The 569,049-nt window shown below is 44.7% G+C and overlaps 16 protein-coding genes and 2 long non-coding RNA genes across 36 annotated transcripts in view; 10 read left to right on the top strand and 8 right to left on the bottom strand.

Moving 5' to 3' along the window:
• Positions 1-36,809, bottom strand: part of ppp1r12a (protein phosphatase 1, regulatory subunit 12A) — a 42,536-nt gene extending 5,727 nt beyond the window's left edge. For 3 of the 9 annotated variants that reach the window (XM_035146876.2, XM_047338687.1, XM_047338688.1), the window contains exons 1-23: positions 36,447-36,808; positions 19,111-19,241; positions 16,664-16,782; positions 13,410-13,569; positions 12,268-12,412; positions 12,101-12,175; positions 11,847-11,938; positions 11,490-11,647; positions 11,177-11,298; positions 8,574-8,816; positions 8,181-8,272; positions 7,789-7,902; positions 6,794-6,946; positions 5,887-6,051; positions 5,604-5,759; positions 4,531-4,621; positions 3,966-4,145; positions 3,706-3,874; positions 2,210-2,331; positions 1,961-2,026; positions 506-522; positions 293-410; positions 93-197 (exon numbers count right to left, since the gene is read on the bottom strand). In XM_035146876.2, the coding sequence (XP_035002767.2) occupies positions 93-197; positions 293-410; positions 506-522; positions 1,961-2,026; positions 2,210-2,331; positions 3,706-3,874; positions 3,966-4,145; positions 4,531-4,621; positions 5,604-5,759; positions 5,887-6,051; positions 6,794-6,946; positions 7,789-7,902; positions 8,181-8,272; positions 8,574-8,816; positions 11,177-11,298; positions 11,490-11,647; positions 11,847-11,938; positions 12,101-12,175; positions 12,268-12,412; positions 13,410-13,569; positions 16,664-16,782; positions 19,111-19,241; positions 36,447-36,683 (3,030 nt within the window). In that variant the 5' untranslated portion in view covers positions 36,684-36,808. Of the gene's footprint in view, positions 1-92; positions 198-292; positions 411-505; positions 523-1,960; positions 2,027-2,209; positions 2,332-3,705; positions 3,875-3,965; positions 4,146-4,530; positions 4,622-5,603; positions 5,760-5,886; positions 6,052-6,793; positions 6,947-7,788; positions 7,903-8,180; positions 8,273-8,573; positions 8,817-11,176; positions 11,299-11,489; positions 11,648-11,846; positions 11,939-12,100; positions 12,176-12,267; positions 12,413-13,409; positions 13,570-16,663; positions 16,783-19,110; positions 19,242-36,446 lie in introns of all 9 variants that reach the window. The other 6 variants (XM_047338686.1, XM_047338689.1, XM_047338690.1 and 3 more) reach the window with 6 other exon arrangements.
• Positions 36,810-51,513: 14,704 nt separating this feature from the next.
• Positions 51,514-53,723, top strand: rps16 (ribosomal protein S16). The gene is made up of 6 exons (XM_035148070.2): positions 51,514-51,614; positions 51,705-51,756; positions 52,299-52,400; positions 52,839-52,935; positions 53,052-53,099; positions 53,536-53,723. Exons 2-6 carry the CDS (start codon positions 51,709-51,711, stop codon positions 53,679-53,681), a joined length of 441 nt encoding a protein of 146 aa, XP_035003961.1. The 5' UTR covers positions 51,514-51,614; positions 51,705-51,708; the 3' UTR covers positions 53,682-53,723.
• A 19,970-nt stretch (positions 53,724-73,693) lies between these two features.
• On the bottom strand, positions 73,694-75,102 carry LOC124851307. The gene is made up of 2 exons (XR_007032349.1): positions 74,877-75,102; positions 73,694-74,276 (listed from the first exon to the last, which is right to left on the bottom strand). It is a non-coding gene; the product is annotated as an uncharacterized LOC124851307 (long non-coding RNA).
• A 2,432-nt stretch (positions 75,103-77,534) lies between these two features.
• Positions 77,535-78,969, top strand: myf6 (myogenic factor 6). Its single transcript, XM_035148100.2, has 3 exons — positions 77,535-78,105; positions 78,425-78,521; positions 78,605-78,969. The coding sequence occupies exons 1-3, from the start codon at positions 77,539-77,541 to the stop codon at positions 78,706-78,708; spliced, it is 768 nt and encodes a 255-aa protein (XP_035003991.2). The 5' UTR covers positions 77,535-77,538; the 3' UTR covers positions 78,709-78,969.
• A 4,873-nt stretch (positions 78,970-83,842) lies between these two features.
• On the top strand, positions 83,843-86,126 carry myf5 (myogenic factor 5). The gene is given in 4 exon segments (XM_035148151.2): positions 83,843-83,884; positions 83,886-84,455; positions 85,380-85,452; positions 85,616-86,126. Coding segments are annotated over 4 exon segments (876 nt in total). The 3' UTR covers positions 85,807-86,126.
• A 4,007-nt stretch (positions 86,127-90,133) lies between these two features.
• lin7a (lin-7 homolog A (C. elegans)) lies at positions 90,134-115,319 on the bottom strand. The gene is made up of 6 exons (XM_035148061.2): positions 115,210-115,319; positions 104,359-104,477; positions 98,253-98,324; positions 94,886-95,095; positions 94,534-94,749; positions 90,134-92,417 (listed from the first exon to the last, which is right to left on the bottom strand). Exons 1-5 carry the CDS (start codon positions 115,244-115,246, stop codon positions 94,534-94,536), a joined length of 654 nt encoding a protein of 217 aa, XP_035003952.1. The 5' UTR covers positions 115,247-115,319; the 3' UTR covers positions 90,134-92,417.
• A 7,483-nt stretch (positions 115,320-122,802) lies between these two features.
• acss3 (acyl-CoA synthetase short chain family member 3) lies at positions 122,803-153,787 on the top strand. The gene is made up of 16 exons (XM_035147373.2): positions 122,803-123,188; positions 124,824-124,968; positions 125,545-125,733; positions 126,644-126,778; positions 128,659-128,799; positions 129,485-129,565; positions 129,879-129,974; positions 131,134-131,285; positions 136,047-136,150; positions 150,281-150,376; positions 150,633-150,696; positions 151,791-151,872; positions 152,206-152,328; positions 152,412-152,511; positions 152,656-152,831; positions 153,261-153,787. Exons 1-16 carry the CDS (start codon positions 122,893-122,895, stop codon positions 153,342-153,344), a joined length of 2,064 nt encoding a protein of 687 aa, XP_035003264.2. The 5' UTR covers positions 122,803-122,892; the 3' UTR covers positions 153,345-153,787.
• A 1,249-nt stretch (positions 153,788-155,036) lies between these two features.
• Positions 155,037-291,213, bottom strand: ppfia2 (PTPRF interacting protein alpha 2). 2 transcript variants are annotated; one of them, XM_047338603.1, is made up of 35 exons: positions 291,079-291,213; positions 280,616-280,843; positions 280,412-280,514; positions 265,316-265,571; positions 184,467-184,568; positions 183,133-183,297; positions 182,098-182,172; positions 179,386-179,496; positions 177,172-177,393; positions 175,831-175,977; positions 173,664-173,798; positions 172,864-172,947; positions 172,232-172,363; positions 172,073-172,135; positions 171,617-171,708; positions 171,407-171,539; positions 170,664-170,881; positions 169,451-169,691; positions 168,551-168,580; positions 168,292-168,422; positions 167,904-168,085; positions 167,729-167,819; positions 166,384-166,386; positions 164,347-164,428; positions 163,564-163,764; positions 161,016-161,078; positions 159,623-159,655; positions 159,361-159,536; positions 159,131-159,228; positions 158,862-159,037; positions 158,115-158,183; positions 157,333-157,486; positions 157,090-157,146; positions 155,808-155,845; positions 155,037-155,121 (listed from the first exon to the last, which is right to left on the bottom strand). In XM_047338603.1, exons 4-35 carry the CDS (start codon positions 265,562-265,564, stop codon positions 155,110-155,112), a joined length of 3,765 nt encoding a protein of 1,254 aa, XP_047194559.1. In that variant the 5' UTR covers positions 265,565-265,571; positions 280,412-280,514; positions 280,616-280,843; positions 291,079-291,213; the 3' UTR covers positions 155,037-155,109. The 2 variants fall into 2 exon arrangements, with proteins under 2 accessions (XP_047194559.1, XP_047194558.1); XM_047338602.1 differs by lacking the exons at positions 155,037-155,121; positions 155,808-155,845; positions 280,412-280,514; positions 280,616-280,843; positions 291,079-291,213 and adding an exon at positions 273,250-273,388 and having other exon boundaries at positions 155,968-157,146.
• On the top strand, positions 155,404-160,389 carry LOC118101504. Of its 2 annotated transcripts, none has more exons than XR_004694562.2 (3): positions 155,404-155,531; positions 155,791-155,992; positions 159,339-160,389. It is a non-coding gene; the product is annotated as an uncharacterized LOC118101504 (long non-coding RNA). The 2 variants fall into 2 exon arrangements; XR_004694563.2 differs by lacking the exon at positions 159,339-160,389 and adding an exon at positions 157,308-157,431.
• A 2,499-nt stretch (positions 291,214-293,712) lies between the features above and the next one.
• si:ch73-352p4.8 (cystine/glutamate transporter) lies at positions 293,713-301,727 on the top strand. 2 transcript variants are annotated; one of them, XM_047338506.1, is made up of 13 exons: positions 293,714-295,679; positions 295,759-296,004; positions 296,790-296,916; positions 297,303-297,418; positions 297,539-297,664; positions 297,755-297,854; positions 297,928-297,972; positions 298,458-298,581; positions 298,677-298,780; positions 298,868-298,964; positions 299,169-299,318; positions 299,431-299,608; positions 300,303-301,727. In XM_047338506.1, exons 2-13 carry the CDS (start codon positions 295,776-295,778, stop codon positions 300,365-300,367), a joined length of 1,461 nt encoding a protein of 486 aa, XP_047194462.1. In that variant the 5' UTR covers positions 293,714-295,679; positions 295,759-295,775; the 3' UTR covers positions 300,368-301,727. The 2 variants fall into 2 exon arrangements, with proteins under 2 accessions (XP_035003095.1, XP_047194462.1); XM_035147204.2 differs by having other exon boundaries at positions 293,713-296,004.
• Positions 301,061-315,408, bottom strand: foxm1 (forkhead box M1). Of its 2 annotated transcripts, none has more exons than XM_035147192.2 (9): positions 315,165-315,408; positions 305,089-305,585; positions 304,856-305,004; positions 304,477-304,668; positions 304,232-304,360; positions 304,052-304,111; positions 303,663-303,711; positions 303,351-303,523; positions 301,061-303,161 (listed from the first exon to the last, which is right to left on the bottom strand). In XM_035147192.2, exons 1-9 carry the CDS (start codon positions 315,188-315,190, stop codon positions 302,340-302,342), a joined length of 2,097 nt encoding a protein of 698 aa, XP_035003083.1. In that variant the 5' UTR covers positions 315,191-315,408; the 3' UTR covers positions 301,061-302,339. The 2 variants fall into 2 exon arrangements, with proteins under 2 accessions (XP_035003083.1, XP_035003084.1); XM_035147193.2 differs by lacking the exon at positions 315,165-315,408 and adding an exon at positions 306,762-306,939.
• rhno1 (RAD9-HUS1-RAD1 interacting nuclear orphan 1) lies at positions 307,017-308,604 on the top strand. 2 transcript variants are annotated; one of them, XM_035147205.2, is made up of 3 exons: positions 307,017-307,199; positions 307,370-307,521; positions 307,604-308,604. In XM_035147205.2, the coding sequence occupies exons 1-3, from the start codon at positions 307,154-307,156 to the stop codon at positions 308,312-308,314; spliced, it is 909 nt and encodes a 302-aa protein (XP_035003096.2). In that variant the 5' UTR covers positions 307,017-307,153; the 3' UTR covers positions 308,315-308,604. The 2 variants fall into 2 exon arrangements, with proteins under 2 accessions (XP_035003096.2, XP_035003097.2); XM_035147206.2 differs by having other exon boundaries at positions 307,041-307,199; positions 307,334-307,521.
• Positions 309,275-330,782, top strand: tulp3 (TUB like protein 3). 6 transcript variants are annotated; one of them, XM_035147200.2, is made up of 12 exons: positions 309,275-309,390; positions 317,357-317,398; positions 319,976-320,027; positions 323,607-323,769; positions 324,500-324,730; positions 327,372-327,505; positions 327,593-327,784; positions 327,874-327,986; positions 328,210-328,327; positions 328,408-328,506; positions 328,598-328,769; positions 329,018-330,782. In XM_035147200.2, the coding sequence occupies exons 1-12, from the start codon at positions 309,371-309,373 to the stop codon at positions 329,149-329,151; spliced, it is 1,470 nt and encodes a 489-aa protein (XP_035003091.1). In that variant the 5' UTR covers positions 309,275-309,370; the 3' UTR covers positions 329,152-330,782. The 6 variants fall into 6 exon arrangements, with proteins under 6 accessions (XP_035003091.1, XP_035003090.1, XP_035003089.1 ...); XM_035147199.2 differs by having other exon boundaries at positions 309,276-309,390; positions 319,973-320,027; XM_035147198.2 differs by lacking the exon at positions 309,275-309,390 and adding an exon at positions 314,668-315,089.
• On the bottom strand, positions 330,776-333,756 carry LOC118101431 (protein mono-ADP-ribosyltransferase TIPARP). The gene is made up of 6 exons (XM_035147195.2): positions 333,596-333,756; positions 332,373-333,202; positions 332,115-332,274; positions 331,840-332,027; positions 331,473-331,742; positions 330,776-331,389 (listed from the first exon to the last, which is right to left on the bottom strand). The coding sequence occupies exons 2-6, from the start codon at positions 333,182-333,184 to the stop codon at positions 330,948-330,950; spliced, it is 1,872 nt and encodes a 623-aa protein (XP_035003086.1). The 5' UTR covers positions 333,185-333,202; positions 333,596-333,756; the 3' UTR covers positions 330,776-330,947.
• A 616-nt stretch (positions 333,757-334,372) lies between these two features.
• Positions 334,373-337,503, bottom strand: LOC118101910 (zinc-binding protein A33). The gene is made up of 7 exons (XM_035147995.2): positions 337,451-337,503; positions 336,839-337,275; positions 336,586-336,681; positions 336,272-336,502; positions 336,169-336,191; positions 335,951-336,081; positions 334,373-335,490 (listed from the first exon to the last, which is right to left on the bottom strand). Exons 2-7 carry the CDS (start codon positions 337,265-337,267, stop codon positions 334,946-334,948), a joined length of 1,455 nt encoding a protein of 484 aa, XP_035003886.1. The 5' UTR covers positions 337,268-337,275; positions 337,451-337,503; the 3' UTR covers positions 334,373-334,945.
• A 17,644-nt stretch (positions 337,504-355,147) lies between these two features.
• ptn (pleiotrophin) lies at positions 355,148-390,876 on the top strand. Its single transcript, XM_035148135.2, has 5 exons — positions 355,148-355,398; positions 379,477-379,571; positions 380,103-380,276; positions 382,424-382,585; positions 390,003-390,876. The coding sequence occupies exons 2-5, from the start codon at positions 379,478-379,480 to the stop codon at positions 390,056-390,058; spliced, it is 486 nt and encodes a 161-aa protein (XP_035004026.1). The 5' UTR covers positions 355,148-355,398; position 379,477; the 3' UTR covers positions 390,059-390,876.
• A 1,861-nt stretch (positions 390,877-392,737) lies between these two features.
• chrm2a (cholinergic receptor, muscarinic 2a) lies at positions 392,738-460,662 on the bottom strand. Its single transcript, XM_035148079.2, has 3 exons — positions 460,507-460,662; positions 434,117-434,266; positions 392,738-399,116 (listed from the first exon to the last, which is right to left on the bottom strand). The coding sequence occupies exon 3, from the start codon at positions 399,073-399,075 to the stop codon at positions 397,573-397,575; it is 1,503 nt and encodes a 500-aa protein (XP_035003970.1). The 5' UTR covers positions 399,076-399,116; positions 434,117-434,266; positions 460,507-460,662; the 3' UTR covers positions 392,738-397,572.
• An 84,583-nt stretch (positions 460,663-545,245) lies between these two features.
• Positions 545,246-559,481, top strand: mtpn (myotrophin). The gene is made up of 4 exons (XM_035147497.2): positions 545,246-545,639; positions 549,658-549,771; positions 550,486-550,569; positions 558,135-559,481. The coding sequence occupies exons 1-4, from the start codon at positions 545,568-545,570 to the stop codon at positions 558,219-558,221; spliced, it is 357 nt and encodes a 118-aa protein (XP_035003388.1). The 5' UTR covers positions 545,246-545,567; the 3' UTR covers positions 558,222-559,481.
• The last annotated feature ends 9,568 nt before the right edge of the window (positions 559,482-569,049 follow it).

Below are 569,049 nucleotides of genomic sequence, written 5' to 3'. Positions count from 1 at the left end.
GAAAAGATGGGATGATGAAGACATATTTCTATTTGATCAATTCAAGATCTACATACACACTGATCAGTTGAGTCAGTGTGACTTCATCTCACCTGTGTGGCCTTCTCTAGTTGTAGCTTCAAGTCTGCCAGCTCCAGGTCCGTGTCACGTAACTGGGCCTTCAACTTCTCGTTCTCAGCTAAGATCTGCTCGTAGAGCTGAAGACGGGGATGTGAACAAACAGTCAGCGAGTGTAACAATCAAATGACATCACGAGTAGTGGCAGGAGAAGAGGATTGGAACAGTTTCAGACCTTTTTATAGTCGGTGGTGTCGTCTCTGTCCAGTCGGCTGGAGTACGGCCTTCGACTCTCACCGTAGCTGCGGCTGAAAAGAGTGTCGTTGCGATCCAAGGATGAAGTGCTCTCATTCCTGAAACGAGTAACGACACTTATTTATCACCAACACAGAGACACAGAACTGATGATTAATAAGAGAGGACATAATATGAAGGGGGCGAAACATACCTGGACAATCTGTCACTCTGCAGGGAAACAAAAAAACAAAGTGAGAGTTAATATAAAAGGAAAAGCACTAAAATAAAGCTGCTTAATCTGGTTTAAAAAGCATCTATTCAGTGAGTGAGGACTGGAGGACGAAGTCAAACTGTGACTCACACTAATGTAGAACTCCCACAAACAAATACTTTTCACTTCAAACTGAGGCCTCTCAGCACCCGACCTTCACTCCCACACCTCCAACAAGCTGCTCTACATGCAGACACACAAACACCGATCCTCCAGCAGCTGCCGTGCCTCGAGGCGTCTCCGGGCCGACGCTGCGCCCGGGCAGCGGCCGCAGCGTCGGCCCTGCGAACGGGGCCACACATCAGATAGGGAGGTCAGGTTGGAGGGGCCGGGCTTCCAGCTATTTTGAAATTGCGGTCGGCTTCCTGAGGTGGACGGCGGTGCAGAGGAAACACGACGGTACAATCTGAGTGGAGCAGTGCACAGAGCCTCGCAGGACAAAGATCAGCTGATCAGATCAACATCCAGCTCGGTCATATAAACGGACCGACTTCTAATCTGTTTTAATCAATGTCTGAAATCTCTCTTCTGTCCAACAAGACACAAACCAACATTTCATACGACGTTAAGAATGTAAAAGGAGGAGGAGTTCATATTCAGGTTCTTACTTGAAAAGGTTCACACTCTTTACACACTTTCCTCATTCTGTGCAGCGGCAGCTTCTCTTTTCAGCGTCTGTCTGCTCCGGATAAAGCCCAGTCTGCTCTGATTGGTCAGCGGGTTCAGAAGCATATTGTTTTTCTTGCTGGACGAGACAGGAAGAGCCTCAAAGCTTTCACATCTTCAAGCAAGATACAGTAATCGCTCGTTTCCTATTCAGTACCCTGCGCCTGTTCTACTGCAAGAGACGTCTGGTGGTCTAGTGTCTGCCACACACACCCGTTCAGTCGGGAACAGCAACATGTTCACAACACGGCACATTCTGCCCCATGCAGACTTCATGTAACTGGTTTTTATTTCAATATAGTATGAATATGTTTAATAACTTCTAATACACAAATCTAATCTCCACGTTTCAAATTAAAAACTCCCTCCTTCCTCCTCCTCGTGTGTCTGCATGTTTTGAAAACCTAATGATCTGTGGCTAGAGACGACTCTGGTCTGCGAGGTCACCCCGGTAACCAGACAATCGCCGGAAGATGGAAACTATAAAAACTGAAAGGTCGCCCACTGAGAGAGGGGAAATATGAGAGGGAGGGGAGAAAATCGTAGCTGCACAGGACAGAGATGTAAATATTAAAGACTAGTGGACCTGCTGGGCCTCGACCGCATCAGAGAAGACACGAGGGAGGAGCATGAAGAATCAAATGGACAAGAAAGGTTTGATTTGACGGTCAGGCTCCTAATTTAGTCCGATTCATGTCCCTTCTGCCCCGTGTGTGTGTGTTGAGTTACCTGTGGCTCTCCCTTGGTGCTGCCCTCCTCCGAGTCCGACTGCTGGTCAGGGTCATTATCATCACCCTGGAATTTAAAACACAGACACGAGGGTTAAAGACAGTTTTCAGCACTTGAAATCCAACTGATCAAAGAGGAAGAGTCTGGGGTTACGCAAATGTCATGAACTGCTGTGCCTCATGACGAGTGACGCAATGAATACTTAACACAGCTTCTATCATCGTGTGTGTGTGTGTGTGAGTCTCTTACATCTTGGGTCCAGAAGGAGACCCCAGTGGAGCGTCTCTTTTCGCGGGGCCGCCTGCGATCCCGTATGGAGCGGGGCTGAGACTTGTCCTCTCCCTCCTTCTCCTCCTCCTTTCTGTCTAATTCTGTGCATCGACAGGAACGACGACAGGTGAATGAAAACACTCAGAACCAATAGTGTTACCTGCTTCACACTTGGACACAGTCGATTTTATTTAACTTTGGATAAATAGGCAACAAGTTCCCTGTAGCAGTGGCGGCTGGGACTCCTCAACATTAACTCCCAGGTCCAATGATTCTACAGTAGCCACAAGTTTTAATCAGCTCTGAAACTGAGTTGAGCTTCACAGGACTTTGAATGAACAGATGAACAGTGTGAGCAGCAGCTGAGTCCAGCAGGAGGTCATTATTTCCCTTGGCTCAGTTACTGCAGGTCACTTTTAAAGTTTCAGAAAGAAAGCTGCAAACCAGCATCACTAGGACCAAGTACACAGCTTATTCCAACCAGACAGGTTTAGGAACTGCACTAGTGCACGAGAGTCAAGTAAAAGTAAAAGCACCACAATAAAACAGCAGTCTGAGTGAAAGCGGTGGAAATGTTCCTTTTGAACAACTCTAAATTATCTGCGCCCCGATCATCTTTGACCCGTATTATTTTGACATCAACAGCGAAGACGTCCATGAACTAATTCTAATAATAAATTTGAACTGGAAGACGGGAAGGTCCAGGTTAACTGAGGCGGCACAAAGCGCCGTCAGGACAACAACTGGACTTGGCTCGAGTTCAGAGAAAGAAAAGCGAAAAAAGAGGCTTTGGTCCGGGGAGAACAAAGCGCTCAGTGTTTCCTTCAGCCCAACAGACTAAAGCTGCCGTCTATTTTCCCAGGGATGTTTCATGGATTTATTCATTAGGAGATGAGCTACTTAATTTAAAAAGGCAACACAATCCCTTTCTGTCTCGGAGCTCATAATAAGCGCGTGGCCTCTTGCCAGCGCGAATGTGGACCTGTGGGCGAAAGATACCAGGTGGAGCAGCCACACAGCCTCGTGCTAATCCTGTATAACTGCATATTAGATACATCGGTTTCAGGGTAGTGATGGTAAAGGGAGATAAAAATGGATTTTACTTGAGCTCAAACTAAAAGAAAAAGGACCTAAGGGTAGTAGGCCGTAAAACAAATATGTCAGGATGGGAAAAAAAAGACGACACCGATGAAGTCGTGAGACAAGAGATTTTGGCGATAAGGGCCGACGACAGTGTTGATGTGCTGTAAACAAAAACATGTGATTTATACATCATGTCCTGCTTCCTGCCGCTCCACCCAGACACCACCCCCCCCCGTCTCCGATGCCGTGAACATGTCTAACCTGGACAATCTCCTGCTGCGTTCTTCATATGTGAAAAGACAAACTCCAGAAAAGATCTTCAAGTTTTCATTGAGGTTCACTTATTTAGAACCTCCTGAGAATTACTCCTCACGACACCTTCTTTTACTGACCTTTTTCTGTATCCCTGGAGGAGCGGCTGTAGGAGGAGGTGATCCCCGACAGACTGTTGGGCCTGTTGAGGGCGCTGGAGCTGGAGGACAATGTGTTACTAGAGTAGGATGGGGTGGAGGCAGTGCTGACGGAGGATATGGCCGAGGAGGAGGACGAAGGCCGATAACGCTGGAAGGGAGAGAGGACGGGGCGGGGGGGAGAAGGTAAGAGTCAAACATCCAAGGTGTGAATTACTCTGACGACCAAAGGAGAAACGTACCTCTTCAAAGCTGCGGTACTTTGATCGGTAATCGTCCTCCTTGGTCTCAGTCTCCTTCTTCTCCTCTTGATTCTCCTTGTCCTGCTTCTCTCGCTCCTCCCTCTCCTCCTCACGGGTCTTTGGGGGACGACTCCGGCCGATTGTTTTCTCAGCCTCCTGCAGGTCGGTCAGAGTCACACCCTGCAAGAAAAAAGTACAATTTAACCTTTAGATTTGGAACGTGTTGCTTGGATGATTTTTAAAATTCTATATCCACAGTCTCTGCAGTTAAGAGTCAACACTAAGACTTTATGATGTCGCAATTTTTTGGCACCAGAAAACCTGAAACGTGGCAGAGTTCAGTTTGTGTTTGCTGAGCTGCAATCCTGTCAGCTTGTGAAAGGATCAGCTGCTTTTATAAGCGCAGACGTTAAGTGGTGCCAAAGTACATAGAGAGAACAGTCTCAACCAGCTCAACAACTTTTACTTAAACAGTCCAGGTCTATAAAACCTTATTTAAGCCAGAGCCACCTTCATGAGGTAAATTAAGCATCAACGTGTTTAAGTTGACAAAAGGGAAACACACCTGAGTGGACCTTCTCGACTGTCGAGCCTGTCTGGAGCGAGCTTTCCTCTGGGACTCTGACTCCTCGTCTCGCACTGGCGTCAGATAGGACCTGACACACACACAGAGACACAAAACACACACACGGTTAATTATTTGAAATATTAAGCTCTAGCAATGACTGTTGGGATCAGGAAGCAACATTTTTTCAAGGAACAAAAATGGAGCTTGGTCATTGTAGTGGAAACGCAGGGAGTTCCCGCAAAGGTTCCTACGCCCGGGGGAAAGTACCTGTGGTTGAAATGTGTTTGGTAATTATCATCACTGCATGGTCATGTGGCAGCTTAAGGTGGCTTGTGATGAGATGTGATGACTGCTCTAGAAAAACACAATCTCCTCCCACAATTAAAAAAGCAGAATGAGGATATTAGACTGTTGTGTTCAGCAGCTTCAGATACACTGTTCAGCTCCAGGTTACTTAAATGTGTGTGTGGAAGTAAATGTTTAAGTTTAAAAACAAAAAGGTTTTTTAACAAATTAGAAAAAATAAAACTCTTCCAACTCTTCGGCTCAGTCTGAATCGCGTTAACAGAATTATGAACTAATAATTCAGTGCCGAGCGGAGCCTTGGAGAAAATGTGCAGCTTCTGTCCACCTTCCTTATAAGGAGAAGTCGCTGGAGCGGAGCAGGCTGTCAAACAGCTCCACTCCCACCACGACAGGTGGCTTCTGTCAGCAGTGCAACAGGAAGACACAAACTCGACCCCACTCCAACACACACACGCTTTCTGTGACACACTTTTAACATTGATGCATATTTATTATCTGAGCTTGAGTCAATAATAGTAAATAACTATAGTAAGTCATAATATGTCAGGATCAAAAATAAAAAAAAAAACACTTAAAAATGGACACAAAACCTAAATTAGTGTCGGCAATAAACATATGGAACACCAAGGCTATTGACATCATTTAAAATCTTCTGAGAGAAACTATTAAAACCAAACCAAGACATTCTATGAGAAGAAATCAACATAAATGGAAATATTTTTATATAAAAAGGACGTTAGTATACGAGTAGAAGTGTGTGTTACCTGCGTCTCTCGGGGCCAGTGACAGTGCCAGCGGTGGTGGTAGTGGTAGATATGGCGGTAGTGGTGGTGGTAGTAGTAGAGCCAGTGTTAATAGTGGGGATGACTGCAGCCGACTCCTTCTCCTTCTCCCTCTCTGCACTCTCCTCTGACCAGTACCTGCTCACACACCAGCATCTTTTATAGAAACTTACCTAATCTGCCAGATTTCAACTACTGTTATGAAATTGAATTTGTGGCTCTGGAGTTTTCAAGTAAAAAGTATGTTGTTCATTGTTCCGTGTACCTGCTGGTGAGACTGGTGGAGCCAGTGCGTGTGGAGGAGGAGCCCAGGCTGGAGAGCAAGCCGCGATGGCCCGTGGGCGAGGTAACAGATGAGGAGGTGGTGGTGGTCGTGGAGGAGGGTGTAGTCGAGGAGCTCAAGTCCTCGTGTCTTCTGCCAAAAGAGCCGCTGGAGATTTAAAAGAAAGTTAGCAGTGAGACAAAGCTCGGTACAAGTAGTGGTGTGTGAACGCTGTGATTATTAACCAAGATAACTAGCATTGATGGTGAGAGCTAAAATATTTAAGCAATCTTTTGGCCTAAAAATCATTATTATGACCATTGTTTTCCATATGTTTTATTGTTTTTGATCGTCTTCCAAAAAACTGAATTCTACAATAATTAACTGTAAAAACATTAAGATAAAACTCTTTAAAACTGAATTTCACATCATGTATTCTCTATGACTCAGGTGCCCTGATTAGATATCTTTCTTTCATAGTCAAGATGCTTCACAGTGGAGCATGTAGTATTCACTACAATTAAGGATTAAATTGTCTGGCAAAGTCTAAGTTTATTCCAGTAGAAATAGGTTTTATTTTAAAGGAAATACTAATAATGTCAATTGATTTAAAGGAGGAATGTCATTGCCGAGTCTGTAAAGATTAAACTGTACTTACATCTGTATTCAGGTTTTGCAGATTTAAAATCCTAAAAGTATTAAAATTCGTCACAGAAAGATTTTGGACAAATTGAACCACACCTTCATCCAGAGCCTACTTCTGAATAAACATCACAACAGGATTCATTTGATCAATGCAGATGGACAAAAAAAAACACAGTGATGGGCACTTCAGCAGAGCAGAGACACACAGACAGAGAGGACAGGTGAGTGTAGAGAGACGGTGGTGTCCCCGGTGCGGCTGGTGTACCTGCGGTAAATGCTGTAAGACTGGTAGTGGGAGGAGGGTGGCTGCCAGGGTTTAGTATTACAGGTGTTAGGGTCCAAGCTGGAGGTGGACGAAGACTTGGCTGGCACGTCCCGCGTGCTGCCGCTCCGCCCTAGCGCTAGCGTATGGGAAGTGCTGGCGGAGTGGCAGGTGGGTGGGTGGGTGAGAGAGGCATGTTAGCGGTGGAGGCGCACACACAAACACATACACAAACACACACATATATACAAAATAAGAAACAAGCATATTTAAGACCAGCTTTGACACACGATTGGTGCATTCATGTCATGTGGGACTAGCTGAGGATATGAGAACAGGGAAGTGTAGATTAATTAGAAGAACCTTAAAGATTCCTTAAATTGTAGATGTCATTGGTTTTCTACTTTATTCAATGTTCTCTTGACGGATAACACCAGAGTCCAGGAACTTGGAGAAATGCAAGAATTCCCAAGTTGCTTTTAAACCCTTAATTTAATTAGGTGACACATATCCAAGATTTTCCAACGTGACATGAATGCAGCACAAGTCCAAGTCTAGGTGTTGTGCCATGAACACTACTGGGGGATTTGGATGTATCTGTGAGTCAGATTGGTATGCAGGCTTGTTAAAACGCCTGAGTAATGCATTTAAACTCTGTGACACAGCAACCTGACAGGACAGGTACAGTCATGCAACACACTTGGTGGCAGTGATAGAAAAAAGGTGCTGGGCGGATTTGCACGGCTTTCTCAGTAGCTGCTGCTGCTGCTGTTGCTGCTGCTGCTGCTGCACGTAGCAAGTACAAACACATCTCTAATGACACAATGCAAGAAAAATATGTACTGTACATGATTAATACATGACTATCAGTTTTTTTTCTACTGGGGTTTTAGTTCCAAAGCGTAAGTCAACCTCATACTGGATCGACACGTCAGATCAGATGAGGCAGAGATCTGATGACGAGATGACGGGAGGGAAGTTTGGCAGCGGAGGCTAACCTGCGCTGGTAGCTGGAGGTTCGGTTAGTGGAGGCGCTTCCTTCGCTGTTCTTCAGGTCGTCGTCCCAGCGTCGTCGGGTGTAGGAGCCGCTACGAATCAGGGCAGTCGAGTCCCTGGGGAATAAGCTACAATAGTACCCCAGGGTTCCACAGATACTGATACTGATGAATATGCTGGATATGTGCCAGTCTTCTCTTTCCCCTTTAGACCCATTTATAATGTTTCTATCTCTTCTAAGGAATTGTTCAACAAAACTAAAAGCAGTTGCCTCAGGCTGCACACACCATGCAGAGCATTTGGCCTTTTCCCCTGCAATACACAGCAGTGGGCAGCAGGAGCCGCTCATGCTAAATGCATGTCACCACAGAGCCACTTGGCTCCAGGGGCTCACCTGTTTTCCTTCTCGTCGATGTCTGAAGTACTGGCCAGTCTCCTGGGGATGGTCGGGGCCACGTAGGCAAGCCGTGGTACTTTGTCCTTTTCCTGTGGGCAGAGATTCAGACAGGACCTGTGTTTGTGACTGTTTACAGAGGTGATATCACCAAAATAATTTCTTTACTGCGTTTAATACTGAAAACAATCTCAGCTGCCATTTGAGTTTTATATGAGCTCTGAGAGAAGCTCAGCATTTCATAGAAATCACATCATTCTTTCTTTTCACAAACATGAATGTTGTGGCCAAGTACTCAGTAAAAGAAGCTTAAAAGGAAAGTGCCTGAATTTAAACCAGAAATGACCACAATGAGTTTGTGTAATCGCCCTTGATGCGTGAGTGACTGCTGACCTTCTCTTTGTCCTTGTTGTCCAGAGATGAGGTGAGGCGAGGGCTCGAGGCCGAGCGCATCACCCCGGTCGTGTCCTTCTCCCTCTGAGCCTCCTTGGTGGCCGTGATCTCCGCTAGTGCCCCGTAACTGCCCGTCTTCCTCAAACCCAGACGCCAAGACGCCGGAGACTCGTCCTTCCTGTCCTCTTCCACTTTAGCGGAGACCTTTCCAGCGGGCTGAGCGACCTGAGCGACCGGAGCGACCTGAAAGGGAGAACGGGGCAGTGGTTTAGTAAACCGACCAATCCGTTTACAAGTATGAAGGTGTTAAAATGGGATTTTTAGTCAACTTGGTGAGTAACACAAAAGCTGATTAGGTCAAAACAGTAGTAAAAAAAACCTGTTTGGATTTTACAAGGGCTGCAATTTTTAGGTTTTAATGAGGAGACCAGGAAGACATTTTTAAGGAAGGACATGCCAGTTAAGAACAATCACATCCAGATTAGAAAATATACCCGACTGAACCCACAGCTGCACTATAAAAACACTCCTGCGTACATGCTACCCTCAAAACACGATAACTCTAACGAATCTTGAACAAAGGATGGCGAAGGCTTGTTGTTCCTGTTGAGGTTTCAGGGTCGAATTTATAGTTTTCACACAAGGTCCGGCCACAAATTTCCTTTTAAATACGCATCAGACGATGACAAACCACTTTATTAAACACGGAAGCCACACAGACACAATGTGAAAGCACGATTAGGACGGTGCGTTACGAGTGAAAACACAACGTAGGGATGATGAGTGAGAAGTCGGCGATAGGGAGGTTCGCTCGTTCGCAAACTGGATCAGGCCGGGGGGGAGCAGTTAGGGGGGTGTTGAGTACGTTGTCAGTGCACAGGTGCGTGTAGGATGAGAGAACAACTCTGGTGCACACCAATGCCTCACCATAGGTTTTTTGGGCACTAGAGAAATGCCAGTTTTGCGCAAGCCCTGACGCCACAATGCAGGACAGCCCGGCTCCGCCACAGGCATGAGGGGAGTAATATAATCAGACTAAAGCCGACCAAGACAAGAGCCCGGCATGAGAAGAGATGCAGAGAGAGGGAGGGAGGGCAGGGAGGATGACAGGATGAGACAAAGAAAAAAGCCAGAATAAAACAGAAGCAGCAGCAAAAGAAAACACACTTTATGGCAAGGAAAGATTTTTTCACACCGCACAATGCTTACTGCCAAACAAGGGGGGGGGAGGAGGAGGAGGAGGAGGAGGACTTCCATTACTGATCTGAGTCAGGGTCAGATCGAACAAACATCTGGTAGTGTCAAAACTGGACATTGTTAATGTTTCTCTTGTTAGACAGAAGACATTGTGATGTGTGAGCACTAGGCTTTCAGAGAAGGACTGGAAACCAAAAGGTCGTCGCAAGAAAAAGAAGCAGAAAAAAGAAACGTGTATAATGTCTCGGGAAACCGACCACAGGGTGTGAGCTCAGAAAAAGATAGAAGACTGGAAAATATACCCTGATGTGCATGTGCATGTATACTGCTTTCACAGAGGGTGCAACGTTTTCGTGCTTCTCCCTTTAGAGCCGGGACCTGAGACCTGTGAGTCGTATCTACTATGCCATTGTTACTGATGAAATACATGGGAAACGTAGTTTGTTTGTTTGCACTCTGTTAAAAAAGTTATTAAAAAGGCTTTGTTGAGTTTGCATGATAAAATCAAAGCCAAATGTTTTAACTATGAAATGTTTTTTATTTCATGTCACTAAGGCTAAGAAATTTACAAGGAGGTTGATTTCAAACAACACTTAGGTTTTAAAATGTGTATTAATTAATATAATGAGTTTTCAAATTATCCTATATTTTCTGCGGCCATACAAAACACCAGCAAATACCGTTCTAACAGGTAAACTCCAACAGCAGAGTGAGGGAAGTAGCCTCATTGAAATTTACCAGGGTCACTCAGTTTATATGCTTTACCGGATTTTTCCAGCAGAGGGAAGCAAACTCAAAAAGAGGAAAAAAAATCTAGCTTTGTTCTGTTCCTATCAACCAGCCCAAGATACGACTCTGTACAGAACCCTGAAGCCTCCTGGGGCCCGAACTGGTCACTAATCCCAACTGAGCCATTTGTCACCATGTTTGTTAAACGCCAGCGTCAACTTCCCTCCGTGACATGTATTTATTATCCCTGTGTGCTCACTGTACCGCAACATGAAGAGCAAATTACTACCTAAACATGACTGTTTGACGGCCTGGAGGATGAACTGCAAACTTTTCTAAGCAAACCCCCCCCAGGATCTTCAGCCGGCTGTGAAATTAGGTTTGTGTTCAAAGGGGAGAAAACCCAAATAGACTGTGAATTTTGTTGATTTACGCACGTAACGAGCCACCGACTTTCCTCAGGAGCGGAGGCTTCGTGTAACAGAGGTGGTGCAGTCCCTACTTAGAGCAGTGACATGATTACGTCGGCACGTATTTACCTCCAAGTCCTTTTAAAACCATCCAAGTGTTTTGCTAATTTGAGTTAAATCTGTTTTGGGTTGTTTTTCTAGGGGTGCCCGTACTGTGGCAGCTGTGCGTCTGTGACGGGAAGGATGCCGAACACCACCAGGTCGTACCTTCTTCACCGGCGAAGTGGGGGTTGTCACCTGGTTGGTCGGGCTCGTGGGAGATGACACGGTGATGCTGGCGGGGACGGGCGTTGTGCTGTTGCTCACCGATGCCGAAGGCTTGCTCTTGTCTGCAGGAGTCAGAGAGAGAACGGCTCAATAAAAAGCAATCAATGAAAATGATTATGGAACATGTGTGATTTTGATGAATTCTAAAAAACTAAGATTTTATGTAGCTGAGCCGATTGAACCAAATTCTATGTTGTTTGGACATGATTTGGTGAGACCACGCAGCAAGTCTATAATAAGACACACACAATACCTGCTTCTGTTTCCGACTCGGAATCTTCCTCCTCCTCTTCCTCACTGGAGCAGCTTGATTCGTCCTTCTTCCCCTCCTCCTCTTCATCCACCTTCTCCGGTTCTAAGGTCTCGATGCGTGGGGCGCTCTTCTCTGGCTCCAGAAGCAGCGTTTCTTTGCTGCAACGCAAATATTTAAAACCAACATTAGAGAAGAAGCACAGCATCGGTGCCGTACCCACGCCTGTACTCGTGAAAATAACTTTGTTGCCTGTTGCCCCTCAGGCCCCTGTGACCCGGTGCAGGACTCTGAGGAAGGTTAATAATCCTTTAGTTGAATCCACTGATTATTTTTTTCCCCCCCATCAAGCTCTTTTACCTCTTGAGTGGCTTCAGTGATTGGTTGTTATCCCCCGGGGTTGTTGTTTCAATCAAAGGAGACTTCTCAACATCTTTCTTGTCACTCATCAGCTGGAACAAAGAAAACAAAAATCAGTGAGAAGGCAACAGACAACCTGTTTTCTCAGGCTTTCACAATAATTTTATAGATGTCATTAAAACATCCATTCATTAAACTGCTGACAAGTATCTGTGGGCAGATCAGAATCTGTACAGAATGACACACTGACTCACCAGATTTTGTTTCTTTTGTAGTTCTTCTAAATATCCCAGAACATCTTCGTCGGCTACATCAAAAGGTGTCTGGCCCTGAGGGAAAGAAATTAAATAAAGGTTTTTTTTAAATACGTCGCTCAGCCTTTACTGTGAGAACTCACGAGAGTTTGATTCAAGCTTCTCACCATTTTATTAATGAGGTCCATGTCACATAGATTCTCCACCAGTATCCTACAAGCCTCCTCCTTGCCCCAGTGTGCAGCTGCATGTAGAGGAGTCCAGCCGTCATAGTCCTTAATATTTACATCATACCCTGTTTGGATTAAAAGCCTCCACAGTGAAGGCGGGAGAGGGAAGGCAAAACAAAAATAGTTTTTGTTAGATTTAGCAAAAGATTTCTCGGATTTGATTCTCTACGCTAATCGTTCAAGGTGCTGCCAGGATGCAGGATTTGAGACGTGCGTCAGTATCGTTACCTCGGGTCACATTTATAGATCATAAGATAAAGGCTCCCCAGGGTCTCTGCAGGTTTCAACAAGTTAAATTTAAGACTTCTTAAGATCATAATCAATAAAATTTAAGACCTTTGTCATGTACGACAGATATAAGGGAATGTTAGATTTCCATAATTACTTATAATTCCACATAATTGAAGATAATGTTAAGCAGCCGAGCACAAACCCTCGAAACGCCAAAAGAAATAGTGTCAAATGAACGTTAACATGATTAAGACCTACCTGAACATATTTACCTACTAGTACATAATATTTTCACATATTTAAGATTCATAAAAGGCCTAAAATTCGGAATATTGGATTACCTGTGAAAATGTAATCTTAGGCTTCCCTTAGCACAACGAAGTGAGGTTGGCAATCATTAAACCCTTAATATTATAGCCAATTAATGTCCTTTGATGGGGAAAACCTTAAGATCCCCGTCTTGTGTGTGGTAGCCACTAAACATCTCCATATCTGCGAGTTATCTATGGTAGAGGAGGGTGCTGGCCGACTTCCCAGACCAGATGGACCGGGCGGCTGCAGCTTCCATCCTCAAGCAGTGAAGCTGTATTACCGGCCCACAGAGCCAATGATCGGACTGAGGAGATGCAAAGACCAGGATGTGTTTGACATGAGCGAAGAAATTCCTAATGCTAGGCCTCACAGCTGTCCCGACTATAAACAGTATTTATATAATGTAACTTACAGGCCGGGCTTTATGCAACAAGCTGTAAATGTGTCATCTGTGCAGTTTTGCCTCCAACAGGTGGGGGGGAAAGAGTAAGAAAACACTCAGGTCTGCTACCTGTGAAATCAGAACCACTGCTTACTTTAAAACCTCGACGTATCCCTTCGCAGCAGCTACATGGAGCGCCGTTCCTCCAGACTTGGCGTGCCGGATGTCCTGGATCTGGCCACTGTTGAGCCACTGCCGGGCGTCCCTCAGCATGATCCGCTCCTCCTCTTTCCGGGCTGCCTCGATGTCCAACCCTAATGGGACCAGAGGAGAGAGAGTTACAAGTGACATCCAAGCATCCGAGCCGAGAGTAGACGAACAACAACATCAAGATATTTATTATGAGTTATTGTGTTACGTCCACATTGAGGCATGTGAATGTTTGGAATACATGGCATTAGTCCGAGACTATGGATCACCGTAGCGAGAGGTGAAAATACTTCAACACACAGCCACGAGATAAATCATCACACATCTAAATCCTGCTACGATAATGCATCAGTAATGACAGCTATGACGAGCATCTGCTGCACAAAACGCAACTCATTCACCTCTGTGGGTTTATTAAGCCTCGATGCTACATATTGGTTCTACAGAGGAGAAGTAGACGTGACATTATTCTGCCGACGTCGCTAAACACTCGCGGCTGTTGTAAAGCTCTTGATCTTCTTTGGCAAACGGTCTTAGACTAATATTCTCTGAATTTGCCGATGAAATAATGGCTGCAAATGTACAGGCCTGAGTCTGTTTAGTGGGTCATTATGTCTGAGCTATAGGCTGCATGCATGGCAGCGGTGTAATCACGCCTGCGCCTTCTCGGTACTGGTCGGTACAGGAGACGGTCTGAAGCGCACTGGTGCACGAGTCCACCGGTTGAGCGAAAGGATTAAATCTGTTAGTAAAGAGTGTTACTGAGACACCTGCTCATTTGGTTTCCCCATGTTGAGCTCATGAGCCTTAAATGGCATAGTAAAGAAAACTAAAAAAAATCCATCTACTCTCTAACACGTGCAACACAGGCTTCCACTGAGTGAGGACACTGTCATATTCTGGCTTGTTTAAGACCGGGCATGTTGCTCATTAAGAGGATTTGTGAGCTTTAGTCTCAGAAAGTGAAACCAAATGGGAATAAGATGACTCAGTGTCTGAGTTTATGTTTGACTGGATTTCAAGTTTCTTTTCAAACTCAGTGACTCTAAATATATTATGATTAAACTCATTAATTCAATTTCTAGATGTATAGTTTTACTTATAATAAAATGTGAGGTTAAACTGTAAAATATCAAGCTTCAGTTATATTTCTATGCCACAAGTTAGAAAAGCTGCATTATAAATATATCGTTATGGTACAAAAAACGTCATCAGGGCAGTGCAGTTAATATAGGGAATGGGAGCTGGCCACATAGGGCAGCGTCCCGTGATCTCCTGGGACGTAGCCTACAGTGTGTCTATAAAAAGCAGGGAGCCTAATGGCCTTTAAGTAGGACTACAGAACTAGAGCCGAGAGGAAGAGTTGGCAGCGGGTCAAAGTTGACTTTTTACAGGAGAACAGCACATCTTCTGCCTGAGCAATAAGATCAAGAGAAAATCCAATAGAGCAAACAAGGTCCTGCCTCCTGCTTCACCTTAAGGACAACATACCTACAGTACGTCTGGCAAAGGATGAATGAAATATCTATGGACATGTAGCCTAAACAAAGCACCCGGTTCCTCAGCAGAATATAGAGCAAATGCAGAAAAGGGCCTATACATAAGTATACAAGTAAAATAAATCCAACCCAGATAACCCCCCACCCCAAGCTAACGGGGACAATGTGCGAGTTAGGAACATTTGTCCACCTTCAGCCAATTAGAAGCACAGAGCGGAGCATTCATGCAGCAGCTGACGGAGAAGGAGAGGAGGGCGGCAGGGCCGACCGGTCACTTGACCCAATCAGGGTCAAGGAGCAGGATCTAGAGGTTGTTGTTTCTGCCAAGGGTAAACTACGGCCACTCGGTAACAAGTTTAACCCCATGACTGGTGTCTCTTTGAGGGGAGAAAATCAAATTACATACAGGAGCGTTACACAACAGCTTGTTGCATAATGCCGCCTCCTGCTAACTCCAGCATATAGAACTGAGCTGTGGATTGTCTGCAGCCGTCCTCGAGCCAAATTCACTCTCCAAAAGCCTCGGAGCGTGTTAAATGACGATACACGTGTCGTTTTGCATCGGGCACTGATGGATCCAAGTTGAGGCAGCGGTTGGATGCTCTGAACCAGGCAGCGCGTCCATCCATCACGCATCGGCAAATCAAAGCTGACAGGTGCCGCCGGAGGAGATTCTTGACATTCGGTGTGTCGTCACAAGACGAGTCTCTCCGCTGTTACATAACACAGCCAAGGAGCGTAACGTGTAAACAGCACACTGGGTGTAATTATCACTAGATGTCTTGTGCTTTCAAAGACCTGGAGTTAACTGGGACTGTCGAGGAGACGTGAAGGTTTTACAAACAGGATATTTTCTAAAGGTTACTCAGGGGACAAGGCAGTTAAAGACATTACTAGTTAGATGGATTTTTTCCTGAACCTGTGGACTCTTGCTGCATGTGGGAATCTATCTTTGATTTCTACATTAAGGAAATGGCGATATGTGCCACGGTGACACGCAGGCCAGCCAGCCCTTTATTAGTGAATATGAGCTGAGGAGCATCCCTCTGGCCCGGGGCCGTTAAACAGGTCTGTGCGTGGCCTCTCACCGGAGGGGGAGGGCCCTTCAGCATCTAAAGAATGGCCTGGCCAAAAATAGAAAGGCCCGACTTTTCAGTTTAGGACTCATCACATGAGTGCTCACAACACAGCTGGATCCCTTCTCTTTGTTACGCAACGTGCGTTCCTCAAGCGCGCAAGTGGAAAACAGCAGGTGAATGACACTCAATGAGAGTTCGGATCCTATTTGACAACCTACTCACACATGCATGACACACACACACAAACAGAGGGACCCGACCAGCCTTGTTTCTGGATATGATGAGATTAACTTGGATTACATAAAAAAAAAAAACACTTGTACACATATTCAACTGAAGCTTACGAATACTGGTATCAACCAAAAACTCACCCTGACTAGATTTGCTGTCTAATCAAATCACTTGAGACACTAAAGATCTTTATCACAGCAGCCTCCTCTCCTTTTGACATGAAATAATAGTTTAACACATGAATTAAAGCTCCGTAAATAGATCAGAACAATAAGTTAACCAACGTCTTCATGTCAGAATGGCTGCTGTGAAGCTGCAGAACATTTCAGGGTGATAAGGAACGTGTAGAATGGAGGGCAGAGGTCAACATGTCTGAATGAATACTGCACCTTGTCGGTTGATCTCGTTCTGCAGCAGCTCCTCCATCGCCTCCTCCTCAGCGATGTCCATAGGTGTCTCGCCCTCACTATTCACAACTCCTACATTGGCACCCTGGCTGATCAGATATCTGCAACAACAACAACAACAAAAACGAATGAACATTTAGACTAGAGAAAGGCAGAAATCACAGAGTAAACATTACTTGTTTTTGACGTGGTTCAAAGGAAAACATGCAATGTGTCACTTCCTTAATCTGATGAGGAAACACTCGAAGAACTGGCGCTTCACAATGTTGCTCTTGGTCCTCTTCCAATTCTGATTCACACAATGCCACAGTCTGACAGCTCCTGTTTTACCAGTCACATTTTAGAAATGTCTTCATGCCAAATAACTAGTATTTGCCAATTACATTAATTACATTAATTACAATGAAAACAAAATGACTATCAGTTCCGTTTTCAAAATTGCTGTCGTCTTGTACGTTGCTGTTAAAGTTACTATGAATTTTGCGCCTCGTCGACAGATTCTGCATATTCACACGTAGAATCTGCTTATAGAGATTCTTAAAAAGGGAAAGCTATCCAGGAATTTTGCCAGTAATAGTCGATTACATTTTCTAATCTGTCTGCATGGCCCTTAACAGGCGTGTCATCTGAAAGAATGAACGATCATTAGCTAAACCATAAAAACCTCTGTAAACAACCAGAATGAGCTGCACACTGTCTCCACGGCTCCTCGGTGATTTAACACTTTAAAGCATTGATTCAAGACCTTTTTTAACCGTCTTTACTCCAGCTGCTTCTAATTAAAGCTGCGGCGAGACTCACATCCTTCTCATTAAGCCGACACACCACTTGAAACGTGCCCGGTCCTTATGACTTCCCCTCCACATGGCAAGTGACGGGCTGCAGATACGTTTCAAACTCTTGATTGGGACTTTCTATTTTGCCCATTACAGGTCTGCTTTACTGGGTTTGATGGCTTTGTGGTTTTGGGATCCCAACTGTGGGCTTTCTAACCAAACCCTACCATTGGCTGGCTGTGGTTGCATCAAGGGGGGGGCCTCACAGATACAGTCCCCTCTTGCTGTTCCTATTACTGTGTGAATGAGGATGCTGGGACTAAAATGGGACGGCCGAGGGCTCATCACCACCCACATCAGGTTGCTGGGTTTCTCTGTGACATGGTGTCTCCATTAGTCACTCATACCAGGCCGGGCCACTTGACCTTTTCATTCTCTGTGTGACAACAAAAAACTTCTTGTCTTCTGTAATACTAGCCCAGTGCTGGTGCTGTGTTCATGAGGCCAACTGAACGCAGACTGGTGGAATCTGCGTTTAAATGAAAGTAGCTGATGTTTAATTTCTTACCTCTGCCAAGGAGATTATGTTTTCTATCTGTTTGTTTGATAGTTAGAAGGATTACGTAAAAACAACTGAATGGATTTCAACATTACTTGGCAGAACGATCAGGGAAGGACCTGATAAGTTATTGGTGCGGTCTCCGATCACAGATTTCACAGGGACTAATTCACAGATTCACACGAAAACCATCAGGCATAATGAAGGAACCGATATCTATGAGTGTGTGTAATTTGGTGCAGCTTGATTGAATGTAAGGGCCTGTTGGGCCTTGGTGGAGGTAACAGCTCTAGTTAGTGCCATTCTAGTTCATATTATAGTTCAACACTAGCTATCAAATTACAACTTAACTGCCAGAAGAAACATATCTGGCAGAGGATTCTGAACACGAGCATGTTTATCTTTCTACAGCCAGTCACACTTGTAACCTTTTAGGCAAACACCAATAGTGTGGAGAGAGATCTGCAGCCAGGTTCCTGAAACGTAACACAGAAGTAAAGCAGGTCACAGCACACTCCCAATATGCTGAACAATGAGCACAACCGAACTCCTTCACCCCCTTCAGGCCTGTTTATATATCCTCTGATAACATCTCTGCCTTGTGTTCTGTGCCCTATGAACAGCCTCCTTACCTGAAAAGGACTAAGGGCAAGAAAATACTAGAGTGCAACCGTAGAGCTCGATTCCAGATATAGTGGCTGACCCTGATCTCTCCCTATTTGATTACATCACCAACAATGTGTGCCGGAGCTATCAGATGGGCGGCCGCTCGTGCGCAAATGTGATGAGAACTGTGTGCTACTGGTGATTAAAATGATTGCTCTCGATTCTGGCAAGCTCTCCAAGAACAGCATGGGCATGTCTGGTAGAGCCTAACTGATTACGAGTCATTCACAATCGAAATAGTGTGTAAATTGACATCTGGATCTTAATACAGTCACTTTAAACAAAGCTACTGCTCAGATATCTTCACACAAACTCAGACTGAAAGGTTTAGTGAGGAGATCTGCAGTTAAACCCACAGCAGATACAAAACAGGATGTAAGGTTGCACAAATCGTACCTGACGAATCAGATACTTCTTACTCGACTTACTCTGCTATGTCTAGGTATCCGCAGGACGCTGCAGCGTGGAGGGGGATCCAGCCCTCGTTGTCGGGCTGGTTGATGCTGGCTCCATGCTCCACCAGGAATGTCACCATGTCTACATTGTCATCTATGCATGCCTGAGAGAGAGAGAGAGAGAGAGAGAGAGAGAGAGAGAGAGAGAGAGAGAGAGAGAGAGAGAGAGAGAGAGAGAGAGAGAGAGAGAGAGAGAGAGAGAGAGAGAGAGAGAGAGAAGAGGAGTAAGACAAAAGCCAAAAGCACGACTCACCCTATGTGCACATTTGTGTACATGCACATATGAGCATATGAGATGGGCTGTGCCATAGTTACAAATAGCACAGGAAGAGAATTGCACTGCGTCTGATACTACATTGCCACATGCGTCCAGAATTACTGGGGAATTTTGGCAGCCGGCGCGCTCCCAAAGCGCCCGCACATAGCAGGGGTGCTTGAAATACCACATAGTGTAGTACTGCTGATGGAGGCTTCGAGTGCATATATGTCCCTCTATGAAAAAAGCAAGACAATGCTTTCCCAGTTATAAACACGGCTTCTTTACTTGAGAAGTCGGCTCTGCACACCGGCCAAATATTTTCTCAAGGGTGATGAATCAAACCACAAATACACACTCGGAACATTCACCCATTACGCCAGCGAGTCACTCAATTAAATTCACATCTGTGGTCGAACAAAAAGTGAAACCGTTTTCCCTGCCAGCTCACTTAGCACCCAGAGTTTGTCATATTGAGTCAATGCTACCGATGAGGAACTTTGCTAGTGCGGGTGTCACGCTACAGATGTAAAGTCAGGCTGTTGGTTAAGGACATGGGGCGACAGGGATAATATTCAGCGTGGGAGGAACGGGACTAGGGCTGTGTTTCCTGGTGAGCTCATACCTGCAGGTTAAGAAAATGCACTGTACTCTTTCTTCACACGTTCTTACAATCCTGAAACCAAAGCGTGTGTGAGTGATGAGGCAGTGACAACAAAAGTGACACCCACAAAAATAAACTGCAACATCAAGTGGGAGAGATCTAATTTAGGATATTGTGACTCATGAAGTCGTAGAGGTTGTGATTTTACTTGTGCAGTGTTTATTAGACCTGCTGAAATCTATTGCATACAATAAAAATGTATTTAAGCAGTAAAATGTTGCTAATTATGATTTAGTAGTATTTCCTTTATGTTGAAAAGGGAAATACTGCAGGAACGATTTAGTGTATTTGTGGAATATCAAAAAATTTTGGCTAAGCATAATCAAGTTAGGATCACGACACACACACTTACTTTACATCAAATAACAGTGAGACCTGCAAAGTTCACAGGTGGAAAACCGCACATTCAGCCTCGTAAACACAATCTGTGGAACCACACATCCACTGAAGGACAGTCAGTGCCGTGACTGAGCATTAGAGATAACCACCACTACAATTTCCATTGACCAATTATAAAACCAAAACTTGACTCCAACCCGTCGCCCACATCTCTGCACACCGTGCCTCGACTGCCTCGCTCTCTCTTCTGGGGTTGCTATGACAACAAAAGCGTTGACAAGGGAAACAGATACACATGATTACACAGCGGCCTCACGTTCAGGGCACACGACTATCTGGCTGGAATCCTTGTCCAAATTTGGGCCGTTTACAACGCCGTACATGGTCAGAGATGAAGAGCGCCTCACCGAGCTTATCTGACGGTCTGTGTGTGTGTGTGTGTGTGTGTGTGGTGATGTGATCTGGTTATGTCTGACTGGGGTTCTTCAGGTGCACATGGACTTTTTAAATAGACAGGGTTCACCTGTTCACGTTTTTTTAAAAGCTGACGTTACTTAACAGGTGCAGCACTCTGTTGCTCTCATTAAAAACTCATCCTCACTGTTAGTTGGACGCCATCTTCATGTGAAATATTTTTTGCTACGATGTCCCTGCGTGTGGTGGCTTGTGATCCCCCTACAAGCCCACAATTTGGAAATTGGTAATAACAACAAAAGGTAGGCCTGTAATAAATGTGGTTAAAAAAAAAAAAATCAAGATAATTAACAGAATTGGTGAAGCCAGATTTATTCAGGTGAACCAGGCAGCTCATATTTCTCATCAATATATTAACAGGAATCCCTAGACACTACCTTTGAGAACAGACGTGGACAGCTGCTTGTTTTTCACACTCTGGTCGCATTTATGAGTTCCCATGTTGCTGTTCAAATCCTCCGGAGATTCATTATAATGCAGTCTCCGTTACAACAAAGGCAGGTGGAAGCAAGCCATGCGAAAGCCCACAAGCCAACAACACCACGGCAAAGCAGATATTTGCAGATGTGGATTAAAAACATACGAAGAAACTGCAGCTGATTTCATTGATTAGTCAATTGAAATGAGAAATATATGTAGAATAATGATCACGTTTTTAAAATCACAAATGCACTTTATTGATCTCTTATGTCAGGTCTTGTATTAAGAGTATAAACTTAAAAAGAAGATGTAGGTGTTATGAAACTAAATCAGTTGGCTTCTGCTGTTCTCTGGGATCTGCATGGTGTCAAAGACCTCTTACAAATAATCCACTGCCCTGATATCTTTCTTATTTGTATCAAAGCTGGAGTGTTCGACCTCTCATCTACATCCCCCCCAAACACTTATTATCTCCTCGAAAGCCCCTCAAGGTGAACGCAGTGCTGGGCTGTGACCTCCCTCCTCAGATCCGTCACCAGCCTGCCTCCACTGGCTCCTCCCAGCAGCTACTGGAGCCCAACACAGGTAATCTCTTAATGGCTGTAATTGTCTGTGGCTGACAGGTGCCAGAGTTAGAGGCTGCATCAGGAGTACAGAGAGTGGAGTGGCCAGAGAGTCGGGAGGAAGAAGAAGAGTCAGGAGAGAGTATCATAGCAACCTCGATGTTTTCTTATGAGAACATTCACCGCCACGGCTCATGCAAAATCTAACAAGACAACACATTTGAGAGTGGCAGACAGAAGAAGGCAGAGGTGAGAAATGGATAGAGCAAGAAGTAATGATATATAGAGAAAGAACATTGGGGCTTAATCCTGTCTAACACATCACAATCAGCCCCCAAATGACTTGTAGGACCTGAGATGTGCTCACAGAGAAACACTCAGATATGCAGTGACTCACTCTCAAGCCCAGAAGTTGCCATTTAAACCTGTTTGTCTAGTTTATCTGAGAGGGGGGGAAGAGAGGAGGCCTTGTCAATCATCGAGGCGAAAATATGGATGGCACTACACAATAGGGATGGGCGAAATGTCTGAGCAGTAAATTTTCCAAACGGCCATAAACAACCCATGATTATATAGTTGTAGGTGATTTATAGGTCTGATAAGCAATACGCTGTAAAGACGAGCTGAACGGACGCCTGACACACTTTGAAGAAGAGTACGATGTCGTCAGCTTCCGAATGAAACAAACAGGAGGCGATAACATGTTATTAAATAATCAGGGTTCACAACAGCAGTTCTCGAATAGGATTCATGAGGTGTATTTGCTTTTCAGCACCAATCGGTTGGACAGCGACTTAACCATCATTTAGCCACTGCTCCGTTTGGTAAGAGATGGACACAAACGTGCCCAACATGGCAGACCCAGCACCGGTAATTGACAGGTAACCAATGCCAGGACTGCCACAACCGGAGGGATCTGGAGAGTCAGACCCACAGACACTAGGCCCAGCTGCCCATTCAGATAAAATGTACTCGCTAATGGAAACTGGGGCTTCTGGGAAGTTGACGTCACAGAAATAAAATCAAGTACTAATGTAATCAATGGACACAGGGTGCTCTATTTGATTGGTCAATAGAGTTTGATGTTCATCGTACACCTAGCTTGAGAAAACAACTATTTATCCATTAGGCTTTGTGTGATGTGATTAGCAAGAAAAATATGAATCTCTGATTGGAAATTAAGGTCAGTGGGAGTCAAATGTCCAATCTATGCATCATTTAATATTTTCGCTGTGGGATGTGAAAAATGTGAGTATTCCACAGAGAGTAATAGGGAGAAAACTCTGGGAATTAAATTAATTTTCCATTAGATGATTCCCATCTAATCTCCTATAGTGCTTTGGCCGAAGTTAATTCACCGTGTGGTCTGTGACGGTGGACCCTGCATCTTGTTTCACATCACTGCTTGTCCACCAAGTTCTTGTCCACTTACGCAAAAAAATTCCCTATAAATTAAAAAAGCATCCTCTGTGTTTTCAAGCTGGCGGAACATTAAAATAAACATCAGACATAAGACCCGTTCTTTCTTGACAAATACCGGCCGACCTTCCAGCGACATAAGTGGCACTTTATAAAAAAAAAAAGCAGGAACGAAAACACCTTGATCAGTCAAAGTTAATGAGGCGCACCTGAAGGAAACATGATGCAAATGGTCATAAAATTGAAAAATTCACTGCTTAGGTTCACCATAATAATAAATGCTGCATATATCAAAATATCTTATTAAAAGTATACAGCTGCACTAGATCAACAAATTCCTGAGATGGAAAGCTTAGTAAAGTTCACACTTCACACACTAATCAATGAATTGCAGCCACGTGGGACAACAGAGGAGGTCGCAGCTGCGATAAATATGGAGGCAGATTAAAACAGAAAGAATACAGTGTCCATCATATGCACCGGTCTAATCCTGAAATAATAAGGAGGACCTCAAGCCCAGCGAAGACGATGGGCTAAGCCATTCTCGGAGCGGCCCAAATATGCACCCATGACGTGCACCTAAGAAAAGAGGCCAGTCCATCACCATGACAACAAAGCCCAAAAGAGAACATGGGTTCAGGCCTTGTCGGGCCTTTGAAAGAAACATAAATAAATAGAGAAAAGACTTAATTTTAAAGCACACAGGGGTTCGCGGACAGCCCCCGAAGGCAGCGCTAAAAAGTAAACCACTGGGAGACGACATCAAAAAAAGTCATGTTGAAAGGGGCATCTCAAGGTGCCATCTTTATTTTTTTATCATCTTGCATGAAGGACTTTTCGCTGTTCTCATGACCTTTTATGGCTGAAAGACACACAATGTGACCGCTAATACTTCATCGTAATTAGTTTATATTGTCATTCAAAACACAAGAAGACAAAGATAGCATAAAGAAGTACAAGAGTTAGGGGGGTATGTTCAGACTATAGAGCACTTTGTTTTCATTAGAGCTGCAGGACAGACTTTAAATCATTGCAGTAAGGATAAGACTAGGTTAGAAAACATCTACCAATGAAGTTGATAAAAATGAAATAAGACTAGATGGAAAAGCTAGAAGACGAGATTACAAAACCACAGCCACCAGTTTACCCAGCAAGACACTAACAAACTTGTGTGTGCTGTGAATTTGCACAAACTTCCATTAAACTCAACCTATAAATAACGGCGACAATTACAGAAACGAGTCTGAGAACCCAGACGAAACACTTTTAAAGCTACTGTGTGTATACAAAGGGTAGGTGTATTATCTAGTGGGCCATCATGCAGAGGAGCGTCAAGCTTAATTTAGAAGCACTCCACATCAAGGAGACACTTGAAGACCCCTCCCCTCCTTGACTTCCTTTAGTATCACCCTCAGATGGCCGACTCAAGCACTGTGCAGAACGCTGCTGCTGGAGCTTTTCACTGCCAAGAACTCAGTGACACAGGTGGATGGCTCGGTGCATCGTGCCAACAGCTATCCTACATTCAAATGATGGTCGTACTGCATGCTCACAGTGAATGACACTGAGCTCGTGTGGTAAGGGACAATACTAAAAAACAGATCTCAGAACAAGTACAGGCAAAACACAGTCGCAAGTCACATTTGAAATTAAAAACAGTCTTCAAATGCTCAGTCTCTTGTATTAGAGGCACGGTATCGGTTAGGTGTGACATGTCCAATGTGTGCCAGCGCTTCAAACACAGTTTTCTACATGATCCACAGCAGACATAAACATTTAGCACAATACAAGCCAACGATGATCTCATGCCACCACTGCAAATTAATCCAAGTCTCTGCATGCTCCTTTGGAACTGAGAGAGAAGTAATAGAGCTTTGCTGATGGATCCTGGAATTATATACTTAAAAACACACATTTTTCAATGTCCTTGCTTTAACATATATCTTAAATATATTTACTTGCAGATGTTTCATATCTTTTTAAGAAGAGTCACCCAGGGAGCACAATCTACGCCAATTATCTTCGAAGCTTCTTGCAACTGATTTACTAAATAAAACCTTTTTTTTTTTTTTTAAATTAGGCACAAACATAAAAATCGACCTGGTTTGCACCTGCCTTAGTAAATCAGGGTTTTTATTTGCATCTCAAAACTGAGGATTAAAACGTGCCATTCTCTAATCTACCCGTCTTGAATGAGATTCAAATCTGTATTGTTATGAACCCTTTTTGCACATAGTTTAGGTTTAGTCTTTATTTGCTAACTGCGGCAGAAGGAATTTCTTTTGAGGAGACACAAAGCATTGAGTAATATTCTCAACTCAACAGCGACACGTCTTCTCAGAAACAAAGTCCAGATTCCGCTCGATAATCCACGGACCTCGTCGACAACAGTTTCCATAAAGACAACCAAACTTTTCTAATGAAGAAAGCGTCTCCAAGGTGTGTGGGGATTATGCTTCAGTCACTACAACAGCAACAAACCCAGAGATTATCAGTGAAGAGGGGAACTGCTTTGCTTTTGGAACAGCTGTTCAAACCCCCCCACCCCAACACGCACAAGGCTTGACTCACTCTCACTTCGATTGTGATCAGGACTTTGCCTCCGATCAAAGCACCAACACAACACTGTGTGCCCGTTACAAAAACATGGTGTTTGGAGGAGAGCGGTGATATCACTCCGGGTTCCTCCATTAAAACACAAACCTATAAAAATAAAAAAAACCTGATAATTCTTTCCATCCCTCGCGATCATCTTGTGCTTTCAGCGAGACGTCTGCAGTGAGGTGTGATGGAGGAGGAGTGAAACCGCTTTAATTTCTGTGGTGAGGCGGCTGAATGACGGAGAACATTATCTGTGTAAAAGGGCATGTGGTTTCTCTCATCAGGAGTTTTTTTGTAGGTACATCCGCTGGTGCTTTCTTCATTTACCTGGTGCTCAACTTAAAGCATTCACAATAAAGCTTCATAACACAGGTTTTTTTATTTTGCCTCACACAGAAAGACCAGTTTTCTCCCGTATAAAAAAGGAACAGTATGGACGACATAGCAGCTCAGAACTGACCCTCTCTTTCGCCCTTACTTCTCTCCCTCCCCCCTCTTAGTAGTACAACTTCTCTCTGCAACCACCTAACCAGTGAGCAGCGAGGCCCTGGACTAGCATACCAGTGGAGAAATTCCCAGATAAGTAATACTCCTAGCCTTGGGGCTTCAGGCATCAGCGCTCTGGCCACTCCTCGCCGGGCTACGTCATCGGCTCAGAGGCGCGCAGCAACTTCCACAAAAGGAATTCCTTCTTACCGCCTGCATGTAAGTATGAGTGCGTTATGTATCTGTGTTTGCATGTGTGTGTGTGTGGGGGGGTGGTTGTTAGACAGATTAGCCCAGACGCAGAGAGATGAGGTGAAAGAGTGAAAATAAAACCAGAAACGCAATAAACTAGAAAATGGAGGAATTGCACGATGATTAGTGAAACTGTATTTGAAAGGAGGACTGTGTGTGAGCACGTTCATTCTGTAAGGTGTTGTACATTTGTGTGTGTGTGTGTTTGTGTTTACGCCTGAGACAAAGAGCTCACCGCTTCTGTGCTATTGGCAGGGTTCAGGAGGCCAGAGGGTACGAGGGGGAGGGTTAGAACGCTGCAGGGCGACCAGCTGGGTCCCTCCACTAGATGAGCCCTGTTGGGAGCTGTAACCAGAATACACACATACACACTCTCTCTCTCTCTCCCTCACACACATACACACACTCTTTGCCTTCAGTACTGTAGCTGCTGCTGCTGCTACTGAGGACGACCATATAAGGCCTTGGGATTCCCATGGAAAAAGAAGACCAGGATTGAGGAAGAGGGGGGAAAAATGCCGGCGAGATTGTAACTGTATGTTTCACTTGGGCTTTTCGCTCGGCGGCCAAAACAATAGCCCCACTTGAGAGCCAAGTTTGTTTCCATGTGAGGGGTCCAAGGGCGAGAGGGAGGCACCAACTGGGGGCAGGAGAGGTCAGATAGCCATGGAGAGATGGCAGAATACAACCTCTGTTGATATTTCCATATAATAGAAGCCTTATGTGGAGGGCTACTATACAGAGGACAGAAGATAGCTCAGTCAGCAGCCGTCACTGACAGTCAACTAAAGAGGCATTGAGCACGGTGCACACTACGTCCCCCTCCTCTCTTTCCAGTGTACTGGCATTATGTCACCGTTCCAGGCAACAGGCTCCGAACCCACGAGGTTAAATGGATAGTGTGGATGCCAGGCTCTGCCCTGCGGCCATTCCACTAATTTACAGCCATTACAAGCACAAATATGGATCGTTACCGGAGTAAAACAACATCACACTGTCACGCAAACACCAAGACCGACTCCACAGCTCTGAGTGGAGCTAAATAACATGTGTATAGAGTATTATACAATCCCATATAGAAACGGCTAAACAAACCTGTACGTGAACATTAGGTTTGGAAAATAGCCGTTTCCGTCTATTCTGCAAAATATTCAAACTCAAATTTTTTGTCTACATCAAGACTTTCAACTAGGAGTAAAGTTTTATCCAGAAATAGTTAACAATATATATAGATATAGTGATGCAATACAGACCCCTGTCGTCTGTCTCTATAGGAGGAATAACACACGATTTTAAAAAATCCTTCTAGTTCAACAGGCCTCGTGTAAAACACAAGAATGCATGTGTTTTTCTTTGGTGAGCCAGTGCAGATAACTGTACATATTTGCTTACGTGTGTACATGTGTCGATGTCAGGCCTGCGTTAGTGATTAAAGCAGAGGGAGGGGAAGAAGCAGGCTCACTAGTGGAGCCTCAAAGAGGAAATGAGAAAAATAAACAGCCACTTCCTGTTCCTCTTTGGCCTGAAATCTCCAACACCCTGATGCCTCCTACCAGATCCACCTCGGTGAAGGAAAGACGAGCAACAATATCAACACTTGGCCTGAAGTTCAGGGGGTATCCTTTTTATACCGTCCGTCAAACATCCTGAATAAAACAACAGTGTCCTGTAGAATATAGGTGTCTTACAACCCCCCGGAAATATGGACCAATGCATTGTCGTGACACAGAAATAAAACACATATGTGCATGTATGTATGCATGTAAAATAACAATAAAACAAGCTGTGCCTACTGTATAATTTGGGGACATTATCTTGTTGTCTGTACAGCAGTTGTTTTGGTTCATTAATTATTCATTCAACAGTCTCACAACATATCAGCTTGATTGGACTCAGTGACCTGACTTTTATGCTCTATAAAACATGGAATTATGTCTCTGGGGACACTGGGATGACTTGGTGACGTCGTGTCCTATTGCTTATTAGTCTCATTGCTATAATTGTGTGATTTCATTCAATCTTTTTCATGAGTAATAGCATTTTCTTGTAGCACCATCTCTAGTTTAGTCTATTAGTTGATGCTTAAATTAACCATTTGTGGAGAATATTGAGTATGGAAACACTGACGTCACTGCAGGCCTCATTATCCTGCTTCACTGGATCATCAGCTGGATTCTTTGTACAGTCCAATGAGGGACATTAGGCGAGCAACAATATTTAATCTGTTTATTTAAAACATGAAAAACAGCTCCTGGCTAAGACACACAACATACTTTCTTGTGCAACTCCATTTTAACAGCGAGCCAAAGTACTCACTGTCATGGTCCAGGTCCTTTTACTGACACTGCTGTTTATCTACAGGTGGAGTATTATTTGCAGCCGCTTACTCACAAGAACACTAATAGGATAGAACCACAGCGAACCAGGCTCATGTAATCTCATGGATCAGAGCTAAAGAAAAATCAATGCTAATCAATTGTAAAGGAAGAACAATACATTTGGAGATGCTAAGATGTATTAGTTTATTATCAGATCGGCTGTTATTAGCTTTTAAAGGTAATGTTGCATCAGTGCGTGTTTTTACCTGTGATATTTACAGAATTTGAGATATTTTAGAACAGTTTTTTCCTAGAAGTACATTGCTTATTGCAAAATTAGGTGTAAAAATTGATTTACAGCTTTTAGTTGTGGGGCAGTTGTTCCTTAAGAAGGACAGATGGATGCAACTACATTCCCCAGATGTAAATGTAAGGATATCATACTCTACATCTGTTAACTTAAGAATAACACAAGTCTAGATTGTGTGTAATGAGCCAATCGTTAGTCACTTCTATCCCTCATTGTTCAGGGTTAAGCCATTTGAGACCAATTGTAATTTGTAAATACGGGCTAAATTTTGATTTGATCAGCTGAAGATTAAGCCATTTTGAGGGGAAATGGAAAGAATGCAACCTCGCCCTCAGCCCTAATTGTCCTCGCTGTCTCTGGAAGACAATGCGGAATCCACAGTCTCTGCGCGTCCAGGTGTTTTCAGTTCAAAAACAGCTCATAAAAAACACCAAGGTTGAAGCATGTGACCGCCGCCGAGCAAACAACAGTGGGACGGCTTCAAGAAGACCTGGCTTCAGTAAGAGACAGACACTACGTGCTACAGGGTGGAAGAGGAAGAAAAAAACTAAACAAGCTGAAGTCATCCCACAAACATTTCACAGCAGCTCAACACTATGCACAGCACGGAAGAGTGAAGGCAGAGCAAAAAAAAGCCAGTGATCCTCATTATTCTGTTACGACACACGGAAGGGCGGTTCACCAATTTATCTAAAGTTATATATATTCTCAATCAGCTTCTGAAGCAGTGACACAGCTACAACCTGATGCAATGGAGCACACGATGACATCATTGAAACACACATAAAAAGGAGGCGATTACACACGGAGGCCTCTGGTTTAAAACCAACGTCTCGTTTTACTAATTCAAAAAGGGAAATATACAAAAAACTCAAGAGTCATGAGGAGTTTGTGTCGCCACATGAAATGGGCCTTTTGAGCAAGTTCAAGTCCGCGTTTGTAGCTCTGCCATTCAGTCAGCTCCCTCATGTACGTGGCAGCAGGTTTACTCTACTGAGGAATTCTCCTTACGACCCCACGTGAACCAGTTCCAACCTGCAGCAACACTCATCTGAAATACTTCAGTCAGCCCTCCTCGCTGTTTCCAGGTCCTCTGGTGAGGGGGGGACGCCTGTGGCATTTCATCTATGCGTTATCACAGCAATGTCATGAATAGAGGTGGGGTTCAAAGAATCCATGCAGCCTGGAATCAGAGGGAACTTGTACGGAAATATTTTCTTTACAGGATAATATTTAATGTGTGAATTCACAGGGAATGCCGAGATAAAAACATACACCACCTTTCCCTGAGGACAAATTTAATTTATATGCATGTATGAGCCCTGACATGATATATTCAGCTGCTGGGAATGTTTCATACTCTTTCTTGTTTAGGTTATGGTTCCACACCAACACTGTGAATATGATTTCAACAAGAAACCACTTTTACCAGGCGGATACACTTTTTAAAAAAAATATTCTCTTTCTTCCAACCCATTTAGCTCACGTCTCTCTATTTTCATTGTTCCTTCAAAACACAGCTTGGGGGAAAACAACACCGACGTGTCACAATCAGCAGATGACCTGGCATGTTGCATAGCATTGGCGCGCAAACACCACAAGGACTTCCTGCCGTTGATTATGGGGTTGGTAGGGAGGCTGAATGAAGCAGCGAGCGGGGCCAGCTTGACGAGGAGAGACATGCCAATTATACGCAGGTGGAATATACATGTTCTAGGGCTCAGATTCTAAAATTAACACTGAAGCAAGCCAAGGTTACAAAAGGCGTTACGGTGATTCACTGCAGACAAGAATTCAGCAATGCATGTGATGATCTATACGTCTGCACATGAGACTAAATTGAGGGTGTGTGTGTGTATGTTTAACACACATTAACAGCTTCAGTACTGGTCAGCCACCCCACACAAATCAGCTGATTGATTTTTATAAATGGAAAAGGGGTGATACTCCTTTCTGCGGTAGTGTGAAGGTTAGGCTGACTTTAATCCATGCTTATATCCCTGCCTTCATAATGTTGCTCTGATCATCCGCTTGAACTCAAACAGATGAAACTGTTTGTGATGATGGGTTACAGTTTCCTTCAGTAGGGCCTGTTCTGTGTCATGTGGTTAATACTATCATGACGCAGTAATATTTCCACTACTGCTCCATCAGGACTGCTGATGGAGCACTAAAAAATTGTGAGTGATGGCAACAAAAGGATAAATAGGAATACAAGCAAATGAAGCTATGGTTAATCTCAATATGAGGTCTGGTTTTTAAATATCAAACAAAGACGTGTCCCTGGCAACAATACAAAAACACCATAATAACTTATCACATTCAAGGAGAACTGGCACTAGTCAAGACAGACAAAGAACAATAAAATCTAGACAGTCTAGATTCCAGTCTATGAATTATTAAATTGCATCTTAATGTATTCTGCAACATGTTAGAAATGCATGAATGACTAGCAGCTACAGTAAGACAACCTTAAACTATAACAAAGGAGCCAGGAAGCTACGTGAAGCCGTTTGCTAGAAAAGTGATGTGAAAGCCGAATGCTTATGAAACCCACAGATATCGAAACGCTTAAAGACAGCATGGGCACCAAGATCCTGTTACAGATTAAATACTGGAGTGTAAAATACTTCTGTTTCTTTTTAAATGCAGGTAACCATCACCATGTCCACTCTGAAGCCTATCGAACCATCTCCCCACCTACAACTCTTCAGCTGGTTACATCATAGAAGCAGCAGCTAAGAGCATCAAATCCACAAAAGGCTGTACACCAAACTACACTTGTACCGTGAACTTTATTACAAAAGTCACACAGCTCCTGCAGCCAATATAGCCACGTCTAAAGAACAGGCCATTCAGAGTACACAAATACTTTTTTATACTCACAATTCTATTGTTAATGATACAACAATGGAACAAATGTTCTCTGCTGACAGAAATCAGCTGCATATGAGCCGTTCACAGATATATCGCTATCAGCATTTATGTATGAATGGGTCTATATTCTAGTTCTATATATATGGTTTTGTTTGTGTCTTCTCTTTCTTTATAGTTATTTATAATAAAGTTTATGTAAAGTGTTTTATAACTACAGCCCAAGAATCGTTGCAATATTCATAGCTTACTCAGTCTGTGCCTCTATTGTGTAGAGTAGCAGAACAGGTGAGTGTTACATACAGTGCGGCTGTGAAATGCAATGTGATGCACACATGCTTCGCCTGTCTCAGCCAAGGGGCCTCTCCACATGAGATGTCGGGACTTTCTCCCTCAGGCAGAAAGATAGAGAGCTTAGGGTCTGTGTGAGGATGCCGCGATGCCTCTGTCAGGAAGATGGGGTTGTTTCTATTTTTTGCTCCTTTCACAGGCCGACCGCGAGCACAGCTGAGAATCTCATGGTCAGGGCTGAACAGAGATCCACAGCAATTGTGTAATGTGTTAATATGACTGATGCTGGTCTGGATGAAGAGAAACACAGCCACCTCACCATCTCCCACCACATGCTCGGTAACTGTTCCGTTACAAGACTCATGAAGTTGATTCTCGTTTCAAACTGCCAAGTGCTGCCAAAGACTCACTCTCTCGCTCCCTCTCTCTCTGCTCAGTGTGTTATGCAACTCCCACTCGGTACATGCAAATCCACCAACACAAGTGACTAGCAACCTTCCCTGAGTCGTTGTCATGGAGACAGTGCAAGATAATGTTCATAGACTTCAGGGCCATAATGAGGGTGTGTAATGTCAACAGAGCACAGGCATTGTAAGACCCAACTCTTGACACGCTAAGCTGAGCCCTGTCACCTTGGTCCTGGGGATCAGCGAAGGTCTCGATTACTAAAAGGAAAAAGTTCAGGTGTGGGTCAGCGTGGAGATTTTCCTGTGTGAAGCGACAAGCCCGGGTTACCTCCACACTAATTGCCTTGATGGAGCTCAGTGGGCAACCGTCAGCTGGGCCTTGCTTTGGCACCGTGCGGGGAGAGGCAAGCCAGAGAGAGAATGACTCGAGGGGAGGGGTTTAGGTGACAGCTGAGGAATGTCTGCTCTCCTCTCGCTTTGCCATGGTTTCCAGCGACTGTCATCTGAAGAATGCCGCGGGCTAGGACGACAGGACTTGGAATGCTACCCTCTGAGACGTGTTTAGCCGACGGGATCTGGAATCTCCACTTGTCTACTCGACTGGACCCTTTGTGCACTTGTGCATCCTCGCTGCCATGCAGCTGAGCTCATGCAGTCTGTGTTTGGGTGAACCCGTCTGTCCTGGTCGATTACATCACAACATTTTAAATGTGGTTTTTAAACTACGAAAGATGTACAAAGTCTTACTGTTCCTCGCATGTAACAAAAAACCAGAGACGTCACATAACACGACTGGTTAATTCTTCAAACCTCAGGCCTAACAACGCTCATATACACAAGGGAGTCTGTGGTCTTTGTCATGACGGAGACAACAACAGGGATCATGTTTACGAGTCCTTCAGTAACATGTCATTCTGTGACAGAGGGTCTGTGACTCACGCAGAGACACACAACCTCTTGCCTGAATGTGCGAGTGCCAGGAGTGCACTACAAAGCAGAGCCACAGACTCTGAGTCACATCCAAACTTAGTATCACCTCCTGAAACCCAGTTAGGAGAACTTGTGCCGGAGGTATTTATAACCCTGCACTGGTCACCAGCGATGGGGAGTGATATCGCTGCACCCAGTGAGCAGTGAGCCCCCCCATGTAACAACACAACACATGTCACAACAAAGCCAGAGGTCAGTCGCTCGCAGTATTGTGTCCACGCAAAATTACCTGTGATGAGACTCATTGATCATGCTATAAAGAAACAACAGTAATACTAAATAAAGACAACAGCTTGATGTTGGATGAGCACTTTAAAACACAAATCTAGATTGCATCCCTCAACTTTTTTATAAAGACCCCATAACCAGGGGATCACCTGCTCGTCTACTACACACACATACACACTCGAGAACGCCTCTCGTCCAGAGATGGTCAGGTCTGGGGAGCAGCACTGCAAATTCTTTCCTCACTCTAGCTCGTCCCTGTACATCAGCCCAAAAAAAGGCAACGTTTCCACCCAATGAGCTTGCACGGTGGTGGTGGTGAGGTAGGAGGGAGGGGGGGCATGCTAATTCCAGAGTTAATGATAGGCAACTCTGAGCAAACAGAACGGTTGATTTAACAACACAACTAATAAACCCACGGACAAATCCAAATGAATTCATCACCTCAATATAAAGGGGTATTACCTCTCCTCGAAAACTTGCTTTTAAAACTTTTACTGGAGTGCGGCTAGTTGTCCTGGACGACAAACATACCTTGAAGCAAGGTGGTGTAAACTGCTAGGCTCACCGAGACTAGACATGAGGGCATGAGTAATCAGGTGACATCACTGGAGCACTAAACATTTAATTTGAGAATCAGGTCATCCTTAAAGCATTGAAACGCTACTCAAACGAACGATAAATTAAACTGTGAAAATATGCATTACAACAAGTAATAACTCGAACTTATTCGTTGGTATTAAATCCTAGGAGACTAAAGTTCATAAACAAAACCAAACGATGTCCTGGGTACAAATCTAGCCAGATGGAAATGTCACTTTTAAATGTTTAGTGTCAATATCCAGCAAATACAAACATTAAAACTGCATTAATGAAGAAAACTCTCTCATTGATGCACAACAACTTATACACGGTGTTAACACTCAATATGATGTTGTTCTGTGTATAACAAATGCCACCAGATGCAATAACACTGAAGGAATTGAATGTGAAAATGAATCCTGATGAACTATGTCCCAATCTTTCACAGTGATCGACAGAGGTGAGGTCACACCTGGAGCACAACAGGAAGATGAGTCAGGCTATTAATAAATCCATAAACTACACTTGACACGTTTCACAGATTACAATGACAGGTATGTTAGTACAGTAGGTACAGTAAACATCCCTGGATCCAGCTCTCTCTCTCTCTCTCTGTGTAGCTCCACCATCTTTCATCCATATTGTAAACCAGCCTCACACGCTGCAGCAGTTTCTGAACTTACTGTCTAACCACAGTCAACACTGGCTGCCATTTTCACTATTTGGCTTTGGCAGCACACAGGCTAGTAGACGTAGCTAGCCGTGGTTAGCGGGGCAAACAAGCTAGCTCAGCGTCGCTAACACACACCGGGGCAAACTTAGCAACGCTTTTTTGCCCTCGTACACAAATCAAGTTCAGTACGACAACACTACAAAAAACAACACAACGCGTGAAATAACGAGTCCCACGAGTTGTCAGCTGACGTCGTCTCCCCCCCTGCGAGCTAACGAATGAATCAACTCCAGCTAAAACAGCTAGCCACACATTAGCTTAGCCTGCTAACGTAGCGTTTGAGTGGCGTTTTTTGCCCGTGTAGCATCGAACCCGTGCGATTTGTGCGCGACGGCCACTTTACTCCACTTCACCCACTTCACCAAACACCGGTGTCAACACGGTGACGGCCGGGTAAAAAGCGACGTGTACGGTTTAAGGCCCCGGCGACGGTGCCGCTGGAGCCGAGCTGAAGCTAGCTAGCCTCCGCTTCCTCCCCAGAGAGTAGCCACGGTCGCGGTGCGGGGTTTATCAACAAAAACTGCTCGCCAGGTATTAGCCATTGTTGTGTGTGGTGGGGGGCTCATGTAGCCTGGACAGGGGTTGTTTCAATCAATGACAACACGCACGTTAAGCTCCTGGAGGGACTCGATCACAGCACGCGAAGTGACTTCGAACCCACAACACCTCGGAACCATAATAAACACAGAGGATCGTGCAGCTCCGGTTGTTATTTAACGCTACAAGCCTGGAAAGTGCAGCAATTAGACTGCACCCGTGGACCGGGGGGGGGTGGGTATACAGTTGCTGGTGGGGTTTTTTGGAAAGTAGCTTTAAACTTCGCTGCCTGCGGGGGACGACGACATCACTCCTGAAAGCTGCATGCACACTTTAGCACAGTTTCCCTAACGTCCCACAAGCAGGAGCTGGTGCCTTCCTCCCAGCTCCGCGTCGAGCGGGCGGGGGAGGGGACGGCGGAGCTCGGGTAAGGTAAACAACGGGAGATGAGAATGGCTTCCATTTGACAGGTGTTCCCCGGAGCAAGCTAGCGAGCGGCCGGGCGGGCGGGCAGGACGTTGGCGGCCGCCGCGGCCGGTGAACACCTTACGAGCGGCCGGACACGAACCTGGTGGAGGGCGGTGAGTCCGTCTACGTTGGCGTAGTTGATGTCGGCGCCCCGGTCAAGCATTCGCAGCACCTCCTCGGTGTCGCCGCTGGAGCAGGCGGCCAGGAACACGGCGCCATCGTCGAACTTCACCTTCGTCTTCTTCTTCTTCAGCTCCGGGGGCTCCAGGTCCGTTTCCGAGCCCAGCCACCGCTTCAGCTGCTCGTTCCTCTTCTGCTTGGCGTCCGCCATCTTCATCCCCCTCCTGTCTCGGGCTTCTTATCTTTCTCCGGGAGAGGATATACTTTATAGCAGCACTGTCCCACAGCGCACTGGGGCGTGGGAAGGGAGGGCTGGAGGGAGAGAGAGGGAGCGAGAGAGAGACACAGGGAGGGAGAGAGAGAGAGAGAGACACAGGGAGAGAGAGAGAGAGAGAGAGAGGACGTCTGGTTGTGTCCGTAGTCTCGCGAGAAGTGGAGCCCAGGAGCTGCAGTATAACGTCATCATCATCATCATCAGATTATGAGAGCGAGCAGGGTAATAATCCCGGAGTACACGCAATACTACAAGAGTACACACAGTACTGCAGAGTACACAGAATACTGCAGAGTACACTGTGGTAATAACTCGTGTTCATCCTCACTCTGTTCCATGTGATGAGTAAAGTACTGTACTCTGTTTTATACTGTGGACAGACTACAGGCCACATGGAGGTCATGGGTCACCCACAGTTCAATTAATAATAATACTAACAACAATACTAATAGTGATAATAATAACAAATACAACAGTGATAATGATAATAATAGCAACAACAACAATAATAATAATAATATTAGTTTAACTAATTTAACAGTTCTTCTGTCCAATCTTTCTATCGTGAAATGTCAATATCATCTATGTACACACATATTCAGTTAACATCGCACGTACTATATTATTTTTTCTATTTTTCATATTTCCTTGTGTTTATATTCTATGTTTACTCATTTATTACTCCTACTGGGCGTCTATTTGTACTGTCCCCTTGCCCCTCCCTCGTAGTGTGACTAATGAAGGATTATCATGAGTCTTTCTCCTGTTTTATAACAGTATTGTGCTGAGTATCATGAATATACTTATATTGTATGTATAGTGTAGTACACATGTTTTGTTTGTGTGATCCTCATGGAATAATTATTTACTTCAGCACTCTGAATTTAAAGAGAGAAAGAGCCCCAACAATTGTTTACAAATCTTCATGCATTTTTTTTTAAACTCCTTATCCACACTTTTTAACCCATCTGCAAATTCATATTATCAACTACGCAGCGTCTTAATCAATAATCTTTAAAACAAATATTCAGAATAGAAAAAAACAATAACACTTTAGGAAGTGGTGTTAAGTCATGCTAAATAAATCAGCTTTAATTTTGAATGTCCCGCTTTCTTCCGTACAAAACCACATCAAATAAAACTCCTCTTCCAACCGTGTCATGTCTAACCTGTTTAGTTTCCATCCAATAAAAACACATGGCTCGCTGAGGGAAAATAAAAATCTCACCACAAAGTACCTGTAATGATTTGATGGGTAACACCTGAAGTGCCAGGAATGTCTAGTGGACTTAAGCACCGGGGTGGTCCGACGCAACCTGGAGTAAAAACACGGTGGCCCGGCATAAAGTGTTTTTTATTCTGGCACCGTCCTGTGTTATTGTTGGCAGACGCCCATGTGTACACAGCAGGGGGTGCGGAATCGCCTCCTCAGACGCAAGTTGTGGGTTTGAAGACAGCAGCCATTTCAGATATAAAGTCAGGTGACATTACAGGAGATAATGATGTTATTTTTTGTGTTTGAAGACATTTAAGAAAAAAGAAAATGATGCTGCTTGTGCTTGATCAGAAACCCCCCGCCCACTGAACCTGAGGTTGACATCCTGAATAACAAGCTGCTGAAGCAGAATCATGACCCAAAACATTTACACAACTGTGACCACGAGTTCTTGTGTAAAGTCACGCCACCCACCCCCATTTTCTCATTCTTAGACAGATTTGAATAATTTATTGTCTGCAAATGCAGGGAAGGAGACTCGTCCTGAGGAACACGGGACGCTGAGGGAGAACAAGGATATTCAGACTCTCAGAGGACGAGAGGACTCAGCGTTACACTAATGTGATGGGAAGTGACGGTGGTTCCACTGAGTCATCGAGATGGTGGAACACCAACAGCGTCAGTGTCAGGAAGCTGTTGGCCATGTGGCTCCAGCGTGTGATGATATGAGGAGGGCTGGAGCACAGAGCGGGTGTGAAGTTAGAGCTGCAGACTGTTTTAATACTTCTTGCACAAACAGCAACATGTGGTGCTTATCTGAAAGTTTTAGGAGAGTAACTTAAAAAAGTTGTTTAAAATTAGGTAATTGAAAAATTCCTGATAGGTTATGATGCTCAATTATTAATTCCCTATTCTTATGTTAAATAAATCCTGTAACAGGTACATTTGCACTTCAGAGGTCATTTCATGGGTCATTGGTGAGACTCAAATATTAATGTTTCAGATATGAATGCTACAACCATCCAACTGAATGTCTAATCAAAAGAGTCAGTTTTCTGTTGGTTTCACGGGTTAAATTCAAGACTTTTTAGGAAAAGACCAATGTCAAGTATAACAGATATGAAGGAATATCAGTGTATCAGAGTCCCAGAGGTTTTACTGAGATCAATGTGACTCTCAGGTCAAAAACATTCCTTAAAATATGAATTTTGTCACTTTGTAGAGCTGCATTCTGATATATTAATATTTTAACAGTTTGAACTGTGAAGCTCATTGTAACAAATGTTTTGAAACATGCTATCAAAACCAATCTCTATTTACTAGCAATAAAATTGTATTTATTTTATTTATTTTGTAGTTCAGCTTTCAGTATTGTTGAGTTGTGCTTAGATGCTGTTTTCAAGACCATTCCTGTCTAATAAAAAAAAAGAATAGTAACAATCTGGACAAACGCTGTGTCTTGGTGAGAAAAGACTAAATTGATATTGAATATTACTACAACATAATCAGTAATCAGAGGTGTCAGTCTAGACTGGTCATGATGTCAGGCCCCTGAAGTTCACAGCAGTGAGATCAGAGAGGGAAGAAGTTTTATTTTCAGATCTTGTGCAGTAACTTTATCCCGTCACATCCAGCAGCGTGTCCGTCCTGGTGACCCAGACCAGCAGCACTCACAGAGGGGTGACTGCTGATGTGTGGACAACCCGGTCCCCATCTGAGGGAAGCCAGACGCCCTGCTCCCATGCTCCCGTGTCACCCGGAGTCTGCCGTTGGCGCCTGCGACACTGACACACTCGTCTCCTCTCCCGACCCCGCAGGCCCGGACGGCAGCGCTATCCAGCAGATAGAAATAGTCGAGCTTTGATGTTATCGGTGGACGTCTGAAAAGTGATGTTGAGAAATATTCTGATAGCGCTCGCTCAACCTTTCAGACCCTGGGAATCTCGCAGTGGCTTGTGGTATCAGGTGATAGTTAGCAGGTCAGCAGAGGCCTGATTTCTATGGAATACAAAAAAACTTTCTTCTCAGAATCGTTCATCCACGAATAAACAGCCCAAAGGTGACATCATGTTCTAGACTGGGCTCGACCCCACGTCCACTACTGATGAACTGACCTCCATTTAACTGCATGTAAACTATGTGTAGAACTTCACCTTCCATCCATTGTCACCGCGGGGGCTTCGACTGCCAAAGTATTTAGGGGCAGAGTGGAATGAGAAAGCAGATTCTGTCCAAGGCCGATCGTTTGTCAGGCGGTGAAGAAGAGGAGCGATTGGCACAGAAGTCGAGAAGGAGAGAGAGGGAAGAGGCAGACGAGAGACGGGCAGGAGGGATGAAGGAGGTGGAGGGTTGAGGTTGTGTGAGCCCATTCTCATCAAGATGAATAAAAATAGAAACCTGATCTGGACAGTGGTCACACACTCAGCTGCTCTATAAACACACACACATGCTCGTAGGTTCCTCTTTCTCTGATCCCTGCTAGGTCCTTCAATAAGTTGGACCATATCTGTTGGACCAACACCTCGTGTATTGCATGGAACAGAGTAAGTGACTATTGCAATATTTGCCATTTTGGATCAGGAATGAAACGGACAGACGAGCTGTTGGAGCGTCTCCCTGTCGTCTTCCTTTCGGATCATTTCTCTGGGATAGCGCTTTTCTAATCTTAGTAATTAAACTATTCATTAGTGTGTAGTATAAGTTTAACCTAACATGAGCGGCTGTGGCTCAGGAGGTATAGTGCAGGTCGTCCTCTACCCAGAGGGACGGTGGATCAATCCCTGCCTCCTTCAGTCTGGATACCAGAGTGTCTTTGGGCTACACACCGGGCCCCAGATTGCCCCTGTGCCATTTGAGGATAGAATGGGTGAATGTGAAAGTAAAGATTTTACTCTAACAAAATGTGATAATTATGACGAGGTAGAATGAACCCAACATTCAAGCTAATAAGAACGGGGTCAATGGGTTTGAAAGAGCAAACCATCTTGCTGCGTTAGATTAACACAGCAGTAGTTAACACAGTAGTTACAGCAGGAACCCCAGTATTTTTACAGAAGTGTCTCGAAAACACACCAGCTTGACAAAATGATCTGTTCCACTTGATGGTTTGAACGGCCTGAGGAGAGGAGCACCCTTCACCCAGGTCTTGGGTGCACCCTCTGCAAGTTCTGGGCGTCAGAGCATGGCAGAGAGACGAGCGTAGGGTCGGTGAGTGCTCGTGAGGTGATCTACTCCCAGACGACAGCTGAGCTCTAACGCTGGACAGAAATAGGGCAGCCGCTTTCACTTAGCAGGGGCCGTGCAGCCGGAGCATCCCTTGATTCTGCTCTTTCAATCCCAGGCCCATTACCCTGGCATGATAACAATGGTTGTTTGATTGCGTTAACTCAATTCAAATGTAGGTTGACGATGTTATGTCAGATATGTATGTGCAAATGAACAGTGGACTTAGCGCACGGTGCAGACGCGGTTTAACTCCGTGTGGCGTGTTGCTTTAAGGCCAGATGAGCAGTGACAGCCTAATAAGACAAGGCTTTTTGAGTGACCTTGTTTCCTGCAGAGAAGAGGCTAATAATAGCCCCAAATCTGGAGCTGTGGTGAAGCCTGTGAGTGTGAAAAGCTGAAATGAATCATCCCATGCAAGATGTGGAAAAAACAGATCATCAAGATATGATGTCCAAAAACAAAATACGACGGTCCACGCAGATGAAGACGAGCAAGTTTTATATCTGTTCATCAGTGACGAAGACTGTGAGGGAGCCTGCACGGGAATGAAGATATAGGTTAACATGTATTAATAAGACCTCACATTATTGTATGAATTTCTTTCTGCACATACTGGTCATGACGAGTCCCCTTTTTAATGCAATAGACACATTGGACAAAAACAATCCTCCATCCTCATCTGTGCTTCATGTTTTCCAAACTTCACCTATAATGATAAAGTTGATATGCATTAGAACTAATTTAGAGTCACGTTGGTGATTAATAATGGTCGTCAGCCTTGTGCTAAAAGACCAATTTAATAAACGAGTATAGTGAAGAGGTTCCTCAAAGCGGTTTCCACGAAAGCTGAACGGGACACATACTTCCAGTGACACTATTTATCTCTCAGATTATTTTAAGGCACGGGTTCACCTGTTTTTAGAGTTCTCCATTTAGCCGTCTGAAACCCTCTGCCCTCATTATTTCCATTCACCTTGATGAAAAGAAGCATGAGTGGAAAAACAGAGCCACGTTCAGTCTTTAAGCCGCAGCCCTATCAGGTTTAAATACGCATTGTGAACTGAGCTCAACCCCGTGGATGATCAGGGGGTGCGGGGGCCCGGCGGGTGCATTCTCCGAGGTCAAAGGTCACAGACCGTCCCATTTGTCATGAGCAGAACTTCAAGGCACTTGGGTTCACATGTGGACAGGTTCATGTTTCAATTAACAGGTGTCATATATCCCATTTCCTAACTGTGCTCATCTCCCGCGGCCTTTGTAATCCTAAAATCTACAGCGAGTTACAATGGCTATCTGTTGGCGACAGTGTTTTTCCCACGACCGGCATCAATCATACTCAGTTTATCTCAGCTGCAGGTCAGAATCACGATGCAGGGACGTCTTCACATACAGTGAATTATATTTCTATAGGCCATTTTAGAAATCATACGATCCATTTTCCACCACAGGCCTGATTTACTAACCAACAGCTGCTAACTTTCCTCCATTATTACAGAAACGCAGTTAACCTCCATCCACACACTTCACGAAGCCCTCGAGCAGCAGCTTAAAAATAGATAAGTGTTACTTGTGCCGCTCTCCCTCCCTCGCACAGTGCCACCCACATATGAGTATTACCCTTTATGCAGCCATTTTCCTCACTAACCTCAGCAGCGCACTGTACAAGCCTGACTAACGCTTGGAAGCACCAAAAGAAAAAAGATAGCGTGAATTTATTGCGATCAATTCCTGCTCCGAAGAGGTGAAACACCATCTCCAGCAGGTTTAGTGAGGCTGAATGGTTTATCCTCTGGATGATGACCAGCGATACAACAGTAAAGTGATTTGTATTTTTGAAAGATGACACCTCAAAGACATTTTTTGTGGTGTGAAACATTGAGGAAGAAACATAAATCAAGCTCTTTGTGGTTTGATGTCTTCTTAATTAAAGCACTCTTTAATGTTGTAATGGTGGTGTTTGCCTCCACCTCTCTCTTATAACCTCAGCCACGACGCTGTCTTGTGATAATTACAATTAATTTTGTTTATTGTAATATAGGCGGTTGTCCCATATGTGAAGTGCTCGCTTTGATGGTGCACAATAACTTGGGTGGAGACAGTTTTAACGCCGATGTCCACTGTCCTCGTGTGACCGGAGGAATGTAAATGAGGTGCATTATTAACGCCGTGGACGAGGTGTCACACTGAGCCTGGTGTTAGGGAGAAAAGTCGATTGCAGTGACCTACTGTGGCGTTTGATTCATCTGTGTTATCGGCGGGAGCCAGGCCCCACGGCGAGGTGTGGACTGACAACGTGAAGACTGACGCTGTTCATCAAACGTGGTCCCTGTCAACGGCTCACACCTGAGCGGGAGACGAGGACGTTGGAAAGGGGTGGGACTGGAGTGTCGAGGGGTGTTGTCTTCCGAACCCCCCTCGAAACACCTGGAGGGAGATTTTTCCTTTTCCCACGAGCCTCCGTACGCAGACAGGACAGGACACCATTCGTCTGTCTCACGGGATCAGCATATTCCAGTGAAATCCCTCTTCGTCTCTGCTGTACTGGAAACACACCGAAATGTTCAGGATTCATGTTCGTGCTGACCTGAAGGGATACTGGCTGTTTTCTGCCTCATGTCCTGACTCCCAAACTCTTAAAAGTACTGCACGTTCTCCCAACAGTAATCATACCCTAAACTCACCCTGAACCTTCCAGGATTAGTTTGACATTTTTGGAAAATATGCACGCTTGCTTTCTTGCTGAGATTTAGCAGAGACGACTGAATCCACCCACATATGTATGTATGGCAAATATGTAGGTGGAGCCAGCAGGTGGTTAGCTTAGCTTAGTTTAGCTTAGCACAAAGACCAGTGGGAAACAGCTGGCCTGGTTCTGTTCAAATTTAGAAATGCTCATCAATTGACGTCATATGTATAGTGTAAAAATGTCAAACTGCAGTTTAATGGAGGGTAACATGTGAATGGCGATTCACATGCTTATTCGTAAGTGGAGATCTTTGAAGAAGGACCGGTCTGATTTGTCGGATTCAATCCACTGTTCAAAGAGTTTAGGTTGCTTCCCTTCTAGCTGCAGATTCTCTCGGCATGTTAAAGCTACACATACAAACTAGTGGCTCCGCCTATCAATCAATGTTATCTCTTCAAATATCACTTTGAAGATCGAGACTGGTAAATAAAGGGGAATTTTTTTCATGGAATTTAAAAAGGTGCGACATCCTCTGTTCTTGTGAGTAAAGAAAAACAAGTCCGCACACGGAAGCAACCCCAAAAAAATTCCACTTGTTACGGACGGATAAACACAAACACATGTGACATAAGAAGGAAGCAGGAAGTGTAACCCAAGATAAACAATCAGATTTATTTTTGAAAGCCTGCGTGACATCATCATAACAACTTCCAGTGGACGGGCCGGCGCTAAAAATAGCAAAGACGTCAAAGCGCTGGTACATATATGTCCATGAAGTGTGCGGAGAGCATTCCACAGATAACAGCAGATGTCCCGCAGATTGGGGCCTGGTGAGGAGCTGCTGCACCCCCCCCCCCCCACACACGCACATCTGATGCGTCTGATGGTGGAGGCTCACCTGGGAAAAGAGGCTCTAACGTGACTGTGTGTGTGTGGGGTTCCAGGGGCCACTGGGACCTACTTGGCCTCACGCACATTGTGTACATGCGGTGGTTCTTGACCCCTATCACGCAGGCTGTGATGGAAAAAATGAGTCGGCCCGCAGCTGCATGCGAAGACATCCGCTATTTATCGTGTGTTCGCGCCATTCTCATTGGCCAGGCTGCGACAGATCCACCTGACGCATGGGAAAAGTGGCTAAATAGACTGGTTTCATTGTTACGCAAGCTCAGCTTACAAAAGACTACTTCTGCATCTCTTGCTGTTGTCGTGATATTGCATTTCCTCCACATTTCTGCTTTTTGCTCTGCAGATAAAGGGAACTTTGCCACAGTTCTGCAATTGTGTGCAGCACAAATTCAAAAAATAACCACGTTTGACAGAAACAGAATATCTCCCCAACTGGGAAATCCTATCTTTTAAAAAACAGCGTCTGATGGATGGAAGACTTATTTCAGCTGAATGAAGTCATCAGTGTCGTGTGTTGCTCTGATGTGCATGATGAGTTTGGTCAAAAGCCCGGCTCTGCTCCTGCTGCCGGTCTCCTCCACACACTGCTGTTGAGGGAGGAAAAAAAAAAACATAAGGGGCTGGTGGTAGGGGGGTAGAGGAAAGAGTCCACGACATCATCTCTCCAGGCCTTTTAAGGAGCTCTCCAGCGGAGGGCTGAGGAGCGCTGGCCCACTTTCCCATCAGAGCTTCCCAGCCTCGTCTCCTCGCCCCCTGGGAGCCTGGAGCACAGACCGACTGAGCACGGACTTATGGAAGCACCCGGGAAACACAATATGGATGTAATACGCTTTAAAAACACAAGAAAAGACACACACACACACACATATAGGCACTGAGGCAGTTAAGAAAAATGACACACAACAAAGACGTGGCGATCATTTGTCATGTGCGCTTATGAGAGAAACCCAGCACAGGTTGTAACATGTCCGTAGCGTGTTGTCAAGGTCCCTCTCCATCATCTTTTGGACGTTTTAATACGTGTGCAGGCACAAGCAGAGTGAGGGGGAGACATGAGGGGATTCTAGTTGCTGGTAGCGATAATATTCATCATTGTATTTCCAGATGTTGTCAAAGGCCGGAGCAGAGCTGGAGCTCCGTGTTCCACAGCCCATCAGATAGACACAGAGGAGGGGAAGGAGGAGAAGAATAGAAGCGAGGGAGTATAAAGGAGGCTTTGGTGTGGCGGTGACCCTCTCTGGTTCTATCGCTGCCGATGTCAGCCAGACCCTACATGGCCCCGTTCTCACCCCGCTGCCACTGCTTCGCACGTGAACCCTGGCGAGAGTCAACCCACACACACTCACTCACAGGGAGAGTGTGGGATGGAGGCGAGCGAGCAGGGGGAGACCAAGAGCAAGATGGAGAACGGAGGGTGATGAAGCGGATTGTGTGGGCGAGCCGAGCGAGTGAGTGAGATTGATCGTGGAGAAGCGTGTGTGTGTGTGTGTGTGTGTGTGTGTGTGTGTGTGTGTGTGAGTGATAAATGGCGAGTGAAGTGAGGCCCTGCTCCACTGCCACAGCAGCTTCATGAACTGTGAGCTCCTCAACCTTCAATGAACAATAAGAGCTGCTGAAGCACTTGATTATAATTCACAGTAAGATGGATGACATTATATATATTTCTACACTGGTTACTCTATATAAAGTCATACATTTGAAGATAAGAAACGGCCTTTTCACCTTCATTGCCATTTTTGTTTGTCTGACTATCAGCAGGATAAGGACACGCTCACACCTACACGAATACTTCTGTGTATGATATAATATAATACTTCCTGTGAGGAGGCAAATCGCAGCGTGGTTTCACGTTAAGTTCACTTTGCTGAACTGTTATCCGATAAATTCATTCTTAATGTTTTAATAAAGCAAAGCAATTAATTTACTGTCACTTTTTTCCACATTAGTCAGATTTTAATTTTAATCACATTAGGATTTGATGTGTGTCGAAAGTTGAAATTTCTTTTGTCATCAAATGGAAACGTTGCATGGCTGACACGGATGTAATATAATAATAATAATACACTATTGAATTAATTTGCTCATGTTGCATCTCCATAGCAACACGGCTCATGGTTTCAGTATGTTTTCATTTCGGAGTTTGGGACATTTTGTATTTTGCCCTAATGGCTGAATGGAAAATGCTGGAGAAAAAAAACACTTCTCCGCTATTTAGATCCAGCACTGCTATTGCATTCTGGGAGGAGAGACGATATGTCCGCTGCACGCCTGAGCCCATTCACTTCTGCATTATCCTGCGGGTCCGACTTCAAGGCCACGGGGAAGTTGACAGAGCGTGGGACAGCTGCGAGGCCCATTGCTATGTGGTAAACGCACGCTGAAATAGCCAAATTAATGGAGGGGGCTCAAGTCCAAACTGGGGTTCAACACCAGGCTACATTTTAGTGCCATGAGCTGTCATCCAGTCCGGCAGACGTCAATATTTACTGCTGCCATGACACGGCAACTGGCACAGAAAAGGGGGGCGGTGGCAGCCATTTTGGTTCCTCTTAAATCCAACTATGACTTTTTGCCAGATTAAGGAGAATCCCCTTTTTGTGACCAGCACCTCAGGATTGTTGTTTCTCAGTCTGAATGTGTCAGAAAGCATGAACGATCAAATAAAAACAAACCTGCAGATAATCTATGTTTTGAGAATCTCGGTTCACTGTAGAAACCGATGAGCAACAAGCTATTTCTGGTTCCTCGCACAAGGATATAAAAGGTAAGACCTGTTCATCATATCTCTCCTGACTTGCAGACTCATCGCTGCTTTTCAGGGAAGACACTCTTCTGCCTGATGAACTGCGGCTTTCCCACGTTGCCATGACGACCGCGCCTCTGTGTACCTCACAAAAACCTCCCCGCACCTCCTCCCGGTGCCTCTCCGCCTCCCCGGTTTGAGCCGATCTTCTCCTTCTGCTCAGGGAAACTTCAATTACCGACAACACTTTTTCAAACCACCACAAGGCCCTATTATGGTCAAATGAGACGCTGCGGCCGGCCCGGGAGCCGCATCTCCTCCCCTGTAAATCTGAGCGCGTTGTCTCATGCTCAGGGTGCTGTGACAGGACAAGGTCAAAGGGGTCGTGCCTCCAGGTGATGTGTTTCCATAAGGCCGAGGAGAGGAACTGCACATATATGGTGCGGCCTTTATTTATTGCCAGCTCTTTTCCTGGATGACTACAGACTCTCCTCCTTCTGCAAGCTCTGCACCTCTTCTAAAGAAATGGAGCTCTGCGTTTTTTCAAAAAAGCGAGATCCAAAATGAGATGGGAATCTGCGATGGTCTCGATTTTATCTGTCACATGTAAACAGAATGAGATATAATGCATCTGTGTGAGGTTTGCCTTGAACTAGCTCTACACAAAGCAGTAATGTGAGTGTTTAACTTCAAATGGCTGAGCGGCCTGGACACTGTAAGATGGAGCTGACAGTTAGCAACACAAAGGGACTGTATGCTTTAGTGAGCAGGAAATCAGGGACGATTCCGCAGCCTTAACATGTTTCCTATGCAGACGCTGCGGAGGGCGGGCCCCTACTGACCCATAACACAAACATGGGTTTATCTGAACGCTTATCATGCAGCCTGGGGTCCCCACACAGAGCTTCCTCTGTCTGCCTGACTCACACTGGTCTGCAGCCCTAAAACTGAAACCAAAAAGTGAAAGGGAAGCGGCAACAAAAAGGAGTGTTCAGACCAGTTTCTTCATAATGACTTTTCAATGGAGCAGATTCCATTTGTCACTATAAGAGCAGGAAAGCTACATAGTCTACAGTACATCTTCATTCATATGAACACTGACACCTTTTATTTCTCTGCTCCCACTTTAATTCAGAAGAAAAGCAGCCACGGGAGATTAGAGACTCAACTCTGAAAGCTGCACTATGCAATATGTGAAACAGAGAATTACCACCTGAAGATGAAGACCGCGTCCCTCAAGGGCCATGTAGTCCGCGAAGGCCGAACCGAAATGAGACTTGCAGCAGAGCTGAAACGACGCATCTCAACTTCCTCCTGGATACAGGTACATATATCCATTATCCAGAATTTGGAGCCAAAGTCTGTGCAGTAGTGATCGTGGTGTGGAGCCACAGCATTGATACACACACCAATCACAAGTCAGTCTCAGCAGTCAATCATGATGTTCTGCTTCTATTGCATCAAATAACTAACGTGAACATCAGTGTGACAGAAACCATATTTGAGAAAACTATATGTAACGTGTAATTTTTAAAGTTTGGACCATGTCCCATCCACCAAACCGGAGGAAGTTGGGTATATGATCTTTACTGCACTGACACAGACGACGCTCCGTGCATAAGACAATATTTAAATTCCCCTGCCTCCATGGAGAAGGCCTCATCAGCGGGCAGCTCCTGATGGGAATTCACTTTCCCCTCTGACAATAAAAGAAGCCAGGGGCCCGCTCACCCGTGGCCGACACCGTAAACACCATTCTCGCTGCAGTAAATGTCAGGCATAGGTAGGCAGTGCACACGGCACATGACTCACATCACTGTATACAGATTCCCAAGATGCTATCCGTCTTCAGTCCTTCTCCGCACGGCTCTGCTTCTTCCCTCCTTTCAGGGTAAGACTGCGTCGCCATGCGAACACTTTTGTGTCAGACTGCAGGATGTGTGCACTCGAGAGTTTTGACAAGAAGACAGAGAAGGTGCCTGGTACAATTTTTCACCCACGCCTCAATCCGGTTGAGTCCATCACCACAAAGGCTACATTTGTTTTTGTCAACAGCACATCCAGGGTGAATCATGAGCAGAGAGGCGACCGATTGACGCTAGTTTCCTCCCTCAAGTAGAGGATTTAGTTTGGTTGCATGTCCCAACATTGTGGCCAAATCAAAGCTTGTCTCTTGCGTAGGACATTGGTTTCATTTCAGCGGCCAAAAAGATCCCACACTTCCTTTTTCCCATGTCTAGTCCCATTCCCACACCCGGACCCTCGGCTCCTCAGCCCCCCAAGCAGCTGAACTAAACGATCTCTGTGGTTCCACTCACCACAGCCTGCAAAGTGAGGCCTGATTAACCCAAGCTGCAGTGAGTTATGTTAACATCGAACCAATGCATGCTCTGCAGAGACATCCTCAGCTTTTATCAACACCAGAGGGTGCTGCTGTGTAGGGATTCATCAAAGTGGATGAGGAGGAGGCAGTGCAGTCTTACATGTCAAATCATAATCTGTTTATAAGCTGGTTCTGGTTTTTGACAGTGTGAGAGAACCGAAAAAAGAATACAGCTACTGTATTTTGACCCTTCCCTTCAACTGGCAGCAGAACAGAGCTGCTGCTTCTTCTGGTTTTGGTTGTTTATACATATTTCTTTCCTCCTCTGAACATGAAATCTATCTTTCCCTCCGGCACATAGAGAAAACCCTTTCACCATATCTCCAGATGGGTCCACATTTTCATATTTTTACTATATTTTGCCTATATTCACAAGTTTGTATGGTAGATAGAATAAGAATCTGTTTTAAATCACATTTTCTCTATTGTGAGGTTTATGTGATGATGTTTTAATCAGGTTTTGGTGACTTGTTTCCCACTTTCCTTTCCCTCGATGTTAAGTATTATATGATGTGTAAAATGAGTTGATGCTACAGCAGACATTTGGGAAAAGCACAGATATGACTAATTACAGTGATGCTGTTTCATTTGGATTCCCAAGGATCACTGATCCATCAAACACAAATGGGATTCAGTCTTTATTAATTGCTTTTCCTTTTACTGCATATTGAAATGTCCGAGGAGATTCATTCCCACAGCTCTCTCTCTCTCATCCGTCAGGGAAACAGTTGAGTCATCCTCGCACCACACTGGGTCATTTGTGTTTGCAGCCTAAAGCTTCATCCAAAAGGCACTGATTTAGTGATGTAATGATATCTGCAGATCAGAAACAGGATATAAACAGGAGTAATTAATAACAGTGAACAAGTGCTTTGTCCCATCAGTACAACCCAGTAATATGACCCCCACTAAGTGCAATGCTATTGCCTTTGCTTCTCCTGATACATGGAAATATTTGCCTTAAACAAAGCTCTGAAGGCGTCACTGTTAGAGCACATGTTTGGGTTACACATCAGTTCAATGCTTTGTGAAGCAACTGAAGTCTGCTACTCGTCAGTGGTGATGGAACCACACCCGGGTTCTTCACATTTGTAGGTCCCCTGCTCATTTTTCGCAATTGGCAGATCTAATCTGTATTTGGACGTGTTGTGACTTTTTGCAGCGAACGCGTGTCGTCAACCTGATGAACCTGTTTGCATGTGTTTCTTGTATTTGCACGTGTTTTCTCAATTTGCAGTGCGTTGAGTTCTCTCGGCCACAGTACAACATTCTATGTGGTCAAAAAGTACATGGTGGATAAATGTAGTGAGAGTAGTGCAAACCAATATAGTGCAAAAATGGATTGTTGTAGTATGATGAGCAGCATTTACAGTTAAAAAAGGGCAAAATTACTACAAAAACTTACAGGTGCATGGAAAGCTACTGATAATAAATGTGGCTTTAATGTCATTTTGGGGAAATTTCACATTCTAAATCTTTATTAGTTTTAATCAAAGCATCTTATTGTATATTAAAGTATATATATTATATAGTATTGATTAAAATCAGCCTGGAGACTGTTGATTGGTCTGAAAACTACTTCTACATGTAAAATGGAGCAACCGTCGTAAAACGCTGCCGCAAAGCGCGTCTCCAGTGTCGCGAAGCAGCCCCTGATCTTCGGCGTGTGAAACCCCGTCCGGTCTCTCCGTACGGCACCCCAGCTGAAGACGGTGAGTTCTTCATCCTGTTCCGCTCGAATACTGCAAATAATACTAAATACTGAGGTTTCTGAAGTAACCGTGTTACTCCGTGTGTTGCAGAAAGATGCCCGCCAAAGGTCCTCTGCAGTCGGTCCAGGTCTTCGGACGCAAAGTGAGTAAAAACACCGAAGTTATTCCACGTGTGGTGCCGCGGCGACGCTGTGTTGCTGGCGCTCGTTAGCTCCAGTGGCTAACGCGAAAATGTGGCGTGACGCTGTTTCACACCGATGAAACGCTGTAGATTTATTCTACGCGTGTTTGTGTCGCTTTATTAACGTACTGAAGCTTTGCGTGTGTCTCTGATGCTGTTGCGTGTGACCGTAACGCTCCTGTGTGCGTGTAGCGAGTGTAGCGATGTCGTTTAGCTTAGCTAGCTAGCCCGGTTGCTAGCAGTGGTTCGGTGTACGGGTGGGGGGGTGACAGCGTTTGAAAGTTAGCTCACACGTCAACTCACGCGATTTAAATATACACATTTATTAAACTTAAACGTCACGTGGTCACAAACGGTCAGATATCATGTACAGGATGAGTCTCATTCATTAAAACGAGTGTGTTCCACATGTGTGTGTGTGTGTGTGTGTGAGGTGAAGTCACTCACAGATACGTGATGCACTTTAGTTTAGTTGGGATCTGATCCAGATGTTTGTCTCGTAGAAAACCGCCACAGCCGTCGCCCACTGCAAGAGGGGGAATGGCCTGATCAAGGTGAACGGCAGACCCCTGGAGACTGTGGAGCCTGCGACCCTCCAGTACAAGGTGAGTCCGGGGAGGAGAGGCCAACACCCGGCTGGAGAGAGGCAGGGACCTCGGGGTGGGGGGGGGCTGATGGAGGCAGGCCTGGTGTAATACTGTGTATTTAAAAAGAAGTGTCAAAGTGGTTTTTCTCTTCATTGATGAGTGGATCGATTGTGTTTTATTATTGATAATATTGTGTGATGTTACAGGTCACATGCTTAGTGTCTGTGATACTTATAAACCTATCTACTTTCGTTTTAATTTGTCTGTTATACATAACTATAATAGGTTAACAAACACATTTATCCTGAATTAAGACAAATTATTTCATGCACTTTCTAAGTTCTCATATCGGCCAACCAATAATTCACTTGGCTTTGTTCTTAATATTGTTCCATTAAACTTATAATTCAGATATATTCTGCTGAGCATAAAGTTACCGTCTGTTTGTTCTCTCAGCTTCTGGAACCCGTGCTGCTGCTCGGTAAGGAGCGTTTTGCTGGAGTTGACATCAGAGTCCGGGTGAAGGGTGGTGGACATGTGGCACAGATCTATGGTAAGCAGACCTTTACTCGCTCTAACGTAGTTTTTCTTTATATTCAACACTCACTAGTGTGTGTGAGATTTGTGATTATGAGTTGTTCAATCAGGATATAAATTGTTGTTTTTCAGCTATCCGCCAGGCCATCTCCAAGTCCCTGGTCGCATACTACCAGAAGTGTAAGTATTACAATGGCATGTGATCGTGTATAAACCAAATGCTGCTGCAGTGACTGATTCTTGTTCATATCTGAGGTCCGCTCCTCAAAACCGACCGGACCTGAATAATTTATATAGTTAAAGTAGTAATTGAGAGGTACCTAAGACACATATTGGGAACATGCATGTAAATGGAGCACACCGTGTAAGGTGTCGAATTGTTTTCGAATGTGATACAGTAAACTGTTGGGTAGACCTAATGTATGAGAGATATTAAAGTGAGGGGCCGGGGCCAATGATCTCTACATGTTCAAAACAGTCCCATCATGCCTTGCTGCTCCCACACCATAGTTGGGGGGACATTTTTTGAAACCATTAACAACAAATGGGAGGAGCAGGGAACCACTCATGCTTGTTAAGAGTTTTCTTAATAACCAGTGATTTCATGTTCCACCAGATGTCGATGAAGCCTCCAAGAAGGAGATCAAGGACATCCTGATCCAGTACGATAGGACCCTGCTGGTGGCCGACCCCCGTCGCTGCGAGTCCAAGAAGTTCGGTGGACCCGGAGCTCGTGCCCGCTACCAGAAGTCCTACCGTTAAATGCCCTGTACATTTTCATAATAAATTGGGAAGAACAAATAATTTAATTTGTCCTTTTAATTAATATTTATGTGCGAGTTGCTCTTCCCCTCACTTCAGTTTCAACAGGCAGGGATGTCTGAATATTAGGGATTTGCCAGATTCAACTGGCTCACTGTAGTAATGACCTCAGCCTAAGAGGTTATGTTTTCATCTCCATTTGTCTGATATATTTACTTGATGGATTACCATGAAACTTGGTAGAATAGATCCATTAAATATTGGTTGGGATGCAGATCCAGGAAGTTTTGTTACATATTTAACTGTTTCTGATGGATTTCACAGAAATGTGTATCTAGATGATACAATTCAGACTTTTAGGGAACTGATGTGTCTGAGTGTGCAATGTGGTGCAGCTTGATTAGTGGATATATGCCATCTATGGAGAACGTTCTAATTTCTTGATCATTTAGCACAAAGGAAGTGCATTTATCATGAATCGCATTGGTATGGTGTTATGTGTAGTCAAAGGAACAGAGGCCTTAATATAAAATTGCATAGTACAAATAGTACTTCATCGTGACTCAGTTACTGTCGGGCTATGTTCAATTCTTAAGGACTAAACTACGTTTTGATTATTTCTCTTAGATTCAAGATACAAGCAAACTTATTCTGAGTTAGTTTCTTGTCCCAGGCTCTGAACCAGGACAAGAAATTAATTGGCGTAGTTGAAGAACATGAAATGGGGAAAAAATTCAGGAGACTGGTACGTCTAACAAAACAATACAGTCTGAGCATTTGTCTCAATACTAAATATGCTGCTTTATGCTCAAAGGCAATCTTAAAAAATCTTTTGCTGAGTTATTGTAATATTTGTCTTTGAATAATTTAGCAGTTGTGTTATTTTCCAAAGTCAAGGACATGTTTATAGAGTTAAAGCTGTGTACTGCAGATATTTTGAATTAAAGTATGAAAAGCACAGTTAATCTTTTCAATATTATCATATTTCTAATGTGCCTGCAGCCGTTAGAAGTTATTATTCACAGCATTTATGACTCTGACATATCTGAATGTTTAGTGAGACAAAAAACAAACACGTTTTACTTTCTCAAGCAACTTTACAGTCAAGTCACTCTGATAAGAACTAATTATTACCACATTCCAACAGCAGGTGGCGCTCTAAGACTATAGAAACAACATGTGACTCCCTTCACCAGCAGCCATTAGAAAACGTGCTCTACTGGCTTGCTGCCATTTCAGAATGAGTGTCATGGTTTCAGAGCTCAAACTAAATATGATTCATAGACACCAGGTTACAATTTGAAAAAATTTAAATTACTTGTTTGGATAAGTAATTAATATTCAAATAACCCAATTTGAATTTGTGTTAAAAGCTCTGCAAACAACATAGATACAGAACCACAGATGCACTGAGTATTGTTTGACTTTATTAATAAAAATCATCCAAACTAAAAGTCAGATTTCTCTATTTCAACCTGACTAAAAAACCAAAACATCTTAAACAGACAATTCCCACTTATCTCCTCAACTCTGAACCAGCACACGTCCTCTTGTCTGTAAATCACGTCCAGCTTCACAGTCTTTCATCAGATTGCAGCATGTTTCCCTCATTTTCTGCTGATTCCTCGTTGCCCTTGTCTTGTTTTCCCTTCCAGAGCTGATGGACAAACACACACACACACAAACACAAACACACACAGCACTCCACAGGAGCGTGATGAGGTGAGCCGGGCTGAGCTGAGGCCCAGATGTTGTTGGCCTCTCTGCGGGCAGCCAGCAGCAGCCGTTCCCGCTCGCTGAGCTCCCGAGGGGTCGGTGGTGGGGTTGATGGGAGGAGGAGGAGGAATCAGGCCTGTTTACAGCTCTCCAATAATCAACACAGCAGGGAAGCCCACTCCCCACTGCTACTGTTGTTTACTGCTGTTTATTTTCTGCCCCTGCCTACTGCCTCACCTCGCAGGGCCGACAGTCGGCCCCTGTGGAAGTGGCTGTGAGTGAGGACCGGCAGCAGGGATGAGAATAATAAGGATAATGTGGCGAGCTGCAGGGAGCAGGAGCAGAAGGAGCAGAAAACTGTGACAAATCTGTGTTTCCGAGGTTTCTGCGATGACAGAATTTGTCTCAATCTCTATTTTCTCAGAGTGATGTGTGCATCTCGGCCTAAGTGAGATGGAAACGGAAGAATAAACGGTTTTAGGAGGAAAACCTGCTTCTTTATTCAATAAATCCAACCACACTGTGACAGAAAGCCTTGGAGTTTGCAACCTGTGTTTCTGAATAAATGATGAATTTATGTTTTTAATCAGGCAGCTTTTATACAAGGCTGAACAAACACAGTTGTTAGTGTTAAATGATGATGTTAAATGTTGTGAAAAATCCTTCTGACTGGTGTTTGTGCATCCTGACACTTTTTCTTAGTCTTTTGTCCATCAGGTATAGATCCATTCAACGCACTGTTTGACCTTTGACCTTTTAAGAAAGGACGACAGAAGGTTGTTGGTTCGATCCCCTGCCCCTCAAGTCACCTTATGAAGTATAGCACTGTACTGTTTGTGTGAATGAGTGAATGTGTCCTGTCTACTACTGTAAAACTCTTTTCGTGGTGGATAAGATGAGAAAAGTAAATACCCAACATTTAATGCCACTCCAGAGGAAAACAGACCTTTGTTGTGCGAGCTTCTAAAATAAATAATCATAAATAATGAGGGGTTATTCTGCACACACACACACACACACACACACACACACTGCTGAACCTAACACCTGCCTTTCCTCTGTTAACACGTCTGACTCTCTGAGTCTCCAAAGCATAAAATAACACTGAGGTGTGAGGCCAGGATGCATTTTGTCATCACTTGCACTTCATCCCCACCTCTACACACGACGCCTTCATACTCACACACACACACACACACACACACTGCAATTAACACATGAGAGCATATGAACAATTCACCCACATGTATAAAATAAACTTCAAGCACAAGTTTAAATATTATTAATAAGACAAAAATAAAGATGGAGGTCTCTTCATCGACTTCATGCTGACCATTGCTCTCCTCCTCCTCCCCCTCCCTGCAGCGTCCCCTCCTCGTCAGGCCTCATTGCCCCGTGTGAGTAAACAACAATTGGCTGAGGATCAGGGGACAGTAGCAGGCAGGGACAACAAATGTTGGCTTCAGTGGACAGGAAATGCAGCTTAACCAAGCGACACGCCGCTGTTTGTGGTAACGACGGCGGGTGATAATGAGGAGCTGCACTGCTGATCCGAGGCACTGTCCTTGAGGGAGGTGACCCCTGAGAGCATGTGACTGTGAGCGGGTGGACGAGTGAGCCAGTGGAGACGAGGGACGACTTTATCCAACGCTGACGTGTCAATGAGAGGAGTTTTGATACCGAGACTGAAATGATGCTGATTTGAGGAAATAAACATGTTTTTCTACACATGTGACCTCAATTAACCTCATCATTAATCGGCTTTTATTGACTTTTGAACAAATATTTGATGAATAAACAATCACAAATAACAATGATGCTATTTCATGAACCAATTTTCATTATTTCTACACAAAATACCCAAACATTTTCTCCTTCCAGCTTCTTAAATGTGTTTTTCTTTCCTGTTTTCTCGTTGTAAATGGATTGTGGGTAATAATTTGGGTTCGGGACTCTTCTCTCAGACAAAACAAGTAACTCGACCTGTCTTTCTGGGAACTTGTGATGGATGTTTTCCAGCGTGGTATTTTCTGGCCTCTTGAATGGATTTTATTACCTCTGGACGGAGCTCAGTTAGCTGGTTGCCCATTGTTACCAGTCTTGATGCTAAGCTAACAGCTCCAGCTACACATTTAACATACAGTCGTAAGAAATGATTTGCCAAAATGTTGAACTATTTCTTTTGAAATAAAGAAAAATTTGTCTAAAGTCAAAAAATTGCAAGGATGTACGAAGTAGGAGTGCCGCCCTCTAATGGGGGGTAGCTGTAACTGCAAGGCAAAATAAAGTTCACTAAAGATATACAATAGTCTTTATAATACTTGTGGATGTGGGTGCACTGCCACATACATTTTGTATTGATTGCAGTGTGTGTGTGTGTGTGTGTGTGTGTGTGTGGACAGATGCTGGATTTGGATTCGTCTCTGAGGATTAAATGTTTCACGGATCATTTTCTCTCTTTGCAGAATCATCAGTGTTGAGAAACAGTGATTCAATATTTGTCAGTTGATGGTTTCAGTTTTAACGACGATGGTTATTGTTCCTTATTTCCCGCAGAAAGCAGCTTTGTGTGAACTGCTACGTGCGTAAAGAGTTTTTATAGTTGGCTGTAAAAAAGGACGATGATCTCGAATGAGCTTCCACCTGATGACAGCTATCAAGTGGAGCCTTTTGTGTTTATTCCACAGCGTTCCACTTTAGCTTCACCCCCGCCCCGCTCTCTTAAAGTAGCCCTGGTCCCCGTTGAGGAGAAAATGGAGCTGATGATGGATTCATCTCATCTGCTTCACTCTGCATGAGGAGGCTCCGCTCTCTGCTCTGGGTTTCTGGTCTGAAAGCCGCCAGAGAAGGCCGTCGCTGACCCGCTGCGTTAGTCACACCCTCTGCAGTACCCAGCGTTGACTCACTCCCAACACATTTAACCTAAACTTGAACTAAAGCAGAATTAGTCCCAGTGGAACCTCGCAGAACCTTCACCTCCCTTTTGAAATCTGCCTCTATACCCTCGACTCCTCATTTTCTTCCTCCATCTTTGTGCAGGCTGGGCGTCCGCGGCCCTGGACGTGGCCCTGCACACCGAGTGAGCCGGGTCACGCAGGGGTGCCCCCCCCCTGAGAGCCCGGGTGTTACGTCCGAGCCAAATCGCAGGGTCATAGGCTACCTCACACACCCTCCCACCTTTTACCCTTCAGCCCCGGCAGCGACGCTCTGATTCCTCTGCGACAACCTGCCGACGACCTGCGCTGATCCCCCTCCTCCTCGGGGGTCAGGATCTATTTTAGTGAAAACACACAGTTCATACGAGAGCGCCTCACCTCCCGCGTGGCGAGGGCCGAGCAGATTATTAGGGTTCACGACGCTCGGAGATGAGGTTCCAGGCGGCTTTGAAGTAAAGAGGTTATCTTTCATTCCTGCCACATTTTGTTGTTGTTTCCTTGAGCGTCTTTATTAAAGCAACAGGTCAACTTACCTGTGAGGAGACGAGAGAATGAGCCCCATCGTCCACATGTTCCTCTTCGTTCAATGGACCTAGAATATCAACAATAATAATATACCAGCTTTAAAGGAGGAGTTAGAGATGTAATGTGATCTGTGTTTTTGAACCTTTCCACCTAATTCCATCATAATTGTTGCAGTTTTTATAAACAAAAATAATAAATTTGAGGGTGACCTTAAAACAACAACAACAACAACAGCACATAAAGAGGCTTTAAACTAAAATCCTTCTTGATTCTATTTATAAGGAGCAACCTAATGTGTCCAGAGAAGAGGAAGAGTTGTGGACAGATGGAGGTTTTGTGCAGCTATAAAACTTAACAGTGGAACGAATAATCTATAATCGCTCCACTGAAACACTTCCAAATACAAACTTGGCAAAATCAGCTGAACTGAGTCGATGTTTCACCACATGACTGCTTCTCACATGTGATAAAACATCTTTATCTCACAGTTTTTAAACAAAAATCACATTTGATTTCGATTTTTATCTGAGCGACGTTTAATGAAAAGTAATATTTTATCACTCGGGTTAAAGCCTGTGCTAAAACCCTGCCACAGGGGGCAGGTGGATTTTATCGTCGATGCTCTCATCACTTTCGGGGGCTTACGTTGGCGAATCTCCCACAAACCTGTTGCTCTCCTTTGAGGGATGTGACCTCCTGCTCCGTCAGCTTCACTAAGTGCTGCAGAGCTCATGAGCCGCTCGACTCGGACCTGTCAGGAAGTGTCGTGAAGAATGTTACTGCGAGAGAGAGGAGCCTGAATTGATTGCCCTCCGACTGCTGCCAAAACGCACTCGGTGTGCCATCCTGAGCCGAGTGTGTGTGTGTGTGTGTTTGGGCCTGTCATGCCCCCCATATGGGGATATAGGGGGACATGGCTAATTAAACGTAGTAAAAGCTGTTGAAAGGGGCTGGACACTGGCAGCACGAGAGGACCTGACACCCATGTGTTCTTGTTTCTAGAGAGAGACGGGGCAAGCGTGACGGAAGCTGGAGGCCCAGGTTGCAGCGCCCTGTCTGGCTGCCAGGGCTCAGGCACAGGGCAGGAGGAGGAGGAGGGGGAGGAGGAGGAGGAGGAGGAGGAGGAGGAGGAGGAAGGTGGCGTTAATATTAACTGCAATTCCAGACCTTCTCCTACCAGTCTGTCTTTGGGTTTCCACCACTCCCCAGTCGGCAGAGAGCTCTAAACCCTAACACGCCTGCCTACTGCTCCACACACACACATACAAGTATATACACACATTCCAAGAGAAAGGGATGGGAGCGTGACAATCGGGAAACAACGGCTGTTAGTTACAGAAAATGCATTACGGCGTGGGCCCGGGCAGCAGAGCGGAGGAGAGGAAGTGGTGGGATTACGCCGGGCTCGGACGAGGAGAGCGCAGGGGCCATTTCTTCCCCCTCTCCGCAGTAAACTGTCCAGATTTACAAGGCCTCCAGGGACACAGATACCCCATCCTCGTCCTGTCAAACCTCGACAGCTCCTGATTTAAAAATAATCCTAAATCAGCCCGTGACAGTTGTCAGCGGGGCAGGAGGAGGTCAGAGGAGCCATCGACGCAGGAGGAAAAGCTAATCGCATAAAAGTGTTTGTGAGATAAGAGATAAACCTCATACGCACGGCGTATTTAAAGATCCAATCTGTAAACTGCTGCAAACTGCTGCAAACTGCCCCATTATGGGCTTAAACACAGTGATTTGGTGGATTAATGACACTTTTCTCGACGCCAACACAAATTCTAACACCTCAAACAAGTTAAACATATATTTTAAGGCACATTGGGCAAATTTGTGCATTTGAAAAACTCCTATTTTTAACTTAAATAATAAAATGCTATTCCTGACAAGACTGACAACGTTTAAATAATGCACCTCGTATATTTAGGCCTCAAACCCAAATAAATCCCCCATTTAATGTAACAGATGTTTCATTTGTAATTGTGTCATATCCTCAACCGTGAACATGATTCGCCCAAAAATCGGGACTTGTCAAAAACCGTGCCAAAATTTAATGCTTCTTTTTCGGCCCATGTTCCATCCTTCCACCAAGTTTCGTGGAAATCTCTTCTGTAGTTTTTGTGTAATCCTGGTCACAGACAAACAAACCAAACAGAAAATGGACAGGGGGGAAAACGGGTGGTTTGTTAGTCAAGTGTTTCTTGCTCCATATCGCCCCCTGGCTATAGTGTTATGACATGCTCCCAGATCTCAGCAATTACCTGAGTGAGTTTTATGATAACCTCCAGAAATAATGGCCAAACGACAAAGTTGTAATGAATTACTGTTTATGGGATCACGAGGCAAATAAAGATTGGGAGCCATTCTTCTAATTTATGAGTCCAGCTGCACGGAGCCCCAGACCAGCACCGTCTCTCCCTCTCTTCGTCCTCCACATCTGACAGAGTCGAGCATAGATCTGCCTGGAGCAGTAAATAATAGCATTTCACTATCTCCCCTCTTTCCTGTTCCAGCTACTGCTCCGTTGATGTATGTTTTCTTCTTTTAGTGTGGAAGCATCGCCTCGAACCGGATACTGCCCGCCAGCCTCTCCTGTGATCACCGCAGGCCTCGGAAGACCCCTCCGACAGAAACAGGAAGCAGTTCACGGCGCGGGTCGCGACCCCTCTCATTCAGCCCCATGAGTCAAGCAGGGCCCACCCCGGCGAAACACAGGAAAGTTCCGGTCCCATCAACAAGGTGTGGAAGGATATTCAGAGGGAAGGAGGGGCGCAAGGACTCTTCTCTCGCCCGATGCACATGTGTATGTACTGAGTGTGTGTGTGTGTGTGTGTGTGTGTGTGTGTGTGTGTGTGTGTGTGTGTGTGTGTGTGTGTGTGTGTGTGTGTGTGTGTGTGTGTGTGTGTGTGTGTGTGTGTGTGTGTGTCAGAGAGGTGCACATCTGCTGAGCGGTATCCGTGTAACATTATTACACACAAGGTCCACTGACTCTCACCTAAACGCAACTGCAGCTGCATCTAATACTCGGCCGCATCCACAGGAGGAAACTACTGTGTGAGCTGCTGCTGAACAAATACCACGTCCCTGCAGACGTGTGATCTGCAGCTCCGGGCCAGAACACAGTCTATAACTACAGTGCACGAGTACAGGCAGTAAAAGGTTAGAAGAATCCAATGCAGTCGTAAATGTGAAGGATTTATTACGTGTATTTTAAGTTAAGTTTTTCTAAGTGTTTGTTTTTCTCCACTTGACCCTGTGAACCACTGGAGACTCAGTGTGCTGCACGATTTTGAATAAGACGACGTCACGAGACGTAACATGACTGAAACAGACTGTGACTCAATTCAGGGGCTGAATCCTTCGGAGGCCAGACATTTGCCACATTTAATTAAAATGCAACAGACAAATGCGTCGTTCCATCCCAGAGAAACAAAGGCTCCAACAGGTGGATCCTTCCTAGACCAGGATTCATTGCGCTTGGGGTGAGGAACCATTTTTACAAAAGCTACTGAAACAGCACACAGGTTTTTAAAAGCACCATATTGAGAACAAATGCAAAAATCGAATAAATGGCTGACAGTAAATATAATACTTTATATCGAGGAATAAGGATTTTGAATAAATGAAATCCTCTGATTTGACTTGATGAGACAATTAATTTAAACAAGAAGCTAACACCGATGTTTCAACGTGGAGATTCCTGTGTTTAATACGACGTTAGACTGATGATACATGATCTTACGTGTGTGAGGAGCTGTAACTTGACCCACTGCGAGTCCCCTGAAGTGGCAGGAGACGTGACTGGACTTGCCCCGACTTGTCTGGAGATCAGGAAAACAAAAACACAAGTGGGATTTGATACAACGTGTATTATTGACCTGATTTAACATGTCGTCGTATCATTTATTTAGTAAAATGAGGGGAAAGAATAACAAAACAAGGTGCAAAGTCATTTATAACTACAGCTTCAGGATTTCAGGATGATAGAAAATTACAGGAAAGGCAAAAACATTGTAATTAAAAGGAGAAACAGTACAGGAGAGTGATTCTTGCTGAAAGACCTGTTTGCTGCAAAAGCATTAAACTGCCAGTTTCTGATGTTAATGGAGCTTTTGGCATCGTTTACAGTCTGTCCTTCATGTAGTTTCACGTGTGGGAGCACGTTACTTCAGTCAAAGTCAGTTCTCTGAAAAGCTGCAGAGCCACAGAAACAGGACGTGTTGTGTTGTTACGTTACTTTGTGTAAAAAACCCACAGAAATAAGACGCTCGCCGAGTCGAAGGTTTTTTCGTGCCAGAGATTCTGGGGTTTTTTGGCCAAAACACGGAGCTGATGTCATGGGAGCTGTGTTAATGTTCATGTTCGACCACATCTGATATTTCACTTTAATGGACGGGTGTTAAGTGGGGGGTGAGCGCGGGGGGGGAGTGAGCCCGAGCGAGAAAGAAGAGATCGTTTGGCTGAACAAAGCAAAGGTTTCTTTCCTCAACAGCTCAGACTGACTCCGACATTATTTCCACTTGTCAGATAATCTTTACTTAAAAGCTCCGTCTCACCGTCTGAATGATTCAGCCTTCACAGACTCTCTGGCAGCTTTATTAACGTCCCTGATAAAGTCGTGAAATCGGTAGAATTTCACACATGATAAGAATAAACCTTATTCTAACATTCTGGCTCTAAATGCCCCCAATCACACTTAAAGGGACACTGATCAATCATTTTAAATATTAAAATATTAAAAGTGAAGCCTCAACATCTGGATCGCCCCCTGGTGGCTGTCTGCAATATAGATCGCCAACAAGGAAAACTGGCTAGCAGTGGTTTTTAACTTCCTTATACATCATGTAGCTAACTAGCTAACTGGCTAGCATGTTTTCCTTTGTCAGATGTTTTGGCTAACTTGCTAGCTGGTTAGCAGTGTTTTAGCTTCCATATACATAGTTTAGCTAACTAGCTAGCAGTGGGTTTTTCTTTCATCATATTGTCATTTAGCTAACTGGTTAATTGGCTAGCAGAGTGTTTTTCCGTCATCATATGTCATTTCCCCCCGGAAGTTACAGCAGAGACGGACAAAGCCATGGGTAAAGTCAAAAGCGACCAAAATGAAACGTTGCGTTACCTTGAGTCAAACTGCTGGTTGAACAGTTGTTACATATCATATCTTGAGGTGATTTTCACGAACGGAACCCGTTTCTTCGTCTCCTAATCCTGAAGGTTTCTACGTCATTGAAACGGCCTCCTCAGTAATGTTATCCTCCATCTCCTCTACGCTGATAAGAATCATCTTTTTAACAAATGAGCTGGCTTTTCTCCGGCTGAATTTATGCCTTGCCAGTTCTGGTATTTGTCCTTTTGCCAGCTGTTTTCTTTCCTGAGGTAAATCTCTATAAATCAATGCGAGTTAATCTGCTGAGAAGATTGTGTGCTCGCCCCGGCTATGGGGGCACTCGATCTCCATTGGTTACAGAGCATCCATCAAGTACTCAATGGAGGCTCGGCGGAGCAGTGACACCCTGATCCCCTCTAACCCCATCGCCCTCCAACCCACCATCCCAACCCCTCCTTCCTCGCACTTCTTCATATTCTCAGGATAATTAGGTCGTGAAGATCTATTCATTCCTGCGGAGATAAAGCGCGGCCATTCAAAGGGAAAGCGTCGTATCAGTTGTTATCTGCCGTAAAGTTTCGCACCCACACATCCGCCTCCTCTCTTTATCTGGATGTCCTCTCGGCCTCGCGGCCAAACAATTCTTCCTCCTGCGCTTGTCTCCGGGGCGGCAGTGTCTTGCCGCAGTGGAAAGTTGATCTGATTGCGCTGTCATTCATCATGTAACTTTAACTCCAGGGGCACGGCGGAGTGGAGTCAGGGCTTCTTCTTCCTCGCGAGTGATATAAAGCTGCGGCGTCATGGGTGCAAATCATCTTTGCGCTCGCTGCAAGGGGAGATGGGTTCGGACATTCTTCACATTCTGTCCGAGGGTCGTCTGCGTGGAGAGCTCGTACCTGGCGCGGTGGTGTCGGTAACATATGCACGTTTATGATATGCAGATACACTCGTCAGCTCTGCAGGGTAAGACTGTATCGCTGAAATGGAAAAGCTTGACAGTATTAAATGAGGTGGTTGGATGAAGTGATTTTGCAGATTTCTGAGGCTTAGATAGATTAAAGAAAAGACAGAGACAAGACGTTATGTTAGTTTGCTGGGGTTCGAACCCTGGATGACCCTGTTGTGTTTACCCAGGTTGTCCTGCAGCTCCTCCCTTTGTACCCACCATGCCAGACCTCCTCCGTCCAACTCCAATCAGCCACTTCCCAGGTGAGGACCTTTGTTGACATGCAACAAAGGTCTGGATGACAAATGTTGAGGGAGTTCACCCAGGTTGTCAACTCGAGTGCTCCTAACACTTCTCACTGCTGAATATTAGAGAATGAGAAGCATTTTTTAAATATTAGAATCAGCTTTTCTGTGAGTACACACTCTGATCTCAATGTACTTACATAGTATACAACCATACAGCAAACATTAAGTTAAGAATAGTGCAAAAAATAAACAATAGACAGTATAAAGAGTGATGAATAGGGAGATGAATACACCATCAAATCAGCTGCTCTGTATGTTTACACTGTAAGTTAATAAATAATGTAAGTAGTTACCGGGTGGTATGTTTGAGAGTTATTTACAGCATACAGTAAATAGTAAACGATGCATTATACATGTTAAGGATGAATATTTAAATGGAATAAGGATAAAAAGTTGATTTTTTTTACTGGTAACTGGTTAATAATGCATTTAAAATGGAACATAAAATAAACATGAAATAATGCATTGAGTTACTTTTGATAGAGAAAGAGAAAATGGTGGTTGGTGTGTTTCAGCTAAAATCACTGTGCAGCAGCTGCTTCAGAAACATTTGTGAAATGAAAACATCTTTTTGTCACATGGCCACAATACTGACCTTCATAACTCCGGGGTCACGTTGAAAACTTAAAGAAAAGATGTGGAACAAAGTGATTTTCAGTCTTTTCAGTCAGATATAAATCAGTGTAAGTTTCGATTTGAGCAAATTTTCCTCCATTAGTTAAGAATCCACTCACTCGTCCTGTGCTGAGAACCCGAGCTCGACATGTTTCTATGACACTGTGTGACTCAGCGTGTTGCGTGTCTCAGTCGACGGTGGGTTTGTGCAGCAGAGACACTGACTCACAATTCTTCTTCGTGTTCTGCTCGCTCCCGGTGAGATCAGCCTCCTGACATGTACAGACTCAGCTGCCATGTTGAGTTCCTCCCTCCTGGTTGCCACCTCTCCCTGGGCTCAGTCGGCTGTTTTTCAAAGCAGCCTGGAGGAGACCACACGGGGAGAGGGAATCAAGGAAAACATGTCCGACAAACACAACCAACAACGGCTGATGTAGCCTTTCATCTGCCTCGATCCAGCGCAGGGGGTGGGTGGGAGCAGAATTCAAAACAGCTCGGGAATCAGAGGGGAATTTTCTTGTTTGCAGGACGACATCACGCCTGCTGTGATGAATTCAGGGCGCTAATAGTCTCCTAATGTAGAGAGTAAAGATGTGCATTCCTTCGTCAAGCGCTGTTGAGACCGGGTCAAGCGGGTCAGTCCTGGTCACTGCTGTGTCGAAGTGCCAAAAGAAACGCAGCGCGAGTGGGGGGGGGGGAGAGGGTGAATCACTGGTCCAAGATGACTCCATTCCCTCCTATTGTTCATCATCCCTGAGCGTCTTCTTTCCATTCGAGAAGCGTGAAGAAATGACTCAAAACTCAAACATCGGCCCCAAAGGAGCTCCTCACTCTCAAAGAATGTCCAAACGAGCAAGAGGCTCTCAGACACCAGCGCTGCTCGCTCTTAAAACAATGTCTGCAAGTCTCCAAAGGGGGAAACACACAGACGAAAGCTGGCTTGGTTTCCAGCCGCCGGCGGAACTGGACTGGTGGGAAACCGACATCATGACTATTAGCAGTTTAAGGTTTCAGTTTGTGTTTTAATAATTTTGACTGGGAGCCAGAGGGGTGGTTTAGTTCTAATGGCCTGGAGCCATGCTCTGTGATGGGCCGGGGTACGGTGATTAGCCCGGGGGCTTACGGATGAACCCGAGGTAGCGCAAGGTTTCAGCTCCCCGCTGGCGTAAAACTGTGGGTGGCAAGGAGATAAAACACGAGGCAGACTCTGCATTGTTTGTGCTGCCTGTTTGTGGTCTGCATCCATGCAGGGGCGTGTGTGCAAACCCTTATGTCTCTGCTATGTAGCACGGGGATGCTAAAACCGCCTACAGAGACAGCGAGGTGTAATAACACAGCTTTCGTTCAGCCAATACTTCAGCAGAGAAATGCAGCTACCAGACAATGTTTAATCTCTGGAATAAAAACTGGTTTTGTACATGGAAATCTTCCTTGAACTTTGCAATACAATATAAGAAAAAGTGCATTTAAAAGTACGATATCCTCTTAAAACCCATTAATTGCATACATAATAATAATAAACCTGGGGAGACAGGACTAAGTATTCTCTACTGGAGGTCCATTGTTAAGTATGGGGGGTCCCGGTCCACCTGTCCCCATGCCCCCCCGAGCAGCCAGGGTCAGCCAGCAGAGAGGTGGTCCTGCCTGGCTCCATCCACACCAGGAGCAGCCCCACCCCATCAACGCTAAACAGTGTGAAACAACACAATAACCAGCGGCCTGTCCAAATGTCAGCCAGGACAAGTGCTTGCTTTTAAAAACGACCACATCCCGTTGTCTCTCTGTGTGGTCTCCTCGTGAAGATGTGTCGTCACGTGTTTTTGTTTTGTTGTTGTTTCGTTGTCGTAATCTGCACATAAGCCTCTGATGAGCAACATCTGAATCGCGGATTCGAGCGAAATCTAGAGAAAGTTCGGATTCGGGATTAAAGATCGGGGAGAAGTGTCGGTGATTCGATTTCCCGCAAAATTCAACACAGGAATTTATGGTGTTTGACAACGTGTTGATGTCTGGGTTATTTCAGCGTATTTTCCTGCCAATGCCATTTGCGTCAGTGCTTAGAAAACACGACAGGGTTTGTTCAGCCTGTGATGTAGAATCTGAATTTACTACAAAGTCAAGGAGACGACGCTGACATCACCGGAAATAAACAGAAGCATGAAGCAAAGTGTTCTCGTTTGAAATGTAGGTCGACTCCTTAAAATAATATTTTCCTTCCGTCAAGTATCCGTGTTGTGTTTGACTCTACTGGTAACTGCTCAAGTATTTACACTATATGTTACTTTATACTTAAACCAGTATAGCACTCATGGGGACCATGTTTTGAAAGTGGTCCTTGAGACTAGAAACATGCATTGCATTTAATATATTTTGTCCTCTGCTGCAAACCACAGGAGAATAATTCAACTTGTTTGCTTTCTTTTTTTTCCTCTATCACCAAAAGGCCGTTTGGGGCAGAAGTCTGACATGATGTTAATTAAGTGCAGAGGTATAATTGAACCGTACTTTCTTTGCATAATTTAATTTAGACTATTTGAAGATGGAAAAGTGAAGCTGGGACTGAATGAATTAAATAACAATAAGCTGCAGTACTTTATTGATAATGTTTCTTAAATTCAGTGGTAGTGAGATAGATTTGCTTTTCAAGACAAAACTTTTGATTCTTTCAACGTACAAAACTATATTTATCCTTGGAATTACAAGTTCATTTCTGCAGAGGATTAATATCGCGACACTTTGGTGGTATCGTGCAACCCAAACCCTCTCTACTGTTCCACACATAAATCTCACAGAGCGTGACTAACCCCGGCGGTAACAAGAGCCGGGACTGGCGGTCCCTGCGGACCCGGGCCTGCATGTCAGCGTTTCAGACCCCTCTGCTGTAAGGACCAGCCCCAGAACCTCCGCGGGCCCCCGGAGACCCTGTGAAACCAAACAGTGAGGTCAGCTCTGGGCTCCCATCTCACAGCGAGGATTACACAGAGACACACACACACACACAAAGAGCTGAGGCCACTGAGACTGAACTTGGATTAAGTCATTAGGAGAAACCATCCTCCAAAAGCTCAGCCAGGGACTTTCTCTGTAAAAAGATATTCTCCTCTCGCAGCGTTCAACTTTTTCTCTGTGAACAGAGCGGGTCGGCCGGTCCTCGCCTTTAGTTTGGATTTAGAATTAATTCCTCCAGTGGATTGACTCATTATATTCCTCATTAACTCATTATATTCTTCCTTTTTCTGCACAGACATCCCCATTGTCTCAATAAATCCCTTCCTGGGTGTAAGACAATAGCCGCAGAGTGCAGACGGATGCTTCCCTATCGGCGATACTTCACCCGTCTGACCATTTCCCTGCATGCACCTGCACACACGCACAAAGAAACCCAACCTCCAATAACTTCCACAACAGTAACACGAGATTTTTTATTGTATCAAACAGGTGGCGATGACCTTCAGGGCCGGCGAAAGGCCCGGCACCAGGCGTGCTGTACGGCTTGTGTTTGTGTATGCATGTGCACACATGGATGCATATGCACGTGCATGTGAGTGACACCTCAGGTAGGAGAGTTGATCCTCACTCTCACACACTGGTCTGGTTTTAGTTGGTTGTTTCCTGAGGCTCGTGATGCACCGACAACACTATAACATTATAACATGCTTTCACCGCATGCTGGAAGAGGGAGGACGCACACAGACACAGACACACACACACACAGACGCACACACTCACACACACTTAACTTGGGCAACAGCAGACACACAATCAGCGATGCTCAGTTACCCTCTCCTGTGTTTGGACAGTAATGCTAGTCCTCAGGGTTTTGGGTGTGGAGAGCAACCTGTTGAGAATAATTCACGCGGGTGTCAAAAGTGGGAATCTCAGGATTCTCTTACATTTTGTGGGCCACACACGTCTGGACGGACACAACCTTCTGCCCATTCGTCAACATTATACGGATCAATTGTAAATCTCATCTTGTTTTATTTCTTTCAGCCGAGTCATAAATATTCTCGTCTGCGTGTAACGGGTTGGCTAATTGTTAAGGAATGTGCATGTGATGTACCAAATATTTGCTATTGTTAAGTTGATTGATAAGATGAGGCACATGTTACTCAGTACCTTGTATTTGCACTTTGTAGATTTACTGCGTTGTATTTATTCATCCTTCACTTCTGAATGACTCCTATAATTTTATCTGTCTCCAATCTAAAAAAGGGGGATTATTATTATCATTATGGGGCTTGAGATATGGTTTCAAAAGGAGATGCAACTCAATATCCGGTGACAGAGTTCAGTGATAAGAGGAAAACGAGCTAAACCCTGTTATTTTCTACTGATTTGTTGAATTCTGAGGCTTTAAGAGGCTCCAGGAGAATGAGAGAGGAGAAGTAAACACTGGCAAAATATTCATTCTCTAATAGAATTGAAAGGAACAAACTAAAAGATTAGAAAATTATAGTTTATCTCCCATTATTACTTGAGAAATTAACAAGAATGTCGAAAAGTTTCCCCCCAACAATGTCCTGGATCCTTTCCCCTGAGTCAAATCCAAACCAAAGGTCAGAGGCTTCTTCCTTGGAAACCAAACCTCAAACTTCCACCAAGTTTCAATAAAACCGGTGCCGTAGATTTTTCGCAATCAGTGAAAAAACAACGTGACAACCAGTGAAAGAAACCTTACAGACGTAGAAAAAGTTTGTCTCTGTCAAACGATGTTGACTTTGGATGACACGCCTTTGGAAGAAGGTTCATTTTGAATCAACGGGGTAAATCCCTGGTTTTGGGTAACAAAGGTCTCCCCATTAAGCCTGAGCCAGACATGGCTGTGTTCTTTACCCACCGCGGCTTTATGGCTATCATGTTATCGTTTGCATCCTGCCAACGCTTCTCCCTTCACTATCTTCTGTTTTCACGAAGGAGCCCATATAACCAATTATACAGCGCAGCAGTGACCCTTCTCTCCCTCGTCAACACTGACATTCATCAATATCCTATTAGTTTCTCTTGGAGCCCGGCACTTTACCCCCACTACCACTACCACTACCACCACTCCAGAGAAATCTGGTGTTGTTGTTATTCAAGAGTCTAATACTCATTCATGTAACAAAACTCGCTTTGTTCTCGGCTCAGACGCTTCAGGAAAAACTAATATTGGCGGATCATTGTCACCCACGTTGCCATGGCGACAGTCACACTCGCTGATGATTGGATTCACTCCGTGTTATCGCCGGCCACATCCCCCGACTCCCAGAGGCAGTGTGATATTAATGATAGCGATGTTCCACCATATCGCTTACAGGCTGCGACATCAAAGCAACGCTGTGCAAGAAAAACACACAAATATTTAAAAAAAAAATCTCTATTGATTTCGGACTCAGTTTCCTCCGGCTCTGTGTCCCCGTGAAAAGTCACTTAATGTTCATCCTGCGATGAGTCAAAAGAAAAGTACAAGTATAAGAGCTGGAGCGGAGTGCAGAGGGCCAGACAGGGGCCGGCGGGGTCAACGTCTCACCTCGCCAGGCCAGACGAGGGTCTCCTGTCGTCTGCTGCCGGGTCAAGGCCGGTGCCCCCCCGCTAAGTCCCCATCAGTGGCCGTGTCTGGGAGGCAGATACACAGTGGACAGCGTACGGCTGATCCATCACTCCCCAGAATGAGGACAGAATCAATCAGGAGGGACCTTCACATCACTCGCAACTAAATCACCATCAGCTGTCAGGTGATAAGCTGCAGACGGCCATTCTCAGAGAGTGTAGTACAACTCAGGACGGCAAAATAGGGGACGTGAACAGCTGGGGGACATTTTTGCGCACCCTCCCCCCCCGCCCCTCCCTTCAGGATTCATCGGGGCCCCTTTTTTTTCCTCTCTTGTCGATACCGAGCGCTCGCTTATTATTCTTCACATCCATTTGCAGGAACAACTCTTTAAGCCTGTCCATCAATACCAGTCCATTTGCGAGGGGCTATTGACGTCGCCCGGCCAGTGCTGCGTCGCTCTCACCGGGGCCTGGCGATGTAAAGCGCTCTGAGGTCATCGAGAGTTGGCCGGCGAGCTCTGTCCCTCGCTAATTGATGCGCCCCAGCCGCTCGCTCTTTGAACTGAATCCCTGCGTCGTCCACCAGAGAGGAGGCAGATGCCATCAGTGTCCCCTCCCCTTTTGTCTTTGAAACCCAAACCACCACCCCCCACCCCCCCTCGGCTCGGGGCACGAGTGAGAGGAGCCGTCTGTTAGCTTAGCTCAGGAGAGACAGCTATTCCCCCGCCTGTGAGTTTTGAGGGAGCCAGGCCAGAAAAGATTAGCCGTGTTTTCGGTGGGAGATGCAATCATACATGCGGTTTGGGCCGGTGATGCTCGGCAGAGCCCGGGAGCCATTGTTTGACTTTAGCCTCGACTGGCGCTCCTCCAGCTCTGAGGGATTCGGAGACTTTAGGCCTGGAGTTCTGTTACCACACATCATCAAGATAATAACTCGACAACAGCAACATTTTCACAGCTGCTCGGCACAGCCATTTTCAGACATGAACATTCAGGTGAAAGTGTCTGTGTAGAGAAGGACCTGACGTACAAATGCCAGTGTGGAAAAGTTCAGTACAGCGTCGGCCCTTATCGCCAAAAACTCTCAAATCTTGTTGTCTTTCCAAGTTGACATCTTTGTCTATTCATGCAAATCCTTCGGACATTTTCCTGCTGTATTCTCACATTGGATAAACTTTGGAGAATGTCCCTGGCAACTGACTCGGACATTTGCCTCCTCACATGCAGCTCAAGTCTGAAAGCCGCTTCAGCGTGTGGCACTTTAAGTCCTATAAAAGTTTTTACAGCTTTTTCTTGGAGTGTGGTCTCCTTGAATTTTGTGAGATTTTCAAACGCTTGGTTCCACCCTGACAGGTTGTCATGATTCCCAGCTCCTGCACTGGTGTTTTTGTTTGTTAGAAGAAATGTTCATTTTTAGGCAAAACCCCAAATGTGCGTCTCAAAGAAAGACTGATGATCGTCACACGTAGCGAGGTAACGGTAATGACGTGACCAGTAATCAATTTTCTGCTCGTAACATGAGGCAGCAGTTTGAAAGAGACTTGTAATGTATGAACAGAAGTAGCAGCACAAGGTTTTGGGGCGAGACATCTCATTACCGGCCGCACTGACGGAAAAGCAATCTCCTGAAAGTAGATGGGTTTACAGCGAGAGGGCGGATTGCTTTCTTTTGCTAAAGAAGATTACTTTTTTCAAGACGCTATTAATAGCATGCACTGCTGTGGCGTAAAATTATTTCTGGCTGGTAATAAAAGTGACTAATAAACACCAGCACACAAGGAATTTGTGCTTATTGTCGCCACCTGTTGCAGCCTCTGACTCTGCATGGCACCTGAAATGACTTCATCTTTCCACCACTCCACCTTCCTGCTGTGACTAACAGATCATGGTCCGATCTGGTTAACTCTCATCAAAGCTCTTCGTGAACAGGACACATTAAAAACTGGAATATCCTTCTATCTCCGACGAGGCCGAACAATCTTACACATGATTGTTTTGGTCTTAAAGTAGAATCTGCACAACTCCAATCCCCAATCCGTCCACCAAGATTGGCTTTGTGGTTTTTGCATAATCCTGCTAACGAACCAACAAACAGGCATTGGTGAAAACATTACCATAACCTACATAGAGCTTAGTAACTCTTCCCAAATATTTAGGAATCACTACAGTGACAAGTCGATGGTCGTGTACGACATTTTGATTTTCCAAAGTCTGCACACTTTTTTTAACGATGAATTCTTCCCCTGCTGGTTTTGTTTTATCGTCCATTCATCGCACTTGTTTTCTGTTTGTGTTGCAAAGAGTACGACAAGATAACTGACACAACACACTGACTGTTTTGTTTTATTACAAAAATGTAATTTAAAGTAATAAAATACAGTTATCTAACACATAGATGGTTTATCACTCTATAAACTGCAGGACCATCCATCTTTTAGTTTCTCTGGATCGATCTCTGATGAAAATCTGATGAAATCTTTAACATCTCTTCTAAGAATCATTCTCTTTATTGAGATATGAGCTCTTGTTTTCCACTCACTCATCAGAGCCTCTTTGCAGCAGGGTGAGCAGAGCGGTGATCCAGGGGGTCGACGGGTCGTGATCCCAGGTGAGGCATTGTCATCGGGCCCACGGCCACGGTATTTAACCCCCGATTGGCTAATTCATATCCCAGGTGTGGAGCTGGGTTATATGCGGTGTGTCCGTCACGGTGCTCAGGGTTTTCCTCTGAAACAGTCTGAGGAGGCAGGAGGTCCAGTTAGGCCGCGGGGGGAGGTGTCGGGTGGGGGAGGAGAGCCAGGAGAGGAGAGGTCTTGCAGTTCATGTTCATTATCAGCTCTAATTGTGACTCCCCCCGCCCCCCCCCCCCACATGTCAGCACTAGTCCTAACTGGATCAACGTTCTGACACCTGGAGGCAGAAAGATCACATGACAACATCAGAAAGTTGAGTTAAATAAAGTTTGTTCGAAAAATATCCAAAGATAAAAACTACAGCTTATCTGTAGCACTTTTATCTGGTACGTCATTTTCTCTTTTCCACTTCTCCCTCAGCACATGATCAATTATTCACGTATGAAAAAAATAATGTTTGAATCCCCGAGTGGCACCGGAGGAGATACAGTGACCGTCCCTGCTGGGATCACGTCCCACTTGTTTGGAATATTAAATGTTTCCAAAGTGCAGAAAGTGAAGAAACACACCAAAACTTTTTTAGTTTATGTTCTATCTGGAGTTTGCCACCTCAAATTTGGACACATTGCTCTTTAAACTCACAACTCAACATCGTAATAAGAAATATGAGGCATTCTTGTGTGTGCTCCATTGTGGAAAGTATTACAAGGGGTTCTTGTGTTGTTGGCTGTTTGTGTGTGTGCGTGCATGTGTGTGCCTGACTGTGCCCCACAAAGTTCCCTCAGGTGAAAGGTGTTGCTTTCGGTTTGCAGGTTGACAGGTCGGCCGCGGTGCGACACATTTTCCATCTGCTCGCCATGAAAATCAGAAAACAAACCTGCTCCGGCATTTTCTGTCGCTGCCACTTCTCGTCACTTTCATGCAAACAAACAGTCCCGGTGCAAAGTGGCGAAATGGAGATGAATCAAACCTGATGATAAATACATGAGAGAAATTGCTGCTGTAAATGGAAAAAAAATGAAATTAACCCCGACTTCAAACGTAATTGGCCTCGTTCACCGAGCTGTAAATGAAGCCAACACATTTCTAAATGAAGTCGTGTCCCTGCTGTGCCCTGACTGTGTATTCTCCCCCACGGAGCTACTGTGCATCCTGAACCGACATAAATCCCCGTCAGTGACGAGGACCTGACGCCTCAGCTGTCAGGGAGGATCATGGGACTCAGACTCAGGCCTCTCAGGGAAGGAGGAGGCGGAGTCAGGACTGAGCGCGGGAAGTGTAAATCTGTCTGGACTCCAAACCAAAAAACACGCATGACAACAGCAGTTATCTGTCTATATACTAAAGAATCGTATTTACAATTTCAGTTAAACATAATCCATGAATTATTCCACGGGGGAAATCAGTGAAATGGCCAAAAAATGCCCTATCTTGTTAGTAATGTCAATGAAAGTAATAGAAAACCCCAAATCCAAGGCCGCACAATATTTAATGGGTTCTTCCTCGACTCTTATCGCATCCTCCCACCAAGTTTCGTGATAATCAGTTCAGTAGTTTCTGTGTAATCCTGGTCACAAACAGACAGACATGATTTTCCTCGTAATTTCAGCCCCCGTTAGTCTTGTAGGTCCCAACAGACGCCTGGAAATTAAAACCTGCATTCATTATTTCTGACATGGAAAGAAAAAAAGCCAGATATGAGGAAACAATCTCCTGAATTACTCCTGAATTGATTGCATTGGTGTTGTGGGACTTTACAGGATTGTCAGTAATGGCGGCTCTGGGGCCATAAGTTAATTTGAATGTGGAGATTCTGATGCAGATGAGAAGTAAGAAGCTGAAGTGGAGAGTTTTTCCCACTCGGGTTCTCTCAGCCACCGTCTCTGGAGATAAAAAGTCGAACCCCTCACAAGCCGAGCTGTGATTCTCTCTCTTCCCGTGAAGCCTCCTGTAAATCAGAATAATCTAAGTCTTTGATTGGTCTCTACCTGGTAAACATCCGGCGGGTTTGCCTCTCTGCCGCCGTCTCGTTTCATTTCATAAACACAAGGTCACGCCGCCGTACGGAAATAGGAATCCCTTCGCATTCCTGCCTGCGAAGCTTCCAGTTGTGGACCTTTCAGGTTCCAGGGAGAAATGCAGCGGGTCGTACATCACGTACGTCACCTCCTCACGGCCCTTTTATGAATCTCCTCTATGAATGTGAGATGAATGAGCCGTGCTCCTATTTATAACCATCATATACACACATGTGTTTTGACTCTGCACATTCCAGTCTATTTATAATGGGAATTTCTACACGTTACAATTGGAAACCATGCAGCTGAAACAGGCACCAGTGTGTGGAGGACATGATAATCTCAGTGGGAGTTAATGAGAAGATAATGGACGACAATATAGTAAAAGTTGTAATATAAATGCAGTACAAGTACAAGTACAAACCATAAAGTCTGTATTTCAAGAAATCCCTGCATGTTTCTATATCTGTTCTGAGTTTTTGTATTGTCTGTCCTTGCTTGTATTTATGTATAAAACTTTTTACTTCATTGCTGCACATCTTGACCAGGAGAGAAGTGACACTATATCTCAATGGACCTCTTATTGTGAAATTCACCCACTTATATATACTTATATACAGTATTTATATTTATATATACATCTTTTTAAGTTCAGAATATTTACAACATACTGCAATATAATGTACTTTGGTGTATTTATACCCATTTATATATATATATATGTAAACACAACATTTTATACTCATATTCCTTTTGGATACTATACCTGTAGCTGTATCTATATACGTATAAACAGTTTATATATACATATATATGGATACGTCTATTTCAACATCTCCTTACACTAATACTAAGACTTACTTAGTTACTAAGAAATAATCACTTATACTGGTATTTAGTATACAAAGTTGAATTTATACCCATTTATGCACATATACATATATAGAAAGCACATTTTTAAACTCATACTGTGTACCACACCTGCCTATATACTTAAAACAGTCAATACATATATTTCAACATTTCCTTATACTAATGTACAAACACAGCTTACGTCCTTGTGCAATCATCCTGTGTCACTGAACTTTACTCAAGTACATTTCGATACAAACAATATTTCAATAGTGAAAGGTTTATATTATTTACACATTCTCTGTAATATATTTTTCATTCTATTACATTTGACTATCTGCTGCTGTAACCATGTCATATCTGATCTGATCTGATCTGATCTGATCTGATCTGATCTGGTATCCGTGTTTTCCTGTTGACAGTGCTTCCTGTTTATGTGCTGGACTTTACGCAGACCTCTAAAGCACCTGTCCTGAAACCCGAGGTGACACTTCGATACCTCTGGAGTTCTTAATGCACATATTTATTTCCCATACACACCAAGTCAGTGGGTAGTAAAGAGCCATTGAAAAGGAAGATGCTTGATGCAGCGTGGCAGCCAAACTGTTGGATAGAGTTTCACATTCTATATATAAGCCTGGTGACTTGTGTCCCTGCTGCTCTATTTAAATGCCACAGTCCCTCTGTCAAAACAAGGGAGAGGGGCGCAACAATATGATGGACCTTTTTGAGACCAACACTTATCTTTTCAGTGATTTGCGTTATTTGGAGGAGGGGGATCATGGACCACTGCAGCACCTGGACATGGCGGGGGTGTCCCCCTTGTACAACGGCGACGACAGCCCGCTGTCTCCGGGCCAGGACCATAATATTCCGTCGGAGACCGGGGCGGAGAGCAGCGGGGAGGAACACGTCCTCGCGCCGCCGGGGCTCCGCGCGCACTGCGAGGGCCAGTGCCTCATGTGGGCCTGCAAGGTCTGCAAGAGGCGGTCCGCGCCCCCGGACCGGCGCAAGGCGGCCACGCTGAGGGAGAGGAGGAGGCTGAAGAAGATCAACGAGGCCTTCGAGGCGCTGAAGAGGAAAACCGTGGCCAACCCCAACCAGAGGCTGCCCAAGGTGGAGATTTTACGCAGCGCCATCAGCTACATCGAGCGGCTGCAGGAGCTGCTGCAAACACTGGATGAGCAGGAGGAGAAACCCCAACACGGATCAACACTAAACTCTAAAGAACACAGTGTAAGCTCATAAAGTCCCCCCTTGGTATAACTGGTGATATTCAGATGGTTGTATAGGAACATTAAGATGATTTAATAATGAACTCCCAGCTGGAATATGGTCTGTGGTGCCTATTATGGTTTTCTGATGTGTTTATCTCCCAGTGTCTCTGTGATATTCTTATTTCAACAGGGTTTTTACAGCAGGATATTCAATAATGAAATCCCTGATATATATATATATCTATGCATATTTCCCCTGTGATCTTGAAGAAGTGCTCTTCTGCAAAGTGCATGCATGAGAACTTGTGTGATGATGTGTGACGTGTGTTCCTGCTCAGGCCGCCGGTCAGCCGTACCTCTGGAAAAAGTCCTCTGAGGCCTGGCTGACCTCTGCTGACCATTCCACCGCCGCGGCAATGACAGCACTGAGAGAAGGTAAAGCTGTCTTTCTTCTTTACGGCCGACAGGAAACGCAGTGGTCAAGTGGGGACTAGAGGTCAGTTTGTTTTGTGTCACAGGAACCGGCGGGTCCTCGGGTTCCTCCAGCCTCCTGCGTCTGTCCTCCATCGTGGACAGCATCTCCCACGACGAGAAGATCAGCTCCAGCGTCCTGGAAAACTGAGGCATCGCCGCCGCCGACCTTTATACCAACATTTCAAATTTAAAAAACTTCCATTATCGTTTCCACGAGTCGGCCGTTCTGGCTCCTGTTTGTGACGGAGTCTTCGTTTTTTTTCAGCAGGAGCAGCAACTTTGTACATATTTTATAAGAATGAGACATTTTAGATTAATTTATTTTGTATTAAAAGGCAGAAAAATTCATATTGTATTTAAATATTTGTACATAACTGAGCGTGAAAATAAACTTTTTCCATTTCAGCAATCGACTATTATCCTCATTTTTCAGGGGCATGTAGGAAAGTTCATTTTCATCCACCTCACTGTTTGTATCGTATAAGACAGGCGATTCAGGCGACATCCACACGACTACGTTTTCATTTCAACTCGGCTACGGATACGCCTTCCGTCCACACTACTCCTGAGTTTTAGAGCCGCTAATACGGACAAGTTTGAAAACTCCAGGGCTGCGTTTGAGTCTGAGAACTGCGATGTTTGGAAAACGATGACGTAGACCCTCCCAGCCGCTTGCTGATTGGGTCTTTTCAGTCACGACGTCACCTTCCATGATTTCCCAACACTAGCCTCAGTTACCAGTGTAGAACGTGACATGGAGAATCAATTACAAGCGTTGCTGACCCTGTTTTCTTTGCTGACAGCTGTTGTGCAGTTAAAATAAATTTTACAGTGATGCAACATGTGTTGGAGACGAGCTATTGTTCTCGCAAATCCTTTAAAAATGGTCGGAGATCCAAACTGGTACGGAGCCAAAAAAACGCTCCCGTGGACAGCGATGGTTTTATTTAGGAGACGCTGTTCTCGAGTGAGAACGTTGTGATGCTCGGCCTCGAGCTCCAGGTCCAGGTCCCCACAACACTCACGGCCATTAAAGACCCCATAAAATCAGTCTGAACTGCCGTGGAATAGTTTGACGCCGGGCTGCCCCTCTTTGTTCCAGCAGATCTGATCCCACAACAGTAACTCGAGTCCACTGCAAACACACGGCGAGCCCCCACCCCCCCACCCCCGCTCTCCTGCTCCTATCACATGTTGGGGGACATGGAAAGTTGCGGGCGGCAGGCACGAGTGCAAAGCCCAGCGGCATGATAAGGTTATTTGAGCCATTAGGGTCTTGCTTCATCATCGCTAGCTTTGTCGTCATTGCACGGCAGAGCGTTCGCGGTTGGGAGGGAATTAAAATGTGTGACAGGACGCTAACGGCACGGAGATCCATGGGGTCTTGTTGTCGTGTGTTGACATGAGAGGCAGGCTGGGGGTTGGGGGGGCGGGGGGGCGTTTGTCTACGATGTTGGGGTGTGATGGACTCTCCCTCAGATCTCTGTGGATGACACAGAGCCCTGCTGACCTCTGGGAGTTGGCCTCATCTCTCAGGCCTGCACACACACACACACACACACACACACACACACACACACACACACACACACACACACACACACACACACACACACGCACACAATAACATGTGACACACACGTTTATCAGGTTTATCATAAGCTAAAAACCTCAATGTAACATCAAGCACTACAAGAACAAATATGACTGCACTTCACTTCTTTGGATGAAACTTTAAAGAACTATTGTCTCTACTTGTGTTTTTCTAGTTCAGAGGAAAGAACAAGGGAAAGAGTTCAAACCACTTAAAGTTGAAATGTATCTCAATTTTGGTGTTTTTAGTGTTTAATTCTCAAAAGGACTTTGAAGGTGTTTTCATAACATTTGATACTTCCCTGGATCTCTAAATTGTTAATTTTAGGGTTTTATTTTACATTTATTGCCTTTTTTATTAACCTCATTTTCTTTTATTTATCCACTCGCTGATTACGTTTAGTGTTTTGCTTGTTTTTCACTTTTGTGGCTCTGACCATGTCCCTCTGAAATATGTGTTACTTGCATCTCTGTTGTGATTCATGGAGGCGACCAAACTACCACTCATAACATTATTAGTAAATCTTTAATATGCATCTATACCTCAATATTTATTTCTCTTATACTTATTTTAACTGTGTTTAATAGTCTCTGTTTTCTATTCCAGATAAAACTTTCATATAAAGCAGTTAAAGTCAGCTCCTCCTTTACTAATTTAAAATACTGCACATGCAACTTAAAGTAACACAAATACACAAACTACATATTACACAATAATACAACTCTTGAAATTGGACAATAATAAAAAGTACTAGTTTAAGTACTGGTCTAGATACTGAAACAGTACTTCTGTGTTTTTATGTAAAAACTTGAATGCAGGATTTATTCTTTTTCTAAACTTTTACATTGTTTTCTTTAATTTGATTAAATCATATAAGTGCGTCTTCCTCACTGCAGCTGAATAAAAAAGCTGAAAAACACAAACTGATCCCGAGGCTGTTATTCGGCTCCTTTCAACACAACTATTCACGTCTTTGACCAAATATCCTGTTTTCTGCAGAAACATGATATCTCCAAACAGTAATGTGACTTTAATGGGCCCCTGCTCTCTCCCTCACTCACTCACTCTGATCGCACTGTTGCTTCATTTGCAGCTCCACAGTGCAGCCGCCAGTTCCCGCTCTGTTTCTGGTGATTACTGGCTGTTATTACCAGAAATGGACCCAACAACAAACCATCATAATTCGTCTTTAAAACAAAGGTCTGTGTGGTTTAGTGCTGGTGCTTATTCCTGTTTGAAATATAAAGGATTCGTGAGGCTATGGGCTGGTGTTAAAGTCGTATTAGCTGCAAAAGCCCGGGGCTTCACACCATCGGGCCTGCGAGCATGAACTCCCTCTCCGAGCCCTGACTCTCTCTCTTGTCTAACTTTTACGGGGATTTTGGTGTTAGTGATGGCACCATATAATTCTCATTTGGCTGTGAAGGCAGTGTTTTAAACAAAAAAAACCCGTCAGAGCTGATGAAAGGCGAGCTGCTACAGGCGGGGGGCTGCTGAACGCTCCGGTTTATCCAGACCCTTCCTCCGATATCCTGCTAAGAATAAGGATTCAGAGCAGTGCAGGCCCGACAGTGAGCCTCTCGCTGCTCCGTGCCAAACAAATGCTGTTGCCACTCAAAATGCTCTTTTTTTTTTTTTTTTGGTTTCAGTACTTTGGGGGATTGGGAATTGGACATGGAGGAAAATAACCTCGAAGAAATTAGAGATTTTATATATTTATTTAGTTTTGCTAAAACATAAAAGACAACTTATAAAACACCAAAGGACAGAACACAATTAATCTTGTTTTTATTAACTTTATGTGTCCACATGTTCATTTAACATGAAGTGAACCTTTGTTAAGTGAAGTTATGCTTCTTAAAAGTAGTATTTTAGCTGCTAAATCTTGCAATAACACGCACAGAAATAAAACAAATAAAAAATCACTTTAGTCCCCAATGGGTTATTTAGAGGAATCTATTGTGCAGGAGTGCACGTGATGAATCGTGCCGCTGTCAGGATCCTGGTGTTGCATTAAACCAGCAGCGCGTTGGGTCAAAGCACGATTCACTTTGGAAGAATTAAGGTTTTCAGACGTGCGGGACGTGGACATTAAAGCGTCACCTCCTGCCCTTCACTTAACTCCGTCTCTGACCCTTGAGAACAACACCAAAGCAAACTCTGCCGGTTCCCAGGAGACCCGCGGGCCCCGAGCGCGCGGCACGGCACGGCCCGGCACGGCACGGATCACATGAGCTCCTGGAGCCTTGTGCGTAAAGGCTGCGCCGCGTAAAACGCAAGACAGCGGAGCTTCTCATCGCGGGTGTTTCTCAGCCACAAAACAGCCTTTGATCCCGATGTGTTCTTCAGCTGTGCGCTAATCCAAACTCCGAGAGCAATTCAGGGGCAGCAGGTAGACGCGTGTTTTCTTAGGTGCGCACAGAGAGATGAGGGGGGGGGGGGGGGGAGGTCGCCAAACGTTTTGACACATTGTGAGAAATATCCGCATTGTATCCGTGGAAGCTGTCAGCAACACAATCACCCCCCAACTGTCTGACAACCTGTGTCCTGCTGCAGGAGATCAACTCCACAAGCAGAGCAAAGAATGGAAATCACTCAATTTGATGTGCACTGTAAAAAAAAATACACATCTGATCCAAGTTGTTTTTACTTAGGTAACATTTTCTTGTATCTGCACTTCCTGTAAATGGCCTTGTTTCTCTCCGTTACCATATCTATACCTATTTTGTTTTTCGATAACAACTTTTAAAGTTTAGATGTGAAGACAGATAGATAGATAGATAGATAGATAGATAGATAGATAGATAGATAGATAGATAGTAGATTGAGACATTGAGATTCTTGCCGTGTATTTAAACAGCATTAAATTCCTCTAAACGTCATTAAATCCCCCCCAGACCCCCACCTGGATCAAAACGACTGCACTGTAACGACCATCTGTTTGAATTGAAGCACTCGACTTGTGTCAATAACCTTTAATGGTTAAAATTTGGCCGTCGGAGGGGAATCGTTGGAAGGGGATTGCGCGGCGGTGTCAGTTGTGTAATTGCTGTTTTAATGAGCGTTTGGCAAACATGGATGGCCTCATTCACGCAGCACCTTCAGCGACGAGCTGGAGGTGTTTGAGTGGGTGGGGGGTGTCCTTGCCGCTGTAATGTGAATTCACTGGGCTTGAAATGTTACACCTTCCCTTGCAGCTGGGCTGCATCTGCAACGCTGTTGTCTCCACCGTAAAAATTGCCCCTCATGCTCACTGTGAGCGGCCCCCCTCTTGTTCTGCACTGTTTGACCAAACAAAACACACTCTTTAATATTTATGTCTTCATGGCCAATTGTCACTTCCACTGTCGGCCCCTGACGCGATGCCCGCAGGCCAGTTACAGATAAATCAGGCAAAGAAATGAAGCACTTATTATGACTGTTAAAGAAAAGGTCACGTTGTGTTTGAAGCTGCGAATGTCCTGAGACATTCCCATGCATTGTGTTCACCGTGGCCCTGCAGGACGAGGGCTGCTGGGAGGAGAGGGTGGTGGTGAGTGGGAAAACACCAGTAAGTGCAGATGTGGGAAACTCTGCAGGGTACTGGGGGGTGAGAGGCAGCAGTTTGGGATGGGGCAGGGAGGGAGTTGAGCTAACCCCAGCCTGCCTTCTGGCTGGGCCAATGGGCCATGGTAATTAGATCTGGCCAATGTGGGCCCTTGGCTGTGGCCTGGGGGCATATAAGGGGGGCCCCGGGGCAACAGACCCCTCATATCACTCAGAGGTCTCCTCTCTCTCACCCCACTCCTCCTTCCTTCCTCTGCGCCCATCACTCCATCCATTCAAACTCCTTTCTTCAACAAGCCATGGACGTCTTCTCACCATCCCAGGTCTACTACGACAGAGCGTGTGCTTCCTCTCCAGACAGCCTGGAGTTCGGCCCCGGCATGGAGCTCACCGGCTCAGATGAGGACGAGCACGTCAGGGTCCCCGGAGCCTCGCCTCACCAGCCGGGACACTGCCTCCAGTGGGCCTGCAAGGCCTGCAAGCGCAAGTCCAGCTTCTCGGACCGCAGGCGGGCCGCCACCATGCGTGAGCGCCGGCGGCTGAAGAAGGTCAACCACGCTTTCGAGGCGCTGCGCCGCTGCACCTCGGCGAACCCCAGCCAGCGCCTGCCCAAGGTGGAGATCCTGCGCAACGCCATCCACTACATCGAGAGCCTGCAGGAGCTGCTACAAGAGCAGGTGGAAAACTACTACGGTCTGCCTGGAGAGAGCGGCTCGGAGCCTGGCAGTCCGCTGTCCAGCTGCTCTGACGGCATGGTAAGACCCTTCATCCAACAAACATCTGGTTGAGTCTTGTTGTGGCTGCAAACCCAAAAACATGTCCATCAGAGAAAAGAGACCAACTGCATGTGAGACAGGATTTCGTCTTTACCCCAAAAGACCTTGGCTGTTGACGAAATGTTTGAATTTAAGTCTTTTACTCTGTTTCCGTTGCTTTTGACCATGTAGAGTATTTAATTTCAAAGTAAAACCTGGATTTACAGTCTAAAAAACCCATCAATCAAATATGTTGGTTTTGTCCAAAGACCTTAAATGACCTAATCTCCCATTATTCCTCAATACAAACATCTATTCTGTCGTTATTACACGTTTCTCTGCGCTCTGATGCTTATCACCACAGCTCAGATTGAGTTAGTTTTCCCTCAGCGGCCGTCTGAAGGTGACCGTGCATCAGTTAATGCTGGATGGAGTAATAGCTTTCCCACAACCGGACACTTTATAGCCCTAATAAACTGAGCCAAATCCACCGTACTGAAGTCTGGCCGGAAAAAGAGGGTGCTTTTCTGCATTCCATCCTGACTGCATGTTCTGCGCCGCTGCCAGGATTTTCTGCAGATTTACTGGGAGAAAGTGTCATCTTGCACAAACTGGTGTTGCTTCCACTGATACAATCGATTCGCCACGCTCGGAGCCCATTCAGAGGGGGGGGGGGCTTCAACGCTGCCACTTTGGCTTTAAGGTGTACGTGAAATGAAGAAGCCCATAACTTTGGAATTCAGGATTTATTAGCCTGTCCGGGATTTCGTGAAGGGCACTGGTTGTTTAGTTTTTCCCGCCTCTTCCAGTCCCATGTATGTTTATGCAACCGCGACACTTCAAATCTGTCTGTGTAACTTTTTACTTGCAAGGATTCAAGGGTGAATTTGTAATTTTTCTCACATTTCTCATTTGCTTGTACAGACCGACAGCAACAGTCCATTGTGGCACCAGTTGAATGCAAACTACAGCAGCGGCTATTCGTATGCAAAGAACGGTAAGAGCCTCTGCAGCCTGATAGGAATGCTGTGTATTAGAAAAAAATGCATGTTTGATGGCTTTATTGTGCACGTTGCCTGGATTTAAGAGAGAAAAATAGAAAAATATAAACTTTTGAGAAAATCCTTGTACTGATCCCAACTCTGCCTTCGTCTTGTCAGAGTGCGATAAAGCCGCCGGAGCCTCCAGTCTCCAGTGTCTCTCCAGCATCGTGGACCGCCTCTCCGCTGTGGAGTCGAGCTGCGGGCCGGCCGCCCTGAGGGACATGCCCACCTTCTCCCCCGGCAGCACCGACTCGCAGCCCTGCACGCCGGAGAGCCCCGGGTCCCGGCCGGTTTACCACGTCCTGTGAAACATGGGATACGTCACCACAGGCCGTCGCTGTGTGCCGTCACCAAAACAGACAAACGCCATGAGAATGAGTTTTGTGTGAATGTGAAGGAGCCGGAGCGGAGGACCTGTGGCACAGAAGCTTTTATATTGTACATGAGACTGTAAATAATGTAAATGCCCATTTATTCTATACTGTTATACCCAGTGAGACATATTTAATAATGGCAAGTTAATGTGATGTTGCTTTATTCCCAACATTAAGTGGTATTTATGCAGTGTTTCTTACTTTTCATGTTGTTGTGAACATTAAATCTTTCACTGTTATGTATTAAGATTTGAGCTTTTTGTCTTCTTCTTCTTGTCCTCCTGTTTCCATGTGAATCTGCTGCATCTCATTAATTATCACTTTAAATTAGGAGCTAAAATAAGGAAACATTAATTGTTCAAAATACCAAATACCAATTTCCTTTGTTTTAAAGAAACCTAACAACCTCCATTCATCAAAATGAGCTTCACAAACAAAAATAACACATCATCTAATGGTCAAAACATCATTATAACACTGATTAATTATAGTCACAACTTAATGCGAACTTCATTAATCTTTAAAGTTTAACGATTCCTGTGCATTTGCATAATAATCAATGCAAATTACTTAACTTCTCATCCTGGACACTCTGGATCGTCTCCGTGCAGCTAATAAGGTGTGGAGATCACATTAGAAGCTGATGGAAGTCACCTGATAACATTAATCACATGTAATCAATCAGTCACGCAGCTTGCTGAGTCATTGCAGCGATGAAGAAGCATTTTGTCACAAGAAAGAAACATATTTTTCTGCACCACAGCAGAGAAAATTACAATCATGTGCAAAAATAAAAAAATGCTGCAGTGAGTTTCCAAATGAAAAATCCATCTCTCTTCTCTGTGCAGCCCTGCATTGTGAGTGTGTGGGGTGTGTGTGTGTGGGGGGGCGCGTGTACCTGTTTGTTCTCTGCAGCCAAATGTGAGTCATCATTAACACACTGATTACACCATCAGCACCGGAGCTGAGAACAAATGGCCTCTAATTGTACTTATAGTGTGACGGTGTGGGACCAGTAGGGGGGGAGAAACACGTGTGTCGCACTTTCTTTGATCATGATGTCGGTCGGATGCTTTTTCTGTTGAGAGGCAATATTTTATTTTTACTTATATCACAGCACATGCGGAGAAAATGTTTCTTTAACGGTTATTGTTTTTATGGTTATATTTCCCTGAGTCACATTAACTTTCCCATCATGCTCTGTTACACTTCCTCTAATGTGCTGTAAAGACAATAACGTCTCCTTTTCGTCAGATGTATGTTTTTTAAAACATTATATCTCATGAAAATATTTTAAAATGTACTTTTCCTCTGTTTTTCCTTATTATTCTGTGTACTTCACATGATTGTTGACCTTTTTCTTACTGTCGCTGAAATACTCAGAAGTAACTAATACTTATGGTATTTCATATTTCAGAGGGAAAGTTTATTCTTTAACAGTTAAACAGTGATTTTTTACTTTTAGCTGTTTTTAGCAGAATCAAAACATTTGGTGAAGCTACCTCCCGAGAATCAGAGAGGAGCTGAAAATATAGATATTTTTAAAACGTAAAATTTGAAATCCACCTATTAAGCATTATTTATAAAAAAAAATGTAATGTATTTTGTATCTTTACTTTCTTTTATTGATGTTTTTTCTATCATGGATTGCTTTAGTCTGCATTAGTCCCTAAATGTTTTTAACATCCTTTGTTTTCAATTGCATTTAATTATTTCGAAATGTGCTATATAATAAGAATAATAAGAATAGATTAATACATAAATATTATAAGAACATACTCACTCATTGAGAACAGCTTTATATTTGTTGTATTTAAATCTGGAATGAGAGTGGACATCATTAATAGATCAATTCTGTGACAGCCTGGAGTCAGAGGCCCAGCTCAGCCATTAGTGTAGTACCAGTTTAAACCACAAGGCAGAGGTGTTTCTTCCGTTTCCCACATTAACTCCTAACTGGTCATCTTGAGCCTCCATGTTTGGACTTGAATCATCTCACCCCTGAGACGTATCTTCTGTTTCTGACTCTTTGAATCCTCACCATTGTTATATTGCATCTATTGAAGACACAGGGATTCACCAGTGTTCTCAGAGTTGAGGAGAATACCGAGTGTCTCTCTGTGGAGAGTCGACTGAGGCCTCAGGCAGCACGAGTGATGTGGAGGAGCTGACGGAGCGAGAAGCTGCAGGAACATGATATAAAACCAGGTGGATCTAAACCTCAGTCAATCCTGAACATATCCATGAAATCAGCAGATTCTTTGAGTGGAGTCAGAGATGTATTTTGCTGCCGTCGTGTGAAAAGCTCCAGCGTCTTCCTCAGGGACACGTTGAGACAAACGCTGGGACGAATTTAAGATAAAACTGTTAAATGTCCAAGTTTTAAGAATCTTCATCTGGTTTCACATTTGAATCCTTCCATCGTGTGAAAGTCTTATAGTTTACTAAACCATGAAATGTTGTCTTTCTCCAAACTGATAAACCTATAAACTATATTTAATATAATAATAAATGAATATAGTAAAAATATAGTCTCTTCCCGCAGATAAACATACAAACTGTACTTAACGTAATAATGAATTTATATATTATGAAATATTGTCTTTCACCCAACAGATAAACCTAAAAACTGTATTTAATATAATTATAAATGAATATTTTAAGATAAGATAAAACTTTATTGATCCACACACTGAGGAAATTAAGAAATATTGTCTTTTCCTGAACAGATAAACCTACAAAGTATATTTAAAGTCTTCAGACCAGATGTGAGAGCTTGAATAAGGAATCTTAATAACTCAGTAATTAGTAATTTGCGATATCAAACAATACAATTATGAATAACCCAGTTCCTTACTGTATATCTTTTTTAAACCATTATCCAAATTTAAACATCACAAGGAGAATAACTCTGTTTTTGTTCAGGCTGAATTAAAAGTCATCATCAGAGGTGTGAACCCAGTTTGCTCGCTGTCCCTTCAGCTCCAGCTCAGAGAAAACAAATGAGAACATTTGTATTATTTCTTCATCTGTGCCTCAGGTTGAAGGAATCCGAGCTTTTTGCCTTTTGTCAGAGTGAAGGATGAACAGTTTCAGCTCTCGATCCTGGCGGAGGTGTCGCGTTCGGCCCTGATTAAAACCCCCGGTGAGGGATTTGTCGCCTGCAGCCACGTCACCTTCCCTCCTCAGGTTTGTCACGTCAGCCTCTGCTCGTCGAGAGGTTATCGGGGGGGAGACGTTTTACTGCAGCGGGTACAAAAGGCTGCTGCTGAAGGAAAACAACTCCTATCAAGAGTTTAGTGTTAAAAGAGTCTCGTTGTTAGTTTCACTGGTTTGTTCTGAGCTGACAAACGGCCACGGAGGAGTTTTAATCACTTGACCTTCGGAGGCTGATGATGATCATTAGTGACTCACTGTTATTGTGACAAAAATAATAATGACAACTAAATATAAACGTGGTCTTTGCCTTTGCTATCTTTATATATTTATTAATTATGTGTTCATCAGTGTTTCTTTGTTTGTTATTTAGCGGTTTTACGTAAAAACTATAGAACAGATCATCATGAAACTTAGTGGAAGGAGACGATGTTGGTCAGAGAAGACTTTGATGCAGATTTTGGGGCAGAGATCTTTATGAAATAATCAGACATTTATACTAACACCCATGAACAGAGGTCATTGTTAGCAGGCTGCTGCATATTGTGATAAAGTGGCCAGTCGGCGGAGGTACGAAGCTTTTCCTTCATCTTTCTGATCTCGTTCCTCCACCAAGGCCAAACCATCCTTCACATCATTGTCTCGCTCTTTTATAGTAGAAATATAAAAAGAAAAATGAAAAGCGGTCGAAATGATTTATTTGTCGTGAAAGGTAGTAACATTATTTTCCTCTAGTAAATGTTTTACTGGACTAATTGTCAAACCCTGGGTCATAGGTGCACGGTCTTAATGGTTTGTATTTATATGTCACTCACACACTGTCGGCACAGCTGTCAGGGGCAATTTGAGGCTCAGTGTCATCGTGCGCAGAACTGGGGGGACAGGGATCGAACCGCCGACCTTCTGGTGAGTGGCTCTACCTCTTGAGACATAGTTTAAAACGGTGTTTCAGGGGGAAGTATCTGAATTACAAGGCTCATTCATAAGACTCGAATAAGACTCTAATTAAACCTTTGCAAATACGTACTTTTGTATTTTTCTGCCGACGTCTTCATGGATAATTCTTCAGCAGACACCTCTGGTTCAAAGGAAGCACTGACACATGTTCACTGTACACAAGCACATAGATTTATTTATACAAATATAGTATGTATAACAATTGCATATCAACAGTTTTGTTGTCTTTTTTTTATTTATTTTTTTATCTTTACGTTAAGTACAGGACCATCAGCTTCAAAAATGCAAGTCAATTAAGAAAAGTACCTGTGATTGAAAGATACAAAAAGGGATCTGTCGTATTCAGATGTTCTGCTTGAACAAAAAACTTTAGAATTTCCCGTAAAACCTCAGAGTTAATGTCACCGAACACGAAAAAAGCTTCAGCGTCAGGCGACTTTAACGCTATCAGGTTATTTAGGAAAAAGTGTAGAATGGATCCTTAACATTAGATCAATAAATCCATGATACCAAAGAAATAATCAGCAGCTTTTCATTCTGCTGAGGGGAAAAACATAAAAGTCCCCTGGGCAAGAAATGATGTGCTTAGTGTTTTGGATTCGTGATAAAGAGGAAACAGCCTCAGGGTGTAAGTCTGCATGACTGGGGCAAAACGAAAGAGAAGAAGAAGTGAGTGAGTGAGTGAACGTCTCAGAAAAGAAAGAAAACACGAGACAGTGTGAGAAACACAGACATCAACAGGGAGGTGAAGTCAGAAGGAGAACTTAGCACCAAAGATGGAGACGGCGGAGGAGTAAACACAGACCTGGTGGATTCACCACTTTGACTCTGGAGCTTTTTGGTAGAGAAACAGATTTTCTTTACAGGTACAGACGAGAGAAAGAGAAGAAGAAGGTTCGACACGGTCTCGTCGCTCAGCTCACTGTGATTGTCAGAACAGAAACTACTTAATGTGCTGTTATACAACTAATAATAATAATCTAAACACGTAATATTCTAAAGGGAAACGATAAAACTTTGTGTTAAAATCTCTCATCTCATAAACTATAGAATAGAAGCATCTGAAAAATAAACATCATTTAATCCTAATGAAAAAACTGCTGATTCAGTTTGTAGGACGTGGATAATATTTCTGATCAGACATATATTTGTTATTTTTCTGGATAAATCTCATCTGGGAGTAGCTCTAATAATAATAATAATAATAATAATAATTATTGCACATGTTATGCCACCTGTACATCGATAATCTCTTTAAATGGCACAGATTTGGACTCAGAAGCTGCCGTTCGGTGCACAAGACCCAGTTCGCCTTTTTTTATTTTTGCACCCATCCCGTAAACTCTGTCTCAATTCAGCTGCGTCTCTCGGAATGAGAATGAGACGCTCTTGTCCCCGCCCCTTATTGCTGTTACCTGGCAACAGACGAGAAACGTTTGAATGCCCCTTGGTTTTTAAAACGTGTACCGTTAGCTGCACGGTTGAGTTGAAGCATCGATCGGACGTCTCTTTGCTCGCCGGCGCCATTAAGTCTTTATAACCCAAGTGCAATGAATCCTGGGATACGTTGGGCCGAGAAGGGTCCGCTCGCTGGAGCCTTTGTTTCTCTGGGATCTGGAAAGGACGCATTTGAAGGAGCCTCCAGAGGATGCAGCCCCTGAATTGAGACACAGCTTCTGTATCTGCTGTCTGCACGAATGAGGCGATTTGAAATCAGGGTTGAAATGTGAAACTGAAGAATCTCTGTTATTGCTAAATCTAGCAGATTACAAAAAAAACCAAAAGAAAACCGTTTTCTTGCTACAGTTCGGAAGGTAGAAAAGTTCAGGTTCATCCAAAACAGGACAAAGAAATCAATAATCAATTATCAATGGTCATTCATACAGAGACACAAGCACCGATTGAAGAATCAATAGAAACATCAACTGTACAAATGATATCGATGTGGAGAAACGGTTTTAACGGACGTCTGTCAGCGATCAGAAAGTAAACAAACCGACAAACACGAGAGAAGAAGAGAGGGAGTTTCACTTTCAGAGCCACAACCGGATCGGAGGGAGACAAACTTATAAAAGGAAATACAAAGTTAAACCGGACGACGTTCAGCGCTCGCCTCCCTCGAAGCACCAGTGTCGCGGCTTTTTACTCGGTTATCGGTGGAAGCCAGAGAGAGAGAGAGAGAGAGAGAGAGAGAGAGAGAGAGAGAGAGACAGAGAGAGAGAGAGAGAGAGAGAGAGAGAGAGAGAGAGAGAGAGAGAGAGAGAGAGAGAGAGAGAGAGAGAGAGGAAGTAAAAGAGTCTTTCACTTGTTAGTTTTCCTCGGAGGCTTTTCCTTTGGGATCTTCAACACAAACAGATGGTCTCTGAGATCCACCTTTCCGCTCTCCCCCCCCCCGCCCGTCCGTTCACTCCTTCTTCTTCTTTTGGAACAACCTGCGTGCAGAAGAGATAAAAAAGAGAAACAAGCTTTGAGTGATAGTCGACAGTCTGTTCTTCTGATGATGATGAATTTGTGAATCGATTATTTCTGCTCGCTGACGTTAGAACACCTGCGACCTCTGCTCTGAGTGTGTGTGATATCAGGTTCGCCAACCTTTTATAGTCACTTTTTAACACCAGCGTGCAAATGAATAATAGACTTTATCTATTTATTACATGTTATTCATAAAGCACCTTTCAAAATACACTAATAAGCTTCTTTACTGGTTGAAAATGAAGCATTGAAGTTAAACAATAAGAAACAATTGAGGGTGAATTCTTAAGAGAAGCAAAAATGTGTCTTAAAGAGAGATTTCATGTATCTTATATTATTTGTCCATATAAATATTATTATTATTATTAGTAATTGTTGTATTAGTACATGTTTCATTGTGTATTTTACTGTACTTTGCTCATACTATATATTATTATATATCTGACACTGAGCCAGATCTATCTATCCATCCCACATATTTAACCAGGTGATATTAAAGTCATTTAAAAAATCTCTCTCATGTTATTTGACCATGAGAAGCAGCTTTTATAAAAATGTGTGTGAGTGTGTGTTGTGTGTGTGTGTGTGTGTGTGTGTGTGTGTGTGTGTGTGTGAGAGGAAAAGACACCGACGGAGACAGCGAGAGAAAAGCTTAATACTCTCTACTGCCGAAGCAAATCTCTGCGATCGGCGTGTCGGCGTTGATAAAACACGATCCCTGCTCGGCTCCCGGTCCGTGGCTCCACCACAACACACAGTTACAAGCTCCCAAATACCTTCCAAAGCCGCTCGGTGCCAAGTGCAAGACAAGAGAGACGCTCGGGGGGGATTTAGCATCAAACGGGCGGTGCCAGGGAGAACTTGGACACACGCCCGCCTCCAAACACGTCAGGGAGACGTAATAATTTGATAAGTCTGGGAAGAATTAGGCAGTAGCATGATCTGATTTCACTTCGCGGCCTGAAAAGCTGCTGGTTCTCTCCCTCAGTCTGAGTGGCAGCGCAGAGCTTTGGTCTAAATTTGGAGTCTAACCTGTAAAAAACAGTCTGGGGCAGGTGTGCAGACGATCTGTTGGGCTGCAGCTTCCAGGAATCGACCCTGCGGGCTGTATCTACTTATCCTCATACCTGCGAAGCACCGGCCGCAGATGTAATCGGTTTTAGGTTTTAATAATTTATCGCCCTTACAACAGAATCCCTGGCAGAACAAAGCCGAGGCGCTGATGCTTTCACAGAGGTTACCAGCTGCTGCAGGTTGCTAAGTATACCACTGAGGTTTCTTACTGGGATGTAAACGCTCGTGTAACGGCACACGAGCCGATAGTCGTGCTTCCACTTCCGCTTATCTCCATCTATGTTCCCCGGGCTTCAGCGACTGAAAACTCGAGCAAACAGTATTTATAATTACACACTTGAAAAACAAAGTCATAACATGCTCCATAATTAATGATTTGGAGCATTTGAATTAGTGAATCTTGGAAGAAACGCAGGAGATTAGAAGTAGGTTTTCCTGATGATGATAATAATTCTGCTCCAGGATTTTCTGGCTGCCGGTTTCCAGCCTGAGGCGGAGCCCACATGCTCATAAGGGAAATGATAGAAAGGTAGAACTGCATGTGAATATCTCCTCTGATTTGGTTTTATAACGTCTGAGTCCTAAAATAGCAAAACACCTCTAATCCAAAACAAAACAAAAAAAATAAAATTCATGCTGAAGCTCAAAGATAATCTGTGCTCATCTCGAGTTGACCTCCGTCGTTCACCCAGACGGAGACTGTGTGATGAAATAAAGCAATAAGCCCCGAGAGCAGAGGTTCCCAGGGATTTTAGAAGCTCACGGCCCGATGTTAGGTTCCTTATCGAGAGTTCTCACAAAACTATAAACTATAAAAACTATCTGTTTTCCTCCATCTCCAAGAAGAAGCAGATATCTGACCTGTTTCTCAGAATTTCCTCTCACAATATTGCACTGAACTGTATGAATTTATATTAGAATGACGTCACAAAGTAAAACGTACTGTACATCCTCCATCATCCCCCCCCATCCCTCTATGCTGAAAGCAATGAAGCGCCTCACCTACGACATGTGGTTCTGCTGAGACGCCAGGTTCTGCTGCTGCTGCTGCTGCATGAGGATCTGCTGCTGCTGGCGCCGCCGGGCCGTGCGCAGCTTCTCGAAGCGCGCCTCCATCTCCTCCAGCACTTTGGGCGTGTAGCGGACCACCAGCTTCACGCTGTCCTTGGCCGCCTTCAGCAGCTCCACCGCCTTCTCGTGGTGCTCGCCCTCCACGCTCTGCGGGGGGTTGAGAGAGAGGAAGGAGAAGCTGATTAGAGAATTTGTTAAAAAGGAAAATTTGTTCCATTTTAAATATTGGGTCGATGGAGCCTCTCTCCCTGCAGCCTGGATCTAAACGTCTGGCTACACTTACCACGCCGTTGACGGACAGGAGCTGGTCCCCTCGCTTCAGGCCGCCGTGCCGCTCCGCCACGCCGCCGGGAATGATGCGGGAGATGTAGATGGGTGAGTTCTGTTCTTTGCCGCCCATCACGTTGAAGCCCAGCCCCTCCTCCGTCTTGGGGAGCTCCACCACCCGCGGGTGGGAGTGACCCTCGCTGGCTGCGAAGGCTGCGACCGTGGCCTGAGAAGAGAAACGATAAGACACCATCATCTCATCAGTTACTGACAAAAATACATTTATACGCACATAGAGTATTGAGTATATGTGATCCATTATGATAGACAAATACAAGTTGTGGCAGAGAAGGACAAAGCCACGGGTGAAGAGGATTTGACGGAATTAAAAGGCGACAAATTGAAACGTCCTATATTTGAGATAACGTTATTGAACATGCACTCTTTAGTTTGGTGCCATTCACTAACATGGAGGAGGCTGTGTTTATGACCGATACTGCAACCACCAGGGGGCGACTGAGATGATTTGGCTTTACTTTTGGAAGGCTGTCATGTCCTAGAGGACTGGGACTGTAAACGTCTGCTGCATCCTCTTATTCCAGCAGAGATGACCACGACAGAGGGTTTTCGTGTTCAGACTTCACATGAGAAGTTCTACACATCCCAGGAAACGCCGGAGGAGCAGCCAGACAACTCTCACCCTCCTGTGTCGTCACCGGCTGGTTGATGTTTTCTGTCTGCGTTTCGTCTTTGAACCGAAAACCGAGCTCCCTGCTCCTCGTTCAGAACAAAGCAGCCAGGAGCTTGTCGGCCCGGCCGGGGGGGGAAAGCCGATGGCAAACGAACAGAGGCTGATCCGCTCTGCCACATGACGCTTTGGTGTCATGATATGTGAGGAAGATCGAGAAAAGTTAGGGAGGATGAAAAAGCAGAGGGGGAGTCTCTGCTGGAGATGTGAATCCAACCTCCCCAGCAGCAGTCGAGTGACTCGGCACTTCCAGGCGTTTGATGCTCCCTGCAGGCGGCGTCTCTCCTCCATCTTCATACATCCACATTCATTTCAGCTAAATCTGCTCGTTTGTGTCTCCTCTCCGACTCTTTGTTTTATTGCATCGTGTCGCCTCTTCCTCCTGCTTCCCTCGCCGCTCCGTCCCCTCTCCTCTTCCCTCCTCCTCGTCCCAGCGTGCGGCTCGGAGGCAGCTCCTCAGCATGCACGCCGTCGCCTCCCCCGGCCTCACGCCACATCGACCTTCACAACTTTATCTGTGGATTCTGCGATGGGAAACACAAGCTGGCAGAGGGGGAGGGCGTTTTAAATGAAAACCTCACAACGAGATTCTTCCCCTGGTCGGACACGCTGCACAGTATAAATATGACTTCATATATCCACAGTCATTTGATCATCTGCCTCAGGCCAGGACTCAGAGGCTGAATTAATTTCACGAATGGAGCAATCAAAGAGAAATCGAGTTGTTCAGGTGAAACACAAACCCTGATGGTGAAGAGTTTTGCCGTCTCATGAACCAAACGCTCGGACGAACAGAGGCGTCGTCCCACGTTTCACATATTTCATCATTGTTGCTGCTGCAGCTTCATTTTCTAAAACCACTGCCACCGTACGCAGCTCTTTTCCTTTTCACATGTGGGATACTGATTAAATGCAAACTGGCACCGTGACCTGGCTTCACTGAATATCTCTTAGGAGAGTAGAAACTTTTAAAAAAAGACCCGGTCCTCTCAGTTGAGAGAGCTCCCCCACGGCTCAGCCAACTCAGGCCATTAGTCGGGTGCTTAATTGCCCAGTGGATATGCAATTTTAATACAGATTTAGCGGCAGAAACTTCTCAAAGTTTGGGGCGAAGAGACAGAAAGTAGAGTGGAGAGTTTTAAAGCTGCTTAAATCATGTCTCCATGGTTGCTCCAGGCTTAGTCACAGTGTCTTTGCGAAGGGAAATTACGACTTTAGTCATAAATAAAGATTTTTTTCTTCCTCCCAGATTAGACAATGGTGCCTACTTGATGAAATTGTCTTTCCGTCTTTTTTAAGGATTTTCCCTCTAAGATTTTGTGCATTCTGTTCAAAGGAACAACATGTATGTGAAAAACGTGCACTTGTTTGCTTTAAGAGAGTTTATGTGATATTTTGAGCTCATCAGCAATGTTAATAGTTTTGGGGTAATAAGAACGTAGCAATGTCCGCAGGTGTGTTTGCTCATTCTGTGCTTGCTCCTCTTTTCACTGCCCCATTTTAATTACAAGCGCAATGCATGATGGTCTATATTCCTCAGCTAGCAACCATCACTTGTAAAGTACTTATCACGATGCATTATGGGAAACAATGAGTCCACACCCCCCCTCAGGAGACGCAATATATCGATGTTGTACGCAAACTTTAACATAAAGAGGTTAAGTTCGTGTTTAACAGGCAGTTATATATATATATACATTTTTATATATATTACTTGCAAGGACAAAGATCAAACAAATGAGATGTATATTATTTATTATTATTGAGCTTTAGAGGTGTTGCAAAGTGTTTGTTTGAACTCAGCCGGGCTCGCATGCTCCCGATCTTTATGCTAATTTAGCGAATCACCTCCTGACTTTTGCTCCATTAAAGCAAAGATGCAGGTATCGATCGCCTCAGCGGTCCCCCAGGGAAGGAGGTTTATCAAGTATGTTCATCAACCAGGTGTTTGAACTGCAGTTCACCAGGTTCTGCGTTATTAGCATAAAGACTGCGAGCGGAGCCGACAGCAGAGAGAAGAGCTGGTCACGATTTGAAGCCACGAAAGGGTTCGAGAGTTGCTTTCATCAATCAACCCCCAATCCCATCATCCACATCCTCCTCTTCCTCCTCTTCACATGAAAGACTGTTGTCCTTCATAAAGACCTGAAGTCTCTTGCAGGCGAGGCCCTGATTAAATGTCCTGCTTGAGTGGCCGGGTCAAGCTCGACTCTTTTGCACACGGAAATTAGATTAGTGCTTTTAATTCTATACATTCAACACACAACATGTAACACTGCGTTTTCTACACAGCAGACAACAAGAACACCTGCGGGCAATGTTTGGCAAAAAGATCCATATTCTGATAAACCTGTTAAGAGCAGTGAAAAGGGATTAAATATCAAAGTCGAGAGATTCCTCCCTTTTTAGTTCCATTCCTACTAAAATTGGCCTGTTTATTGTTTAATTGCACAGACCCACTGTTAATGACGGCCATTAGCAGAGCAGAGCTAATTCCACACAGCTTTGTCCACCAGAGCAGGTGAGGAAGGTGTAATGGGGAAGTGTGATTAACAGATAGTTCCCAACTCATTAGTTCCAGTTTTCACTCGTCACTGTTAATGATTTTAAATAATTGATGTGAGACAGTTCTTACCTTCGCGGTGGCCCTCGCCTGGTACTCTGGACAGCCATTCACTGTAATTGTTTCGTGCATGTACTGGTACACCTGGAAGAAATGAAGAGAGGCGGGTGTTATAATATTTATTCACTAGTTCCGCCGCCAAGGCCCAACATCCCCCTTTAAGTTCTGCACCAAATCTGTGACGTTCATTCTAAAACGATTCATGAAACATAAGAACTTTTGATTCTTTACTGAATCCACATTAACTAAACAAACAGAAAACCATAACCCCCAATAAAACCACATCAAAATCTGCTAGATTTAGATTTTTGCACCAAATTTCACACAATCATAGATATCAGTCCCCTAATATAATATATATAATAATGGTAAATCGGAGAAAAAACTCATGTCCCATCCATCCACTGACAGTTGTCGAAATCGTAGTTTTTGCGTAATCCTTTCGACCAACCAGTCAACTAACCAACCAACCAACCAACCAACCAACCAACTAACCAGATAACCAACCAACCAGCCAACTGACCAACCAACCGACCAACAAATGGGGAGGGGTATAAACATCCTTGACATGGCAACTGATGGAAAACACATCAGATTCACTCCTTGAGTTATTTTAAGATGGTGCTTCCACAAAAAAGCTGCAAAAAGGTTTCAGCTTACAAATGTAAACAATATGTTCATTTCCTTATTTCGACAGCACATGAAGTTGGAGGTGAAAATTGAACGGTGTTAGTCCTGACCTCATTCTGCTGAACATCCATGCAGCACCTCGGTGTGCACACATGTCCTAAGAAGAGTCTTGGGCCCAAGAGACTGAGCCACACTCTGCTCCTGACTTTACAAGCAGCACAGAGAGTCGTGACAGGCAGAAATACAATACTGTGGACCTGAACCGGAGCCAAGAGGTGCGCTGCTGTTCATCCAGTTGGGTGAAAAACAAGGTTTTCTGCCAATTCACCGAGGCAGACGGAATCAATGCCGACAGCTGACCTTTCCAGTTAAGACGTGTCTTGTGAAGACCACTTACAACTTGTTCAAAGAATAAAAGAGAAGAAGAAGAAGAAGACAGAGACAGTGTGGAATGAGGACGTATAGTTAAGACACCGTTACGCACAGCAGAACTTTTCTGCATGAGCACTTGAAGCCATCTGTACTGCAGCTGTTAGAATTTAAAATGTCAGAAATGCAACACCACCCCCCCCTTCCAATGCTGAAATACAATAGGAGGACGGATATCTGATGATTGAGATGTACATGCTGAATACAGAGCGTCTCAGAGGAAATGCTTTTGATGAGCTGGTGCAACAGACTTGATACAAAACGTAAATTACGAGCACAGTTGCTTGTGCATCGCCCCTCCAGTGCTTTTCATTTCAAACGGTGGCCGTTTGGCAGCAGGTCAAATTTGAATCTGATTATTGATACTGTGCCAAATAAAAGAACTATCATATGTGACAGATCAAATTTTTGCGGCTCAGAAATGACTTTTAATCCTGTTCCAGCTTTCATAAATCCCAGAACATCATTACAAAGACCTCGCCTCTCCCGTATCATCAGAAGGATGTGGATCCAGACCCCGGGATATTTGTACGTAGAGATCTCAGTGTGGATAAAAGAAGAAATATCCCCGAGCTTATGTTGCGCTGCTTGCTCATGAATCTCAAAGAATAAAAAACGAGCAGCCTCGGAGCTCGCGGCTCCCCGATGCAGACTGCAACGCATCTTTGTAAAATTTATAGCCCTGATGCTTGTGGATAAAAGGAAAGCTGCCGTCCACACACAAACAGAAACACTGAATTCCCACATGATACCTATTCCCGAAGACTTTAATGCAATGAAAAGTTTTCCTTTGCCTCTGAGTGTCTGCAGAGCGGCTTCAGTTATCCCTCAGTTATCCCTTTATGACCACAACTGCTAATTACACCCATTTATTCTGCTCCTGGCTCCACGTTTACACACATGCGACCTATAACAATGCTTCATCTGTAGAAACAATGGCCACAAAAACAATTACGGGGCCATCAGGCATTGGTCTGTGTTATGCAAATGTAATGGTAATTGTTATTTCCAGACATGACAGGAGTATGACACATAGAACTGCACTGCTCATCTGGTATTTGGCGTCTGGTGATGGAAGGAGAATAAAGGCCCAGCGCTGCGTCGGGAAAACAATCGTTCCAGGGAAGAAGAACATCCTCAGTGTGTGTGAGTGATGGATGTTTTTGGCAGCTGACGGCTTAATGAATGGGGGAGAATCGAGGGAATAGGGAGGCCATCGTCTTACGAGTGATTGAGCGTCCCTGAACAGTTTAGTTTCATTTAGTAATGGAATATAGAGCCTGATCAAGATGGATTTTAAGGATAAATATATTTGAGATACCAAAGAAGTGGCTGTAACATAAGAAATTGACCTAAATGCAATGATTTATACAATATAATTATGATACAGAAACGTGAGGCTTGATATTTACCTCCCGGAGGAAGTTGTGTTTTAAGGAGACTGATATTTGTGTGTGAATCTGGATGTAGTGAATTTTAACGTGGCTCCATAAGGGGACTGTTGGGCCTTGGCAGGTGGGGGCAACTCAAGTTTACAGCTTAACCATAAACTTCATTATAAATAAAATAAAATACAAAACACAACAATCAAACAAATGGGAACTTGGGCCAAGAAAGAACCCATTAAACTTTGGGACGGATCCAGAAAAATGGGGGAATCCACGAATTTCCCAGGAAATAATTCAGATTGGTGTGTTTGTCAATAGGATTAGGATTGAAGGTGCACGTGCCAAGAAAGAACCCATTAAATGTTGGCGTGCATACGGACAAAGGGGCAGATTCATCCCTGAGTTGGGTTCGAGGTAAACATGTAATTTTCTTCGTGCACAACAAAGTATTATTGAGTCAGAAGTATTACACAACATTGAACACAGTATCGCTCCTCGTGTTTAACCTGAGTGCTTTGCCCTGGATAACGGAGCCACAACAGGGAACAAACACAGCTCTTGTCGGTCTTCTCTCATCGAGGCTGCACTTTGCTCTAAAAAAGGCCACTTGACCTGCAGGCATTTTTTAAAATTCCCCCTTCTTCTTTTTCTTTCCGCCAGACGACCTGACTGTGTTACCACGGTGAAAAGGAAAACAGGAATTTAATATTGAAGTTGCACGGGCCTACTTTGGGAGTCCGAGGGAATCAGCACGGAATCACACAAATCCTCCGCCCCTGCTTTGGCTTTTTGCTTTTTTATAAAACAGTCTTTTATGCTGATTGAAAATCTCCAGCGAAGCGTAACATCAGCTGCAGCGTTAGAGCGGCGATCGGCCCCGGCTCTCTCTGCCTCCTGCGTGTGTCAGACGGGACTCTCTAACCCAATACACTGCGAATTCCCACTCTCCATCATTTCCAGCTGGTTAGCCCCTTCCAGTCGCCTCGTCTTGTGTCTTTCCTTCCCCATTTGCAAGGCTGATTGACCCTGACAACTATTTCAGGCTGATGCGGTGAGACTAACGCGGACACGCAGGATTCTCCCACCCTCCCACTCTCGCCCCGCTGATGAACGCGGCGGAGAAATACCACCAGCTCATCAAACTCTGTCCCTTTGTCATTTAGCCCAGCACTGCTGAACAGGCTCTTTTCCCCTGACGTCCATTCTTCATATTGACAGCCAGCCTGTCATCCCTAACAAGGCTGATTCATGTTCGCAGAATTCTATTGACGTAAAAGTCGGGGGTTCAGGTTTGGAGCTGGACGTTTAGTCTGCTTCTTGTGCTGTGTTCGTCTTTTCAGGCCCTGAAGTGTTTTACATCACGTAGAGGAAGATTACACAAAGATATCTGCACTAGAAAGAAAATGAAAGTTCAAAGAAGTGAGTTTTTACCGAATGACCAACAACTGACAGGTGAATTTACAGTTTAACCTGTTTTAACAACTCAACACTGACGGATGACGCGCAGGAGCGAGACGTGAGTCATGAAGTCAAAATGAAATAGTATTTAATTAAAAAGGAAGAAGTAAAGAATAGAGGGCTGAGTCCCAATCTTCTCCTGAAAGTATCCGGAGGGGTCAGAGTCCGAGGTAAAATGAAGATACATATAAACTATTGATTCCTAAGTGGTAGTTACAGGTTTGTAGACCTGTTTGTTTCTCTACAGCGGCTCAAAGAACCAAAGAAGCCTTGTGCATATCAGGCCATTAAAAAACCTCTCTCCGCGTGAGTCTCCCTTCCACTCTCGAGTCCGTCTCGTAATTGTTCCCGACGCAGACGGAGCATCGCGGGGCGCAGCTGTTGAGAGCTGTGATATTCCACCACAGTGTAATAACAGTGATATTCTACAGTTTTGCAGTGGCCAGCACTTACAGCCGGTCCTTCATGCAGCTGGCTCAGCACCGCAGAGAGCGGAGCACAAAACTATAATTGACGGCCGTGTACTCGGCCTCGCTGCGGCCCACTAATCCCACAGCCTTTCTGATGGTTTCCCTGGTGACTGAGCTTTCTGGGTGAAGTGCTCTGCCTCGAGGCGAAGGGCAGCAGCAGCAGCAGCTCGTTGTCACTGAGATCAGTTTCCCCTACAGGGTGCCAGGATGTGCCTTCCCTGGACCAGCCAGAGCGGAGCTGGACCTCATGAGAGGAGGAGACTGGTGCTGTCTTCCTCTCTGTCACTTGATGTCAGGGGGTTTCCTGTAATGTAAAGATTTTAAAGACCTTCTGCTCTTTTGTTTACCCTCTATAAATATATAAAACATAAGTTACAGATTCCAGAAACGTTTTCCTGTATGAACCAGATATTTCAGCAGCTGGACCAGAGATCCTGGACATGATCAATCATTCACAAAACGTACGGCGGCAGTGAAGCCTCTCCCTTTAATCGACAGCGCGACTCCCTCTGGAAAGTAAAGTGCAGCGTCTCTGTGACACACTGATTAAGGCTAATTGTCTGCTTTCATTCCTCAGACAAATTACATGTTCACTTTGTTTACAATTAACTTGCAGCGCGGAGGCCGTGGTGGAATCTGTCATCGTTTTCCCCTTGCTCCTCCGATCCGGTTTTTCTTAAGTAAAGCACAACACTGGGCCAAAGCATATCTCAGCAGACAGGACGCTGAATGTGTAAGATCTCTGTTGTAATCTGTCCTGCTGATGAATGGGCGTCGGGATGATGGATCAGCGGGTGGCTGTTAATGTGCCTGTGAATGAAAGTGTTCCAGCGAGGGGGAGAAAAAAACAAGGGCTCCCGTTTATGATGCGCACTTTGTCCCGTCCTGTAAAATGTGATTAAAACCAATCTCTAACAGCGATTTGCTTAATTAGAATTCAGTGTAACGAGCTTATCAAACTTTCAAGTTAATGAAATGCTCGTAATGTTTTCTGGCCCCGTGATCATTTTAAAAAGCTCTTTATGAGTTTCTGGTGCAGTCGGAAAAACCCGGCGTGCATCCGAGTTTCGGTGTTTAGCAATAAAGCCGAGCAATAAACGCTGACATTCTGATCATGTGGAGGTCATTTGCTGATTCATGTAACACAACAGGGACTTAAACGCTCTCTGATGTCGGTGATATTGCTGCGATTCCTCCAAACTATAACAGCATCGTCAGGGAGAGTTGACCTTTGACCTTTGAAATAAGTACAATGGTTTTACACTAAACTCCGCTCCTTGTTGCATCATCACTGAAAATTGCAGCCTGAACCGCACTCCAATCCAAACAACTACATTTATTTTTAAAAACCTGTATTTCTGTTAAGTTTACAGCTGCCGTCCATGCTACTCTACAGTTTTTTGAAAATCAGCATTTAGAGAACTTTCATCTTGGTATTAAACTGTTCACTCATTAGATTTCATGATAAATGCAGCACACTATCGCTCTCATGGTGCCCACTAGTTTTTTTCCTTACAAATAAAGCTTTTAAATGAGGAACAGAAGTCCAATGCGATGCAGCAAAACTAGAAACAAAGTTTAAACTAATTTCCCAGGGTGGCACAAGAGAAAAGAGTCCCTGGTGAGTTCTGCACTTTCACTACACAAACACAAATATAATTCCTGTATAGAAAACAAGGTCAAAAATTCCCACAGGACAAAAAAAAAGAAAGAAAGGAGAATCAAAAGACGGCGGTGACTCACCTCTCTGATGGCCGTGCAGAACTCGCTCTGAAGCACCTTCTTCAGGGACTGGAGCTTGTGACCGGGGACGTCGCCCGACTCCTGCAGCTTCTCCAGCAGCTCGATGGCTCTGGCAACATCTGGCGGGGGACGACGCACAGAGAGAACACGGGCATGAATACGTGCATCGCACCGAAAAGGGGACAGAAGGCTCCTTTTCAATTAACAGCAGAGGAAACGTGCTGCCGCTCGTCAACGGGGGGGATAATGGAAAGAGACTCTAGACACAGGGCCAGACGTGGGGAGGAGAGAGAGAATACCAATCCAACCCAGGGATCTTTTTCGTTGGCTCAGCTCTGTGCATGACAATAAAGAAGCGAGGGAATAAGTCAGCCACTCGTTTTGTTGGAAGGTTAACACTCCCCGGCACGAGGACGCACCGGCGGGCATTATAAAGCATTTACACTAAACCGTAAGCTTTAAGTTAGAGGCTGCGACTCCGGGGTTCCGCTGAGCTCCCCCCCCCTGCCCCCTAATTAGCCTGCGCTCAAATCGTCCGCCGGCGTGCCTGATTAATTTCGTGCCCTCGGAAACTGACTCGCTGAATAGAGGTAAATAATGAAGGGAGAGGGAAGTGATTGTTCCTTCAGCCTGAAATAGATTAGTTTGGTTTTGTTATAACATGAACCGCAACAACAGGAGGGATTTTTCACAGATGAAACCTGTTCATGATTCACAGATTAATCAACTGTTTGGAGGATGAAATGTTGTTTGTTTTGGCAGAATGCTGATGTTTCATTCCAATGATATGGTATTAAACTCGTAAAAAACACACACATATTGAATATTTGAAGTTTTTGAATGAGTCATAAGATGCTTTTTTCTATCATTCAGGGTTTTTTTGTGAATGTAAAACCGGTTCTTTTAGCTCTAAACAGAAAGTCTCCACCCTGTCGTCCTACTTCCAGTGTCTCTGCTCACAGAACACAGCGATAAACACAGATTCTACTCGGAGACATGACACTCAAACACACACACACTGATATTGAATTCTGGGAATATGGAGTGACTCAATAAAGCCGACAGCAGACAGAGGAGCTCTGAGACCTGAGGGACACGAGAGAGAACAAGAAGCCGTGTGAATACTGCATCGGGGCCGTAAAGAGGAAGATATGAAAAACACTAAAGATTGTAAACTTTTATTGCTTCTCTCTTTTTACGATTCGACATAAAGACAATGGGCAGAGAGGAATCCAATGCAGCCGTTTCTACTTCCATAATAAAACAAGTACCGAGGGCTGTATTGACACTGCAGGTTCATTCCCCATCGATATCGGCCGTGGCTCGAAAGAACAAGTCCAGTGAGATGTTTATTGGCAGGTGAGGCCGTCAGTCATTCATCAAACAACCGTTCACATGTCAGGACGGTCACAAGGATCCATGATCTATAACGCTTATCCTTAAAGGGTCGAGTCGACGCCGGACAGGTCGCCAATCTATCGCAGGACCGAGAGACAAACAACCCACTCACCCTCAGTCAATTTAGAGTCTCCAATTAAACCTGCATGTCTTTGGACTGTGGCAGGAAGCCGATGTCCCCACAGGCAGTGCACCGAGCAGTGTTCTGGTCCAAGATCTCTCCGTAAAGTCTGGATACGAGGCTCGGACACAAAAACCCCTGAATACCTGCCGGGTTCAGACAGAAAACTGTGGATCTCCCCTGACTCTTTAATATTCCAGCTGAGTCACATTGAAGCCAGGGTCCTGTAAAGCTACAGATATGATAATACTGAAAAGAAAATATAAGATGCATGTGTCAGGCAGAAGAATAGCATCAGGATACGAGAGCATCCGGTGCAGGTTGGTGCATTTAATGAGGTTCCATCTGACTTGTGTTGGCAGATTTTAGTTATTTAATTACAGCATTGAAAAATGACATAAGAGAAAGTTCTCCGTCCCAAAACAAGCCAGTTTTCATAGGAGCTGTTTCTTTCTGTGGTTTGAAACTTGAATTTGCAGCGTAACGAGATAAATCTTGGTTCTGTTGCACAAACAAAAGTCTGATTGGAAAACTCCCAAAAAAGGTACTTCTGGTGCAAATGAAGCTGAAAACTATGTAGACAGATTCATTTGTGATTTAAATAGGATTTTATTAAAGCCAGTTTGTTGAGGAAATACAATGAAATGTCTTAATTAGGTTTTGTTCTGTTTTGTTTTTTATTTTGTGAGCTACTTTGAATGGTCTAAAAATGTAAGTGGATGTGAGGGGCCTGCAGCTATTTTAATTCTTAATTAATTAAATAGAATTAAATTGATTTGCTTTGTTAATTGATGTCTTTTGAAAGAGCAGATTAAATAAGATGATTCTTCTTTCTGCTCCTCTTCATTCACGATTTGGGATTTTGTGTTTGCGTTTAAAAAATGTTTTTGTTTGGTCAATGAATGAAATAAACTTAAAATTAGGAATACATTTTAGATCTAAAAGTCAAAGTACGCTTCTCTATGTGGGTGAGGTGACCTTCAGTGAAAGCTGTGTCCAGCGATGCCATTTATCTATTCACTGATTCACTGAAGTACTTTCATCTGGAATCCACCATAAGGGGATTTCAAAGGCTGATATCAGTATTAGTACTTTTTTGTACTTGTGTGCCAGAACATGAAAAAACCACCGATTCTGAATAGCTGGTAATGAGCTGGTCCTCTCCCAGGCAGCGTCTCGGCGGTTTACGAGCGTTTCTTTCTCATTAAGTGGAGGTCAAGGGCCACGCAGGAGAGAACTTCTCTTTCCTTCACATGCTCATTAGCACCATTTTCTTTATCCACATCAAGGACTTCTGCTCGGCACTCGGATCGTAACTTCAAAGATCGGTGTTGCAGGCGTTTGCCGTTTTTTTCTTCTTTTCATCTCGCTGATCAGAAGTGATGCCTGCCCATTTCCCTGATCCGATCTTTTTTTCGTTTGAACGAGGCTAAAAACCTGAATTTCCGGAGCTTTACATCAAGGAGTGTTTCGACTAAGCGTTACAGAAATTGGCGGCTATTGTAATAACTGAAAATATGTATATCAGGTTCCTTTAGAGTGAACAGCACAGGGATTAGAAGACAGTGTAATTGCAGGCGTCCACTCACGTCTACTCTCAGACGCCGAAGATCCTCTGCTTTGCCGTCGTGCTGTTTCTCATTCACACAACAGATCGTCTCAACAGGTTTTGATCAAGTGTCACACGGCTGCAGGATTATTTCCAGCTCATAATATAGTGCATGGAATTTTCTCCACGTGTCTTTGGCTCTGGACCCCGCGGCTCAAACGAGACTTTTAAGCAAACGCGGAGCCAGAAAATGTCCCATTTATCTGCATGCTTAACGTAGAAAGTGGGCCATCGCCTGAGCCGTGTCCGATCATGTGGAGACGAGGCACTGAAAGGTGATTGTGTTCCGTGACGCTGCAGCTGACACGACTGCAGGGGAATAACTCCGGAGTCAGATGTGCAGATAAATGACGTGTTACATTACTTAATAGTCTAGCGGAGGGATGGAGGATGGAGGGAGGGAGAGGGAGGGAGACGCCTGGATGACCTCGTGCACTCTGATAGCACTGACATAACCACAGCGAAGCAGCACACTGATATTAAAACCTTCGTCTGAGGAGAGACAGAGGAAATGAGGCGTAGTTCAAGATAACGCCACGCGGAGCCTGTTAAAATGCACTGGGCCTATGAATAGCTTCAGCTGGAGGGCAACACAGGAAACGTGATCCCACCCTTCATTAACCAAACTCAGCTGAGTGATAACAACACGCACGAAGCCACATCCTGCAAAATCTCAGGAAAAACAACACAATAACAGAACAATGTTATTCAGATATCGTTACTGGTTTTAGAGATTAACTAAGGTTTGAATTAACAGCCTGAAACAGACGTGTTTACAAACGACGATGCAGTCGCCAGAATTCACTTCCTGCTCGGTTCTTATCAGTCGAACGAAAAAACACTTTCAGCAGCAGTTCCACTTTGTCCGAGGAAGCACATCCCTGCTCTTTCCTTTCATCATGGCTGTTTCTCATTCAGAGTATTTTCTGTAACTAACGAAACAATAGATAGATAGATAGATAGACAGATAGATAGATAGTTGGATAGACAGATAGACAGATAGACAGATAGACAGATAGACAGACAGACACAGACAGATAGATAGATAGATAGATTCCTACTCCGCTCTAACCACACATTTGGAATCTTCCCAGTCTCCCCATCAACCCTCCTTCATCTTCTAATCGTCCACAAGCATCAGCTTCCTCCACACGTCTGTGATGTCTCTTTGAACTTCCCCTTTTTTGATTTTCCACCCTCCAGACTTGACCCTTTTTGTCCTGACAGCCTGCGTGTGACCCGCCTCCTGTGTTCGGACGCTGCTTTCGACCCAACCTGTTTTTCTCTGAGTTATGCAATTGAGTCTTTCATCAGTCAAACTAAGCCGTTTCATGAGTGAAATATTTGAACACTCGTGCCAGAGCTTCACTTCCTGACCTAATTACTCCTTCACTGAGAACGCAGCAGTGGGAAATTAGCTTTTGCCCTCGGGGGCTTTATTGTATTGTATTGACTTTAATCTCGACCCAGAGACCCACAGCTTTGTGCCCTGGGGGATTCCAGATGTGTGCAACATCTGTGCAGGGTTTCACATCTGCCTCGGTGATCCAGTCGGTATATACCAACAACCAATAAGCTCGAATTTGAAAAGGGACAAGTGCCAAATTTCGCACATCTCTGAAGCCAACAGACAATGAGGTCATCTCACCGGGTAGTTTGACAGATTGGTCTCCACAGAGAGAGGGGAGGGGATTTTTAGGTTTTCTGAAAACAATGTTGGAAAAGTATCTTTCTCTCACATCGTCTGCCAGAGGAAGCTCAGAAACCACAGGATGGAGATATCACGAAAAGCAGAGGAGCGTTGCACACATCTGTGAAGAGTCAAACCTTTTCACATCTGGAGAAGGTTGATGTCTTTGTTTACATTTAATCTGGTTAGTTTGGGTTTCACATTTTAATTTAGGGAGCGAAATAAAGACTTTAGTTTGACGTACGTACGTCCTGTCATCGGCTGCGTCTACGTATACTTGACATTGATTGGTTTAAAGACAAGCTAGCTTATAGGTTGGGGGGTTGTATCGGCAAATTTTATCTTCTTTTCCTGCTCAAAAACTATTATAAACTATGTAAAAATCCGTTATCCTGTTATTTTGGTTCAGACTAAACTGAAAAGTCTGAAGGTTCGGACGAAACCAGGAAAATGTGTGCATTTACATCAAGATACGGTGACGGTGTAATGCTCCGCTGCCATATTTAGCAGAATGTGACACCGGCAGAGATACTGTCAGCAATTAATTTCCCTCTGCTGTGTTAAGGGTGAGGGTTTTCTCATTAGTGATTAATTAGTTAGATGAAACTTTGTTTTTTAATTACGTGACTGTCAAGACTTTCTCCCAACAAAGTTTATTGATGATAGAATCTCAGTATTTGTGGAGGCTCATTAATGAATCTCAGAAAGAAAAGAAAAAACAATGTTAAACGCAGCGTTAAAGTCCATAAAAAACTTTCTGCTCTTTTCCCAGTTAACGGTGCCCAACACATTTTAATGCTGGCACTTCCCCTTCACTTGTATATTCTCACACCAGCAGCTCAATGGATTCCACTGCCTCAAACAGAATTTAAATACGAGGGGAAGAGGCTGTTTCATTGTCCTGAAAAGAAAATGAAATATTCCTTTTGTTTCTCACTTCACATGGAAAGATGCTGAGTGTGTTGTCGTCACGTCCCCTGAGGAAAGCTCCGGAGGTCTTAAGGTGCCTTCACTGTGTTTGCAGATAAACTGAGAAGTAATTGAAAAGTTTCCCGAGGCTCGTGAGTGATGAGGTTCATCGGCAGCTCCTACTCGTTGTTGTTCTAATATCAACGTCCATTGTGCTTGACAGTCTCGCTGCAGCGTTCATCACCTGAATGACAAACATACGACGTGCTTGTCTCCCCCACGCTGGAGATATGACCCCGTGACATCAATTTGAAGGCAAACAGAAACACGGCAGCTTGCAAAAACGTTCTGTGTTAATGAAGCTGAACAACTTGGATTTATATTAAACAATTATTTATGTTTTTACAATGCAAAGAGTATAATCAAGAACAGAAGGGGATCAAACTAAAGATTAAACTGCCTGTTTGATGAGGGTTCGGTTCGATCGACAGGAAAACAGCACAAACCTGTCAATCCTTCAGCATATGAACACTATATTTATATAAATCTGAAGTATACTTAGCAATGTATTGAGGAATAAGAAGAATACAATGGCCAGGCATCAAGCTTTAAATATAACAAGGGTTTAATCATAACTGTGGTGAGAATCTCTGAGACAACAAAAGGTCGACAATGACTAATTTCTAATTTCGACAAAAGGGTGAAACATCCTGGACCAGATTTAAGCTAAAAATACATATTCTTTCCCACCGACTCAGGCATAAACACACCTGACCGAAATGCAAAAAAATGAACTGAAAGCAAGAATTCCCTTGTGTTTCTCTCAGCAGAGGCTTTAGTGTGGCTTTTCTTAGATAAGAAATAAGACTGGCACTCAACAGAGCACATTCCTCCACTGAGGCCAATCAGGCTGCACCAAATTACAAACACTTAGAATTCAGTCCCTTAAATATGACTTTTTAAAAATCTGGATTAATGAATTACTCCCTCAGAAACCAGGTTCAAGGAAGTGATAAGAAAACATCCCTGGATCCCTGATCTGGATCATTAATAAAATAAGGACAGTAAAGTAAATTCTGAAAAGGAACAAAAATATACAGATGGACCATAACAGGGTTTGATCTCCCACAAACAACCACTGTGTCACTGGTGTGCAGTGGTTTTACAGGAGATCAATTATACGTCCTACTTGATGTTAGCAGCTTCAGCAATCATGATGACGTACAATGCATTACCCAATTTAATCAGAGCCACTCTCATCATCTCACGCACGAAGCAAAGATCTTTAGAGTTCCTCGTTGTCCAATCCGCTTTACAAGAATAATCAAATAATCCCAAAAAGAGGCAATCTGTAAATTGTTATTGTCTGTGTGGCACAACACCCTGGAAACTCATTTCCCCGAGCTTCTCTAACATCAGACTGGCTGCCAGGGAAAGGTCATCCTCATCATTGGCTGATTAGAGGAGAGGCACCGGGCTGAGCAAACCTACAGTGACACGTAATGAAGGCTTCAGCGCTCGATGAGGCTCCACAACATTGTTGCGGGGATGCACCGAGCGGCTCTCCGGCTTTCTGCCTTAATTAGTCCATTTATAACAGTGGCAGAAGTGAAATTAATTCATTTTTCAGTGCTTAAAAGTGTCATTTTGACCAAACTGCAGCGATGTAAACAAACACGTCCGCTTCTTGATTAAATCTCTGCAGCCTGAAGATCCTCTTTTCAAATTCTGACTTTGATTATTGATTGAAATGTCACTTTCCAACTCAGCAGATGAAGGTAAAGGCTCGGGTGACCTTTCTCTGTCTCGGCTCGTACCTTTGTACCTGGAGAGACGCTTTGTGGATGTCACGCACGCCGGAATAAATTGTCCTGAAAGGGCCTTGCCATCTGCCACCACCACTTCGACCTGGATGTCCTTGGTGCCCCTTGCCTCTAACTCCGGCCATAAAAAGTGAAATAATCACACTATGAACGAGTAAAATTAGACAAGAGGCTTTTTACCAAACAAGTCATGTCCCCAAGCCAAGAGAATTAGCTCTAAATCGCCCAACTGCCTCTTTCCCCTTGAAACACAGAAAATAAATCACCCCTTGAGGGCTAATGGCTCCTGCAGGAGCCTGTGGTGCAAACCGAGAGTGAAAAACATCTGACTCTTAACGTCTTCTTCATCCTGTCTAATTAGTGGACAGTTTCCCTGCAAGACTATCTGTCTGCAACCTGTATTTCTGTATTTCATGGAGGTGGGGTGAAATATCCACCTGCTATGAGTAATGTCAGCTTGTCAGCAAACTTCTAATCCGTCAAATCGCTGGTGTGAGTGAGCATGTGATGGGGGCAAGGTCTGTCCAGTGGAAAACCGGGACTGGGACCATAGGGTGCAGCAGTTAGTCAGTCTATTAAATCAGGAAGATATAAGTTGTAGAAAAAAAAGGGTTTAACTGCACAAACCTGTAGCCACAGAAACCCCGAGGTATCATACTGCTGGAGTTTGATGTTTTAACCTTACCGGCTGCATGGGGTGGCAAAGCGTGTGCACCACTTTCAATCCAAACTGAAACATCTCAACAGGTAAACCACTGGATGAATTTTAACACGGACATTGAAGGTTTCCCCCAAAGGACGAAGCCCCGAGACGTTGGTGACCTTTTAAATTTCCGTCTAGCGCCGCCATGACCTGGATATTTGACATAGTTTCGACATTTATGTAAAGTCCAACAATAAATGTGTGTTCAAGTCCAGCATTATACTTGCTAAACACACGCATGCTAGACAATTCATGTTGCATTGGCATTTAGCTCAAAACAAAGCTGTAGCCTATTGTTAGCATGACTGTGGACTCTTGTAAACTTGTGTTATTCCCAAGCAGGATCACACAAAAACTACACAACCGATTTCCACGAAATTTGGCAGAAAGGGTTTAGCTACGGCAAAGGACGAATCCATGCATTTATTTTCATTGTCTTTAAAATGGCGAGATACAACTTGTTACAACTTGCACACAAACTCTTTTTTAGCACAATTGTGTCCAACTTTTCTTTCTCATTCCCCGGGAAGACGTTTTTCACAAAATAATTAGATCAACTGCAACTGCGACACAATCTCAACGACCTTTACACTCATTGTTTCACATTAGAGAGGTTGTCATCATCTCTGGGACATTCATATTTGTGTTTGACTGCCAGATCCACACAGAATGCAGACTGCTCTTTCATCATATATACAGAGAGGTTTCAAATCCATTGTCCTTGGCAATGGTGTTTTCTTATCATCGTCATTTCCCCCCTGACAATAACAGGAAGAAACAGTGATGTCAGATCTATTCATCCTGCTGTGACCCGACAAGACAAGTGGGAGCTGTGAAAATGAACATCTCTGTCTGTTTCCTCCCTGTGTGTGTGTGTGTGTGTGTGTGTGTGTGTGTGTGTGTGTGTGCGTTTGACAAACTCAGGCACCGGAGCCGCTCCCAACACGAGACGAAAAACTAGCTTTTCATTAGCAATTATCCCGGAGCAGCTGAGAGAGGGATCCTGTAACGCTGCCTCTCCCTCTCAACGGCTCCTGTGTGAAACTATCATTACTAAACTCCTCGGGGCCATTACAGCTGCCAGCCGCTGACTGGTCAAATTCATGCCACGGCACGTGAATATGGATCTGCTGCAAACAGGCGGAGGTCACGTCTGAGTCACTGCCAAAGCCAGCGACTAGGATCAAATACAACTTTGACAGACAAGGACATTTCTCATAGTCGAGCATTTAACATCGTCAGAACACCTTAGGCCCTTTGTTTAATTCTATCTGCTGTGTTGGTGGATGATGGGGAAATGATCTAATCTGTTTGCCTGCTGCAAACGTATTCATTATATTAACTCGTGCAAATGCACGCAACAGATTGTTCATCAGTAAAGCTCGACTGCCCAGGAGCAATAAACTTTAGTGCAGAACAAATTGCAATTGAGCGAGCGGACAAAAAAATAAATCTAATTCCTCATTTCAGAAAATGATCAATTGTGGCTAATTGTGACACCTGTCAGATTACCTCCTGCACCATAATTCACGCTCCCACCAGATTCAGTGTATTTATAGTGTCTTCTTGTGGAGCTCGATGCCAGCCTGACTTGGCACAGAGGAAGCAGCGATGCCTTCTCCTTTTTCTTTATATTTGACAGAATCCATTTCCTATGCAAGGCTTGTGCAATATTGTGTTTCACCGGCGGATATGCATTTGATCTCCATGTTAAGACTGGGGAATCTTTTCAGTTGCTAATCTAAAAATAGACACTTTTATCCAGAAAGTATGGGGATTTAAAGTGCTTCTCATGGGTGTGTATAGGACGCTTTGTATTTTTAAAACAAGAAATCTGCTGGCAGTGTTGTTCAGGGACTTGTAAGATTGCAGGAGCATTTGTGCTGTCTTCTCTGAAATGCACTGAGGGATTAAAGCTGCTTGCACAGGGGTGACATTATTAATTACGTGAGGATCCATGCTGGAGGCACAAGAGGTCAGAGGACACCCAAATAATGCGTTTCAGTCACATGGGCTGCAATTGCATGACTAGAGTGAGCTCAACACAACACAACAGGCTGCCATCTGCAGAAATCACCACAGCCTTTAATTGCATATTCTTGCAAGTTGCATGTGCACAACGGTAAGACCACAACACGTCCACGTCCGTGTGCCGTGCACCTGTCCAATGCAAACACGAAAGTTGTCTCCAAAAGTAGATTTCCAATTCCTGTCAGGGGCGTTTTGTTTACACGTGAGAGGAGAAAGAAGCGACGCACAATAATGGAATAATCCCACCGAGGAGGTTACATAATGAAGAAGGGGAATAAAAGATGAGCAGATAACGGATGAATGATGTTGATTCAACGCGCGCATCCACAGGGTTTACAGAGGAAACCAGTTCTCTGCTTCTGCAAAAAAACAGAAATACGCGCACGCACCCGACTGACTGACCGTTTTTATTTGGCTCAGATCGCCTCGGAAATAAAGAACCGTTGTGGGAAAGATCCGAGCAGCGGAACCGACACCTGGAAGAAGCGATGTGCATGTTCCCAAGTTTTCTAAATCACGAGCACGGGGAAATTAAACATGAAGAAAATGTGCGAAGCTCCGTCTTACCTCGATCCAGGGTGAGCGGTTGGACCACTGTCGCCATGACTGCTGTTTACTGGAGACTGGAGAGAGAGAGGCTACAGCATCACAGAGAGAGGGAGGGAGGGGGGGAGAGAGAGAGAGAGAGAGAGAGAGGAGAGAGAGAGAGAGAGAGAGAGGCACTACAGCATCACAGAGAGAGGGAGGGAGGGAGGGAGAGAGAGAGAGAGAGAGAGAGAGAGAGAGAGAGAGAGAGAGAGAGAGAGAGAGGCTCCAGCATCACAGAGAGAGGGAGGGAGGGAGGGAGGGAGGGAGGGAGAGAGAGAGAGAGAGAGAGAGAGAGAGAGAGAGAGAGAGAGAGAGAGAGAGGCTCCAGCATCACAGAGAGAGGGAGGGAGGGAGGGAGGGAGGGAGGAGAGAGAGAGAGAGACAGACAGAGAGAGAGGGAGAGAGAGAGAGAGAGAGAGAGAGAGAGGCTCCAGCATCACAGAGAGAGGGAGGGAGGGAGAGGGAGAGAGAGAGAGAGAGAGTAAGAGAGAGAGAGAGGCACTACAGCATCACAGAGAGAGAGGGAGGGAGGGAGAGAGGGAGGGAGAGAGAGAGAGGGATAGGCTACAGCATCACAGAGGGAGAGGGAGGGAGGGAGAGAGAGAGAGAGGACTACAGCATCACAGAGAGAGATGGAGGGAGGGAAGAGGGAGAGAGAGAGAGGCACTACAGCATCACAGAGAGAGAGGGAGGGAGGGAGAGAGGGAGAGAGAGAGAGATTACAGCATCACAGAGAGAGAGGGAGGGAGAGAGAGAGTGAGAGAGAGAGAGAGAGACTACTCTCTCTCTCTTATTCTTCCATCCTCATAATATCTCATTAGAATCCAGCCCCATAAAAGATACAGACACCTTCATGACATGACGTTAAATTAATTTGCAATGGACACATATTACAGTATATTATATTATATTATGACAAGTGGGAAAATGTTTTATTCCTTTGTGAGTCACTGAGGGGATCGATGAATAATAAGGCAAAGCTCTGCTCAGTATAATAATAATAATAGTAAAAATCATAATAAGCACAAAATATCTCACAGACAAACCTGTAGGCTAGAGACGGAGCTGTGGTATCAACCGACACATCGACCAATCAGGAGCCAGCCTCACCTGTCAATCATGACATTTACACAGTTCTTAAAGCATCAGATAACTAATTAAAACCAAACTCAACCTGCCTAACTACCTATAAAGATTGTACTTTGACTTTTGAGTTTGGTCTGTGTCCCGTCCACTAACATGGAGGAGGAGGGGGTAACGACCTGCACTGCAGCCCAGTCTCTGTGGCTCTGGCTTTGTGCAGGAAGGAATTGTCACGCTGCCCTTTTTGTAAACTCCTGCCTTAAAGCTGGAGGCTAAGCGTCGTCCAAAATATCGTTTTATGCTAAAATGTAATAAACATGCATTCTTCAAAATATGAGCCACAGAGGGAATCATAAAAAGAAGAAATCATAAAAACACACAACACGAATAGTGTGTCTACATAGTTTTGGCCATGTAGCGTATCTCATAAATCAGAATAACACCGGGCTCCTGCGTCCCCTCCAACTCGCTGTGTAATAATTTATCACCCACTATATAAAGAGTCAGTGGTGAATCACAGTAACACACCTCGCATCGGCAGCCCTGCGGTTTTGCATTCTGACTCCAACAATCACGAGCGCTTGTGTGTTTCTTTTTTTTTGCGCCGGCACGTGTGTAAATGCTTAGCCGCGTATAATCCATTCATCCATTGCACTTCACAGATCAGTTGATTGCGCGCACGCTTGCCATTAAGGTTTATTGTGAAGCGCTGAGCCACGCCGGCGGTTATCTCCTCTCTTGGCTACACGCACCGCACGCGGCCCGATAAGGACTGAATGATGGTAGTGAACCTCAGCCGGAGGGCTTAAGGATTAATCCTCATGTTTATATGCTACCGCAGAACAGAGCCGGACCACTGGCTCGCTCCATTTTACTGTGGATCTGCTGCCTAATGGTGTCGGCCTCGTACGTGGACGGTCACGACACTTTCACTCCACAGCAGAAGCAAAAGATCATCGGGGGAACGAGGGGAGAATTCCTGGTTGGGCAGATGTTGCGGCAGCAGCATGATGTGTCTCGTGCTTCTGTCTTCACCGTGACAAATGCAGGCTGTAAATACAAATAACACTCTGAGACAAGGACTGATATTTAGGTGTTTTGCAGAATCATATCGGCCTTGTCTCAGTTCATCGGCTGCATCCTTCGGAGGCTGCATTTGAGACCAGTTGCGTCAACTGGACTGGACTGCCCCACTAGGAAGGGTCCTTCGAAGGTGGCCATCAAATCTGTCCCTTCATCTTCGAGACACAGAGGCCCAACCTATCCCAGGATTCATTGCACTTTGGTGGCGAACTGGTTTTCAAGAAGATAATGACGCCAGCAAGCAACATTCAAATGCTTGAGAGTCAGGCTTCAGCTAAACCCGACAGCTAACAGCATTAGAACATTCTCGTTGTGTCAAACTTTGTTTCTAGGTGACAGCAATTAGAGCAGGACGAGCTGGTGACGCTGGTCAATCCTCTGCGGACCAGATCGTCTAATTTTGGTTCAGCCTCGCGGTTCTACACGGCCCTCGAAGACCGCCTCCTTCGTAGCCTCCTAGCCTCGGATGCAGCCCCTGAATTGAGACGCAACAATAAGACAATGAAATCATTTCAATCTCATTTATTGTGCCCTGCAAGAAAAGAAAAAATCACTTCCTTTAGCTTGTACCCCCTTGAGAAGAAGTTACCTTTCTATTTAAATGGGATTTTCACAATTTCCCGGCATTTGAAAAGCATCAGGTAATCTCCAGCCTTTGATTGAAACCCTCTGCTTAAACCTGCACACGTTTAATCACACGGTCCATATGTGCTGGGGAATTCCATCCGTCCACGTTCCCACCCCTGGCTGCATGCAGATGTAAACAGGTTGTAAGTGGTGCGGCTGAAGGGGATGGACGGAGAGAGGGCGAGGGCTTAGAGAGCGCACGAGAAAGAGGGCACCGGGAGATTACAGCCTTCCATCCATATGGGCTGGAATACAGTTCTGCTTTTTTTTTAAAGAGGTGGGATTACGCTGCAGTGCTCTTAAAGCCGTCAAACTGCAGATAAATTGATTTCTGAGAGGCCTGAAGGAAATACACGAGATGGACGATTGGACGGAGGACGAACGCTTTATTTGTATAATTGTTTATTTTGGGAGAAATCCAGTTGTTAACGGCTCTTGTTGAGCATTAGATGAGAGGATCAATAGCACTTTAGAGTGTGTACGGTCAATGTAAAGACAACAGAGTTCAGCAGAACCTCTCACCCAACATCTAATATGGTTTGTTTAATCCAAACTAAAAGTGTAAATGGTGGTTTTGTAATATTTCCCAGCTGATGGCAATGAGAGTTTTATTTTTGTCATGTGGCCTTTTCCCAGGAACCCTGCTCGAAAAATCATGCTTTCCCAAAAAGGAATAGAGAATATCTCTGCAACTACAGCTTCTATATGAGTAATGTTGGGATCTATATAAAGGAAAAAACACTATCGATGTAACTGGGTCAGAGTAAATGAAGATAGCACAACGTCAATGAAAGATTTCATGCCCCCTCTATAAGGATTTCATTGGTAGTGTGGGGATGCTTCCACCTCTTCGTTGTAATTCAAACAACTGACGGCAGAAATGCTTCACGAATCTTCTATTTATTAAAAAAGTGACAGTGCATAATACAATTTTGACAGCTATCGACTGTGATCTCCGCGCAGCTCTGACTGTGATCTACACGGCGTGTCACACGGGGGAAAGATAAATCTACAGAGCAACGTACAAATGTAATGGGGATACACGTGTTAAGGTTTTTCTCCTGCGTGACGTGACAGCAGCACGCTGGTTTATTGCAAAGCTCCATCAGGAAGCAGCTGACAGATCATGAATGTGTATGATCATATGAACGTGTGAGGTAAAACTGAGAGACGGCAGGAAAATGTGTATTTATTTCTTAACAAGACAAGTTGATGAAGCAAGTGTGTAGTTTTAAGCAGATCCGTGGTTCACAGAATTCTCTTGATTTCCTGTAAAGTTACACTTTTATTGAGGCGACTTAAAGCAACACTAGGTAACTTTTACTGAGCAGCAGCGCCCTCTGCTGCCACGCATGGTGATTCATGCCGTTGGGGCTCCGTGTCCAAGCGATTTTCAAGGAGGGTGAAAAAACAACGTCCATGAATGTTGACTGGGGCCCTGACTCACTCACTGAGCTGAAACACATCTGAACGGTGGTTATTACCCATGATTCCGAGCTTCCTGAACCAGAAGAGCTGCCGCAGTAACAAATCCACCAAACTCTGTTCAGAATTCTTTAAGTTTCCCTCTGAATATGTGGAATTTGAAGTCTTTTTAACTGATCGACAGTTCAGCTTTGCTCCTGAACTCGCTGGACCTGATTCAGTCAGTTCCACACAGATCGAACCCACTCATCAAACTCATTTTAAAGATACTATTTTAAAGTCAAGAAGTTACTTAGTTTAAGTAATACTTTGCATTTGCTGTTGTATTTTCACCTCCGACACAATTTCCATTGAACCATAAGGCTCTTTACATCCCCCTTCAGAGACACAGCACCCGCTCACCTTGTCAAATGGAAATAATACATCACACAAAGTAATGATATCGCACACTGGTGCACTTTGTCGCGTCCATTAGCTGCCGAGTGATTTAATCTAATTTCATTTGAGCAGACGCGACAAGTAGAAGTACATTGTCAGACCTGTCACAATCTAAAGGGGCTTAAAATGAAAAGACTTTATTGATGCTGCGCCCGAGCTCATCTGGCGTTTTGGTTTTCAGACCGACAGAAGGAAATATTAAGATGTCTGTATTCATATTGAGCCGGTGATGCTTCTACACGTCTTGAATGAGCCTTCAGTAGAATAAAAATCTAAATAGAATAAAAATAAATATCTCTCTTGTATCCGCCAGCCACTTCTTATCCTCATCTTAAATCTTCAACGGGGATAACGGCTTTTACACTGCACTTACATCACCAGTGCACTTCATAAGAGTGTCCTCGCTAGTTTGTGTGTTCAGTTTCAGGAAACCTCCTACAGAAACATCACTCCACTGTAGTGATGAATCATCTGTTTTAAACAACGATGAACAACGTTGTCTGAAATCATCCCCCGGCCTCTCAGCCAACTGCCGCGTCCCCACACCCCCATTCCAGATGCAGAGCAACAATCGTCATCTTCAAACTAATTTGATTATAATCCATATTCAGACACTCTGTGGGAAGAGAGGGAGAGAAAACACACACACACACACACACACACACACACACACACACACACACACACACACACACACACACACACACACACACACACACACACACACACACACACTGCTCGGAGATGAATCATGTGCAGATAAACTCTGGTGATTTGCCGCTGACCGCTTCCTGAAGGGCGGTCAACTGGTTTCTGCTTCAAAAGATTCACACCCGTCGCGTGGAATCAGAGACGAGGGGGCGGCGGCGACGGAGGGGCCTCGATGAGCCATGTTGGACTCTGCTCTGATCGACTGTTCAGTTGGTGCTCGGTGCACGTCCGGTGCCAGAGAGCACGGGTGATGATACATATTCTGCCAGTAGCATCTGCGTGGTTATAAGAAGAGTTATGGCAGAGTCTGGGTTGTAGCAGAGACCTTTTGGTCCAGAGGAATTAAAGCATCAGTGGATACGAGAGGCATCCGTTCGCTATCAGGGCTTTGATTATGCATGAATATGGATTTGTAACTCGCATGCTCTGGTGAAATGGGATGGAATTTGAATCAATATCAGGTGAAAAATAATAATTTCATCATGCCTGAAAGAGGGGATGGGTTTAAGAAAACCTTGACAATTCAAAACACGAGAAACATCAGTAGAGCGCAAATCTCCATTAAAGCCTCGTGGAACCATTTTGGAACATTTTAAATTCACTAGATTAAGATTTTTATTTGGATTGCACACAAAAAAATTCCTGGACTGGCACCAAAATTGTTATGGAATCTTTCTTGGCTCGTGTCCGATCCTTCCAAGACGTTTTGTGGAAATCTGTTGTGTAGTTGTTGTGTAATCCTGCTGACAGACACACAAACCAACCAATGGAGAGGGATGGAAATATAACCTCCTGCTATCATGTCTGTTAAAGGTGCATCTACATGCTGTGTTTATAACTGACGTACATTTTCTGTTACTTGGCACAAAATCCAGAAAGTGCGAGTTTCAGTGAGAAGCGTAATAAACCCAGTAGCTTCACGGCAAAACCTGAGAAAAGCCTCCCGGGAAAAAAGCTTAATACTCTCACAGGTTTCTAGCAAAAAAAATAAAAGCTTTGCTGTGCATGTATAAAAAGAAACAGATGACTTGAAATATCAGATGGATGAGTTACTCAACCAGGGGCACCGGCGTGCAGGGGTCACGTACAGGGGGTCAGGCGGGATTATGGGTATTTACCGGCAGCTTGGATGACGGCGGTGAGGAAAGAGGTGGGGACATGGAGCCGGAGCATGTGTGGTGGCATGACAGGATTGCAAAACGCCACGAGCACAAGCCTGGAACAAGTGACTCAGGCATTTTGAGTGTGTGTGTGTGTGTTTTTTGTTTGAGTCCGTACAATCGTGTTCATAAATATCCACCAAACGAGCCAGAGTGCTCTCGCTGATCACTTTGAGCAGAGGTATTTGCACTTGGAACCGGAGGGGGGGGGTTCGCCACGACACCCTGAGGACCATGCAAGTTTAATGCCTGCTGCTGTTAAACAAAGATTTGTGCTGGAAAACGAGCTGCGAGCAAATCAAACAAGTGGATTTTTTGTTTTGTTTTGCACGATAACTGACCTGCAGGCTGCGAATCTAATGTCAACGGTGACGCCTGTAATCATGTATCGCTGATCTGTCAACAAATCTGTCAATCCTTCTGCTGTCAGGCTGCTAAACTCAGACAGTAGTCGTGCTTTTTACACAACACGTGTAACAAATGTCTATTTATTATCTAGTTATTGTCCCTTTTATTTTACTTATTGACACGAATCATATTGGATGTTGTTTGTGTGAGGAGCCGCTGCAAATGAGTCGTCCTCCTCAGGATCAATAAAGTATGTGTCAGTTCTGTATGTGAATATTTTTGAGTTTTCTTCTGTGCACAGCATCTTTTCACGTTGTTTCTCATGCGTATATAGTTCTGGCAGGTTTTATGGAACTGTTTGCCTGGTTTATGTCCCATCCTACCAGGTTGCATGGAAATCTGGTGTGTAGTGTTTTGTGCAACAATCCTGCTGACAAACAAACAAACAAACAAACAAACAAACACACAAACCAATGCACAGGGTCAGAAATATGAATATTTGGAGTGTTCTTCTCTGCACAGCATCATCCCCCATGTTGTCCCTCGGGCTCTGGCGGGTTTATGGCACAGCTCTCCCGGTGGTTTATGTGGTTGTGTAACAGCTTCGATTGTGGCTCAAAAGCTCCTCCTGCACAAACCACATCCAGTTCATAGTTCGCGTTCCTTGAGGAGGGCTATTGATTCTCTCCCCCGTGGAGCTGCCTCCAGATGACGTCGCCCAGTAAAACCACAGGAAGAGGAACGTGGGACGCGGTGTAACCAAACCACCACCACCACCACAGCAGCGATGCACCATCACGTGGGGCACCTCCTGCGCCTGGGCCGGTGCGCTCCGGTGCCGTGCAGGAGGAACCCGTGGGTTGTTGTTCCTGCTGCAGCTGCACAACAACAACAACAACAACAACAACAACAACAACAACAACTTGTGTGCAGGAGCTACGCGTCGGACGCCGCGTACCGCCGGACCTTCGCCTCCGCCAGGGACCAGCCCGAGAGCTACTGGGCTGAGGTGGGACGGGACATCCACTGGTTTGAGCCGTGGACTCGAACCGTGCACGCCGAGGACCCAGTGTTCCCAGACTGGTAGGTTTCAGTGCAGCAGGAGGCAACACAGCAGGAAACGTGTGTGTGTGTCCTTTATTGTCATAGAGGGATCTGTCGCTTTTTACTGCCACCGGGAATTATTAAGAGTCACAAAAGCCTACATTTCCCACAATGCCACGGACCTTGAACTCCTCCTAACTTTGAGGAAAGTTACGCAAGAACCCTCGTGCACTTTTCTTAATGAGTGAAAGTCCCTGAAGTGACAGAGATGTAAGAATAAATCACTTCAACAGAAAAGGCATCAGCTCATTCAGAGGAAACTGGAGACAAGGAAGTGCTGAGTTTTATTTACATGACAACCAGCACGAGAGTTGAAGAAGACCCCCGAGGTGTCTTCACCACTGCCTGCGTGTAAAGTACAGAATACTTGGAATACGTCATTAATAAACAATATAATACAATTTAACACAGTATAATATAATATAATGTAATATGATATGATATAATATGATGGAATAGAATGAAATATAATGGATTATAATATAAAATCATATATAATCGAATAGAGTAGAATATAACTCAATATTATATGATATAATATATTATAATATATCATGATACCATATAATAAATAATGTAATTTCATAATTTCAGTGATTCGTTCAATAGACACCTGAAGAGAAAACATTACGTCACTTCCGCCGGCCATTTTTTTTTGACATTATTTGCATTAATTAACCAAACAACAGGTTAAATTATTATAATTCACTTATTTATTTAGAAGAATGTACAAGTTTCTCTACATGTTGGTAAGTGGATCAGTAGTTTTCTGTCAAAGCTCTTTGTTGAGAGAAACTTAACTGTTTTCAAAGTTTTTTTATTACACATTTTTTTATTTATTATTTCACACACGTCCTCCTGCACCCGGCTGGGGAAAATGAAAAAAATCACTTTGTTTTGTTTTTGGTGATTGAGTTTTGACTGTTGCACTTCATAGCACGTTTAAGAAACAGACAGAGCCGCCTGGATGTGGTGCCGCCGCCGCAGACACATTGAAATGAAAGTCACAGACGCATCGTGTCTCTCCGGCTCCCGAAACACCATCTGCTCCACCTGCCTGCCGCTCGTCATCCATATGCACGGCAGCAGAAGCAGTTCAGCCGAGGCCTCATCAGCTGCATTGATTCGTTGTGTGGCTGCCGGTAAAGATGTCCGTCTTCACTGGAATCGATTTCCCTCAAGTGTTAGGACATCATATGATATGTGATATATTTTGTTCATTGCAAATGTGTTTTAATTGTGTATTTAGGAAAAATGTGATATGTATTCAAATGTGTGAGTGTTGAACAGTATTGTTTAGTTTGTATTGTGTATTTTAATCATGGGTTATTTACTTGTTTTTATTGGATGTGTTTGTGGTACAGTTAGTATGTATAGTATGTATAATGCACATGTATAATCCATAGATATTAGTACTTATATAAGAGGTCTTTTTATTTTAGGTTGCCTTGTAAAAACTGATTTGGGACAACAGATACAAATTTGCTTATATTGCTAACTTTGCCTCATTTGTAGTATTTTGTCAGTTGATAAATGAAACACATGAAATTAAATAAATGTTAATTCATGACTGTTGAGCTGTGTTGAGAGTGATTTATGTTTTGTCCCCGTCAGGTTTGTCGGCGGGAAGTTGAACGTGTGCTACAACGCCGTGGACCGACACGTGGAGAGCGGCCGCGGCGAGCAGCCCGCCATCATCTACGACAGCCCAGTGACCGGGACCAAACAGACCATCACGTTCAGGGAACTCCAGGACCAGGTAGATAGTGAGATGTAGAACGTGAAAGTACAAAGAGCTGCGTGGACTCGTTTTGTCTAAGGCTCGTTTAGCTCTGACATTACAACGTGTTTCCATGACGATAAATTCACTTTCAATCCTTCAGCTGAGTCTCTTGGCCAAGTTCCTCTGCTGTTTTTCCTGCCGTGGCAGCTGGATTGACCCAGCGTACAACATAATAAGCGGGAGAGGGAAATAATTGACTTTATTGACATTTGGGCAGACGCCCCAGTTCAATCAGCGCTCAGTGGCCTGTACTATAATTGAATGTGTTTTTAAATGAGAAATGGTGTAGCCCCAGCTTTTTGTCGGCCTTTAACCCAAAGCAAAACGACACCTCATTTAATTTAACTTACGATGTTGAGACCTTTTCATTTCTCACATTCTGTCAGTACATCTTCATATTTATTCCCTCATCATATAACCTTAAAACTATGCTCAAAACTCATAGATTCCTTGATTATAGCAGCCATGGACAATTATTGAAATTACATTTAAGTATATATTCTAAAGTTGATGCCTAGTACGCTGCATTGTCTCTCCTCCGTCTTAATCCAGGTGTCCAGGTTAGCAGGAGTCCTTGTGAAGAATGGGGTTCGCAAAGGAGACCTGGTGGTCATTTACATGCCCATGGTGCCCCAGGCCATGTTCACCATGCTGGCCTGTGCGCGGATCGGTGCCCCACACAGCCTCATCTTCGGCGGCTTCGCCTCCAAAGAGCTTTCCGTCCGCATCAATCACGCCAAGGTTAGGAAATGCTATCACGGTTGTGGTTGAGCTTTATCGTTTTGTTGCGCTCGGATAAAACTATATAATCTTTATTAACTGTCACTCCTCAGTACCCCGGCCATTTGATATTTAACAGACCAATAACTGCTGCCGCAACTTATAATTTTCCAATTCAAGTATTGCCTGGCACCATTAGTAATGTGCACCATTCATCCTGTGCAAAAAAAACATCTCCCTGAAAACAAGAGGTGCCTCAGGCTTCTTTGTTTTGTTGAGCTCAAAATGAATCATTCACAGTGGAAAGCACTTGGCTTTGCCTTCTCCGTTCAGAACCACACACTTGAAACGGATGCCAGCGCCGGGTGTCTGACGACGGTGAACTCCCAGTGATGTGTTTATACAAATATTAATCTGAAGAAATACAATGGTTTCAAGTTTTTTGCACCCAGTTTACTAAATCTAAGTGTTGGAACTGTTGTTTTTTTTAATGAATGATCCGTACTCAGCATTACCGTAGACATTGTAATGGCCCTAAATAGCCACTATGGCAAAATAAACCTGTGTGCATCACATCTGCTTCAATGCTGTGGCTTGTGAATGTTTGTGCCTCAAACTTTCAACTCTCAAAAGTTATAGAAAAATGCTATTTACCCTCTAGGAACCACCTCAGGTGTGAGTTAATCCTGTTAGCTCGTTTGGAATTGCTATCACATGCGTGTTAAATAGGCTTAAGTGAACTGCACTTGACGTGACTCTGCAGTGCTGCTACAGGCTAATTCCACTAATACCCTTTTTAAAAAATGCAGCAAAACACATTTTCAAGTATCACGAGAGGACGGCTCTTTTCTAACATAGCTCTAAAAAAACGAGTTGTTGACATTTTGTATCTCACTCGCGTTCTCTCTCTTGATCTCTTGTGTTTTTTCAGCCCAAGCTGTTGGTCACGTCCTCATTTGGCGTGGAGCCCGGCAGGAGAGTGGAGTACATCCCTCTGGTGGAGAAAGCCCTGGAGCTAAGCTCTCACAAGCCCTCCAAGGTTCTCGTCTACAACAGGCCGAACATGGTGAGAAGCCCGAGCTCCGCGGAGCCGAAGGTGACAGTGCGGTGTCATTTGTTAAACCTGCCCGTTTGATGTGACAACCTGTGAGTGCATCTGAAATACGGCTGCAGTGTGTAGAGCTGACGAGTGCAGTCACGGTGTAGCTGCTGTCGGGGAGAGAAGGATTTCCCGAAGGTATAAAAGTGCATTTATTCATTCAATTGAATCTAAAACATTGGATTTTGAAGGATGATCGCCTGGAATTGGCCAAATATGTATGAAAGGTATCGTGGCACAAATCCTGCCTCAGAACCACATGATGAAATGATGCATAGCTAGTTTAACAGGGTGAGACGAGAGTGAAGAACGTACCTGGAATGTGCGCAGCCGAGGGGTTGAGGTTTCATAGGAAGCCTCGTTGAGACAATTAGCAAGAAGTCTGTGTGGCGTAATTACAAAGCAAACAAAAAGACATTAATATGGTGACAACAAGCCCGAATCAGCTTGATATGCTGATACTCGAGTAATAAAAGAGGCGCAGCGGAGTTTGAGGTTAAATTAGGTTCATTATTAATTATGCCATTAACCCGTAGTCTCTGGCTTGTGCTATGAGTGGGTGCAGGCATAAGTGGGGCGGGGGGGTGCAGTGTCCTCAAGCAAACTTCATTACGTCAGCTCGGAAACGAATGGGTGACGTCACAGTGAGCTGCCACTTGATCGCTCCGGTATTATCTCTCAGGTCTTTCCCCCGGGGACGGGAGAGGTTGCTGTCAGGACATTGTTTTCTGGAGGAGTTACAGGGCTGTTGTAAGTAAAACTGTGAAATTGTTTTCACAGGAAATTTAGTGGAAACTCAACCCCCCCCCCTTTGTAAGATCATGTGAAACACAGTGGATGCAGCTGCTTTATCACATCCCACAATTCAGCGAGCAGGAGGTTGTGGGTTTTGTGGAACACAGCCTCCGACATGAAAGCCTCGTCGAAGCAGCCAAGTTTTACCCTGGCTTGGCTTCAGTGAATACACAAGGATGCGTTTCCGAGAGCTGGATGTTTTTATGGGATGTCTGTCCTCTGCCTGAAGAATCTGTGCGTGATACTGAATGATGTCTTGTGTTTTGAGCTCGTTTTCTGAGAACCAGAGACTTTTCTTCGCCCTCCCGGGATGATTACACGTTGAAGAAATGAAGTATCAAAGAGGTTCACGGAGATTTTGACAAGAGACAGAAAAATGTCTTAAACCTTGACCGCGGTTGGTACAAGAGATTGTGATGACAGACGGGAGCCGGGACAGATTTTCAACATGAAGTCTATTGCATAAATATTATATAATTGTATAAAATGTATATTTATACATTTTGAAGAAAGAATGTTAATCCTTTGTCACTTCTAAGAAACCTACTGACAACTGAAATGAAAGGTCATCGACCACATGCAGAGCTACAAATATTTTTCTCTCTTTATAACTTTAATTTTTGTCATTTTAAGCTCATTATTTATGATAGTTGATTATATTTGATTTATTCATACGTTATAGTTACTCGTAGCTTATTGTTTTCTATGTGGAGATAATTTATTGGTGTTCTTCCACAACTTTTTATTGAAATACTTGCAGTTATATACAGTTTTATACTTTTTGTATTCCCATTCGCCTAAAAGTGATTCGTCTCTCTGCATATTTGTTCTTGCCATAAATTTCAATTTCCTCCACCAGTTCTGTGATTCACTGTCAACACTGTCCTCCTGTATTCTCTCTGTACCTCAACCCTCTTTGCAAACGAGAAGAAATCCCCTGTTGGGACAACAAACACGACCTTCAACACCGAACCTCGAAGCTGTTTCCTTTTGCTGTTCACTGATTAGAATGCAAAAAACGAAATATCCTCCTTGTTTCTTTGTGTTTTCAGGAGAAAGTATCAGTGAGTCCAGAGCTGAATCTCGACTGGGAGGAGGAGATGGCCACCGCTCAGCCACACGACTGCGTTCCCCTCCCCTCCAACCACCCACTGTACGTCCTCTACACCTCTGGGACCACTGGGACACCAAAGGTACTGGCTGTTACAGCAGCAGCAGTGGAGAAATGTAAATCACCACCTCGTGCATTGACTTGCAGACGCCGTGTAAAACATTTCACATGAGTTATAGGATTTTCTGTCGGCGCTGTTTGTCTAAGTGCCGTCAGTTTCTGTTCCTGTGATTCATCTGCTCTTTGACTCTGCAAAACAATCCGGGCTCAATCTAAACGCCATCAACATGACATAAATAAGATGGAGCTTTTCCACAGCGGGAGCCGGAGCTCACGCAGGACGCCGTTGCCCGGAGGCAGGTTTCTAGATGGAAAAAAGCCGTGGCTCCCTCTGAAATGGCCTCATTTTGTCTTTGGTCAACAGATGACATAAAATATCCACCTGCTGGCAACTTCCTGAGCTTAACAGTGCAGCTTTTGTCAGCTTTTATTTCTGTGTGAGCATCTGTGACTTCCTCTGTTACGCCTATAGGGAGACTGGATCTCTAAAAACAGCTCTATAATGTGCGAAAATGTTTGTGCAGCACCATTAACTAATAAAAAGCTGTAATTGGTTTGAGAGGAATTCATTTGAAAACAAAGCACCATCTCCGTCTGTACAGCACAGCCAAGTGTTGATATTTAGATTAGATATTAAACTCGGGTGTTTTGTTGCCTAATTCAAACGCCTGTCACCCGCCTGGTGTTTTTCTCTTCTCGTCCCGCAGGGTGTGGTGCGAGACACCGCCGGCTACGCTGTGATGCTGAAATGGACCATGTCAAATATTTATGGACTCAGTCCTGGAGATGTAAGGCGATAAAGCATCCTCCTCCTCCTGAGTTAATGCTGTGCATGAGAAACAAAGAGCGAGCAGTCGGCCGGGAAATTGTTCTCCACTCTTAAGAAGATTTAATCACCCTGTGATGTTTATGTGAACCGAAGACTCATAAGTTCTGAAATTAGTTTTTTTTTTTATCAACATTTATCGTCTACACAACACATTTGATTTGTTTTACATTAACTGCAGCCATGCATGTTAAAATCTTGAGAATTGAAAGCGGCGGAGGGAATTAATGAGGATGCATTTCTCTCTCCTGTCTCCTTTTCCTAACCACTTGTAGGTTTGGTGGGCAGCGTCGGACCTGGGCTGGGTGGTCGGCCATTCATATATCTGCTATGGTCCCCTGCTCCATGGAAACAGCACAATTCTCTATGAGGTTTGTCCCTGTCAACAAGATTTACTGTCTTTAAAAAAAGAGCTTCAACAACAACACAGAGCAGAAATGTGCTCACGGAGCTGCATGAGTCAGGTTGTGTGTCTGCCCTCGTCGGCTCTGCAAGCTGAACACTTCCATATTTGGTTAATGACTCCAGTTGATGTGGACCGGGACTCGGTTTAAGATGTGAACCGCTTGACCCTGTTTCCATGTTTAACTCTGGCCGCTGTGGTCCAGTCTCCTGAGAGAGACTTGCAGCAGTTTCTGTTCCAGTCCTTCTTCTTCTTCTTGAGTAATTACAGTTTTTTTTTTACCTGCACACTGGTGATAAAAAAGAAAACTCAGCCTGCAGAAATGATCCATTTGGTGGAAGAGTTTAATGTTTCAATTCAAATGAGCCATAGAATGTAAATAAACATGCACGATGCGTCCCCACTTCCTCCTGTTCCACTGAAATGAAGCCAAAATACACAATCTTCATTTTAGCCCTTTGCAGTAGTGCTGCAGCCAAGAAGAGAACAACCAAGCTTTTTCTGCAAGATTGTGTTTTGAACAGCTGCTCGATATTAATGCATCTGATTATTACAGCTTTGGTTTTTGAGTCCTTTCCCCATCATTTAGTGAAGCACAGACATGTGGAGGGTTATCAGCATATAACAAACTCTGTAGATCTTGTTCTGACAATATTTAGTTTTCTGTCTGATATACATAGACAAAAAATATTTACCCACAGCAACTGGAACTCACTGCTGCTCATTCTCATTCATCCGCACTCGTCTTCTTGCTGTGAGGAGACAGGCAACTCGAATGCAAGTAACAGAGGAAATTGCTGTTGGAGGTATTTGCCTGCAGGCGTCTTTTGTCTTTATCTTTTCCTCAAGGCAGACAACACTTCTATAGTGCCACTGTATTTTCTACTCCATGGATTTCCCGGGAACCATCTGTCTGCAAAGCAGCCGTCCAACTGTGCCTGTCCATTTTCAGCAGCTCCTCTGTGAATATTCATGGTTTCTAAATGACAGCTGAAGTGAATTTGTATCACAGAGCATTGTGGAAATCTTCCTGTAAAGGTTTTTCAGCTTCCACGACAATCTGTGTGTGAGTGCTGTTCACTCTGTAGGCAATCTGCTGTACGATTTCTATGCCTGTCTGTTTACAGGGTAAACCTGTTGGGACTCCAGACCCCGGAGCGTTCTTCCGTGTGCTGTCTGAGCACCGAGCCTCCTCCATGTTCACAGCACCCACCGCCATCCGAGCCATTCGCCAGCAAGACCCACAAGCGGAAACTGGGAAGAAATACCCCCTGACCAGGTAGATAGCAACACCTGACACAGGAGAAAAAACCCTATAATGAAGTGTTTGTTAGTATTTACGATAGAATCAGTGCAAAACAAACTAATAACTCTCATGTTGTGCCTGAGGGATTCATACTGGAGTAATGAATTAGCCTCTTTGGTTAGGATTTCCTGCTTTTTTCCATGACAGCATTGTAAATTGAATATCTTTGGGGTCTGGGGTTCTCGGACATTCTATAGACTAAACATTTAATTGACTTATTGATGAGTAATCAACTGAGGCAGCCCTGGTCAAACTGGATCAAAGTTACAGTGTCCTAGCATCTTTTTTGCCTCTTGAACTCGTATCTCAAGTCTGCCTTTAGGGAATTTCTTCAATTTCTAAACGTACAGATGAGCTGATTAGATCTCAGTGTTTAGAGGGAGGCAGCAGCTGTAGAGAAGGCTGTGCAAGAAACTACTCGAGGAAAGTTCATGAAGACCGAAACCTTTAACTGCCACTTTGTGAGTTCAGCCCATCTTTCCTGACTTTACTGTGCCGAAGTGTCTCACGGCTGCCGGTGGTCTGTGCCGCGTGTCCAGCCTCTGGTTAGTCTCCAGCCATCTGCTGAGGCACGGCCCACTCACGCCGCTCTGGGTGTTAATCGGGATGGATAACAGTCCGCCTGTATTAAATCACACTGTGTGAACCTGCCTCCACGGCTGTTCTGGTCTCCCTGTTAACGCAAAAGGTCGCGTGTATCTCAGTTTAAAGAATAAACATCATTCGTGGTATTTGTCGGCCCCGCTGACTCAAATACTTGCTGATATTATCAGAATTGTAAATGGTTCGGTGGAGAACACTGAAGAAACCTGGACCTGAGGGGTTGTTGTGTCAATTCTCCACTTTCATTCTGTTCAGCAGTCTGAAAATGCCTCTAAGCACACAATCATAAAGCAATCCTGAGTGTGGACGACCTATGGCCCCAGTGAATCATTCAGCAACTCTGGCATTGTGTGCTGAATTTTACGATCTTCTCTTGGTTTGCAGTGTTAAATGCGCAGCACCTTTTTTTTTTTTAGATGCTGTCCTCGCAGTCCCAAGATTATTTTCCACGATATCTTTGCCTCAAATATTGTAGACATCTATCCCCTCGGTTCGGACTCTGCCACAATCAGTCATTTGAACGTCACGCTGTTTCCCTGTGCGCTTACTTGGATTCTTAATGTGTCTTTTCCCCTTGGAGGAGGCAGGTTTGTGAAAGATTACTGCTTCTCCCTTTTGGCGCTGAGCAAAACATATCACCGCGATGCAGAGACGGCAGCACAAAAGGCAGCGGTGAAACACGGTTTAATTTGAGCACGTGGGTGGTTCGGTGTCTGGTCAGACCTTTCACTTTCACTTTAAAGGTTTTCTCTCGTCAAAAACCTACGTGAATAATGCTCTTCACACAGGGGGTCACCTTGCTGTCTGATTATGTAACTTGTTATGTGTATTGTCATGTGTAAGACTGACAATGATAAAGAGACAGAGGGAAGATGTAGAGGACAAGTCACAAGAGGTTGGTTAGCTTGACTCCAGACGATATCTCTGCAACACAATACAAAAACATCTGTAGCTAATCTTTTACTTCATTTTCTTAAACTTAAAGAAAACCCGTACATTCCTCCACCTCTAAGAGGTATCGACCTTGTTTCCTCGGTGATGTCACACACAGAAATGTAGGTCAATACTAATCACGCTGCTTTTTTTATTAACCGTCTTGATAGAAGTAGTAAAAATCTTAATGAAAACTATCAAACACATGATTTCACGCCCGAGCAACATCCAACAATATAATCGGATGCAGCTCAAAACGCCCAGCTTGGGCTTTTATTGACACTGCGAGACGTCTACTCCCTCGAAGGCCCACTCCACTGTAATAGCCCTGGACCCTTATCGGTGTGCGTGAGCCGTATAACTCTGCTCGCTGTGGATGTGAAAGCCACATTGACAGTCTGGCTGCAGGCCTGTCTGAACCTGTGATGGCAGCGGCGCTCTGCATAAATGTGGCGTGACAAAGGGGCAGGGAATGTGTCAGTAGTGTTTTTTTTTAAAGCCGGGAGTAAGTAACTAACTGCTGAGAGCCCCACTCATAAGCAAGTGACAAAGTGCTTTGATGGTCCTTTGATAGCCGAGGCCAGTGTTGTGTTAAAGTGAAATAAACTCATGGGAATAGATCAGTGTTTTCTCTGTATACAGGAGAATACAGTTTCCAATGCCTGACCTGGTATCAGAGGCATTTCTGATGTTGTTATCGAAACATCTCTCGTATTCTCCAACTGAGAGTGAACGTCCAATCCGTGTAGAAAATATCCCTCCCTCCAGATTCAGCTACCTTCCCCCTTTGCTCATCAACTTTGCCACACTGACCTTACACAATCCTAAAGCTTGTTAACAATCACGGGGATAACCTTACCTGCCAAGAGTGGCATGTTTTTCTTTATCGGCCGACTTCAAGGTCGTGCCCGTGGAGATAAGCGACGCCCTGTCGTTTTTTATTGGCCCCAGAAAGGACAGTGTTAGAAATTGCGAATATATATTTGCCTTCTGTGATTAAAACTCTTTCTTACTTTGTTTTTTAAGCAAAGCACCAGTTATATATTGAGTAAATTTGCCATCGTTGTACCTTACCTTCACCATTAACCCCGAGTGGACACAAGGAACTTAACAGGTGGAATATTTGTCGGTTGAAATGTGGAACAATTAGGTCTTTGTCTCTTTGCTTCTCTCTGACCCTCCTACATTCGGGTCAGTGAACACAAAACTTCTGGCCTTGACGTGGTTTCTGAGTCGGAGGGAAGCTGGAAAACAAATTGCTGAGATTTTATAATAAACTGCCATCACCACTACTGAAGTTCTATATGTTTTATACCTTTGATATATATCCTTGATGCTTGAGAGTGATTTAAGAAAGGGAAGCTTGGGCTTTATCAAGAGTTTGTCCTCCTGAAAACAGAACACGGATGTTTACACTAACTGCTCCTGACTCAGTGTGCCTGATAGTGCCTGAGCTTGTTGGGCGCCGGCCAAACCCACGGTCCCTTCCACTTTTATTTCTGAGGTCACAGTAAATCTCACAGTAAATACTTCCACTGAACTCCTCTGTAAAAAACAACCTGAATACCACAGAGAATCCGTGTCGTCCTTGAGTAACTGGAAGGATGATGGCTGGAGTGTAACGGGGATTAGTGGGAACATGAGGTCACTGCCAGGAGAATGAGTCAATCTTTTTTTTTTTATTCTGGTTGTTATTGTGCAGAGTTCTCAAGGACAGAATATCAGACGGATGAATTGAGGTATATTGTTAATCAGGAGTAGAACCAGATGAGGTGGATTTCTGGGGCCGACGTTGGGGAATTAGAAATTTCCGTTACAGATATATCAGCGCATATAAAAAAGATATTTTGAATGATTCCTAAGATGTTTTTATAAACGCTTATGACAAAGAAATATAATTGAGGGTAGATATTTTCCACTTTAACCCTAATAAGTAAAAACACTTATAATATAGAACTTCAATTAACCTATAAATGCAAATCTTTTCTGCATTGTTCATTCTGAAAATAAAATGTCATATCTGCTCATATTGGCAAACAAATAAAGAAACCGATAAGTCTACATAAGACTCATAGTCCAATATTATCAGCCAATCAAGGAGGCTTTATTATGGTCCATATTTGATACAGTCTGATCGTCTACTAAAAGCTGCTATTAATTGTCAGAAAATCAATAACTAAAATAAAATAAAACCAGCACGGTTTTACAGAAAGCAAAGAAAAACGATCGCAGAGCCTTACAAGATAATCAAGTTTGAGAGTCGTGCTTGAAGAAGACTCAGGGATATTATTCCCGGGAGAGAGCAGGGGATGGAAACAATGTGATTCACTGGGTCCAGAGTGGCGTGAGGAAATTCTGTCTTGCCTTTTTTACAAAAGATGGGATGTGACTTGAAGTTTGATGGGAGTTGGAAGGTCATTTCACCGGTGGGGAGTTACGACCGATGAGTGATGGCCAGCAGTCACTTGAGGGGAAAACCCAGCTGATCAGACGAGTATCTATGGCTGCACCGTGGCCCGGATTCACGGGGCGATATGGTTCCCCTCACCGCCTTGTAGCGAGCGACCGGCAGTGTTTTGAATTAGGTATGAGCAGCCATGGGCAGCCATCAGGAGGAGTTTTGGAAGGAGTGATGGGAGAGAGGAATTGGGGGAGGCTGAAGATGGAGACTGCGGTGTTCAGGGTCACTTGTAGGGCGCGGAGGGGAGGGCTTCATGAAGCCAGGGACTGGGAGGAAACTAATGTTTAAACAAGGAAGAACCAGCGAGGGAGGGGTCGAATTTGACGTATTCAGATGTCCTTGCTAGAATCCTTTCTCTCTAGGTACTCGGCGATTCAGGGTCTCATCAATATTGACTCAGAGGCCATGTAGAGGACAGAATTCTCCCGGGGGAATATTTATTGCTGTGAGACCTGAAAAGAATATCCTACACGAAATGCATTTGAAATGAGGAAGAAAGGCACGTGAGTTTCAGAAGAGGGGGGGAAAAGTCGAATTGTCTTTTCTTTTCTTCCATGAAATTTAAAGTAAGAGGCCGAGGACTGAGCCCTGCGAGACGCCTGCGGAGATGATGCTCAATTTGATTTGAACATTTAGGATATATATTTTTGAATCGTATTGATTGTGAGTTATTTCGACCACTCCCTGTGAGCGAGTAGATAAGTCTGATTGACAGATGTGCGCTGTTGTGGTTGCAGTTTGCGGTCGCTGTTCCTGGCGGGAGAGCGATGTGACGTGGAGACGTTGGATTGGGCGAAGAAGAGCTTCGGCGTTCCTGTCCTGGACCACTGGTGGCAGACTGGTAAGGAAGTGTTTTACAAAATAGATGCACCCGTTTTACCTGATTTCATACATTTTCCTTTTTCAAGTTAAAGCAATTGGACAAGAAGTAACTAATAGAAACTGTGCATGAACTACAAATTGCCAGTTTATTCTACACATGCTCACTGGGTCCAGTTTGTCTTTTATCATTAGCGTTACTGGTGGTCTATGCCTGAAGCTGCTGTTTTAATTATGTACAGTTTAGTAGGTTGAGATATACTTCACCCTTAAACCTCAGGGATTATGATATAGATCCTGAGACGGCGTTTCAAGGACCTCAAGCAGCGTGCGCCGTATATGATGTTTCAATTTCACTTGATCTTGATGACTTGTTCGTCTTCAGCGTATCAGTGTGAGAAGAATATAAATGTGGTCTTTGTTGTACTTCATAAACCCCCCTGACATTAGCTCGGCCTTGAGAACAGGCGTAACGGCAGAAAGTCCCTATTCCTTTGATTAATCCCCTTCTATGTTTTTGTATCCTCGACCCGGGGATCGGTCCTTGATACGAAGCTCCTGGAGTAATTAGGACGTTAAAGACAAACACAGTCTGAATTTCAAACCCTCGATGTGCAAACTGCTCATCGCTCAAAGTTTACGTGTCATCCTTTCCACCACACGCAGACCGGGCAGATGGCTGAGATCACTAGAGGGTTCTTACGGGGGAAAAGACAATTTTTTTTGCCTTTGACTTGACGAGCCAAAAAAAATCGACCGATGTAGAAAGGTCAAAAAATTGAGAACGATGATTGAACGAGTCCATATGCAGCCGTAGACGGGTGGGAAGACTCCCAGAGAGCCTCTCTTCAACTGGACACATTCCTGGACAGCACCGTGGGTTTGATTGGCTTTAGCTTTCGTTGAGTTCACATAAAAGAACAGTCACGGGTACGTTGTCCATCTGTTCAGCAGTGGAAGTCGAAGACGCTCACCCCACAGAAGCCTGCTTTAGAGTTTAACTATGTGATGATGACGCAAAAACAACTGAACAGATTTCCACAAAGCTTGGGGGATGTGGGACGGGTCATTTCGTGCAGATCTGGATCAGGGGGGGGACGGATCCATCTTTCTTCGTGGTATGATAATGTTCATTCTGTTCCCTCGGTTAAACACCATTATCGCAGCTGATGACTTGTGGGGCTGAAGGATTTTTATCTTCTGTCTACTCTTTAAAATCCCATTAACATTGTCAGTATCTCGATCCCCCCGTTGTCCCGCCGCACTTCAGATTAACGCCGCGCTCACAGAGGCGCGGCTTTTAAAGACTTCCTGGGTCATGCTCTTTAACTTTCTTAAGCTCACAGTTCATTGGTTGAATATAACACAAGTCGGGGGCGGGGCGAGTTTGGAGTTCTACAGAAAGTGTGTGTACTCCCTTTTCTCTTCTCCTTACAATTAAACTATTACACAACAATTGCTGTTGTGGAGCTGGGTGATAAAAAACGCAATTGGAATGTCTGCTTCCCAGCTCTGGCAGCATTGTTTGTCAGACCCTGGTTTCTAATGAGTCTTCAATGGGTAAGACCCAATTAGCCTCTTGGATTGGAGACTTGAGTCCAGGCAGCGTGCCACCATGGTAATGTCCTGCCCCCCCCCCTCTCACAGTTTGATTGCTGTCCCCCCCCAAGAACTAGTGAATTATGATAAATGTGCCCGCGACGGCAAAAGAGCACAATTGAATGTGTCTTTGTTTTGTAATATCCTGCCTCCGCACCGTGGGATCGATGCCGGACAAGACGACATATCTGTGTTAAATATGGAATCAATACCGGTGTTGGACCGTTTGGAAATCCATCGACCTTGGGGTTGGTACAGTCTGATCTGAGCGCAGATTAGCCCTCTTGGCTGATTGGTCGGTCCCAGACTCCGTGGGAGTGGGAAGAGCTCAATGTGGCGTCGATATTTTAGACATGTGATTTATCAACTCGGCCTTTATGTGTAGTTTAAACTGCTGATCCGGCCTCAGGCTTATCACTCGTGTGCTGAATTTCAATTCTAAGCTGCATCTGGATTTCAAGATTGAAGACTTTGTAACTCCACCTGTCCAGGAACCCCCCCCCCACAACTGGCCAACCAGGATCACCCATTTGAGCCGAGCCTGCCGATAAACTCCGCCAAAACATAATTAGCTTTCTTTGCTGAGTCATCAGGCCCAATATTGAGAAAAGAGTGGAAGTGGAATCAGGTTATTATTATAATTAGCACACGATGGTAAGTTGAAAAAAAAAACCTGACTGGATTTGTGTGTCTCTAAAATTGGTCTTTTTGAGACGTGTACTGGCTCATCACTGTGATTATGTAAAACTACTCAACCAGTTCCCATGAATTTTAATGGACCCAAGTAAGAACCCATTACATTTCGGTGATGATCAGAGGCTGTACCCAGGATTTTATTTGTCATTTTCAATAGAGAATAATTCAAAATTCGGCATATTTAGGGGCCTGATACTTCTGTGTGTAAAATGTGGTGCAGATCTAAATGAAATCTTTGGCTCTGGTGTTTTTAAATGCTGTTTCCTAAGAAGACTGAACTCTTCAAAGTATCATCGTAGTTTACACTGTGATGTTCCGTCTGGTTTTGGACGTTTACCGATGGAGACACATCCCTGGCTGTTGGTCGTCCAGTCCAGGAGCTGTGTACGTAGCAAGGGGCTAAATATAAAGTGAAAATCAATCATTTTGTCAAAGTGCAATAACGCTGCTGAATTCTCTCACTGCTCCTGCGCTCAGTTCGAACACACACACACACACACACACACACACACACACACACACACACACACACACACACACACGCTGGTCTTTTGTTCCTACGAGCAGCAGTGTGCACACAGGAAAACAACATTCTGACATTTGTGAGTCTTTTGGTGTCGTGTGACCACGTTGTTTACACTTTTCTATGTATGAAACATCCCACTGCTCTGAACCGGGACACCTCCGTCCTTCCCCCCGTGGCCTCAGTGCTATGTGAGAAAAACATTTAATTCTAGTTTAGATCTCACTTCCTTTGTCTCCTTCACACGCTCGTGCACCAAAACCTAAATCCTGTCACACTCTGTGGCTATCTGGGATTTATTTATTATTTTTTTATTGAGTTTGGAGAAAAACCTCGGGCGCCCTCTGGATTTCTGTCTAGATGTGTAAAATCCCATTGCTCCCCCAATCCAATCCAAATGTGTTCAGGGTTTGTGGGTCTGAGGGAATCTAGCTTTCCGTGTGGAGGGGAAAAATACCGCTCGGCCATGTTTGAAATACTCATTAAGACATTGTTAGTTTGTCATTTCTATCTGAAGCAGTAAACGAGAAAACGAGAGCACCATAGTTATTTTCCAGTCCAAACCCTGTTGGTGTTTTCCTCAAACCTCATATGATCTTCTATCGCTGCGTTTATTCAAATTTATCCACATCGTTATATTGGCAGCCAGATATCAAATGTTGTAAAAGATAAGTGCACAATTCCCTGCAGCCTGTCTCCAGTTCACGAGTCACCCTGCTGCGAGCGTCACAGTTTACTGGTCAGCCGTCTTTTCGGGGACAGGACATCGATCAAGGGACTTTTAGCATCGTCGGGGAGGGGGCCTTGACAACTCTTCCTTCATCTCCCCCTCCGACGGAAGAAGAAACAACTTGGTCACTGCAAAGCAGTTTAGCATTCAAGGGTCGTCTAATCCAAAATGTGTGTCAGGGAGAAGGAGCGAGACTCCTCCTTGAGAAACTCATTATCGTCCAAACACCTAAAACACAAAGTTTGCTTGTATCTTCAGGCGTCCGGCTCCCGAGCAAGTCATTTTTCAAACTTGTCACTCTCTCCCACATTTGGTTTTCATCTATATACAATGATAGATTTTGTCCTACTTCCACAATGGAGCTTTGCATTTTGTAGTCACATGCAATATGGATAGAAATTTAACAAAATCAATCACGAGTGCATTTGCTCGTTAATCTTTGAAGCTGCATGCGTGTAACCCTAGAATGTTAGATGAGGTGTGGGAGGAGTTTGAGGGCGGAGCAAACACCAACATTTTAAATTAGAGTTCCTCTGGTGTTCGAGAACCAGGTTAACAACATACCTGGACTGGTTTATACGAAATCCAGAGTCAATCAGTCGATGAATCTTAATTCGTATAGAACCTTTCATGCAGGTTACGTCAGGATGCGGTGAAGCAGGGAGGGAGATGGAACCAGAATGCAGAGTTTCACAGTCTTTAACAGAAAAATAACAAACGCAGGAACAACAAAAGTCAAAACTGAAAAAACAAAAGCACACGGGAGAAAACACGAGGAGCTCAGGAGACACAAAAAAAAACACTGGAGGACAGGACATAACGACGAGGACAAAGGGAAGCACAGAGGCTTATATACACACACAGGGAAGGCAGGGGCAATTGGACACAGGTGTAACACATGAGGACTGGTGCAGACAATCACAGACAGGAAGTGAAGAAAGAAAACACACAAGGAACAGAGACTACAAAATAAAACATGAAACAGAACACAGGGAGTGGGCAAACCAGAGACACAGGAAACGACTCATATACAACCATGAACACGAGGATAAACAAGAACACGAAGTAATAATAAAACAGAAAACACTCTTAATAAAGAGGCGGAAACACTAAGACAAAACACTCAACTACTAAACCATGACAGGTTAGTGGAGTTCAAAGAGCAAAAGCTATATTATCATTAAAAACAAGTTAAAACAAGTACATTAAATATAAGACATAAAAAGACGAATAATAAAAACAATATACATGTTGTTTTTTAGATTTTTGATGGTATAGGTGTGTCATATTTCACTCATGACTTTCACTGTGGTTAACAGTTGTAGAATTTGATGTGACCTTTTAGAGGTTTTAGTAAAAACGTAGAAATATCCAACTGAAATTGCAAAAAGGTGCAGAGAAGATGAAAGTCTTAACTTCAAGGTTATTTCACAATTTATTTTTCTGAAATATGTTCTTGCAGCTCCCTTTCGACTTTCGCACACAAGCCAGGGTTTGTCGCTGGAAGCTGAAAAACATGCAGTTTACTTTAAATTCTTTAAACTAAGTATTTCAAAGTTTTCCCAGCTCCTGTTGAAAGATTCATCAAATTTAATTTCTTGGACATCCTCCCCTTGTAGTGGAAACAGTTCATTTCCAGGCGCACACCTCCGATAAGCAGCTCAGGGTTTGATTCCTCATCACTTTCCCATCCGTCCCCTGGAAGCTTCCTCTACCTTGCAGCCAACTAAGCAGAACTGCTGATTGCTAAACAGTTGTCTCACACAAAGGAGCCGGCGGCAGCCTCTCCTTCCGATTGGAGCTCGGTGAGATCTGCACAAAGTCAGCTGCCACCAAAACAGGCGTTTCAGGGTGACGGTGCCACGGAGAGCGGCAGCGTGACGTACAGGAGAGATGAGGTCACACGTTGGAGATATCACAGGTTCATAGGTTTAAAAACAGTATTGTCAGCAGCTTGGGATCTCAGGGAGTTTTCCATAGTTCTTCTGCATCGCACACGCTGGTGTTTTATTTGTCAAACATACACTTTTTTCGATCAATGCCGAATGATTGCTGGAAATATCTTATTGTGCCGACAAGCTCGCGGCAGAGAATTTGACTAATTTGACCAATTTAGCTGGTGATGAGTTTCTCATTCTGGAGCGCCTGGCTGCTGCAGGCGTGATTAGCTTTCTGATACGGCTGGAAGTGATGGGTGTGCTCGTTATTCTCGTGTGCAGCCCGGACTCCATCACTCCTCAGACCGCCGCTGTCAGCCGACGTGCTGATTCATCCTGTCTCATCAACCCAGATACGGCACGCCGCTCCTTCTCTCCTCCTCTACCTACACTCCCATCATATCATTTGTTTATTCTTCTTTTACACACAGTGAATTAACATCACCTAACCCCTCACTCACCCGTGAATCACTCACACACGCGTGGTGAACGTGCCACCTGAAGCCAGCGGCAGCCCAGTTCACTCTCCCCTTTACGTGCATATGAGAAAACGCCTGCCATTTTGAAGGCTGATAATAATCTGTGAGCTATTTTAAGCCACTGGCGGGGGGTGTGGAGGGGTGATGAAGGTTGCTGATGTCACTGGTGTTGCCTGGCAACAAATGTGTGTTTCCAGTTGGCAGGGTTTTGGCTGCCTCACCAGTGAGCGCTGGTGGATGGACTCTAACAGGCGTGTTTCAGGGATTTGTGTCTCTGTGTGTCTTTGTTTCTCTGACTCCCTCCGACAGACAACAGATGCCTTTATACACAGAATGGAATTATCCTTAAAAAATAGAAGTGGACGCGCCTCAAAGCATCTGTCTTGTCAGATAAATGGTAGAATTGATGATCTCTCCCTCTGGCCTTCGCCAAACACTGCGCTGGCACAGGATTGTTCTCCACATGTCCTCCTCCTACTTGGAAAACAGTCATACTCTCACAATCTCTGTGAAGGGGAGTTTTACAGCCTCGTCGAAAAAAAAAAAAAATCCTCCCACTCACCGAAGAGAAACAAAAGGCTTTTAAGAGCTGTAGCATCCAGGCACTCGCACAGCACCACAGCAGGAGCAGGGGTTAATCAGGTATCTTAACCCCAAACCAAAGAGCTCGGCGGGAATATTACCTCTGCATGTGTTTATTTAAATGCAAAAACGTATCAGCACCTGCAGGATATCTCTTCTCGAGACATTTCTCAGTGGGCAGCTTATTAACTTCTTCGTTGTAACCCTGTTAAACCGGAGTCTGTGTTGACTGTTGATGCAGAACAGAAAACCACGTGGTGCAGAATGTGTCGCACAGGAAATGAAGAGGCCCCCCCTGATTAAAATGTAACCGTCAGTCATTGAAGTAAGATTATTTTATATTTACAAGTTAGTTGTGAACAAGTTTATCGAAGTTATTTCTTGCTCAAAGTGTCTCTTTGTTGAAACTCACCTTTAAAAGGCAGTGGAACGTTTTAACTCACCCTCAACAAGGTGATTTCAGTTTTTTTACGATGATAATAAAAAGGAAAAAAGTGAACACATACATTTTATTACAGCTGTTTTTATAATTTAAATCTTAAAACTGTCTGTGTCCAGTGAGATTAAAAACCCTACGTTATTAAAATGGTGTAAAATACATACTGTTAAAAATCATGTGTCTTCTTTGTAAACTGTACTTACTGAAGTTCAAATGTTATAGCCTGAAGTGTGTGGACTATGTTCTGTTGTGTACTCGAGGTCTGTGGCTGTTTTCATGTCCTTTAGTCGAGGCTTTCCGGTTCCTTGTGTATGATTATTGTGTGTTTTCATCTCGGAGGGAAGGTCCCTTTTTGTTTTTCAAATGACAGTAGCCTGTGCTGTTTGTTTGTGGGTGTTTGCTGCCGTGACCTCAGCTGCGACCACACAGCACCTTCATCACGAAGTGAAATTGCCGGCGGTGAGCCAGACCCTCGCTAATGTCGCTGAGGCTGAATCAGAGATATAATCCCTGCTTCCAGCTTCCAAAGTATTGTAGAGAGCCTCCTGAGACAAACCTGAGACGGGTGTAATAGTGTGGTACTTTTTAGTATTCGATAAATGACACAAAAAACAAATAAACACAATAACAAAAATGCCGACATCTCTGTGTATAAACTGGTCCCTCAGCAAAACAAAAATAACAACAAAACCCCAAACAAAAACCCGAATGCATTTCTTTTCATTTGTTCTGAGTCATGTCACCCTCGTGCTCGGTCCCCCACCGCGGTTCAACCCCGAGCACCCAAGAGCTGCTCACCTGGTCTCATTACGTGGCTGCAGATACAGTAGCTCATGTAATTACATCTCCAAGAGCCGAGGTGCCACGTCTGTGTTATCTCTTTGTTTACTGTGGAGTGGGACAGCAGGAGGGGGAGGGGGGGGGGTGTTCGAATCTCTCTGCTGTCGTTGTCTCTCTGACCTGGGAATTCATCTGGCGTTCATTTCTAGCCATTGTTGCTTTTTGTCTCCTGAGGTTTGTGAGGCACTAGACGGGAATCTTTCATCAGCCAGCGAAGCAGGGAGTCGGTTTGCGTCCGGTCGGCTCGGAGCGAACGAGCCGAGGTGTCTGACACGTGATCGGGGAGCCTGTGTTTTTAGCTGATGGAATGAAATTGTCCCTCGAAAAAAAAGTCTTGAGTGTAAATGGGAAAGCGTGTGAAGATGCGTGTGCACGTTGCACCTGATGACTCATCTTTCTTTCATCTCTCCCCAACACACATTTTCACAGTGTCCCCTCTTTTTTCTCGGTTGTTTTATAGTTGTTATTTTTCCTGGATTTTAACTTTCGGTCCAATCGGAGAGGCTTGGCTAACCAACCCTTTTTGTTTTCCACCTGTGTTTGGCTGGAGGCCCACCGCCAATGATGGTGTTCGTGTGAGCAGCCTGAGCTGAGTTGTCCAACACAGACTTCAAGCAGAACTAATCCCACAGGATTGCAGTAAGATTTGGTTCTCGCTCATTCCTGATTCAAAACAGGAGGAGAAAAAAACACACACGATGAAAAGCTCGTCTCTAAAGCCAAACATGTTGTGTTTGGACGTGTGTTTCTCTGCAGGTGAGAGAAGAGGGAACCCGCACACCGTCCTGTACCTGAAATAAAACCTTATTAAGTGTAACACGTTCCGCTCCTGTGGAGGGAAACCTGACGAAGGTCGACACGTGTTACACTTAATAAAGTTTTATGTCAAGTACAGGACGGTGTGCAGGTTCCTCCTCTCTCACCTGCATGTGCCTTTTCTCCTCCGCACCATATAGCTGAAGGTGAACATTGGCCTCTGCTGCAGTATTCTGCAAAAGTATTGTTCACGATTTCCTATTTCAAAATTTCATGCTGTTTTCACACCAAATTTTAAATGAGGTAGATGCATTTTTTAGGTTTTGTCCGAAGGGAGCGAAATTGAAACGTGTTTCGTTTAAGAAAACAGCAAAAAAGAAAAAGAAAAACTTTATATTTCAAAGTCGAACCGAGCAGCTTGCAAATCGATTCCCTCTCTTTCTGTCCTCGTCCTCCTACGCTACGCCGTCTTTTCAGATGACCTTGGGTCGGCCGTCTTGTTTAGCACCTGACGGAGTTGCCCCGGCAACCACACGTCACCAGGACAACCACGAGCACTGCTTTGCATACGTGTGATGTACAGAAAGCACCCCCACCCCCCACCCCCCCACACGGCTTCTTTCTGACAGGCTTGTTGTTTCCTGCACCCGACACGTTAACTGACAAGTGTTGTTTTTGTTTGTGTTACACAGTATATCAGCTTCCCTGCTAACGTTACATCAACAGACATCGCTCCCTGACATACTGAAGTTCTCCGTGTGGGCGTTGTCAGCGGCTGCCTTCAGAGTTTTGACTCTTATTCATAAACGTTTGGGCAGAAACACACTTTCTCTTGTGTTTTTGGTTCATTGGATTTGAAAAATAAAATATGAAAGAGGTAACCGTGCATTAGCAAATAGTTTGAACATTAGCATTCATGTAGAGTTATATTTTCTCTCTTTCTGAGCGAAACTTTCCCTTCAGCAGCTAAATCCTGTTTTTTTTTTACTCACGATCCCCAAATTTCTGAAGAGTGCAAGAGATTAATTTCTGAAATTTAAGCTGAAATTAAGGAATTATAGTCAATTTATAAACCAATCATAGTTATAGTTGGCTTCAAATCCTGAATGATTGAGTTATTAGAAAGATGCGTCCTATGGAAAATGTGTAAATTAGTGTTTCAGCATATTTGCTCGGATGCACGAGGATTCCACTTGAGTTCTGAGCTCATCTCTCCTGCCTCTGTAGCTCTGATCCTTCATCCCACAGAGTGGAGGTGCACTGTTCTGTCGATAGAGGAGAAGACAGTTATTTCATCTGTTAAAGAAATAGTGGAGCTGCACAGAAAGAGAGATATATATTTAGAGTCCAGGAGCCATCTTTGATTTTCCCATCAGGTAACTTGTAATGACCCAAGCTGGTCAGTGGCACCTTCTCAGCTGAAAGTACGACAGCGTATCACCCGTCCTGCAATTCCAACGCAACCTCCAACAACCTCCCCCCCCCCCAGCCAAGCTCATCTCCAACAGGTCGAAGGAAGATTGATTTGTTTGTGTGCAGCGGGGAAAAGAGAGAGCGCGAGGGAACAAGACGGAGCAAAAAGCAAAAGGAGATGACCGAGGTGGGAGTAGGAGACGACGGATACCGAGGTGTGTGTGTTTGTGCGTCGAATGTGTGTCTGCCAAAGATTCACATCACCGGTCAGACAAGCAGATAGACAGCCACTCAACTCCTGTGCATGTGTGTGTGGGTAAGAGAGAGAGAGAGATACCTGGGAGGGATGGAGCCCACAAACATTTTTTCTTCTAGTGTTCACTCACCTGTCCCGGTCTGTTCCGTCTGCCTGTCTTATTCAGGATATTCACATATTTGACCAAAATAGAAGCAGTGGAAGGACCATGTCTATTCCAGCTGTGGGTAGAGGGGGGTAAATCACAAAGCGTGTGTCAACAGTCATATTTCAAATGTCCGCCTGAATGTTTCCAGGTAATCCTGATGTGTTAATACATGTTTTAATAATTATTGTGTCTGTTCTCTCTGGGCCGCAGGGAGTGTGAGAATGTACATAGACAACAACTGCTGTGTTATGATGTATTATACCTTCACAGTGTGGGCTGAGGCTTCTTGGTAAAACATCTGAGTCAGCTGCTGGAGACGGCGTTCCCTTCCTGTCAACTCACCGTCTTTCATGTAAATGTGAGGACACAATGTTTTTAGTGATGCGACTTATTTTCCTTTAGACAAATACACGAGTGCACATCTGTGCATCAGCAGAAAAGTTCAAGATGCAGCGGCCTGAGTTTGGGATAAACAGGACGAATTGTTTCCAACATCTTTGCATCGGTGAAATCTGGTTTCGGGGACTGATGCTTACAAGTGTTTTGCAGTTCGATGCTGACCCAACAAAAAATCCGGCTCGAGTGAATTTAAATGTGTTTTCATGAGGGGGACTGTCGGGCCTTGGTAGAGGCAAGCGGGTGAAAGCCCTGCTAGTGTTTTGATTGATTACTTCTCTTGTTTGTCAGTTGCAGTCTCTCGTCTGTGCTGCTGTCAGTGACCAGTTGGAGGCGTGTTTAGGCGAATCGCAGATTATCATTGAGGAGGAGGAGCTACATGTTCCACAGATTTGCTATTAAAGACAATGTTTTCTGACGGTTTTGTTGCAATGAAGTATTTAGACCGAACTCTCCTATTAAACTTCCATCCCCTCGTTTTGAATCACATTACAATGTGTGAGGTGCCTGGTTTTGCACCATCAGTTGCTCCATGTGTGTCTGTAACGTATCGGCCGGTTGCCGATGCATCCGGACGTGCATCACCTCCTCCCCGCCGGTGAAGTACAGATGCACTTCCTTATTGTAAAGGTTTAATTTCATGCCTGAAAGCAGCACGGCCAATCCTGTCTTCCCGTGCGCCTGTAAAAAAATATCTAAGACCCAATTATTCTGTCTGCTTTCATTTGGGTTCTGCACGGACTCTCTGAAGCTGGATTGTGGCCAGTGATCCCTGAATCCTGCTGTAAACAGCCGGGTTCAAACACGGCACTCACGCCGACACGGGTCAATGGTCGTGTCGAGCTCGAATTCAGCCGTGCTCCTTTAAAGTGTCCTTCAGGGTCAGGCCCGATGTACTGGCTCATTGTTAACACTGGATAACACGATGTCACCTACATTATGATTCTGCTTTATGAGCTTTTCATCATAAAACTTAACATAATTAGTTTTTTAAAAGAGTCGCATGAATCTTTTCTCAGTGTTTTGTGGATGTAAAAAAGTCTGCAAAGTTAAATAAGTGGGTCATAATGAGCAGATTTAACTTTATCGTTAGGGGGGGGGGCTTTAAAGAGACAGGCGCTAAAAACCGAGCATTTCAGCAACGGACAGTCGGAGGAAAGTGATTTTATCTGCAAACATTAGAGCAGGTAAATTCCCGTTTGCTCTGGTTCCATTCGGATTATATGACGGCTGTAAATGTTGCCTTGAGTCGTGCGTTGCTCCACACCTGAGGAGAGCAGGGTCAGGGTCATCACTTTGTCGGGACCCTGCTCTCTGACCAGGTAGGTGGGACCAATCGCTGCCCTTTGACGGGGCTTTGAACCCTGCAGGGAGCAGCTATAACCTGCCACTGACGAATTAGGCATACGGGGGTTGCCGGTTCAGAGGCCGCTGTGGTGGGGTAATGTGTTAAAGTCCACACCGCCCTCCTCCCTCCATCTAGTCCTCATTATTTGCTAACTTAATCCTTTCCTGGACCAACAGCAGCCTCCCGCCCCTGAGCTCAGGTCTTTGAAGCCCGCTGGGCCGGAGTTGGAAGCGGCTCTGGAGCTGTGTGCACTTGTTTGATTAGTGGTAGAGGCCAGACGTCTTCTGAAGCCACTTTAGCTGAAAGAGTTTGTAACTCAGCGAGAGATGCATTCGTCTCAGTCCACGCTGACCTCGTGTCTCGTAGTTCCAACGTCTCTCTGAGGTTCATCGGGATCTGAAACACCCCCAAAGAACTCTCTCTCTGTTGGGATCTCGTGGACTGATGCTCCTCACCCCACAATCTGACACTACATTCAGCATGCTGCAATTTAAAGTTGCCCCGAGGTGGTTTTGACTGGTGCTAGACTTGTCTGAGAGAGCGGGTCTCCTCCCTGTCCCTCTGTTATTTGGTGGTGAGGCTCTCACTGCAGTCCAGTCCCTCTGTTTTGTAGCTGACAGATATGAAACCTCGGTGAAGCTGTAGCTTTCCCTGCAGGTTTAATAAAAATCGATGATTCCTTTTTGCACATCATCGTATTAACTGAGCTGTCATTTGCATCGCTGCTGCCGCTGCCTTGAATCTTTTGCCATCGGGGCTCTCAGGAGAGAATTGGCCAATGCCAGACATCATTGGCGTTTTGCCAATGGCGAAAGCATCAGGTGCATTGCCGTCGGCATCTTTCAGAGGAGAACCTGACAGAAAACTGTAAAACTTCCTCCCTGCGCAGTAAATTATCTGTTATCGTGCACCTCGCTGCATAAATCTGCATATTAACAGGGCGAAATGCCACGACGCTCGGCTGCAGCAATCTGAGAACAAAACATGACACAGACATCATCTCTGCTGTCTGCGCTTCCTGATAGATGATCTGATTAGGCTTTTCAACAGCTTGGGACACATTTGCATATGAGGTAACTTACATCATACAGAAAGAAAATTGCAGAAAGAAAATTGCAGGAGGAAATCATACAAATTCCCTTAACCAGACATCATTAATAACTATAAAAAGGATTTCAGTGTGTGTATCAGTACAGGTTCATCACATTAAAACACTCACACTATGATAACACTGATAACCCTGATAATTTAATATTTTACAGTCACTTTCATCTCTACAACTGAGCAGATTAGTCTTTGATGGAAAAGTGCAACGTGACTGATTCTCTCTCTTTTATTCACGCTGAGAAACTGATGGACACCCACTGACTGAGAAGCTGCAGCGTTTCTTCAGTGTTTTTAAAACTCAAGTCAAACATAGAAGACAGACGCTGATCCTGGGCCTGCCTGCTGCTGTGTCAGTCCTGATGTAATCTTGCTCAGTGAGCCGGATCAAGAATGTGATTTATTCTTCGGGCGGGCGGCGAGCGGAGCCTCCAAACAGGCGAGTGTTCGCTGCATGTGGAGCTCAGCTGGGTGGTGGAGTGGTGGAGAGGTGGAGAGCCCATAGGAGCTGCCACAGTTTTGTATAAAGTAGGTTAACGGTTCAGCCCAGTGCCTCACACGCTCTTGTTCATGTACAGTAAAGAAAAACATCAGAAACCAATATGGTTGTGTCATGATTATTGTTTTTTTACGCCACTGTTTCCTATTTCATCTGTTTGGCTCAAAATTCAGGGTCCAGACGACATTTTGGCAAATCTCTGTTACGTTTCTGTAGAATGAGAAAATCATTCGACATCTCACTTGATTTATGACATCGGTAAATATCTTTCCAAGGAGTTTCTCTAGTTTGAAGTCTTCAACACAGCATGATGGTCATTTTGTTAAATGATGGTCCCATTGAGTCCGATAGACGACGAAGCCCGGTGTGTTTTCATTGAACCTCTGTGTCTGTGTCCCTCTCGTCAGAAACCGGCTCTGCCATCACCTCCACATGTATCGGTCTGGGGAACTCACTCACGCCACCTGCAGGCCAGGCTGGAAAACCTGTACCAGGATACAATGGTGAGAACTACAAGTGTGGACCCAAACAAACACCTGCCTATAAACATCCAGCTTGTGTATTTCTACATTTTCATATTCTAGTCATCATTTTAAATGTATTTAAATCCCCTAGTTAAAGATGTGTACACATAAATCAAAAAGGACTCCTTGTAATTCCCTGCAGAGGATTTAATAAATTCGCTCTTCCAGTTTTTGCCTGTGTGTAGTAACACCACCTCTGAATGCGATCCTCCGTGTGCTCTCCCCCTTCCTGCAGTCACGGTGATTGATGATGACATGCAGGAGGTGAAGCCAAGAACCCTGGGAAATATAGTGGTGAGGTAAGCTGAGTGGAGGATTTTAACAGCCTTTCGCATTTTAAAATGTGACACGGGAAGCATTCTGCACACTAATCAAATTTAAACTCCTCCTGTCTTTCAGTCATTAATCCTAATAATGCACTCGTGTATCAGACTCACACATCAGGCCTTGTTTTTTGTTTGTTGATGTCAGAGGAGAACGTGTGTCGACCTGCAGCCCGTTCTGCCGCCTGCTACCTCCAGTATCTGTCCTCACGCTCCAACTCAATCCCTCTGTTCTCTGCAACTGCTGTTGTTGAGTCTGTGCCAACAAGGGAGGGGAGGGGGCTTTCTAGGGAATCCACGCGTAGGGTGCATCCAGGGATAGCGACAGGTAGACACAGCTGTCTTACTGTACTTCCTCCCCGTCGCCCTTAAAGTCTGATAAAGCTTTGAATCAAAGAACGGGGGCTGGCACAGAAGTCATATTCAATATTTGCAAAGAGCGAGGTCGCTTGGAGCGAAAGGAAATATCGACTTGGGTCACCGCTTTAAAGGTTCATGTGTTTTAATGCAAAGTAAATGTTGATTTTGTGGCATTTATTGATGCAAGTGGAGCTTTTGTTTGTATTTATAGTGCCTGTGGACGACTGAAATGAAAAGCAGCTTATGATAGAAGGTATTTTGAAGCAAGCAGCATTGTAGACGAGTGTAGATTTTACTATCACCCTCCTCCAACAGGAAATAAACATCAGAAATGATTTTATTTTTTTTCCTGAGGTGTGAATATTTTATTTGTAGTGAAATCAATCTGTGCAGAGACGTGTTTACAGCTCCGACTGGAAATGGAAACCTCTCGGTCAAGAGTCTGGTGGAGAAGAGGGCGGATTACTTGTCCCTGGATAAACAAAACACTGAGCGACTTTGCTCTCCTGTGTGTGTGTGTGTGTGTGTGTTAGTGTGTGTGTGTGTGTGTTTTGGTGTGTTTCTGGCCAAGTGGAGGCAGCATGTCGACCAATTCAACTGTCGTGAAACAGTTAAACAGAAAAATCTGGGAACATTTCAACAACCACATAGAAAACATGATCTACTTGAGAGTGATATTGAATGAATTGAATTTGTCCCGTTCCCTTCAGACTTCCTCTTCCACCCGGCGCAGCCCTGTCCCTCTGGCAGAACCAGAGTCTGTTTAGAGAACTCTACTTCACCAAGTTCCCAGTAAGTCGGTTAATCATTCACTGACAATCAAAAGTGTTTATTACATCAAATAACCTGCACAGTAGTGACTTCATTGGATTTATCAAAACGAATATATATATATCTCAGAACAGTTCCTCAGTTTACAGGATATAAACTGTAGGAGGATGGGCAGTGATACAACGTGGTGAAAGGTGGCCCTCTAGTGTTTAAACCCTTTCATTGCAGAACTCCTGTCTTATGTGAGGATCTGGAACTGAATGTTTCAGATTCTAATTCTGTTTCCACCGAAGCTACGACCTCGTGAACTTCAGTTAAGTCAACGCAGCGTCTTCCTCGCTCTCTCTCCATCAGGGTTATTATGACACCATGGACGCAGGCTTCATGGACAACGAGGGTTTCCTGTACATCATGTCCCGGTCGGACGATGTCATCAACGTGGCAGGTCACAGGCTGTCTGCCGGAGCGCTGGAGGAGGTAGGAGAACGACTACAGACACAAAGCTCCCCCACATAATGCTTCTTTGAGGTGTTGTCATGTCTGTGCCTGTGTTTGTGTAGTCTGTGCTGCAGCACCCTGCGGTGGGGGACTGTGCTGTGGTCGGTCTGGAGGACACTCTGAAGGGTCACGTTCCCTTGGCCCTGTGCGTGCTCAAGAAAGGTGAGAAGCTTACAGCACTGATTTGTATTGTGTAGTTTTTTAAATTACACTACGAGTTTTTCTGCAACATGTCCATCTCTATAATACAGGGTTTAAAAATCACTATAATCCTTGTGTTTGATATAACGTGTCTGCTTGTCTCAGGCGTTCAGAAGAATGAGGAGGAGATCGTCAAACAGATGGTGACGCTGGTGAGAAACAACATCGGACCCGTCGCTGCCTTCAGGAAAGTGCTCTTTGTGCGAAGTTTGCCGAAGACGCGCTCCGGCAAGATCCCTCGGTCCTCTCTGGCCAATCTGGTCAACGGGAAACCCTTCAAGGTACCGCACAGCTCTTCTGATGTAGCCTCATTCCCATCAGCTCCAGCTTTTTAAAAATCGAGTGCCACAGGAGGAAAGTGGTAATAGTGTTTGAACAGTACATTTTTTTTATCCCCTGTGCAAATATTTACAGTTGCTCAGAGTAAAGCTCATTAGGAGGGATGATGGTGCATTAACGGTCCCGGCACTTATTAAATAGAACTCAGGGCTGATTTGGGATTTCATCCCTTAACAGTTACGGACTTAATATAGTATAATGTAGTTTTGTTTAAAGGAGTTTTCATGGATGTGGCTTTGGAGAATCTATGCAAAAAATATAATTGACTTCCCTAATTGTTCAGTTATTACTTTAACTTGGTGCCAATTAGCAGGTTGTGATAGCTTCATTTCCTTTTTTCAAAGTAGCCTTTTATTACTTTCCTGGCACAGATCACTCCGACCATCGAGGACCCAGAAGTTTTCAATGACATCGTGGAGGAGGTGGAAAAAGCCCTGAGACCTCGTGGGGCTTGAATTCATTCATAAAGGGGACGAAAGAGAAAAACTGAGGTCGGCAACGTGAGAGGAAGCGTGTGCACGTGTTGTGCACAGGGACACTCACGCAAATATGAACTTAAGCTGACACACACAACTTTTACCTTCTTTCCTGATTTGACCAACACCAACTCCATGCTGCAGGGTTAATGTTTCCCTTTGTAACAATGAAATGAAATCGTTTTTTTAATGTAATATGAATCATGATGTAAACTATGCTGTATTATAGGCTTTGCATATTCATAACTAACAAATAGAAGCAAGTTACAGCTGCTGTTTATATGATACTAAATGAATGGACTCCTCGTTCACTGACAGTTTTTTTATTGACAATGAAAATTTGTTTGCTCACCACTTAGTTTTTGACCAAAGTACAAGAAGTAATAAATAAAAATTAAAAAAACATGGGAGACAAAATAAAATGGTTTTCGTCATTCGTGCAAATCGAAAAAGATGTAAAAATAACTCAATGGGCGTAAGACGTTGTTTTTGTTTTGTCGTCCGTCATGAAATAACCAAAAGACAGATAGATAAACGGGGCCGTACGATAGGTCGCCCCCGGACACTTCCGACAGAAAAAACAAAGAGTCAACAGTTACACCAAGGTCACAGCAAGAAACAGGTTTTTCTTTTTCTCGTTTTTAAAAAGTCACCTCACTTCCACATGGTCATATACACTCTACGCACACTATGAGCTGAAGCGGTCTGTCTTTCAGTTATTTCATCTGTCCTGTGAACGGACTGTCGAGAAGGCCAGCTTGGCTGAGTGTGTGTCTGTGCGTGTGTGTGTGTCCTTTTTGTGTTATTGTCTCGCCTGACGAAACGTACAGTACAACAAGTGACAGGTTCTACAAATGACCTCCTGCTTCTTCTTCTTCTTTTGTTTATTTTTTGTGTGTGTTCTCTGAGAGGAAGTTTTTTTTGTGCAACTGCGGAGAGCAACAGCATCTCTTCGTTTTGTCCTTGGCTACTGAACGAGTCCGTTGAGTTGATGCGGTTGTATCAAAGTGCTTGTTGTGTCGTTTCCAGTGCGTCGACGCGTTTCCTCGTTTGAAATGCTCCTTGTGTGACGGCGAGTCCGTAAGAAAGGTTGATGGTGCCAGGAATGTAGTGTTCTTGTTCACCACTAGAGGGCAGGCTCTCGCACAACAACATCCAGTCTCTTCCTCTCGATGGTGCAGCGAAGGTTTTTTTCGTCTTTATAATCGTCATCATCAGCACAATGAAAAAATAAAACCATATGTACAAAATGGTCTAGGAAGGGACGGGGACGGGGGACTATGGAGACAGTTTGAAGAGCAGCATATATTCATCTATGGTCCACTAAATGAGGTGGCAGGGACAATTTTTTTCACAAACTCTGAATATCTTTTTTTATACATAGATGTGTGTGTATATATATTAAAAAAATGGCATATTTATATTAATTTACAGATAACCTACACATCTCCTGTAGAAGAAATACACAGTACGTTATGCTTTGACAAGTTACTGTACATGTAAAAGGTTAGAAAGGGGGAGAACGAGGGTGGGTGGGTGGGTGGGGGGGGAGAGTCAGCAGCCTGCGGGACAGTTTAGCACCGGCAGCTGGTGCCTACATCACGGGAGGAGGGGGGACGGAGCGGACAGGAGGGGAGGGGGTTCAGAGAGGAGAGCAGGGCTTCTTGGCAGTGCGTGTCGCCAGAATGGTTTGTTCCTCGGCGGGGGGTCGGCCCGTCCAGCAGCTCCACAGGCAGCTCTCCGTTCAGAACTGAACCTGAAGGGGAAACACAAAGACTTTCAGTGAGTCTGGAAACCTCCACTGACAGGGAAACGACAGGAAAGTCATTTAACTTGTGGTAGTTTGTTGCTCGTTATTAGTTGTTAGTCCAAAATATGACACAGTACTACAACAGTAGGTGGTTAGACTTTAGAGTAACTCCTAAGCCCAAAGCAGAGGACGCTAGGTGTGGATGAGATATCAGTCGACAGTGTGTGTGTGTGTGTGGGCTGGAGGGACAATCTGCCGGGATTCAGGAACAAGAGAGGCTCCAACTAACAGGAGAACCCCCCCCGGGACAGACCCAGAAAACCCTGACTCATCGGGCCTTGGAACGGCCCCAGGATCCCTGAGGAGGAGCGGGACACGTGAACCACCTCAACCCGACTGTGAACAACCAACTAACAGTGAGTAGAGGATGATTCAGAATCCTTAGGGACCAAATGAAAGCTGCGTTTCCCGTGTTTTGTTTGTTTTCCGGTTCGGGACAGAAATAAGAAATCTACTGACAGCATCGGATGGGACTCGACGACACAAACATGCTCCTCTAGGAAAAACCCATGTGGCCCTTTGCTCCTGTGCAGTAGCTGAGAGGAAAGCTGTGTGCTGTAATGTGTGATGTTACATACAGTGTACAGTTTAAGGTGCCTCTCCTCCTCCTCTCAGCAGGAATAGGTTCTCACCGTGGAGGTGTCCAGCCGCTGCACCGCAGAGGATCCGACTGCAGGGGGAGACAGCGAGAGGGGGAGAGATCGTTAAGCTTCGACGTTACGGCTCTTACCGCTTCAGATGGACTCAGAGGGAGAAGGAAACCTTCCTCCACTTGGGGACCACCTCAAACACGAGGAGACAATCCTCCACAGAACGAGTGAGATCACACACAGAACACTTCTTCCACACAACAGAGATTATTCATATAGAAACAACCTTCAGCAGAGAAAACCAGGCATCACACACTCAAAGGAGGTTTTAGTTTTGAGTGGACACCACCAGCGACACGGTTTTAGTGTAGTTGTGGACATCACAGACCAGGGGGCACAGAGAATAGAGACGGGGGGACACCTTGTTAGAGAAGAACACTGGCCCAAATCAGAACTGCTGGATGATCTATATTCATGTATCACAACTTGTGTGGAGTAAATTAGTAAAGACACAGTTGCTAATACACTCTGCATCCGTTTAAAGGTTATTTCCAGTTTATTACAACTTCTGTCTTGAGTTTGACGTTTTATTCTTGACGTTAAAATAAAGAAGCAGTCGGACAAAGATACAGGTTTTAAACTGCGTTGACAAATTAAATGGAAGAACAAACTAACAGAGCACGTACGTGTTAACGCTCGACTTCCAGTCTTACCTCCAGTCTGACTGCTCGTGTTTCTTGCTCTGTCTGTTAAAAATAATGTTGCTGTGCTCCCAGAACAAAAAAACAACTGGAAGAATGAACTTAGTTGTAATAATCTAAAAATGATCCTTTATTCCAAGCCCCTTTCAGCCAGTGTCCTCTTAACATCAGGGGAACAAGGAAACGACACAAACGCTCCGTTTGAGTTCTTGAAACATCCAAGACGTCGCCTATGTAAACCTCCTGATTCAGGCCAACTTACATAGCGCCGCTCAGCCACCGTTTGTTTTGCTGCTCAATTTCTGTAACTTCAAGGGTTACAGCAGCAAGCATGGGTCGTAATCCATAACTTGACTCACTAGCTTTCACCACCAGGGGAGGGACTAGACAACAACTTTTTTTAGCAACTCTGCAAGACAACACCCTTGGAGTTGGATAGAAGAGAGATTGAAGTAGACGGGTAAGAGAAGAAAGATGAGGGTGAGAGACCAGGAAGAGAATTAAAGACACAGCAGGACAGTGGTTGGCAGAGACCATGAGAGGAGGAGGGATTATATGTAGAATATTAATAATACACGCAACTGGGCGAACAAGCCCGGAACCTTCATTGGGACATATCTGACCTTGATACCAGTCCAAATACATGTCGTCAGGACTGTCGTCCAGCGCCTCATAGAGGACTGCGGAGCAGCCGTCACAGAGTCAGAGGGAACAAGAGACATGGTCACAAAACGGCGAGGAGCAGCAACCCCTGTGTTCAGCTGTGCTGTTTTGTTGCTAACTTTGAAAGACAACCAGCTTTAACTATTCACAACCTACATATTGATTTTGACTTAAACAGAAAAGGTGCAGGTGGAGGAACTCACCCTCAGGGGGCAGCCTCCGAGAATGAGCAGACGTGGTGAGACGGAAGCCAGCAGGGAGCGTCTCCGCTGATCCGGGCATCATACTGATACCGTGGACGTCTCTGTGCGGGAACTGTCGCCTCCACGAGGGACCGCGGAAATCTTTGTCGTCACACTGACCCACAAAATAAAAGAAATCACTTGTTTTCAGATTGTATAAATACAGTCGGCATATTGTTTCGCCTCTGCTTCGGCAACTGGAAACAGTTCTGTTCTTGCAAATCTTTCCCTAGTGGATTTTAAAAGTATTTTCTGTCCTTTAGCCAAATTGTTTCCTCAGTAAAAGTAAAGATTTGTCCTCTAATTAGGACAATTGTGCTGAATCACTTATCAAAGAAAGGTTTAAATGCATAGACTTTGATTTACTGTTGATATTTACTGTAAAAATCTAGTTTCAAATCATTGATGTGACACATTTTGAGACTTTGAGAAATCTTGGGTCACTGTAAAGTTAATTGAGACGCACAGTAGAGTTTCAGCATCTTTACCGATGGACATGAATAATTCAGAACTACTATACTGACTGGACAAAGATGTGCAGACTCCCATCATTAAACAGATGCATCATCATCATGAGAAATCACCGTCTGACACTGTCACTTAAATACATCATTTATTCTTGTGAGTGTGAGCTAATAAATTACGTTTTGACCCCCTTGAATATCAATAAGGTCAGTGAATACATAATAATTGCAAATGCTCCGGAGTGACGGACACGGGCTCAGTTTGCTCTGACACGTCACCTCGTCCAGCCTCCGGTCGGTGCCCAGGGCCAACAGATTATTGTACTCTCGCTCCAGAATCTGACGTGCCTGAGAGGAGAAGGAGGAGGAACAAAATAAAAACACACAATCAACTCGGCTTTCACAACGGGGGGGTTATTTTTAGCGTCATTTGCACTGCGTATCTATTTTATCCGAGTGTGGAGGAGCAGTGAGGACTCGCGGGGCAGAGCGCCAGAGTGACAGTTGGCAAATCGCCGTGTTCTGATTTAGACCGCACCGGCTTCTGAGGGATGATAACATACTTCTATTTTTGGACTGGAGGTGGTGACAGAGGATATTTCTGTCCATGTTCAGCACCTGAAATCGGGCTAAAAAAAACCTCTCCCTCACTGTGAGGGTTTTATGCCCCACCTGTCTGAAAAGCTAAGGGAAATACAGATATACTTTATGATAAGTATGGAAGTATAGAACCTCTAAAGTCCAGACAAGTTATTTATCTTTTGTGTACAATCTAACTTACTAAAAATGATAGTGTGTCTTTAGGGACTTAAGATGTGCGCAGCCACAATGATGGAGAAAACTTTATTAATCAAGTTTAATTTTCATCTTGAAATGAAATGAAATATTCCTGCTGCTTCTGGTTCGGAGACAAACAATTAATTAATTAAACCGACATCAACTAGTTCCCACAAGGTAATTATCTTGTGTGTGGAATGTATTATAAATATCACATTAAGTGGCTCTGCAGTGAACAGACTCAAGTACCTGAGTGTTTTGATTGGGGATCTGGAGGAGCAGGGCCAGGCTGGTGTAGTCAAAGTTGTCGTCCAGGGCGACCAGGGCTCCGTGCACGCCGCTCTCCAGCAGGATGTTGGCATAGTCCCTCAGGCCGATGCTCTGCACCCAGCGGATCACTCGCTCGTTGCTCCACACCAGCACGTCTGCAGACACGAGGATACAAAAATCCCATTTCAATCTCCCTCTTAGACATTTTTGATGTGCTACTGTTATTGAGTTATCTGGGTTCCACTGGCCTCTCATCTCGTGCTGGCTGTGCTCCCGGCGTCTCTCCAGCTCCTTCCTGTCGTAGTTGAGCTTCTTCAGACCCATGATTCCGTACTGTAAACTTGTTCTGGCGTCACAAGAAGCAAACACAGTCATGTGATTGGAAATAACTTCTTAGAATTAAAACTCCCTCATTCTACTCTCTGAAATCCATTCATGCTTTTCTTTGTCAGACAGTCGCCCTGAGTCCTGAGTATACCTGTGGAAGCTGTCCACCATTTTGAGGTGCACCCTCAGGTCCTTCTTGGTGAGGTGGTCCAGCATGCGGGCGTCCACCAGGCACTCCATGAAGTAGCTGCGGTACTGAGGTAGTCCGAGACTGGGCAGCCACTCGTTCCCTATCCACTCATGGTTCATGTCGCCATAAGCCAGAGTCTGAGAGGAGACGCACGTCAGGACACATTCAGAACCTCGAAAGAAAACTCTTAATTGATGTGTGAGTAGAAACGGGGTTCTCGTACCTGTGCCCAGCTCCCCTCCTCAGAGTCTGATTTCTGGTTGAAACACAAGGACAAGACAAAACAATGCCATGTGATCATTCTGTGACAAATCCTGCAGCTGCAACCAAACCAACAACACGGTGCATGCTGAATTTAGGGTTATCGACAATTCAAGCAGGGTGGGTTTTACGTTGCTACAGCCGGATATATGCTGCACAACACTATAATGTTACCCAGCGTCGAGTTGGTCGTCTAACTCCTACGTCTATAAGAAAACCAGACGACGGAAGAAACTTTCCTCTTCCCAAACCTTGAAATATCCACAAGCAGCTTTCAAGACACAGTAAATAGCTCGAGGGAACTGTTGAGTAGAGGAAAAAGGGAGAAATAACTCAGACCTAAATGGCGTCTGAATTGGCCTCGGGGGGCCTCTCTTACTCTCAGATGTTGTCTGACCCAACAGTTTGCATTTTGGGAAAAAAGGATCCTAATGGACTAAAATGCTGTCCCTGAAAAAAGATGGTACAAGATTGGCTTTTAGGTTTGTTGTTCCTGAAACCAGAGAGGAGGCTCAGAATATCTGCCGGACGTCAATAATACATGTTGATGTCTACGAGATGGCATTGAAATAGGGCTGTAGCCTATATGTCATACATTCAGTCGTGTATTATAATTAAAGCCAAACATAAAGACCTGGAAAAACCTAAATACTCTTTGTTTTCATTTGTGTTTGAGTTAAGTCTTTTTTTCTGAAGAAACAAATCCTGCATTTCACATCTAGCTTCTTCAGGATGACTTATCAGAGCTGGATGTAAAGAGCAAGAAGCTTTTAGAGATCTGCTGTATGTTGAGTTTGTGTGTTTTTGTTTGCGTTTTATCAGCTTAGTCAACAGGATCAAACTTATTCTGAAACAATAAAGCTGTACATACATAGAGCTTGTGTGTATCGTTAAAAACAGGAGCGTTTCTAGGGACTACAGGGGCTCTAGGCAAAAGGAACCTGGGGGGCCCTTCATTGAACCTCGATAATTATGAAGTGTTTGTCAGAAGGTCAGTGACGTGGGGCCTCGTTAGGAGGTTTCTGACCGTGGTGTCGTTGCAGTCGCCTGTAAAAAGCTGAATTTAAGGAATCAGCCGCTCTTGGGGCCCTTCTCAGCAGAAGTTGCCTGCTTTGCAACAACACCTCATTAAACAATAGGCTTCTAAACCTAAACTAAATTCTTCCTTAAGTTTTAAAGTTGACTAGATCCACGTCCACAGATCACCGACGGGGTTAATCCAACGCATGCATCCTCAGTCGGTCACCACCGGGGTCCAGCTTCATTACGTCCATTTAATATGACACACACCACACACACACACACACGACTGGTAGAGAAGGGGTGAGGGGGGTGAAGGACACAGGGGAACTGACCGTTTTGGAAGGGGCTGCCATGGTCTCCATCTCCTCATGGGTCAGCCATACATTGCCTGACGCCTACAGGGGGCAGAGCCCAAGAGACAGAGCAGCAGCAGCAGCAGCAGCAGGGTTGGTAGTAGAGGTCCGGCAGGAGGGGCAAGCAGTGTTAAAGAAGAAGAGCAGCACCACTGTAAGCCAATAGTGTTAAAGCATCACAGTCAGATGATGACCTGGCCCCTGAACCCACCGGGGGTCAAAGGGCAAATACAGAGAAACCAAAAAAACCACAAACAGTACCGGGCACGGGAAACATCTTCAGCTACAGACTGTGCAGGACAAACACAGATAACAAAAGACAGTGGCCATGCACAACGAGACAGACCGGATGAGTTAGTACCGAGAACGTCAACACACACATGAACCACACACGTGTCCCTCTGCAGCTGGGAAGGTCCTTTCACTCAAATTACAGAGAAACAACCTCGACTCTAGTGGTGTCAGCCATGACGTCATATTTATCTCTATCTGTCACTGAGGATATTTGTGATTGTTGATTATTAACCAATTGGTAATGTCATAGAGAAGCCCAAAAAGTTTTACTGTATCCTAATAGACGGATATAAGACAGATGTCTAAAACATGGCTGCAAAATCCCAGAGTTCACAGATTTTTCCTTTTTGTAATTTGTGTGAATAACCCTTTAAATGCTTATTCTACGATAATTATTGTCCACGTTGTTTTGTCATCGCAGCGGCGGTCAAGATGCCAGAGACTGTAAATAAAGATGGACGACAAATCGCCCCCCCCTGGTGGCTGGCTGCTGTATAAGTCATAAACCCTGCCTCCTCCTCCATGTAAGTGGATGGGACATCGACCAAACTAAAAAATGGAAGCTCACGTCATTTTCACACTGATGTACACTGATGTTTCTGCTTAGTTTTGTTTTACGTCATGATTGACAGCTGGGACTGACTCACGATTGGTTGAGCTTGTGTATGGGCGGGACTTTGACCCCGAGGCTCCACACCACGATCACTCATAACAGAAATATCTTTGCTTCGTGTTTGTATAGTGGGAGGAGGCAGGGACATGTCGTCCATCTTTTTTTTTTACAGTCATTGGTATGAACAGTATAAAGGTGCAGCCACAGACATGGTGGACTTAATGCACGAGGGGGTTTCTGAACGAGCGCTTCCTTCCCCTCTCTCAGTTTCCTACTCGGACAAACACTACAAGGTCAGTTAACTCCCCGCGTTAAACGCACGGGGGGGGCTTTGATTGTGACAACAGGCAGAAGCCCCGTCACGGTCGGGGGAGTTTGTCGCATGCTCTGAAATGAAAATTTCATGAGGTGGGGAAAGTGGAGCCAAGTGGCAGAGGAGAGGGTGAGGCAAAGAGAGGGGGGACACGGGGGAGGAGGGTGAGAGAGAACCAGGAGCTTGTGAGTTATGGCGGCTACATGCATAGATGTGATTGTTAAAAAGAAAACTTCTCGGTTTATATATATATATATGAGCACAGAACGTGTCGTGTCTTGTGATGTATGGTCTGTGCCCCTCCAGTATAAAGCTCATTCGTCCTCGCTCCGCTATCGTTAAGGAACAGCAGAGTCCTTAGAGACCACGTGCAATTACCATGACAACAGGGAGCAACTGGAGAGCTACACACTGGTGCAGTGTTTTACACACCAGGCCGTTCAGCGACTCCCACTGTCATACACAAGCACTGACTGCTGGGATATAAATACGAGTATCGCTGACACGTGGGCTGGGAGTTTGTTATTATTGTCATTACGTCGGCGCGGCGCCGTTCACTTCCTGTCACCCACCCACTCGGGTGTCGCCCATGTGTGCGGGAGTCGTGCATGTGAGCGGAGAGGACGTTCAGTCGCGAAAACATTTGGCAGAGCTGCTTTGGAGGAAGAAATTAAACTGTGGTTTACATTAAACATCACCTGCCTGTTAGCTTAGCATGAAGAGGCTAAACTGTGACTCAATGCACCGACACGTCTAAAGCAAACTAATAAAACAATGTTTAAACTCCTTTATCCAGATTAAACAAAGGAATCCATCTTCACTTCTCTTACACCTATCATTGATTGACCTTGTCTACTTTCAGAAAAGATTTCATCCAGTGTTTGTTCTTGTGATTCAGAGTTTTATGGCGCTACTTAAAAACTCTCTCCGTCTTATTATAGGTTGGAGGACAGTGTGCACGCCAAAGTCAGCGATTGGACTTTATCGATCGTTCCCCGACAAAGTTAATAACTATGTTATTGTCAATAAAGATAATATGAAAAAGATATGGGCTCTTTAGGAGGTGGTGATAGAAGGATGTTTAATGAATGTTTGGACAGAGCCGTTTCTCATCTTCCACTCTTAATGCTAAGCTAAGTTAATCAGCCTGTTATTGTAACTTCTACCAAGCAAATTTCCCAAAGTATTCTCTGAAAAACTCAATTAAAACCTCTCCTTCCTCCAAATGACTCCTGGCTCCAGTGAATGTTTCTGGACGACTGAACTTTCTCTCTGTGTCCGTCACGTTTTTTTCCCGTTGGACTCACGGTTCTCGAAGTGGGCGGGGCTGAGGGGCTGGTGAGGGAGACCATTTCCTGGATGGCCAGGCGGAGTTTGAGCCGGTGCAGCGGGTTGCTGATGCCGATCTCCCTCTGGATCTCGGTGTCGGAGAGCGCCGACATGATGGCGCCGCTCTTCACGTTGGCCCGGCACGCCGCCACGTACCACGCCGGCATCCCCAACCACAGCTTTACCACACAGACGGGAGAGGAAACAAAGGAGACACATGTTGAGTTTAGTGAGACTGAAACTAGACAAATTACAAATATAAATCCTAAATTTCAGCAGAGTATTCTTTACCTTGATTGTTAACATGCTGTTTCACAACAAGAAAATATTAATGGAATATAAATAAAACTCGTTTAAGACGTTTATTTATTAATTCTAGACAAAGAAAAACATTATAATTAAAGTGAACATTTTTGAAAGGAGTAGAAATGAAGTGTTAATTTCCCTTCCTAATTAACTTACCCTGGAAACACTGAATTCTTGTTATCTAACATTAAAACAGTCTGTTTTGTTGTTATAAAATGCTTAAAGCTGTAAATATATAATGGGCTCATGATTTGGCTCGTGGCTGTACGTCCTCCTCTCAACATTAGGGGGCAGTAGTGTTTTCTACTCCAAAACTCATCACTAGTTCTTGGAGTATCATTTTGATTCATGACCAGTTAAGATCAAACTCACATTATTGTAACTATGAACTCAAAGGATTGCAGCAGCAATGTAAAAGAGCTGCGATGAATAAGGAACGATTTGTCTTTTCTTACCTCCAGCCAGGCGACGACAGTGGGGCCGTCCCATTGGGCGAAAGGTAAACCCTTCCTCCTGGCCTCCTCCAATAGCTCGTGTCTGAGGGCGGGGCACAGAGGAGAGCAGGTGTGAGCACGTGAAGCTGTGCATCGTCATAAACACACATTTAAAAACCACATCATCTTCATCCCTCATTCAACATCCTCATCCCTGCACGGTGTGAAAACCTGCAGCAGCGACACCGTGTGTGTGTGTGTCTGTGCACACGACATGAAAGAGAGCAAGAGACTCACACACGTTTCATCTGACATGAAGAGCTGGACAGGGCATTGTTTTATCATTCATCCCTCGAGAGTGGAGCACACACACACACAGACACACTCAGATACACAAACACACACTGTGGCTACACTCAGACACACACACACAGGCTTTGCTTTACTTAAACATCTCTGACTACATTGTCCCCATCATACTCTCAAATTCAATCAATCAAATCTGGTGAGGATCATTTGTGCATTTGTCATGAATTTGAATTTTGTGAATCAAAATAAGTATTTTTTAAGGGCAGTGATCAGTTTTTAGTTACTGTACGATGACAAATATTACTTTCAGCTGTATCAGACAATGAATATTAAAATAATATCTGCCTGTGTTTATTGTGTACATGGTATCTGTATCTGATTTATGTTTCTGTACGTGCTCTCCGAGTGCCCTGCTCGTATTTTCTATGTAAATTCTTTAAATCTACATATATATAAATACACAAATGGCTGAAGTTGTGTGTGTGTTGTGTTTACGTTAAGAGAGGACACACACACAACTTCAGCCATACACAGCCACACACCAGCAGGACACTGTGCTCCAGTAGCTGCTCATCCCAGTTCAGCCACTCAGGACTTATTCTGCTGAGAGAGATTTTTCTTTCGCTGCACTGTTACTTTGCAGTTTGTGAATAATGCAGCAGGGCTTTTTTTTTAAAGTAACTTTTCCTCTCGTTTCCTGGGCTCTGCTCCACGTCCCCCCCCCCCACAGCAGGTGCCGAAGTGTAACTGGAGAGGGGAGATGTTTGTCTCGCCTCCCTTTCGAGAGCCGACCTGCTCGACACGATGCAAATTGCACCTTATCGAGGACGAGCGGCGAATAGGCGCTCGCAGTCGGTTGCGTCGAATCCTCCCACACTCGCAGGAAACTGATAAACAGGCCTGACAAGCTGAGGACACACTCACACCCACACACAAAAACAATGCCACTTCTTATTCTATTTAGTGAACACATTTCATAACGGATAAAAAAAAACTGAGCCAACAACCCATTCCCTGAGTATGTTGTCAAAGATCTTGACAAATGGAAGGAGTGGGCTTTCGTAATAACATGATAACACGTAGCGCTCGCGGTGAAAGGCCACTTAAATACAGGTGACGGGAGAAACGTGTTCATCCAAACACAACCGGGTACATTCACTGTCTATCGTTGGGGGAGATAGCTCATGTTTTATGTTCAGGTCGGGTCTAATGCATGGAGAAATACATCCACTGAACATAGCTGGGGGAAGAAGGGGAAGTAAGGAAACAGTTATGATAAAATCATACAAACAAAAACCACATTCCCATAACCAGAAAATGCAGCTGGTTATTTCACACAAATAGAGAGAGAAAGACACGTATAAGGAGAGGAAGACATTCCGGGGTTTGAAAAATTGGACCCCAGTGTGTGTGTGTGTGTTTTTTTTTTTAGCGGCGGCACATTCTCTGTCCAGCCAAGGATGCAGCTGCGGAAACTGAACTGTAGAAAGGGGGGGAAGAAACGTCTTCAGATGGTAAATGAAGAAAGAAAGAAAGAAAGAAAGCAATGGTGTTGTTAACAGCCATGGAGGAGAGAGAGAGAGAGAGAGATAAGTAGATAAAGAGACGTCAGCTTTGGCACTGGTCATTCAGGAGAGGGGAGGGTGGCGACAGGATGTGGCGGACAGACAGGAGAGATGGCAGACAGGGCGGTATGGCTGAGACAGTTTTCATTATCCAGGAGCTCAGTTTCACATCCTCACAACTTACCCGCTTTTGTAAGAGTCAGAGGGTGATGAGAGGGAGAGGAGGGGGAGGAGAGGAAGAGAGTCAAAGAAGAGAGAGAGAGAGAGAGAGAGAGAGAGAGAGAGAGAGAGAGCGACGGGGGGGAGACAAAAGTACACACATGTTAATGAGTTAATTGGCATTTTAAACCGCGTGGATCTAGACAAAAAAAAACGCACACACTCGCACACACTCTCGCACACGTGGACGTCACAATGGAGGGCATTCGTTTGCAGGAGCATCTGTAGACCAGTCAAAACACGTTGTCTTCTACAATGCAGTCCCGACCACGTCTCGTGCAGCAGAGGAAATGAGGAATGCACCGGAAACACAGCAAGGCCCCGCCCGCCCCTACCCCCCCCGCCGTCCATGACCTCACATTCAAATGTTTTACATTCACATATTTGTGGTTAAAGGGAGGAAAACAAAAAAAAAACCCCACAATGAGACCACAGCGGTATTGATCGACCCCAAGATGCTGAAATGGAAATAGTGCAGGCAGCTTAATGGCATGCAGCGTGGAGGAGGCGCCAAGATGCAAGATGGCGGCGGTGGCGGCGGTGGGGGCGTGGCCTTAATCCCCAGACACTGCTATGAAGGAAGTCGGCGCGGTGGAAGAGAAAACAACACGTTTGTCAACATAGCGGACGAACAATACTCGCTATTGACCGACTACACCGGGGCAAAGTTATTGGTCATGACAAGTCAATGTGCACTTCGAGCAAATGACATCCATCATTTGGCACTGGGGCAAATGGGCAAATGCACGCACACACGCACACACGCGCACACACACACACACACACACACACACACACACACACACACACACACTCCGTCTGAAAGATAGAGAAGAGATATTCCCCCCCATGTTTTCTTTCTAGAGGGCAGAACACACCCGACCTGGCAGCGAGAGGAATCTACGTGTTGGGAAACAACCTCCAAATTGACGAAGTAGCTTTGTGAGATTAATTGTCTTCTCTGCTCGGGATCAATACTCTGACTTTGGCTGTGCGTCTGAACACAGTGGAGCTGATCTCTGCTCCTGGATGCTGGTCCGGCTTCGGCCGCTCTATCGAGTCGGCTCCCAGTGTTGTGGTGTTACATATAGTCAGAGCACAGCCATGTTCACGCACAGGAGGACGTTAAGAGGAACAGGAGGTGGACAGACGCTAAAGCTACGATTTGTTTATCCTCCAGCCGGATGACCTCCAGACATGATTCTCCTCAATATGATGAGCCACTATTAAAGAGACTCGACTGCCAGGGGGACATTTGTGTTCTGAGGACCACTGAGAAGGGGCGGGGGTCCACTTGAATGACAGCTTACTTCTTTTTCATCCTGCGGTCCTTCTCGGCCTGAGTCCCCAGCTTCCCCAGGCCCAGGTCCTGGCCGGCCATGTCCGGGTCCATCATGGTTGCTGAAAACAGAAGAAAGCAGGTTGTTTTGAGACGTGCTACGTGAATAAAGAGATAATTATAAAACCTCCGCGAGCAGCACTCACCATGTGGATCCACCATGACATGTCTGTGTGCCATGTGAGCCATTCGGCCTTTCTCCTTCTTGCCGAACAGCCGCCCGATGGACGACTTGATGCCCTTCTTCTTCGGCTGCTTGTGGAGGGAGTCTTGGCTGCTGGCGACGCTGCTCAGGGCGCTGGCCTCAGCCTCCAGGGAGGCCACGATCCTGAGGACGACCACGAGCACGAGACGACATGTTTGAGAGGCGATTTCTCAAAAGGTCACAACGTGTTGATAGATGATGAAAACAGACGTTTCTCAGCCCTTTAAACCTCCATGTTTTTTTTACATTTCTGCTTCATACTGTTCTTTGCTCTGCAGTTTTACATTTCTAACCCGATGAGCTTATTCCTCCGTACAGCTGACACCTACCCTCGTGCGTCATTGTGCGAGGAGGCTGGCAGTGTGTGTGTCATTCGGACTGTGCGTGGCGTTGGAGGGGGGGATGTCTCACACTTGATGGTGGCCTTGTCCTCGTGGCCGTCCTCGTCCACCGCTGCAATCTGGGAGACGAGGACACACAGGAAGAAATACATGAAACATGAGTCTAATGAAGCATCTTATTTATCCAGTGAGTAACTAGAAAGAACTCGTGGTGTAACGGTGTCACATTAAAAATCACAAGACGCACCTTTCTCCTGTGTTTCCTCAGATCACTGGGCTGTGGGATGTGAAAAGGAAAAGACAACCGTCAATATCCTCACGTTAAAGAAGGGACAGAAACAAATGAGAGACGATTGGCTCCTTGGTGTAAACATCATGAACCATTAGATGCTCGTGAGCCTTCAACTAATAACCAGAGCATCAATTCACAGATCGATACGAGAGGGACGGACGCAGATTGGACAACAAATCATTTGACCGATCGATAAAATCACATTCCTTTGAGAGACGCCTGGAAAAAAAACAAAGAGCTCATCCCCTCTCATCCTGGGATGTGGAGGCGTGTGTGGATATTTTTATCTTTGCGGTCTTCCCCCCTTGTTGGGCTCATGTGGAGCGTTTGAGCCTCAGGTCATTGTAGAGAGGAACTCATCTGATTGTCTATTCTAAGAGATGTGTGTGTGTGTGTGTGTGTGTGTGTGTGTGTGTGTGTGTGTGTGTGTGTGTGTGTGTGTGTGTGTGTGCACGCCACCACCCTGTGACACCTGCACGATGACAGCTGACGGAGCAGAACACTTTCTGTTCACGACTTTTCTCTGCATGCGAATTTAATGCAGCAAGTCTTCAAAGATTAATGTCTTTACTGTACAGCCAAGCACGCAGAGAAACTGTAAACCTCAGACAGGAGAGCGGCACGCGCTGCACGGAAGATCTACTGATGAACTCTCTGACCCTATACTGTGACGTCTTTTACCTCAAACTTCACTTCTTAGTGTAATATGGCGTCAAAAAGCACATAAAAAGCTCATAGCATATTTACTGTAGCTCCTTAAATCCCCACAATCCAAGAGGGTCTGAAGAAGATTCTGATATTCGGTCGGAAACACTCGACACTTGTTTGGAGGGACGACTGCGACGTGAAACTCACCAGTGTCATGACCCCCATCCGCTCCATGTCCCGAGCAGGACTCCGGGGGTCGAGTTTGGGGGTGGAGTGTCCGCTGGGTGGGGAGGAGGAGGCCAGGGAGGAGGCAGTGGCCGAGGCAGTGATGGAGGCTCCGTATTGGTGCATTCGGGCCAGGTTGAGCCCCTCCAGGCTGACGCTGGCCACGCGGTTCTCGATCTCCTCCGCCCGCAGCTCCGTGGACTCCTTCTCCTCCTGGATCAGCCTGGGACACGGAGAGAGGAAGAGGAGGAGGAGGAGGAGGAGACGTGGTGAAAAGCTGTTATTGTAAATATCTTAAACGGCTGAAATATAAATGATGTGATGTGGTGTTAAGCTGTGCATCATCCTGGATTAGACTGATCAGTAACACCATGACCGAGTTTGATCTACAAGAGGCTTTGGATGTGGATTCCTGGAGATTTGCATCTAATTCCAGTAAATGAGACAAACTAATTAAAGTCCACAGACAAAAAAAAAGAGGCTGGAAGTCAGGTCATTAGTTTTTAACCCTTCCCCGGGTCCAGGTTCGTAATTAGCTGAGAGCTCAGCACCAGGGATCCAGGATCACTATCTGCCACCAGGTCTGAATTAAAGCTTCCTGAAACCTTGTCTGTGTAGATCAGCGAAGAGCAACCGGCACGTTAAGAACCCTTGAAATAAAGAACTCAGTGAAAATGTGCCCGAGGTTATGAATATGTAGCAGCGCATAATTACAGCATTAACAAGCAAGAGGCAGATCGCACTTCCAGAGACTCAGAGTGCAACAGTGTTCGCTTCAGTGATAAGAAATGTTATTTACTGACGAAGAGAAAAGTGAAACTGTAGATGTTTGCTCGACAGTTTGGTTAGAAGCAGCAGATAAGAAAATATAAACGTCTCTAGAACATTCAATCATAATGCTGCAGGTTTCTTTCTGCTTCTGGAGGCTCTGACATTAATAAGTCTTATTTGATACTAGAAGTACACATTTTGAAGCCAAGGATGAGGTGTACAAGTACTGCAAAGACGTAATAATACTACATAATAACACCTCAATGTCAGAAACATGAATCCCAAAGGGCTCAGCTTTCTGGGACACCGTCTTAAAACCACATCACGTGCTAAGTGGATTTGGAGCAAAATGGATTAGGAACATAATAAGTAAAGGAAGCAGATCACGTCTGGCGATGCGGCTTTTTATATTTTAACTTTATACCGAATCTCCTTGTTGATGGCGTCCAGCTGCTCCTGCAGCATCATGGCCAGAGTTTGTGCGTCGGAGTGGCCGCTGGGCGAGAGCATGTCCATGGAGCTGAACATCGTTTCCCTGTCGTCGTCGTCGATGTCCGACATCTCGGTGTCGCTCTCGAAGTGGTGACCGCCCAGGACGCCGAGCTGCTGTGAGCGCCACTCGTGCTCGCCCAGAGATTTGGCCTGTACAAGACAAACATGGACAGACTATGAACATCGTAGTATATAAATAAACTGCAGAATCCTGTTTATGTTGCATATATTTTTGCTGTTTTATTATCTCTTTTATTCTCTCTTATTCTATTTATTAAAATCTCTCTCAAATACACATTTTTACAGCTGTGCTTTCTCCTAGTTCTCATCTATTTTAATCATTTTATAATGTTTCATTTTAACTTCTTGTTTTTACTGTTTTCTCATCTGTAACTTTTTTTATTTCTGTATCTGTGCTGTAATGATGTGTGATCTTCAAATGTATTTTTACGCCTGAGTTTTTAAATTGTAAAGCACCTTGCACAAGATTTTAGAAACTTTACCAAAGGTTAATTATTTTATCACACAGGTGAATTTTCTCTCAGCAGTTTAATCTTTACAGCCTCAGGGTCACAAGGCGATTTCTACGAGCTGCACCAGCATATATAACCAGTAAGAGTAGTAGAAGAAGAACAGCGATGGGGGGGGCAGACACCACGGACTCGCTGTCCTCACCTTGGTTTCACGCAGACCCAGCCGACCTCTCCTCGGCCGGCGGATGACCTTGGCCGAGCGGTAGTGGTCCGACTGGGTTTCAGCCAGAGATCCCAGAGAGAATCGAAGCTCGGTGGACGTGTCCAGATGAGACCTGAGGGACGAGAGACACAGAATCTCGAGTCAAATTCCTGTTCAGATCCTGAACCAGGATTTTGCCGACAGCCTTACCTTGACAGGGTGGGGTCTGTGAGGGAACCTGTCCTCAGTCTGAACTGGTCGATCTCCGATCTCAGTTTCTCAATCTCCTCTGCCAGATGCGTCTGGAAATAACAGGTTAACAACATGTCAGTGTGTGTGTGTGTGTGTGTGTGTGTGTGTGTGTGTGTGTGTGTGTGTGTGTGATTACAGTGCGTCAGCCAGCAGTCATTAATGCATGTCAACAGTGTCGTGGCTCAGAGCTTGTGGAGCTGATTAAATTCATATTGATGAAACTGACACTCTGATTCTTTCTCTGCTGCTTATGAAATTCATCTCATTAACCCCGTGCGAGAGGAGCTTATGAATATTCAGCAGCAGGTTTATAAAAAATGTAACTAACTCAAACAACCAACCTCATTATTTCCCAGTTATTAAATACTTGATTAAGTCGACCTCGTGTAAAATGATGAGAAAACATCAACCTACTTTTTCGTGGATGGAGTCCTCGTACTGTTTCCTGTAACCTTCAGAGTCCTGGATCAGCACGTTCTGTGACGAGCAGCGGAGAAAAGAAGAGGAGGTGAGGAAACCCAGCCCTGACATTTCAATTTAAAGAACTGATCTCTATTCGTTTGTATATTGAACCTTCTCCTCCAGAGCTGCCATCCTCTCCTTGAGGTGAAGCTGCAGCCGCTCGTTGGACTCGGTGAGGAGTCGGTCCACCGTGTCCGACAGCCGCTTGTTGTGCTCCTCGTTCATCTTCTCTCTCTGTCGAGCCTGGAGGCAGAAATGTAGACGGATTTGTATAGACATTAAGATTATGCGGCAACAATTAAGCCCTTAGCTGTGCCAAATACAACAGAACAGACTTAAAGTATTGAAAACAAATTATTATGTCATAAAAAGCAGAGGAAGGCTTAAAGAACTGAGAAAAATTGAGGAGTAAAAAACATATTTTCAGCTTTATATTCCCGTCAGTAATCTCGCCGCGCTGCTTTAAAAGACTGAATCATCTTGACTTCTTATTGTACAGCATGAAGAAGTCGTCCATCTTTATTTACACTCTATGTTGTGAAAACTGTGTTTATCCATGTAAAACGTGACCGCGATCACGTGAAACCATTCTATCAGCAGAGTGTGACAGACAATGATTTGGTGAAGGTTCATCGGTGTGTCGCCGTGCCAACATGTCAAAGTCGCCTCAAGCTGTCACGCTCATCACCGGAGCGGCCGCCTGGTTAACGCTGGCCTGGCACGACGCCTCCGCAGTGACTCACCCTCAGCAGCTCCTGGTTCTTCTCCTCCAGCTGGCATTCCAAGTGCCTCATGCGCTCCTCGATGCTCCCGTGACGCTCCTCCGCCTACACATGGATCACAGCATAGACAGAACAAAAAGAGGGTACGATGATCTGCCTTGTTTGACGGCCGAGAGGGCGACAACAACAAAAAAACAACAACAAAACAAAGCAGGGGCAACGACACAAGCCAAAGCCTCTACCCCAAACTCAAAGATGGAGATCTATTGTTTCAAGCATAACTGGAGAGAGAGAGAGAGAGAGAGAGAGAGAGAGAGAGAGAGCTGGTTGAAACAAAGAGTGACGAGAGGAAAGATGGAGAACGAGGCCACCAAAGGACAGAATGGAGGAGGAGGAGAGCCGCTCCAGCACTGCCAAGTATGAGCTCCAGCCAGAAGAGCCATGCAGCTGTCCTATGCTGGTAGAACAGCCAGAGCAGAGTCCCAGTAAACACGCTCGCCACACAACACTCCATAAATGAATGGAATCTGCTCCCTGCAGGAGTCGGCAGTAGCTGTGATGCCCTGTGGGTCTACCTTCCTAAGAATGGAGTTCATGTCTTGGAGTTTAGCTTCCATAACAAAGTGATAATCATCGGGGGAGGAAGAGGAGCTGGAGTCGGACTACGTGGCCGAGGAAGAGGAGAGGGACACGTTGAAACGTCATGACACGACACCATGTGCACACACTTCACAACAAATCTAGAGACGAGGGCAAGTGTCAGAATGTGGCAACATCACGTGTGTTGATGTGTGTGTGTGTGTGTGTTTTAATCTTCCTACCTTTGTGAGGGCCGCTATCCGCTGGGCCAGTTCAGCCTCGACCTCCGGCAGCGTCTCGGCCTTCCTCATGGTCTGCTGGAGCTTCTGCTCCGCCAGCTCCAACCTCTCCTGGAGCTGCCGGTTCTTCTCCTCCATCTGCTCAGAAGCAACATCAGAAGGAGGTTATCTAAGTCAAGAGGTATCGCAGTAAACTCACTAACTCGCTAACTAGAATGGCCCTCGCGCTTATACTTCCACCAAGGTCCCACAGTCCCCTCATGAATCGGGTTAGTTCATGATATGACGTTTTCCTCGTATGATCCATGAATTAACACCACATTTTGTCAATATCTGCTCCAAGATTGAATCGTTTCTCTCTTGTTCCCACGTTCCATCCTTCCACCGAGATTTACGGGGAATCTGATTGGTAGTTTTTGTGTAACTGCTGAAAACAAACCAACAAACCAACAGCGGGGGGGAAAACCTCCTCGTCAGCTATAATTATCGATGTCAAGCATAAAGAACTATTGTCTATTCTTCAGGGAAACACTTCCTGCAGAGGTTTCACAATAAAGGCCTGACAGGAAATATGAAGTAATGCAGCTGTGTCCATATTCCATATTATCAATAAATCGAATTTCATTTGTACAGCCCGTATTCACAAATCACAGTTTGTCTCATAGGACGTAAACAAGCTCGCAAAATGTGCATTTATCAGGACGACAGGAAAAGATTAAAAATGTACTTCTAGAAATAAAGGTCTGGTTCTCAAACTAGTCAGTGGAGCTGGTGTAAAAATACAAAATTCACTTTCAATGTGAACCTCTTCGCTCTTCTCCTGCCGAAGTCTCCCGGTGGGAAACACAACCACAGATTTCCGTCTCCAGCAGGAGAAAGCGGCCGTTGGCAGTTTGCCTCGACCCGTCTTTCAAAATAGCACCGTGGCAGTGAGAATAGCAGCAGCTCTGCACTCGCCAAGAATGACGGAGGCAACTTTTACTCAGCAGATAACAACGATCGGCCTGATTTTTACATTCAGATACGGCACTTGCCATTAAAAAGAAGGAATTCAAAAACCCAATGCTCAGTGACTCTGCTCCCGAAAGCACCGGGCCTGGCAGCTCAATCTCCAGCGATTAGACCGGAGAGGGCTGGAGCTGTGTCGTGTTGTGTGTCACTTATATTTTGTGTCTGACACCGGGGGAAGCACGACGGAGTGTTTTTGTTGCACCATCCTCCCAAGCTGCCCTCCTGTCCGCGCTCTCTTTCATCTCATCCTGTCGTCCCTCTGTAGCGACGGCCAAGCCTCCAGCCGCCGAACAACTCATCTTCAAACATCAGTGACCGGCTCCTGGGGTTCATCCGCTGGCACAACAGCAAGTAAACTCATTACGCTACCAACGAGGAAGAGTGTTTGTGTGTGGCGGCGGGAGTCCAACGTCTTCAGATGTTATTTCTGGACGTGTTTAATTCCTGAGCTTGAGAGGTCATGAACTTATCTTTGCTCTTTGCTCTAAGCTGGATGTGTTGACTTTGCAGAACTTTTACACACACAAACAACCTACGTGACAAACTACAGGAAACAAAACTGAATAAACATCACATGTCTCCTTTAACGGATCTTTGCTCGGTGTCTACTTCCTTTGCATCAAAGGTGAACGCTGCTCCTGCGTCTCGCGGCGTCTACGACTTCTTCTGCTCACGTTAATGTGAAATTCTTTCTCTCCCTCCAGAGCCCAGCTGGTGCTCGAGCCGGGGCTCATGAAAACGTCACTCAGCCTTGTATGGCCGGGCAATTTATCTAATTGGCTGCAATGACTCACTAAGATATCATCAAAAAGGAGAATGAATCTGCTCCATGGTTCGATCGGATCATTCAGCGTTACATCAATTATGAGGACGGGACCGAGCCGAGTGCATCTGCTCAGAGTAAACAGGGTGAAATCGTCAGAGTTCCTTCCCCCAGCAGTAATTTCCTCTGACATTATCTGACACAATGTCAAGAGCTTCTCTCAGTGGAGCAGCTCTGAAGCTCGCTGACAGGAAACGTCTGACACAACCGGCTGCACGCACGCTTCATTCTCCTGGATCCAGTTTAACTGATGGAGCCAACGTTTGGCGGGGGGAACGGCACAAGATCCCAATAAAAAAATGCAGAAGCTGCCGGACCATCAGTCCCGTTACCGACCTGTCTGAGGAACGCCTCCTTGTTGGCCAACTCGTTCTCCAGTTTGTCGTTGATGTCGTGCACCGAGGTCGACTCGCGCTGGGCGCTCAGGTAGCGTTTCTCCAGCGTGACGATCCGCTCCTCCATGTCCTCCTTTTGACACATGGCCTGTACACACACATGCACACGGATACAAACAAGCAAAGTCAGAACCTTTCAGGTTCAGCAAAACACAACAAGCATGAGAGTGATCTTCAATATTTGAAGTAAAGTTGTGTACAAAAACAATATTTTCCGTTGCTTCTAAGCTTCGTCTTGAATTTCAGCTCTTTTTGGTCACAGATCTTGTAGTAAAATGGTAAATAGATTTATATAGAGTTTTTATAATGTTAGCAACAATCTAAAAACTTTACACTGTAAGTCACAGTTCGGTGTTTTGCCCGGGACTTAAGAAGCCGGGGATCGAACCATTGACATTCAAGTTAGCGGAACGACCGATCCACAGCCCGCAAAAACAAAATCAAAAACCCCAGAACATCATTACACACACGAGTTACCTGCAGAGCGCTGAATAAAGAGTGATAACACGCAGCCGCTCTGATGAGACCACGTTCTCCAGCCCACAATCACTGCTCCGGCCCGTTAGCAATCAATACTAATCTCAGCCCAGAGTCAGAGGAGATCAGCTTATATTTGTATACAGTCCACTTCAGTGGCATTCCCCTCACATATAGACGTATTGAGTGGGCTCGTGATTGCTCGTTATTTCCAGTTTAACACACAAACATTCATACTTGTCCGTGAAAGTGGCTTCGAGCCGGCAGATACAGAAACTATGAGTATGAGTATTAGGGCCACGTTGAAGAAAAGAAAATTCTGAGAGTTCGAGAATAAAGTCTGAATTTATTGAAGTTCAAATTTAACAATAAAGAAAAATAACCCTTTTCTTTTTTCTTAAGTGACTTTTCTGTCACAAAATTCCTATATATATATATATATATATAGTTTATTTATAACATTCACCTGCTTGTGTTTGATTGTTTCACCATAAATAATCCATGTTAATAAAGGACTCTATACATCTTTTTATTTATTTGTACTTAAACAAAGCAGTTTGCATTGATTTGCATTGAATTGTGTGTGTTAGTGTGTGTATGTGTGTGTTAGTGTGTGTAAGTGTGTGTTAGTGTGTGTGTGAGACTCATAGAGACACAGAGGGAGGGAGACTGTGAGTGCGGATGCTAATAGAAGCTTTTTTTAGGCCGCTGCTTTCTTTGATGTCTCTCTTGCGACTGTTATTCCCTTTGCAAATATGTGTGTGTGAGTGTGTGTGTTTGAGTGAGTGTGTGTGTGTTGTGTAACCTCTTTGATGTCCCTCTGGTACTTGATGTTCATCTCCTCCGACTTGATGAGGTCCTTGCGGGCGGTCTCCAGCTCCTGCTCCACCTCGGAGACCCGCGAGGAGAGCGAGGACATGCGCTCCTTCATCTGGGCCAGCTCGTAGTTCTGCTTCTCCAGCAGGTCCTGCAGCTCCACCACCTGACTCGCCTCGTGGGCCGACTCCAGGGAGCCGTTGGACAGGCGCTGAGGGGGAGAGACGGGTGAGGAGGGGAGATAACAAAATCAATATAATCTCCTGTCTGCGAGAAGGAATACTGAGGTCATAGAACTATTTGGTCCAAGAGAAGACGACCAGAAGAGAAATTAAAGTTTGGGACAAAATCTGCAAAACAAGAAAAATGAAGCAAAAACTAATTAAGAGCAGTCGTCGATCTTCTCGTCTGAATCTAAGGAAGAAAGTATAACACTCAAAACTGTTAAATACATTCAAGGAGTCAAGAAAATTGTGTTAAAATCAAAGAAGATATATAAATTCAGGTTTGTGTTATTGTCTAGAATTAGTGGATCTTAAATTTCATGGATTATTGTCTTGTTGTCGTTTAGTGTTTTGTAAACTCTTAAAAACTGAGCAGCATTCGGTGAAGGACACTTCAGAGTTTATATAAAAATCAAATAAAGAAAACATGTGTCTTCCAATAAACTGTTTTAACCTCACAGGCACTAAAGATTAAACAAATCCAGTTCCAGGAAAAGACGTTCTGTGAAATCAGTAACATTTTTTAGACGTTATCCAGATTAAAAACTGAACCGGATGGAAAAACAATCTTCTGATTTCCCATCATGCTCTGGTTTCCTGCCGTGCACTGAAGTGGGCTTTGACAAATCAGGTCTCGCTCCCACTTCAGAAGACATTTCTCCTTCTGAGTAGATTCAGGGTTCAGCTGCTCGAGGCTTTGGTTCTTTTCTCTGCTTTGATTTTTTTTCGGAATGAGAATCGCTTCTGACTCCACTGGAGAAATTGCTTGGACACTCACATTAGTGATATGATGAGGTTTCGCTGGGTTCTATCTGCATGAGGTAGATTAACGAGGGGGGGGCGGGCGGGCGGAGAGACGCAAATCACACAGGGTCGAGGACGACGTCAGAAAACAACTTTACAATAAATAAACACAGTCGCCTCAATCTTATTTATATCCATGATCCAAGAAAGAAATAATTCTTCCCTTCCACTAAGTAGAAAGTAACTCAGGTCCAGAGTAAATCAATTCATCTGACGAGTGCGAGGCAATGAGTCTAATCCACGATATGAAAAATTAAAGTGGCAGAAGCAACGAGCCTCATGTGTCAGTCGGCATTAGCTGCTTATCAGGGAGATCCAGGTCTGTGCTGAGGGTCTGGGAGCTCCTCGGGTCAACATGCACTTCAGGAGCTGACTCCTCCTCCTCCGTCCCCTCTCGCTGACCCTTCCCACCTGTCACATCAGCCACCCGGGGAGGGGGGAGGAGCGTTCTGCACATCAGCGCTGTCACTCCGCTCCCTCGGCCCACGTCTGACTGCGGTGACATTGAATAACTAAGCCCTCCGCCTCGCGACAAGGTTACAGGGCTGTCAGTCCGTTTACCGGAGGAAATACTCGCCGCAGCAGTTTAAGCATGGCTGCAATTTCTTTCTGCAAACTTCCAACACAAATATTTTTCCTCTTTTTATCTTCACACACCCGAGCAGACGATGTCCGTCTCCTCGTTAGCGTCTGCACGCACACGTTTCATCTTTTCATCTCCACGCAGGTATCCTCTGTGAGACGCGGCTTCGGGCTCAGGGGGTGGGATGTTTTCCTGATATCGAACAGCATCGCATCATGTAGGGAACGTGGCTGCTGTTACACCCCCCACGTCTTTAAATTAATAATCAAAAAGGGAGGAGGGAGGGGGGGGGGGATTTGTATTCAGCTATGCAGATCCATGCGTGCTCCTGCATGAGGAGAGGAGCCGAGGTCACAGCGAGAGCGCCCCCCTCCCCTTCAGGAGTCCCACTGAGCTAAATGTGTGTCATCAATAAATGTTGTAATGTTTGAATAACAAGTTTGTTTGTGCTCACGATTACAGCAGCGGGGGGGAAATACTGTACACGTGCAGGAATCATTCTTAGAATACATTAATATTGATTAATATTGAGAAACATTGACCAATATTTAGTGGTATTGTTCCTCTCCGTCTTCTGATCTCAGCTGCTCACCTTGCTGTGGACTTTCTGCTGAGCGTCGCTTCCCTCGAGGAGGTCGTCTCCTCCGTCTCCGGACGCCACTTTCCTCTGGATGTGAGCATTCTGTTCCCGTAAGGCCACAATCTGCAGGACGGGGGGGAAAGTGCAGCGAGGTGAGAACTCAAACACACACAAATTAAAGTCGGGATACTCGCACACTGTGCATTCACATGCTCCTGAGAAAGTCCAGTTTCTAGAGTTGTGCTTATACTTGAATGTCTATCTATATATTATATAATTCCATAGATAGTCCTCTTATTGTAAAATCATCCTAGCTTAAATATATACAGTATAAAGTTATATAACATGTTTATATTCATATCATAATGTGAACTACACATATACATGTAGATAGATAGATAGATAGACAGATAGATAAACTCCTACTCAATCATATTGTATTTTTCTACAAACGATATTTCAATCCGTAGTAAAAGGTCTGTAATGTGCACATCTTTTCAATTATCTATTTTAATTTTCTATTTTATTGCATATTTTATTCCCTTGTCCTCTTCATTCTCACAATCTGCTGCTGCAATGAGTGAATTATCTCATCTTAACATCTTATCTTGATTCCTGCTCTTTCCTTCAGGGACGCACGCTGTGCAACATTCTCCAAACCTCCTTCAAAATGAGCACAAAAGCATCAATACGTGACGTCCGCCCTCAGCTATGAACTCATGTTTCCTTCTTATGCAAAACGAGTAAATTACAGTTAGCACCTCTTCAGGAATCTTAACATGGAAACATGTGAGCGGCGACACGATCACTATAATCATCACGTCCTCTGGACCTCGAGTCTCGTGGCGTCATAATCCTGTCACAGTTCTGACGGACGACAACAGTAATTAACTTCTCGTCGTTGCAGCGACACCGTGCGATTATCACTCTCCTCAGGACAGGGAAGAGAAAGGCAGGTAATGCCTCTGGGACTGAGCTGCCACTTGTACTTGTAAACCAGTGGGCGTGAGGCAGCATTTCCACGATAAACGTTGATGTAGCAGACGCGTCAACTTCTTGTTTCTCTGACTGTAACATCTGCAGCCTGAATCTTCACCATCAGCATCCTGACGTCTTCTTCTTCTTCTTCTTCTTCTTCACTGTGTCTCCGCTCTATATTTTTAACAACGATGTGATGTTGCATTTCCGCACCGTTATTCTGAAACTGATACGGATGCAGCTCCAGCTCTGAAGTTTGAGACAGGACAAGTTTGCCGGATGCAAAATAAACATGTCGCCTATTATTTCTTCTTCTTCATGTCATTGATTTCCCTCTCCTCAAAGGCAGACGTCTGATGGAAAAACCAGAGAAAGGACAAGACAGGACGCATGCATCTGGATTTACTTATCTCTCCTCAGCACCTCTGTGATGAAGGAGGAGAGAGGGATGGGCTGGATGTTGAGGAGGAACGGAGGAGGGATGGACGGGAGGTGGGGGGGGAGTTTCCAAAGATTGATGTTGTCAAGGTGAGAGCTGTGGACGTGCAGGAGGCTGGTGCACCGCATTTAAATTGTAATCGATCATGCGCTTACACACACACACACACACACACACACACACGCACACACACACACACACATGAGAGGAGGGCGTCCGTCTTGTGTGATTAATATAAGAGAGTTAGCTCAGAGAAACATAGCATCAACAGAAATAAACATTTATTTAAATCTCACCAACTGTAAACGTGACTGACCTGTTTTAATTCATCATGAATTAATAACTGATCGAAAGGGAAATGATAATGTGATATTTAATCTGATTATAATCGATATCGACTGATATTAAAACACTTATCCTGATATTATGTTTGACGAAATCATGTAGCGTTAGATTTAGGGAGGATAATTTGCTCAAAATGTGGATTAATATTCATTATCCTCTATAAATAAAACAATAAACAACAGTCAGAGAGTTTCCGACACTTTCAGTTTCTTGTAAACACTTCTGACTGCAGCAGGTCAAAGGTCGTCGGTTTCATCAGGCTCTTTGCTGTTGTCTTTCCCCCCCCGGCAGCCGAAGAGGGACTGGTACCAGCGCTCCATTCCAAATCAATTACCGGCTCCCCGGCTCGCAGCAGCTCCCGGCTCCCAGGAGCCTCCGAGGTGTGGACATGTCTATTCTGCCTCCTTCCCTCCGCCGCCTCACCGGCTAATCACTCATCCGTCCGCCCGCCCTGACAAGTGCGAGGAGTGTTAACCATTTAGGAGCAACGGCCTTGCAGATGTGCAGCATTGTCTTTCTAACCTGGGCTGCTGTGATGTGAGAAATATCTTCAAAGTGTCCATCGCACAGATGTTTGTCAGGGAGGAGAAGCAGAGTTTTAAGGAGCCAGACGTCTGTCACCTTTCTTTTTAAAAAAACTGTTCTTTCTCTCTCTCTCTCTCTTCAGATCTTAAACCTCCTCACTACCTGTCCATCCACTCACCTCCCAACCTCTCCCTCTTCTCCCTCTTCCCCCCCTCCGTCCCTCCTCTGCCCCTCTTCTCTCAGACCTTCAGTGTGGGCCTGAGTGTCTGACTGGCTGTGAAGTGCCAGCCTGAGGGGGTTTTCTCAGCCCGTCTGCAGAGTGAGAGCAGCTCTGGCACTTCAGAGTCTTATTCTCCTTTTTATGTTTATTACAGTCGCTGTCAAAATCGAACGATTAAACTTTATTATAACGTTTGTTATCTTGTGGTAATTCTTACCTCCTGATTGGCTGCTGTAAGCTCCTCCTCCAAGGCGGACACCCTCTCCAGTGACACCCGTAGTCTCTCCCTGACCTGAAAACCAAAACAAACCAAACACACATCAGCACCTGTTTGTAAATCTGTGTTCTCTACACGTTCTGTATTTGCTCTCAGATCGGTTACACAGCTCCTTTTCTCACAGTTTAAATTCCAGTCTGGGCCGTCAGGGATGAACAGAGCAGAAATAAAAGAAAGAAAAAGGAAAGAGTGTCCGCTCCTCTTTCCGTAGCTGAACAACAACACTCTGCAGGGGCTTCAAAGCAGCGACATGAGGCTGTTATTGCTTTTAAAGCACCAGTTGCTGGGAGGAGATTCCCCTCCTCCCCACCTCCCCTCGTCGCCTGTGAACTCAGATCATGTTTGTCCTCTTCCAGGGTCGCTGCTGCTGTGATGGAGCAATTACTTGCACCGCGAGGCGACCGTGCACCATCGCTGCTGTCGCCCAGTGGCATCTTGGATTAGAAGTTAGCCGGGGGTCTGGGGTGCGATGGGAGCCCCACCTCCACGGGCCAGCTTTCACTCCCTCGCCAGTGGAGAGGCTGTGGACATGATGGCTTTTACGGGAGCAGCTGAATGGATAACAGGAGTGGCGGTGATATCGCACTGGGGAGGGAGGTCATAAATGTGCAAGCTGTGAGGAGGCAATTGAAATGATTGTGGGGACGTGCGGAGGCTCAAACCATCAAGTGATACCAGGAGGACACAGATAACACTGCAGCGCCAATGTCACGTTTAGGATTAGCTGGTCAATCCATCAATACATTAAAAGAGACATATTTATAATTTTAATGTGTGTTATTACTTGGAAAAGTTAACATGATTCATCTTATGTTCAGGAAACACGTCACTCTCCTCAGACTGTCCATTGCTGCAGCTCCTCTGTTCAGCCTCTGTCTGAAACACTTGGTTTTAGCTCTTAGCGCTCAGACTAGACGCTACGGGCCATCGTGACGCCATGTGACGAATGTGCAGAGCGCCGTTGTGCAGACTCACCTTCTCATCGAGGGCTTTGTGGTGTTCAAACAGGGACTTGAGAGCTTTGAGGACCTCGACCTCGCTGGAAACTCCCGAGGGAGACTGAGCCTGACGCTTGACCACCGTCATGCGAAGCGACCGCTCGTGTCTGGACACCAGACATTCCAGATGTTCCAGCAGGAGCTGAGGACACAGACGGGAGAGATCACTGTCAACATCATCGTCATCAAGCATTACAACTACAGAAAATGGCAGAACCCCTCTTTTGAGAAAAGTTGATTGGACTTTTTAGTTTGTTCCACAACCCATCCACGAACAGGGAGGAGTTCGGGTCGATGATCTCTACTGCAGCCAGCCACCAGGGGGCAATAAGTCTTTGGCTGCAGTGTTGTCGTCCATCTTCATATTCAGTCCATGTCCTTGTCCCCAACAACCAGTATAGTTACCTCACTGCCCACACATGCCTTCCAACATTCATTAAAACCTTCCACACACCAGAACCGGGCTTAATTAAAGTTTGCCTGGTAATTGCCCGTCTGAGGATTTGAGGTGATAATAAAGTGAGACAGTGAGAATGACTCTGTCCCTGTTTCCTTGCACCTCCCTCTCCTCCTCCTTTCGACGACACGCTGCGCTCAAATCTCCTGCCTCCACACCCAGAGAGAGACGGTGCAGGAAAATCCTCCCTTCATCAGCACGGGGGGGGAGAGAGGAAACAGGCTCTTATCTGTGCACAGCAGAACAGCAGAGTCTGCTTACTGCTTCGGAAAAGAAAAGAAATACTTGTCATTGAAGATACGGGACTTCAGTCCCAACAAAAAATTAAGCTGATCCCCTAATGTCTCCAGTTGCCGGAGACGCTGTGAAGTGGACGCCGCGGAGCATCGGGGCCGTTTGGACGTTTCACTGTTGCGCAGCCGTCCATGTGAAGCTGTGAAATAAGTGGGGAGACCGAATGTGGGGAGCTAATGAGTTGTGTCTGGGCATTGGAAGCACACTGTGTTGCATGGCTGCTCCAGTGCTTCTGCAGCCGTAAAAACCGGAACCCACCAGATAGCTTAAGCTTCCTCTGGATGCCGTCTATCACAGAGCGCAGCAGGTTTTTCAGGGGTTTATTTTGTATTTTCTGCAGCTGACATAGAAGATTTGGGGCAAGTTGGGAAAGTTTGCACAAGTTTCCCGTGGAGGATGAATTTGGAAGAATTGGGCCTCATCATAACCTTCATTTTCTGGATGAATTCTTCATATTTCAAGTTTCCTGGCTGAATATTGGAGATAAACTCTGGTGTTTCTTTAAATCAGTGGCAGAAGTTAGTCTGGATTAGCATAGTTTAGTGAAATGTCGTCCTCACCCTGGTGTTGTTCCTCTCCGCTTTGAGCTCAGAGATCTCCTCCTCCTTCTCCAGCAGGTTCTCCCTGCAGGCGTTCAGCTCCTTGGTCAGCGCAGCAAACTCCTGCACAACAACAACAAACACAAGGGAGGAGAACGGGTCAGCATCACGCTCTGCAGCAGCTCTGCATTGTGCAGTGACGCAATACTTCAAAAAACAGCAGAGCTCGGCAGACGTTTGCTGGAAAGTGAAAATACAACAACAACAAAAAAAATGAAATCACCAAGAACAACTTCTCCTAACAGCTACTGATGTAACTGGTGAAACACTTACACTATTTGGTGCAGAAGTGTCTCATGTACAAACTGTTTTTGGAAAAAGAGGATTGGCTCGGTGCCCTGGTGCAGGTGTAGTGGATTTACACCTACGGTGCCGAGCGGCGGGGCCACAGTGGCCTGCGGTGCCGCCTGTGCAGTCGTACGACAAACCGAGCACGACACGGTGAACGACAGCTGAGGAGACAGACGGAGCAGCAGGTGTCGAGCCTGCGTCTGGTTTTAGTCGCACAAATATTTTACAGAGGCGGATATAAGCTCACAGGTTAACTCTGTTTTGTAGATTCGGTGAAGCTCAGAGAGATGGAGAAAATAAGAGGTTAAGACATGTAATGTGGCAGAGGGGGGAGAAGAGGAGGGACACAGGGGGGATGAAGAATAAGGAGGAGAAACAGACGTGGGATGACAAGGGAAGAAGAAGAGGAATGAGAAGAATGATAATACGAGGAGGTGAAGGAGCAGAGGATGTCAAAGGAGGAAGAGAAGAAGAAAAGGTCAGCCGGGGAAAAATCCCAAAGTAAATGTATTTTACAGTTGTATTAATACTACTATAAGGTAAAAATAAACATATTGAATGATCATCTTTAAATGTAGAAATAAACTTGTTAACCGCACTTTATGCTGTGATGTGCTGCTCTGCTTCTATTTGCATCTATGCGACAGGTCGGGCTGTCGTACGATACTTTTCACGATGCCTAGTGGGAAACAAAAAGTGCACTACATCGGAAAATGGTGAATCCTCTATGTGGTGCACTATAGCTTCATTATTCTACAACAGGAGGAAGTGCAGACCTGTCATCCATAAAAGCAACACAAACTCATGAAGCTGCAGCACCTTATAGGTTCACATACGGCGAAGGTGGAATTCACAGAAACCAAAACGCCTGTGACTGAAACTTCAGACGAACATGAGTCTGAATCAGCGCCGTGCTCTCCTCAGCCGAACCTCTCCGTCCGTCTCACTCCATCTTTCTGCAGATGGATACGAACAAAAGGTTTAAATACGCCTGAGCTACAGTTACACACCAATTAGAGCCTGATCACGCTGCTGCTGCTGCTGCAGACACACGAACCCCCCGAACTCCAGCCACAGAAACACCAGCAGCGAGATGCATGTTTCAAATCCACTCGGGGGATTCTGAGCTATATGTTGACAACGCTGTGGTAAACAAACATCAGAGGACGAGAGACAGGACGTCACTCAGGACGACTTCAAACCTTTGTCCCCGTCACCTCCGTCTGAATAAAGACAGAAACACGCAGCTGACGGTAGAGACGACTGTCACAGTCTGACAGGGGGCGTCCTTTATTTGAATCCATGCAAAAACGTGACTATTTATTTGAACGTGTACCGTCTGCAGAGTACGGCAGGAAGATCTTACAAACAATATCCTGCTTCAAAATATCAAGGGGATCAGTTGATATTTGATTTTGCTTCAGATTCTATAGACCAATACTTTAATCAAATAATTCAAATAGAAATATGACAAATAATCACTAGTTGCACCTCTAGTATTATTTCACCGGAGTAAAATGTGCTCATAATAAAATGAAAATATGCTAAATCACCTGTGAGGAGCTTTGATCTGAGAGTCTGAGCACACGTTGTTGTTCAGAGACACAATCTGCCCTTCAGGAGACAAGGACGATAACTCGGGGTAACAGACAAACTCCGGGGAGTGCGGCGAACGTCTCGCACCTACACAACAAATCCTCGCAGACCTTATAGAGCGACAAATCATCCGCACAAAGACACCGCTCACTATAAAATCCCCCCAAAATCCCCCCCTGACTTGTCGCTCTGTGCCGGGAGTGAAGTGGATTTAACTCTGTGATCAAACATGTGATTTTAGGTCTGTGGTGACGATGCGTAGGGAAACACGGCCTCTGTGTCGTCAGGGGACGGACGGTGAGGAGTCGTACGCCTGCAGGGTTCAGGCGTGTGTCAGGTCTTTACTGGACCTGACAGCCAATCGGTTTGCAGGGTTCAGGATCACAGCCTGAGGGATGTTGCAGCATCTTGAAATCTGATTCAATTTCAAGTAGAGAAGCCACTTGGAATTTAAACTGCAGTTTCAAAAAATAAAAGCGCAGAAGCCAGGACAGTGTGGATCTTAATGTTTCTGGCTTAGATTAAAGATTAAATTAATAAATAAATAGGTTATTAAACTGGACTACATTCTATTCACAGTAATGTTTTGTGCATCGTGATTTAAACACATGTTGTGTGAAGAATATCGAACAGGACTTTAATCACATTATCCTGAGATCATTTAATTATATTCTTTTAAATTAATTCTCTTATGGAACAAAGTCCTTTGAATGTCATTCTGTGTTTTGGGGAATAAGTTAATTAACTGAGGTTAATTTTGTCTTAAAAACAAAATCATTCGGGGAAAAGAAATCAAGATATTATTGACAACTTGTCATAAATTAAAAAGCTTTCACTTCCACTGATTTCTCATGAAAGAAAACACCGTGTCTGTATCGAGAGCAAACACAACTTTAAGTAAAATGTTCACGTCGTCATTAATTACACGTCAACCTGCTGTTATACTGGTTAATTACATCCACACAGACCAAAACAGGCCAAAGTCCAGCTCCTCTTCACGTCTAATTGCAGCTTGTCGGCACAAATCAAGGAGACAAAGGTTGACCTGTCGGGACAAATGTGTTTATTATAGCGTGTGGGAGAAGACCGCTGAGTTAACAACTAGATTATCTACCGAGCAAGATCGGGTCAACCGTCGGGGCACGGCTGTTACCATGGCAACAGCAGATAATGGCCCCCCCCCGTGAAACAGCAAGAAAGACGGTTTGTAAGATTTACTTCATCGCTCTGATTTTGAAAATACTTGACTCTTAAATGATTGCAGATTATATTATGGATTTGTTAAATATTCTGTATCCTCCGACTACACTGCATCTATCTATCCATATTCCCCACAGTGCTCACCCCCCCCCCCTTTTCATTGCTAAATCATCCTGGGAATAATTTGTGAATGAAACTCCAGTGTCATTAAAGGACAGAGTTCGTCTTTTGCGTTTTCCAAACTTTCACTGTCGACGTGCAGCAGCTCCAAAAAGCAGCTTAGGGCTCACAGATCTGCCTCCCAGAGGAACGCAGCTCATCACAGTCACCTCCTCGCGTCTAAAAATAAAGAAATAACAGCACAAATTGCATCATTTGCTTTAAGGACCCAAACATGTCCCCCCCCCTCTCCTTCTCTCCTGCCCCGACAGTGCTGGTATAAGCTTCCTCAGCAACAGCACACCGCCTCCCTCCGGAGCCGTTCTTTAAAGCAGCCGTCTCAGGGCGACCGCTCCTCTCAGAGCCGAGTTAAAAGGGAAAAAGGCTGCAACCCCAGGGGGCGAGGGAAATGTTTTTAAGAGCGCCTCTTCCTAAAGGCCACGCTGTCAGGACCTTGAAAGATTATGAGCTCCGCTGGAACAACATTTCACCCACGACGGCGGCTGCCAGAGAATCGACCCCAGTCCAGCTGCAGCGTGATTGATAAAGACAGTGGGTGTTGGTTTTTGTGGAAGTGTTTGTATTATTACCAGTTTCCTCACAACACCTGGTTTTATTGACTTGCAAGTTCTCTCAGGTTGTCAGGACTAAATATTGTAGAGCTGTGGTGTCGAGGATTCGAGAAATTCACAGAAATGACCAATCAGGACTCAGTCTCAGGTGTCAATCATTTCTATAGCATCAAATAACTAATCAAAACCAAAAGGTATCAGAAACATAAACACTTGGACGTACATCAGTGCGATAAGAACGACCTTCAATCCCAGAAACCATCTTTGAGAAAAGGACTGGATCATATCCAACCACTAACACGGAGGAGGTAGGGTTTAGTACCTATACTGCAGCCAGCCACCAGGGGTCGATCTAGACGATTTAGCTTCGGGGAGCCGTCATGTCGTCCGTCCGTCTACGCTAAATAATGATCAAAAGCAAAAAAGCAATACCCAGATTTGCATTTCTAGATTTAAAGCTTTCTTGCCCAGATCAATATCAATCTAATATCTATATGTTAAATATGAATCTAGAGTTTAGGATGATTAGCTTAGCTTGAAAATGGGAAACTGTACAAAGTATTCGCAACATCCATAAACTATGTACAAACATATCAACATGGAAATAACAAAAAGGTGTAAGAACTTTGAAAATGCATCGAATCAAACTTTGTTTCCATTCGATATTTTCTTTCTTCTCCTTCCGTCTCTCAAGTGAAAACAACCCGGTGAAATTTGAATTCCCAGGAAACTCTGCCTCCCGGCGCCACTCTCATAAATAACCTGCAAATGGTCGAATGCGCCGCTGCAGAAATATTCGACTCAGAGAAGCTGGAGAGACGGCGAGAGGAGTTCGAGTGGAGGCGTATAAATAAAGAAAAGGTGAAGCTGCACATGCCAGGGCATTGCGTGACAGCATATTTAATGTGAGGCAGTTAAGTGGACTTTCACCTCTGCAGTGGTTTTACAAGTCGGATGTACAGATGTGGTGTAAAAGTACACACACACACACACACACACACACACACACACACACACACACACACACACACACACACACACACACACACACAGTAGATGTTAAGGGCCTGTGGACATTGGCCAACTCCCTCAGGGGAAAGTGATGAGAGTGACGCTGACATCGTCCACGCTGCCAACTGCTGCCCGGCCGTGAGCGGTGGAGCGGCAGTTTGTGGTAATTAGGACGTTTTGATTGTCGAGTCGACAGATAAATGAGAAAAATACGGATCTGGACGGTGAAAGCTGCAGAGCGTTGGGCTGCGTGAGAGCTTCTTCAGGGATATTGTTTCAGATATTTCTCTGGGTTGTGTATATCCACACCACACACATATACAACCTGGCATTTCAAAGGGGTTATTCTCTCCACGTCTACGTCACTTTATCATCTATTATGGAGAAGTGGCAGTATTTGTTGGGGACTCTGATATTCCTCCGTATCTGTCGTGCCTGACATGGATCTTAAAAAAGTATTTTCAAACGCCATCATCAGCGCGTGATGAAGTGTTACTGCTGTATTTTACTGCCCATTCAAACAGCTGGGAAGAATTAAATTCCACCGGGTTGAGCTGAGGTTTGGCTCCGAGCTTCTCTGCAGCACTATTTTACCCATGACCTGCTGGACCACTACACCCCCCCCCAACACCTCCTTCTATTCCCCACTTCTCATTACCTGGGCAAACTGCCTCGCACTGCAATATGTCAGGTTCTGTGTGTGTGTGTGTGTGTGTGTGTGTGTGTGGGGAGCCTGGAAGGTGAACTCTAAATGAAATGGTGGACAAGGTTTCCTCCCTGAGTCGTCCAATTGTCGGCCAAAAAATTACAGCAGCAGCTATTTTCAATTTTTTTTAAAGAAACGGGACGTGTGCTTCTGCAGGAGAGTCGAGCTTCCGGGCTAAAAACAAATCCTGCCGATTGTGCATCACTCTCAGGAGAGAGAGAGAGAGGGAGAATCGGAGGTGTGACTGACGGTGATGCTGACTCACAAAGTTAAAAAAAAAACACTTCTATGATATGATGCTTCCTTCATCTCCAGCAGCCAGGCTCCAGGAATCTTCTTGCAGGAATGCATGATGGGAAATGTTATCTGAAACCAGCAGTAAATTCTCTTACGCAGTCGAGAAGCTTTGAAACTGCAAACGAAGCTTTTAGTGACACCAGCAGACAATGACCAATGAGCGCAGACAGAAGTCTTATTGGGATGTTTGTGCTTTTCAAAACGAAGAAAAGCTCCGGCGTAGATCTTGAATATTTGATAAACAGTGTTATATTTACAGCGTGGGACCAGAGGGAGGAGAGGACAGAGGGAGCTGATGAATAAGTGATGAGACGAGCCGGCTGCTGTCAATACCAATGTTATAAATCCCCACAGACAACAGAATCTGCAGAGTGACGCGGGGGTAAAGCGGACTAATATCACTATGATCACATTCAAACACGGGGATCAGACGAATGGAAACAAAACGGCTGTGTGAGCTTGTAAATTGGTTAAAAAAAAAGTGTTCAGGGAAAATAAAGTGACCACAACAGACAAATGTAGTTAAAAAACATCTTTTCTTTTACTGTATATTTCATATCTATAAAAGGAGAAGTCGTATTTCTACTATTTTGTTGACTCGGTTGCATAAAAACTCCATATGTCTCTTTTTTATACTTTATTTTACTACCTATATATGAAGAGAATTGGGGGTTTTCTTTGAACATTGGGTAGATCTGCAGTTTTACTAATAATGATTTAAAGAGATTTTTGATTTGATCCTGATTTTAAAATTCATCTGCTTGATCAGATCATATAGAAACTCTCTCTTTGAAGGTTTGCAGCACCTAAACACAAAGAGAAGTTTGTTTTTAAAGACTCATCTGGACTTTAGCTACAAGAAGAAGTTCAACCACACAACAAGAGACCCGTCACATCAAACACACAACAAGAGACCCGTCACATCAACCACACAACAGCAGCAGTAGCCTTCCAACCAGGACCGGCACCAGCTCGATTCCTGGCCAGCATCGTGCTGATAAAGAAATCCATCACAGACAGGAAGAAGGAAGAAGCCACTGCTCAGCCGGCAGCCGGCTCATTTCCTCTGCTTTAAATATTCAAGAAGGCGATCCGTGCTGACGAGCCTCTCTTCTTCTCACATGGCGACACATCGCTGAGCTGCAGGTGGAGACGACAAGTGTTACAACGACACACAGCGAGCTTTTATCAAAGATGAAACATCTCTGTCTTTCTGTCAAAACACAGAAACGAAGGACGCACAACGACTCGACTGACAATTGAATTGTCGCTTTCATGCAGTCGCACAGCACCTGCAGAAGCCGAGAGAGAAGCCGAGAGAGAGACATGAATATTCCCTGAGAGAAAGTGTCAGGTTGTAAAACGTCACAGCCTCAAAGAGCCGCTCAAATGAAAGAGCATATAAAAGAAGGAGAGATGTAAAGACGCTATAGGAGTAAAACCATCGAGCTAGATTGGATTTTTATTGCGTTCCCATCACGTTCAGAACGAAGGGGAACATGCTCGTCTGATTCCCTTCGTACACGTCCTCTGCAAACATCCACAAAAAGATCTAATTCCCAGAGGAGGATTGTTTACGCACAATGGACCTTGCAGAAATTAATCATCCACAATTAACCACTAACTTAAACCGAGCCAGCCATGAGTGAAGGGGAAACCAGTGAACTCTCTCTCTGGTTGAATAACGCATTGATTCCATTCTGCTCGATGGCCTGTGATTATTTTTTGGGAAGGAGTTGAACAGTTTAATAAATGAGCTCCGGGGACAAAAGGGCGACGCTGAATACACAAACAAGAGACGGGCCCTGAGGAGGACAATGACCGGTGGCCCTGAATGGACTTTGTGTCGCGCCGCTGCGATGTCTTCTCGGGTCAGCGGCGGACTGACTGCTCACTGCCCCGACGTTTTTAATGGAGGAATAAAAAAATGAATGAAAAATCAACTTGTAGACGGGATTATTCCCCGGTACAGCGCAGCAGACATGTACAGCAGATTAAAGAAAAACAGGGAAATGAAAGGTCAGGATGTTTGTGTGACTCCATGTGTGTGTGTGTGAGAGAGAGAGTGTGTGTGATGGTGCTGGGGGAGAGAGAGCAGGGGCGTGATTTACAATAACCTTTAGCTGCCGAGGTAAGAGGGGTCGTCCCGGTGCTGTAAAGGCCCCTTGAGGCCAAATCGTAAATCTGAGGGGGGGGGGAAATTACATCCCGACAATTTACTGCCCTTCCAGCAGCTAATAACTAATTTTGATCCCTTTGAACTCCGGGGCCACGCCTTCTTCCAGCCTCCCATCACAACACTGGGAGGCTTTCACTGGTAAATACGAGAGAAGTGTGGAAATGTGTGTTTTCACATGGATGGACTCAAATGTTGTGTAGCAGAATAAAGGAATAGATATTTTATGTTTGCCTCAAAGTTACAGAACAGTCATTACAGAAAAACTAAGGAATTCATTTGCTTTTATTGAGTTTTAATCTTTTTTTTACAGTCCCTGTGTTCCCCTGTTTGCATATAAATACCCGTGCATGTTTGTTTAAGTATTCATGTACGTCTTTAATGCACAAGACACCTCTTGTAATCTTTTAATGTTGCATATGTTGATAGAATAGATATAAACCTACAAATATTATTTTCTATGGACCCACTGTTTGTCTGTCCCAGAGGTGAGGGAAGCCCTGAGAGAGCTGACACAGAATCCCTGTTGCTGTCTGACAGGAAAAGTAATTCAAATACTGCGTTTTGGACAGAAATACGTAATATCCACTGTAATAAGTTTAGATAGTCCATCTCCATCTCCTCGTCTCTGAGGCATCGAATCAACTGGAATAGCGGTTACAGGCTGACGTAGTGTGAACGGGACAGAGGAGACCCCGGCTCCCCTGTGAGCGATCCGCCCGGCCTTGTGTCTTTGTCTGTGCGAGGAGGCCGAGGTCAAGGCAGAGACGCAGCGAGCCTCGAGATGGATTATTTGGCTTTCGTTGGGGAAATGAGAGCGAGAGAAGTCTCCACACGCGCTCTCAACTCGACACATCCAGCTCCAGAATGGTGATAAATTGATGCCACTGCGATGCATGGCCATACATTGTCCATATTTAAAAAGGTCAGGGAAGGGGGGAGAGCTTTCTTGTTCCCTAACCAGAAGCCCCCGACTCTCTGGGTCCCACATGTAACCTTCCCTCACACTCTTCATTTGGTCCCAATGACGCTGGGCATCCAGGCAGCAAGCGAGTACTACATCGCTGTGGAACACCCAAACAAGCATGGCCCGCAAATGTCACACCATCCATCATGTATTATCCACGGAGAGCAGGACGCACCAAAACGAGACAAATGGTCTCTGAGTGTCCTGGTTTTTTTTTTTATTCCAGGGACAGAGCGGCAGAGGGACGGCTGTGGGTTGATGTGCTGTGACTGTCGTTCACCTTGTGCAGCAGGAGGAGATGTCTCCCAGGGCTGAGGACGCTGTGTCTTCTTATTCTGGCTTATAGAGGGGAAATGGTTTTTACCGTTTTGTCAGAGGCTGAAACTGTTGTCGACAAATCCCTCGAACGCGTTTCACGGCCTTTATTTGCAGACGTAAAGTTTTTATCCACCTAATGTTGTTGAAAATGTTGCTTAATTCTTGCTATGAACATGGATGCAAGGAAAACAAGCACCAATTATTTTGTTCCTATATTTAGGAAAGTCTAAATTTAAAGATTATGGGGCAAGATGGAAAGTTACAATTAGCACGTTTCATGGAAATTGAAAATTAGTTTGCACGGAAAAATAACAATGCTTTCGTGTATCTGAGATGCTGAAATCAAGGTGGCTTGATTGATTACTTATTAGTTTATTTTACTTCATTTTTAATTTTCAAAACTGGGGTCAAGTCGTCCATTTATTCAATAAATCTGACAAGAGGTTGACTAATTGAAATTATGAAATTAACCACGGTACAAAAATCAAAGTCTGAACTGAACCATGGCGGTTTGGAGCGTTCTGGAGTTCAGACTGTGAACAAAGACACACTGTGGTACATCCACGTTCACCAGCGCCAAGCCCCTGACACCAGATGAATCCTTTTGAGAGCAAACACATTGTTTCTGTCCCGCGACGGGAGATGAATGAACCCAGCGGAGATGAAAGCCGCAGGAACGCGCGCTCCAGTTTAATATCGTAAATCAACGTCCTGTTACCAGATAACCGAGGCAATTTTAGTTAAAGGCTGATAACCGACGACTGAGCAGCGGAGCCGCTTGGTTACGGGCGAGATGCCACTTGTGGAAAATTCATCAGACGAGTGGTGGGATTTGCAAAGATTACAGTCGACGGGGAGAACGTGGGCTTTGGAGCAATGAGGATTCAATCCCTGTCCGTGCGGATAACATCGTCCAGTGACAGCCGTAATCAACAAAACACCCCCGGTGCATCAAAGCAACGCACCGTCTGAGATTCGGGTTCTTCGAGGTATGAAGAAGATTGGACAGATCAGAGGAATCTAAAGCTTCGTTACAGGAATCTTAACAAAAGGGACAATGACCAGAGAGCGTGGGAGAGAGGGAGGGAAACTGCAAAGCTACAAAGCTTCAAAAGACACGGCTACATCTCCACGATTCCCTCTAAATCTTATAATTTAGGCCTTGACATTCACCCGTCTTCTCCGTCTTTGTGTCCTGGGTGGTTTGTCCACACTGGAAGCTGAAAAGCGATCACCGATCCCCAGGGAGCTCCGACCCCACCGACCTGAACCTTGGCTCCATTTATCGCAGCCTCCTTGAAAGGACGGCGCTCGGGAACCCAAAGATTAAATTGAAAAGTCCATGAAAATAAAAGGAGAACATATAGGGTGGATGTATGAGGCCCAGGACATATTGGAACAGAACAGGGGGTATACAAACTGTTTTACTGCCTCTGTGTCTCTACAGAGCTCTAACATCTCGTCCATTAACAATTTACTTCCTAACGACACCGGAGAGGATGCATCATCGTCTGACCACACTTCAAACCATCAAGGTGGTGATAAAATCTCCGATACCAGTGCGGCATTGACTGTGAATGCTGTGTGTGTGATGTCTACTTAGTCCTGGACACAGCGAGTCAAGTTAAATGGCGTGTAAATATCAAACATAGCATAAATGAACAATTAGTGTCGCGGAGCGTTGAACGGAGGATTTTAGAGCGAGCAGCAACTCTGGCCTTTCATTCCTGCTTTATGGGTTATTGCTTTAAAAAGGCTCTGTGCATCCAAATAGATAGAAAACAACAGATTTTCTCACTTGAACATTGAAAGTAGACAATAACAACAGCTTTTTTATTTCTAAGGCAGCAGCAGCAGCTGTCGGTTTGCTGACGTTTGCTGCACGTACTGGTGTCGGAATCACATGAAACACAGCCTTACGTCAACTTGAGCTCGAGGTAGCTACAAGCTAACTGTAGGCTAACGTTACGTTGCTGCCAGAGCCATGTAGAGAGTATCTTGCCACCAGAGCTAATATTTCATAATATGCACCTAGTAAAACTATTTGAGGTGAAGAACAAACTGGTGTATTACTATCCAAAAATATTATTTATCAAAAAACAAATGAACATGATACTACTACATGACATTAAGACGAGTTGTGTACTCGCGCTGCCTGGATCCGCTCCACCTCTTATTGAGCTGTATCGACAGGGACCAAACAGAAATAGCTCATGAAGCAGCCACAGTGCGTCGAGGAAACTGGAGAAGCACTGGTCAGAGGGCTGATACCTTTAAGGTCATCGTTACAAACCATCTGATACAAAGCTTCGCCTCCTTTCCCTGATTTTTTTTGTGTGTGTGCGTGGCCGGCGTTATCGTTCCCCCCTCAGCCCTCTCTCCTGCGCAGCCTCGTGGTCACTGGACTCGGCAGCAGATCACAGGGATCCTCCATGAATTATATGGACTCCAATGAAAATAACAGTCGTGGACGCGGAGAGAGAGAGAGAGATGGTATCCCAGGCGCCCCACAGGTTCTCAATGAAGCGGCGTGACTGAGGCCGGTTCAAAAAACCGACTCAGAAATAGCCGTTCACATCATCGCCGAGCGCTGCCAAATACTCCCGTAACATCCAAGCTGTGCCGGAGCCGCAGCGTTTGGCTTTTAAAGGTCAAACCGCTCGGGATAATAAGGTTTTCATGTCATGCTGCTACTGTTTACAGAACAAACGACAGAATTCACATCAGTAATAAATACCTACATATACAAGTGTGTACATATTCAATTGGCGGGAGAGACTCTGCTACACAAACACGAGTATTTCCTCCCCCTCTCTCTCTCTGTAGGTAAACACTGGAAGTCAAATGGCCTCTGGCGCCGTTCAAAATGAATTAGTGCTGAAGGCCTGGTGCTGTGAATCTCTGGCATTTCATGAAAGGTCTGTGGCACGAGGGCGACCACCTGAGAGTCAGCCCGCGTTCAGGAAACGCCATTCAGAGCGCAGCCGCTAATCAAAACAATTCACATAACCGGGAGATCCTGAGCAGAACAGGGCCAACGCGTGTTTAGAAAACAGGCCGAGCTTATAATCACTTCCCCCCAGTTTCCTCCAATGCAGTGCGGCGGAGAGAGAGAGAGAGAAAGAGAGAGAGAGCGTCCAGCCGGGCAGAAACCGAGCGTTAACCACAGGCTGAGGCAGAGTGGGATGATAGTGCCGTCTAAAGGCAGAGCCGGCAGGCAGAGGCGCTGAGATAAGGAAACGTGGATTGGACCTGCAGGGGAAATGCAACACAAACAACTCGCAGGTGGTGAACATGCAGTTCGGCGCCGTGTGTGCCGACTTCACACATTCAGCGTTTGAGCAGTGACTTGAAGGAGCTTATGATGACTTTTCCTTCATCTGGACTGGACTGTGAGATTTGACGGAAAGTGTGGTAAACGTGCAGTACACACACAAACAAACACACACAGACACACACACACACACACACACACAGAGAACAAATGAATATGAAGTGAAGAGAGAACTGTCCTTGGGAGGCTAATGTCCCTCAGTTCCTTGGGGCGCACTGGCCAGATGTTTAGCTTTGTTTTCCTGGGTTCGGGCCCCGGTGCCCCCCGTTACAAGTAGCATCCATCACACGACAACACAAAGCTCACAAGCTGCAAGACAACAACTCCCTGTGCAGTCACGCTTTGACATTCATTTACAAAATCGTATGTGCAGCCTAGACGTTATAGTCTAGGCTGCACATACGTGTGTTGTGGATCCCACATATGTAAGGAGGTGAAATGCTAAATTCCTGGAACTCAATACTTGATTCAGATTCCTGTTTTTAAAAGATGACATCCAGCAGCACACAGTAATTCAATCTGGTCCTAACAGACAGCAACAGGAAGAGGGTTGAGCAACCACAGAGTATATGAGCCATACATTCAGTACATTAATGCTTTCGGCTCTGGAGTGCACGAGTAAGAGGTTGAATCTGCTTCAAGGACACACTGACAAACGCTGTTTCCTGGAAGGAGCTCAGGGAAACACAGAGAAGCTGTTGAGCCACTACAAATATAAATGTTTAATAGAATGCAGAAAAAAACCACAGTGTAGAAGTAGAAATACAGTAAACTGGGCTCTGGCCGAAGCTCGTATCGGTGCAGAAGGAGTTACCACACATCAGCATCTGGGTTCAGCATGACTGAGCGCTGCAGTCCTGAGTCACACCGATGATACTTCCTCGTGTTTGCGTGGCCCAGACCTCGCAGCTTGTCTTGATAGACCTCTAACAAAGTCAACATTTCCTAGAAGCGGATGACCAATCACAACAGAGTGGGTCAGACTGGGCTTGATTGAGAGGAGCCTGGAAAACTGCAGAAAATGCCGGGTTGGGCCTCGGCAAGAAGGCAAATCTATGTACCGATACCATGCATGTACAGTTTCACCCATATAACAATGCAATCTTCTTTTAACGGAAATCACTAATACTTTTAATACACTTGCAAAGTCCAGGAATCGGTATCGGGAAGAGAAAGAAAAGACATTCAGTCACTCTAGCTTAAAAGAGACAGGAGCTAAAGGTAAGTGTTTCAGACAGAGGCTGAAAAGAGGAGCTGCAGCAACGGGCAGTCTGAGGAAAGTGATGTGTTTCTGACGCTTTACACAGCAGCTTTTTTCCTATATAGTGTAGATACAGTGAGTCTATTCATATCTGCTGAATCTCTAAGCAGGTAAATCTCACACTTCACGGACGAAGTGAGACATCCTGCGGGATACAACCACTTTTCTACACCTGTGAGATACAGACCTGTGATGCACGGTGACATGTATCCCAGCACACAACACGACTACAGAGAAGCGAGAAGCACCTGAGCCTCCTCCATGAACACAAACACAAAGTGCAGAGCCTCCCCGGTGGCGTCCTAATGTGGCGTCGGGGTCACGCCAAGGGCAGAGGGGTAGCGACCTGCCACATGATGCACCGTCGGGGAAACGTATCACAGAAAACACTTGGAACGTGTCTCAATAATACATGGGGGATGAATGGGATGAATGACATGAAGTAAATCAACAAGCTGAGTGAACGGCTGCCGTCACGATTCTGTGAATCTTCCCTCTCGTCCCACGGTCCAATTGTTCCCGCGACGCCTCCCGCTCTCCGAAACATTAACACTCGACACGAGCCTCAGAGAAATAATTACACACAGGTTTATTTCTCATTATTATTTTCTCGAGGCCTTGATTAAAACGAAGGGCGCTTGTTAGGACGTACATCTGTGCAATTAAGGCCAAAGAAACACCCAGCTCATTATGACAGTTACTGTAATTACAATCGTTCGTCATGTTTCTTCTGTCTTGATGGTTTGAGGGGAAAAATCGATGTCACGTCACAACAAAACAAAGTGATTTGCATTTACAGTTTCTCTCCCTGCAGGTCTAATAAACATATTGAATGTGTTTCCTCTGTTGTAAAACTGATCTCAGACCAACACATTCCACCTTTTACGTCTTGGCAACAACGTGCAACCAGCAGCTTTTCTTAGAATCGTGCACGTTGGCGAGACAGCGATGGTTTCTGACGTGTTTGTGATGTTCAAGGTGACTCACCGGGAAAAATAAAAACTTGAAACTCCTCTGCCGGCAATGGGAAAGGAGTCAATCGCCTTTTTATTGAACTGTATCTGATCCCGGCTGTATCTGATATGAGAATATGAATGATGTGCGATTTCCAACGGTCTTGTATTCGTGTAATTTTGCAATTAACATCTTTTTGTTTCTGTCCATTCATTCATAAGAGCAAGATGGGAGGGAAACTTAAAACGTAACGATCATAGCACGACAACTTTCTCTATTTTCACGTCGTCACAAAACTGCTTTTGTAAAATTAGATAAGAAAAAGTCGAGAAATGCACCATCACTTGTGAACCACTCTAAGTGAACATCTTTGTTTTAGTTGCCTTTAGTCTCCAAATGGCCTCACATGAGATCTTCTGGTGACTCGCCAGCTCCATCCTCTGCACCAGCCGGCTCCCCGCAGCTCTTCAAGGCCGCCGCGATGCCAGATCAACATGCGCCACGTGGAACGAGCCCCGGTGGCGTGAAGCGTTGCCAGATAGAGCGTTTTTTTAAATCCCACGGGTTACTGCGTGGGGCTGTCAGATATGTGTCAGAAATCTTCAGGGTTATCGAGGGCTGCCAACTCCACCTCAAACCTCGACAGCTACGGAGCGTTGCCAGCTCTGCCCCAAATAGCGAGCGCTACTAGGTTGACAGATAAGCACCAAAGGCTCTGGTGTGATGTCGGGTTGCCAGATGTGCCACAGAAGGTGAAATATGGGCTCTGAAGTGTGCCGCGCATCATGAGCTCCTGAAGCAACAGCAGGGTTTGTTCTAGCTTTAGATCAAATCCTTTTTAGAAATGAATGGAGCAGCACAGCAGCAGCATATATTCCCCTTCACAGTAAAAGCTTTCAAGGACGCCACATTAGGGAAAAGGTTTCGTTTGAATTTATAAATCTTTTGGCTCTCTCATAAGTCTTTGCTGGTTTGTACCACACACCCCACACATGCTTTTACGTGTATTTTCACTCTGCTGCTGATACTGAGAATAGAGGCTCACGCATTTCTTCTGAAAACTGGCAATCAGAGTGTGAAAAAGATTTGAATTGCAAATTGAACTTCAAATTGTGTGCCGATCCACGCAGGCTCTTCAGAAAGGCTCAGAGTAAAAGCTTGACGCATCTGCTCTTATCAACCACATTTGTCCTATTTGAAGCACGTATAAGGTGCAGAGGAAGCATAATTAAAAACAGAAACCTGCTGTTAAAGGTTTCAAGGCTACAAGTCTCACTTGTGCATGTTTATTCTTATTTATAATCCTCATTATTCTTTTTAAATAGTCTAAAACACACATCTGCTATTCACCGAGCACAAACACACAATGTTGGACACACGAGCAGCCACAAAGAGGCATTGTCGACGAGTCAAGGCAGACGAGAAATCCATTATGGCGCTGATTGACTGGACCTTGAGCGACTGTATTTTCTCTTAACTAAAGGAAGAAGAATCCAGAGCACAGGGAGGACGTACACATGTATTCACTCAAAGCAAATCGCCGTAGTGACCCACAAATCGCACATCCTGTCAATCTGAACTGCTGCGACTCGCGCTGGGGGAAGAAACAGCCGCGGTGCACGAACCACACAGTATCGCCCACCTTTAAATGCTATCGGAGAATTATTATTTATTCATCTGAACATGGAAAAACTAAATTTAAGTGCAATTTTGGCCTCATGCATGAGGCGTAAAGCGAGGATGTCTGTGGAGGGAGACTTCAACTCGTTTATTTTGCTTGATACGCCCGTCTTTACTTTCTCTTTACTGGTTATTTCTGTTTTTGTGCCTTTGTTTGTGTCTGTGCATGTCTTCTGTGCTTTTATACATATGTCCATGTGCTATTTGCATGATTTGCAGATGAAAACTAGCCTGTATGGCTAAATCTGCCCCATTTACATGTTGGACTCCAGCATTTATGTGCTTCTTCCGTTTAAAATACATAAAACTGTTATTTCCTCAGTATCTTCCGTGGAGCCTGATTTCTCCTGACGTTTCCTTGTGCATGTGTGCACTTCCTCAAACACACACAAATGCAAATGAGAGCCGTGTATTTGTGCTATGGGGGGGAAACAACTTGTTCCTCAGCATATCCTGTCGACTACATCACCACGGCTCATCTGCCATCCACAGCCACGGGAGCACGTCTATGCTACTCAGCTGGCGTGATCTGCTATTAGCTTGGCTGCAACCCAACAGGGAATCCATAGCCTACAAAAGCTGCTATTTATATCCCCCAGTACCCAGTCCAACTTCTCTCACTGCCTGTCCCCGTCGTTAATGCTGATGTTGGCTTCCCCAGACAAAAGTTGCTTAATTAAAACCAGGATCTTGGCAGAAGCAGCACAAACGTACTATGAGCTCTACTAGACTATGAGGAGGTTAACGGGAAGAGGAGGAGCCTGTAGCACGTGAGGAGCCCCCATCAATGAGTACATTGTTTCATAACCTTTTTGTAAAAGTACAGTATTCTGCTTCTCCCCCAACGCCCCATTGGCACACATGTAATCTTCAGGATCTCTGGATTATAATACTGTACGAAGCATCGTTACGATTATGGTTGAGATTAAAACTAGGAAAAGGGATTGAAGGAAAAAAACAAACTACTTCATGAAACCGGGGGATGATCTCTTCCTATATTTGGCTGCATGTCCCTCCTCCTTCTCTGTATTGAACTGATTGGTGCGCGGGACAAAACAATCTTCCTGAGAGAGCTGCACTCATGTGATGATTCTGCCACAAATTGCAGATGCATTTCTCCAAAGAAAATAAAAAAAAAAAAACACATTTGAATGACTGATTTGCTGCAGGAGATGTTTTTTAAAAGGAACAATCAGACGAAATGAAGAGCGAGCGGCGCTCCGCTAATGACACCACTTGAAGGAGCGCCGTTTATGAGACAGAGGCCGGCCTCGAGGTGGAGCATCTTCTCCAGCCCACATTTTGCAATGAGGCAACACGCGTCACCTTGGAAACAAGTCTTCTTCTTCTTCTTCTCCGAGCATTGTTACCATAGTAAAGCATGTGACCTCTCCCCTCCGGTATGCTGCCGAGGTTTTGTTTGCAGGAGATAAAACTGATTGTTCCCCTCAGCCGTCGCCGGATGAATAAACACCAGGTGACTCCCGCTTCAATGTTCATAAAAAGGTGACAGCCTCCCTTCAAGACCGTAAAAAAAAATCCATCATGGGTGATTTGACATCTTCAGAAACTAACCGGCAGCAGAAAATGGGAGATTGTGCTCAAACGAACCTCTCGACGCCCACACAGATTTGTTCTGCACTGTGGAAAAACATAAACTAGAGCAGTGTTTCCCAGTGTTGCTTTTTGGGTTTCCAATCCGCCAGAATGAAGCAACGTGGACATGCGAGCGCCTGTCACGTGTTGCATGTGTTTGGATTGGGACCAGTTTGCTGTGAGGGTCTGTGAGAGCTAACCACTGCACTTCCATCCTGTGGGAGATACATTTCACCAGTTATTCACAAAATAAAACCGATCTGCTACCTTTTATCTCTCTTAGCTTTTCCTCTTGGGTTTTTCCTGACATGGACAAACCAACAGATCATCTCTGCCGAGCATTAATCTGAAATTCTTCTTGTTTAAACCTCTTGTCTCCACGGCTACTATCCACTAAAATGTACTTACACAAATCTGAGGACGTTCATTAGAGGACAAACGGCTTCATTAACTAAAGCAGCACTCGGCTGTAGATTAAGGCTGAACAGTGTCATCAGGCCAGTTTCCACATCAGCCCTCAGAAATCGCTTCCACTCATTCAGACTTTTTATTTAAAGCAAATTGTTACTTTGGGCAAAAAACCCGAAAACGATCAAGTCCCAAAGGATATTTTTCGACTAACAGCAGATAAACAGTGTTTCAGTCTAACGATGCACGTTCACTATTGAACACAGAATCTCAATTTGTTTGTTTCCTTGGAAACTTGCTATTCTTTTCCGCGCCTCTGCCCACATGTGGAGTCAAACGCTCCGTTAGCAAAAAAGCAGCTTTAAATTACACGTGCGGAGACGGATTCAGTCGTCGTACTCGAAGAATTAACGATTTACAAGGGAGGTCAAAATAAAAATCGTCAAATGAAAAATATACAGTAAAGACAGGAGGAGAAAAAGGTCACGAGATGAATGTGTTGAAGCTCAAGGTGACATTGAAAGGAGGTGGTTTTAAAAAAGGTTAAGCGCCCGGGGTTTTGACAGGAAACTTCACACACACACAAAGATTCAAGCGATACGACAATTTATGACTTAAGCTGCAGGGAAAAGAATCCGGCTGATGGAGAAGAAGACCCCCCGACTGTCAGGTGTGACAGAAGGTGACAGATCCTCATCTGTTTAAATATTTCATGTCAGTATTATCTCTGAATAACCATGTTCTAAAAGTGGCAGCCCCCTTCTTTCCCTCTCTGTTCTATATTAGGACACAGTGAGCTGCAGGTGAGGAGCTGTGGTATTCAGCAACACACGTAGAACGAATATTTTACTGAGGCAAATTCATTTCCAGTTTTTCTACATGTTTCTTGGTGCTTGTGCAAAAACAAAATGTCAATTTTTATAGAAAATTCTAAAAAACAAGTTGACTTCTTGTGGGAAATATTCTAAAAATTATTCTGAAAACGCGTCATGTCTCCTTTAAATTGTAAAATGAAAATAAAATATATATATACACTTTAAGGGATGATTATTGCACTGATCACCTGGGAGTATTTTGGTTTCTGCGGCCCACTTCAAGTATCCTGAAGTGGAATCAAATTACGTATGTCAAGTAACCAGTGTGTCCGCGGGTGAGAAGAAAAAACGAGAGTGAAACGTCCTTGAACTCCCGTGGCTTCACTTTCAATTCAGAGTCAAACGCTTCAACTGCTAAAAGGACAATTTCTCCTCCAGAGTGAAGTGGACATGTAGTAATGATCACGTGACGCTGCTTCAGCCTGTGCCGTTACAATGACCTACTCTATGATGGCCTTGAGATAATAGAGTCACTGCATCGATGTTTTATAAAAACACACTTAAATCCATATAGACTGGACCTGTAGTGAATAGTAAAGACACTGTCCTTTCACCCCCGACGCGCCGACACAAACGTCACAGCTACACACTCTGAGCTGCAACAGCATCCGCCGTGTGCTTCTGTCTTTCCTCAGCAGCACAGTAAAGGTCAGGATCGGCTTCGGGGCCTGAGCTGAAAAGAGGACGAGGGGAGAGAGGAGGTTCAATACTGTGGAGACTCGGTGGAGGAGTCATGCATCAACATGATGTTCGGTTCCTCGGGGGCGGAGAAGTTCAGCGGCTGCTGCTGCTGCTGCTGCTGTGTGGTGGACAGTCAGTGAGTATTATTAATTCATCCCTGCTCGCAGCATCGCACAACTGTGGTCAATAATGTGAATTCCTGAGTATCTTGACATCAACACACAACAACAACAACAGACAACAAGGTTTCCCAGCTTTGTTAAAGTCTAGAAGACGAGAAATGAAAACCTTCATGAGGTTTATGGCAAAGACTTTGTATCAGACGGCATCAGATTTAGTTTTCCTGCTACTATTAAGGTATTTGTACTTAATTAGTTATTTTTTTATATTTCCTTCCACTTCATATTTCACTTAAATTCACAGATCCATTCATTCAACAGTTACAACAACGCTGCTACTTTAGAAAATACGACAAAGTGCTGCATATTTAATGACCCGACAGTAAATTGTGTTATTGTTACTCTCAGGATCTGAATTCCTCCTCCGCTGACTCCACTACAGATGCTGTTACGCAACACGAACGGCTCACAGCTCTCACATTCAGTGATGACAGTTCCGAATAAGAAGAGAAACGCCACTTTCCCTTTCAGCCGTTCCCTGGATGGAGTTCGAAAATGAAAAAAAAAGATGCAAAATGTGCGATTTAATCTGACGGCAGCGTAAACAAGCAGTTCAGCGGAGGCAGGTCAGCGGCAGCGCTTCATGCAGAACCGAGCTGAGCCGGCAAATCCAATATTCCAATCGCCTCCTTTCCAGAGACAAATCCGTTCATTGGACCCCCCCCCGCTGCAATCAAGGTTAAGAGAGGAGACGGATTCTGCAGCGTAAAAAAAAAAAACACATAAACAAACTTCAGATGAACAAACCTGGAGGTCAGAGAGTTTTTTCTGAAAGACACACTCTGGGAAAGTGTCCACGAACAATCTCCTGGAGGAGCGTCAGAAAGTAAAGGAGCCGTTTCATCTTTATTCACAAACGCGGCAGCGACTCACAGAGAACACGGACGTGATGACTCACACACACACACACACACACACACACACACACACACACACACACACACACACACACACACACACACAGCATTATGGAAATCTGATGCACTAATTGAAATTCAGCTTCATTTCAATTCTTTTTAACCCTTTTTCCACTTTGTTGTGTTGATGTGACGCAGCCTGTGATGAGAGGCTGTATAATGTCCGTCACACAGACCCTCATCACGTGGATCTTTTTCCAGAACAACGTGCTCCCAGGGGCCGGATGTCGAATAAGGAGATTCCCCAAATTCGAACCTGATGTAGCTACACCACAGATGAAAGAGATTCTGGACTTAAATGTGTTTTTACAGCTGAAAACTAAATGAAATGACTGTTAATGCTGGTGTTACAAATTATGTTCTAAGGGTATTTTTTGAGTTTATGGTAAAATGACACTTAAATTACTGAAAACTGATTGCAGCTTCATACTTTTTTAATGTGTTAACTACAGCTGCTCCTCTATTGTCATATTTATCTGTTCACACACTCTGGGAAAGTCCTGCTCTCCCATGTGATGCGTGTTCAGCCGCTGCATGAGCGGAACGTGGAAACTCAGTCCGGTGGCCTCGTTTAAACTTCTGACGGTGAGTTAATTAATTTGTATTTGGAGCTGAATCCTATTCCGTATCGACTGGAACGTGAAACTCCATCCTGCTCCATTCTAGTCCACTGAGCTCTTCCCATTAATCAACAGGAGCTGGAATATGGATTTTAAAACACGCCGGCTTCATTCCTCTGGTCTCAGATCATCAACTTCTGGACCATTTCAATGCACAGGTGATCAGTGACTATGCAGATTCCCAGTTTAACACCATCACTGGACTCTGTGGTGGTGTTGTTGTTAAATCCTCCACAGGTTTCCCTCTCAAAATTATTCAAATAAACAATTAGAAAGAGGAAAATCATTAAAATTATAAAGATGGACGACATGACAGCTCCCAAAAGCGAAGTCAAATCTTCTGGATCGCCCCCTGGTGGCTGGCTGCAGTACAGGTCATAAACCCTGTGCCTCCTCCTATGTTAGCAAATGGGACCAAGCTAAAGAGTCAAAATCAACTGATGTGATCTGTTGACCCCGACTTCACACAGTCACACAAACCGTGTGGATCCTCCCTCGGTCTTCAGCTCAGTCTCGATGCCTCTGAGACTTTGCGGCTTATCACAAGCGAAAAAACATCAAAGTGTGAGCGTGAAACTTCGCCGCCGCTGCAGAACCGCCGCTGCCGCCGCGCACGTGCCGGCAAAACTTCTGCCTTACATGTCATATCTCTACTTTGCTCCAATAAGTACAGCACATATATAAAAGAAGGCCATCACTCTGCGGGTGGATGCATAATGCACGAGAAGGCATTGATTGATTGAGGGTTTAAATAGTTAATTAAAAAAGAGGCTAAAACAGAGGACGGGTTCGGGAGAGGGACGTTCACGGAGCCGAGTGATTTCCTCTGGAGATCCGCTTCACTGGTGTCACGATGAAGACGCTTCAAACACCAAAACACTTTCCCAGTGCGGCAGTGGGACGCGGAAAACGCCGCCGCTCTCGGCCTTTGAAGATTTTACACAGAGTTCAAATGAGCAGAGACGGGATCAAATGGACGGGAGACAGCCGCCAGAAGATGGAAAAGAAAAGAGAGTAAAACCTGCTGATGGACAGCTGACTGCTTGGAACACGTACGCAGGGAAATTGAGCAAACACCAGCACGACAATGGAACTGACAAATATCAATGCAGAGAGCAGGATGGCTGATGGGAAATATAGTGGCATGTTATTTCCTGTTAGCTGGATAGCATCGCGAGGAAACGAGATGAAGTGGATCCGCTTGGGGGAAATGAACACGGAGACTCGCGCTCCGCTGCCCGAACGCCACGCGATAACCCGCCATACGTCCCCGCTCCATCATCTCTACTCACATCACACGTCCATATCCATCCCATCAACCCGTGCACGGCATCGTAGAGGAGATGGTGCATACGTGAGCAGGGAGCTCCCTGGGTGGAAGGGGTCGAGTGTAATTAGAGGAAGGGACTGTATGGGACTATAGGCGGACCCCTGCGATCTCCATCCAACATTAATCAAATTGACTTTCTGCTTCTGGTTGGTCAAAGGACCCCCGGACCAAACGGATCAGGTTAGACCCTTTGAAAAACCAATGCATAGAATAATACAGAACTTCTTTTATTATCTAGTTTGAGTCAAGAACACAAATAAATAAATCTACAAACACACAACAGCCTTCAAGTCCTGCATACGGTTTGGTCGCTATTTTACTTTCCAGCGTGAATTAGCCAAACTGCAACATCTTAACTAGATCTGGATAACGCCACACCACCAGAAATCACTTCTTCTTTGCCGCTCTAAGAACAGTAGCTAACCAGTGGCAGCACAGCAGGAGTGACGAAGGAGTGTCGAACGAGACCTGGTATCAGATCAGTGCATAGATTTGTGGTTTTCCTACCTGGTATCTGTATTAAAACATTTCTACTCCACACACGTTTCGATTTGATTTTCTCACAAAACCAGCTTCAATTACTTTCCCACTTCAACCTCCACTCTTCTGCCTCGTTAACAACCACTCAAACCCAGAGAAAAACAAAAACAAGATATTATCCTGTGACGTCTGACTGGTCCGCCGGCTGCAGCCACTAATGGGTTACACGCCGACTTGTGCTCCCACTTGATGAAGTTATTAAAAGTGAGTTATTAAGAAGAAGCTGCTGCAGCCAAAAGAGACAATGAGAAGATTGTGCCGGGTTGAATGGAGCATCTGTGAGACTCGACTAATACAGTTAACTAATCTGTAGAAGATACCAGAAAGAAAATCTAATCATGATTCTTAAAAAATAGATTATTTCCATGAGAAGGGAACAAAAGGGGTTTTTGAAATAAGTCTTCTGACTTCAGTTACTCGTGCTCGTGGAAGAACAGTAAAAAGTGAACATTATAACATTATGTTGTCTTCTGAGTCTCGTTAGGAATTGAACTTTGTGGAAAACAAAGTAATAATTTCTTTTTTTTATTCCATGCTGACATTTTTCTCTATGGAGCCGTAGAGGGAAAGGTGATGGAGACATAAAAGTTACGACCTGGGCACACACACATATACACACATATACACACACACACACAATGAAGAAGCAGAAATGGTAGATGAAAGAACTGAGGGTTGGTGACAGAGATTTTTTGTTCTGACGTGTTCGGTGAAAAAACTAAAGAAAAACACTTTTCTGGATCTTAAACGTTTCAAAGATTCGAGTCATTCGATGATTTCAAAAGAAGCAAACGATCCATTAAAACAGAAACAGGTTGGACTCAGTCAGCGTGTGTGTCAGAGCAAATATCCTTTTTCCTTTTCGCCACTTTTAACCCAATCTGATAACGGGCTCTATATTCACTCCCACTGAGAGTTTTAATGAAGATTAACAGAGAGCACAAAGATAACAGAGTCACACCGAAGGGCTGAAAAAAAAAAAAGAGAGAGAGAGAGAGAGAGAGAATGGTGCCGGAGAAGTGGGAGCAGCATCTGTGACAAGGCGTACGCCGAGCATGAAATCAGGATTACGCAGAGATAAAATAATCACTGCTGCCGTGAAAGTGTGAAAACTCATCAGGGAGGTGGATACAGGCGTCAAAACACACACACACACACACACACACACAGACACACACACACAGACACACACAGGTGGAGAAGACAGACTGAAGCATCAGAGAACAGCGCTCGAGGTTTTTCTTGACATTGTTTACACGACTGCAGATGTTTTTGAGAGAAATCCACGCGTCCTTCGATGTACAAAGATATGTACGGTGTATAGTCGTTACTGTTGACAGAAAACCAGAGATTTCGAAAATCTGTACTTTGAAAGACGTTTGGGAAAAAGTTTGTTTTGTAAAATATCTGCACGGACGGGACTTGGCTATGATTTTAGGAGAAAAGAGTGACAGTCACCTGTTGGTGGGAGAAGAGCATTCAGAGAAGGATTGAATGGAACAGGTGCTGATAGGATTCAGCATCGAGGCTTGAAATAGAACAAACGCTAAAACAATCACCGAGTGAAGTGAGACAACATATTTACTCCCATCGACTGAGATGATCCAATTTTCCACCACAGGTTTTCTCTTTCAATCACAAGGCCCACCACACGTGAGAAGTATTCTGACTTTCCGGAAAAGAAATTATAACTCATCTCTCGAAGCGATGGGAAGGAACTCTGAGTGAGTTCGTGGGGTGAGGAAGAGGAGAGCGACAGAGGGACGAGGATGAAGCTTCGACGGGAGTTTTTAAAACCTCAGAAACCAAAAAAAACACCTAAATCTCCAGATATTCTTCTTTATGATCTTAAACACAAGGACAACGACAACCTGGACCCTTCATAAAAAACCAACAACCCTCAGGAAAGTCTTAAGTTTTAAAAATAGGCATCAGGATTGCATTTGTGTAGCACTGCTGCTCCATCAGTATTCCCTCTATGAAGAACTGAATGGTATTAGGAGCTTTGATGCGGATCATGTGAAAGTAGCTTAAGCTGTCAGACGTGCACGTGGAAAAGCAGGAAATCCGTCTCAAATCTCACTCTCCGCCATAAAATTAAATCAAATACGGAAGTGAACCTTGCAACAATTTGAGGTAATTGCACATGTTTTTAAAACCTTGCAGCACAGTCTTTCTCTCGAGAACCTGCATAAACCCTCACTTGAACTTACATATGAAACACAAGAGGGGGGGGCGGATACAGAGCGCACAACTCACAGTTCCCATGTTGCACTAAAAGCCCCCCCGAGCCATTAATGCCTCCACACAACACGCTGCGCACTCCAACCGCCGGCGGAACCAGAAGGACTCCTCTGCTGAGAGGTGGACGGGAGGTTGACACAACGGACGTCTCGGTGCCACTTGTGTTAGCATGAACACGGAGGATCCATTAGACTCTGAGAGACGGAGCAGGTTCCTCGTTAGCTGAGCCCCGATGAGCCCAACCCGTCACGTTTGAGAACCGTCTCTCACGCTTTGCAAATATCTTGAGGTTTCGTCCAGGAGCCGGACGGCGGATCAAGCCGGAGCGGTTGTCGGCGGCTCGTTCTCAACTCCGCTTGCTGAAACTGCTCAGAAATAAGAACACTTTCAAAAAGCAGACAACTACAGAGAAGAAGAGGATCATGGGTGTTGATCTTTGCCCAAAATCTTTCATTTCACTTTCAAAACCAAATCAGATTCCAGCTGTGAAAAAGCCGACACGCAGCAAAAAGAGACGCACGTCAGCATTTCTAGGATTTGAGTCCCAAAGATAAAAAATACTTTCTTGACATTTTTCTTTCTGCGGAGAACAAACATTTAACCAATCACTTCCTGTTCAGCTGCTGGGTCACATGACCTCCAGCACGAATCCACAGGGTTTCATTCATCGTCTAATGTGAACGCTAACGTACCTGAGCCGACCGCGTTAATAATTCATGGCATTCTTTAAAATAACATCCAACTTTATACTTTGCACTGAATTATTCAAGGGCCGGTACAACAAATGGAAATATGTGCGCTCGGAAATCACCACCTGGCACGTGAGGGTACGCCTCCTGAGAATAAGATAATATTCTCTCTCTATATATATATATATTCACATTCTATTTGTTCTATGTTGATTCTGATTCTCGTAAAAGGAAGGAGGCGATAATCTGGTTTCGGGAACAACCGCTCCTCCGAATGGCTCCATCGTTATTTCAGATTCACATACAATCCTTCCATTTGTTTTCCTGACAACTCCCGATATAATAACCCGTTGAAGTAGATCCACAGAAAACCTTTGCAGTAACACACATGCAAGGTTACGGTGAGGTTATTTCTAGGTTTCCTTCCTGGCTTCGTGAATAATAAGATGCTTCGCAGGGAAATTCCAGACCTGAGTAATAATTCACCACCTGAGGGGAAATATTCCTAATGTGCAATACGAGCTACAGAATATAAACAATAACAGCAATGTCATTTTCTAACAGCGTTTGCAAAGCCAACACATGTATCACTGTCTCAAAAGACATGTGGAGAAATCAGATCACATATTTTAACCTATATTTTTTTAGACTTAATACTCAATTGTTTTATTCTCTGTTACTTATTGTGATACTGTAATATTAAAGGAAGCTTTGGGAAAAATAAAGTTGTATCTAATGCACATACAGGCCGATACATCATTCTGCTTGAATTTATCCAAACCAACCTTTTATGAATCCAAGTATTCTTAAAGGTGACAGAAGCAGATGCATCACTAGCTCCTCATCCTCCTCCATCTCCTGCAGAATCTCACAGTCCTGCAGTGTCTCTGTACAATGTGCTCACATGCAGCAACACCTCATGACACACTCACATGTTGAGGAACATACATCCTCCATGCAACCAGAAAAGATGTTTGGATTTTCTCCTGCAGATCATTAAACTTAAAAATGAAAAAAGTGATTATTCCTTGAAGGATTCTGATCTATAATATGCAAATTTTGCTGTTTTCACATGGATTAATTTCAGTCAATCAATTGAACATTTCCCTGATGCCCCAATTGATCCTTACAGGAAAATGAGATGCCCTGTTTTGAATATTGGCAACAGGTGATTAACACAGTAATGAAACTCTTCCTCTGGATTAGACATCCGGTGTCTGATGCTCTTCTCTCGCTCTAATCTCCTTGCTTTCTCTCTGAACCTTTTCCATTCTTTCATGGGTGTGGCAAAAAAAAAAAAGCCGATCCGCCAGCTCGAGCCGCAGCCACCGTCTCCACGGCAACCCAGGGCGGATGCGGCGGTGTTAGCGGGGCGGATGGTGCCTCTGCCGCGCGTTAAAGTGATTGTCATGTAGCAGGTGGCGCTCCCCTCCTCCAGTGGAGTGTCGCCTGCAGGGCCACGAGGCCTGGACAGAGCCGTGCCACGCTGGGCTAGCTGTCAGCTCACATTAGCGCAGATCACAGAGCTAACGCCAGTCTGAAGCCTGGGTTGTGTCGGCGTCAGACTTATTACAGAGGCAGAGGAACAACAGGGCGACTCCTGCGTGAGGAGCTCCTTGAAGTCGGGGTCCGGGGACTCGAAAGCATTCCAGCAAGAGCCCCTCCAGAAAATGAGACCTTCTTTAATTTCAATGCAATTTGCTTTCCACAATAACAGAAGATGAATGAATGCAATCTGAACTTTTGACTCACAGTTCAAAACTAATTTACAACAAACGTCCTTCTGGGACCAGCTTACAACTTCGAAGGGCTGAAATGAAACAGGCTGAGATCGAACTTTAGTTTTTTTACGCCGAATCCTCAAAGAGCTGCGTGAATTCAGCAGAAGGAAAGTGCAGCGTTTAAAGCCTGGTATCGGTGTCAGCACGGCGAGAGGCACTCGACCGCAGGTTTCACCGTTTCTTTGAGTCTCCCATTGACCTGAGTGAGTCAACGTGCAGGGAGCTAATGTCTGTGAGACACGTAAACAGCAACTCTCAGGCTGAACTGCCAAAAACACTGACGGAGGAACTCAGCGGCTGCAGCATCAACCTTGAAAATACAAAGAGGCTTGAAAAGGATGGAAAAAGAGGCACTTGTGCTTCTTTTCACTAAAGAACTAAAGAACCTATTCTAGATTATTTTATTTTTGTATTTTCAGCCTGATTCCATTTGCTTTAGTCAACTATGGTCAACAGTCGATATAATCACATGGTTTATTATTATTAGTTATTACATTGGAGCTGTAATAATCATTTAAGTGAGAATTAGCCGTCGACTTGTTTGTCCAGTTAACTGGTGCAGATGAGACGTGATCTGCAGAACCTTCGCCAACGGCTGTGGTCAATTATTCAGCTGCCTTCATTGTCCTGCTCCAATTTATACAGATGGATATATTGGCCTTTAAAAATCCAGAAATGACTATTATCTTTTTCCTGCTATAATTTTTTCCCTGGTAATTGCCGCGCCCCCTAGTAAACTGACTCACGACCTCCCTCGAGCCCCGTCGGCGAGTCCTCTCCAGTCGTGTCGCCTGCTGCGACATTACACACTTTCATTAAAATTCCTGAATGACTCGACGCCACCGGCTCACCTGAAGGGCTCTTGACACAAATCATCTCCTCAGAAATAATTTAAAAAAAAGAGAGTATTCTCTCCGCGCCCTCGTTTGGGCTGCAGCTCGCCACAGAGGGGAGTGAACCCCCCGCAGCAGGTGAGGATGTTTCTATGTGCAGAGACAATGAAGATCTCAGATAATCAGCTTCTCTGTCGGCTTCTCTAAACACACCCGCTCACCAGTGGCCCTCGGTGAGGAAGCCTTTATGGAAAACATTAGGTGCAGAGTTGGTGTTGTCTCAGCGGGGGGGGGGGGAGCCTCCGTGCTGCTGCTGCTGCCGGATGAACTCCCTCTTTATCCAGAGCGAGCCTGCGAGCGGATGTATTGATTTTGAAAGGGTTTTCATTACAGTGCATTATGGGAGGGCAGCGGCGGCGGCGGCAGGAGAACAGAACTACGGGCAACAAAACTGCTTCTGTTTACGATCCACTTTTTACGTCCTGTCTCATGTGAACAGCAAACGAGATATATAGATCCACATGTACATTAACGACAACCAGCGTCCCTCCACGACCTTGTAAACTTAATAACCCTGTTGTGTTAGACACCAGATTGATTCGCATTTTACGGCCTGTTTCTAATTTTCTCTTAAAAATATCAGCATTTAAAGCTTGAATCTCCTTCATATAACATCCTCTTGTGTTGAGCTGGTTGAGGACAATGAGGGTCAGAGGTCAGGGAACCTGTAATAACCATGCATCGACTTCCTCCCTTCGAGTGGGGGTTCACTTTCTTCGGGCATGTCCGGCTAATTAAGTTCACTGTCCCTCGTTTGTCAATTGACTGCGAGACAACATGTTGAATCTATGGTTAAGGTCACAGGGGAGCGAGGGGAAATCTACTATTTGACCGGCAGGAGGGTTGTTTCACCTTTTGGAACTATCCCTGACACCGGGGCCAATCCGCTTTGCAAAAACCAGCGCGGTTTAATAGAGGAATAAAGGAGGGCGGAATTATTGTTGTTGCATCTAATAGCCGGGTTCGGCCGACAAAGTTACACACACACACCAGAGGGGGGGGGAGCGGCAGTAAAACAGGAGAGAGCCAAAGCTGCTGTAATTGAACATAGCATGGATTTTATTGCCACTGCATTATTCACAAAGGCCACTGCATACTGCATCGCCTCGTGTGAATGACTGCGGGGGGAAATGTAATGTTGCAAACAAGACAGTGAGGCTGAGGGAAGCGGCTCGGGATGAATGAATCGGCACCGATACAGCGATTTTGAAAAAGTTGTCAAACTCCAACTGTACCAGCCGCGGTAAAAGGGATTGAGATGTAGATCGTGGAGAGGGAGGGAGGGGGGGATGAGAGGCAAAGAGACGTAGACTGGTGAGGAGTTAAACCACAGCGACGTCCACCACTGCTCCCATTATGGAGCACACAGCAGCTATAAGATTAAACGGCTGTGGAGGGGAGCAGCGTGGAACGGCTCCAGTTTGAACAGCATGGACTGTGAATCTCCCAGACTGAGGGGAGGGGGGGAAATATCAGCTCGGTCTGAATGAATGGAAAAATAGATAATAAAAAGATAGAGTGCTAATAAAAAATAAGACAGTTCCTGACCTCCTTTTTTCTGCTTACGATAAAAGCGTCTCAAGCCCGACAGCCGCAGTCGAGCCTGTCTGAATAACAATGGACCACAGACTGTGTATGAAGATGGACGACATGGCAGCTTCCCAAAAGAGAAACCAGTGTGATATTTACCCCCTGGTGGCAGATGGGACAAATTAAAAGGTCGAAGTACACGTCAGGTAGAGTTGTATATGGTTTCTGTCATTTCAGGGTTGACAAGCGGGGATGAAATATGGCAGCGTTCGTATCTGGGATTTCTGTTTTTATTCCAACTCCAACTCCCCAAATCCCCAAAACAAGCTGGTGGTGCTGCAGGTGGTGTTTCGCAGGTTCGGAGCTGAGACAAACACGCTGACGATGTGAGTCTCTATCTGGGCGAAGACGTGACCCTGTTACAGGACAGTGGGAGGATGGGAACACCTCTAGTGGGACTATGTGGCCCATGCAGGTGCGAATGTGACGCAGACACAGAGGTCAAGTGATGGATGGACGCGGTTATCATGTCACGGCTGTGCATCATTTCCAGTGCGAGTTTCTATGGGCTTACTTGGTCACTGAGCATTGAATCTGGGTGGGAAATGACACAACGTCAACGGCTGAACGAGTCCCTAGTGAGGCGATGAGCGCCGAGGTAGAGCTGCTTTTATTACTACCCATGATTCACTGCTCCACTCTCTTCCCTGTCTCATTATTTTTTCCGCTGCCCAAACCAGCCAGAATGCAGCTTCTTTACTCCGGTGAAAATTACCTGCTGACGTGATTCTAATGAGAATCGTTTGTGGAGGTGCTGCGGCACTCCTGGAAGCACTGGCCCATTTGTAAACAGGTTTTCGGGGGGGATATACGGCTGTGTCCGAAATCACTCATCCTCTACCCCCTACTCACTATATTAGGACTTCTATAGAGGACTATATAGTGAGGGAAACAGCCTATCGGTTTATTTTACACTTTGGTATTAAGACTTTTAGGTAAAAAGCATGTGGAATGACTATGTTTGCTGCAGTTTGTGCTGTGTTGCGCTGCTCTGCTTTCATTACATATTTAACGTGCAGGTCATAAAAAAAATCAAACCACACACCGTTGGAAATATTAGGGAGATACTGTAAAACAGTCCGTTTCAAAATCTGTGTGTGAAAATCCCAGGAAATATAAACCGGTCTGTCTTTATCCTCACGTTAATTCAGATACTGTTGATGAGAATGAAGGAGCAGAATCGCCAGAGACAAAAGGCAGAGACGTCTAGGGCATTAAACATTTGGACAGCATTAGAAAATGGCAAATTCAAAGTATAGTGGTTAGTGAGTGATTTCAGCCGCAGCCTATACGTCCTGATTAACTGTAACTTCATTTTCTCTGCTCGTCCACAGCGAACACGTCTAATACCTGGACCCCACAGGGTAGACGTGACTCTAAATGACAGATAAACGCTTCACGATTCCGTCACTCTGCCCTACGCAGCAAACAGACTTTGATTCCAGCGTGGAAACGACCAAACGAAACACCCGACAGCTTCGTATTCCATCAATCTGTACACAAAAAAAAAACTTGTTGGACGAATGGGATCCAGCTGCTGCAGCGAGCCGTGACAAAGGGTTACGCCATAATTACATCAATGACGAGAGCTTGTTGCCGCACCAGAGCCCATTGAAGTGAGCGGCTCGGGCCTGTGTGTTCAGCCTCCTCCAATTTACAATCTCTGCGGGATCTGGTGCTGTGTACGTGCGCACGCGTTTATCAAATATGCTTCAGTGTTCGGCACGTGCGCGGACCGCGGCTGACGCTGCACCGGGGAGAGATTAAAGGATGATGTTTGATAAAGGGAGGAAGAAATCTGTGTCTCGCATTAAAGGATGAGGCCCGGAAATATTCGACACTTTTTGTTGCCGTCACGAAAGCCTTTGAAAAGTCTCACGTCCCTCAGATCTTTACAACTTGGCTCCTGTCGATTCACTAATGTGTAAAATGTGTTTCTTGGAGTGATGTAATGAGGCAGCAGAGCACACACCTCCACCACGGCCCATCAATCCCATTAAATACAATCAAGCCACCATTGCACACACTCAGATATCAGTCCCTCTAAATATTGATGAGTTTTATTATCCGGATCCATGAAACATTTCCTGGGAAAATCAGGAAGCGTCATCCTTCCACCAAGTTTTGTGGAAATCTATTTAGTATTTTTTGCGTAATCCTGCCGACAAAGAGACAAATCAAACAACTAGCAAAGAGAACAGGGTGAAAACACGACCTGGCAGATGTGATAAATATGAACTTTCCAGAATCTCAAAACCAACAACGCACTGATGATGTTCATTTCTGCAGCTAGCCGCTAACCAGAGAGTAAAATACAATATTCTCCATAAACCAAATGGTTAGAAAATAAAGATACTGGGGGAACTCGCTGTGCATGGCCTGTAGGGACGTTCAGAATCCTTGACATAAATATAAAACTAAGTTTGTCCGAGTCAAAGAGTCTGAGTTGAGGCGAGTTCACACATTCCTGGAGGAATCAGCAGCAGAGCAAGTTGTGAAGTGCAGGCTTCATGGTAACACATACAGTACGCACACCATGATTACACAAACAGTCTTCAATTCCTTCCCTCCGTCCCTTGTTGACGCCCACCGACACACACGGCGACGCACACACACACACACACACTCATGCACACACGCACACCACAGGGGCCTCTTGCTTTCGAAAGCTCACTCATCCTTTTAATCGGTGTGGAATCCATTAAAGTGGGTCAAACTCCCTTTCCCATCTGCCCTGGCCAGATTTTAAATGCATGAGGGCTGATTAAAAAAGACCAAGAAAATAGGGCAAAAGCCTACAACACACACACACACACACACACACACACCCACACACACACACACACCCCCGCTCAGGAGACCAGTGGCAGGAAATGGATACCGAAGGGAGGACTGTGTTTGAGTGTGTGTTAGTGAGGGTGTCAGACGTACTTGTAAGCAATTACGACATGTCAGTGTTAAGGATAGAAGGTCAACCACTTCGACTTCAATCTGTCGGCCGTGCATCAATTTGCTGTGTTTGCGCTAATTTGCATACGGCCACCTTTTGTCATTCCCCCGGCACATGACACAGGTTGGGCTGGACAGCGGACAAGGGGAGTGTGTGTGTGTGTGTGTGTGTGTGTGTGTGACCACTGTGGGGATAAGCTTGCCACAGCTGGGTGCATTATTTATCTATTTTTTTTGCAGCCCGGTGTGTTTTCATGTATAATTGCACGTTGCTGTGGATGCACACTTTCACACTGCAGACTTTCATCCTGCAGCAGCGGTTCCACACGGCTCCCCTCCGGCTCCGCCTCCACCGCTGTCCCCGTGTCACGTGACGAGCGGCGTCGCCACAAGCGGCTTTGATACACGCACAGAGATCACGAAAGGGGCGGGACCCTGCACTTAGCCCGTCGTCACGCTGCACAAATGGGGATTTCCAAGATTAATAGTTGACGTGCAGCAGACAGCGAGAGGTCACTAATACAGCAAGTTGAGCAGAGATGATAGAAAATGCATTAATAAAGCTGAAAGTCTGCCAATGGCTGTTTTTCCCCTTGACAATTATAAGGCTGCAAATAATGACATTTTCATTATCAGTATAAATCGTCCCAATGTCCAAAACCTGTCTCCATGGAATTTCTGCTTATTAAAATGACAGTAAATCAATAGCTTCTGATTGATTGTTGACCGACAGGTGGAACTCAGTGAGCACATTCCTCTGCCAAGGCCAAACAGTTCAATCAAGCTGCACCAAACTTCACACACTCGATATCATTCCCTAAGAAATTGATGAAAATGTCAAAAAAGGCCAAACTCACAATGCTAAAGATCCTCGTGGAAATATAACGTTTTGTTTCAGTGCCCATGTTCCATCCTTCCACCAAGGAAATAATAAAAAAGAGTTGAGATGGAAACTGCAGACATCCGACATTTCTGCCTCCTACATATCCAGTCAAATCAAATTAAGTTTTAACACCACAAACAACGAGCACATAAAACGCTCTACTTTACTAATAAAGGCAGGGAAATTCAGCTGATGTGCATGAGAGCACTTAGACAGTCAACAGGAAATAAAAAAGGGAGCCGAGGCATCACCGTGCAGTAAAAATAGGAGCCTACTTGTCATATACTTGATGAATCATCCTGTCTCGCAGACCTTCTCTGCTCCACGCGCCCGATTGGGCTTATGAGGATGTTCAGGTGTGGGTGTGAAGGTGTCGAGCGTCTGCACTGATTTATCTGAAGATGTGAGTAAGAGGCACCGCGGCGCTCCGGCTTCAGCGGAACAACAACAGACCTGAGACGTCCCTGCACGTGTGGAGGGGGAAGCGCCCGGGCTTAAATGAGAAGTAGCACTTTTTAATCAGTGCCTTTAACCGTGTCATCCGTCTTGTCTGTCAGGCCCCGAATGCGAGCCGCTGGTCGGACTGTCAGGAGAACGAGCCAAACGGCGCTTTAACGGCTTGATTGAGCGGGCGGGCGGGGGGGCCCGTGGCCGTGCTTGCAAACAAGGGGACAGATGCTCACAGACAAACCCGACTCCGAACAGCCGCTCTTTAGCCAAATTCCCACTGCGGCCGCGCTGCCTGAACGCTGCCTGAACGCCAGTTGACTGCAGAAGAAGGGAGGATTACTTTGAAGGAGTTCAGGGAGAATCAGCTAATTTTCTTTCCTCTCCACTTTAACAGGGGCCAGAGGGATATTTTTAAACAAAAAACAAAAAAAGCTGCAGGGACGAGTGTATCTGACAATCTGTCAGAAAAGTTGTCTGCCAACTTTGGTGCGACTTTGCCGGAGCTCTGATTAGATCCGGTCGTTGGTGTTGCCTCGTTTGTGCTCTCCAATTTCCTTCAATTAGAGCTGCAGCGTGAGCGACCTGCTGTAATCGTAGCTTCTACAATGCATTTCAGGGGGAGATGGAGAGAGAGAGGAGGGAAGAGACAGAAACCTTTAGGGTAAAGACATTACAGCTGAAAAGACTAATCACATAGAGGGATAATTTGCTAATCAAGGACAAGTACGAGGCAACAATTATCCCATTTTTCAGGTAGCTCAACCCTGTCACTGCTTGGCAGGGTATTATGGGATGGGAACGATGGGACATTAAATACAAGGACAAAGCAATACTCTAATAGAGGAGAGATCCAGGGTTGTATTCCTCTTACTACACGTGGAAAATCAGATTCTCGGTCTCGACTCTGACTCACAACACTCGACTCCGCTTGTTTGAACTTTTACACTCAAGTGTTTCGCGAAAGCTCAAATCTCAGAAGTGCGTTCATCTCAGCAGAAAAAAAAGAAATTGCCCAGGGAGCCGAGGCATTGTGTGCATTGTTTCTTCCACCGACTTCGTCCAGAACAAACTCCGTGAAACGTTGCATGCTGATGACATTACACGAACACTACCGGGTTGTATAACGGCAGCGAGCAGGGGTGTGAGGCAAATCGGTTGGAAGACACAAAGCAGAACAACAGCGGTTTCAGCAAAAAAAACCCCCATGGATCACATCCAAGACACACGTGGCAAGGACTCACCAATATGTGGAATCTCACTCCAATAGAAGCAAATCCACGAACAAAGGGTAATCAAATCCTGACAAATGGCCCAACCGACCCACAGAGGTGAAAAGACAACATTACCTGCTGAACGTCAACATGTTAGCGTAAGCTCCTCGTGCAAGTCTGTACAGCAACTCAGTCACTTACCGGACCATCCATCACTTTCTAGACAAAACAACCGCAAAAGGAGGACATGTTGTTTTCCTTTCACTCTCTTGTCTTGTGCTTGGTGTTAACGTGCCAAGTTCACTGCCTCCAAATGTCCCCGAAAGAGAAATCGGTTGTGTGTGGACACAGCTGTGCAACAGACGAGCGAAGCCCCCCCCCCGAAAAGACCTGAGCAAACGATGACACTTCTGGGTCCGTGTTTGCGTAACTCGGCGGTGAATACTAAAGGATCCGAGCGGCTCCATCGCCCTGACGGAGCTGCTGAGGCTTCAAAAGGCACCCTACTTTGCAATTTAATTCAATTTGCCCATCGCCGGTTTATAATTGCAAACGAGGGGAAGGGCAATCTGATCAAAAATGAATATCATTAGGAGTTGGTAAACAATCTGAGAGGAAGTGCGTTCAAAAATGGAGAAAGTAGAGATTTGGCGTGGCTCGGTGCGGTGATGCATGCGTTTACCAAACCAAGCGTGATGGATCCTTATATCACCTCGAGGCTGGAAGGAAGAGATTTGTGATTTATGGGCATTGAAGCAGCCCGATAGCGACTTTCCCCTTCAATTCTCTTCTTTATGGGGATTTCCTGGAACTGTAACCTGCGAGGGGTCCCTTTGATTCTGTGATATCAGAGGAGCGTCTCCTTCCAACAGGTACGAGCCCTCGGGGGGGAACCTGTCTTCACTAATGATTTGACATGAAAAGGCAAAAGCTCGGGGTTTATGACGCCCAGCGCAAAACACCGAAGGGGGAAAATCTTCAAATGTGAAAGTCACGGGCTAAAGGGAAGAAGAGAAAAAAAGATATTGGATGGAGGTGATTTAAGCTGCAGAGATAATGATACCATGCTTTATTGGGCTTTCACAGCCTCTGGGCTTTTCTTTCTCGTTTACTGTAAAAACAAGGGGCCGTCTGGAATCTCACCACAGACTCACAACTGATTTGAAAAAAAAAAAGCAGAACTTGAACTTGCACACGGGCGCGACACTGATAAGGTGCAGGTGTGTTTCTGCATCAACATCTCATCCCAGGAACACGAGCTCCCAGCAGCACTTGAGAAGCAAACCCACAAACCACTTTGCGCTCGTCCTCAGTAATGAAATCACGCAGACTTGCACCTGGATGGGGAAAAGTTTACCCCCCTTTCCCTGTTTCCACAATGCAGAAGAAAAGAAAAGGGTAGAAATCTCACTTACTGAAACATTTCCTTCCCTTCTTCCACCCACAGTGAATAAAAACACAGCCCTGGCTTTGTTACGGGCGTCATGTGGAACGCACTCGATCGATTCCCACTGACGCTGCTTCATTGCAATGCACAGGCTCTGGGCAAAGATGTAATGTGCACGGGCCGCGTACAGTAATCAATGTAGGGCACCGTGCACATGCATCCTTAATATATTCCTCTTCAGGAGCAGGGGGCACGATTCAAACACAGATATAGACACAGTGGGCTAAGCAGGAAGAACCTGTGCATCATGAAACACAACGAAGAAATGAACTCTCTCCAGATCTCACTCTCAGATGTTTTATTTATAAAGTGTGAAACCATCTTTTGCAATATTCCCTTTGGTGTTTTTTCTGAAGATCCTTAAGTGAGGGGATAAGTCCCTCGTGTTATTTCTCACTGGAGAATATGCACACACAGTGTCCTCATTCGCTTTGCACTCAAAACACATGTTCGGACTTAAATTCACCTCCTGGAATGCAAAACACTGCACGGCTGCAACGCAAAGCCAATATAAAGTCGTGAGAAATTGTGATTTTTTTTGTTGCAGAAATGCATGTAAGGAAACACCCAGCACTCAAAGCTCTGCAGACAACCGTGCACCTCCAACAAATTGCACAAGGAGACATCTGCAATGAGGTGATACATGTGGTGAGGAGAGGTGCGTTGGAAAATTAAGAAAACCCATGTTCACACTTGCCTGAAACGTGTAAAACCTCGTCCCGTTCGGTGGATGCACCTTGGGGGAGTTGGTCCCCGCGCTCATGTCGGAGAAAATCATAATCTCTGTTGATGGGTAAACAATCCACAGCTGGAACAATCCGTGTGTTGTTGTTGTTGTTGTTGTTGTGTTAAAAAACAAACGCAGCGTCCCGCACAATACGTGATCCGAGGCGAGGGCTGGGATCAGCCCCTGACCCGACGCTGCGCCCCCGGCATCAGAAGGTGCAGCGCTCCGGTGGAAATGTGCAGGGAAACCAAAGAGGAAAGTCTCCGGGCTGCGCGTCCTCACCTCCCGCACGCAGACGCCCACTAGGTGCGTCTTTCCAGCGGTTCCCCTGCAGAGTGAATCCGGCGGAGAGACACCGACTCCATGGTCCCGCGACACCGGCTGCGAGCGGCTCTGCCAGCGGCTCGGATGCGTCCGTGTGTGCGCGGATTATCACCTTCCTCCTCCTCCTCCTCCTCCTCCAGCTTCTCCAATAATCACACAGAGCATCACAGCCACGCGCACAGAGACGCGCGCACCGGGAGCAGCAGCGACGCACGTTGGCTCTTTTTCTACACTGTTAAAAATATCCCTGTCATTTCTTCTTCAGACACAAACAACATTGGAGTGTGACGTTATTCAGATTTTTTATTATTTATTGATCTGATCGTGCAACACTGCTGGAAATTAGAAAAGATTCAAGTACTATCTTTTTAATGCTGCTTAATGAAATAAAATGGAAAAAGAAATAAGAATCTATCTCAAATAAAAATAAATGTATTAAATAATTTAACGGAAGGTATTGCATTCACTTGAAAGAAATTGTAATCATTAATTCGGAGAAACAGAGCAGAATTATTTTTTTTTAGGGGAAATTTAAAATTTTCATTTCAAAAAACATTCTCGCAGGATTTTGAGATCCGTATTTTATTTATTTATCTCTTTAATAAAAAAAACAGGGCCGATTTTATTATCTTAAGTGAATGCACTTAAACAGTGGGTGGAGCTACTGGCTTGGAGGTGGGGGGTGAAGTTACACTTTAAAATGACTCGTGTGTGTGTGTGTGTGTGTGTGTTGCACTTTTTGTTTTGCAGTGTAGCTCCGTATTGATTGGTGGAGGATGCTTGAATTCCTTAACTGAGGCAATTTTCTCTGTGGCACAAGATGAGAGGTTGTCACCGTGTAAAAACACACTGGGTGAGAAATGGCCTCCTCTGCTCCCTCAGAGGGCGGGAGGTGAAATTACTGTGGTGCAGAATCCCCTTTGAATTTCCCCCAGTGCTGCTGGAGGAGTAAATATAGGTCAGCTGTTGAAAACCTGCGAACTGATGTGTTAAAAAAAAATCAGATTTGGTTCAGTCGCTGTCGTTCCACGTGATGGATATGAGGCGGTTTGAGTGATTGAGTGTTTAATCAGCGTGTTGTCTTTGTCTTCACCTTCACTAAAGCAAAGGTTTAGTGGGACTGGAACCAAACTCATCCGGCTGACAGGACCCATCTCTCCGATATAACTATGAAATATCATCTCAAACTGTAAATCAACCTCTCTGCATTTTCATATAATCGTCGCTGACTAATGCATTTAGCTGAAAACAGAGAAACACAGTGATCTCACAAAATCTCGCAAATAAAACTGCTTCAACCAATTTGAGACGGTATTTGAAGAACCTCCTCCGACACACGTCCACCCAGGACGGACGTGTTTCTACTTTTCATCCAATTTCCCCACATCGAGTGGCCTTTTCATGAGAATATGCCACATTTGCTGGTTTAATCCAATTCGTTCTCAATCTAATGGTGAAGAAGTGAAAGCATTTGTCGCAATTGAACCCGAGCGGCAGCAATCGAGTGTTCAGCGTTTTATCTCAATGAGGCGGACTGATAATTGGATCAAATAGTATTGAGCTATTATTCAGATATCAAATCCACTTAAACAGCCGCGGCGGTTCGTGCCCCGGCCGGATCTCGTTCTGTTAGACACGGCTCAGCGAGCTTGATTAAGCCGAGCGGGTTGAACTCGCTGCTTCCCCTCGCGCTCTTTGCAGGGATTTGGATCGGAGACACTTCAAAGTACTTGCTCCCGACATCGCAGGTTAACAGCGTCTCCAGCTGTGGAGCAGCGGATCCCATTAACCAGACATGAGCCGAGGTTGCACACTCGTCCTGACCTGGGGAATACGAGCCCAAACTAATTCAAGACTCACTCCTCCAGCTCGTCCTCAACACTGCTCTGTACCCACCACGGGTTTTAACCTTACATGTGCGGTAATAAACGCTTTTAATAAACAGATAAGACCTCCAGGAATAAAGATTAGCAGTAATTAAAGGAGAGGGCCCCCAAAAGTGCAGGAAATCATCCTCTCTGATGTGCCTGTCGTTTAAAGAGAGATGCATGCTGGGAAGTGAGTCATGCTCCTCTGGACCCAGGCAGACACCTCCAGATGGGGTCCAAAGTCGAGGCATCTGATTGGCTGATAGAACGCGAAGGGGAGTAATCCTGAGGGGAGTGAAAGTAGGTTTCAGACACATCCAGCCCCCGACTCTCGCTACAGCAGCAGGAGGGCAGGTTGCAGACATGAAGTGAAGAAGACGTTCAGTGTTAAAGTTAAAGGAGACAGATTCACGTTGGCTGGGCTGTCCACTTGATCTTTAACACTGCACGTGCCTGGAATCGGATGGACGGAAGATTGCAGCCAAAGAAAAACTGAGAAAGCTTCATATGCCTCCTTTAATGTTTATATCAGAACAACGTATAATAGATGTAAAATTTGAGTATGAGGTTCAGAGTAATGAACAAAGGCCCCCGACAGGAAACTTCTTTTAAAATCTATCTGTTTTACTTCTGTCTCTTATGAGCTGAACTCGTCCTGCTGCAGCCGAACACACAGTGAAGAGTGGGCGTGCAGGATCGTTGCCACCAGGGGCTGCACTAAGCCCCCCCGCACATCAGTCACAGTAAGAGACTGCACTGGACTCTGACATCATTTCTACAGATGTGCAGTGGGCGCGGCTTAGTGCCTCCGAGTGCTGATTGGCTGCAGCCTCTACAATCCTCTCTGTGTTTCCTCCCCTGATCCACGCTCCTGTTTGTCGTCCAGCAGCGAAATTATATTTTCCATTGTATTATGTTTTTGTACACATTTAACAGCTTGAATTTGTGATCAAAGCACGGTGTTTATTAAAATTATATATTTCAAATCAATATTTCATCAAAGGGCTTATTCGCAAGGGCACCACCGAGGCAGTCTGTGCAAACGCTGCTGGATATTCATTAAACCAACACCTGAGTGAGTGTGCATGTACTGAATGTGTGTGTTTTCATGTTGGCCTGCTCCTCCTCCTCCTCCTCCTCCTCATCCCTCCGTCCATCTAAATCCCATAAGAAGAAAAACACACACAGTCCATGTTTTATCAATCAAAGAGCTTAAACAAATTGATTTTGGGTTTCAAAGCGTGTGTGCGGCTCTAATCTATGAAGCTGCAGCCTTTGACAGATATATCACATAGCAGCGGTGATAATACACAAATTGGAATCTGAGAGGCATGTGTGTAGTTCTGCAGAGCAAAGCTGATATGCATTTAGTGCAGGAATGTTTGGAGCTGCTTCGAGAGATCTTGTTCAGTAACAGATTCGATAAGAATACCTCATAAAACCCAGAGTTGTAACCGGGCGTTTTGCTGCGAGTCAGTTTGGTTCAAAGAGACAAACACTTAAACTGCAAATGAGCTGCAAACAAGGGAGAGGAATGAGGAGGATGTGACGAGAGCAGCTCCATCACGCAGGACGTTGTAGCTGAACCAGCAAGGCAACAACGAGCATTAACTAAAATGGCAAATTCTGCAGCTTTGGATTGTTTCTAAATCATTTAGCACCAACATGACATCATTGATAGCGAGAAAATTCAAATTGGACATGAAAACCTCGTACACAGTTTCCCAAAGGAGACGGACGGGATGACGTGAAGCGATTATTCTGGGAATAAGAGTCACGAGGGTCTGTCCTGACGTGCAGAGCAAAAATACACATTTGCAGCCAGAGCTGTCAAAAGCATTGACGCTGGAGGGAAATATAAACATTGACTTCATATTTAAAACACCTCTCACAGCCTGTGAGATGAGAGCTTCTGCTTGATTTTTAATTGTTATCTTTTATTATTTTGATCATTAATTAATTAATCAATAGCTTATTATTAGTTCAGACTATAAAATGTCCTCCAGGTCAACAGGGCCCATGGGTGAAATCCTCAAGTTGCATGATTACCCCAAACACATTTGTATTGTATATATTCTGTATAAACAATGATATTTACTGTAGTAAAAATCAAGGGGCATCGATTTTCGAACATTAGAGATGAAGACGACATGGATGCTCCCCAAAAGTGAAGCCAAAGCCTCTCAATCGCCCCCTGGTGGCCGGCTACAGTATAGGTCATAAATCCTGCCTCCCTCCATGTTAGTGAATGGGAAATGGACCAAACTCCAAAAGTCGAAGTCAAATAAATTAATATAAAATAAAAATGACAGCTGAGATTGACTAGTGCAAAGTTCCGTCACCGAGCAGACGTCAATGACTTCACAAAGCAAAAGGTTCATCACTTTTTTGTGTTACCTGGAAACATGTATTCTCACTTCAAGCTGTAGCGTAAGTTGCTGGTGCTGCAAATAGCACAGCTCCAGAGGCTGTTTCCACGACATGCCAAGGTGCACACTTGATATGCAGCACATGATGAATCACTGAGGGACTGCACGGATTAGGGAGGGTGGGGGGGGGGGCGTGTTAGAATTAGCATACCCTGTCATCACCGTGCCGGGCACACAGTGTCAACACGCACCCTTAACGAGCTGAGTGGAGACGAGGCCCTTAAAGGCGCCGAGGCGGTGTTGTCATGTGCCCGTGGTAGCCGCTGCATTACGGAGCTCCCCAAAGAGCTCGACTGTCAGCTGGAGACATCGGCAAATCCGCACTCGTCCTCTGGGTGCGGAGTCAGATTACACAGAGAGAGACAAGGATCTACGAGCCTCGAGAACAGACTTCACTGAGTCTCAAAAAATAATAAGAGATGGGACATTTTCAGGACAAATCATTGAAGGAAATTAGGTTTTTTTTTGGTCATTATAACATTCCTGAAAGAAAGTTTTGCTGGGAAAGCTCGTGGTCTTCGCTCTTATTCTCTATGCGACTTCCTGACAGCTCAGCCTGCAGCTGACGGGCCCCCCCAGGCTCCACAGCGCTGTCACCCTCCATTAGCACACTTGTCGCTGCCTAATTGGGATTGTCCCTGTTGCAGTACTCCACTGAAACTCCAGTGGCTGTTATTAGCATCAAAAATCGTATTCTGAATTGTTTGTGGCCTCATTTCCTCAAATGCGACTGATCTGTCATCACAACCAGAAAACTACTTTCCTTAGAGTTTCAATATCTGTCATCTTACAAGATAAACAAGCAACGATCCCACATGATCTGCGGGTGCGAGTGAAGGTCGTGGGCCCCTCCCTGCACGGAGGCCATCTTGGAAAAACAACGGTCTGAGGAGGAATGGCAGCGGAGGCGTATTGATCGTGTCAACAGTCATGTGTGGGCAGACGAGTGTAATGGACGTCGCACTGGCCGAGTCACGGCTAAAACATTATCAGGGGTATAGTGTGACTGAATGTGTGTCTTTGTGTGTGTGTGTGTGTGTGTGTGTGTGTGTGTGTGTGTGACCTCAACTCATCAATAAGATGTTACACAAGAAACTAAAATGTAGGTGGTAGAAAAGACGCCTGGTTTTCAGGACTTTTATGGGTGAAGCATCTTGGACAAAAGCCCTAATCGATTATCAGTATTTTTATTGATGTGCTAAGATAATCAATGTCTTTTAAATGGCATACACAAATATTTGCATGTATGTGTGCTTGTGTTGTTATAGAATTACATCCCAGAATAAAAGCCCTAATATGATAACTCGTGTGGACAAAGCTTCAATAAACAGACCAAATTCTAGCCATTTTTTTTTTTATATTAAAGCAACACTAACTTTTACTGAGCAACAGCGCCCTCTGCAGTCCCACATGGGGATTAATCCTCAACATTAAGTGGTTTTCATGTAGGGAAAACACAAATCCTACAACTGAACCCTGGATATTACCCATGATCCCTTGCTTCCTGAACCAGAAGAGCTGCTGCTGGAGCAAATCCACCAAACTCTGTTCAGAATGCTTCAATATTTCAAGTCAGTGAATCATCAAACTCATTTTTGAAGAGGTAGAACAGTTGCTTTAAAGCACAGGATCCCTCATGTGACTGCATCTTTCATGTTCTGCTCCTCCGAGTCTCTTGGCTTCCGTCTTTGGGGTCATGTTAAAGATCTTACTCGTGTCGTCTTCTTTTCTTTTTCGCTGCTGTGAGATTTCTTCCAAGCAAAAGGGGCGGATGATGAAATCCAAGGAGCCATTATTCTCCATTTTTGATCTGCAAGATTTCAAAGCAGCTCGTGTCAGACTTCCACCGACACTGGGAAAAAGGAGGCGGAGGCAGTCGACCAGGCTGTAAGTTGAAGTATCGCTCGCCCCCCCTCTGGGAAATTTCAAGTCTTCTTTACAGTCGACTTGTTTTACTTCTTTCCAAAGTTGCAGTGGGAGCCTGAAACAGCCTTTGACTTTTTTTCCCCTCGGAGGCTCATCTCAAAAGAAGAGTTTGTCAGGAGGTCGTCATTTGAAATCTCTCTTATTCTACACAAGCTATATGATAGAGACAGACTTCTGATGATGGAGCCTGGAGGACGTACAGGAAATGGAGCTGGTGAGGAGTTGAGGTTTCATCCCTGTGGTCGATCCGACCGCTTCTATGCTTCCTGACAACAGACGCTGAAGAAGCCTGCTTCCTTAACCGTGATGGACTTTCCCATTTTGCAGCTCTCACTTCAACGCTCTCTCTCTCTTTTCCTGCAGACGGCCTCTGAGTTTATGGAGAATTTAACGGAAGAAATATTACAAGGATTCAAATATAGTCAAGTTTAAACTAGAAGATCAGTCGGAGAGTGCATTCCTCTGCCAAGGCTGATTGGCCGATATCCCCATATAGTATATTAAGATCATATATATGTATGTATGGATGCATTGGATGTTGGATTTTTTTGTGAAAAACGTAATATTGGACAAAATTAAACATCGACTTCCATTGAAAGAAAAATGGAGAAACAGTTGATCCCATTGTAGCTCGTACTTTATATTTAGCTCTTCCAACACTGCTCCTGCTGACAGGTATTTGTATTACTCACATACATAAAATAACAACAGACAAAACCAATTCCAGCTTCACTCAGAGACTCCGTCGGGCAAAGTAATCAAACGCAAAGCCGGCACAGAGCGGCGGAGCAGGTTTTCAATCATCCCCCCCGAGAGAAACAACACTGCATTACAATCGTGCCGCTTCTTGACCGTCCTGAAGGCACGTGCCCGTCGTGCTCAGCACTTCTGAAGAAACATGCTGACTCGGGAATATGAGCTGTCAATCATTATTTTTTTCCGAGGGAGTTTTTCATGTGCATTCGCTGACGGGAAACATCCGAGAGGTTACGCTGGCGATTTTCTAACATGAAATAAGAATCTGACAAAAAAGAAGAAGCAGATGAAGTCGAAGATGTGAAATAGACGATGTTGTGTTTGTGTCTAAAGGCCGAAGTACAGGACACTGACATGATCTGCAGTGAAGGTGTTAGCTGTTAGCATCTGTATCACAGCTAACGTTGCTTTACATAGGCTGTGTCTCATTTCAGGGGCTGCTTCCTTCGGGGGCTGCATTTAGAGACTGATTGCGTCACAGCGGCGTGTTTATTCAAATGTGGCCGACAAATGCGTCCTTCTATCCCCGAGAAACGAAGCCTGGAACAGGTGGATTCTACCCGACTCATCCAGGGATTCATTGAGTTGAAGTGACGAGCTGTTTTTCAAGGAATGGTGCCGGCAAGTGAGGAGATGTCCAGGAGCTTCAGCTCAAGTTAACGGTACACAAAACTTTCTCAGCTTGTCCAACTCTAGTTCCGCCAATCACGTAAAGTCTCTGTGGACCAGGACGTCTCATTTTGGTCATTTTGGCTTTGCTGTGGATGCAGTCCACAAAGAAGGCAGTCTTTGTGGTCCATGTAGCTGATGTCCTCCGAAACATATTAAGATGACAGCTCAACAATTGTGAAACCAAAACATCTGGATCCCCCCCCCTGGTGGCTGGTATAGGTCATAAGGGGAAGTGGAGGCGTGTCATCCAGTCTTTGGGGAAAAATATCAAATTCATTTTCATTGCAATCATTAATAAATTTGTAGAAGTGTGCAAAACTTCTTAAAAAGAGTTTAAATATCAAATTGTGACCTGCACACTCATTCATGAAGCTGCTCTTTCGATGATTATGAAGGATACATTTTAAAAAGTCCAACTGGCTGAGTCACAAAATGCAGAGAAGTGAAGTGAAGCCGCCGCCCACGTCTCGGTCTCATTAGAAGCTTTTTTCTGGAGGCAACAAATCGCTTAGTAACCACGTTAGAGGGGAAACTGTGAAACTATATTTAACCGTGTAACTCAACACTTTGACAATAGATGAAAACCTTTCAGTTAAGCTTCAGTATTTTCACTGTTTGAGGGTAAAGAGAAAACTGCTTCAGTTCTAAAATACCTTGTTCTCTTGTAGCTGCTGATGCAACTTTTCTTATCAATCAAAGTGTTTTATACAAGAAAACTATTACGATCAGGATGAATCTAAATATGTAATAAGTTAGACACAGATTCTGGAACTTTAGAGTGAAGGATTTCTTGAGGTATCACTTCTGGAAAACTAGGATTTCCTGTGACCTTTGACCACGGCACTGAAATCGAGTCCAAATTTGAAGAAGATATTGAGATATTATGTCCAAGAGGCCAAACACATGTTCTGTGAAGCAGCTGTGACCTCTGACCTCCCAAATGTAATGAGTTAATCCATTAGTCTAATTTGTGCCCAATTTGAAAGGATTCTCTCGAGGCGTTCTTGAGATATCGTGTTCACAACAGTGGGACGGACATGACAACATAATGTCTTCAGCATGGAGGCACAAAAACAGGACACACCCTAAAATCAAAACTTAAAGTCTGTGATTTATGTAACAAATCATAAATGGATTATAATCTCCTTTCCGATGCATCCAGTTTCCAGCAGCCACATTTGTTTGGGTCGAGGAGCGTCGACCTGTGGAAACTGAAAATCACGTAGCAGAGATAAAACCCCGGAGCCGAACCTCTGACTCCACCTGAGCTGAGACGAGACGGCAGCTTACTGCACCTCTGGGGATGTGAGGGATTCTGCTGCAGTCAGGCAGGCTGGGATTACACCTCCTCCCCCCGGCCGGGACCACGGACTACAACGTGATTACTCATGTCGCTGGAAAAAACTACGACAACTGACACATTCTGCACATTATACTCCACTGAAACATTTGAGTGAAGCGCCCCTAGTGGCAGGTCTGGGAACATCTCCAGTGTCCTGTGCTTGAAAGTCATTCTGAAGGTTGAGTGAACACACAAGCACAAGGAGTCGGTGACTGGAGTCCAGGGCAGGATACTTCATGATTAGTGTTAATCTGAAAATCCACCCTGAGATCAAATCCTCCAATGTTTGTGTTTATCTAAGAGAAACATGTTGAATCCGTGAATATAAACTAGTGTTTGTCTTTGTCCGAGATAAGACTGTAAATCTGTGGTGTCGTCAAGGTGCATGTTAGAAAACAAGATTTGTACCTGCGCAGAGGAAGTTATGTTTTCACCTTTCGCCCCAGTGCCTTGGTTTGTTTGTATTTGTTTGTCAGATTTCTACAAAGCTTGGTGGAACAACGGGACAAGGGACAAGAAAAACAGCATTTAAGTTTAGGGCAGGTTCAGGAATGTTTTTATTACTTTCTTTAACGTTGCTAGATCAGGCGATTTTTGGCATTTTCAGTTTTCTCTTTAATTAATGTGTTTTGATGAAAAAAGGGGAATGATGTCTCTGAACAATTTGGTGCAGTTTGATTGAATTTAAGGACTGATGACCAACATGATTCTGGATAAAAGTTAACTACAAATGTTCAAAATAAAGGCAGAAAACTACAATGTTTACCTCTGTCATGGAGGTTATGTTTTCATCATTGTTTGTATGTTTGTCAGCAGAATTACAGAGAAACTACTGATCGGATTTCCACGAAACTTTCCAACCAAAACCATGACATTAACTTGTGGATCACTTCTGTGACCTTGACATTTTTAACCCATTTCCCAGGGAATGATTCCTGGATCTTGAAGAAAATTATCAGGTGCATTTAGGAGTCAGACATCTATGAGCGTGTGTGATTTGGTGCAGCTTGATTTTATTTGTGGGGACTGTTTGACTGTCTAGTTAACAAATGTAAATGTTTTCATACAAGTAAACACCAAGCAATCTTAAATATCTAAATATCCAAAGGCAGGATTCGGGCCACTACATCTCGACGAGTCCCATTACAACCGCTGCTTGATGAGACTCCAACAGAGTGAAGTTAACAAGCTTCACTCAGCGTTGGAGTTTCTGTCGTGCGGCTGAAGGCTGACGACGGCGGAGGAGGAGGAGGAGGAGGAGGAGGAGGAGGAAATCTAAGAGGAGACACACGCGGCATAGAAATGAAGTGGATATTGACCCAATCAATCTTCCGGGAGGATGCAACCACATCTCGTTTTATTTGGCTCATGTGTGTCTGAGTGCGTCGTTCTCCTCGCCGCCCTCTTTCCCCCCTGATTGTTTTTACCTCATTTGCAAGTTCGGGCTCATCAGTCTTCTGCAGCGGCGCCGGGGGAAGGAACAATCTCATAACTTTCTCATTACCGCCCCCCCGGCCTCGTGAAGAATACTGCTGCTGCTCGGAGATAACAACAAACCTCGCTTTTGGGAGGCGAAATACTGTTTCTGCAGCGCTTTTGCTTCCTGACGCTGAAAGTCGTTAAGTAACCCAATAAGAGGGGGTGAAGCAAATAAGGTTAAAGTTCTCATGATGATGGGAAAAAAAGATTTAAAGTGAGCATGTGTAATATTTAGGGTGAAAACAGTACATCCAAAGGCTGAGCAGACATATTATTTCCAATCTGGTTCAATTAAGGCGGAAAAATGTGAATTTATGGGACAATTACGGAACAGAGAGCGAAGAGGAAACTCTTCTATCAACTTAAGAAAGTGAATCCACTAAAAAGTTCATTAACAGGGCCGACAGCCCCTCGCTCTCTAAAGGCCACATCATCAGGGCGGAGGTGATGGATGGAGATAAACGCCGCCTCGACTGTTTAACTGAGAGAACAAACACCTCCCCCGACGTGCACTCCGAGCACTACGTCTTCTGGCCTGTCGCCGCCGACCAGCAGAGGCCTGCACTGGATCAAACGTCCTTAATTGGCCTCATGACAGTGCAAACACACTCCCTATGTAGATAAAAACCCACCAAACAAACAGAGGAAGCTTCGGGAGAGAAGTTAACACACGTGCACGACCTGGGGAAATCACATCTCTGCTTCTGTCTGTGTTGTCTTGAGATGTTTCGCCTCCTCCAGTCTCCTTAAGTGAAGAGGAGACGAGCAGAAAATCCTCTGTTTCCCTCTATCGGCTGCTGCTGCTGCTTTTAACCTGATCATGAAGTCAGAGCGAGAGCACTGACACAAATGACTTGTGATCTACAGCTTTGATTCACACTTTGTCAGGGAGTTAAATTCGTATTCCACCGAGGAATCGTCTCAGGAACGATCCCGAGCCGGGGGCAGCATCACTTTGTTTCGAGATCAGTGATTGTTAGAAGATACGGGAGGAGGAGGAGTAAATTCTCCATGTGCAGGAGTGAAGGTGAAGACATGAGGAGTTTGTGTTGCAGGAGAGGTTGTCTCCTTGTCAAACAGCGCCATCTGCTGGGTAAAGACAGCTGCTGCAATAGTAGAAGTATTTGCTTCGGGAATAAATACATGAGATCACTGCCCTAAAATAAAAAACTGAAATATTTGGCAAATCCTCTGCATGTAGGGAATAAAACACAGATATTACAAGTTATTCTGAGTTGGATTAAAATATAATATTAAAATATAAAAAGGTTTGGTTCTGCTGCGTGTCTTTTCCACTCGCTCCCCCATTTCATTCTGTTAATAAATTGGAAAATGGATGATTTATTTTATTGTTTTTATTGTTTTATTGTTCTTTTATCTGTTTTGTTTTATCTAATAACTGTTGGGAAAACTTCAGCACTAGTCTCCAGGTGACATTATTATTTCTACACCTCATAAAATCCCCAAATAAAACATGAACTGTTCATATAATAATAAATATAATATTATAATTAAATACCTTAATGATTATATTAAATTGTTAATTCCATGCTAGAAGAGAATTTTTTCTTCTGTGATACAGTGGAATCCTGTAGAGTGCGGACCCCAACTTCAGCTTGGATTACCCCCCCCTCCAACGAGCCTCACAAGGATAAGAATAGATAACAGATAGATGGATGGATTGATCATCTCTGATCCCTGTGCTGCCTGACTTGGCCACAAGATGGCAGAATCCTACAACAGGAAAAAGTCAATCTTGTATCAGCTCATTTTCCAGCATCTAATTCTCTCCAGGCTTTAAATTAAAGAGTCCTGTCGTTCATTCTCTTAAATATTTGTCTTTGTCATGTTTCAGTCCAGCTCTTCTCAGATGAATCCTACCGTCTTCCATCTTTAAGCGTTCGGTAACATGTCCAGCACCGCCATCCCTCATCTGTGGTTCCAGGAGTCAGACGTGAGCCCTGCCCTTTTCCATTCAGACAGGAAGCGATGCCGTCTGCACCGTAGATCCTCCCCCGGTCGATGAGACACCGGGCATCTCGAGGCCCTCTCGTGTCAGCCATCAGGATGGAGCATCCTCCCACACTCAAAACACGCAAATCCATACGAGGCGCTCTCGAGGAAGCGGCTCCCTGTCAGAGCAGCAAATTACAGCAGCCACTATAATCCCCCCCCCCCCTGCAGCAGCAGCAGCAGCAGCAGCAGGGCGGCTCGGAGTCAGCTGCAGCCAGCGCCTCCAATCTCCAGAGCTCGGCCCACATGCCACAGAAGCAACAGAGGCCTGGTAATGACTGGTTATTCTCTGAGTGAGCAGGATGTGTGATGCTCTGTGTGTGTAGCCGTGTGTCAGTGTAAAGGCTGGAGGGTCATCTGAGATGCCAACTGCAGATTTTTAAGATACAAAAGATACGCGTCTTTGGTTTGAAGAATACAAAGAGGTTCGATTAATGAAAAACTTGTTCTAAATATGACAAATATCCTCAAAATATAAGGAATTGAGCTAATTTTAGCGCCAAGGTTGAAGAAAGTGTATTTTTGTTTGGTGTCGAGTTGATCTGATCACACTACCTTTCTATGATGTCTTATCTCCTGGATTATATCTCTTGGATTATATTATATCTCTTATCTGGTAGAATTACTGCATAAATCTAATAGTATCCCTCATGTCCGACAGTGTGTTTCCACCCATTCATCATCCTATGACCCCTCAGATTTATCTAGTGACCCCCTGAAGGGCTCCGACCCCTCAGATAAGAAACCTCTGCAAGACTCGACCATAATATTGTGGGTGGCTACTTCCACCTCCACCTGGTACAAGAGTAAAATACTACGAACAGTATAAATAAACTAATAGTGTAGTACTTAATAATATATCACTTACAGATGCCTGAGGAGAAGAAATAACACCAGACAGGCGGGAAAAAATGAGAAACATGAGCTGAGATAGAACAAATCGATAAGATCATATAAATAAATATAATAAGCTAATGAACCACATTTACCTGCTGCTATAATTAATCTCTCTCCCTTTATCTCGGACCGACGCCGTCCTTGACCCACTGACAACTGAAACTCGCTCGGCCACAAACCAGACATCGCTGTTTTGTTTAGTTTTTTCCTCCCCGGGCACTTTTGAAGTAGGAAATAACCTTTAGCTGTGTGACATTTCACGGCTGCTGCTATTGGACGACACGGAGACGAGCGGTGGGTGCTGCGCTCGCGTTCGGCCCCCGGCTGATGTCGCATTTCCTCCGTGTAGATACATAAATTCTCACGTGTGTTGTAGTTGATCCTATTCTGGAAATTAAGGATTTAGTTAAAGGAGACGTGATGTTTTTCCAGTTTTTTATCTAGTATGTTATTGAGGTTTTTGGAGTGTGGGTATCCAACCACACAGGTCGGGCCGGGTTCGGACAAACATTTAGAAAGTAAACTCAGGTTTGTTTATGTTGGCGAAGCAGTTTACTTAATTTTGTACAATGTACATGACATTTTTATGCATGTGTGGATATTTAAACCATATTTCATCATCATACTCTTTAGATTCTGTCCACATTCACGTCAAATTCTGCAGAACTCTATACCAGATTTTGTCCATTTGTAGAAAACACTTAACAGCACATTTTTCAGCCAGAAATCCTGTTCATGATGTAAAAGTGTCAATTTCAATCCAAACCACGACCTTTTCTTCGCCTAAACTTAACCAAACTGTGACTGAAAACTTAAAAACCACAAACTCTCTCTGAAGAAGCTTTTTTGGCGACAAATCCCCGAAGTCAAAACTTCTCCCAGCAGCTAAACAAGCCAGAATTAATCCGTAAAGAAGCAACAAGTCCAAAACGAGTCTCTGGGCTCTTTTCAAACCCAATTCCTCCTTGAGATTGTCTGTGTTTCTCCAGAATGCTCTGGACTCGTCTCTGGTGCCAGATTTGCTGTGTGGTAATTTGATTAAACACGTTAATGTAGGATTATGCAACATGAAAGCACCAAACTGAGGTTTGAGCTTCAAAGATCATCCTTGACTTTGAAAACACCTCGAGCTCCATTTGCGAGCGATTCTGTAGCAGCAGAAGTCTTTATCCACCGATGAAGATTATTTAACGTGACACAAAGTTGTTTGCAAAGTCAGAAAAATCGACTTTTCAGCTCAACTTTTGAGTCGACTTGGAGGAGAGGTTCTTCAAGTGCACAGGAAATGATGGAAATTCGACAACTGAGTAAACTACACAGGATCCCAGTCCTCAGAATAATCAATCAATCGATCATTTAACTTTAAAGTGCAATTTCTGTACTTGAGAAGGTTTAGAAACCAGATTTCGACACATTAAGGATCTTCAAAATCAAAAAATCAACGCTTCACTCTTTGGAAATGATTGGAAGTTGTTTACCTGTGGGTGCAGCAGTGGAAACAAGGGGCCAGGATCCATGTGAGAGGAGGAAGCACCAGGAGAAAGAAAGAGAGAACAAACGTCACCAGGGGAACATTTAAAACTTCACATACACAAATCAAATCAACATATTAGATGAGTGAGGCCACGGTGACCTTTGACCTTTGACCACGCAACTGTAATCAGCTCATCCGTCAGTCCGAGTGAAGTTTCTGCCACATTTCAAAGGATTCACTGGAGCGTTCGCAAAACAATTTGAATTGTGAGGACACAGCGACCTTGACCTTTGACCTTTGCCAACCAAAAACTAGTCTTTCATTCATCCTTGAGTCCAGCTGATGCCTCCGGCCACTGGGTGTCGCCAGCGCGGAGGTATGACAATAAGTAATTGCAGAAGAGAATGTAACAGCACAAACGACCCTGTTCTGCTGACACACACACACACACACGCACACACACACACGCACACGCACACACACACAGACGTGAACGAAGGAAATGACACGTACACCGATTTGCTGCCGACGTTCATGAGAATCAAACACTTCCCGTGAAGCTGCTCGAGCCTCCGGTTGAGCGACATCTTTATTTTCCTCAGCCACCTGCGCCCCTGCCTCTTTGTCGCCCCCCCCCACCCCCACCCTCTCTCCTCCTCCTCGTCTCCCCCTCTTTTCTTTGACGGCAGGCACGTGAATGAATGTCATGCTGAAGCGTTTTGTGATGCTGCTGCAGACGGGGGGTGGGGGTGGGGGATCAGCTGAGAGTTTTCTACGGTTTCCCAAAATAACTCAGGACGAAGCTTCTGAGCTCAGGGTTGTGAGACGGAGAAATGAAAGAGAGTCTTTACTCCTTTCTTGTGTTTTAACCACCAAATAGCTCTGCTTCTTCACAGCAAACTTTGCAATCTGCAGTCCCATTTCTTCCTCCTCGTCTTCCTCCTCCTCTTCCTCCTCAGTATATGTCTGGTAAGTGCTGGTACGTGTGGCGGTGGACGAGAGCGGCCACGTCCACAGGGGACGGGAGTGGAAGAAATGGAAAGGGATGGAGAGGACAGAATCACCCAGCGGAAGAAGAGCACAAACCCAATTCACCTCTGAGGGCAAAGACATGGGGGGGTGGGGGTTTGAGTTTGTTTGTCACGCAAACTCTCCTCCCTCCTCTTCCTCCTCTTCCTCCTCCTCCTCCTCTCATCACAAGAGAAGGACACGGATCAAATGTGCTGTGTAAAAAAATAAATAGACCCAAACATAATTCAAAATAACAAGAAATATGAAGCTGAGATCCACTGGGGCATTTGCTAATAATATTTTTTGCTTGCAGCTGCTAATTCTGCTCATATTTTCCATCAATCTTTAATAATTTAATATCTTTTACGATGAAAACCCCAAAGAAATTGAAGATTATATGTTTTTTCTTTGAAATACTCATTTGAAAGGATATATTTGAATTAATAGACATTATATGTATGGTTTATGCTTTTTCACAGTGATAGATATCAAAAGGTTGAGATATTCTATCAATTATCACCTTGTTTGAACTTGAAATGTGCAACTTCAGCCTCTAGGGGTCTCTCATTTAAAGGTAAATCCACCTCAGGCACAGATCCTGCTGAATAAAAATGGGGATTTCTCTGTGTTTGAACATTGTGGGAAACTTTCATGGTTATAAAAGTAAACAAGTAGTGTGTTTTGAGACGTTTGAATGAATTCCTGCATTTCTAACAATTTCAGAAACCCTCCAGAGACGGAGAGAACAACTGTGACTCAGAGACAATGGAGCTGAAAAGAGGTTGTTTTGTTTCTTCTTCTACTTTTAAGATTACGCAGTAAACGACTGAGCAGATTTGCACGGCGCTCGGTGGGAGGATGAGACACGAGCCAAGAAAGAGTTCATTCAATTTTGGTGGCGGATCCAGGTTTTATTCTTAGGGTGTTTTTTCCCAGGGAATAATTCATGAATCTATTTAAGTGACTCATATCTACGAGTTTGTGCAAGTTGGGGCAGCTTGATTGAATTTACCTGGATGCAGGTATGTGCTCTGAGGGACGTTCGAGCTTTGTCACTTGCAGACAGGACAGAAAATGTCCCGTGGCCACACTGGGACCTGGAGAATAGGGAATTACATTGAGGGGAAAATACATTATCTCTGCCTCTTGACTTGTCATTGTTGCTGCAGCAAAATACTAAATTTCCTCACAGAGGCCTCAAAAAACACAATATGCCCAAAGATGCATCAGTGTCATCGTGCTGTAGAGGGCGCTCTTTCCTCAACGCAGAAATCACCATATTTATTATGCTTTAAAATGCAGTATTTGCCTTAATAATGCAGAATGCCAGCTCTACATTAAAACACTGTGAGTTCTTCAGTCACTCACACACACACGAGACGCGTGACTTCCACAACCGATGTCCTCTGTCTCCACTGCCGTCAGTCACATGACGAGCTCTCTAGGTCACACGTTCCTCTTTCACACGCAAACACCAAAAAACCAACCGACGCTCACGCACTTAACATTAAAAACACACCGGCTCATATTCTCGCTTCTGCACGTCTGACACGGATCCACTTGTGAGGAGGTGTGTAGGAAGGTTTCTCTCTCCTCACCCTCTCCTCACCCCTCTCTCTCTATCCCTCTCATTAGCCCTCCTCTCCTCCTCAGAAATGTCAGCCTGCCCACAGATACATCGCCTCACACATGCCGCACCATTTGGCATTTGAATATATCAGCGTTGTGTGTGTGCGCGGCTCGAGCGTCGGCTGCCAGGTGCTTCAGACGCCGAGGTTGGTTTGAAAGATTTAAGGCCGCCGAGTGGTTGTAACGAGCTGGTAACCGCGCTCTGAGCGTATGGAACTAACACACACTGACCTTGTACTCACATGAATCATTTTTTTTGTATCCCTTTTATGCAGGAAAGTGCTGAAAGCTGCGCAACCCTTTCGCTTTATCTAAGGAAGGCTCCACTCACAGATTTAACTACTGCGCGAAATGACATTTACGTATTCTACTGACATGAGGGAATTATTGTCACAATTGATGTTTCTGCCGGTGAAGAGAATAAACTGGTGATAATGAGGTTAAAGGAAGGGAACGCACTTCAGTTCATGAACAAACGCAACATGTGGACGGAGCATGGTCCTAAATAAAACTGTCGTGGGTAATTTCCAGCTCACTCGATATAAGATAATCACGTGTGAAGGAAAAGCAACTGAAGAGTACGGTGTGTGACGAGGATCTGACTTCTCACATTCTGGACCCGTCGGCCTACTGTCAAAGAAGAAGAAGTCGTCCAACCAAAACCTCTGACACGTCAGAAAGTCATCCAACTGTCCCAAGTCCAGTCAGGAATAAAGAAAATATATATTTGTTTTATATAATAACAAAGTGCTTTCCAAGTGAAAAGAAAAGAGTGTAAATTAAAATCTTAAACTATAATACTGTTGTAAAATAAAAATGTACGCACATAGGAGGGATAAAAGGTGGCGACAAAGACAATATGCTCCATTAAGGCAGGTGACATTTATGGAGAGGAATTAGCAAAGCAATAAAAAATGACAATCTCATATTAAATATTAAATATAAAGCTCATAAATACAGAAATGATAAGAAAACAAGAGATTTTAAACCATTTTAAAACTATTTTTGCTCATTTATCTTCCATTATTTTGTTTATCTTTATACATAGTCTTTATGTTCATTTATCTTTCTTGTCTCACAAATTAAGAGCATGTGTTACTTTCTAGTTTGCATCTTTTTGCTTTAGGAGAAAGTGGTATGATTAAAAAAAGCTTATTATAAATTATTTGATCCAGAAAGTCAATAGAGACTTTGAAGATTCTGTAAATACTTAAAAAATGTATTAATAAGTACACCCTGCGTTTTGTCAAAGATCTGGAGAAATTCAAGGTTTGACTTTGGCAGGTGAGATTTTTACTTTTGTGACTCCGATGCATTAAGAGAACAGACTTTGATCAGAGGTTCACATCTGCAGATCTGAGCAGATGTGGAAAAAGAAGAACTCTTATGACAGCAGGAGGAGCAGGAGGAGGAGGAGGAGGAGAAGCACTGAAATAATCTTATTCTGCCTGTTGAGCACCTCCACTGGGGCGGCTGCGGTTTCGCTCCCTTTCTTGAAAGTAGCAGTCGAGGATTTTTGCCCACCCGCTTTGTGCCGGTCGGTCAAACCGGCGACCCCTCAGCCACAAGGTCACGTCTCTGACCGCTGCACCGCTCCCCTCGGACTCGCGTTAGCAGCAGCTCGAGTGGTTCGGTGTTTTGCCCGAGGCCACAAACGGAGGCAGCGACGGGCTACGTGCCGTTTTGAAGCAGAAAGGGTGCACACAGTTTTTTCGGTGACCTGATGAAAACAAGAGAAAGGACACTCCGGGCCAGCGTTCTCACACACCAGCATATGGACGCCGATGCCCGGGCTGCAACAAAAAGGTGTGAATGTGTGTGTGCATGAGTGTGTGTGTGTGCGTGTGTGAGTCAGCGAGAGAGAGAGAGAGACAAAGGCGGAGCAGAGCTTTGTGCTTTGCCCTTGTTGAAGGGAGAGACGAGATGTGTCTAAACAGAGATGGTGACATCACTTCTTGGCAGGCGGCTCCAGGGAGACCGTGATGCCTGAGCCAGGGACGAGCGCTCATCCAATCACAAAATGAGCCACTGTGTGAGTGTGATTGTGTGTGGTGTGTGTGTGAGTGTGAGTGTGAGAGTGTGTGTGTGTGTGACATGCTGTGACCAGGTCAGTCAGCACAAGCCTCCCACAGCTAGTCCTTAATCAAACAGTGGTAGGTCAAACCACAACAAGTAATGGGAGTACAGTGTGTGTTCATGTGTGTGTGTGTGTGTGGTGTGCTGACATGTTTCCTCTTTTCTTCTTGTCCCTGACGTGATGCTTTCGCGTGCACAAATCCATAATCCATCCATAAAGACAACGATGGACTGTAAAGACACTGGACTACGTCTTTGTCCCCTTCCTGCATGTGGGCTGATGCTTCCGAAAACACTTCCTCCAGCTGGGTGTCATCGCTCCCGTGTGTTTGCATTAACCTGCTCCGGAGTGGCAACACTTTCAAAATGAGATTTTCTTTCCTTTTTCATACAGTGCGAGTTCAACACGGTCAGTGGAGAGAAGCAGAGAAACACTGGGGCACAGATGGCCGGTGGGTAACTGACGAGAGAGAGAGGGGGAGAGGGAGAGAGAGAGAGAGGGGGAGAGGGGGAGAGAGATGGGGAGAGGGGGAGAGAGCGTCCTTGACCTTCACACGCTGACATAAGGAAGCATCGGAATTTTGAAGCACACAAATACACACACATGCAAATGCTGCCCTGAAACCTGCCTAATCCACCCACTTGATTTTCAACTCCTCTTGTTACTTAATTTCCAGTTTCCTGCTGTAAATGAGCCTGTGATCACTCCTCACCCATCGTTTCCGGACAGCATGCGGATGTGGGCCACTTCAGGCAATGATGCGGCACTTCTGGCAAAGTGGATGTGAGCCTAAAGTGGCCCAAATAGCACAAAACAAATCCGGGCCGCCTCTGGCACCTTGACATGAGGTATATGGCTCACGTGGGCCGAGTGACAGTGTTGGGCCAATCTGGGGCAAAACTATTTTCCTAGGTGATAAATTTGCTGTTTTATGTGCGTCAAAAATCTCCTGCTTCTATTGGACAGAACCAACGGAGGAGAAAGTCACAGATGCCGTGTCGATGCATCCAAAGAATGCCGACGTCTCATGTTGCAACAGCAGCTTCACAACGAGCTAATTTGGCTAAAGGACCATTATGATCCAATTTGAACCCAGCGGATGCTTTTTTGTGCAGAGACGTGGTGATGTGCCGAGTGAGATAAGAGTCAGAGAGTCACTGGGCACTAACCACTGGTCTCTGTGCTGTGTGGAGTCAGACTGAAAGGCTAATGAGTTCATCAAATCCACTGTGGCTGTAATATCTCTGGTGCCACGTGGAGCCAACGGACCTAATGGGAAATCTGACTTTGTCGAGTGTTGTAGACGCGATGAGCTAATGGTACATTAGTGTGTGTGTTTTTGTGTGTGTGTGTATGTGTGATTGTTGACATGTGTGATATTAAGGTGTGTGAGCTTTGTGCAGTTCTTCATTTGCCTTTTTTGTGTAAGAAAAGTAGGAAAAGGCCATTTCAGTAGTCAGGATAAGAGCCGAATAATAAAATCTTAAATCCATCCATTATCTATATCACTTATTCTTTTGAGGGTTGCAACCATTCATGTCCACATTCACACCAACGGGCAGGTTAGAGTTAACCTGAGCTACATGTCTTTTGGATTGTGGGATGAAGCCGGAGTATCCAAAGGAAAACCCCACGAGGAGAACATGCAAACTTCAAACAGAAAAAGTTTTAAATGAACTGCAATACATTTTTCTCTGGGTTTAATTATTTGAAAGACCTCTTTTACTGCATGCACGGTAATCTCAATCCATTGTTAATATAGTGCAGCTTTAATGACTTCACCGAGGCACTTGACTAAGTCCGATCAACAGCTGCACAAAGCTCGACACACACCCTCCATCAGCGGAGACGGTCAAACGTGTCATTTCTTTCTTTCCCATCCATTTCGCCAGCGGCTCCCTCACTTATCCAGCCACCGGGATCGAGACTGAACTTCCCCTCCCTGCAGAGTCGACACGATGTCCAACGATTTGTCATTACGATGATTAGTACACAGCTCCTAACATTCAAGCCCCGGGAAAAATCAATGTGTGTGTTGTAGTACAGGAAAACAAAAATAACGTACAAGGTTCCTGCAGATTTGTGCCATTTCACCTCAGTTCAACTTCATGTTTAAATGAAATGAGCAACCTTTTTGGAGTGTGTTTTAATCAGTGAGCCTGTCTATATATTAATATTTACAATATTATATCAGCACTGCCGACCATGGACTGTAAATAAAGCTGTGAAAACCTCTCGGAAAAGCGTGAAAATACAGCAGAGTGTGAGCCTCAGATCCCAACACCTCACTCCCCTGTTTACGTGATCTCACATTCGAACTAGACGTTCACAGAATTCTAATAAAACATCAGGCTGGATTGACTTTAAGTTTTTATTTTTTCCCCCAACAATATATACATAGAAATTTACAGTTTAGGGATGAAGGGTAGGGAAGGGAAGGAGGGAGAGGAGGAGGTGAGGCAAGGGAAAGGAGGGTAGTGAAGGGAGAGGGGTTGAGATGTTTGGGGCTTTAAAAGGGAAGGAGTTACTTGGTTTTACTTGTTCTCATTTCTTTCTCTCTCCTCTGTCTCTTCTTCTCTTTCTCCAGTGTCTCTCTCTTCTCCCGCTTCTTCATCTTACTTGCTTTCTCTTGCTCCTTTTCACTCTCCACCTTGTCTTTGTCGGTCGTCGAGGCCAGTCTGATGTCCTCCTCCATCTTCCTCTTTTTGTTGAGGGAGTCTTCCTGCTTGGTCGTCCACATCTCCTCGGTATCTTTGACCTGTTTCTCCAGCTCCTTGATTATCTTGAAGCTGGCCTCCATCTCTGCCTGCTCACGCCTGAGACTGTCCTCCAGATCGTCGACTTTCGTCTGCCACTCGGTCTTGCTCTGGAGGGTCTCATTCTCCATGGCTAGCAGCTTGGCCATGAGCTCCCGGTTGCCCTCTTCCAGAGCCATATTTCTACTGGTGACGCTGGCGATCACCTGATCCTTTTGGAGAATTATATCCTCCTCCATCTTCCTCGCTTTGCTGAGCGAGGCCTTGTTCTTGGCCGCCCACGTCACTTCCGTGTGCTTGACCAGTCTCTCCAGCTGCTTGATTTTCATTGAGCTGTTCCTGCTCTCTGCCAGCTCACGTCTGAGATGGTACTCCAGATCGTCGTATCTCGCCTGCCACTTGCTCTGGATCCTTTTTAAGTCACTGGCTTTCAGCAGGGCCTTGAGCTTCTTGTTTCTCTCTTTCAGCGCATCTCTTTCACGTGTGACCATGTCGATCACTTGATCCCCTTCATGGACGTCGGCTGTCATTTTCTCGTCAAGGGACGACTCCGTCTCATTCAGGTTGCACTTTTGCCTGAGCTCCCTTTGGATCTTCTCGTTCTCTGTCTGCTGGTTTTGGAAAAAAGCACCCTGCATGGTCTCATTTTCCTTCTTCCATGCGGCTTCTTGGCTGGACATCTGCATTTTGAGAGAAGCATTTTGTTGAGCCAGCTCCATATTCTTACACCCCAGCTGTTTTATTTCTCCACGGAGGTCCTCCACCATTTTACTGGGAGATTGCACATGTTGCACAACTGCCTGAAAGACACAAACATACAAATAATGGGTACAAACACAGTCCCATACTAACTTTGAACACAACTTCTTCAATTCTCTTAAACACAGTCTCTCCGTACTAAGTATCCTTAACAGCTGCTGCATAATATCCACAAACTATTGTAACATACAGACAGCAAGGCCCAATCCCATTTTCAATAGAAATTCAAAAGCTTGGCTGCTCTGTATTATTTCACGTATAAATCAAAAACAAAACCCTTCAGGCTGCTGGTAGTGGTCTGTATGCAACCCTGCCAGGATAAATGCTGTTTTTTAGAGGAGCAGTTAAACGCTAGTTAAATTAAGTGCATCGTGTATCTTCAGGGGGGGTGGCCACATGAAATTATGTCAAAATACGGAATTATCATGCAAAAACAAAGTAACGTTAGCATGCTAGCACTAGCATTTTTAAGGTTGTTGAGTCAAAAGATGAACAAATATTGAATTAAATCTAAGGTGTCCTGAATAAGTGTAACACAACAAAAACAAAAGTGTTTCCTGCTTAGAAAACCTTGCCTTGCCGTTTGTTTTGTTGTTCCCCTCCATCTTGGTTGAATACAGGTACAGAGTAGGCGTCCTGAAGTATTCTCTGACGTCTTCTGACAGTCTCGGTTTATAGGAGTTACTTACAGTCTCTATCGGAGCTGCTGTCTTCTCACGGCCTCTTCTCTGTAGCAGTGTTTGTGGATCTGTGGTCGAGTCCAGGAGCTGTCGTCCACACTGATGACAGAAGTTTCTCTTCCACAACTGTGTTAAACACTGAACTTGGCTTTGATCTAGATACTAGATCCAAGTATCAAAGGAGTCACTAGCTCAAAGTATCAAAGTATCAAAGGAGTCAAAGTATCAAATGTGACATCAAACAAATGTCAATTGAGGTCAATTGTGATTTGTGAATATGGGCTGTACAATAAAATGTATTGATTGATCAGGACTGAAACCAAATACCACAAACTCTATGATTTCTATTGGAAACATTTACAATACAAAAAGCACAAATACACGTATGTCGCCCAACATGACTCATGTGATATAATCACTTCAAGTCTTTTTCAAACAATATTAAACTATAGACATTTATCTGTACCAATCTGAGCAGCGACACATTTTAATGGACCTTTGGCACAAGGGGCATTAAGATGGGGTGGGCAGGGTGTGTTTGGTTCGACAGAAGCCACTGGTCATATCTTAGGACCACGAGTTGTGTCTGGTGGCCATGGTCATTGTTAGAGAGTGTGTGTGTGTGTGTGTGTGTGTGTGTGTACATGTCTATAACAGCGTTTTGATGACTTGTTTCGTGTACATGTCCCCAGTAAGTATGTGTGTGTCTGTCGTGTGTTTATTTAAGAGGGAAACCTGGGGAGCTGTACATTACAAACACAATTTAAACCTCCAAGATGTTCCCGCTGGTTTAAATACCACAGGATTAAGCCTTCAGGGTAGAACATAAACACACTGAACAAGCAGCATGTTTACTTATATAAAATACATTTGTGACTGTATGCATGGACCAGATACTCTCATTCACGTTGAAATATAAAAAATACAACTAGAATGGCCCAACAGTGTGTGAAACCTTCTCTTTGTGTGTGTGTGTGTGTGTGTGTGTGTGTGTGTCACAGCTATTTTTAGACAATCCACTCAAGAGATGTTAGATCGGAGGAAACGTGGAAGCGCTGTAATCGCTATGATCATTTCATGCTGAACTGGGCAGGGTTATGTGAGTGTATATATATATATATACACAAACACCTGAAAAACAATTATTTCCTCTAAAAATATCCCCAGTATCCTTTGCTTTCACTTGAAATGTTGTGGATATACTGTATTTGAAGTATTTGAAAGATGCCGTCTGCTTGTTTTGTTGCATTTGCAAGTATTTGTTTGAGTAGTGAGTCTCCTTCATTTTAACATACTTCTAACTTCTATGAAGACTGCACGTCTCCTACATTTAAAGGATTTGAGTTTGTAGGAATCAGGGATTTACTTTTATAATTCAAGTTGATAGAATGAGATTTATTATAAAGAGTTTTCTCTTCATCTCAGTTCTTGGTGAAATCCCCCCCACCCCCCCCATATAATTAACATATTTATTGATTACAACATTACTTGTTCTCCTTGAGGCTGAAACACAAACAATTGTTTTGTTTGTGCCTCAAACTCCTGCGTCACCAGCCTGAAGTGGAGCAGACAAAAATGATCGATTATCAATTCCACCGTGTCTGGGTTTTTCCAGAAACTAACCATCCCACCAATTTACTGGGTCAAAATATTACCATGGTTTAACATGGCGTGGTGTTGGCTCCATGCAAGGAGGATCAAGCATCAAGCAAGGCTTCATTCTCACTCTAATCCTGCCATTGCTTTGTCTTCGTTGGTTCATCACCTCATCGTCCATCTCTAAATATCAAGAACGGAGGAGGACGCTGATCACATGATGTGCCGAGGTCAGGAAGAGACGAGAGGAGTTGACGCTCGGTGGCTGTCAGACTCACAGCCACTTGTCACCGAGCTAATCCCTGTAATTTAGGACAATAACAGTTATTCGGTCGTGACTCATGACCTAATCCGCGTCTGACGGAGGCAAAGACATGTCAAAAAGAAGCTGCATCACTTCCCCTGTGCTAAATCTCAATAAACCAATAAAAATGATTTGTTGACATCCAGAGAATACCACTCACACACAGCGTTGTATGTTTCAGGCTGTTGGATCAACAGGACACCGAGCCGGGAACTAATCTGATCAGTGCACCTTCTCCTGCTGCACCTCCTCCCGTCTCCATCTCCTTCCTCGGGTCTGTCTCTGTGCCAGCGTCTCACCAGAGGGGGTCGTTGGCTGCGACCTACTTTGCGAGGCAGAACTGGGGCTGTCAGTCATGCAGCTGTGCGTCACCAGCCGCCGAGAGGATCCTGCTGCCTCGCTCCGGTCCGCCCCCCCCCCGCCACAGTCACAGCTTCCACACCGGATGATGCCTCCTGCTTTCCTGCCGCGGCTGCTCTTAGCCCCTCTGGGTGTCGTTGCCATAAACAACGCACGGGGATTGGAACTCCATCTAGAAAAGCGAGTAGCCATGTTGCGTAACGATAGAAGCAGGATGTCTGGAGATCTTCAAGTGGCCCCCTTTAAAAGGTAAAAGAGGATCCTGGCCTCCTTCACATCCAGCGGCTCCATTAGCACAGGAAGGTGGTGTTTACATCCATTAGTCCAGAATAAGTGATGGCTGATTTATCGAGTCCATCAACTGGGTGAAAGGCTGCCAATGCGTTTACTAAACAGAAAGCTGCTGGCAGGAGGCGGCTGCCACTCGATATTTATTTTACCTACAGCTGCCATCATGTCGACCGACTTGTTAATGTTTCTATCGAGCTCAAGCCGATGCTGCGATCGCTTGACGAGTCCAAATCCAAAACTCAGAACATCTCAGTAGAGAGCACATCTCCTCCTTTAGATTCAATCAAGCTGAACCAGATTGCACAAACTTTAAATCCCTTAAATATGTCGGATACTGGGACATTCTTCCGAGCAATCTGTGCACACGGGCACGTTTTCAGGCACGTTAGTAAGGACGGGGGATTTAAACTGATAGTTAGCCTTACTTCAGAAGTTTATTCTGCCACAATATCTTTAACAGAGCCGTCATGGACTAAATGGCAGGAAAAAAAGTACTGATTCTGTTCTTATTTCATTCTGGAGCTCTGAAAAAAGTCGATTTACGCCCGTCGTCTCCAGCTGCTGCGAGCCAAGAAGCTTTCTCTGCAGCATCCTGGGAGGAAAACTGTGTAAGTTGGAGGTTTTATGTGGGAGTGTGTGAACGCTGGAAACTTTCTTTGAATGAGCGGTGTCCAGTGTGACTGGGAGGAGAACATGGGAAGAGGTAATGCGGCGAGTTAAGGCTCAGATTCGTCAGATCGCAGGGTGAAAGAAATCCGAGCCCTGCGTCGCCCCCCCTCGTCGCCATCGTTTCCATCCATCTCTACTTTTAACTGGTTCCTCTCCTTCCCTCTTGCGTTCGAGCGGATCAGCGCTGTCACACTGACGGACGAATCTAAACAGGCGTCGCAGCCGCAGAGATGTATTTGTCATAACAACTGCGCATCAGGCTCAGTGGTATTAGTCAAGTCAGAGGAGAATTGTATTCTTAGACAACGGCTTCAGGGCACGTTTTTGTTTATTGCAAAAGAAAACAGAGAGAAGCCCGAGAGACCGTGTGTGTATTTTACTCGGAGCATCACCACATCATTATTTCATTTATCATTTCTAGATATTGATGGTCTTTTGAATACTAGTGCAGAGTCCTGTGGTGCAGTTTTCTTTCTGAAACTGTAAAAGCTGCAGTAATTGATCTACGGCAAATTAAGTCAATTACATTTTGTCACGGATCTGGACAAAGAGGTAGATGCAAGAATAATTTTTCACTTTTTTCCACTGACACTGCGAGAGAGGATGTTTCTTTTTTAACATTTTCCCCAAGGACTCATGGATCTTGATGGGAAAAAATAAAATCTGGTATATCTTGAGGATATCTAATCTGTACCAGTGTGTGTGCAATTTGTTGCACCTTGATTGAATTTAGAGAGACTGTTGGACCTCTATTGAGTAACATACTTATGTCTTAAATGTCATATATTATCCAATAAAACACAATGCATAGCGTATGAAGTGTATATTTACCTCAAACAACCAAAGCATTATTTCACATGTACGTGCAGCGGATCAGCTCCCTGAGGCTCACACTGATAACCTCTGAATATAGATTACATTATACCGTAGGTCTGCCGAGATCATTCTATCATGTGAAAGTAATAACCGTAAACCTCTCGAGGCCTCGCGACAGAAAAATCTTGGTTTAAAAAAATCTGCCGCTTTTACTGTCGCCATATTCAGGTTGGAGCATCGGTCGTTTCATCTCCACTCAGAGCTGAAGTGCTCGGGCCTGGGAAATCCAAAGCATCGATTCAGACGGAGAGAAATTCTCGTCTGACGGTTGCGTCATTGCAGCGCTGCGTTTATATAAAATAAAAACCAGAAAAAACAGCCTTTTAGTTAATAAACAGAGGAGCGTTGACATCACACTGCAAATCAGTTGAATCATGAATCAGTGGGTGGAGCCCATCGTCCTGGTCTCCTCACGCGGCTGGTGAAGATAAACACTGAGCAGACAGAATTCATCAAGCGAGCAGCACGGCGCCGTCGACTCGACACAAGGCGTCCAAGCACAGGCCTATAAATACATCCCATAATACAGACAGAATGACTGACACGAACCATACTCGGTTGCTAATCCAAACTCCGGGGGATCAGTGATCAGCCGAGCATTTGTCTGCATATTACATGACTAATGCTGTCAGAGATGGAGGGAGATTACCCCAGATTGGCCAATCAAGATGCTAATTAGCTGCACGAGGCATTTCGGCGGCGGCGGCAGGCAGCGGGCCGGCGCCGACGGCAGCAGATCAAAATCAACTGCTGCTGATCTATATTCAGTGCGCGCTCTGCGAGGTGGGGACGGTAACGTACACAGAGCGATACACTACGAGCAGAGGTTCGATAAAATGCAGTTTGCCGTCACCTGAGGCCATCAGTCATTTACAGGTGCCCATAAATCAGGAGACCTGTGACGCTCACATGCTGCGGCAGCGGTGCAGCGACGCTCTCGCAGCCAAGCGGCTTCAGTCAAACGCTTCTTTGTCGGGGAAACAATGGAAACATTTTGCCGTACACAGAGAAACAGTAACACAGTTAGTGGTGCGACGGATGAATGTTTTCAGTCTCTGCGGCATTGCGGCACCATCTCACACAACATACCCCGATATGATGTGCACGAGTCTGCAGGGAGCTGTTTGGTGATTACAGTTTTACTGGGAATTAAAAAATAAAAAATAAAAAAAGAGGTATAAATGTGAAATTCATCCTTTAAGCACCAACAGGGGTAAAATTGGCTTTGATTGGACGCACATCTGTTCGTCCCTCTTTGCATGAAGCCACAGAGAATGGTCTGCAGTAATCGTACAAGCAATTAAGAGTCTGTACCGTGAGAGCGTTAGAATTTCCGTCGCTTTAATTGGCTCCAAATGACGTCATCGGGGCAAGATGACTGAATTCCTATCAGAGATATTTTTGGCTTCGTTTCTGGAAGTGGAGACGCATCGTTTATCTTTATTTATTTATGTCGATAGATCCATCCTAGAGGTCTTAATTTGTTTCTGTCCTTTCTCAACAGGCCTCTTAACAACTACACGGATAAACAATCATACCAGGTTAAATAGGAAAGTGAATACTCTGATACAAGCGATGTGCTGTCCTCTCATTCATATTGTTTTCTTGTTATTTCATTACTCCGCCTCCCGTGTTTCTATTTGGGTTCGAGCTTACGAGACGCTCCGTGCACAGCGGCGCTGTTACTCAGACGCACAAACACTGACTCACACAACAAATTAAACATTCATCACATCCATTTCCTTCTTTTGATGCTGCAAAGCTTTGTGCGCTGGTGTATCTAACCGTTTATTCACAGAAACCAAAGGTTAAACACACTCGCTTTAGTTAATGCATTCGTTTGTTTCATGAATGAGCAGGACAACTGTAAATAAGATGATGTGTAAAGGAGCCAAGGCTAATTTACTGTTGTCCTAAATATCAAAAGGCACATTAAAGTAACAATTTTTAACGAAAACCACGATTTTAAGACAGATAGGAAGACGTGCGTGCCCCCATATCCCATAAAGGCCTTTTCCCAGCATCATCAACATGCTGGACGCGTTTCCAGTCAATCATATAGAACGACACCTGCGTCATTGTTTCGATGCAGCTCATGAGAACTTGGCGGCTCCAGTGCAGCGCCGCGCCGCAGCAGCAGCAGCAGCACTGGACGTGGCCGCGCTGCCGTTCACCACGTGCCCTTTGTGGGGTACCTGCGAGAGGAGCGCGGCGGGCAGCAGCTGGCCACGGGAGGTTGGCACCAGATGACTGCTCTCAGCACGGGGAACAAAACAAGCAGCTGTGGGAGCGGTGGGTGGGACGGCCCGGTCTTTAAAAGGAAGCCAGGCTGTGATTATCACAGTGCAGAGCGGGGCCACAGGAAGCTGTGTATATAACCAGGCCAGCGAGCTAACACTCGATGCTAATTAACCACTGACACCTGCAGCCTACAGCTTCATTCTGACTCCAACGCTGAGTGAGATGTTTTTACATGAGGACAGAAAAGACCAATACAAACGCTAAGATATGTCAAAATACATTTTTCTCAAAGATGGTTTCTGTCATTTTAGGTAGTTCTGATCACGCTCGATGTTCAAGTGATCATGTTTCTGGTAAGTTTGGTTGTTTGATGACATAAAACAGGTTTAAACGACATGATTGACAGTCGAGACGGACTTTGTTTACCGTCTCTGATCCAAACAATAACAACGGACAAAAATATGAAGTTAAAATGACCAAGCTTTAAAAAATGTATTGTAAAAATGGGTCATTTTTAACCGTTTCTGGGAAAGAACCATTATGCTGACACATGGAAGACAGTGGAGACGTGGGACGGACAGAACCACCTGAAACAGACCATTAGTATGTTTTAAATTAGGGATTTCTCTAGGTTTTAATGGCATTATGTTTAAAATATGGTCATTAAATACCATTACTCTGAAGTAGTTTGTTTAAACAGACACCAAGATGTCTGTTGTGGGTCGAAGAACATAAAATGAAAAGTAAACTCCATCTGCCGCATGAAATTAATTTATTTTTCATGAAACTGCATTAAATCCTCGAGGTTCTCTGGGATTTTGAGTGACGCGTCTTCTCATTACAATTCAAGAAATAATGGATTGAAGGTTTGCTGGTTTATGATCATAAACCGAGTAATTCTAGCTGGATTTTAATAACTCCAGAGAGCAGAGTGTGGTTCCACTGTCTGAGAAAGTGTTGGTTGAGCTCTGCCACCAAATAAAAGTGAGTCCATGTATTTAAAGAACTAGAATAAACCTGCCTCTGTGTGCATTTTGTCTTCTGGAGATAATCCACATTCCCTTGTTTCAGAGTGAAAACCTGCTGCATTCAGCTGTAAATTAAACACACGGACAGCAACAGTGACATCAGAGGCAGGAGCCAGACAGCCTGAGAAGACCTCAGCGGAAAATGCAATAAGTCAGGAAGCTCCACTGTGCATTCCGCCCGCCGTCACTTGGAAAATTGAAATCTCTGCCGCTTCTATGATTTATTCAACGCGCTGAATATTAGTGCAAAACGCCGAGTCTAGAAGGACTCGCTCGTTATTTGAGTTTGAAGAGGCCGACATCCGAACGTCATTCACAGTTTAGGTTGGTTTTTTTTTACGTCGTGGAAGATTTTCTGCTCTCACACTCTGGAGGTGATTGCAGTTGTGCAGTTTTCTACAGGAGGACGATGAGATGAATTGTCTCCACTGACCAATGCAATTTCATACATCCCCCTCCCAGACTCACATGAGGTCACCAAGACCTTTGACCTTCGTCCACCAAAACCGATTCAATTCATCTTTGAGTTGAAGTGAACGTTTGAACCAAAATTTGACTTTGCTCCCTCAAGGTTTTTCTGAGATGTTGCCTTCTCGAGACAAAGAGGTGTTTTGTGAGGTCACTGTCACCTCGACCTTCAACCACCAACATCTAATTAGTCAAACTACCAAAATTCTAAGTTGTTGAGATATCGTGTTCACAAAAATGGGACGTACACACAACCCGAAAACACAATCACTGCAGCCACTTGCTGTCCCCGGCACAGAGACATAAAAACCCACCAATAACTAGAATGGCAGTCAGTAAAACTCAGTCCCTCGCCAGGACCCAGCAGGCTCCTTAAATCCAAGCTGCACACACTCAGAGCTGCAGTTTCCTAAACAAGCCTGGTCAGTTTCATTGAGATTGAAAAATGCTCTTATCATGTAATAATCAAGATTTTAAAAAATGTATATTTAACTTTGGAATTCTGGCAAAAATTAGGGAAAGAGATGAAAAAAAATTTACATTTTACAAGTTCAAACTGCAAATGTGCAAAAACAGTGACATTAAGAAGCTGAGACACGTTACACGACGTTAAAGTGATTAAGAACGGTGACAAACTAAATCTGTGACTTAATTCCATCAAGCGTCTGTGGCTCATTGACTCCATCACAGAGTCAGATATAAGTGTACCCCCTGCAGCCGTGCCTCAGTATCGCTCTATATTACCCAACACTGGGGAAAGTGATTAGGAGAAACATGATTAAGTGCAACGCTGTGCTGCACGCTGTGGGTTGTGGTGGTGGTGGTGGTGGGGGGGGGGGGTGGGGGTTGTTGCAGCTGGAAACCTGAGTCACATCAGTGGGCTGCACATCTGCCTCAGAGAAGAGGAGGAGGAGGAGGAGGTCGTAGATGTAGTTTGGGTAAGATGCAGGTACGGAGACAAGGTGGGGTGGGGGGGGATCAATTCCTCGGAGAGCGTGAGCAAGTCGTTATGTTTCACCTTCAAAAACCAAGGATTCCACGCCCGTCCTCATCACGCGGCTACGCTGTCGGTGTGTGGGAGGGAGAAATCAAATATAGGTCGTGTGTTGCTGCTATAAAAAGGGCATCTGGCTCATACTATTCCCACCACCGACATGATGACTGCACTTTCTGGACAATGTCAGATATGTTAGAAATGAAGCGTTATTGGCGGGACCTCGATATGACATCATCGGCGTTTTGCATCCGGGATATTCCTGCTTTCGTTTCTGGAGCGTCAGAAGGAAACTGAGACGAGGGAACCGGCTGATTCGAGAGTGTCGGTGGACTGGACAGAGCAACTGGTGAACAAGGAGCTGGTATCCATCACCGGCAGACACAAAATAAACAGATGTAATTGCTTTCGGAGGCAGGATTACATTTTGCAGATGAGCACGGGCGAGGAGCAGCGAGTGTTGGTCATAACCTCGTTTTCACTCGGCTCACTTAAGTGGCTCTCAAGGGAGCCGGGTTCTCTAATTCATTCAGGCAAAGCAGGAAGGCAGCGTGGACGTGCACGTGTGTGCGTATGTGGACTCAGACTTGAAAAATTATGTATTTCTCGCCTCAGGGTCTGAGTCGTGCCACAGTTCTTCCTCGCAGTGATGTAAACTCTAACACGACTCCCTCCCCCCCCGCACACAGGCGTGACACTCACGTACGTGGATCTCCACTCGCTGGAGGAGGTGACATCAAAGTGTCTGCCTGAGCGTTGTCGCTTCCTCTGCGCACATGATTGATCGTCAAATGTTTGTGTAGAAAATTGAAGAAGAAGAAGAAAAAATCCCCAGGAGAGTGTCACATCCATCTCGCTTCTTGAAAACAAAGTGGGAAAAAACAGGGAGTCGTGCATGTAACTCATCACGTCCACAGGAACCAGAGGCTGCGTGAAATCACCCTCACACAGTGAACATGCCAGTATATATTTATACGTCTCCAACAGACTGATTTCATTAAGTGAATTAAACTCGTAAACCACTGACCAGCAGCGTGAGTGCTGGTTAACAGGGGATTACTTCCTCTACCTCTCCCTGGGGTCCTCCCTCTCTCCGAGTGACTGTCACAGCACATGAGAAAATGGAGGATTTCCAGCTATAGAACGATGTTGTCTCCATGTTTAGGACATTTCATGGAGGGATTGTGTTTTGTCTTTGTTGGGGTCCTCTGTGTCTATGGCGACATGTGTGTGAGGTTCCACCCTGGCTGACTGTAGGAGCTACCTGGGCTTCAAACAGCGCTGTGATTGGTCAGTGGAGAAGGGTTTTATTGTCTGTATTGTTGTTGTAGTAGCCTCTGTGTCAAAATAGTGACATTTTAACCACACTGACCCGAAAACTAGGTTCCTCCAGTCAGAGGTCAAAGGTCAACAAAAAATCTGATCAGAAAACCAACATTTTTCCTGATATTTCCACAAATAACAGCCCCTCCGGATGATTTCAGATGCTCTTCAATAATTTCGGATGCTCTTCAATCCGACAAAAGACCCCTCGGAGGAAAAAGCTCTTTTACAAGATTGATGTGAAGGAGCCTAGATCAAAAATTAAAACCCTTACAAAAGCCAAACAGAAGCGACAGCTTAGCAGCACCAAATATTTCATCCGGCAACTGGGTCGGTCATGCTTTAGTAATAACCTCCCGTCTGTGGAGGAGTCGTCCCTGCTGCAGACGCTCTGACAGACTGATGCTGCACAGACGCACTTTCCTTCTCTCGGCTTATATCAGTCAACACATCACCATCAACACAATTTACTATGTACGTCATGATCACTAATAGATTCTGTTTTCTTCTTCTTAAAACAACAAGCTGGTTGTTTGTTGTCGTTAAAGTTAATTTAACACCCCCTTTAGTTATTTTGGACTTTTAGAAACTTGATATTTTATTCATAAAGTGTTTATTCTGACATTACAGCAGTTTTAACAGTTAGTTTTTAGTTTTTTCCCTCATTACAGTCGTAAAATTCCAAACATTCTAACGAGACACACATGACACAGCTCATCACAACGACTGCACTATTCTCTGCAGGTCAAACAGTTACGCGCTCATGTCGTTTAAACTTTCAGGGAAAAACAACTGCAACTTAATTCAACTTTTAAAAGTCGTAAATAGAGACGACAACAAGCAGCTATTCTTCATCACTCGTCTGCAAACACTGGAGAGGAGGAGCTGGATGACACGAGCCACAGTGTGATGTAAACACACCGACCGGATGAAGAGATGGATAAATAAGAAAGTCTTTGTACACAAGCAGCTGCTGTCTCCTTGTTAGGTTGATGCACTGCTCCTGTAACTTTCTGACTTTACAGCACCCCCCCGCCCTGCTGTGCTGTTCATTACACAGATAATGACATCTGCAGGAGATCCAAACCCCGTCTTCTGTCCCCCTCGCCAACCCACTGTCAGACTCCGGTCACCCAGCATCTGGCGCTTGGCACCGGGATGATTCATCTGTGGGGAGGTACTAGATCCGTCTCCCTAATCAGACCCTAACCTTTCAAGGGTATTGATCAAGCGTCTCTGTCGGAGACGCCGCAGACACGCCGACGCAGACGGCGGCGCGTGGGCCAAGGGTCCGTCCCGGTTTCTGTCGATGTGGAGAAGATTAAAGGAGGGAGAGAGGAATTAGGGGAGGGGAGGAAAATCAAGGCTTTCGGGGGAAACTGAGAAGAAATAACTTTTCTTTCGCTCGCAAATCAACGCTTGTTAGACGGTAGGTTTTGGAGCTGACCGTGCCCAGGACATCTATAAATGACCCCCAACATTTTCTTATCACGTAGAAATCCACAGACATAATGATGCTATTTATGATGCGTTCTGAAGCTTGGAGTCGTCACTGTGGACCTACTCGATGTCAGCCCCCCCTCTCCTCTTCCGACCGCGCATCGGCTGCACATCTAGCCTGCAGGCGGCGTGAACTGGGGCACAAACAATAACAGTAATCATGGAAAATCATGTGCTGCTCTGGCGGAGGAGACCAGCTGACTGGCTGACTGCTGGAGCCCAGAGGGCCTCCTGTACAAGCAACAGAGAGTCAGGGGTGGAGGAAGGGCAGCAGCGAGGAGGGGAACGAAAGAAAAAAAAAAAAGACACATCAGAGAAGGATTCGCCTTCTCATCCCCCTCTTCCTCCTCCTCCTCCTCCTCCTCCTCGAGGAACTTCGTCATCTTCGTTTCCACGCCGTGCCCGTGTCGGGGAGCTTCACCGTCTCCCTCCTCCCTCCTTCCGAACCACTGGGCTGTTCTCGACTCACCCCCACGGACGTCCAGGAGTGGTACGTTCCATGGTTATTTGGCTATATTGGCTGGAGAAGAAGAATGCGATGACATAGCTGCAGATAGACCGTTTGACAAATGGCCGTGTCATGTATGATTAATAAACACAGGGGTTGGCTTCCACTATTGCACTAATTACGAATCTTTAAATGAAACTTTAATTGCTGTGTGAAGAGCATGTTTCCAGGCTCCATCAGCCACGGGAACGATGTCTGCCGAAGCCAGTGGGATGGTCGTGAATGAACAGACCACAGATCAATTGGCTGCTCTGTACAGTAATCTGCTGCAGACGTAGTTTTCATTACTACATCAGTGAGTGTGTGTGTGTGATCAATTGCCTGGTATCTCATTACTGTGCGGCCGGGCAGAGAAAGCTCTCGGATCAGCGTCTGGGGACCTGAGGCCGAGCTGCTGGTCCTGAGTGTCCAGAAGCCGAGATTTACACATCCACAAGAGACGGAAAAAGTGACTTATTCCTAGATTTATTATTATTACATTTCTAAATTTGAATGTGAAATAAAATGGCACTCAGAGAGCATACCTCCGCCAAGGCCACTTGAATAAAACAAGTTTACCTTACCTTGCAGCTGAGGCCACATTTCTCAGTTACACATTGGATGTAGTTACAGGTTTCAAGCTGTGTTTGTTACGGCAGCAGCGGAAAGAGACTACACTGCTATGAAACCACATTTAAATCCACGGATTCACACATCAACAAAAAGGTTGTATTAACGCTGCATCTGGTGATGTTACAGCAAGAGAAAGAAAATCCTGAATCCTCAACGAAATGTAATCAGTTCCTCTCTGAAACCTTCTACCAAGTTTCCAGGTAAATCTGTCCAGTAGTTTTTGCCGTAATCCTGCTAATTGACAAGCAAAGGAACACGGTTAAAAACATAATCCCCCTTGAACCCGACAGTTTCCTTAAATTCAATCAAGCGGCACCAAATTTCACAAAGTCGTCCATAAATTATTCCCTGGGAAATTGGTGACAATGTCAAAAGAAATCCCAAAGTTCTTTCTTAGCTCATGTGCTACTATTTCACGTAATCCTGCTGACGAACACACAAACAACTGAATTAGGGGCAAAAACAGATAATGTCTTTGGAGGAGGAAATAAAAAGTTTTTTGTGAGATGGATTTCAAAGATGAATGTGAACTTTATTAAAGATAAACCAGCATAAATCTACGAGATCGAACAGTATGAAAGTGTCCGTCTGTCTGTGATTACACAAACTGCTGTTAAATCCCAAAGCAGCGACTGTGACGCAGACCTGCTCATTTCAAAGGCCACTCACATGTCTCGTTTGGTTTTTTCGGAAAAGAACAAGAAAAAAATAAAAAACAGTGGCCCACTTCACTTTCTCAACCTTACGAGCTTGTTCAGTTGTCATGTGACTTTATTCCTTTTTGCCAGATTTAAAGGTCAACTGCACTTCTGGTGTTTCCCTGACAGTTTAAATCCACCTGCTGACCTTCCAGGGTCAACAACACCAAGGTCATTAGTCATAGAGTCTCCAGATGTATGTTCCCCGACAAGAAATCTCAACGCTGTGGAGAACATTAGCATCGGCAACAGTGTCCATGAGACCATGTTTGGCAACAGAGAACAAACAACATGAGGAGAAGGCTCCCGCGGCCCCTCGGGACCCTCGGAGTACAGTAACGCACAGCTGAGCGCTGCGGAGGACGCTGCCTGTCTGCCGGCTCGCCTGCACGAAGCAGGGGTGGTGTGTTGGGGGATGGGAGGACGGTCACATGCGCGCTGGCGCTTTAGGCTTCGGGTTGTCTGCACGCTCTACATGTCTTTCCTCAGCTCTCTCTCTCTCTCTCTCTCTCTCTCTGAACTGAGTCCATGGAGTCTTTTCTCCGAGCAGAGCGACTCCAGATTCCTTGTTGCAGAGGGAACGAGACAGAATAATGAAAGATGAGGAAGAACAAGAGGTTTGAGGGTGACAGTGGTGACAGTGGTGCCCCTCATTCCCCCACAAGAAGAAACTAATCTTGATTTACAAATGAATCTGGCACATATAGGGGACAGATATCTATGAGTGCTTGATTGGATTTAAGGAGTCTGCTTGGCCTTGAGAGAGGTACGTTCTCTAATGAGGTCCATTCTAGTTGCCGTATATTTCTGCTTTCCAAAGCAGACACTTCATCCTGTGGACTTGATAAGTGGCTAATTTAATAAATCATTGAATTAATTATATCCTGTTGAGCTTCAAAACTGTAAGTAATGAAAAACTAGATGAACTAGACAATAACCGTGACGTAAAGGATTATTATGGAAGACTGATTTGCGAAATTTCTTTGGATAAATTGCTCATACCTCCACAAAATTAAATTAATTAAATCCAATTCAGCCGCAACAAATTACACAGACTCATAAATGTCAGTCCCCTAAACTTGCCTGATATTTCTCACCAAGATCCATAAATTATTCTCAGAGAAATCAATGAAAATATGGAGAAACACCCTTTCACACGGTGTGAAATGATCCGGATCTGCACCATAATTTCATCAAACATTCCCCCAACCCAAATACTGCATCCTTTCACCAAGGGTCAAGCTAATCCGTCCAGTTGTTGCACACAAACAAACACAGATAAAGACGTAAACTCCTTGAATCCAGACGACAAAAGGAGCAAGTTACAAACTTTCCAAACCTGCCAAAGGTGAGTTGATTGAGACTTGAGGTTTTCGGTGAGGTATTCCTTTAACTGTGACATTTACGTCTATGTGCACGAGGCACGTCATGCAGCGAATGGGCGTATGACACATATACAGCTAATGGTCGCCCGCTGTGTCACAAAATGGACGGATGAAATGTAGGAAGGGAAGAAGAGGGACAGTGGCTGGGGAAGGGACAGTGGGATTGTTATGCATGTGAAGAGGGGGGATGCGGTGTTGCCCTGGAAGCGCCGAGCGGGGACGGCGAATGTCACTCCGATCGGTCGGAAGTGTCATGATGTGAAGCGGAGTCGTGACCTCGGATGGAGGGGAAGGGGTAGAAAAAAAAAAACAGAGGAGAGGAGGAAGACACAAAGCAAAGCGTAAACAGAACAGAAGAGGCAGCGACAGCAGAAACAGAGGGAAGAGGAACCGGGGGGGGGGGCGAACGAGAGGGGAGGGAAAGTTTGCGGTGGGCCGACGCCTAATCCTGCCAGAGCTCGGGGCTTCAGGAACAGAGTGATATCAGCGAAGACACACTCACAGGCTGCGTTTCGCCTAAACGAGGCCACTTGTGTCTTTTTAAAGGGAATTTCTGCTGCTTCTCTTCTCATTTACAACCTCCACAGACTGAAGAGTGACCTGGAAGTTACCCATCGTCTGTAAGTCGTTATCTGAGCGTTGATCCAAACTGCAATCCCCCTGAAAATGCTGCATAATTACATCTTTATTAAGAGGAGACATGATATGATATTCAGGTTCATAATCTCAATTTAAAAAACGCATCACTTTCCTCAGACTGTCCATTGCTGCAGCTCCTCTTTTCAGCCTCTGTCGGAAACACTTGGGTTTTAGATCCTGTATCTTTACGGCCTCCTCTCTCGCTTTGTTCGGGGGCGTGCAAGACTAGCAGCTGGACGTACACTATCAAATTGTGGGAATTCGTTAAGTGATGTCACTACGAGTCTTTGGGCTTTTTAACTTTGCAGAACTTTACGAATCCACTGCGTCATTTGAATGCGGTTTCCACAGTTTTCTGCTGCACTGGCTAATTAATGCTACACTAACAGAAATCACCTCCTCTTCCCTGTCGTAGAATCAGTAGTTTCCAGCGCCAGTCCAGCACGACGGCTGTTTTGGAGCAGGGAAGAAGAAGTGATATCCAGTAAAAGAAAAATGTCCTCGCCGATACTTGACCCGACATTTGCAGCAGTATTGGAACATCTTTACAAAACCCCATTCATAAAAGAAGTGTACAATCATTACACACCAATAAAATCCAAAGACATTCACACCAGCACAAAGGTGACGACTGCATCTGCAGAGTAAAATCATTCTCTTGGTCCAGAAAGGAAGAAGCTGCAAACAGAACTCGCATCCTGCTGCATATTGAGCAGCATCACAGCAGGAGCACTTTCCCTCGACTAACTAAACGTCTCTGTGTAATTACCAGGGTCTAACAAACCTCTTCACAAACCATTAGAGTAACGTTGATATCATACAGGCCAATGAGACTCCATCAGACTAATTAATGGAATCGGTTGTGCCAGGACGCCGCTCGGAGGATCCCAATCACCGGAGTGACATCTAATTTAAGCCCGGGTGCCAGGCAAAGCACCAGAACAGTATGTCAGCTCTGTCATTACACAATGACAACCAATGCATCACCGCATCGGAGCCCTCGCCGCCAGTGGACGTCAGTTGTCTGATAATGGAAATGTTATTTCACGTCGGCGGCCCTGGATGTTTTCTGTGGGAATGGAAGTGAAATAGTCCGATTTGCAAGAGACATGCAAGATTTATGTCCTCCTCTTTTTTTTTCTCAGAGGGTAAAATATATGAAGAGAGCGTTTTGTAGCTGGTTAAGTTTTCCCTTTTTTTTGGTCTTGTACTCTCAAACTGTATATCATGTCCACTGGTTAACTTCTGAAGAAGCAGAACGCCCCGAGGCTGCAGTGTGAGCCGCAGACTACATCACCCCGAGTTCAGAACCACAGCGTTACACAGATCCACGATGAAACCACGGCAAACGCAGACACTGATTAAAAAAAAGCTATATTTACAACATCTCGGCACGCACCCTCCGGCAATGTGTTCCAGAATGAAGAGGTGTAAGTGGGTTAATTCAAATGATTCCAAAAGGCCAAAAGCTCAAAATAGGAAACATCATTTTAACATTTTCAAACCCCCTTTAAGCCTTAATGTGCGATGACACCAGAGCTAATGCAGACACAGTGTGCGCCCCGCCTGCGTCTGTGAAACCATGCGGATTACTGCGCTATCGGTGGACGCCGCCTGCGAACAAAGTCCTCCTCTCTCCACCAGCGAAACCTCCAGAGTCTGCTGGTACGAGGGTGAGAGAGCATGTGACTGGAATTACCGACACACTTGTAGAAAGTGCTAATCTCTGCTTGCTGTTGGACTTATTACATAAAACTCCTCTCTTTCCCACATGTTTCCAAACATGAACTAAACACACAACAAAGTTTATTGTTTCACCATATTCCACCATATAGGCTGCTGATAAATAAACAACAGCCTAACACGACTTCTTTATCGAAAGAAAAAGATCCCCATGCGCTGGGAGTCCAACTGCTAACTGGCCCACTTCCCAAAAATATTAATGGATGCAAGCAAGTATGCTAAATTCACATTTTTAAAACTCTCTTGCATGATTTAATTAGAAATTAATGAGAATCACTGAAATGGAAAATTTGCCAAAGTAAAGCCACTGGAAGACACCGAGTTTGAGCAATGTTCAGTTAAGCTGAAGTCAAGTTATACACGGTAAATTAAAAAGTACACACAGTTTCAGTGAGGGACACTGATGGGGAAGAGTTGATGCAGAATGTCGTGCTCACAACCCGTGTGTCCGTCATCTAACTCATAAAGGAAAACACCCGGTCAAACCTCGCATTTCCTGGCAAAGCGGCGCCGATATCACTCATCAAATACCAGCGTTCATACATCACTACACCATACATCAGGTCTCATTCCACAGAAACCACAAACTGCATGCAACAAGATACTGAAGCAACAAAACTGGAGGAAGATTCAATGAAGTTCAAAATGTACTTTGAGGCCAAAATACATCAACATCTCTCAATTTCACTGCAAACCGCAAAAATATTTCTGGCAAATCAGATCCACACAGATAAAACTAGGATGTCGCTCAACAGATGTGTCCAGTAGTTTTTGCTTTAACGAACAGACAAAGGTCAAATGTGGATGTCCACATCGTCAAGAGGTTAAAACACACGTACAACCCTAACATGCCTGGTTCAATTCCAGCCACGGACCTTAGTTCCATGTGTTCCCATCTTTCCCGTCTATATTTGCACAAACATCCTATCAAGCGGCGTCCGGGTTTCTTACCTGTGGCAGGGCGGAGCTGAGCTGGCGCTGCAGCGAGTCGCGGTCGTAGACGACGTCCTGCAGATGCTGCTGGGACAGTCCGAGGCTCTCCTGGGTTTCCCTCAGCGTGTCCAGCAGCCGGTCCCGCTCGTCCAGCATGTTGACCATCAGCTGCTCGAAGTGGGAGTCGGGGTCCGAGGAGCTGCTCTGAGAGCCGCGCTGGCTCAGCGCCGTGTCCTCGCTGATGGTGGGCATCACCTCGCACATCATCTTGGCTCTGTTGGAGAGGAGGAAGATCAGGGGGTTAAGGAGGGTGGTGATGAATATAATAATGTTGTAGCGCATCTGATACATATAAGAATAGAAACTTCATCATCGAGAGCTAAAAGTTGCTAATAGTAAGAGAACAGAAACTAAATGATGACAGTTCAAATTGAAATTGGGTGTGGTGTTTAAATAAAAACCTCTTTAATATCTAAATTGGATTCAGGCTGGAGGTAAGAATGAGAACTAATCTATAAAGATGAAGATTTATGAGTAGAACAAACGTGTCCAAGTCAGTGGATGTATGAATATCCACCGTCACTGTTTGTATGGCTTCGTGTATGTGACTGGGCCTGAGAGAATCGGAGCTCGGCTGAGCGTCGCCCCACCGCTTCAGAGCTGCAGAGACGTCTTGGGAGGCCGGGCATTTTGCCCTAGATTTCATGCTCGTGCTGTTTAATGGGCCAGCCTGGATTGAGTTACATAATACACCATATCTATGCTATAGTGGAAATGTGAGGCCATGTTCCAGCTTCCCAGAGGGAACCACAGGAGTCATCACAACACAAATCTGGGTTTGCATCATCACACATTGGTGACGCGCGCAAAGTAATGTCACTTCACTAACCCATCGACCAGGCATTGGTTCCTCCCGAGTGGGTTAAAATAGCAGGTCTGGGTCTCAGCGTGTTCTGGCACTAAACCGGGGTCTACCATATCTTCTGCAGGCACCGGGCCAGACCCCCACCAGTCCACCATTCAGCCACCATCCGCTGCCGCTTAGATCTGAGAGACCGGGGCCCGGCGTGCTGCTTGGCTGGACACGCTGCACATGCCAGCCGGAGGACAGACTGAGACATGGGTGGTGCATTTTAAGTAGAAGGTTTATTCCCTGACTGTGGCTCAGAAGATGTGTGCAGGGCGCTGGATGCGTAGAAATGCATATGAATCATCCGGGAGTGGAAACAGGAAGAAACTATAGGCCGCAGGTTGAGTAGCAACAAGAAAAGATCCCTTATTTTATTTCTAATGTTCTCATTTTCCATCAAGTGAACTATTCTGTCGATTTCTACATCCAAAATGGCGGCTCAGGACAGATTTCAAGTTTATTCAAGGGGTCTTTGCAACTTCTCCTTGAAAACATTCTCCACTTGTCCCCTCAGTGCACCAACAAAGCTGTCCTCAAAATCCAAGGCACAATTTCTGTTGTTTAAAGTGTTTTTATATTTCTCCTTTAATCTGCGAGGAAAGCAAAGTGCATTGAGGACGGGTGTTTTTCTGCTTCGTGGCACAGACGATCCCCTGCTGTCCTGTTGATGCACCTCCTGCTTTGATCGTGCCGTGACCGTCCCTTAAATCATTCCTGCTGTCTATGAAAAATCAATAGACACGGAGCGTAAGTGGACTGACTGATCTGCTATTGTCTTCACCCTCACAAGTAAAAGAAGAAAAGGCAGAAAAACCACATCACTCAATTGTGCCATTCAAAAGGCTGTTTGGCCGAACTTGAGATTCAGAAAAAGGACAGACAAGTCTCGTGTTTAAAAGCCTTGACGCAAAATGAAGTGATAAAATAGTCGCTGCTTTCACCAAAATGCTCCTCTGCTGTTTTGTTTTTATAGGGTTTGAGGAGCGAGTCGTTCTTTTCTCTTTAGTGAAGTGCAGGCAGGCTGCGGTGGTGACAGGTAAGAGTTACCGTGATCCCCCTGAGTAGATAAACACTAATCACCCACAGTGTGAAGAATGTGCCGTCGGAGCCGTCGTTGCCAGCCGGGATGCAGATGTTGTCTTGATTGCCCATCGCCAAAACACTGACAATACATGCTCCCTCTCAACGGAACACTCAATTTGACCCCCTGTTAAAATGGCCAACAGGACGACGACTGAGAGAGTCTGTGCACATTTCCTCCGCAAACGCAACATCACGCCACATTACGATAACGTACGGCGGGGGAAATCTGCCCCCGGAACGCCACGAGCCTGTCAGGCTTCGGCTTTGCATAAATGCATGTCTAATAATGAATATGTAAGATTTTATCTGTCAGCGTGATCCTCGTGGAGAGAAATTGGTACTTGTGGTAATAGACCTAAGACTGTTGTATAAACAAGATGAAGCTCAAGTGACTGAATTCAGTGCGGCTGGTTAAAGATGTGGAATCTGAGGCTAAAATTATGTTGGAATCGCAGGAGGGGAGGAACAGCAGCCGCTCAATTGAGCACATTGTGAGCCGCGGATGCAGTGAGAGACGCACACAGACAGACAGGCAGGGATCATTGGGCTTTTCTCTCCGTGCCAGATGCCAATCAATGAATTATTCAGGGGGGTGGGAGGGAGGTTTTCGTCCCAATCGCTGCAACAGATCCAGAAGTCGTTTATTTTTACTGCATATAGCCTCATCCAACCCTCGGACAGAGACACATGGCTGCAGACACAAGTTGAGCCAACAGCACAGACCTGCTGAGCAAAGGTTCAACAAGCACAAGAGCCGAGTACAAAGCTTCACATGATCCAATGAGGAAGAGATCAGGTCAGACACAGCAAAACCCTGAACCCTACTAATCAAAGTTTATGTAAAAGTCCGGGAAACTGTGCTAAGACCCTCATTATCACTTTTGTAGTCAGTTCTGTTCAGCGGCTCAATGCGCTTGGCAACATGTAGAAAATACTACAATAGCCTATTGTACAATACTACACCTAACAATTAACGTCCATGCACAAAGTAAATGGTATTTATATAGCGCAAATACCATTTATTAAAACTACTCAAAGAACCTGACAGCACAAGTCACATTCGCCCGTTGACACACTTTCATACAACGCTTCTGTATGCAGCACTTTTACAAACACACACCATTCATACACGACGACCTCCTCTCTACCCCCTGAGCCACAGCTGCCTCCACAGATCACAAAGTAGTGCACCTCTTTCATGCAGGAGCCCAGAGTTTGCATCCCGTGACAGACTTCCACTTGTTCAGTTCGGTGTTGTAGTTTTTGTTATTTAAAACGAGAAATCTATACAGGTTTTTTTGGGGGGGAATATAAAAGTCTGTGGTAAAAGAAGCTCCACTGCTCCTGAAGCTCCTGAACGCCACTCCAGTCGTCAGTCGGACACCTCTACATCGTTCATTTGCATAACGCACACCTAGCGGCGGGTGTGGAATGACCCCTGACAAAGCCAGGTCAAGTGAGAGCGGAGGCTGACTTTTCCTACACACCCTGGAAGCGGTTTACCGATCAAAACGTAGCTCCAAGTCCAGGCAAACACCCTAAACGTGTCGCTAACCCTGGAAACCACAGCAAAACTTTTGAGAGTGAACACAGGTAAAGTGAGAGCATGCACAGGAAGCGGTTGACCAATCACAACAGAGTTTACAGAGCATGTGAACCTGTTCAAGCAACAACACAAATCAAAACTATGAACCTGAATATGAGTGTAATATATCTACTTTAAAGAAAATGTGGAAAACAGCCTCGCCTACATGTAATTTTGACAACAGATGGGTGTGAGGGAGGCAGGTTTCGAACTCTGGTCAACAGAAGGCGAGACAATTTAAAAACATTGGTATTGGACATTAAAAAAAGGTCCTCGGAGTGTTGACTACTTCAGATTTTCTGCAAAAAACAAGAAACTTAAGAAACTGATTCTATTTTCTATACGAATATTGATTCTATTTTCAGAGAAATGGAGAAAAGGAACAGGCAGTGAACCGTCTACTTGAGGACAGGAACGTAAATTCTGCCACTTGTGCAGAACCTCTCCGTTTTGGCGAAGAAGAAGAAATCGGCAAGCGGCAGCTAATTCCCTGAATGTCCTCAGTTAATCTCATTAATGGGAACAATTGTGTGAGCAGATAAGGAGCCGTGCACAAAACAGCAGTATGTTCCTGAGCTGTGTACGGCCACGTGGGGCACATTCAGCGCTATCCGCGGCCTGGGAAACATCAAGAGTCGTGCGGAGAGCGAGCGCGTGCAGAACGGGCAGCGGAGCGAGCATGACACTCTGCGGCTTTGGAGATAAGCGCTCGTCGAGCCGGCCGTGGAGGGACTGGGAAAGAAAAGCAGCGTCACTTAATAGTGTGTTTAAAGCTTTGTTTTCATCAAGCATGGAATTCTTTCACTCATTAAGCAGGGAGATGGTCGTTTAGACACGAGGAAGACGAGACAAATTAGGCCTGGGGAAAAAAACCTATTAAGGACGTAATGTGTTATCAAACGTGAGGTCAGCTTCTCAAACAGTTGAGATCACCCTCGGCTCGTCTGTTCGAGCTCGTTTCCTCACCGCGCGACCACGAGTGACAACGCCACTTCATCCGCATCAGTACCAGCAGCACCAGGCTGATGGCACGCGTTGCTTTGTGGCCGCCAGGGGAGCTGACGGCTGCGAAACCTTTAAATAACGTCCGTGTGTGATTTCTTGGCGTGGCGCTGGGCACAAAGTGCACCTGCAGGCCGCATTGATGAGCCCAGAGGGTAATGGAGAAGCTGTTGCACGCCACTCCTTCCCACTTTGGCATCCATATCAGGCCGGCAGTTGGGGGGAAAGGGTGACACAGCGTTTTTTTGTGAATGGAACGGGCCAGATTGCACCGAGAGAAATCCCATTCACATGGCTCCCTGCACCGGGGAGACAAGCGAAGAGACGGAGCTGCCAAGAAAACGGCAATTCAAGTCAGTTTGATTTAATCGGAGCCACAGGATCATACAATCACGCTCAAAGTGGAGTCCGCCGAGCAGATGGAGTGAACAGTTCACTCATCTCTGACACCGCGAGGCTGGGACATCAAATACAGAAATAATAAACCGCACGAGGCTGTGATTTCTGCAGTGGGACTGGTTTGAATGCAGGTTTACAGCTGTACACTGAGGTCACTGAGGTCACTGAGGTCACTTCAGCCGGGTTTATTCTGGGAATTCTGTGTTTTTGTGACCTCAAGTGTAGTTTTCACTCTTTAAATAAAAATTTAACATACTGGAAGGGCGCCTCAAATGTTGTACTTCCATCCCAGTCCAGTATTTATTGCTATACTGGCTGTTTTTTTGTTGTTTAGTTGTAAATCATCTTTCAGCAACTTGGAAAATGCTCTTTCAATAAAATACATTACTAGAATATTTACTATTATAAACACTACAAGGTCTTACTAATGAATAGTTTCTAATATTTTTATATTATATTATAGAAAAAAACGTTCAGCATTACACTGACAGAATTTTAGTCCTGCAATAGAAAACATTTATGCCTCTTCTATGCTGTTTTTTGACCCAATATTCTTTCCCCTCATTATACAAAATATCGATGATCCATCAAACCCCAGAGAAGAACGCTGTGGTCCAGGTAATATTGGGCGAGGCAGACGTACGCCTGTGAACGTCATGTGGTGCAGTGACGCTAAATTTAGCTTCAAACTTGCAATCACACCGAGCAGTGCTAAACACACGTAGATAAACCAGTATGAAGCCGCCATTCTACACAAACGCTCTGTTTTACATGTTCACACGGTTACACAGAAACCAACGTTTTGGAAAAATCTGCACTTTAGACGCCTAAATGTTAAGTATAATGACATTTTTAAAAACTCTCCTGCAGTCTGTGGAACGCCAGCGCTCAGTTCAATGCATTTTAGAGTAATGACCTTCAGCGAGCATCTCACTGTACCTGTGGGCGACAGGGATACAGACACCAGGCGACGAGGCAGCGGAGGAGAGAGATTTTAAAGGACAATCGAGGTAAATCTCATGAAAGACTGAAAGTAACTGAAAGCAAAATATCATCGATAGAAACACGGAAGGAAAATGGTGACTATGAGCCTTTAATGGACATCTTCTCATTTTAAAATGTCGGTGCTATTTGCTCCTGTAAGAACTTCCTGATCTGGAATAGATGCCACAGGTGCACTGGTAGTTTCCCACAGCTGAGAATATACCATGTGTCCCACTGTTACTGGGAGGAACCCAAACTGCTGATTTATCTTAGTTATGCACGTTCCATCCACGTTGTCCTCATCTGCAAGAGGACAGATATTTACAGTCGCCTTCCTGGGACCTAAAATCTACTGATAGCTGCTGCTGCTTCATTTCCTTGAATATCAAAGTATGATAGTCACAGAATGTAAATGGAAATAAGGCCAAACATGAATTCACACAAAAAAACTATATTCCTCTGTAGTAGACACACAGAGTAGTAGAAAGGTGGAGGAGACGGAGGATGGCACGGGTGTAGAGTTACACCCTGGCTGCTGTGGAGACTGTGTGTGTGTGTCTATTTGTCTCTGAGGGTGCTACACCTCGGCCTGTGGGTGAGCCTCTGCTGGGGGTGGGGGCTCTTCTGATGTGTGTGTGTGTGTGTGTGCTGAACTGAGAGTAAAGTCCGCGTGCACATGAAAGCACGAGAGAACAGCGTGCAGCCTCCAGCATCGCCCACAATCTCCTGCAGCAAGGTCACGCAAACCATCAATCGATACAGATTGAATAAGAGCACAGATCGAGGTGAATGAAAAAGAGAAGAGCTGCAGGTTGTGAGTGGTTTGCAACATCGCCACCAACGCCAACATTTCACCTTCCTCGTTATGGAGGCGCTCCGTCCAATGGCCTAGAGGAGACACCCTGCATGGTTTAGGAGACTCCTGCCACAGGTAGCCCTCTGCTCTGGACAATCAAAGCTTTGTCTGCCCACCAGACGAATTCTGCATTTGCACGGCGGCGGTGCATCACTGGAAAGTCACACGTCAAATGAAGCGTTCCACGTCTGTGCCACATTCAGAAATAGTGAACAACACAACTTCAGCCGGTTGTCGTGTGTGTGTGTGTGTGTGTGTGTGTGTGTGTGTGTGTGTGTGTGTGTGTGTGTGTGTGTGTGATGGGGGCGATGCTGCCATGTTGTGCAGCGTCGTGGTTGCAAATGTTCATATTAATTTCAGATCAGAGCAGGAGCATCGCTTTGCCCGTGGCGTGGAATTAAGCCAGCTCCTGCATGTGTTGCATGTGTTCATTCATTTACATTCATTCATTCATTCATAGATTGGCCACATAGGAAGTGTGAGAGCTGCTACACACACACACACACACACAAACACAAACACAGAGCTATTATAGAGCAACAACCTCTCTCTCCCTCTTCGCATCTCTGTAATAGCTGGTAATAATATCGTTTATAGGAGGGGCAGCTGTTTCTCTATGACAGCTCCTCTCTTTTATTGTTATGAACACAAACACACACACACAGACACACACACACTGACTGCGGCGTTGTAACATCTCCACATCCTCTGAAATGTTAATTGGGGAGAATCCTTGGCCATTGTCTCAAGTGCATTACATCATTCCAGCCTCTCAGTCTGCATCCCGCCCCCCTTTAACTCTCTCCTGTGACAGCCGGCCCCATCTTCTCCTTCCTCCTCTGCTTTTTTTTCCTCCCCTCTCTCCTCCTGCAGAGCCCCCACAATGTCAACCACACACACACACACACACACACACACACACACACACATGCAATGCATATGTCACATACACCATGCATGCAGCATCCATCCACATCTGCAGCCCACATCTGCACAAATAAAAAAATAAATAAAAAAAACCCGAGGATGCTTAGGAAGGAGGAGGGCACCGCAGGAAAAATCACCTTGAGGCTGCAGGAGCGGGGCAATGTAGGTCACCGCAACACCGGCGGGAGCAGCGGGTGCATACTCACAATTTATTCCTCCGCTACGAGGAGAGGCTCCGGCAGCGGATCGGTGACGACCGCAGTCTCCCCCGCAAGCCACGCAGCCGCCGAGCGCACGGTCCCTACCAGGCTCCGTCGAGCAGCAGCAGCAGAAGCAGCAGCGGCGGCAGCGACGCCGGGGATCCGAGGATGGAGCTGAAGGTGCGGCTGGTCCCCGCCGCGGGCATCGTCAAAAACGCGCAAGGCCGGTGGTCGCCAAATTAGCCGCGTCGGGTGATGACATTTGATTTCCGGGCACAACACACACACACACACATATACACACATACACACATACACACCGGTTGGAGAAATTATGGCATGTTACAAATTTCTGCTGTGACAAGCGGAGCTGGAAAAGACCATTGTTGGAGAGGACGGAGGGGAGGCGTGTGGAGTCTTAAAGTTGCAGCTGTGCAATTCTTTCCACAGCAATACTACTACTACCAATACTACTACTACTACCAATACTACCACTACTCATACTGGTAATAGTGAGGGTGATAATACAGATTTCTGAAGCTATTATCCAATTTTGAGGTGCAAAAATTTGAAATCAAAGGAACTTTAAAAAAAGATTAAAGGAAACACCAGGCTACAAATCATAAAAATAAGACAAATCAAATATATCTGAGACATAAGAGTTTGAAATGAATGTATTTCCTGTCCATACACTATGAATGTGATGTTGTTCCATTCAAGTTTTTTTCCCAGGGTCATTAAAGCAGCCCCACTGGAAGCTGCAGCTTGTTCACCTTCTCCAGTCACACAGTTGGTCTGTGCCAGCTCCCAATTGTTGAAACTGGGATTGTTCTGGGACTGTTTTCTGACACTGTTGCATTTACTCTGGTTTAGTTTGGAAAATTAGAGAAATTTCCATCGAAGATCATTGATTCAATATCATTTTTTTAAAAGAATATTTTGTTGAAGAGATGGTGCATGTATATTTGAATACAAGCCTATAATTTTCACTTTATGCCCACGTATTGAACGTGGTTCAATACCACACTAATCTTCTGGTTTCTGTTTTCTAGTTTAAGAACATGGGGCTGACATTAGGCGAGAGTTGGGCTTCACCCCGGACCCGTCACCGATGTATCGCCAACAACCATTCACACCTATGGACAATTAAGAGTCTCCTAATAAACCCAATTATTCAAACTACATGTCGTTGGGTGGAGTACCGTGAGAAGTGCCAAGTGCCAAGCTGGGATTCAAACCAGGAACCCTCCAACCACTGCACCACCTTCAACACCCGACACTGAGCCAACCAGCATGAATCTGAACACTGGGTCAAGAGTAGTTCAGCCTTGTGTCGGTGCTGTGTATTGATTGAGTCTGTTTCCCTCACAAGAGAAGTTACAGTGGGAGGAGCCACTAAAAGCCACAAATGCAATTTAATGGTTTTACTTCCTGATTCGTTTTAGTTAATTCTGTTTTGGGGGAAAAGAGACGATTGATTACTTGTAGATTAATGACAAAGCAACTTTGAATCACGGGAAATAGAACAGCAGGTGATGAGTCCCACCTGAACCTAATGTTTCCTGTTGAAAACAACTTCTCTCTTCTTCACACTGGTGTTTTTCTGTACGGTTCAACTTTCGACCTGAAGCGAAATGTTACCCAGTGGCTCAGTGATGGTGTGACCGCAGAAAGAATAACACCATTTCTCTGCTCATCAAATATTAAAGAGCTTGAATGAGTTGAGTCTGAGTGTCACTGAAGCTGCTATAATTTAGGTTTAGAAAAAAAAAAGGGAGGCATGAATGTTTTAGTAAAGCCTGTGTGCGTCTCCAGGAAGCTGCAAAGATTGTTTAGAAGAGACCGAATCATCTCTCTCTTGATTTAAATGTGCACCAGTAAAATAGTGAGGTTGAAAGAAAGATTTTACAAACCACAGACTTTAAAACAGCAATTTTTTAACTCTGATTCACAATTTGTGGCCAAAATTTGACTCCAACCGGACAAAGACTTGCATATAAGAAATAACTCAAGCTATTATACATCAAGGATAAATGGATGTGGATTAAATAACAGATCCAGGAACTTTCTTCAACTTTTGTTTATGACAAATAAATCAAAAATATGTTGTCAGTGCACTTGTCAATTTTTCTTTTATATCTCGACAACAACAAGGAGCCAGACAATGGTGTGTTGGGCTGTTTGGCCTTGGCGCAGGCACGTGCTCTACAGAGAGCCACTCTATTGTGACTTTGTTTTCAGAAGAATAAATGAGTGAAAACAGTGTGAAAAACACAACGCTCTTCAACAGAGGAGTGAAAATCTAATGGCACAGAGATAAAAAGACATGTGCACATACACACATAATGTCAATGGGACAAATCGTTGCCTATAGTCGTGGTTGTCTCTGTCCATGGTGCTGATACCTCTATACTTTGTACTATGTCCCACTGGGGGTCTGTGGAGACTGTTTGTTGTCCTCACTTAGATAATTACATCTCGTCTCTTTTGTAAAAAAACAATCACTGTGTAAGATCTATGGACTTGGATCTCCATTCACAGGAATCTACTCTCCCTGGATTCTGGGAAAACATCCATCCTGGTTGATTTATCTTCCCGCCGCCCGTCGCCGGCTACGCTATTTAATCAACAGACATTATGCACTAGTTTGGTGTTTCCTGTCTCATTCTTCTCTTTAGCGGCAACCGAGTCCCATCTGGGGAAAACGCTTTCAGATGGCTCCTTCCTCTGCTGCAGCTCCAGCTTCTTCTTTTTTTGCCTCATGTCTGATAAATGACCAAAACAAACAAACTGGAAAAGTGGCGCTGGCTGTCCCACCAAGTGAAGAAATACTATTGCTTGCAGGTCGTGAAGCTGGCGAGTACCGACGCACCCAGAACCCGAGGTTCACTGCTGCAGAGATTCAGCTGCAGGTTTGATTTGGCTTATGGATCCGTTACTCACGGATAAATCCTATTGCAACGATAACATCATTATAGCCTCCTGTATAACATTGTAATTCTTGACATTGATTGGTTTGGAGATGGGCGTGTGTCTCACGTTGGCGTTGCATGAGCATTCGCTAACTTTTTTGAATAAAGTGCATGGGGGAGTAGCCTTTCCGTTTGAATGGAGAAACTAAATGAACCGGTTCAGTTCTCAGGATTCATCTCAGGGTTCGATTTGGTTGATGGAGCCGCTACCTATGAATAAATGCTCCTCATTACTATCGCGACAATAACCATTATAGTCGTGTGTTTATCATGCAAGTGGCTGCTCCTATAGCATCCCACCCACCATATTGACCCACCATATGCCTCATCTGCCACTACAGGGCCCTGTCACTCACTCGTTATTAATTTCCCCAGAGCAGTCAGCTTACGCCTCTGCATATGAATGCTTGTAATGCAGCCAGGTGACGAAAACCTTATCTGAAAATATATATATATATATATATATATGGCAGGTTTGACTCAGTGAGAGCGGCAAAGGCAGAGCTGAAATCAGGGATTTGCACGTGGCACCCTTTGACTGTGCTCTCACTTGAAATGATGCTAAAATGGGCGCCGGGTTAAAAGCCAATGATCAAAGCGATAAGGGAATCAAGAGGAGGCTATAAAAAGAAACGAGACCTGTGACGCTGCTCAAATCTAAATCCTCCTCCTCCTCGTAGCTTGACACGCTCAAAGTGTGAATGTCATTAGACGAGTCACCCGCCCCCTCTCCTCCCCTTCGTCACGCAAGTGGCCCCTCTTTTCACACGGCGGGTTCGTGCATGCAAATCTCAAGGATCTCGAAAGGCTAAGCAGTTGAGCTCCTCGCGGCCGATTAGAAAGACACACACACTCACAGGTTGCGGGAAACGCTTTGGCAAATGTTTGCCCAGGACGATGGGGGGGTGGGCTTTGTGCACTGGTTAATATTAATGAGTAAAGGTTAAAATAAGCAGTCATCCATATGATGTGACAGCTGAGAAAATGCCCAGGTGAACTCAGGGGACGACGGTGTGGCGTGCCGCCTCTCCGGGGCGGTTTCACAGGAGATCAAAGAAAATGTCTGACACTTTCCACTTCTGTTAACATGTCTTTTCGAAGCCTCCCTCTTTAAAAGTCCATCACCGCAGCCTCCCTCTCCCTCTGTCCCTCTCCCACGGGGGGCGAAAAAGTCCTCCCCAGGATTTACACCCTCCCAAACAACACACATCCAGGACATACATCAGGTGTAGAAGTGTGCAGAGCGGGAGGGACGCAGGAGACGGAACTCGGAGGATTACATTTCTTTTTTCCTGCCGCTCCCTCCCCCTGCGAAAGTGATGTTATTGCACCTTATTGCACATCTCCACTGTCTCTCAGCTCGACGGCACAAAACACCGGAGCCATGTCCCCAAATTAAAGAGAGTTATAATACTCTTTTAATAATAAACACACTATTTATATTGTGCTATTCCAGTCTTACTGGCTTGACAGTAAAATTCACATTCACCCATCTGTGCACACACTTCTATACCCGGCACTTTTTCTATCACACACTATTCATTCACTGTTTCGAGTTCAGTATTTTGCCAATGGACTGGAGGAGCAGGGAATCGATCCACCGACCTTCTGGTTAGTGGACGCCCCCTCTCTACCTCGTGATTCATGCCGTCAACAGTTATTACACGACCATGTGCCGCGGTGTCTTGAGAGACGTGAGTCATCTCATTAATCCAAGTAGGAGAGGGTTGAGTTAAAGGCCACGTTAAAATAAAGTGCCCTCATGAGAGGCATTTTTTTATTTTTATGACAAACACAGGGACAGTGTGGAAAATGCCTGAAACCAGCAGGTGAAGCTGTTTCAATAAAGGACAGACGGCTGCATTGTTTTTTTTGTTTTTTGTTGGAGAGTATCTAAGAATAAAAGATAAATAATGATGATAAATTATAAATGAAGGGCTCGCTGACTAAGTGGATGAAAGTTTCATCGCTCTGGTCTCACACTTCACCTACAAAGCAGACGTCTGGGGGAGAAAGTCTGTCAAACATTACATAACATTTTCAAACATCTCTCACCGACACCGGAGGGAGAACGTAACGCAACAAAAGCTCTGGAAGCCGAAATAAAGTCAAATGTAAATGAATGCTCTGAAACGGAAAAAGAAAAAGACACTGAAACATCACTTCATCCCAGCGTTTGATACATTTTTCATTTTTAAATCTGTGTACGTCATCGACAAAGTCCACAAACTCTGAAATGACAGCGTCAGAAAATTCAGCGCTGACCTGGCATGTCAGAGGTCAGCGTCCGAGTGTCAAGGCCACGTGTCGCTCCCATCATACCTCGCACAGACAGGAAGACGAGCATTGCCACTGTAACCATTAAGTATTAATCCAGTGTGCGCCTCCGCAATTTGAAAATCCAATTGACTTTGTGTGGCAGCACATCGGGGACGAGAGGAGCCGAGAGAAAGCGCTGCCTTGAACCCATCAGTGGAGCTTTGAGACGACCGTAACCCCCGGCGTGATGAATTGTTCGCCATGATTACAGTTCTGTGTGCCGCCACATTTCCGTTCAAACTGTCATATATTTTTAATGCGTCCGGGCTTTTTTCACATCGATGCAATGAAGTTACTGTTCGTATTTCCAATGCAGGAGATGGCGAGAAACAAGGAAGCATTTAAAAGATGCTGTCGAGTCTTGTGGGGATTTTTAAGTGAATCTTTAAGGCACGAGACAGTTTGATTACACTGAGAGAAATGAAATCATTTCACACTTTAAAAGTTGTGATTATATGTTAGAATTACACACAGAGCAGACACATGGATTCTTCATCTTTTTTTTTTAAAGTTCTACCTGCACTGATGTTGCTAAGAGACTGTTGAGTTTTTACCAAATCGTCCCACAGGTCTGAAATACTTTCTGGTTCATCACAGCATCTGCTTTTTTAGAATACAACCGTAGTTCAAGAACTTTTAAGTGCTTACGTACTTTACTTAGGCAGAGCCCGTTGTCACTGGGCTGTCTGTTTGGCCGGTGGTGATGCAGGTTGCAGCTTTTCTTTCTGAAACTGTAGAAGTGACCTGCAGTGATTGTGCTGTGGTGAGTACAGACCGGCTGCTGCACAAAGAGCTGTTCACCCGTTTGTTCAATACCAAATCGCACAAAATTCAACGCTGCATTTCCTTGGGCCTTTAACAACACATGTGCCAAGTGTGAAGACGATAAGATGAACGGTTATTGAGATATATACGAGTCAGATTCAGGTTTCTGGACTCGATAACAAGTTTTTGTTTGAGAAGGGCTACAAAATAAAAGACCTCCAAACGGCCACTGTTAAAAAAAGTTTGTCCACCTGCTCCTCCTCCTCGCTCTGCGGCAGGACCCCGCGTCTGCTCCGGCCTCGCAGTGAATGATCCCAAATCCAAATCGGTTGAACTGGCGAAGAAATTCTCCCTCTTGCGTGTGCGCCGAGAACAGAACTCCTGTTGCATCTGGTCCCGATCGGCCGAGCAGGGTCCCAGTTGCCAGGCAACCATCCAGCGGTGTAAGGGGCCTGTAGCTGACAGACAGCTGCTAATGAAGCTGGGATGGCGGGTAGAGGGAGTGCGCTCCAGGAACAGGGGGCTATCCGACCTCTTTTCTCATGCCTCACACGTCCTGTGGTCCTGTTACACCGAGGCAGGGGTGTGTATCTACCCCACACTCATTTGCTTCCTCACTGTGTGTGTGTGGGGGTGTGTGTGTGTGTGTGTGTGTGTGTGTGTGTGTGTGTGGAGCATCCTCCCACAGGGGCCAGAGTCAGCTGCTTGAATGCAATCCAGTCTGAGACATCCCCCATCTCTTACGCCATCGCCATCCCCCTCGTCACCCAATGACTAATATTTACACAGCGGAAGGAGGGAAATGCGTCCATAAGCTCTATACATGCTCACAGGGTTCCAGAGAGAGAAGCCAACGTCTCCCCTTCACTCTGAGATTTTAGAAAAATGGAGGATTCAGAGGCGTAAGGACACAGATGGCATCCACACCAAACATGATGACCACAGAGCGAAGTGTTGATTGCCGTGCAGGAGCAGGTCACACATACAGATCCTGCACAGCGAGCGTCCTGCTCGGTTCTGCTCGGACTCACTGAAGATTCAATGGCAACTAGAATGACACACGATTCAACAGTCTCCTTATGAAACCACATTCAAATCAGCTGAATCTGTACCTTTACCCCGATCCACGCCAAACTTGATTGGGTCCTCTCTTGACTCGAGTCCCATCCTTCCCTTAAGTTTCGTTCAAATCTGTTTGGTAGTTTTTGCATCATCCTGCAAACACACAAAATAAAAGGGGTGAAGATATGTTTGTGTCAAAACTTTTCACCAAAGTATCTCATTGCACTCATGATGGAGTCTTGAGCTGTACTTACCTTCTTCTTTATTGTCCGTCTCAGTGCTTTAGACTCTTCTGCTGCATGTTGAGGCGATGCTTGATAAAATTCTCAGTTTATTGATGCAGCCTGACTTCAGCAGCCATTCTGTGCAGCCACTGAAACAGCGTCACTGCGCTGTCGGGTCCCCGGTGACTCTCTGCCTCGCTCGTAAGTGGATCACAGCTCAGATCCCGGCTTAATTCACATTTCTGCCCGAAAGGGCGTCTGGGAATGAATCAAACAAAGCGGTGTCAAGTTTCTGGATTTGTATATGAAATTCATTCAGTGTCTGTTCTGTGCAGCCGAGGACTGTTTCACCAAGTGTGCAATATACAAGCAACAGTTGTGATACCTGACGTCGCCTCCATTCACAATCAGTGTCTAAGCTATGAAGCAACTTTCAGGTTTCAGAAGAAGAACAAAAGTCACAACCATCATACAGAGGAATAAAATGTTTAACTGCTATTTTATTTTGACAAAAAAACAACATTTTCTGCAGCTTTCAACTGCATCTCTTCTTTTTCCAAGTGTCCTCAGTCATATTCAGTTGTGGTTAATTGAGAATATGCACAAATTCCATAGATATAGAACTATAAAGTAGAAGTCTGTGCTGTAAAATATTTCTTTAGGACGATGCCTCAATTTTTAGGGAGAATGCAAACTCAAGCCTTGTATCTTCACTCCCATCTAAACAGTTTTTTCTTCTATAGCACAAAGCCATTAATCCTCAGTAATAAAACCTATAAATAAACTATAATAAATATATTAACGAGCACTTTGACACAGAAAATATAATATAACAATAATCTAATCCTTCCACTGCACGTCAGTCTCATGATCCTCTCTCTTCATGTCTCAACGGTGACTAAATATCACCATAAACACTTTTGGACACCCAGGATCACCTCGTCGCGTCATGTCCGACACGTCCGGTGCACGATGAATCTTCCAATGTGGGAAACAAGATCGCCGGGTCCCAGGATAGATAAGAGCCGCCCGTCAAGGTCTTCCAACACTTTCTCTCTGCCGGCAACAGCTGATTGATGGCGTCCCATAAAGGTTTTATGAGGCCGGTGTCAAAGGGCCTTGTACTCTCGCCTGCTGTGGTTTCCACTGTATGTTTCGGGGGAAATGATGGACCACCTGTCCGGTGCATCATGGGACTACACAGCGAGGGAAGGAATCGTTACATGTTGAAGTCACGTGATGCATTTCAGAGGAAGTGGAGGTATTTATCTTTATTCTCTGTGGTGAAAGTCCATGCAACATGCAGCATTTTGAGTTTCTTTCCGCAAATATATATTACACCACAGCCTTTAAATCTTAAATCTGCTCAAACCGCCAATCATTCCTCCTCCATGTGACAGGAAATGACTTCCTCAGGAGCTGACATATATGGAAAACATCCCGTCGTCTTCTGCACGCTGCATTATTTCCTCCTGTAGGTTTCGTGCTCTCCATTTCAAAGGCAAAGTGTCTTGGCCCTGCTGAGAGGCCAGATAGGCAGCGGACATAAATAATTCAAGCGGCTGCAAGGGCAGGATACACACGGGCTCCTGAGAGATCTCACCAGTGCCGGACTGGTTATTTAGGCTGGAGCAAGGGGTGAAGAAGAAGCTCTGACGTCTTCCTCCGAGGCCTCTGGAAGGTTTTTTTGACGCAGGATGATTCTCGGGGTTGAAAATAGTAGCACGGACGCTCTCTGGAGTTTATAAATGGAATAAGAGCTGTGGCTGCAGTTGTAATTGGCTGGGGTTAAGATCCCGGATGGAGTATCGGCTCAGCACCACAAATAGAAAAGGGAGCGAGGCGATTACCTACGTCAGCGGGTGGGAAGAGGGGAGAACTAAGTTTACTGGAACGAACAAAATGAAATGATTTCTTTCCTCCGAGGGACTGATGAAAAATACTGTTGAATGAAGGTGGGTCAAGACATCGAATCGCTAAATGAATTCATGAGTTGATAGTCGTGACTCATCTCGGGGAGGATTCCTCGAATCGGCTGCCAAGGGAACTTCCATTTCCCTCCAATTCATCCTAAACAGAGCATCCGCGGCAACGGACGCTCTATATTTAGCACGCTGAGCGGAAGTATAAATAAAAAACCCAGGCAGGCTGATTAAGTCTCCTCAAGAGTGGAGAAGTTTAGAATTAAACAGAAAGGCTAATTAGCCGAAGCCATCGGGCATGAAATGAGAGTGAAGCCGCTGCACAATGTGTGACTCAGAACATGCATGCATGCAAAACTGCAGTCGACGTGTAATCAAGCGATATCAAGGTGGCAGCTGGGAGTCGGAGCTTATTGACATTTGGTTTGTGGAGGTGAAAATCTGTTATTCAATGTGATTTCATCCTATTTGATCATTTGTGGATCATAAGACAGGATAAGTCGACGATGAAAGGTTAAATCAATTCTAAAAAGTTATTAGATGTCAACTTTAAGTGATCTTCCTTGTCTGTATTGGCAATATCGGGATTTCCAACGATGGATTTTGCAATTTCAAATTGAGGCCTAGCGTCAAATCCTCTGGACGCATGGGTCCAAAAGTCACCTCCTCCAGAGGGAGAAGGTCGTTGAGTATCCCTCCCTCGAGAGCGTCCAGGAACCCAGCAGGAAGAAAGCTAAATGCATTTTAAAGCCCTGAACATTTCCCACTTAATCATGGCAGGTCAGACTCTATCGACCCACGGCGGAATTCGACCAGGGTCGAGCTCGTTCCACTGGATTTATACCCTGAGCTATTAGCTAGTTCCTCCCACCTGGTCCCATAGCAACCAGGCTGCATACGTCTATGACTAGATGCTGATTGGCAAAGGAGCTGTATACTTGGCTTAAGGCCAAATTATATCATCTTATTTCAGCATCCGGCCGCTGTAATTAGCATAAACATTATTTTTACACCGAAGCATTTAGTCTGGAGTCACTAATAAAACGAAGCTATTAGCCTCTTGAGCTCCTGTTCTGGCCGACAGAGATCCCGGACCGCACGCTGGTCCAAACAGTTGGCTGCCGTCCATCCTCTCAGGCCAGTGTGAATCAGGGGATTGCAGCTCAGCGAGTGGAAACACACACTGAAGCCCTGGGAACGGGCTGAAATCGACTTCCTCCTCATTAACAGCAGAAAAACGTGCGGAGAAGCAAAGGTCAGCCGCCCGTGGTCGAGCTGAATCTTAATAACCCACCAGCGGACACAATGAAGCCTGTTGAACACAGTCTCTCCAGGTGGGACGGCCTCGATCAACGCCTCAGATCAGACGATCGCGTTGAGTCCAGAAGAACAAAACCTGAAGCAGCCTCCAGGGGGCGCTATGTTCTCCAAGCCAAGCCTAAAAATTAGCAGATGTGTTCACTTTTAGACACTGGACTCCTCATTAAAATTTTTCTTTCATGCTTTGCAGAGCCATGATTTATTCATGACTGCTTTCTGCTCCGGACCATCCTCACAGGAAGACCTGGAGGGGGAATCAATAGAGGAGACAAGAAAGAAAAGCTCTCTGCCTTTTCCCTCCAAATCTATTCATCACACTTCTCTGTGGATAACTTATTCTATTATGTCACCGATCAGATGGAGAAGACACCATCCTCTGCCTGTAGGTGAAGTTCGGCCAATTTCACGAGGACTTTTGTAGATTTTGAGTGAATAGTGAAAATTCTGCAAGTTCAAGTGGTGGTGATCTTACAACTTGTTTAAATTAAAAACTGCAGAATATAAGGTTTCAATTATCAGGCAGTCACTGTTTGTAGGTTTCTTAAACTTCAAATCTAGTCATATAACTATAAGATGATCAAAATCTGATCCAGCTACCTGGGAATTGACTGTGGAACATCTCGCCATCTCTCTACCAGTCCACAGCCCCGTTCACACCGGGTATTAACATGTGGTTTTTGTGATCAGATCACAAGCGGACTCCTACAGGTGTGAACGCAGAGGCCAACTCTGAGACTGTATTTATTTCATGTGTTTGAAAGCCCGTGATGATGAACTTCAGGGAGAGATCTGACCTCCTGTTCTGGTTAAAAGAGGAAACCAGTTAAATGTCTCTAAAGTTCTGAATAAATGACTCGAACGTGAGTGGCACATTATTCACAATGTCGCCTTTTTTACACAACCTGTTCAAGGCCTCACTATTCTGTATGGAAAGGTATAAACACAGAAAGGGGGCGGCACGGTGGGTCAGACACGTCACGGGTCTGATTCCAGAATGCAGACAGAAATCACACAGGGGGTGAGATCATGCCGGCGTGTTTGGATCAGTGATCAGGTGTGTATTTAACATGTTATACTGAGTGTTTAACTCAACATTATTCACATATTATATATATATATATACACTATACTCTCCATGTTCCTCTGTGTGGAGGGTGAGTTAACAAAGAGGCTGTGTGAGTCAGCGCACGGGGTCAGGGGAAGAAAGTAGGTTTCACTCTGTGTAGGTGGAAGGAACAGAAAGACTTAGAACGCCATGATGAAGCTGGAACTAGGAACAAGTTACTGCCTGGTTCACATCCAGGTTTGAGTTGTGAATTGGTTCTTAAGTATTCCTCTTAAAGCCAGGGTTGGTAATTTGTTTCTGAAACACTTATTATCTTATTTGTTGAAATCGTTTCTGGACGATGGAGGGTGGGATGCGTCGGTAGTATTTTTTCACAGCCTGCTATCGTCATCTTTTCCAGGGTTACCAACCCGAGCTTTAAGCCAAGTATTTAATGGGTTCTTCCGTTTTGCATAATCATAAACGAACAAATCAAAAGTGACAGGAGTGAAAACACGACGTCCTTGGGTGAGGAAGCAAAAGATGCTCAAGGAAAACTGCAGACAAAGCTGATGAATCCTTTTCTGGGTTTGTCACGACGGCCGATTCCTCTCACACCGTTAATTATTCAATATTTAAAGTAGAATATGGATCATAGCAGCAGTAATTCATAATTCAGTACTAATCTATGTTTTATTGTGGTTTATGAATACGCGAGTCAAACATACATGAAGTCTCAGCCCCGTTGTCTCATTGATTAATCGATAGTGTTGCAGGAGAGGCAAACAGTGTAATTGTGAAATTGTTGCCGTGAGCTCCGCCACAGCGCCTGTGATTTAATCTCAGTTATGAGGTGTGTGTGTGTGTGTGTGTGTGTGTGTGTGTGTGTGAGAGATAATGGCACTCTGGCTTTTTATGAGCTCGGGCCTCGACATCAGGAACGTATTTCATAAACAGTCTCGGCCGTGTCTTGTCCAAATAAAAGATGATTCAACCTGTGTCTGTTGATGTGAACGAGATAAGGGGCTGCAGAGGGAACAGGGTGGAGACGTGTGCGACCTGGACAATCACATCCTGTTCAAAGATCCGTTGATTGTCTTGTTTTTTTCGCTCTAACAAGCGGTTGCATGCCATTTAATCTGAACCATAGAAATATAACGAGTTTAAAAACACTTAATTTTGCCTCATACAGAATCAGATAAATTACCTGAGAGCCAAAAAAAGGGAAGTGTGCACCCGCGTGTTAGGGTGAGATTGAATCAAGAGGACACACACACGACAGCAGCAGCCCACACACACACTAATGCATCTCCTCCTACTTCCCATATGCACTAAACTGACTTCAGGGAAGATTGTAACACTGTTAACATCTTCTGACTGGAGGAGTGTGTGTGTGTGTGTGTGTGTGTGTGTGTGTGTGTGTGTGTGAGGTTCAAATGAGGTGAAGGGAGCTGATTAAGAAAAGTAGACATGACTATTTGCTCCCCCCCCCCTTCAGATATTTCTCCCTTTTGCCAAACAGCTGTAACAAAGTCCTCTTTGTGTTCAGAAAAGATTCCGGACAACGTGATGGATATTTCTTTTTATTGTTTAGCTTTGGGAGAAATAGTAGACGAATTGCCGCAAGAGGAGTCTGTCCTCGAAAGAAACTAGAAAGGCCCTAAGCGTGCGTCTCTGAGCAACTGTTGTACTTTTGCCTCTCGACCTCGAGTTTCAGGCGATTTCGTGGCCACCATTTTCTTCATGTATTATAAGGTAGCAGCCGTACAAACCGGGCTCGGTGAGGTTGATGTGCAGCTTATGTTAATAAAGGTGAATTTTCTCTCGGTGCGTTTGGGTCCTCGCCTCCTGCACAGCTGCTGACGGATCAAGCTTCCAAACGCGGCAGCGAAAAATAACAAACATCTGTCACAACGATGGATTCGGCTCCAGATGTTCACCCTCACTTCTGCTGCTGCTGTGAGGCCGGTGATTTCTCTCTTTTTGGATCTTCTCCCCAAAAACAATAAATGTTGTTTTGGTTGTAACAGAATTATTTTACAAAGCCAATGTAGAAGAGGGTCTATATCTATATATCTATATATATATATATATATAATAGTAAATGTAGGTGCATGTTTTGCAAAAAAACTGAGAGGGCATTGCTAACAAGTGTGAGACAGAGACAATATGTCTGCTGTGGTTTTATATGTTAATAAAATGATAATTTCGAATATAAGTAAGAACCATAAAACTATCTCGCTCTCCAGCTCCAATCCAAACGACCCATACATCCACCGGGCAGCGAGGGAGGCGTCTCCTAGCAACTGGTTCTCAGCTGAAGCATTGGGTCTGCTGGCGTGTTCTGGAGCGGAGAACACTGGCTCGGCTCTGTGGGTCTGAAGAACTGTCCCCCCCGTGCAGGACGGAGACAAATTCAACAAGTGTGCGGACGGATGAAGAGGATAAATAGTGTTAAAAATGGAGGTTATGGGATGTGTGTGCTTTGCAAAGCTGAACGCAGACCCTGAGAGAAGTGGACGAACGATGTCGTACTGAATGAATTATGCCTCACTTATCATTCTAGTAGACGACATCACAGCTCCGTCAAATTAATGCGGCGCAGTAAAGCGGAGCACTTCATCATGTGGGGCGTAAATTCCCCGCCCGGACGGATTTACATTGATTGAGCACACAGAGATGAGATGAACACGCCCCCCTCTGGTAATAAAACGCCACAATCAATGACCCTGTCGGCCGGGTTTCAAACAAGCAGTCCGTTGGCGATGTGAGGACGTCCGCGTGAGGAGGGAGATGTAAACAACGAGAGCTCGGCGAACTTCCGAGATGCAGCGGTGCAGAATCGCAGCATCGTGTGATAACCGAATTCCCCAACATTTGCATAATACACGCAATTAGTCAGGCACGCCCCCTGGCCAATCAGAGCAGAGAGGGCTTTATCAAGGGGGTTCAGTGTTTCAGACAGGGACTTAAAAGAGGAGCTGCAGCAATTAGGAGCATTTAAACCTTTTAAAATAACAACAAGTCGTCAACCTGAGTATGAGCAGAATCCAACTCCACAGTTTTTTCTGTAATGAGTTACAACATTGTGGATTTACTCAGGTGACTACGTATGATTTGTTTCCTTTTCGAAATATTAAATCTGCTTTTCTCACGAGGAGTTTTAATTGGGTTTAAGAGGAGAGAACGAACTACTCTGTCGTTAGAGAGTTCTCTGACTCTTGGGGGGGAACTCGATACATCAGGAATGCACGTAGGGAATTTCATCACATGGACGGTGACCTTGACTTTTGACCACCTTGATTCTGTTTGTGCTGAAATTTGAAGAAACCTCCCCCCCCCCGGGGCATTCTTCACATATCACAGTCCAGAGGCCAGAATAATGGGGTTTGTGGGGGTTCAGTGACCTCAACAGGAATCGAACATGCAGACGAACCAAAAAACACGACGCCTCCGGCCAAAGCTGCTGCGTATGCATAAAGCACAAGTAACCTTTTATGATCTAAACTGCATTATTCAAGACGACAGTAAACCACAGCAACATCACCATGGTTACATCTTCCCTCTTCCTTTTCGCAAACACAGCAGACGGAGACGTTAATTAACAATAACAGACGTTTCAGTGCATTTTTAGCTTTTGGCAGCTTATTGCCATCTTAAGATTGATGTTATTTCCGTGACATTTACAGAAAGGTCCTTAATTATCTTGAAGACTGCGAGTTGAATGCACGGTGACTCTTAAACTGAAGTTAATGCATCTGAGGCACGTACGACATTTTAAAAATAGGTTTATGTGATGTGAGCTGCTTCTTGGATTGATGACGTATAAGATGGTCGTTACAGGAGGGAAACAATATGTTTGACAGCTCCCTGAAACAAAATACTAATGCTGTATACTGCGCTTGTACACGATATACATAACAGCAGCCTCGGGTTCTGGCATGTGTGGTTTATGGCTCATCCAGATTATCCCACAAGTAGTCAATCATTTATTTAGTTATTTGTCAAACACAAGCAAGTTCTGATCCAACCTGAGGCCTGAACATGATTCTTTACCAATAATGTTTACAAATATTCTTATGATAAGTGTGAAAAAAAAGGTGTTTACCATCTTAGTCACCTCCACAATTCAAGTATCATGCTCCGGGGTTTAAGAGGATTTAAAAAACATTTCTTTTTAAGGACACGAAACGGGTCACGGCTAAAAGAACAACCTGATTAAATGAAGAAACAGATCATATATATATATATATATATATGAGATGGAAGAGAAAATTAACATTGTCGGAATTACATGCTTTTTCAACCTTTATATTAATTCCAACCCTCTTCTAAAGAGGTTTAGATGTTCTGCTGTTCTCATTTTTAATCACAGACTCCAGATACTCTTCAGGACCAAGTGATCTCTGGGAAATGTAGTGCACTGAATCTAAAAAAAAAAACAGGAAGTGATGCTCTCCTCTCTGCATTGCTGTAACTGACGTTAACTCCAGATCTGAAAAGTGAAGCCAATGCGTAGGTGCCTGAAAACTGTGTTCTCTAGAATGACCAGTAGAGGGCGAATCCCCCTTGTGAAAGAAGTCTATAAGAAAGTGACTTCTCACTTGATTTAAAACGTCAGTAAACAGTTTCCTATTAGTGTAGGTGGTTGTACAGGCTCCACCCCCCTTCTCCTCCAAATGTAGACTGTGTGCAAAACCACCCGCACATTCACCAGCCTCTTCTCACTATATAGGGACTTCTATTTAGAGGGATACACAAGAAAATACACTTTCCCACACAACTCAGGTCATTTTGTATTGCGGGAAACAATGAGTCCACCAAAAGAGGTACAACCCATTTTCAAATAACCAAACCAATTAACCCGAAAGGAAATGGAATCTACTAAAAGTCTGACCGAAGCCTTGACCGTGCATGAGTGGTCAGATTTTAATCCGTCCCCTGCACCAACAAACAGCTCACCGAGGCACCGAGTCCATTTTTTATTGTCGTGTTTTACAGCGCACGCGGACACGGAGCCGGCGAGTTTACACCATCGACTGTGGCTTATCAGCGCGGCTCAGCACCGGCGGCGTTAGACGTCGTCAGCAGAGACGAGCCCCCCCGACAGCCCAATCACACAGGAAGTAACACGACGTAATTACACTTTAATTCAGGCCGAATCAATATCTGCTGATTGAGAATTAGCTTTAACGAGCAATTTATTACGTCGCAGCGAAATGGACACCGTGGGTTCATTCCTCCTTTAATGCTCTCGTAAATTCATAAAAGGAGTCATCCACGGGATACAATGCACGGTGGGAACATTTCCTTCGCACGTACGAGCACTAAAACTAAAATGAGATGTGCTCTATTTTAAGTGTATTTCACGTTGTTGCGTCCCGCGGAGAAACAAGGAAGCAATAACAATTAAAAGTAGAAAAATAAAACAATAGCGAACGAGTGGGGAAGCGTACGAAACAATAACAGGTCCTAAGATTCATCAGCAGATGCCTGCTCATAATAAAATGGTAGTTTGTGAGTTTTGCTGTGAGATTTGATTCATATTTCCCCTGAAATGTGAAGTAATTTACGATTCATCAATAAACAGCACAACAGATATTTATTTACTGACTTCTGACAGTTGTACATGCTGATATGAAGCATTGGATATAAAAACCTTATTAACTGGATCCCACAAACTGAAGCTTGTAACAGTTCAGGCCCCAAACTCTGAAATGACTTAACCTGCAGTTACTGCTTTTAAATTTCTTCTTTAATCTCTTAAAAAGAAACAATTTTTCAATATCTGGGTGAATTTAAATTTATTTTATTTACATTTATTCAATCTTTCTTTGAATTAAATTTTTATTAAATTGTATTGTACCTTAGAGAACTGATATACAAATAAAGGAGGCATTTCTGCAGACTTTTCCAAAAGGTAATTACCCACAATTCATAGCATTGTGGTGCAAACCACAATAAAGAAGCAACAAACATTGACATTACAAATAAGACATTACAAAATTATTTGACGTGTATTTTGGGTTTACGACCTAAACTGCAGGCAGCCACTAGGAGGCGATGGAGAAGCTTCGCTCGTGTCGTCCATCTTGTTGTCTACAGTCTAAACACACAGCTCGGTGCTAATAACAGCCTGAATTTGTGTAGTTGTTTGTCACAATGATGCCATTTTGAGAATAAATAGTAAATTATTTACAAATTACCTCTCGTCCACTGGAGCCTGGATCGTGGTGACGTCACAAGTTCAGTCCCTCAAGCAGCTGAGCCATGAAGAACGTAAACAACTTAGATAAAACGTCATAAACTAGCTAAGTTAAGTCACGTGTGTTGGCGTCATCACTTAAAATGTTACAGGCCACATTGTGAATGAGCCTGTATAAGGGGTTTCCTGACATGAAGTACAGGGGCAGGACTGAGCAGGTGCAGGTGAATCCAGGAAGTGAAAGGACAGGGAAGTTTCAGTAACATTTCAAAGTAAAACAGGAAATACAGGATGATACACGTTTACTTTATCCGGAGCTTTGAGTGATGTTACATGTTTAAACAGTGTCATGCTTCGGTTCTTGTAATGACGCTGACATGGGCTGATATTTAAAAAAACAGGAAAACGTTCAGAGACGACAATAAAATCCATAATTTATGATGTCGCCCATGACAGCAAAGTACATTCACGACAAATGATTGCAGTCAAACGTCGACCACAGCAGAGTGATTTATTAATTGTGTTCATTAATTGTGATGATCACTGACTATATTTCTTACGGTTGATGGTAAATTGTTTTCTTGTTTCACTGCCACGTAATTAAGACAAAGAATTACATCGATCTAAAATACAGTAAAATCAGACGTAATCATACGGTAAATTAGAGACCCCGGCCAAGCTGGGATTCGAACTTTAAGAGAGACAGTGCTAACCACTGAACCACCGTGCCGCCTGCTTCTCACAAACATGTGGTATTTAAGAGTCCCAGGCATGGAGAACACAAAGCTCTAAGTTCATTTACCCTGTGTGTGTCTGTCCAGAGTCTTTGTGTCTGTAAGAGACGACGATAAAGAAAGAAAAAGAGATTAGCCACAGAGAGAAAGAGATTTTCCTTCTGGGAGCCATTGAGCGAGAAGAGGATGATGTTTTGTTTTCGTCTTTTATTTAAAACTGGATTCCTTGCGTCTTGGCCTGTGGACAGTGGGGGGGGGGTTTCTATTTACACTCCAGATTCTGGAAGACATCAAAATCAATGAAAATTTGTTCTTCCCTGCATTCTTCCCTCATGTCTGGATGTTATCCATCCTGTAGTTTTTGCCTTGGTCTGCTAAAGTAAGAAGACAAAACAACAAACCAGGTGTGGAAACACAACTTCTTTGGCATAATAAAAAACACACAAAGAAGACACCACAAGAAATGTCCAGTTTTTCTTCTTTGCACAATCCAAAGCTATAGTTCACTTTGTATAGAAGCATCTGCCAAGTGAGGTAACAGAAATGATTTATGTGCTGAGGAGTTTGCAAAACTCCCTCAAGCCTTTCGTGGCAGATAAACAAACGGAACTGAACATACTCGTTGAGCTGTGTATTCGCCATGTGCCCGACCACAACAAACTGAAAACCTGAAAGTTAAACACCACACCCTGCCTCTGCTCTACTGAGATCTTCCCCCATCGATAGATCATTGATTCCAAAGGGAATTCAAGAGTTAACATCTTTGTTTGGGACAATCTGTGAGGATTTGTTATTCCACAACCGACCGAAACTTGGTTCCACTAATCCAAACCTGGAACTACAGCTGCAATCGTCATCACTACCACCTGACATCAGACGTCTCGCCGAAGAGAAGCAATTCCAGGCGTCGCCTTGGAGAGGTTAGTGTGATATATACAGATATATGTGTTCAATAATTTAGAATCACCCTCAAAGGGAAAAGGTTTGTGACCCCTGACCTGAAGGTACGTGCTGTTATCACGTCTTTTTGAAGCTGTACTTTCAGAGATGAAGTTTTAATAATGATGAGGACCTATAAGCCCAAAACAGGTCAATGCAGTCAAGTATTTATACATTTAAAACAAGCTAGTGTCTCCTCAGTGTGTGCGCTTGGTGATCGTCAACTTTTGAAAATGTTCGTAGGATCCAGGGGCCAATTTTTAAAGAGAGTCAAATATTTGTAATTGCATAGAAAACATTTTAAAGAAAAAGGAAGGTTTGTTTTTTGCGTTTCCAGCTGAATTCTCACGAGTGTTGTAGATGCATGTATGATATACATACATACGTGTGTGTGTGTGTGTGTGTGTGTGTGTGTGTGTGTGTGTGTGTGTGTGTGTGTGTGTGTGTGTGTGTGTGTGTGTGAGGGTTAATTAATTCCCAGGACTATAGCGCACACACCCATGCACCAGACGCCAGGACTTGTTCCACGCATTCAAATACCTGGTTGCCGTGGGCGATTTCTCTACAAGGGAAAACTGATGATTATTTTTGATAAGGGGAGAGATGATTAATGTTAAACCCTGAGCAGGAGCGCATCAAGGGTTTTTTGGGGGGGCCCTGGGCAAAACTGCCAAACCAACAATCCACCCCCACCCCAGGAAACACATGATACTAAACTACCTAATTCCATGTCTTCAAATTATTCATAATTATTATCAACATTATAGACTGAGTGCAGAGTGTGTTCTATTGGCTGGGGGCCTCATTAGGGGGTTTCTGACCCCGGTGTTGTTGCAGGCACACAGTGTTGTGTTATTCAAGTGTGTATTATTGATATTCACTTTTTATCATTATCATTTATCTTATTCTATTTTGTTTTACTTAAATTATAGTGTTGATTATACATTTTTTTTTATCTTAACTTTCTTTTATTGTTGTATTTTTCCATTATCGATTGCTTTGGTCTGCATTAGTGTCCAAATCTGAATGTTTTAAACTCATTTTTGAATCATTTTTAACATCCTATGTTTTGGCAATCACCTGTAAATCTGAGTGTTCGAAATTTAATTAATATGAATTATTCTCTTTGTTTTATTTTCATTATGACGGTTCTCACATGTTTTCATGTCACGTCGGCTCCTCCTCCCCGAGGTTCCTCTTTTAACCAGAGACATATGTTCAGATTCTGTCAACGTTTAATCGTGTACACCTGAAGAACCTGTTGAGAGTCAATCCTGTGATTAACACGGGTATTTCTATACATTTTCTAATTGGCATGTGTACTGAGGGAAATCACATTATAATATAATGACACCTCATTGTGCTGGAAAGCCTTTGTGTACCTCACTCTGACAACAGCTGATTTACAGAATGGAAAAAGCCTTGGGGACCCTCCTGGGTAAATGGCTCATGGGAGATGTCAGGGTTTATTCCCTTTGTATTCTGCTCCCGGTGAGATGAGCCTATGGGAGTGAGGCGACCGGACAGGACTCCTGGGAGGTCAGGTGGAAAAGTGGCAGGGGAGTTGGGCTCACGTCTCCTGGGGTGGGTGTGGAAGCTGGGGGCAGATTCACCCCCAGAGAGAGAGAGGTGGAGGTATAGATTCAGAGCTGAGTGGGATTTCACACTGCGGTGCTCAGGATGTCATGGAGAGAATTTCAGCATCTACCTTTAGTCAGATTAAAGAAGAAACCAAAGTTAGCAACTAGTTATTTAATAGATTTCAGAGTTTATATGGATTGATATCGCGCTCTTTTCTGCTGGGAATAAGTTAGTAAGAACTGGCTAAACAGGAATAAGTGGCATAAGCTCTAAATGCATCAATAGGTGACATGTGGAGAGAGAACACAGTGAAATAAAAGAGCTCTATCTGCTGGCCGAAGGAAGAACAACATCCCGATAGTAAAAAAACTGTGCAGGCTGGATGCATGAACTTCACAACAGTGTGTAATTTAGTGGAATTGATTTAGAGGAAAGGATGAAGAGATACTGAGGGAATGAGAGATATGCACCAAACTGAATAAGAAGGGATGCTTCTCTATATTTAAATAGTCGTGAATTCAAATACATGCTATGATGCATCCCAAACATCCTCATGTGGCACAGAGTCACAGCAGAAGCCATCACATCCCACAGTACTGTCCGCTCACATCTAAAACCTGCAGACACACATCAGACATCTTTACCAAAACCACATCTTGGTATTTTCTGTGTGTGGAGGAATTTTAATGAGCAGCGCAGTCGCTGATGAAGTGAAACTGACATCGATGCAGTGGTCAGCCAAGTGTAAATGAGAAAAAACAAGCTGCTAGAGTTTCCTCTGTTATTCTACTCTCTGTTATCCGGAGGCCTGTTTGATCATGGCTGGAATATCAGTGTTTGCTGAAATAAAGGACTTCAATAGCAAAGAAGTTGAGCTTTACAGACTTTTAGAAAACGTGTGTTGTTGGTGAAAAGCCGCCCTCCTGCGGCCTGTGCAGCTGCCTCTTTCAAAACCCTGACCCTCTTTCCCCCCCTGTACCCGAGAAGGCCTCCCCCAAGCTGCACAGGAATGCAGGCGCACATGCACTGAAAAGAAGAACAGTTCAAATAAGGACGTGTCGAGCTTCTAAACGGCTGCTTTTAGCTGCTGGAGCTCGTTCTTTGGCCTCCTCGAGTTGGGTGGGTGGGTGCTGAGAGCCAATGAGGGGAGCAAAATACATGCAGGAGAAAATGAGAGGGACAGTCGGGGAGAGGGTGCATGTTGTGGCAGGTGGTACCTCATCCTTCTGCAGCCTCACACTACTTCAGACTTGTGTCCAGAGGGTTGGCAGGACATAGAGGAGCGGTGGCTGCTGCTTTGGGGAGAGCAACAGAGGGAAAAGGTGGAAAGAGAGAGAGGGAAGCAGAGGTAAGACCTGAATCTGGACAGAACTCAAATTGAAGTTCAAACAGGCAGAGGAGCAGAGGAGACTCGTTCAAATTGTCAGTTTGCAGCCACGCAGAGATGGAGACGACGCAGAAGAAGACAGAGGGAGACGGGAAGAAGGAGGTGACAGATGAGGAGGTGGTGCACCTCCGCAGACAGATAGGCCTCCTGCCCGCTGTGTCCTTAATCATCGGGTCGGTGGTGGGCAGCGGCATCTTCATCGCACCCAAGGGCGTCCTGATGAACAGTGGGAGCGTGGGACTCTCTCTGCTGGTGTGGGCGCTGTGCGGGATCCTCTCACTGTTTGGTAAGAGAAGTAAAAACATGTCACGTATTTTAATACTGATGAGGATAACATCAATTATGACTTTATTCATGTAGCAAATTAAAATACAGCTGATCAAATAATACGACATCATTTAAAAGGAGTAAAAGAAACGGTTAAAATTGGTAAAAGTATGTTTTGAGAGATGATTGAAAGAAAATGATTGTGTGATCCTTTTCAAACAGTTATACTTATAAATAGTGTTATGTTAGCAGCATATGAGGTTTTATTGAATTTTGTAATGCATCAATTAACTACATGGACACTAAACTCACTAGATCTGCATTTTTATTCGGATCTGCACCAAGTTGAACAAATCAAGTTCAAGTTTTTAATCAAGTTCTGTTGATACATCCTCCATCCACTGTGAAAGCTCGCTTAGAAACAAAAGCTCCAGTAAACAGACGGTAACTAAACAACCCTAAACCTCTCTGCCAATGGGGGAGCATGACTGTTTGCAGGGTTTTAACAAACACTGGGGTCCAAACACTGGGGTCCGAACACTGGGGTTGCTATAGGGACCTTCAGGGGTAAAGGGTTCCCTGATCTATGTATGTGCATAAAACACACGTATGTATCGGGTAAAATGTTATGATTAAACTGAGCCTATAGGTTCCAGTGTATTTTCCCTCTGAGGCCTGTGTTGTTTGAATGTGATTGTGTCAGGTTACTGTTTGTGTTGCGGCCAACTCTCCTCAAACACCTTTACAGAAGATATTTGTCTTCATCGGCGTGTGACACATGTTCCCTCTTGTCTGTTCCGTCAGGTGCTTTGTGCTTCGCTGAACTGGGCACCAGTTTCACAAAGTCAGGGGGTCAATACATCTACCTGCTGGAGACTCTGGGGCCGCTGCCTGCCTTCCTGCGCCTCTGGATAGAGTTCTTATTCGTCAGGTTAGTTTGGACTGATGGTGGAACGCGTCCCGTTTAATTCAATCAAGCTGCATCACACGCTGATTTCACACCATAGATATTATGTCTTTTCAGCTAGATACATGAATTATTAATCAGAGAAAATGCTTTAAAAACAACTTGTCTACTCATACATATACACCATGTCTGTTTTATGTATCTCTTTATTCATATGTGCTGAATGCAAAGTCATTTTTGGATTCACACCAAAACTTAAATGAGTTCTTTCTCGGTCCATCTCCCATCCTTCCACAAAGTTTTGCAGAAAGCCATTAAACAGTTGTTGCATAATTCTGCAACCAACAGACGAACATTAAAACCTAAGCTCCTTGGCAGATGTTAGTAACAAACGTATTTTCCATCTCCAGACCGGCCGTGGCTGCCTACGTGTCGCTGGCGTTCGGCCGCTACGTGGTGGAGCCCTTCTTTGAGCCGTGCGAGCCTCCCATGGGGCTCATCAGACTTTTCAGCGTCCTCGGAGTGAGTGAGTGGTTTCATACGACCTCCTTCTACCCACGATGCCATCATACGCCTCCGAGTGATCTCTGATTAGGATCCATATAAACTCTTCTTTTACCAGTCGTTTGTCTTTGTGTCTCGGCAGCTTTCGTCACGGTGGTCAACTGCTGGAGTGTGACCCTCGCCTATCGCACCCAGATCACCTTGACCTTCGTTAAAATGTTTGCTCTGGTGCTCATCATCGTCCCTGGTTTCATCGCATTAGGCAAAGGTGAGAGGACGTAATGGTTCCCTCTGAGGATACAGGCGGATTTACGAGTTGTCGATGATGCTCAGTTACTTTTCTTTCTTTTCTTTCCAGGACACACAGAGAACTTCCAGAACGGGTTTGAGGTCGACTCATTAACATTGGACAGGCTGCCGTTGGCCTTCTATAACGGCCTATATGCCTATGGTGGATGGTAGGTTCATATTTTACAACCAACAATCTGAACTCTGTGCTTGTGAGCCTGACTTTTCTGTTTTCTCCCTCAGGTTTTATCTGAACTGTGTCACAGAAGAGGTCATTAACCCAAACAGGTATTTTACATTCAAACATCATTTCTCTGTGGTTCATAGACTGTTTGTGAAGATGGACGATACGTCTTCTCTTCCTCTGACTAACAGAAGCCAACATATTTCTCGATATTAACACTGCAATGCAGCATTAGCATAGTGAGGGTGCTCTCATACCTCCATATCTCCACCACCATATTCTGATTTGTGTCACGACAGTTTCATAATCAACCAAAGAAGATTTTTACACGTCTCTTAATAACAGAAATCTCTAACTTGGTGTTTTGCTTCGTTGCTTCATATTGTATATCCGTGTGTAGCGCTGTTTGCTATGTGTTTGCACTATGGTTCATAAAGTTGTTACCATCCACACGGACAGTCAGACCTCGTAGTTTCAAGTGGCATCAATGCATTTGTCCTTCACTCTTTAGTCTGTCAATCAGAATCTGTTTGTGTTTCTGTGGTGTAATAAAATCCCTGTGTCCTCTGTGTGAATTGTGTCTCCTCAGAAACATCCCGCTGGCCATAACCAGCTCCATGGTGACAGTGACGATCCTGTACGTGCTCACCAACGTGGCCTACTACACCATGATGACGCCCGCTGAGCTCCTGCTGTCTGACGCTGTGGCCATGGTCAGTGATCGGATATCAAACGGCAAAATCTGGACCAAACTGAGCAACTGTTGTATGTTGTTGTCGACTGTTTGTCTGCTCCTGTGTCTCTGCAGACGTTTGCCAACCGCGCCATCCAGGCGATTGCTCCTGTGATCCCAGTCCTCGTGGCCCTGTCGTGCCTCGGAGCTCTCAACGGGGGCTTGTTTGGATCACCAAGGTAATCATGAGATGGTTATTGTCATTCGTGTGTTTGTGTTCGGGCTGAGAACCTGGTTGTAAGTCCTGCTCGCTCTTTGTGCTGCAGGATGCTGTTTGTGGGAGGCAGGGAGGGCCACTGGCCGCTGATCTTTTCCATGATTCACATCCGCAGGAAGACGCCTTTGCCTGCTGTGATGTTTCAGGTAAAGTGATTTCAATGCACTGCACACAGGAGAGTTTCAAGGGACTTTGAGGGCCCCAGGCAAAAGGGACATTTTGTGATTTACTTCTGAATATCTTGTGTCTGCCTTGTCTGTCAAAACCCTGATTTTTTAAATGATGTTATTAGTAGTATTCGTAGTAATGTTATTGTTATTATTCTGACACTCAGTCTTGTCTGTCCTCAGTACCCCTTGGCGATGTTGATGATATTCAACGGAGAGATCTACCAGCTCATCAACTTCGTCTCCTTCTCTCGCTGGTTCTTCATCGCCCTGACAACCCTGGGGATGCTCATCCATCGCCACCGCTACCCTCTCCTCCCGAGACCCTTCAAGGTTCGAGTGCATCATCCGGACCGCCAGAACTTTTTCTTACCGTTTATCTCTCTGTACCCTGACCTGACCGATCACTGTCATCATGTCTGCTCTTTTCCCAACGAACCCACAGGTGCCCGTGGTCATCGCAGTCACCTTCACGGTGGCTTGTTTCTTCATCGTGGGCATGTCTCTGTTTTCTGACCCCTTCAACACCGGCTGGAGCTGCTTTCTCACACTGACCGGAATCCCAGTTTACTACGTGACCATCCACCGCTTCCGTCTGCCCAAGAGGTTTAGAAGCATCTTCAGTGAGTCACAGGATCTGACAACTTGTCATTGCTGGGACTTTTATGAATGTTATTCTATCAGTTTTTAATATATGTGAAAGAAATGAAAGATTTTGCTAAAGCTTATTATTTAACACAATTATTTCAAAGGTACATAAAACTTATATCAGTTTTACAATTATATCTTCACATTTACAACCAAACTGTTTTTAACTTTGAAAATACTTGAGCAATGCGTTTTTTGGGGTCCAATATATTATATTGTGTCGAGATGAAACAATTACTGACTGATAATAGAGGCAAAGAAAGATATCAAATAATGGCATGATGAATATTTTTATGAATTATTTAAGGACAAGTTCAAAAGCATTAAAAACCAGCCAAAATATCCCAGGACTGCAAAGAGTTAAAGGCTTTTTTTTAATTTAGAAGCACAAATTCATCTTAACAAAGAAATCAGCTGCTTGTAGTTCATTATTGACAAGTTTACAAGTTTTTTTTCTTCTGTTAAAGACGAAATACAAACAGAAATATCCTCCAAATGCAAAGAAGCACTAAACCTAGCTCAGGCGATACAATAGGCCATTGTTTTAACCTCGAGCTCGGAGCTGCCAGACTGGAGCCTGTTGGATTTAGACCAGAAATTAGAACGGCAGCTATGAAAAGCCGTCTCAGCTTTTGCATAAGTCGGATTCTCTCTCTTCTGCATCCACAGATTTCTGCAGCAAGCAGATGCAGATCCTTCTGGAAGTGGCTCAACAGGAAATCCAGACATACTGAGGATGAGGACATCACGCCCCCTACTGGCAGACTTCCTGAAAACCACCTTAACAAATGCCTGGAACATTTCTTGTTTACCCGGCACAGCCACACAAGATGGGCAGTGTTTTCATACCCGTGTTCACGTGTGTGTGAGTGTATCTGCAGATGATTAACTTTCCTTTCGGAGCTGATCGTCATAGGTGAAGATATGTCTACAAAGAATAGGGCTAGAGAATAGTCTGTATTTAAAGATGGACGACCAGCTCCACTTCCTCCCACCGTCCAGAAATGAAGCCAAAATATCGCTGCCATGTGATGAGAACTAACTAAAATGAAAGAAACCATCTTTTAGAAAAATGTATTTGATGTTCACCTATTCCTCATCATTAGTAATATAAGCTGAAATGAAGGAGTTTTACTACTTTAGAGAGATTAGACGTGACCTACAGTGTATTAAGACTAACATTTGTGATCTTCTGTGGAAAATATTGATAATATATCACAATGAAATGGCATTTCTATATTTGAAAAGGTAGCATTGCCTGGCTGTGATTGGTATCACCCCTCCGCTGCTTTAAATTTTTAAGACTTTCTTGTAAATTAGCTTTTTAAATATGTATAATGTAAGTACAAGCAAGTCCAGTGGCCACCGTCCACTTGTCCAACTCCTGAAGACACGATGATCTGGATGATTGAAAACCTCCACAGGTATAAACACCAACAGTTTTATTGTACAGTCATATACAAACACCAAGAAGGCACATGAAGCTGTTTGCTAGAGGCCACAACATTCTGATCCTGCAACTGCAAACACACCAGGTTACTGCGATTTAAGTCTTATGAAGTAAACACAACACACTCGCTAGTCAGTGATTACTTTGTGAAATCTTAAAACAAAACAAAAAGTACATTTCTCATTCTATCCACCAAAGCTGAAAAAACTGTTCTGACATGTTCCCTGTTTTCCTGTCTGTGCTACATGATAATGTAAAAAAAGGCAGTATGTGTTCTCACTGAAACAGAAGCTGTGCTGTACAGACACAACACATCAAGCATTTCGTTTCCAAAAGATGTGAAATGTTTAAAAATCCCTCTTGCTGATACAAAGTGCCCTGAAGATAGATACTAACAAACTGAGGAACAATTACTGTGACGTCTCACGTTTTAAATGTTTTTTTTTACAATTAACATATGGAGACAATCCTATTGCTGTTTGTTTTTTTTATTACCAACTCTTCTACATCACAATCTAAACGTCTAAAAGCTGAGTCCAGGAGGCCGACGCCTCGCTGGCCGATCAAGCAGTAATATAAATGTCTTCACATTTACATATGTAAAAAGCTACAAATATATATATTAAAATGTGCAAATCAACATACATATACACTCACTTCTCTTCTCTAGATTCCTTCACAAGTACAGACGGACACAACAGGAAGGATAGAAGATGAAAGAAAACAGGACCGAGTAATGAATGACGCAAAAAAAAAAAGCGAGCCAGCGGTGGAGAGGAAACAGGACTTACTAAGCGTCCCTGTCAATCATTCTGTAAAAAAGGTTTTGATTACAAATGGCAGCCAGAAACAAATGAAGGAAGCAAAGCAGATGCAAAGGGAAGGTAATTCAAATGAACAACCACAGCAACTGAATGGAAGGATGCACTCTTCACATTAAAGCTGCAACTTCAGCCCAATCAAACTCGAGGAGAGGTGCCAGCGTGGAGAGTTCCTTCTCTTCAGTTTTACACTAGTGTTGTTATGGAGTGAAATCAAATCAGCTAAAATAAATACATACAAGTGAAGTGCTGAATTTTGCTGTCAACCGGATAAACTGACTTGTTCCTGTTTACCCAAAAGCTTGTGGTCTTCATATCTCTGATTTCTTGTACGTTTGCACCTGCTTTGCTGTTTCTGTTCCAGCTATCCATCCCATAGTGTTTTGAAAAAAAGTCACTGCCCTGTAATATATACACAACATTCCTGCCCTCCAGCTACTTAAACTGTGGAATGTACTCGGACCAGCTGATGTTGGCCATACCCAGGTCGTCATCGTCCAGACAGGAGAAGCTAATGTCCACCAGTATCTTGCTCAGGCTGTCGTTCATGGTATCCAGGACGAGACCCTCTGTGATGGAGCGGTTAGTGGGGGTGCCACCTCCTGCCTGGAGCAGCTCTCTGGAGCAGCTGCTCTGGGGGCCGTCGGTGGGAGAGTCAGATGGTTCCGTGACTCTGGAGGGAGCGGAGTTGAGCAGCTCTCTGGGGGAGTTAAACAGAGGCCAGTCTTTAAATGGGGTGCTGCTGAAACTGAACGAGTTGTAGTCGTGGCGGGGGGTGACGGCGGGACCCCCCGGTGTGCGGATGGGGCTGAAATCCAGGACGTCCTGGCGCCCTTTCCCCACAGGGGTCACCTTCCAGGGCTCGGGTGCGGCGTTAGAAGGGGGCTTGCTGGGGGTGGAGGAGGTCAGTTGGCTGTTACTCTTTATGGGGGTCTTGAAGGAGAACTCCCGTTCGGGGGTGTGCTGATCAGGCTTCTGCTCGTCCACCGTAGTGTCTTGCATGTCGTGGAACATGGAGGCATCGGAGGCGACGCCAGAGTCAAAGAAAGTGTTGTCAGGACAGAGGAGGACGGGCTCCTCGTGCACAGAGCGAATCAGACGCTGTTTACGCCTGGAGCTGCTGGCCTGTCTCCTCGGAGGGGCTTTGGGAGTCTCGCATTTAATCGGAACGCATACTGGCTCCTGCTTTATCTCCCTCTGATAGCCATCGCTCTTCTCAGGAAACAGAACCACAGCTGGAGCATCACTTTTTTCCACCTGTCAGACATACATACCATCAAATTCACACACGTTTCAACACATAAATACAAAATCTACCCACACTAACCACTACTTCGCCTGAAAAGCTGATCCCATATGACTACTATGCTAAAATATATCAAATTTAGTACTTTAAAGATTGTTTGGATTCATCCATCACTCTGTGGTGCAGGGCAGAGACGTTACCTTAGGGGCTATCCGCACTCTCTTGGTTCCTCGTGAAATGTTCCTTTTCTGCTGCGAGGACGACAGGAGAAACGGGGCCGAGGAGGACGGCAGGTAGACGGAGGAGGTGACGGGGAGCTGGATCGGGACCAAGTACGAGTCGGTTCGAGGGAGGAGAGGTTTCATCTTTCTCTCTGAACAGAGAGAAGACAGCAGTAACTCAGAGGAGGACATTTTAAAAACGTGAATATTTCTGTTCATTTGCCTTCTTCAAACTGCTGCTCCCGTCTCCCCAGTTAACTCTAATAAAGTCCTTCCTCTCTGTTAACTCACCAGAGCCAGTTTGTGTCTTTCTTGCATCAGGAAGCACCTTCTTTTGTTGCTGTGGGGAAAAAAAAGAACAAAACAATTCTATTGCTTTAGTACCATTACTGTGCCCTCGGATTTTTGACTATACATTCGTGACAACCTGTGAAAACAACTTGTCTTATGTCTGTCCCTACTTGGATACATGTTTGAGTCTGCATGTCCACTGAAAGCAGACTAGTCCATCACTGTGAAATCTGCCTCCTGCAACAAAAAGTTATTTTCCCTAAACCTCACATCAGCGGCTGCCGCTGAATTCTTTGGATCTCCTGATTTTTCTGTCCCTTCATCTGCTGCCTGACTGAAAAGCTGAAAACTGTTCCTGGAGAGCTGAAAGAAGAGTAAATCAGTCTTACTTGATGGGGAAATAAAAGCATTGGCACGTGGACAGGAGCAGTCATTGGGTCACAACCCGGCTGTGGAGAGGGATGGGAAGGGAGAAGGGGATAATACAGAAGTTGAAATCCAAAACAAGTCAAAAGTGACACAAAGTTTTATATCCGCAAAACAATGGATCAGTGAAAAGTTGTGCTCACCCTGTAAACCTGATCCAGAGTGAGACATCGATTCGCCTCGGGCCGGATGGTCCAGAAAGAAACTTTACCGTCCGGGGACGTGTCACGAATGAACATGTCGTGCAGAGAGAGGTTATGGCGAATGGAATTCTATAATAATGAATAAAAAAAATCTTTAATGCATGTTTCAGTCTGTGATGAGAGGTTTACTTTGTCACGTATTGTGGTATATGTGGCCATGAGTTATACATTGTATACATTAATACCTTCCATCCTGGTTTGGCCACCTCTCTAAAGTAAGGGAAGTGCTCCTCGATCCAAGTGTAAATCTCTTTCAGTGTCATCCTTCTGTTCTTTTGACTGTTGATGGCAAACTGGATCATGGCCATGTAGGAGTATGGTGGCCTCTCTGACGTGGGTTGTTGAACAGCTTCTTCCTCGGCTGGTTTATCCTGTGCCTGTAGAAAAAAGGAATTAAAACAGAGAAGAATAGAAATGGTAGCATTTCAGTGACCGACTGGTTAAAGGACAGGGTTTAGGGGACATTGTTGGGACATGCCTGAGATCAGTGTTCCTCCCCCAGAAGCAGCTGTTTACACATCAACATTAACAATCCCAGTGGGAGAATGAGAAGGAGCAGCTGACCTGAAGAGCTTGTACATCTTGGTCGCGGTTCTCTTTGCCGGTCACCTGCTTGGGAGGAGCTGGTTCCAGGGTAGATGGGCTCATTCTGCCCAGCCACTGAATGTTGGTGAGGCTTTCGTCTAAAGGGCGACACTCCAGCTCCTTGTTCACTGAGAAGAAAGAAACAAAAAACATTAGGGCTTACACAAAAAAGATACGAACAAGAATGTGCAAAAAGAATCTTAGGTCTTTACATGATTTAATTCCAGTGAGCGGTTTAGCGCCAGGGGGCTTGCGCATAGTTTCCACTTTCACTGGTTGTCCGTCTGCTCTTATCGTAGAGACGCCATCCACTTCAGCAGCAGCCTGACAAAAGGATCCATTGTTGCAGCTGCCGCTCTCACTCAGAAGGATGAACTTGTTAGGTCCCTGGGCGCCACACTCTTTGCCTTTGGCAGTGAGGGCCCCGATGACACTTTGCAGGTCAGCTGTCTTGGGAATGACGACCACCTGAGTGTCAGACATGGAGGGGTGATTCATGATGCGGATCCCATCGGGGAAGCACCGAGTCACGTCCGGTTTCGTGGATTCTTCTGAGCCGGACGCAGCCAACTGGCTTTGCGATCCAGCTGCGGTTGTCGCGTCATTTTGCTGAAACGGCAGCTTCCTTCTTTTGAGGATCAGGGGTCTCCTTGGGCTCCGTCTCATGGTCAGCAGATCACTGAAAAGCCGCTTGTTCTTTACTGGAATTCTGTACAAAGCAAAAGCACAAAACAGTCGACTCAGAAATACATACGATTGTTACAAAGACGGCTAAACATTAACAATAACTCTCAGTAAATGAAATTTGAGGTAAAGATGTCCTGTTAATACTTAGAATAAACTCTTTACTTGACATAAGGTGTGCTACAACAGTGTCTGCTTTTAAAATCTGATTATAAACCGTTTATCCACGCAAACTTTAAACTAGTGAGTGGTTATGGTTTACCCCTCCATTTAATCTGATGCTGAATCAATATATTTGTAAAATTAATGACGTTGTATATTGAATTCTCCATTTTTACTATAATGGTTTGTGTCTCATTTGTTTTTATTCTACGTTTTAGCTTTGAGTCTGTGCTTGTCATATTAAATATGCTAAATAAAGTGGTGAAATCGGTGCAAAGCTACTTGCTAGCTGTCTGTTAGCCTGGTTTCAAACCTTTGCTCCTTTCGCTGATTGATTTAGAAAACAAAGAAAATCAATCCTCACTGGTAATAATCAATATTAAAATAATAATAAAGGTTCAAATAAACCGGGAGATGAGATTTCAGTGTTTCAGCTTCTCAGCTCTGCACTAACTAACTGTCTGTTTGCATAAATCAGTTGATCCAGAACAACAGACGTTATGTGACGTGTTCTGTGTAACGTTTACTGCAAATAACTCAAATTTAATTAAAACACGAGGATAACAAAGGAACCGACACACAGCCTCCGATCTGAGGTCGGTTTGTGCAGCTGCTTTGTATCGGCTACGAGGGGCGGTGCGATCCTAAATAAGTACTTTTTAAATCACAATAAGTGATGTATTATTTAGGTAAACAACGCCGAATCACACAGTTGCGTATAATTGTTGATAAAACATCACAAAATGTCTGTTTTACGATGTACACGTGAGTCGGAAGTGGTGGAAACGTTAAAACAGCACGTTGCGGAGGTTGAATTCAACAGGAGGTGAATCGGTGGAACAATGGCGACACGTCGTGCAGCTAAATGACTCAAAACGACTTCTCTTGTCTCTATGAACCTGAATGAATCTCCGGCTACACGCTGCTGCAGCGAGTTATCCGACATTACATCTTTCTCTGGGCTAAATGTGACAGGGGAGGCTAAGGGTTAGCCACCGTTAGCAAGGAGGCTAGTCGCCCCTGCGCTATTGTGACGAACCTTCACATTACTGCGATGTTCCGGGCTCTTCCGCTCGACCTGCGCTGCTGCTGCTGGGGATTAAAACCCGTGTTTTCATTCAGCGTGGAGTCAAATAATCCAAATATTTCATGATATCAATAAAAAAAAAAATTCCTTCTTGTATTTACATGACGTCGTCTGAAGCCCGGAGACGTTTTTGAATTTTGGCGCTGCCCCGGCCCGCTGTGATGACGTGAGCACAAGATTCCACCAATAGCAGCTCGACGGGAGACGGCGACGCAGCCAATCGGAGACGAGGATGGCGGCAACCGGGAAATGATTTGTAACGCGAGGAAAAAGCAAAACAAAAAAAGTTCAGAGTTAAACAACAACAACAACGGAATATTTAACTTTAACATGCATGTGTGTTAATGACATGTAATGACGCATGTGTCGTACGCAAGGAACCAAATAAAGGTACGTTTAATATTTGGGCTGTAACTACGAATGGAAACGTAACAAGGGTAAAACAGCTGGTTGTGGATGTACGTTGTTGTGATGCTCTGCTAAATGTTTTAAAGGAGGTTTTATTGGTGTTTGTATGTATTTAGCTGGACGGGAATGACTTCTATTGATGCCCCGTAAAGCCTCAAACACAGGGAAGCCTCCATTGCTGTTTCTGGAGCGACCACTGAAAGGAGCCAGACTCCAAAATGTGCCGGATGTGCGAGCAGCTCTTGAACCCAAAGAGTTCTTCACAGAGACTCGAGCACAGAGCAGCTCCACTCTTAATTCGTGGGTAAGTTGTGCGTTGATGTGAGCTTCCTGTGCAGCTATTTCATCAGCTTAATATGAATATTATATGACTGTCAATCTTTCAGGTAAACCCACAATTTGACCCATCACTCGTGGCTGCACCTCCAGCAAGAAGAGGGAGGAGGAAATGTCAGTCTACCACGAGCATCCTTGACCGTTGCAGTCAGCTGTCCAGGAAAAGCAGTGTGTGCAAATTCCCCTCATTATCGTTCCAGACGAGGTCAAGAGACCATCAACCGAAGAGCACACGTGCAAAGAAAGCCACAGATTCGGCTGCTGTGCCTGATGAGGGAAATCAGCCACACAGATCATGCCGAATCAAAAAGGCGGTTTCAAATGCACAGCACGTACAGACGCCAAAGAGACAGTTGGCCTCAATTAGGAAAAAGAAGGTGGAGAGATTTTCTGACAGTGCTGCATCCTCCAGCAGATGTGTTGACCAAGCTGAAGCCTCATCTATTCGAGGGGAGAAATGCAGAATTCCAGCAAATACTTTAACACCTGACTCCCATGAGTTTAGCAGTGTCGGTCCACCACCAGATGTGGACACTCCGACACTAATACAAGAGGGGAGCAGTCCCTCTTCCCCCTCCTTACACATGCTAGTGGCTCAATCATGTTCACCGCCAAGTAATCAGCCACCAGACATTTTGGTGGCAGACACACCAGAGAGGGATTATGGGTTGAAGGTGACATGGAGGAAGCGGAAGGATCTGATGTTGATGTTAAAAACGCGAGGTCTTCTCTCTGATTCAGATGTGCTCATTCACAGCTGATGTTCAGGTTTGGTGAGAAAAGAATCAGGCAATAATGTCAACAGAGATGAAACAGCTGTTATTCACTGGACAATTTCTGTGATCAGAATTCTCTATGAAGCATTTTACTGAACTGAATTGAGCTTCTGCTTCTGATTGTCACACATCAGGTTACTGACTGTTTACTGTTTATTTTGATTCAATTCAATGACAAGCCAAGGAGGTAATGATATAACTGCCTCACCCATCCTGTCTGTATAAGAGTCGAATCGAATACTGAATAAATCAGATTATAGGTCTAATTACTGCAATATCCATTTCTGAGAATATGTTTACAAAGATTCCACTCATACTGGGTTTTCAGATAATGTTGCAAATCAAAGGCAAGTCTTGTTTTCAAATTGCAACCTCTGGCAGAAAAAACCCTATTTCTTGTTATGTAAATACTTCTGCATTGAAATAACTATATATTGATCCGGGCTGTGCCTACATGATCTATAACTGACATCACATCACCATATTTTTCTCAATGACATGAAATCATAGGTGTGATAAAAGCAAATGCTGCGGACGGACAATTTGATCATTGTTTTTGATGCAATGCCATGTAACTCTAAACATCATGTATTACAACAAAAGAGATGTGTAATAAATATATGTGTGCAAAGGAAGACGAGCAGTGTAGGTAAGGGGGGCGGGGGCAGGTAGCTGTTATGCGTGTAAAAATGAAACGTAAAAGCAAAACACACTGATGAATAAAATACTTTAGGCAAAACATTTCTGTCATGCTTTCAGAAATCTGATATTTTTGTTGTGATGGCCTAATGGAGGTCCTATATATATATATATATAGAGTAGATATATATAATAAAAGAATATAATATTTCATCCTTTTCATCATACACTCTCCTCCTCCGCTCGGACACATCCTCCAATCAGCGTCCGCCTAAGATCGCGGCTTGACCAATAGCAGCGCGGCTTCTTGGTGTGTTCGGTAACTAAGGACCGCAGTAACATCAGTTCTCCGCAGACCGTGAACCGCCGCACGAGGATCTTCCTTAGCAACCGCGGACGAACATGAGTTACTACAGCATAAGGTAAATAAATACAATTAAAAACACGTTACTCTCCCGTCGCGGCTGTTCAGCTCGTCAAACTGTTGCGTGAGTTGCGGCTCTTCCGTCTGTTGTTTTTCTTCTCTCTCCCCCCCACCCCCCCACCGAGAAACTTAAACTCTCGCCCCGCAACTTTCTCCCGAGCTCCGCTGCGTCCAGGCGGCTAACGCTAGCTGCTCCTAACGGTAACAAGCTAGCTCCTGCGTTCCCCCAGCTGGCGGGGAGGAAAAAAACAAATGACAGCGGCCGCGTGAGGAGCGGGTTTCTCGGCTCGACGATGAGTGTCGGTCCCTGGACGCCGAGCTCAGCGGAGGAGCTAACGCCCGTAGACATTGCTGCCATACTCGTGGGGGTAAATAGCCCCACACTGGAGAATAAACATTCAGCTGGGACCACGAAAAGCTAGCACACGTAACCAGGGGGCTAAATGTACGTGTCCTCGAACCTGTGGGAGTTGAGGAACGCAACAACAGTGGGCAACACCGTGTTGTGCAATTCTGTACAAGACCACCCATGTTTATTTAGCATCTGTAGTCTTTGTCATTACAAGCAATGCGTCGCGAGCAATGTCCTTACCTATTGACTTCACTGGAATTAGTATACATGCAAATATATGACATTTTCTATTTATATCTGTAGTTTTATATTTTAAAGCTTTATTCGTGCACTGTTTTCACCTTCTTTTTAAATACACTTACATCTGCTGCAACATTAATTTTACAGGCTATGTTGGTCCAATGCACAACTTTGTATAGTTTCCGGTATTTATCTTTAAATTATAATTGGCTTCAATACTCTGCCTGGGTTACTTGTGTCTTTCCATCTCCTTATACTTAAAGTATTGTATTGTCAATATCTCCATTAGCACATACTTCTTTACAGTGACAGCTTTGAGGTATCTGTCCATCTATCTGTCCATCTGTCCATCTGTCCATCTATCTATCTATCTATCTATCTATCTATCTATCTATCTACCTTTTAAATGACTAGACAACACCACGTCACTGTTTCATTAAACGATTTGCATCACCGGTGCTTGTGCAGTTGCTCCCACGGTGCAGCCTTGTGTTTGAATTCAGTGAGTGAGATGCAAAACAAACAGGAAGAAACACAACAAGATTTGCACGTCATGTTTGAGCACGTCAGTCTGTAGCGTCTGTCTGTGCCGTGTCAAAGCATTCCTGTATGGTTGTTACACCACCCGAATGAGCCATACGGCCGTAGACATATACATTAACTAGGAAATAAACCAGTCGGTTATTTAAAAGTTACACAAAATCTGGCAACTGTTTCTAAATCTTAAATCAACACTATGCAAATTTTGTTACCTTCCAGGAAGCAAAAAAACGAGTTTCATGGCCCACTGACTTGGAATATGGAGAGTGTTTCCTCTTTAATTCCCACTCCTTGCCCTGAAGTCTACTCTTGCTTAATGTAACTTTGGTGAGGGGGTGTGATTTCCTGCAAGAAGAGCGTAATTGACTGAAGCTGCTCTCAGACATGCACTGAACTCCTGAGTTCTTTCTGCAACCCCTTGGTAAAAATTCTGGAGAATCTGTAACTGAGCCCATGTGAGTCGGCAGCTGGATACTATCCAGAAACTCACAGCGAGCGAGTGAGTGAGCGAGTGGGTGCGTTGACAGACACAAAACTGAAAAAACGAATTGAATACAAATATCTAAGGATGAAAAAGAGGTGCCATACACGTAGAAGACGCCAGCAATGTCAACTTGGAAAGACAAAGAACGTGTTAAAACACAAGAATCCTGCAGTGGAATCATGTTTTTTCGTACTCTTCTAAATCAGACAACCTCCTAATGTGTTTTGTGTGAAAGGCAAACTCTTGAAAATGTCTGCACCTAATTGTGTGGACATTCATGTCTGAAAACGTCTCTAATGTCGCAGCACAAATTACCAGAATCAAGACCAAAAAGTTCCAGAGTAATGCTGTGCTGTAGATTGGTTAAAAAGCCATTTTAAAACAGTGTTTATCTCCAATATTCAACGAGGTAACTTCTTAGAATATGAAGAATTCTAAACAGAGTTTGGTTTATTTGTTACGGTGGCAGCTCTTCTGGTTCAGGAAGCCGAGGATTATGGGAGATATCAACTGTTCAGTCGTGTTTGCGTTCAGTGAGTGGGAATATACAGTCAGAGCTTTAATAGACTTTGTTTTTTCTCTACATAAAAAACACTTAATTGCTCTGATCAACTTTGTTCCCTGCTTCATATTTGGATGGGGTTTTCTTTAGTTTTTCTTACTTCTCTTATTTGAGCCACCTCCATCTCATCTCATCTTCAACTTTCAACAAGCCGGGGTAACGCCACCACCTATGTCCCCAGCTTTCCATCTCTTCCCCCCAAAACAACCATGGGTCCATCTGCTTTCTTTAATTCCAAACCACAGTCCATTCATTTAAAAAATCTATAACTCACCACATGCTATTTAAAGATAGTGGTACTACTAAAGCCAGAACTAAATGGGAGCAGGAGCTGGGGATGGAGCTATGCCCAGAGCTTCATACCTACAGGAATTTAAAGTATGTCCCTTTTACTTAACTTCAATAGTTGCAGTCACATCTGTCATAGCCAGTGGTATGAGGCTCTTACTGCCAAGACTCCTGTTATATCCCAATGCCTCAAAGATATCCTCAAAATTGAAATAATAAAATATTCACTGAGCGGCTCAAGGGAGAATTTTGTTTGCTTCACGGTTTGGAGCAGTTGCCTTCCGATTAACCCCAGTGTGTATTTGTGTACTTATGTATATTTGTGGTTTTGTTTGGTTTTCCCCCCCCCTCTTTTCCTGTTGAGTATGTATGTAAGGTGCGTGATCACTCCCAGATACAGTCAGCTATGATGGGGAGTTAGGTGAGGGTGTGCGTGCGTTGTCCGTCTCGTAATGTTTGTTATAGTCCTATATTTAGTCGTTTTAATTATCATCTTTTTGCATCTTTTGTACACATTTTGGCAAAGTATACCGTCACGTTTGAGGTACAATGTACAACATTTAGCAAAAGCTAGTATAGCCACACTCAACACAGAGTTTGCCTCAGCGTCGGCCTTCAGAGTGCTTCCTGCAGCTTTCCCCTGACATATACTCGACAGGTCACACAAACAGGTGTTGGACAGAAAGGGTCGTATATGCTTCTGTGTGTGCACGATGGAAGCTGCGCAATTTCAAACACTGGAGCAGAGGTCTGCTTTCATTTGGCAGGGAGATAGAAATCAGAGTAGCTCCCACCTTTTCCTGTTACAGTTGCAGTCTGATTATTTGATTTTATCAGACATGTAATCCAAAGTATTGTTTATAACATCATAGTGGTGAGGAAAAGCTATTTTCTTTACAAATGGCCTCACAAATCAGTATGTTTCTTGCTTTATCCAGGATTATTAGATAAAAAACAACTTTGCATAGCTACCACCATATTTATGTTTTCCCCAGATGTCTCACAAGCTTTGCGATCTTACCCAAGGAAAAGTCTTGGCCTTGTTACTGTGTCGGTTGAGTAATGTGAGACACAGCCATGGTCTCATTCCTGATCAGCACACCAGCTGTGATGTACACAGTTTGTGTTGGTTCACAGATGTCTGTCGCAGCGTTTTGTAATGATCAGTCTTGAAAGGCGGTTGAATGAGGTACTCTTCTCTACTCCTTTTAATTCATCTCTCACAATTGCATTAATCTCAGTCTTTATGTGTCTTATGATTACTCCTTGTCAGAGTGCGTCACTGGAAAATTTCCCAAAGAACGAGAACTTTCGTAATAATTCCTCCCTTTGAATTGAACTGGTGACTGGCGGTCTCTGGCTGACACATCTGAGGAGCAACAGTTTTCATAACAGCATCACAAGTGTAAAGTTGCAAAGACTCCCAACATGAGTGTAGTGTTGAAAGTGGGAGGCTGATAAATGTGTCTCCTCCTTTCTGTTGCACTGTTCCAACACTGCAGGCTTGCTGTGTAGTCTGCCACACATCATGATAACAGTATGAGTATATTGTTGAACAAGTAAAGAAAGGCTATGAATAAGCTTCCCCCACCAATATATATATATCAGGGGTTTTGCAGGAATTGTGAGCACAGTTGGAACATGTAGTTGACCAACCAGGGTTTGGCTAATCTACATGTGGTGCAGGCCTCCCGAAAAGGAATTGGTATGACATTTAAAATCAGCGAGTCATCTTGTATGAACAGTGTTTCACCATCCTTATAAATCAAGTCAATTGAAGAAAATTCTCCCCAAGGTTAGCGGCTGACCTCTGCAGCCTCAAGCATAGTTTGTGGTTGAGTTGTGATTTACTGTGGTTGTCCCGTGGATTCCAAACACACACGGCCCAGCTGGCCCTGAAGATGAAACATTTCTGGTATTTCCAAAGAAACTCACTTGAATAATTCAGCCCTACAAACATTTTGTACAGTTTTTGCTGTATGTCAAGGACGAGGTAGAGTTTCTAGCATCATGTTAAGTAGCTGCTTTCAGCCGAAGAAGACTCCATCTGCCAAACATTTAACGAACAGCAGCTTTCCTTTCTTATCCACCTTAACAAGATAGAGCATCATTGTAGGAGCGTCATGTGTCTCCCCTTGTGGTCCCCAAGAGAAATAGTATTATTACCAGCTCTTGTAGCACATTTCCATCATTTGTTTTGAGCTCAGTAATTACTCCCTCTGGTGAATGGCTCCCCTGCTCATCATCCATTGACATATTTGTCATTATCCCACCGTCTCTCAGGACAAACAAACACAAACACGCTCATCATTTTTCTCTGTGCTTTCTTTCCCCTGCTCTTGCAAATAAGCACAGGAAAAAAAACAACACAGGATTGGGAGGCTCTGGTCTCCTAGCAACTAGATGAAGTCCCCCACACTGTCTGTTTTTAGACAGGGTGATCTATAGGCATATTGTGGGGAATGATGACTGGAATATTTTACTTGCATGCTGACAGACAATACCGAGCGACGTAGTGATATCAAGGGGACATTTGGGTTATTTAAAGATTAATAAATTCCCGCTATTGTATGTGTAACCGAGATGCCAGACAGGGCAACAAGCAGTGTCTTCCTTTTATGAGTCAGAGGAAATGAGTGATTCTGAAAGTTGTGGAAAGCAGAGAAATACAGGAACTTTGGTGACAGCTGTTAATGTGACAGATATTTTTAGAAATACTTCCAGCTTTATGTCAAACAGTAAGACATTTTCCAGAGATTTTCCCGCCTGCCCCCTGCTGCTACCTGTCCTGTCGGTTCATATAACTTTGGTGAAGTTCGTCGAACATTCACACTTTGCTCTGTTAATGTTGATGAGGTGATATGTCAGGATTTAAGCCGGTCACTGTCATACCTATCCCCAGCTGAATCCCTGTGCATTGCCTGAAGTGTGAAGTCATGGTAACAACAGCTCCAACCCTCCCAACCTCAGTCTGCCTCAACACTGGGAGATGTTACTCCCCTGGGTGGGACACAGCTACTCTTTCGCAGTGACATAACAGCAGAGCTCTTGGTGCCTGCAGGGCTTACCGCTGGGGCACGATTGCACAGTAACTCTGAGCTCCAGTGTAAATGAATATTTTTGCAACAGGGTAGATAGGAGAAGCCCAGGACTATAAATTCCTGCAGCCGCATCCATGGACACTTTAAAGAATGAGGGATCTCAGCCTGTCTACAGTCGCTGGTCATACAGGTAGCTCCACACATGCACGTTTATGATCTTTGCACTAGAAAACAGCCACTCTGCTGTTGCCCTCGGAAGACTTACAGTTTGTTTGTTCGAGTTGGACTCATTCATCAACACAGACACAGATTTTGGCTTCAGTCGTCCAAGCTGTATTTCAGGGTTTAGAATTGCAGAGCAGCCTCTGCCAGGACGGTGGGTTAGAGCTGTTTTAATGTTTCTTCCAGTCACACTGCTAGAATTCCCAGCTGGATGGTCGACCTGCAGTCAAAGATGTGCCTCTTGCTCATGTTTCCGCCAACCACGTCTTTACTTATTCAGAGTATCAGGCTGTGACCGTGTGCGCTGTAACCAGAGTCGAGACGATTCGTGCGTGTGTCTACTCCAACTTGTTTTTTATATGCCGTTTTAAGTGGCACACTCACAACACTTAAAACATGCGTAACTAGATGCCACTGATTTCTAAAACAGCTGAATTTATGTCTGACTGTTAAATGCGTCTCTTTGTCGAGGCTCCGTGATGTCTAGATGCTTTTGTAATCACAGTATCACTACTACTCTTGTACTGTTTTTGGAGAAGTACTTTAAGAAATATCCGGAAAATTGGTTCACATATGACGCGTTCACAGGAAACATTCATGTGAGGAGTGGCGCCTAGGTAGAGCACACAGGAGGCAGGACATGATTTATAATTTAATGTTGTGGAAAGCACAGTTTTTTTGATTACAGCAGATTGACACCGGTATCGGAGCTCATCCCCAAAAGCTTGAATCTTCACGTCTTTCCAAGTTGACGTCTTTGTCTGCTTTTATCATCCTGAAATCATTGCATTTGTAAATCAACCACTTTATGTTTTCCTGAAGCATCTAATTGTCTTTGACTAGCATGTGGGAGGACACAGTGATGCTGAGGAAACAGATTAAGACACAACATCATCAGATCCTTGCTCCAGACCTCTTGAAGCGGCTTCACAGTAAAATCCAGAGGTTTTGAAGGAGCAGCGGCATAATTATTTACGCTTTAGCCTCACAGTGAAAGTGTTGTCATGGTGAAGTTATCAGGTTTTGTACCACAGTGTCTGAACAGAGACATACAGCAAAACCTGCGCTCCCTGACCATAAACTATCGTTATAGCTGCAGATGCTGCTCAGTGGTAAACGCACTTATATGCTCACTCAATTGCAAACAAACAATTTACCGCCCTATGTGTGCCATACACAACACGAGCCACCAGAGACTGCCTGTCCACAGAGCTACACTGTACCCGTCCTCCTTTCATGCATGTAATTTGGGTATAATTTGGTATCATTTCTCTTTGTGCTCACTGTGCTCTCAGCCACAGGCAGTGAAGCATTTCATCTTATCAGCTCTCATTTAATCCTGCATGCTCTCCAAGTTGGAATAGCCTGTGGCAGGAATTAATTCAACTTTCATTCAACTTTCAAATTTTCTTTTTGAAGTGGCAAAGTGGAAGGCTTTTAATTAAAATTGACAACAGACAAATTGGACTCTATTCCAATTATAAGATCCCTCTGGTTAATGCCATGCGGATTTTTTTTTAAATAGCTTTGATATTGTCTTCTGGAAATAAGTCACTGATCAACTTGTCCCTCTGAACCAATGGTGCATTAAAATCATATTAGTCCTGAGTATTTGTATTTAGATGTGGAGCAGAAAAACAATTACACGCCTTGGTACAGCCGCCTCCTCCTCTGTCACTCAGTAAATCTTTACAGCACAGTGCTAAGGCGTCCAGTTACGATGGAGCTGTACTGAACTGGATGCAGGTTTTTAATCAATGCCGGTGGAGGCGAGCTGTTGACGGAGCCGGAATCTCCATGGTTACCTTGGTCTGACACTCAAGGAAGGGACAACAGTGGCGTGTCCCTCTCTTGTCACCCAAGCTGTGACGAACTGATGAAACATTGATCACTCACAGCTGTGATGAGGCACCAAGTGTGTGTGTGTGTGTGTGTATCGGGGGGGATTGTCTTGACGCCCAGCAGATTGACGTCTTAATGATAAACTCTGAGGGATCGTGTCTTTCATTTTACCCGACACCTGCTCAACAATTATCCTCTGACTTCATTATCAATAACTGTCCACTAAATTAAAGCCTCTGCTTGTAGTCAATTAACAAATTAATAAACCCATATAGGATTTTGGATTTGTCGATTTGATTTAATATCCCATACATCTTTTGACCTTGTTAATTTGTGTCACTCTCTTATTTCCGACATGTCCGGTGCTTGGGGCCAAATTGCCAAATGTTCCAGACCCTCCAGCTCTGCCAGCTTCTCCTCAAACGCAACAACAAGGTAAACGGCAACACACACACACCCCACAACACACACTCACACAACAAGCATCTCTTGTTACACCTGTGAGTTGAATTACTCGAAGATTACCGACAGACTTAAGCATGGATTCAAACTCTGTTTTTCAAATTACAGATCATCATTAATTGACCAGCAATTTTGGTGCATGGTCAATTAGTATGGTCTTAAGGTTATAAAATGTCATGTAAATAGTTACAATTACCTGTTGTATTTATCTAGAGTACAAGGGAAGATCTTCAAAAAATATCCATGACGCAAATACCAAATTAATCTTTTCATATTTTCTATTTCCTTTTCACTGATAAGATGAGTCACTAGTTTTGATTCCTCTTTTGTCTGGAAACAATCTTAATGTGCTTCATCAAGTGGCAGGTTTTTATCTGGTAAAACATCCCTGGCTCAGGAGTGAACAGTATCATTACAACAGAGAGATTGTGTTGGAGGTAGAAAACATCAGTCAACATCCCATAATGTAACATAATATAGAGGTTATTAACCAGACTGTGCTTTGTACCATGGAAACAGTCATATTAATGGCACAGCTCAGTGGGAAATCTTAGTAAACATTTTAATCAGAGTTATTTATGCCTTGGCGTGATTGTACGATATTCACATTAGTTTTAGACAAACAGTTAGTAAGTCTCTCTGGCCTCCCTGTACGTAGTTTCCTAACTTAAAGTCTGGAGCCTCTACAAACCACACAACACGCCGTAATGACCTCTCCCATCCGTGTGCCAATGTCAGCAGTGAGGATCCTCAAAGGAGGATTTACAAGTATTGATATGAGACACTGGTACCAGATGACTAAGAATGGTCATATACGAATATAAATGCACCTGAGTTAGCTGAGAGGCTAGTTTTCATCAGCTGACCCTTTTGCCAGATGTTGATCCTGCAGTGATACAATTGAGTAGAGAATAGATAAACATAATTTTATTGTTACTCGTTATTTTTCTACTTTTTGGTACACGTGGGCACATGTTAAATAGTTTAAAAGAAACAACAATTCATTTTGATAAAATATAAAAATCTCTACATCCAATTACTTTATTAAATATTAATATTTTTGCTCAAATAGTTATACTATCCAAGTAACCATTGGGCCGGATAAGCAGATATGTCACAGTACAGATATTCTGATGCCACATTTGCATCTTTGCCACCATGAACTCAATGAGCTCCTGTTACACTCAAGCTTCTGCTGTGTGTTGACACAATGCTAATGACTTCACACGATGCTCATTACGCCTGTCAGCACCAGGTAAATCTCTTTGTTTACCAGTATACCAGAGTTTACCAGAGGGGAAACATGGATTACTATTGTTGAGGTGTTGTTGTTTTCAGCTTTTTATTGGCTGACTTATCTGGCTTGCATGTGTTGTCCCCCATTGTGAATCACGAGCGATCCACAGGTTTTACCCACTGTTCACTTCTCATATACACTCACTGGCTCAGTGTTGAGTCCGAATTGATTAAATAAATGAATGTGTGACAGTAGAACGAGCTCATCAACAGCTTCCTCTGTGTCCACGTGTGTTTGTCACCCAAATGTCTTACTTCCTCTGGTCCTCAGCACTTGATTATGTTCAGTGTTCTCAATTAGAGTGGAACGGGCTTATTAAGGCACAAATGAGTTTCCGGCACTCGACACCTTTTGCCATTCACCTACTGTCCTCCGGAGATGAGCTGTGATGTGTCACGTCAGCGAGCATCAGGCTTGAGATCCTTAAGAAGCGTGTGTGTCGTCACCTATACACACTAGACCTTTGGAGAGGATGCGAGAGCGACTTGAGAGAGACGGAGGAATGAGTCAAACATTCGATGAGCTTACTTAATGGGGGCGATAACTCTTCTCTTCCTACCCTTAATCCCCTCCTATCAAAAAAACATTCTTGCCAAGCAGAACATGTTCTACTTAAAGATTTACTTGACTGGGAAAGATGAAAGATATGAGAAATGGAGTCGGTGACCCTGCACACAGAGGAAGACAGGAGAGACGTAGTGTAGGTCTCTGACTCAGACGCTGACAGTACAGACTCCTGCTGTTGCCCTTTTCTCTCCTCCATGTAGCTAAGCAACATGGACCCAGTCCCTTCAGATAGGTGTCCAGGGTAAACGCCCAGAGGACCCGGAGTGCGAGGCATTCTCTCAGCTGGAGCTTTGTCCTTCTCTTTCTTCCCTGTACAAACTAGCTTTCTTCCGTTTTTTCCTCTGAGTGAGCGGTGCCACGTTACAGCTACAGTCTCAGAAGGTCATTTAATTTAAGTTTAAGTCCATTTAGTGGTTTTGACTGAGATGTAAGCTACATGTTTTTAATTCTCTTTCCATTACTGAATTTTTCTTTTTAAAACTGCTGCTACTGTACTACAGTAACGCCTTGAATAGTTTATTTTTGATTAAATATCATACATGATAAAAGGTCTTTATTGCTTTATATTAATGCAACAGCAGTGATGCCCTCTACTGGTTTGAGAAGAGAAAATCAAAATCCAATGTAAATGCCTCGTGAAATGTGAAATCTCTGATTCCTTACGATGTTTCTCCTTCTCTCAGCAGCGGCATCGAAGATGACAGCGCCAGTCTCATGCAGCAGAAGCTTGAAAAACAGGTAGGAAGCTTCTGTTGTTTGCTTCTTTTCATTTTTCTAAAGAGAAAGTAGTGTCTCCAATGTGGTGTAGATCCCTGCTGTTATCACTGCTCACACTGAGATGGCTGTTTTAGGCTGAGGGCAAACATCGGCCGTATGAGCTCCAGCTAAGATTTTGCGTAATACTGGTAAATGACGGGGCGGAGAAGGCCTTGTGTTCTGCTCCTTTTGTCACCGAGGGGTGCCAGCTGTTGGCAGGAGCAGCTTCAACATCATGCAGCGGCGTGCAGTTTGCTGATTAGTGTTTTCACCTGCACAGTCACTTGGAATTTTAATGCTCATACTGCCTCCTCAACCCTGAACCGCTCCCTGTTGTCGCTCGTTACAAAAATACAAAGTGCTTCACGAAAATGCATGGGAAGGAAAACAAGACAAAACACAGATAAGGAAGATTGAATGAAAGAAAAACAAACGTCCGTTATAACCAGTTATAAATCAGTTTTAAGCAACGATTTTAAAACTGGTTAAGTGCTGGTAAGTCAAATCTCCAGAGCCTCTGGGCCCTGATGGTAAAAACCAGTCACCTCTCAGTTACCGGCCTTGACTTAGGCACTAGTAGCAAGTGTTGGTAGGAAGATCTTACATTATGGCTTTTGGTGCATAGGGAGACAGCAGCTCTCTAATATAACTGGTCCCTAGACCGTGCTGAGCTATAAAAGTTATCAAACGTAATTGAACTGGAACGGAACGGAAGCGAGGATTGGAGAGAAATGTGCCCTTTACGCTTGTTGTTGGTTAAAATGCGAGCAGCAGCTGAAGCAGAGACACTGAAGATCGTCTGGTACATGACGAGACGTAGCCTTTCCTCCGCCGCACGTTTGTTCTCTTTTCATCCTTTCTCTCCTCCCGAACGCTCCGCGAGACGCTTTATCCCCCGAACGTTGCTGTAGAGCGGCGGCGTTGCACTTTGATTTGAGCTTGAAGCCGCGCGCCCGCTATCTCAAACGTCAGGCGGAGAGAAACAGGAGAGCCAGACTGGTGAGTTCAAAGTGAGGAGGATTTACTGCGGGGCTCCTGTTTGTGTGTGTGTGCCGCAGCCCAAACAGCCTCACTTGAGTCTTTTGTCCTTACATAACTCACGAGGACAAACACACATGCAATCATGTCCCAGAGGGGAGATCAAATGAAAGTTGTGGCAAATATGAAAAAAAAAATATTAAACAGTGAAACATTTTCTCTATGTTTGCACTCACTGTAGCATTTTTCCCACCTTGTTTCAAAGAGCCAAATGAAAACCATTCAGATATTAAATCCAGGATGATTGTGACTGAGCGTATATCTCACTCCGGGCGCGCTTCACAGCCTCCCTCTCTCCTTCTCTCGTTCTCTGTCTATCTCTCTCCTTCTGGAGTGCTAATGACCACTGATTCAGTCAGCAACAGCAACACACACACACACACACACTCACACTCACACTCCAGCGCTCAGTATTTGGATGAGAGACAGAGCGTTTTTTTTCCAGAGGAGGCTGTTGGTTTATTGATCCTCCAGCTCAGCCCCAGAGAAGGAATGAGCGACAGGAAGAGAAAGTCATGCTCAGGAGAAACGCTGCTGTTGGGACTTAGCTGTATCTGACCTCGAGACCAACAGGACCAACTGTGATGTTATTTCTGTAGAGAAACTTTGCCCCACGCTTGTTCAGGATGTCAATGGAACGGGTTTGTAACTTCATACGTTTTTCTTTTTTCATCTGTCGCGAGATGAGATTGTTCCAGTAATATCCAGCAAAGCAACTTTAACTTTCAACTTTTCAGTGTATGATGTGCGTGCCCTCATTGTTTTTTCTTCTCCTCCCTATGTAATTGTTATCAGATTGTTTGAAAGGGCACACATGATTATACAGTATGTTTCAAGTCGCCATCTCTTTTCCCATGTTTTGACGGACAAAGGAAAGACTGTAAAAGCCTGAATGAAGTCACATCCTGGGCTGAGTCTTTACACAAGAAGGGAATATTACAATAGATTGGCTCAAAATAGTTCACTGTGAAGGAAGAGAGAACAAACTGGTCAAACTTTGATTGTGTGTAGAATAAGTTCAGGGTAGGGCTTGGTGATATGGCCGAAAATGAGATCAAGTAAATAATACAAATATTTTTATCAGTCAATATCGGTAATTATCACGATACATTTTTTGGACAGATTTTTGCTCCTGAGTGAAGGTTATGGTTTTAAACATTTGTCTATACTTGATAACAGTGCACATTACATAAGCATTGTATCAGCTATATTGGACTTTTGTTATATTGCCATCGATGACAATTATATTGTGATAATTATTGATATTGTTTTATCACTCAACCCCAGTTCAGTGTGCAGCTAATCTCAGTTTTTATACAAATAAACTTGTTGTGGTTTCAGTTAACTTGTTAGTCATTATCTTTCCAGATTCCCCAGCTGAATCTATAATGATTATAAAACTATAAATCTTTAAATACTCAATGTGCATCAAAACATTTGCAAGGAAATGTGGAACTCACGACGTTCACCCTTAGCTTTTCTTTTATTTCCAGATCACCATTTAATAATTATAAAAATCCTGCTTTTATGTTTCATTCATTTACTGAAAGCGAGCGAGCAAATCCTGCGTCTTTTTGAAGTGATAAATGTAGGTCTGGATTGTACCGCTCCGACTCTTATCATGAGGTTATTCATTAAATGACTATTTTCCACATTTGCAACACTTCCCCACAAGTGTAATCATATTAAATAAGGTTTTTCACAGATGAGTGGTAGCCGTGTGGTTGGTGTGGTTGTACAGAGGGGAGGAGGAAACAGCGAGACCGACCCTGAGCTCTGGCACAATGACCGCTGAGTTATGAAAGCTTTTTAGTCCCGACAAATATGAGACAAGGCCTCCCGGTGTCTTCCAGCTCACTAAACAGCATCACTAAACAGGACTCATCGTTGTGCCTTTGACACGCCAATTAACGGGCTTGCGTAATCCATCGGCTGCTCTGACCGCAGAGGCCGGGGCGCAGGGTTGAGCAGATATAACGTGAAGTCATTATACGTTTATATCACAGGAGCCAACGGAACATGTCAATTCGGTTTAGTCATTAAGCTGAGAAGGGAGAGAGAGAAGTGTTGTCGCGATTTGAAGATCCTGAGACCAAATCTTCATGTGATGGACGAGCAAACAACACCGATGAGACATAGCATCCATTACTTTGGTCTTTGTTTGAGATGTATCTGAGCCTTTGCCTCGTGATGGTTTGGTTTTAAGTATGGCTTAATTTCCATATAACATGAATTAACAGCTAAAGAAGCTCTTTGTTTTTTTACATTAAAACCTCCCGTGGTTTAAATGAACCTTTAAATGAGTAAATCAAACATATATGAACAAATCTAATGTTAGATGTTAATGACACAAACAAGTGGAGAGAAGCCGGAACGGAGGAGAAAAGGTTGACGTCTCATTTCGTTGAGTGGAGACGTCGACGTCAAATGCTCTCAACCTCCTGTAAGGTTCACTAGAGGACTGTATCACATTTCTAAAGTTTCACGCCACTTTTCTCTCCCCCCCCCCCGTTTGGTCAACAGAGGGCACTGTTGGAACAGAAGCAGCGGAGGAAGCGTCAAGAGCCACTCATGGTCCAGCCCAACACGGAGGCCTGGCCCCGGCGCTCCAGGACGCGGCGCGGGGAGGAGCAGGCGCCACTGGTGGAGTTCCAACCCAGTATCGTAAACGATGTCAACATGGATGGTGAGGGGGAAACAACTCATCATCAAACACCCCCTCAAACACAGTTGCTGCTATTTCCCCCAGAAATGTCCTGTTTTCACACAGAAGTGTTTTGTTTGTGGTCAACATCCAATTTCTACGCTACATTACATTAACTCTTACGCTCTGTCATGTTCACTGATTTCCGTGTGGAGCGTTCTGTTTGCGGATTAAAACACTCCATCCTTTATTCCCCCGGAGCTGGAAGTCTTTGCCTGCCAGTGTAGGATGATCACAAAGCGAGCCGCCAGACTACCAGATTACTTAGAAGGGTTAGTTTGTGAGATCAAGCAGCGACAATATTCTGTTGACTTGCCGCTCCGCTTCACAGCGTGATGCAGAAAACACATGAAGGGCAACGCTGTGCCACACAACGTGGGGGAAACAACATGTTTATCTAGTCTGAGATTACTGCGTCCACTGCAGTGTAGTTTGGATGTTTGGACAAATCGATAAATTAACAGCTATCTAGATAATAGTATTTGATATCCAGACATATACACAGGACTGCATGTGGCACTGTTAAAATTTGCTTTGGTTAATGACCTATACTGACACCAGCCACCAGTGGGCAATAGAGGTGCTTTGGCTTCACTTTTGGGGAGTGGTCAAGTCATCCATGTTTATTTACAGTCTATGGTTCTTTGTTATAACCAGAACAATAACAACTAAAGTTACATCCAACTGACTTACAGCTGGTTTCTCTCACTAGGTATTGATGGCCCAGCAGCCTTCATGGGCTCAGACGTCCCTGATCTTGGAACCAAAATCCAGATCCTCTCGCCGAGCCAAACCCAGAACAAGTCCCAGTCCCAGTCTGAGTCTCAGTTCCAGCTTCAATCCCAGCCTCAGTCTCCTGCTTGTGAGGAGCCCGAGAGAGACAGAGACACTGAGACGCTGCTCGAGCCCAAGACGGATATCCACGAGTTACTGCAGAAACAAGGTGAGTCCCGACAGAGATGAGTCCCTCAGCGTTTGACAAAGATTTAGACTATACAAGATAGATATCACCCATATTAGAAAAACAGCTGTGTAATTGTTGTTTTTGGAAGAAAGAACCAAAGTGTTAAATGTTTGGATTAATAAATCACTTCCTAAACCTAGATTATCTGTCAAAAAAGTTATATACCGGAGAGCAGAGACTCAAAATCGACAACAAATTATCTTTTCTGGTAGAAGGAAGTTGTGGACTGACTCCAAAAACAGCACAACAGTCAAAAATGTTTTATACATCCTGGTTGGTTTTGGTTCAAGTCCATGTTAGTGATTGGCCAGTGCTGCGTCTTGTCAGATGACGCCGTGATGCGTCGCAGCAAAAGTTGAATCCGATTCAAGTTGTTCGCAGCACGGTGCAGAGCTGCTTTGTTGCTGCTCTATCGCCTGGTCTCATTCCCAGTTTTAGTAAACAATGTTCGACAGTTCAACACAAGCTCAGTGTGACATGAGGTGGAAGAAGTGAGGCTCAAATATAAATAAACACCGAAGAGAGGAGAGACAAGAGGAGGTTACTCAGATCAGGATGAGCTGTCATCTTAATGAGTGTGTGTGTCGTGTGAATCCAGTCTTAGTTAAAGTGATCACAGTCACAGATCAGGAGCTCAGAGACTCTGAAGCTTCTCCTGCTGCTGTGAAGAACAGAGATACAGACGCTGGTGTGATTGACGGTGACGCAGCGAGAAATGGGTCATTTAATAATAGGGCCGAGCATCGTTCACACTGCTTCTGCCAGCCACACTCACACCACCAGCTGCCAGGGCTGCATTTTTTTATTTTTTTAAGGTTTATGGTCTTAAAATCCAGTCCAGAGTGGGTTGTGTGTGTTTTTTTATTTTTTTATCCACTTGCCCCTGTAGACAAAATAAAGTTTGTCTTCTTGACATCTTGACTTTCATTACACAATAATCTGGCGGCCCCAGTCTGAGCTCCAGTGTGACGACGCCTCAGTAGAAGATGTCATTGTCCGTCTCATTAATGGACGAGCTCGTTGTTATTGTTCTGTTAAACACAGGAAGACGTCCTCTATCTTTAGCTTCCCGTCTTTGCTTATTATCCCAACGCCTGAGGACATGGAGGAAATATGTGATAGCTCATTCAGTCAAAGTCTGTATTTTTGTCCATGATGTGTGAATCTTAATTTTCTGCCGTGTGCAAACTTTTCTGTGCAAGTGTTGTCTTTATTTTGGGTTTTGTTGAGCGGGTTGTTGGTTGGAGCGTTGTGAGTCCGCTCTGACATTTCCAGATGGTTGATTTCATGAGCCACTGGCTCACACAACTTTGTTTGGTATTTTAATTGGAGCCCTGTAGTCACTGTGGGTCTCAATCTGTATTTGTAATGACTCGCTCTTTGTCTCGGGGAGAGATGCACATCCACGGTTCAGCTGCTGTAAAAACACCAGAAAAAAACCTGCCATCATGTTATTAAACGGTGATAAATAACACTTTCAACACTCGCCTTCTACAAAACAGCATCGGCCAATTCAAACCCTGACCTCATTTAAATCTGCTGAAGATCCAGGAGGAGGTGTCTGAGGTCTGAGAGCAAGTAGAAAGTGTCCAGTGTGTGTGAAGACCGGCTCCATGTAATTAGTCCGACTTTGTAACATACTCTATAGATGTTATTATCATTTCTGGTCGAGCGTTTGATTCACACGTTACATTTAATCACAAACATTAACACATCAGAAACAGTTTCCCCGGCTCACCGAGATGTTTCCACGCCGGCGTCTGACAGCACATTCAGACCGAACCGCAGCCGCAGCCAAGAGCCGCGTCCCGGCGGATAAATCCAATTATCAGTGCAGAGACAGATGTCTCAAGTAGTCTAGATCGGCTGCAGTCAGCCAGGCCCGTTCTTACATCTTCACGACCGTGTGACCGCTCTGTGGAAAACATGCAACCCCACGGAGGGACGTCGGCCTTCATCTCCCAACATTAAACTCAGAAACTGACTAATAGAAAGATTCATCCACTGTGACAGGTACAGCTTCAGTTGAGACTTGTAAAATGTTGGTTGGATGAGCAAACTGAATTATCGTGTAGTTCTGTCTGATAAAAAGATATTTGGAGATGACTCGGTTGGATTCATTCTTTATTCTTCCATTTTCTTGCTTTGCTGCTTCAGATTTGAAGTCAGCCTCCTCCATGTGGAAGAAAAACCCTTCAGAGAAATGCAAAAGTCTTAATTTCTAAAAAAATATAGAACTTAGATGTAAAATATGAATATAAACATATATTTTCTGTATTGTTTATTCTGTAAAATCTCTCAAAAAGCTCACTTTGTCCAATTCTTATCCGCCGATATATAACTATTCAAAGGGGAGTGAGTGTAACTGTGTAATCCATTAGCCCCTGCTTCAACTGTTGCTTAAATATTGCATCAGTTCTTGAGAAATGTACGAACCAAAACATTTAAAAATACACCTGAGGGACAATTTTGTACCAAAAGTAAAGAAACCCTCTGGGAAGAAACAAAATAAAGTCTTTCAGACTCTTCTGTAGTTTGGGATTTAAACCTCTGGGACTAATTGTCCTTCTTCTGCCTTGTGTGAATAAACATCACACAAATAACTCCTCTTCCTCACCAGGCCTCTGTGGCAGCATGAACTTCGACGAATCCAGCGAAAACGAGGAGGATACGGAGGAAGATCGGACACGTTCCCTGTCGCCTCACGCAGACTCCACCAGGCCTGAGTCTGCTGCCAGCGGCAAAGACGTTTCAGTGAGTCACCGACAAGCCTCAGGCTATAGACCACATAATCCCAATCCCAGCCGAATGACTCAAATGTCCGTGTGTCCCTCTGCCCAGGAGGTCGTAACCCCGGGATCCCCCACACCGGACAGCTCGCTGATCGACGTGGCCAATCTGGAGGAGTTCGTCCTCCGTCCGGCTCCACGCGGCATCACCGTGAAGTGTCGAATCACCCGGGACAAGAAGGGCATGGACCGCGGCCTGTACCCCACCTACTTCATGCACATGGAGCGAGAGGACGGCAAGAAGGTGAGAGAGGGCCGTGGTGCTCTGAGAATTCATTATATCCCTGTTGGAGTTTTTAGAGACATGTAGAGACGTTTATCATCTTTTTCCAGGTGTTTCTGTTGGCAGGCAGGAAGAGGAAGAAGAGTAAGACGTCCAACTACCTTATTTCAGTGGACGCCACCGACCTGTCTCGTGAGGGAGAGAGCTTCATCGGTAAACTGAGGTAAAACCGCAATCTCCTCTTAGGTTCGCCTGCTTGTCAGTAGCATACCTGAATCTAAATGTAAAAGGTCAAATCTGCCTAACATCCTGAATATCTTGTTTGGGGACGTGCTTGGCAATGGAATTTTGTGCTGATGGTATAAAATCAACTTTCACAAGTCTGTGACAAATAGCTGAGCTCACCAGGACTATGACCAAAGGTTATATCCATGCAACCACTACAGGTCCAACCTCATGGGCACCAAATTCACCGTGTACGACAACGGCACCAACCCCTGCAAGAACCCCGGGGCTCTGCTGGAGGAGAGCAACACGCGACAGGAACTGGCCGCCATCTGCTACGTGAGTGACAAACCAGCAGCCATCAGTGTGTCTCCTGTTCATTCGTTATATGAAGCGAAACTCTCTGTGCCATTTGGCAGGAAACCAACGTACTGGGATTCAAAGGACCACGGAAAATGACCGTAGTCATCCCGGGCATGAACATGAACTTCGAGAGGGTCCCCGTGAGACCTCAGAGTGTAAGTGTGACGGTTCCTTTTATTTCAAACTTGTGTTATTTAGCACAAACCTGTTGTGTAGCTTGTTAGAACGGATGTATTTGTGTGACAGGAGCAGGAGAGCCTCCTCAGCAGGTGGCACAGCCACTCACTGGACAACCTGATCGAGCTGCACAACAAGGCCCCGGTGTGGAACGACGACACGCAGTCCTACGTGCTCAACTTCCACGGCCGAGTCACTCAAGCCTCGGTCAAAAACTTTCAAATAGTTCACGACAACGACCGTGAGTACACATCCGTCCTGATCGTTGTTAGATTCCCCCCTCTGTCTTTTGTTGTCTCGTTTGTTTGTTTGTCAGGAGGATTACACAAAAAATATTAAATGTATTTCTACGAAACTTGGTGAAAGGAGGAGAGATGGGGCAAGAGTTTGTTCAAGCTGTTGACATTTCATATCATATATTCTCTGCATACTTTCACATATTTCCATCAGTACTCAGTGCATGATCGAGTCTGTTTCCCCTCCAACCAGCCGACTACATCGTGATGCAGTTTGGCCGCGTGGCCGAGGACATCTTCACTCTGGACTACAACTATCCCATGTGCGCCCTTCAAGCCTTCGCCATCGGCCTGTCGAGCTTTGACAGCAAGTTGGCCTGCGAATGAGCCGCCGGCTTTTTTACTCGCACGCACACACACCCCCTCTGCCGCCTGTCCTCAGATCTCCTCTCAGGAGGTCGCCCCGGCAGCACCGCTGTCACGTGGTCGTCACCGGGAGTCACACGGATGAAAAGAGAAAAACAGTGATGAGACTGAAAAGACGACGTTTGTCACAGGTGTTGGTGAATCCAACAACTCCCCTGGTTCCTGTTTTGAGTTTTTTGTTTGTTCCATGATCAGTTTTTACCCGTTGTGTACTGTAAGTGTGTACAAATACACGTGTGTACAAAGTGAAAGGGAAAAACACACACGGCTCTTATCTGTGCTGGAGACAGGAGCTCTCGTTAGACACTCAAACATCCGACCCTGTTTGAAGACGTGTGTATTAATCCTGTCTTTTCTGTCGTGTCCACTCGTCTGGCACCACCTGCTGGCCAAACCTTATATCTGTCAGTAATAAGTTGTTTTTCCATCCATCCATCATCTTCCTCTGTTTCGACTCTAGTTTGGTTTTAAGTATGATTTCATTATCCTTCACTTAGAGCTCAGTCTAATCTCCTTTCTTTGTTTTCGTGTCGTCCTCCCTCTGATTTGTTCCCGTGTGGAAAGTGCATTATTCAGGACTGACCTGTGTTTTTTTGAAAGTGTAATTTTTTTAATCCATGTGACTGTGCTACTTTTTTCCTTTTTGTCTTAAAGATAATTTGTATCATGGTAAAAAAAAAAAAACTAAAACAAACGCAGCATTGCACATTTTAAGTGAAACTGTAAATACAAGACAATGTAATATCTTCTTATTTGATTTCTTCTTTCACGTCTTAAAATGGTTAATGCCATTTCAATGGAAATTTGAAATGACGGTTAAGTTAATCGCTGATAGATCATATATTCATGGTTACACAAAAAATTATTTAACCAAGATTTCACTTTAAAGCGACATCTACAGTCGACTGAAGATTAAAGTGGCGTTTTGTTGAGTTGAGATGAAGTCGGAGGCCGTTTGTTTAAAGTCTAAATCTGTTTCAACCCCTCTTTTGAATTATGAGTGGAAATTAAAGGGACAGTTTAGTTTATTATTACATTTCTGTACATCATACAGTTTATGAGGCTTTACATCATCATTGAACGTCACCAGTACTTTGATTTAAAGTGCTGGTCGTCTGTGAAGGTCAAGTGGAAACAGAACTGTGTATTACGCACAGTTACTTTTAATTCGGTTTTCATCTGGATCCTTAATCGATGGTTTTAAAGGAATTAATGTTGCAGATATTTTAAAAATAACTGTGCCAGCAGTTTATAGAAAATCGTGTTTTGTACCTAAAAATGTTGGTTTGAAGACCGAATCAAGATTTATAGAAGATATTTTAAATACTTTTACAATAAGAGACTCTATTTGAAACTAACACACTATCAGGTATATGTTTGTATTTTAACAGATGGAAAATATGACACTAAAAACTTCATGTAAACGCAGTGAGACACGAATGTATCCGGTGAACTGTTTATTTTCATAAACGGGACAGATGTCAATTTGATTCAGAACATCTTCAAGAAGAAAAAAACTAAAGTGCTTATTTCAATGAACGTTTAAATAAAAATGTTTAAATGACCAAAATAAAAGACATTTTGAAAAAGTGCTTCACATGTTTGTTGTTTTTAAATGCATTTTAACATTTTAGCTGACGTGTCTTTGAGGTAGAACTTCATTGCACATAATCTACGTTTTGTACATTTTACGAGAGCAAACTGAACTTCAAGTCTTCGTACATCTGAACGCTTGTGAACACTTCTCCTCTTCCTCCTCACATAGGGACCTCTTTGGGGACGTCTTGGTACTTGATCAGGTAGTATGGGTAACACTGGCAGCTGTCAAACACCACAAACATGGTGGGGAAGTCCGTGTTGTCCACGCAGGTGTCGTAGAGGAGGTGCTTGGTCCTGGGGCTGAGCGGCGGCGGGCGGCGGTAGTTGCTCCTCCCCACACTCGCCTTCCCCACCAGCACTTTGGCCAGGAACATGTGGCGGACCTGGTCGTGCCCCGCCCTGGCCGAATAAGTGTGGGACAAGGAGGCGGCGGTGGCAAAGTAGGAGCCGGAACCGTAGGCCGTCCCGTTGACGCCGGCCACGCGGGGGTCGAAGTTGTTGTGGCAGATGTCTGCGGCGGCGTCTCTGGTTGTGCCGTGGAAGAGGTGTCTCTCCAGAGGCTCTTTGGACGTGTGCTGCTTCTGCATGTGCACCTTGTGCCTGCAAAGGACACGTTCCAGAGTTCTTGTGTGAAAACATATTTAAATCTTCCGTGCAGCAGTCGGGTTCACTGTTGGATTTACCTTTGGTACTTGTCCCAGTGCAGGAGGTTCTGGACCTGCTGGATGCTGATGACGTCCACCTTGATCTTCGACAGGCTCTGGTAGAAGAAGTTGCAGACCCTGTGGTGGGCCTGCGTCCCCGCCGGGACGTCTACCAGGTTGTACTCCTCCTCCGGGGCCAGACACCACACCGGAGGATACCAGGAGCTGAACTCCTCCAGGGGGTCCATGCTGAAGTGGGCCCCTGGCGGATCACCAGCAGGCCTGGTGGGCTCGAGCAGGATTCCTGTCCTGATGTGTGGGAGGAAGAGGAAGGACGGATGTTAACGGGATGAAGAGGAACCTGCAGGTTTGAGTGTGCGACAGAGTAAAGATCCAGGATATTAACTGCAGGTACGGCTGCATGGACACCGGGGGGCGGTACACCGGCCGGCAGCGGACTTCTCTCTGGAACCCGGTGGAGACATGGGTCTGGGTCATGGTGGTGAAGTCCAGCTTGTGCTCCTGCAGGCCGATGAAGAAGGAACACTCGGGCTCCTTCTCCTCCATCGCCTTCAGCAGCAGCTCGGACACGTCCTGCAGGGAGACGAACCAATCGGTGAGCAGGACGCCGCTGAGAAATGGCACCGAAACACAAATTGACAGTAAAAGAAGAACATGAACCTTTTTGTATTCTTCCCAGCCGCGGTTGTTCCAGCAGTAGATCTTCCATTTGCTGGGGAAGTACGGGTTCCTGTCGGAGTTGCTGAGCCGTCTCACTCCTCTGTACTTCGACAGTTCGTCCGGCTCCATCGATTCAAAGTTCAAGGTGCAGCTCAGGTGTCTGCAGGGTTTAAAGCACCAGAAACGCAGCAGAAGATTTCAACTAAAACCTCACGTCTGTTGTTTTTGACTCAGGGAGATGGTGCCGCTCTGACTCACCCGTCCTTGATGGAAACCACCTCTTGGGCGGCGTCGCAGTAGCTCCGCTCCAGCAGGACCTGAAAGCGAGGCGAGATGCTGACCCACATGTCGGTGAGCGAGCACATCAGCTGCCAGTGGTAGGGGAACGGCGTGTGGTGCTTCCAGCACCTCACCCCCGCACGACACATGCCTAAGAGGAACCTGTCGCAGATGTCCACGTCAGAGGAGCTCCTGGTGTGGAAAAGACAGGGGACGGGGGATTTGGACGGGACTGGCGGCTTGGTAGGTGCAGGAGTTGGGGTCTGGATGACGGCACATTTCCTGGCCGTGGCGCCGGGCTGACGGGGAGGCTGGCGTTGGGAGATGATGAGCGGCAGCGGGACGATGAGGGAGGTAGTCGGCTTCGGAAGGATCTTCTGTGGTTGGCATGGTGATATCTGGGTGCCGGTTTGGGAGAAGGTGAGCAGGACGCAGGGGTGGCTCTGGGAGGCGTCACGTTGCTGAGCGACCGACTGGATGACCGCCCGAGACTGCTGGGTGGCGAAGGAAAGCGCTGAGGTCCATGCGGCGATGGAGGCGTCCTTCCCTCGATCGGAGGTCGCCGGGGTCAAGCGAACTCCGACGCTGTAGGCGTTGACGCTCCAGGTGACGTGGACGTGCTGGGACCTCACGGCGTCCCACACGGGGAGGCTGGTGTCGGTGTCGGGGTGGATCTCCAGCAGGAGGAGGTACGGGCTCAGGAGGGTGACCTTGGACGATTTGGACGGGGGCTCGAGGACATCGGCCGCCATGTTTCTCTTCACTCCTTGGCTGGATGAGACGTCAGCCATCTTGAATTTCCTAAATCACTTTTTGAAAATTCAGAAGATCATAGAGGAGGTTAAACTGAATTAAAATCAACTGAATTACATGTTATACTATTAACCAGATTATAAATGTATTAAACATATTTGAAATTCACAGTAAAGAATTAAGCTGATGTTATAAGGGAATAATAATCATAATAATAATAAACGTATTAATATACATTTCTCTGAATATTTGAGACTCTGTCTTTTTGTCCATCCACTGGAAATCATCATCTTCTGAAGCTCCAACAAACAACATGAACTTTCAAACACGTGTTTATGAGTTTAAAACGCAGTTACTTGTCTCTTATTGGCCACATGCTCTGTTAGCACAGCAGCTAATGAAGCGAGTTAGCAGCTGATCAACAGGAGAGAAACTGATGGAAACTTTACCTTTACTTTACTTTATGTTCAAGCTGCAGCTGCTCAGTTCAACACCAGAGGAAACGAACTGCGAACTCAACTTTAACTCGTATTTAAGTGATTTAAATAAAGATTTGTACGTCGATATAAAAAAAGAGGAGGAGGAGGCAGGAGGCAGGAAGAGAGGAAAGAAAGTGTGAAGGAAGGAAGGAAGGAAAGAAAGTGTGAAGGAAGGAAGGAAGGAAAGAAAGTGTGAAGGAAGGAACCCAACAAATTAAAGCAAGAAATGAATTTACACGCTGACTTGAATAATATGTACACACACACATAATTCAGCCCATCATTTAATGTGATTTTGTAATTTTATTCCGATACACAGAAATAACAATTAATAACGATACATATTAACATTTTAAAATATTCAGTTTCATCTGAAATTGTTACCATTATTATTAATAATAATGGTAACAATTACAACCATAAAAACAACAATAACTAAATAATAATAATAATAATAATAATAATAATAATAATAATAATAGGGAACATTGCTCAATATTATAAAAGAGCCAACATTAGCTGTATAGGCACATTTTCCTCTGTTTTATATACATATATATTTTATCAAGTAATATTGTAATAACCTGAAATAATAATAATGGCATGTATTCATCTGTCCAGGGTTTCTGTGCACTGCCCCCCCCTCCCCCCAGTCCAATGTAGGGATATGTACATCTTATGTATTGAAATGGCTGATGTGCATTTGTTCACTGTATCTACTGTAATAATCGTAAACTTGATGCGTTCTTCTTTGTTTCTTGGAAAATCCGTTCAGTAGCTTTATTATAAAACAAACAAACAAACCACTCACTGCTTCTTTTAAGGCTAAAACATCTGGTGGCTCCTAAAACCACCGGAGGAACTCATAAGTTGCACAAAATCAAGGGAAGTCTTTATATTAGTAAATGATTTATTATTAATTAGTTCCCACAAACCTCAATGACATCATTAGTGAGCACATAAAGCTTTTTTTAGTAATGTATAAACAGGACTTGGCTCAAGAGTTTGACGTGCATGTGCAGAATCATTATGCAAACTTATAATCATAAAAATGATAATTCTCTTAAATGCTGTTTGCAAGGTCACCGAGTATTAAGATATGAAGAACCACAGACAAGAGGGAGGGGTGGGACCTTTCGAGTGCAGGGATCAAGTTCAAGTTAAATCATTCTCAGTGAGCAGATAAGGCATTCATTGTGTGGATATTGTAGAGAAACACAAAAGATCTGGTGCTCTTTGATTTCACATTCTGAGCAGCCTCCTCGCTCTTTGTGTTCCTCATCCTTTTTTGGGGGGGAAAAAGAAAAAAGTTGCGTTCTCTCAAAAATACTCAACAACCTTCAGGGAAACTTCCTTGGGCTCCACGGTCAGAGGACACAGCTGACAGCCCACCCAGAAGTAGGGGAACACCCTCTCCACGATGGCGTGCTTGAACGTGTAGATGAGCGCGTTGTCGTGCGGGTTGTGGAACGACACCCGGCCCTTGTCGCAGTCCAGCAGCACCCGGACCTTCTTCGGGTTGTTCTTCAGGGTGAGGCGGGTCAGAGGAGAGGTGCCCGCGAAGTACATGTTGTGGTAGAAGTACACGCACAGGTAGCCGTTCCTCAGCACCGACGACATCTTCTCCTTCCTCACCACCGACTCCTTCGCCACGCCGACCACCCACGCCGTGTTGTCGCCCACGTTCACGTCCCAGGAGTGCTTCCCCGAGGTGAAGCTCTCGCGGCCCAGCACGGCCGTGTCGGGGTCGAACCTCTCCGGGTTGTCGGGCAGCTGCTGCTTCTCGTCGCTGTCGCAGACGCTGGTGAGGTCGTCCGACAAGGTGAGCCAGGGGGCGGCCGTGTTCGGGTCCAGGGTGACCGGGGCTGAAGGAAACAAGATGGACGGCTGCTGTGAGATGTGGTTGATTCAAAAAAATCTCCCCTGAAGGGAAGGAAACTGCAGCTAAATCCTTCTTTCTGCTCAGATTCAGGTATTTTACTTTGGGTTGTTACTTAGGTTCAGAAAAGGCCCGAACGCTCCTGTCTCTTTAAGGCCCCCCTCTGTTGTGATTGGTCAACCAATCCCTGCACAAGATAATTAATGGTGAAACGCTGCACTCATTATGCAAATGAGGGGGTATGACATCACAATCACCAGGAAGTATCGAGGTGTTTCAGGAGCTTCAGTGTTTTCTGTCGGGACTTTTAAACTTTACTTAACTTTGACGAATAGAAATAAAACTTAAAAACACAGGAGAGGAAGAAAAAAGTAAAAGAGCATCACATGTCACCTTTAAAGAATAAACCTCAGCGTGACCTGAAAAGTAATCGAGCACGTTCTCACTGTATTTGATGATTTTATGCATCTTCTCCCAAACGTGGAACGTCAGAGATCCCACATATTTGGCCACATCGATGAGCGCCGCTGGAGTCGCGACTGGAGCCGGGACTGGAGCTTCAGCTGGACTGTCGGCGCTGCGGGAAAACGAGGAAATGGACTTTGTGTCTCAAATTATAAAAGGAAAAGAAAATCTAAAGTTTAAAATATCAAAGAGTTTCTACCTTGGCAGCGTCCCCTTGCATTTCTGAAAAAACAACACATTGCAATTCACTTAAATAACTGAGATTCAAGTGTTCGTGCTCATTTTTAAAGATGTTTACGTACATGAAGGACAAAGATGTCCTCTAAAGCCATCTGCTCCTCCAATTCTCTGATGGACGCCGACACCGACGTTATATTTCCTTCAATCTCTGCAATCCTCTGCATCATCTCTCGCTTCTTCTCCTCTTCCTCACTCCTCAGCTCCTCCATCCTGGCGTCCTCCTCCGCCTGCAGGAAGCTGTGAAGTTTCTGAAACTCCTCGCGGGTTCGTCTCTCCACGAATTGGGCCTGGACCTGAAATGAAAAGCAGCGTATGACAGAGGAAGGTTTCGGAAATGATCAACGCGGTAAAACACGTTCACACCAGAAACCAGCACCTGGATATGCACCACGGTGTCCTCGTAGTTCTTCTTCATTTTGTCAAACGCGTCCCTCTTCTTCTGCAGCACGCCGAGGGCCGACTTCATCTTCTCCTAAGTAGAGAGAATTCATTTTTTGAGAAACCTATTAACATAACCTCATAATTGTAACGTCCTCAAACACGGCAGCTCATTGGGAGCTTAGATAAACAGTCTGGAGGAGGAGCACATCAGTATTCCACCTCAATTCGCCTCATCTGGAAGAATTCACCTTCACGTCTGCCACGGCCTCGCTGACCGGGCAGCAGTCGTGCAGCTTGTGTTTCCTGGAGGTGTGACACACCACGCAGATGGGCTCCTTGTCCAACAGGCAGAAGAGCTTCAGCCTCTCCCCGTGAAGGGGGCACATCTCCCCCGGCTCGCCAGGCAGCTCCCCGGTCGCCCTCTCCTCGGGGCCCTCGTCCTCAGGGATGATCCACGACTCGCACAGGTTCCTCAGGGTGAGGCTGGGCACGGGGTCGTCCACGCTCTGGGTCCTGCACAGGGGGCAGTCGCGGCTTCGATCCCGCCGGGTCCAGTACCGCTGCAGGCAGGACGCACAGAAGCTGTGGCTGCACTTGAGGACCACGGGGTCCTTGAAGATCTCGCAGCAGATGGGACAGGAGAGGTCCACCTCCTGGAGAGAGAGCCGGCCGGCCATTCTGACGCCTGGGAAACGAAAGTGGAACAAACACAGAGACACATGATCGAACACAGGCAGAGTTTGTATTTATACCCACAAGCACTTTCACTTTAAACTCTGCTGCACACAAACCAGTGTTTAGAGCCTTTTACAGATCAGCTGAGTGTCAGTTTATACAAGAGGAGCTGGATGTAAACATACCCGACAGCCTGTGACAGGAGGACGTGCTGGACTGTGAGCACTTCCTACTTCCTGTTGTGTTGAGTCACTTTAAGGAGGAGGAGACACAAGGTTTTAACCCTTTACTTACCCCAACCTCTCAGACACCAAATCTATGGAGCTTTTCACACGTTTGAAGCGTCAAGACGGAGCAAATACAAAATAATGTTCATTTCTATGGTTTTATTTTAACAAAATTTGCTTTTTCACTAGTAAACTGTGGTGAGGATCCACCTCTACAGGCTCTAAAGTGTTTGAAAATAAAGAAATGAATGTTGCCTGAAGTGCAGTCACAAGATTCTGCGTCACTTTCAAAGATTTACAAGCCAGAGAAGTCGAGAATAACTGGTTTGAGTTAAAACTTTAAGATTCAATAAGAATTAAAGCAATAACACTGAACCATTAGTGTCAAATGGACTAAATGAGAAAAGTAATACAATTCAGTTGAAGACTACACAGCACGTTATTTTCAATCATGATGTTTCACCTCATTTAATAGGAACAAATAACGAATTCAAACCAAAACCTTTCAGAAACATAAACACTTGAACATACCCGTGATGAGAACAACCTAAAACAACAGAAACCATCTTTGGCTTCACTTTTAGGAGCCGTCATGTCGTCCATCTTTGGGTCAGCTGGTTAGAACCTGGGAGGAAGATTTTACTGATTGACCGACATTAAAAACCTGCAGCTTTGGCCCCGTGATGTGTCGGAGGGGCCGTCACCTTCACGCCGTCCCGTCACCTTGAACAGGAGCTCCAGCACGAAAAAACTTTCTTTCCTCGAGTTGCGTTTAGGCGAGATTTCTTCGGAGCCTCCTCGCCGTCTTGTCACGAGAGTGGCGGCACAGATGGTCTGTTTGTCATCCATAACAGAGGAGCTGAGTTTCCAGCAGATGTTTCAGGTTGTTAGTTTACTTTTTTTTCTTCCTCTTCCTGGAACCACTCAGAATGTTATTATTTTTTTAAAGGCGTGCTGAGCTCGGCTTCATCTGAGCAATAAATCATTTCCTTTGTTGATATTTAGTTCATAAATTATGAATAAAAGGTCTTTACAAAGCTATTTAAGTTTTCACACGCTGCAAAGTTATTTTATTTATAATTGGAACATGGTTTCTGTGCTTTGTGGAATTCTGTGAAGATGTTTTTGTTGTTAACACTTCATGTGCCACAAGTTAAGTAAATGATATATAGATATGAGAGGAAATATGTTCCATCAATTACAGCTTTTTTTTCGCAAGTGCTCTTTACATAGGACATACCATCCTTTTATTTTACATATATCTATTTTATTTTTATTATTCTAACCCATGTAACTTATTTTTTAAATGTTTATTGTTACTTATTTTACCTTTTATTCTTTTACTCTTTTAATAATCTCTGGTCTTTTTAATCTCTTCTATTTGGCTAATTTTAAATAATCTAATTTCCAGTTTTTTTATAGTTTATATTTTTAATAAAAGTAATTTACTTTATGGTATCTACTCTTATTTCAGAAAAAGATTTATAAAACAGAACTACTAATGTTGCCTCAGTCTCAGAAGACAATGAGACAGGAAGGTTTATAAAAGAACTGCAGCTGTTGAGTATTTGTCATCATTTCTGATTCATGCAATTTAAGTCTGATCCCACGACTCTGAGCAATAAAACGTGTCAGCACCTTCAACTCAGAGAAGTTGACACACTCCCTCTGCTGTTGTATTTCCCCGGTGCCACTAGATGTCAGGATTCACCCACGTTGGGAAAAGTCGTCCTCTGGCTCCTGAGGCTTCATTCAGACGAGTCAGTGAAAACAGACAAACGTCAGGAGATAAGATATGATCTGTCCTTCTGAACCATGATAGAAGAAATACCTGTGACCTCTGGATGGAGCTGTCCAACGTGCACATCTACCTGGATGTCACAGTTCGGCCTCAGACCCCCCTGCTCTGCAAATTGGTTGTCAGCCATTGTGGCCCTGGCTAATAGTGATTCATTATTGCTGGTGTTCTCAGGGCTTCATCAGGGCTGAGGGGGAGAGAGAGAAGGGGTGTGGTGGTGGTGGTGGTGGTGGGGGGGTGTTGTGTCAATCTCTCAGCGTCTAATGAGGACAGGCGGGCGAACGCGGTGCAGAGACAACCTCAGTCAGACCTGTCTAACCACATGATACTTCACAGACAGCATCAGGACCACTCACCAAGCCTTGACGGAGCCGAGCTGCAAAAACCATCTGTGCACGATCCCCCCCCTCCCCTCCTCCTCTTTTTTTGTTATTGATGACTGCAGCTGAAGGGGGTGGTGCATTACAAAACATCATGAGTGACGCATCACACTTTCATATTTATTTCAGCCTTGTACAAGCCTATTTGCAAATGTGGTACAAAACGTCAATAGTCTATTACGCTGCTGTGCTGTGTGGTGACGCCGGACGGTGAAAAGTCAGCTGGAGCCGGTGGATTTACGGAGCGAGGCCGTGAAGTGAAGAAACAAGGGAGGAGGAATGAGAGAAAGAGAGAAACAGGTTTTATACTGTGTTGGATTGATGGAGTTTACGTCTCCTCCACTTCATGACCGGCTCCATGTTGACACACTGAGGATTATTCAAACATGAAAGCACCCGTTCCTCCTTATTCAACTTTTAAAAGAAGGGTTGTATGTTATGTCATTTTAAATAGAATTTAATGGCAACAAAACAAAAGTCCTGCTTCTGTCCACTTGAATAGATATTTACTCAATATTCACTCTTCTTTTAGCTCCGTCTTGGGTCTCCACCACCTCCTGAGGGAAATATTAAGTTCTGTAGCTGCGAAATGCTCCAGTTGTTCACATCGTCTTCCTTGTTCTTAAAGCCAAGACACCATCTTATTCTCTCTGATATCTTTCTGAGCTCAGCATTGGTTTGCTGAACGAGCCACATGCAAACTGCAGAAAATATTAGAAAAGCATTTAAAAAAGTGCTCAAAACTTACTCTTGTGATCTTGCTTTAGCTGAGTCAACTGTGCGTTTCCCTTTATCCCAACCTCAACGTTGCTGTTACGCTTTTTACAGCGTTCGTTTAAACACCTTTTGTTGTTGTAATAAGATCTGTTTCTAATCCTCTGTTCCGTTTCAACTAGTTTGAATGTAAAGCACCTTGCGCTGAATTGTGTAAAATGCTGTATAAATAAAGTTAATTAAAAGTTTTATTATGATGCCATTTGCATCAGCTAGAAGCCATTTGATGCTGCACAGGTATTATTTTAAAACAGCTTCCTGTCGAGGCGATGCAGTTTACTGCGTGTTGATGCATTGGGGACATTAGGCAAGAATAAAACATTAAATATACTATAGTAATCTACACTTTTAAGATCCTACTCTTCTACTCAAGTGTCCCACTGAGCTTTTTGACTCCAACAGCACTTGAATCTCTCAATATTTGAAGGATACCTGCAGGATGGTAACATTCCAGCGCGTATTGAAGTCCCTGCAGTAAAACGATTACAGTCAGTGGGCAGCAGCTGAGTCAGTGTGCAGAGCAGACAGGACATTATGAGATTAATCTCCGACTTTGGTAATTGTAATTGCTGCCACAGAGGCAAGAGAGGAGGGGTGGGGGGTGGTGGGGGGGAGGGCACCAGAAGTGATTTGCTGCCGTATCAATATTTGATCTTTTCAGATTAAAATACTTGTGACGCGTCGACAAATCATTTCCGTGCTCCTCACATGGTGACTCACGAGGAGCCCGCTGCGTCGCCGTCGCCATCAAAGAGGGAAACGCTGCACCTCCATTCCATCGGAGGGGTTTTCTTTTCATTTCATCTCCTCTTTCACACATGAATTGAGTGCTCCATCCAAATTGGATTAAATGCACAATTTGATTACGTTGTGCATGGCACTCTAAAGCCTCCGTACCTTTATTTTTGGTCACATATTGATTTCTCTCCTTTTGATAACGGCTGAGAAACTTTTGACGACAATCTGACACAGCTCTGCTCCCTGCTGCCTTCCCCAGTGTGTGTGTGTGTGTGTGTGTGTGTGTGTGTGGGAGGCTATGACTGAAAACACACACTTGCATGTTGCTCACACACACACACACACACCGACGTGAATGTGCATGAGGAAGAACCTACAGGTTTTTATCGAATTGGAGGTGAATTTCTTTTTGGAGGAGCTGCTGGAAACCTCTTGAGTCTCTGGAAGGTCGCCAGGTTGTGCAGATTCACAGGAAAGCCGCAGTTATCAGTGTTTCCCCCCCCCACACACACACACACACACACACACACACACACACACACACACACACACACACACACACACACACACACACACACACACACACACACACACACACACACACACACACACACACACACACACACACACACACACACACACACACTCCCATGCACACCTGCACACAGCGACCCAACCCACTGGAGTTTAAAGGAGTGACATCAATTCAATAAGCCCAGGCTGACAGGAGCGTAATACACCAACACAGCTGCTCTCTCTTTATCTCCCCGTGAACCCATTTCCCCTGCCGGCTTCCTCCCTTCCCTTTAAACTCTGCCTCAGCAAAAGCAGAGAGTGATGACAATTTTGTTTTAGCCGGATGAATGTGTGCCGTCTGGGATGACCCAAATCTTTATTAGGTTTCTTTTTTTTGCCGTGAAAGAGAGAGTCAGGAAATGGCGTCTGTGTGGTGTCAGGGAAAAGGCTCCCAATCTTTTCCCCTGCAGGACTCGAGTCACTTTCATTTTCATGTCATCTTCGAAAATTGGAGAAGCAGGATATCAACTGCTCTTGTTCGTGGAAAAAAAGAATCTCAATTAGATCAAACCCATGAAAGTGATGGAGCGCCGGGGGGGGGGGGCCTCGCATTGACCGTCGCTATGTGGGTCATGTGGTCCGGGGTTGAGGCCGCGGCCGCCTGTCACCATCGATGTGTCACTTCGGCTGTGGCGTGACATGCCCGGGCGGCGGGTGCTGCAGCCGGGGATCTTTCCCAGAGGCAGGGGCGACGCGATCGTGCTCGCAGCCTGCAGCACGTTGGGGGGGGCTTCGACTCAAATGTGATCGTCACCTGAGGATCTTATCTGCTGCATCAAACTCCATCGTGTGTGTGTGGATTTGTTCTGCAGGAACAAGCCCCGGGCCCCCCTTCATTTCATCAACCAGAGGGAGGCCGGGGTCTCTTTAGGGCTCAGATGGATGTGCTCGCCCTGCCAGTATCACCCCCACAGGGCCCCTATCCCGTCATATAGCACATTAAAAGATGGATACCCCGCCCTCCGAGGGTCTTTGCTGCGGCAAATACACGACATGCACTGCTGGATGGAGGCGGCAGAATCCCCCACTGACCCCTACAAGTCCTCTACGTGTATGTGTGTGTGTTTGTGTGTGTTTATCACTACGTGCTCCTAGCGGGGGGGTGATAAAAGCACCCGTAGAGTGTGTGATGCACATAATTCGCTTGATAAACGACCTGATAGCCGTGACCTGGACAAAACAATAGCAGAGAAGAGACACCGCATTAAAGATACATGAGGCTTATTTTGAGGCTGTTTGTCTCGGTAGATAAATCAAACACATCCGCGATGGTTCAAATGTTTGCCCGGCGTTTCCCGACAGGAGTTTTGTGCGACCCGACCGATGATTTAAGGAATCCCAGGGGGGGGCACACGTCAATTTTGCAAGATGATATTAACGTTTTTTATCTCAGCCGCGAGGAGGATTTGAATGATATGAATCCCGGGATTACGGCTTTCACCGGATTTTGAAAAAGGTGTCAAACAGTCAACGACAGCGGTGATCCTGTAATCTGGGAAGTCTTAGTACAGTATGTACATCACACACACACACACACACACAGTCAGACACACACTGATTCAGAAACTCAGCAGTGCCATCGAGGCCACAGCTGCGAACAGCAACACCACCGCCCACATCGTGTCTGTCGTCATATCCCACCATGCTTTGCTCCACTTTGTCCCAGCAGCCCTTTGTACTCAGTGAGAGCTTCACTTTTCTTCCCGCACGTTGAAATGTGCTCAATTTCCATTTGAAAATAAATCTTTGCACTTTTTGAATTATTGCTGTTTACACTTTGCAGCCGTCACCGTCTCTCACCCCCTCTGGTGCGTTTACAAGAGGACGACATGAACCGGCCTCATGCTGGGACGGTTCGCTGTGGGGAAAGAATCAATTGTCACAATAAAAAGAGATTTAAAGGGCTAATAAACATGTGTAATAAAAGCTACTGTACAGAGAGTCTCTAACTGGATGTAAATACTGTGGAAAGGTTATTGCCGAGAGCGTGAGGATCATAAACGGTGTCAGAAAGGGGGTTTCGCTCGATGGAGAATCTTGTTTGCACATATTTTATCGGACGTATATACTGCAGCTGCTAATAAGCACATGCATATATACAGCACATGTATGAATAGGTGTATTAAACCGGTTCAATGCATTTTAATCAGGAGAAACAAATAAGAGAACATGGTGCTTAGACCCAGATCACAGGAAGGAGAACGCCATGAGTGAGGAGCATGAAGTCAGGAGGGCGTCTGGTTGGAGGGTTTGATGGGAGGGGGCCCTGGTGGTGCAGGGGTGGAGACGGGTCCCGCAGCTGAATCACAGGAGAGAGAGAGAATATTTATAAGTTTGACATTGTGATTGGCTCAAGGTGAGTGTGTCAGGTTGTGATTGGATGAGAGTGAGGAGGAGCAGGATAAAGAACCATAGTAAATAAAAAACAGAGACGTCCTTGTATGTGTGATGTGTGAACTCCACGACTGATGAAGACCATGTGATGTGATGGAAAGCGCCAGAGGAGTCTTGTTAGGAGGATCTTGATCTGGAATCGTTGAGAGACAAAACCTTGTGGCTAAATGAGATCAAAATAAACTAAGAAAATTAAAAATCTTTTTAACGTGGACTGGTTCTGCAGACTCTCAGTTCCAAAGAAACCAACGAGTACGAGGAAGATGCTCAGAAATGTTCTTTCACTCAGTTCCTGGGTTCACGTCGTTCACATCGAGCCCCACACCGACACATCCTCGGGTCACGGCCTCTTAAATTGACTGAGTCCCATGCATGTGCGAGTCCTTTCAACATGGACGACAACAACAGGGACCAACACACATTCCTCCTGGTAACCAGCCTGTCCCCCTCCTCCTCCTATGGGTTAGCGGAGAAGATTTAGAGCCTCGGATGGAGAAAACACAGACACGTTGCCGGGATACCAGCACGCTGAATAAACTGATTGCATCTTGCACTTAAAGATGTACACTGAATTGGATTACGGCGGCTGTTTGTACCTTATTAGTCTGACATTTCTCCAGGAGGAGGATTGTGTCCCCAGATGACTCAGAGAGTTGGCTGCATTTAAATGTCAGACTACAAGGGCTAATGATTTTTATGTCTTGACATGTTTTAATGTGCTTATGAAAGTGGGAAGAGAGAGAGAGCGAGCGAGAGAGAGAGAGCGAGAGAAAAAAGTGGGTCTAGAAAAGTGCAGATTGCGGAAGGAGCCGATAAGAGACCTCCTTTTTTATCGCCGCGGCTCCTTTCAAGAAGAGGAGACACGGCAAACTCTTCAAGTGAAGCCCCGACCGAGAGCATTTGATGATAGCAATTGCGTAATGAGACCATCCTGGAGCTCGACTTGAGAAATCACAGGTTTAGCGTGGGCGAGACGGAACAATGCAAGTCTTTGTTGTGGTCCGTCTTTTATCCAACCCCCCCACGCACACACCCCTTCAAATATTAATAACTTTTCGATGCCCTAAATCTAATGAATGTCACATCCAGTCTGGGGAGGCGCCGAACAGCAGCATCTCTTTAACAGGCTCGTACGAACGAGAGACAATAACTCAGCCTTAAGCCTCCGCTGCATTAATACGGTAGCTAATGTGGCCTGTAATATGGTGACCATCTGTATTGACTCACGTCCGCACTCGGCTTTGGATGAGGTGTTTAAACCACAGCCGGAGCCGTAATCAGCCATCGATCCGCGGACAGAGGAGTTCTCTTGGTCACCGTTTTCAGTCGGGGGCCTTTTTTTCCGATTTTTGATAAAACAATGATGTACGGCGGGCGAGCAGGAGGGGAAACGAGCTGCGGTGATTGTTCTGGCTGGCGTTCGCTCCCTGACCCAGCCGTGCCCTCCGTGAAGGTCGAGGCTTATTGGGTGTTTGGCAGCGTTCGTGACCGTATCACCACGTGGTCACAGGGAGTTGTGATATCGAACGCGAAGCCGTTTGTGGCCTTTCCAAGAGTGTGTTTCACAAACGGTGACGTTAATATACCGAAAGAGTTCAGATCTTGAGGGAGCGTGTTGTTGTAAATGTGGAAAAGTGGAGAATAACTGCCTTCATGTGGAGAAAGACATGGACGCTGTAACAACATATTGACGTCTCTTCGATATTTGTACAATTAAAAAAAAGGATCAGGTGCGACTGACATTTAATAATTTAAACGTTTGGGGCTGAAAAGTTGGTGTCAGGTGCCTGTGAGAGATGGACAAGCAGTTTGCAGAGTCAGGAGTTTTAATATTTGACATTAGAATTAATTTAGCAGCAAAATTGATGAACAGGAAAGTCAGGGGATGGTGAAAGACCGAACAGGAGAACGAGGAGCACAGAGACTTTATAGTGGAAAAAAAGGAGGCGGGATGATTGGGAGGAAAGTAAGAGACACACAAGAGGATGAAAGCGTCAAATCCAAATCCCAAAATACAAGAACCAAGTGTTTTAGTGTTTTCATTTATGTTCTATAACGTCCAGTCACGTTTTTTTGCTTTGCACAAATAGCTTGATAGCTCGAGATTCAGTCTGAATTGATTCCACCAAGATCTCTGTCACGCTGTCTGATTCCAGCCTCTTCTCTGGGAGGGATATGCACGGTCCGGTCAGTGCTCGGGTCAGTTATTTGCAATGTGCCCGGCGCCTGTGACTGATGGTTACGAGGTCGCCAAAGGTCAACGCAGTCCGGCCTCACCTGCCTGGACCGGGGCTGCTCTCCACCTCATTAAGGGCAAATCAGAGAGCAGTCACATCCTCTTCAATATGACGGGAGACACTAATGCAGACGTCAATGGGGTCGATGCTTTCGCTGCATCTGCTCGGCTGAAAATCGGCCCAGATTAAACAGTGCAGCTGGTTTTTGTTCGGCTGGTTTACGAGATGGCGCCAGTCATAAAATATAACTAGTGAAACGCAGAATGCTCCGTGGATTCTCCGGCTTCCTCCCACAGCACAAACACATGCACAGTGGGGTCAGGTCAAGACTTTCAAGTATGTTGAAACGCTAATGGACCCATCGATTTCTCTTAATGCTCTGACCGATACTCAAACCTCCTGGTGGAAAAAGTTCAGAACTTAACAAAAAGTTTTACAGGCGAATTAAAAGTTGTTGCATTGTAGTTAAACTTACAAACCCACTCAACCAGTTAGTATAATGGAGACCATTCGGGAGGCTGCGTCGTAATTCATCACATTTAATGAGAACACTGCACCTTGTTGACAGGTGAAAAGTCTTCAGCGAGCATTAAGGGCGGCGTCCGTTTCCATCCATAACAATCTGTTCACCGTTGAAGCTCATTTCCATTAAAGCTGCTGCTGTGGTTTCATCAGAAATGAATGGTAACCAACACAGGAGCCAGTTTAAACTTGTTTTGCCTCGTCTGTGATTTGAGGCTGGACGTCCGTGTTTGTCTCGGTGTCACGATCGAGTTCCGTCACTTGATGAATGTGCTTCTCATTTACAAACAAGCGAGTCACCTTTAATCAGGATTGATCACTTCTCCTGCTCCCAAACGGGGTACATTGATTTTTTTTTGCAAACTCTGCAAATCAAATACTGCAGGTAGACTGGAGCAAACCCCCCCCCTCCCCCAAGTTTAATTACAAGACTGATGGCTCGCTACAAACCCCCGCTGCTTTCAATAACGCCGTCCACATGATGAGCGCTGTGGTGTAACCGAGGCCGGACATAAACCCTGAGCGCCGGCCGCAGATGGTCGGAGCTGTGTTGTCGGATGGACTCGTATTTACTTTACCACCTCCTGGATTGACAGTGAGCACCTGCAAAGGGCAGGACCATCGCCCCGCTAAGCCCATGTGTGTTTACACGCCTGGCCGACTCAGAGAGAAGTCCGCAACTGGAGAAATGAGGCCGAGGGCCCGGTGCCAATCACACACACTTCTGGCCGTGTTGCTGAGTCCCTGGAAGACGAGAGGGAGACTCTGCTTCTTGCGTATTGTCCCTATCGCTCAGATGTTGTCTCATCACCGTTAACACCCGATTTGAGCCTCTCATCCAATGCAAACAGTGTTTTAAGTCACTTTGTAAACTCCTTCCCCAAAGTGCAGATTTTCCAAAAACGACAACAAACAACAATGGCGGCTATATACCAGTTTCATTGTATTTGGTTTGCACTGCTAGGCCTGGTTACTAGTTTGCAGCTAAACTGGCCTGGTGGGGGGGGGGGTTGTTGTCTTTCTACTTGTCTGGATGAAGATATTTTGTAAAATAAAGATCGTGTGGATTGAGTTTCTTTTTAAAAACCGAGGGGAAAATACCCTTAAATATCTGCAGTGGTGCAGACAAGGCGTCAAAGTACTTCTCATTCCATTATGTTTGTGTGAACGGGCCCGACTGTGGTTGAACTGCAGCCGAGGATCCACCTCCCTCCTCAGCCCTCTGGTGAGGTTGCCGGTGGGTAATTTATTTTCCCATCGATTGGGACTGAAGGCCCTTTCCAAACACTGACAACTGGTGATCAGCGGGAGTGAGACAGAGGTGTTTTATTATGAGGATATTGACTTCTATCTAAATTCACTTAAGTACCGCGGGTAGGTCGTCTGTGTGAAGCGTTCGGAGGGGAGTCGGCGATCAGAGCGAGCTGAATCACACAATCAGACGCTTCACTCTTTTCTATCACAGGCCTTTTGCAGAAATGAAAAATTATGAACTCTGGAAGGTCTCCGCACAATTCAGGTCGGACTTTCACCGCAGTTTTCCTTTTAAATATGAACGACGCAGCAGGAGATTCTCTGATCGGACTCAAATAATCCACAGGTTTTACTAGCAGGCTGGAGAAGTGTCCACAGCAACTGACTTGGACATTTGCATTCTTACAAACAGATTATTTGGGATAATTACAGGACATTATCGGGAGTTCGGTGCATGTCTGGACGCAGCTACGCAGACGGCAGGTTTGTGCAAACACAACCTGACGTCCTGGGGTCCATGGAGGTGGAGGGTGGGAGGTTCAGCGTTTGGCCGCCGACCACAGACGAGGTGACGGAGCAGATCAAACAGGAAGACGAGTAGGAGTCCCTCAGGGGTTCGGTCTCCATCGGTGATCTCACTCACTGATCTCAGGCGGTTTGTATCCTCCCTTTCTTTCTCCCTTTGCTACTCATCTCGGCTCTAATCCTGTTGTTAAAGGTGAGACGCTCCGAGCTCGAGTGCAGGCAGACGATGCATCATTTCTGTTTTCCTTCACCCGTCTCACTCCAGCCCTCATTTCGCCTCCATGGCAATTTCCTCACTAATTGGCCTAAAAGCTTCTGTGAGCCAGGCGTGAAAGATTCATTCAGGTGCACACGTACTTATACCGGGGTTTTTTTGTTTTGCTTTCTTGAGGCTTCGGGTTGTTTTGACACCTGAAAGTTTGAATTGTTTGACTTGTCTTTGAGACCCTGGAAGTCAGGAGGAGTGTGTGTTTTTCTGTTTGGGGAAAGAAGAATAGAGTTTATTTCACCTGAGGAGAATCTATAATCCCGAAGACGACTGAGAACAAAACAGCAGAGCAACTTGTATTCTGTGGAAAATCCCTTTTTTTTGTGAGCTCATCAATGAAACCTCATCGCTCACACATGACAGATGTTTGTTTTTCCCCATCAGCCGCGGATGTTTTTCATCGTGACTGAAAAAGATGCGGCGCCGCGGTGAAGACTCGCTCGCCCTCGACACGCTCGGCTCGCCCCGTCTTTCACCGTCTTTCACAAGCTCGTAATTTATGTTTGAACTACGACTCGCTTGAAGCTTTTATACGTTTTCATTTTCTGTCATCATCCCTCCGACCGGATCTCAGACTGGATCATGAACAGCGCTCAACTTCAAATAACGACGAGAAGGGAGCACGGCCATTTTTCTCTTTTCAGTCTGAGCCTCTCTATAGCATAAGATTTAGAATCCACTAATGAGAACATACGCTGGGCATACTGGGAACACAGAAGTAAGGCATTAGAGATTAATGAGTTTTTTTGGGGGGGGAAGCAGATAAACGCCGGGCGATGGGGCCAGACTGTCGGCGGGGAGATGAATCAGGGCTGGAGCTGTTTTCGCCAAATGCCGCCACACACCGCCGGCCACGCCGAAAGTGTTTTTGCTCCTTCAGATTAATTGTCAGTAATAAATTAAACTCTGTGGCTTGGAAACGCCGCTTCCAGGACAGGGGGGGGGAGCTCCTCGCTGACATGGTTATAGATGAGCACGGGAGAGGACATGTTTGATTTATCTGCTCGGTGTCACATTGAAATTCGAGTGAGGAAAGTTGTGAAGCGCAGAACACAGCGAAATGAACCCGCTACTGTATCAGATTTCCATTTGTTTGACTGGTAGCAGCTTCCGACAGCCTGACACCCGAGAGTAACTCCAAAACTTGACGTGTTCTCGGATCCCGCGGGATTCCGACGAGACGGAGGCTGCATTATCATACCCCCCCCCAAAAAAAGAAGAATCCTACTAATAAATCAGCATTCGCTCATTGTCGGTCTGATTATCTCGCTAATCAATAGATTTTCACGACTGCGCTGCTGACGCTTAAAGTGTATGATGACTAATTAGCATCAAATGGATTTTAAATGGAGATTAAATACTGCATTAAGGCCTGAATAGCAAATGCAGCTGCAGCCTCGGAAGCATTAGAGGACGCTGCCTCCTCTGCTTCATCCACAGTCAACATGTGGGGGGTCGCTGGCCACTCAGCGACAGAGAGAGAAAACAAACCGATCGGATTCCACGAGGGGAAAACGCCGGGGACGCTCTTTGGAAAAGTAAAAAAATCTCTTTACTTTTATTAGCTGGGGCGCGGGCACATAAATATTAATATTAAACGAAGCGCTTATGCTTTATTAATGAAACTGAGCTTCTTGTGAAATGAAAGGGACATAATGGGACACTGTTCATTACCTCATACGGAATAGAGGGGAGCCATAAACCTCATCAGGAGATAAAGATCGTGCTTTCATAAGGATTTGATTTGTGATGGGAGTCGACTGTACTGAGGTGTGTGTGTGTGTGTGTGTCTCACTGGAGTTATACGAGTGTGTGTGTGTGTGTGTTATTGTTCGTATTGATCAGCTCCACTGAAAAATGGCCAGTCGTCCTAAATTCTTAAAGCTGCTAATCAGTGTTTTTACATTAACAATGGATCGGATGTGAAAGTGGCCTCAAGAAGATTACTGTTACTTTTGCTGTTCGTGAGAATAAACTTTTCTGATAAATGCTTAATTGAATGGCAGACGGGCAACGTGATGATGCGTCTAACTGCTGAAGAGTCCGGTTCCTCCATCAAGAGTTGGTGGAGACCAAAGCGGAACCAAAACTGTGGTAATACTTGGATTTACATAATATTAGTGTATTATTTACTTTTCAAATGTACACCGTCTATTTAGCTTATAGTCAAAACCTCATTGGTGGATTCGCTTGTCTGCATTTTGAATACTTCATAACCTTCTACTTTCCAGATGCTATATTCCATTTTCTCTCCACTGTAATTGTATATTTCTGTGTTTTTATTACTGTCACCACCATTGTATCCATCCTGGAAGAGGCCCCCCCCCCCTCGTTGTCTCTTTTCCTTGGAGCTTCTCGACTCTCCACTTTCCCCCGATAAGGTTTTTTATCAGTGGAGTATTTGCTTTGGAGCGACGCTGCCCTGCGCCGTAAACCTCTCAGACACACACTTGTGATAAAGGTCGATATATAAATAAACCTGGCTTATTTAATTCGGTGTACGGAAACATCTGGATCCAGTATTATGCCATACTGATGTAATGGCGGTCACGGCCCCACAGATGTTCACTGTGTGTGTGTGTGTGTGTGTTGTGTCTGATGTGACTCGCAGCCTTGCAGGGTGCATCCTGTGAATCACACTGTCCAGACATTTTGTTCCTGCATTTTTGTCCACGTGCGGTATCTCTACACGACGACGGAAATTTATGGACTGCAACAGCGAGCGTATCTGCCCCCCCCCCCGACTCTGGATTATGTTATTACAGCGGGTTCCTGGAGTAACATATATATATGTGTGTGTGTGTGTGTGTGTGTGATTATCTTATTTCTAAACAGCTGCTGACTTGATTTGACGGGATGTTCGGAGACACGGCAATTTTCTCACATTTTCTTACGCCCATAAATTCCGTCTCCATTTCCTTCCAGACATGTTGCACAAATTGAATGCTTCCTTTTTTCAAAATAAGGTGTGTAAAATAAATGACTTTTCTGCTCTCATCTGTTTGCGTAAGAGACGAGATGGAGGATCAGAGCTGAAGCAGCCGTGGTTTACAGGAGGAAAGAAAAGGAGAGATGGAAAGAAATGCAGTGACTGACTGCGCCTGGCTGATTTCATTTGGTTTCATCAGACTCTCGCCGTGGACGGGCCTCAGTCGCCGCCGCGTTCTGATTGGTTCTGCCACCGGACGTACAATCAACGAAACGGGGTTAGCGTGGGATTAAACGATGACTCCATCCCAGACTCTGTTCAGGAGCCGGTGGAAATAACCAGGGAGCTGCACGGACGTATAGAATAAAAGATCATATCCCACTCCAACGACCTTTTTAACATCCTCGTAAAAAAATCCACCCCTTTGGAGCAGATCCCGTTTCCATCGTTTTCTTTTTCATCGTTTGTCATATCCCATTTAATCAAACGAGGGGAATGATATCATTGGAGAAGCTCCTGGTGGACGCCACTAAAGCATATCTATCGCACACTTAGGGGGAGGGGAGGGGGGATCGCAAATGGATGAGATGTATTATTAATGAGTTGAATATGAGACGGCAGCAGAGAAATGGTTTATCGTTAGCAGCGGGGGAGTCAGACTAATTACTGGGGCCGATGCTGAAAATCCCCAACAGTGCAACATGATGCCGAACCTGTGGATCTCTGACACCGACGTATCTCTACATCGCAGCTTTTCAAAGGTTCGACCAGCGTGGATTTAAAAATACTCCACATCAGGACGACCTTCACGTGTTGAATCTCGTTCCTTTCCAAAAATCAACGCCTTCATTTCTTAGTTACGGTCTTAATTTAGACTTTTAGATGAGGGGCCTGCTTTCCTGAGGCCGATTCACCAAACAGCCCCAACGGCTCTTTTATATCTAATCCATTATTTTAGCTTGTAGCCTCTTGCTCAATAATCATTTTCTCTTTTAATGACTTTCAACACCAGTTTCCCGTCGCTAGGTAAAAGGTGTTCAAGTTGCACGACTCATTCTTTGCTTGAACTCACCATCACCTCTTCACTGCTACATGTTCAGAGCCCGACCGATGTAGATATCTGGGGTCTGATACTGAAATTAGGGAGTAAAAACTTTCCGATATATGTAATTTAAAAAAAAATAGCAAACGATTCCTTATGCCTAGTTCGGAAAACACGATTTTTTTAGCCTGATTTTTCCATTTGCTCCAACATTGTGTGTTTTTTCTTGTTGTGTCATTGTCTTCGTTAGAATGGAATGATAATCGATCAATAATCAGGTCAACTCTGTTATAAACCAATAATAACACAAGCATATTTGGTTTATCTTTAAATCTTTCATATATTTTATATCTCTTTGTTCCTGGTTGTGGTTCAGGGAGCAGAGAGGGAACTTTTCTTTAATTTAACTTTAATGTTGTGCTCTTCCCTCCTAAACACAGATACCGACAAAAAGGTTCACACCGGCTGATTTCTATCAGCCGACCTATAAATCAGCTCAGGAGGTGTTGCAGTGAAAAGCAGATTTTCTTTAGATTCGGGAACGTTGTGCCAAACTTTTAAAAACATGAACAAAATCCCAGTTTGCTTCCAAAGACTTTTGTTTTAAACGCAGCTCCAGGGAGAGGATTGACTGATGAACGAGGTTTTCGTCCGACCTCTTTTCAGAATGGTTTTATTGAGCCTGCGACACAACGGTTTCTGATTATGCCGCCACTTATAAATGACCATTAAAGCGCTGAAACAGATCATTATAATCACATTGTGAATGAGTGAACAGCATTTTAACAACAGACCCCCGCACTTAAAGATTTATCTGATAATTATGAGCTTTGAGCTGCTTTTTTAGGGGGAATTGCAAGTTTTTTGTTGTTGTTGTAAAGAATGAATCTGAACTTGGCACTGAATCAATAACCCGAGTGGCCATATAAGACGATTTCTCTGTGTGTGTGTGTCTGTGTGTGTGTGTTTGTGCACTACAGAGACCAGGCTGACATCACGAGTGGACAGAACTAATGGTGCACTCTATTGATCGTGTGTGCTGGGATCTGTCAATCCAGGTCTGTGGAGCTGCAGCCGAGGCCCGAGCTGCTCTTATAGGGTCATCTCCAGCACCCTGCTCCAAACACACAGAGGATATCAACAACACACACACACACACACACACACACACACAGTAGATGGATATCAGACTGAGACTTGCAGAATCTGTGACACATCTTTTTAAAATAGCCTTTTATTTATTCCAGCACGACGTTTGTTTGCAAACATGTCTTATCTGTGTTATTATTAATTATTGTTTTTTACTGTTGGGTGGTTTATTCCGTCTTATTTTCTGTATCATTTTAATTGCCTGCATTTATTTTTTCCTTAGTCTTGACGACAGAAACAGGAGTTTGTATAGATCAGTACAAACTAGTTCAAAGATGAATCGTCTATATTCAGGTTTGACGACTGAAAGCAGCCCGTATTTTTTTAACTGTGAAAGTTTTTATACACTTTGTTGACTCAGACTTCTAATCAAGGAGGTTTGTCATTAGTGGAACAGAAAATCAGTGCCTCAGAAATCTAATAACACATTAAAGGGAAAATATAATTAGGCCTCCAGAACTTCTCTAAATGCAAACAAGCAAAAGTAATTGTAGCCGATTACGTGACTTTCATTCCTGAGTCCAGCTCTGGAAAAAAACGGTGCCTTTTTAAAACAAAGCACTCACATCAACTCCTCGCATCACGTGTTGGACCCCTGACCCCCCCCCAAAGAAACCATCACATAATCTGATGTCATTCACATGACACAGTACAGTGTGTGTGTCTTTCAGCTCTGGCCCCGTGTAAAAGGCTGAGAAACAAAACCCCCGAGTCCAGCTGGTGTGCGTCAATACTCTATCGACTGCTGTGGTCGCGCTCACTTTTCCATGGATCAACACGATCATTTATATAACTCTGTGTGGTTTGACTTGGCCGCTGTTCCCGTCCCTGTCTGCTGATTCTCCTCGATAACCCCCTCTCTGTCATGCATCCATTTTTTGTTTTGTTGTTTTTCATGTCCGTCTCTTTCCCCCCTGCGCGTTCCTCCCGGCGGAGCTCCAAACCACTTTAGGCTTCCCCTCCTCCCTCCTCCAAACTGCACCTCCGCCTCTTTCCCTCCATCCTCTGTCTCACACGTCTCCTCTCCGGGTGTCTCACTGAGTGCCAGGCGGGGCGTCCCTGGAGTGACCTTGGGGGTAATGAGCTCCTGATCACGAGTCAGGAAACCCGGGCATTCAACACCCAACCCCACCTCCCCTCACCCCATACACACACACACACACACACACACACAAACTACACAGCTATCGTATGCTCAGCCCACAAAGAGAAATAGCATTGAAGAGGCAGGGCAGCGGGGCAGAGGTGCAGATGAAAAGAGTCTAGAGAAACTACTTCTTCAAGCTCTGATACATACAACTACCAGACCTCCAAACTCAAGTAAGTGGATTTTTGTTTTTTTTGCACACGTACTGGTGCTTGTCCTGCGTGGGGTTGGCATGATGGGATTGTGAGGTGGTAAACTGGGGCAAGAGGAAAAGTTTGAAGTGTGTTTCCAGTAGAACGGATGGTGTGAAGGCCGAGTTTGTGTGGTGTTAAGTTGCTCAAAAGAAACTTGCAATCGTAAAACTTTGGGTAAAGTTGCAAAAAAACTAAGTGTCACACATTGTTTTTTGCATGTGTCGATTCTCCACGCTCCTCTTTTGCCCGAACCGGTGAAAGTGAAGACGCTTCTGTTGACATGGTCCTAATCGCCTCTTTTGTTATACTCTTCCCATTCCGAGCAGATTTTCCCTCCGGGCTGTTGATAGGAGACGATAAACACACACACAAAAAACATAAAAGACTATTAAGCTCGAGATGCTGAGAATTACGAGCGCAGATGGAAAAGTGGCTTGTAGACGTGTTGGGTAAACAATTGAGAAGTCCTAATAATCCAGCAGCCGTGGGCTACGGTGTGACTGTGGCGCTAAATCATTAACCGGCTCTTTTATTTATTTTTTCTCCTCCTCGGTTGATTAGACTTCAAACATCCATATGCTTTGTTTAATATCGCTATCAGCCAAATAAATGCAAGCCCGGTTAAGTGTGTCTGCGCATGTGCCGCCGCCGGTTGAAGTGGGCCACTTTTTTTCCCAGGATGTCGTAATTTGGGTCAGGCCTGACTGGAATGACAAACCCCCCCGGAGCAGCCAGTATTGTGTCAGCGCTATGTGGTCCGGCAGAGCTTCTTGCTTCCGTTGCCATGGCTTTCTCCAGCCCCGGTGTAGCAACCCGAGTCACACCAAACAAGTGTTCCTCTCTGTGTTATGGGCATTCCTGCCGCGGACAAAAGCTCTCCCTCCGGCTCATTCTTGCCCGAAATGAGGTGTCCGCTCCGTTTCTTTAGAACCGACACATGGTGTGGTCCTAATGAAAGAGCTGGGGGAGATTAAACATGAGGTGGAGATGAGCTCGAGAGGCTTTGGTCCGTAGGAAGTCGGGGCACAATGTGGATTACGCTGGACGCCGGCCAGCGGAGGCCAAACTCATAACAGCTCTTCGTTTTCTAAATACTGTAGACCCTGGCATTTTGCTTTCCATGATGGCCACTTGGAGGCCTTTCAGGGGACATTTTACACATTCTGCCCTTTTCCCTTGTTAAACACTTGCCCCGCAGACTCCACCACGTGATCTCGCCTATATGTCAAGACTGAGCACAAAGCCAGTTCATTTCCTTCTGTGTCTTCACAAACGCTTTGACGAGACTGTTCTCCGCGGAGGAGCTGGAGCAATAAGGCATAGAATTGCGCTGTTAGGGCCCTGAGAAGTCCGCTCCGGGGGGGAGGGAAGCTGCCGTGAATGGAGCCAATTCTCATCTATAGGGCACAAGTAAGTGAGAGAGAGAGAAAGGGGAGAAAGAGGGGTAGGGGGGGGTGAGGACATACACAAAGATCCTCACATTGAGTGGCTGGTTTTATTCTTGTGGGGTACGCACTGACCCCTCACATGTGGGATGAACAGAATGAGCCCTGATGGGGTCCGGAGGGCCTCCACAGAAAAGGACAGGATAAAAGAGAGGGAGTAGAAGAAAAGAGGAGGGGAGGGATGCCAGGAGAGAGGCCTGTCAAGGCAACATCCTTCATTACGTCCACTTCCAGACATCAACGAGCAGGGTTTGCAGCAGATTAGAGCCGAGAAACCTGAAGACGAGAGTGTTAGAGGAGGATCAGGTGCGATACATTTAAAGTTTATGGTTTTATCTTCCTGCTGGTGGTGAGTTAACTGAGCAAGAAACACGAGCCGTTCCTCAATCATTCAGGTTGTAAAGCAGCGCAGACGAGAGATCACCTCACTATTACGTCTTAACGTGGGCCAAGCTCCATAAACACATGGATACTACACCTCCCACAATGCAACTGAGTAGTTTCTTTTATGCCCTCCTGTATTTTGTCACACTTAGAGACTCTTTAATGAACTTCATCCACAGGAAACATCATCACAGTTTACTGAAAGACGTGAAGCCAAAGCATCTGGATCACCCCCTAGTGGTTGGCTGCAGTAAGTGCTCCTCCATGTTATTGGATGGGAAAAGGGCCAAACTAAAAAAGAGTTTCTGTGATTCTAAGTTCTTATCACACAGATGTGTTCAAGTGCTCGTTTTTTAGGTAAGTTTGTTTTTTAAAGATAGTTGTGATAAACTGGAATAATCCTTTAATAAAACCTCTGGAAATGCAGATGTGAACACAACCACATCTCCTGAGCCTTCCACGGAAATCTCACCCAATTTCTTTTCTGTAATTCGCCTGCGGCGACACGCAGCGGCTGCGGCGGCACCGGCTCCCGAGGCTCTCCGGGTTAATGGCGACGTGTGGAAATGCGTGTGTTCTCCTGGAGACATCAAGCGCAGCCGGCATCTCATTACAGGCCCAATCAAAGCTGTCTGCAAAACCACTAAGCTGCTGATCAGAGAATGTTCCTCTTGTGCGCCGTCGGTCCCCACGTCCTTGGTGAGGGATTTCAAATACACAAAGTCGGGGGGTTCGTGTCCGTGCACAGGTGTTGAGGCATGTTGCGTCGTCTCCCACATCTAACTCTGCACCGTTAAATTAAAAAAGGTGCAAATTTCTTCCTCCTCCCTCGACTTCCAACCGATTTTCTGCTCTTCCGGTGGAAAAACAAATATCTAATTGTGGCCTGCATCTCTGCCGCCTCGCTGTTGACTTGATCCGATGTTTGATCCTCAGAGAGCTAATGATAACCTGAGGCCCTCCACTGTAATCAGTCAGCTCATTAGTGTCCCACTCAGTGGCACAGCCGCCCCCGCACTCGTACGCGCACAAGCTGTACCAGGGCCTCTGCCGGTGTGTAGGTGACAAAAGGCCAGAGGTCATGAGGCTGGAACTGAAGCTCTACTGAGAAAGTGAACATCCAGTAATGTGAGACTGCTGCCTGGAAATTAATTGGATGCGATTGATTGGATTTCGGTGTTGGTCCAGGGACAAACTAGGAAACAGCAACTGAAAACCAGTTTACTTATTTACTAGAATTCACTTTACATATGGAAACATGGGCTGTGTCCTCACTAATCACTATTTAGTTCACTATAGTGCTTAAAACGAGCAGAGCACATTCACTATGTTTGTTACCTAAAAGTATAAAGACTACTACAGGCCTGGGAGGAACTGCAGGGGTAATCATCCTCTAAGACTCCGTCACTATAAGCACCTCCTTTCACATCTGACCCATTTGCAGTATGAAATATTGATGAGGGCAGTTTGAAGAAGGTAAAACTGACACTTCTGCACGTTTGCCTCGTTCCAGCGTGAAGCTTTGCACAGAGAAGCAGCTGCAGTTGTGTATCTCGAGCAAATGTCAAACAGGGAATACTCAGGGTCCCTCCGGGTGCTCCCTTCACTCCAGTCTGTGTGTGTCCAGGGTTGTGTTTGCGTTTCTCTAATGAACTGAGGGATGATTTTCGTCTCACACACACACACACACACACACACACACACGTCGTCAGAGAACGAAACGCAGACAAAGAGGAGAAGTTTTGCAAAGTCTGTCTGGATATTAGCAGTTAGCCGATATGAATGTTGTCACAGTGTCTTTTCTAATGATGAACAACTGCTCCTTTATTTGAATCCCTCTCCAGATGATTACCGGCGCAGCAGAAATAAAAGTGCGTTATCGACTTGGGGAAACTTTCTCCCCGATGCAGGCTCTTGTTAAAGGTAAACCCTGAGGGGACCATTAAATACCGTATCAGCCAATAGGCTGCCAACGCCCCCCCCTAAATGCTGTAATCTATTGGCTCAATCAATGCAACCTCATTTTGTTCAGAGCTGCTTTGGAGTGGACTCCACATCCATGGCCGGTGCTGTTATTAACGATATCGTAATCATTTAAAAACAGAGAATTTGATTCTTGCGAGACGTAATCAGTATTAAAGGAAGAAAAAAAAAAAGAAGAAATATTGCGGCAGGTTGCTTTTCCTCTCAGGGATGCTGGGATTTGAGTGGAAGGTGAAATTGATGGCGAGCAACACTGTGGAACCGCATCTGCCACTTAGTGTTGCTATTCTAATCCCGTCGCTAATTGGATTGCTAATGGTAATGTAACTCAACAGATTAGAAAGGTCTGCGTAGTTTATCGTGGTTTCCAGTCGTCTTTTAAGTGCAGCGATGGCGTGAAGAAAAAAGAAAATACATTTCTCCCTCTTCGGCTCATTCAGGGAAATTAGATGTTCGGGACAGAGGATCTCTGCCTTCTCCTTCTTGCAGCTCATTTTGATTTGGTCAAACATTGGTAACCAGGCTGCTTCAAGGCCCGAATATTCAATACGTCATAACAGAATAATGTTCACAGTTTTTTGCAGCCTCCTCATGCCAGAGGGTGGTGTCTAATCCTTGGTTAAATCTCTGCAGGTTTTAATCGGGTCCAGTGGAGAGTTTCCGCTGCTCCTCTTCCTCCCTGGAGGCTCCAGATTCTGGAGAAAGTACGATTTGGAAAATTAAACACCTACAACGGGTGGGGAGAGGATTAGATTAGGCCCCACTCTGTCATCGCTGTAACACCGAGGATGGCGTTTATGTCCACCCGCCAATAAGTGATTTAGAAACCAGGATCAGTGAGGGTGTGTTCAAGAAAGCCCCCCCCCGAGGATGAAATCTTTGTCAGGAGCTTGTTACTTGCCCTGAATCCTCTGAAAGTGTGCGTCCATGTCGTCATGCCCTCGTGTCAGCTGTAAATTCATTTTGCATTTTGAATCCCTGACTTGAGAGATGAAAGTTTCATGGAGAAGAAGAAGGGGAGTCGAGTGGGAAGGAATCACGAGAAAGGGAGAGCAGGCGGAGAGAGAGAGAGAGAGAGAGAGAGAGAGAGAGAGAGAGAGAGAGAGAGAGAGAGAATCATTAGTCGTGTCCATTAGTATTCCATCCACAGCGTGAACTGTGAGACAGCCGGTCTGTCCAAATAAACAACCAGCAGAGGGGGGATGCCTCATTATAACGCGCCCTCTTTTTTCTCACCCGGAGTTCACATTCCATCAGACCATAAACACCGGGCCAGGGCTGCGGCCTTGCCCTCCACCTCCGCTGGAGTTTTAGGGTTGTTAGCCGGGTTAGTAAAGCAACATCTCACCTGCTGCTCGGTCCGGATTCAAGGCCGCGTCCCCGGGAGACAGAACACGAGAAACACAATGTGAATTCATATTGTTTCATCCCCCCCGAGGGGTTTGGGATGCGTGGCCCTGACTTCCTGAAGCATTGTCTGGTTCAAGAGGCGTCGCTGTGGTAAAGACGTCTCCACTCCCCCCTCCACCCCTCGACAGTTCATCACAGGGAGACCCCGGTGATCCCAGGGGACACCTTGTTCTCAGCTGCCACACAAACCTGAAACCAAGAGCAGCTTCACCAAGTTTCCATTCAAATCTTGCATTAGACACCTTTATCTGAAAATAAGGACATTTAGCTTATACAATATAATAACCATTAGAATAAGTAACTTAAACATCAGGACACATCACTGCTGCTTCTAGACTGAGGACGTTTTCACACATGAATGCAAAAGAAGGAGAGCAGCTACCACGAGGTGTGTTTGAAATATCAGTTCCCCACCAGCTTTTATTGCATATTCTCTTTTATTGCCTCCGTGTGCCGTTTGTACTCGACCGAGCGTAAATCTTTTACAGAAATCGTCTTTTTTTAAAACACATTTCCTCTCAAATCATGTACAGGAGGAGGGAATGGCCATTAAACATGTAGATGGAAATGTATTAAGACCTCTATGCTCCCGCTGAAAGGGTACGACAGCATTACGCAGCACTAAAGCTCGTCCCTGGGGCGGCAGACCTAACAACTACCCTTTACTTGTGTGAGTCTGTTTCTGAAACTCCACCAGTTGTATCCTGAAAAGTTCAATTATGCGCCCGGGTGACCTTTAGACATTATCGTTGGGGGGGGGGGGATGCAGAGGAAATTCACACAACTGCCTTAATTCGAATGAACAGTTTCCCCCTACGATGCATTTTTTTGTGGTGTCGCACACTTGGCATCGGGGCGCTGTTGGCAGAACGGCCACAGGGACGAGTTAATGTCGGGACTCGGACACGAACCCCTGCTCACCAGCAGTCCACCCGCCAGTCGGGGTCAAACTAGCGGCACCACGGCCGAAACCCTCAGTCCTCAGCGGTGGTTTCTCTTTCTGCATCCTGGTGCCGTAATCAGTTCACTGCCTCAATGAACTTTAATAACATTGACATTTATTAACCTCATTACCTTTACTTCAGGGGGAATTGGCACAAATTCCTTCTCTAAAGTGTTAGAAACAGCTTTGTTGGATCAAAAGGAACCAAAAGTGGAGCAATTATCCAAAATCAACAATACAAAGAGGATTTAAGTGGACGATTTGTCAACTTTATAGTCTTAAAGCAACACTGTGCTACTTTCTATCCATGAAATATCAGTTTTGAAAATTAGTCAGAACAATGTTTCCTCTTTAATTTCCACTCGTCACCCTGACCCGTCTGCTTCAGCTCTAACTTTGGTGACGGTCGCAGCTCCAACAGTCAGAATCAGGCTCAAGAGTGAGGTCACGGTTACGTGAGCAGAAGCAAACGATCATCGCCTGCGGAGGCCAATTACTGGATCATTGCCTGCTGGAGGTGGGAAGTGCAGGATGTCCAGGATATCCATGAAACCACTTGATAGCTTAGATACAGAGTGAATGAATCCCCACGTGTGGCTGCAGAGGGCGCTGTTGCTCAGTAAACGTTGCACAGTGTTGCTTTAACCTCAGCAGTCAGAGTAATTCTCCACTTACTTATTTAGGATTTTCCTTTTCTAATTCATCAGTTGTCTTGGTGACGTCCTGGTTTAGTCGTCACCAGTGCAGCTACAAACATGGACACCGGCTCCTCCCCTCTTCAGACTGTGAGACAAACAGCTCTGGACTTCAGTTATCAAACGACCTGCATGTCGGCCACTTGCTCTTTTCCACTCAGGGTGAACCCACCTCGACGGCGGCGACTCGTGTGATGCACGTTGAGGTTAAACCCGGGTGTCAGAGGAGGCGGCGGCCCCCCCGACACACTCTGCAGCGTCTCCTCTGACTCTTCTAATGCTCAGTGGCAAGTTGAAAGGTCACGGTTTCGTGCTCCGGGCTGTGACTGCGGGCAAGAGCAGCTTCACCCCCCCCCCATCCCCCTCCCACCCACTTCCACCTCTTAACCTGGACCCGCCCCACGGCTGAGCACAGCCAGAGTCGTGTTCAGGGCCACTGGCGTCCACACAGCGGCCCTGAGCTGTGTTTCCATTTTGAACAGGAATGATTGGATCTGTCCGCGCAGCACAAATGGGCCGCCCCCCCTTATTTATTTCTAAATTGCGTTGCATATATAGTATCGCCACATTTATGGTTTGGTAAATAAAGCTGCAGTGTTTTGTGCAGATGGATGTAGACAATGACAGCGGCAGGCACACAGAGAATCTGGTGGGCTGTTTTCCCTGATGGATGGAAATGGGTTATTGCAGAGGCAATGGGATGGTGATGGGATGGATGTGTGTGTCTGTCTCTGTGTGTGTGTGTGTGTGTGTGTGTGTGTGTGTTACTCATGTTGTGTGGAATCTGTTTACACAGTCACATTTTGTGGACTTGTTTTCCTTATGGAGACAAAAAGCAAGGTTCAGGTTAGTTTTAGGTCAAGGGTTGGTTTAGGTTGGATAATGTTAAAATTAGGTTAAGGGTTTAGGTTAGATTAGGTGAATTTTAGAATTTAGGTTAGATTAGGTTAAGATATATTGGTTCGATAAGGTCAGGTTTTAGATTAGATCAGGATAAGTTAGGCAAGTAGTAGCTATGGTTAAGATTCGAGTAAATCTCCAGGAAATCAACGTTTTTCAATGTTATGTCCTCTGAAGTCATGGAGACACAACTCTGTGTGTGTTCGTGTGTGTGTGTCTGTGTGCAGCGTGAATTTTGGTAGGAAAATGGGGTTTATTTAAAACCTCATGTGCGATTTCAAAAACCACAGCTGCAGCACACGTCACAGTAAAGCCTCCAGGATCTTGACTTCACGCTTCTTGTTCGTCGGCTCCTCTGCACCAACAGAAGAAGAATCTCCGGTGACGTCGGACCAGTCAATGGAGCCGGAGACAAACAAGCCGCAGACGATTTTTACTGTGGAATAAATTAGGTGGCGTGAATGCTGTGTATTGAATTCCCATCAGCCTCCCCCCCCCCGGCTGACTTCAGTGGTCCACAGGCGACGGATCTCTGTGGTGCTGCTGCACGTGCCCTCCTCGCTGACACACACAGGACTTGGCATGGATGACAATTATATGCCAATTATTATCTATGTTCTCCTTTTCAAGTGAAGGACGTCGCACATGCAAAGTTATTTCCATGTTTATTAAGTTTGGTGTGAGGGCGAGATTTCTCAGGATCTTTGGGAAAACAGGTGTTCAATTAACTTTCACGCCATGCGAGACGTCTTCAAGCTGCACGGGCGCGTCTTTTGTTTCTTTGTGTTGTTTTCATACAGCGACTGACGCGGTCCCCGATCGGCGGTTTGCTCCGGAGAGTGTGAAGACGCGTTCGAGCGAATCCACAGGTTTTAGATTGGACTTTGTCTCTGTCCTGCAAAACTTGCGGGGTTGACGACAGTGCGAGATGGAAGCGACGCGCCGTCGTTAGCCGTCCAATTCCATCGCCTCGCGGCCAAATGGCCCCAAAGACAATGCAATAAAAGTGATGGATCTGCTTCGGCCAAAAGTCGTGTCCTTGACAGATCAGGGATGTCCAATCTTCCTCTCTGTCCACCACTCCCGGTAAATAACTTTCCCCCCCTTTTGCTTCCTCCATGGCTGGAAATAAGACTGTCAGCGGGTCCTGGGATGTAGTGCGTCGCGAGCTGTGTTTGATTCATTGAGGGTCGCGAGGAGGGAGCTGAGCGACACTATCACTGCCAACGGGAGTAAACAAGTTAAAAATAGCCGCCGTGGAAACGACTTCTGTGCTGGTTTCCTCACGGTTTGCATCGAGAGGCAAGACAAACAGGTTATTATGATATAACCACAAAATATTAACGACACAAATAAGTACAGTCATGATAATTAGTTGCAAACCCCTTTCGTCTTAATTATGTTGTGTTGCTCTGTAACTCCTCTGCCTCTCGTTACCGCTGCCTGGAAACCATGAAAACAAACAATGGGGGGGAATCGACTTTTACTTAGAATCTAATTTCATGTAAAGTAGTAGAATCTCTGGCGTTTTACAATGATTCATGCTTTAATAAGTAAAGTGAAAAATGGAAAAAGAAGAAAGGGAAAACAAATTAAACAAGGGGAACCTGCGATTGGCCACCTCTCGCCCGGTAGTCAGCTGGGATCCGGGGCCCCTGAGCAACATTAAAAATATCTTTGTTGGAGTTATAATAACGTTTGAATGGAGTTTCTGGTCTCCTGACAAATCAAAAACCTCCAACTCCTGGCAGAAATATTTGGCCATTTGACAGGAGATACTTCCGTGTGGAATCAGGCCAAAAATACGTTATGAAAAGTGCATCAAATGACTTTTTAACATAAAACATAAATGACAGAATGTAAGAAGGGAATCTGAAAAGCTCAACTTGCAGAGTTTTGATCCGTGTTTAAAGATAAAGAGCGAGTGAAGTTAAAGGACTTTGCGTCTCCACAGTTTTTTTCCGGGAGACGTGTCTGAGAGGCCCCTTCTGCCGCTGGTGGGTAGATTTCATGGCTGTTTCACTGAATGAATTCTGATGCGCCCGCCGTGGTCCGCGGCGTCTTTAACAGTCCCGACAAGTCTTTGTTCTCCCCCCGTTTCTCGTGTCTGATCCGCAACAGCCCACAGGGGAGGCTCAGTCGGGCCGTGCGCTCCGAGAGAAGCCTTTTCTGTTTGATCAACCTCCAACATATTTGAACAATTTAGGCAGGGATGAGCGCAGGTAATTCAAAGCCTGCCAACGGAGCGAGATGAGAAGACGCGCGGGTTGTAGCGGAGTAGTCTGGCCTTTTTTTATTCCGGCGTTGGATGATATTTTTTAAATGAACCTCTCCTGCAGCTGACATCTTCCATCTACAAAAATAATCACAACTCCCTGCCCCCAAAAAAAACATCTTTACCTTCTCTCTGCTTCCCTTATTCCTACTCAGGCGATAACTTATTTCGCCCGGTAGAGGCCGGCGTGTGGTTGACGAGGTCATCAGGCTTTTTTTTCCAACGCCTTCGCACGGAGGTCACGGGGAAAAGAGAGCGGACCACGGATATCAATTCATTCAGCCTCAACGGGAGAATGTGGAGGAAATCAATGGGACATCGAGCAGCAGGAAACAGAGACACACACACACACACACACACGATGGTGTGAAGTACACGTTGAGGCAAATCTACGCCATTGTTTGAGTGGTAGAGAGAGAGAGAGAGGAGCCACAGGGTTCAATATGGCCATGAAAGGACGCTGATGGTGGTGTGTGTCATTAACTACACTCAGAATGCAGATGAGAGGTCAGAGCCATTATGGATAGATCATGAGAGCCCTCTGCTGACAGTGAAATCCAAAGAAACCAGCAGCAGCAGCAGCAGCGTCTCTGCCACACATTAGGAAAGTAAAAATTAGAACTTGTGATTATTTTTCCGTGGTTGACTCATCACAAATTAGCTGCTTTTTTTTTTTTCTTTCTTCTCCCTTTTCCTTGAAGCCAGACTCTGGGAAACTCTCATCATCATTTAGCTCTAACGTCTTATTTCAAACACCCACCTACTGCGGTAAAAGAAATGAAGCAGCGGGTTTTAGCGATCCAGGGGGAGGAGGAGGAGAGATTGGAAACAGCCTCTCGGAGTGACCGGTTGTTTCAAATGATGATTTAAAGTTGTGAAACAAGGGTTTCAGCCTCACACGGGGGTTTTAAATTCACTTTCGCTCGGATTTTAATAACCAGCGCTGCCTCCCGCCAAGGGCCCAGCAGTCCTCGAATAAAACCACGTTTAAATTCACGCTTATTTCTGCACAAAATCACTCGCGCTCGTAAATATCAGTTCCCTACCTGATTTTTTTTCATTAAGATCCAAGAATTATTCTCTGAGAAATCAAGGAAAATGTTGAAATGATTCCTGCAACTGCCCCCTGATCCAAATTTACACCAAAACTTAATGGGCTCTTCCTTGGGTCATGTCCCACCCCTCCGCAAAGTTTCATATAAATCAGTTGAATAACTTTTTGCTAAATCCTGCAAACAACAAACAAATGGAGACGTAAACACACAGGAGTCATTTTTTCGGCTGTTCAGAAACAGAAAACAATGCAATTGCATTTTAAAATTGCAATCAATTACAGGAACCGAAGATAATAGAACAATGCATAATTCAAAATGAAATAATAACTCATTAGGAGAACTCTAATTAAAAATGGAGACTGATGGTTATTCCACAGTTTTGTTGAAAACTTTCCCGTTACGCTGCAACAAGACAGAACTTTTCTTTTAATGTGTTTTCAGGTATTCAAGAAAAGTTTGATCCAGATGATTTCAGATTCTTATTCATAGTTTTTTACACCTCAAGCCATTTTAATTAAAAAAAAGCTGTAATAATAATAATTTCCTCTCATGAGAACGTGACAATCTATTCAACACGTTTCTTATTCAGCCTCGAATACAACAAAAACAACGACTTTCAGGCTGCCGGGGTTTATTTGGTGAGAAAATACAAAAGTGCACGAGGGAACAAATCCCCAATCAGAGCAGAAACACAGAAACACCCAAAACTCCCGCCTCTCTGCGGGTCGTCCACCTGGGAGCACGGCGCCGGTGAATATTAATCAAACAAGCCACGAGTTGGGAATCAAACACGAGTGTTCCGGCTGCGCTAATCCACACCTGCAGCCTCTCCTGCGCGTGTCAGGGCGTCCTGGGGAGAAACTGGTGGAAAATGACCGGTGATGATTCCCCTCGCAGCAAATCACACAGGTTGGTGATTAAAGGGCCTCAACTCGCTCGGTTGCACTCATCCCTGAAATTGGACGGATATCAAGGTAATGCTGAGACTCAAAGGGCTGAGGAGTCCGATTGTTATTTTAAAGTTTAAAGTTTTTAGGGAGGGTCCTTGACTTGACGAGGGCCTGTGACATGTGTCTCGGAAGACGTGTATTTCTCGCCGCCGCCGCCGCCGCCATGTGTCTGAGGTGAGCTGCAGCCTGGAGGGAAATTAATCAACGTTTGCCTTTTGTGAGGCTTTCGTAATGTGCAGTCGAGCTTTATTCCTCAACAACAGGACGGCTGCGCTTCGGCTAAACAAAGACACACAACTGTATCTTTGTTATTCTGCATTAGAGCGCATACAGACCTGCCACTGTAAGACCTGTTTCAAAAGAAACACACATAAAGGCACCTGTGATTCACTGTACGTGGGCTCAGGAGAGAAATGTGATACAGGTATAAATATATATATATATATATATGTATATTCTGCAGGATCTATTCCAGCAGTGTGACACTAATACTGCAAACACAACGTTACATCTCCTCAACGCGGTGGGAAGAGCTGTCAACAATCTGTGTTGCTCAAGTGAACGAACAGGATCTGCCCACACTCCCTCAGTCATTGTCGTCGTCGTCGCCTGCGATGTCGGGACAACGCTCTCATCTCACACGCGTCCCGGTGACGAGCGAAGTTTAGCAACATCGCAAAGGTTTTTCCCGCCGTCTGCTTCTTCCTGAAGGAGGCGGGAATGAGAGGAACATTAATGCATCCGCTTCACTCACATCTTCACGTCTCGCACGGCGCTGGGCAACTCTCCCAAGAGGATAAAAACACAAACTGGCACCAAATTCATGAGGAAATTATTGACCCGGAGCCCTGAGGTCGACCAGCCTGATGCTTCTGGACGTCCCGAAACCTTGCAATGGCTCGGTCTAATCTCTGGAACAGCTTCAGAATCGTGGTTATATATTTCTTGGGAAGCTCAGACCCGAGAAACGTTTCCATCATTGCTAAAGACCCACTTCTTGAGTTTTAGATCTTCATTTCATCAGTTATGTGTTCTGGATTGAAAAAAACAAAACCTAATGACACATATCCTGCATCCAGCCACTGACCTTGAAGCTCTATCAGGTGGAGCTCGTGGGGTTCACGCTGCAGAACAACTTCTGCCTGCAGACATCAACGCACAAACATCTGGCTTTGATTTCATATTCTGTTTGCACTGCTGCATTAAGGTTGTTTTTTTACCAACCTTCTTCACGCAGCATCACAGCCGCGGCTTTACTTTACACTTTGTGGACTTGAAGACAACTGCTGTTGGATTTAATCTATGCGAACGAGCCAGACTCGCCAGCGAACACGAACATATGTACATCTGTGCCCTGATGTAATTATCGTAAGCTCCGCGCTGGGGGGCAATAAACAAGGCTCCCTGCAGGATGTGTGTCAACAGAATGTGAACAAAATAATAAACTGTGACATTTGCATATAAATAAATGTTTGGATTTTCTCCATCGTCCCATACGTGGCCCCTGAGAGAAGATTTGACTCTCTCTCTCTCTCTCTCTCTCTCTCTCTCTCTCTCTCTCTGCAGCAGATTGTCTCGTACAGTTTCGGTGTGGCTCAGATTTGGGATGAAATCCAATCTGGTTTGTTTGAAATAGACGGAAAATGTAAGCTACAATAAAAGAGAGAGAGCAGAAACCGTCTTAGTCTTGATATTCTCCGGCTGCTCTTAGATCTGGTCCTACTCTCTGCTGGAAGAAGCCGGTGTGGGATTACAGGTAACCGCGGGCGTCCTCTCTCCACCGGCTGCCGGAGTCGTGCTCCGTCTCAGCCTCGCCGTGTGACGCCCGCCTTGGCGGAAGTGGGTGGGTGAAGGTCTGTGGGGAAATGTTGGCGTGGTGTGTGTGTGTGGGTGGGAGATGTAGGTTATCTCAGACTGGAATCATGGTTAAATCCAGAGGATGAGCAATATCTCCTCTCACTGTGTGTGTGGTGTGTGTGTCTGTGTCTGTGTGTGGTGTGTGTGTGTGTGTGGTGTGTGGTGTGGTGTCCTGCGGCGGATGTGAGGTCCTGAAGTGCACATATGAGACGGTGCAGCCAGCTGTCATTGTTATGGAGATTGACACTAGAGCACAGACATGCATCTCCTCTTAGTACACCCCAGCCACTAGGGGGCTCCAAAGTCTGCCCCCCCCCTATGCAGTTTTGACATAATTGAATGAGTGACACAATGACAAAAAATGTCTGCTTTGGCAGTTTAAAAGGACGTTATTCATATGACACATTTTTGAATTTGGAGGAACTATAAGAAATGTTAAGATCATAACAAATAACAGTGTGTGGGGGGGTGCTACATGTTCTGGTGTAACTTATAATTTACACTCGGTTATCACACTTATACACACAGAAATATCACACATGTGCAGGATGGTAAATATCTGTGAATAAAGACTTTAAAGCAGTGGAGAATTCCTCAGCATCAAACTCAAGGCAGAGGAGACACAGACTCCTGATATGACTCCATCATCATCATCATCATCAACATCATGAGTCAACCCCCCTCACTGTGAGGCTGTCTGAAAGTGTGACTTTATTTTTTGCACCAGCTCAATGCCAACGTCTGGTATAAAAGTTTTCTTCTCTAATTTAATTATTCACTGACTTTTTTAATTATTTCACCGTGACCCGAGTCTTTTCTCCAAGCTGTTCAATTGTCTCGTTTATTAATTTCTCTACTTGTAAAAACATAAATGTAAAGTGCAAACTCCATCAAAGTGTTGCAAAGTAAAGAACAATAAATTAATCCTGTAATAAAAGAATAAGCGTGTCTATAATAGACTGTATTTGAATCCCCTCGCAGTCCATCTGCTGAAAAGTTTGGTAGAACTTCTTTATGACTTCAGTGATAACAATGACCTGTTCACACTTAGATCTACAAAGTCTTTATAGATCCGATTGGCACTGATCTCCTCTCGTTTCGGACTCATGGAGGCTTCCGGCACCAAAGTTGCAGAGAAGTGGGCGGGTGGAGCCAAAACCGTGGTTCTTCCTGCAACCCGCTCGCGACTCGAGAGGTGGCAGTTAAAAGTCTGTAAACTGCTGCTTCGGGGGAGAACAGCGGTCGGCTTGAAGTGGGCGGGAAAAAAAGAAGACAATCGCTTTAAAAAGGCTTTAGAGAGGTGTGAATCTGGACCGGGGACAGAAGCAGGGAGTTTAAAGATGGATCTTGGCAAAGCTACGAGTGTTAGAAACCCACTGAGGCACATGGAGGGAGAGCGGAAAAGTGGATTATGCAGCAAAGAGACTTTAGACACTTTGATTCATGTTCAAGCCAAAACTAAAAAGCCTTTTGCTTTTTATTACCTCCACAAAGGAAGTTGTGTTTTTATTGGTATTTGTCCGTTTGTCTGCAGGATTTCTCAAAAACTACTGAAACGATTTTCGGGAAATTTAGTGGATTAGTGGAAGAATCTCTGGATCTGGATCAGGGGCCAGATCAGATTGGGAGTTAATCTGGTTCTTCTTCTTCAGATGCTTTGGCGTTGTGATTGTTCGCTCAGAAAAGACTTGCTCGCTAGCGTTCCTCCATTTTCGTAGCAAAAGAACGTAACATTACCGACTGATGGTGAGAGCCCCCTGCTGGATCAAGAGCCAAACTACTTCCCCCCCCAAGTTCAAATGAATATTTGGATTTGGAATAAAAAGTGACAGCCCCAGAGGTAGCTGAGATACGAATGGTGCTTATTGTGCTTCACATGTGGTGGAAACTAATTCAATCTGGAGTGAACGTGTGTCTTTCTAATTGACTGCTCGATTATCAGCGGTTTGGACTCACTGACATTTAAGTGCGAGCCTGTCAGGTATCACACGGCAGAGATAAAAACGAAACCCCCGTCCATTATGTTGAACTCTACAAATCAACATGTTCTTCATATATATTCGATTTTTATTATTTCCTGAATTATTCATGCGCTCGTGTCCTGACTGGCAGGCGAATCTGCTGCGGCCTTATTTATCTTACAGTTCACAACACATTAGGGGGCGTTCTCGCTTTTCAAGAGCACTGTGATTCCAGGGTTTTTTATTTTAATAAGCTGTCACTGCCTCTCCCGCTCTACATAACAGACATTTCCACAGTCTGTTTACAAGCGGAATGAAAAACAGAGAGGGAGGCTGAGATATGTACGGCGCTGCTCAAGTGGACAGAAACACAAATTCTTCTTTATATTTCGCAGCTAAATGCAGTGAATAGGACGTGGAGAGAGAGAGAGAGAGAGAGCGAGAGGGGCAGACAGGGTGTGAAAGAGACGACAGCAAACAGAGCTGCCCTCATGTGTGCAAAGGCTTCAGTGTACTTTAATGAACAAGTGGCTCAAGGTGAGTTCAGCGAGTTCCTGAGACAAACACACACAACCTACAGATAAATGTTGCCCATTCAATTAGACACACCTCCAAGTTGGGGCCTATGAAGAGGAGGAGGCCGGAGCGAGCGAAGGAGAGAAGGAGGCTCCTCACGTTTCTGGGCTGGATTTCCTGCTGAACATTGGAGATAAACTCTGGTTTTAAACTGAAGCCAGAAAAATCTGTGTCCACACGACTTTTCCTTTTTTCCCAAAATCTCAAAAACAGAACAACAAGAGGAAACATTCTCCATATTCCCAGTCAGTTCAACCTTCAGTCATTTTGAAGCTGCTGTTTTAAGATTAAAAAGTTTCTTAGTGTTGCTTTAAAATGTATCAGTGACGCATACCTCGTCTGAAACATGAAAGCAGAGTCTCAAAGCAGATCCACTCATTAACTTCCGCCATCTTAAAATAAAAAAATAAGACATTAGCAACCTTCCAAACTTGTTGTGCCGTCAATGCGTCCTCAAATTGAACATTCTTCAATATTTGTTTTGAAATTGTTTACCCCCCGAGCCAGTGATTAAAAAAGTATCTTGTCTTTTTTGGGGGTATTTTACAAACCTGTCTCCACAGAGAAAATGGAATACACTCGTGTGCCCCCCCCACATGAAAACATGGCTAACATATCCCAGTGAATAGACTGAATAGAGCCCCAGATAAAGAGATGAGAGATGAGTGCCGCACTCGGCCTTCGCTCGTGGTACTGCAGTTTTATAATCCCCAAAAAGGAGGGTAATTGATAACCACTGGAGTTCATTGTTCGCGGCGACATAATGTCCTTATATGCGTGTGAATAATAAAAGGGAGAGGGGGCTCGGAGTGGGTGTTTGGAGGCGTAGATATAATAAGATCAGCGTAATGGAGGCATTCATGCGTTAATATACGTCCTCAGTTTTGGCATTTTCAGCTCCGATGCTCTCTCAAAGCTTTTGTTAGTCGTCGTTATTATTGTGTTTTTTATGATTAAAACAAGTCCGGCGTGCCCGTTCAAACCGGGCGCCGTTTTGGAGACTTCGCCACACACACACACACACACACACACACACACACACACACACACACACACACACACACACACACACACACACACACACACACACACACACACACACACACACACACACACACACACACACACACACACACACACACAGAGAGAGAGAGAGAGAGAGTACCACGCATGCTGCTTTTGTTCCGGCGTGCAGCTCCCTGGGGTGTCCTCCGGGGGGGCTGTTCTGAGCGATAGCGGGGACCCTCTCCACACACTCTCCCCCTCCCCCTCCACTGTCTGACCTTTTACAAAACACAAGTCAGAAGATGTGTGGCATTTTCCTCTAATCACCTGCACCTAAGCACATGAGAAATGTGCCCCAAGAGGAATGAATCACTTTTCCTGAATGGCGGTCGTTATCTAATCCGCAGGTGTCATTGCTCCCGGGCAGCGTTTCTCTGAGCAACTTCACCTTCTACTCATCCATATTCCCATCGTCACCCTTGACACGGCCGTTTATGCTTTACATTCTCTAATCCACTGTTTATTTGCGGCTGCATTCCGGCGTTATGTGGCTGACTTCACTCACTCGTGTGCCTGCCTGCCTCTTTCTTCCTCCTTCCTCCGTCCTCTAGTCGATACACTTCTCATTTCATCTGCGCCGGAATCTCTCAAAAGCCGCAGCTCAAGGAACACACAGAGCGAGAAAGTCCTAAATAAATCCTTTCAATATGCTCTGTGTCTCGGGGAGGCATCCGCTCCCCCTCTGAATCACAACTACTGAGACGGGAAAGCCACTTAGAAGTGGATTTTTCTGCCCCCGACTTTATTCCCAAGGACACAGCGCCGTGTTCTCTGTCTCTACCTAAAGCTAAACAAAGAAACTTGTGAATAACATGTTCTCTTTTGCTTTTGTTGTTCTAAATATCATTAAAAAAAAAAAAATGACTTCATAGGAGCAGAAACAAGCCGGAGATGCTGTTTAATTCAATTTCCTTTATTTATTTCAACCTTATTCACCGCGTGAGGGTCATCGACTTCACAAGGAGGACAGACGTCGAACCAACGGAGGTGCTCGAGAGGGAGAACCTTCAAAGAAAGAAACATCCAACAGTCCACACAAAAAAAAACACATTGTTATTGAAGCAGCAACATGAAACGATGCATAGAATAAAAACAGTGTCTTTAAGATGACCTCCACACTCAGCTGAAAAGTCTATTGCATCTGTTATCGTGCTTATATACACTTCTACTTCTTAATTTTCTTCAAAAAGAGAAAGTAGATCTTGAAAATAAAACTCTTATAAGGAGCGTTTTGAGTTTTCCGGCCACCTGGGGGCAGCAGACAGCTTGTACGTGTCAGAAGACGATTATTAAGATGGACGACATGAGAACTATAACCATTCCTATTATATTTTATGACTGCGATATTTGACCCTGCTTCTGCTGTGCACAAATATCTGTGAGTAACCTCTGCATGATCCGCTCTCTCTTCTCTGAGTTCATCTTTGCACCTGGAACAAGTCTCTGAACGACCCCAGTGACTTTTCCTCCACAGGAAACCAGAGTTTGGAAGCTTTTTCCTTCCGACTCGTGTGAAATGAAACTCTGAAACTGAAAAAAATGGCCACGAAAAAAGACGGAAAAGCCAGAGGGACAGTTTGGGTGAAGAAAAGCTTATTGCACAAGATGAAACATGCTTATTGCTGCAGGTTTTGTCTCCGACTTCCTGCTTTTCCCAAAGTACACGAGGAGTTGTGCATTTCTTTATCCTCACCAGCCTGTTGTGCGCTCAGTCAGCCTTACGTCATGGAACATGTTTTGTTGAAGTCGTCCCTTCCAGAGGCTCCAGGACGTATTTGGAAAAGCTCTAATAGCTTTACTTGTAACACATGAATACCCTCTTTAGGATTCAGTGAGCATGAATATTTGAATGTGCAGCCTCTTATGAAAGCAGCTACGGCAACAACCGTGTCAATACTGTGTGCGCAACTTTTACAAACAAATCAATAGGAAGATAAGAAGATGTAAGTGTTTGGATCAAAATGCAAAAACTATTATTTACCCGAACAGACACTAAAAGTTGTTTAACGTCTCTCAAAAGTCTGCATACCAAAAAGTATTTTTTCCTCAAACTTGTACAAGAGACGTAAAAAAAAAAATGGATTATAGCTCAAACTCAAGGCTGTTTTGGACTTTTAATACGTGAAGGTTTATAACTTTTGTAACATTTTCCTGCTGTAAAGTCAATGCACCAACAGGGGGCGCATTAATGTGCAGGCACAGCTCAAAAGCAAAACCTGGAAACTAGAAAACTTTTTTTTGGCTTGTGTACAAGCGATTTGAATTCAAGGCCGGACAGCTCAACATCCATCCATCCATCATCTACACTGGTTATTGTTTGAGGGCCACACGGAGACTGGAGCCGATCCCAGACGGCTTTGGAACGAGAGACGGCGAAAAACACTGAGCTGAAAATATGCAGCTCAGTCAAGCCAGAGGCAGCCTTGCATTAGTTTTATTCATTATCATTTAATAATACAAAAAAAAGAGAGATTATTGGTGGTTTAAAGTTTCTTCTAAAATATTGTGTTTTTAACGATGATTGCTGCTTTTCTTTTTAGAATCTATTACTCAAGTCAAACACGGTTTTTGGACCAAAACAAATCCTTAAATCTAATAACAAAGAGAATCACTCCCGTCCGCACAACTCTGAATATTTAATGGTTTGGTTGAAGCGAGCAGGAAAAGACTTGATTCTTTGATTTGCTACCTCCGGGGGCAGAGTTTAAAAAAAAACATGTTTAATTCATTCGCGGCTAAGTGATATTAAAAGCAAACACGTGTCTCGCGGTAATATTTGTGCTCGTCGCTCGCACACCACCGAGCCGCTGCTGCTCCTCCGTAGCGTGGGTATTTTGGGATCAGCTCTCTGAACAACAACAGACTTCTTGAGAGGTTAACGGTGTAAGTTAAAGAAACAGAAATCCATTCTTCTCAGAACGATAACGTCGGAGATCTCTCTTCACTGGGCTCAGACGACTAATAACCCGAGTGATGCCCCTTTTCCTGGACCTCATAATTGATTCATTAAACTGGTTCCCTCCTTTACTGCTGCACTGTCGGCTCCATCGCCTCGTGCCTTTGTATTAGATGCAGGCAAGAGGATGTGATCGTATAAATAGATTCGCCTTCATATACTCTGCAGGGATTACGTCAGTCCTAATGAGACAGAGAGGAGAGAGGGTTTTCGCATCTGGTGATTGTGTTGTGGAGTGACAGGGCTTCTCTGGTGTGTGTGTGTGTGTGTGTGTGTGTGTTTGACATTGTTGTGTGGCCAGTATGGTCTTGATCCCCTCCACTCCCTCACCAGGAACCCACAACTCTGTCTGGTTGGATGAGGCAAATAGAGGAGTTGATAGGACTAATTCTCACCAGCTCATAACCACACAGACCAATGGACGCTCCAGCTAAAGTAACTCTTTACACCTTAAACATGAGCAGATACTGCTTGTGATCATATTTGCCCATTCTCCACATTAAAAGTAAGGCTGGTTATGTGTTTATGAAATATCTTATATGTTGAAATCCTCTTCACGTCCCAGCAGCCGTCAAGAAATAAAGAAAAAAGGAAAAGTGCAGGATTACAAACCCTAGTTTGAACACAGGATGCAATTTCAGAAAGGCTGTAGTTGAATTTCCACTGACACTGGATGAATCATCTGTGATAGAAAAAAGCTAAACCTCACAATTTTATGTGCTTGTAAGGTCCGATCGTCACGTTTACCCAGAACCGGTCGGACTATTGTCAAAGAAGAAAAAGTTTGATCCTTTAAACCAACGGCCGGTCGGAAGCCCCTGGTGGTTTCTCGCTCGGCCCTGAACACTGTACCAAAAAAAAAAGGGGAAAGACAAAACCCTGTAAGTCAGTTTAATGAGAAACCATCTGAAAGTAATGACTTGACAACTCAGATAACGAGTCGGGATCCCACCCAGACCCGTCTTCCTCTTCTCACCCACCACATGTCCTCAGACTTCCCCCCCTCACCCCGACTCCCCGCCCCTCCACTTAACTGTTCCCACTTGTCGTCACCGAGCACCCCCCATCTGCACCTCATTCATCCATCAGCTCCGCTCTTTATATACATCAGGTCGCGTCTTTTGTTCCTCGTCGCTTCGTCTTGTTAGGTTTCAGCTCTGGCTCGCTCTGGGGATTTATACTACTGCTCGTTGTCTGCTTGTGAGCCAGGTTTTTTAATTATTAAAGATTAATCACCACAACTGCCCCGACTTGGAGTCTGCCATTGGATCCAAGCTGCCTGTGTTGGTACCAGCAATCCAGACAGGACTTTGGCAGAGCACAAGAAATGATGTGTCTAAGAATTTTTACCAAAAATTCATCCGCACGCGAAAAGAAGCAGAGAAAAACAACCTGAAAGACAAAACACCAGCTCTTGGAGATGAAGAGTTCCTTGTATTGACGGTAACAACTTCACGGGCGATAGCATGTAGCAAAAATATCGCTGCACACATCTATACCATGCAGCAAAGTTAGAGATCTCTTATGTTATTATGGGCTGCCACAGTCTGGATAATTAATGGGAAACACTGCTTTGGTGAGATAGGGCATTAACCACAGTGGAGGGATGTTCCCTTTTAGTTATCATCATTACTGTTTTCAAAGCTCTCTAAACTAGGTGTCGAGCTGCAGGTATTCTGACGACACATTTATGGAAAAGCATAGTGGACGGTGGCAAACCCCCTCCAGCGCTTCTTATCATGAGCTTTAACCAGGCAGCACACATGATACTCAACTGCTCCGATCCACTCCGTCATCCATTATAGGTGCTGTCATGCTCCGGAAATGGGAGCTACATGGTTGGAGGAGTGAGAGACTCCCATTTGATTTACTGACCCCAGGAGTAGGAGGAGGAGGAACCCGTCATCTCGCAGGATCCTCTGGCTACAAAAAAGGAAACGGTTAATTCAGTTTAGTCCCAAGATTTATTTCTCTCCTCGGCGTACTGTATGGAGTGCTCATTCAAAGTCATCAACCCTGTGTCCCCCCGCCCTTTGTGCCTGCAGTGCACCCGGAGCCCATCACTCTGCGTGACTTACTGAGGAAAAGACTTTCTTATCTGCGAAGAGGCCACAATGCCTTTCTCGTGGAAAACGATCCTTATCGAGCCGCCTTCATTGGGTTTCTCTCTGTGAAACTCTTAGAACTCATTGTATTCGCTTCCTTTCAGGTTGGGATTCAAGGATTTACTTTTTTGTTCCTTCTTTGGGGGGGGTTATGGAAATGAGTGATTTGGAATCTCTTAAAAAGTCAACACAAGATGGAGTGAAGTGTTTAATCAAAACAGTCTGAAGAGCATAAAGACAACCACGAGGAAGAACAGGCGCCGGTGCGAGGCTCATAACGAGTTTCTGAAAAAGCACCGGGCCACTGCTACAACAGCTAATAATGAAATATAAGGTTTGAATACCTGATTTAAATTTCAGAGGGGTTCACTGTCCTTCAACTTTTCTGAAGCTGAAAAGTTGGGATTTTGTATTCGTTACACAATGGGATGGACAGACATTTGGTAATTTTCCTCCACGGGTCTGCAGGAGGATTTTCTTCACCTGTAAAACACACACACACACACACACGCGCACACGTCGGTTGTTGAAGGTAGTGGGTTCAGCGCACTAATTAAATCACACTGCATTAGGAGGATCACAGTGGCAGCTTGCTGCTGATCCACATCCAGCTGGAGGATCATGAACCGAAGGGATTCTGATGCACAATATGGAGAAGTAGATTGATTCGTTAAACCTTTAAACCAACTACACTGAATTTAGAATCGAATCTGTGCAAATAACGGTCGAGAGAGAGAGAGAAACCGAGAACATTCTCCTCCATGACAGGTGATTAACTTGACATCTCAAGCGTTCTGCTCTTTTCTTGCCTGAGTACAGCAGGTGCAGGTTTTTTCTTCAGCCGTTTCTGGGCTGTTCATTTACTCTGTTTGGTCTCAAAACATAGAAGAAGCCTTTGGGCTATTTTGCAGAAAACAAGAATGGCTGTTATTTACTGCCCTTAACAAGACTGTGTCTGCAAACCTTCTCCAAAACTACTCAACCGATTCCTGTGGAATGTTGTGGAGGGATGGGGCATCACCCATAAGGACCTGTTAAATATTTTGCGTGGATCTGGGTAAACGTTGTGTCACTCTTGTAGAATCAAACAAGCAACGGTTTCTTTAAACTCTTCTTATGAGAACTTCTTATTCAAATCGTGTTACGCTCCTTTCCTTGTTTCGACGACTCAAATCAAACTGGTGTGGTGACTGTTTCCACCCGCGACAAGATTTCACATGAGATTGACAGCAAATACACCAGTGACTGACAGTGCAGACCATCACAATGTCGATATTGGAATCCAGCACAGTGGTAATGACACAAGACGAGACGTGGACATTCCCCAGGCTATTCCCTTGGTCTCATGAGACGTGTATTGCTTTTCTCTGCTACATTTTTTAGGAGGCTCCTCAAAATGTATGAGTTTTGAAATGTAAGAACGCTGAAGTCGGGCTGAAGTCGCTTCACTTGTGCACCGAACGGAATTCACTCAGTCGCCTTGTCTCTGTGTTTCAGAATGAACGGACAGAAGCAGTGGACGAGGGTGGCTGTGATGGCTCTCCTGGTGCTGACGGTGATGGCCGCCGAAGGAGGCAAAGCAGAGAAACAAGGTAAACGCCGGAGAAAAAGCACTTTGTCATTTTTTACCTCTGCAATGTTTCCTCAGTGGAGCGACACACAAAGCTATCTCCCCTCGCAGGCTCCGCAGCGAACAATGTCCCTCGTGACGACTTATTTAAGTGGACACAACTTTTCCAAAAATACATGAAAATAGGGAAGGTGCCCGTGGGGTTAAAGTAATTTGTCCCCTTTGAGAATTCACCAGAAACAAATAGCAATATCTCGCAAAACAGGGAAAAGTAAGTCAGATAAATCCCTCTCGGGTAAAGAGAACAACATTTAGTCCAATTTAAATTCAAGGGAAAAAGTTAATTTGCATTGGAAATTAGTGCAAGCACCGAAACCCATTATAACTGCTTTGTAATATTAATAAAAAGTCCAAGAGTGAATACTTTTTTACAGACATTGCATGTAGCACTTTATGTTTTTTATGTTTTAATAAAAGCTTAGATTCAAACATTCTTCAGCCTGAACCGTCTAATACGACTCCAGTTGTTCAAGTGTGTGATTGTGTGGTACAGGGAAGAAGGAGCGCAAGTCGGACTGCGGCGAGTGGCAGTGGAGTGTGTGCGTAGCCAACGAGGGCGACTGCGGACTCGGCACCAGGGAGGGGACGCGCACCGGCACCGACTGCAAGCAGACCATCAAGACCCAGCGCTGCAAGATCCCCTGCAACTGGAAGAAGAAGTTTGGAGGTAAGAGAGAAGTGTTCAAACTAAGATGGCACTCTGCCAAGGCCCAACGTTGACCCTGAAATGACCTGTACTGCAGCTAGCCACCAGGGGGCGATCTAGACGCTTTGGCTTCCCTCTCACGCAGCTGTCCTCATCCATCTTTGATACTAAGGCCGTGACAAAAGGAAAGCAGATGCTCTTATTGAGCGATGAGCAGTGTAACAGGTCTACATGTGATCAGATCAGTATTTAGATCATCTTCACCCACATGCTGACCCAGAAAAACCTTCCTCTTTCTGTACAGCTGCGTGGCTCCCATCCATCTCCCCCCCCCACACCTCCACATGATGTATGGTCGCCTGTCACTCTCACAAACAATGGCCCCACTTCCACAATGGGAGTGAGAGAGCTCGCTAATTAGAGGTCCAACAGGAAAAAAACAGAAAACGGGAAATAATGGTCCTGCTTTGTCATTTGCTTTTCGGACTGGGAGTGAGTGCAGCCATCAAAGCTGAAATGTCTCCCAGTGACAAACCTGAGGGACTCTGTTGACCCCCCCCAGTAAGGCCTGTCAAGCATGGAGCCTGCAGCTCTGCAATGTGTCCGTCACAAGTGATGAACACATCAGGAAATAGTGCTCCGGTTAACTGGCTATATAGATTATAGCAGCAGAAGTTTTGTGGAAGTGGCAGGAAGTTACATCCTCTCGGTCTTTGAACTGTTGGAAGTTACTTGAGAAAAGAAAAGACTGGAAAGTAAAAAGGAAAAGAACAAAGAGTGATGTCTGCCCCACTTTCACAGAAGCTTCTTAGAAACCAGTCTTTGTTATTTAGGAATTTTGACCTGACCTGAGAGCGCCCATTAGTGAAGCCAAATTATCTTGATCGCCCCCTGTTGGCTGGCTACAGTATAGGTCATAAACCTCACCTCCTCCATGTTAGCGGACGGGACATGGACCAAACTGGAAAGTCAAAGTACACGTTTCCAAAGATTAGGTCACTGTCATTGTTATCACACGTCTATATGGTCAAGTGTTCATGTTTATGGTATATGGACGTATTTCAACAACAGAAACAGGGATGGATGATGTTTTATTATGAAAAAAAAGGTGTTAGATTCCTGAAGAAACTTGAGAAACTTTGATTCTAAAGATGCCTGCCAGCGAGGAAACTCTCTCTCTCTCTCTGAGATAAATTATAGGGAGGCAGGCGTGTTTTTTTTTTTTTTTTGGAGTTGGATGCTCATGAAGTCCCTGTAGGATTCCCGCAACAATGGCCCTGTCACTCCCTCTGAGCGCTCGCCGTCCCTCCTCTCCTCACCCCTTCTCCCACCTCGCTGCTCCTCTGATGAGCGCCCTGGGACCTCGGAGGCAGTGACAGGGCGTCCGACGCTTTCATGTGAGAGGAAAGTGGCGAATGAGTGTCGCGGCCCCGAGGGAGCCCCGGCTAGAGTGGCAACAAAATAATGGAGGGACAGTACACAACACACACACACACACAAAGTACATTTCTATACTATACGACAGCCACTGCTGCTGCGTGCTGGGGCAATCTTGCATCCTCTGGGGTTGAGTTTAAGATGGATTAAATTCAATATCAAATGAAAGCACATGTGTGAAATTTATTTGACTTGCTGCTGTAAGTGCTTCCACTCGCTCTCCGCCGCTAAGATTGCATCTGTCCCTTATTTCCAGGCTCAACGACAGCCAGGCTGGTTTTTTTGATTACATTCATCTGTTAGCACGTTTTCGTCCTATAGGAGATATAAGATCAATAAATGAGACGCCATCTGTTCCTGTTGGCAAACAGCAATCAGCACTTTTATTTTGTTGTTAATAAGAGCGGGCCTCGTGATCCGGGCTTTAGCAGAACTCCCTCTGTTGATCCTGGACACTTCTCATTTAATAGGACGCAGATAATAGCCAAATAAATTATAAATGCTCATCAAACAGCCATTCACGGACCTAGACTCGCAGCTCTTCAGGCTCAATGGACTCGTTCCGTTGACTGATTGCAGTTGGCTGCTGTTTATAACAAGCACAGAAGCTGCAACGTGTCATCTTTACCAGGTTTTCTGCTCGGTTGCGTCTGTACCATGCCTCCTCGGAGCTGCTTTCCAGAACAAAGGTGTTCTGATTAAGTGTCTGTTCTCTTTCGTGTGCGCTATAGGGGAATGCAAGTATGACTTCCAGGCGTGGGGGGAGTGCGACCTGGCGACGGGCAAGAAGAACAGGACGGGCGTGCTGAAGCGGGCGCTCACGGACGCGACCTGCGCCACCACTGTCACAGCCACCAAGCCCTGTGGGAAAATCCCCAAGACCAAGCTGCAAGGTAAGCAGGGGCGGATGAGTGATCGCCGGATAGAGACACGTTGAGTCCGTCAGCGGCAGCAGGGTTCGCTGGAGTCCTGCTGATGGACTCAACATGTCTTCAGAAACATGGAACAAGGTTTTCTGCCATTAAAACAACAGGATTAGTTTTTTTCGCCTGTTAAAGCAAATTACTTAAAAGTTATAACTTACTATACATTTGTCAATAGTTAAATATTCACATGTTGCTTTTAGCACAAAGCTAATTGTAAAATCATCTAGCCAATGTTTTGGAGGAACTTTTAGCCAGTGTTACAGTGGCTTACATTTATGTGGAGGCTAGGTTACACAGCAATATTTTAATGATCTAATTACTCTTCGGGCCATTGTAGCCGGAAGCTCGTAACTGTTTTCGCCCCTGTGTGTGTGTGTGTGTCTGTGTGTATTTATGTACACAACAACTCAACAACAAATGGTTGATTCACCTTGGAGCTGATTGGTCAAATTCAACAAAGATCTGGTCCAAAAAACTAATTCCGCAAATATCTGAAGCTTAAATTGATCAGAAAATTACCCCCCCCCCCCATCATATGATGTCGTATGGCGAGTGATGCCTTGAAGACATCATGCCAAGTTCCAAAAAGCATCTTTCAATATATCTCTCTATCCTCTAGGAAGACCTCAAACAAAAATATGGACAATTATTTAGGATCATATGATAGGAATGACATCATCATGACATCACTTTGAAGTTGCGAAATTACATCTTTTAGTGAAGTAATGCATAAACTTTCGCAGCCAATGAGATTAGAGACACGATCTACATCTGCATTTGCCTGATTGCGAGTAGCAACAGTTTTGCGTCGCTCCTCCAATGCTTTTCAATTCAAACTGTAATCTCTTAGACTCAAACATAATTAGTGAAATGCATTACAGACCAACACTGATGCAAAACAAGAGCTCGGTGAGCCAGTGCCGTCTGGAGAAGTGTCTCCTCCTTCCCTGTGTGCGGCCCGAGGAAGAAGCTTCTTCTGCCAAACACGTCGGCACAATAACGGTTATTAAAAGGAGTCCATCACCCTGTCCCGAACCGAACCTCGTGTACGCTCTATTCAATCTTCATGAATTCAAACTCACTCAAGACAAACCACAGTATTTTTTCTTTCACAGAACCAAAGTTGAAGCGCCGTTCAACAGGGAGGAGCTGGAGCTGTGCGGTGGAAATATTTATGTTTACGTGACACGAGATTGATTCGGATCAAAAAAGTAAAAATCGTGCCGAAGCAGAGCCGACTATTTCAGAGGGGAATTATTCCCAGCGCTTTTCTCGCACTGTCAAATTATTGTAAACAGTTGTGGGGAAGTTAGATTAGTTGGTTTGTTTATTTAATTACAGCTGGAGGGATGTTTACCAGTCGGGTGTCTCTCCGTTTCTCCAGCTGAACTCCTGATCTTCCTGCTGACGGGCTCCGTTTATCTCCTGGCGTTTGATGTTCATATTTTCTTTTTAACACAGAGGGGAAAAATACAGATTCTGAATTTAATATAAACTCAAATAAATTACCTTCAGTGTATTGTTTACATGTGCGTGAACTTCTCTCTCCTTTGTGATTATAACTGTGCAAGTTCAGTACATAATTCTCTCGTCTCGGCCCCGACTGCTTCTCTGCTGAATCCAACAAGCCCCTGCAAATGATTTAATCTGAGGCAACGGGGCTGCGATCCTTATTTACATTCAAGGCACCATCAGCGGGATGGAAATCCACCTACTTAAGTGCTCAGTCGAAAGCGCTGAGTGACAGTGTTAAGGCCGGGGTGAATAGGTTAACTCACTATTCAGCTGTAATTACATGCTCTTACCTTTTCTTCAGTCATGTCAAAGACACTGAAGTCAGGGAGCTTCTCTCGCTCTTTTTTTTTTTTAAATGTTCCTTTCTTCTCACATTCCCCTGGAAAATGAGGAGCTGTCAGAAAAACCTGATTTGACACAAGATCTGAATTAATGGAGGAATATATCTAATAACGGCGCCGACACGTGTGGAACAGATCAGCGTCTCCTCGGTGGGATCGCTGGTAGAACTGCTGAGGACAGAGCTCTTGATTCAATGCCCTTTTGTTAATTGTGCAAACAAGGATGCGACGGCGCCGCTGCGGGTGTCCCATTGTCCAAACAGGATAATAACGAGTGCAGAAATGCTGCCAATGGTCATAAACTGGGGCGTTATCGCGCTCGGCAGATGACATGTGTGCACACAGGGTTTGGAACGCGGAGTTTGCTTAACCTTACTGTCACTTCATCAAACAAGCAGAGTCGCATCAAGCCCCAAATTATAAAGATAAGACAGCGTAAACACTTCTGAGACACAGTCCCTCTGCTACAGGATGTCTGCAGCTGCAGCGCTGCCAACTGTAACACGTCTGCTGTTTGTCGAAGGGTTTTTAATGCCAAACTTTATTTGACTTTCTATAAAGCAGGAATCTGTTCAATTTCTTTTTCACCTCGACAGCTCATCACTGATGAGTTTGCGACAGGAAGTTTGTTCAGGGAGATGTTCCCCGCCAGCTGCGAGACGTAAATGGATTTATGGTTTGAAAAGCGAGCGTGGAGAAGTGTCAGTTCAGTGTTTGCTGAGACGTGGGACTGCTCTCTGAAGAGCGGCTGCAGCATTAGCTGTTTGCAGCATTGACACATGTTTTGGAGGTTTCGCTTATTCACAAAGGGCAAATTGCAAACCAGGGTTTTTGCTGTTAAAGCAACACAATGCAACATTTGTACCTTTAACAGCAGCTGCAAAATGAGTTTGATGGTTCAGTGACTTGGAAGAGAGAGAAAAGTTTCCCCTTTTATTCCCCGAACGTCTGCTCCTGTTCTATGCGACTATGGTGAATGGGTACGATCTCCTGTGGGAAGTGTGGAACTGGCTAAAGCTCCTTTTCCACTGGTTCCACCATTTTTTAGGGAATAACCTGCGTATACCTACTAATTTCAGGCTAAAAGAGGTTTAATATTCTAAACTGAAACTGTCAGAATCAGGTCCAGCGCCCAACAGAATGAATCTCAGTAACACCCTGTTGCTTTAAATATACATGTAGAGGCCTTGTGTAACTTCCACCCCATCCTCCGTGTTGATTTATGCAGGTTAGAGCTGTGGGGGATGGAATGCATCCCATAATGCAAAGGTTGAGAGTGGCAGGTCTCCAGTCTGTCAGGTCCCATCACACTCAAATTCACACCTGGAGCCAATTTACTCAACCGGCATGTCTTTGGGAAACGTGGACACACAAACAGCATAAATTATATATTTCTTTGCTTTTGCTGATCTGGTATAAAAAAAACAAATCGATTAAACCATTTCAGTTAATCCTGTATTAACATAAAAAATACAAATCCATAAGAGCTGATTATTCAGCTTTTTCTAATGTAATTCGATTCCACGATGCAGGTTGCAGGTGCATTCTGTCGATGTAGGTCATGAACATTTCATGTAGGGAATATGTAAATAAAAGGTTCCTGTGAAAAACGTGCTTGGCCTGCAGCCGTGTGTAGAGCAGCGCCCGCGTACACCTGCACGCATCAGTTCTGATGAAGGCCCGGTGGCTTGGAATGCGGACTGACAGCGTAAGAGGTGTGAGAGCTGAGGGCAAAAGAGAAGCAGGGCGAGGATGACAGTGGCTGAGATGAAGGGAGGCAGCCGGGGAAGAAAGAGCCGCTATCTGAGCGAGGTGTGATTTCTCCCCACGTCTGCCGGTTGGAAGATAAGCCCTGGGAAGCAGAGGGGTTACCGGTGGAAATATCGGCTGCTGTGTGGGGAGGGGGGATGCTGTCCTGTGTGTTCCAGGGGGATGGCAGCGATACAGTCCACAGCAGCAGGATCAGAGGCTTCATGAAAAAAAAAGAAAACAAATGTTTGGCTTGGGCTTGACTGAGATGGAGAGAGGAGAGACTATCTAACCCCGGGGCCGGCAGCTGAGATGTGCCCCGGTCAAATCTGCAATTCTGAGCAGCCACCTTGGGTCGAGGAGATAGGTTTCCCCTGACTGCAGCGGGTTGCCCGTGATGGAGGCGGCATCTGTCATGTGCAGATTCCGGAGGACACAATGCTAAGAGGCACCTTGGGAGCGATCTGAGACTCAGAGTTGCGTGTCTTCGCTGTCTGGTCCGGGTGAAACACAAGACCCCGCGGAGCGAAAAGGAGAAAACAAAGAGTGACAGGATTGAAACATTATGAATACCTGTAGAAACCTTGAGGTGTCCGCCTTCTTCTTTCAGCCGAGCAGGAGCGAGCGGCGCACGGGGGAGTGCTCGGTTGCCAGAGCTGATTTCAGGTTCAACAAAAGGCTTTGTTCGGATGAATCTGGCATCTCCGGCTTTCTTTCTTGTAATCCTTCTTGTTGGACAAACAGGTGGTGCTCTGATTTTCTTAAATCAAACACATGCACTGCCAGACACCGAATCCTCCTTATACACAATACTTACAAAGGACGGGAACGGAAACTGCGGAAATCAAGTTAGGAAACGAGGGAATGAAGTTTGTGGCCAAACAATCTGTGCCAAAGATACAGATTTTACACACGTTCTTTAAGATATACATTTTTAAAATGGGAACCTTGGAAATGGCAGATTTTAAATATGCTCTGTATTTCATATGGTAAAAAATGAAGTCAGTGCTCCTTCTTTATTTCATGAGAAAAATGTACTTGAAGTATTAAAGTTGCTGATTTTATTCGCTTTATGAGTTGTCGGAGTTAAATTGACGGCAGAGGAACATTTTTATATGCGATTCCCCACATTTTAAATATCAAACCTGCAGCGCGATATAAGGCGTCATAAAAATCAACGATTCAAGTATTGGAGTTTTCCGTAAATTATTTAACGCCGAACAGTTACGTAGCATCGAATGAAAGTTTTACTGAGGGGAATGAAGTTCGTTACACTTCACCAAAATGTGAGATTCTGCTGTTAACTGAATTTTGAGCATGTGTGTAATCGCCGTGCTTCAGACTTGTGCAGTGAAGTTGTGAGTCTGTCGTGAAGAGCGGAGTGAACAGTGTCATGTAATCTGCAAAAACTGCAGAAAAAGTCCCCATCTCGTCTCTGAAGCTGATAGAAAGAACCGAGGGAGGGAGGAGTGCATCCTTCTCCTCCGTCTCTCCTCGGGGAGCAGAACATGCTGACAACACAACATGAAAACTAAAAAAAAACGAGTGAACGCATCCACACAGATGAAAACAAGCAAACAAACGGAACGGAAGAGCAGTTTCCACATTGGCATGAGCGGCAGCACGTCGCGTGTCAGAATCTAAACGCCCCTGGAAGTTTTTTTTGCAACCGAGGCGACGAGCAGAGATTTCTAAGAAGATTTTTTTTCCCTCGCAGACGCACGATGTGAATGATAAAAAAAAAAGCGGAAAGTCAAATTAAAAATCTCATTGACGACGCAGAACTCGTGTCTGCTCGGAACCGCTCGCCCGCATGTCATTAGAGGATCTGTGAGTTGAGCAGGTTTCATTTCAACGTAATCCATTTATACAGATATTAATTCAGGATTTAAGTATTGGCAGTCTTTTAATATATAATCCCACTATATCTTTTAAAAATACACCACATCATCCGTATATTACTTCTCTCTCTTTATTAGATTTCAGACATCATATCTGCTCATTTTATTTCATTAGTAACAACGTCCTGACCTCCGACACCAACAATATGAAAGAATGATGGTTTTTATTTCACATTTGACACGTCTGCGCTATTTCTATCATAAAATAGCTTTGGCTGTGAATGTGAACCACGTGGGAGGATCTGTATTTAGCAGGACGCGCACTGAGGACTTGCTTTGGATCGCGCACACGTCTAAACAAAAGAGCGTGGATCAGCCAGGCTGACGTCTCTGTTCCACGTGTCATGAGGTGAAAAGGTCCGAACGCGAGAGATCATCGACACGACTCCTCTTCCTCCTCACTGTCCAGAAAGGAAGCCGAAACGTCCCTGGATACAAAACGCTGCCATCTTGTGCCTATGACGTCATTTGGATTTGGAGTGTGCTCGACCAATCACGAGTCAGTCTCAGCTGTCAATCATGACGTTTCACCCTCATTTTATCAGATAAAAAACTTAAAAGAAAGTCGACAGCAAACATCAGTGCGATAGGAACGACCTTAAATGACAGGAAACGTATTTGACGTGAATTTTTCAATTTATATATTGAATTATGTCCCATCTGCTAACGTGGAGGAGGCATGGATTATGACCTGCACTGCAGCCAGCCACCAGGGGGCGATTGAGCTGCTCGGGCCTATCTTTTGGGAAGTCGTCCATCTTTAAACCCAGTGTGTTAGACAGTAGTCGAGCCAATCTAAAGAAATAAGCAAATTATTTGCGACTATCCTTTTCTTCAAGGACATTTAAACTGATTTATGAATTGGAATAAAACTTTATCTTCTAATATGATACAGTTTATTAATAATAAATGTGAATTATCAGCTTGTTACACAATAATAAACCTGTTTTGTAGGAAAATGGAACGATCTCCACCTCATGTGGACACGTCTGATCATAACATTCTGAAATGGACATCCACCTGTTATTATACAGGCCCATACTGTATGGAAATCACACACACACACACACACACACACACACACACACACACACACACACACACACACACACACACACACACACACACACACATTAAAGACACAGATATAGCAGCACTGAATCATCAGCGGTCGATGTCTGACACCAGAGGAAGACAGTTTTCTTCCATCTACACCCGGCTTCAACCGAGGCGATCACAAACAGCAGATGTCAACTTACGCAACAACACATCCCACTTCCACTGCGCCCGGGAAGTTATAAAGACAAATTCAGTCATAAATAACTTCGGCAGTTTCCATCTCTGCCTCTTCCTGCTGGAGAATTTCAAAGGGCCTGTTCCTCATTTCGCCACAGAAGATCCTCTCATGTGTAGAGGTGGGTGTTGAACCCACCTCTGCACACGTGGAGGTGCACGATCAGAGGACGCAAAGACAGAGACACGTGAATATAGACAGACGTAGACACATCTCGGTAGGAAACGGTTAGCCAGAAGCTAGTTAGGCCAGACAGGCTGCAGGTTGGACTCTCTTCCTGTTCACCAGAGCGGAGAGGCTGCCGAGCAGGGAGGGAGTCGGCGGACTGTGGCGTCTTGTCACGGCTGCCAGGTATCAATCCGCCGTTTGCAGGAAGTTGATAAAGCTTTTTGTCACGTCGCAAAAAAAACCCAGGCGACCAAATCAATGCCTGAGAGAGAGAGTGTGACGGCCTCCACCGCTACCTGCACCCTGGCCCAAAAAACAATAATACGATTGATTATTACTGTCTGAGGGCAAGAGAAAATATTTACCTGACGTTCCCATTACCTACAAAAACTCTTTGTCTTTTTCCGTCCTTCCAGATGCGAAGAAGCAAAAGAAGGAAGGCAAGAAGCGAGACCGCACCCAAATGGACTGATGAGGTCGTCGTCGTCCCCCCCCCGGGAGGAAAGAAGAAGAAGAGGGTGGGAACATGTCCACTGCCCTGTTTCAACACGGCTCCTCTTTATACGTCCTGTAGCTTTGACAGTAGGAGCCAATAGTGGAAAACCAGTGGAAATATGACTTTTAGTGACCAAGTGTTTTACTTTTCCTTCTTTTTCCTTCTAGCACCTGATGAGATACAACTTGTGTGTGTTTGCTTATAGGAGATATAAATATAATACTCAGTGGTAGGGACAAATAATGAGTACGGAGATTTGTTTACTAGCGTTCTCACCTAATGATGTTATTGCTAGGAGTATTTTTTTCTGAAGAACAAATTGGATAGGATTTGTTTTACAGCTGCAGAGCCTAACTCTCATCTGGTCCGCGCGGCCACTTAATGAGGCAGTTTGTGAAAAAGTGAAGCTCTGAAACCATCTTTGCTTAATTAATTTGAGCAAAAGAAAAAAGTTGTGCATTTGCAAAAAGTTAATTGTAACTCCGATCACTCTGTGGGTTTTCTCATTTCCAATAAGAACAAACAACATAAGTTGGTTCTATCTGGAGGCTGCATGAAATAACTTCTGTACGTGTGTGTTGTAACTGTTTTTAGTTTGTTGTTTTTCCTCCTGCTGCTCTGCTGTACCTCAATTTATACACTGATTTCTACTCTCCCAGCTCCCGGCTGTAAAAAACAACAACACACAATTGTAGTCCTCAGTTGGACTTAACATGCCCCCCCTTTTTGTTCCCTGTTACATTTCCAAAAATAAAAACCGAATAAAACAAAAAAAAATGTAGAGGAGATCCAGAGCACGTGTGTGTGTGTGTGTGTGTGTGTCTCTATTCAAAAAACACCCCCGGATTTCAAACACATTTCATATATTTTTATTTTGAATTTCATTCTGAGAGAATATGGCACAACGTCACCACAGAATTCAGTTCATCTTACGGCGTCGCAGGTGTTTTCGGTGGTCGTAAAACACTCAGGCTCATTGTCCAGAACAGGATAATCAAGAATGCATTTTAAAAAGGGAAAATCAATACCGTTGTTTTACTGTACAGGAAGTATCATAGTGGGAGGAGGGGAGAGGAGAATAAATGGGGGGAGTCTTTGTGGGGGAAGGGGAGAGGGGGGTTAAACATTCAGATAGTAGCTATTAAACACGTGTATGTACATTTCAAATGTACCGCATCCGAATTACATATAATGTGTTATCTTATATACAAAGCAAACAATAGACTTCGATTTATTTTTTTCCTATTGCGAGAGAAGCCACAGTGAGTGAATCCACAATGAACACCTACGTACAGAAGTAAATGAAAGATGAACACGTGTATGTTACATTTAACACTTGCAGCAGGCTACAGATTTTTCCGTTTTTTTTTTATTTTTACATATTTTTATTTTTTTTGTTGTTTGCCGATTTTCGTTGTAAATCCACGTGTGACCCTTTAAAGTTCAGACGAGGTCAAAGAAGATAAAAAAAAAAAAGTTAAAATTGCAAACGTTATGAAGTTGGAAGCAGGCGGGCAGCTTCTTTCGTCAAATTTACAGGTGGAATAAAAATGAAAAAACAAAAAAGTCCAGCCCCTGCCTCTGGTTTTATGTTCCGTCCTCCTCTCAGATCTGTTTTCTTCTTCTCTGGCGGCAGACGTCACTTGTGGAAGTCGCCTGAAACGCTCCGAAGCTTAAACGTCTGGATCCAGTCGCTCGTGTCGCAAAGGCAGGAAATCCACATCCGAGCAAATCACCCCTCCGGAAACGCACACATTTATATTTCCTACCATTATAATCACTTTCAAAACCCCACAATTTTCATATTCATCTTTAAATAATTCATTTCTAAAACAAAAAAATCAACTCTCTGGCTGTACACTGATAATACTCCAATCTTCAATAATACATTTTGTACTTTTTACAATGAGAAAAAAGGAAGGAGACTTTTTATATAAAAAACGTGATAGAAAATGTACAATATAATGTATTTGTATGAAATCCAGGAACCACGTCAAAGCTGTGTCTGTTTCTAAAGTGAGTCTTTGGAAGCTTGTTGCTAAAGAAAGAACTGTGTGAAGATGGCGGAGGAGCAGACAATCAAAACCCCGTGTGCATCTTTCCCTGATGTGTGCCATGGTAGTTTGTCCAATCTGATGCCTTCATGCTGAGGATGCCATTTGGAAAATAGTAAGAACACACACACACACACACAAAACAAAATGACGGCACTGATCTCAGTATAATGACAGACATGAAAAAGCACAATTTCCCATTTGACAACACACTCTCTCTCTCTCACACACACACACGCTACACACACACACATGACGGTAAAAGAAACAAATCACCAGAATTGCCTGCCTTGCCTGCAGGATAGCTTTAAAACCACGTCTCTGCTGTGACTGTACACCGTTTGGGTTTTTTTTCGGGGAGAAAATGATTTGAAAAAGGCTTCGAGATGATGATGATTGTTAGATTGTTCAAATCCAAACTTCCATCGCCTCTGCAATCAGCCAGTGGGGCTCTGGAGATGGGGAAAATTACAGTAATGGGAGCTCAGAGCTGAGAAACTAAAAGAAAAAGAAATAATTGTGATAATAATTTAGGAAGGCTGAATCTCTCGCGCTCACACACACACACACACACACACACACACACACACACACACACACACACACACACACACACACACACACACACACACACACACACACACACACACACACACACACACACACACACACACACACACACACACACACACACACACACACACACGAGAGAGGACGGGGGAGGGGGATTTCAGGATAGAAGAGCAACTTGTTTACGTCACTCCAGGTAAGGCACTGCAAATTGCTCTGTACAATCTGGCGATATATATATTTTTCTACATACTTCTCCATCTCCAACAAACCTCTCACAGCGTCGACAGGCTGCTGTCGAGGAGACAAACCTTCATTCTGAAGTAAATCTCTGATAAACCTTATATGTCATATGTGCTCCGTAGAAAACGGGAGCGTAGCCCTTTGACATAAGCCGTGTGAAGAGGAGCCCAACTAGCTCTGACGGCACATTGTGATCCATGGAGGTTGAAGTCGTGGTATGAACAATGGGGGATGGACGCCCCTGCACGTGCACAGGAATGCATTTGGCTTGTAAAAAATGTGTTATGATGGTATTAAAACTGTGGAAACCGGTGTGCACAGTGTGAAATGAGATGCAATAAAAGAGCTGGAGGGACGGTAAACAGCGCCGTGTCGCGCCGTGTTTACACCCGGCGGCAGGTTTTCGTCTGGGACGCTCAGATTCCTGCGGCGGGACCCTTGGCTGACCTGCACCCGAACGGCTGCGACTTCTCCAAACATGGTTCCACACGCAGGCCCGAACCTCTCGGATTTAGTTACCGGCACACAACCCCCCCCCGCTCCATCCTCCCTCCCTCCGTCACCATGACTACAAAGCCAAGATTATCCGTTTCATACGGACACCTTGGGGTCTATCAGCCGGCGTCCTCCCCTCTCATGCATGACAGCTTTCACTGTCACCGCTCTCTCGTTCTATTATAAGCCCACGTTCTCTCCTATCACCCACTTCCCCCCCGGTTTGCAACACAAAAGAAACACCTGATACACAAACGCCGTTTTGTTCTCATCTGTTCGACAAGAAGAGCGGGGGGGGAGGGGCGAGGCGAGCGCTTTACGGGAACTTTGCTCCTGTTGCTCAGAGTGAATGGCATGCAGATAACCACAGGGAGCACTTGTGGTGTTTTTTCTAAGATGCATCTCGCCTGTTTCCCATTCCTGGAGGTGATAAAGTGCCATCGCCTTCCATCAAACACCCGAGCAGCTGCTCAGACCCCCGGACCCCCGGACCAGCGCTCGAGCTGCGAGCCACTTACTCTCCTGCTGGCATCACTCACACGACGGCTTAGCAAAGAGATTAATCAGATATTCTGGGAGGCTCTTTGCCCACGACTGAGACGTGTGACAGATGTCAAACAGACACGGCTCCACTTATCACCGTGACGGATGGTCGGACGCTCAACTTGGACGGACGCCCGAGTTCCTGCTGAAACTGATAAAATACAGAGCGTCCATGAACGTGCACCAGTGGTTGAAGGAAATGAAGTTCACCAGTATTGTACTTACACTTTAGAGGTTTGACCGACTCATTTTCATATTAATGAATTTGTTGTTTCTCTCTATAAAATCCAATTATTGCACCATTTGAATCTGGGGTGTCAACTCTACGGAGCACCAATCAGATTTTAGATAAGTTTGTATAAAGATCTGATGCTGGAGTAGCAGGAGGAGTCAAATCGGATCAAACTACAGATTAGAAGAAGTTATCTTTTCATCTGTTTGTCTGTTTATTAGCAGGATCTTGCAAAAACTACAAAACAAATAACCATGAAACCTGGTGGTAGGATCCGGTATGGGTCAGAAAAGAACCCTTTAAGTTTTGGTGTGGATCCGAAACAATGGGCGGATCGAGGAATTATTCTTCACTTGCTTGAAAATTTCCCATATGTGCATTTAAATCAAATCACTGCAGTTTGTTTTTACTTTTTCTAACATTGTGATATTGCGACTTGAATCCTTCTTCCCTCACTGATGCACAGCTACACGTGAGAGCTCCTGTATTTAGCATCCAGACCTTCTAGATTTAGCTTTTAGCTGCAGGTTGCAAGCAAATACATTTAAATGCCGTGTGTGTGTGTTACAGATGTGTAATTTGAATGCATGGATGTTTATCCTGCACAACTCTGCACATACAGGATCTGCACAGTGTATAATGGTGCTACAGCATAATAACTGCAGGACAAAGACACAGAATTAATTATAGAAGGAGCTAATGAATGTATATGTCAAATTTGCATTTCATGAACTCGAATGAGATGGTAACAGGATCGGGACCGAGCCGAGCACAAAGTGGGGCATGTGGGGGATGCCGAGCGTGCACGACGCAAGCTGAGCGTGTAATGGGCCGTGTTTAATCTCAGATGTAGGTGTTCCACGTCGTCCCGTAATCTGATCAGCCTCATGGTGACTTTTCATTATAGGATCTGTCCCAGATCTCTCGTTGAGGAGGAGGAGGCCTTGAGGAGCTCCGAGAGGCACCCCCCCCCCCTCCCCATCAGGTGCTGCGACAACGCACAGCTCCTGCATATTCATCACTCCAGCTGATGAGCGTACATTAACGTAACGGGGAATCGTCTAATAGTGTGAAATGATGGATGACGTGCATGAACACACGGAACATGTCTCACAGTAAATTTATATTTTCTCATTTCTTTTTTTTTCTTTTTTTTTTAAATGAAACTATTTACGACTTTTAATCTAAGAATATGGATTGTTTATCACGTTTAAATGAATTAACTCTCATGCATTTTTTAAACATAGAAAGGAGATGGTTCACAAACACATGGTAAGACGCAGAATTAGCCCTTTAATCAAATCACGAGGTGCCAACCTGTGATCAGAAGTAAACTCCAGTCTTGGAGCGCACGCACACACACACACACACACACTCTCACACACACAGTCTTCATCAGTACACACTGTGGCATCAATCCACTAATCACCAGGATCAAATCACATCCCTCACTAAGCCACACACACACACACACCAAAAAAAGAGAAATTAAAAAACGAGGCCTTCCCACAGCTCTGAGCTCCGACCACCTGTTTCCCTGCTTCGCTCCCTGACGGCTCCTCGCAGGGAGGAACCACTGGACAGCAAGATATCTTAATGACACAAGCAGATGTCCTGTCAGCGGTCGCACGAGCTGAAGTGAGGCTGTGCAGAGGAAAGAGTGTCACTGAACAATCCACATTTTGTGATGTAGTTCCGTCTGTTGTTAACTCGGCCAAGGAGGTTTATGTTTTCATCCCCGTCCCTGAAAGGATAGTGTTCTTTTTAAAAATCCTCTCTTTACCATTTTTCTTGATTTCTCTGAATGATTCACGGATCTTTATGAAACAAAAATCAGGCATATTTAGGGGACGGAGATCTGAGAGTGAGTGTAGTTTGGTGCAGATCCCAAAAACTAAATCTGGATCATGTGAATTTAAATGTGGTTTCATAAGGGGACTGTTGTTTAATTCTTTCTTCCCTCAGTCTCTATGCTAAGCTAAGCTAACAGCCCCCAGGCCCAAGCTTCATGATTATAGTCGTGTGTGGTATCAATCCTCTCATCTAACTCTTGGGAAGAGAGTGAATAATGGTATGTTCCATAATGTTGGACTAATCCGTTGAAGTTGGGACAAAAACAAGGACTCATCTGATGGTATTTGCAGCATAATCTTTCCCCTATGAATAAATACTGTACCGCAAAGTGTGGATCAATATCCTGCATGCATGTTAAATTCTAATTTATAATCACACACAATAAAAACACTTTCTGACTGTCCACTGTTCAAAAAGCCTGTTTGGAAGTTTGTACCAATACATGTGCTCAGTGAGGTTATGTAACCAGGACACTGCTGAAAATGTCATATTTTCAAATCTGTGAGCACAAACAAAATTGCTTTCCCCTCGATGGTTTTTGGGTCGAGGCAGACATTTTTCAAAACCTGGTCAAAAGACTTGCTACTTATCTGTCTGCAGAAGAACGTGAGAAGTTACAGATTTTGTTTTTTATGTGGAATTTGGCACAAACTTTAAATTCAAATTCATCTCTCGCTGTTGGTCCCACCGCTGTGCAGAGCTGACAAGTGCTGCTCTGATACATTTCTACATCTGCTGCGTGTTGATGGGAACTTTTTCGCCTTCCGAGACTTAATGTGACCGCGTCGGAGGCAAAACTACGCGAGCTGCCTCGTAACTATTCTCCCTGCTGCTGGTTGGAGGTGTCATGGTGGTGATGGCGATCACAGACGCACAGAAAGAAGGCAGGCAGACGGGCGCGCACGTGTGTGTGCACGCCTGTGCTCAGAGCCTGCACACACCCACATGTGCACACACACAGATAAGAGTATACACTGATATGTACAGGTATCTACAGGTATCTTTACTGAAGTTCAAACTGTTGAGGTTTGTAAATTCAGTCAGCCCTATTTTCCCAGTGTTGAAGTTTTCTTGTTTTTTGTACGGCACAGATCTTCCTCCGCTTTTTTTATGTTTTTAAATCCCTTTCATCGGCGTCACTCCCGAGTGCTCTCTGCTATACACACCCTCGTTGTTGTGGATTGACAACTCTGGATACTACTGCTTCTATTTTTCCCACAACCGTCTTCATCTACGCTGCTTCTGCACAACACGTCTCAACGCAACTGGCGTCAGTTGAATTTGTGTCGAGTGCTACAACCGGTTATTGAGAGAGAGAAAGTGGTGAACTAAAGATAAAATGGTGGAAAGTAATTTTAAAGATACGCTTCATCATCATGCGCACAAACCCCCCTATCACAGACGCACATAAACATGGATGGCATGAACACACACACACACACACACACACCCACCTTCACGCACACATGCACAACTCCTTCCTCCCATGTGGCCCGTGTTTATCTGGCTGACCTAATATTCTTGTATTGGCAGAGGAGAAGGTGTTTGAATGTCTTTTTGAACGTGGCGTTGCACAGAGCGTAGCAGGCCGGGTTGATGGTGCTGTTGATGTAGCACAGCCAGTAACCGATAGTCCACATTGTGTTGGGGATGCAGCTGGAGCAGAAGGTGTTGATGAGCACCATCACATTGTAAGGAGTCCAGGTGGCTACGAAAGCGACCAGGATGGCCATGATGGTGCGGGTCACTTTTTTCTCCCGTGACGGCGGCGCCTTCTTCTTCTTGGGAGGCTGCTTCGTCATCTTTACGATCTTTCGCGCCACGTGATTCTGCCGCTCGGAGGCCGGCACGATCTCGACGGTGGCGTTGGACGGCGTGTAGCAGTCACTCTTGGGTGATTTGGTCTTGATCTTGATGCAGGTCAGCTTGGACACCCCCGCCTTGGCTCGCTGACGTGGGGGTGGTTGGCTCGTCTCGAGGCTGGAGTTGGCTGTGGACGGCACCACCTCCTCCTCCCTCTGATTGGACGCGGCCGCACTCCCGGATGTGGAGTCGTTGGAGCTCTCCTTCTCCTCTCCAGGAGCACAATTCTCTCTTGCCCCTTCATCACCTTCGGTTTCTCCCTCGGCATTTGAGGAGGGTCCTTTACCATTTTGCAGTTTCCCATCATGCTCGTGGGCCCCAGCGTCAGAATTGTGGGTCTGGGAACGCTCCGCCACCTCCACTGGTACGTTGTTGTTGTTGGGTTTTGGCGTGTTGTTCCTCCTCTGGCCAGGTGACAGGGGTTCGGCGGTGGCTCCTGACGGCTTGCGGTTATCCTTCTTCACACGACTCTTGCTTGCCCTGGAGATCTGCCAGTAGAGCTGAATCATGATGATGACCGGCAGGTAAAAGGCGGCAATGGCGGTCCCGAATGTGACGGCGGCGTTCGAGAAGAACTGGATGTAGCACTCTCTCTCCGGAACCGTCCTCCCACCAACGATGAACTGCCAGAAGAGAATGGCGGGCGCCCAGAGGATGAAGGACAGGACCCAGGCTCCAGCGATCATCATCCCTGCCATCTTGGTGGTCCTTTTGACCGGGTAGCTGAGGGGCTTGGTGACACAGAAATATCTGTCAAAGCTTATGATGAGGAGATTCATGACAGATGCGTTGCTGACAACATAGTCCAAGGCCAACCACAGATCGCACACCACGGGCCCCAGGGGCCAGTAGCCTATCACTATGTAGACTGTGTACAAGTTCATGGAGCACAGTCCGATAATTAGGTCAGCGCATGCGAGACTGAACAAAAAGTAGTTGTTGACGGTCTGTAAGTTCCGGTTAACTTTGATGGAAAGCATGACCAGGATATTTCCAATGACTGTGACCAAGCTGAGGGAGCCGGCCACCAGCACGATGAACACCACCTCCACAGTCTTGTAGGCGCTCTCGCTCTCTTCCACGACTTCTGTGTCATTGCCTTCGGAGGCATTCCAGTAGGTGAAATTGAATACATCCATGGCATTTGGTCTTTTGTTGCCACCTCCTACTCAGATGGCACCTACAAGGAGAGAGAAACAAAAGAGAAGAGGAGAATTGTGAGGAGGACTGTGTCGGCTTCAGGGTTTTTAGTCATCTCAAGAATCTTTCATTGCATGTACAATAGAGGGATGTGAAGATTATGTGACTGAATTCCACTCAGAAATATCTCGACCCTCTCTCTTCTCTGCGCAGAAGTCAAGCGAATGGACTTGACTGTTTATATTGTGCTTTTCCAGTCTTATCAACCAACCACTCAAACACGTCGCATTCATACACAGAGCTTTTTCTATCACGCACCGTTCATACTGTATTAGTTCGGCTGTCAGGGGACATTTGGGTCTCAGTATCTTGCCAAAAGGACACTTTGGACAAGCCGGGGATCAAACTACCGACCCCTTGCATAGCAAATGACCCCTCATCTCCCTCCTCAGCCTCGGGCACCCCGGAGAACATCTGGAATATATTCAATATGCTTAACAAATGATGTCAGGGGTTTGATATTAATGACGCAGGGGTTCATTCTAAAATATCAATATATTCATCTACTAACCATTAGTATGTGAAGTGTTTGTGTTACATCAGTTTTTAGCTCGTCTAAAAACCCATTAAATAAGAGCGACACATTTTAGTGCACACAGATAAGCATAAATAACACATTTCCTTCAAACCCCTACTTTGTTAGAAAAAACCCATTAAGTGCACATTAATGAAAAATGAGGTGTGAACATAAGGAAACAAGTGAAATGAGGATGTCACATCGATTTTCTCAACGCAGATAAAACACAATTACTTTCAAACTAAAATCAGTGGAGGGGAAGATGTTATTTCCTCTCTGGACAAACGAGTTCATTAAAATGATTCATTTTGGTTTAAAAAGTGTTTCCAAATACAGAGTTTGAGCCAAAAAGTTGAGCCTGGAACCGCAAAACAGGCACAGGAAGTTCATTTATGTGTTAAAAACACCTTTGCTGGCTGTCTTCAGTGCAGCTGATGGGCCTTTCGAGATCAATCCTCCCCTCCACCACTGAATCCGCACAACCCAGAGCACGGTAAAAACTTTAAAAGGAATTATTGACAATATTGGAGCAGACGTTTTATCTTCAAAAGGTCTATTTCCAACTTGCACTTAAAAATTCTCCTCGTACGGCACTAGAAAATTCCTTTGATCCCAGAGTGGCCCGCTAGTTCTCGTTTTTTAACCTTAAACACTCGCCTGTGTCTACAACCTCGCTTTGATTCATAAACTGCTCAGTTTCTGTGCTTCACAGAGCTTTGATATTAGGACGAGTGAGGTTCGTCTGCTCCGCGTCGTCGGCTGGGACACGACTCCTGCAGCCTTGTACGCTGCTGTGGTGCAGAGTTCACGAAATGCTGTCACTTCTCAGTTTGACGTGAATATTATCAGGCTGGTGAAAACTAAATTGGTGTTAATGTTTGTGAATGGTAGTGTCAATGTCAGCTGGGAGAGATAATTAATGGACGGATTATCAAAGCTTTTTTAAAGGATCCTTCTGCTTCTGTACTTATTACCTGAATCAATACAGTTTGTTGAAGTTGTAGTGAACTGGTGCAGTGACCGTTCTAAAACGGCCTGTTTGCAGCTTTTACAGCTACAGTGACCTGCAGTAATTGAGCCACTGCAAAGTAAAGACCTGCTGCTGAACCCTGGAGCTGCTCCACCGCTGCTGCTGCTGCACAAAGAGCTGTTCACCTGTTTAATCAAAGTTCAGCGAAGCTCGCACTCCGAACGCAGAACCCCGAACTGGAGAATCAGTCGGCGCTGACCTTTTCGTGACCAAGCAAGTGTCACGATCGACAACTTAAGTCCCACTTAAGTCACTTCTTGATTCAATTATTGATTATGAATGCATTGTGTGACCAAATCACACCTTAACAAGACATTTGCCAAGTGTGAAGTCGATAAGATGAAGGGTTCCTCGAGATGTGTGAGCCACAGACAGATTTCTGGAATTAATAGACTCAAGTGCGGAGAAATACTTTAGGTCTGAGGTGTATATTTTAAAATACATCTGTTTGACTCGATTGCTTTAAAAGCACAAATCTGTGAAGCATATATTTTTTTACACATGTTCCTTCAGTGTGGTTATATTCGAATATACTTGTACTTTGTTTTCTTTTCGCCTCAGTATTTCAAATTGTCACAACTTGGATGACATTTATACAACTTGATTTGGGGACAATAGATCGGCCGTTGACCATCTAAAGAAAGTCAGACACTGTGAAAGTGACGCATCGCCCTGAATGCTAATGAAGTGTTACGGGTGACACGCCACTGCAGCCGGAGAGCTGTCTTGTCCAAGACTTTGCCATTTCGAGCTTAAGGTCTTAAACAGTTGAGTAACGAGAGAACATTCACTTATCTGCTGCGCCAGAAATCCCTAATCATTGCATTAGGCATGGAGCTAAGCTGGCCTAATCCCCGTAAAATGTTCAAGTCCACCATTTTATATTCAAAAAAACACCAACAATACCAATGGGACACACTTGTGGCTCGCTCGAGACAAGTGGATTAGAGAAAGTAAAGTGGATCAGTGTAGATGGTCATAGCACAGAGGAGGCAGTTAACTCCCCTCGCTGCTCTTTGTCCACCTCCTGCTGCAATAAGCCTCGTCACACACAAAAAGCTGCACCCCCAGACTGGAGTCAGCTAAAAGATGCACAAATCCCTTTTTTAGCTCAATGCGGACAGCTGCGGTTTTCAAAAGGTCCCACGGGACGCCGGTGGTTGGCTCTAAAGCCTCCATCAACACACTGAGTCATGTTAGCATGAAGCTACTGCAGGAAAAAGACTTGTGTGCCTTCCAGGAAAGCAAGGGCACATTCAATTCGCAGTGTTTTACTACGGTAAGAACGACATATTGCCTGAGACAAGGCAATGCGCACACACAATGGATTCTTATGCACGGGACGCACTGGGTCTGCTGTCCCTGTCAGTTGTTCACATGGGGAGCGGGTCTGCTACGTGCCTGCTGCAGAAGGGTTTTGCCTTTGAGAATGGCCACGGAATTTATAATATAATGTAATACATGTCATTTTGTTGTGACAGAAAGAAGAAAAAAAGGCTGCATCTTCAGGGTCCTGAAAACATTTCACAATAAAAGCCATTGGAATAAATGGATTTCAGCGAACAGAGCCTCTACAGAAATGGGTACAGGAGGTGATGCAGATACTTGTGTTTGTGACAGTCGAGAATAAAGAACGTGAAACTGTGGTGAAAGATAATTTTGCTTTGAATAAAAGAATAGGAGAGACCCTCGAGACGAGCAGCGCGAAATGTTTATCGTACGTATTTTACAATTAAGATATTTTACGCAAGTTAATAGAGCAGCTAATCAATATGTTGACGGAGATAAAATATGACTAAAAATCACTCCGCTTGACATTTTATTCATAACCGACAGAGTATGTACGTCTGAAAGGATTCCTGCTTATATATGCTGAGACACAGTGAACAGGAAAAAAAAAAAAAATTCCAACAACTTCAGTGTTGACTGGTAACACATCCTGGCATTCCAGCCCGCTGAGCATGAGTGCAGTTGCCGTCGCCTGGGGAGAGCAGCAGTGGCACTTTTAGCAAACTGCAGCCATCAATCACAGATCTTCCCTGCGAGTCTCAGTACGACTGTGTGCCGGTGCATCCGACGGAGCCCGATCCGAACATGAGTGACGCCTCCATCATTATCCCCGGAGGAAAGAATATTAAATGATGAGTTTGTCCCTGACGTCATAGTTTTGCCGCAGTCACCGTCCTTCCACCAATCCTGAATTTGCCCCTTTTTGTTTTTAGTGTATTAGAAGAAGAAAAGAAAAATGAGACAAGCCAGTCACTGCCATGGGAGGAAGTGAATAAATGAGCTTGAGTATTGTTGAGTGTTCGGACTTACGTATTCCTGGCGCTGGCTCACTAGAGCTGAAAATTGCTTATGCCCTCTGGGAAACGGTAAAGGGCCGAGCCGCACCCCTTTCTTTACAACTCATGTCCTTGCTTTGTCTTTTGTCGCACACGCTGGTCAGATGTCCACCGTGCAAAAAAAACAATTATTGCCTTTTTTTGCTTGAATGGCAATACCTGCTTTGCCTTTTCATTTGAAGCTGAATAACGACCTGCGCGGGGTCATTGCTTTTGTTGCGGACAGTCAACAGGTGCTGCATTTCTGTTGATGCAGCCTTGAGGATGAATGTAAGAAACACTGTTTTCAGATGTGGCAGCTGTGTGGATGCATTTAGCCGCCTCCCTAGTGTCCAGAATCTTATTCCCCACCTCTGAGCACTGATCCAAGGTAAAGCCCAGGGCACCTGCCCCCTGCTTTCTGATGATTACATGCATTTTCATTGCCGGGCCTCTCCGTGGGAGCGTGTGGGGTTAGGCCTTCGTTTACTTGCTGTTTGCAGAGAAGCATGACCGGAATGCAAAAGCTATCATCGCCACATTACACCGAGTGGGTGCAGATCTTTTCTGTGCTCCTCTCAAATGGTGTTTTTCAGTTCATGGATAAAAGCAAGTATTAAAAATAAAAAGAAGAAAATTACTACTTCCCTTGCTCAAGATCAAACCGACTACAGTCAAAACAAAAACAACAGATGCCAGCAAATTGAGAAAGAATGTGTTAATGCAACTGTTCCGATGAGATTTAATGTGAAACATCAATGTTGGCAGGTAAGAAAAGTCTTTTTTCCACCTACATCCATTTGGACGATGTCAGATTAACATCCTGCTACGGTATATACTGTTTCATCCCAAGTGTATGTTCAAAAAACGACAGTTTACAGATAAGCTGTCACTACTGACAAGGCATCCAGACCCCCCCCCCCCACATACACACGCAGGAAAATGTATATTCACAAATATTGGAAGCAATGTTTGGCAGGAAATGAAAAAGGTCCCGATAACCATCGAAGCGACACGCTGTCCCAGTGTGCTGATGAAACATGGCTATCAAAACCATCCAGATCTAAAGCTGGAGTATAATTACACATTTGCATTCACTTTCGAGGCTTCAAAGGAATCAGACGGCGAAGGATAGATCTCGACAGATGCCTGCGGTGTAAATACTTGTACAGAGATTGTTGGAAAACATTTATTCATCCATTTATTTGGGTATTGGATCACAATGACAGGGGGCATCCTCCTCCCTGAGCCTAGAGCTTCTACCTGGCTAATCCTGGGGTGTTCCCTGCCCAGAAATGAAATGTAATCCCCCCCACTCCTGGATCTCAACCTGAGGGTAGACTCTAGGGGGGCACCTCCAAAAGGGAAAACCCCCTTAGAGGCATCCAGGTGAAAACAACGGGCTGTTTTTCAACTGAAAAGAGCAGCCGTTCTGCTTAAAGCTCATTCTGGATGTCTGAGCTCCTGCTTCAGGGTGATTTGCACAGGGTTTATGTTCTATATTATGGAAATGTCACAGTTTGTTTCAAAGCAAAATGGAGCCAACAAAGTTTCCCAAATTCTACTAAAGTGTGGCAGCGTGGATGTGGCCTGTTCTGGAAAAAGTCCAATTCTATTCAAAGGCGTTTTTTCTCAGAGCAGGCACTGGACACAGACATGAACCAAACATTTATCACTCAGCCTCCCACTCTCGAGGTCATGGCTCCAGGAGGAGGTTTCCCAGGTTCATTAAATTCTAGCAATCCCAGCTAATCTCTGCCCCTCACCCATAGGACCAATTTGTCTTGAGAGGCCTACCAGGAGTTATTTCCCCCTGACAACACAGCTCACCGGGGCCACAAAAGCACACCCAACGCGAGGTTATGACTCAAGGAGCCGACTGTCAAAACCAATATTCTCCGGAATGAAAGGATGTAATTACAGCCCAACACATCTCCTCCTTTGCAGGTGTGACAAAGCCTCTCGAACCCAGACCTCTCCGGCAGTGCTTGTGTTAAGTGGGCAGGAGGCGAGCGGCGTTAATGGAGAGTTAACGAGCAGGAAATGGCATCCAAGCGGGTGGAAAAACAAGCTGTGATAATCTGCAGAGTCGACTGCTCAAGAGTTTCCCCAGAGAACCTGTAGGTGGCCACGTGCCACTGTGCGCCAGGCGAGGGGAAGGAGTTTGTGTGTCTTTGTGTATGCACACATATTGATTGAAAACAGGGCGACGGGGGTGTTATGAATACAGGTATTGGTCAGACCCCTTTTCGTCTTCTGTCTAATGCGGTCAACCAAATCAAAACAGAGTGGCTGCTCCGCTCCCTCCTTATTTCCGTCTGCAGCCCTGACAACGGCCCACAATTCTTCCCCCGTGACCTTCAGGTGCCTCTTCAGAGAAATGATATACACACTGATTTACCGCGAATTATCCTCAGCGTTGCCCGAGTGTGGTTTTAAGGTGCCCTCTGTGCAGCTACTCCCCCACCGCTGCAGAGAATACTCAGATCAGCCTCTTGATACCGCAGCTACTTTGCTGTTGCAGCCTCCGACGCACGTCTGTGAAAAAGGAGCCGTACACGCGACCCCTGCCGCTCTGAGAGGCACCTCAACCGCCGACTCCTCATTCACCGTAAGCTGCCACGTTAAAAAAAGAAAGAAAAAGGAATCCGTTCAGATTCTGGGAGCTTCTTTCAGCCTTCGGCTGCAGCATTGATTCAAATAACCTTCCAGAGCCGATGCCAACTTATTTTTAACAGATGCAGGTCAATGGAAAGATCTTACATGTGTAGCTGTAACCGTGGCTGACAGTCGAGAGGCCACCCTGTCTGGAATCTATCACCTGCCTTCTGGGATGTAAAAACTCAGCCAGCAGCGAGCGCACAACGTCCTCGAGCGAACCGGGAACGCACGGCAGATGAGTCAATTTTCTCCTGTCATGTAGCAGCTTCGATTGAACAACCATCGTCACGCCACCTACCTCAGACGCTCGCCATCTTTGCCTCTCACTTCACATTAAACGTTTTTATGTCACACAAATAACCGAGCGGAGACTGAGAAACCCTGCAAACACGTATCCTGTGTTGATTCGGCTTTAATTAGCAGATTTCCATATTTCTAATCATATTCAAGCTTCTCACGAGAGGAGAAGCTGTGGTGTTATCTGCTTCCCCACTTAGAGCAATGTCTTAGTATATTTTAAGTAACATCCGCTATGTTTCCACTAATCAAGGGCGCTTTCACAATTACCTTGTTTGGTCTGAACCTTTGGACTTTTCAGTTTAGTCTGAACCAAAAGAGGGTCTCAGTCCAAATTAAACTGAGCCACGGTTTGGATCATTGGCAGTATAAAACATTTTCCTGGCTAGTTCGGACTTTTGGAGCAGAAGCAATTTGTAGGATTGCCAGCAGTCTTATCCTCGGACAATATTACAATTTTGCTTATATCAATACCGGGATATTAAAGTGGCAGTTCAAATGGAAAGACCACTTTTTCCAATGCACTTTATTCAAAAGAGTTAAAAGTGGAATAAACAACACTGCAAAGTCAAACGCGATTAAGTCTACAGACCAATCAATCAATGTCAAGTGAAGGTAGACGCAGCCCAGAATGGTGACGACGCCAGGACGTACCCATGTGAAACCAAACTAATCAGATCAAATGGAAACTATGTGGACGAGGAAACATCACTTTTATGTCCCAGGTGTGTTTAGCTGTTACATGACAAACACTCAGCAGCTCTGAAACAAGCTATAATCACCAGACAGACACGTTAAGGAACATCTGGTGTAGGTGAGTCACTTCTCTGGTGAAGACGGTTGCCAGCCCGCGACAGATATCCTGCATACGTGTGTGTGTGTGTGTGTGTGTGTGTGTGTGTGTGTGTGTGTGTGTGGGGCTGAACGCTGCAGCGGGTGACTGATGTGAACGTGTTGTGATCCGACACTGAGAAGTCCTTTGAGCTGGAATAAGTGCATTGACATTTCCACGGAAATATGTTCAGATTTTGATTATCTAATCTGTGCCTCGTGTGGGCAGAAATAGAACATTGGTGATAGTTCCTGGATGATACAGTGAGTTTCTCTCTCTCAACACCTCATCCTCGACACACCCGCTGAATGCGAGGCTCGTGTTCAGATAACGCCAAGGAAATGGAGTCACTGCCGAGCCTCGCTTGGCCAGGAGCTCTATAACGCACCATGTTATATCTGGCAGTACGGTGTCTTACCATATTGTGGCCATCAGCGAGAAGCATCTCCCTAGTAATGTACCCTCCATTAGAATCACACTATGGCCTGTTTCCTTCTATATTACCTCAGGGACTCCCCTGCTGTCTCCCTGCTCCTTCATACCACGCATGGGAATGAGGCGGCCCCGCTCCTCTCCCCCGGCAGGAGCTGGCTTTATTACCGAGCTCACACGGAGCACGGACACGGATGCACCCTCCACCGAGCCGGTGCATTTTACGCGGTGGCTCGGTAATCGCTTCCCCGCAGGTGGAGCAGAGAGCTCTGCTGGTGCTGCTCTGGGACTTCCTCTCCCAGGCTTTGTTCAATTAAACCCTGCTCTTATAACCGCTGCCACCTCTGAACAAGTGGATAGTGTCACATTACCTTGTATGCAAATATGAAGGAGAGCGATGGATAGGTGCGACTGAAACACACACACACACACACACACTTGAGTTTAGATCTGCTGAAGAGTTTGAGACAGCGCGACTAAGAGGATTAAAATTAAAATATGACGCAGCAACCGCTGCAAACAAATGGAAAGGTCACCTATTAATGTGGTCGCCTTTGAATAATGAGATTGGGTTATGCAATCGAGCTCTCAGGCTCCGACCGGCGTGCAGACCGACTTCGTGACCAGACGCGTTAACTCAGGCCGACGAGCAATTACAGCTGCACACCTTTGACTGGAGTGTTCAGTGGGTCTGACCCGTGAGCGTCACTCTCGAAAAAAGGTTCAACTGCCTCTGAACACGGTGTCAAGCGCATGTGATGTTACACACAAGCTGGTTGCAGTACTTGAAGCTCATTATAGTTGAGTCCTGTCTCGAGAGCAGCTGTGAATAATCCACTACGCCGGACACTGGCTTTACTTAATTCCCCGGACTGAAAACATGAATAATAGGAAGTTCCATTGATGAATTCAAGCAATTTGCTTATCGAAACCTATTGAAAACTCACTGTAAGCACAATTTTTTTTAATGTAATTGTATTTCAAATTATACTGATGTAGCAGCCTGTAGCTTTAAGCCCATTAATCTCACTCTTCCTGTCAAATGGACTTAGTTCTGGGATCAGCGTCTCGACTGCTCCTCTGCGTCAAAAACATTCACCAATACGAAACCCTCCTAACGTTCTCCGTCCCGAGGAGATGATGGATGCCGCTGCCATTTCCCCCGAGCATGATGGTGCTCCTTCGCTCACACTCTGTGAATCAGCATGCCTGTCTAAGCACTCTTAATCGCTCGGCCCGCACCCCCCCCCACCGTCACCCCGTCCTCCTTCCCCTGTATGTGTCTTGCCTGTGATGTAATCACGCTGGCACCAGCCCTCCATAGAAAGCTGTGGTGCTCATTAAGATAGGGAAAGATAGCAAAAATGGGAACAAAAAAAAAACAGCCAGGGAAGGGAATGAGATAAGTGTGTGTGCCTGTTGGATTTGTTCCACTTCATTGTTTCTGTGTTTCACAGCCCATCCCCCCCCCTCTATGCTTTACTGCCTTCCTCCTATGATTCAGGGTTTAGTAATAAAAAGCAGAGCTACGTTGCCCTTGGACACGTTGTTCTATTTACAGTACCTGTTCTCGACAAGAATATTATAAGCAGCATTTAATGGAGATAATGTTATATAACTTTATGTTATATACGCAGGCGATATCCAAGTGTACCTCTCTCCCACCAAGTGATCTCGGCACAGACCTCTGCTCGTCTCAGACGGAGCCACGTCGAGAAAAACATGCAACCTTCAACTAAATCTCCAAGACTGAACTCTCTCAATCATAAAGATCACATCCACAAGCAAGTGTGAGAGGAACCTGGTCGAAATCCAGACCATGTGGCGACTTTTTCCACTTTGCACTTTACAACATGACAAAAGCCAAGTCGTACCTGACTCAGTTTGCCATTTCTTAGGTCTTGCCTCAAGCTGCCATCTAGCAGGCCTCCCCCTTCCTGCACATTGAAATCCTTAGTCCAGAATTTGGTGGCTCACCTTGTTTTTGATCAAGGTCACATCATTCCACTGCTCACTGACCTCTACTGGCTACACACAGCCCTGAATCAAATGCTCTGGGTCTGCACCACAAGTTTATCTATTTTTAAAAGATGAATCATCCCCTTCACAGGCCAATTTCAGTGCAAACTTCTCATTTCTGGTTCTCTAATGGTAAAATGTCATCTGAGACAACACATCCTCTCCTAACACCTCAGACACCATAACATTCCAACCTGATCTCCTTCCATTTTGTCTTCTTGAAAAGATGCAGTAATTAGTGCCTCCTCCGAGGACTCGCACCATAACGAAGCTTGAGTGTTGTTTCTCCCTCCAAATGAGTCAGTGCAAGTAGTGATAGGAACAAAGTTTAGCATTCTCTCTGCTCTACCCACGTTTGTTTAAATGCAGCCGTTGAACTGAAAGCCAGGAGACTTTAGCAAACTGTCTGCTCCGGTGCAGCGTTGTGGGACTCGCGGTCCAAGAACCACCGATGTATGAAGGCTCGCTGCGGTTGTTCGCTTGCCGAGGGATCTGTCTCACTTGTAGAGGGGCAACTTGGGCTGTGTCAGATAAGACAGGAATGCAATGTGCCGCAGCCAGTCACAAGTGGCCATCAGCATCCCCGGGCAGTAATCTGCAGTCTGAGGCTCGGTGGTGTCGCCGAAAATAAAGCTGACAGAGGCTAATCCCCTGCAAGTCAACCTTGATCCAAATAACAGATGCGGCATGACCAGAACTCAAAGCATTCAAACCTGACAGCCTGTCAAGCCGTCTCGTTACGGGGACGGGCGATTTTTCGACAGGACCCACTTATGTGGCTTTCTCCGTTTGATTACCTTGTCACTGCTTCTGATTTATCCACTCATCTCTTATCATTTCACCTCGATGACGTCTCTAAAGGGGGTCTTCGATGGTTTTTGACAGCTTTCGCATAACTTCCAATATGGGTCGTTAAAGGCTTAAATGTATGCCACGTTCTAAAAAGACACATTATCGGGAGGCCGCTGCTCGGGCTTTTCTTCCACCAAGAATTCAATTAAATTAGCTCCCACCCTCCAAATCTCCACAATATTTCACAGCCATTATCATCAATTATACATGTTGTGCTGTATATTAAATACTCCCGCTTCGCTATCTGCCCTCCTCTTATTTGCATTGCCTCGAGAGGCTGTCCCGCCTGGAATAACCATCCATAATGGTGAATGCTAAGTTCAATTATGTTTGTGAACTTTTTTAAAAAGATAAATAACCATCACGGGGGATTTTCATTTTGTGGAAAAGCTCGACCGCACCGGGGAGCCGCTGGTGTGCTGCGCCGAGGCATTTGGAGAGACAAGAGGCATGTCCCTGCATCACATTTGATTTATTTAAGCCATCTGTCTTTTCTCGTATGCGTCGGCACAGCAAATTGATCGACACAAACAACATTGTGTTTTGCTCTTTGCATACGACAAACAATTTATGCCTTAAAAAAAAAGCTGCGTCCTGGACAACAACACATGTTAGGACGGTAAATTTGTCCCCAAACAAAAGCCGCTGATGTGAAATTACAGTGGAAAAAATCTCACAAACAACATTGTGCTTTACACATGTCGCACCTTCCGCCCATCCATTACAGAGGTGTCTTTCCATAAACTGATAGAAGCACATGTTAAGACGGTGATGCACAATGGAACAAAGCCACTGTTGAGAAATGACGGTGGAAAAAAGGTATTCGCAAAGGACAGTGGAAGGAGGTGTCAACTATGTAATTAGCCCTTAGTCCTTTCCTCCCCCCTTTCTTTCAATATCTCATTCCCTTGTGCTCTGAGTGACAGCTGCAGATTCCAGGGGAAGCACGTCACCGGGAATTTTGTGCTTCAATAAAAAAAAAAAAACACCCTCTCTACCATTAAAATGCGGCTAATTGGCGTCTCTCATTTGCTGGAGCAACAACGGAGCAGCGAACTCAACATCCCATCAAAACACGGTGCCCAGAGCCAATCACATCCCTCCGTGTACACAGTCATTAGCAGACCCAGGACTAATGATGGCCATTTTGTTGACATTAGCGCACGCAGAAGAAGAACCAGCCCAGGGGAGCCGGCTGTCATGTCCCATTCTGTTAATTGGTAAATTTTGATGTCGTGTCGCTCGCAGCCAACATCCAATGAAAAGGCCAATGTCTGACCCAGTTTAGAAGAGGGTCACAGATTGTGCCTTAGTGGTAGAGCTACACAAAACCAGTGAAACACTCGGATTTAACCTATTGCAAACACTTCATCTGATCAGAAACATTAATTTGCGGTGAATGATCTGAGTTTTGAGCAGGGACGGGCCTCGGACAGGCACAGACGTGGAATGAATGACTGACAGTTGGCTTCAGTAAAACTGACAACTGGATGATAACAGGAGCTTTGTAATGGAGTTTAACAAGGTCTGTGACAGCAGAGATAACTCGCTACTGTCTTAGACACTAATGTTCCAGCACACGCTGCTGCTGCTGCGCTGGAAAAGCATCGAGAGAACGGCTTTTATGTAAAACAACAGAAGTTGTTTTACATAAAAGCCGTTCTCTCGAAAGTGTGCAGTGTTCTGGTCAAAGTCATTGAATGCAACTAGAAGTCCTTCGTTTTAAAAACATAATGTGACTCAGCAAGGTCAAACAAACAAGTGGAAATATTTCACAATTTAACTAAATGACAGTTTGCAAAAGTGTCCACATCTTTATCCATTAAAATAAACCAACTGAGACGTGCACGTTAGCACAGAGGTGACACACGCACCAGTGGTACAGTAGTGATGTAGAGAACTACGTCCCTCATCGGCCAAGTGAATGTGTCAGAAGTGTTTCTGCTCCCACTGAATTTATTTTCCAGCTCTGCCCTGAACAAGCATACGGCCCATTTGATAAACTGTTAACACAACTACTTCAACAACTTCCATCACTGTAGCTTTGACAGGACTCTTGTATGTTTGATGCTTGTTCCACCCGCCCCTAATTCTAATTATCGCTGGTGTGCAGAAGTTTCCAGAAAACTGGACTAATTATGTGACATTTCAGCTTTTTACTGTGAATTACAGATGTTGGTCGACTCCCTCCCCCTCTGCCTGAGCACTTGTCACTCTTCTCTTTTAACAGACAGCATTCACACGTTACTCAGTCCGTGGCCGAGGTGACATCATCCGCCCCCCAGGCACAGAAGAAGCTTACGGAGAATTTAGTCGATTTGGAAAAAATAAATATAAAACGGTGATGTGCAGCCAGATTTAGCTTCTACAGCCACATTCATGCAACACAGTCACAAGTAAATTGCAAGAATTTAGGTGTTTACACAGTACGAGTGACAATTTAAACTAGATCCAGCTTGATTTTTTAAAAGAAAGACAGTAAAAAAGTATATTTCTGCTTTGTCTGCACTGGTAAAGTTGATCCATGGCCATAAAAACGTAATTGGTATATGATAAGTTTGCAAATTGAAAACCAAACAACAAGAACATGGGCTTTTGTTTGCAGGGCTCCTATGTTTGTTTGCGTTGTTTTGTTCCCTCGGTGTAATTCCCCCTTATCTTGATTGGAAAGGAGCGAGTTAATGAAGCTGCCTCTGATGGGTTGAAGGGATTATTTGCCAACAAGCAAAATAAACACTCGTGGTTCAATCAGCCAAACAGGTAACAAGTCATTAAGTTGCACGAGGGAAGACGGCACGAGTAAAACAGACGGACGTACCACGGATGTGATATCGGACTTGTGACACTCGGCTGCACACGCCAGTCACTACATGCACTGGAGCTGCTTTAGTCTACTGGTCCACCTTTGTCGTTCCAATTTAGATTTCACTGATCCTGGATGCCACATTTTAATTTAATACCTTTTGCTCTAATAAATGAACTGACTGAAACGCTTCTGTGTGGCGGCAAAACTTTTTAATTTAGAAATTAAGGCTTGTGGAGCAGGAGGGATGGTTACAGGGCAAATTGAGATTGTGTGATTCTGTCCTTCAAATGGGATAAAGCTCTTTTCTGCAGTTTCCCAGTCTAATGGGGTAAAGCAGACCTCATGAATCCAAAAGGAAGCGTCTTCAAAGTGGTTCTAACGGAGGGCGAGCACAGGTTCTGGGTGTTTTAGTGCCGACGCAAGTGTGACAGCGATTCTATGAATTCAGATTAATTCCAATGAATCCATCCCACATTTCTGCTCAGACTTTGCCACGGTCTGTAATTTAACAGGAGGATTCTGATCCCTTTTCGTTGTAATTCGATTCAGGCGACGGCTGGTTACACACCAAAAAATGGGATAATTGACCCGAGTGAAAGGGTGCGAACATCCTCGTCTCTGGAGGAAAAAAAGATTAAAATCTGTCTCGGCTCATCATTATGCTGCAATCACGGTGTCAGTCAGCCCAAAAGGAGGGTGAGAGTGGAGGAGCGGAGCAGGAGGAGAAGCTGCTGCCTTTCAGTTCATTATGTTAAAAAAATTAATAAAAAAAGGGAGGAAAATGTGCAACTTCCTGAAAAACTACGCTAATAAAAAAATCTTGTTTACACGACTGCAGCGTTTCCTCCGCTCAGATCAGGAGGAGAATTTCCCTTGCTCCAGTTGCGACTGACTTTTTAAAATCTTGTTTACTCCATGTTCACCCATACGTTGTCAATAAATTGCAAAATCTGCATCAACTACGCAGTGAAACAGCGAGGGCTTGAGACGGCACGTTGTGATACCACTGTGTCAGTGTCGCAGGCTCTTTCATTCCAAAGCCAGGAGCAATAATCTTCATTGTTTGGTTTAAGAAGAGGAGAAAAAAACAATGACATGATGAAATTCAGGGAAAGTGAGGATTGCACTTCGTTGAGTTTGATATCATTTATTTCTTGCACTATTACGGCTTCCACAGAAATGGATTTAAATGTTTGTCTTTGCATTTTAAATCAAAGAAACGATTCAATAAAAGAGTCACACAAATAAAAGTTATGGCAAAAAAGTGCTTAGTTGAGGTCACGTTGTTGATTTCATGATCTGCACCATCTTCTCTCCTCATTTAACTCACTTTCTTTACACCACACAGGGCTTTTCTTGACTATTTTTAGATTCTAACCTTCACAATTTCTAAAGCCATCTTTCCATCCATTCAGCTCAAATGTCAACCCTGGAATATCGCATCTACTTTGCACTCTGCGAGACTTTTCACACCTTCACAATATGCACAGAGCCGGGGTCAGAGCTAAACGTTTCACAGGAGATTGTGACGGATGGATCTGTGGTGCAGAGGAATTCAGAGGAGTCACTGCGCTGAGAGCTGCAGAAAACACCCGGCGTCAGGTGTTTGCAGTTGAGTGAAACCAAGTAAAGCAGGAAAAACCGTCCCCACGCTCGATCACACGGCTTCAACACAGCCGTGTGAGCAAATGCTGGAGGCTCCTTCAGATCAGAAAATATCAACTCTGACTCCGCCCCTCAGCTCCCAGCTGCAGGCACTCACCAACTAGGTCTCAATTAGACCATACAAGCTGCAGAGGCCACAAATGCACTGAAATACTCAAGTTGCAGCAAAAATAAACTGAATTTTTTGGATATTAGGTGATTTAGTTTGAGTTCATGTCACACACACACACGAGAATGACCTTTATTAAAATGTCTGAAAGTGTTTACCTGTCGCAGATGAAAGCGACGCACGTCCAAGAGCTGAATCTCATCTGCAGTGATTTTAAAGATGTGCGTTTCCTCCACGGCTCATTTAAGCGCTGGATAAGGTCAGATTTAATGGAACAAATAACTCCTGGTTAGGAGTAATTACAGAGAAAAGGATCCGTTTAAACTCTTTGATGAAATTAAAAAAGGTCCATTACTCAGACTGGTGCTGGCACAAACCACCATCACAAGCAAATCTTCTGTTTTATAAATAGTCACAGACAGACTGACGGCTCCATTTCAGGGAGGTTTCACAGGCCTAAGAGTAACAGATAGCCTTCATAATTATAATCATATTCATGTTGTCATGCTCATTAGCCTGATGGATAATTCTGCAACTCGAGGCTAAACTGAAATGTCAAAGTCCAGTTCCATAAAGCCGGTGGGAGAATCGCATTTATTCCATCTGATTGTGCAAAAATGGTCTTTTAGATTTGAGCTGGCTACTACTGCAAAAGTCCCAAAATGGTGGATGCTACCTGACCTGGTGTTACAGAATATTATGTTAGAACTCCTCTGTTGGTAAAGTGCAGCTTGTAATTGAATCTGTCGCATAACTGCCCCCGAACACTTCATTAATTCAAACTTTAAAAACACAGTAACCTTAAATTGTTTTAAATTTGGGAGAAGATTTATGCAACTGTCGTATTTGTTCAGTAAATCTATAAAATAACGGCTTGTCTCACATTAATTTAGCTGGATTAGCTTAGTAGGACCAGACGTGACATAGTTTAAACCCTCTAAAATAATATATACTTTCGTAAGTATTTATACAGATTAAAGAAATAAGTTATATACTGTGTTAATAATTGAGCTTCAGAGATGCTTACTGCCTGACCCCATGTCGTCCAGGCTGCAGTTTTATATTTCCCTTATGATTTGAGAATGGTTTTAATAGTTCTATCGTATCTATACAAGAAAGAGAAAAAGCCTTTTCCCCAAACGTTTCCCTTAAATGAACAAGCTTGTACTTCAATTAAATGATGAACAACAACCTTTGAATTGTGCGTTAATGTGGCGTCGGACTAATTTATAAAAATGTGTTCCTGCTCATGAACATTTACGTGAACGCAATCTCAAATCAGAACAACTCAGACAGTCGCTGCACATTTTGGTAGATGAGCACCAGTTGCTGTCGTCATCACTTATAAACCAAATAACATAATTTTACACTAAATAGTAGCTTTTTAATGTGAACTTGTCAAATGTTACACTTCTTTCTTTGCTCTTTATTATTATACAAATATTTGAAATAGATATCCAAGTGTTTAAACTCTTTAAAAACATAAATTCAACCCATTTCATTTACAGTGTCCATGTATTTTTTTCCACATTCCAACTGAAAAGCACATGAACACACCAAAACCCAAACAATCTAAACAACAACTTTACAACTCGGGGAAAGTGGAACCTTCTGAAGAGCATGTGATTGCACAGAAAGTTTAATACGGTACTTTCTCAATACTTTTAACACCTTAACAGCAACATGCAGCTGTGCTTCTGTTCTCTTTACACGTGCGTAGGCCTGCGCAGTTTCATGCATGTGTTTGCAAATGTGTAATTTGTAATAACTTCCATCTCCTGAATGAATGAATGAAATGTGTTGCAGGTAGATTTGCTGGAGTTTCCCTGCAGGTGGCTTGCATCATCTAACTGGTTCCTCTGAAGAGCAAAGTGCCTGCAGCTGGGAGCTGGGGGGGCGTGGCCGTGCACATTTTACCTGTGCATGAGCCACAACATTGAGATGCATGTGCACGGTGAGGAAGCTGCAGAGTGGAAGAGCGTGTGTGTGCTGCTTTAATTCCTCCGTTTGCCAATTTAGGAGTAAATACCGAAGAAGCTCTATTTTGGGGGGAAAGCACATTTTCTCCATCCATTATTAAAATGAGGAGAGGTTGCGATGAGATAAAATGAGATTATAGTTAATACCCAGTTTATCTGTTTTAAGCCACAGCTATTGGCAGCCAGGTTGTTGATTCTCCTGAAACCTGTGCTTAGCATGTTCCTCCGCAGAATGAAAGGAGTCTACTAAAGAAGACGTTTAATTTAAGGTGGATAATGGAGGTTTAACGGTCCCTTTAAAAAATAAATAAATAAAAGAGCCCTCCTATGCTGGGTTTGATTGGTTTAATGCTTTTGATTTGTTTGTTTATTCTCATTCTGTGTGTCTCTGTGTGATTTCCCCTGGCTCCCCCGTGGAGCAGTGCTAAATGAAGTGTGGTCCACACACACACACACACACACACACACACACACACACACACACACACACACACACACACACACACACACACAAACCCAAAGTGGCACTGTTGTCTCGCAGCGAGCCGGAGCGGGGGGGGGTGGTGGTACCCATCAGTGCAGGTTTCATCCCAGAGGAAATGATTGATTTTGGGTTAGTGAGGATCATGTGGTAAATTTCAAAGCTGAGGTGCCTTATTTTGTCCTTTTGGATTTATTTTTTTTAAAGAGTGGGAACACACGATAAATCTTTCTCCACGTAACGCAACCGAGAATCTAAACTGTGCTCGGAGCATTCACACGGAAAAAAAACACACACACACACATTCGATGACTTTAAAACCAAGACAATGATGGATTCGAATAATTGACTGTTTCTCGATGCTCATTAGAACTGAATTTAAAGCTAAACAGATGCTGGTGCTCGATTTAGTGTTTACAGTAAATGACATGGAATCTGTCCAATCGGCTTTTTGACTGTAAATGGGCCAATGGAGGCCAAAAACTACCATTAACAAAGTAGAACAGTGGTTTCACTGGATTCATTTCGCTGTCTTTTAACGTCCAAATCAATACTTTTGAAATGTGAAATTTGATATTGAGCTCAAATCAGGAGTTTAGAGGTATTATCTTTAGAGACATGCAGGGGTTTCCTCTGAAGGACTAATATGTTTGTTTAAAATAGATGGTTTTAAGTCTTTTCTGTCAAATCAACAGTCGCAAAGCATTGTGGGGCGTCTTTTAAGGTGTGAGCTCATTTTGGCTTAGGAAAGATGAACTGTCACAACAACCTGAAATATTATACACAAGAAAACACTGATTTTTGGTTCAGCACATGTCATTTTCTGCACATGCATGCTCTGGTGCACCTGCAGATGCTTTGTTTAGGCCGTGTGTGTGTGTGTGTGTGTTGGCCGCCCCTGCCATTGTTAGCAGTGCACTTGGAAATGTCCCAATTGTCAACCATGCCTCACATGACCACAGAACCTCTCCCAGGTGACTTTTCAGAATACATCAACATGCCTCTTCTTTTTTTTTTTTCATATGCACAACAAAACCCCGTCCCTCTATTCGTCTGCTCCCTCCCCGCCGTCCATCCTGTGGCTCTCCAGCTCAGCTGTGTCCATCTCTTAATGAGATTAGGAGATCAGGTTGTTGGCATTAATCAGTATAATAAAGGGTCTCTGAGAGCATTTCTGCCCATTAGTGTCATTAGGCTGCAGCTGAAAGGAGAGGCTTTGTAGAATCTGCTTGATCACGGCTGCTCAGAGGAGGTGTGCATTCATCCCTCAGGTGCGCCTATTGATCTGTTTACTCCCCCATGCCAGCCTGCAGGACTCTGATGGCCGCCACACGGGAGCTGAAAGGGTCGAGCTCTGTCCGGCTGCTTCTCTCCACTTCAGGGACGTAATAATCCTGCAGGTGCATTTTCTTTTAAAAGGGACCTATTTGTAAGTTGTTGTGTTTTTTTTGTATTACTACAACATCAGCATTGACATCTTTGCATTCACAATACAAGAGATTGAAGTACCCCCCCCTCTTAGTCGCCATAGTGATGAGAGGCGATGGATCATAATGGGACTGATAAAACTGGTAATACCACCCAGCAGTTGTTGACCTCAGCCAACCAGTGCAGCTTCACTCCCTCCTGGTGTTCCTGACATATTACGATCAAAATAATGAAGCCACCATGACCTTTGACCTGTGACCGCCACAATCTCCCACTTAATCTGAGTGCAAATGAATGTTGATGCCAAATTTGAGGAAATTCCCTTAAGGTGTTCTTTAAGATATTGATTCAAAAGGTAAAGGCGTGTTTTGTGGAAAATTTGAAAGGATTCCCTGGAGGCGTGACTGCGTTCACAGGGCAAAATGTCCTAATACACAACATAAGAAGTGATTGCAACATGTTTGACTACAGTATTTGGTTGTTGTGTGTATTACCACCTCATGTACTCTCTCATGGTGGAAGATAAGTTTCATCTTTTTTAAAACGTGTTTTCTGAAGTTGCAGTGCTTTGAGATCTCGGGGCCATGTAGACTTGCTGTAAATGCCAGAACGAGATGTCTGCACTGCTTCTCTATGTAATGAGTGTCAGTGTTAAATCAGGGATTTTAAGATCAGGCAGCTGGGAACCAAACTCAGCAAATTTGGATGAGCCGCTCAAGGGAGTGAATACTGTGAGTTTGCCTTTATTTCTCCACCCAGGCAAACCGAACGGAAATGGTAAGTTCATCGGGCTGTGATGCAGACTAACTTCAGTCAAGTCTATTGTTCTCGGGTGTTGTGCGTCTCTTCTTGCAGGGACGGAGCGCTGAGTGGTTTTAATCCGCCGGCCTCACGCTGTCACGCTTTCACGTCACAGCGGGTTTGATAAACCACCGCTAAGCGCCGTGTGCCGAGCAGAAGCACCGCCAGGCGTCAGTCCAGCTGGACGGCCGCAGCCACACTCCAGGGGCTGGCATCAGCATGCTACACTCGGCTGTGCCGCCTTTCTGTGGCGAGGCTGAGAGGGAGTGGCTTTGCCAATTTGATTTATAGCCCCAGATTAGCAGCTGCATCGGAGGCTGGAGGTTGTCGTCCTTTTGTGCCTATGGAGACATGTTCTTGGGGAGAGGGGAAGGTCTTGAGCAAACTTCCACGTTGAATTTCAACTAAGAGCCTGTGTGTGTGCGTGTGCGTGTGCGTGTGTGTATAGAGCCTCCATTTTGCACATCAAATCCCTCAGTGTATCAATATGTATATGGAAATTAACAACCATATGGTCTGTGGGCTCTGCACTTGCCGACCGTCATGAAAGGACCATTATCAATGACCCCTGCAGTAATAAAAGCAGCAGCTTTATGCGTGAGAGAGCGAGGAAGCCGCAGCGAGCAGCCGCAGAGGCCAGACTTCAGTAATGGGTCAGTGCACACTCTCAGCAGAGAGCTCCTCAAAGTCTTTCCCTCTGCCAACCTCGATCCATCCAAGGGTGAGATTCAAGTTTTTCCTCACTACAGATTTCACTGATGTAATTGCCAGAAGTTCAGCAGTGCATATTTTGTGCGAGTTGCCAGAGTCTGAGGGGCAAATTGGTATCGCAGCATGTTATTAGATTATTCTGCTGATGGTTTTGGGGGGAAAAAGTACATTTGCAGCATATTTCGATGCCAGTTTGTAAAGTACAAACCTGGAAAGCAGACGGATGTGGGCGTCTTCGTGCAATGGTGCGGCACTACTGCCCTTTTCATGGCCCGCCTGCACAAAGTGGACGTGAGCCAAAAGTTGCCCACTTGTAAAATGGCAAATGTGGCCAAAATATCCCCCAAAAAACACGTGATGCGTTAGGTGAGGTGTAATCTGGATGTGAACCATGCCAGGCCAACGATATATAACTTATGTTGCTATATGGGAAGGTTCCTGCTTCTGGTCTGATTCTGCTTAGTGACCTGCCAGCACAGATCAACCTGCCGCGCCACAACCTTGATTTTCACATTGTTTTTCGAATGAGATTCAACTGGGAGATTCCACGAGTCCTGAGGGATCCCGTCCCATCTCCTGTCTTCATGGCTCTGCATGTAATGAAGACATTTCTCCTTGATGGGGGGGGGGTAGTTTTCCCCGTGGCCTTCTCAATAGTGTTGCATTCACAAAGTGATCCCTTGATATGATCGAATGCTACACAGGGTTTCTGGTGCAGAAACACCGAGCATCAGCTTTAAAGGGAGAGTAAAGCTGTCAATAGTATTTTAGTGTGGATTTGCCTTTTTTACTTCTTAGGAAAACGGCAACGAATTGTGACTTGAGCCGACAGCAGCTTCAGACCGGATCAAGGTGAACTGGCAGAAAAGAAAGAGCCACATCTTTCTTCAGCCTCTTTGAAAAAGTTCCTGAACAATGTCCTCGTGCTACAATGCAGTAGTGGGATTACTTAATACGATTACCAGAGCTGGCAAATCAAGCGTGGTGAATGTAGCCCGTAATTACAGCGAGATGATGAAGAAGGTGTGTGACAGAGATTAGAAAAAGGTAAACTCCAGTGAGCCATAGCAACACAATATGCGGCTAAAAAACACACTCGGTGGGTTTACAACTAGGATGTTGGTTAATTACCAGCCCCCTGCTTTACGCCTCTGGCCCCATTCGTCTTAAGTCACGGATCAGTGTCTCCCAGTTTCTAACGCTGTGAGATATTAGGTAAAACCACAGACCGTCTTGTGATGAGATCACCGGCTGTGACGCCATCGTGTTCAGACACTGAACTGTAGTAGTTATTAAACTAAAGCAGCAGGAACACGGCCTGGTTTGTCTCCTGTTTGTCTGTCTGTGGACACATTTGTGGTACTGCATCACAACCATGCATTAAAGTCACAAAATGTTCAACAAAAATTTGCATCATTCCGCCCCCCCCCCATCTGAACTATTTAAATCTAATTAGTCCACTTTTTTTTACACCCCAAACATGGAGTAAAACTCGTTTGTTTCCATGCACTGTCCAATATTCTCTACTTTTGACCTTTTTAATATCCTTTTAACTCTATTTTGGTCTCCTCCACCTCCCAGATAGAATCTGCTGGATGTCTAAACTACTGGTAAAAGTGTTTTATTTTATTTTATTTGGGTGACCAGCTTTGAGACCATTGTTGGCTCCCGGGTGTCAAATGCAGAGATTTTCACATCGATCAGTGAAATCCTCTGTCACAAAACATCCCAGCCAACTAGGCTGAATCCACTTTATCTGTCTCATCCTGCACATTGGATTCCATTAATATTCATCCGGTGTCACATAGATGTTGACATTTCATTTACTGGAATCCACCGGGAATCAACTTGAATCACATCCACCTTGGAAGATATGGTGATTCCTCCTAACAGGCAACACCCTGAGGCTGAGTGGAGTTGAACGTGAAAGCCTCTCGAGATAAATTTCCCGTGACTATAATATGTAGAACGTGCAACATAGAGATGAGACCCAGGAGACGCATGTTTGTTTAAATGGTAGCAAACCGTAATGAAACGTGAACATCTCTCCCAGGTGCTTGGCCAATCGCAGAGCCGGTGCATTGGGGTGTGAGAGGGGAAACATCTGTATTCTGTACACTTCAACTGTTCGAAACCCCGGTTGCACGAGTAATTGATCACCGGTCCGCTTGCCCGGGCTGTCCTAATCATCATCCATCTCAAGTATTGATTAAGTTATATGAATACAATCGACAGCAGTGATTTAGATGACACGTATGTCTTTACCGTCAGGGTCGTCCATCAGGGTCAAGTATGTGTGTGTTTGTTAAAAAAACTTTTTTTTTTTTACACGAGTTCTGGATCTTCTGTGTTGTAAGATGCACATGTAACACAAAGCCATACTAGTTTGTGAAATTTGTATCCTGTGTCTCTGTTTATTTCCCCTTATAAATAAACCAGAGTCTAACCTAACGACATGCATCCCTGAGGGGAAATTAATTCTGACACCATAAATGTTAGAAGGAACCAATGTTTCATGTGACAAACACACTGATTAATCTTTAATGTACCCATGTGGTACCTCTGGGGCATCGCTGCACACAAGGTTAACAGAGATACCACGTGTTTTCAATATCTCATAGAAATGCTGTGTCTGAGCTTGGATCTGTGCAGAGACTTCTTTCTATTTCATGGGGAATGTGCACAAAGTCAAGGCTGGTCGACTATACAAAAAGATGGTGATGAGATCCTCACTGTGATACAGACAAGGTCTATAATGTCAAAATAGAAATCTCTAGTTTCCATATTGCCTATATTCCAAGGGGAGAAATGAGCCTTATCTCGGAGGAAGGCGACCATCCATCAGCAATTTCTCTCAGTTTATCAGCCAGCGCGAGTCCAAACGCACAATGATGTCAGACATTAATCAAACGCTGACACCTCACATTCAGGACTGAGACATGTACCCTTTTCTCCCCGTCCAAATCGGGTCATTGTCCTGCTGAGGCGCCGGCTGCAGAATGAAACACTTTTTTTTTTTGTTGTTGTTGTGCCAGCATCACAGAGCTGGGGGGATTGTGCTGGAATCGTGTGGAAAGCCCCCAAAAAGCACTATATCACAAACTCCTGTGCCACAGCCACTTCATTACAGGTTTATTCTCGCTAATGTGTTGCAGAGGTGCTCTTAGCGTTTGCCCCCTCGCAGAGAGCAAAGACAGAGCATGTTATGTTTACTGTGTGAGCCTGTGCCAGGAATAATCTTGTCACTGCAAATGCAGCAGGACGAGGAGAAAGGGGCTCCTTGTGCTCGGGTTTGCAGTCTCTTCTTCCAGACTCCCCGCTGACCGTTCATTCATTCTGTTTAGAAATTACTGAGAGCTATTGATGTGCTGAATCGAAAATCCTCACAGGGGCGATGCTTGAAATAAATTGAACATCTTAGACACTGTGTGGCTGTCTGAGTCCCTCCATGGGGCTATACTCATGTCAAGACATTGATCTACCATAGGCACCCAAAGGTTTGTCTATGTAGAGCAAAAAAACGTTTGGGGAAAGTCGGTCGCTGATTTTAAGCGTTTGAATTAACTCCTGCACTTCATTAAACCTGTTTTGGAAGATTTGAATTATTCAGATGGATGAGCATCTGGATACAAAAGGGGAGGAAGCCAGATGTGACCCTGGATCACATCCCTTCATTCCCTCTATTGGTTGAACTCAAGTCCTCTTTTTAATTTGGTAGGGGAAGTCGTCATAGCATGAGAAACAGGGGATCTGAATCAAATCTAAATTAAAATTAAAATATTATCCACAGAGAACTGAACTCTAAAAAACATGAGGCCAACCTAACGTTGGGTTTGTACTTGACACCATCTGTTGACAGCCCTCCTGCTGTAGATGCCTATGGTGTGTGTTGTGATTTGTTGTTCAGCATCAGATTTCTCCCACAGGTTGCTCCACCTCAACATGAGATGGCTGTTGGACACCTGATGAGCTCCCCCACACCAACTCCATGTAGAGTAGATAGAGGTAGAACGCACTTCGAACCAAGTAACGTCTATTTAGCTGAATTCTTAATGATTTCATTGCCCAATAGCTACGATAAGTCCAACCTGCAAAGCCAACATTATGCCAAGTTTAGGGATAGATCATGGAGAAGGGGTTCATGAATATGCAAACCAGGACTGCCACAGGAGGTGAACATGAAAATTAGATGACCCGTGTATGAAGGCTTGAGTCCTGCAGCCGCCGCAGGTTCAGTTGACTTAATTCTGTCTTATTGAATAAAGTCTAAATTCCATAACCTCAACTCTACAATCCTGTAACACATTAAATTAGCCCTGAATGGTTCCATTGGATATAAATTCCAATGGTTGGAACAGTCAAAACTCTCTGGGAATACAAGATTGCACGAGCCGCCAATACTTTATGGCAGATGACTGAGATTTAGGTGTTTTTTAAGAACATTTTGATATTGTGCAAAAGTCTCCAGTTAATCTCCGGTGGCCACATTGTATTTTATACAAACCCCTTTTTCATGGTAAAGTATTTATTTTCCCTTTTTCAATAACAATGGCTTAAAAAACTTCTGCGCCGGCTGTCAAACTCATGAGTGTCAGCCGCCGTGCCATTACAGGTGGCATTCTCTGTCTCTCGCACACAGCTGCCATCTTGAAGAGTGGGTAGTCATGCAGAAAATTGCATTTTTCCATGTTACCCACACACTGACTGGCGGTAGCATGTATGCAAATTCTGGCATCGGGGGGGGGGAGAATCTTTCAGTCGCTGCCTCGAACTGGAAGGCGAAACAAAACCGGAATGCAAACTGGCTTGTAATGGCAGATTATGTACAATATTTAATGTGTGTGCACTGAGAGGTAATGGCTGGCGTTTATGGGACTATCTATTCTCCGGGTAATAGCTGTGATGAATGGTAATGATCTGAGAGAAGCAGCCTTATCGTGTCGTGCATGTTCCCACTGCTAATGCTCAAATGACCAGCCACTGTTTACAATGTCCCCAGCCCCCCTGCAGATAAACAGCGTACACAAAGAATTCAATACCTTCTTGTCATTGCGGCGTGGCAACAGTGGTGTCCCCCCCCCCCCGAAGACCATCAGGAGACTTGAATGCAGCGTCTCCCCTGCGCAGTTGAATTAGCAGCTCTTAGGCGAGGCCATGTTCGATTCCCCCTCTGCGAGTACACAGCCGTCTCCTGAGACTAACATCAGTTGTTGGGAGGGGAAGCACGGACTGCGATGTTCGGAGTCACATTGTGTGCACGCTCAACAAACGTGTGGCGATTTTCTCTTTAAGGTTAAAAGACGTTTGTGTGGAGGTAATTTTTATTCTCCTTGAAAGGAAATGTTTACTGAAAATACGTAGTAGCACAGGAAGTCAATAAACTCCACAACAGGATTGTTCTGCAGTTCATGATTTAGTACAACGTCAGGGCTAAATAGGAAGTAGATTAACTTCTATGTTCTGAGGTAGATGAGGTCAGGGTGGGTTTAGTTGCCTCAGACCTAAACCATATTTAATTTGCTTTATCCACTTTCTGTCTTAATTATACTATAGATGAAATATGCAGTTATTACAGAAAGCAAGAGATAAAATATGTTGATGGGTTGTAGATTCAACATAATGAATATAGAAAGATTTGGGGGAAAATGATAACGCCAGGGCCTGATGGAAAATGACTGCATGAACTAAAACTCCCTGCACACACATGACCAGTGTGTATGTTGCTAAGTAGCTAATGCTAGCTCCTATATAGTCCATAGGCACTAAACAAAATCATCAGCGTAGCAAATTTGCAAAGTGAAAAGCGCCAAAACATTTGAATACATTTTTTCTTGACCTTGGCAGAGGTATACACTATAATTCTAGTTTCCTATTGAATCTGAATTCACAAAGACCTCATGCTCCGAATGCTAATAACCTTTATTTTGCACAAGCTTGAATATTTGCACACCAAAAACTTATAACTAATATTCAGCTCTTGAATTACACATCCAAATCGTCCATTTTGCTTTTTCAGGTAAGAATTGTGCAGCCCATGAACATTTCCTGTCTGACGCTGACCCGTGTTGTTAACCCGCGGTAACCGACCTCCTCCTCCTGCGGTTTCGGTTTCCGTTGTGTTGCCGATCGGAATCACTGCCCATTCCTGATCTCTGTTAAATGCAATGGCAGCTTGCATGGTCATGTCTTTCCCCCACTTCTTCATATAGGAGGGCGAATCCATATGACATGCATTATTCACATCGCCGATACGGGCGCCATACGCTGGTGATCAATAAATGATGGGAGTGTGAATACATTTAGTGAGGTGGACGGCATTTCACAAAATACGCGCAGTTGTAAGCGTTATGATTTAATACTTGAGGGAAATTCAGGAAGATGAATGGATTTTATTACAAATCTTAATGTGACACGTTGCTATCAAGTGGATATTTGGAGACGTTCCCTTGCTTCCAAATTCCCAGGGGGGCCAGTCGGAGGCAGACCTGTAATCAATGACCTGGCTTCAGTAATTACTGTTTACTTTAGCTCATTATTCTCTCAGCTTTGATTAAGCAATAGCCCTCATGTGAAGGATATGTGGCCTTAATTGGTGGTTGCCAGGACGCTTATCTCCGGCTTCTGTTGTGATGCCTGTTGGGAGGAATGGCGCTCGGAGAATGAGAGATGCCTGGAGGCAGCTATTCTGGGCCCCGTCCTTCGAGCCGTCCACATTCTCTAATTGTCCGATGAGTCAATATGTGACAGAAGCAGTCGAACGGCAGGCAAACGGCAAATCCTGTGCACATGCCTCACGCGGTGGAAGAGAACAGTTCATATGTTGACATTAACAACCTAATTAAAAACCAAGATGGGACATGATCCACGTAGCGTCGGATGCTCATTACGCGCAGGTGGCTACACACAAAGCAAGCGCGCGTACTTACAAGCGCGTGCGCGAGCGACACCGTCCTAGACACCATTTAACTAATCTACACACATTCAGCCGAGCGTCGCTAATCCCACCCAGCTGGGAAAAAAAGCTGGTCAACTGAATCGCTGAAATCCGTAGGTGATTAAAATATATTACCATGGCAGAGAAATCCACACTCGACATTAACGATGGATGTATGCACATAAATTCACCGCTGCCTCGCGAGTCTTGATTGTGAGCCGGGAGGAAAAGTGCAGGTAACTAATTTAATGTATCAGAGATGGAATTTTAAGCAGAACAAAGTTATTAGAATATGTTTGCTCATAACTGTTATTTGTTCTGCAGCACACACACACACACACACAGACACACACACACACTAAGCTTTCCTAAGGCTGAGCAGAGTCGGCTGTCACATCTAACTTGTCAAGTAGAATCATGCCTCTCAGCCACTTGTTTCAATCTCGCTGGAAACTGTGGACATAAGCTGAGAGAATAACTGTTTTTTTTCTCGAATGCACAGGGTAAATCCACAATGCACTGTGATGTTAAGGCACTTTTTAAAATCAAATTCCGCAATAATCAAATGACTTTAATTTATCTGGAGTTTTAGGTGAAGTCAACATCAGAAATTCTAGACGTTTTCAGAATTTTACAAAGTTCCAGAAAGCGTCCGGACCAGTAAATGTCTGAAAGCAGCTTCTAATTGTCCCAAATAGCCGATCCCACTGCGTCCCTTCATTAAAACGTCCTTAGAGTCCTTCCCTGCAAGAGACCTTTACATTAATCCCCCCCACACCCTCGTGCACTCGGAGGAAAGAAAGAACATCCAATAAAACCCTGACCCCCACTTTAATATTGCTCTTGTGTTGTCTTGTCTCACTTAACACAAATATCAGGTGCAGAGTTAAAGTGTGGTGGTTTTTTATTAAATGCCGGGATACCAAAAAAATACACACACACATGCACTGAGCTCCATTAGGGAAAAAAAAAATGATATCGAACAACACTTGTCTTCTCAGGTGGATCCACATTCCTGCTCCAGAACCCAGGAGGCGCCTGTTTTTGAGTGTGTGTGTGTGTGTGTGTGTGTGTTAATCTTTTGCAACTGGCTCTCCGTCTCTTATTTCCATGGGTAATTGGCTATGCAGCACACAGAACCAGAGACCTGCAGGCTACTCACAGGAAGGGGAACTCGGGGATGGAAGAAACTGAGATCACTGGAGCATGTCTAACGTTTTTTTCTCCCCTCTAACCTCCATTCAATTACTCTATCTCGTTGTGTACTTATTAATTTTCTGCTTACCCTCCCCCTCCCCCCGTCCCATACCGTCCTCCATGAAGCATATGTATTTTTCCAGATTTAAAAAAATCTCCATCTTCAGTCTCAAACCTACTCAGGCTGTGAGTTCGCCCGTATCTCGATCACACCTCCTGCAGAGGCCTGCACAATCTCCTGGCAGATTATTTTGATGGATTTACACAATATCAATCAGATGTGCAGCTCGAAGTAGCCTTGTACCATCGGCAAGAGATTTATCTGAGCAGGGGTCCGCCACAAACATGGGAATATGCATGTTTTCAATCGTGCACTAGTATGTTTTTGTATAACGTTCTATGTATAACACAAGTCCTATAGGTGGCACGTGCCAGTGGCAACACACCGTGACGTCAGCCATTGGTTTGTGAGCTAGATAGGACACTCCCACCTAGACTTGCAGCCTGCACCCATTGGACGATACTAGCTGTCAATCAGACGGTATCTACGCCTCAGAGCATACAGTGCTTTATTGACTAATTTACAAAATGAGCATCATGCTGTACTGAAGATTTAAAACATGAACTCCTGACGTTATAAATCAAGTGAGAAGCAGAGACATTTTCTCCGACTTCTATAGAAACCGACTACTTTTTGCCACCAGTGGAGTCGCCCTCTGCTGGTCATTCGAGAGAGTACAAGGTTTCGGTCACTTTGCGGACCCGGAGTCTACGTTCAGTCTACGATTACAACCCACAGGTTTATTGAAAGGTGACCTCTAGTGGCTGTAGTGTATATATGACAGTATTTATAGCAAATATTCCTCCTTCTATGTTAAACTAAAATGTCCAATTTTCTCTTTTATACTAATATTACGTATATATTTAAGATTTGCATGTTTTATATACATTGTTTTTTGTTCATATTTTTATGTGGTTTTCATATGAGCCATTACTAGCTGCCACCACATCCCACACATATATTTAACATGTAATTTATGTATTTTGTATTTACTTCGAATGAAATCAACGAGTTAAACAGGAGCAAAGGAATACACAGCGTTCGGGGTGTTAAAGCTCTAGTGAGGGGGGGGTCAACGTATGAATTAACTAATATTTAACTATGTAACATGTTCCACACTTTTTTCTATAATTGCTACTGGCCCACTCCTATGTGCCGTATGTGAGGACAGGCACAAGCGACCCTATAGCGCTTCAGACTTTGTTTTTTTTGATTAACAACATCATCAGGCTGAAAATTACATGTTTTCCAATTACTGCAAATGACACACGCAGTTACACTCCTGTCAGAAACAGACATCACAGCGCCCGGCCGCAGCCTCCTCCGATGAGGATGAGCCGCTCCCCCGGTGACTCTTCATCTAACGTGACTAGTATTTCACTTGCTCCTCTCACCGAGCCGCACTGAATGAGGTCACATTCCTCTGACCTCGGGGCATTATTACACCGTAATCATGTGTTGCTCTGCATGGCTACATTTGTTATTCCTCGTTGACAGCCAAGTGGTAAGAAAAAAAAGCAATTTTACCTGATGGATGATCATAAGAGGGGGAGAGGCTATATCAGCTTCTTGCCTTCGCCAGTGAATTATGCACGAAATCCCTCAGATGCCCGAACCGGCTGCCCCCAATACCTGCCTCCTCGAATATACTCCCAGTCGACGCGTTGTACACGCCGGCTTATTATTGCCGGAGCTGCGAGGACTTTCAGACTTGTCAGAATGTGCACGAGGCATATTCATTATCCGAGTATTTACTTGTCCTCTTAAATCAAAAAGCCCGATGAAAAATTGTTGACTTATTTTAAAGCAGCGCGGCTCGGACGACTGAGTCATAGGTCTCGGGCCGTTCGTGATCACAAAAAAATCCATCGTCCGGCCCCCACTTTGTCTGTTGGCGGCAACGGGGATAACGTGTCCAAGTGGGGCTCCTCAATCTTGTCACTTTAAGTGCAATCAATACTGCCCCACAACCCCACAACCCAACGCCTCTGAATACCAGCCCCCTCTCTCTTCACACTAGGCTGAACATTTCAGTCAATATCTGACTGGAGGGCTAAAAACATCTGCAGAAGCAACCGCAAAAAAGCTCGGCAGAATTAAACGCTTTGCAATAGAGTGGAGACGACGACTCTGCAGGAGCGTCTGTGGAATGCAATTCTCTGTTGATGCTGACAAAAGCCACGTTTCAATATGCTCTAGATGTGAAAGTGTGTTTTTCTATAAACAGCGACACACGTTTGCAGGACTGAATGTTCTTTCTTTTTTTTTTTTTTATCTCGCTGTCTGTCATTGTGGATAATCCTGAATTTAAACCAAACTCAAACCGTGTTCGATTCGTGCTGCAACACAATTAGCAGGAGACTTTGAACGCAACCTTTTCCAGCAGTGCAGGTTTGGTCCCCGCAGCCTCATGCGTCACCGTGGACATTTCTCAATGTACGGCCGGCCGGCAACTTCCCAGATGGCTCCGATCCATACAACGCCGCCTCTGGCCAATGTACCTGTAAATTAGTCTACCTTTTAAAAAATTCAAAGAGCCCAGGGAAAGAGTTTGATATGTGCATCTCGGTGCTTAGCCCCGGAAAGCGGTTATATTAATTGCCTTGAGGATTATGAGACACAGACCTCCACTCCCTCATGCATATTTGACACTTCAGTCAGCACGCTCGGGCCCCTGGTGCAGCTAATGGATGATGTGTGGCGCCGTGTTGCATATGCATAAGGCACCAAATTCTGAGTGGGTACGCCGGAGAGTGCATGCCCACGTGTGCCCGTCTGTCTGAGCATGTGTGTCGACTCTGTTATCTCGAGCCAGCCGGGGTGAGCGCGGCGGGGCCGGGTGGTCGGGCGGCCGGTGTCTAATTGGTGCGCCTGCTCCCACTACGCTGCCCTCTCCTCTTAATCCGTGCCAGGGATTTGGCTGGCTTGACACAGAACTGACCCGGCCGTCCTCCCGGGAGCGTAATGTGAACAAACAGTCAGAAACCGAGATGAATTGCGGAGTCACTCTGACACGAGAACAGAGACGTACATGAGAGACACAGATACAGCGCGCAGCCAGACGGAGGAATGCAAACGCACACACTCATCTGCAACAATCTCAGTTCAAAGAGCCGAAATTCCATTTGAGATATGGCTCTGGACAGCATCGCTATGATGAAGAGGGAGAGCACTCGACAGTGTTGTCGGTGGAACGGCATCAAACACTGGTGTGTGTGTGTGTGTGTGTGTGTGTGTGTGTGTGTGTGTGTGTGTGTGTGTGTGTGTGTGTGTGTGTGTGTGTGTGTGTGTGTGTGTGTGTGTGTGTGTGTGTGTGTGTGTGTGTGTGCTTGCAGTTGCCATGTCAGCTGATACTGTTAACACACGTTCCCAGAGTGAAAAGTGAGCTTGTTGACTTCAAGTGCTGGAACGTTGCTGCACACGGCGTCCTCTCAGTCTGCAGAGATCGTGCGGTGTGAGTGACGCCCGATCTGATGGATTCTGATCCGCACACACAAACATTATTATCTGATCTGATATGTGTAATAATTGGGAGGTTAATGTGACACTGATTTCAAACCGAATCTGTAGCTTTCTTACGTCTGGAGCCTCTGATGACTGAAAGCTCCAGCAGCTGTCGCACAGAGAAAAGAATGCAAACGCCACAAAGTCATATCGCTGCTGGTGATGTATGAGATGTTAAACTTGTGAATCAAACAAAGTAGAGCAAAGACTGGGTTAGAATTAGACCCTGACTCAATTTCTGTATATATTTCACTGGATTGTATATTTAAAAAAAATTGGCAATCTTTCCTAAGATGTTGTTTTCAAACCCTAAAAACAGTCTAACAGTCTAACCTATATATATATATATATATATATATATATAACATAAAAAACTGGGATGATACTCAGAAGAGCTCAAACCTCCGCCAAGGCCAAACAGTCTCACTCGTAAATATCTGTCTCTAAATGTGCCTGAAGTTTTGTGGAAAACGTTTTTTGTGTAATCTTGCTTACAAAAATACAAAAAGGGGTGAAAACACAACTTTATACATTTATTTGTATTATTGTATTAACATAATTTTCTTTGTAAAATCCATATTTACGCTGCTATAATGAATAATATAGAATCAGATCATTAAGAGCAGAGATGCAGTTGATTTCTAATGTGTTTTCTACACTAATGTGCATTTGAATGGCTTTCAGTCATTTAGCTAAAGGCTACGTTAATAGATTTTCTCGGGCATTTTGGGGGCAGGGAGATCATTTGCAAACGCACCATTGACGTATTATCACTTTACAAACGGCTGCTGGTTATTTACACATCCAGGACGCGCTGAGCGACATTAGCATTAATTTGGGTTTTTACTGTTTGGAGCCTCTGTTTGGTTTCCCCTGAAACTCCCGCGGGAATCCTCTTGCTCTTTAGCGGCTAAATGTTGCTCTGTGTTCACCGGGTAGCTGCTAAATCCGTCTGCCTGCCATTTGCTGGTGGGCACGTTGTGTAAAGTGGCTTCATCAGAGGGTTTGTTTTTCAATAACAGACACCGACTGCTGCTGGAAGCCTGACAAAAGACCATTTGAAGCAGTGAAATCAAAAAGAGAATAAAGCATAAATAAAAAAGCAACTTTAACATATTGTATAAAAAAATCTTTAACCCAAAATGAATTAATTAAGAAATCAGAAAAGTGAGTCTTTATTCCTACTTCTAGAGAATAAAATTGTACTATAATATCAGTATCTGTTCAACTACTTCAAACTTAGTATTTATGTTTTGGTGGAAGTATATTTATCCTGCCTTTACGTACAAGAAGAGATCCACTAGAGGGCAGTGCAGAGTCGAGTTTCCGACAACAAACATGGCGGCGGTGAGGAGGTTGTCGGTTTGTCCCTGGGACTGGATGAAGTATCATCGTTAACTTTTAACGCACAAAAAGCTCCGTCTTTGTTGAAGTGTCTTCCTCGTGTCGCAGGCTCGTCGCTGCTCAGCGTCGTCTGCTTCCTCCATATCCACGAGCTTTCAGAAGACGTACGGGGCAGATGGCTCTAATCTGTTTTCCACATACAGTGCGTATCCAATGTTGAGCATAAAAGGAACTTTTAAGTAAAAAAGGGGATTCTCCAGTTCCAGGTTCTGTCTACTGAGTCTGGCCGGTGTTTACGTACTAATTACTGCAGCTCACTTCTGCTTCTCCGAAAAGCTGCAACCACCAGGACAAGAAAAAGGACCTATTCCACACTGGCATGTTGTAAACCCAGTGCTGTAACACTCAAATGAAAACTGGTCAGTTTACCCTGCATTAGCATAAGTAGCTACTTACCTGAGATCATTTTCCTGATGCACTACCATGACCCGGCAGGTGCTCGAGCCTCGTGCCTGACGACACTGCCACTGCTCACGGTCTCAGTGCGACTGTGTAGCACGTGTACGTCACAGTAACAGCAGATGTGTATCTACTGGTGTGGGTCAAACTCTGGTGACTCCACTGATAAGTTGTGGAAATGTCACATACACACGAAGCGTTCAAGGTTCAAGGACCATTAGCATCGAGCCCTCGTTTTGTAGTAAAAATGATTTGACTTCAATTACCTTTATGCATAATGAAAATTATTTATTAAGAGCATGATGAATAAATTTGGAATAATTAGTAAAGTAAATGAGTAAATATATCATTCCGGAGACTAATTGAAACTCATTACGAGCAATAACCCGCAGCAGAGTAAATAATCCCTCAACTGGCGAAATGTACACGTGTAATCCGTGTGCACAGAGAGCGAGTGTGACGCCTCGCAGCCGGTTTGGTGTTTGACTCGGAGCGAGCGTCGTGAGCGCTCGGGAGTCGCAGGGAGTGGGTACTTACAGCAGGTGCTAAGCAGTCCGTCCGGCTCTCTCGCACTCGGATGGCATACTCGGAGAGTGTGTGTTCGATGCGGCGCCGCAGAGGCTCTTTGTGACAGAGGGAAGCGATGAGGATGTTAGGCTCCAGCTTCATGGTTAATCGCCATGGTCACTGTGCAAAGAGAGAAAGAGGGTAAATCTGAATTAGGTGCTGCCTTAATATCTCATCTCTGCAAAAACCCTGATTGTGTTTTTCTTCAACAGCATCCATGTAAAGAAATTAGAGTATGGTTAAAGAAATGGTTAAATCATGTGTGCAGACTTGTGTTGACCTCCAGTCGACTACCTTAGCTTCCTATGGACTGTAAACAGGGGCTAACCTGAGTTTTGGTCTCACAAGTGGTTTCCCAGTCTCTAAAATGAGATAATTAGCACAGAGCCTTGGTTTTCTTATCAAGCCCTTGACAACGAAGTGAGTAAGCATGTTTCTTGAACTATTCTTTTAAGCTTCAGGACTGCTTTAGGAGATTGAACCTCCGCTAACACTCATACCTTTTCTCGACATGTTAAAGAAAGCGGAACAAATTCCAGATTTATTGCAATGGGCTCTTCCGTTGTTCATGCCCCCCCCACCCCTCCACCAAAAGTCAATTATCCAGCCAACAAGCACCAATTTAAAACATCCACAACTCCTTGGTGAAGGGAACAACATTTCTTGTAAGAATGTAATAAAAGGTTCAATTAAAGTTGACTTCATTTCCTGCATTTTAACCAATCGTAGACGTTAGATATTCGGTAAAATACCGGTTAACTGCAGTTTTGACGGTAGGAAGGCCCCATGGTGTTGGCCTGGGGTTTAACTCTCAGTCCTCCCCTCATAAATCACACAGTCCTCAGTCCCTGTAGACCTGTAACCCCCAATATACATAATGTACACATCTCACATGACAAGCAAAGAAAATGATGGTGGCTCTGCCTCCAATGGAAATCAATGTGGCCAAAGTTCACCGCAACGTGTGAAAGCCGCGGCGCTCGGAGACCATTATCCCCAGAGTGCCGCGGCGTATTTCCAGAGGAGCCACTAACCTCCGTGTTGAAATGCAAATGTGCGCTCGAGCACCTTTCGCAGGGGAAACCAAAGCGGTTTAGAAATCTCTCTAACCCGAGCCTCGCACGCTCATTAACGGCAACTCTTAACACGCCGTTGTTTATGACTTTAGCATATGAAGAGCGAGAGGGGAACAAGAGCGAGAGCGGAACAATGTCACACCTGCGTTTTGAAAAAAGCCAGCAGAGAAATAACCGGAGCTGAGGAAGTAAAGAAGGGTGGGGGGGTGGGGTGAGGGGGCAGGAGCAGCTGATGGAGGGATAAACCCAGAGGCTTCAGTGTTTTGTACACTAAGCCGGTCTGTGCCGCAGCAGAGATGCAGTGTCATGATAACGACTTGTGTTGATGGCGCGTCGCTGCACGGACACACTAACCGCCGCTGTCTGCCGCACGCCGTTCACTGTTATGACTAATCACAGAGCCCGAGACAGCTGGCGTGAAGAAATCAAGGTCGTTTGGCAAAAACACGAGCAGGGATGTACAGAGAGTGAAGGATTTTGGGGGAAAGATGACGGTTAGAGTTAGACAATACATTTCCCCGTGGTGAGAATCTGCCCACTGATCTTCCTCCGGTGCTCTAATCCATTTATTATGCTAATAGGAGAAGCTGTTAGCGTGATCAGACATTGCATAAACACGAGTGTACTTCAATGTTCTCTAATCATGTAGGAAGAGGGTTTTCGGAGGCTCCCAGCGATTCTGCCACATTATAAGATGATGAATATTATTCATAAAAAAATTGTCAGATGATGATAAGGGTTTGAAATATCCAGTAGGCAGCCTCGTACGTGGATCGCAATCTCGCTCGTCGTCAGCCGGTTAATTCCCCCTCGGGGCAAATCGGAGAAATCTGAATATCTGCGCCACGAGGTTTAGCAGATGAGATACGCTGCACCCTGATGGCCGGAGGGTGGGATGACCCCAGGTATGTTTTCCTTTCCGCTGCAAACACTGGACTGACTGTATATATATATGTGTGTGTGTGTGACAGTGTGTTCTCCCTGGGCACAGCTTGACCCCCTTTATCCACACTCTCATCGTAATCTCCACAGAATTACCTCAGCCTCTGGGGGAGGTGGAAACTTATGAAGTACAGCGAGCGACCTGAGCGGTGCACCGGTCGTCACCGAGGAACTGCTCGGACACTACGTGGAGTATGAAGTCCTGAAATGTGTCTAAGACCTGTGTGAGCTAAGTAACTCGCTGCTTTACAGATGAAAACCTGCTGCTTGTGTGTCTGTGCTGCGTGACTATCACAGACTTCATATTCTGTGGCTGGGATCTACAGACGGAACTAATTTATTCCAATTTTGTGGAAAATCAGATTTTCTTTGTGTTTTTTTTTCCTTCCTCTGTTGTCACACAGGTGCCTGGAAGAAACGTATTAAATTAGAAGAGCTCCGAGCTGAGCTGGGCGGCGCAACCAAATCATATTTACATCTGATTACACTTCGTCGACAAATTTCATACATATTTGTTATTACTCCCCAGGACGGTCTGCTGTCTAATGTCGGAAATGTTCTCCCCCATTATGCAGCGTTTAGGAAACAATGGATGAAACAATGGTGCTTTTCTCTTTGTTTTTTTTTTATCAATTGAGTTTCTTAATATGGAAATTACCCTTTAATAGACCCATTTTTTTTAGATCCTGATCATCTGCATCTCAAACCGTTCATCTTATCGGCTTCACACATGTCAATATTAATAAAACTTGACCAAATAGACAACCAGAGCTCCGTAGCAGCAACTTCTGGGACTCAAACTAAACCTAGGTAACGTTGTCGATCATGATAACTCATTCTGTAGTTCGGTGTTCTGAGTCGAGCTTTACCAAGCTTTACCGAGCAGCCGGTATTTACTTCTACAGTTTCAGACAGAAAGCTGCAACCAGCATCACCACAGGCCAAACAAAACAGGCAGGTTTAAAACGGCCACTGCACAAGTTCCAGTATTTTTAGAAGCAATAACCGAGATTTTTCTGCTTTTCTTTGTCTCGTGTAATAAAAAGCTGAATTTCTTGGCGCTGCCGGTCACACAAAACGAGACATTTTGAAGGTATTAGGGGAATTAGGAATTTGTGAAGTGACGTCTCTATAGATCAAACACTCGGATCAATTTATCTGTAAAAACACGATCAATGATCATCATAGCGTCACTTTATCACATGATTTGACACGAGACTGAGTGAAGCTTCGGTCATTTCAAGGTTCCTCGACGGGTCTTGAACGCAGTGGGTCACCTCTGCGCGGCGAAATGAATAAAAACTCCATTAAGTCGAGGGCCGTGCACAGAAGTAAGATGAAGCTTATGGAAAAGTGCGAGGAGGTGCCCGCCAAGGAGGATTTGATATCCCTCAGAGATTAAACCATTCGTATCACATTCACACTTATCACAACCTCACCTCACAATACCCCTCAGTGAACTCGGTGTTCCCGCTCCTCAAGTGCGGGGCCGCTGCTTTATTGCAGCATCAGCATTTTTTTACTGGGAGGAGGGCGGAGACGCTTCTTCAAGTTAGAACCCGGTCGTAGATCTCGGCGGACGTCTACACTGACTCTTCATTATCTGGGCTGAGGCTTCGTCCCAGCAGGGGGGGGGCATGTCTCTGGATTAAAAAGCCTTGATTATGTAAGTGTCTGAGAGGCTGCCTGTCGGCCTATTTAGAGGCCAACGCATCAATCTCCCCGACTCTGCATCTCCTTAAGAATATCTGGGGCTCATCCTTCCAGTATAGGCAGCACATGATGGATCTATACGCTGGATCTGCTGTTAAATGTCCATTTAACTGTCTGCTCTGACTGATCAGGAAATAACATGCACGGACCAGTGCCATCGTTTATTAAATCTATATCTCAACTAATGAATTCTCAGTAGAATGTTTGTTTCTGTACCTTTTTTTATATATACGGTATAAAAGCCGAGTGTTTTAGCTTGAGAGCGGCGAGAGACTCGGGCGTCGATTGCTCTGAGCCGCCGTGATCAACACAAAACCCAAACCAAACAATGTGAGTGATTAGTGGCTCTGTTTAACCTCGGGGCAGCAGGATCGTGTTTCTCAGACCGGAGAGTTTACTCGGGTATTTGCACAGTCGTCTGCCTTCCTGCAGTTCTTCTCCCGCTGCACCACATCCCGGCGCCGTCCCACTCACAGCCGACGGAGCTAATTAAGGAGACGGAGAGGATTTTTTGAAAATAAGGTGCACGAGGGTTTTTTGCAGATCCAACGTCTGTCATTGCTTTATTTTGTTCAAACTGACACGTGTCACGGGCCTTTATACTTTAGTGCTTTTTGCTTGTCGTTGATTCTATCCATCAATCCGTTGTCTTCCCGCTTATCTGGGACCAGGCCACGTAGACATCCCTCTCTTCTCTGCTGTGTCTACATGTCTTCCTGGCCAGTTGGGATATGTAGTCCCCCCCCCCCTCACAGTGAGTTCTAGGTCAAGGCCCCGGGGTCTCCTCCCGGTTGTAAGTGCCCCGTAAGCCTCCAAGCATCCTGACCCTGATGTCCGAACAACCTCAACCGTCCCCTGTCGTCAAGAAGGAGCCGTGGTTCTACTCTAAGCTCCCTCCGCTTGTCTTCTCACCCTACGGCCATTTTAAACTTTTATCTACATTTTTGCCAATTGCAAACATAAAAAAAATGCAGACTTGGCTATTTGCAGTTTGTGTTTGCAATGCACCCGGGGGATGGACAACTATCCCAACACAATTACTTTGATACTGAGAGAGCTCAAGGTCTTCTGCCTTGTTTTTAATTAGGAAATATTTGTGTAATAAGAAGTACTTAAAAATGACTGAAACCATCTTTGGAAAGAAAAAGAGAAAATTAAATGTTTGGTCTAATGCCCCATCTATTGATCTTATGATCTATACAGCCACCAGCCACTAGGGGGCGATCCAGATGTTTTTGGGGAGCTGTCATTTCCTCCATCTTGATAAACAATCTATGCTTCCACTTCTGGGATTTACATTTCCAAATGCATTCTCGTGATTGCACTGGTTATCACCGCCGTGTTTATTAATTACTCTGAATAACGCAGCATGATCTCTGTGCAGATACCATCAGAATATAACCATATCATACTGGGTTGGAGGCTGCTGATTTATTTTAACCGTTAGTCTCTCTGATGTTGGCAGACATCACAACGAGAGGTTGGATTTTTTTTTTTCCCCCGGTAATCGTTTCATTCCATTTTGATTTCTTGAGCAGAACGAATGTGCGTTCAGTTTGTCAGGTTGTCACTGGGAGGAAATAAAGAGCAAATACAGCAGGTGAAATGAAGTTGTTTGTTACAGCTACTGGGCCTTGAAGAGAATGATGGGATGGATTTGAAAGAAAAAAAACCCCCCTGCAGATGGAAGAGTCTTTTCTTGAGGTTAATGTTGTGTGAATGTACCAACTCTGATGGTTTCTATATAGAGAATAAGAGATAAGACATTGATCTGCAGTTTAATTTACTTGTTGCCCCTTGACGAACCAAATGCACATTTATAGAAATGACTCAGCCTTTCATGCTTTTTATAAACTGTGCATCTCCAACGTTCATCTCTGGCCTTGGCCGGGATCAGAATTTTGACAAAAGCAAGAGAGAGATTTCGGCAAAAAGCTCAGAGTGAGGCATCAGACATTAGAACGAAGCAAAAAGGTTATCTGCTAACACAGAAGATAAAGCTTGAATCAATCATTTGAGGATCATGTAAAGGTTAGCGTTGCACATTACAACCAATAAGTGGCTTGCAAAGAATCCCTCACAAGGAGAATAGATGAGAATTCCACTGCACTTTTGATTTAACGGTATAATCAACCGTCTGGACCCTTCATATAAAGCCAGTGGGGTTTTTCAAATCATGCGCATGTCTGGACCTAATTTAAAAAGCTCCGGTCAAGAGGTGGAATAGAGGGAGTCGCAGGGCAGCGTCTTCACTGGGCCATAAAAGATGGAGGTGAAAATAGCATGATAGTCTTTTTTTTTTAAGTTAAACAGCGCGGGAATGTGTCCTCGGAGGAAAAGCGGAGAAACGCCTGTTAAGCAGACATCAGTGGAAGTTATTTGCTCTTTCTGGAAATTCTGTTAGCGGCTCACACAGAGGCAGGGATTTAATTTGTCATTCCTTTTGTAAATTTGTCATCCTTCTTGCACATCCTTCCCACATTAATTTGCGGGACATTCAATTTGGGTTTTTAAGGACAGCTGAAAAGGTGCATTTACATACTGTCCTTGATCGGCGTAATCCCGCCGGAGGATTAAAGCGATCACGACGCCGCGAGCTGATAAAGTTTGACAACTCCTGCGATATGTTTGAGGGTGTGAAGCCGCAAAGGAGAATAAAGTGGTTCTGTGCTTGACTGTCACATCGAAAAAAATGAAAGAGCAGTGATGTTTTATTTCATTTCACTGAACCCGGAGCAATTTGACTGTGGCCCTCGGGTCAGGGGGGGGTCTGAATGAATCACAATACCTCATGCACGCGTATTCATGTTGCTCAGCCACACACTCCTCTTTCTCCTCAGCCGTCCCCGGGACGTCACCATCACGTCTAACCCGCCTTGTTTTCAATGTTTAACGTAAATCTGTTCTCCAGATCGTTCAACCCGACACGATGATCGCATCTAATCTCAGCTTTAGGCGACATCCACTGGAAAAGGGCTTTTTCAAACTAAAATGATCTCTGTCTACCACAAAAGCGTTTAGGTTCTGTGCCAGTTTGAATCCATGTCCATACTAACACGACAAAGACGCACATCACCAGACAGCTAACGTACACTGGGCGTGCTGGTGTAGCCAGGAAGGCAAGCGTGTCCCCATCATGTCCCACTAGACACGGACAATTGGCGGATTGCTCGAGTATTAGCTCTTCTCCTGTACAGTTGTCATTGTAAAATACAGAATTTAACTGCACAACAGGTTCAGCAACGCGTTTCATTGATCGTCCGCGTTATGTTTAACACTGGTAGTCGAGGCTAATGCTGGTTTTTTTGTACTTATCGAAGGGGAACATTTGATTGGAGCAGGACAAATCAGCAAAATCTACATTGTGACTGAAATGATCCAATCAGCAAGCAGTTGGAAGTAGCCTTAACGTTCTTTCATCTTTATGCCCAAACACACTTATGCAGGTCCACACATCGCAGCGGCACAATGATACTGGAATAATTCATCCCATTTGCAGACAATTTTACTTTATAATTATGAACAAAGCCTCGAGGCTGCACATAATCGTTAAACAGATTTAACAATGAATTAAAAAAACATGATTAAATATTAGGATTTTATAAAATATTGGTATATAATTCTCTCACAGGCGGTGAATCATCGACTAAATCCCTCTGCAAATCATCTCGCAGCCCAGCTGCAGCCTGCTCTAGATTAATACCCGGGCATTTCTATGGAATTGATTATTTAACTTTTTCTCTGTGTTATGTTTTATCTCCGCGCGGCAGAATGGCTCCGCGCTGTCATAGAGGGCTTTGCCGGTGAATTGAAAATCCTTCAGTGCAGGTGTGGAAGGCAGACGAGTGAAGAGGCTCCTTCACTCCTGCACTCCACTGATAACTTTAACATTTGACCACGCATTGTGTTCCAGCAGCTGGTCTCATGAAAGCACCCTGCCGATTGCTTCCCCTTCAAACAGATTCCCATATTTGTTCCTCGCACGACTTTGAGTTTTGAAAAGGAAAAATAGAGGGAAGTCTTGAAAGGGAAAATAGATGACTGCGCCGACCTGATTAATGAGCGTTTCCTTATCAGCAATCTGCTTATTTTGTTGAGCTAAGTTGCGAAGGCGGCGCGACGCTTCAGACGAACAGAAGCGCTCGCGTCAAAGTAAAGTGGTGAAGAGTCGAATTCCTGAAAAGATGCGTTTTGTGTTTCCCTCCACTGGGGTCAAGCTGGAAATGATCATTTCAAACTCTCAGCAGTTTCTCTTTCTCAGATTCAGGTGGTAACAATGGAGGCTTCTGACACTTTAATGGCTTCATAATGAATTAGTTGAGCTCGGAGAAATGAAAACTGTGGCTGTCAGCTGGTTGGGCGGTGGGACCGGTTCTCCCTGCTGCTGCTACGAGAAGGAGAAGAGGAGCTTCCATGCCGATTCTGTAACTAGGTTATTGGTTACTCTTCCTCCCCCCCCTGTTTCCTCTCACTCCTCCTCTTCTCTGCCATAAGTCTGTTAGTGTTTTCTGGATCTGGTTGAGTTCATGGCGATTTCATATTTCTGAAGAAAGTTTCAAATCATGATAATAATAGACACATGTTCCTCATGTGAACATGACATTTTAGTTTTTTCCACCATTCCCTGCTCTTTCTCTTCTTATGGCTAAAACCAATGAACCATTTCCATGCAACCCTCCTCCTCCCTCCCTCCTCCCTCCCTCCCTCCCCGCATCACCAATTCCTGTCTTCACACTGCAGCCATTTTCCAGAGCGATTCCAGGGGATAATAGCACTCACAAATCATCCGCTGGGCAGTGGAGCCCGTGAAATTGATGGGCCTTCGTTTCAAAACAATGGAGGTGCCTTATGAGGGGCCTCATGATGTCATAACTTCAGCGGCTGACAGGCCGGGCAGGTGTATTTTGGCCCCGGGTCGGGCGGCGGGCCAATGAAAACCCAGTCGGGACGACTTAATCAATCGACACATCGAGGGGGGATGACTGTGGTGTAAGCTGCTTGCAGACACGCTCAATCACATTCTCCGCACTGAGCAAACTGACAGTTCTTACTCGGGGAACCAGGCCTCCTTATCTCCCCGGAGTTGAGTAATGCCTCACTGTCTGTCCGCGGCCGAGTCTCGGCACCGTCAAGTCCAAAAAACAGCCCCAACACTAAAAAACGGAGAAACTACTGAGACAAAGATTATCTGAGAAAACTTCGAGCAATATTTTCCTTGGTCTTGCTCCAGAGATTGAAGAATGAACGAGTGAAAGGACGCTGTGAATCTCTGCAGCTTCCGAAGTGTAAACGAGTGGGTGGGCCATCAATGGAAAATGCCAGATCCTGATTTGAACACACATATTAAAATGAATGAAAGTCTATTTCTCACTGACACTTCGTCTCTTTCAATTAATTCCTCCTGCCGTTACTGACGATTTGAATTGGCCGTGCATGGTTTAGCGCACAGATAAAAATTAAAAAGCCACTTACATGCCTAAAAGAATTATCGATGACTGAGACGCGTGGCTTGATTGGAAATTGATCGATTTGGCTTTGTTTCACCTGATCTCATGATTTCCCACCGCTCACACAACAGGGAGTCTGATGCCTTCTTTTGTTATTTTTCAACAGGCGGCTCCACGGCAGCAGAACATGTTCACTTCACCAGCGTCTCTTTGTGGGAAGAGTCGTGTGGATGTTTTCTCCCCGGACCCTCACTTCAAAGCGACAGGGTGATCTTTGCAATGACGGATGCAGCTTTCCTATGGCGCCGAGAGCCGGTGGAACGAGCTGCGCCTCATGTCTGTGTTTCATGTGCCATCGCCCCCTTGCAAGAGCGACAAACAAAATCCACACTGGTGTCGAGACAGCGGCGCGGCACGCTCAGCTCCTCCTTTTTCCAATGGATGCCTGCTGTCATTTTGTGGAGGAACACTGGAAAAAAGCCTCTGCTGAATGCAGCACTGTGTAGGATCGGCCGTCACATTTGATATGTAGGAATTTGTTAACGCTTCAGTGCCTTTATTGCAAATCTGTATACAGGCGGCTCATTTTGCAAGTGAAGTGGATGTTCTCAACATGTTTGTTTGACCTGTGGTGATGCTTGGTTGCAGCAAAGACCTGCTGCTGCACCCTGAAGCCACCTGCTGCTGCACAAAGAGCCGTTCACCTGTTTATTCAACGTTCAGTAAAGCTCCACTCATTATGCAGAAATGCACCAAATCCAAACCCTGCTCTTCCTTGGGCCCTGAACAACACACATGCCGAGTGTGAAGCCGATTAGATTCACGCTTCTTGAGATATGTGAGGCGCACGCAGACAAAACAGATAATTAGATGAGACACAAACTCTACGGAAAGAAACAGCCACACTTGGGACCCATTACATGAGCGTGCACTCAACTTGAGGCATGTGTGAAACAGCCCAGATGTTTCATGTGATTTTTCACCAGCTGTTTTTTTGCAGTTTTATCACTGAACACAACGTGCAGGAATTTAGATGTTTCCACGGCAGGTGTCTTTGGAGGGAGATTCACAAAATGCTGCAACTAAACAGAGTTGTATTCAAATGTCTGGAACCCAGAAGTTGCACCAAGCATGTCCAGTTTTCAACTCAGGACTGAAATAGGTAAAAAGCTCCAAGGAGAGACCGCAGTAGTAGTTTCTATATTTTTGGCTGCCTTCAAAATACTCATCAGGGATGCATGTCATGAGGTCATTTCCCCCTTTTTGCTCATTTTCACAGTGGAAAACAAACATCAGATTCTGGATCCGAGCATGAACACGCAGAGCCCTGAAGGATCAGCAAATTTATCTGCAATTTATGAGAATTCATCATCTGTGAATCCCTGGCTGCAGACAAACACTGGGGGCATTGGAACATTTGCTATACTGGGCTGAAACAGAGCCGCGGTTTCACGAGGAAAAAAATGTAATTAAAAGTCCATTTAACAAATCTACTCTGGCAGGTTTTTTTTTCTAAATTTGGCTCCGAGTTGCTCGATCCATCTTCTCCTCACCCTGCCTCCAACCTGCTGTCCACACGGAACACTTCCAACTCGCTGCAAATGAGCAAGCGTCAACTGAAAAACCCCGTCTGAAATCCATGGGAATGGGGGGGGGGGCTTATAGAGGCGTTCTACATAAAAAGGACATGAGTGAATCCAGATTTCAATGTTTTAACCTAAAGGAAAAAGATCCAATCTCATAAACCAACCGTGGAATATGTATTTTGAGTATCTTGTGTAAATGTGATTATTTGATTGGTTTATTTTTTACATGAAAGCACCTTGGCTGGGTTTTACATCACAGTTCACCGTTGGAGAAACATTTCAAATGGATCTAACTTAGTTTGCAGGGCGCAGGTACCTAAACGGATTACACATTGAGCTGCAGGAGCACGAGTGGGTGAAGCGGAGACGGAGACCATCTTTTCGTGATGGAGGAGGGGGGAGGCCATGCATGGCTGCTCCACAGGCTCCAGACAGACAGAGACTGACAGGAGAAACGTGGGGACGGCAGCCAGGGGAACCTCCTCTCGCCCGCCTATGTACGTCAGCCACAGCAATCCTCAGATGTAGCCGAGCACCACAAGGCAGACAGACGGACGGGCACACCTCTCTCTCTCTCCGCCAACAGAAGCACATCTCTGCCTGTCAGACCGGAGCGGGGGGTTAGGGGAGGTCAGAGTGGCCGAGCGGGAGCAGGCAGACAGCTTGTCAATGCTGTTGACAACCACATGGATGAGCCAATACTTTAGGGAGCCACAGTTCTACTTTCCTGTTTATTAACACACGGTGCTTGTACTTGGACGTGCCCCCAAAATGCTCCGATGTATTTAGAAGGAACCGCACGAGAGCCGCTCTCACTCACACGTTCCTGGATTTGAACATTTCATATTCGCAATCTGTCCGCGTAGCATCTCGGCTCCCGGCTCTCAGTCGAAGCCACAGATATATATACGAGCTGTTTATCGAGCTCGGCCGGCTCAAACTGGCACATTCATTTGTCACCGCTGTGTGTCTTGGAGCAGGGTCTGATCCCAGAGTCAACATTAACATGGCTTTTCTAGGGCAGCAGCTTCATTATTGAGCCCCCAGCAGGGAGAACCACACCATTACTGCTCTGGGGGAAAGGGAGAGCGAGGGGAGAGGGAAGGAGGAGCGAGGATATAGGATAAGCGGAATGATGAAGTGGGCAGAGGGTGGAAGGAAGGAAGGAAGGAAGGAAGGAAGGAAGGAAGGAAGGAAGGAAGGAAGGAAGGAAGGAAGGAAGGAAGGAAGGGTGAATGAAGAATGCTGGTATGAGGACGGATGGAGAGAACAAGTGACCAAATAAATCACCGGCCTGCAGATAATTGGACGAGCTGCACTCGAGAGACAGTTGCGGCGCCCGGGAAAAGTGACACCGTGATTTGCAATTAACTCCAGGAGAAGGATTGGGATTTCAGTTCCCTTTGGATTAATTCCAGGAATGTGATACCTGACAAGATGGCCACCGTAATGAATCTGTTGGGCTGCAGCAATCATTATCATCATTTAACTTGTATGATGGCGCCCCCCCCCCACACCCGAGGAGCACAAATCATATCAAATTGGACCTGAAGGGAAGGACCTGGATACCTAACGACCCAGAGCAATTAGCATGTAGGACCGTGACAGGGCTGCAGTCGAGGGCTGCGGTGAATTTAATGTTTGTTCGGTGAGCAGTGGAATCTTCTCCTCTGTCCCCCGTCCTGTAGAATCGCAGACAAAGTTAAAAACGACCACGAGGGCGAGACGATCCAGCCACGTGCGGCGTCGACATTTTTTACCCTCAGCAACCAGCCACGTCCGACCGGGGGGGCTCGGCCGAGGCCATGGTTACGCCCGACACTCGCTCATGTAGACAGAAGAGTAATTTAAAGATAGGAATCGCAAGCGACGCGAGGTTTGTGTTCATTCAGCCGCAGAAGCAAATGTGTCTTTCTTCACTCGACTGAGATACAAGAGAAAAATTAATGAGCGTTGATCACGGCACTAATATTAATTTCATCGAGAATTTGTTTCTTTTTCCTGTTTATTGCATTTCCAGCTTTTAATACCAAAGCTAACAACAAGGAATTGAATAGAAACATTATCACAATGGCCAATGCTTTTTCTTCTTTCTTATAATTTTCACCTCCTATAAATTCAAAAACACTTTTCCCCTCCCCCCGACCTGTCTTTGTGTTTTATTGGATATTACCTGGATCTAATTGAAAATGGATTATTCCTTAATCGCTGTGATTAGGCTCCTGCAGAAACACACTGTGTTACAACGCGCGGTGCCGCAGTCTGGGCTTTTAGGAAACTGTTTGACCTTTCCAGCGCACATCCCTTTTATCAAAGCACTAATTACTGTATGAGTCTCATTTGGAGCCGAGAACCAGACAACAGACGCGCGTTTGAATATGAAGTCGGACTCTCGGCGCTGATCACTGAACGGTGTGCGTCAGGTCACGACGTTTAAAAAAGTAAAGTTATAACTCTGTCACTTTGCAAAAGTAACTCTGAGAAGTGCAAGGTCCCAATATGAGGCTGATTATTTGGCCAAATGATGCAATAGTGTGAGAGGTTTACGTCACCAACTGAAGCTGAAACTCACGATCGTCAATGAGAGCGTCTGACCCGATGTTGCATTCTGCGTTACGAGCTGAAACACGGCTGCCTGCAGCGTAAACAAGTTCCCATAGGAAAGAACAAGCTTTGTAGCAACAGCACAAGAGGTTGTTCAGTGCAAAACATTCCACAAACAATCGCACGCAGCCGACGACGCCTGCAGTCCGTGTTTGCTTTCTGCGAGTTCCCAAATCTCTGGATTGGGAGTTGTTTGTTTAAAGTTGTTTGTTTAAAGTTGTTTGTTTAAAGTTGTTTGTTTAAACGCCAAGTGTGTGTGGTCCTCCGTCTCGACTGCATCGTCTAGTGTGTGTGTGTGTGTGTGTGTGTGTGTGTGTGTGTGTGTGTGTGTGTGTGTGTGTGTGTGTGTGTGTGTGTGTGTGTGTGTGTGTGTGTGTGTGTGTGTGTGTGTGTGTGTGTGTGTGTGTGTGTGTTCTCATGATTAAATGATTAAAAACTTGGTTGTTGTGTTTGTGGTCTCCCACATTTTTTAAAATAAATAAAGATTTGAGAATCCTCCAGTGTGGAGAGGGAATTACAGAGTATGATAAAAAGACACAAATATTAATTAAATCAAAACGTACAAATTTATTAGTTCACCTAAAGGTTCAGTGTGTTCGATTCAGGTGAATCGATCTATTGATGTTGAATATAAAATAATCCTAGTCAAGTTTTCATTAGTGTGTTTTCTTTACCCTACAAAGGAACCTTTATATTTAAATACTTTACATCGGGAGCGGAGGCAGCCATGTTTGTTACAGTAGCCCAGACTGGACAAAGTAAACACATTTTGACTTTTTATGACGATTGAAGGCTGCCACAGGTTCATGTTTGGAAGAGGAGGGTGAGGTGACACTTCACCACTAGATGTCACTAAATTCCAAACACTGAACCTTTAAAACCATCTTCTGTTACTAACACTCTCTTTTATTAGAGTTTGTACATTAACGTTCAGAATTTCCTCTAATTAGAAATCGATCATTGTTTCACCTCTACCAGTCGTGAGTCGTTTTGCTTTATGCACTTTGGCAAAGTCCTTCAGCAGCTCTGTAAAAACTCTGCCAACTCCAGAAGCACTGAAGGCTTTTGTTAGATTTTCTTTTTTGTCCCTAATAAAAAATTAAAGGGTTTCAAAAATCTGTGACTAACCAAAGTGGAGAATGAGAGAGTGCCATTTTTAATTAAAACGTCCAACACTGGAGCTTTAGTTTTTTGGCATAAACCAAATCAGCAGCAGTCTCATTCCAAAAAAGAGCCTGAGCCAATTGCTACTCCTGTCCCGTCCTCCGTGCTAACAGCTTCCAATTATCAGCCAGCAGGGCAATGAGACCTCTCTGATTTAGTGGTGTTGGGCAGTATTGATTGGACTGGAAAACTGTGTAAAATTGGAGGAGGGATGACCTTGTCTCTTGTACTCGTCTCCTGATTGACAAACAAAGTAGAGACATCGGCGGAGAGTCAAACCTGCATAGCAATGCTCCCTGCTTCAGGGCTGTAGAGTCGAAAAACTGTGTTTTAAAGATTCCTGTAAGTTCCCTCTTATCAGCCGTGATGCATTTCTGGTGGAATATGCAGGCAGGTTGTGATTCAGAGGATCTTATTATTCAGGGATTCGATTTTATCACTCTGAGGAGATTGAGTCTGAGGAGAATCGCAGCCATTTGCAGCCGTAGGGGGAGTTTCCACCCACTCCTCCTCAAAGTGCATCGTTAAACCAAGAGGCTGGGATGAGACCACAACTGCACAACTTAGTACAAGTTTAGACCCACACACACACACACACACACACACACACACACACACACACACACACACACACCTTTGCTCTGTCTCTCAGCGGCATCATCCTGAGCTCACAAAGTCAACGGCATCGAGCGTTTATAAAGATGGACGACATCTTCTTTTAGTCTAGTATGAAGTTAGTCATTAACGCGATACGTCTTCATTGATAGGAAACTGCATCGTGCATCTGTCGTCATGTCACAGCTGACATCACCAAGAGGGAGACGTCAAACCACCAGAGGTCAGTAAAAACAAGTTGTCTGACAAGTAGAGAAAACTATACAAACACTTAAAAAAGCTATTTGGCGTAAACTAAGTGACGGCCCAACAGCTTTCAGCAAACTTGGAAAAGATGCTTCTTTCTTCACTGTGTCTTTAAGTTGCCTCATATGATCAGACATGTCTTTTCTCTGCCGTGACTGTTTGTGAGAGGGCCATCAGAGAGTGTGAGGGGGGGGGGGCGGTGGGCGCCGCACACAGTGGATCTATCCCTCAGTCTGTTTGTGTTCCACCGACGCAGTGTAGTCTCTGGACTCTGTCGGCAGTCCTGTTCCTGTCAAGTCAAATAACAGCATTTCAAATAGGCTCCTCGCTCTGACACGGCGAGCCGGCTCAATGGGAGGCCACAGAGGTTCCAAAGAGAAACAAAAAAGGAGGTTGGGGAAATTTGCTGAACTCGACCCCGTGTCTGCTGCAGAATGCAAAAAGAAGCGCACCCCGAGTTCCACAACACCGTAATGCACACAAGCTTGGATAACCTCAGAAGTGTCCAAATACCCTTCTTGCTGGCATTTCTTCCAAATGTCAAATCATTCACCTGAACGAGCCACACAGACCTTCAGGGATCTGCGTTCGCTAATGTCAAACCAAACCCAACCAGAGCTTTGGACGCTGTCTGCTCTCTCACAGAGACGCCGGAGGGGGGGGGAGGTAAAGACAACCAGGTCTCAGACGACTCGGTCACGCTGCACTTATCGAGCGAACTTGTAATCTCAGGCTATGTTTTGTCTCTTAAATAACCCGGTCATGTTTATACTGTGGAAGTGTCTCATGACCCGGTTTCCTGTGCAACTTGCAATAACACTGCATGTCTGCATACTCCAGTGATTTCCTCCACCGGCCCCCAAGGTGCTGCAGAGACACAGGACGGTTGTCTTGTCCGAGGGAGGGGGGGTGGGGGGCGCGAAAAAGACTAGACGTCCACCAAATGAGACAGTGGTATTTACGACCATTATCTGGGCTGTGTCTCACGTTTACTTTGGAAAAAGACAGTGCAGACAGAGTTCATAAATCAAATTGGCCCGAGCGCATAAAAGAATACTGCGGTTTTCAAAAGCCTCGGGGCATTAAAGGCAACACAGGATGAACCCGATGAACACCTGAGGCAATAAACAGAGCTTCACTTGCAGGGGAGCAGATATAAACTGACAGAGAATCCAGAAAACAATAACAGACGATCATTGTGTCTAAACTCAATAACAGCGGCTCAGGTTGGGATGAATAGCAGCCGCCCGCCTCACTGGCTGCATTTACATCTTGGCAACAGATGATTTGAACCTGATTACTTTTACACCTGGCATTGATACAGATCTGCATTTTGCACATAGAGATCCAGCCACGTCCTCCCTGTGTTTGCATGAGGCCAAACACCAACGGAACAAAGATGGAAGAATGGAAGAAGACGGCAGCCAAGCGTGAATCAGCTCTATTTTGTGTGTGTGTGTGTGTGCTTGTTTTTTAGAGCAGCGAGGATCTTCGTCTCTGATCTCCGTCTCCCACTCCGTCCATACGAGTGTCTTGAATAACGTCCACAGTTGAGGACTGAGGAGAAATAACTGACGTGACAGCTCCCCAAAGGTGAAGCCGAATCACCTTGATCGCCACCTGGTGGGTGGCTGTAGCATAGGTCATGAACCCTGCCTCCTCCGTGTTAGCAGATTTGACATAGACATAACTGAAAAGTCAAAATACACTTTAAATAAATGTTTCTGTAAGTTATTTCTTATCATACTTTCCGATATGTTAGATTTTAATTCGTTATGTGATGCTATAAAAACAACGTAGCTATTGGCCGGATCCCGATATAAACTCCAAGTGCAACTTATACCTGGTTGAGCATTTATGGAGTCTTGGGTCTTCTTCCCTCTTCCCTGCTCTCCCTCTCTAATGCTTAACTCATGTCCAGGATATTTTATTTTTATTTTTGTACCATGAGAGGAAGTGGAGACACGTCGTCCATATTCATATACAGTCTGTGTTTGGAGCACCACCTGAGGTTTGGCCAATTGGATCACACTCTCGCGTGCATGTTCACCTGTACTTTCATCTCTATCCGATTGCAGACCAGTCGCCCGAAAAACACGTTTAACTACCGGCTCCCTCAGCGAGCGCCGCCGTGGCTCTCCTGCTGCGTCGAGAGCCGTGTTTACCTTCTGATTTGATCCACAACACCCAGGGTCAGGGACCAGTGTTTATCTGTTGAGTGTGTACACAGTGTTGAGCTTCGTGTCGAGCCATCTGTCTCCCAGGCAGCTGTAATTTCACACGCGCTCTTTTTTCCTCTGTGGGAATGTGAAGAGGATAATCCTTTCATACAGTTGCAGACAATCCGGGAGACTGCGTGGACAAATGTTTTCTTCCATTGTCACCAGGCACACAAGACATTTTCTCAACCCCCAGAAAACCCTCTTGAGCTGAACCAGTGAATGTTTTCTCAAATGACTGATTTATACAACTGTGGTTAAAAAGGAAAGTCACAGCACTTTCTAAATACCCGTCCCTTTTATTGGCCTGGAGAGGAAGTGAGTACCTCGTCAATGCCTCACGAGGAGACGTGAAATAAAACCGAAGGTGAATCTGCCGTTTCATTTCCGCAGGTTAATGGACAAATGTCTCTCTCACGCGTCTCCGAGCTTATGTAACACAGACTCGAGCTTTTAGGCACAGAAAGAAATACAGCGCAGGTTTATGTATCAGTCACCTGACGACTCATGAACGGGCTTTCGAATACAGAATTGGAGGTTTTTTTCGGGGACAGTTGCAAAGTGAGAGTCGGAGATAATCAAGCGCAGCCCTCAGGCTGATGTGAACTTTAGAAAAACCTTTCACGTGTTTCGAAAGAGGATATTACAAAGCTTTTTTTTTAACGTAGCAACACTTGTATCTTCGGGCTTCTGCTAATGGACGACAGAGATTAATGCTGAATAATGGCATCTGCAATACAGATCGTATATCCATCCACTGTTTGTCTTTCTCTGTGTGGAACACGTTGCAGGAGATAGAGCAGGTCTTCTGAGGATTTCTGTCATGGCAACAACATTCATAGAATCACTTCCTTTTTTAGCAATTTGTCTACAAAGTAAAAGCACAATTCCAAATATCTTTTTTGCCTCAAGCTGAATTACAGAGCTTTCATTTAAAAAAGTTGTGAAGTCGAGTCTGAACATTGTTTCGATTGCGTAACAGACCTCTGTGCGTTAAGTTGACTGATAGATTCAATTTCACGTTATGATCCTGTTGGAAAAAAGCTGCGCAAATAACTAATTATGTGTTGAGCTATTTCCGTCTGGAGCAAAGTGGTCTGAGCATCATTAACTGTATCCAGGAGAAACAACAGAATGACAACAACAAGAGGCCAGTGATTCATTGTTGGCATTAAGTACACGGTGCCTCCATTTGGCGATCAGTCCTGTTTATCAGCTTCGGGCAGGTTTGTAATTAGGACAGCAATACCTCCAGGAGTACACTTTGACTTTTATTGCCCATTGAAATAGAAGACTGCAGCTAGCAGCTCATTGACTTGCACTTAGAAGTGGACGGATTAATGCCCAGCTATTTGTAATGCATCACACGCATACTGTAGTGTAATCTGTGGCAAATCTTACAGGAGTCTCAATGGGATATTCCAGCTCTTCCCTGTGGTGTTTGGCCATTATCTGTTTAGTCTTTAGAAAAAGTTCAGATGTTCTTCTCCGCCTTGTTTGTCTGTTTAAATGAATTTAAGCCTCTTTTGTATCTGCAGTGGCAGATTTGTTTCCCGGCACAAGCAAATCCTCCTATTTAGAGCAGAATTTAAAGAAACAGAGAGACGGAGCTGAACTTTGTAAGCTTGGATTTCATCCCCTGAAAGACTGAGCGCTCTTCCTGTTGGCTAATTGCTTGTTAGTGCTCCTCACCCCACGAGGAGAAAGAGTCACACAGGGCTACTTCAAAAAACACCCACACACGCAGCATCTGCAGCAGCACAGGCAGATATTAAGCCACCCTGTCATGTCGGCGCCGTTTACAAGAAGTAGCCTCTGCACCCTGAGACGTGTCGCGAAAGTCACAGTGCCCAGATGAAAGCGTAAAAAAGAAATCACTTGACCGAACTCTGTTCAGAATGTTTGCTTTTCTCTCCGTGCACCTTAACTGTGTGTGCAAACTATAGTTCAGCAGTTCAGAGGAAAAACTTCAGGCTTTTTTTTAGCCGTCGAACAATCTCCCATCATCGAGGAGAATCAGGACCCGCTGGCAATGACAGTGGCTCCTCCCTGCCCAGGTCCAATAAGAGCAAACACGCTAAATGAATGTTTTATGGAGCCGACGATAACGGGGGAGCCAGAGTTTGAAGTAGCCGGCTGGAATTATCTGGTAGTGAGGCCTCCGAGTAATTAAGAGCAGGGAATGGCCGCCCGACATTATTTTCTGGATGATCGAGCGGCAAGACCGAGGAACACCTGAGGCTTTTGGAAGCGGAGCCCATTCGTCAGGATCTCCAGAGATTGTGAGGATCGCACCGCAACTGCAACTGCTGCTGCCGCGACGACTGTTCAGCTGCTGTTCAGATTCTCCCACTGACTGAAATGTATGGTTCTATTATGCTGGATTTAAAAACAATGCTGGGGAGGACGGGCTTCAGCCGCAGCACCAAGGACAATTTAGAGGCAGCTTGATTTAAAAGAAAACGTAAAGTCTCCTTCAAGGCCTGGCCCGTGATGTCACTGTTCTTTTTCTTTCAGTGCCACTAAAACATAAACAAATCTTAATTTCCCTCTCCTGGCTGAAGTTCAGCATCACCATGGTGACCGGGTTTGGTGTAAAGCAGGCGCACTGACCCAACATGAGGCGTCACGACCAGATTTTCGTGCACAAACTAAAGAATGAAAGACAAGTTCTTGCATGAGAGAGAGAGAGAGAGCAGCATTTCAACCGCAGCTGAAACTATGAGGCCTGACTGTCTTTGTGGATGGTAAAAACTTTACGGATGATGTGAATAGCGTCACACACAGATAAACAATGGAGCGATGAAGCAGAACACCAAGTTAAAGATCTCTTACGTTATTATGAGAAGTGTAAAATACATTTTTTTGCCTTCTTTATGAAACCGTGGCAGGACAAATTAGAATACGCTGGGCCGCCACGGTCTAGATAATTAATGGGATTAATTAACGGCATAAACCTTGGCGGACGCATGTGCTCTCAGAGCGCCCTTGTAGTTATCTAATGTATTGCATTATGAATATGATCTGTAATTGCTGATGGCACTCCTATTGATTTACAGTCTACGTATATCTACCAGAATGATGTATAATGGCAGAGCCGTATACTGTATATGCTCCGTCTTTCAGTTTGGGTCCTGGAGGAAGATAGCTTAACACAAGGCTGGATCAAACCCGCCTTCAATCATCTCTTAGTTATATTACTATAGGCCTAGACCGCCCGGGGACTTCCCATGATGCACCAGCGCTCCTCTTCCCCCTCGCCATCTGTATGTATTCATCTCACATTAATGCATGTTTCTAACTTGGCATCTTCCCTCTAACATAGTTTTCTCCTCCTGAACGACTGAAAACAACCCCCATGATCCTTCTTTGCTACAAATATCATCATTATTACAACGGTTCACATTGTTATTGTTATCATTGCTATTATACGGAACTTAGTTTGGTTTATTTGTTTATTCAGAGGCCACGCACGACACAACTGTAGAGCTAGAGTTTGAGCCATAGAGCCAATTTTCCTCTGCAGCCCCTGCTTGTGCAATACTAAAAACCAGTTACCATTTTTAATGCCGTGGCCTATCAGTGTATATAATCTGTATTTTAGTTTTTAAGTTTTTATGACATGAGAAAAAGCTCTGAAAACCAACCTGCCCAGCACCAAACACACAGACAGACAAAGTTAGCAAATAGCTAGCAAACATTGTGGGTCCAAATTGTGTTTGCAGCTCGTTTCTGCTGCCTCCAAGTGGCGGAAACTGAGTTGTACTTGCAAGCGATTCTTCTTGTACCCAAACCAAATTACCTGCCCTTAATGAACTCCTCACTCCTTAAGTCCCTGCTCCTGTCGCCTGATTGGCTCACTTTGTCCAGTGAATCAATCAATCAATCATCCCTTTGTCAGACAGTCAGGGACCGATGAAGTTGTTCCAATCCAGCCACTAACAAAGCGATATGAGCAGTTCTTTTGAATGACTCTCAGAAAGAACCCGGCAATAAGCTCCAGTCGCCTTTAAAGAGCCCTAATGGCCACCATTATGAGCCATGAGTGACTTCATCATCACGCCGCCGCTCCTGCCGCCTCACTCAGCTACTGTACTTGAATGAAAGACGTCAATTCCATCTCTTTCCAGAGGTCAGGCTCTTCCAATAAGAGGTCAATACTCCTGAATCACGTGAGATGTGGATCCACGCGGACTTCAGGGAGACGCAGGGCTGATTTCATACAAATAGGTTTTATGAGCAATTACAGTGTCGCTGGATCCATTTGTGTGTTGATGAAATATGCTGACACGATGCTGTAAGTCGAGCTCAGTCCATTGATCCTGGGCCTTTTGTTACAAATGCAATTACACTGGGTTTGTTTCGTCCAACTCTCCCTCTGTCGGCCACATAATGACCGTAAGGAGGAATCTCCCCTCCTCCCATCCTTTTACCAATCAATGCCACTCCCTGCCTTCTGTGGTTCGGTGACACTTCTTCTTATTGTTAACCTCTGCAATCACCCGGCACCTGATCAGGAGCAGAACTACCAGTACAACAGCCTTTTGTCCCGAGAACTGAAGACTCAGTATATCTGCATCTGAAAACCTCTCCCTCGCTGGACTACATGGACATTTCAGCTCCTTAAACCATATTTAGTCAATAACCTCCTCATCCTGACCCTGCTTCCTCCTTTCAGATACTCACTTGTACCCGACACGTTCGCCATTATGTAAAAAAAAACTCCTCTTTTCATCTCTTTCCGCTAAAACAAATCTGCACATTACAGCAGAACCATTCTTCTGCCTCGTCTCAATCAGATCTCCAACACCCGGCCGACGCTGCGTGTGCGTGGACTTCCTGGCTCATCCGCTTGTAGCCCCCAAAAAAAATAACATTTTAATTGCGTTTTTTAAAATAAAAAAAATAAAGTGTGCCGAGGTAGGGGAAAAAAGAGAAAGCGATTAGAGCGGGAGCTCAGTGCAAATATAGGCGCCTACTGTGGTTGAAAGCGTGATAATTAGACATTCCTTTCTGCGTGTGCCAGCTACACAGATTCACTGATGTGCACTGTGCAGCCGCTCCTCATCCGTGAAGCTTATGTCCATGGAATGAAGCAACTCACCAGCTAAATTTAACAAACCTCGAGTCGAACACCGTTTCCCCCCGGATTGCCAAAAACATAGATTTATCATCAATGTGCACTGGTGGAAGGTAGATGCATCGAATCATGAGTCCCCCTCCTCTCTGTCCTCATTGGTGAGAGTAAAGAGGAAATGATATTCGGTTCTGTTTTGCCTGTAAATACATTTACATCCTGGTCATTTCTTAACAGTGAGTGTTTGTCAGGTTTTCACCACAGGGGGCGACGTGCATCACTTTTAAACACGACTGCAACAAATTTAACGACCAACTGAATTCATTCATCAACGACACACAATCTGATAATCAAATTACTCCCATCGCTTTACATGCCAATAGGTGTTATTCACGCGTAGTCACTGGCCACATGCAACACACAAATCAATGTTTGTCGTCATCCGCTATCACACTCAAGCACATCGACAGCTCCAGGGGAAAATCCTGCACGCTGTGGAATATCTGCATCGCTAATGTAATATCGATAGTTAGAGAAAGACGTAGCCACAGTTCCGACCTCGGTAAACCTCGGAGAAAATTGAAAAGCCCATCAAAGAAGTGTTCAGTCACAGTGCATCCAAACCTCATCCATCAACGGCGACACGTCAACGAGGATGATGAGTGGAAATGGACGGCAACAGGTCGGAGAGGCTTCTGGGAAGTTGCAGGGAGAGGAGAGCGATCGCAGTGGACAGGAAGCACGGCAGGGGAAACCAAGGGAGTGGTTCTTGGTTCGAATCCCGGTTTCGAAAGTCCGGTTTCCCCCCCACAGTCCAAAGAGGTTAATTGGAGACTCTTAACCGGCTGCAGGTGTGAATCTGACTGTGTCTCTTTAGGTCGACCCTGCGATACTCTCGAAATCCATCACCCCCTTTCGCCCAATGTCAGCTGGGATTGGCTCCAACACCCCTCCCCTCCCTGGTTTGGTTGATGGATGAATGAATATGGCAGTTTCATGAAGAGCTCACTCGTATCCACCACTTTTTAAGATCTTCATATTTTTCTGAACTGTAAAAAGTCATTAACTCACTAACCTGCTTCAGTTCTTGTAATAAAACTAAGGACATTAGGTAAATTTAATGAACTGAAACTGTGAAAGTGTGAGAAGAATCTAAAGAGGGCCCTGTTTGAGTTGTTAGTACATTGTCATGTTAAAAGAATGGATTGTTTTCCCATTTGTTGACATTATAATTACATTTTCTATCATAAGGATTATAATGTGATTATTCTGTGTATAGAATCTATATATATATATATATACTCCACAGCTTCTTTTGAACTATTAACTGTTGGTTCACAAACATAAAGAAGTAGTTCTTCACTCTGGCTGTGGTTTAAAAGGTTCGTAGATTGTGTTGAGTGATTTATGAAACCCGAAGGTTTTCTTGTGGCCGCACAAATTGTGTTTTCTATAGAAACATAATAGGCTGTCAAAAAGCTTTATCTACAGCTAAACAAATGGCTGTGGTGCAAAGCCGCTGGTTCGGGTGTTGGATCCGATGATGAAGTATCCACACAAGAAATGAACATTTACTGAAAAAGCAGCAGGTGGAAAATCTATCTGTGGTCACGTCGATGCTGATTATATCACTGTGGCTGTTCCCCAGCAGGAACAACAACAACAGTGCAAGTCTGAAGCAAGATGAACTTTCTGGATTCCAGACAGAAGCAAAAGGCAAATCCGTGTGTCGACTTTTATTTGGCAAGACACCAAATCACATTCCAAGTTGGAGCCGTGCATGAGTGTTCAAGAGCAGAACCAGAAACTAGAGGCGACACGAGTCCCTTTTTGTTTACCTGCCATCTCCTCAAACAAAACCAATTACTGCCAGAGACTTAATCAAGGTCAAGGCACAGCACTCATTCACCCACTGCACAGCACAAAGCCACATGACAACACTCTGCACAGATGCTGCTGCAACATATACTCTGTTTAACCACAAAACCCTCGTACACATCATAACTCTTCTCTGTTCCAATGCACAAAAACCTCCTTCTCTTGATGTTTAGCAGAGTGAAATGAGCCAAAGCAAGAAGATCACAAGTAAACCATCGTCCCACTGCACTGATTCATCATGACACATGTAATAGGTGGAGCAGACATTTGCGTTTTTGGCTCCTCTTTTCATTCACACACGCAAATACAACATTTAAATTGTCATTTTCATCCGGATTCTTAAAGAAAATGGGGAATGCAGCCCCTCAGCTGTAGCGTCAATCGGAAATGTGGCTTCTACCTCCGATTATCGAGTCGTGCATGTGGATTTATGTGCAACAAAATCACTGCCATTTACAGCGAGATTCTGACTCTGTGCGTAAAACCTCTCCAACTATAAGACGCGCAGCCACACAGGTCCAAGGAACCTGCAGTCTCAGGTCCTTTGAGTTGCGTTGCGCTTTTACGCACGTAGGCGAAATCACCTCTCATTCTCCGGTCTCCAGATCTTAATGTACATATGATAACATCACATTGGGGTTTGCTTGGCATGTATTTTTTTTCTGTTTGGTGATCGGGGAAAACTGAAATCAAGCGTGATTGATCGAATCGAGGAGACAAGAGAGGAAAGTGCTTCAGGGCAAATGCAGACTCGCACAGATCTGCGGCGTCTCCAGCACCAAACGCACGATTAGACATCAGGGTCGTCAACACAGACGAAGGCAGTTTGATTCTGTAGTGACTCTTGAGCAACTAAACCAGTTGACGTTTCGCGAAGACAGGAATCTAACGACGTGGAGGACGCTTTTCATCCAAAGCGCACGAGTGGGTGCCACCGACGCAGCAATTACCAGTTAACCCCTGCTTGGCATTTACTTGGAAAAATAACCAAATCACATTTGTTGGAAGCGTTTAATGGTTGAGAGACTCCAGAGCAGGGGGTGTAACTGCGCTTATTCAGCCTGATATTTGACGAGACCAGCGCGTAATCCACTATCCACTGAGGGGGGTGCGTTCGGTTGAAATGCAAACTGGTGATGACATGAAACGATGCCATTTGGGGGAAAGAATTCACAGTTTGAAATCAAGCACAAATAGTCTTTTAAGTTCCGCTCTCCTCTCTGCCTGCGATGCGCCATATGGCACAAGCAGGTCTGGAGCTACAGCATGTCGTTGCCCGTGAGCTCACCATGCAAAGCCCCCCCCCCTGCACATCTTCTACACGATATTCCATCTTTCTTTTCACCATAATCACACATAATTCGATTGGGATTCTCTTTGCAGAAGAAAGTTACGCACAATTCATCAGTATTGCAACTAAAATCCAAAAGAAAAAACACTCCCACAAAAACGCACTGTGAAGATCTACTTCACATGTTTGGGCTTTTTTTTTAACGCACTGGCTTTATACGAGCAACAGTTATACAGACACAGCTCCGTATCTGGGAAGTCTCAAGTTCGATCCCCCTGGTAATAATAACCGACACCTCCTGTCCGAGGATCCGTGAGTAAAACATCTCAATAAAAAGCTGCTGTTTCTCGGTCACCGCACAAGAACAGACACGCTCCGTGTCCTGGTCAGAGGGATTTAGGTAAAAAACCTGCGTGAGGAGAAAATATCTCCACTCTGTTTGGTTCAGAAAAGGCAAACATGTCATATAAGGAAAAGGAGAAATACTCTTCCCGTGTCTTACCTGCTTTCATGCGGTCATGCTGGTGGTGTCTCTCGGTCCGCTTCATCGCACCGCGGCTGCATGTCTGGGGACATGCTTCTGGAGACGGGCTGTGGAGACGAGGAGCGCCTCTGCTGTGCGAGGCAGAGTGGGGGAGGAGGTGAGGGAGGAGGTGTGTGTGTGTGTGTGTGTGTGTGTGTGTGTGTGTGTGTGTGTGTGTGTGTGTGTGTGTGGATGTGAGAAAGAGAGATAAGGGAAGGGGAGAGAGAGAGAGAGAGAGAGAGAGAGCAGTAAGAAGTAGGCTGGCACTTTCTTTGACGCTAATGATTCGTCGTTATATGCCTGTTTAGATTCAGGGGGGTTTTACCACGAGGGCAGCAACACGTGATTTCATTTTAATATAAAAACATTCGCCTAAAAGCTTTAAATTTATATCTATTCCTCAATGCGCCAATTAGACCAGACAGGACCAGACACACATACCCGCAGTGTTCAAAGGAAATAGGACTTTAGCACTATAGCACAGAAACATATATATATATATTTAATGTTTTGAGCTCAAGTTCATTCATTTTCTCGCACTTGTTGTGTCATAAAAAGTAGATTGTGTGCGTGTGTGCGTGTGTGCGTGTGTGTGTGTTCGTTCATTCAGAAAGGAATGGTGCGAGCTTTACGCACGGTTTGCGCACGGTTTACGGTTTCAGCACCGAGGAGAGCGCAACTCTGAGGAGGGGGCGTGTTCCCGATACTTGCAGGATTCACCTCTGATAGATGCAATCACCAACATTTTCATATTCAGCAAATCTTACATGTAGAGTCACCCCCACTAAATCCTCCCCCCGGCCTCCGAAGCTGTGAAGCGTATCCTCCAAAAAATCTGCAAATGTAATGTGGATTCTTAGAAAAATCCCATTTCCAGTCAAACAGGGGGGTGGGGGGGTGGATGAGCTGGGGGCTGGACCAGCCAGCAGGAGGGAAGGCAAACCATTTTCTGGATATCTTGGAGCACGACAGAATGAATCACCAAACATTTACGCTCAATTAAACACATTTGTTTGCAACCGACTCTGAATGAAAACAAAGGAAAAGAAGAATTTTTAAATCTACGTTTCAACACAGCCCAGGATCTGTTCCTCTCTCTCTCTCTCTCTCTCTTTTCTCTTCCCTGCACAGGAACTGTTGATGGCCACGTGACAGGGAGGACCTGCTCTTCATCAGCTTGTATACATTGTGCATGTAGGGCCTCCTCTCTGTGAGGAAGATGGCTCCTATTATCATGACTGATTTGCACTTATTGAGATTTACCCGCTCTAAGTCTTGTTTGACAGGAGAGCTCTGGTGTGATGAATTACGACGCTGCTTCTGAAAAACCGGGCTGCCGGGTATTAAAAGGCTTAGTGTGATTTCACATCATTCGATTTTCTTAAAACCTGCCAGAGAGAAAAGATTGTTTAGGAAAACAAAGAGATGGGAACGTTTTACTGACATCTACTGGGGAAGTGATCCGTCCAGAACAGGAGGCCCAGTTAAAGCCAGTGCCTAAACCAATCAGGTCCACTCACCACACTGATGGACAGGTCACACCAACTTTGTTCCAATGACCCCCTTCTCATAAGAAAAGTATAAATAATCAGTTTTTACAGTTTCCATCACTCCACATTTCCAGAGAGCGAAGCCATTAGGCGCAGTGTGAACGGGGCCAATCCTGAACTTTGACTGTCAATTAAAATGCATCCAGTGGCACAGGTTCGAGTTTGGGAAACGCATGTGAACTGTACCTGAATTATTTAACAATGTGGCACCGGTAGGAGGTTGCATACAAAGCAGCCGGGCTCTGTCAAGAAAATAAAGATGGAGGCGAGACGCCATCTCATCCGATGACGGATGTGTCGCAGTTTTACATATTTTTACCTTGGAGACGAGAAACAATGTGTTAATGGCTCGTGGGAATGTTCCAGGTTCTGTGATGCATTGTTAGCACCGGTATGTTCTCCTGACTGGATCCCACCTGACGGCCGGAGCCAAACATGCTGGGTGACAGTCAAAACACCCACTACACGCTATAGTTATTCATTCTGAGATAACATGAGTCACAGGATGTGCACACACTCTGCTCATTACTCCTGTGTGTGTGTGTGTGTGTCTGTGTGTGTGTCAGTGTAAACAGGCACCTAAATGGCCAGGGGCGGACCCGGTGTAGCATGTGCACCTGTGTCGTGCCGAGCCTCAAAGGCCTGTCTGAGTGCACCGCAATTAGTTGAGGAAAATCACAGTTTTTAATGGAATCACTCTTGCCAAAGTAAAAAAGACGCCGCGAACTAACAAGTGGTCTAATGCGTCGTCCTGTAAATGGCAAATGCATCAAGTAGAGAGTAATTGAGTGTTGTCGTGTCATGGACGTGCGTGCGCTCTTCTGGTTTCACGTGTTGCACCGGGAATCTGTTGTGCGAGACGTCTGTGTTTATCTGCTCGTGTCGGATCACACAACAAACGTGAGGATTCAAAACACTTCGAATTACACATTGATATGTTATATAACAACAAAACAAATGTAAACACGTGAATTCATGCTGTAAATCAGATTCCTTTAAAAATATATGTATAATTTAAATTCTATGAATATTTCAGCTGTATTGAAACAGGTGAAAAATTTGATTTTAATCTTAACAATCTTATGCAATATTCATCCAAACAAACACATTGTCTCCTGCGAGTCTATAAAAACATTCTAAATGTCACTTTGTGAATATAAGGCATTTATTTTTGGTTGATGTATCTTAACTGTTAAAAGATGGATCTACGTTTTATAATAAATACTTTATTCATCACTTCTCCAAAAACAGAAAAACACAGTCGGTGCAAATACCGATTTAAACAAGTTGGCGCAAAGGACAATGGATAAAATGAAGCAATAAAACAATCAATTCTTATTCTGTTGCATGTGAGGCAGCGTGGGAATATTAATATTGTTTGAAGGAAAACAAAAAGAAAGAAAGTCCTCTGCACCAATACAAATATTTTCTTTGGACTTAAACAATAAACAGTAATAAAATGCTTCAACACATTTAATCATTGATACGTTAAATAAAAAATGTGTAAAACACAAAGTTAATAAAGCTTTTACACTTCTTCTTTAAAACCTTTAAAACGTAGACATCCTTGAAAGGTCATTTTTATCCATTCTCTAAAAGTGGAGAAAACAAACACTGACTTTTATTTAATATCACTGTGATTGCAAAGGTTAGACTTTATTTGAGAGAAACACTTTAAGAAAAGACACAGCATTGATCTTTTTATATACAGTATATATATTTTTATTCTACGTGCATTTACTACGTGCAGCTTCAGTGTTTTATATATGAATTAACTACATCGTGAACAATATGTTAATCCAAATAATGACAGGTCAGTTAAATGCCGTCACACACTCTAGCTTACGAATAAAGTCTGTACGCAGTTAAAGAGCAGTTATAAATAGCCTCATTCAGAAGAGGAAGTGAAAGTGCAACAGGTCCTGGACTTTAAGTGCATCCATTGATTCGTCTTAGTGGCCAAACGGTATTTTTCCTTTTCTACCCCGAGCTCGTGAGCCATCTTAATGTGATTCCTCTTCACCGAGCTGTTACAGTTAAAAAATACTGATTAACTTCCATTTATAACTGGTTCTCCTTGTTTAAACGCCGCCTTAATTGCTCTCTGCAGTCAGTGGGAACCTGCCGCAGTCGAGTGCCTATTGATTGATTGGATCGTCACTCAATGTGAGCGGCTGTCGAGAGACTTAACTCACTTCTTGAAGGGAAAAGAAAAAAGAGAAAAGGCCAAGGTGCCACTTTATTAAGGTGAATGACATAATTCTCTTGTTGCTTGTTGAGCAGCTCTTTGGCCTTGAGTCATTTGTAAAGTCCAGACGCTGTTTACCGCTCCCTTATCCTACGACCCTAAATCCAGGATTGTTGTTTTGTGATCCGGTAAACGAGCTGGACTGGGACCAGTTTGTCTCAATTGACCGACGAGCGGGTTCCTGCAAACCTCTCGGAACCACCAGAACAAAAGACGAGCGGCCGCGGCAGAAATACAATATGCACAAATCAATAGAGAGGATGGCGAGGGCAATTTACTGCCCCTGCATCCAGGGAGCAGGTCAAACAACTGTCACAACAATTTGAGGTGCGGGTCATTTACTGGGGGGGGGGGTAGTTTCGTCTTTTTCTTCGTCCTGTGCGTGTTCACTCGTTCAAACTGTCGACGTTTCTCAGTCCTCTCCCCCTGTTTGCTCATTTTTGCTGTTGGTCCCTGTTTACAGTTCGGCACAATAACGAGTGAAGCCTGTTCTGTGTGCATCAGCGTTTTGAAGTGTGTTTCACAAGAAATCCGGTGACCTGCCTGCGAGTATCTGCTGAGCTATTAGTCTTTGTGTTCAGCAGTTTTCCATTAGCATAGCAAATCCACCGTTTCAGCAGAATCCAGCCGGCAGGTGGACACAGCCCTGGATAACACTCCTGTGGATTCCACATTCAAGTGCCACCAAGTATGTTCTGTTTAAAAATCACTAATGTGAAAAGTGTCAGTCACTCTACCAAACCCCCTGCAGTTCCCCCTTCGCCCCACAGAGAATTTAGCCACTGTTAGCTAATGGTTTTTCATTTTTCTGCTCCACAGATTCAGTTTCCAGCCACAGCGTGCAGCGACTTCAGCAGGAAACATTGGTTAAACCATTTCCTCCGGGGGTTGGTGGAGATGAAACTGGAGCTAAAAGAGGTTGATATTTTGATTTACATTCATCAGGTGGACAAAAGCAGGTTTGCAAATGGATATTTATGTCGTTTCTAGTTTGCCGCATGTGTCAGGTCACGGTTTACGCAAATTATATCCTGATCGGCAGCTTTAATCACTTAGTTCACATCACGTCGGGTTTGATATTGAACAGTTTAGCTGCAGTGGAGCGGATTGAAGTAGATTTCTACTTTTTAAATAGACATATCTTCCAGTTGACATCTCATCAATGCAACGCAGCAACACGCGAGAGCATAAGCGTCCTGACTCCACAAGGTCGTGCACCTCATCACAGTCGCCCGAGCGGATATTAATCTGCAACTATTGATTGAGCTGTCGTGTATATTTTGGGTGGATTTTTCGCTTTAAGCTCACACGTCCTCTCGTTGTAGAGCGAGCGCGATGAGGGAGTGAAGTGGCTTATCTACCAGGCCCGGGGTTAATTGCCCTCAATCCAAGATCTCCTTTTGAATGTTTCCACGTCTCCAAATTAGTTCATTAGCAATTCTTTGCAATTCGGTTATAGTGTCTTAATTGAGGGTAATTAAGTGAAGTGATGGCATTAGTGGATTGGTGGACAAAGCATCAAAACCTCTGCAAGGGGCGTTGCATGGGCTACATGTCATTAATGGTGACACTCAAGAATCAGCCCCGCAACCTCTAATTGTGCTGAAGCTTCAGATGAGCACGTGTGTTCATTTGCCTGAAATGTTTCTTTTGTTTTTTTTTGTTATTTAGATAAGTGGGCTAATTGGAACGGAGATGAATTCTGTACCGGTGGCAGACGTGCAAGTGGAGCTTTGTGGGAACAGCAGCAGATCACGATAGCTCTCCCCACTGAACCGGAGTTGTAAGAAGTATTAAAACATATTTTGATATTGAAGATTCAATGCACATCAAACCTTTCAGATGTTAAGTTTTCTTGAAATCCCTGAGGAGTAAGAAGCAAAAGACACACGAATATTTAATATAAATAACAGTACTGGACTGGTATTTAATTGCACATGATACAAGAATAAATACAGAGTAGGTTGTCTTAGGTTTTAATTATCGAGGTGTTGAAATATCTGTCTTTGGAGTTTTTTTTTGACATTTCTTACTTCAGTAAAAAGTAATTTCGATGAAAAACAGCTCCCGGCACAAAGCAGAAAAACAACAATGTTCTGCCAATCAGATCCGAACACATTTATTAAGTACGTGGGGCTCTGGAGGGGGAAACAACACCTTTAGTTTAATTTGGATTACGAGGTGAGATTTGAGTGGTGAAACAAATCCCACGTATACAACAAGATCCAGACTCTGCAGACAGGGAGGAGAGGAGGAGGCACAGAAACCATCACAGGGAGAAGATGTCGAGTTTTGCATCAATGGGATATGAATGAGTACAGATTCAGCTCGGTGCATCATGTGATGTCCCCCGGCCGTCTAACGCCCATGGCGTCATTACTGAGGGATGATTCAAGGCAACACTGAGCCGGGCCTTTTATTTCAAAATGAATTCAAACAACTCTTGAATGAACGGAGAGTGTGTCTGCCTCCCGGACCCAAAACAGGAAGATGCTTCCACAGGTGAGGAGCCTGGAAGCTGAAGGCTCTGCCGCCCAGAGACTCGAGGAACCATAAGCCTGCATCCTGGAAGTGACGTGAGGTAAAGGAGTATTACCTGCTCCAATGGTTCCTGACCATTAACCTCTTTTTGCCTTTTGTAAGACTCCTGATTGCATATATATAAAGGAAACACTTGTCTGCAGAGGTGGAAGCATCAGTTTAGACCTTATTGTTAATCCACAGCACAAGATCTGAGATCAGTGACACATTTTATTCTAATAAAGTGAAGCGGAGCACAGCTAGAGAGGTTTTAATGGAGAGCAGGGGTCGTCTCCAAATGGCTCTTTTATTATTCTCATTTATTCTCACCTGTAGGTATTCCTTTAATCTAAATATAGCTAATGGATGGATGTGGAGGATCTGAGGATGAGTCAGAGCTGCGTCTTGGATCTTTACTTCTCGATGCAGCCCGATAATAAGGAGCTGCAACAGTCCAGCCTGGAAGTAAAGACGGCCTTTGTCTCATGTGGGAGTTAAAAGTCTCACATCCAGCGGCTCCTTACTCCTCCTGAGACTCCTCTTTCTTCCTCAAAATCACATTTGTCATGAAAGAATCCCCCTCATTGGCTTTTCATTTACTAAGGTGTTGAGCCGGGACGACTCAGCCACGGTGCTGGCTTCTTCTCATTGAAATGGAAACGTTGCCTTCACGAGCCGACAGGACGATATTTAAACATTAAATCTTCGTGTTTTTAGTCTCAAAACCGATTTCCCCTCAGTCTTTAACTTCTAAATCGTCTCCTGCTTCGACCAGGCCGCGCTTTTTTCGCACGGAGACGACTGAAATTTACAAACAACTTCCCCCATATGAGGACGTTTGCCGAAAAAAAGTTTGCAGGTTCACGCCGAGAGCTGTGTGACGGCGCTCTCTCTAATTATCAGTTAGAAATGATTAGAGCAGAAGCAAACGCTCTGTGACGATGCTGTAAAGCCACCAGGATGGAAAATTACTCCACGCAAACTGTGTGCGAGCAGCAGCTGGAGCTCTCTCGGAAAAGTTTGTCATTGAGTTATTAACCGAATATTATAAGAACTTCTCTGAAAAGGAAAAAAGAAACCAACACGTCCTCGTGTATTTCTGAGTGAGCAGCTGAGCGTAAACACACGTATACGCTCCTGTTGCGTCATTAAGCTACGATACCATTCACAGTGACTTCATGGGAAATGACAGACAGATCCTGTGAGTCATAAAAATGCTAATGTTTTTCTATTGGACGTTTTTTTCTTCTGCATTTGCCTCCATGCACTGCAGCCTTATATTGTGCCAACAACAACGAGGCTGGAAATTGGAACCGCACCGAATATATATCGTCTAACGGCCGGCGCGCGTACGGCTGCGTTTGCAAAAAACGAGATTTGACTTTGGCTGGAGTCGGCTGCTTGTTGTAATCAAATCTGACCCGCGATCAGCTCCATCAGCTGAGGTAACCGCATGCAATGAAGTGGAGAGCGGAGGATGAGGAGGTGGTCTCCTCTAGTGGTGCAGATTATGAAGGGCTGTGGAGTAAACTGGTGCGAGATCAAAGATCCTCAGCCGAGCGTGGCTCCCCCTTGTCTCTAAACAATAAGAAATTGAAATTGATTATGCCAACTGAAGCAAGACAGAGCAAAAGGAAATTGGAAATTATCGCTGGTGACTGTGGGAGATGCTGGTTGGGGGGAGGAGAGATGCACCGACTTGACACACAGGGTACGAAGCCTGGAAAACCTGATTCCACATGTGTTGTCTCCAGTTGATGGACCAATCAATTGGTAGAGTGGTTCCCAGTCAATACAACCTGTGCCCTCTTAAAATGAAATCATATCTTACCCCTGATCACAGGTTGTGGCCTTCTAGAAATTACATTTATGACAAATGATGCTTTTTACAATCAGGTTTGGTACAGTCCCTCCGACTAGTTTCCTTTATCACAGTTTCTCCACACAAAACACAAACAGTGACACTTTGTGAAGGTCTTTTTAGGTCCACACGACATTTTGGCAAATCTAGTATTAACAGCTCTCTGCATATGAACGCAGATACATTAAAAAGCCCTGATATCTGTTGCTCTCCACACAGACTGTTCAAACACGATTTGGTCAAACGATAAACAGAAACCAGAAAACTTCCGGCCGCCAACAGATTCTGCGCATTCACATGTGGAATCTGTTTATAGAGATTGTGTTCTGTAGAGAAACACAACTATTGCATAACTGCATTTACGTCACAGGGAAGCGATGGTGGTGGAGGTTTAGAACAAAGGATGATGTGGTTTCACTTAGACGTCAAAGTAAAGTTGTCCTTCAAATCGATTTTTTCAATATTTAACCGAATGCTAAGTGCTGCAACTTTGTCAAGAATAAAACAGACGCAACCTTGCAACGCGTCTTTGGCTGATCTTTGTGTTTATCCTGTTATTTCCCTTGTTTGGTTCGTGGATTTGTGTCTCACTTGTCTGTTTTCTTTCTGTTCTTGCACATTACCTGTTTAATGTTGTCACTTAATTCCTCCTTCACTGAGGACCTGCTCCACCTCCAGTTTCCACCATCCGTTCCTTTCCAGTTCGTCTTGTTAGATTCCTGTCCTCGTGTTTTCCTTGACCATTCTTTGCATTTTACAAGACTGTTTTTTAAAGATCTGCCCTCCAATTTCCTCCCGTGCATTTCCATCTTGCTCTGGACGTGACACAATGAGCAGGTATTGTTTCACCAAAGAGGGTAGAGGTATTATTTCCTCATCATGTAAACATAATTATCCAATTAAGTTCCCTCCTGATGCTGCTGCAAATGAATTTATGTAATTTATAGGGGACTGAGTTTGTCTTTGACGTGGACGTGAGCTGCAGACTGTTCATCCAAAACTGGTTTTTAATTTCAGCGATGGGAAATTCTCATCCTTCAAACTCGGCAGCTGAATCTGTCGACAGCAGAATCCATCTTTCCTCAATAGTTTAATAACACATCACTCAGTCATTTTATCAAGCAAAACATTCCCCTGGTTTTAACTTTTGCTGCCGTGTGGTTGTAAAAGTACAAAAGTTAAATAATAAGATCTTTTGGTTTCTGGATTGTTGGGTGTGGAGGTCAGTCGGCTTCAATCCCCACGTACGTATACACATTCCTTACATACGTGCACCTCTTCGTAGGAAAGAAAGTGTTTTCACATTCATGACATCAGCTGCAGCCTTGGTCTGCACGATATACAGAGATGAGTTTCTCTAACTTTTGGTTCTTTGCAAACAGATATACTACGAATCCCCCTGCACAGAGATGAGTGGACAATGTTTACACCTCTTTGCACCTTTATCGCAAGCAAAAGTGTATATTTCAAACTGTTTCTTTGGGCTGTATAATCAAAAATAACAAATCCCCAGAGTGATCAGTTCCTAGCTGGCAATGGTTTGGGCTAAATCTGTAAATACACACTATGGTTAGGATCCTTTCAGGTGGTGGTCGTGAAACCAAAGTTGCATTAATCTGTGTAAATCCCTGTCCACATTAATTGCTGCCTCCAGTTTCCCGAGTGCACAGAGTTTTATGTCCACGTATGGTCAGTGCCAGGGTAATTGAGAAACAGCTGCTGGGAGACGTTGGTGCCAGACAATGGGTTTAAATCACTCTCTGTGATGAGGGTAATAAGAAATCACCAGAGGAAGAAGGAGAACCACGGAAGAGCCTTTTTTATTTTACAGTAATTACAATGTAAATGTGAGAGGTAACATTAAGAACAGCCAATCAAATCTAAAGGGACATTTTGCTGCAGTATTAATTAGGAATCCAGGAGATGGTCAAGCTCTGTAATGTTTAATGTTGATTAGTATAGTTGGTTAAATTCTATTGAAGCTGGTTATAACTAGCCGAAGGATTTTAATCCCAGTGGATCATCAAGGTTTACGATGTACTGGTAATGAGGAGACCACAAAACCTCACAGGACACGTACTTAACAAATATAAATATAAATAGCTTACCTATAAATAAATACATACATACAAGTACATGTGTTTTGCAATTAGTGAAATCCCATATTTATGCTCATAGAAGATCCTGTTTGTTGCGTCTATAAATAAGTTTGTCTTGACCAAACAAAGTTGTGTCCATGATAACGATCCCCCCTCAGATGTGGAAGGTGCAGGAATCTCTCGCTGCTGTTCCACAGCTCGTCTGGAGTCTCAGGGAAAGAGGGGGGGGGGCAGAGGCGTGAAGAGCTAACTGGCAAACGGCCATAACTCTCACTGGGGCTTAGAAAGAAAAAAAATCCACTCGTGCTTTTGGCAGACGGGACGGACGGACGACACCGGCAGCGACTGGAAGCTGGAGAAAGTTCATTCACTTGTGAATACGACAAACGAAAAATGCTTTTCCGCACTTGGGAGCGTGACTTTATTTTATTGAGCTTTTGTCGGATTTGGAAAATTATTTTAAGCCTTTGTTGGCGTCTTAAAACGTCACCTTTTGTTGCTCGTCACCAGCACGAATCCAGACACTAAACCAGCAGGACTAAACCACACATTTAATAATAATCCTCTGGTACAATTCAAAGAGCAGCGTTCAAATCCAGATGTGTTCAGAGAGAGATCGGTGAGAACCAACAGACCTGAAGGGTTTTCTGTGACATAAAGAGGGAGAGTGAATCTTTTCTTTTACTGCAAGTCTTTTATAATGAGTGAACTGTTTGTGCTCCATGAAATTAAAGGCAGCAGACGGAGAACATCAAGCTCTTAAAGGGGAGTTAATCACCAGGCATGAACTCTTCTAACCTGTTTTCTGTGATCATTCATCCGGAAGCATAATGAGCACAATTGTTAGATTTTAGATTCTCACAGAAGAGCTGATGAAGACTTGTGGGTGGGACACGTCCTCTAGAATCTAAACAAAGTCCAATCTCCCTTTTCTAGAGAGTAAAACCTTGTTTTTGTTGGTCGGTAAACTTTAATCATGCAAAAGTCAAAAGTGCATTTTAATGTTAAAGCCCTCCTGGATCGTCTCTGAAACTCTGTGCTTCTCATTCCAGAGTCATCACAACAACAGAGCAGGTGCTAACGGCTCATTGCAGGAAAAACTGTGTGAACGTTATAGTATTGAACAAATGGAAATTTGGGACTTTATGATCACATTTACGGGGGTTTAACAAAGTTCACTCAGACCTTGTCTGTGTCGTTTGTACTGTTGATATTCCCAACATCTTTTCATCCTGCCGTAGTTCTTACATTACCTGCCTGCTAGTTTGCCAAATCCCTCGACTTTGCCGCAGCCGTGTCGTCTAGCGTTCGCGTTCTCGGGACTTAACCACTTCAACTCCATGCACACGACTTCCCGATGTCACAATAATGAGCGCAGAGGTCCTATTTAAAAAAGGAAGTGCATGAGAAGGCTCTGTCTTTGTATTTGTAGCTGATGTTTTGTATGAAACACATGAGATATGAGAGGATTATAGTTTCAGGATCACTAATGTGTGTGAATATTCTTCAGGGAGGTGGGGGGGAGATTTACGTCGTCAGTGTGTCAGATGACAGGAAACAGCCCCATCGCATTGAGAAAGTTAGCGGAGATTGGTAAAAAAGTCATAAATATTTAAAGCAATTATAATGAGAGGCTTACTTTTGCGAGGCACTTAATGGTCTCTAAGTTATAAATGAGCGGTCAAAAGGTTGCAGCCGATGTGAGCGCCCAGGAGACACTCGTAACTCTCACAGCAAGTTAATTGGTGTAGCGCCTATTGTCTCCCGGTATTCGCTTCCACTGCTCGTGCTTCCACACTTCCTGTCTGTTACCCGTCCTGTCGTCCTTTTTCCTGTTTTTTTACGCCTTTTTCCTTCCTCCGTCTTCATCTTGTTTGTTTCGTGGCCTCTTCTCCATAATCGCCTCTGATCAGGGGCTGCTTATACTGAACTATAAGTACGGATGAAGCGCGAGCCGGGGAAACTTTAACAGACACGGAAACGGGAACACGGGCTCTTAATGAGCTTGTGCAGGGACTCCTAAAGCCCCCCGTATATCAATGTTTAAAACGGCTGTAAACTCACACAAGAGTTTTTTGTTTGCTGTGGGAGCCGTGAGGGAGATAAACAAACGGCTCACAGAAGAAAGTCGGCTCGGTCGATAGCTGAGACCCTTTGGAACAGGTAACACAGATCGATCGAGTTCAGCAGAAGAAAAGGTGGACGGAGCACTGAAGAGCGAGCCGAGACGCTTCTCTGAGAGGATTCAACTCAATTCAAACTTCTTTTTTTTATTGTGTTGTGCTGAATTCAAAGCTGTAAACAAAATAACACAACAATCAGAAACTTGCAGTCGAGCTGACAGGGACTGAGGCTTCTCTTAATTAAAACTTCATGTTTACGGCTTGGTTTGTTCTGCTCGTCTTTAAAGTGTCACAGCTCGACACTTAAAGAAAAGGTAATTACAGAGGTGGGTTTTTGTGTGTGTGTGTGTGTGTGTGTGTGTGTTTTGAGCCCAGGTTTCTTACTTTCCCCAGTTTGCCTTTAATTCACTTCATTGCTCAGCTTTACTTTCTGTTTGTTCGCCACCGGTGCTGCTGCCACTATTTGCAGGATCGACTCCAAAGAGGCGATAAAACATCCGTTAAAGCCTCGGTACACTCACACAAATGTGGTGTTAGTTGCTCGGGCTGATTAGACTCCGACTGTGGCAATGAATGATGTCACAGAACTGCCAATGCGCGGTAAACAGAATCACGTGACCTGCAGAATTCTTACGTCCTGCCTGTGTCTGATGCTCCTGAACTGAATCCTCCTCATTTCAGCTCAAAACATCTGAATCCTCCAAAGCTGCAGCAGAGACACTTTCCCCTGTTTTTCTTCTTCGGTGCAGCTAATGAAGTTCAACTGAATTTGGCAGATGATTGTTCAGCAGCTCCCCAGGTGGCGGCTCCCATTTGCGGGAACATCTGCAGCGAATGCGGCATCAGAGCTCGAGAATTAAGAAGAACAGATCTATTATCAGAAGTCATTCAAAATTAAGGAACTCCTGAAAGATAGATTCACCGAGGTTCCCCCGGCAGAACGCCGCTGAGTCATTTCTCAACTCTGTAGAGCTTCAGTTCAGTGAAGTGAAGCGAAATTAAATGTGCTACGAATAGGATGAAAATAGCTGGAAGTTTTTGGGATATTAATAAATTGATGTGGTTTTAAACATTATGGTCTGAGGTTGTATTTGTTCCCCGGTGCTGTGAAAGTGTTTTCAAATAACTTGTTTGTATCTGTGACCTTCTGTCCCACTGTTGGCCGGAGCTTTTTTTGTAACCGTGTCAAAAAAAGGGTCATTGTTGTGTGTGTTTGCCTGCTGGGTCTGTTTGCATGCTGTCTCCCTCCGTGTGTGTGTGTGTGTGTTGTGTGTTGTGTGTCGTCCACGTTTCGTTATTTTTCTACTGTAGAACATCCAATTTCCACTTGAACAAACGCCAACTTAACTGGCAATTCTGGAAAATAGCTCCTCCTTTGTGTGGGGATTATAAAAAGGGAAACATGAAACCGCCGAGGCCGACCGCTCGGTTTAAAACAATCACGAGAGCGTCCGTGTTTGTTTAGTTTATGTGCTTCATAAAGCGGCGTGCCAACGCACAGATCCTCCAACCGGCCGCATTCCTACCCTCCAGCCGACTCATTGAGCAGCATGTGATTCCTCGCAATGTGTTAAATTACACCGCCTTTCATTTGAATACAATCCAGGGAGCCTGTTAAATAACTCCGCTTCAGTTGGCCTGCAGTGTTTTTCACCTGAGTGTTTTTCAACGTGTCTTTCCTCGCTGCTCGAGTAAATCAGCCTCGCGAGGGGAAAACGCTTTCCTATCGTGCTCGATGACTATCTGGTTTTCGATGTTTTTTGTCTATAAACAGATCCTGCATGTGAATTTACAGAATCTGTGGTCGAGGGACAGGATTTTGGTGCTGGAAGTCTCCTGGTTTGGGTGGAGGAAATTGACCAATTGACCAAAAAACATCCATCGCATGATATTAGGTCAACATGTATTAAAAGAAATTGAATTGCAACATAGCTCAACACATTTCATCCCTCCGTGGTTTGCTACGTCCCTCCGTGAGACGAGGTGCGAAGGCGAGGAAGCTAATCCTGCTCCAGATTTCTACAGTAAATATTTATTTCCTGATACATTTTTTTTTTTTTATTCTTCACACTTTCTTTCTTCTGTTATGTTTCTTCCTGCCAAGCCACAGAAGCCGAAGCGAAGCAGTCGCCTCATGGCGTCGGCGCCGAGTCCTTGCTCCACAAAAGGGAGTCAACAGTCAGTCTTATCTAATTTCAAAGTGTGGAACTCTCACTTTCTCCCGCGCACCCACTCAACACACAGGTTTCATTTAAGAGAGGAAAGATTTGTTGTGATCCACAGAGACTCTTCTACCTCCTCAGCAGAGCCTCTGGTGCGGTGCTGCGCTCCCCTCTGCAGTCGCGTGTCTCTATAGACGTATATACCTTGATTTCCACAGCGCAATCCTACACAGTAATTAAAAAATCTCTCGTACTCTCATTTGAATATATCCATCAAAGGCATGTTTTCGTGCCTACGCCTGTGTCACACCAAAAACAGGTAGAGCCGCGAAATGTGTAAAACCCAAACCCTCTCTTAAGGCCTCGTGTATATGAGGAGGGAGCTGCGAAGACAGAGCTATCTCACATTCATGGAAAACAGAAATGCAAAAATGGAAATGTGATCAAATCAAGTAATTGACGATGAAGATCTAACATGTGGAGTCACTTCCTGTGGTCAAGTGAATCCTCGTTCGTGAAGCCATCACCTGAAATGTATGCTTGTCAATGCGGAAAGGTAATTGGAGCAAGAACAGAAGCTTTTTAACTAAACACGTCGCCTCTTTTAGACGTTTGACAAATTAAATAAAAACTCACTTACATTGCAAATACAATAAAAACAAAAAGTATCATATTAAAATGATATTTTATAGCGTGATAAGCTTTTCTGTCCCCACAAGTCAGAGTCCAAGAGAAAACCTAAGTGGCCTTACCCCGAAACCAACAGGTGTTTAGCTTTTTGACGTGTTTGTGTTGCTATGTTCCTGACGTGCATGCTTATTGCTTATTTTTCTTGATAACAGACACGTGCAGTGTAAAGAATAAGCCCAACCCATGTGAGCAACCTGACCCAAACCAGTCCCGTCCAGTCCATCGGACCCCAAATTCTCTGTTTGTCATTCAAAACTAAATGAAAGACTATCTGCTATTAGTCATAAAATGTTATATGTTATATACTCTCATCTCTATAACCCTTTTTACATCTTATTCATTTTTCATATGCACAATGCTGCAAGCACACGCTCACATGCAGTAACTGCTGTTTAACTACTGGTCTGGGATGACCACATTCCTGGAAAACCTCTCCTCCTCCCACAAGAAGCCTCCCTATGGGTCCGCCAGCCTTTTCATACCCGGCACTTTAAATGCATTAACATTGTTCCAAACCATTAAACGAATTTTTCACACAAAAGGCAAAGAGTACACAATGTAAGACATGACTCAATTACCTGGAGACATTACGAGCTGGGCAATATTTTCATATCAGGGCCGGAGTTTCCCCCTGCGGCTCCGGCATGAGGGTGGATAATATCACATTAATGCAGTTCAACATTTGCCACGATGGCCCCATTGTGCTGCAGCCTCTCAGCGTGAAGGACAGCGGGAAGAAAGGAAAGAGGAGAGGAACACACGTGTGAATATCAACCAGCGACGACTGAATCCCCAACAGCCGAACCTCACCGGCGTCTGAGGCGAAGAATCAAAAGAGCCGAGGAGTCCATTTCAGCGCTTTAGCTCATTTATTCACTCAGAGCTCAGGGATCCCAGTCAATGTTTATAATTTATATTTCCGTCCACAGGCGTTTGGCTCAGAGGCCGAGAGCGAAATCCAGCGAATACACATCTAAATGAATTATAATAAAAGACTAAACGAGCTTCTGTTATTGAATTAAACTCTATAAGAGTCGTTCTTCCTCACGTTTGACACCAGTTTGGCTTCGGTTAAAAATCATTTTAGCAGTTTTCATACGACATGCTTTCCCGTCAGAGGAAGCGAGTAATTGCGAGTTTAGCTGTTTTTCTAAAAATTAAGTTTGGGGACCGGGGGTTGTCGTTTTCCTTTCCAGCAGAGTGCGTGTACAGAGGTGGCTGATGGGAATCCACTCATGCATATTGTCCCGTTGAGACAGCTGCTATCACGGGCGCAGCCAAATCAGCAGCAGATTACAGCACAAGGTTTGAGTTGATGATTAATGGTGTGAGGCTTTTTGTTCTGTGCATGGAAATCATTTAATTTTCATCATTTCCCCCCCGAAAAATAATAATGAAAAGTTTTAAAAGACACAGAAAAATTATGGATTTCTTGTCTCCAGCAGAAGCAGATACATGAAACCCATTTCTTGTCCAGCGTGTTTTCTTGATTGCACTTGACCGGCTGCTTGTCTAAGCAGAAAAAGATGTGCAGATACATGTTATTAATCAAAATTCAATTACTCGACATCGTTCTTCAGTTCAGGTGTTTCAGAGCAAAACGGCACGAACTCATTCAGCTTTTTGACACATTACAAATACGTGTGTAATTTGTAGACGTTACAAAAAAAACGGTGATTAGTCTGAACATCGTTAACGCGCCCAGACTGCACGGAAAGATTAAGTTGTGTTCTCATGGAAAGAGAAGCAGAGGAGGAGGAGGAAGGATAGAAAGTGAACTGGTCCATTTAACAAATTCTGTCCTTGGTGTTTTATTACTGCTCGTAGTCATAGCTGAATTACTTAACAAGCCCAGTGGGACACAGAACCGACTGAAGACACACAAAGTGACGACAGAGATGCATGAAATGATGACAGAGACACAAAAATAACAAATAAAATTATACAATCCAACCACAAAGATGTCAAATGACCAGCAAGACAACAAAAGTGACGTCAAAGAGAAACAAATCACAATAAAAAAATACAATATCAACCACAAGGATGTAAAATGACCATAAAAAGAAACAAAACAACCACCAAGAGACGCAAAGTGACAACAAAGATTTATAAGATGATTACAGAGACACAAAAATAACAAAAAAAAATTATACAAATCAACCGAAAAGATGTAAAATCACCACAAAGACTCGCAAAGTGACAACAGAGATGCTTAGAATAATGACAAAGGGACACAAGTGACAACATAGAGATAAAATCAACCTCACAGATATAAAATGACCATAAAGAGATTTAAAACAACAAAAAGATACGAAACAACCGCAAAGATGTGACCATAAAGACGCACAAAACAGCCACCGAGAGACGCAACGTGACGACAAAGAAGCTTAATACGACAACAAAGAGAAGCACATGACAACATAAAGACACAACATCAACCATAAAGAGACACAATACAACCACCAAGAGACGCAATGTACTGCCAAGGATTCATAAAGTGACACATAGTGACAACAACCTCATCATGGTACAAATTAACCACAAAGATATCAAATGAGCACAAAGAGATGCAAAGTGATGACAGAGATACATGAGATGACGACACAGAGACACAAACATAACAACAAAATTATACAAATTAACCACAAAGATATAAAATGAGTCATAAGGTGACACACAGATAAAAACTACGACAAAATGATCAAAAAGTAACACAAAGAGAAACAAAAAGTGATGACAAAATGATACAATCGAACTTAAAGATGTCAAATGACAACACAACATTTCAAATGACTCACAAAACGACAAAGTGAGTGCAGACATGCAAAATGATTACACAAACTGACAAAAATGCACACAAAGAAATGCTAAAAAGTTCTCAAACAGATGCATGACGACCACAACAAGATGCAAAGTGACAACAATCATATGCAAACTTGCTGTGAAGAGATGAGACACAATCACAAAGACACACACACTGTCCACAAAGAGATTCAAAGTGACCACAAACCAGGGGGCCGCTGCGTTCGCCTCTCATTCTGTCCCAAGAATTTGATTCCTCGTGGGTTTTTATTCCTCACGGAGCCGCAGCTGACTCTCTATCGACCGTCACATGGCTTCAGAGTGATTCTCCTCAATGTGCCATTTATGCCTTTCTCCCGAGTGTGTATGTTCACTGCTGGTGGCTGTGAACACGTGTGTGTGTGTGTGTGTGTGTGTGTGTGTATGAGAGAGAGAGATGTTGTTTTAATGAATTGAATTGAAAGGACAATCTGTAAAGCTCTAGATGTTCCCTTCTTATCTCCTCTGCACATCGAACCCAGCGGAGCTCAATTTAAAAGACGAATGTTACCGCGCACGGCAACACGTGGACCCTTGTGTACACATGTTCACGGCCGAGAATCGATATTGAATTTCACTTGGCTGCACATAAAAAGGTGATAATGTTCCGGTTCGCTTCTCTTGATCACCTGGTTTGGCAGTTTATGAAGCCACGGGAATCAGAAGCTGCTTGTATTGATCTGTGAAGTCTTGGCCCCGGGGGGGTTACTTGTAATCTCTCCACCAGGAGCACCTCGGCCCACTCGATAGGGCTCAGCAATCAAATTAGAAAGGTGCTGGCTCACTTGGGCACAGGGCAGATGTGCACCTCTGGAGTCGATACTGAGTTGTTCAGCACATGTATATCCCTCAAGGCCCTTTTCCCCACATACAACAAGCTACCGGACATTTAAAACACACCTGACGCGACTGGAAATGTGTTGTAAAAATGTAAAATGTATTGTTTTATGTTTCATGTAATTCAGGGAACTCAAACACACACTAGAGTTTAGATGGAGGACACTAAACGAGCCTATGAGGATCCATTGGCGCCCTACAGGTCGGGTCAGGTCGGGACATGAGTTTCTAAAGGCTGATTCTTCTTCTTGTCCCTGACACACATTTCTGTAAACAGCCATGTGTGTCAGGGACAGTGCAGCAGAGCAGTTTACACTAACTGAATCGGGCTCGGACACAATCAGAGTCCCTGTCTTGTTCGGGTCGGGCTCAGGTCGAGCTCACTCACAAAATGCACTTGCCCTTTGCTCGGTGAAGCACAAAACCGTCCTTGCTCCGCACATTGAAAAGAAAGGGAAGCGGTGCCGCTGTCCTATCTTAAAGTACCTCAACACAAGTTAATCTGCTTTTACACCGGCGAACAACGGCTATGTTCGCCAAGGGACAAATTAAATTGCTCGTCCCGTTTGGGAATGAATTGACCTTGTGCACCAAAATAAAACGTGTGTTTATTTGTTTGAGCTTTTAAATCAAGATGACATTCAATTTATTATAACAGCCGACTGTTACGAACCATAAAACGGGCCCCACGTCCCGTAAAGTCCACATGGTGTCCCTTTGCATTGTAAATGCTAAAGTAATTTGTAAGTTTATGAGGTGAAAACCCTGCACGTGTGGAAAGATCACACCAAACGAGATGTGAGCGTAAAGAACAGTGACATTTCAAAACTGCTCTTTTGAGTTAAATTTAGAAATGTATTCATTCTGGCTCCATCAGGTGATCATGCATGATCGGTCTCGGGTCGAGTGATGAAACTGCAGAGCAACGATTAAGAGTCATCACTTTTTACACTCGCACTTAAAAATCAGTCGAACAAAATGAAAGGTAGAATCACGTAGAAGTGAATGTGATGTAAACCTTCCCAGGGGTTTTGGATTTAAACGCAGCAGCATTGGGAGATTAAACGTCTCCCACGCTTATATGTTGTATTGTCACAGACCATGAAGTCACTGTACTGTGTTTTATGATTATTGAGGTAGTTACAGTGAAGAGGGAGAGGACGGGGATACACAGACTGAGAGACGCTTATTGGAAAAATCATATAAAAGCTGAATGTCCTCCGGGTTTGAATGAGCAGTAGGAACTGTCCTGCTTAAATTGATAATGCGTTTATACAGGGAGGGGGTGTATTTTTAATCTAGTGGTGTAATTGAATTGAGGGACTACAAACATGGGTCACTCACATCAACAGGTGATTAGTAGAATCAGTTTCTAGGTGAAGGCGAAGGTGAGATTTAAGCAGGTGATTAAAATCCCCATTGGTGCTGCTGTCCTCAGATCCAGGACGGAAGTCGGTGCACGGATTAAGACAAGAGCAGAACAACCGTCCTCTCTTTGAAACACTGTTAGAATCTGCAAGGAGCATTTTAAATCAGCCCTAACTGATTGAGTTGGAGTTTCTGGGACGTCCTGGGACAACACATCGATAGGTTGTGCATGTATGTGGGGACACGGTGTCCACAAGCTTTCTTTGTATTTAATAGTCTAAACTTTTGTTTCTTTCCCCTGCTTTGAGAATGATGTTCAAATATACTTGCCCTTGAATTTCAAAACTAAGAGTTCTCTGCAGCCCCTGTTTGCCTTTATAACGTTAAATCATGGATGAACTTAGACTTCCTCAAACTAAATGAAAAGAAGACTGAGGTTGTTGTGTTTGGACGCCCTGACCTGCTGGATGTGGGGACACCCCCCTGAGCCCTCTAGCCCCTAATATTCACTTCTCTTGGTGTTCATTCTCACAGTGTTTTTAAATTTGACAAGCAGATTTCCTCCGTTGTTGGGTCAAGCTTCTTTCTTTCTGTTTTCCTACAGGAGATGTCTCCGGGGTTAAGTAGCTTTTACAGCCACGTTGCTGAAAATCTTTAAACCGTCCCTCCAGTGTCTCCGTGTGTCTGGATCCTCTCTTCGCCGTCATCAGAGGAAAAAGCTGACTCCACGAAAAACAAACTGCTGCTGTTGTCATGTCGGCACTAGAAGGGGAACATACAAGCTCCTACGTTGTTTCAGCTGTCAGCCTCGCTCTATGTTAATGTAATAGTTTATTACAGCAGACACAATCACACAGGATGCTGGGGACCCTCACGAGCGGGGAACACATTTGATTTTTCTCCCAACCAGCTGTTTCAAATTACTCGGGTCTCTCTGGCGTTCGCTAATGAAGGATGGCGATAAAATATTCATGGGAGTTAATAAAGCTAGCTCTTAATAAGGCCTAATTGAATCCACTGGATTTGTGTAAACCTGAGCAGCTACAAACTTAAAGAGGATATTTATGACTTGCAACTGATGTTTGTATTATTCGGTCTGGAACTGACAGGAACCAGAAAATATTCGAGCGAGGATAAAACGGAGGGTTTTCACTTGACCTGTCTGATGAATGAGGAGCTGGTGTAGAAGGGTCCGAAAATACAAACACAAGACAGGTATGTTTGAAAGTTTAGCAAATGTGAGTCTTCTCCTCCTTGAGTTTGCTGGGTTTCAGAATTTTATTCTTCTAAAATCATTAACTGCAGCCTGACCACTAGGGATTTTAACCTCTCAGCAGAACACTTCTACATCTTCATCACTTCAAACAAAAACTAGAGCATGACCCATATGTATTTTGGGACCAATACTACTGTATATTAGGGAGTAAAACATTTCCGATACTGATATTTTGGACGATATATACAATTATGTTTGAAAAAATGATTTCTAAGATGTCGTTATCAAACCCTTATGACCACAAATTAAAGTAAAGCTTGATATTTTACAGTTCAACAACTTTATTATGACTGAATATTGTAAAAACTTAAATTAAGAAATATATTTACACAAATGCACATCTCTCCTGTGTTGTCGATTCTTTAATAAAAGTCACACACGGGCACGATGCTCACATCAGCTGATAGTATCCGTCGGGCCCTAATGCAAACAGCACAATTTGTTTACATAAGATATATGAAACTGGATTTATTAAAGAAGCCGTCTCGAGCAGATAAAGATGACAAACAGCGTAATCCAAACTGACAAAGACAATAGAACTCTGAGAGATGCGACCACTTTCGTTTGACAAATGAATGCGGTGCAAGAGAAATGTCAGGGAGGATAACAAACAGAGCGCGAGGCACAGCCGGCGCTTAGGGAAATTACGGCAATGGCGAAGAAAAAGGGGAAAGCAGCTCTGGCGTAATGGGATTGTCGGGGGGAGCACATCTTTGATTTAACGCGTGCGGTTTCATCCATCTCATTCAAAGGTAATAGGCAATGAATAAAGGGCCCGGTCACGACTAAATATCGAGAGGGCAGGGAAATGACGGGGATGAGGATGTGCCGGCCGCGGAGGTGAAAGGTCGTCGTCCACGTCCGACCTGTTTAGACTTTCCTCCTCTCTCTCTCCATTCTGGGCTACATGTTAATGCACAAACAACACGCTGTATCCGGTTTATTTTGGTTGCCCATCTGTTCCTGCCTTGAATCAGAGTTCCCCTGGTCTTTGAATATGCCGTTTTATCCCCGGTCGCCTACATTTTAATTATCCCCACCCCGTACTATTTCCTCAGCGCCATCCTGCAAAGCTGTTTACTGAGCTTTGAATGGGTTTTTAGCACCGAATAGGCTGTTAAAACAACTGCAGCCCAGAGGTAACGTGCACTGAGAGCTGTGCAGGAGGCGAACGGGCCGTAAAAACGCTTTTTTTACACATTAACCGCCTCGGCCCTCTTGGAGTTGGACTTGGTTGAACACGTTTCTCCGCTCATACGTGTTTAGTCTCCTGCAGGAATATGTAGAACACTGATCAGCGCTTTCTTCCTCCTGAACCACAGTGAATAAATTCATTTCCAGTCGCTGGTGCTCGAGCCACAGCACCGGGCGCTCCTGAGATCGATGGCTCCTGAATGGAAGTAAAGAGCAATGACAAACTGAATAGCTGGATTTTTATATTTATTTCCTCTTCCTGCCTTTGTGCCGGCCTCATCCCCCTCTCCCTGCCAATACACAAGTGTTCCTCTGCACTGCCCTGGGCTCTGGTTTTGTTTTATTTAAAATCTGTGTTGTATGCACAAGTGGAGCGGTTCAAAGGGCTTCTGAGGATGCAATCCAATTCTCCGAGCTTCCATTCACAGCTTTTCTGTCTGCTCCTTTTTTCTTTTTTCGTTCTGCAAAAATGAAATGCTGGGAGGTTTTCAAGTCTGAAAGCACGGTGGTTTTCTTGTTTTTGTGGCGGGACACGAGGCCAGGTCACCCTCTTTCAATGTTGTTGTGTTTTTGCTGCTTCTGACATTCCATTATTTTTGAGGGGATGTATTCTGCTGTTTTTGGGACTTACATACTGCTGCTGATAGGATCGCTTCCCCTTTTTTCATGTCCCTGAGGGGAAAAAACGGCCGATATTCTTTACATTGAAATGTTTTATCAGTCAGCCCTGGTATAAGAGATGGATTCATATCAAACTGGCGGCCGTGCACTGATCTCTGCACTTCTGATATCACTGATGGCTGGACTGGGATGCTTAATTCAGGATGAAAACTACTTTTCAGACCTTTGTTTTGAGGGAGCTGTATGAGCTCATAAACACTTTATGGTGCTGAAAACTTTGCATTCATCCTACCTGGTCTAACTGTTCTATGTTTTTCAAATAACTTAACTTAATTTTCAATTGTCTGGTTTATATATATATATATATATGTTTAAATAATCAATTATTTAACTGGTATTAATTTTTCATACATTTCAGTCTGTTAAGTCACAATCTTCAGACCCAAGTTCAAAACTTTTACAAAATTAAAGCGCTGCAATGCAACTCAATACAAAAGCATCGCGGCAACAAAATGAACGACATGTTGACATAAAAATTATCAAAATTAACTTATCTGCTTATAATAATGGTTAAACTGAAAAATATCATTTAATAATTTTCTTTAATATATATATATATATATATATCAGCCAATAAATCCGATATATCTGTATGAGAATTATTTCACTCCTCAATCCGGCTCAAATGCTAAGACCCCACAAACTGAAGACACCATTTTCCTAAGAATCCGGTGTTAATGTTTTCCTCTGCAGCCGAAGGAGAAGTCTGGTTATTCCTCACTGTTTAATGTGTTTCCTCTGATATGCATCCGTTGCCTTATCTCGTCTTTTCTCACCCAAACCGGCGTCTCTCCTCGCTCTCCCTCCCCCTGACTCTCCCGCTCTCTCTCTCTCTCTCTCACCTACATCTATTTGCGTGTGCTTTATTTTATTTTTTTATCTCCACTGCCAGCCTCGGTATCCATCACGTCAGTGTCGCTCCCACTGAAAAGCTCTCCACTCCACGCCCGCAGCCCCTGGTGTCCTCGCTGCGCCAATTAGAAATGCATCTATATGTACATCTCCAAACACCGTGTGTACTTCCATTTGAAAACACTTATAAAGTGGCTGCCGTCCTTCCTCTTATCGCTCGCCGTGCTGTGGCTTTCGAACGCCGTCCTTCAGATGTAAGGAATGAGAACGCCCCCCCCTGCTTCGGCTAAATCCCCAAGTGCTGTTTGTCCAAACGGGGAAGTTACATAAGTGGATTTATGATGCATTCTTCCTTGATCTTCTCAGGCGTGAAAGATGCTCGATCTGTAATCTGCTACCTGCAATAAGAAAATAAGCTTAAATATCTCACAGCACAAGTCTTATACTTGTTATTTCAAAGGGATCCGACTATTTTCTTCAAAACATCCTGATATTAAATAAGATGGGGAATAATGCACAAGATGTCCGAAGTGACATGCACGCAAAACTAAGTTATTCTTGGACGATAAGTTAATAGGGAACTTTATTTTCCTTGCAACAGAAGTCACTATGACGCTATCACGATTTCTTGTCTATCTTTAGGGATTTATTTGACACCAATAAGATAAGAGTTATTAATTGTAATGATGATTAAGAAAGAACTTTGAAGGGGGGGGGGGGGATTTCATTGGACAACAGTATCTGAGTCATAAATCAGCGGCCTGTCTGGAAAACGTCACATCACACAGGCAGGTGGTATTTTCTGCCTTAGCAGCTTTATTAATTAAAAGCCAGAATAACCAACACTGTGATGTGAAATGATTTCATCCCCCACATGAGCAATGACAGACGTGTTGGCTGATGGAGCTCGTTACTGAGTCGGACAGAAGGTTGTGGGGTCCAGACTTTGTGACGCAGGGAGGAAGTAGAGTGTAAAGTTCAAATTGATAAATGCTCAGGCTCTCTTTTTTCAAACTCGGCATTAATTCACCTGCAAGCAATAAAAAAAAGCCGTCACTCTGTATGTGCTGATCTGACACATTCTCCTCCTGTTCATGTGGGTTCACTCCCCTCTTTTCATTAATGCTTTTCTCTTTTTCGGTCTTTCTGGCTCCGGCTGCAGTGCCCGAGGACGATGAGTCAGCTGCTCGGTCTGTTTCGTCTCTCCATCACAAAGCGGGACATGTTGACAACACTTCGAGTTTTCTCTCCCGGTCCGCAGAGGACGACTTCCAGTTCCTTGATTCCTAACAGTAAACAACATCTCCGGTCCAACAGGTATCTGAGAAAACCCCCCACTGATGATCGAATGTACAGAACATTTCAAACGCAGTGTTACACTCGCACAGAGGACATCAAATATTTACCCAGCACATACCTGTTCCCCCACAGGAGCAGGATGTTCCATTTTTGATTCTCCCACCGGCGGCCTTGATATTAAAACTCATACAAAGGAGAACACACTTTCATAACATCTTCTGATTTGTTGAAACCTGAGTGCTGACACGTCATTTTTTCTACCTGAATCCACAATCGGAATAAATCAAACCTCATCAGGAACCACAGGCTAGTTTGAATCCATCCTTTTGGGATGTACAGCACATTTGAAAAGATTCCTGTGGATGTGAGGACATAAAGAAACAGATATTTCACTCACATACATCATTTATAACCTGAAGAAATCCTCCTCGCCGTCATCTATTATACAACCTGTGTGTATTTATTCATTATGCAACGCCGCCATCCGCCTCTGTAATACTTTTACTTAAGTGAAATTTAATGACCTTGACTGTACTGTTAATTGCCACGATACAGTGCTACTCTCGTTATCATATTAGGCCATTAATAAATAATGATGTTTATCCTCCGTAAGCTCGGCCTGTTGTCTGCAGAGCTTCGCTGCCTCCTCGTCTCCGGCAGCTCCAGCAGCTTCGCTCCTCAGCCTCCGTAATGTCCGACTAATGAGAGCCGCGCTGACGCATTCACGGCTGCACACAAGCTGAAGAACGTCCACATGCTTTTGTTTCATTGATTCAACTTCACTACATGCAACTGAGAGATTAAAGGTTTGAGGGGGAAAACATACAAATCTATTATTTTTTTGAAACTTTCCAATTTGTAAAGAAATAAAAGGTGAGAGAAGATTGAAAAACAAAATTGATTAACTCAGTGAAACTCATCACATTTTATTTTCGTTGATGCTTTGTCATGGAATGATTCAGTTACTTTCCTTTGAGGGTCACAGGAGCTGGAACCGATCCCAGTAGACGTTTGTGCGAGCGGCGTGTACAACGTGGACAGGTTACTGTTAAATGTTGTTATCCGTGTTGCGTTCTGCACTGGTCGCTGAGGCTGATGCTGTTTGTTTCTTCCCTGAATGTGATGAGGAGCCTGACGAATCGGTGAAGGCTACTTCGTGACCGAAAAGACCCGATCGGCAAGCGGCTGTGAGAGTCAACGTCATTTTGCTTCCAAACATCTGAGGTTCTACTCGTCCAGACTGAAAACACAAACCCAGACGCAGCCAGCAGTGTTTCCAAAACTTCTCTAACAGCGGCTCTAAAAAGCTTAAACTTTTAAAATGGAAATGTAGTAGAGTGGCATAGAGATGCACAAACATCCACATTCACACCTGTGGTCCACTCAGAGTCTCCAGTTAACTGTGGGAGGAAGCCCGAGCACCTGCAGAAAACCCAAATAGTGCTTTTCTATTGTTTTTATCTGTTCAAGCTTTTGTGGAACTTTCTTTTAAAAAGGCCGGAACACACCAGGACACACAGGTATTTAAAAAGGGCAAACGTCTGTAATGAACTCAAGTCGCCACAAGCAGTGAGTTGACTCAACTCCAAGAAATGGTGGGAAGTTGTTAGCTGCGTTGCACCATTAACTTTTATTTAACCCTCCGTGCTGCTGGTTTCTGCTCCACAAAACAGGAATGGTTCAGGGACAAGAGGTGCTGGCACCAAAAAGCCTCTTGGAAAAACTCCAGTTACTATCTTCTTTGCATGGACGTGGACGAAGAGGGACATTTTTCGTCACTTTCTTTGTGAGAAAGGTTCGTTTGAGGACAGTTTTCTGATCGTTTCCCAGAAAATAATTCATGGGTCTTGATCTAAATCAGTCATATTTAGAGGACTGATGTGAATGTGTGCAACTTGGTGCAGCATTGATTTATCCTAGTTCATTCTGATTTCAAACCGTAAAAAAAAAACAGTGTTACACAACGTGTGCTCCCCTCCCTCTACTCTCACCTGCACTGTGTGTGTGTGTGTGTGTGTCGGAGTTGTTGTGTTGTCAGAGGGAGGTTGTGAGACAGAACAGTGATTGTGAGGGAAACGCTGGCATCCCCGACACTTCCACTTAATTAGCAGCCACATTTCCCCAGGAGCCGGCTGCCGTCGTCGAAACGTTCGTTGTCATGTTCGATTTCTGTTAAATTAAAAAAACACTTCTTCTTCTAGATTTTGGGAGTTTTAGCTGCCGTGCTCTGATTTTGAGGGAGCGGAGTTTGAAAGCAGCCCCCCTCAGCTGTGGCACAGTTTCTTCATTACACAACTCTATAAAAAACTAAAAGTACGGCTACGTATCAAAGGAAAAGTGAAATTTTGAATATTCCAAATTTGTTTCTTTGAAGGCATCAAACTAATCCGTCTTCCCGGAGGAGGGAATGTTTTAGTTTTTGTGAAAAACCATTGGGTGCCAGTTGACAGTGAACATCTGATGCTCTGAATCTGCTGGTATCAGTCACTTTATCATTTATTCACGAGCTGCCAAACACGTCCAGAACTTCAGTATAAAATAGTAATAACTGTAAGTATTAGTCAACCTCATTGTTATTTCAATAGCAATATTTGTATTTGACTATTCAAGCATCTGTGTGTTTGCATACAGATGCAACACTTAACTGAAACCTTCTTTAAATCCACTCACGGCACCAAGGTCAAGTATTTTCTATTATCCTTGTGGATTATATTTTCATGCTAGTTTTACAGCTGGTATTATAAAGTCTAATCTTTGTTTTCTTTCTCCGTGTTAGACCAGTAGCTTAATCACTCCTGCAGAAAATCTCTGTTTGGTTTATGATATGTCGAGCACCAGAGATAAGTGTGTGTTTTTCTCTCCCAGAATCCGAAACCAGTCGCCGGCTGTGTGACAGATGAGATGAGCACTGGCGGAGAAGAGAGAGAAAGTACCTCAACTGGTCGGGCTGATGTTTGAACAGACGCTGTGGCTGCTTTTCAGCTAATTGTCTCGAATGTTTGCGGTTCGGAGATCGGACTAATCTCTCAATTCCATTAATCTGTTTGTTTTTCATTAGAAGCCCAGAAAAAGTCGGATCAGTCTTGAAACTGAACGATAAGTGGGATGCGCTTATGTTCAAAGACGAACCGGCCAAGTTCTCTCGCGGACAGGAGGCCGTCTTCATCCGAGTATATCGGAGCAAAAAGATAGGAGTGGAACTCATTAAATGATTATGTACGACTTGTTTGGCAGCGCTGAATAATTCATGCTTATTTGATTGCGTATGTGAGGGATTTATTAGGAGGTGGTGCATCATGGGAGCAGATACTTGTCTAGGTTGCTGAAGTTCAAATTCCAAAGGTATAGACTCTCCTGTTTATGTGAAGCACGGGGGTAAATGAAACAGCCATAGAGGAATCTGCTTATTCTCCTCATTATTTTTTGAATCACTGCATACTTCAACGTACTTTCTGTTTGGTGATGCCGGTCTGAAGTCGGCGCCGGCACTTCCACCGCTCCCTTCGCCTGCTCCCTATATGTGGACCGCCACTGTTTGTCTCCTAGCAACAGCATTTGGTACCGTTTCAGTTGCATCCCTCTGAAGAACAAGAGAAGAATTAGCTTTGAAACACTTAAATTAAGCTCCTCCTATTGCAATGATTCATTTCCCATTTGAAGGATCACACACACACACACACACAGACACACACCCGTACACAGCAGGGCAATGGGATTCCTCTTACTGTTGTCGATATCCCCTCCAGCTTTGTCACTGTGGCATTAAAAGCACAGGTTCTGCATATAAATAGAAACCACCTTGTTTTTAAAAGCCAGATTCTCTATTTCGAGCTGTCTGCTGCAGAAGCTGTCTGTCGGGAGCAGCAAGGGAGAAGGGGGGGAGGGGGGGGGCGAGTGCACCTGTTGGGAGGTCATTGGACGTCTGACAATTATTGGTGCAAGCGATGAGGAGATAATGGCCTTTATCTTTATTTCAGCAAAGAGGCAACGTCTTGTCCATTAGTCTGTCAGCAGGGGGACTGCCCTTGTAAACCTGCAGGACAGAAAATGAAGAAGTCAGACGGCGGCTCTGCAAGAAAAGGACGAGGGAGGCCATTAGGTGAGAGGCTTTGCCGCTGAAGTACATGAAACTCAGTGGAGTGCACGTCTCCGTCAAGGCCCAACAGTTCCCTTAAATTAAAACAAGCCTCATGGCTATTAGGTCACATTACGTCTCTCAGCTGGACACTGGTGGTAGTCACAGGTAGTTACACTCTTAAGAAACAGCATTTAATTCCACTAAATTAAGATTTTTATTCTGATCTGCATGATTACACACACTCGTGTTCCAAATTGTCACAGTTTCATGCTGTGCTCAAAAGTGTGAACTTTATCATCTCTAAGTTGGTGTTTGTTCTGTTGCTCTGTTGCTTCCTGTCTGCAGCTCTAGTTGCCTCATGCTCGCTCGGTGTCTCCCTCTCACATTCTCAGTCCATAAAGTGTTTACTACCCAAGCAGACACAGACCCAGACCTCAGTTTCATCTGCGGCTGTGGGGGCGTGTCCACGAGTGGAGCTCAACACTGCTCATCCATACCATCCCCTAAATCTTTTACCCATCAGGATCCTCCCCCTGATCTGGATCCACGCCAAAATTTGATGGGTTCTTCCCTCACTCCTTCCACAAGTTTTTTGCTGAACTGTCCAGTAGCTTTTGCGTAATCTTGCTTACAGACAAACCAACAAACCAACAACAAGCGGACAGGGCTGAGCTGTAAGCAATAAAAAAAATGAAAAATAAATACGAAGTGCTTCACTTCCGGAGGCGTCTGCTCTGACCCACATTTGCTTAGTCTTGTAGGCTGCGTGTGCCAGTTGGTGAAGTCTAGTGACGGTTAAAATCTGGCATCTGTGCCCAAAAGATTTTATTAGAAGTTGATATAAGTTACAGAACAGTGGGCTCGCGTTCACACACACACACACACACACACACACACACACCTGGAGAAATAAAGCTGCACCAGAGCTTTTAAACGCTTTTCCTCTCTTCTGCTGCTTATCTTTTTATCCAGCCGTAGACTCTCTGATATTTGATGCTCACCTCTCTGTAAGCGCCTCGCCGTGCTGCTGTTTGAGCTGTGTCAGCAAGTGTCCCCTAAACCAGGACTAATACAGGCCCAGTGCAGCCGCCACGAGTCCAGAAAGACAGAGGATGAGCAGTTTAAATACGACCCAGGGGTACGGGGCACAATAGCCGTCTTGGTCCTTGGAAATTCCTCCCTGCATCCTTTATAAAGACGAGGTTACAGAGTTTTCACGGACACAGCAGTACTGGAGATTAGGGGCTGTTCTAAAAGACGATTTATGGGGGGAACTGGAAGATGCTGTCCAAAAGTGGAGAGAGTGCAATCTAGGAAAACAATGGGGTGAGAGAAAAAGCTAGAACAAAGCAGAATAAACATCAGAGTCCGGCATTTTTCTACTTTCCTCCGTGCTCACAGAGTGAATGTAAAGCAAAACACTGCGTAGCATGAATTGGATTGAAAGGTGACGACCATAAATCCTTGGCATCACGATTTAGACTCATAAGTCCTACCTCCTCCATGTTAGTAGATGTGACGCACTAAAAAATAAAAGTACGTGTTTAACAGCTTTTTTATTATTCAGACAGTAAACACAAGATACAATTCTGCACACTAGGTCATTAAATCCATCACCTAGTGTGAAATGGACATCGTTACCATCCTGTAACGTCTGAAGGGAATCATCGCGGAGACCATTAGCTAAACACACAGCAATGTTGCAGAGACCACGTTCGAAAAAGGTTCAAGACTGTGTTAGTGTTCGTGACAGCGTGGCAGAAAACACTTCTTCACCCGTATCTAAAGTGCCTGTTGTCTTGCAGGGACACAAAATGCTCAGTAATAGTGCAGCAGAAACAGCAGTATTCATATTGATGAGCACTCTCGGGCCTAAAGGCTCACGAAAGGCGGAGGCCAAGTGGTCGGAGAGCAGCGGCGCGGAGACGCTCCAACCGAGACGCCTCCATTCATACATTACATATTTAGGTGCAGGTTAATACAGTGAGGATTGACAGATTAATCTCCGTGCCCGAGTGCTGCGGGGGATTACATTATGCGGAGGAAGCGAGGGATTTCTCATAACTCAGGAGCTGGATGCACGAGCAGCACAGAGCCCATTCAAGGTGATGAAGGAGGAACATTAAGAATGAGTCAAGGGTGTTTCAGGCAATAATGAGTAATGTATATCAGACAATATGTCCACGAAGTAAATACCGCACGTCTCAAAAGGTTTGCAATTATTTTAACGACAGAAGGAAAAAAAACAACAAGGCTGTTGTGAGTCTTCATTTCTCCGTCAGTCGGAGCTCTTGAATCATTCATGACCCAGAGCAATCAGAGGTGGGTTTTTTCATTCACCTCAGGGTTCAGAGATGGAGCGGGAGGAGTTTTGAGAGTGAGACATCCTCCGAGGTCCGTAGGAGTAACATCCTTATTTTTGCATGTAACAATTTATATCTAGTTCTAGCAAGAGGAGACTTTTTTTAGATAGCGAATAAAGAAAACAATTAGAAACTGGATTTAAAAAGAAGCAGCAGTGTCCAAGCAGTCGCCTCGTTTCGGCTGGTACCGCCCGACAACCTTTTAGACTTGGTGGCACCTCTCGTATACGTGGATTGAGGACAGGTCCGTGCTCCAGATTCTCAGATGGCTCCTGGAGTGTGAGTACGGAGACAACTTGGACAGACGAGTCATTCTGTTGGGAACTGTGGAAAAACCTTCACCACTGGTTTGTCAAGGCAAAGAAACGTGTGCAGCCGCAGAAGTGCTGCTCCTGGAGGAAACAAGCTGGGGCCAAAAGTGTGGAACCAACCTGCAGACAGTTGACTGAATCCCTATTTTTAAAATGTTACTGTCATATGCATAGTGAATCTGCAAAACCCACACAGACACGGGGAGAACACTGCACCAACATCCAGCAGGAATACTGGTTACCAGCCTTAACGCAAGACTCATTATAAAGATATTTAATGCTCATAAAATAAAGTCACAGCATAATAACAACTATAATGTGCGTATTCAAAATGAGCAATCACCTTGAGTAGTGAAGACAAGTTTGCTTTGTAATGTTTCCACTACATAATGGTCTCTCTGTCTGCGACCAGCTGAAGTAATAAAAACATTGGACCTCACTTGTGGTGTTTAATAAAAACACTGCATATATCGGCGATATCTCATATCAGCGTAAAGTGTGTTTCGAAACTTTTTGATGTTTTTGTTTTTAAGTCTCAAGTGGCACAGAAGTTCCTATGCTAAAACAATTTTAATGGCCAAAGTTCAGATTCAGATTTCTACCAAACTGACACCATTAATAGGCCTCAGCAGAGCCGGGACGCCGCGTTCCCCTGGATGCAAACAGCTCTCGCAATGGTTGATTGGTCATATGTGGGTTTCTCCGTGCTTTTTACACATTAATTCATGCCCTGCAACACTAGGAATGACCAGCCACCCACTATATGCATTGTTTAGAGCCGCCTCTTTGTATTGGGAGATGAGTGAGCCCACTGGGATCCATTAACGCTGACAGAACCGAATAAAGCTGCGTACACCACAAGCTCTCCAAACTTCGCTTTGGGCAGAAGAGAAGAAAAAAAAAAACTTTTGTGTGAATTCGTTTGTGCCCAGTGGACCCGAAGTGATGTCAGATAAGATAAATGCAATGACACGCTCGGCTTATTAGTACATTGCATCAGATGTGTTGGTCCGGGTTGCTTGTGTCTCCTCTCAGCCAGGAGAAATTAATGAAAGTCCGAAGACAAATATTAATACGAACATCCTTAAAAAAAGTTTACTGCCTCTCGTGCAGATCAAAGTTAGAGAGTTTAATCTGGTTAAAGAGCTGATGCAGAACCTTACAAGGGTCCATTATTGCAAACTCACACCTACAAAGTTTCCTACCAAACTTGTCTGGTCCCATTAACAGATCCAACCCACCGATCGCCTCCGATGGGTTCTGGTCCCGTTTTAATGGTTGAGTTGTGTTTATGTAAAAGCATCTTTTCGTCCCTGCAGCTGTCAATGTGCTTCCTCCTGCAGCTTCCTTCCTTCCTGCAACGACGTGTGCCCAGTTTGATGAACTCGGAAGTGAAGGGGTCACCGGCTTTCACAATAAAACAAATCTTTGCAGCTGATCAACTTTATATAAGTTGATTTAAATGTGTAAAATACTGCACATCATTTAAATTTCTTCACAGACAACCATAACGGCAGCGAACTGGCTGCTTTGAGTCGGTCTTATAATTACTGTGTCATCATGACTTCTGATTGACTTTCTTTGTTGTTGTGAGTTTCTCAATTTTGAAGCGTCCTCACTGTGACGAGTCCCTCTCTCCCTCCGTCACTGCAGAACCCAAAATAGCAGCCAATGTCCTTTCAAGTGGAGCGTCAGAGGTAAATTGGTGTAACAAGAACTATTTTCCTCCAGAGCTTTTTTTATTCTCTTCTTACCTCGACTCCATCTGCATTGTTTTGCTCACACTTCCATTTTCACCGCAGAGGAGCAAAGCTGACGTTTCTCAGCCTCTTCAGGAGGAATGTGGCGCGGCGTTATCGGCAGATAAAGAAGAGAGAGAGCTACTTTGACTTTTATTAGTGCTAACATTTATCTCATTTGGTGACTGCTATATTTCTCCGTGGGGGGACACTCATAAAATCTTTGTCCAGGCTGCCAGCTCGTAACGCTCCGTCTATTAAATCAAAGTTTGTAAGGGAACATTTCCCAGATCCCGTGTAAAAGAATTCTTATACCGAACCATATGGCGCCTGAAGACAGGAAGAGAAGGAGGCCGGCTCGGTGGAGGACGCAAAAGATGCTTGTTTTTTACGGCATCATCATATTCATTCACAGAATTAATGGGTAAAAGTGGATTGAGGTGAAGGACAACAACATAAAATATCTTCACTAGAGACATAAATGTTGTATTCTGCACATCATGTCAAATATAGTCTTTTTTTACAGTGATTGCATGGACTACCATGACAATTTGACAGTCATGGTCCCCAGAGGAAGCACCTTAATGACTATAGTGACCCCTAGAACCCTGTATCTATATGGGAGTTGGACGTAATTACATTTACGCCAGGTATTAATGTGTCTCTTATGAAAACATAACCTCCTCTGAGGGGTAATAACAAAACATTTCCCTCAGCCTTGTAATTTGTGCCAAAGCTAGCATGCTAACAGGCTAAATTAAGATCCCTGTCACCATTTTGGCCTTTTAGCTCGTTGTGCGGCTTCACAGAGACAAAACAAAGAATATTATCAACTTGTAGTTTTGCTGCATGAACCTACATTTAATCAAATGTCCTACAGGCGACTTCTGACGAGACAGAGCACCACTTAGTTTGCATTTCAGCCTTTCTGTCGGGGGGGGAAACCACACACAGACGAACGGAGCTGCTGAATTTAGAAAAGAAAAGACTCGCTCTCAGCCTGCTGGCAACGGCCATGTATAATTGATTGAGGCATTTTAGAGGACCGGGCCAAAAAAATCGCAGACAGATATGCTTTATTAAATGAACATTTCATGCACTTTCTCTGAAAGTTGGACAACCCCAAGGTAGTTTGCCAAGAGAGGTGATTCAAAAAGATGGATGAAATTTGACGAGGCGACGTTAACAAGGATTAAGTGTAAGAGTTGGTAATACTTTGTGTGTCGTGATTTCACAACCGAGTCATAAACATGCTGAGAGAAACCTTAAAATAAACTCTGGTTGATGCAAGAGACCCACATTCTCCAATTACAGCTCCCTGGATGTTCATTTTGACATAAACATTTCACTTTGAACACACAGCGCTGCTTACTCAGACCCACTCTTCTCCTCATAGCAGTTAATTGTTCTCTAATTATCCACAACGCAGAGAGCGCCCGCTCTCGGGCCGATACCCGTGCGACAGGTGTTAATGCGACAGGTTTTTAATAATGCATTCGGAGATCTGATGACCCTCCTCTGGAAATTTTTCTCGGTCACACACACACACACACACACACACACACACACACACACACACACACACACACATAGTCCTGCATGCAAAAACACCATCTGCTCCTGCTGTCCCGTCTCCTTTCCTTATCTTTATCCCTCTCCAAGCTGCCTGACGTGCAGGGGACGGTGTGTTTGAGGTGGGAGCAGCTGAGGCAAACAGTATAATGTATGATCAGCCAAAAGTCTTATGCTACGATCGCTCCGAGTAAGAAATCCGCAGTCATGAGTGTTAATAATATGTGCTAGAAATAGGAATGCACGGCCTCTGAGGCTTGTATACAAGCATCTCTCGCTCCGCATCTGCTCTGTGCAGATCTGTTTCCAGCGAGCCGTCTGATTCCAGGTTTAACTGCTCTCAGCGGGTACAGCCTCGGGGTCTGCTCTGCCGTCTGACACACACATGCACACACACACACACACAAACACACACTGTATTCGAGTTGGAGAAAATGCTGGCTCCTTCTGTATTGTGACCATATCTTAACCATACCTCTGCACTTCTACCCTCCAGTGTTTCTGGACATGGTTCCTCTTCATCTCGCCTTCATCCAAGTCTCCCCTCAGCGTCCCCCCCCCCCACCACCACCCCTGTCTTCCTCCTGTCTCTCTGCCCAACCTCGCTACCCCTTCCCCCATTTCGGTCTCTTTGCAATATCCAGATTCACAGTTAAGCCACCGCCCTCCAGCTCTGAATCAGTTTCACAGAATCTGCCTGAAATTCTCATTCTGCAGCCTCCCTCTTCATGCACCACATAAACCAGATATTTATACCTGAATTACGCTTCTGGTGGATTGTTCACACGCTGCTCACACACAGCTTATCTGTCCGTTATTGCTCGCACGGCAATTAGCGCCGAACCTTGAATTGTTTGGCCAGAGGCCAAGTTAATCTCGATTATTATTCTTGGAAATGTCTCGCAGACATAAAAAAGGTTTTTATTGCACAAGTCAAGGGCTCAGGATTCAAAATATCTAACGTGGTTATGTGCAGTTATGAGCTTTTCTTTCCTCCCAGCGTCTATTTTATCAGAGTCAACGGTGAAGACTGGCGACGCCAAGCGAAATCGTCTGGAAACCCTGAATTCATTTTCGATTTTCAATGGGCCTCTGGACTCAATTGGATTCACCGACAACCAATCATAGCAATGTGTCAATGTGGGACATGACCAGCGGGGCCAGTTGGCAGATTGAGCCTTTACCAAATATTACAGTACACACGTCTTTCTTAAAACCCTGTGGGTGCAGGTGTTGGTTCTCATTTAGAGAAAGTAAAGCATCCTGTTTCTTTAACGGCGTCCTGATGAACCTCTTCACATTGATGGCAGCTCCGCCCACTTTTAGATAAATGGTTTTGATTGGCCTCGATCTGACGACACCCACTCGTCTGTGAACTACCATTTAAAGGCCTTTAGTTTGGCATCTTGTTTAGCGCCATCTTGGTTTTTTTTTTTAAACCAGAAGTAACCATGTATTGAGGAGCGAGGGGTGGAGCTTGACTTTCACCCATTTGACTGCACCAGCTGTCAATCACACGGTATGCACGCCTCAATGGATCCATTTGTCTCGACTTGACTTGAAACTAGAGATTAAGACATAAACTCCTTTGGTAAAATGTTATACGTCTTACAAATTATAATTATTTGTGTCTAATTTAGGCTAATGGCTAAAATGTTTAGCAGGAAGCATTCTGTCAATGCAGAAGGATTTGGAAGCTCAAATGCCTCCAGTAAAAAAGTTCAAGCAGTGATGTCTGTACGACTTGAAATAGCACTGAGGTTGTACACATGCAAACACACAGGAGAGGACAAAGTTATCTTCCCACAGTGTATTTACCTCCTGCCGGTGTCTTTGTACGACGAGCTGCTGTTTGCTGAAGCCAGTCTGGGAGCAGACACCAGTCGATGGAGGTGCCGCTCACGACCAGTGCAGCATATTGAGTCTGCCGAGGCACGCAGGCTGAATGGGGCTGATTCACCTTGTGTTTGACCAGATGCTGTTCTCAGGGTGTGTGTGTGTGTGTGTGTGTGCACGTCTGCACATGAGCATGACTCTGTGTGTTTGGGGGCGGCTATCAGCAGCTGACCCGTGACCCCGCCGGGTCTGTGTAGTCCGGCGCTATTCTGCAGGAGGACTGGAGGATTAATGACAATGGTGAGACCACCTCACAGTCCCCGCCGCGGGGACCAGCCACTGCTAATTAGATACACGGGGGGAAGATGAAAGTGCCCTTGTCTGAGCGGCCAGATATCAAAGAAGGCTGCAACAAGCTCTGTGAGATTATGTAATCTTTCACAAAATGTGCTTTTTTAAGTGTGCCTCACTTTGGAGAACACACCGCGGAGCATGGAGACACGAGGTGTGCAGAACCACATGCTCCGAAAGTATTTTACATTTTAACAATTAAAGGGCTCCTCTCAAAGATAAGCTCGCTGTGTGGACGCCCCCTGGGTAATTTACTGCTCGTATAGAGTTATAGTCTGGCCATGATTATTTCCGTCCTTCTTGCATTAATAGCTCTACCTGCCATAACCATATATAGCAATCACACAATAAGTCTCACACTATTTCTTCAATTTATGCTAAATTTACCTAAGGCGTTTTAAACTGCCAAACAGGGTGTGCACATTAAGCGTATAGTCCTTGGCTTGGCTCGCGGTTAGCAGGGTATACAAAGGCACTTCAGGCTCGGTAATTGAATGTTTCAAAATGCAGTGGTCCGTGGGATTGATAGTTAACTTCTTTCCCTTTTTTTCTTTTTTTTTTTATACGCAAGCTTTCAACTGTTCCTCTGACCTTTGTAATCAAAGAACTGGGGTTTTGTCAAATGCTGGGCTGCACAACCGGAGGGTTTTTAAAAGCTCGACGTGGGAAGACAGCAGACATAACAACAATCGTTTAATCGAGATAATGCACAAGTGGCTTACCAGAGACAACGAGAGGACACGTTAAACAAGCTGTTGCCACAATTCCACAAGTTTCTCCGTTTCTACTGTCCATCAGGTACAGGAAACAAAAGTCCTATTTATTCGCTTCCCGGGTACAGCTGGTAGCGATGATTCACCATGGGTTTTTACATCCAAGCCTCCTGTCACTCATCCGCAAGTGTCTTATCCGAAACATTTCTGACATTTACCCCCCAGGAACCTGGTCGACCAAAAATAACCCTCCACTTTGCCACTTCATTATTCATGTCCATTGATGAGAAAGGGCAGCCCACGGTAGCGGAAGGCAGACAAAGAGCAGGGGACGCTCGCCCCTCCGCTTGCTCCGTTTGCTGAAAATAAAAAGGGGATTGCTCCAGACGGCGTGAACACAGGAAATTGCCTTTGATGTGAGCATGACAGATGAGAGCATACAATTTGCTGATTTCACTTGTGGGGTGGGGAGTTGTGTCAGGTCTGCAGAGGCCTCGTGCACACACCCTCAGGGCAGGCAGGTTTTTTTATTTTTTTATTATTATCGTGCAGAATATTGGCATGCACGTCCTATTCAGTCTATACCCGACCTAATGCGGTGTGACGCTGTACCGCTTTCATGTTGGAATCGGTTTCTCTGGAAGACTGACTCAATATTCCCCCCACCCCACCCCTCTATCTGTCCATTCTGTCTTCTTCATCTTTCCAGCTGTTTGGCTTCACCTGACAGAGGAGGCCGGCCAAAGGGCGGCGGCGTATTTCAGTACCAATCTGTGTGCACGGTGAGGGGAGAGCACTTCTCCTCAAATCTCCGAATGCACTTTGAGGCTTTTCCCGTCCCTCGGCTTGTATCACTGTGCCTGTCTGAGTATACATGCCTTTTCTCTGCCTGTGTGTGTGTGTGTGTGTGTGTGTGTGTGTGTGTGTGTGTGTGTGTGTGTGTGTGTGTGTGTGTGTGTGTGTGTGTGTGTGTGTGTGTGTGTGTACAGCGAGAGAAGAGGTGGCCAGCTGCTCAGTGCTGTGCTGTGAATGTAAGACAGTAGTCTCCACTCCATCCAGCTGTCTTGCCAGTCTCCTCTGGGTTTCTCCGACACACTCTGTCAGCCAGCACCTCACACATCCCCCCCCCCACACACACACACACTCCCATCATGGTTTGTACACTCTGTCCTCTATATGTTTATCTCTCGGTCTCACTCTCCGAAAAGCTCCTCGACACATCACCTTGATTTCATTGCCTCGCTGGAGAATTCAAAGGGGGGGGTCTCGTGTTTGTTGTGTGGCAGCCGACGCTTCTGAGAAACAAAAAAGCCCGAGTGACAGACAACACTGAAACCTTTCCTCGACGCCGCCTGGGCAATTAAACCTTCAAATCCATCAATGCAGCCTCCAGGTGGTGCGCCATTTATTTATTATTACCGTTTTAGCGATGCGTGCGCGCTCAGAGCAAACGGCACGCTCAGGTACGGCAGATTTCTGAGGACAGATGCGTTTCCCTGAAATTCACACAGGCTCTACACACTTCGAGGACTTGGCTGGTTTGTGACAGGCGCTCTCCTCCCAGAGCCGTGTTTCATAATTGAGTTGCAGCGCAGGTGGAATTCATCATTCACAGACCTTTTTGTTTTTTTCGCCGTCTCCCTCCCGCGTGTAGTCAGCGCCTGACACGACGGTTTGAACTGTCTCTACAGCTGATGGAGCTGCTGTAACTCCGCCCGGCTCCATGGCAAACAAAGGTTTCTGGGAGAGTAGAGGAGGTTAAAACTTAAACTTCTCGCTATCCAGAATGTCCCAGATAGAAGTGCTGCCATCTTGTTTCGATGATGTCATCTGGAGCCGCAGGATTGACATTTCACTCCATTTTTAAAGAATCAAATAACTAACAAACACGTACTGGAAAAACTGGCATGCGAACGTACATCAGTGTGATAACAAAGATCCTAAATGACAGAAACCATCTTTGACCTCTTAGTTTAGTCCATGTATCATCTAACAGCATGGACGAGGTACAGGTTTATGACCTATGCTGCAGCCAGCCACCAGGGGGCAATCGGGAAAATTAAACCTCACTTTTTAAGAGCTATAGAATGTCGTCTATCGTCGATGGTTCACTCATATAACAATCAAACATCCAAAGAAGAAAGAGTCATGTGGTGATAATGACTCACGAGCACCCACTCCTCTCAAGATTAAGCCAAATTCAGCTGCACCTTTAAATCGTGCAGAGATTATAGAGATTTTTTTTTACTGTGGCTTTGCATCTTTTTCCTCCTTCTTCTTCTTTTCAGAGACAGTGCACATTAATCAACGGCGACGTTTTGAAAACAACAGTGTAAATGTGTCGGCATTAGCTCAACAGATATTAACTGCAAAAACAGAAGCTGCTCAACAGATAAAACACATTGCACACAATAAATTTCCCAAATAAACAGTGAACATCAATCTTTCCTGTGTTTCTTGCTCCGTTTAACACGACAAGAAGAGAAAAACTTAATTTTCCTTCGAAACAGTGGAACGAGAATTAGATTTTGCTGAAAAATGAAAAATGCCATCACTTGAGATTCGAGCCTCGCTGATTATCACTTCATCCCGAATCCAACACGTCAGAGAACCGTGGTCTCAGGAGCCCCGCGTGGAGGGCGACTGTTAATCTGAGAAGTGGCACAATCTCGGGGACAAATCTGCCGACAGGCCGCGTTCTTTCACCGCATGTTCCTCGTCGAAAGCCCCCGCACGACGTCCTCGGATTGATCAATCACCTGCTCACAGGAGCTTGAAAGTAAAAGGGGGACATTTGTCAGCAAGAGCCACTCAAACTGCCCCCCCCCCCCCGCCCCCACCACCCACCCACCCCACCGCAACCACCGCAATCCCCAACCTCCCAACGTCAACCTGCCCCCTTCCCACTGGCAGCCTCGTGGGCACAAGCCCTGCATGGATGACTCCCTGAATTTTCTGTGTTTGCACGTGTGTTCCCATCTGTCTGTGTGTAGGTGTGTGCGTGGTTGTGTTTCTTATTGCACACACACACACACAAACACACTAACACACATCCACCGGAGCAGGAGAGGAGAGTCAAGCGGGAGATTGACTTTAGCAAAAGGAGCAGACAGCTGAACGCTTGAGATGTTTCCTTCATAGGACTCAGCTTTCACAGCAGATTACAGGCACTCGCTGACTGGTCCTCAGTTTAGTGGCCAAGGACCCATCTCGAATACTGATGGCGGCCGGCGGAGCAGCTTCCGTGACTTGAGCTCCAGTCGTCCGTACCTCCAAGATCTGAATACATCAGAGTGTCTCCTTCTCTAACCTCTGAATTTTAAGATGTGCATTTAGACTAATATATGTATTTCTCAGTATTCTGACAAAACTGGAGTTTTTTACCACATTTATTTTTTCGCCAGGAATATTTCCTTCATTAAAGACGGATGTATCCCAGAGCTTATCTCACCAATTGAAGTGGAGATGAGTCACCCAGACTTGCAGAGGCTGTTAACCCCTGCCGAGCTCAGCTGAAATGGAAACGCTGCACAAATCACTCATCTCTCTGGCTGCAGATAGGACTTTCTTTTTTTCGCTGTGGAACACGCGAATTGAGGAACAGGGTTCATCTTGGATAAGTGTTGGTTCAGGCTGCAGCTACTAATTACTGTATCAACCATTCATCCTCTGGTTGCTTTGGTTCCCGGTTCTTTTCTTTACCCCTGCAAATATTGGATCTCGTGCACATGCTCGACTGTTGGAACTTGTGCAAATTGTTTTTTGTATTGTGCCATAAGAATAAAGATATACTATTTCCCATCATTTCTCTGTTCTCGTAGTATTTGCTGTGCGGTGACTCTTTGGATGTTTCATATACTGTTGAGGCGTGGCAGAGTTTTTAGTGGATTTTCATCAGTGGCAAACAAACTCTTTTCGGAGTTCAGCGTCCCCCCCCCCTCCTCCTGTCTGTCTCTGCCGGGCCTGCAGAGTGCAGCCCATTGATAAGGGTTTCTGTCCTTGTCACCGAGGACTGATGTCTTTCTGTCAACTCCCAGGCAGCCTTGTTCCTCATTCGTGCCATTGTTTTTGCCTCTTTTCATACCTGACAGATTCCCTATCTCCCCCCCCTCTTCCTCACCCCTCCCTCATCCCCATCCCCGAGAGGCGTCCATTCCTGCCGCGGTGCCAGCGGGCGCGGCTTACAAGTTATTGTCTCAATCAGGGCGCCTTCTCCAAAGTCACATCGCCACCAGCTCATAAAGCTGTGGGAGGGCGCTCCACTTGTGAATCCCATGAGCTCTCTGTCTGCGGCTCGTGCCTGCGACGGAGATTTACCAGAGGAACTGTATACATGGCCCATTGTCGTGGCGTCCAATCAGAGGAGACGCGCTGGTCCTGCACGCACAAATTCTCTCTCCTCGTCTTTTCAAACACACACGAACACACGCAGCCATTTTGCTCTTTCACCACCCACCACCACGATGGAGCTGCGGCTGCGTCTCCTGTGGCTTAACACCTTTTGTGTTCATTAGCACTGTGCAGCGGCGTGTCAACAGCTCTTATTTACTAATTAGCGACTGCCGACAATAGCTGAGACGCACAATGGAGGGGACAATGGTGATGCTCATCTCTGGCGCCCCTGTCCTGTGACAATAAAAAGCATTAGTCATTCAGCTGTGTAATAGGCTCTTCTGCTGTCAGTGGAACGCACACACGCACGGCCGATCCCCGTTTTGTGTTTTGCTATCACGAAAAAAACCTGTGAGAAAACATTAAGTTTGCAGGAATTCTCCCTCCAAGGTCGAAAGCAGTGGTCTGACTGTGCCTGGCCGGTGGGAACAGGGAGATAAAGAAATGTCAAAGACTCCCGTAAATAAGAATATAAATAATAAAGTCTCCCCCTGCCAAGCTTTGTTAAATTGAACAGCAGAAGGAGTCGTTTCCCCCTCGCACACCCTCTGAGATTTTAATCTCTCCTGCTAAATCTTTTTCACCCTTTTCTTTCCTTTGTCTTCCAGTCGCTCCCCGGAGACGCGGTGCACGCTGCCGTCGTGTGATGTAACACTGAAGTCAGTGAAGAGGGATCAGGCGTTTCGTCACTTTCTACATTGATTTCTGAAAAACAGCCGGAGCCATTGAATTCCTCCTTAAGTGCAGGAGGAAAGTAAATCGTTAGATACTTAAATGACAAAATGGGAGAAAACTGTTTCCACACATGCACAGAAGTCTGGACATGTGTGGAAACATCCCCAGATGTTTACTGGAACTTCTCCTGCAGCCCGATGACGTTTCTCACTCGATGGACGTCACTGGATGAAAAGTGATGCAAAGGGTAAAGAAGATTTATTTATATATAGTTTTTTTTGTTTTCCAGCAGGATTTTAGACACATGAACTGCAACAGTGGGTCAGAAGCAAAGTGAGGTTTGACACCTGGTTGCACAGCAGGATACAGACTTGTGTAAATAATGGACGACAACAACTACTAGATAAGGTCAAGAAATGGTCATTTGGATGCAAATCAGTCGGGGGTCCAGTGTTAGAGTCGGGTGCTCAAAGGGACGGACATTTTTTTGCGTGGTCTCCAGAGGCTGCTTGACGAAAAACTGAGCTGTTTGACGTTTATACTTTGTTTCTGCACTTTCAGGACATTTGCCTCTTGAAAAAAAAAGAATGAAATTGCAGTTTTTAATTAAAATGTTCTGGTTTTTCTTTCCTCTCGTGTGTTATAAAGGTTTTTGTGCATAGAAAAGACGACGAGAGACACGGAAAGAACTCCAGTCAGGTCGAGTCTGAAATAATGTACATAATCTGTATGGGGGAGAGAGAAGTGGGTGGAAACAAAGCGAGCTGAGTGAACAGCTCGATCCCAGGTGAGAATTTACAACATCTGATAAACAAAAAAGAAGAATCGCCCCCGCCAGACGCCCCAGAGCTCATCAGCGATGCTAATTGATGCGCAGCGTCTTAAGTTCCCTCTTGACGGACAGACTACCGATACCTGATAAGCGAAGCCCCCGTCATTCTCGCTTTATGCAAGATGATGAGCGTAGGTATGTAAATGTGTGAGATCGCAGGTGAGGCCCACGTCCTGGAGCGGGGAGCGGGGAGCTCTGTGGGGGAGGTCAAAGGTTTCATCAGATCTCACCCGCTTAGCTCTCACATTTGATTAATATTCCAAATCCCTGTCGGGGAAAAAAAAAAAAGGAATGACCTAAAAATACCAGTATATTGAATTGTTCTCGCCAGATTTTTCTCTTCCTCTTCCTCATCCCTCCCTCCGACCTCCTCATGCGTCTCGGGCCCCGGCGAGTGGGCGTCGTCCGCTCTGATCCTCCCAACACTCAACCACGCCTGACCCTGATGCATCACCCGCTCTCAGGCACGGAGGGAGAAAATAGACGAGAGGGGTGCGATCCATCTCCTGCAGCAGCGTTCTGTGGAGTAGATCACTGGTCCTCTCCTGCTTTCATCTCCCAACTCCAACAATCTGCCACCTGGCCTCCGCACAGAAACAGTTCATCTGAGCCTCGGAGCTGGTTTCTCGCTTTTTTTTTCTGTTTATCCTGCGATGCATCGGTCCAGTCGGACAGGAATTCAAGAGAAGACAACACTTATACACACTTACACTTACACACACATGCCAAGCATTCTCACAACACCACCTTATAAAACAGACCCTTGTAAATCTTTTGTGTTTCATATTTGATGGGAGCAGGATTTCTGCCGCGGGTGGAATTCGCCTGTTCGCAGACCTGTATGGATTCTTCCACTTTCATTACAATTTCCCTTGATCCAGGTTGTGGCTGTTAAGGAGGCAGATCGCTCGCTTGTTCATGCAAGGATGGAAATTTCCAGGCCACAGTTGGTGGGTGTGTTAAATACCTGCGGCGAAGCATTGAGCATGAAAACCTCATGTTTATTAGTATTTGTATATTTTCCATTTCACCTATGACATATTATTAATACTATATTAAGCTGCTATATGAGCCCCATTCACTCTAATTCATTTAGGACGACCTGGCGACTGCCCTCTCTGGGAATTATAGTCAACTTCAGTGCAACGGCATTAAAGGTAAGGGGACAGGTTCTCCGTGGACAGGTTCTCCATGGACAGGTTCTCTCCGTGGACAGGTTCTCCGTGGACAGGTTCTCCATGGACAGGTTCTCTCCATGGACAGGCTCTAGTAGCGACCTCTCCTGATGTCCCGTGATGAATCTCAAGCCCTCAGGATGTGATCACCTTTCTTTGACTCACTTCAAATCGTCCATCTCCTCCTCGTTTTACAATCCAGCACTGGAGGTCCTCACGTTCGCCACATTAGTCTGTTTTTAGCGAACAGCAGTTAGGGTTAATGTCTCTTGATTTTCCACGCAGTCTTTAGCCTGTAAAGCCTTTTAAGACGATGGTAGAGGGGAGTGTAAATGACTTTTATTCTGCTTCAGCAGTGAAACACCTCTCGTGTTTTAGCGGCAGAATAAACCTCTGAGTTGGTTATGCAAACGTTTTAAGAGCGGGTCACGCTCCGGACTTTTAACTACTCTCCGGGGAGAAACTAAAGGAACTCGGAGTTAGAGGAATGATTTAACGTTTATCTGCCTTAAACCAAATCTTCCAACTTCTGTCTTTTTCCTCACTCTCTTTTACCCCTTTTAACCTCGGCCCCCCCCCACACCGACCCTCCGTACCCACGGGCTGCAGCCTCAGGTTGTTTCTCGCCGTGCACCTTTGTACCTCACCTTCTCACAGGAGAGCTTTGTGCTGCACACACTTCACATGCTCCTTGTAAGAGAGAGAATCCAGCCATGCTTCTTATGGAGAGGCTCTGAATGGATGTTGTGCTGTAGATGGTTGTAATTGTAGCGTTATGATGCTGGTTGCAGTTCACTTTGACCCAAGCTTTAGTTCTTTCCGTCTTCTCTGGCGAGCGCTTATTGATTTTCGTTTTATTTCCTTTCCAGTCTCGCTCAATGTGCAAAGTTCTTACATGCTGACATGCCGACAGCGTCCTGCAGGTCGTGTTACCTGTGGAGAGACCTCTTGACCAAAGAATTCATTTGAGTTGAGTGGAGACGATGAGTGTAAATGGGCTAAATGTTTTAGTACGGATACCCGACCCGAGAGGGAGGCCTGGTCGCGTTCAGACAAAATGTTTGAAAGGATATTCGGGTTGGTCTCGTTGGCTGGGCTGAGTTTATGTTGCTACAAACTAAAGAGAGAAGGTCTGTTGGGTTCAGGTTGTGTGTGTGTGGGTTAGTTTTCTAACTCGGGCAGGATCCGACTACATAGGGCTCGGGAGGAAAATAATTGCAAGATAACGCAAAAAGTTATCCTCAAAGAAGTTCTCGCCGTCGCTGTGACCCCTCGGGGGCTCTGGAGAAAAAACGCCCTATCTCACCGACGTTAAAGAAAGTGATGCATCCACTACTTTGTCCTTTTATCCTTTCACCAAGATTTTCAGAAATCCAATTTGTAGTTTGTTGCATAATCTTGCTCACAAAAAAACACACAAACCAACAGACAGGATACAACATAAAGGAGGTTAAAAACAGCATATAACAGTTTCCTTATAGAACAGGTTGCTGTTATATTGGATATGATTGAGTAACATTTATATTTACAGTCACTAAATCGACTAAACACCTGTTTAAACTCTTCACCCTCTCCGGCACCTGAACTCATCTGTTTGCCCGAGTCAGTCTTGTGATTCAGTTTTTTTTCCCCTGAGCCAGCAGAGCAAATTTATCTTGGGGACGGGCTGAGATCCAGTTTGCCCAGCGGCTCTCGCAGGGAGCTCCTCTTATTATATTGCTGTTGTAAATTCCAAGGGGAAAGACGGCTGATGAGGCCGACATGATCCGACAGGCACCTGCCTCGCCCTCCGTGTCGTCCTGGACTCCAGAGTTTGTTTTCTGTGAATGAAGATATGCATGATTTGTATTATGGGAATATGCAATGTTTTCTTAAAGGCAAAGGAACAAAAACAATTGCTCTTTGTTTCTTAAAGTTTTTTTTAATTTACTTTCCTGTTTCCTTGACCTGCTTCCAAATCAATCAGCTGATTGAGGGCATTCAAATCTTTCACTTCAACTAATCAGATCTTGCCACATCCGCTGCGAGCCAATCACGTCATTGTTGTCAAACTCAAAGAACTGGTTCCTTCCTCTCTCTCCGTCAGCTGCCATTTCAGTTTCCCACAGACGCAGCCGATCTCTTTTCGACATCCACGTCGAGCTCTCGTCCGAGCCGACCCCTCCAGAGAACTTGTCGTCGGGAATCCCGGCTTCAGAACGAGATCCTCAGCTCTTCAACGCCATTTCTACCGTCATGCGTCCGCATCCTCTCAGCTACACATTAGTGTGGTTGCAAGTCCTCCATAAAACCTCCATTAAAATCTGCAGGATTCAGATTTGATTTGGATTTGCATCAAATTGCACACACTCATCAATATCTGTCTCGTAAATATCTGACCAGGAAAATATGCGTCTGTTTTTTAAATCAATATCCGTGAATTCTTGATGAAAATGTTGAAAAATGTCCTTAAAGAAAGTAAAAAAAAACAATAATCCTGGATCAGCCCTTTAATCTGCATCGAAATATGATTCTTCCCAGAGCCGGGGCCCCGTCCCTCCACAGAATTTGGTGGAAATTGGTTCAGTAGTTTCTGCATAATCCTGCTTATACCTCCACCGAGACTAACACCAAAATCCCTCCATGTTCAAGAGATGCAGATGCTCTGATTTGTAAGTTCCTCCTTCCAGCCGTCCGTCAAATTCCATCCAAATGAATTAATGCTTCGAACAAACAAACCAACTAACACCTCCCTGGTTGTGGTAATAACCCGTTAAGCCTCTCATGACTGAAATAGCTTCACTGTCTCATGGCGATTGCTGTTGTTGTGTCATGTACGAGAACAAAAAGGAGCCCGACGATCGCTCTTGGATTCCGTCTCTGGCCTCATCACTAAACACAGCTCACTGCCAAAGTGAAGAAGAAAATAGTGCTGAACAGATGCTGCCTCTGTTTTAAGACATTAGTACCCTGGTGGAAACAGCACACACACACACACACACACACACACACACACACACACACACACACAGCCTGTGTAGCTGGAAGCGGTTGTGGCAGAGTTTCTGTTATTATTCAGGTTTTTTGTGTCACACGTAACTTTGGGCTATTATGTCAACTTCCTCTGCAGACTTGCAGGGCTGAGGTGGCTCCTGCAGGACGGAGCTGAGCCGGCTGAGCATATGGCGAGAGGAAGCTGCCTACGGAACCTGAGAGCGAGGAAGAGCACGCCGCTGACGATTTGCATTTCTCCCTCATCGCGCCGAGGAGCCAACGTGGCGTGATAACTTCACAATTTTGAAAATCGCATGAACTCGGTGCCCACTAATCTAAAACGGTGACAGGAAGAGCGGCTTTGGATTCGGGGCTGGTTTCTGCCTCGGGGGGTCCATGCATATACACACCAGGGATTTATTTAGGGTTTAAAAGGGACGTAAACACACAATGACAGTTTCAGAAGTTTTTTGCTCAGCACCAGAATATGTATTATTCAGAAATCCCTGAGTTCCAGGAAGGTGCGTTTACCACCTGAGGAGTCGGAGATGAACCGACGTGAAAGAACCTACACACGCTGTTGTGATTCCTCATCGTCGCTATAATGAACTGGGCAAAGTAAAGCATGTAGGTCGAGTGTGAGCAGGCGGAGGAGTTGAACTCCTCAAGGAAATAATTGAGTTAGAAGTGAAAAATAGATGGTGTGACTTTTCAAAAAACACGAAGTGTCGGGTTCACTTTTCCACGAGCTGCCTCCCCTGCGCCCTGATTCCTCGGAGCTGCCACAGACGGATCGGTGCTCTCCGGGAATTTGCATTGTTAGGACAAGCGTTAATGATTTAATACACAATCTCTCGCCTGGGGGAAATGTGGGCGATTGAAAAGGAAAGTGGGTCTGAGACACGGCGTTAAGAGGATTGTTAGGACAAGCTGAGAGGCTCCCTGCAGTGATCCAGACAGGAGAGGCAGAATGTGGATAAGTCAGAGTCCTACCCCCCCCTCATTAGTGATCAGTGACTTGGCCACCGGTCCGCCGTCATCACTCCACCGTGTGAGCCATTAAAAGTGGAACCGGCCAAGTGGAAGGAGACAGGAGGAGGAACGTGTGTGGAGCAGACTCGGGGAGGATGGTTTTTTTTATCTCTGGGGAAAAGCGGTGGCCCATCTGGAGACGTTTCTGTCGGGGAATCTGTGGGCCAGTCCTGCCAAATACCTGACATCTGCCCAGAGTGAGAGGGTGAGATCTTCCACCGTGGTGCACAGGAGCCGGGCGTCCAACCAGCCACCTGTCCACCCTCGTACAGAGGAACTGGTAAATTGGCACGATTAATCCAATCCCAATCGCCATGTGTGCCTGTGCAATTATAAAACCGCAAAAAGCTTTGATTTAGTCAAATAAGAAATGTGGGGCTGTGCTTTCACACATGCACTGAACTCTGGATAATCTTCATGGTTTGGCCACGAGCGACTGGGCGGGAGACAAGACGGATGCAACAATGGAAAAAATGCAAAATTGAAAAAGCGGTGCCACAGAAGACACCGATGAAGATGTTGAGTTTTTGGTGATAAGGAATTGTTTGTGCCGTGAACAACAACGTGATCTCTACAGTGGAGTGCTGCACCACCCGTCAACTGAAACCCTCTGGAGACCTGGAGGAGTCGTGTTTTCCTCAGGAAGCGAGTTCAAGACCTGCCTTTTTAATTTCCAGGCCGAACGTGCTCACACTCACCTGCACACACACACACACACACGCTGAAGTGTTGCCACGAGACATCGCCTGGCGCCGTGCGGCACAAACTGGACCAGTTGTGGTGTGAAATACAGAAAATATGCCTCACAGCGAGTCCATCTGCTTACACTGAAGCATCCTGGCTGCAGCTCCACAGGGTCCGAGGAAATAATTTGACACGCATCTACCGGCGTCGCCCGCTTTCGTCCTTTCCAGACTCCCCGCTGTGTTCTCCCTCCAGCTGGCTCCCCTCTCTCCCTCTCTCTCTCAGTGCATCTGTGAGCCCTGGCACTTGTGTCAGTATTTGCTCTCGAGGCGTTTAGCTAATGCTATGGCGCCCCAGGGTGATGACGGGGGGAAAACAAGCAGAAAATGCCCCTCCATGTGGATTCATCACTAAGTGCTTGGCATGGCGGGAGCAATGCGAGGCCTCGATTTGCTCTTTCGTGGCCTCTACTGTTGTTCTCCAGGTGAGAGGGGCTTTAAATCTGAGGTATTTTAAACACGCCTCACTGCCTCGGTCTTTCTCAGGGGGTGGAGCCACTGGGAGCTGAATTATAAAAGAATAGAAACTCTCCTGTGGTTGAATTCCAGAGCAGAGGATGAAGCTTCAGGAGGAAGTTTGAAGTTCTCGCAGGGACCAGTGGTTCCAGAGACGATTCTACAGATGCTACTTTTTTTTTCACCTGCACTCGAAGAGGAAGGAGACGCAGCCGTCATCCCACCGAGCGACTGCACACTCCACTTCCTCCTCCTCGTGCGTCTCCGTTTCACTGCGGCCAAGCAAACAAATGGCGGCTTGACTGTGTAAAGCTCTGTTCTGAGTGCCAAAGCAAACTCTGGCACCAAACTAATGGATCACTTTAATTAACTGACTGACTGAATAAAATGCGATGCCACGAAAAAAACAGGTTCCCAGGTTTCGCTAGTTGAAATCTGTCCCTGCTTCTTGAAAATAAGAAACGTACAAGAATATATGATGGAGTATTTGCGTCGTATTGAAGAAAAAACTATTTCAAGAATGAATTCATGATATTCCGCGAATAAAGTCTTAATTGAGAAGAAGGACATAATATTATGAGATTAAAGTTGTAATCTAATGAGAAAAACTCTATTCCAAAAATGTTGGTCAAATTAAATGTGGTAAAATTCCACTCAGTTTGTCTTTTAGAACGCAACAAGACTACAGACGAATTAGAGAATTAATTCATAGTGTTTTATACGACACACACTCTGAAACGTGTGGTTCTGGCTGCACCCTGGGGAAGAAACAGAGCCAAGATCCCAGAGCACTTCCCCAACAGGTTGCATAATATATTTATGCACAGGGCTCCAGTTCAACAGCTGCACTCAGACAGATCTGCTGACAGGCTCTGCATGTTTGATAAGAAACCTGGCTCCTCACACAGGAAAAACGTGTTCCTCGACCTGTACATGTAAATCTCTGCAGCCGCGTCCTCTTCACACCAACAGAAGATTGATCAACAGCAGCGTCTGGTGGTTTTTTCCATCCACATGTAACTTCACTCTTCTATATTATGTGTTTAACCTGAACTGTCACACACTCAACCTGTAATAGCGGGTTAGGGTTGGAGAGACACCTTTAAACACACATTGACTGCTGAGCCGTAAATCTAATGCAATAATGTCACCTGGTTTCATGCTCTGCACCTATGGAAGGAGGAGGAGCTTCCTCCAACAGCCTCCAGTCGCAGCCATTTACTGCCACGGTAGTAAATGGCTGCGCCCGTCCTCTCCTCAGAGAGGTGGAGCACACGCCCAAAGGAATGAAGTCAACAACCAGATGCTTTTCCAAGGTAATTTCAATCAAAGAGGATCTGCAACACAGAGGAAAATGTTTTGGTTGTGTTTTCACCCTGTTAGGAAGGTTCACGCAGAATCTACTTCAATGAATTTCATGAAGGGGTTTGGGTCAAGGGAGATTCAATAAAGGAGGAAGATAAAGGATTTTTATCACTTTCTGTAACATTGAAAGTGTTTTTTATTTTTTATTTTAGCAGGATTACGTAAAAGCTACTTTTTACTTTACTTTCTATCGTTGAAATCTCAGAGAGTGATGTTTAGAAGATTTCCGTCTTTTGAGTTTGTGCCACTTGGTGCAGATCCAAACAAAAATCTGAAGCCATGAAACTTTGGATCTGGACCAAGAACTGGATTCAGAATTTTACTCATTACTTCCTTTAACATTGTGACATTTTTTATATTTAACCAAATTCCAAAGGAACAATTCTTGCATCTTGTTGAGAAAAATATAGTAAATAAAAAATCTGGATCTAGTGAATTTCGATGTGGTTTCATAGGAGACTGTTGGGCCTTGGTTGAGGTCTACGATCTCATTCTAGTTACTTTTATTCCTCAGGAAGAATCCTCCACACGCGGACATGCTGCGGTGGTTTGTATTTCTCACTGTCGGTGGATCCCTTGCCGGATGCTTTGATGCTCTCCTGCTTGCAGAAGATCATTTGCTGCACCCAGACCTGATTGATGCAGCAGGAAACGAGCCGAGGTCCTTCTACGACACCTACATGTCTCAATGGCTGCGGCTCAGCTGTCAGGCAGCCTGTTGATCAATAGCCGCGCTCAAGTGTCCTCAGAGGTGACGGAGAGCGACAGAGGAAGTCGTTATTTCTTCCTCCACTACATGTGCGGTCCTTGCTTTAGTCCCACTGTAAACACTGACTGCTGCAGGGATAAAACAAGATGTCGACACATGTTTTCCTTTCTTTACTCGTCGCCCGGGCTCTTTCGTCTCGCGCCGAGCGGCCGTCGCACGCAGCCGTTGAGGGCCACTTGAGAGTTGAGCTTCTTTGCCTGATAAACACTGAATGGAACCAGTGATGAGAGAGCTGCAGAGAGGTGGCGTCGGACGAGACAACGGGAAATGGAAATTGAATGCATGCACTTCAGAGGAGGACTGATGGGATTCAATCAAAGATGCATTCACTTGTCAGTAATAATAATAATAATAATCTAATGAACAAATGGTTAAAGATAAAAAAGAAAGTGTCTTTTTATGATTTATTCTTAATTTGTTCTCTGCCAAATGTGAAAATCTCCGCGTTACAGCAACGGCTCTTTAGCTCGGGGGCCACGGCTGCTCAGGCCAGAAGGTGTTCTCCTCGCCGCTCGGTATTTCTGTATTTCTGTATTTCCCCGACCTTGATTCAAGGAAAGCTCTCGATGATATCCTGGCGTACGCCTGCTAATGCAGTTGACCTTGCTCCTGCGAGTCCGCGCCGTTTCTGACTGGTAATGGTTATTGTTTTGAAGTCGTGACCCTCGATTTAGCTCGACCGTTTGCACCCGGGCGTGAAGAGTGAAGCTGTCAAACGGCCAAAGCCTGCAAGTGCTTTTCGTTTCTGCCCTTTGACCCCACTGTATATATATATATATATATATCACATAATGTATAGGTATGGCTCAGTGTTTTTGATTCTGTGGTTTTCACAGGATTGCCATGAAATTCGGTGCATGCACGGTGCCCAGAGAATTCTTAAATTGGTCAAATTTTTCATATTTTCAGTGAAATATGTGAACATTTGGATGGATTTGCACCAAATTGTGGATTATTTTACTTTTTTGGAGTTCCTCCTCGTAAATCTGTTATATAGCTAAATTGTTTTTTATCCCACATGCCGAGGGGAATGATGGCAGCTGCCGTTTGCCGGATCTGGGCCACAAGCAACCAAAGGTGCCAAAGTTGGTAGTTTCAGACGAGTCATGCCTTGGAGCTGAATAAGGAATTTAAACTCTTGGAAACCTCTCGTTCAGAGCAGACGCCCCAGCCTCGAGGTTCTATAACCTCATTAAGTGACACCTCAGATTATATCCTAGTTTCTTTCACGTATTTAAGTACAATCGAGCCGAAGCTGAGAGGACAAAGTGAGTGATTGAGGCCACGCTGTAATACTGCGACTGCTGAACTCATTCCTAGGTTTATTTGATGCATTATTTAAGGCGGCAGTGTGTGATACAGTGACCTACTATCGGAGCGACTATTTTTAACACCAATTATCCCTCCTCCCCTCCCTCCGCCACCAACAACACTTCTCCGCCGAGACGGAGAACAAGAGGAACAGAGAGGGATTTTTATTCGGGGGTTGAAAGGAGCCTTTTAATGTCGACTGGCTGCACCGCCGCCGCCGCCGCCGCTCAAAACACTGCCGTCGCTCCGCCCCCTCAACGCTCCCACCCCCCTTTCTGATGATCACCACCTCACTCATCTTCGTCCCTCCCTTTCCACCTCCTCCTCCTCCTCCTCTTCTTCCCTTTGAGGTGGGCACGGGACGATAAGGATTAAGAGACGATAACAGACTCTCGGGCGGAAACACCTATCAGTCAAATTAGTGCGTTAATGGCTTCGGGGGTCAGGTCCTGATGCTTTTAAAAAGACGACTCGTGCTTTAAACACCCTGACGAGCTGCGTCTCTGCGTGAGGGAGCTTAAGCTTTAAGGCGTCTCCCATCTGCAGACTGGCTGATTGATTGACAGCTAAAGGGCCGACATGGTGTCATGAAATTGACTCACTCGAATCCCGATCTTTGTTCGTCCTCCATCATCCAGTTTCGCTTCCATCACTACAAGCTGTCCAATGCGCTAAGTGTTGCATTCATGCCAAGGATCTTTCCCTTTCTCTCATTTTTCCTTTTAAGCTTTAGTTGTCATTCACTGTAATAACCTTGCTCATTGATTTCATAAAGCAAAAGTATCAAAAAGGAGCCTGGTTCGAACAAAAAAAAGCAAAGGACGCTTTCAGAATGTTTTAACTGGTGTCAAGAAGGACAAATTTCACAGTAAAAATGTTAAATATAATAGTCGGAAAATAGTTAATTAAACATTGCATTAGTTTGTCTGTGCTACCAGTGACACTGGTAGCACAGACAAACTGGACGAATTACATAGAAGTGGTTTTATTTAACACAACTTTGTCCGTGCAGGTAGTGTTCACAAAGTTTGGCGGAGCTTTTAAACTGAAAACAGCTGCCTGACGACATGGCCGCTCCCAGAAGTGAAGCCAAAACATTTTGACGGCCCCCTGGTGTTTTGAGCATAATAAAGAATTTCTATTTATCTGCATCTGTGTCGTTTACAAATTTTCCGTGATTGCCTTTGAGACACGTTACGACAATATGGACTAAGACCGAAACAGCCCATTTGCAGCTGAGGGGAACTGAACGATCAAACTTCACATCACTTGCAGTCATGTAATAACACATCAATACCTGTTTTACTGTTAGTTTCCTGCTGCGCTATAGAAGCTCCACATCTGCAGACTTTCCCAACAGATGCACAATTCTCTGCTCCCTTCAGCCGTAAACACATCGTAAACATTTATTCAACGGGACTAAATATATCCCCACAGTGACACACCTCTTTTCTGAGTGGAGAACATCCTGACTTCCCCCTCATTACTAACTGGGTCACCAGTGTGACCCACAGTGGCGACTCGTAGATTTGTCCACAGTCGCCTTATTAGGAATCCGGAGCCTGTATCTCAGCGTGAGGGACTGGATCCATCACGTGTGCACAAACACAGCAGCAGGTGCATTCACGGAGTCCACATTTAATGCAGCCGCCTGTTTTCACACGTGCACCGAAGCTCTTGCATGTACAGTAAAGTGCATGTGTCCACGCACGCCGCACAGAATTTCAATTATGGCCCCGGTGCCTGGCCCAAGCTGGGGTATGAAATGCCAGTCGGCGTGACAGGAGCAGGTGGATATTCTGCTTGTGGAGCGAATGTGGTGGCGGAGGCCTGCAGGAGAGAGAGGGAGGACGGGGAGGGAGGGAGGTGAGGGAGGGAAATATTAACGGGAGAATAAAATGATGGTGACAGCAGAAAATGGCAGCGCGCTCCAACATGGTGCTTATGGATTTATTCTCCGTGCGTGTGCGGAGATGGAGAGATGGTGTCTCGCTGCAAGTTCCCGTCTGACAGTTTGTTGCCACTTTGTCATCACTCTGCCTGGTTGGGCCTCACTCACACGAGACCCACTTAGTGTAATGACATAATGATCCCTGCGATGCGCATCAGGGACGATACCTGTCGCTGTGATTCAGCCGCACGAGATGTGTGAGCCGTCGCATTTTTCATATTTTAATCACGTAATTTCCCGCAGTTGGCGAAAGGAGTCATTTTTCTTCCCGAAAACACAAACAAGCTCGGATATTAACTTTTTTTATCTCCTGAAAACTTTCTTTCTCACTCTGAGTAAATTTCCTCCTTTTCCTCCGAAAACAGAAAACTTATTTATTATCAATCTGGACTGTTTTTGCTTATCAGTTCTTTGTGGTGACCTGGGCGGCAGTGAAGTAAACAAAAGGCAACTTTACATTATCTTTTAAACCAAGTTATTTGGAACAAAGAAAAAATAAATCCTGTTTTGCAAAATGAGGCCTTAAGTGGAAATTCACATGTTTACTCCTCATTGTTTCCATGGTATGAGAAGAAGGAAGCATGGTTCAAGTGTTTTTCTTAATCAGCTGCCAGCAAATTAATGTTAATAATTAATGTTTCTTTCTCAATAGATCATTTTCATTGATGAAACATTTATTAAGACCTACTTTGCAGAACACTGTATCGAAACTATCTTTTCCTTTTCCTGCAAATACACATTTAATGCATGGCCATCTTTTTAAGTTCGTTAACTTGTATTAACAGAATGTGAAGTGGACAGCCGGACTAACAGAAGGTGGAATGAACCAAAACAACCCAAAACTGAACCTTCCTCTAAATTCTGCAGGTTCATGAAAGGTTTGCCAATTGATTTTCTTTGATTATTAATATTTTATGGTGCTGCCTCTGATGGTTTGAAGAGGACCCCCCACAGAGACGCGTCTCTCTCCCTCACCTCCAGCTCTCCTTGATGAGCCCGTGCACACGGCCCCGCGTCAGCAACACGGACCATCTGATAACAGAATTAAACGCTGAGCTCTTTTCCCTTCAATTATCTGGTTGCTCTCGCGTGTTAAGACTCCTGCTGCTCCTCCGTCCTCCTTTCTTCTCCCGACATCCTTGAGGAGGGGATAAGCTGAAATGCCGTATCGATTTCTGCCATTTCCCACATTGTTGCTCTCAGTGGTCGGCTGGTTTTTGGTTGTGTTACTCTAATTCTTTTTCAGGCTCTCTCGCTCTAGAACAAAGCACATATACAACTGTTAGTCAGTAAAAGGTCAGTGTGTACAAATAAACTCTGTCAGTAGTTTCCAATGTTAGGTTTGGTTGTGGAAAACTATATTTTGACATATCAGAGACGCCTGCATCTTCTAGTCCTGAAGGGAATTTCAATTATTACACTTTTAATCTCCATTGGACAATATGAAGTTTGAGAAATCATCGTGACTGTTTTTTGTACCACACAGTAATTTGATCAGAGGTTATTTAATTGTTTTTTTATCATGAGTTTATTGTACAGTTAGTTTGGATGGTAGGAAAACTGCATATGATTTATTATAGATAAGAAATCCAATCTGCATCACAACACATCTTGTGTAGGTGTGAGGACGAGGCGGATGACGTTGGGTTTATCTATCGGGTTAAATCCACCTGTTATAATACAGGAGGAGAGATGATTACATGGGGGAGAACTGAACGTCTGATTTGATTCTATTCCTGTGTCTCTCTCACCGTCCTGTGATCCAATACAAAGACACGTCTCCCTCATTTTGCTGGTTCCCCCCCCCCTCGAGCCCCCTTTCGAGCACCCTCAGACATCCTCACACCTCACATATCATTAAACCACAGATACTGGAGGAGAAATGGAGTGTGGGGGGGGGTGGGGAGTGATGACCCTTTTGCTTTTCTTACATCACCAGTGATTTCCTCCCTGCAGGTGCAGCAGTGAGGAACACACGCTCCCTGCGTTGCTTTGTTTCTAAGTGCAGGACTTGAAAGGCCTCGGACTCCGGCCCTGTTAATGAGGCAATTGAGAGATCTGAGGCGCGGGGGTAATTTGGGTTAAAACAGCAACGTGTGTCAAGCGTTTATCCGAATGGCGTTTGCCATCCACAACAAAGGTAGGGGGCAGCTGTGATCTGAATGCCGGCTCTTTCAATGTCCAATGTTTCAATGTTTTATTCGTGGGCCCGGCTGATTTGCGGGGGGGGGGACGCTCGCCGTTCCCTCTCCTCAACGCGCTGCGGTAATGAATTGGATCTGAATGAAGGCGGCTCTTAGATTAGCTGATTTCCTTTCTGAGATTTCCTCTCATCTCTTTCACCAAAGTTTGGTTCACGGGAGAGAAGAGTAAAAAAAAAAAAACAAGATGGGGGGGAAAGAATGATTGATTTAAATGGATTTTGCTGAAAAAAAAAAGAAGAAAAGTGAAGCGAGTTCATTAAATAACAATGAGAGAGCATCACAATGTGACTTCACACGATCCCTTTATGAGTCGGCGGTTTTTCGGTGTCACAGCAGCCGTTATTCATGAAAGAAGCAGCGTTGACCTTGAACAAACCTTGTTTTCACACAAATTAATTTATGGCTGGGAAACGAAGGAGGGAGGAGCCTGTGTGGAGAACCGCCTTCGGCTCAGGTGCGTCTCATGTATGTGACGTGGTGGCATCAGTGTGCAGAAGATGGTTGTACATGTGTTTTATATGGAGTTATGGTGTTGAGGAATGTGCTCAGCAAACAATGCGGGTGACAAAAAAAGACACTGCTGCATTTTGTATATGGGTCAAGCTCCAGAAATGCTGGATTTCCCTTAATGCAATTCTTTTTTAATTACATTTAACTGGCTGATTCTCAAATCCTCATATTTCAATCATCATTATTTCCATTAGTCAAGATTCATTGTAACGTCCAATTCGTTTTTCTTGTGTATTGCTTCCTGTTTTATTGTGAAATACAAAGACTTAGTTTTGTTTTCCAAGATGGACGATGTGACCACTCGCCCAAAGTGAAGCCAAATCATTCTAATCGCCCCCTGGTGGTTGACTGTTGTATAGGTCTTAAATCCCGCCCCCTCAATGTTAGCAGATGGGACATGTACCAAATTAAAAAGTCAAAGTACACGTTAAATACAACTTTCGCAGTTAGTAGTTTCACAAAGATGCACGTTCGTGTTTATGATAAGATTGACGGCACAAAATGGCGGCACCTGTATCTGACAAAGGCAAGAACTAGAGATGCAACATTCATTTTTATTTACAGTCCAAACCTGTTTCCCTGCTGTTTATATTCTACATCTAAGTCCACATCTACTCTCAGTATCACACTTTAGCGCCTGCGGCAAATTCCGAGGCCGGCTGTGCTTTGAACCAAATGCTAACGACACCACGGCCCTTTCAGAAAAAAGATCTCCTGCACGGTTCAGAGAAACCAATGTTGAATGTTGGTGCGGGAGATGAATGGATGTTAAAGTTTCCATTTATCCTCCTCACTTCAAAGTTGTGTGGCGGCGTGCAAAACGTCACGCCATTGCTGTACATCTGAGACGCCAACAATCATGTGTAGGTTCCACCCTCCATGCTTCACCCGTGTGTATAAGGACTTCAAGCGAGGATCAGGTTTCCATGCTGCAGGTTATTAAAGGGCGATGTTCACACTGTATTCACCCTCAGCTTCAATATCACTGTAATCTGCAGCTTAAGTAAACATGGAAATGCATTTTTCATACCCTGATAAACATGATTAAAGTAATAATATTGCAGCATCGTAATTATGAAAACAAATAGACCGGAGATTGTGTGTTCAATTATAGTGTTTCAGTGGATTTTAATGCACCAGCAGCCCGTGTAGCCCTCTGGAGCCCCTGGGGTTTATTTACCATTTGCTGCGTTTCGACGGCGAGGCTATTTTGGATCAACTACTTTGCGATGTGTAGATGGTGCTTATCCTCGATGATGGATGTTTACCACTCGAATAATATCCCACACACACATCGCACCTTCAGCCTTTTATTCACAGCCGCCTCGAGCTTAAGAAAAATATGTTTTCTTTATGCTAAACTGGTGCTAAAGCTGACTTTCCACCCCCCCCCCTCAAAACACATCAGATTTCCCATTCCGGCTTAGGGTCGGGTTTGGGTAAATGTTGCTTCATTACGCTAATCAGGAGGCGTAACCACGGGCGACAGGTTAATGTGTTCATGTGCTGACCCTGAGACTTTTCCATCAGTCAGCAGACCTGTTCCGAGAGGAGCTCCCGTTACGCGGTAATACTCCGGCAGCAATTTGGCAAGACCTCCACTCTTTTCATGTGGGCGGCGTCAGGGTGCACGGAGAAAATTGGCCCGATCACAGGAGGCCGAGGCCCGAGTGCTCCGGCTCAGAGTCAACATGAATAGGATGTCCTGTCCCCTAATTAGGCAGCAGCCATCACGTGCACGTCGAGACGCCTCGGCTGAAGACACGAGGCCACCTTGAGAGTCTAATCTACGAAACCCACTCATGTGAGAGGTTGAGGTGGAGAAGGACAGAGAAGCAGACAGCGAGGAAGTCGGGGGCTGTTTTCCAGATTCTTCAAAAAGAGTCTCAGAAAAAGATTTATTCTGGTGATGGTGCCGTCGCTCGGCTTTCGGCGCCTAGCGGTTGCCGTTGATGATTAACCTGCCATGCCTCGGCCCGAGAGATGAGCCTAATTAATTATACATGTTAACCAGCTCTTTTTCTAAACGGAATTTTCCGCTGAATGACACAGGCGTCACTCACCGCCGGCGAGTCTTCAGGAAACATTTATTTGACGTCTACTTTTTAATTTAAAAATATAACAGTCATTTATTATGCATTATGGATATTTTTATGGATTTTATTTTAACATAAATTTTCTTAACCAATGTTTTATTTGTTTCTTCGCGGAAAAACTGTCAGACACAAGCAGAGAATCTTCGAAAAATGGCCGGAGGGGATCTTTTAATTAACAGCTACTTTGATGACTGATCATTTATTTTCTTATTTAACCGGCACAGCCTCTCATGCACTGATCCTCCTGCTTTTCAAACCTAAAGATTTTCTGTTTCTCTGCCTCATTTAAAAAATATCACCTCGGCAACCTCCAGCTCTCGCAGACTGTGACGGACACTTGTTCACAATTTTTTTGACATTTCAAACTCTGAGCAATCATTTCATTAATCAAACAGTAATTGGCAGATTTCATCACATCTCCCAGTTGTGTGCGTGTATATATAGAGAGAGAGGGAGAGGAAACGGTCATTTTTCAGCAGGATTGCAGCTAGTTACCGCATGATGACATCTCCCGTGCCCTCCCACACTCGCCCGTGGACGTTGCGTGGTTTCGCAGTGGATGTAATCTCTCAGCTCTGACACCCGCGTCTCTTGATCCTGTCCTGACGGCGGACTGCAGCCAATCGTTTTCCCGTCCTCGCAAACCACCGTCTCCTTCTCACCCCGTGTCACTCCGTCCATCCCTCACATGTCGGCCTAATGGTGCCGCAGCCCCTCTCCAGATGCTTCATTATGAAGACAGGCAGCCGGCCAACAGGCGTGTGTCCAGCCTGACATCTCCCAGTAGCCCTCTTGCTCCTTTTTTTCCCCACATCTTGCTCGCTGACCTCCCTTTCACCTGGCATTAAAATGCATCATCGCAATCAGAGGGAGCGGAGTCTCGGTGTAGTTGCACCCGAGAGGCCCCCGAACATCTGATGATCCGAAACCTCAGCGGAGGTTCTGCCAAACATGTTTGGTCATATGAAGAACAAAGTGTGAATGAGTTTCTGTCAGGGGAGATCAGAGGAGACGCAGAAAAGTGGAGCACAAACTCAGACGCTTATTAAAATATACAAGGTGAGCACTTTGTTGTTGATCCCCTTGCAGGAGTAATTCATGCGGGGTAAATTATTTAACGTGGGACGATTCCCCCGTAGTGAGCAATAAAGAGGGTCTTTAGGTAGAGACGTGGGTTGGTGACCGGAAGGGTTGTCGGTTCAGTCCCTGGTCCGCGAGGATAACTGTGGGTGAGGGGAAAGTGAAAGTGCAGCTCCTGACCCTCATTCATTACAAGGCCACTGAGGAAAGGACCTTCACCCCCCCAGCACCACACCAGCGGACCTCGGCTATCGTCTGATGATGAATGAGCCTCTGGAGGCAACGGATAATATTTTGGGGCTTCCGGTGTAGACGGTGGGTATCCGGGCCAAGACTCCTTTATCTTCCCTTCGCTGCACAATGTTCACAGACCAACTCGTTTCTTTTAGCACACGAGTCAAACGTTTCTCCACAACCACAAAACACAAACAATGATGGTTTTTGTAGGTGGTTCAAGTCCAGACAACCTTTTGGCTCATCTCTATTAGCAGGTAAATCAGAAAGAAAGTAGACGATGCATTTCGAAAGCGAATATCGCAGGTCAAAGTTCAAAAACTCGAAAAGCATCGCCACAGGAAGACAATGTTTAATACGTCTTGACAACATAATACGTAATAAGTGATCGGTCAAACTAGGAATGAAAACCAGAAGCTTCCAGGCCCCAAAACCTCCGTGTTCACAGGCAGAATTTGTTTATCGAGGTTGATCAGACGGTGCTTGTGTGTTATCTGCCAAAGAGAGGCTCCCTCTCACTGAAACCTTCATTCCAGAATAAATCAAAGTTTTTCACACTCTGTAGAACGACAGCAGACTTGTGCATCAGTCGGACCAATTTAAAAACGAAGTGACAGGCGGCTGAAAGCTCCGAGCTGATGACAAACTGTGTCGTTCCCGACAGTGTGACGAGAATGATCTCCCTGATTGAATTTAAACTAAAAGCTTTATTTTCTTTCTTTTAGAAATTCTATTTATTTTGGATTCCGTCAGGAAAGGACAGCGAATCAAGTACGCAGCAGTCAGACAAAAACATCCTGTCAAAAGTAATTGTCAGAGAAACAAGGCGCCCGACGTCAACTGTTGGTGTTGAGAGGAACAGAAGTGATATGTGGTAGTAATTAGAAGAAAAAAAAGGTGAGAGTGACGCGTGAAGTGGAAAGTTTCAAAAAGTGTAAAGCAACTTCTTCACTTTGAAATAGCAACTTCTATATTTGATTGATGGTTCAGTGACTTGGAATAAAGGGAAACACCCTTTTTTAAGCGTAATGCTGAACTGCAGATCAGCGGCTGCAGAGGGCGCTGTTGCTCAGGGAGAGTTACATAGTGTTGCTTTAATATTTGATAAAAATTCCTCCACAAACTGGCTGGTGTAGCACTCCCCCGCTGCTGAGACCATTTGGTTCGTAATGCTTCAGTTTAAGTCATTTTATGGTTCTGTGCTCAGCGCTGTGGTTTCCACTGCAGCCTCGCAGCGGGAGAGACCCCAGTTCAAACCCCACTGGGGCCCTCCTCTGTGGGTTTGCCTGTTCTTCCCCTGTTTTGCGATGATTTCCTCTGGGTGCTCCGGTTTCCCCTGACTTCAAAAGACTCGAGGATGGGCGAGGATGTGCTTCTGACACCTCACTTCACTGAGGTGCTGGTCCCACCACAGGAGCTGGTCCCTGAGCATCGGAGCAGAGATTCATTTGAATGCAGAGTCAGTGCAAGTGAGATGTACCAAATATGTGATCATACTGTAGATGTGAATATCCTGCCTCCTCTCGTTTTAAAACCTAATATAAATACAGTATATTTTCTATTTCAGCTGCCATCCTTTGCCAAGCTGCTGCAAAAATACTTTTAAATATTGTGTTAATAGCAGTGGCACCCCCCCCAGAGAAGGTCAGCGGCTGCAGCGTCCACCATCGGGGGTCTCTTTGTTCTCTGATAGCTCCAATGTTCTCGGCGTTAATCGCTTAATTAGCAGCACTTTCTGCAATTCAATTAAAGGCAGCGTAAGTGTGGAGCGGCGGCGTTGACCCCCCCCCGAGGCGATGAGCGCTCCCTGGACAATTATCTGGCCTTCTACTGTAAGTGTCTGAGGGGGCGCGGCACACGAGCTCTTCTGCGGTGGAGGCGATGGAGCTGCACGGAGATGGCGTCCAAGTGAATTGCGTCACTTAAGAGTTGAGTTATTGTAATTTAATCAATTGAGCGGTTTCACTGCTTCGTGCATAATGTGTCTGACTGAGTTGAAGAAATGATGTTACAGACTTTCGTCCATTGCAGCCAATCTTTATTTTTACCTCCTTTTGTGACGTACATTTGATATTACGCAAAAAAAATACACATTGGATTTGGGACGAGTTGCATAACTTTCCCCGATAATAATTCATGGATCTTGATGAAAGAATGAAGACATATTTAAGTGACTGATATCTATGAGTGTAATTTGGTGCAGATCCAAGTAGGAATATGGTGGTTTTCCTAAGGGCACTGATGGGCGGATTGTAGTTACTTCTCGGAATTAAAAGTCGTTAATGGCGATGGACGTTGCTCAGCAGTTTATAGTTTCACATAAAAATCGGCGAACAGCAGCAAGTAAGGAAGCAGGCACGAGAAGATGGAGTCAGAAGAGGAAATTTACTGACCCAAGAAACACAGCTGGAAGAAAGGTGGGAGAAATACACATTGTTCAGAACTAAAAAACACTTTGGAGAAGACTAACGAATGGAATGACATGAAGGAGGAGCACCCACAACAATAGTCTCACGTTATTCCACAGCAATGGCACCTTTGGTTTGGTTTGATGAAGGGCCTCCGGGTCCCCTCTGGCCTCCGGGTCCCCTCTGGCCTCCGGGTCCCCTCTGGCCTCCGGGTCCCCTCTGGCCTCCGGGCCCCTCTGGCCTCCGGGTCCCCTCTGGCCTCCGGGGCCCCTTTGGCCTCCGGGACCCACAAAGTCCCCTGAAACGCACCCGGATCAGGGTCAATATCAGATAAATCATTTTGGAGGCCAGTTCTCCGTTACCGCAGCCAGACGACAGGATGCTTTGAGAACAGATTTCCTTTATTATTATTGATTATCTGATGAAGTCGCTCCCCTCGTCCTGTGGCCCTCCGCGTCTGTCAAACCCATTTTTTTTGGGGGCTCTCATCATTAAACTGCCTGTGCAGCATAGCTCCCCGTAATGTACTGTACCTCCTCTGCAGTTAATTACCGTTAATTAGATACACTCATTAGCGATGAACTGTAATTCTCTTATTTCATCCACTCATTAGCCGACAATATTCATAATTAGTGGCATTAGGATGATATTGCACGGCAGTTTAACCAGCGTCAGGTCTCACCCAGAGCCGCAGGCGTCCTGCTGTACGGGCGCTGCGCTCTTCATCAATCAGACTGATGGGTGCTGAGGCTTTTTAAAAAATAAGAATGATGGAGGAAAAGGTGTTGTTATCACCAAGGTCAGTGTAGGTCCGATCACTTACCATGAAAGAGATTAGATCATCAGTAAAGATGCGGGCGCTCAGAGGGGCCGGCGCCTCGTACAGTGAACAACACGCCGTTCTCTCCGGGGAACTGGAATCACCATCATTAGCGACTCAGCAATTGTTCAGACGTCAACGCTGCTTTTTCCCAAATGGCTCCAATTCCTCACAACAGAAGAGAAACAGGCGAAAATGTCCGCGTTCATTGTCAGAGTCGCTTTTTCAATTTGAGGCATTTTTCATTTTGCTTATTATCGTGTATTACAAACCAATTTCCGGCGCGGGGGGAAAAGAATGCAACTGCCACAACGAGGACGAGTTTATTTATTTAAATCACCATTAATCACGCCGAGCTAAACAATATGGCCGCGCGGCGATTCATCACCAATCGCAGCCGCCGCCCAAACATCAGCAAAATGTTTATTGTGCTCGACGCACTTTGAGTAATTGTAATTAGCTCCAGTCAGAAGCCGAGGGGCTCCGCACAAGAGGAAAGGTGTACGAACACGGCCATGATTGTGTTAATTACCGCACGCCGGACGGCTGCTCGCCACGGCACGCGTTATGATTTATGACGGCAGCCAACACAAAACTGTTTTCCCTCTGTTTTCCATCGACTTAAAAGGAATAAAGAGGTGAGCGGATGCTTCATCGCTTGATTAATTTCTCCTGCCTTCGTCGCATGGAGGGGGAATAAAACTGCAATAGGATTTGCTCCAGCGAGTGTGTTTGCTAATGAAGAAACTGTTTAACAAAGTCTGTGCGCAGCTGATACAAAAGAGATGAAATTTCATAATGCTCGTAGGTTTTGCTTCTCAAGATGCTGCACGTGAGACAAATACTATCTTTTCAATCCTTCAGCGCATGAGCAGATTTTTCTTCCCTTGTTTTACCATCTTTAAATTGAAATAAATTTGCTCTTTGACCTGATTTGCTCGAGTTACTCTCTCTGTAAACACAATCTGCAGGTGATGTGGAGAATCTGTTGGTGAGGGACAAGGTTTGGGGGCTGGAAGTTTTATATTTGAAGTTTTTAAAATCGGAGTTGAAAATCCTCTTGTGTGCAGCAGCCATGACACAGACAGACTCACAATCGACCCACTGCCCTTAAAACACAATGCTCGGCTTGCAGGTTCAAACCCAGTGGTGCCCAAACATTGTATTTTTCACCAACATGGAACATCAGCCTGATCAGGTTTCCCCTCTCTCCATGACATGTTGTGTGACTGAAAGAGGTTAACGCCCTGATTATTAAGACAGTGCTCAGTACAAGGAAGAGCAGTGGTCTCATACTTCTTATCTCTTGGTGCTTGTGATTAATGGGGCTCAGCACTTTGGACCAGTGGGACATTTCCAACATAGAGCTTTCGCCCGCATCCCAACAGCGACAGCTCCTAGAGGACGAATCCCTACACAAGGCTAGTTTCGTACCGTAACCCTTGATTCTACGGGTATAAGAGAAGCCTCCTCTAAGCTCCAGGCCCCACTGGCTCCAATTATGTCAGCTGAAGAAGAAGCCGGCTTGTTAGGAGCACAGCTGAGGTTATATCCTGGAGACGAGGACCTGATGGGGAACCCAGCGTTGCAGGACACAGGGCGGGAGAGGAGAAGAAGAATTAGTCCAAGAAGGAGCTAATTGCATTTCCATGCTCGCTGAGGAATAACACTCAACTGGAAGAGAAACCAAAAGCATAGAAGATCTATGATTCTGACCCGATCCATTGAGCAAGGCCAGCAACAATAACAAGACTAGCAAATGTCAGAGAGGTTCACTCGCTCCTCTGCCATCCACATTTGTCTTTCTGCAGGCGGCCTCACTTTCTGCACTTGATGTTTCCTCTAGGTTGGAGCGACTGAAAGGTCCGACCCTCCTCTCCTCCCACTGACTTGCTCTTAATCAGCTCGCCTCCTGTGGCTTCCTCTGACAAAGGCGCTGATTGGATGCTGCCATTTTGGGGGGGGGGTCTAGGCTGCGTTCTTGGGCTTCACACAAAATAGGAGGCAAATGTGAGATATTAACTAAGTTCAGGCTGCGTTAAAGAAGTCTGGGTCACAGAATAGCATCCAGGCGGCGGCGGCGGCGGAATGAAACTGACACGTGCGTCATGTGAGGCTGTTTGAGTCGCGACACGAAATCAGTCTCTGCATTGTGTTTTTTTTTTTGCGTGATTTTCAAAGTCCGCAGTTGCCCTCACAGGCCATGAAATGAAAATGTGGATTGAACCAGTCGAAGCTTGTCCCCCCCCCCGCTTCATTCTCAGTTATTTCTCTCTTCATTGACTCTCTGCAGCTTTCATAGCCAGAAGTGCCTCCTTTTTCTTTTCCTGTTTTTCCGGATTGGACCCCTTTCGATTATACTCTGAGAAAAGGCAAGCATGGATGTTAATATGGCCCCTGCCCAAGATTAACTCTACTGCTGCCGCCTGCGAGGCCCCCTTTTTTGTTGGTTTGTTTATTTCACACTTGCCCCCTGTGCTTATCTCGGGGAATGGCAACTGTTGTTTGTTTTGTTCAGAGTAATTCAGGATGTATTGGAGTGTGATGGTGTTCCTGAGAAGGGCTGCCAGGGCGCAGATAAGCGTGTCAATGGTGCATCCTCTGAACTAAGGCTGGAGTCCAGGGCCCTTATAGATCCCTATATGATGAGTACAATGAAGGATATGCCTGTCATATAAATACATTAGCCACACAGTGAAGCTGGATATTTGGATACCGAACATCTGTGTCCTTTGCCCAAGGGTGTCCTCAGCCTGCATACGGAATGAATCCGGCTCAAAACAGGAAAGTGAACTTGTTCTTTTTTTGTTTTGAGGGAAGATGATGCTGCTCCACCTTTTCTTCCTCTTGGTTTGTTGACCCTCGGGGGACCAAGGATGTGTCCACTCGTCTTAAATCGATATTTCTCGATCTTTCTTTCAATATTTTTGGGAGAATTCAACAGTTCAGACATTGTCAGACTCTGCAGAGTTATGAATCTATGACGAGAGAGTGGCACATGCATCATCTGTTGCTGCCTGAGCACAATAAGGAGATTGCTTTATCCAGCTGCCTTTTTTATATTGTAATAATTCCATTTTATTCGGATGTCTTCATGATGTTATTTATACTTTACGATAGCAAATGCCTAATAAATGGTTTCAAACACTTCCTTTTTGATATCATGATAATTTCATGTCTATCATATGTTCATAAATGAGTTTGCATCTATTCATGAAGTCATTTTCTGATTTCTTCATGATGTCACTTATCTATGGAGGGAAATAATTGTGATTTGCTGTATTCTTATTTCATTTGCACTTCAGGGTCACCGTACTCATCATAGGACACAATGATGGGGATTATCTTTATCGATCTTTAAAATATATGATCTGTATTAACTTCACATTGTGTCTTTAGCTCTATTTTTGCAGAGATATCTTGGAATATGTGTTTTCTGGACCATCTTTTTTTTTTACCTCGATCTCTGACCTTTGACCAATCAGCTCCAAAAGTTAATCATCTGGAGCTACACTCCCCAGTTGTTGAGTTATTTTGCACACACACACACACACACACACACACACACACACAGGTTTGCACTGACCTCCATTGTGGACATCCTAACCCTAAACTAACCACAATTCACCTCCCACCTCTCACCTTGTGCCCAGACGTCTACTGCTGGTCCTGACAAGATCAGTGTTTGTGCTGGAAAAGGTCCAACAGAGAAGTAACAAAACAAGTACACACGCACGCACACACACATGCACACACACACACATGCACAGGGATGAAAACATCCGTAGCATTTCCAGTAATTGAGTACCGAGTAACTTTTGGTGAAAATTCAATAAGAAACCATGATACTGGATTATAAAATGAATGGGAGTGAAAACAAGGCACAGAATAATCAACCCACTGGATTACAAATTTGGTCATTTGTCAAAAAAAACTTCAAATGCACGTTGACAACATCATCAAAACTCAGTGTGTGTAGTGCAATGAAGGTGTAATTGGGAGGAATTGTTGAGTATCATAGACTTTATAAAGACGGACGATGCAGCTCCACCTTCTCCCACTGTCCAGAAATGAAGCCAAAATATCTTAGATACAAACGCCGCATCTAACAAACCCGTCACCTGAATGTGCCGAGCGTTGACACCTCTCCTCTCCTCTCGGCGCGTGTGGTGATAACGAGCCCGCATCAGGCGCCAGCCATGCAGCGCCGCCCAACGCAGACCAGAGCTTTGCCCTCATTCACGTGAAGAATGGCCTCATCTGCGAGCGGCCTCGTCCTCTCCACTTTGTGACCCGCGCACTCGCTCCCCCAAACTCATTTAGAGAAGCATCCCATCATCTGGCCTCCGCAGAGAATGAAGAGGAGACACTTGTTATAAAAGCCATAGTTATAGTTCTGTGGACATTTATTGGCCCATTGAAGGTTTGCAATTCATTTCCAGCACAGTGACTTGTCGGAGGACATATGCGCTGCAACAGCCTCCCGCTCCCTTTCATTGTGATGCTACACCGCAGAACACAGCTCGGCTAATGGTGCACATCCAATACCATTAAGCAAGAATAAATGAAGAACCCCCACTCCATATGCATTTTAAAGTCCAGCCCTGGTTTCATCCCTCTTGGTATCAGAGCGGTTTCTTTCAGCAGCGTGTTTGCTCGCTGCTGATCGATGACACAAGTGGTTCGGGGGGTTCCCAGGTTTCCAGGGCGACCCTCAGAGGTGAACTTGTGATTGCACAACTCCTCAGTGGGTCGACCTGCAGACGCAGACCTGACACTTTGTTTTCTCAGTCAATACAGGTTGTCAATTTTGCAAAATGCCAATTAAAAACAGCTCATCCTTTTTGTGCCCTTTTTGCACATGAACCACATGATTTTGCACGAAGAGACGTGCCAGGTTACGTCACACAGCTGGACGCCAGCCTCAGCAGGAAGTCATGAGGGCACGCCGTCGCCCGGTGATGTGCACGTGTGCATCGTCTGAGCCTGCAGGGACTTGACTCCTGCATTCATTGACTCTCAGGGCCGTGGTTGTGTTGATGCGGTTTTCTTTTTCTTTTTCTGTTTGCTCCTTCAAATACTTTCTTTCCCTTCAGGCTCTTGTTGCAATATGTCAATCAAACTAAATCCCAAACAATCTTAAAGGTACCGGCCGATGTTTGGTTAGAGAAAAAAAAAACAGCCCCTTTCCTGCCACCAACACCAAATTAGTTTGAGATGCAGCGGTGAGGAGGGTTGGGGTATGGCGGGGGTGTTTCGAGTTTAATCAATCATCCCCCGGTGAAATCAGAGGTTCAGAGAAGGGGGATGGCGAGCGCCAGCACGTGGGGTTCTGTGCTCTTTGGCGAGGAAAAGGAATCCCGTTTTTTTTTTTTTCATCTTAAGGGTGCTGCTTGAGCCAGCTCATTTTTTACCTGGGCACGGCTCACTCGTTCATTAGGCAGGGAGATAGCGGCGTATGTGGCGGCGTATGTGGCGGCTCTGCGGCGCCGCTTCATTACTCTCTGAAGCCTGGCGAGATTGGACCACGCCGTGGCATATTCAACCCTCCCTCCTCCCCTTCCTCCCCCACCACCACTTCACCAGGGTATGATGTGTGTTCAACGGGATTTGAGTCCATGCTCGTTACAGAGTGAATGATCGTAACTCAACAAAGGGGGCGCTCGCTACGAGCTGAGGGAGCGGCACGCGTGAAGGCAAAGAAATGCTGATCTGGTGAAGGCGCCGCTGCCCCGAGGGGGGGGGGGTATAAAGAGCCATGGCTTGGACTAAAATGTTGAACGGGAAAGAAGATGGAACAGTCTCCACTTAAATCTTCTTTTCAGTCCTTTTAAAGGAGAGATCTGTTCTTGTGGGCTCTGTTCCCAGATGTTGTGAAAAACAGGGGGGGGCGATACTTCCCAGTGTATTCGGTTTGTATTGATCTGTGCTCCCAGACAGGTTTATTACTTATGCATTTGGTGGTCAAAGGTCTCTTGATTAGCATCCACTGCATTAGACCCTCAGACGTGGCCATTAGACGTACCTCACCATCCATTAACAGAGGGTAATACGGCGGCAATCATTTCCTCTTCGGTTGACTTGCGGTCGGATTCCACTCCGCGGGGCAGACACCACCCAATGATTTCAGGAAATTCCGTATGCAACTTTTCAATAAAAGGAAAAAACAACATGTTTGTCATGAATAATGTATAAGATGCCAGAAAATGTGCTTCTGTGAGATGAAAGAATCATTGGATTTCATTACAACTGTTTTTTATTCACCACCATTAGCTACCGCCGCCGGGGAGGTTGTGTGTTCGCCCCTTGTTCATTTGTATGTTTGTACTTTGTTTATTTGTTTGTCAGCAGGATTATGCAAAAGACTATTTAACGGATCTCTACCAAACTTGGTGGAAGGATGGAATTTGGGCCGAAAAAGAATCTGTTCAATTTTGGGGTGGATCTGGACAAACGGGGCAGATCAAGGAATTTCACTTTCTGTAATCAACCAAGAAAACAACCATGAAACTGTTACAATTGTATTCGGCCATATTGCAAGATTTTTATACAAAGACTAAGATTTGAAACTTCTTTCTCTCTCGTTCTTCACGCTCTTTTGAGACGATCTCTTACTCCGCCTCATCCACTGTAAAATGCTGTTTGTGTGTTCTGCCGAAAATATATCGATTCACATCCCAATAACGTTTTTTATATTTGTTTACATCCCCGGACTGTGCACAACCTCAGCAAGTTGTAAAGTTCACGGGTGAGTTACTTTTTGTTTTCTCCTCTCAAGGAGTCAGACTGACCCAGAGGTTTGTTTAAAAACCTGTATGATCTTTTGACCCTACATCTTCTTCCCCTGCAGGACTTTACTTTGGGATCTTAAAGAAAACAATGCTGTTACAGGGATGAGGCCCAGAGCAAAGGCTTGTTTATGGCAGTTTCGAATGACGCAGGAATTATTACCTTCATGCGTATTTTACTAATCAAGTACATCCACCAGAGGGCAGCACAGTTGAAAGGACAATTCTGATCTTAAGACAAAGGTCAAAAGGGCTACGACCGTGGTCTGTGAGGCCTGTGAGGTCATTGCTCGGACTAATTACAAATTTGTGGCTAACTTTAGCATCACTGCAACACAACACAACACCCAACGCCAGCGATCATAGGCGCCTACCTCGTAGACGGTATTTGACGAGTCGTGGATATAGTATCGCCACCTACTGGCCCTGCTTCTTTGAGAGTTTGTAGTTGTTTTAGGTTTAGATATTTTGTCAAACTGAGGTCGTGTGGATAGAGATTTTTTCTTTTTAAACAGAGTATCTGTTCAAATCATATCTGCAGGATTGTAGACAAGGCCTCACTCATTAGAAAACAGTAGAAATCATCCTGTCTATGTATTTCTTCTTCTCCACGTTCCCTCCTCTGTCGGTGAGGGCTTATTGCAGATGACCGTGCTGCTCCGCAACACGAGCGCGGTGTCGGGCAGAAGCAGACGCTGGTGGGTAACGTGCTGACATCTGTCATATGTGTTTGTTTATCGCGAACAAGGCGGCGCCACAGGAGAGAGACAGCCGCTCTCCAGAGAGTGACTGAGCTGAAGCCGACACTCTCTGTCTGGAGGAGGAGGGAGCAGGTCTGCTGCTGCTGCTGCTGCTTCACACAGACCTCACATGCGGCACAGGCCATGTTGTTCTACCGATAAACACCAACACTCAAATCCACTCACACTCCGAATCCACGACACTGAGGCCAGGTTCAGGTATTTCACAGTGGACTCTTTATCTCCCATTATCAAGTGATTTCTGGGGATTTTATCTCAAAGCAATGCGCTGTGATGATTTATCTCTGCACAGCGCTGTGATAAATGAAGCTCCGGAGTAAAAATACTATTTGTGTAATTGGATCATTCTTTGGCCCGCACTCCATAACTCCTCCATCTGCTGCTGGTGGAGTTATGTGCCCTGGTGGCAGGTAATGTTTTTCATTATATGCCAGGCCAGTTTTATATATAGAACATAGGTGGGAAGGGACTGGGTCTAGCCTACAGCCGTTTGCTTGGTTAGTCCCTTTAGGTGCATCCAATATTGATTGCTTGGGAGTTGAGTGCTCTTTCCCCACAGAGAAGCAGCATATGTACTGTATGTGGGGAGGAGTGGAGATGCCGGTGGTTCTCATGTGGCTAAATTTAGCAGGCAAAGCAGCAACCACGTTGACAAACCTCCTAGTGGAGGTGCCGCGAAACACAGCCACACTTCATCGTCTGTGGAGACACAGAGAGACGTAAACATGCCCAACTTCCATAAAGGCTTTAGAGGGAAACGCTTTCATCACACACACGTTTGGTTTTAGCTATTACGTATCTTTTATCCGTTTCTTTTGCCATCACATGATATTTGATTCATTTATCTGCTCGAAGGTGCGATATAAATAAAGTATTATATCAGTAGTAAAAGTCCCACTCAGATTATCTGCCGTAATATTTTAACCATCCAAGGTAGATTTACCACAAGCTACAAAATTGTGAACTAATGTTAAATGCTCCTGTGAACTTCTCAAGTCCATATGATTTTACTGCATTTCACAAATTTCGAGATGTAAAGAAATACTACACTACCCACAATCCTCTGGTGAAGTGACTTGTAGTTCATTAAATTAAAATAACTATGACACAGTCTTATACCTTTTTGATTATTTTCCATTTTCTATTATTTTATTTGCTCCAATTTATCTCATAGCTCGTCAGCCTGGTCCCAGGATTAAAACTGTTCAATAAAGATTTTCTCAAACGTCAGAATGAACCAGAGCCGTTTCAAGAGTGGGCGGCCATTGTTAAGCTCTGTTGGTTTGCGCCTGCTGCAAAGACGTCGAACCGTCCAGAAACTTCAGCGTCGAGCGACAGTGTTGTCGAGATGAATAAATCGAAGTGGGGATTGAAGTCTGTTATGTAGAATCTTGGAGTTCAGGCGTTTTGATGTCAGAGCACTTCTCCAGAGAAGACTTGCAAGAATATAAACCTGCATATTTATCTGTCCATTAGTCTCTGTCTCTTCCTCTCATCATCTCGTCCTCGCCCATCTCAGGTATCTGTTACACCGCGGAGGACGGTAAATATTTGAGATCTCTCTCTCTCTCTCTCTCTCTCTCTCTCACTGCGGATGAATCAGGTCTTATTCCTTAAGTGTGGGTGGGCAAATTCTGGAGGAGGGTAAAAAAGAAATGACAGTGTTTATCTCCATTTTCCGAGCTCCGCTGAGTGATGAGCACTCTTGCTCTGCGCTGCTCCAGCCGATTTATTCACGTCAAAAAGTTCCTGATTTGCATTCCCGAGGTTAACGCTGGTCTCATCCGATTTTCACTTTGAGCTGTGATGAATCTGCTTCTAACTCGTTTTTTTCCCTCATTCTGTAAAAGTTGGATCAAATGAGGAAGCGGGGATTTTTTTTTTTTGAAGTGCTGCTAGTTTTTATGCTAAACGTGGTTATTTCCACCCACAGTGAGTGATATTTAAACAAAATAAATCTAAATCTAAATCTTTCATAAGCCTCTTAATCAGGAGAAAGGGCATAAATGGAAAGCTTGTTAAGTCCGTGCTGCAGAGTTTGAATTAGGGTTTGGAAAGTTCAGCGACGGCCTCTTTTAATGTTCTGGTGACACAAAAACAATAATTCCAGAAAGGCCATTGTTTACGACTATGATTTATCTTTTTTGGGGAAATATCTTTTGCTCATTAGCCACAGCGGCTGGAAGCGGACTAGCCCTGGCATGAGATCGGCTCGGTGCATGCCACTAATAGGGATGTTCAGCGGGAACAGACAGCGGAGCAGACTGGAGGGAAACCAGGAGTAAAGCATCAAGTCAGGGGAAGAAGTGTTTGGTCAGCAGGAATAAAAAACGTTACCGGTTTTCCCCTCCTCATTTTTCTCCCCTTCCTCAAAAACCGGTAGCATCCAGCTAAATGTGTCATTACGGAAAGTGGGGCCTCTGAAGGTGGAACCCTTCCCAGATTGCGCGAGGTGTTTAGACCGGCCAATTCCAGTGATTCACCGCGGAACAAGGAAGATGGGAGGAAAAACGGGCTCAGCTGATAGTTACCTGGGGCAGCAGCCGGTCCGCGGCTCACACAGGTAATTACAATTATGCAAATGAAGCACACAGGCAGGGCCCTGGAACAAAAGCGATGCCCACGTATGCAGGCCTGGAGCTGCTTCACCTGTACATTAAAATGCATTCAGGAGCAGGTCCAGGAGTATTATCATGCTAATGCATGCAATAAGTTGGGTTAGTTTATCATTTCAGTGCGATAAACAACGTGGACGGTCAGTGCGAATGGACGTATGGGAAGGAAATCATGAGTCCTCCCTGGGATTCGCCCCCCGAATGGGCTGCAATCTCCTCGCTCTTGTTCCCGGGAATCAGTTTACTAGATTGCTTTAGCCGCAGATTGAAGAGTGGGAGTGGGAGATTAGGAGGGAAAGAGAGGACGCTGGGACGAGGTGATGAGTTTTTTGGACTGGAACCGTTGGTGAGGCTCAGGTGATGAAAGGACGGCGCTCTTTTCTAATTCATTAGAAAAGTCGCGGTGAGGGGAGGGCGCCGCGGAGCACGATGGAGCGTGGAGTGTGAACAAGCTAAACACGACGTTAAGTTACATTTACATGATTCATGCATCTCAAGTCATTTTATTAAATCTTATAGAAAATAGTGCTGAAGCAGGACAATCATGGAATCCATTAAATACTAATGTCATTGAATATGTCAACTGACAGTTAAATACTAATGCACTATGTTTATAACCACATGTTATGGTCCTAAAGGTCTTCACTCACCTGGGGGGCATTTCTCAGACTCAGACTATCTAATGTGAAAAACACCAAACTTTTAACAGAAGTATTTCTTTAAATCATTAATCAAGGTTTTAATTAGTGAAGCATTTCTAATTAAATTCTTTTGTTTATTGAAAAGAATATGACCCCTTTTTACTCATGCTAAATAAAGAAGAATCTCCAGAGGTTTGGTCCAGACATTAAAACCTTTCATACACAGTCCAATCTAAATGATCTCAGCTTGCAGTAGCTCTCAGGTATCTGCTCTCTGTCTGCTCGGACCTGTTTTGCCTATAGCATATACATGTACTCCCTGAGTAACTATCTGAGCGCTAATGAACCCATTTCCCGTTAATTTCATCTGGAGCAGGGGCTCGTCCATAAAGCAGCGGCTCCGTCTGCAATGGGTTTCCCACTGCTCGCAGCTGCAGGGTGTTAAACGTGCATGCAGCTCTTCAGTCTGCTGCACTTGTAGCCCACCTCTGCTACATGCACAACATTGATTTGCAAACTCAGATAGAAATCTACAAGCCCCCCCCCCCCACCAACAAACACAACGCAGAGCTGTTTAGATCTACAGCACACGAGCAAAAACATCCTCTGAGAACGCCACACTCGCAGTTCACTAATGAACACCTGTGTAATCTGGTTGTGTTCACTTATCTCAGCGGCGATACAACAGTGTTTTTTTTATTCATGGTCTCCGAAGGTAACCCTCCTTATCTACCAATCAATCCCCTTATCACTAACGGGGGGGGGGCTTCATCACCTGAGAATCATCGCTGAATCAGCAGAACTCAACACGGGTCACCTTGGAAAAAAATGGCAACGGGGGCCGGATGATGACACGGAGGTCAAGAGACAATCGGCTCACCCTCAGCATTTCTGATATCACAACCAGATGGGAGGAAATGATAAAACCTCCTCACTATAATTAATATTTTTGATCGTAAATTACTCTTTCAAAAACCAGACCGTCTGATATTGTCAAACTGGAGCGGCCACTTTGAAAATAACAGTGGGAGAAGGAAACAGAAAAATGTAATTGCACCCTTTCAAAAATCCGACGCTCTGTGTTTTCATCATTTCGAGGTCATTCCCTGAGAGGAAGGGGGGGGGCACGTCACAGATGTGGAGTTGGGGAGAGAAAACTCTTCGCTGTCAGTTTTCGGCTGCAGGAGTTTGATGTTCGCTCGTTCACATTAAAATGGCGTTTGGTGTCGTTTTTTGAAGCCTCGAGTTTGTCATTTTATCTTCTTGGTTTTTTCGGAAACCAGAAGTAACCATATTTGGGGGGAGCAGGGGGTGGAGCCATTGGTCGGTACTAGCTGTCAATCCCACTGTATCCTATTATTTCACTTTGTAATTTAAGGAGCGCACTAGAGACTTTTACATGACAAACGTACGTCCTGCTGTCATCACCTACGTGGGCTGCGTCTGCCTATACTTGACATTGATTGGTTTATAGACGGGCGGGCGTCTCTTGTTGCCGTGTTGTCAGTTCAGCAGGTAATTACACTTCCTGTTTGAATGGAGAAAAACAAATGAACTGATTTCACTTTGTTGTTTTTTCGTTGCCACTGTAATTATGGAGTCAATATGAGCAAAATAACCGTCCTTGTTTTGGGAGCATGTCTATTGAACGTCCCCAGGATTCCCTCCGATTGACCCAGTGCTGTGACACGCTGACGAGGGGGGGGGGGGATTTCTCCTTCCTCCGTTTGCATCGAAATAAATCATCCCACCTGACGTGGAATGGAATTTACCGGAGATATGGAAAATCATTATTCATCCTTGTCCTCGTTTATTACCATTAAAGCCAATTCTGTTTTCACTGCCTTCAGATTTATTCCTTCTGATCCGTGACAGTCGCAGGAATTTATTCGGAGCAAAGCGCATTTTACGACGAGCCCGTGCAGTTGGCAGTGTATGAGCAGATTGATGAGCTGTGTCATGTGACTGGTTGGGACTCGGAGCTAACGATGGTTAGATGTGGCACGTCTGGTCATTTCTGTGATGGGTTGGACGCCAATCGACCAATGACAGGATTGGAACAGTCCGAGCTACATCCCCTAAAGGCTCCAGTGGCGGACGGTCAAGAGAGAGGGACTGTCAGCGCCTGGGAAAGGCTTTGAATAAAAATAGAGAGAGAGGGAGAATCCCACCCGTGATGAAAAGCACAGCTCGGGGCACACATCGCTCACACATCCAGCAGAGAATGAATCCGCCCGCCGCCTGATTTGTGCCTAATAAAGTTGTCACATCCTATCAGCGCTCACATCGACTACAGAAAGCACAGGCCCCGAGTCAGGGCTAGTCAGGGGTGATCGGGGCAGCCGGCAGTAGACAACACCTCTTAGTGATGGATGATGGGAGAGAGCGCCGCCTGATGGGAGTGAGGGCCAGATGATGGAGGGGGATACGGGTGAACGGCGGACAGCCACTGGTGTCCCTGCTCGATTTATTAGGGGCTGTAAGCATCTGAGAATTACGGTGATAACCTTGCAACTTCATCACGGAGTCCAGAGTGAATTTCTATTAGAGATCCGTGCGCTATCTCTCCGAGCGGCGGAGGATCTTTTTCTGGACTGCGGTGCCTGGAAACCCACGCTCGATATGAATGTGGCTCATGTCAGCGGGCGTCTGCTGAGAAGAAAGGTCCTGTCCTGTGCCACGCTTATTCCCTTCTGCCCAGACAGCCATTATGGAAGGCAGTATCCATGGCCTGACCTCTAGAGGGAGGCAGCGCGTCTGCCCACGGGGCACGTTCTGCTCCCCTTCAACAAAGAAGAGTCGACCTCAGATGGATTAGCGCTCGTCGCTGGATATGTTGAGAATTAGAGGTGTACATTTATTGAAAATAAGACCCAGGTCGTTAAAAGCCTCAGGTTTTCTTTTGAGTTCATTGGCTGGAAGCGTGTTTGTTTGATTTCAAAAGATCCAGGAAATCAGAGACAGCAGTGTGTGTGTGTGTTTGTGTGCAGGTGTGTGTGTTTCCACAGGCAATCTGTCCAACAATATGTTAGTTACAGTATGTTTGCAGCTATAGCCACCATTAACTGTCCTCATGTAGTAACGCCGCTTTATCTCTGCATTGCAGGCGTTGAGATGTCTCTTGAGATTGTGCTCCGTAGCCTTTGGGGTCTATTGGATGGGAAATTATTTACTAGAAATGTTATGTCTGCCCTCGAAACACAACACGCTCTCCTGCACTTTCCAGTTTTTATTACTTTTTTTAAAAATCCCTGCTCTGTAAATTCATCAGAAAGAGGTTGTGCTTATTCCCCCCCCTTTATCGAAACTTTTGAAATTGTGCGGTTGAGAGAGCAGATGATGCTCCGCTCCTCCATCATGAAGCCTTCCCAGTTTAGAAACCATATTGGCTCCATGTGTAATATCTGGGTACAACGGGCCAGCTGTAGGTCTGAATCAATCACGGCTGGCGTGTTATAGGAGGGAGTTCTGGAAATTGCTTTCACCCCCCCCCCCCAAACCTGGTTCTTCTGCATTGAACTTGTGATGCAACGCAGATCTCAGCAACAGGTTTTTGGGTCAAAAGATTGGAATGGGAAAAATGTTGCTCATATAGTGATTAATTATCCTTGAACTTTGTTTTTTTTGTCTGTGTCATGTGCACACAAAGATATTGTATGGTGCATATTTGTTGTTGGTTTTTTTATGTAAATACATTTTGTTGTTCATGTTTGTTGTGCATTGATTGAGTCATTTTGGTTGTGTTACCTTTTTGTATTATGAAAGGGAGATTTTTTTTGTGGGTGGGTTTATTTGTTTTCAAGTAACTTATAACTTATATCATGAAGTTATTCTTTCATATTTCACAGAGAGAAACTAGCATGGAATCTGTAGCAGGAGCATCATGTTGTTGTTGTTTTCAGCCAGAAAAACACAGTCAATAAATATCTGTTACATTCACTTTCTTTGTACAGGCATGCGTTGCCTCTATCTGCACAAATTCTTCAACCTTCCACTCCAGGAGCAGAAATTGTGTAATAGGTAATCACCCACCTTTTCCTCTGAGCAGTATTTTATTAGTGCAGCTGCTCCGGTGACCCCACGTTCTGCCGACTATATTAAACTCATCACATTTTTATGAGCTCATTATGTGCTTAGCATGTGAGATGTTAATCTGCGGAGTAATTGACGATCACAGCTGTCAGATAACAGCATCACAGAAAAAGTAAAGTATTTCCCCCGATGAAGCCTCAAAGAATCAAACTTTTTTTTTAATAAAGGTATCATTTCTTTTAAAATTGCACTTTAGCATATTCTCTGCGGGACAACATCCAATAACGGGCCTCGTTCTCATTCGGGCACAATTACCACAGCTCGGGTCCAAAATGTACCATTTCAGCTTTGAAGCATCAATTATCACGTCTCATCGAGGAGAATTTTCTCTCAATCCTCAGAGAAAATATGAAATTGACTTCCTGCAGAAGTTAATTATGTCAGTTCCTTTATTTTTTACATAAAATCATTGGTGAGGGCCGAATGTTCTGTGAGTAATGGGAGAGTACGAGTGCGCTGTCAGCTCAGGAGTGTGTGAGTAGCACTGGGAGGGGAGAGTCTGTTTTAGTTGAGCCCCTCCTGGACTTTTTAATGGACACAGTAGCATAATGTGGTTCTGCTGCCTGAGCGCCGCTAATAGACTGAGAAATGGAGGTGCCATGCTGTCATGCCTATGGATAGAATTACTCTAACCTTTCTGTCAAGCGGAAAAAACTTTCACTCCGGCGTCTGCGTATGAAAAAAGAAAAAGAAAATGGTGCTGCTCACTCACATAACAGGTGCTTATTTTTTGCCACATTATCAGATACAAGACTGATGTGTTTGGGCTGAAAAGTGCATTTTAAACCTCCAGTATCATGCAGTCCACTACAATCCAGTATATATCTCTGCCAAGGCCCAATGGTTCCATTGAATTCAAGTTGCAATAAATCCTGTAAATATGCCAGATTTTTTTTAATCAAGAGCCAAGAGACGTCAATGTCAGAAAATGCCCTGGAAATTGAATGTGTTGATTCTTTGCCCCCAATCTGTTTGGTAGTTTTTGGTTGATTCCATTTAAAACAAAGACAGGGGCATTAAATTCATAGATTTCAGTCCCCTAAATATCCCCTGACTTCTTACGCCTGAGTTATTCCCTGAGAAATTAGGCAAAATGTTGAAAGAAATATCACATCTGGGAATGAAAAATAAAGTGATCTCCACCCCACCAACTTTTGTTGAGGTCCATTCAGCGTTTTTTTGCGTGATGCAATCAAACAAACGGACCGGGGCAAAAACACACAAACTCCTCAATGGAGGTAAATATCATCAAATGACCTTTCAGCCTTTTGAAAGTTGAGTAAATACCTGAAGTAATTCATTTTTTGCTCAAAACCGTTTTGAGAAAACGTAATGAAATCCCTTAAACCGAGAAGCCCGGAGTCTATCGGCATGCGGACATCATTATCACGGGCATGAAAAGTTGGGCTGCGATTGATTTAAGCCACATATGAAGTTGTAATTACCCATTCTGGGAGTCATCTCCGTCACACAGTATGTCACATTAGCATAACAAGCAGGAGAAACCTGGGCGGTTATCGTCTGTGTCCTGACCATTAGGCTGTAAAAATCTCCAGTATACACTTGCAGGACAGTTTAATACTCTCACATAAAGGAGTTTTAATACCTGTGCTTCAGCGGCTCAGTGTGTAATGCGTGAGTGTGTGTGTGTGTGTGTGTGAGAGGTGTCGGGGGGTTGAGGGTGTTGTAAATGAGAGCTGAATAAGGAGGAGGATGGGAGAGCGGTTGAATCTCATTAGTGGCATTTTTATTTTTCATCACACTGCCATATTGAATTTTCTTGAAATGGTGTATTTTATTGTCCTCTTCATCCTCGGGACGGATTGGTTGTTTCCAGGGGGGCTGCTGATTTCACGTAATGATAGCGCCACAACACTTTTGTCATCACCTATATTTCAGGGGAGGCAGGAGAGAGTTGGCTTCATGGGAGGGGGGGGACAGCGGGGAGGGATCGGGCTTGGGAGACTCCACTGGCGCCTCGATGGTGAAAAAAAAGGCAGAGCTCTGTGGCATTGAATTTGTTTGTTCTGCCCTTGACTCTTCACAGATCAAGGTAAAGTAATGATTGTTTCTTCCTCCCCCTCCTGCCACGTTGTCTTTCTGCGGCCGATCTGCTATTCGTCAGGGGCTGATTGAGGAGTTCTTCAAATGGCCGATGACAATAGAGGTGGCCCTGGAAGTGCAGATTGCCTCCAATGGGTGCTGCGTTTGAACACTTTGATTTCCCAAGTGCCTTTGAAATGATGGTGCACGAGCCACACTTGGCTAAAACGTCATCAGTCATAAGGAGCACTGGTTCTCCGAGGTTCTGCTTCCGCTGGCTTATACATATGCATGTACGTGGGTTCCTCATTGATGGCAGCCGGGAGGTCAAAGTGCAAGTTCAGGAGCAAAGTCTGGACACACAACGTCTTGTTCATTAACGTTACATGGGATGTCACAAGGTTCACACCCAGGTCACCTGACTAAATAAATGAACCATGCAGTTCTCGTTTTCTTTTCTGCAATTTCAATGTTACATGTGCAATCCTGTTATACTGCCATTCACACTGTGTATATTCTGTTCACATTGTGTTTTTTTTATTTCAAATGTTTATAGTTCCTCATTATTATATTGTATGATTACTTATTTATTACTTTTACTGATGTTTCTATTATTATGATCCTCTTCGCTGCTGTAACGTGACAAATTACCCCATAGAGGCTCTTATAAAGTACAATCTTGTCACATCTCACCTGACATGTCATGTTATGTTCTGCTGTGTCTTAAAAATATCGACAAGGGTTACGATACACATATTTAACTTATTATTAGTCATGACATAAAATCAAAATACAAGACAAATTTTCAAAATAAGATACGCTCCAGGTGTCAAATCAAGCATTTAAAGCGAGACATTAAGTTTGAATAGAATCATATGTCATTAAATGCATCGTGTAATGTAATGTAATGTAGTTTCCGTGTTGTGGAGAGGTGGCAGGTCCCAAATGTCTTTTATATACATGGATACATTAGCATTTCCTAAATTTCCCTCGGGATCAAGAAAATATCTATCTTTCTACATTCTTACACATATATTTGTTATGTTAACTCTGTTGTTAACATCAGCAGGTTCTTCTGGTGATGGATTATCTTCTGGTTCTCTCCTCTGCTGAGTTCAGCACAGTATCTGTTGCTGCTGGTGTTCACACTCGTCAATTTTGATGGTAACATCCTTCTACTTGCTTTTCCAAAGGCGGGATTGTTTTCACAGCTACATGTATTTGTATTATATACATGGGGAAAACAATAATGTTTGATGTCACTGTTGTGTATTGCTGTTTTTGCGAGGTTGATATATTTTCTGGCTTGGATGCAGACTCCAAAAATTCCTCGCTGTAATTTTTCTTTGTTTATTGATTTTCTAGATGTGTCTTTTGACTTGTCTGAGAAGTGCTTTTTTGTCTTTTTGTGACAAATGCATTCATAAATCCAAATTATGAAAAAGTCACTCGACAGCTGACTCAAGAAGAGACAGTTTCCTTGTGTTCTAATGTGAACACAATTTAGCAGGATTACCTCACGCCAGCAGACTGTATGTAAATAAAAAAGGAAGTGTGAGTCCACAATGTCAAAACCAACTCGTCAGAGCTATTTAAAGACACATGAAACTGAGGTTTTGAATTTTGCAGTATCACACAGTAGGATGTGGCCTTTAAGTAGTTATTGGGTCAGGTTTATGATACTGTGAACAGTTCTCCTTTATAAAATAGTGGTTTGCAGCTACAGGAAACATAGCAGCTATATTTAATCTATTTTACCTGTTTATCTAAAGGAATGTATTTGATTTAAATTGTCTTTCAATTCTCTGCCTTCACTCGTCAAGAACATCAAATAGAAATAAGAGGAATAAAACATTTGTAATGTGTCACTGATTGTTCAGAACCTGATCTGATAAGAAAATGTTTTATTATAGTTGTGTCCATTATTAGATACAGCGATGCGTTACATACCCATGAAAGCGTAGGAATTTTCCCCTTTTACACGTAAGTGGTAACATCGAAGCTGCGAGAACATATCCTCCAATCGTTGACTTTATTGAGTTAAGTGTGGAAATAATAACAGAAAATTACAAGTTTATCTATAACATTAATGTTTAAAATTTGTTTTGGTCTGTGTTTGAAATAAGAAGAGCTGAAAACTGGACAATCTGTCTTTTTAACGTTGGCACCCTAAAACGCAACATACAGCTAATTTCCGGGTTGGGCATCGGAAACACTCCCGTCTTGTGAAAAGGCGGATCCCTCACCGCTACTTCACCTCTCACAACTTCTCCACAGCCATTTTTATCACCGACGGGATCCCAGCTTCTCGCTAGAAGACATTTTTAAACTATTCAAAAAACAACGTTACATTCATTTAATCCAGCCCCGACGACCGAGGACCGCTCCAGAGTTCCGGCTCCAGCTAGCTAACTTTATAGCATTAGCATCCAAGTTGACAACCGCAGCAGCAGCAGCAGCACAACAGGGAAGAAGAAGCAGAGGCAGCACCGGAGCAAAGACACAGGAAGATGGGCGACAAAGAGCTGATGTGGGCACTGAAGACCGGGGACCTGGAAGAGGTCAAAGCCAAACTGGACACGGTAAGACGGGACAACAGTTGACAGGTTGTCCGGCGAGTTGTGTGCGACCCCTTGTAGCTGAGGCAACTAACGCCAGCTAGCTAGCTAGCTAACGGCTGGCTGGAGTTGGGTGATGTGTTTGCTAATTAGCTATTGTGGCATATGGGTAATTAGCGGTGTTTTTAGGATCCGTGGCTGTTTGTGAATCCACTTTGCAACGGCACGTTTTTATTTTTGACTTTACAATGAACGCCAGGACGCCAGGTTAGCATAGTTAGCAGCGTGCAAGTGCTAGCTGCCACTGCAGAGAGCAGGTAGTGGCAGCTGAGGAGTTTAGCTAACCTGCTCGGCTCCAGCCTTCATAACAGTCAGTCATTAGCGTTGTGCTTTTTAAAACGTGTTGGTCGGGATCATGAAGCTCAGTTAGCATCATCACACCCCTCAGCTAGCAACCTGTTGGCAGGCTAGCTAACAGTAGCATCAGCTGGTGCCCACAGTGAACAGCTGGGTCTATTGTTGTGTTAGCGACAATAGTCTTCAACAATACGTGTGTTGTCGGACAATGTTGTTGTTGTTGTTATTAGCAGGAGAGGGTTTCTGCTAACGCACGGATACATGGGTGTTGCTAACTGCTAGCGAGCTAAGCGACGACTCGGGCCCCGGGCAGTGTGGAGGCGACGCTGGTGGGCGGGGGTCTCTCGGCCGGGAGCAGGAGACCCGGCTACTTCCATGCTAGCATCATAACCTGTTGATGGGAAGCTTTGTGTTTTGGTCTCACCGATTTCACCACAGAGATTTAAAGTGTCTCTCTCTCTTCCCTTTTTGAAAACAGTAACGCTTGATTCCCTGCTGCTCCTGGAGGAGGCCACAGTCCTACATTCAATTAGTGTAAACACATGTGGGACATTGGATTATACTCGATATGTGTACTAGGAGATATAGGAGTTGCACTCAGTCATGCTCCTTAAGATACTGCAAGAGTCATTTATACTGTATTTCTAATATTTCAGGTCAGTCAAGAAGCCAGTTATCTTTCCAAATTCAACCAAATTAACTTAATAACTCATATCACACGCCGATCAAGATGTCAGTTTCGTATTCATACTCGTCAATCAACAGTCGGATGTCCCTTAACACGTTAACCACCGGAGGCTTTCACTGAATTTATGCCACGTAAACTTCCTTCAGACATGAGTGGAAGCCGGCACATTTTCCAGAGAGAATCTTATGTGAGAACCAGTTCTCTCCGTGCATGTGTTTAAAGTGTATAAATAATTCTAGCGGTGTAATAACCTTTTATGGTCTTAACCCACATTCTCAGTGTGACACAAAAGCTTATATTTTTACCACAGAACCATCATAGATTTTTTGAGTGGCGACTCATAAGTTAATGTTTGTTTTTGTAGTTTCCCCGTATAGTTTTCCTAGTTCCCATATTATAAAACATACATATTTAGTTGAAAACTAAATACTCTTGACAGGCGTGGTTGTTGTTCATAAGCTACACTACAGGATGTCCAGGTACAGGATACACCTGCAGGTTAGAGATGGGTGCATAGACCCAGAAAAAGGCTTATTTAAATTATAAACCATCATGACAAGCAAGTAATCAAGTCATGATTACAGTGGCTGGATGTTGTACTTGATATTCTTCCATCATCATGGAGAAACTTCCCAATCACAAGGAGGGTTTTCTCATTTCTGACGTTTTTATTACAACTCATATCCATTTCATTATCTAGAGAAAAGGTCCGGGTATAAACAACTGCAGCTTTTTTATCCCTGTTCTATTGTGGAAATGAAACTATTTCGATTTTTATCAGCCATTGGAATTGGAGTCGTTGCAGGTAATATTTCAACCCTATTAGAAGGGGGGCTGAGGTTCAATATCCATCACAGCTAATGGATTCAGTGGGAATGAGTGTATAATGAATTGTCTTCGGTGTGTTGTACTTGACCTTCAGTGGATTTAGTGATAAAGGTGAGCGAGTGGCAATCAGAGTCAGGCGGCGGTGCAGTTACAGACATGAGGTTCTGTGTGTGCGCACGGTCATCACATCCGTTTGACCATTGGAAAGAGAAATAAGACACAAAGGAGAACAAAAGATGTAATAAAGAATATTTGTCATTGAATATATAAAGATTTCATCTGCACACAAGATGGACAGGTATACTGTCAGAAAGTGTAAAACTCATTAATTCAACTACCTTAAAAAATACTTGAAGGATAAGTAAGAAGGGAAGTTTCGTTTTTTGACAACTTGACACTTCAATTTAATTCAAAGCATTTGTCTTTGTTGTTACATGAAAAATCTCCACCAAATTTCCGATTCATATATCTGGACATAAAGCTTGATTCTAATTAAAGAGGCTTCACACGCACAAGGTCATTTCAGGTCAAAGGATCTAAATTTGCCTAACTCTCAGTTAAGTTTTACTCTTTGTAATCTTACATCCTCTTGCAGTGGAAAGACATGCAAAATATCTTAAATGTCAGCTGGGATGGGCTGCAACCAAATCACAGATGTTTTTCCTGCCATCACATGTCAAAACATCTGAGGAATTCAGTGTTAATTCAACCTCCAGAGTAATAAGTAGACACATTTATATCACCTAACTGTAATGTTTATTTTCAGACCTGGGAAAGATGCTAGTTTTTATTTGAAGCAGTAACATTATATTATTATAACTAGAAATCCAGATCATGTCTAAGAGCATATCAATATTATATAAGAGGGGTGGGAATCTCTAGGCTCTTTTAGATTTGATTATAAAATGATGATCGATGCATCAAAGAATCGCTTTAAAAAAGTATTTTAGATCTTATTACAAGTTCTTCTGCAACAATGAAGTAAAAAGTTTGCTGTGTGATCAACTGGGGGAAGTACATCTCACCTGACTGCAGCCTGTGTGAGTGTGTGTCTGCCCGTCTCTGTCACTGGTAACCACATGTATTTGGTTATTACTCAATCCAGATCGTCGGCTGTGTGCGTCTCATTTTGTGTGTAGCAGATAAACTAGGTGTGCACGTTTTTGAATACACTCCTCATAATCTCTAAAGCGAAATAACAAACACAAAGTAAGCCTCAGTACTGTTCACAAATAACTTCTGATTATTGTGTGTTTATTGTTAAAGTGTAAAGTGAGTGCAGGTCAGCGGGAGAGTGGAGGGAGGACACTCGGACAGGAGACGCTGACGTGGTAAAAGATGACTGAATGTGTCATCGCTAATACAATGAATGTAGCGGAACATTAATCGATTATGTTCTGTCTCTGCATCGATGCAGAGTCGTTCACGTCCACATCATCGAAAAAACGATTAATTTCCCCCCCTCTATAATATTGACAGTATTGTCTCTCAAGTCGACCATTCCCTCTTCCTTCCTTGCATTGGCATCTCAGCTTTATTTGATTTGCTCTGTTGTCCCTGGGGAACCAGATCTCACTCACTAGCTCCCTGGCTGACTTGTTTTATTATGAGGGTCTTGTGTAACAGGATATACCTGTTTCTCCCGGGGACTTTCAGCAGATTCTACTCCTATATTCTCTTACCTCAGCTACAGAGACCAGATAACCCCCTCCTCATTTTCCTCCGTCTTTATGCAGCCGGTTATTTAATCAGCATAGTTTTGAGAAAAGTTTGAGCTTACAGCCACCGCTGTGATTGATGTGTCTTCCATTAGGTATTGTCACTGGAGTGCCGACGAGTACACACTCTACCGTGTGTGTGGTTAGTGTGGTAAGGGAATTAAAAAGGGGGTGGCGTTGTGTGTGTCTGTGTTTTCTCCTGGCTTCGAGGTTGACAGTCTGACATCTAACGGTGCCACAACAGCGAAGCGAAGGGGAGAGGGTGGTGTGCATGTAATTGTTTGACACAAAATTTCAGTGGGAGCGTGTATCAATAGTGATTGTTCCTGTTCTAGGTGAAAGGGATCCCCCCTCCACCCCCCTTCAGTGCATATTGTTATGCATAGTGTTGATGTGTTACACCACTGAGCTTTTGTCAGCCCTGTCATGTGTTGTTTATCTCTCTTTCCAGGCTGAAGATGCCAACCGGACCCTGGAGGGTGGGAGGAAGCCTCTGCACTATGCTGCTGACTTTGGTCAGACAGAGGTTGTGGAGTTCCTCATTTCTAAGGGAGCAGATATCAACGTAAGCACAACAACATCCAGCTCATATCACAATCTTTTTTGCATTAATTTGCCTGCTGTCCAGGCCTGCAATGCCCACAGTCAAACTGCTTGATGTTATATGAGCCCTATCAGTTTGATTAAACAAAAGCAGGCTGGCTGTTAAAACCAGTTGTCATATGCTATTTCAGCCATTGTCCGTTCTCTCATTCAACAGTTGTCTAGGCTTACCAGAGTTCAAATTTAGCCTGATTGGCCCCCCCGAGCTTCAGTAGTCTGTTCTGGTGTTGTGCTGGTAGACTGATGTGCATCCACTCAATGAGAAACTTAATAATCATTTTCAGTTTTAGCATCTGTAATTTGGAGAGAGCTCTTTTGCTTATACGGGCGAAACCCATCTCTCAAAAGTTTTCAGGGTGCTTCCAAATGATCAGGGCACCCAAACAACCGAGGTGCATCTCACCCCTGGTTTAAGATTGGCTGAACACAACAAGTCAAACTCAAGGAGGGAAATTTGTACCAAACACTTCTTTGCCTCGTCTCCCAAGCCCAATAATGTTTGTATATTTCTTTTGATAACCGGCTCTGAATCATGGAAGATATAGTGTTGAAGTGCAGAGCACCTCTTTTATAATGTCTAGACATGATTTTTTTTATTTACTTTGATAACAAATCGCTGTATAAAATGTTTCCCTCTGTTTTCCCCTCACGCCTTTCCATCCCGCTCCCTCCACAGGCTCCTGACAAACACAGCTTAACTCCACTGATCTCTGCCTGTTTAGAGGGTCACATCTCCTGTGTCAAGGTCCTGCTAGAAAAGGTTGGTATTCTGTTTTTAGACTGCATTCATGCGTACGTATACATGCATCTGCACACAGAAGTGCCGTGGTGCCCTTCACCCGTCGGTGCATGGTGAAGTGTCAGAGGCTCCATGAGTGCTGATGAGGTAACTCATCGGACAAAAGGCCCTTTAACACAGTCCCGTGGAGGCTGTGCTGGAATTTTCATTGAGTGGCAAACAGTTTTGCTGCTGTTCACTTGTTTTGTGTCTGTGTTTTGAAGCAGTTTTCATTCACGGGTCTCCATGTAAATGTTCGCTCCATCCTTCATCTCAGCCTCCCCTCGTTGTTTTGCTGCGGAGCGATCTTAAACGCTGCCTCTGTCAGACAGATGCACAAGAGCATGTGCACTCACAGTAGCTGTTGTGAGCTGAGATACAACACCGTGTCAGGCACAGCTGGCATTGGTTGTTGTTTTGCAGCTGGAATACAAGCATAGCATAATAAATGTCCAATCTAACCAAGCTCACACTGCAGTTCTAAGAGGAAGTCTGTGTATTTTGTGTGTGGAGTTATCTTTAGGAAAGTCTGTGCCTCTTTTTGCATGTTTGACTCTGAATTACAAGCACACCATTCACATGCATATAAATGATAGATCTATTCATCTGGGCTGGTGGAGTTGTGTTTCCCTGTAGCCCAGATGAGCCAGTGGAATTCACGGCCCCGTGGACGATCAATGTCACACAAAAGAGGGCACGAATAGCTGCTTGTCTTTCAGCACCTTTTGTTGGTGTATTTGTGTCTGACACTCAACTGTCATCAGTCAAGAAGTTTCAAAAGAACAACACAGGTGTGCACTGGGTAGCCGATCTGTAGCTTATCCCAAGATTATTTGCATGGTTGTGCTGTTGCAGTGGAATAGTTTGCAGTGAAAAAGAATGTGAGCGTAGCAATGTTTATGTTTATTTAAATAAAAGGGAAGATGCATATTATTTAACATGCATACTTATGTTCAGATTTAGAAATGCAGGCTGGTTTTCATCTGCAGATCAAATTGCAGACAAAAAGCCTCTTATTTGAGCCAAGTCGGTGCTCGATCGGCCGTCACTTATCAATATGTGTGAACTCTTTAAAGACAGGATTCAAGAGGCTCGCCAGCACGTTGCCTCCTCAGGCTAAATATCAACAAATCAGCAACAGTCAATTAGATCGGAGTAGAGAGAGAGAGAGAGAGAGAGAGAGAGAGAGAGAGAGAGAGAGAGAGAGAGAGAGAGAGAGAGAGAGAGAGAGAGAGAGAGAGAGAGAGAGAGAGAGAGAGAGAGAGAGAGAGAGAGAGAGAGAGAAACTCATGACTGCATGATCACAACACATTAGGTTGCGTAGTCTGACCTTGCCATGAGTTCTTTGTGAATGGTCATGGTATAGCTTCATAAAGAATCAAGTATCTGTTTGAGGTTTCACTCTGTACACAAATATTACAGGTTATTTTTTGCTTGAAACCTGATAATAGCCCAAGGGCAATACCACACCGAGAGTTACGTCTACAACCTAGAGCACAGCATGATGTCATGTAGCTGGCCTGCATTCTTTAAAGGCTGCTGCAAACTGAGTTGTGCATATGGGGAAGATATGAGATATATATATATATTTGGGGGCCTGGTGTAAGTGAGCAGCTGTCTGTTCCAGCCAGGCTAAACTGGGGCAGAGTGAATGAAGGGTCCTCTGTAGAGCTGTTTCATAGTAGCATCATCTTAACTCAAGAGAAGTAACGTGAAGGGGGGGAGAGGCATTCACAAGCTCAGTCACTCGGTAGATAAGGGAAGTCCTTTTCTTTTTTGTTTACACTATAAAACTGCAATGCACAGTTCAGGAAGCCTTTTCCAATCAGTTCAAATGCACTTAACAGCAAAGGTTTAAAAAGAGGAATTAGTGATGTGTGTAAAAAAGGAAACAGAGGAGAGACACTTAGGTGGTACTCCACTGCTTACTTATTCCTGTTTGCATCGGCTGCAGTAATCCTCACTGCTCATAAACACGGCCGTGGCATCGATTGGCCAGCAGTTTTGAAGTTGGCCAGCAGCTGGACTGCAGCTGGCTACTTGAGTCAGCTGTTCATCAGCTCTGTTGGCTCAGGGATAAACTGAAGAAAGCAGCGAATGCCAACAGAGAGAGAATAAACGATTCAGTGAAGGAAAACATTCAAAAAGTATTGTGGTTCCTATTTATAATCAATATTTAAGTCTATTAACATAGGAGCTAGCTGGTTAGCCTGTTAGCATCAGCGAGTGAACCCGAGAGCTGTTAGTTTGTTCAAACTGCAGCAGGAAGTCACCGGTTTGTCACAGTTAATAAATCCTCACGTTGTGGCTGCGAGTTGTCAGATGCCAGTCAGCAGAAAGTCAAACTGTTAACAGTTGACACGAAGCTTCAAGTTCAACAGGAACACTTCAGTCCAAGATGTGCAGGTGCTTCAGAATAAAAGAACCAGTGCTTTCACTTTGAGTCATGTCATCATACAGTAAGAGTATTTTAACTCTCTGTTAATAGTACTGTGTTAAACTTACCGTGTTATATATTATCTCTATTAAAACTGTACTCTATATAACTGGTACTAAACTTCTATAATGTCCCTCAGCCTACTGACCTTTTCAGTATTAATCCATTTTCATTAGCATGGATTTAAGATGGAGCCCAGCAGTTATAGTAATGATGCTGCTCAAAGCTCAATGACTGACTGACTGTGACTCATCATATTCTGAGTTTCCTAAAGTATGTCTCAATTTCGTGTCATATTGTGTTTTTAAAAAAAACAACAAAGTGCACTAGATTGTAAAATGAATATCGAACTTATAAGACTCCGTTATTGACTGCATTGATTTTCCTCTATATTTTCTGCCACGAGTCACACGTACAGTCACAGTACATCCTCTCGAAAACCAGAAGCTCGTCTAAACCTGAAATAGGCAGCTATGCACTATAGTCTCTGCACTGGATATGAAATGGCCCTTTTAAAAAAACATTGCTATCATATAACGCAAGGCAGGCAGCCATAGCTCATCTGAACAGGGATTATGGTGGGATGAGAACATGCGAACTAAGGCCTAGGTTTGCTCCTCTCATGGCTCTGTACTCATCTCCACTAAGTACCAACAAGGATTAACACCCAGATGCAGCCAAAAGGTCATCAGTCACCAGCGAACAATACCTCAATACATATCCCCCTGACAGCTCATGACATTAGATGAATAGATTGTCCCAGAGCCACACCATCGACTGGGCCGCTGCGTATCCACTCTGTCTGGCAGCACCCAGTGGATAAGAGGAGCCCACTGAGATTACTATTTGTTGCTATTGTACTGTCCGACATTCTTGTGTTGGCAGCAAAAATGGCTCGGTTCCCCGTTGCATCATGGGAGCTGCCCCCTGCCTCCCGACTGCATGCTATGCTGTTTTCATCAATAAATTATTTAAGGCCCCTTAACCCCAATAGGTGACCTCGCCGCAAGATCCTGGCCAAGAGTGCTGACTACAGCCTGTGGAGGCCAGCCAGTTAATTTTAAGTCCACAATGAAAGGGCACAAATGCATACACGCATGAATACACACACTTACTCTATGAGGAACTGTGTACACACTTCACTGAGAAGAAATGCAGCATCGCTTTGTCAAGTCAGTTCCTTTTTGTTGCCTTTTCTTTTTAACCCGACCCTGTAAGGTCTCTTTATTGTTCTGTGTGTGTGTTCTTGGTACAATGTAGGAATTTAACCTTTCTCTTCTCATCGTACTCCTCAAAAATACAGTGAAACGGTCTATTAGTTATCATAGATATCATCTTCTTCTTCGTCTGTTTGTACGTATACAAAATAACTCGGCAGTGTATAAATGTCAGAACACATTTTTCCACATATTGCAAATAACAGAGGTAGAAAGACAATTTACAGCTTATATTGATCAGAAAATGTTTCCCCATCATACATGAGTCCACATAAGTGATGTTAAGAAGAGATCATGATACGGCAAAGCTAATATAATAAGCTATGATCATATAACCAATCATTTCATCATCTTATGGTTCTTACATTTCTATTGTCTGGATAATGCTACCCACTAAATAAAGATTCAGGTTGAACACCTTTTAGAAAGGTTTCTGAAACAAAAAGTTCAGCTATAAAGGTATAGTGTTAAATCTAGAACTATAGTTATTCTCTATAGTGTGCCCTATAGAAGCCAATTTGTGATTTACACAAAGTCTATCTATAAACCAGAAGAGCACTCGTAGAGCACATGCTAACACCGTATCTTGTAATGCTACTAGGAAAGAAAGTTAAAAATTAAAATCTTGGCTCTGTTCTTTTATTCAGATCCCCCATAAACATGTATTGGGTTCTTGAGTGAGTCGTGCCCCGTCTCTCCACACGATTTCATGGAGATCGGTTCAGTAGCTTTTGGGTAATCCCGCAAACGGACAAACAAACAGCAATGAAAACGGCGTGAGTTGCTTGAAATAGTTGCTGACAAATTCTGTCAATCATTCAATCAATGACAACCAGAGCTGCTGATGTATAACTGCTTGGTTTTTATAATATTTGCCCTTTTGCAGGTCACTAGTTTGGCTTCTGCAAGCAGGTCAATAGTCTGATCGAAGCATTGCATTTCAAAAAAGGCTCTGAGCAATGCTTTGGCCCAATATTTTAAGACTTGTGTGTGTGGGAGACCTTTCAGTGCCATTCACCGGTGGCTTAATGAAAACTTAATGGACACTTGGCAGGTCAGTGGCATTACATTACTGACCCGGCGCTTCTTTGTATGGCTCCATAATCCAAGATGATGATGCATCTTAGTTTGGCCGGAGACACCCTGGGAGTCTATTCTTACTCATTAGGCTGCCTCTTACTTGGCAAGTGGCTTCTCTTTGACTGTGTAATGTTTGGACAGTGAGGTGTTCATAAGAGGTCATTATTCAAGTTGGGGGGGCTCATTACAGTAAGTGGTGTCAGGAGGATGCCACTGAGCTGCACGGCCATTGGGGATATCATGGTGACTTCTGAGAGGCAGTAACAGGGAGGAGGAAGATTTACAGCTGTTATTGTAACTCCGCCATAAATTCCCATGGGGGGAATCAATCTGTAGCAGACACCCTGCGATAGGTTTTAGGGCGACATCAGTGTGTGGCGACCAAAAGGGAAGGATCATTAGGAGACATGGTCGTATACCCAGGGTGTGTAATTGAGTTTGTCAGATAGATGACTTGTTGGCTTCCAGGCAGTCGTGATATTGTCGGTGAAAAGGTCAGAGGGTCAAGGTGTACAGCTGCTTTCTGCTATTCTAAATGAGGCCTGTAGAGTGGGATACCAGGTATGGTCTTGAACCAGCTACTAATGACTTCCCCCAGCAAAGTTTTAGAGACGGCTCATATCAGAGAAACATTATAATGTTATCACAGAAGAAGGATTCAGATTTTCCGACAGGAACCGGTCCTGTATCTGGAAAAAGACAAATCACTCTCTGAAGGAACCCGCTGAGTATTTATAGACACGTTTAAGGGACACACACACACACACACACACACACACACACACACACACACACACACACACACACACACACAACCCTTTAAAAGATAAGCTGTGTAGATGATGGATGGTTGATAGTTTATTTTTTTTGAAACCCAAAACTTCATTAGTAAACCTTCAGAAATTACTCATGTTTCCTGGATTTGAATCTACGCTGTGAGATTTATGAAAGCTCTTAGCAGTTTAAGACTTCTTACAACTCCATTGAATACTTGACGTTTTTATTATAAGCAGGAAGATTAACAGATCTCGTGGAGGAAACTCAAACTTGTTTCCACTTAGCTTTTCTCCCCCACAAACTAATTAAAGAGGATAGTGAGTTTGTGGGTGACAGGGGGATATTTAGCGCGACATTAATCTTCTCATCAACTCTGTGCCCAAAAAAGAAAACAGTATTTCCGATGTTGATTTCTTTTCTTTTAAAATAAACTATATACACGTATGATCCTATAAAATACACTTTTGGGAGGACAAAGGGACTTGAGGTCACCGACAACTTCGAAGTTCAAATGCTACACAACAGGGCTCTAATATGACCCGAGTGTTGACTGGTGCAGGCTTCTTTCCACATGTGAAGCGAGTTATGAATTGCACTTTGCCTTCCGTCCTCTCAGCCATTGGAGGTGTGGGATCTGTCAGGTTACCCGCTCAGCCCTGGTAAATCTCTCTCGCTCGGGGTTGTGCTCTGTTGCCCCGGTGCCAGTGGAATTTGCAGGCAGACGACCATCTTCACACTTTGAGGCCCCCGAACTGGGGCACATTGTTTTTTTTTGAAGCCCCGTTTCTCCACGCAACAATACGTTCCCTCTGTCTTGACTGTGTAAGCCCTTTGCTAAGAGGCTAAAGTTGGCAGGCCCAACAAAGGGACGCTTCTCCACAACAGGCCCCTCCACTCCTCCGCTGCCCATTAAATCTGTTGTCGCTATATGTGCATTCAACACGTTGCCCGTCTCATCCCCCTCTCTCTCCCTTTTTTTACAGTTGTTTTTGTCCTCAGTAATCCGAATGATTGCGCCCACTCCCATCTCTTTCACATTCACTCCGTTATCCCTCGGAGCTCAAATGGATTTGTGTCCCTGCTTCTGTTACTTTTGTTGTTGTTGTTGCGTGTGTTCTCCGGATAAAGAGACGCTGACAAGCAACTGCTTAGTGACTGAGCTGACGGGGAAATAAAGGTGACAGACTTTTCACTTTAAATGATTTTGTCACATACGAGGGTTCAACTGTTCAACAAGGAGGATTCGCGACCTTAAGAACAATATTTGTGGAGAGTAAGAGAAGCAAGGGGTAACCAGGCCGTTGACCAACACGTGTAACCCAAGAACCATTTCAGGAACCTGTGTTCTAACCCGAGGAACCATGGTCAAAAATAATGACTTATTAGTTTACCACATGTTCACGAGCATTAGAAGTATACACAACCTTAGCAAACACTACAACACCCATGACCGTTTACCAGTGTGAAAAATCATACATACTTGTCATTTCTTCCACATCCATTTCAACCAACCCTCCAGTCTTAAATCCATTCTTCCAACTCTTTCACTACCATTTAAAAAAATGTTTGTACTGGTCTGCCATTTCCTGCTGTAATGCCTATGGTATCTGGACTCGCCTCTTTTATAGAGCTGGTTGCATGATTGTCCAGGGCTTATGGGAAATGGTGTTAATTAGAGGCAGTTACAAAAACGGAGGTTATGTAACAATAGAAAGATGTGGTTTCATTTTATCTTTAATTGTGATTTATGGTAAATACTTTCTACCCTCTGGACGGCACCCTGCAGTGCGGATTTGCATGAAGGAAACAGAAATACGCAAAGAGGAGAGAGACTGGGACAGAAAAGGAGGAGGAGCTGATTGTGGTTGAGAAGAAGTTTTAGTTCTCGATTTGTTGTGGCTCCTGAATGTCTGGTAGCAAACGGGCCTGGTTCACACAGAGGTCTGCTTCTCACTTTAACCCCTGACCAGATGTGAGATGCGTCTTGTGTGCACCTGCTAAGCATATTTAATATTCATGTCCTCTCTCCACCACAGGGAGCTGACAAAGACTGTAAAGGACCGGACGGCATAAGTGCCTTTGAAGCTGCCGATTGCGACGCCATCAAGGCGCTGCTCAAGTGAGACCCCGTAGTGCGGGAGGTGGCTGGACAGGTGGGTGGACGGACAGACAGATGGACGCAGTGGTCCCCAGATAGAAGACGGACGCATCACTTTTACCCTCATCAACCTCTGTCTCCACACACTGCTTTTGTCTGTTTGTTCCAGGGTCATTTTCTCTGTCCTGTGACTTTCCTTCCCCCTTTTTTAAAAAAATGTCCCCCGAGTTTTTTGGGATAGGATTTTTCTCTTCCTTTGGCCTCCTGTTTGTAGCCATTTAACACAAGAACAGCAATGTCTCCCTTGGGGACCAATCACCGGGGGGAACACTCCTAACACCCATAATTCTAAAACACTGCTGACTAGATATGAAAATGTAACGTCAACGCAAAGCTTCGCACTTAAATCCACATCACTGTTTTGCAGTTCAAGTAATCAAATGGTAACAAAGATCAATCGTGTGTTAATATTATTATTACAACTCCACTCTGAGTATTTTAGGGCCAGGACTTAATCTCATGAACAGTAATTGCACTGTGCTATACTAGATATGTTGAAAAAGAAAGGTTTTAAAGTTAAATTATATTAACCTTTCATCGTGCGGCCTCCTCCTCAACGTTGATTTCATTTTATTAGAAGAAACTTTGTGTCGGAGAGGTCCAGAGGTTAGATTCTTCTTTTCTACTTGGCCCAGGATCACTTGCATATCAAATGGTGTTTTTTTTTTTTGTGACAAATCTTACGTTGGTAGTGCATACAAGATATTCTGTATTATTTGACCAATCACCATGCTGGCTAACTAGAAAGACTTGAATGTTGCAATTCTGTTACTGAATCCGTTTTTGAAGCAATCGTAACATCACTTTAATAGGATGGGCAATTTTAAGAATTGGGTTTATTTTGTCGCCCCTTGGAGTGAGATCTCAGATTCATCTTTTTCGTTACCGCTTCTTTGTGTGTTTTGTAATCGACGGGCTCCGAGGGGCTCTGAACTGAGGGATAAACGGGGGTTTGTGTTGAAACTGGATGATAGGGGCTGTTAGTATCCCCCTGGCCTTGGATTTGGTTAAACCCCCCACCCCCCCGGCCTGTATCGCTGCATGTCAAAACGGCCTCTTGCTTTTACGCTAAGAAAACGCTCGCTGTCCCTTCTTGTTTGCTTTCAAATGAATTACTACAATGTAATTGAGGTTAAAAAAAAAGAAAAAGAAAAAAGATGCTCTTGCTGACTTTGTTGTGACAAAAAGTCTGTAAAAATAGAAATAAAAATATCTCTAAAACTTTTGTTCTTTTGAAAAGGTTTCTTCAATCAGACCTGTGCTACAGACGTGTCCATGCTCATCTATATATCACAGTCATCCAGAGATATCATGGTGTTAGAGGTCAAACCTTATAATGGAAGCTTATCTCCACCAGTGAAAGAAAAAAGATGAATGTTAAATCAAAATTGTGAATTTCCTACATACTAACTACTTATTTTGAGATACAAAGTCGTTATGTTGGGATACTAACTTGTTGTTCTGAGATATATCGTTAGTAGTTATTTTGTGTTAATGTGTCCATTTGTTGAAGTGTCTCATAATGACTTGCAGTGTTTTCTTTCTTATCACAGTTGTGTTATTGTGCTTCCATCCGCCCTGAACCGTCGCACCAGATGAACAACTGACGTCATTTCAAGGGACTTCATGCTGTTTGACAAGTTTTACTTTTGGTGCCCTGGGCGATCTAATCAGTATTTGTGAACCTAAGCAGCTCCGTCCCAAACAAAAAAACACCACACTCTAATCTGTGTTGTCACACTAATCCACTGCCTCGAGCTGCTTTATTATGAATCACAGACTGACTTCGACTTCCACTAGATTTGTCTGCATTCAAATCAGCTCCGTTTTCTAATAGAACAGTCCGTTCTAATACAGGAAACGCGACACTATCCACAGGAAATTACAGAAATCATTCCGAGTATTGTCACAGTCAGTTTCATCAGTTCGTTCTGCGGGTTCACCGCGTCACAAATTTAACTCCTCATGAGGTGGAACCAGTGTGAACATCACAAAGTCGTTAAAATCACACTTTAAGTAGCTACGTGCGAATATTTGTATTTGACACCTGTTGTCTTGGTGTGTTTTTCTGCACTGAAAAACAAGATGGGTGAGAAATCCTTTTTTCTGACCTGTCATAAAGCAAGAGGAACAACCAGTTATACTGGGAGGAGAAGTAACACTCTGGTTCTGACAAACTCAGTGTGGTGCTGCTTTCTAAATTCAAGTTCTATTAATGTGGTTGTATTTGTGTTTTCATTTTCATTAAATTTTTTATACCTGTATAACTTAGCTGATGTATTTGAATTAGAATAGATTTACTCCCTGATAATGGTTCAGGCATCAGCCTCCAAAAGTCCAGGTCAGAATGGAATCTGTACGATCTGCTAACACGGAGGAGGCAGGTTTATGATCTGCACTAACCCTGTGGCTCCACTTGGGGAGCCACAGGGTTAGTGCACATCTGTGGTTCAAACCCTAACCCTCTAATTAAAACATATTTGTATATTATCTATCTTTTGCTGCACTGACATTAAGTCTAAAATGTTGCAGCTGTGCATCAAAATGGAAAATCCTTCTGCGTCACATCACAAATTTCCCTGTAATTCAATCCAACACTTTCTCGGGGTCTTTGGAAAATTCAAAATAAGCTTCCGTGAGGTTGGAGCACTGTGGGTGCTCACAGACACACACACACACACACACGCTGGCTTGTCCACATGACTCGCGTTAGTAATGATGGACCTGCCAAAAGTCTATGGGGGTAGAATCGAGTGGGTAGAAATCAATGGAGGCTTGCAACTGAGCTGTAGTCTGTGGTGGAGAGTTGCATCAGGCCCTGTCAAACGAGCTCGTCCAGAGGGAAGCTGCCGACGGAGGCACGGCGAGGAAAAGGTCCGCGCGCATCTCTCCGAACGCTGCAGAGCTTTGTTAATCAGACACACGCGTGCTTCTGCAGGCCACTCGCCATGTTTGTATACTCGACGCCTGAGTGCGAAGACAAATCAATTATTGCAGCGTGGGCAACCATCAAGATAAAATGACTCGGCCATGTTCTGACACCCTCGTCTCCCTGCTTCCTATCAGCGGCACCTTCTGATTTCTGCTCATTTAAATTGCTTTTAAAGGGAACGGCTGAGGTCTGCTATAGGTTGACAGTGACATTCTTCTAATATAAGAAAATCATTTTCCCCCTTTTTGTCTTTGTTGAGCCAGCAAATAATCTTGATGTCTGCAGAGAGAAGCCTGTGATTCAGGCTGATGATAAATGTGAAATCATTCTGTGCCATGCATTTTCATTAAGTCGGTGAATTGCTTTTCCACAGGCTGTACACCCGTCCCTGGGTAATTCCTGGGCTTTCATGAAGCCACTGATCCTGCTTAGATCATTAGTTTAGAACCATGTTTACGTTCTCTGTGTGTGTGTGTGTGTGTGGCGCAGTCGTCGCGTGCTGCGGGGGTCAGAGGTTCCCAACCCCGTTTGTGTTTATTTAATTTACAGAGATCCAACTTATCTTTTGGTTTCAGCAGAGCTTTCAGAAAACAAGAGAGGGAGGGAGAACTCGCTCACAACTCCAGTTGAACTCTGCTCCCACCTGCTGTTCTCCCAAGAAAACTGCGGGGAAGCCGTCTCCCGGATCCGAGTGGAATCTCTCCCACAAATAACTTATGCAACTGTTGATGATTATTGAAAAAAACAAACACAATAATCTACAGCCTAAATGATGAATTATCACCCAATTGAAACACATACAGGATGCTCCCCTTACATCTATTCAGGATTAGAGCCTAATTGATTGCTGACTGTCTCTACAGTAATCATCACATGCAGATAATTAGCACATGTGCCCACACACACACACACACACACACACACACACACACACACACACACACACAGCGTCTCATCAGTTTTTTCCACTCCGTTGCTACGGAGACTTTATGCAGAACTACCCTTGTGATCAACCAGCTCAAAATGGTGTTTAATGAAGTAGCAAATCCAAATCATTAGCATAATTAATATGGACTCCTGATTGCCTTTTGGGTCTCTCTCTCTCTCTCTCTCTCTCTTCTAATCTATTATTGACTCCGCGTCTCGTGCATTAGTCGAGCTTATGACTGATTTTTTCCAACAAATCTATAACTTATTTCCTTAGTTGCGGTTCAGCGGTCACGTGACCCGGGGGGTAAGCCGACCGTGAAATCAACCATTAAATCAAAAGGAGTCAGACAAATAGAAAATTACTGCTTGTTATGAAGTTCGTATGTTGTTTTGGACAGATAAGTGTAGCTGGAGGGGGGGGTCATAGGGTCCTCATCAGTCCTCCAGGATTTAAAGGTCCAGTGTGTGGTCTCGATGTCAGCGGATCTATTTACAGAAATGAAATATGCAGTGTTCATAATAATATCTGAACAAATAATCGTTAGAATCAAGCCCTTTATTTGAAGGTCACTGCAGATGCTCAACAGGTAACCTCACCACTAGATGCCTCGAACTCCAACCCACAACCTTTGATACAGGAGAGGTTTGTAGTCGTCAATACACGTCACTTAAAGTTATTAATCGTGTTTTATGACTCCCATCAACCACGAGCACAGATTTTATCGTGGATCCTCTGAACCCCTGCGTCAGCTCCGTGCGGAGCCTCGACATGCAACCAGGCTCCAGAATTGCCGCAGCATCTATTCTCTGCATGGGCCTCGTTCTAAGTGGACACAAATTGGCTGTAAAACCTGCATGACCACAGGAGCCAAGTGTGTGTTTGTGTATTTAATAGTGTAGTTTAAGTATGCAGGGAAATGGTGAGGGGTGCGTAAATGATAGATTAACAGAGGGGGTGCCAGGCAGTTCTTTTCCTGGATGCAGAGTATCCTAGTGGGTGTTTTATGGCAGGATTTTAACTGTGTTATGAATAAAACACCTGTCATGGTTGGAAGACAGGCCGAGTAGGAACTAAGTGAAGTTTGTGGTTGTGTGTGAGATGATCACACACTGTAGCAACAACCGCTAAAACTTCCTGTTCCCTTCAAGTTTAGCCTTTTATCAAACGCCAACTTAAAAACAGCAGCAATTCTGTTTGTGTACAGGTGTCAAGCAGTTGTATGCACTATGTATTTGTGTCTGTATATGCAAGTGCATGTACACATACTATATGCATTACTTGTATCTATATATTTCATTTCTGTCATGCCAATGCATTCGACTCGTAATTTCCCGGTATTACATATAGAACAACGTGGAAAAGAGAAAAGGTGAAGACACATAATTAAATTTCGAAAGAAATCCCAAACAAACTTCTCACACAAGCTGATGCAATCTGGATATTCTCCTGAAATTATCCGGAGGGGCTGAATGTGAAATCTAAACTAGCCATTTCTCTGGAGAGTTTCCTTCCAGCCCCATAGTTAAAACTTTGGAAAATGTCAGAGTGAGTGGATGTTGACATTTCTAAATATTGCATATCTACAAATTGACTAGATAAACGCCCTTTTTCTCTATTATTACTCCATTTAGAAACATAAGGCTGGTGGGTGGGACCAGATGGGATAGAGGAGGTCCACATATCGAGAATAGCTTTTTACATTTTGAGCATCCACTGCCAGCTCCAACAGCTGTCAAGTAAAAGAGAAGATATGAGCCTCTCTGCCTTTCGCCCGTCTCCACCTCTGTACCTCAGTAACACACCGGAGTCAGGGAGAGAAGGATGGAGGACATGCTGGGCTGGAGAGCGACATCGTTATCAGTGTCTCCGAAAGTCCACTGAGCAGCAGCTATAGACACAGCGGCAGACACTTGTGCTGTGACATGCTCACATACACATAAATCTCTTACGGGCTATTTACTTATCAGCCGCTCTTTGTTTGTACTCAGAGCCCGTGTGCGATGAGCCCCGTCCAAATCCCTCTAGATGCCTCGGTGCGAACGTTCTCAGCCAAACAACCATTTGCAGAGAAATCAATGAGACCGCAATGCTATTTGGAACATTTTTAATTGGAAATAAAAGCAGATTCATTATTGCTGTTGTTGTGACGGCTGAGCACGTCGACTGCGGCGTGACTACCGGCCAACGGCTGCGTGCACCCGCTGGGCTCGGGGACGGCCCAGCCACTGTGTCTGAAGACGCTGCTGTTTGACACTTTGGAAAAGTTCCTGTTGTCCACATTCATCTGGGTCTAAACTTCTTTACATAGAAAAAAAATGAAGATCTATCAAAGAGATGCCCAAACGCTGTGTGTTATATACAATGATGTGGTTTCTGCATACGCCTGCACAGCTCATAGGGATATATATTCAAATATAAATAATATAAATGTTGAATACAAATGTCTCCCTGCTCCATTGCTCCTAAATTTAACTAATCCATAGTCATTTGCTCTGATTCCAAAGTCACCTCAAGCGATCCAGTCATAACAAATACGTTCGGCAATCGTCATTCCGTCGGACGCCTGAAACCATTGTGCTACCTGCTCAGATTCTGTAATCGATTCCAAAGCACAAGACAATCTGCCCCATGAATTCCAAGCATTACTCCGATGCAGTTTGCAGTCAAGATAGTTTTGGTTCACTTTTTTTTTTACATTTTTTAAATAGTCTGAGGTTTTGTTTGTGTCTCTGTGTTTAACTACAGGTCACAATGGTTTAAGGAGATGTGGTTTGATCACCGGGGAGAGGCTGCGGCTGATTTATTTGAGGAGTCGTCGGGAAGCACCACAGAGTCCGAGTATCGATTTCTGCCGTGACGTGTTGATGGCAGAGGGAGAATTTGGTGTAAACACTATGAATCAATGGATCTTTTTGTCTAAAAGAGGGAGAAGTTCCACTTTGGCAACTACCTGGTTTCCTAGGGGGCGCTCACGGCGTAGAAACAATAGATATTTCAGTAGTTTAGATATCCGCCTTCTCAACCATAATGAAATACCTTTCTGCGAGTATTTATGGCGTTGGGCGTTTTGTTTTCACCAAAGCTTGTTTCTGTGTGAGCGTAGTATCTCGTTTCTTACTCCACCACGACCAGTCCATACATCCATCCTCCTGCTGCTTGTTGGTCGGTCATTTCATCAACTTTCTTTAAGGGTTGAACACACTTTCCACATCCGGTGTTTTCCTTTTTTAGCCCCAAAATGCTGATAACCATTAACCAGCTCACCTCTGAGGCCATTTTACATCAGTGGTGATCTTTCCTGTCCGACTTGCTTCGCCACATCCCTTCACAAAGACCTGAGACGGACTTCTTTCAGCCCTCTCTCTCCATCCCAACGAATGACGACACCCTCTGAGTGCTCAGGTGCACGATGCTGCGAGTAGCTCCGTAGCCCCTGGTGCCGTGAAATCTTTTGAAAGATCTTTGTTTTTCCTATTGATTCATTCATTTTCTCAAGGCACTGTTTGTCTGTGGCAGAGTGATAGAGGGAACGGGGGTGACTAATCGTACAAGAAGCACTTGGGGGGGGTGAAACCGAGTCTATTACGACGGGGCTGATGTCTCCACTTATGTCGTCCCCTTTGACTAATGTCGGCATCTGCCACACCGCCGTGCGATATGATCATCCCTCTTCTTGCCACTCGCTGACGGTACGTCTCCGTCCTCCCGTCTGTCTTTTTTGGAGACGGCGAAGACACACACACGCCGAAAGTCGCTCTGGTCCCTGTTTCATTAACACACACACACAGAATCCTCCCTGTCATGTTAATGGGAGTTTCTGATGTCTAGGTGCAGAATAAAGAAGTTACTCGAGGCAAATTAAGAGGGAGCCCTCTTAAGGACACGCGATGACATGATGGAGAGAATTTTGAGGAGCTTAATCATCAAGGAGCATTGTGGCCTCAGTGGCAGAGTGCTGCCTCATTAAGAGCAGCGCAGTAAGCACATTAACGTCCTTCAGACACTGAGACTCTCCTTCATCCAGCAGCTCGGCAGCAGACTCCCCAACACACACAGTGAAGGAAGAAGAATGGATTTATAAGAAATAGAGAAATCAACATATACAGGAGCTTTATACGTTGCCCCGGGGGGGGAGAAAAGCCCCCGATCAGTGCTCACGTACAGTGTGGAGCTCTCCTTTTTATTCCTCTAACGCAGACGGCAGTGAATCCTCCCGGCGGCCTCGGACAGGCTGCACGTCAACGCATTGATCAAGTCGTTAAAGAGCCAGTGGAGTGTTGTTTATCACGGTTATTCTGTTAATAAAGTGAACCCCTTTTTATTATATTGAGGCCAAGGTGCCATCACGCCAGCGAGGAGCTGTCTGAGCATGAGTGGGGGTGAAGCAGGAGCGGTCAACACTGTGATATCATGTAATGTTATGGGACACACATTAGCTTTCCTGCCTGGCTCCAGTGAGACCACACCATGAAACTGGTTCCTGGTCTTGCAACCAAGCTGGTTACTGCAACTGGTTGTCTGGAGTCCCATATGAAGTATTTCCTGTTCCTCTATCTGTTGAGAAGACAGAGCCACCACTGGATTTCCTGTATCCACTCCTTCCACCCATCACCTCACTACACACACAGTGGGTCTTTAAGTTTGGAGCGATTCGAGGATTAAGTAACTTCCAGCCAGCGGCCATTAGATTTCTGAGACAGACTCCACGCCACCGGCAGACGGTGGCGAGGATTCAGGCTGGAATCAGGGAGATTCATCGATACAGGGGCCTCGGGGACTTCCTCTCAGAGCTGTCAGGCCCATCGCAGCCAATTACAGGAGTTTTTTCCAAATTATCCCTGAACCCTAAACATCCCGTGTGCTGTCAGGTTGCGCCGGCACTAGCTGCGGTGGCTAATAGCTGCTGGCACTTGTTTCACCCATCAGCAAAAAAGCTTCTCGGGGGGACTGATTATGCTTGTTTACATCTGTCTCCTTTTTCTTTCCCGATGGACTGAACCACAACGCAGGACGCGTGCATCACGGGGGCAGGTTAACAAAACAGGGGGCTGAAGTCACAGTGTCAGGCCCGATTGATGGCGGTGGCTCGGCGTGTCGAAGAAGTAAAGTCTTCACGCGGCCGCAGTGCAAATACCTGTGAGTTCTCCTTTTTGTTTCCTTTTGCAGGGAGTCGTTCTCTGCCGGCTCGGGGGGGTAATTCACTTGTAATCTTTGGAGAAGAATAGATTATGTGCACTCCATTAACCTTTTCAGTACCTCAGTCTTCTTCTGTACACTTTATGAATATCAATGCTGCATCGTGGCTCCGTGTGTTTGCCTTTATCGCCGTCTTGCTCTCTAATGGATGTGAGAGGGAAAATGGCTCCAGCTGGATGTGCACAAGGTTCGTTTGTCACGGTGGCGAGAGGTTGACTGCGGGGCAAGAATCAAATGCTTAGCCCGGGCAATTAAAGTCAATTCAGTCGTCTGAACGCACATCTGCTTCACACGGAGCCGCAGGTTTGGTGCGACGCCAGAAGAATAAATGTGATGTTTTGATGGAAATATTCCCCCCTTTTGTGTTTTAGCTCTGAAACCGCAGTGCGTGCAGTTGTCTCATTTGAAAAAGAATTGCTTTTCTTAAATCACGTTGTTTTTGTAGTGTTTTGCTCTTGTTATCTTCACTGAGGCTTACGAGTGTTATTAGTGAAAGGCTCGTGGCTTACAAAAACTACTAATCACTTTTTAATGAATCATATGCAAATTGGAAATGTGTTTCTGAGAGCGTGTTTGTTCACTTCTCTTTAAACACTGTTCAGACGCGACTGGGAAAACAGTCACTTCATGTGACTTCCTCTCGCAGAGTGAAACCTACTTTGTCTCGAGGTGCAATCCGACGCCGAGCTCAAGGCGAGAGAGTGTGTCACCTTCAACGAAGTCGAGCGGACGAGCGTTTCATTGTCCTCGCCGTGTTAAGAAAGAGAAACTTAAAGGGAAAAGTTTGAAGGAACACACGGACGTGGAATCAGATCCGATGTCGATTCACTTCCTGCAGAACACGTCATCCGGAGGAATCCAGGTGAAGAAGGCATCGACGGGATTCGGGGCTAAAAATAAACATGTGTTTGCTTTTGAAAAGTGACACTTGAGGCTGGATGGACTCACACGTTGCTGCGTCGCTCCAAACGCTGCGAATAAAAGATTTAATTCTGACACCTTTTTCATAACGAGCTCTGCACTGAGCTGGTTTCATTTCTCGGTGCAGGCTATATTTGGAGCCTTGATATTCCCTGTGACATTGCATTACGTCGTGGGGAAAGCTGCTGTGTCCTAATTCCATGATAATTGGATAAATGTACGATAATCAAAAAGAAGAATAAACAGGAAATGATGCAACATGTGCTCCATCGCATACCATGAATGTATCTTTGTGTTTTTAATGCTATTTTTGGGGGCCTTTATATATTTGTATTTGATCTCCGAGACGCTCCGTGTTCATCGCCGCGCAGCTGTGAGCGGCTCCCATTATGTCTTCGGTGCACTGCATTGTGGGAGATTACTCAACAACACAATCAGACATCAAGCGCCTGTCGGAAACGCACGCTGACTTTTCTGATTATGCGTAATTTTGTCAAGTGTAGACACGTGACACACTCAGAGGCAGAAGTAGGATTTGATGTGAAATGGGGCAGAGATATTAACTCCGCAACAAGTCACTCATCACATGTCTCACTGCTCTTATAATAATCCTAGAAATATTCCCTTATCATAATGGATAAGTATGTTTTCATTGATTTGGACTTTTCTTTCAGTATGTAGGTACTGTTACTTTAAGAAAACTCGCACCTTGCATGATTTGCATTGGGGGCGTGGACACTGTGTGAGTGACAGCTAGTCCCGCCCTATAGTTGGAGGTCGCAGGTGTAGGTGGGTGTGTCCACGAGCTCTCAG

Source organism: Hippoglossus stenolepis, chromosome 22, assembly GCF_022539355.2.
Source record: "Hippoglossus stenolepis isolate QCI-W04-F060 chromosome 22, HSTE1.2, whole genome shotgun sequence".
Classification (NCBI taxonomy): Eukaryota; Metazoa; Chordata; class Actinopteri; order Pleuronectiformes; family Pleuronectidae; genus Hippoglossus; species Hippoglossus stenolepis.
This window is presented reverse-complemented; position numbering and strand designations above follow the sequence as displayed.

Bases quoted from the DNA above. Each gene is read 5' to 3' on its own strand.
- si:ch73-352p4.8 (XM_035147204.2), top strand. From the start codon at position 295,776: ATGGAGACGACGCAGAAGAAGACAGAGGGAGACGGGAAGAAGGAGGTG. The intron at 296,917-297,302 runs GTTAGTTTGGAC...TTCCATCTCCAG, and splicing joins ATAGAGTTCTTATTCGTCAG to ACCGGCCGTGGCTGCCTACG. The intron at 298,781-298,867 runs GTAATCATGAGA...TTTGTGCTGCAG, and splicing joins GGCTTGTTTGGATCACCAAG to GATGCTGTTTGTGGGAGGCA.
- lin7a (XM_035148061.2), bottom strand. From the start codon at position 115,246: ATGGCGACAGTGGTCCAACCGCTCACCCTGGATCGAG. The intron at 98,325-104,358 runs GTGAGTCACCGC...CATTTCTTCCAG, and splicing joins TCTGCACGGCCATCAGAGAG to GTGTACCAGTACATGCACGA. The intron at 94,750-94,885 runs GTAAGTGTAGCC...AACCCCCCGCAG, and splicing joins TCCTGTCCGTCAACGGCGTG to AGCGTGGAGGGCGAGCACCA.
- acss3 (XM_035147373.2), top strand. From the start codon at position 122,893: ATGCACCATCACGTGGGGCACCTCCTGCGCCTGGGCCGGTGCGCTCCG. The intron at 123,189-124,823 runs GTAGGTTTCAGT...TGTCCCCGTCAG, and splicing joins GACCCAGTGTTCCCAGACTG to GTTTGTCGGCGGGAAGTTGA. The intron at 152,832-153,260 runs GTACCGCACAGC...TTCCTGGCACAG, and splicing joins TCAACGGGAAACCCTTCAAG to ATCACTCCGACCATCGAGGA.
- foxm1 (XM_035147192.2), bottom strand. From the start codon at position 315,190: ATGAGTCCAACTCGAACAAACAAACT. The intron at 305,586-315,164 runs GTAAGTCTTCCG...TGCTTTGTACAG, and splicing joins CCAACTCGAACAAACAAACT to AATTCCAGTAAAGAACAAGC. The intron at 304,669-304,855 runs GTCAGCTGCTCC...TTTTTTCTACAG, and splicing joins AAGATGTACAAGCTCTTCAG to GCACAGGATAAACCAGCCGA.
- ptn (XM_035148135.2), top strand. From the start codon at position 379,478: ATGAACGGACAGAAGCAGTGGACGAGGGTGGCTGTGATGGCTCTCCTG. The intron at 379,572-380,102 runs GTAAACGCCGGA...TGTGTGGTACAG, and splicing joins AGGCAAAGCAGAGAAACAAG to GGAAGAAGGAGCGCAAGTCG. The intron at 380,277-382,423 runs GTAAGAGAGAAG...TGTGCGCTATAG, and splicing joins CTGGAAGAAGAAGTTTGGAG to GGGAATGCAAGTATGACTTC.
- rhno1 (XM_035147205.2), top strand. From the start codon at position 307,154: ATGACATGTAATGACGCATGTGTCGTACGCAAGGAACCAAATAAAG. The intron at 307,200-307,369 runs GTACGTTTAATA...TGCCCCGTAAAG, and splicing joins ACGCAAGGAACCAAATAAAG to CCTCAAACACAGGGAAGCCT. The intron at 307,522-307,603 runs GTAAGTTGTGCG...TCAATCTTTCAG, and splicing joins GCTCCACTCTTAATTCGTGG to GTAAACCCACAATTTGACCC.
- LOC118101431 (XM_035147195.2), bottom strand. From the start codon at position 333,184: ATGGCTGACGTCTCATCCAGCCAAGGAGTGAAGAGAAACATGGCGGCC. The intron at 332,028-332,114 runs GTTCATGTTCTT...GTCTCCCTGCAG, and splicing joins GCTGGGAAGAATACAAAAAG to GACGTGTCCGAGCTGCTGCT. The intron at 331,743-331,839 runs GTTAATATCCTG...CCCACACATCAG, and splicing joins TCCATGCAGCCGTACCTGCA to GACAGGAATCCTGCTCGAGC.
- mtpn (XM_035147497.2), top strand. From the start codon at position 545,568: ATGGGCGACAAAGAGCTGATGTGGGCACTGAAGACCGGGGACCTGGAA. The intron at 545,640-549,657 runs GTAAGACGGGAC...CTCTCTTTCCAG, and splicing joins TCAAAGCCAAACTGGACACG to GCTGAAGATGCCAACCGGAC. The intron at 550,570-558,134 runs GTTGGTATTCTG...TCTCCACCACAG, and splicing joins TCAAGGTCCTGCTAGAAAAG to GGAGCTGACAAAGACTGTAA.
- tulp3 (XM_035147197.2), top strand. From the start codon at position 315,034: ATGGACACTTTAAAGAATGAGGGATCTCAGCCTGTCTACAGTCGCTGG. The intron at 324,731-327,371 runs GTGAGTCCCGAC...CTTCCTCACCAG, and splicing joins CGAGTTACTGCAGAAACAAG to GCCTCTGTGGCAGCATGAAC. The intron at 328,507-328,597 runs GTAAGTGTGACG...TTTGTGTGACAG, and splicing joins TCCCCGTGAGACCTCAGAGT to GAGCAGGAGAGCCTCCTCAG.
- LOC118101910 (XM_035147995.2), bottom strand. From the start codon at position 337,267: ATGGCCGGCCGGCTCTCTCTCCAGGAGGTGGACCTCTCCTGTCCCATC. The intron at 336,682-336,838 runs GTGAATTCTTCC...CTCTCTACTTAG, and splicing joins AGGCCGTGGCAGACGTGAAG to GAGAAGATGAAGTCGGCCCT. The intron at 335,491-335,950 runs GTGAGAACGTGC...TGTTTCCTTCAG, and splicing joins GCATAAAATCATCAAATACA to CCCCGGTCACCCTGGACCCG.
- ppfia2 (XM_047338602.1), bottom strand. From the start codon at position 265,564: ATGATGTGCGAGGTGATGCCCACCATCAGCGAGGACACGGCGCTGAGC. The intron at 169,692-170,663 runs GTATAAAGTTAA...TCCGTGTCCCAG, and splicing joins GCCATCAACAAGGAGATTCG to GCTGATCCAGGAGGAGAAGG. The intron at 159,656-161,015 runs GTCAGTTCCCCT...TGTTTCAACCAG, and splicing joins TGGCAGCCCCTTCCAAAACG to AAATCAGACTCTGAGGAGGG.
- chrm2a (XM_035148079.2), bottom strand. From the start codon at position 399,075: ATGGATGTATTCAATTTCACCTACTGGAATGCCTCCGAAGGCAATGAC.
- rps16 (XM_035148070.2), top strand. From the start codon at position 51,709: ATGCCCGCCAAAGGTCCTCTGCAGTCGGTCCAGGTCTTCGGACGCAAA. The intron at 52,936-53,051 runs GTAAGCAGACCT...GTTGTTTTTCAG, and splicing joins ACATGTGGCACAGATCTATG to CTATCCGCCAGGCCATCTCC. The intron at 53,100-53,535 runs GTAAGTATTACA...ATGTTCCACCAG, and splicing joins GGTCGCATACTACCAGAAGT to ATGTCGATGAAGCCTCCAAG.
- myf6 (XM_035148100.2), top strand. From the start codon at position 77,539: ATGCCACAGTCCCTCTGTCAAAACAAGGGAGAGGGGCGCAACAATATG. The intron at 78,106-78,424 runs GTAAGCTCATAA...GTTCCTGCTCAG, and splicing joins TAAACTCTAAAGAACACAGT to GCCGCCGGTCAGCCGTACCT. The intron at 78,522-78,604 runs GTAAAGCTGTCT...TTTGTGTCACAG, and splicing joins AATGACAGCACTGAGAGAAG to GAACCGGCGGGTCCTCGGGT.